This window comes from Artemia sp. Qi Xiang Cuo, chromosome 20, assembly GCF_049724085.1.
Source record: "Artemia sp. Qi Xiang Cuo chromosome 20, ASM4972408v1, whole genome shotgun sequence".
NCBI classification, from domain to species: domain Eukaryota; kingdom Metazoa; phylum Arthropoda; class Branchiopoda; order Anostraca; family Artemiidae; genus Artemia; species Artemia sp. Qi Xiang Cuo.
In genome coordinates, this window is record NC_142813.1 from 37,787,440 (window position 1) to 38,247,028 (window position 459,589).

Genomic DNA, 459,589 nt, shown 5'->3' on the forward strand with positions numbered 1-459,589 from the left:
GGGGGGGAAATAAAGTATTTGAATAGTTTGAAGTCAGAAAACAATTCTTTCTAGGTATATGGCCACTAAAAAATTACAGAAGAATAGCGAGGTATCTGGAAATTTTGTTAACTAATAAAAAAAAATCCCAGTATAAAGTATATGGAATGTATCATTTGAGTGTTTTTTCCAAGTGTTAAATGTTTTTTTTCAATGAACGTTTTTCCAAGCATTAAGTACTATTAATAGGTTAATGTCGTGTTTCATTTACGAGTTTTATGACGATCGCTGATCAAAGTTTATGTTATTTGAGCCTTTCATTTATGTAATTTTACTGTGTTCATGGGCGTATATTTGCCTTTAAAATACACTTATTTCTCTATCTATCTAATATGCAGAATAATCGTGCCAAACATATTTTACTGGGATTTTTTACTAGGAAATTTTTTTTTCTTTTTTTTTCGTTTTAGTTAAAAAAAAATTCCACATACCTCGCTATTCTTTTCTAATTTTTAGTGACCATATACCTAGAACAAATTGTTTTCTGACTTCAAACTGTCCAAATACTTTACTCCCCCGGAAAATACCCACCCACCTCCCTCCCCGTGGAAAAGAAGGCTTTCCAAATTTGAGAATATTATTTGAGTTTTATGTTTTAATGTCCGTAGGGGGAAGGAGTTTTGGTACTTTTGTATTATGGGCAACTCACTCAAGTTTACAAAATCCTCACAAAAATACTCCTAGACCGCAAAGGAAGCATGACAAGACATGTTATACCCGAGTATCAAGCCGGAATCCGTCAGAATAGATCTATTGACCAAATTTGTGTCATTAAACAAATCATGCAACGAAATTTGGATTTCGGTAAAGATTTATACCAACTATTCATCGACTTTAAGAAAACCTTTGACCTAATCAGGCGAGATGGTCTCTGGCATATCTTGGCTCAATACGGCATGCAAATACTAGTCCCCCCTCACCAAAGTCACTATTCGGGGCTATTAAATCGAAATAAATCGACAATTTGTTTTAGCTATGAATGGTGCTGAATTTAAGTCATAATTCTCCAAAGTAAATCACACAACATCGGGCTCTGGCCTCCGCATGCCTCAAGCCACAACACTCTGTTTGGAAAAATAAGTACCTCCCTTAAAACTGACGACATAACTCTTCCGTGCCTTAGTGATTCTAGTTGCAACATATGGAGCAGAGACATGGACTCTAAAAGCCGATGGCAAGCACCGACTGGTAGCTTTTGAAACTAAATTGCTCCGAAAGCTCAGTGGTATCACTTACCTTGACCGAGCATCAAATGAGCAACTACTGTCCTCCTTGGATTACGCTCAAACCATCATGCAGACTATCAAACTTTAACAGCTTCGACGGTTAGGACAAATGCCTCTCGCCCCAGGGGAAGACCTCCAAGCGCTGGTGGGGAAATTTCTCTGACCACCTCACCTAAGAACTGCTGAGGACTGCAACAAACAGGGAGGCATACCAAAAATACTTTTATGATACCATTAGAGGAGAAGCCCCGACTCCGCCAACCCGGCCGGATGGGAGCTAAGTAAGTAAGTAAGTAAATCTGTTTTGTTTCTGCTTCCATTTTTTCCGCTATACTAGGGTACGATACTTGATTTGACTACAGTGAAGTCAGCTATAGTTCACGACTAGTAACTTGGACCTGTTGTATTCCTTTCAAAACGTTTGGATAAAATGGAGACAAAACTTCAACTAAGCATTAGATGCAGTCAACTATATTTCAGTTAAAGATCCTATATAAAAAGTTAAAGTTAAAAATCAGATATATGTAATTCGGTAGATTTAGTTCAAAAACTTAAAAACGTGAATATCTCAGAAAATACAATTATAAGTAGCTTTGATATTGCTTCAATGTATACAAATATTGATGTAGCAGTATCTGAACAGCTATTAGAAAATAAAATCAATGAAAATTATCACTTCATAGAAGCTTAAGCAGCGGGATTATGAAATCTTAATGACCTTGTTTAAACTCTGTAACAAGTACTCTATGCATTTCCCAATTCCGTAATTCTTTTTACCAGCAAATCAATGGTTTAGTGATGGGCGCGCCCCTCTCCTGGTTACTGGCGAATATTTATGTAGAACATATTGAAAATTGAGCATTAGATTCGTATTTCTTGAAACATATCTTTTGGGGACGTTACATGGATGACGTAATTTCACTTTGAAATTGAACCTAAGGGTTTTTTAGATAACCTTAATACTTGCAACAGAAATTTACAGTTTACTTTAGAAATGGAAATCACAAATAAAATCCCATTCCTAGACGTGTTAATTATTCGTAGCTTAGATAAACTCAATTTTACTATTTATAGAAAACCAACACAAAATAATAGATATTTGTATTTTAAATCAAACCACCCCCCAGAAGTTAAAAGAGCAGCCGTAATATCCCTCGTCGATCGTGCCCTAAACATTTTTTTCTGATTCCCACATTACAGCAGAACTAAACTTTATCAAGGACATACTTTTTGGAAATGGGTGTCCTATTTTATTTATTAATAATTAACTAATTAATTAACTGTAATTAATTAACTAGTAATTAACTGTAGACTGAAAAGAAGCTCCCGTAAAATTAATGATAGTTTACCATGTGAGATTTCTTTCAAGCCCTCAAACATAATTTACCTCCCCTACATCCCAAAAATCACTACAAATCTTAAAAAAGTTTGTATACAAAATTATCTGTATGTAGCATTCACAAATAATTTCAAAATTATACCTTTTCTAAATTCTGGTAAAGATAAAACCCCAGTTACTCGCCAAAGAGGGGTCCGTCAAATACCATGTGATTGTGGCAAATACTATGTAGGTAGAACACACCAGAATTTAGAAAAACGCATACAACAGCATTGTGATGATAAAGTCAAAGCTCTAAATTCTAATATTTTACTGTTTCATTTGATTCTGCATTAGGCAGTCATATTTTTGAAAATCCTAGCCACAATATACTTTTTGATGAATCTACCCTTATTAGCAATTAACTAAAAAACAAGTTTTTTAACTGAAAGTAAGAAGCAGCATTAAAACTTAAAACGAGCAGAAATTATTCCGTACATGAAAGGGGCTGTCCCCTCCTCCACGCCTCGCTCTTTATGCTAAAGTTTTTTTTATTGTTTTAAAAAATTTGTGAATAGTTTTGAGACAGAGTCAAACATTAGCGTAAAGAGTGAGGCGTTGAGGAGGGGACAGCCCCTTTCATATACGGAATAATTTCTGTTCGTTTTAAGTTTTAATGTCACTCCTTACTTTCAGTAAGGAGTGACAGTTTCAGAAAAAAAACTTGTTTTTTTTTTAGTTAATCTTACCTGGAATTCAAAACTTTGTAACTAAAAGATGAGTTTCATCTTTGTGATGAGTTTTATCTCTGCAACATCCCATGTTAAATTACTATCTTAAAACTTAATCCGGTCCCAATGAGACCTCTAGGGAAAATCAGAGCAAAATTGATATGAAAGAGGGGTTGGTTGCCCTATAACGGATTTTCATCCTTTCAGATAGTACTATAAATCACAATTTACTATTGGATGAGCGCTTATCAAACTTTCTAAAATAACCAGTTTGTGACGCCTGAGAAAAAATATTGTTTAAGATATATTACTCTTCATTAAGCCAATACTGTTATGTTAATTGCAGAAACATCAGCAAATTCAAAAAATATTCTACTAAAAGAACATCCTGCTGAAAAGGGTTTTCAAAGATGAATTTCGAACTTGTGGCTAATTTTTTAATCATATCTCAGTAAGTTCATGGTCCTGTGCATTTTTGAAAATTTATTTGGTAGCCTGCTTTGCTCTCGATCATTTTTTTTTTTTTTTTTTTTTTTTTTTTTTTTTTTTTTTTTTGTTATCTCTGAATACAGAAGTTCTTTTGCCAGAAAATATGAGTTTATAATTTTTTTTTTCTTAGCACTGTTGCATTGTTTCTACTTTGGATTCCTCATAAAAATTTAATTTGTCACTAATTCACCTATATTGCTTAGCTCTTCCAATTGTTTCATTATTTTAACAGCCCTAGAGACGACAATACCAAAACACGACGCTAAGACAACGCTCTGAATTTATTGCTGAAGTTTATTACTCATAAAATGAGGCTTGGGGGAAGAAGGATAATATATGAGTTTAATTAGGATAATAACCTATATTTACTAGGAAGGAAGGCTGAAGAAATGATTAGATTGAAGCTGGACTGAACAAAAAATAAATTTAGACAAAACTGGAAGGAATGACTAGAACTGGATGATAACTTGAAGATGAACTGGAAGATACGTGAATAAAAGAGTTTGATGGACAATTAAAAAGTAGAAGAAGTTCATTATTTATTTTATCTCCCAGTACGATATAGAGAACAGGCTTGCCAAAGTTTTATTCTATCCTTAGCTAGGAAAACATCAGTTAAAAACCAAAGGGGTTTATACGCTACCTTAACCAATGCAAATTACTAAAAGTAATTTGTTATGATTGACCTTGTCTCGATTCAGAAACAAAAGACGCCAGTTCATCCTGATTCTAATCTGATTAAATAAAAAATTAACTGAAAGTAAGGAGCAACATTAAAACTCAAAATGAACAGAAATTATTCTGTGCATGAAGGGGTTTGTTAGTAGAGAGGGAGGTGCTACTCGTGTCCCTCACCCCTGCTGCCACCTACAACTTTTTTTAACACCATATATTGGCACGAGAACCACGTGGTTTATGGTTTTTTGTCAATGAGAATTTGAAAAACCGGAATTTTGTCACATTTATGGATGTCAACAGCAATTCATGTCTGTTTTATGGTTTTCTCAGTGAGAATAAAAAACAGGAATTTTCTCACATGGAAAAACATGAATTTTGTCACATTTATGGTTGTTTTCATGGATGGTTATGTGTGTTGTTCAATTTATTTGATGTTTTTCTCGGATGTCAACATCAAATTATGGATGTTTTATGGTTTTTGTCAGTGAGAATTTGAAAAACTGGGTGACAGGACCACGTGGTGTATGGTTTTCTCACTGATAATTTGAAAAACAGGAATTTTCTCACTTGTAAAAACAGGAACTTTCTCACTTGGAAAACCATAAACCACGTGGTCCTGTCAAGAGTAGCGCCTGAGAACTTGATTTAGATAATCGCTAGGGGAAATTATTGATTCACGAAGGGGAGAATTAAGAAACATTAAGGCTTCTTTAATCTTAGGTCTGAGGGATAAACGTTCTTTAGGTCAGAGAGAAAAATTAATATTCTATCTTTAAATAGGGCTTCATTGATCTTTAGTGTCAGGAATTATAATTGACATCACTTGTTATCTTGGAATTATGCGGGAGTCTAAAGAGATAGAAATTCTATTTTTAAATACGGCTTCACGGAGCTTTAAGTCGGAGAGATAAATTGATATTCTAACGAAACCCTAATAGTTTAGCTAGGAAAATTTATGAGATGAAGAGATTAACGTAGGAAAGGGTTTCCTAGAAATTTGAAATGCGTTAGCGCAGAGATGCCAAACAAAAGGAACACGCTGAAATTACGTTTAGGGATTATTTGGGCGAAACCGTTTTATCCATTTTATGGGATTATTTCGGCGAAACAGTTAGAGACATTTTGAAAGAAGATTTTAGGAAAGGTTTTAGAAGAGAATTTGAGGGTGAAACTCTGTGGTCGTTATAATACACAAGTTCCATTTGAACAGTGTTGTGAGGTCCTCTACCCCAACCCCAAAGGGTTCCGATCCCCCACCCCAACCCCGAAGGAAGCCCCCGGTACTCAAACGTCCCCCAAGCTCCCATAGAGCCCCAATCCCCCAAACGCCCTCCTCAGACCCTCAAAGGCCCTCCTCTGGTCCTCAAAGGGCCCCCGGACCCCCAAAGGGCACCCCGGACCCCAAAGGCCCTCCCCCGGTCCTCAAAGTCCCCCGGGCTCCCAAAGAGCCACCGGCGCCCCCAAAGGCCCACCCAGACCTCTAAAGGCCATCCCCGGGCCCCCCAAAGGCCCATCGAGCTCCCAAAGGACCAACGGGGTCCCAAAGGCCCTCCACCGGTCCCCAAATGTCCCCCAGGCCCCCAACGGGGCCCCCGGACCCCCAAAGGCCCTACCTGTGCTCCAAAGGCCCTCACTGTGCCCCAAAGGCCCTCCCCTGGCCCCAAAGGTCCCCCGGACCAGAGAAGCGCAGCCGGGATGCGCCGTGGGCCAGGAAAGCGCCGCAGGATGTGCCGCAGGGATGCGCCGCGGGTCAGGAAAGCACCGCAGGATGTGCCGCAGGGATACGCCGCGGGTCAGGAAAGCACCGCAGGAATGCGCCGCAGGGAGGCACCGCAGGAAAGCGCCGCAGGATGTGCCGCAGGTATGCGCTGCAAAAAAAAGTAAACTAAAAAGTAAAAATTTCGATCACAGAAGGGCACCCTCCCCCAAGGGCCCCCCAAACACCCTCCCGGGCCCCCCCCCCCCAAAGAGTCCCCCCTCCATTTTTTTTAATACTTTTTATGGCTTTATTATATCTTTTCAGAACAAGTTCCAGAACCTATTTTCCAGATCCACTTTTCAGAACAACTTCAGAGCCATTCCTAAACCCATTTTCTAACTTGAAGTACTTATCTTTTTCACCCGAAACTATACTTTACACCTTTTTGGATACATCAACACCAAGAAATAATTTTCAAAAGTCATTTCAGAGCAAGTTACTTTCTTAATGTCCCTCCTAAACCCATTTTGCAACTTGAAGTACTTATCTTTTTCGATCACAACAATACTTTACAGCTTTTTGGTTACCTCAACACCAAGAAATACATTTCAAAGACCATTTCAGAGCAAGTTACTTTCTTATTGTCACTCCTAAACCCATTTTCCAACTTGAAGTATTTATCTTTTTCATCACAACTATACCTTACAGCTTTTTGGATACCTCAAAACCAAGAAATACTTTTCAAAGACCATTTCAGATCAAGTTTATTTCTTAATGTCCCTACAAATCACATTTTACATCTATTCTTTATTATAATTGTCACAAAAGCCTGTTGATGGCAGGATTATGTTTGCATAAACTCAAATCAAGACTTGTAATAGAAAAATTCTGAGCAAGATGATATTTTAATGTCAATCCAAATCAAAGTGTACAACATGACGTACTTATATTTTTCATCCACAACTATACTTTACAGCTTTTTGGATACATCAACACCAAGAAATACTTTTCAAAGACCATATCAGAGCAAGTTAATTTCTTAATCTCCCTCATAAACACATATTCCAAAATGAAGTAATTATCTTTTTCACCCGAAACTATACTTTACAGCTTTTTGGTTACCTCAACACCAAGAAATACTTTTCAAAAGACATTTCAGAGCAAGTTACTTTCTTAATGTCCATCCTAAACCCATTTTCCAACTTGAAGTACTTATCTTTTTCACTACAGCTATACATTACAACTTTTTGGATACCTCAACACCAAGAAATACTTTTCAAAGACCAGTTCAGAGCAAGTTACTTTCTTAATGTCACTCCTAAACCCATTTTGCAACTTGAAGTACTTATCTTTTTCACCCTCAACTATACTTTACAGCTTTTTGGATGCCTCAACACCAAGAAATACTTATCAAAGACAATTTCAGAGCAAGTTACTTTCTTAATGTCCAACAAAAACCAAATTTACAACTTGAAGAACTTATTTTTTTCACCCTAAACTATACTTTACAGCTTTTTGGTTACCTCAACACCAAGAAATACTTTTCAAAAGTCATTTCAGAGCAAGTTACTTTCTTAATGTCCATCCTAAACCCATTTTCCAACTTGAAGTACTTATCTTTTTCACCCGAAACTATACATTACAACTTTTTGGATGCCTCAACACCAAGAAATACTTTTCAAAGACCATTTCAGAGCAAGTTACTTTCTTAATGTCACTCCTAAACCCATTTTGCAACTTGAAGTACTTATCTTTTTCACCCTCAACTATACTTTACAGCTTTTTGGATACCTCAACGCCAAGAAATACTTTTCAAAGACCATTTCAGAGCAAGTTACTTTCTTAATCTCACTCCTAAACCACTTTTCTAACTTGAAGTACATATGTTTTTCCCCCACAACTATACTTTACAGCTTTTTGAATACCTCAACACCAAGAAATACTTTTCAAAGACAATTTCAGAGCAAGTCACTTTCTTAATGTCCCTCCGAAACCCATTTTCCAACTTGAAGTACTTATCTTTTTCACCCGAAATTATACTTTACAGCTTTTTGGATACCTCAACAACAAGAAATATTTTTCAAAAGTCATTTCAGAGCAAGTTACTTTCTTAATGTCCCTCATAAACCCATTTTGCAACTTGAAGTACTTATCTTTTTCTATCACAACAAGATTTTACAGCTTTTTGGTTACCTCAAAACCAAGAAATACATTTCAAAGACCATTTCAGAGCAAGTTACTTTCTTAATGTCCCTCCAAAACCCATGTTCCAACTTGAAGTACTTATCTTTTTCACCCTAAACTATACCTTACATGTTTTGTAATACCTCAACATCAAGAAATAATTTTCAAATAACATTTCAGAGGAAGTTAATTTCTTAATGTTCTTCCTAAACCCATTTTCCAACTTGAAGCACTCATCTTTTTCACTCACAACAATACTTTACAGCTTTTTGAATACATCAACATCAAGAAATACTTTTCAAAGACCATTTCAGAGCAAGTAACTTTCTTAATGTCCATCCTAAACCCATTTTCCAACTTGAAGTACTTATCTTTTTCAACCACTTTCTCAATGAAAAAGAAATTAGTTTTTAATCAATTCTATTTTTTCAAAATAATATAAAAATTTTCCACTTCGGTTCAGATTTTTCTCAAGGGGATGAAAAAAAATTTAAAATAATGTTCCAAATTTTCTCAACAAAGTGAAGAAAAGTTTTTGATCTCTTCTGAATTTTACCAAAGAACACGCTCCAATTCTAATTTCTCCAAAGAAAATAAAAATCTTCCAATTCAGTTCTTTATTTCACAAGGACATAAAGAAATTTAAAGTTCAATTCTAATTTTTCGGTGGAAGATAGAAAAAGTAATACCAAACTTATAAATATTTTCATGGAAGATGAAAAGTTCTTGTCCAATTTAAAATTTTCTCAAAGAAGTGAAGAAAAGTTCAAGTTCTCTTCTGAACTTTACCAAAGAACACACTTCAATGCTAATTTCTCCAGAGAAAACAAAAATCTTTCACTTAAGTTCTTAATTTCACAAAGACATTAAGAAATTTAAAGTTCATTTCTAAATTTTTCGGTGGAAGATGGAAAAAGTAATACCATACTTGTGAATATTTTCCCGGAAGATAAAAAGTTCTAGTTCAATTTAAAATTTCCTCAACGAAGTGAAGAAAAGTTCAAGTTCTCTACTGAATTTTACTAAAGAATACAATACAATTCTAATTTAACCAGAGAAAATAAAAATCTTCCACTTAAGTTCTTTATTTCACAATGACATAAAGAAATTTAAAGTTCAATTCTAAATTTTTTGGCGGAAGATAGAAATAGTAATACCACACTTGTGAATATTTTCATGAAAGACAAAAAGTTCTAGTTCAATTTACAATTTCCTCAACGAAGTGAAGAAAAGTTCAAGTTCTCTTCTGAATTTTACTCAAGAACACAATTCAATTTTAATTTCACCAGAGAAAATAAAAATCTTCCACTTAAGTTCTTTATTTCACAATGACATATAGAAATTTAAAGTTCATTTCTAAATTTTTCGGTGGAATATAAAAAAAGTTATACCATACTTGTGAATATTTTCATGGAAGATGAAAAGTTCTAGTTCAATTTAAAATTTTATCAACGAAGTGAAGAAAAGTTTTTGATCTCTTCTGAATTTTACCAAAGAACACGCTCCAATTCTAATGTCTCCAAAGAAAACAAAAATCTTCCAATTCAGTTCTTTATTTCACAAGGACATAAAGAAATTTAAAGTTCAATTCTAATTTTTCGGTGGAAGATAGAAAAAGTAATACCAAACTTATGAATATTTTCATGGAAGATGAAAAGTTCTTGTCCAATTTAAAATTTTCTCAACGAAGTGAAGAAAAGTTCAAGTTCTCTTCTGAAATTTACCAAAGAACACACTTCAATGCTAATTTCTCCAGAGAAAACAAAACTCTTCCACTTAAGTTCTTAATTTCACAAAGACATAAAGAAATTTAAAGTTCAATTCTAAATTTTTTGGTTGTAGATGAAAAAAGTAATACAATACTTGTGAATATTGTCACGGAAGACAAAAAGTTCTAGTTTAATTTACAATTTCCTCAACGAAGCGAAGAAAAGTTCAAGTTCTCTACTGAATTTTACTAAAGAATACAATTCAATTCTAATTTCACCAGAGAAAATAAAAATCTTCCACTTAAGTTTTTTATTTCACAATGACATAAAGAAATTTAAAGTTCAATTCTAAATTTTTCGGCGGAAGATAGAAAAAGTAATACCATACTTGTGAATATTTTCATGGAAGATAAAAATTTATAGTTCAATTTACAATTTCATCAACGAAGTGAAGAAAAGTTCAAGTTCTCTTCTGAATTTTACTAAAGAACACAATTCAATTCTAATTTCACCAAATAAAATAAAAATCTTCCACTTAAGTTCTTTATTTCACAATGACATACAGAAATTTAAAGTTCATTTCTAAATTTTTTGGTGGAAGATAGAAAAAGTAATACCATACTTGTGAATATTTTCATGGAAGATGAAAAGTTCTAGTTCAATTTAAAATTTTCTCTAAGAAGTGAAGAAAAGTTCAAGTTCTCTTCTGAACTTTACCAAAGAACACAATTCAATTCTAATTTCTCCAGAGAAAATAAAAATCTTCCACTTCAGTTCTTTATTTCACAAAGACATAAAGAAATTTAAAGTTCAATTCTAATTTTTGGTGGAAGATGGAAAAAGTAATACCATACTTGTGAATATTTTCCCGGAAGATAAAAAGTTTCAGTTCAATTTACAATTTCCTCAACGAAGTGAAGAAAAGGTCAAGTTCTCTTCTGAATTTTACTAAAGAACACAATTCAATTCTAATTTCTCCAGAGAAAACAAAAATCTTCCACTTAAGTTCTTTATTTCACAATGACATAAAGAAATTTAAAGTTCAATTCTAAATTTTTCGGCGGAAGATAGAAAAAGTAATACTACACTTGTGAATATTTTCATGGAAGATAAAAAGTTCTAGTTCAATTTACAATTTCCTCAACGAAGAGAAGAAAAGTTCAAGTTCTCATCCGAATTTTACTAAAAAACACAATTCAATTCTAATTTCACCAGAGAAAATAAAAATCTTCCACTTCACCTCTTTATTTCACAAGGACATAAAGAAATTTGAAGTTTATTTCTAAATTTATCCGTGGAAGATAGAAAAAGTAATACCATACTTGTGAATATTTTCATGGAAGATGAAAAGTTCTAGTTCAATTAAAACTTTCTCGACATAGTGAAGAAAAGTTCAAGTTCTCTTCTGAACTTTACCAAAGATCACACTTCAATTCTAATTTCTCCATAGAAAATAAAAATATTCCACTTCAGTTTTAAGTTCCCCAAAGAAATAAAGAAATTTAAAGTTTTATTCTAAATTTTTAGATGAAAGAAAGAAAAAGTAATACTGTGATTGTGATTATTTTCCATGAAGATCAAAACTTTCACTTTATTTATAATTTTTCTTAAATTTGGTTCTGATTTTTCTCAAAGAAATAAAAAATTTAAAGTTCTGTTCCAAATTTTTCATAGAAGATAGAAAAAGTTATACATTGATTGTGAATATTCAACATGAAGATATGGAACTCCACTTTAATTCAGAGTTTTCTCGAAGAAGTGCAAAATGTTCAAGTTCTCTTCTGAATTTTCTTAAAGAAGAGAAAAAAGTTAGCTCAATTCTGAATTTTACCCATGAAAATGAAAAAACCTTCCACTTCAGTTCAAAATTTCTCAAAGACATAAAAATTTAAATTTCAGTTCTAAAATTTTCTGGAGAAGATAGGAAAAGTTATACTATGATTGTGATTATTTTCCAGTGAAGATAAAAAGTTTCACTTTAATTCTAATTTTCTTAAATTCTGTTCCGATTTTTTGCAAAGAGATGAAAAATTTAAATTGTTTAAGTTAGTTTAGGTTAACTTATCATGAGCGCTCATGATAAGTTAACCTAACCTTTTCCGGTGAGTATGGTTAGGTTAGGCTAGATTTAGTTAGGTTAGGTTAAGTTAGGTTAGGTTAGCCCACGTACGCTTCTCTTAGGTTAGCTTAGGTTAGGTGAGAGACAGGCAAAAATTTATGTTTATGATTATGTTAGGTTTGGTTAGATTAATTTAGGTTTGGTTAAGTTTGGTTTGGCGAGGTTCGCCTAGGTACGCGCGCGTACGTAGGATAACCTAGCCTAACCTAACTTAACCTAACCTAACTTAATCTTCCACCGAAAAATTTAGAAATGAACTTTAAGTTTCTTTATGTCATTGTGAAATAAAGAACTTAAGTGGAAGCTTTTTATTTTCTTTGGTGAAATTAGAATTGAACTGTGTTCTTTAGTAAAATTCAGAAGAGAACTTGAACTTTTCTTCACTTCGTTGAGGAAATTGTAAATTGAACTAGAACTTTTTATCTTCCATGAAAATATTCACAAGTATGATATTACTTTTTCTATCTTCCGCCGAAAAATTTAGAATTGAACTTTAAATTTCTTTATGTCTTCGTGAAATAAAGAACTTAAGTGGAAGATTTTTATTTTCTCTGGTGAAATTAGAATTGTATTGTATTCTTTAGTAAAATTCAGTAGAGAACTTGAACTTTTCTTCACTTCGTTGAGGAAATTGTAAATTGAACTAGAACTTTTTATCTTCCGGGAAAATATTCAAAAGTATGGTAGTACTTTTTTCATCTTCCACCGAAAAATTTAGAATTGAACTTTAAATTTCTTTATGTCTTTGTGAAATTAAGAACTTAAGTGAAAGATTTTTGTTTTCTCTGGAGAAATTAGCATTGAAGTGTGTTCTTTGGTAAAGTTCAGAAGAGAACTTGAACTTTCTTCACTTCGTTGAGAAAATTTTAAATTGGACAAGAACTTTTCATCTTCCATGAAAATATTTACAAGTTTGGTATTACTTTTTCTATCTTCCATCGAAAAATTAGAATTGAACTTTATATTTCTTTATATCTTTGTGAAATAAGGAACTGAATTGTAAGATATTTGTTTTCTCTGGAGAAATTAGAATTGGAGAGTGTTCTTTGGTAAAATTCAGAAGAGATCAAAAACTTTTCTTCACTTCTTTGAGAAAATTTTAAATTGAACTAGAACTTTTCATCTTCCATGAAAATGTTCACAAGTATGGTATTACTTTTTCTATCTTCCACCGAAAAATTTAGAAATGAACTTTAAATTTCTTTATGTCATTGTGAAATAAAGAACTTAAGTGGAAGATTTTTATTTTCATTGGTGAAATTAGAATTGAATTGTGTTCTTTAGTAAAATTCAGAAGAGAACTTGACCTTTTCTTCACTTCGTTGAGGAAATTGTAAATTGAACTATAACTTTTTATCTTTCATGAAAATATTCACAAGTGTGGCATAACTTTTTCTATCTTCTGCCGAAAAATTTAGAATTGAACTTTAAATTTCTTTATGTCATTGTGAAATAAAGAACTTAAGTGGAAGATTTTTATTTTCTCTGGTGAAATTAGAATTGTATTGTATTCTTTAGTAAAATTCAGTAGAGAACTTGAACTTTTCTTCACTTCGTTGAGGAAATTGTAAATTGAACTAGAACTTTTTATCTTCCGGGAAAATATTCACAAGTATGGTATTACTTTTCTATCTTCCACCGAAAAATTTATAATTGAACTTTAAATTTCTTTATGTCTTTGTGAAATTAAGAACTTAAGTGAAAGATTTTTGTTTTCTCTGGAGAAATTAGCATTGAAGTGTGTTCTTTGGTAAAGTTCAGAAGAGAACTGGAACTTTTCTTCACTTCGTTGAGAAAATTTAAAATTGGACAAGAACTTTTCATCTTCCATGAAAATATTTACAAGTTTGGTATTACTTTTTCTATCTTCCACCGAAAAATTAGAATTGAACTTTAAATTTCTTTATGCCTTTGTGAAATAAAGAACTGAAATGGAAGATTTTTGTTTTCTTTGGAGAAATTAGAATTGAAGCGTGTTCTTTAGTAAAATTCAGAAGAGATCAAAAACTTTTCTTCACTTTGTTGAGAAAATTTGGAACATTATTTTAAATTTTTTTTCATCCCCTTGAGAAAAATCTGAACCGAAGTGGAAAATTTTTATATTATTTGGAAAAAATAGAATTGATTAAAAACTAATTTCTTTTTCATTGAGAAAGTGGGTGAAAAAGATAAGTACTTCAAGTTGGAAAATGGGTTTGGGATGGACATTAAGAAAGTAACTTGCTCTGAAATGGTCTTTGAAAAGTATTTCTTGGTGTTGAGGTATCCAAAAAGCTGTAAAGTATAGTTGTGAGTGAAAAAGATAAGTGCTTCAAGTTGCAAAATGGATTTAGGAGTGACATTAAGAAAGTAACTTGCTCTGAAATAGTCTTTGAAAAGAATTTCTTGATGTTGAGGTATCCAAAAAGCTGTAAAGTTTAGTTGAGGGTGAAAAAGATAAGTACTTCAAGTTGGAAAATGGGTTTTTGAGGGACATTAAGAAAGTAACTTGCTCTGAAATGGTCTTTTAAATGTATTTCTTGGTTTTGAGGTAACCAAAAAGCTGTAAAGTATAGTTGTGATCGAAAAAGATAAGTACTTCAAGTTGCGAAATGGGTTTATGAGGGACATTAAGAATGTAACTTGCTCTGAAATGACTTTTGAAAAATATTTCTTGGTGTTGAGGTATCCAAAAAGCTGTAAAGTATAATTTTTGGTGAACAAGATAAGTAGTTCAAGTTTGAAACTTGGTTTAGAAGGGACATTAAGAAAGAAACTTGCTCTGAAATGATCTTTGAAAAGTATTTCTTGGTATTGAGGTATCCAAAAAGCTGTAAAGTATAGTTGTGGGTGAAAAAGATAAGTACTTCAAGTTGAAAAATGGGTTTAGGGGGGACATTAAGAAAATAACTTGCTCTGAAATGGTCTTTTAAAAGTATTTCTTGGTGTTGAGGTATCCAAAAAGCTGTAAAGTATAGTTGTGGGTGAAAAAGATAAGTACTTCTAGTTGGAAAATTGGTTTAGGAGTGATATTAAGAAAGTAACTTGCTCTGAAATGGTCTTTGAAAAGTATTTCTTGGTGTTGAGGTATCCAAAAAGCTGTAAAGTATAGTTTAGGGTGAAAAAGATAAGTACTTCAAGTTGCAAAATGGTTTTAGGAGTGACATTAAGAAAGTAACTTTCTCTGAAATGGTCTTTGAAAAATATTTCTTGGTGTTGAGGTATCCAAAAAGCTGTAAAGTATAGTTTCGGGTGAAAAAGATAAGTACTTCAAGTTGGAAAATGGGTTTAGGATGGACATTAAGAAAGTAACTTGCACTGAAATGACTTTTGAAAAGTATTTCTTGGTGTTGAGGTAACCAAAAAGCTTTAAAGTATAGTTTAGGGTGAAAAAGATAAGTACTTCAAGTTTGAAAATGGGATGATGAGGGACAGTAAGAAAGTAACTTGCTCTGAATTGGTCTTTGAAAAGTATTTCTTGGTGTTGAGGTATCCAAAAAGCTGTAAAGTATAGTTTTGGGTGAAAAACATAAGTACTTCAAGTTGGAAAATGGGCTTAGGAGGGAGATTATGAAAGTAACATTCTCTGAAATGGTCTTTGAAAATTATTTCTTGGTGTTGAGGTAATCAAAAAGCTGTAAAGTATAGTTGTTGGTGAAAAAGATAAGTACTTCAAGTTGGAAACTTGGTTTAGGAGTGAGATTAAGAAAGTAACTTGCTCTGAAATGGTCTTTGAAAAGTATTTCTTGGTGTTGAGGTATCCAAAAAGCTGTAAGGTATAGTTGTGATGAAAAAGATAAATACTTCAAGTTGCAAAATGGGTTTAGGAGTGACAATAAGAAAGTAACTTGCTCTGAAATGGTCTTTGAAATGTATTTCTTGGTGTTGAGGTAACCAAAAAGCTGTAAAGTATTGTTGTGATCGAAAAAGATAAGTGCTTCAAGTTGCAAAATGGGTTTAGGAGGGACATTAAGAAAGTAACTTGCTCTGAAATGACTTTTTAAAAATATTTCTTGGTGTTGAGGTATCCAAAAAGGTGTAAAGTATAGTTTCGGGTGAAAAAGATAAGTACTTCAAGTTAGAAAATGGGTTTAGGAGGGACATTAAGAAAGTAACTTGCTCTGAAGTTGTTCTGAAAAGTGGATCTGGAAAATAGGTTCTGGAACTTGTTCTGAAAAGATATAATAAAGCCATAAAAAGTATTAAAAAAAATGGAGGGGGACTCTTTTGGGGGGCCCGGGAGGGTGTTTGGGGGGCCCATGGGGGAGGGTGCCCTTCTGTGATCGAAATTTTTACTTTTTAGTTTACTTTTTTTTGCAGCGCATACCTGCGGCGCTTTCCTGCGGTGCCTCCCTGCGGCGCATCCTGCGGTGCTTTCCTGACCCGCGGCGCATCCCTGCAGCTCATCCTGCGGCGCTTTCTTGGCCCACGGCGCATCCCGGCGGCACATCCTGCGGCGCTTTCCTGGCCCACGGCGCATCCCGGCGGCGCTTCTCTGGTCCGGGGACCTTTGGGGCCGGGGGAGGGCCTTTGGGGCACAGTGAGGGCCTTTGGAGCACAGGTAGGGCCTTTGGGGGTCCGGGGAGACAGTTGGAGGCCTAGGGGACATTTGGGGACCGGTGGAGGGCCTTTGGGACCCCGTTGGTCCTTTGGGAGCTCGATGGGCCTTTGGGGGGCCCGGGGATGGCCTTTGGAGGTCTGGGTGGGCCTTTGGGGGCGCCGGTGGCTCTTTGGGAGCCCGGGGGACTTTGAGGACAGGGGGAGGGCCTTTGGGGTCCGGGGTGCCCTTTGGGGGTCCGGGGGGCCCTTTGCAGACCAGAGGAGGGCCTTTGAGGGTCTGAGGAGGGCGTTTGGGGGGTTGGGGCTCTATGGGAGCTTGGGGGACCTTTGAGTACCGGGGGCTTCCTTCGGGGTTGGGGTGGGGGATCGGAACCCTTTGGGGTTGGGGTAGAGGACCTCACAACACTGTTCAAATGGAACTTGTGTATTATAACGACCACAGAGTTTCACCCTCAAATTCTCTTCTAAAACCTTTCCTAAAATCTTCTTTCAAAATGTCTCTAACTGTTTCGCCGAAATAATCCCATAAAATGGATAAAACGGTTTCGCCCAAATAATCCCTAAACGTAATTTCAGCGTGTTCCTTTTGTTTGGCATCTCTGCGCTAACGCATTTCAAATTTCTAGGAAACCCTTTCCTACGTTAATCTCTTCATCTCATAAATTTTCCTAGCTAAACTATTAGGGTTTCGTTAGAATATCAATTTATCTCTCCGACTTAAAGCTCCGTGAAGCCGTATTTAAAAATAGAATTTCTATCTCTTTAGACTCCCGCATAATTCCAAGATAACAAGTGATGTCAATTATAATTCCTGACACTAAAGATCAATGAAGCCCTATTGAAAAATAGAATATTAATTTTTCTCTCTGACCTAAAGAACGTTTATCCCTCAGACCTAAGATTAAAGAAGCCTTAATGTTTCTTAATTCTCCCCTTCGTGAATCAATAATTTCCCCTAGCGATTATGTAAATCAAGTTCTCAGGCGCTACTCGTGACAGGACCACGGGGTGTATGGTTTTGGAAGTGAGAAAGTTAATGTTTTTACAAGTGAGAAAATTCATGTTTTTCAAATTCTAAGTGAGAAAACCATAAACCACGTGGTCCTGTCACCCTGTTTTTCAAATTCTCACTGACAAAAACCATAAAACATCCATAATTTGATGTTGACATCCGAGAAAAACATCAAATAAATTGAACAACACACATAACCATCCATGAAAACAACCATAACTGTGACAAAATTCATGTTTTTCCAAGTGAGAAAATTCCTGTTTTTTCATTCTCACTGAGAAAACCATAAAACAGACATGAATTGCTGTTGTCATCCTTAAATGTGACAAAATTCCTGTTTTTCAAATTCTCATTGACAAAAAACCATAAACCACGTGGTTCTCGTGCCAATATATGATGTTAAAAAAAGTTGTAGGTGGCAGCAGGGGTGAGGGACCGAGTAGCACCTCCCTCTCTACTTTTGTTCCTCCTCAATACCTTGCTCTTTAAGCTAAACTCGTTAGAACTTTTTAAAAAAACTTCCTGTTCTAATTAAACGACCCTTGTGTTTCAGGAGTCGTTCTTACTCTAAATTGTCCCTTACTTTACGTTCAAAAAACCTGTTTTTCTTACAAAATTTCAAGTCGTTCTCCAGATATACCGGTAAATCTGTCTCACCCTCCATGAGAAATTCTCTCCCTCACGCTAAACCCCTCCGTGGAAAGTTCCTCCCACGTAAAATGCACCCCCTCCCATAAAAGTCTCTTTGGAAAATTTAATCCTCACTGAATATCCTACCCCGCCCTCCGTAAATTTCTTGCGGAAAAATCAGCTTGAAAAATTCTCCTTAAAATACTTTTATTTGAAAAACACGTTCCTTTTTAATCGTTTTTTCAATCTCTCCGGGAATCTCCCCTTTCGTGAAATTTTTTTCCCGGAAATTAAAACCCACTGAAAATTTCCCGTGGACTATTCCCCTGAGACATCTCCATATGAAAAATTTAGTTGGTAAATCAATCAGTTCGTGGCAACGAAATGTAAGTAAGGAGCGACCAAGCTCAATAGTAACTGAAACTCTAAAAAACAGAATTTTAATACTGGTGGATACATCAAAAGAATTCGATTTTTATGCTGATTTCAAACATATAAGTTTCATCAAATTTAGTCTAACCCATCAAAAGTTACTAGCCTGAAAACATTTTTGCCATGGGAAACACCCCCTAAAAAAGCTGGAATCTTAATGAAAATCAAACTATCAGATTAAGTGCAACAGAAAACCCTACTGTAGATGTTTCAAGCTCCTATATGCGAAAATGTGAAATTTTGTATTTTTTGCCAGAAGAAAGATCACGGATGAGTGTTTTTTTTCCCAGGGGTGATCGTATCGATCCAGTAGTTCTATAATATCGTGAGAGGACTCATTCAAACGGAAATTAAAAGTTCTGGTGCCCTTTTTAAGTGACCAAAAAAATTGGAGGGCAACTTTGCCCCCTCCCACACTAATTTTTTTCCAAAGTCACCCATTTAAAATTTTGAGATTGCCATTTTGTTCAGCATTGTTCAAAATCTAATAAATAAGTCTTTGAGGATGACTTAGTCCCCCACAGCTTCCAGGGGAAGGGCTGCAAGCTATGAACTTTGCCCATTGATTACATATAGTACTGGTTAATGAGAAGTGTACAGACGTTTTTAGATGGGATTTTTTCTGGTGGGGAAATCAATGGAGGGGGTTACTTGGGACGATCTTTCCATGGAGGATTTGTCCTTGGGGGAAGGAACATTTCTATGAAAGGGGCGCCGGATTCCCCAGCATGATTTAAACAACGATCATAAACTAAATAAAAAAACACAAGTTGTTTCAACTGAAAGTAAGTAGCAACATTAAAACTTAAAACAAATAGAAATTGTTATGTATATGAGGGGGTTCGCCCCCTAGTCAATACTTCGCTCTTAACGCTAAAGGTTTATTTTAGTACTTTCAAAAGAGCTATCTATTCTAATTAAACGGCGTTTGTGACTCAGGGATTTGTGATTCGCACAAAATTCGAGCTTTAGCGTAAAGAACGAGGTATGACTAGCGGTCGAACCCCCTCATATACGTAACTATTTTCTTTTCGTTCTAAGTTTTAATGTTGCTCCTTACTTTCATTGGAAAAAACCTGTTTTTTATTTGATAGAAAATAAGACAAATAAAAACAAATCGTATAGGAACTTTGTCAAATCCTCCCAGCGTTAAACTTTATCTGAAAAATTCACCCCCAAAGTTTCCTTCCCCACGGAAAATTCTCCCCATGGAATCCCATCCCATGCACCCCCCCCCCCTGAAAAATCTCTGTATACTTCCCAATAACATACCCCATACGTAAAAAATGGGCAAATTTTATATCTTAAAGGCCTATCCCCAGGGGCTGTGGGGGGTGTCATGTTTTCTCCAAAGTCTTAGCTTTTGGATTCTTAAACTACGTTGGACAAAATGGCTATCAAAGTTTTAATCGGACCATTTTAGGGAAAAAGGGGTGTGGACAGGGGGCAAACCTCCCTCCAATCTCTTCGGTAAATTAAGGTCAATGCAGCTGTTTCGCTGGGACAACCTCTCAGATGACAACGTCATAGCCCAAAAACTGGAATATTATCACTCATTTTGTCAATTGTAAACATCCGGTAGGCCTAACAATAAAAAAAAAACTACTTCTTCAGATGTAATAATAGCGGGGATTGACACTTGTCAAATAAGCAGACAAAGGACAAGTTTCGAAGAGATGTCAAATCTTGTCTTGGACAAGATATCTTGTCTCGAAATGGCCGAAAGTTTTTGATAATCTGAAAAGGAAACGCAAGAGAAGAGAATAACCAATAAAATGGTTCTAGGCGTTTGCCCCCTCCCCTGGGGAAAATAGTCCCCTTGGGCCCCCCCTCCCCTCCCGCGGAAAATAGCCCCCGTGGATATTAAGGTTTTCCAAATTTGAGATTTTATTTGAGTTTTGTTTTTTAATTTCCGTAGGGGGAAGGAATTTTGGTACTTTTGTATTATGTGCCACTTACTCAAGTTTACGCTGTGTAAAACTCGAGAACAAACCGGTTTCTTCGTTAGTTTCTTTCACCATAGCGCGAGACAAGACAAAGACATGTGACAGAATACATGCGAAATATATAATATGGAGTATAAATTTGCACAAAGGGGGGGGGGGTTAAAGTATTTGGACAGTTTGAAGTCAGGAAACAATTCTTATTTCATAATATGCCGAATATTGTACCTAAACATTTTGCATGCAGACCCGCTATACTTTACCCCTCCCCCTAATTTGCATATCTATAGCCCAAATTTGTTTCTAAAGTAACGAAGAAACTAACGAAAAAACCGGTGTGTTCTCGAGTTTCACACTTAGCGTAAACTTGAGTGAGTGACGCATAATACGCAAGTACCAATTTTCCGCAGGGGGGGGGGTATTTTGTAATAAAGTTATAAATACGTTTTAAAAAATGAGCAAAAACTCTCAAATTTTATATGATCGTCGCAGTTAGCCTGGAATTCCACAGATGGGGGGGTATTGGGTAAACGGAATTAATAAAGCTTTGCTGGTGGCTGACATTTACCCCCTTGGAAAACAGCCCCCCGTAAAAAATCGCCCCCGCGGCTGGTTGATCTCAACTCACTTTTGATTTATAAATAAAGGGACTAAAACTCTCAATTTCTGATCTAATGAGCATCTTCTGAAGTTTCAACGACCATGAGGCGGAGGTGTGGATGAGGAAGGGACAGTCCACCTCATATACAGACTAAATTATGCTAATTTTAGGGTTTAATGTTACTCTTTACATTCATAATAAAAGCTCAGACCAGAAATATTCCCAGAAATCATAAGGGAGTATATATCAATTTCAAATTTTTGATGAGTTTTTTAAAGTTCCTTTTGAACCCTCTCTCCCGAAAAAAATACCTCTTCCCCTAAAAAATTCCTGGTTATGGCCTTAATGATTATACATCAATTTCTATCTCCATCCTCTCCTCATTTTTCCGTTAGAACTAATTCTGCATATATCTGATGGCTCAATGAGAACTGGGATGTTTTGGCATCAAAATGCACCCTTTGAAGTATCTCCGTCCCTCCCTAACTACAAAACAATCAGAAAACCCCATTGCAGAAGTTCAAGGGCCTGTTTAATTTTTTATTATTTGTCCGTTGCTTATAGATAGTATTATTTATTGGGAAACATGCAAACATTTTTCGCAGGGGAATTTTCTGCGGGGGGGGGGGGAATTGTCTGGTGGAATTTTCTGGGGGGAATTTTCTGAGGATAATTTCCTTTAAAAGGGGATGTCTTTTCCATGGGTGGTATCCGGGGGTTATTTTCTGGGAGGGTAAACGTCTAGACTCTAGAACCATCTTTGCCATGGAGCAGCGATAAATTTTGAGAGCTGATAGATAGATAGATAGATCGTGTATTTCAAAAAGCCCAAGAGCCATATACACACAAAAAATATGAAAATAGAAAAATTACAACAGAGCAAATTACAAACACACATTAACATGAATACATAGCGAAAAATACCTTCTGGTAAAATACCAAAAAAAATAACTTTAATTCCATATAATTAATAATAATTAACTGTAAAAACATTTCCTTCTTTTTAATCCCTTCTCTATGTACGCACCAATACGAAATATTGTGGTTGGATTACTACTTTGTAAGATATTTGGAAGCAGCAAAACAATCCCATGTAAGTAATTTTCCCTTAAATCAGAGAGCACCGGGCACTTTCGGAGAAAATGGTCCAAATCGTCGTCCTCATCCCTACAAAGAGGACACACATACCGACCATCAGGATGTACTATCCCCCTGTCGAACACCATTTGTCTACTCTGAATTGGAAGGCAATTCGCCCTAAGCTGAATCCATCGACATAAAATCATAGCCGGTAAATTAAATTTAAAATAAATTTCCTCTTCAAAACTAGGTTTAGCCTGATTATAATGATTCAATGTAGTAGAATTTAAAACTAGCCCTTACCAATACTGAATTTCTTGGCCCTCTAAGATAAATCGTACCTGGCTTACTAAATTTGTTGGTAGATCAGGGGAACCAAGACCGTCATTCCATAAGTAAGCCATTCCCACACTTTCCAGTAATGACCTAATTTGGGATGGACACGACCTTTTCGAATCATAGCTCAACATCTGATAATATGCAGCACTTACTAGTCTGTCTTCATTGCACCTAATGATCTTCAACCAAAATCTAAGCATCAAAATAGACCTACGTAGTTTTAACGAAAACAGGCCCATATCACCTTTCAGAACCTGTGAATGAGTTGTCTGATGTAATCCAAATAGTCTTTTATAAGACTGAAGCTGGAGGGACTCCAACTTCTGTGCCACTTCTTCGCCCAAAATCTCCGGTCCATATTCTATTACTGGTAACACTTTTGTATTAAATATTCTTTTATGCAATTTTAAGTTTTTAATTCCCATTATCGTCGGATTTCAAAAAATTGCAGATTTGACCACTTTATCTCTACTAATTAGTTCATCAATATGACTCTTTAAACTTCCATTTTCCAATAGAACAAATCCTAAATATTTTATTCTTTTACTTACTTTAAGTTCCTCATTATTAAATTTATAATTATCTTCGCCACTTGTTTTCCTTTTTTTAAAAATAACAACTTCACTCTTTTCAACATTCAGCCTTAGTTTTTTCATCTGCAAATATTCTTCTATAAGACTCAAAAGCGTCTGCAGATCTAGCGGTGTGCTAGCCACCAAGGCAATATCATCTGCAAATAATAGTAGTGATAGTTTATGGGTCCCTAGACTAACATTCGGAGCCCATCTATTCTCTAGATAATCAACAACATCATTTATAAAAATGTTAAACAACTTAGGAGAAAGAGTGCTGCCTTGTTTTACACCCAGCTTAATATTAAAAAACCTAGAAAACCTGTTACCAACTAACACGATTCCACTCACACAAATATACATACTCACTATCAACCTCACAAACAAATGAGGGAGGCCAATTCTAACCAGGGCATCCTTCAATACCTCTCTGTCGACACTGTCGAACGCCTTGTGGAGGTCCAGAAATCTCACATAAAGACAAGTTTTTCCCTTTCCATATTTATCAATTAATGCCTTTAAAATAAATATTGTATCTACCGTCCCGTACCCTGTTCTGAAACCTCCTTGTTGTTCATGTATTATATTATTTTTATATAACCATTTAGAAAGCCTCGTATCAAGTATTTTCTCCATTATCTTACTTAAAGCAGGGACAAGCGCTATTAAACGATAATTCATGTGCAACTTAGGGTTTCCTCTCTTAAAAAGCGGCATAAGCAATGATCTTTTCCACTCACTTGGCCATTGTCCTGAATTTAACACCTTATTACAAAGAAAAACAATTATCGACATAAAAATTGAAAGAAAATTCTTAAATAACTTTATTGGTACGCCATCAACACCCACAGCCGAACCTCCTTTTAAATTCTTAAATACAAACTTGACCTCATCATTTCTCACTTCCCCTACTAAATCATAATCATGTTCCTTCATGGGATAAACAACCATCTCTGTGGTATGTGTTACCTCTTGTAATTCTGCGCAATCACCTTCCAAGCTTTCTAGGTAATCAGGCCATGAGTTGGCGTCTGGAGCCACCTGTGTCTTTCCTTTTTCATTTCCAATATCACTGCTTATATAACCCCAAAAATTCTTAAAATCTTTATTTCTAAAATAATTTGCAATATCCAGTTTCTTCTTAATCTCAAACTCTTTTTTTTCCTTTTAATTAACCTTTTGTAATCTCTTCTTTTATCTTTATATTCGGCTAATCTTAAACTTTGCTCTTCAGGTTTATCACATTATTTTAAAAGATTCAATAAATATCTGACCTTTTCTTTCATTAACTTACACTCCAAATCAAAATATCGCTCGTTTTTATTTTCATTTTTATTCAGATTACACGATGCTGAACAACTGCAAATTATTTCATTTAACTCCATAATTATACCATGTATATCTCTTCCATCTTCTTCTAACGCTTTCAACTTATTTGTTATATGCAACTTCATAAGCTCCCTTAAATTTTTCAAAATCATAATCATTTAAATCATATCTAATTCGTTTTCCTAAACCCTCTAATCTAAGCTTCCCATTAAATAAATTTCTAACTCGAGGAACACCATCCTGAAGCTTCCCAGTCTTCAGCTCAAGCTTAATAGCTCTATGATCAGATCCAACTAAATCTAGTACATCAATACCAATCGATTCAGGTACAAATTTCATATTAATCAGCGCATAATCTACAACACTTGGAGTTGGGCCCGAAAGGCAAGTGAACTCGCCCAGACCCTTATCATTTCCAAACCTTCCATTCGCAATGAACAGACCATGTTCCCCGCAAAGCGCCAGGAGCTTTCTTCCCCAAACATTTATTTTTCTTTTTTCATCCTTATTACTTCGCAGTAATCTACAACAAATTGGGACCAAACCCCCTAAATCTGGGATTAATAAATCTGGAACCTCAACCTCAACGCCGGTATAAGCATTGAAATCCCCCATCAAAACGCACTCAAAATCACTATAGCTTTCTTGTATTAGCGACAATTCATCATCTAAAATTTCCCAAGTATTTTCTCGATTATAAGAACTATTTTGTAGAGGGATATACACAACGCCCAAAATTAATCTCTTCCCACAATTAAAACAAATACGCAGCCAAAGTAAATTTTCAGATTTACTCTTAACTCTTTCATAACCATCAATAGCTGATGATTTAATCAAAACCAAAATACCACCATAATGTCTATTATTTTTTGCTGGTTTACGCACAACCTGTTCAACCAAATACCCTGGGAGAGATGATATAGGAGAATGATCGTTCCATGTTTCAATAAACGCAATCACATCAAACGAAAGTAATTCATCATATAAATAAGGTAGCTTATCACGTAGTCCTTGTATGTTCCATGACACTAAACTCAGTATATGGCTCTTTATTTCCTATGCGTCTATGCTTTCTGTCAGTGCATTAATATCACTAGCCATTTCTTGGAGATCCTCGTTCCTGGCCTATGTCGAAGAAAAGGCAAAATGGTAATACTCACGAATGTGACTATTAATATCTGTTAGCACTCGCTGACTATTATCAACAAAATTACGGGAAAAACCACTGCGAGGTCTTCTGTTAAGTCCTTTTCTTGGAGAATGGTTTCCTCTGGGTGCCAGGTTACGAGTGCCTGGTCGATGTAGGTCATTAGGGCTTATAACAACACTAGCAAGTCTTTTAGTTGCCGATACTGCCTGAGAATAGGCTGTTGATGGTATCACTGTCTCGGCATCGCTATTACTGGCATCACTATCTAGCCCCATCGGGATAACAGCAGGGTAATTTGCGAGTCTAGCACTAGGGGGTGGACCAATATTTTTAACTGGCGCCAAGTTACATTTAACCTCAATCACAGCCTTTCCATCGTACCTGAATAGTCGGCCTTGGATAAACAGCTTGTCACCTCCTAGCATTGCATGACGGCCGTCGTTCTGTGCAAGATTCATAATTTCCTTTAAGTGTTTACGGGCTTCTCTTTGTTTAGCTGTGTAATCTGGGGCCACCGATAGACCTCCCTTTCTCAATAAGGAACTATTTCTTAAGATATAGTCTCTGATTTTGACCGAGTTTAGCTTCACTACTACTGGCCCTGATTTCAATCTAAAAATGTCACGTACATCACATTGACTTATTTTGAGAGAAGGCATAGCACAGTTTAATAAATCCATTATTTCTTGCTTCACAGTATACTCGCCATGGTGTTGCGGAATATATATATATATATATATATATATATATATATATATATATATATATATATATATATATATATATATATATATATATATATATATATATATATATATATATATATATATATATATATATATATATATATATATATATATATATATATATATATATATATATATATATATATAAAAAAATATATATATATATATATATATATATATATATATATATATATATATATATATATATATATATATATATATATATATATATATATATATATATATATATATATATATATATATATATATATATATCGAATTAGACAGCTGAAAAGTTTGGAGTTAAGTAAAAAAAAATCTATAATTTAAAGTTTATTTTGACTTTTTCGCTTTTATCCATGCCGTACAAGAGTCCAAAATCTAAAAGCACAAAAAAAATTGTTGAGGAATAAGTTTAAAAAATCTAGAATCTTCAATCCGCCCAATTATTAAATTTTTTTTTTTTGAATTTATAGTTCTTTCAATTGCTTCAAATTTTCCATTTTTTAGGTTCCAGACCTTTTTTTAAAAAAGCTACCAGTTTTCACATTAGATTTTTTCCTATTTCCAGGGAATTAAATCAGAAAAAAACAAACTGACAAAATTTTATATCCTTTTTCAAATATCATTTGTGCAATATTTCATTTTGCTGGTATGTCGGGTCAGAGAGCAAGATATCTTTTCGTAGCATAGGAAATTAACATTGTAATGGATCTAGGACTTTCACCTTAAAGATGGAACTAGAACTTTTATAGAAGTAGGTTTTCCCGATACGCTTAATCTGATGGTGTAATTTCCATTCAGATTCGTGGAATTTTAGGGGTCGTTTCCCACTTTTTTTAAATCAGGCAAAGTTTCTTAGGCTAGTTTCCTTTGATTGGTAACACTTAACTTAATGAATTTTATATATTCAGAATCCACATAATGATCCAATTCTCTTGATATATCTATTGATATAAAACACCGCATTTTAGAATTTCGGTTATTACTGAGCAGCGTCGCTCCTTGCTTATAGTTCGTTCTGATGAGCTGTTTGATACGTTTAGTTTTAAATAGCAACAAAGACCAAATTACCTTTCCATCATAAAAAACAGCAAGTAAAACAATAGAGAATTTATCTAAGACCGTGAAATTTGTTGAAACTTTAAATGAATAATTCGGCTCAATATCTCAGCAAACCACATATACAAATAAAAATAAGACTTACAATAGAATGTGATCTTTAAAATTTAAATTAAAATGACTTAACAAATTTTATTTCAAAATAATAACGATGACCCTGTTACAAAAAGATCTTTTTAGGTTAGCCGCTTAAAAGGCAAGAATCACATTAAAAAAATTTCTTGATTTGTATTGACTTGAATGAACTGCCTCGTTTCATGTTGTTTTATCTTCAGTCCTGGTTGAACTTCACTGAAGTAACGATTCCAGGACTGTTTTATTTTATTTTTTTTAAGATTGCATTTCATTCTAAGTTTTATTTTATTTGTTGTTTTATTTGTTGCTTTACTTGTTGTTGTTTTTATGTTTACTTTTTTTTCAGATATCGAGAAGGACACGTGTTTCGAACGAGTCTTCTCATGGAAATGAGTAGTAAGGAAAGTGTGAGGCCGTTTTCAGGGGAAGGGTTGGGGGGTTTGACCCTTCCCCCCCCCCCCGCTCCCCATAATATTTTTATGACTCGTAAAAACGTAAAAAAAAGATGTATTGAAACACATTTTGATATGTTTTTCGTTTTTTTTGTAATCCCTCCCAAAAAAAAAAAATTCTGAATACGGTACTAGTAAAGCAGTAAACTAAAACCAGATCTTCGAAACCTGGTTCGGGCCTCGTTGAAACTACAGTTTGGGCAGCAACTTGGTTGTTTTATGCTCAAAAATTTTAACGTCGACAACAATTTTATAAAAACAGCCAATTGTTTAAACGTTGACCTTTGTTTTGCTAAACGTATTGCCTTTCACTGAGACATTTGAATTGCATTCTGTCACCAAGAGAATAGAAAGGAACGTGATGAAACTTCTCAAAGAATTCCACAGCTGATCTTTTTTCATTAGCTTGAAAGAAAGCAAATAGAGGGATTTCTTTCTCAGTTTTGAATTTTTATTCGACAGAGCTATCTGAATCAGCACAAAATGGGCGGAATTTCAGAATTACAAAGCCATAAAGCTTTTCAAACGGATAAGAAAGAAAATGAAATGTCACCTCAACTTCCACTTAATAAAAAAAAAAATACTCTTCTCAAGTTCTATCTAGAATATAAATTGACTATGGTAAATAATAAATAAGACATGAACGTAAAAAGAGCCTCCCCCCCCAAAAAAAAATAAATAAATAAAATAACCGAAACACAGACAGGCTGAATTTGATATGTGATGGGATTAGAAGAATATAAAAAAGATGATTTGAAAGTAATTCCTTTTTTAAACACTGCTTTCTATGGAATAACCATCGCTTTGTAATTATATATATATATATATATATATATATATATATATATATATATATATATATATATATATATATATATATATATATATATATATATATATATATATATATATATATACGTACATTTATCAGGAAGAGCTGTATTGATTATGTACGATCAGATCGAGGGCTATGCTACTAAACAAAACGGAAATAAACCAACTTTTATTTATTACCCTTGTTGTTGAAAATACGTATCTTAATAAAGCTACAAAATGAAACAAAGTTGAAAATTTCATATTAACCGCAAAATTGTCCTTTTTTGTTTTCTAGTTATGCTGCTAATCTTGCAAAATACTGACGAATCAGAACGCATCTTTTCCCAGAAAAAAGATAATAAAATACCCATAAGAAAGAGAAGCGCGTTATTATATATATAAACGTGAACCACTGTAGTATATATATATATATATATATATATATATATATATATATATATATATATATATATATATATATATATATATATATATATATATATATATATATATATATTATATTACATGTTCACGTTTGTGGAGCACCCAGTATAATTATCAGCACTGCATGAGCATTAAGTATGTTCAGTTATCTACATTTAGTTTAAAATCTAATTATTTAGGTATTCATTAGGGCTTGGTTGAAGTAAAGATCTTTGACAAGGTGTGGAAGTTTCGGTTTGCATGACCATAATTAACAAACGCATATGAAATACTTCAAAACTATCCAATATTGTACAAATTTTGTTCGCAAGCTTTAAGTGGTTGTTGGCTTCATAAATCCCGACAACTGGCCATCGAACATCAATCTTGTTCCAAATTAAATAAAAAAAAACTAGTTTTTTAAACTGAAAGTAAGGAGCGACATTAAAACTTAAAACGAACAGAAATTATTCTGCATATGAAAGGGACTGTCCCCTCCTCAACGCCTCGCTCTTTACGCTAAAGTTTTTTATTGTTTTAAAAAATGAAGTTATGAGACAGAGTCAAACTTTAACGTAAAGAGCGAGGCGTTGAGGAGGGGACAGTCCCTTTCATATATTGAATAATTTCTGTTCGTTTTAAGTTTTAATGTTGCTCCTTACTTTCAGTTCAAAAAACTTGTTTTTTTTTATTTAATTTTTGAACGTTTTTGAATTAATGCAGGTTTTGATCTTGGCTAACTGTACATGAATTATTAAAACAAAATTTTAATATTAATTTACTTTTATTTTGTTAAATAGATTTCTCGAAACTTGTTTAATTTTATTTACGAACGTTTTTATTAGTAATAAATATACGTAACTTACGAATTAACTTACGTAACGAACTTCTATATTCATATATTTTTAATACGTTTTTAGGGGGTTCGCCCCCTAGTCAATGCCTTGCTCTTTAAGCGAAAGTTCGAATTTTGTTCCAATTCTTTAAAAATGACCGCTTAATCACAAAGGCCGTTAATTAGTATAAATAGCTCTTATGAAAGTACTGAAAAATCTTTGGCTTAAAGAGCGAGGCATTGACTACGGGGTGAACCCAATCATATATGTAATATTTTCTGTTCGTTTAAAGTTTCGATGTTGCTGCTGTTGCAGTTGAAATACTTGTTATTTTTATATTAAATTTCAGATCTTTTTTTCAATAATGCTGGGAAGTCCGGCGTCCCCTTCATAGCAATGTCCCTTCCCCCATGAAAACTTCCTTCATGGAAAGATTCTCCCACAAAACCCCCAACCCACCCACCCCCCCCCACCCCCCACACTACCAGGAAAAATCTCCCCTGAAAACGTCTGTATACTTCCAAATAACCAATACTACATGTTAACATTGGGTAAAGTTCATTATTTTCAGCCCTCCCCCCGGGAAATTCAGGGGATTAAGTCATCCTAAAAGACATACTTATAATATGTTCGAACATTCTGAACAATATGGTTATCTCAAAATTTTGATCAGGTGACTTTGGGGAAAAAATGAGCGTAAGAGGGGGCCTAGTTATCCTCCATTTTTTTGGTCACTTATAAAGGGCACTAGAACTTTTAATTTACATTCCAGTGAGCCCTTCCACGATATTCTAGGACCAATGAGTCGATACGATCACCCCTGGGAAAAAACAAAAACAAAAACAAACAAACAAACAAACAAATAAACAGGCACCCGTGATCTTTCTTCTGGCAAAAAATGCAAAATTCCAAATTTTTGTAGATGGGAGCTTGAAACCTCTACAGTAGTGTTCTCTGATACGCAGAATATGATGGTGTGATTTTCGTTAAGGTTCTACAGCTTTTAGAAGGTCTTTCCCCCTTTTTTCGAAAATCAGCCAAATTTTCTCAGGCGCCTAACTTTTGATGGGTGGGATTAAACTTAATGAAACTTATATATTTGAAATCAGCATTAAAATCTGATTCTTTTTGTGTATCTATTTGTATTAAAATACTGTTTTCTAGAGTTTCGGTTACCATTGAGCCGGGTCGCTCCTTACTTACAGTTCGTTACCACGAACTGTTTGATTACTCTGTATATGAAAGGGGTTATCCCCTCCTCAATGCTCGCTCTTTACGCTAAAGTTTTACTTTCTCACAACTCTATTTTTGTTAAACAATAAAAGACTTTAGTGTAAAGAGCGAGGCGTTGAGGAGGGGATAACCCCTTTCATATACAGAATAATTTCTGTTCGTTTTAAGTTTTAATGTCGCTCCTTACTTTCAGTTTAAAAAGCTTGTTTTTTTCACTTAATTTCTGATCGTTTTTTAGTTAATGCAGCTTTTATTTTGGCTCACCGTCATTGAATAAGTAAACAAAATTTGCATAAAATTTTTTCTTTTCTTTTGCTAAATGGCTGTCTCTAAATTTGGTTCTGACGTAATTACAAATTAACTTATGTAACGAACTTCTATATTCGTATATTTTTCTTCTGGCAAAAAATACAAAGTTGCAGATATTTGCAGATATGAGCTTGAAACCTATGTAATAGGGTGTTCTGATACGCTGAATCTGACGATGTGATTTTCATTAAAATTCTTTCACTTGTAGGGGATGTTTCCTCCCTCTTTAAAAAATCAGGTAAATTTTCTCAGGCTCGTAGCCTTTGATGAGTAATGCTACACTTAATAAAATTTATATATTTAGAATCAGCATTATAAGCCCATTCTTTTGATACATTTATTGACATCAAAATTCCGTTTTTAAAAGTTTCGATTACTATTGAGCCGTATCGCTTGTTTTTTCTTTATTGTTTTTTTTTATTACGTATATATTATTACTTATATGAGGGGGGTTCTCCCCTTAGTCAATACCACACTCTTTGCGTTAACAGTAAAAACAAATTTTAATTTACAAAACCCTGAATCAAAAAGGCCGTTTAATTATAATTGATAGCTCTTTTGAAAGCACTAAAAAAACTGTAGCGTAAAGAGTGAGGTATTGACTTGGGGGAGAACCCCCTCAAATACGTAATAATTTCTGTTCGTTTTAAGTTCTAATGTTGATTCTTACTTTCAGCTGAAAAAACTTGTTTTCTTTTAAATTTAATTTCTGATCGTTTTTTAAATAGTGCTTGGAAATCCGGCGCCCCCTTCATAGAAATGTCCCTTACCCCAAAGAAACATCCTCCACAGAAAGATTCTCCCGAGTAACCCCCTCCTCCAGCCCCCGCCCCCACCAGAAAATAATCCTTCTTGAAAATTTCTGTATACTTCCCAATAACCAATACAATATGTAAGCAATGGGCAAAGCTCATATCTAGCAGCCCTTCCCCTGGGAACTGTTGGGGATTAAGTCATCCTAAAAGACATATTTATTAGATTTTTGACTATGCTGAACAAAATGGCTAACTCAAAATTTTGATCGGGTGACTTTGGGAAAAAAATAAGCGTGGGAGGGGGCCTAGTTGTCCTCCATTTTATTTTGGACACTTAAAAAGGACACTAGAACTTTTGATTTCTGTTTGAATGAGCCCTCCCATGATATTCTAGGACCACTGGGTCGATACGATCACCCCTGGAAAAAAAAAACAAACAAACAAATAAACAGGCATCCGTGATCTTTCTTCTGGCAAAAAATGGAAAATTCCCCGTTTTTGTAGATAGGAGCTTGAAACCTCCGCAGTAGGGTTCTCTGATACGCTGAATATGATGGTGTGTTCATTAGGGTTATATAACCTTCAGGGGGTCTTTTCCCCTTTTTTCGAAAATCAGCCAAATTTTCTCAGGTGCGTAACTTTTGATAGGTAGAACTAAACTTGATGAAACTTATATATTTCAAATCAGCATTAAAATCTGATTCTTTTGATGTATTTATTGGTATCAAAATTCCGTTTTCTACAGTTTCGGTTACCATTGAGCCGGGTTGCTCCTTACTTACAGTTCGTTACCACGAACTGTTTGATAAATTCGAGCCATGAAAATAAAACAAACAAAGAGACTAAAGAAATATTGACAAATCTACAATTACTTAAGTGCTGAAAATTGGCAGAAAAAAGTTATTAAGTTCTTTTCCTGGGAAAAAATGCGTTCTGATTTGTCAGTATTTTGTAAGATTAGCAGCATAGCTAGTATACAAAAAATGGCAATTTTGCGCTTAATATAAATTTTTCATCCTTGTTTCATTTTTTAGCTTCATTATGGTATGTATTTTCAACTACAAGGGTAATAAATAAAATTTACCTTATTCAAATTTTGCTTTATAATATATCCCTCAACCTGATCATACATAATCAATATAGTCCATCCTGATAAATATTATTGACCTGCCTTCAATACAGTATACAACAGTATACAACATTGATAGTTTAGCCCTGTTTAAGAGTTAATAAATTGTTCTGTATACGAGGGGGTTTTCCTTCCTAAATACCTTACTCTTTACGCTGAAGTATCTTAGAACTTTTAACAAAGCTTCTCATTGTAATTAAACGGTGCTAGGGGGAATTGCTCTTAAAAAGTTAGGACAAAAGTCAAACTTTAGCATCAAGAGTGAAGTATTGAAAAGGAGGCAGCCCCCCTCATATGTGGAAAAATTTCTGTTCTTTCAACTTTTATTATTACTTCTTACTTTCAGTTAGAAAACTTGTTTTTTCATTTAAATTCTGATCATTTTCAAATAATGCTTGGAAATCCTCCATGGAAAATTCCTTCGTCCCACAGAAATTTTCTCGAAATAGAGTTCCTCCCATGTAAAGCCCCTCCTTCTGTGAAATTTTCCCCGGACCGTTCTATCCTTACTGAAAATCCCAAAGGAAAATTTTTCGCAGGCAGTTCCTCTAAAAAAATTCTCCTTAGCATATTTTCATTTGAAAAATATGTTAATCTGTGATTGTTTGTCAAAGCATGTTGGAAATTCACCCTTCATAGGAAATTTTTCTGAACATCCCTCACTCCAAATGGTAATTTGCTCCCACAGAAAATTCTCATAGAGAAATTTCTCGCACGTAAAATTTTTTCCCCCTTCCAACCATGGAAAAATCTTCAGGGCAATTCCGAACCCACTCAAAAAAGTAAATATGCTTCTTTGACTTACAGCCCTCTTTGTAACTGACAGGACATTTCCTAGCTTACAGTCCTTTCCGGAGGATCTGTGTGGGGTCATATTATCTCCAAAGGCATGGTTATTGAACTTTTCAACTATGCTGAACAAAAGGGCTTTCTAAAATTTTAGATTGGACGAGTTTGGGCAAAAAGAGGCGTGGGAGGGGGCAGCTTCTCCTCTAATCTCTTCGGTCCCTTATAAGAGGACTTGAACTTTTTATTTCCGATTAAATGAGCCTGTAAAATGAGCCCTCTCATTTTATAAGGATCTTTTAGTACCACTGGTTCGATGCGATCCTCCCTGGGAAAAAAAGAAATAAACACGCTTCCATGATCTTTCTTCTTGGAAACAATTAAAAATTCTCCATTTTTATATATAAGAGCTTGAAACTTCTACAGTAGAGTTCTGTGCTGAATCTGATGGTGTGATTTTTATTAAGATAACTTGATGTTTTGGGAGTGCTCCCCCCCCCCTTTTTCAAAAATTGGGCAAAATATTTCAGGCTCGTAAATTTTGATGGGAAAATTAAACTTAATAAACTTTATATATTTTGAATTAGCACAAATATTCAAATCTCTTGATATTAAATAAAATAAACAATTTCTTTCAACTGAAAAGTAGGAGCGACATTAAAACTTATAACGAACTGAAATTATTCAGAATATGGAAGGAGTCGTCCCCTCCTCAACGCCCCGCTCTTTCCGCTAAAGTTTTTTTATACCTTAAAAACTAGAGTTGTGACAAAGAGGCAATCTTTAGCGTAAAGAGCGGGGCATTGAGGAGGGGACAGCCCCTTTCATATACGGGATAACTTCTTTTCGTTTTAAGTTTTAATGTCGCTCCTTACTTTCAGTTGAAAATCTTTTTTTTGTTTAATTTCTGATCGTTTTTTTAAGTAATTCCAGGAAATATGGCCCTACTTTCACGGAGAAATCCCCTCGCCAAGGAATTTTCCTCTAGACAATTCAATCTCGGTGAAAATTTACCTTGGATAATTACGCTTAACAACTCCACTTATAAAATTGGGACGGAAAAGAGAAAGCAAGACATGCAAGAAGAATTTTGTATAAAAATTCTGGCAAATTCTGGGAAAAACGGGAGATGGAGGGGTCTAGTTGCCCCCTAACCTTTTTGGTCACTCAAAAAGAGCACTAGAACTCTTAATTTCCCATCAAATGAGCCGTATCACGATATTCTAGGACCACTGAGTCGGTACAATTACCCCTGGATATATATATATATATATATATATATATATATATATATATATATATATATATATATATATATATATATATATATATATATATATATATATATATATATATATATATATATATATATATATATATATATATATATATATATATATATATATATATATATATATATATATATATATATATATATATATATATATATATATATATATATATATATATATATAAGTGGGTGTTTTTTCCGAAAAACATGCAAATTTTCTCAGGCTCTTAGCCTTTAATGAGTAAAACTAAACTTGAAGAAACGTATATATTTGAATCAGCACAATAAGCCGATTCTTTTGATATACCTATTGGCATCAAAATTTGTTTTTTTACAGTTTCGGTTACTATTGAGTAACCTTCACCCCTGACTTACAGTTCGTTACCACGAACTGTTTTATAGATTAGTCGGTAATTGAGCCAAAGTAAGCAGAACACGTCTTTCAAACGACTCTTAAATTTGCTGCTATCGTGTCATATACAACTTTTCCTCACTCTATTAGATTAGATCATTGTATATAAATTATATTATCTACATACAGTGGTTTAGATTCTTAAGAGGCATTTACACAAAAATACTAGTCCCAAGACCTAGACTAAGAATTGGACTTGTTAGGAGTTTCAGGAACTCATATTCAGGGGTAGGAAACATGGAATTAGGTTATATGAAATTTATTTACTTAGGCAAAAAGAATGGGGTGCATAGGTATGGAGTAGGACTATTGAGGAAAAAAGAAGCTTATAAGTCTTTTTTAGGTTGGGAAGGCGTTAATAAACGAATACTGATTGCTCTTTTTATGGCTAAAAAATTCAGGGCATCAGTCACAGAAGTCTTTTTTAGGTTGGGAAGGCGTTAATAAACGGATACTGATTGCTCTTTTTATGGCTAAGAAATTCAGGGCATCAGTCACAGAAGTCTTTTTTAGGTTGGGAAGGCGTTAATAAACGGATACTGATTGCTCTTTTTATGGCTAAGAAATTCAGGGCATCAGTCACAGAAGTCTTTTTAGGTTGGGAAGGCGTTAATAAACGAATACTGATTGCTCTTTTTATGGCTAAAAAATTCAGGGCATCAGTCACAGCAGTCTTTTTTAGGTTGGGAAGGCGTTAATAAACTAATAATGATTGCTCTTTTTATGGCTAAAAAGTGCAGGGCATCAGTCACAGAAGTCTTTTTAGGTTGGGAAGGCGTTAATAAACGAATACTGATTGCTCTTTTTATGGCTAAAAAATTCAGGGCATCAGTCACAGCAGTCTTTTTTAGGTTGGGAAGAGCGTTAATAAACGAATACTGATTGCTCTTTTATGGCTAAAAAATTCAGGGCATCAGTCACAGCAGACTTTTTTAGGTTGGGAAGGCGTTAATAATCGGATACTGATTGCTCTTTTTATGGCTAAAAAATTCAGGGCATCAGTCACAGCAGACTTTTTTTGGTTGGGAAGGCGTTAATAAGCGGCTACTGATTGCTCTTTTTATGGCTAAAAAATTCAGGGCATCAGTCACAGAAGTCTTTTTTAGGTTGGGAAGGCGTTAATAAACGAATACTGATTGCTCTTTTTATGGCTAAAAAATTCAGGGCATCAGTCACAGAAGTCTTTTTTAGGTTGGGAAGGCGTTAATAAACGAATACTGATTGCTCTTTTTATGGCTAAAAAGTGCAGGGCATCAGTCACAGAAGTCTTTTTAGGTTGGGAAGGCGTTAATAAACGAATACTGATTGCTCTTTTTATGGCTAAAAAATTCAGGGCATCAGTCACAGCAGTCTTTTTTAGGTTGGGAAGGCGTTAATAAACGAATACTGATTGCTCTTTTTATGGCTAAAAAGTGCAGGGCATCAGTCACAGAAGTATATGACCGGTAAAACCAACTAATGGAGATATTAGTGACTCAGGTGAATTTTACTCACATATACAGGAGCAAAAAGACAGGATCCCAGGTAGAAATGTAGTATTTTGGGTACTATTATAATGAAAGACATACCGCCGAACTTTTGTTTCTTTTAATTGTTCATGTGTTGGGACAATAGCTTCTTTTTCTTCCAACGAATTATCTAGTCAAGCAGGTTTTTGGTTTTCAAAGGTATGGAAGACATTGATAACCTTACTTATTTCAAAATCCAACACCTAATAATCATCGCTAACATTTTCAAGTTGTTTCGTTTGTTTTTTCTAGGCTTGTCTTATACGATTTCTTAGTGCTAAAGGCGTAAAACCGATCGATATTCATCGTGAGATCTGTGAAGTTTACGGACAAAACATTATGAGTGATGGAATGGTAAGGAAATGGGTGAGAATCAAAACAACAATCCATGGAATGGCAACATTCATCATCACCCAAAAAAGTGAAATTTCCCGGGCAGAAATTGTTTGCTTAAATTTCACTTTTTTGGGTGATGATGAATGTCGCCATTCCATGGATTGTTGTTTTGATTCTCACCCATTTCCTTACCATTCCATCACTCATAATGTTTTGTCCGTAAACTTCAAAGATCTCATGATGAATATCGATCGGTTTTACGCCTTTAGCACTAGGAAATCGTATAACCGCCCGTACTTCACAATCGGCGGAACTCACGATTGTCGGAGGCATCTTAAACACTCAGTAAACAACGTATACAATTAAAAATCAGACTGTAATGGCGTCAGTGCGTATACAAGAGATGTAGGTAACCAGCGTGCATGCGCAGAACGGCGACCGTAGCACTGTGGCGGCGAAATCGTAAAACGGTCCTTACTTAAAAAACATGCCTCGAAACACTTATATGATGCCATATATGATGTCACAAGAAATGCTTATATGACGTAATAACAGAGTACATCACGTCATTTGCAAAAACCAAAATTAAGGCTCTTAACGATTTTTCTCAGACTATTCACCTATCTATATCGTGTTTTTATGCGAAAATTTCCCAAGATACCAATTTTTCCGAAAAAATACGGAGCCATTTTCGAGAATATACATACATACATACATACATAAATAGATACATACATACAAAATTATTACTCACATATAAAGTTAGTATATATACGTATTGTTTCTCGAAAATGGCTCCACATTCTTTTGGTAGAAAATTGGCATCATGGTATTTTTCTGGCCTTAAAAAACGATCTATATAGATCAGAAGTTTAAGAAAACTCGTTAAGAACCTTAATTTTGGAAAAATATTCATGTCAGTGATGTCATATTCATGAGTTCATTCAAGAAGCATGCAAACGTCATATTGGCCTCAGTAGTGATTTTATCGTTCTTAGTGTCTATGATGCAGGCAAAATTACTCAGGTAATAAATGATTGACAAGAAAAAAAGTATGATTGATGTCAAATTTACGAATACATTTAAAAAGAATAAATTTCATCATTCTTCCCCCTCTCCAAGAGTAAACATATCGTTTCTATATCTATGACGCATGCGACATTGCAAAAGGAACATAGTTAACATAGCTAAGTATAAAATACAAAGTCTAATTAGTCTACTTACAAAAGGCCTTTGAAGTAGTTTTATTATGCCTAGAGGACAATTGAACAACCTAGACCATCAAAAGTGACAAGACCAATCCGAGTAGCTAAGGTAAAAGGTATTAAAAAATGTCGAAGGTAATGATAAACAAAAATGAAGAACAAGTATATACAGTGAGAATACTTCTGCCAGCAGCACATACAATGAGTCAAAACTAAAAGTGAAGAACAAAGGAAGATACGGTTCGAAGATTAGCGGCAGCAAGAATTAATACTACTCTAAAACAAAAGTGAAGATCAAAGAAATATGCAGCTAAGAGATATGCCACAGCAAGAACAAGGGAATATGCGATAAAAAGATAAGTGGCAATGAGAATTACCGGCAATTGCGAGAAAGCGAGCATCAGAACGTATAAAAAATGGAGTGAAAAACAAAGAATTATGATGTTAGATGACAAAACCTTTCAAAGTTCTAAGGGTTCCCTAGAGATTCCTCCATTTTCCCGAGTACCCGGACAAAACAGACTTATTTTGAGCTTGCTACTTAAAACAAGAATCAATACATACAAGCCTACCACCTGCCAAGTAGGGCCCGGCTTCGAAATTGGCAACATAGTTCTTTTTCCTCAACCGGCATATTGACATTTCTGCCCACTAAAACGATCTAAAAAGGTAAAGGTTTCAAACTTCCTTCTGAAAAAAATTTGGATTGTATTTTATGCTAAAATAAATAACGCAGTTGCGCATTTGTTTGTTTATTTTTTTCCCAAGGGTTATCATATCGAATCAATTTTCCAAGGAGATCGGGAACGGGAATTGAAAGTTCTATTGTTATTTTCAAGTAACAAAAAAGAATGGAGGGCAACCACTCTTCTTTTTCCCAAGATTGTACAACCAAAATTTTGAAATGGTCATTTTGTTTAGCATAGTCAAATGGTCCAGTAACCATGTCTTTGGGGATGACATGACCCCAGACACTCCCACATGGGGAAAATAAACAAAGTTATAAGATTTGCCACATTACCCCCGTGAGGAAAAGACAGTAAGTTATGAAGTTTGCCCACTGTTTACATTTAATATTTGTTATTGGGAAGCATAGAAATATTTTTCAGGTGGAATTTACTAGCGCTTTACTGAAAGCAAAAAAATGGGATTACGGTTGTTCTCTCGCTGCTAGAAAAAACAGCCACTTAATGGGCAGCACCTATTATCAATTATCGTCCATGAGCATGTTTATCCGGTAAATTTGCCAGTGATATACTAAAAGCTTGGAACAAAACAGTGCAGAGGTGAATTTTCTGTTTGTTACTAGGTATTATCTTAAGCTTACATAACACTGTTATTCAATAAGATCATGATATGCATGCAATAAACCGAGTATATAAAGGACAATTTGCCTTTATATAATATTTGCTTTCAGTGAAGCACAGGACAATATTACGACAGCGTACGTGGAAGGGGTTGTTATCAGGGTTGCCACCACAACAAAATAATAATCACCAGTTTTTCAACAAGAAAATCACCAAAAATCACCAATTTTTCACCCAGAAAATCACCAAAAATCACCAGTATTTCACCAAACAGTTTTTCACCAAGAAAATCACCAAAAATCACCAGTATTTCGCCAAAATCACCAAAACGATGGGCAATGATGATAGGCTTCACACCAAAAAGACGCGTTCGGTGCCATGAGTTAAGACGTTATGTTTTTCAAAGGCTACTGCTCAGGAAGGAAGAGAATTCATACCAAAACTGGAATTCTAGTCAAAACTGAAATTGTAACCCTAAAATGCTGTTTCTGGACATAGCCAACCTTTTTATTTATTTAACTAATATTTTACTTTCCTTTGTCTTTACTTTGCAAAATATATTCTTTTTTTTCCAGGTTTCAATTCAAAAGAATAACCACAATAATCCTTTTTCATCCTCAAATCGAATTCTACTGTGAATACAAAGCACAAAATGGTAATGCAATATAACTGGCCAGAAACAAAAGTGAAAAAGAGCTTGAAAGAAACGAATAAAGCATATTTCCACTCTTTTTCTCAAGATTACTTGCCAACACTAATTGTAGGAATGATAAAACAAGACACCTATACTGAATTTACTTCAACCCAAAGTCCAGCAAGCTGCACAGGGAATATGGATGATTTGAATCAAATCCATAGTACGAATATAATAGACCAAAGCAGGAATATCAAAACTAAATTTAATGCATCAACTATGAAACATTTATAGTGAGGCTTGTCCCATGTCAACATTCTGCACATCAGAAAATCAAATAAAAACTTTGCTTTTAAACTTCTCTCTCAAGAGTCCATTTACTTTAATGCTAAAGATTAATTTCTGAGCAAACTCCCATCAGAAACCTAGTTAGACTAAGCCTAATCTCAGTCCTGGTAAGGGTGAACTATGCACGTTTCTGTTTGTGTCATAGACAAGTAGGTTTGACAAAAGCCTAAAGAACCAGAAAAAAATCATGACAATTTCTCTGTTTAGTTTGTTCAAGAATCTAAAAACAAAATATTTGTTGCATTCAAAACCTAGTATCCTTTCTTTCCTTTCCCTGAGACTGGTAAGTCCCTTGAAAAAAAAAACCTATCCTAGGCTGCTGAATCTATGTTCATGTGGGACTTGCTTTCTTTACCTGAGAAATTGTTGGTTTTTTTTCGTTTCTGAGCCTCAATCCATTTATAGCACACATGGCCCACATGGGAAACACATGTATTTATAAATTAAAATTTGTAACTACGGGGAAGCCGATTGCAATGCTAAAAGGATACAGAAAAGCTCAAAATAAATTCATTCTTTAGAAACAGGGAATAAAAACAAGACATAAAATGTGAAAGTCATTGATTATTTCACCTCAGTAAGACAGTGGAAACCAATCATGCATGGAATGTCAACCACTTATGCAGAAAATCATCAACTTAAATAAAAATCACCAAACATATAAGAAAATCACCACGAGGATGAAAAATCACCAGATCTGGTGATAAATCATTAGTGATGGCAACCCAGGTCGTTATTGTTGTTCGTTCACAGAGCTCTATTTTTCTTTTGACCTATACTTATGTGTAGGTTATCTGATAAGCCGATTGTATTACTCCCTCGTTTTACCCATAACAGAGCTATAATAAATTTATAATAGGGTTCGCTATGTTTGGACTAATGATTACGCCGGTTTTGGCAATACGTTACCGAAAACCTGACAACCGTGAATACACCTTTCATCAAAGGGGATGTATATAATGTTCACCTAAATGGGAACTTTAGCAAGCTGTGAGCTGCGAGAAAATTAACTTCCCACAAAACTACACAGCTTCAGGGTTGCCACCCTGACCTGGAAGAATTAACGAAATCAGAGAGAAAAAAATTACTAGATCGTATCTGTTTTTACTAAATGCTCAAAAAAAATTGCACCATCAAGCATCGATTTTTACTATAGGAGGATAATCAATATGCTTTTCACAGTCTGTTTTCCTTTTTTCTTCTTTTTCTTCTCTTTTCCTCTTTTCTTTCGTTTTCATAGTATGAATGAAAATTCTGGAAACCTACAGGTTCATATATATATATATATATATATATATATATATATATATATATATATATATATATATATATATATATATATATATATATATATATATATATATATATATATATATATATATATATATATATATATATATATATACTACTACTACTACTACTACTACTACTAACAACTCATCGCAGCACCAAGCCGCCTGAGGCCAACACAGCTACGCACGCTCCACCTCCACCCCAATCCATTCAAAGCCTCCCTTTTACATCCGCCCACGAAGTTTCCATTTCCTTTAAATCTTTCTTTATGACGTCCTCCCAACCCAGACGGGGACGACCTGCTTTCCGTTTAGCCCTAGATGGTTGGCCGAAAAGAACAATCTTCGGCAATCTGTCATCCTTCATCCGAACAACATGCCCTAACCACCTCAACCTTTCTTTCATTATAGACCTAGAAAGCGGTATTGAACCACATTTTTCGTATAGCCTATTGTTTGAAATACGGTCAGTCAGCCGGGTACCCAGAACAATCCTTAAGCAATTTCTCTGGAAAACATCTAGCAAATCTTCATCCGCTTTTCGGAGCGTCCATGCTTCAGAGCCATATTTGACCACTGTCATCACTGTAGCTTCTAATATTCTAATCTTGGTTTGCAGACTAATCTTCCTATTCTTCCAGACTTTTTTTAACTGTGAAAAAACACCCTGAGACTTGGCTATTCTATTTTTAACATCTTCACTGCTCCCACCATCTTTTACTAATAATACTACCAAGGTAAGTGAAACTGCCCACCGGATCAATCTTTTCATTACCCAACGTCACCTTTTCATCTTCACTTATTCCTAGCCTTAGTGACTTGGTCTTCCTAACATTAATTTTCAAACCAATACTAGCACCCTGAACTCGCAAAACCTCTAAAACTTCATTCATTTTGCTCACACTTTCATCTAGGATGCTTAAATCATCAGCATAATCCAAGTCCAGGAGACTTTTTCCTCCCCATTTGATTCCGTGGTCTCCCATTGCCTTTCCTGTGCTCCTTAAAACAAAGTCCATCAAAATAATCCATATAAAGGGGGATAGAACACAATCCTGCTTAACTCTTGATTTAATACAAAACCAGCTGCTAACCTCATTTCCTACCTTAACCGCAGCAGTGTTATTCTCGTACATAGCACTAATCACTTTAATGTATTTGTCTGGTATACCATACAAGGATAAAACCTTTACTAAAGCTCCTCTATCAACAGAATCGAACGCTTGCTCGTAATCTATCAAACTGAGGACCAAAGGTGTTTGAAAACTTAGGCATTTCTCAATTATTAAACTAAGAGTGAAAATTTGGTCAACACATCCTCTACCTTTTCTAAAACTGCACTGTTCTTCTCTTATAAATTTTTCTACAGCCTATCTCAGTCTAAAAATTATAATATTACTAAGTAATTTGCTACCTATAGAGACCAGACTAATGCCTCAATATTCACCACAGTTACTCTTATCACCTTTTTTAAACAGTCGTTGAATTAGGGTTTTCCTAAAAGCGTTTGGTACTTCCCCTTTTTCAAAAATCATATTCATAATCTCCAATAACTTATTTCTAACCTAAGAGCCACCATATTTAAGAAACTCATTTACTACCCTATCAGCACCTGGAGCCTTATTATTCTTTAATCCTTTTAGTACTGTTTCTAATTCCTCCTCACAAAACAAATCCTCCTTCACATCCAAGGTATCACAAACTTTTTCATTTTCCTCTATATTTTTTCCTGCAACTCTATCTCGGTTAAGCAAATTCTCAAAATGTTCGGCCCATCTCGCTTTAGCTTTTGTCTTATCGCTAATTGCCACCCCATTCCTATCTTTAACTGGGACAAGTCCGGATTGACTACTACCTCTCAATTTGTTAACGTGCCAGTACAATATTTTACTATTATGCCGTCTAGCTGCATCTTCTAAATCCTCGGCAATTTTATCCATGGCCTCCACTTCACACCTCCTTAGTTCATATTTCAATGCTTTCTCCACTTTCTTTACATTTCTTTTGTTTTCATGTGATCTATCACTCAGATAATTCTTGTACAAGTCCTTTCTCCTTTCTATTAAACTTAAAGCTTTTTCACTAATATTCTTAGCTGCAGTTCTCGCTTTCTTCCCTAATACACCTTCAGCAACTTCACAAATTATTTTTCTAAAATTATTCCAACCATCTTCCACATTATCAAATTTTAAACTCTCAATTTTAGTATTCAACTGTTCCTGGAAAGTTTCTCTCAAATTCTCATCCTGGAGTCTACTAGCATCATAACTTCCCGGGAGGTAATTACCCTTCCGATATTTCAGCTTTAAATTAACCCTTGACACTACTAGATGGTCATCTTTACTTTTAACATCAATAACAGCATTCCTATATACCCTAGTATCTTGTATTGATCCTGCCAGTCTTCGATTTACTATAACATATATATATATATTATATATATATATATATATATACATTGGTCTCCGCAAGTGATGCTCAGGGGTGAATCTGTGGTAGCCATGCATTTTGTTTTCTCATTATTTATTTTTAGGCCGACATGGCCGCCTCTCTCCCTCACTTTGTCAAGGAGTTCTTGGAGTCTTTGCTTGCATAATTCTAGGACGGCGATGTTGTCAGCGAAGTCTACATCACTGAGGCGTGTTTCTGGATTTAGCTGGATTCCGTCTGTGCTTGTACTTCGCAGTATGTAATCAATGACAATTACGAAAAGTAGCGGTGACAAGACGCAACCTTGCCTAACTCCTGACATAATGCGGAAGAAACGGGTTTGGCCATCTGGTGTCTATACACAGCACTCGCTATCTTCATAAAACGCAACAATCAGTGAAACTATCTTTTCAGGGATTCCGTAATGCAGTAGGATCTTCCACAGACTTTGGCGGTATACTGAGTCAAATGCCTTCTCAAAATTGATGAATATCATATAGATTTTGGAGCGCCATTCTCTGCTTTCTTTCGTCAGTAGCCGTAGGGTAAATATCAAGTCTGCACATGAACAGTTCGGTCTGAATTCATGTTGCTCGTCGTAAAGGTGTCTGTCGAGCTGCGAGCTGATTCTCTGCAGTGAAATGTGCGTCAGCAACTTGCTATGAATGGAAAGCATGTAGATTCCTCACAAGTTGCCTGGGAGGGACGTATCGCCTTTCTTAAAGATCCTCACAAGCGGTCTGCGTTTCCTATCCGAAGGTACTTTGGCGGTCGTCCAGGTTACTGTGAACAACGCTGTCCAGAACTTGATGCAGGTCATAACAGTCGCTTTGATCATTTCCGCGGATATCCTGTCTTCGCCAGGTGACTTCCTAATTTTAAGCTTCTTTGCTGCTGCTATAATTTAAGTGGATGACGGCGGATCCGTGCTGATATCTAAGGAAAACAGTGTTGTTGCTGGGATCTCTGGGGGATCCTCTGGTGGAGGTCTATTCAACAGCTTCTCGAAGTGACTGGCCCAAACTTCGTTTACGTCAGACTGCTGTGTTATCAGGATGTCCGCGGGGTCTGTTACTGGTCCATGTTGAATAGAGGATTTCTTTCCAATAATCTCATTAGTGATTTTATAGACTGCTCTTGAGTCACCTCTCTTCGCTGCCCCTTCTGCCTGCGCTGCTTTCGCTCCAGCAGGTTTCTCTGGTCTTTTCTAGCACTCTTCTTTACCGCTTTATTCGCGGCTCTGCATTCATCATTTCTGAGGATCTGTCGGTCGGAGGTTTGTCTTTCGATAAGTGATGCTTTTACTTTTTTTCTTGTCTCTATGAGTTCCCATGTTTGGTCAGATAGCCATTGGTCCTTTGGGCTCTTGCGGTACCCAATAGTGGCTTTCGAGGCATTGTGAAAGCACAACTTTATGCTTTCCCAGTATTGATTGCTATCAGCATCATCTGGCAAACACAAGATTTCAAATCTAGTACGCATTTCTAGTTTAACGGATTTGTTTAATTCTCTCACCCTGAGTTTATCCAAGTTAAAGACTGGATTTAATGGGGCGTGTTTTACGTTTGTCTTTCTCTTCAGGTTAAGGTAGGTTTTTGCTGTCATTAGATTATGATCTGAACTAACGTCAGATCTTCTATATCCCCAAATACAGAGCAGACTTAGTCTTCACGTATATTTCCGAAGACACTGGTAAATTCTATTTTTAGTGCAGCCTCTTGGATATGTCTAAGAATCTATGTGTACATCCCAATGAGAAAATAGGGCACCTACAGTTACTTGGTTATTAAGAAGTGCGACATTAATAAGTAGTTCTCTGTTTTTGTTTCGCTGGCCCAGGCTATGCTCGCCGAGAACCTCAGGGGAAAAGGATCGGTCGTTCCCTACTTTCGCGTTAAAGTCTCCTAGAAAACATGCTATGTCATGCCGTGGTATGTCGTTTGCCACGGAGTTGAGAGGGTCCACACAGAGTGTATTATATTAAATGGTTCTAGGCGTTTATCCCCTGTTAAATACCCACATACACGCACACACCCAGATAATATCCCTCGGAAAATCCCCTCCCGTGCAAAATAGCCCCAAGGATAACACCCCCTCCCCCTGAAAAATGCCCCCTGGAACAAATCCCCCGCGAAAAATACCCCCACTTAATACCTCCTTGCAGAAAGCAAGTTTGTCCAAACTTGAGAATTTTATTTGAGTTTTCCTTTTTTTTTTTAGTTGCGTTGAGAAATGCTTAAAAAAGGGGAAAAGAAGAATTTACATAGCATAATTATCTTAAAAACATATAAAATAAAACCCGCAAATCCATTTTTGTTGAAAAGACCTCAAAATGAACTTCTACAATTTTGTGCAGTAGCGGTTGCCAAATTAAAAATAAAAGAAGAAAAAAACTGGGTATGAGATCATCTGTTCTATTATCTGTAAGACATGCGAGGCATCCTCTCAACAAAAGCAAAGATCTGATGCTATTTGATGCTGTATAAATAAGTATTCAGAGGTTTCTCACTCTGGGAGCTATTTTTAAACTTTAGTTTTTACGTATTTAATATATACTCTGTTTTACTTCCACCCCCCTAATGTGCAAATATGTAGCCGAAATATGTTTCTAAATACCGTGTTTTATCAGGAGCTCTTAATGCCCAGGTCACTAGAAATCGGGATATATAGTGTCCTAATCCAGGTAAATTTGGTCTAGGAAAAGAAAATGGTAATCGTTACCAGACTGCTACAATTTTGAAAGTAAATCAATCTAGTTATAACCATAGAGTATTTGGTCATAAAATTACCAAAAAGTTAACATTGTATTGACATGATGGACAGACAGCTGATCGATATTATTGATCGAGCTCATTGGTTATCTTATTGTAAACTGATGAATGGCAGGATCGATGCAAGACGCTAGGGTAAATAGGAGTGCTTTTATTGATGTTACCAGTAAAGTTCACCATCTAGTAGTATTTAGGGTTCATTTAAAGCTGAAATTTAGGGAGGATAACTACCTTTCGGGAATATATGACGTTGGTAGACTCCATAATGATAATTTGAGAGAAACTTTACAAGTACAGTTGAAGACTAAATTGGAGTCTAAAATTTGACATGACAATATAGAAAATGAATGAAATAATTTTAGGAAAATAATATATATGAAGTCGCTAATGTTATCTTCTAGGATCTTTATTGTTATTAATGTTTGTGTTATGTTTTTATTCGAATAAATTGAATTGAATTGAATTGAATTAATGGTGTCTTAGGGAAGGAAGTTAGAAGCACAGTAATAAAATTTAGGGAAGATGATTTATGTCTAATAGAGAGGAGGAACAACCAATTTCTTAGTGATAGATCATATGAAAATAAAAAGAATATACAGAAAGTGGGGAAAGCATTAAAATATGAACTAAAGAGGCATGAAGTGGAAGCCATGGATACAATTGCTGAAGTTCTGGAAGATGCAGCCAGATCGCTGCGTAATAAAGTAGGCCTATTATACTGGCATAAATACATTAAAGTGATTACTGTTATACACGAGAATAGTATTACTGCGGCTAAGGTAGGAAATAAGGTTAGTTGCTGGTTTCGTATTGAATCAGGAGTTAAGTAGGGCTGCGAACTATCACCACTTATACTTATCATTCTGATGGATTGTGCCCTAAGGAGCGCAACAAAGGCAATGGGAGAACACGGAATAAACTGGAGAAGTAGAAACTCTCTTAGAGTTAGGTTATTCAGATGATTGAGCATCCTAAATGAAATATTAGAAAAATGAATGAATTGGAGGTGCAAGATTAGTTTTGAAAATTAATTTTAAGAAGGCTAGAAATGGGAATAATTAAAGGCGAAGAGGTGATAAAGATAGAAGATTGATCAGGTGCCAGCTACACTTACCTAGGTATTATTACTAGGAAAGACGTTAGGTGCAGTGAAGATGTTAAAAGTAGAATAGCCAAAGCCTAGGGTATTTTTTGTTACAGTTGAAAAAAGTTTAGAAGAATAGGAAGATAAGCCTGCGAACCAAGATTAGAATATTGATAGGCACAGTGATGACAGTGATCGAGCATTGTTCTGAAGCGGGGGTGCTCCTACAGACGAAAGAGTATTTGCTAGATGTTTTCCGTATAAATTGCTTAAAAATTGTTCTAGGTACCCAACTGACTGACCATATCTCAAACATTCGAAAGTAAAAAGTGTGTTTCAATCACGCTTTTTATGGCTATATTGAGAGAAAGATTGAGATGGCTAGGACACGTTCTGTGGATGAAGGATGACAGATTACCAAAGATCGTCCCTGTTTGCCAACCCTCTAAGGCCAAATAAAAAGCAGGTCGTACCTGAATAGGGTGGGATTGTGTCGTAGGGAAAGATCTAAGGAAAATAAGAAATTCTTCAGAGGGTGTAAAGAAGGAAGCTTTGAATAGGCTGGGGGAGGAGGGTACGTAGCTGGGTTTGCCTCAAGTGGCTTGGTGGTGCAGTGAGATCTTAGAAGTAGCAGTGGTAATAGTAGTAGTTGTAAGAGCCCTAATCATCCGCTAAAGCGTGCAAGTCACTAGCATTGAAGATGAATTAAGATGAAACACTTCCAATACTGATAACTAGCTTTTATTCAGTGCGGATGAACACAAAAATAGCTCTTTTCTGGATATTAAGACGCTGTTTGGTAAGTATTTTATGAACTTATTTTACCTAGTGAAATTAGACTGACTATGACACTAATTTGTATTTTGATCGCCAGGTGATAAATCCAGTTAGATAAGTTTTTGTTACCATGACGGGATTAATATTAATGCCTCTTCTGAACTTTATGCATCGAGCAATGACAAAGGGTGCGAAGATTGCGTTAATTGTTGGTAAAACAACAAGCTTCTTCAGTAAAGACCGACATAATTAAAGGAAAGAAATGTTGAACGATAAATTCCAGTTTACGAGCAGGTTCGTCAGATATATGACATGCGAAGACAATGTTACAGAAATTTGTAAATGGTTACATGCTCGGGATGAAGAAAAGAAAACAAAGCCAAACTTTGTTATTGAGAATCCGTGCTCTTTTCCCACTTTAAGCGATGCAGTAGTGGCTACTCTGGCTGTGAAAGTAAACGAGCTAGGCCGGAAAACTAATTGTTTAATCGAATCAAACAATAACAAACTTATTTCCTGGCCCTCAAAATTCAATGCATGGGAATCCGAAGCTCTTATGCAGTTGCACTCAGGAACTTACCTGGATCACTCTACACCCCCAGTGCTCGTAAGTCCTTTGTCGATTCGATGTGTTAAAATCCTTCTCAAATCAGTGAACTACATAAGAGTAAAGACGACAGGAAAGTTATACCGAAGTCTACAGATACTGCTGAAGCTATCGTTGACCACATAAAAGGCAAGCAACCACGATAAATGTGTCACTAACGACTCCAAACTTTAGTGCGGTAATGAAGAGAATTCCCATAGAAATTGAAGAACAAGATGTGTTGCAGCTTATTCCCAGAGCCAGCAAAGCAGTCAGGATCGAAAACTTACGTTTTTACAATGTTTACTTCGATACCCGTGCTGACTTAGACTCCTTCCTCAAACACGTAGTCACAACTGATTGCGAAGTTCTTCCTGCTGATGAACACATGTTTTTGCCAAGAAAATGCTTCTCTTGTCACGACGAAGGCCATCTTGCAGCCAATTGTAATAGAATCGCCATCTGTGGTTGGTATGGAGCAGCTGATCACGCGTCCAGCAAATCTAATCCACATACTGGTGCAATGTTTTGTGTAGGCTAGTATGTAGGAAAAGTGGTCACACATGCTACAGTGAAAATTGCCCCGCTTGCTAAACAGAAGTCGACCTCTGCTAGGCCATGACTGATCAATCCTAGATATCACATAGTCTGATATACCGGAGTATTAATGGTGTTTTTGTTAACAAAAGACCTCTTCTTGAGAATATGCTTTAGAATCATAATATTCTGTGTTTACATGACACATTTCCTGACTAACCACATCCTTGGTTTACTGAACATTAGTGCTAACTTTAAAAAAAACTCAGTTCCAGCTAAACGTAGTACTAAAGAAGGCAGAGCTTCTGGTGGTATTGCTTCTTATGTAGCATCGAAACTCAATTCTTGTGTTTTCTTTTCTAGTGATAATTGTTTAGCTGTGTGAGTAGGAAAGTGCGTAGTAATAAATGTGTATTTACCCACAGATTACAAAGATGAAACTTCGGAGAGAGATTTTGCATTGACTGTTAGTAAACTTAGCCCATGCCTTCGTGATGTCCTTAAACAGAAAATCCCGTGTTTGATCGTAGGTGATTTTAGTTGTGATTTAAGGGGTGATCGGTGTCGACGCACAAAAAGCATACAATTCAACTTGGATAATAGGTGGCTTCGAAAATTAACGGGTTTTAAAAGGAATGACGTACATTTATTAAGGCAGTGTTTTCATGTCTCTCTGTTAAGGGTCGTTACTTCGCTGAATAATTTCCGGGTTACCGATTCTGAATTTATTTTTCCAGAAAATTAAAAAGCATACACATTACTTAATCTAGTGGCAAGAATCTGTAACATTTTAGCAAGAATCTAACATTTAGCAAACTCTTACAGATGACTAGTTGTCATCAAGAATGTGTGGTTTGACTAGTAAGAAGGGAGTAAGAATTGGTTGAAGTTTTCAAATGAATAGATTGGAGTAAATGTTTCTATGCAAAAGGCCTTGTACCTTGACGGAGGAAAATAAAATGAATGAGTCAGAGGTGATTTTAAATAAACTGGTAATTTTAAGAAATGAGGTTATTTTGATTGAGGAAAATTTTATACGCGGGGAGAAATTTTCTGAGGGGGAACTGTCTGAGGAGGGAATTAGCTGACACAATAAATACTTGAGTAGCTAAAATAAACTTTCGTTAAAAACCTAATTCGAAACTTGATTTTTCATTGGGTTTGCCCAACTCGTTAAAAACTGAAACATTTTCTCAGAAGCAAGGCCCTATTGAGAGGTGGTTTAACCCCTCTGGAATTTTTGTCAGACTCTTAAAGACTCAACCAAAATATATATAACAAATTTTGATGTTTTTTGTCCCCCCCCCCCAAAAAAAAAAAGAAAACCAAACAGATACTGTCTTGGTTAGAAGTCATGCAATCAATTTTATTTGCCCCTCAATCAGTGGCGTAATCTTGTCAAAATCCTGGGGAGGGGGGTGGAAAATTTGGAGCCAATCTTCCCAAATCAAATGAAAATGACAGTGAAAACTGAGAAATGATCTATATATTACCGTAAAGACAAAAATATACTAAAGAAAACTGCCTGTTTCTCTGGATACTTGTATTTTGCAGGCTTATCTTAGTGACAAGATTTTTTGCAGAAACTAAATTTCAGCTGGGCGGGTAAACTGAAGTCTAAGGGGGAGGGGGAGAATTGGGTGTAGAGGGACCAGTTGCCGCTCCTGTCCCATAGCAAATTATGCCCCTGACTTCGACCGGTTAAGAAATGGCTCGCAGATTTTGGTAATTTGCGGTACTTCTAAGCACCACAATTACTTTTTGAGCCTTGACTAAGTCCTGGTCTGTATTTTCTTCTTTCATGACAGAAGCAATTGTACTCCTTACGAAATCGTGCATCGTTCTGTGCATGAAGGGCTTAGAAAATTCATAAAGATGGGGATCTCCTATTATCTTTTGGCCCAGGCTGACCTTCAAAATAGATGAATTTTTTTTTTTTTTTGAAGAAACTCCAACCACGGTTTTAGCATAATCTAGACAGGATAATTTCAATGACAAGGACAGCTAAGAAGTATAAATTTATTTCCAGTATATAGTAATAACATACATATGTATAAATGCATTCGTTTTCAGCATTTGAGACTTTTTTTAGTGTACGCAGTAGCCTAAATAAACACTAATTCCGAAATACATTATCTTTGAAGCCATGTATGCAGTTTTATTTACCCGTCAACTCGTTTAGAAATGGCTCTCGGATTGCCATATTATGTGGTCTTCTTCCGTCCAGAATATAGGGTAATAAAGCTTCCATATATAATTTTGATCTAGCCCCTATGTTACCATTGCTGAAACATAAAATACAAAACTCGAATAAAGAAGTCCTCAAACCACAAACAAATATTTTTTTTTCATTTGCCTGCCTCTATGGTAGGCCTACCCTATTTCTGTAGCTAAATTCGGTATTTGTGCACTATCTGGTACCCACCGCTGTAACTGTATCAAGGAAACCAGAAACGAAACCCGACAAACGGGTATTTACAATAGAGAAACGGAATGCAAAGCGTGGTTTCCATTGCGTTTACAGTATTTAAACTGTTGTTTTTTTGGGTTTAGGGGGGGGGGGAGGTACCTTGGTTAGGTTACGTGTCTAATATATGCTATGTTCTACCCCCCACCCACCCCCCAACGGGCGAAAATATAGCTCAAATTTGTTTCTCAACTATTCTATATTCATCCTATTTTTTTTTTTATTAGCATTAACCAAACTTGACTTCTTTTGTGGGTACCATATTATGCACAAATGCCCTAAATTCTTAGACTTTGTAAAAATCATTATTTAGATTTTCCCGATATGACACTAAAAAAAATTTTAATCAATGAAAAAGGAGGGGAGGGAGCTTGGTCAAGATACAAAAATCACGCTTCTTGTGGGATCGCAACAAGAAGTGTGCCCTTATCATCAACAATTCTGTTTAAACTTGAGAGCCAATGTATTGCAGATTGGGAGTCAGTTAAAGAGAGAATACTTTCAGACTCTAAACAATAATCTATAAATGATCTAGGGCAAGGTGGATGGTACACAATTCAGCAGACAAAACAGAGGATCCCAATGGAAGGAGAATATAAAGATTAAGGTCCAGGGATGGAATGCATGAAGCTGTTCCACCTCTCTTTCCATGTACAGATTCATCTGTATAAATTTGTCTTTGATTAGAGTATTTTTTTGAAATTTGTTTTGAAAAAATAGTTTTCACCACATGATGATATGGAATCAGGTTTTTATTTATAGGAATAAGATCATATTGAAAGTATTGTCTGCCTATCTCCTCTGGAGGGTGTACCAGCACATAAGGCTGATTAAGAAAAACTTTACTACAGCTTTTTCTGAAGCATCCCATTATAAACCACAACTCATTTCAAAAACCAGTCTTATAGTTCGACCCCGTGAACTTAAACAAGTGACTTAAAATACATGGTTTCTAAAAGAATGAAAACAAATCTGATATGAACTAAGAAAAAGGGCTTATATTTATTAAAAATATAGATAATACCTAGAGCAGAATCTTGAAAAATGGATCTGCAACACAAAAAAATGCGCGTGCAAAAAAAAGAAAAAATGCACAAGAAAGTTGGATTATCGAAACTGAGAGCACAATTTTGCATTCAACCTACAAAAAATTCAATTTTAATAGATTACCTATCCATTAGAAATCGGATGAAAATCTTCTAACACAACTAAAAAAAGTAGCACTATGAAAAAAAAATTATAAAAAAAACTGAGTAAACTATAAATTTTTGCCATAAAACGATTTTACCTAATTATGACATACGATACATTAAACATGCACATCAGATTTACTAATACAAATTACAACAGTTTTTCATGAAACATACCTTTATTAAGCTGTTATTCAACAAACACAAATGATGAAAATAGGCTAATCGTTCAACACTCGTAAACCGAAATAAATCATTTTAAAATGTTGTTCCATAACATCAAAAGTTCTTATGATCGCAAAAAAGTAGCTTGCAAAGGCCGTAAAAGCACAAATAAAAAGAAGTGTACAAACTTGAACAATTTGTCTGTATTACAAAAAAAGACAATGACCCCAAAAAATAAATGCAGAAGAAAGATGCAACTAAGTTAATACTTAGTCTAGCACCCATACAACAAACTTTAGTTTAAATAAATCGATGATCAAATCGGAATCCGCAGAAATATTGAAATTTTCCTTGAAATGTCATGGAAAAAAAGTTAAAAACATCATGAATTAGGTCGAAAATTAACTACAGAGACTTATTTTATAAGCTTCTAATGCTAAGTACAAATTGCAAGGCTTAATTTTCTGAGGAAATTTTATACTGGGGAAATTTGCCAAAATTCCTATGCGAAATTCTTTTTATTGTCTTGCTTTCCCTTTGTCGAGTAAATTTTAAGAATGGAGATGTTAAGGGCAATTGTCCGGGGTAAATTTTTCACCACGATTGAATTGTCTAGAGGATCTATCTGTGGGACGGGGGAATTTTTCTGTGGAGGTGGAGCTGGATTTCTTGGCACTATTTCAAAAACCACCAGAAATTAAACTATAAAAAAATTATTTTTTAACTGAAAGTAAGCAGCAGCAATAAAGCTTAAAAGGAACAGAAATGATTACGTATATGTGGGGGTTTCCCTCTCGTCATCATCTCGCTCTTACGCTAAAGTTAATAACGACTCATGAAACACAAGGGCCATTTAATTAGAAATTTTAATTATAAAGTTAATAGTGACTCATGAAACACAAGGGTCATTTAATTAGAACAATAAAAATATTTTTTTTTAAATTGCTAAAAAACTTTAGGGTGAAGAACGAGGTGTTGATGAGGGGTCGACCCCCCTTCGTGTACGTTGAATTTCTGTCCGTTGTAATAAGTTTTAACGTTGCTCCTTAATTTCTCTTGAACAAACTTCAGTTAAAAACGAAAGATAAATGTTCAAATAGGGATAAATCCTTTTAATAGATGTGAGTGTTTCTGCTGATGACAGTCACTGTAAATTTGACAGAAATATCCAGTATTTTTTGTTAATTATTACTGTCTATTAAAACGATTTATCCCTATTTGAAGTTTTATCTATCGTCAAGGAAAGTCAGTGTAGTATTCGCAATTATCTACTTGGTTTTTTTATTATTTTTTTTTTATTTAATTCGTATAGTTGAAATTATTTGTCTGTCGTGAGTGTTAATACTGTTCAAATTCTTTTTATAAAAACGGTTCTCGTATTTCCATATTTCTCGGTAATCTTGCGTCGACTATTTCTGGCAATATTGCTTCAAGATAAAACTTTTGTAATTTTGGTATCATTTTTTTCTGCCAGAATTCTTTGTCACGATTGATTTTCTCAATAAACGGATCGCCTTTGCCGAAAAAAATAACAAAATAGCCAGAATCTATGTTACAACACTCTAATTGCATTTGTATTTGGTAAGAAATAATTATGTGACCTTTTAAGCTGTAATGTGCTATTATTTTTGTTTTCAAGACAAATATTTTTTTGGGATAGCCTCCATTCTTCTATATTTAAACTTTTGGCACTGAAAGGACATTTCACTTCCAAAACCGCCGTATCACCAGACAATAAAGTGGCTATTCCATCAGGACTGGCTGCAAAATATCCATATTTAATATGAACAAAAAGTCCTGTAGGATGCACTCTGCAGTTCATCTTTTTCTCAATATCCGGTATAGCTGTTTGTTCGAACATTTGCCCATATTTCTTTGCTTTAGTCTAGTGGTTTTTTGAATAAAGCAGCTGGCGCAATAACGGTGCAACAGTATTTGTCCGTCTTTTACAAATTATTCCAGCTACTGACGCAGTTATCCAATTTTTTCTGCATTCAATCCATCTGTTGTCAATACAATTTATCTGAAGTCGTGTTGCTTCTTCTATTTCATGAATTTCTAAGTCAGTACACTGAACACGGTTCAGAAAATCACTTTTTGCATCTTCAAGAGAATCAAGATCTTAATCTGGAACACATGCATTCGGGCCGTAGTTTTTGTCGGGTTTCGGAACTTTCTTCGCAAATGGTTTTCCAAACAGACGTCTTTTAGATTTCCATCTCTGTTTGTTTATGGCCCTTCTGGCCCGCTGCTCAGCAAGTCGCTACAACAAACGACTTGGTGTAGGTGTAGATCCTAACCTTGTGTGAAAAATATTCAAACGGCTAGAATGTCCCTTAGAATATTTTATGCCCGCAGCGGTAACACGCGTTGTGTATCGGACTCTTTTTGTCACCATTATATTTTTTCCCCCGATAAGCTTAGCAACTGTGCTTATAAAATACTCTGCAAAGTTGCTAGTACTGTTTACGGTGAGAAATCGAGCTCTTCTAGTTAAAGTGTCAAAGGCTGAATACACATGACTAAGGAAAATATTGCTTGGGGCACCTTCTTCGCTGAATTCAACAATTTTTCCTGCCATTTTGCAGCATTCTGGGCACTGTCTATGATCACTGCGAAAGAAATGCAATGGTATCGCTTTCAGCTCATTTACAAGGTCTTTGACCCCTTTCCCGTCTTTGGTTGTGCGTGCAATTGCGTTTCTTGCAATGTCGCACATTTTCTTAATTTTTAAACCACTAAAAAGCCTCCTGCATTCGGGGTTTTCTTTTTGCTTCATGTAAAGCCTCTTTTTTAGGCACTTACATGCATGGTTGGCACACTCAATTTTTTTATATATCTACCGTACGGTACTTTGGCTGTAAGCTCTGCATGGGTGCTAGAGTCACCATCAGCGATAAATCTAACATATTTTAAAGAGTGCATAGTTGGAGGGATTCGAAACTTCTTGATTAAAATGGCAGATTCCATACATGTGTTTGGTTCCTGCCAGTTCATAATAAACGTAGGGTCGGGAAGCAAAGTGTTTTCATTCCTCTGATTGAAAATCAGAGCAAATGAGCAAAATGAGCAAATCAGCATTGAGCAAATGCAACAAATGCAACAGTGATGAGCATACAAATGCAACATACAAATGAGCATACAAATGCAACATACAAATGAGCATACAAATGCAACATACAAATGAGCATACAAATGCAACAGTATTAATTTCTAATCCCAACATGTAGAAGCTTTTTTGAATAAAAACCAATGACGACTCCACAACCAGACAACGCAGAAAACCTATTGCCATAGCTTCTAGTGCACCAGCCACCATTAACTATAACACAAGTCTCCACTGAACCATGCATGTCGGTTTTTTCGCCTGCTTTATAGCCATTCTGCACTCAATCTTGCCATTGTTCAGTAAATATTGATGAAGTGTTTTTTTTCCAAGTTCTCACCTGTGTCCATTTTATATTTTGTAAAAACTTTTTGTGACATACAGTTTAAATCAACTGTAGAAAAAAGCTCCTGAATTTGGGCATGACTCATGCCAGTGTTTATTGCACCAACTACTGCTTCTTTGTTAACGTTTATTGTCCCTGTGCTGACCTTTCGTCTTTTGGCTACTCTATCTGTAGTAAAATTGGTTCTTTTTTGCTTTTTTTTCAGTCTGCTTTTCTTCTGGTTGTAAATCTGATTCCAAACTGTGTGATTGGCGAGATGGTTTCGATGTCTTTTTCGGTGCTGGTGGCATTTCAGTGTGTAAAGTAACCTCTTCACTGCACAATTCACATTTGAAAATGAAACGTGAACGTAATCCAGCCCTGAACTCTCTGTCGAACATCATATTTGCGATTAGTTGTATGTCTTGGCACCTGAAACAAGACATTGGCTAAGAATTTGACATTGGGGGGGGGGAAGTCATTGGATGAGATTAGATTTGTCACAGCAGTAGAAATGGAAATTAGTATAGGCGTCCACCCCCCCCCCCCGAAAAATACCCCTCCCCCGTGAGACACCCCCCGAAAATTAATACTCCCATCCTTTGTTGGTTGGTTTGCAATACATTTCGACTTATAAAAAACGACTAGAAATTTCTTTGAAACTCTAAAATGGGGTTCTCTATTTATTTTGTAGTTACGGAGGGAAGGATGATTTTAATGCCAAAACATCTCAAGCCTTAATAAACCTTAGCGTAAAGAGCAGTACTTTAAAAGGTTGGTAGTTCCCAAAATATTCAGGATGATTTTGTTCCATCTGCGATTAGAAAAGGTTCAGACTTGGATTAAAGGGAGCAGGGACTGATAAAAAAAAATAAGCTTCAAGTTATTAGGCAAGTAAAAGGAACAATGGATAAGATTATGGGTAACGACCAGATCAAGAACCTCTTGGGTAGCAAAAAGTCTTGTTCCTAAATTTTAAGGTCGATAGCTTGAGCTCTTGGTTTCAAAATTGGCACTGCACTTTTTCATGTGATTTTTGGGTCCTTGCAATCCTCCCTGGCTTCTAATGGTAGGAACTGCGGTACATAGTCAATTTTGTATTTTATTTACGGGAACCAAGAAGTATTAGATGGATCCTTTGGTTTCGTACGGATAACTATCCCTTTGTCAAGCTGCATCTTGGTCACCCTTAGTTAAAACATGCGAATATCTCAAATGGTAGCCTCTAAAGCATGTCACGTACTGGGATTCCACCTAAAAATCAAGCTAATTTTTTGCAGCAAATCATGGCATCCGTGAGTCCAAGTCTTTATTTATGCATTTTACTCTGACACACATCAAACTTAAATCCTAAAATGAATAAATAAATAAAAGTAAATTGCACACAAGTGCAGGGGCATCAATTTTTGAAAACATCGGAAAGGGTGAGAACTCCTTGTTTAATAAGAAAACAAGATACCCACATACATTTTTTTCAAGATTTAAGAGAATTTTAGGTAGGCTGCTTGTATGGTATAGTCGTGACCACTCAAGTGGTTCATCCATTGAGACATTGTAGAACCGTTTTTTTTCGCTCTTTTCTTTCAGCTTAGAATGAGACAAGACAAAGATAAGTGACATAGTAGATGGGAAATATATAATTTGGGCAATATATTTGCACACAAGGGGGGAGGGGTGTTGGTAAAGTATTTGGACAGTGTTAAGTTAGAAAACAATTCTTAATTCATAATATGGAAATAATTGTACCTAACACATTATGCTTGCAGACCCGTTATGCTTTACTCCTCCCCCCCTAATAAAAAAATATATAGCCCAAATTTGTTTCTAAAGTATTACATTTTTATCATACTTAGGTATATTTCATTTGGATTGAGCGTCAGAGAAACAGGTTCTACTTAGATTAAATAAAAAAAAAACAAGTCTTTTAAACTAAAAGTACAGAGCGACATTAAAACTTAAAACTAACAGAAATTATTCCGTATATGAACGGGGCTTTCCCCTCCTCAACACCTCGCTCTTTACGCTAAAGTTTTTTATTTTTTTAAAAAATAAAGTTGTGAGACAGAGTCAAACTTTAGCGTAAAGAGCGAGGCGTTGAGGAGGGGACAGCCCCTTTCATATACGGGATAATTTCTGTTCGTTTTAATTTTAATGTCGCTCCTTACTTTCAGTTTAAAAAACTTGTTTTTTTTATTTAATTTCTGATGGTTTTTTAGTTAATGCAGCTTTTATTTGCATAAAAATTTTACTTTTCTTTTGCTATATGGATGTCTTTACAAATTAACTTACGTTACTAACTTCTATATTCGTATATTTTTCTTCTGGCAAAAAATACAAATTTGCAGATTTTTGCTGATATGAGCTTGAAATTGGTTCTCTGATACGCTGAATATGACGGTGTGATTTTCATTAAAATTCTTTCACTTGTAGGGGATGTTTCCCCCTCTTTAAAAAATCGAGTAAATTTTCTCAGGCTCGTAGCCTTTGATAAGTAATACTAAACTTAATAGAATTTATATAGTTAGAATAAGCATTATAAACACATTCTTTTGATACATTTATTGACATCAAAATTCCGTTTTTAAAAGTTTCGATTACTATTGAGCCGTATCGCTTGTTTTTTATTGTTTTTTTTTTATTACGTATATGTTATTATGTATATGAAGGGGTTCTCCCCTTAGTCAATACCACGCTCTTTACGTTAAAAGTTAAAAAAAAATTTGATCCACAAACCCCTGAATCACAAAGGCCGTTTAATTAGAATAGAAAGCTCTTTTGAAAGCACTAAAAAAAAATCTGTAGCGTGAAGAGCGAGGTATTGACTTGGGGGAGAACCCCCTCACATACATTATAATTTCTGTTCGTTTTAAGTTCTAATATTCCTTCTTACATTTCAGTTGAAATGTAATTATTCCGTATATGAAAGGGGCTCTCCCCTCCTCAACGCCTCGCGCTGTACGCTAAGTTTTTTTTTTTTTTTTATAAAAATATTTGTTATAAATATTCAAACATTAGAGTAAAGATAGAGGCGGTGTGGAGGGGACAGCCCCTTTCATATACGGAATAATTTCTGTTCGTTTTAAGTTTTAATGTCACTCCTTACTTTCAGTTTAAAAAACTTGTTTTTTATATTTAATTTCTGATCGTTTTTTAGTTAATGCAGCTTTTATTTGCATAAAAATTTTACTTTTCTTTTGCTATATGGATGTCTTTACAAATTAACTTACGTAACTAACTTATATATTCGTATATTTTTCTTCTGGCAAAAAACACAAATTTGCACATTTTTTCAGATATGCGCCTGAAACCTATGTTATAGGGTTTTCTGATACGCTCAATCTGACGGTGCAACTTTCATTAAGATTCTTTCACTTGTAGGGGGTCTTTCACCCCTTTTTAAAGAATCGAGTAAATTTTTTCAGGCTCGTAGCCTGTGATGAGTAATACTAAACTTAATGAAATTTGTATAGTTAGAATAAGCATTATAAACACATTCTTTTGATACATTTATTGACATCAAAATTCCGTTTTTAAAAGTTTCGATTACTATTGAGCCGTATCGCTTGTTTTTTATTGTTTTTTTTATTACGTATATGTTATTACGTATATGAAGGGGCTCTCCTCTTTGTGATTATCACGCTCTTTAAGTTAAAAGTTAAAAAAAAATTTGATTCACAAACCCCAGAATCACAAAGGCCGTTTAATTAGAATAGAAAGCTCTTTTGAAAGCACTAAAAAAAAATCTGTAGCGTAAAGAGCGAGGCATTGACTTGGGGGAGAACCCCCTCACATACATTATAATTTCTGTTCGTTTTAAGTTCTAATATTCCTTCTTACATTTCAGTTGAAATGTAATTATTCCGTATATGAAAGGGGCTGTCCCCTCCTCAGCGCCTCGCTCATTACGCTAAAGTTATTTATTGTTTTAAAAAATAAAGTTGTGAGACAGAGTCAAACCTTAGCGTAAAGAGCGAGGCGTTGAGGAGGGGACAGCCCCTTTCATATACGGAATAATTTCTGTTCGTTTTAAGTTTTAATGTCGCTCCTTACTTTCAGTTTAAAAAACTTGTTTTTTTTATTTAATTTCTGATCGTTTTTTAGTTAATGCAGCTTTTATTTGCATAAAAATTTTACTTTTCTTTTGCTAAATGGATGTCTTTACAAATTAACTTACGTAACTAACTTCTATATTCGTATATTTTTCTTCTGGCAAAAAATACAAAGTTGCAGATTTTTGCAGATATGAGCTTGAAACCTATGTAATAGGGTTTTCTGATACGCTGAATCTGACGGTGTGATTTTCATTAAAATTCTTTCACTTGTAGGGGATGTTTCCCCCTCTTTAAAAAATCGAGTAAATTTTCTCAGGCTCGTAGCCTTTGATGAGTAATACTAAACTTAATAAAATTTATATATTTAGAATCAGCATTATAAACACATTCTTTTGATACATTTATTGACATCAAAATTCCGTTTTTAAAAGTTTCGATTACTATTGAGCCGTATCGCTTGTTTTTTATTGTTTTTTTTTATTACGTATGTGTTATTACGTATATGAGGGGGTTCTCCCCTTAGTCAATACCACGCTCTTTACGTTAAAAGTTAAAAAAAATTTGATTCACAAACCCCTGAATCACAAAGGTCGTTTAATTAGAATAGATAGCTCTTTTGAAAGCACTAAAAAAAACTGTAGCGTAAAGAGCGAGGTATTGACTTGGGGGTTAACCCCCTCACATACCTTATAATTTCTGTTCGTTTAAGTTCTAATATTCCTTCTTACATTTCAGTTGAAAAAACTTGTTTTTTTTTATTTAATTTCTGATCGTTTTTTAAATAATGCTTGGAAATCCGGCGCCCCCTTCATAGAAATGTCCCTTACCCCAAAGAAACATCCTCCACGGAAATATTCTCCAGATTAACCCCTCCTCTAGCCCCCCCTCCAGAAAAAATCCTTCCTGAAAATGGTTGTATACTTCCCAATAACCAATAAATAATGCTGGCAAGTCCGGCGCCCCCTTCATGGCAATTTCCCTTCCCCCATGAAAACTTCTTTCATGAACAGATCCTCCAACATAACCACCGACCCACCCTTCCCTCCCCCTACCAGAAAAAAAACCTCCAGACAACTTCTGTACACTTCCCAATAACCAATACTATATGTTAACATTGGGTAAAGTTCATAACTTTTAGCCCTCCCTCTGGGAACTTCTGGGGATTAAGTCATCCTAAAAGACATATTTAACATATTTTCGACCATGCTGAACAAAATGGCTATCTCAAAATTTTGATCAGGTGACTTTGGGAAAAAATGAGCGTGGGAGGGGGCCTAGTTGCCCTCCATTTTTTTTGTCACTTAAAAAGGTCACTAGAACTTTTAATTTCCGTTCCAATGAGCCCTTCCACGATATTCTAGGTCCACTGGGTCGATACGATCACCCCTGGGGAAAAAAAACAAAAAAAACAAACAAACAAACAAACAAATAAACACGTGATCTTTCTTCTGGCAAAAAATGTAAAATTCCACATTTTTGTAGATAGGAGCTTGAAACCTCTACAGTAGGGTTCTCTGATACGCTGAATATGATGGTGTGATTTTCATTAAGGTTCTATAACTTTTAGGGGGTCTTTCCCCCTTTTTTTGAAAATCAGCCAAATTTTCTCAGGTGCGTAACTTTTGATGGATAGCACTAAACTTGATGAAAGTTATATATTTAAAATCAGCATTGAAATTTAATTCTTTTGATATATCTATTGGTATCAAAAACCCGTTTTCTAGAGTTTCGGTTACCATTGAGCCGGGTCGCTCCTTACTTACAGTTCGTTACCACGAACTGTTTGATGAGGAGCATTAGATCAGGGTTCAGGGGCGGATCCAGGATTTTTTAGGGGGGGGGGGTGCAAAATAGGTTGATCCGAAAAAAATATTTTAGGGGGGGCGCAAAATAGGTTTATCTGATAAATTTGCGTTATGAACAAGTTTAATTAACGCAAAATTGAGTTAATTAAGTAAATTACACTACTTTAGACTACGCTAGGGGGGGGGGCAAACACCCCCTCCCCCTGGATCCGCTACTGTCAGGGTTATATCGTACAAGTACTGAATTTTTTTCTCTTTTTCTCGGTAAAAATACTAGAAAACAGTAGTTTCAAATTTAGTACGGAAAATACCCATAAAATGACACTCCAGCACAAGCGTTAATTTGGTACTTGTTAAGAAAGCGGTAAGTACAAGAGAAGTGAAATTTCGTTAATGCTAATGAAATAAAACAAAATAGGATGAAAATATAATAGTTCAGAAACAAATTTGAGCTATATATTTGCACATTAGGGGGGTGGTAAAGCATAGAATATATTAAATACGTAACCTATGTTTATACAGCATCCAGGCATTACCCGATAAAATGTCTATCTGTTCTCGCAATACAATTCTCTTGTACTTACCGCTTTCTAAATAAGTACCGTTAAATTATTCTGAACCTCTGCAGTTCTTTGTTTTGTTTTTTTTGCAGGGGGGGGGGGGTGGCTAATGTAACCTTCTTTGGGGTCAGGCTGGGAAACCATATTATTTTTCTATAAAATTAAAAGTTCGTATTTACATATGTTTGATTACAAGATCTTCGTAGCTTTTCAGAAAATAAGGCACATTGACTATCCAACGAGCAGTCTTCAAGATTTCAGAAGTTAAATTGCGGCCAGCTGTAATTGTTTTTAGTCTCGGTGGTTCTATAATGGTTTCCTCTTGCATAGATACTTCCTCCAAGTCAAGCAAATACTTTGGAAGTCTTGGTCTTCCAAGTTTCACGTAGATTTGTTTTAATTTTTCCCTGCCCTTTTGCACGTTAATTAAATTAAGTCCTCTTTTATTGCACTTTTTTCCCATAACTCAAAAAATTTTTCAATCTCTTGAATAGAACTTGCTCAATCCTTGATATATTTTGATTGGTTTTGAACAACGACATACAGCGGATACGGCATGTGTATCCAAGTTTAGTGATACCATACACAGGACACGGCGCCTGTTAATTGCAACACTGACCCAAAAATTAAACAACCCTTGTTCAACTTAAGGGTTCCGTAACTCCAAATCGATTGCAGCGAAAAAAAAACAAAGGATAAAAAAGCCTTTAATTGAGTAAAATCAACATAAACTGTCTGAACAAATAGTTTGGGTTAAAACTATTTACAAGCTAGTATGAATTTTATTAAAGTTTTTAATACCGTTTTCTTGAACTAAGCCAAAAGAGTTTTTGTATAAAAAAACATTTAAAAAATAGAGGGAGCATAAGAAAAAAAAGTGAACCTGACCAAATGATAGCCATTAGTCTCCCAAATCAGTTGAACCACAATTTAAGTTCTCTAAAATATCTGTTTCTTTAAACAAATAAAATTTCTTTAACATTGAAGGGATAGCCAAGCGACTTGGACTGCTTTCGCCCCTTAAATTGCAGTTGGTCTTCAGCTTCTATCTGTGCTTCTTTTATATATGAAATATTTGGTGATGATTTTAAAGTTTAACAGAGATCCGCTTGGTTTACTTACATTCTTTCTTCCTCTTGCCCATCTAACCTTGACCACGTTGTGTCGTATAATCTTGATATACTTTGTGTTGAGGTACTTTCTAAGTTTCAAGTTTCAGACCACTTTCTAATTACTTCTAGTTTTAAACGAGAGGCGTCACAGATTCCAGTGTTACATGCTGATATTGTTTACCGGCGTAAGTGATATACTTGTAGCGATTGGAAAAAAATCGATACATCTCAGTACATTGAAACGTCTGATGGCATCTTCAACAAGATCCGGGTTTCATTTCATCTTCTGCAATAGTCTTCCATTAAAGACATTAATGAAGTTAGATTAACTCTTGATATCTACTCTGGAGATATCTGCCATGCACTTTTGTGCACTGAAAAAAGGAGAGTTCCTCTTAAAAAGAATCTGTATTGACACCCAAGCTCCTGGGTGGTCAGGAAATCTAGCGCTCTCTGAAGCTTGTGACCGGGCTAAGTTTTGCTAAGAAACTTGCTCTTCATCGATCTAAAATGCAAAGCAAACACTTCATTCCAAGAAAGTCAAAAATTCACTTGACCTACTGTGGAAGCTCTCACCTCGTTCAATCTCCTCCAATTTGCCAGATCTGAATGAAATTCCTTTGTCCAAATGGGAATCCCATTTTCGAAATGAATCTTCTGAGCCTGATACTGTTTTAGAGTCACAATTTTATGACGAGCGTTGATGAACGTTTATGAGCGTTTATGACGAGCGTTTATGACGAGCATCAACTTCGTTGATGAATCTCTTGACCTTAATTTTGTTGTTACGTGCGACGCTGTCATAAAAGCTATATTTTGACTCAAAAAGAATGCGTCTTGTGGAGTAGACAAGATGAACACTCTACACATCACTAACAGAAGTTGTGTACAGGCGCGTCACCTCAGCCTTTTCATGCAAATGATATTTGTTACATGTATTGTTCCTTCCTCGTTCTGCTTCGGTGATCTGGTTCCGATTCCCGAAAAAGGAAATTCTGAGTCACAATGTTCCTCCTTCCGTCCCATCACCGTCTCTACTACATTCTGTAAATTTTACGATCTCCTTTTAATTGATGAGGTAAGAGTGAAATGTTACGTTCCCCCATATCAATTTGGCTTTCAGGCTAATATTTGCTGTTCTCATACTCTTACATCAGATTTTAATGCCCTCGCCGACGCTGAATCTTCGGGAGAAAGAATGATTCCTTAATTCATTCGTCCATGCTTCTTCACATGGCAAAGGCCTCAACCCATCAGTAGTCTGTATTATCAGAGATTTATTTAGGAATCTTAGAGTGCGTTTAAAACTTTCATCCCGTTTACCCCTGCAGTCGGCTCTTCATCAATCCCAATACAATTGCATTAATTCTTCTGTAAGCCCAAACTCTTCTAATCCCTCGAATCTCTTTATGATTCCTCAGTACCTCATCCCCGTTAAGAAAGGGACTAGACAGGGAGCTATCACTTCCCCAGCCCTGTTCAATAATAGTGTCCTGATGCTCTGGTGAAAGGTCTTCCCTCTTGCATTCTTGGGGGAATCGATGTGCATCTTCTTTGTTATGCTGATGACATCTTGAATCTCAGCCGTACGATCCGGCGTATTGAGCAGAATTTCAAAATACTCAAAGATTCAAAAATCAGACTCTCTTTTAATCCTGAGAAAACCGAAGTTGTCCTTTTCAATTGGTGAAACCCCTCTACTTCTCTCCTAAATTTGGTTCTCTTATCAAACCTGCAGACCTTATTACATACTCGACCCTTCCAATTGGTGCATCTATCGGCCACACACGTCGTTTGCTGATATCTCATGTTTGTTGTAAAATTATTGTTTCTTACGGTGGAATCGTAAAAAGCAAACTACACTTTAACCGTTACCTTCTAGCATCCATTTACAGCGACATAGCCCTTCCACATCTGCTTTACATTGCTCCTTTCTGGAAGTTTTTTTTTACAGTTACAGATAAAAATCCCCTGCGTCAATCTTTTTCGGATTTGCTAGATATCTCTTGCATTCGCCTCTTTGGACAAGAAACCGTAAAATTATTCATTTGTAAAAGCTTGCTGACTCAAATAATAGAATTAATAAATCTCTATCCCGTTTTCAAAGAGATTTTTATCATTCTTGCTCATCAATTTGTTCGCAACAGTTTGTTCGTATTAAAGTAATGTATGTAATGAAGAGTTTGAAGACTAATTTGTGAAGACCTTTTTATCCGATTTGTATTACGAGGCTAAATTTATGACCTAGTCTACAATTTCTTTTGCCATTTTCACAACTAAAAGTCGAAAATTGCTGGTACCGGGTCTGGCTGAACCACTTGTGCATCATCTCAAGTAAGTAAGTACATTTCTGAATAAGTGATTTGCAAATTTTACTCACTTTTCACTTTCTTTCAAAAACGAATTTTCACTCTCTCGTCACTATTAATTCACTCTTTACCGGTTGTAGCTACCACTGAAACTATCAAGAGTTTGACACTATATTGCAAGTAAGATGCCGAAGAGAATTTAGAAATAGTGAAGCTGAGCCTCAGGGTTTATTACAAAGCCTGTTTTTTGAATCTATCGTAGCTTTTGCAAACCTAGCATATGATGATGATTCCTAGTCAAATCAGAAATCTTTTGTTGTATTCCAGCCTCATAATTTCTTATTCCACCATTCCTGATGCTGACTTGGCCTAATCAGAAATGGAACGATTTAGTTTAAGAATTTTTGCAAAATCCATTTTCTGAACTTAACAATCCTTTTAAAATTTTACCTAGCATATTGTAATTTTTATTACCACTATTTTTGTCTAGGAATTGCCCAGGAATTTTGCTTCATCATGAATAGTTGGGTTGAGCCTTTGATTTATGACGTAATCAATCTGAAGACGTTTATGTTTCACCGAAACGTTCAAAAATGATACTAAGCCTCTGTTGATAAATTTCACTTTATAAAAAATTAGTAATAGAATCAAGAAAGTTAATTTAACCATTTTGATGTCAATATCTGAAGAAATTCAGATATATTCTACTATAATGTTGAGGGATATTTCCGTTAGATTAATGAAAAAAAAATCTGAATCCAAACATTGGTTTTGCTTTTAAATAGAGGGGTAATTCGTGGTGCCAGTTTGATTTCCCTAGCTTTCAACAAGGTATGGCTTACAAAAATGAAAAAATTGGATTTGAATTCAGGATATAAGGACAGCTAATGCTGATTCCTTGTGAATGAAAACTCTATTATTCTTCATCTTGAACTCATCAGGGTGTGTGCAATGGACACCCGATGTTGAGGGGCCAACAAGCAAGCGAGAAGAATAAAGGAAAGCTTCACTAGAGCTTGAGACACACTGCACCATGGTTGCCGCAATAGCCACTATATAGTGAAAAACGAACAAGAAAAACGAACCAAGAAATTACAATACACATTCTTAAATACATTTACACACGAAGAGGAATCGCCATTTGAAGCCAATTTAAAAAAGTAGCTGTGTGTACAATAAGTAATAACTGGTATAAACTTCTTTCGTTACAGTAATGACTGCAACTTCTTTCTGTCAAAATTAGTGAGATATCTTACGTATTTGATAAATTCGCAATGAACAGCATTTATAATTGAGAAATTAAGAGACACGAGGAATGGACCCCTCTATAAGGCCAATCAGATGATCTCCATTTCTTCTCACAGGACAATGGAAAATTCACAACTAAAAGTGTCTGGTCCGGAGGTCACATGCCCGTTGGGCGAGGGTCCTATCTAGGGTCATATTTTGAGAGGATTTCAGGCAGGAGGTCGGAAAGTTTTTTTATAGCCCATTCACCAAAAAAAGAAGCACAAGTATCTAATATATATTTATGTATTTTTCTGACGTATTTTTCTCCTTTCCAATATTACGTTTAATTCAAAGGCCAAGATCAAACAACAAGATAAAACACTGAAAGCCACATGCTTAATAAGTGTCCCTATCTTTGAGTGCCAAGTTTTCAAAATATAAGACAGATAAGCGGGGATCCTTTTAGTCCTGCAATCAAAGGCTCCCTGGAGAGAACGATAGAAACTTTTCGTGACTTGGCATTCAACATCAAAGGCGAAAAAGCTTAAAATCTGAGAGAGAAAGAAAAGGAGGAACATTAGAAATAGTCCTTTAATATTTCCAGCTTTAAAAGCGAGAAATGTTTAAATAAGGAATAAAAAGTGAAACTCTGCCAAAATTGATTTTCTGATTTATATGTTGTCAGATAATATTCTGTAGACAATGAATCGTATATATTACGAAGAAACTGTAAGTCCCAAGAATGGTTGAAATGAAATCCGATTGTCTAAACCAGTTATACGAAAACACATAACCGGCTATACATATCGAACAGTTCGTGGTAACAAACTATAAGTAAGGAGCGACCCGGCTCAATGGTAACCAAAACTCTAGAAAACGGGTTTTTGATAGCAATAGATACATCAAAAGAATCAGATTTCAATACTGAATTCAAAAATAGAACTTTCATCAAGTTTAGTCCTAACCATCAAAAGTGACGCGCCTGAGAAAATTTGGCTGACTTTCAAAAAAAGGGGGAAAGACCCCCTAAAAGCTATAGACCCTTAATGAAAATCACACAATCATATTCAGCGTATCAGAGAATCCTACTGTAGAGGTTTCAAGCTCCTATCTACAAAAATGTGGAATTTTGCATTTTTGCCAGAAGAAAGATCACGGATGCGTGTTTATTTGTTGTTTTTTTTTCCAGGGATGATCGTATCGACCCAGTGGTACTAGAATATCGTGGGAGGGCTCATTGTAACGGAAATTAAAAGTTCTAGTGTCATTTTTAAATGACCAACAAAATGGAGGGCAATTAGGCCCCCTCCCATGCTCATTTTTCCCAAAGTCACCCCATCAAAATTTTGAGATAGCCATTTTGTTCAGCATGGTCGAAAATATGATAAAAATGTCTTTTAGGATGACTTAATCTCCCAAAGTCCCCAGGGGGAGGTCTGAAAGTTATGAGCTTTACTCAATGTTAACATATAGTATTGGTTATTGGGAAGTATACAGACGTATTCAGGGGGGATTTTTTCTGGTAGGTGGGGGGAGGGGATGGGTCGGGGGTATTATATGGGAGGATCTTTCCATGAAGGAAGTTTTCATGGGGTAAGAGACATTGCTATGAAGGGGGCGCCAGATTTCCCAGCTTTATTAAAGAAAAGGATCAGAAATTAAATAAAAAAAAAAACAGTTTTTCAACTGATTTCAACTGATCAACTGATTGTAATTAAGGGGTCATTTTTTAAGAATTGGAAAAAAATTCAAACTTTAGCTTAAAGAGCAGGGTATTGACTAGGGGGTGAACCCCTAATATACGTGTTAAAAATTTATGAATATAGAAGTTCGTTACGTAAGTTAATTCGTAAGTTACGTATATTTATTACTACAAAAACGTTCGTAAATGAAATTAAACAATCTTCGAGAAAGCCATTTAACCAATTAAAAATAAAATTAATACCCAAATTTTGTTTTAATTATTCATGTACGGCGAGCCAAAATCAAAACCTGCATTAATTCAAAAGCGTTCAAAAATTAAATAAAAAAACAAGTTTTTTAAACTGAAAGTAAGGAACGACGTTAAAACTTAAAACGAACAGAAATTATTCCGTATATGAAGGGGGCTGTCCCCTCCTCAACGCCTCACTCTTTACGCTAAAGTTTGACTTTCTCACAACTCAATTTTTTTAAACAATAAAAAAACTTTAGCGTAAAGAGCGAGGCGTTGACGAGGGGAAAGTCCCCCTTCATATACGGAATAATTTCTGTTCGTTTTAAGTTTTGACGTCGTTCCTTACATTCAGTTAAAAAAAACTTTTTTTTATTTAATCCGGTTTGAACCGGTTATACATAGCCACACATTTCTTAAAAATTAAAAAAAAATTAGAAAAAAAAGTTTAATAAAAAGACTTTGTATGTAGTTCTGGCAGTAGTGAATAATAAAATAAAATGAAGAAATGTGAGTGAAAAATCAGCAAAAAATAGGCTAAAATAATACGATACCCAACAGCTTTTGAAGGTGTAGATATATCTGCTGTAATCTGGTGGATATGAAGGTGTAGATACCCTACAGATAGTTAATATTTGAACTTTTACTGACGAAAAGCGTTTTAGAATATAACTAATTAACTTTGCTCATTCATTTTTACAGTCAAAAAGGGCAAAACTGATAGAAATGTCATACTTTCCCTTAAAAATAATAATTTTAAAACAATCAAATAAAAGAAATAGAAAATATCGGCTTTCGGGTATAAATTTTTCAAAAATCAGTCCAGATGGAGGGGGGGGGGAAAGTGTTTATATTTCGATGTTTGGATATATAGCATAGGTTTATACAAGTAAAAAAAAGACCAATAAATTGTGTCAGCGGTATAAATCAACCCAATAAGTGGTGCCAGTGGTACATTCCCCCCCCCCAATAAGTGGTGGTAGCTAGAAAAGGAGCTATCAACAGCACTGATAGCAAAATAATTTTGTGTTTTTGAAGAGACGGGTTAATTTGGCCTGGAAAGTAGCCTATTGTTGTAACATATAAAAAGACAAAAATACGCAATCAATTAATAGAATTATGAAGGTCTATAATGGGCTGTTTGCCTTGTTAGACAAATATAAAAAAGAATAACGTGAAATTAATGAGTTGAGTTAACAGTGGGGGAATCTCCGTATTTAAAAGTATTACAGGGTTTAAGGACAGATAAGAAAACGTTGAAAGTTGGGTTATTATTTGAGTGAATTGGCGAACTTAGATATAATGTTCAGTGACAAAGGTTATGAGAGTATTGAGGACAGCAAATTAGGAGAATTTGTCAGTTTGTGCGCACATTCGACAAGGAAGGTGGGAGGAACCTGTCTTATTGAGTAATTATTTGAAAAAAAACTACGTTTTCTAAAGAGTTAAAGAGGCTGAGTCACAAGTTCGAAGCTTAAAACGTACAGGGATTAGGAGGTGCAGTTGGGGGCTGCCGCCCCCCCAAACCCCCGCTTCCGTATATGAAAGGGGCTGTGCCCTCCTCAACACCATGCTCTTTAAGCTAAAGTTTGACTTTATCACAACTCTTTTTTTAAACAATAAAAACTTTAGCGTAAAGAGCGAGGCGTTGAGGAGGGCACAGCCCCTTTCATATACGGAAGCGGGGGTTTGGGGTCGGCAGCCCCCCAACTGCAACTCCTAATCCCTGTACGTTTTAAGGTTCGAACTTGTGACTCAGCCTCTTTAACTCTTTAGAAAACGTAGTTTTTTTCAAATAATTTCTGCACGTTTTTGTACATTTTATAACTTATTATTGCTTGACTAACTGTTAGCTGATCTTTTAAGGACTTAAAGATGGGGGGTTGCCGCCTCCCAAAACCCCCCGCTTTTGAAGATTCTTGTGTTAAGGCTTTTAATTCCTGAATACTCAAATCAAATGCACAGTAAGATTTTTATCAGCCGCCCCAGGCCCCATGTTATCAAAGCAGTGGAGACTTACCTGTAACCTGAAGGCCGACTGTGATATTCTTCTCGAGACGCCTGTTGAGCCGAAGGATTTAATAGATTGGAAATAAAAAAGAAACTGAGTTTCTTTTTTAAACTTTAAATTCAATATATAAAAAAATTTCTCTGACGGAGAATCGAACTCGGATCTTCCGCCTGACAGTCAGGAATAGCGACCACTGTACCACAGAGACATTACATTATTTTTTATTCTGTGGGATGTATTTTTGACGCAAGCAAATCCCCACAAAACTTGATATTTGGTTTTTGGAAAACAGGGAAGGAGTGATCGGATTGAGCTGAAATTTTAAGAATAAGCTCCCAGGCCCCAGGAAAGCTTATCCTCTAGATTTCAGCCCGATCAAACAACGTTAAAGGGGGGATGTGGTGGGAAAAATTAACATGGGCTCTTATAGGAAATCGAGGTTTTTCGTAAATGTAAATTCGGGGGATAATTTTTTCGGTCTGAAAATATCAAAAGACCCTATCAGGTCAAATTCCGCTTCGAATGAGTCTTCATTCACCCGGATCCGTTGCCAACTGTGGCCTGTAGGCGTGGCTGATAAAAAAAAGAGAAATGAACTTTAAGTGGCTATATTTGGTTTTTGGAAAACAGGGAAGGAGTGATCAGATTGAGCTGAAATTTCGAGAATAACCTCCCGGGCCCTAGAAAATCTTAACCTCTAAATTTCAGCCCAATCGAACAACGTTAAAGGGGGGCTGTGGTCGGAGGGTCGAAAATTCTGGCCCACTTTTACCCATGAAGATAAAGTCGGAGGGGGTGAAATATTGCACGTTTCTTAGTTGGAGCTTGGGCTAAAAAATGTGATCGCCGCTGTCTCTCTGCGACCGCTAGGACCGGAAATCGCTTAACATTGTGGTGGGTCGCCTCTTTATAGAGGCACAAGCGTGCCTCCTTGATCTGCCCAGGAGGAGATTATATTTGGAATACGAGTATCCTGGGAGGATACGTGATTTGTTTTCCAGGGTAATTCCCCTGTTTGAGTTTAGTCCAGCTAATTCACTAGTGGAATATTCGCGTGGTTTTTCTGTTTATTTTCTCGTCCAACCCCTGTTAATTCGTTTTTTGGAGATATATTTCACTCGTGTAAAACTGCTTGTTGTGAAAGAAGTCGTTATTCCCTAATAAAGTCTAGACATTACGGTTCTTTGAAAAATTGTTGAACTTGCCAAGATTGACTAATTGAATAAGAGATAATATAATCGAAAAGAAGTATACGCGGTAAAATGAGGTGGTACGAAATAAAGAAGGAAGAAATAATATGTGCAAAAACAAGACGAACTCATCCCTCAGAGGCTGTGCCAAATGAAGGGGAGTTGCGGGATACAGATAGTACAGATATGGAACAAATAAATTCAGAAAATGAATTAAGAAGAAATAATGACAGACGGAATTTTGAAATAATGTCGGACAGAGATAAGATTAACTCAAGACCGAGAAGGGCGAGTGAAGCACATGGAAAAAGTAAGAAAATAGAAAGAAAGGCCAATATGAAGGCCATTGAGAGAGAGCACCGAGAATATAAGAAAAAATGCAGGCTGAAAAAGATGAAATTAGGAAGAATAGAAAAGAGGACGAAAGGGCTAGAGTAGCCTGTAAAGAAAGAGACATGAAAGACAAGAAACGTAAAAGTGGAGCATGAAAGGTCCAGTTGGAGGCTTTTGAGAGAGATCAACCGAAAAATTTCTGGTTTCCGGATGTATGGAGACCAACTAACCCTAAAAAGGCTAGCTCTAGATTAAATAGTCGTTCTAAGATATCTAGCAACCAAGAGTTTCTAAAAAGAACCTTGTCTAAAGACATTAATCATAGCAATACGGATTTTTTGATAAGAGTAGCAGAATTCAACGGAGCTAGCAAGGAAGAAGATATTGCTTTCAAAATTCTTACGGAAGGTGATAAAAAGCACTAACAAATATATGAAGAAATTGTTAAGGAAAATGGAAAAGAACGGTCGGCAATTGTTGAAATGATTCAGAGTCATATTGAAATTTTAAGAGAAGGGATGGAGGACAAAAAGATTGTTCTTAAACGTCAGCAGATTATTGGGGATCTATATAAGGAATTGGATAGGGTTTTTCACGAGGCGTACATTGCTTACGAGGCGTACAAAACAGCACTTAGAGAAAATTTTCAACCCTACGAAGAATTAAATAAGAGGGTTGACAAATTTCAGATGGAAATTATTGGCTGGGTTCTTCTATTAATTAAGAAAAATTCTAGACCGCGAAAAGTATACACCTCCACGTTACATAAAAAAGTAGAAGAGAAAACAGAGGAGGAAAGACAAGAACGTATAGAGGCTGAAAGAAAAGCCAGAGAGCGAAAAGAGGAGGAAGACAGGAAACAGGCCCGTAGGAAGGCCGATACAAAATATTACCAGGATATTGCAAAAACAATTGACTGACTAATAAAAACTCGTTGGGGAAATTCGCAAAGTGGCGTTTTATCACAAGTTACTTATAGGCCGTCGGATAGCCATAATAATTTGTCTAAGGATCAATTGCGAGAAAATGAAAATTACCAAACATTAAACACTTTTACGAGAAAATATACAACTTCGCTGACTACGGGGGGTTGTGGACTGGCCCATAAAACAAATTGGGAGGCTGTGCCACCCTGTCGGAAAATCGAAATACTTGATACGCGTGTTCAAAATGTTGATAATCCACAAAAATGGGATGCGGAAGTAAAAAGATCACAAAATATTGAAATAAGATGCGCGAGAATGATTTTTCAGGAAAATTTCCAGAAAATAGAAAACTTGAAAACACTTTTAATGAATATGAGACGCTAAAAAGTACAGGCCAAAATTAAACACAGGTTGTACCAAATAAAAATGAGACGAAATTAATTGTAGGCACTTTTCCTCGGAAAGTTCGAGAAATTTTAGTAGAATATGAAAAACCAAATGTCGGAATTCAGTTCCCATTTGATAACGAAATATTTGTTTCTGCGGTAAAAATAAAGAGAACTAAAAGAGAAAAAAAAATGCAAAGCGAAACTAAAATAAAGAAATGCAGTCAAAGATGGACACTGAAGTTCAAATCAGATTTCATGACGATTTATTTAATGCTACTACAAAGGAAAAGAAAAATAAGGGAGGGAAAAGAGATATTGAACGGAGCTACAATGAAGTAATGCAGTCAAAGATAATGGACACTGGAGTCCAAATCAGATTTAACGATGATTTATTTTTTTCCGCGAATGACAAAATTGAGAAAAGTAGAGATGAAAAGAGGACCGTAAAAAAGAGACAAAATTTGGAGATTCAGCCTGCAGTGGCGAAAAATAAAAAATATGCTGGATGGGCGGTGCCTTGATAACATAAGTAATAGAGGGGACAAAGAGGTAAAAAATCAACTGAAAAATTACGAAATTACAATAAGACAAAAAAGCTTAGGAGGGACCCATGACATATTAAGAGAAACTACAGATAATCATAACACGGAATTGAATTGTCAACAACGATTTACGGAAAGATTAGGAGATACGGAATTTTGGGTTGGATCGAAGAAATTTGGGAAGGAATCTGATATTGTCTGATCAACTCAAAAGAGGGTTTGTTCCTTTATGAGGGGGAGGAATCCCTTGGGGAAGATCCCCTGCGGGAAGACGTAAAATATGACCCTTTTCCTCAATGCACAACTAGCAGACAAGTTATGATCCCTTTACTGAGGCCTTGTAGTTCAATTCTTAAATATTATCTTCATCCTTCATTGCCGAGCATTATTCATTCAAGTATTTTAGGAGACAAGACCCAGAAAAAAGCGATTCTAGGTTCACTCAGATTTTTACTTGATTTTCCTGAACCCCTATCGTTGTCACTGGCCTTTGTATTCTCAGCCTTAGATTTTTGAAATTATGCCAAGGGGCAATTAGTAGTAGAACCCCCTTATTGAATACTGAATACAATGCGCGCTGCCATCTACATTTAAGTCTAACGTTGACAGTACATAATTTATGCATATTTTTATGGTTTTAGTCACTGAGAATGAAAAAACAGGATTTTTCTCACTTTGATGTATTTTCATGGTTTTTCTCACTTTGATGGATGTTTCTTGGATGGTTATGAGTGTTTGTCAATTTATTTGTTGTTTTTCATGGATGTCAACAGCAATTTATGCATGTTTTTATGGTTTTTGTCACTGAGAATGAAAAAACAGGATTTTTCTCACTTGAAAAAACATGGTTTTTATCACTTTTATGGATGTTTCTTGGATAGCTATGAGTGTTAGTCAATTTATATGTTATTTTTCATGGATATCAACAGCAATCTATGCATTTTCTTATGGTTTTTGTCACTGAGAATGAAAAAACAGGATTTTTCTCACTTGAAAAAACATGGTTTTTCTCACTTTGATGGATGCTTCTTGAATGGTTATGAGTGTTAGTCAATTTATTTGTTATTTTTCATTGATGTCAACAGCAATTTATGCATTTTCTTATGGTTTTTGTCACTGAGAATGAAAAAACAGGATTTTTCTCACTTTGATGGATGTTTCTTGAATGTCAACAACAATTGAAGGATGTTTCTTGAATGTCAACAACAATTTATATATGTTCTTATGGTTTTTGTCACTGAGAATGAAAAAACAGATTTTTCTCACTTTGATGGATGTTTCTTGAATTTCAACAACAATTGAAGGATGTTTCTTGGATGTCAACAACAATTTATGTATATTCTTATGGTTTTTGTCACTGAGAATGAAAAAACAGGATTTTTCCCACTTTGATGTATTTTCATGGTTTTAATTTATGCAAGGTTTATTGATTGGGTCAATGACATCATCAGATAAGGTTAATTATTTTCTTGAATGTCAACATCCGGTTGGAATACTATGATAAGAAGGTGACATCAGCAGATAAGGTTAATTATTTTCTTGAATGTCAACAACCGGTTGAAATACTATGATAAGAAGGTGACATCATCAGATAAGAAAATTCGAATATTGGAATATTCTTTTAGAGAATATTCAGACAGGAAAAGATAACTAATTGACACAATTTCGCCATGAGACAAGATAAATTTGAAAGCAGAAACGAAAATGGTAAACCATCTGAGGGAAAGCTAACTCCTATTAGGAGATACTTATTATTTTTTTATTTGGGCCATTCTAGACTGTGGTCAGTATAATACAAAAGTTCTATTTGAACAATGTTTTGAGGTCCCCTAGCCAGCCCAAAAGGGCCCCTACCCCAACCCCAAAGGGCCCTCCTACCCCAACCCCAAAGGGCCCTCCTACCCCAACCCCAAAGGGCCCCCCATCCCCAATACCCCCCGGGGCCCCCTAGCCCCCAAATGCCCCTGGGCCCCAAAAGGCCCTCTGGGCTCCCAAATGCCCCCCGGCCCCAAAAGCCCCCGGGCCCCAAAGGCCCCCCAACTTTTTTGCCCCCCATTTTTTTAATACTTTTTATTTGCGCGTTTTGAAAAAAAAGGGCCCCATCCCCCCAACTTTTTTGGCTCCCCCTCCCACCATTAGTGTTATATCATGGTTTATCATGTCACAGTTACATTCTCTTGATTTTTCAAAGTTCATTTTGGATTTGATTCGTTGAAATGCAAGAGTTGGAATATTTCAGTAGTGTTTTGTCATGGTTTATCTTGTCACAGTTACATTCTCTTAATTTTTCAAAGTTCATTTTAGATTTCTTTCATTGCTACTGAAATATTCCAACTCTTGCATTTCAATGAAAGAAATTCAAAATGAACTTTGAAAAATCTAGAGAATGTAACTGTGACAAGTTAAAGCACAACAAAACACTACTGAAATATTTCCAGCTCTTGCAATTCAATGAAAAAATCCAAAATTAACTTTGAAAAATCAAGAGAATGTAACTGTGACTAGGTAAAACACAACAAAACACTACTGAAATATTCCAACTCTTGCATTTCAAAAAAAGAAATACAAAATGAACTTTGAAAATTCAAGAGAATGTAACTGGGACTAGGTAAACCACAACAAAACACTACTGAAATATTCCAACTCTTGCATTTCAACGAAAAAAATCCAAAATGATCTTTGAAAAATCAAGAGAATGTAAGTGTGACAAGGTAAAGCACAACAAAACACTACTGAAATATTCCAACTCTTGCATTTCAAAGAAAAAATCCAAAATGAACTTTGAAAAATCAAGCGAATGTAACTGTGACAAGGTAAACCACAGCAAAACACTACTTAAACTTTCCAACTCTTGCATTTCAACGAAATAAATCCAAAATGAACTTTGAAAAATTAAGGGAATGCAGGTGTGACATTGTAAACCACGATAAACCACTACTAAAATGATCCAACTCTTTCATTTCAACGAAAGAAATCCAAAATGAACTTTGAAAAATCAAGAGAATGTAACTGTGACAAAGTAAACCACGACATAACACTACTGAAATATTCCAACTCTTGCATTTCACAAAAGAAATTCAAAATAAACTTTGAAAAATCAAGAGAATGTAACTAAGACAAGGTAAACCACGATAAAACACTAGGGAAGAACGGGGCGTACTTGGACACTTTTTAGTTTTCCAAGCACAACTAGGTACTTGATCGACATAAAACAATTTAGTGTGGGTCTTTAGAAAGGTAAAAGTCTGGCAAATAATGGTGATTTTTCTTTAGATTTTTTAAAGATCACCCTGAAGCGTGAGTACCATGAAAGTAGGACCTTGTCAAGTGTCCAGTTTCACCCCGTACACGGGGTGAAATTGAACAGGCATGGGGCGACCTTGGACAAGACAGTTTTAAGTAATAAACTTTATCCAAATACAGAATATTCGTGTAAAATGATACATAATCACTCAAAATCATATGAAAACTCAAAATCGCATACAAAAATCAGCCAGGAACATTGCACGGGCATCCGGGTTTCAACTAGAATTGTCATTTTAAAGCGTACATCGAAAGATCACAACCAAAGACAAGCCCCTGAACTGCACGACCGGTTCCACTAGATGAAAAGGGGATAGGAAGCTTCGGTTCTATGTCGGTAATGTCTATCTCAGCAATATCGGGAAGCTGAGGAAACATGAATTTCTCCCTTTGTTTCCGAAGAAAGTTAACCCTCGCAAACTGCTTTTCAACAACATCAAGAACTTCGCCAACATAATACACAAGGGCTTTCTTCTCTCCATACTCGAACTTGACAAGAACAAAGTACCCGGCTTGAATGTACTTGTCTACGTCATCCTTATCAGCTTCATGGAGGTGCAGAGAATCCTCAGATGAATTGTCATCAAGTTCAACGTTATCACCACTACTTTCCACAGGAGATTCAATTTGCTTTCTTTTCTTGGCAGTGGGCTGCTTGGGCTGCCTGGGCATAGGCTTTTTACTCTGCTTTTCCTTTCTCGCTCGTGCTTCAGCTTCTAAAGCATCTTTTTCGGGTGCATCGGTAAGATTACGAGTTCGACCTTGCTTTCTCGCATTCCTTCTGGGCTTTGTCATATCTGCTCTTGGATAGGGTCTTACTGCTTCAGGAGTCTGTTTTCCTAGCTCGCTTTGGGGACGAGAAGGTGGAGGAGGAGAGGGAGAGGGTATTGGCTCCATATCAAGTAACGAATCGTCTGGGGCTGGACGATTTGTCACCTCAGCAGGTAGAAAGTCTACCTCAGAAAATACACTTCTGTTGAAGAGCCAAATTCCAGCTTTCGTGAAACCAACCGTTATATTTTCTCGGTTGAACTTGCGAAGGAATGGGTCCTTGTAGAGCTAGGCAGTCTTGTGAATCGGAATTCGTTGACCTGGATGGATCTGCAACCAGGTGTTCAGTGATTCTCTCATCGCAAACTTGAATGGTCCGTAGACAGAGACGTTCAATGGCTGTAAGCGGTGGGAACAATGGGGAGGAAAGGTCAGGAGGGGGACCCAATTATCTTTGCACAGCCGCACTAATTCCACCGAAAAATGGCTATCGTGGTTGTCAAGTAGAAGTAGCACAGGGTCTTCTTTCGATGACTTCACCAGCTTGATGAAGTGCTCAATAGCAGCTACAAAGTTGATGGAAGTCATCCAACCACTAGGGTGAGAAAGCCCGAGACATCCTGGAGGGCCTTCTCGAAAAAACTGGTCGTTCATCTTCACCCGTGGGAATATAAAAACGGGGGGAAGAGCTTGACCAGTGGCTGAAATAAACCCGAGCATTGTAGATTTTCCCCTCTCTCTGCTGTCACTGTCTGGGAAACTTGCTTCGATCCTTTCCTTGCGATTACTGTACTATTGAAGGATTGTTTGGTATTGGTGGTGATAGAAAAATTAGTATTTGAATCAAACATATTCTTACCAGTTAAAAACTAAACCCGGCTTACTCAATAAATCAGATATGAATGGTATAGGTTTATTTCCCTATTGTTATTTCTTACATTTGAACCAGATGCTGTAATTTCTCTAATATACATATTAATCGAATTGTATTTTAATGCTGATTTTGAATATCCTTGAATTATTTCATTTAATTTAATCCATCAAAAGTTATGAGGAATTAAGAATTATTGAACTAGAAATTCTGACGTCTCAGAGCTTTGTTTCCACGGCGCAATTAGATCTGACTTCAAAGACACGAATACCTATAGGCTAACAGGGATTAAAAACTTTTCTTAAATTGTGGCGATGACAACTTTTGGTGTTTGTAGGGATGAAAAAACGTGGCTTCTTTTTCTCGGGCTATCTGGAGATCTGATTCCCTTGGGAGCGCTACCTTGAAGACATGCGAACTAATGGCCTATTATCAGACTAGATCCAGACATATAAAATGAAATAAAAACATATAAAAAAGACAATAGATTTATTGAACTTACATACTTAGTTGTACAGCAACGGGTCACTTCAATGACAATAATGGTGACCGAGATGAAAGAGTCAAAACTTCTATCTCAATGGATCTTCTCAAATCTGACTTACGAATACCTCCTAATCTGACTTACGAATAATATCTAAAAGCACATCTACCCCACTACCAAACGCAGTTTTTTCGTCCTACGCTGTAAGGACTGGCTTGCCATTGGCTCATGTGGCCCAAGGACGCGAATCCTCGTCCAATAATCTCTTTAAGATATTTCAGATGATTCAGGCATTCACACGGTTTTTTTGCCATTAAAACTTCCTTTGAAATATCGTACGTAGCATTTTTTTGCTACTAATTATCTTAGCGAAATTCGAACGACTAGCGTCGTTGTTTGACTGAAGCTAGAATGCAATTTATCTTTTTGCTGATTAAAAATTTAGACTGTTGGAAGCGGTATTTGAACTCAATTAGGGAACGTTTGATTTCTGCCCGAATCATCTTTAGAAGGAGAGAATCCTGTATTTTATATATATCACCTTTTACTCCTGGTACACATCACCCTTCCCAACAGTTAATGACGTCCCGTCATTAGTAACTACTTATTAGGAGTGCTTAAAAATTTTCAATTATCTTTCTTATTTTATTCTACATCCCTATCTAAAATTCATCTACCGGACTAAGATTATTTATGGTTCTAGGTTAGCTACTATACTAAGGATTTTTTTTCTATATCTAGCACTGATTACTTTTACATTTCCAACAAAGTTGGGGCTATTCTACTTTTATATTAGTTTTTTTTTTGATTTTGCTGTCTTTATGACGTGCTACATTCTATCTAAACTACGTTAAATGAAAAACAAGATAATATTACACCTAATTCTACTTTTGGTACATACATGAATGATTTATAACATACAATATTTGGTTCATCATATTCACTGATAACATTAAAACACTTTCACTATTGGGATTTTTGAATTGTCAAAGTTATTAGGAAGTAACACATGTAGCTTCACATCTATTCATCACCTTTCGTGTCCTTAGTGTACTACACCCTTCTGTTGTAAATTACTGTCCTTCACTCTTTTTGTCTTGGCAAAAATTTTGAAGCATTTACGTTATGGTTTCTTCATGGAACAGTTCGAGTCTAGTTGTCTTTACACGGTAAGTTTTCCCTAATAGTCAACTGGGAAATGACCGTTAAATATCGTTCTAATAGTTAACTGGGAAATGATTCATCCCACTACAGGTGTTGGTGTTTTTCTTCTCAGCATATCATTTTTAGGATTTTTGAGGCACAGAGAGGATGTATTCTCGCGTAAAATTGTTCATTTGTGCCTTTTGAAACGGGTTGTCGTCATACTATGGTGACTCTTTTAATATATTATATTTAAGTTCAACTTAAAACACCTTCAAATATCTTTCAACTTCCAATGTTGCTAAATATCATTCATCTTGTATTGATCGATGGGGTTCTAAAAATTAGACTTCAAATTGTCTCTTACTTCAGTTTCAAGTATCTTCATATGTCTTTAAACTTCGTGCAACTTCAAATATCATTAAATATCGTTTATCTAGTTCTGATCGATGGGGTTCTCAAAGTGGAACTTCAAACTGTCTCTAACTTCAGTTTCAAATATCTTCAAATGTCTTTAAGTATCATTTAACTTCAATTATCGTTAAATATCGTTTATCTTGTTCTGATCGATGGGGTTCTCAGCATTTATGTGATTATATAGTTCGTTAAAGCACTTGATACTGAGGTTCAAATATAGTGTTACCTGATACGTAATTTGGTTCATAGTCGAAGAAACAACGATCAAGGGTAACTGTTGTTCTCGTAGACGAAGTTGGGATGAAAGTTGCCTGGAGTTATGGTGAGTACTCTTCGTTGGTTGAGATATGATGGAAATAGATGCTACTGGGTTGTATCTGTACTGGGCAGCTCATTGTAATACTCAATGACCAATGTGTCCATTTACTTTCCTGTAATAAAAATAACACGGCAGAATCACGCGTTCTTTAAAGTAAACACTCATAGTACAAATAAGTCACGTGTTGATTGGGTACATTAATTTCTAAGCTATGAGACAGAATTAAATAAATATACTAATATTAGTACTCACAATGAAAATCTAAAAATTTAAAACAGAGATGTCTTCAAATTTGTTTTGAGAACGGAAATATCGATATTAAATAGACATAATTTACCATACATTATTAAGTTTGAGGTCTAATTTTAAAACTTATTTCATGCCTGCATTGTTCACGCACGTCCGTGCTGTTTAAGAAACGCATGTTGCAGCGTCATAGCCACACGGTTTTACGTGAACGATACTACAATGAGGGAACAAGACATAACAAGGACGAATGGTGACCTCTCTACCCACTCGTTTTCTAATGTCTTCCCTATTTCTTGGCTTAGACGTTCTCATGGGGCTCCGGGTTTAACGGCTGAAATGCAGAGGTTCTTAGTCTCAGGATTTTTCTGTAATTGCAAGTCAACATTGGTGTCTCGTTTTCGCCTTTCGAATAAGGTCATTAGATGCAGGATTCCAAGCTTGTCCACGTATATTCCAGTTGATGCTTGGCAAAGAATATAAGCGTAATGAAGAACTGACATCAATATCTTTTTAGAAGGATATTGTTTGAGCAAATCCTTCAGATATAAATAAATAAATATGATATATTTATATCATATAAAATAAAATAATTATAATATGCACTAAGACAAAACATTTCATATAATTAGACGCTTCTGTACTGATAACTTCTTGTTTTGGATAATATCCATCTTATTTAGGACATGGGTCGATTTTTCATGGTAAATCCGAGGGAGAGCTGAGTCAGTATAGGTAAGATATACGTGACTGACTTGCGAAAATATGTCACAAAAATTAGAGCACAAGATATGTCATAGATAAACCAATGAAATTAAAGGACATTTTTGTCACAGAACTATAGAACAGTGATTTCTCTGTTATTGTATACGTCATAGATATAAACTAATGAAATTAAATTTTTCGCCAAGAAGCTAAAGACATTAATGTCTCTGTTTCGCTTTGGAAATAATGTTTAACACAGAGCTGTATGATAGCATACGTCATATATATAATATAATGAAATTAAAAAGCTTTTTTTTCTTTTTTTTCGCCTCGGAGCTATAAGAAAGTAAACTCTCTGTTTCTCTTTCAAAGCATTCAGATCCAAAAAACGAAAACTTATCTCACTGAAGTTTCTATTCAACCTTTAAGTATTGCTTTGACTGGCCCTGATTGGCATAAAAATACTAATTTCTTACACTTGAAGGACTGAGAAATATCCCTTCCTACGGTCGTTTAAAAAAAATAAAAAAAAAAATAAATGGCCGTGAGTTACACCCCCGGCTTCCCACAAAACGTGGTTCAACACCAGTTGTCGTCCTAAGTAGACCACGAGCTTCCTACCTTTGGTTATTTTCTATTCCCACCTTTTTCTCTGATCACCAACGTTTTGAGATCACTTGTATTATTATTTTTTTTTCATTAATATTGACTTGGTTAACTTTACTTGCACGCTGTTAAATTTATTATGGTGTTAAATTTATTATATTTGAAATTTGTCTTTACATTAGTTAGGGATATTTCCATCTGTCAGGTTTTTTAACCGTTCTACCAGACTGTGTCGTCATTTTTTCCTCTGTTTCTTGCAGTTTTTTCTTTTTGGGTTTCCAAGCGAAATAAGGTCAAGTATTTTGTATTGTTTTTTAAAAAATTCTTGCCCTTTTAATTTCGTTTGTTTCCCGTGTGCGGCTGCTGAGGTCGGTCTAGATTTCCCTATGTCTTTAGCTACTATTTGGTCTGATTCGCCGTCAGGCTCTTCGGAACTGGTTACCGACGAATCCGAATTGGAACTTTTAGAGGTGGTACTTTTTGTGGTATCACCTGCCATTCCTTCGTAAATTTCTACTCCCCTGGAAGTAGAAGGTTTACTCCCTAATTCTTCATTTTGAGTCCTCAACTGGGGAGATTTGAAAGATTCTTGAGAGCTTTTGGAGGAATCAATAGTTTTTGCGGGGTTCCTCCATTGCTTGAATGCCATGTCCTCAGGGGGATGGGGCATTTTTTTGCACTAGGGTTTCCCTCCATGAAGTACATTGTTTAGGTTTGGCCTTGGATACAGTTATATCATGATATTGACCTTGCTGGTCATCCGTTGGAGTTTTATTCCTGGGCAATGTACTTTGACTCGTTTTTATGGGAAATTTTATTAAATCCATAGCTTCTCGCAGTTTTGTTTTAGTTAAATCTTTGGGAGGAGTTTTCTTTACAGTAATACCGAGGGTTTCTACAGCTCTGTTTAATTCTTCCTGTAAAGTCAGGGGCCTTTCTATTGGTGTTGCAGGGGAAACCATATCGTCTGGAAATCTTTTGGGGGGAAATGGGGTCAAAATTCTATCGAGGAAAAACTGGGTTTTTGGAGATATTGTATAATCTAAATCTCCTGCGCTCGGCGATGAATAATTTTTTGGACTTTTTGGCGTTTTTATTTCAGGAAAAAATCCTGGTATTAGGGATTTTTTCTTAGGAACAACTAAATTTTCCATAGCTAAAAATTGTTCAAAATTTTCCTGATCACTGTCATTCTCAAAATAGTCTTGCTTGAAATTAAAGGGTTTTAGCTCTGCCAATCTTGACCTAGGGGGCTCATTTTCCGAATCTGACGAATCGGTAGAAGAGGGATGTGATACCCATCTCTCTGGAAATTTGGCTGTTTTTATTCGGCTAACATGCGCCTTGTAAGTTTTTCCACTATCGGGGTTTTCCATTTTAAAAGTATATTCGTTATCGTACTTTTTGACTATTCTGTACGGTCCAGAATATTTGTTGGAAAGTTTTTTTTCTTCCGTTTTCGCCTCGTTCTTTAGGTAAACGAAGTCTCCTACTTTGAAATTTATATTCCCCTTAACTTTGGGTTGATTTCTAAGCTCTTGGTTTATTTTACATATTTCCAACTCTTGCCTGACTATTTTATAAGTTTTCCTCATCCTATTTATGAATTCTTGTTTATTAGGAATAAGCAGTGTTGATTACGTTAGTTAAATAAGGTAAGAATTTATCCCAGTCGCTCCTATTGTCTTTAGTATAAATACTTAGAACGTTCGAAAATATTTTATGCCTGTTTTCTATTGTTCCATTAGCTTGTGGATGGTACGGCGCTGTCACCATTTTCTCTATATTAAGAAAACCCATTAAATCTTTTGTTACTTTCGAAACGGAATTGCTCCCGTTGTCGCTCAAAATTTTATTAGGAATTCCAAATTGTAAAAATAATTTTGCTAATGCCTTACTTGTGGCATAAGCACCTTGATTTTTAAATGCTTTTGCAAAAGTAAATCCGGAAAAATGATCTATGACCGAAACAAAGCAAGCATTACCTCTGCTAGAAACAGGTAAGCCTCCACTTGTACCGTATAGGTCAAATGAGATAATATCGAAGGGGTACTTTGCTACCGGGACCCTTCCCATTGGAGTATTTGGATAAGCTGGGGGGATTTTTCTCAAGTTACATGCTTCGCGTGTACTTACAAATTCTTTAAGTTTTTTCAGTGCAAATTGTGCGTAAAAGTATTGTTTTAATTTATGGAATGTTTTCATAACTCCTAAATGTCCACCTGTGTCCGACTGATAATATTCGAACGCTAGCCCTGTCAAGTTCTTTGATAATATAGGTATTATGGTGGTTTTGTTTCTGTTTATCTCAGCGGTCACGATTCTAAAGAGTCTTTCTTCATCAAGGTCGTAGTAAAAATTATCTATCTACTTTCTAAGAGTTTTAAATTTATCGGGTAACACCTTTTCATTCACTAAATACTCAATTGGTGCTACACATATTTCGTCTTTGTTTTGCTTTCTTTTTATATTTTCCAAAGACAAGGGACAATAGTTAATCTTATTTTCTTTTACTGCGTCTTTGACTTTGTTTTTCTTATATCCATGATTGCTCTTAGCAAATATGGCGTCAACTTCATTTTCTTCAGCTTCCAATGGAATATTTTCTGGGTATCTACTTAAAAAGTCGCAAGCTGCGTTTTGTTTTCCCTTTAAATGTTCAAATTCATAATCTAGGTCTTGGATTTTCATAATCCATCTAGCTAGAATGCCCGTGGGGTTTTTAAATGTGCGCAGGTACTGCAAGCTTTTATGTTCTGATCGTAGTATAAATTTTATACCAATTAAATAATGTCTAAATTTGTCCAAGTGGTAGATAATAGATAACAATTCTAAGTTTGTGGCGGAATAACTACTTTCGCCTTTTGATAAAGTTTTACTTGAATAGCGTGTAACTTTTTCTATCTGTTTAGGCGTTCCCTGTGGAGGGTTAGGGTTTCCTTCTGGGATTATTTGCGAAAGAATTGCGCCAATGCCTTTTGAACTGGCATCAGTGGTGACCACACATGTCCCATTTTCGAAATCAGGGAGTGACAATATTGGTTCGGAAGTGAGTGTTTTTGAGACGGTCTAGCGAAGTTTGAGCTTCCTGTGACCAGGCAATATTATGGGAGTTTCCTTCGGTGAATTTCGTGAGGGGTTTCGCAATTTGGACGTAATTGAGTACGAATTTTCTAAAGTAGCCAGTAAGACCTAAAATTCCCCTTAATTCTTTCATAGTTCTTGGGGGCTTGAGGTTCTCAACACATTTTATTTTATCAGGGTCTGGGGATATCTCTCCCTGGGTTACTACTACTCCTAAAAATTTTATTTTAGATTGAAATAAATTTACTTTCTCAGGCCGGCATTTTAAATTGCCTTGTCTGAACCTCTCGAACACCTTAGCTAACGTTGCTAAGTGTTGTTCAGTGTTTTCCCCACGCATATAATATCATCAACAAAATGAATTATATTGTTTAATCCTCTTAACAGGTGCAATAGGAGTCTAAATAGCGTGCTTGAACTTGTTTTAAGCCCATATGGTACTCTCAAGTATTCATATCAACCATATTCGGATGCTGAAAATTAAGTCTTTCGGACATCTTTTTCGGCTGTTTTCACCTGGTGGTAGCCCTGAGTAAGGTCCAAAGAGGTAAAAATTTTGTTTTTGCTTGAAATTGAGTCAAGAATTTCGTCTATTCTTGGTAGAGGAAATTTATCGCTATTATACTTGTTTGTTGAGAGCCCTATAATCTACTACGAGTCTAAGATCTCCATTCTTTTTTGGTACTAAGATCACTGGTGCACTATATGGACTTATACTTGGGCGTATAATTTCGTTTTTTTCTAATTCATGGATTTTATTTTTTTAACCACTCTTTGTGATTGTATGGCACATGATATGGCTGTTTTGCAACGGGATTACCAGTCATTAAAATTGAATGTTCATAAAATGGTTTTTGCCATATGTCATCTTCAGATGCAGAAAATACATACTTAAAATTCCATATTAATTCGCATAATGTTTTCTTAAGTTCCATATCCGTAATATGATCCATATTAAATTTGTTTAAAAATTGCGATTTAGTTAAGGGGTATTCGTTGTTTGAAGTTTTGATACCGTTAACTAGGTTTCTTTTAGAATTTTTCCATCTATTTAAATCATTTTCCGTTAAAACCTGGATTTGAACTAGACACGTCCCCTTTTTAATTGTATTTGTATCATTTTAATGGTTATTGGTTACCCAAATAAAACCTTCCCTTTTGTCTTATGATATAATCTCTTCCTTACATAGCAGATTTTCAGGCATTTCATACGGCGTCGAAAACAATATTTTTGATTTTATAATCACTGATTCGATCATCTGTGATATTTGAATTTTTTGCATCGTTTAGGGGGGAACTTTTGTTTTCCTTGTCGCAAATTCATTATATTTTTCTTCATTTTCATTGTTTTTAGATTCATTCAGGCGCTATGCTGCGCCATTGCGGCATCTTGCGGCGTCATGTTGGGTTTTATTATTTTCTTCCATAATTCCGCTATTTTCCTAATTTCATTTGATCTGTAGTGTCGCATATCTCCTATTTTTATTTTCTCAGGTTCAATACTTTTATTAGTTAAATTTAATTCATTTCTGCAATATCTCTCAGAATAATTGAACAAATTTCCAATTATGCCATGTCTTTGCGAGACATGAGGTTCATAATACTTCGACATTATACCACTAGAAATTTTGTTTACTGTTATGTTGTCTTCGTAACCTCTGTTACGATTTCTTAAGGTAGAAATTAAGTAAACGTTTTCTACACAAAAATCATTAAATATAGGTAACTTGTTAATAATATCACTACAAGAAGGCACTAATATTGTCTTGGACCTATTAAATATTCCTGGCACCCTCTGGGTCCAATTTATGTTTCTGAGGGGCCCGAAAGGTTTCCCTGAGGATTTATTTCATTTGTTGGTGCCTTTGATAAATATTCAGACGTATTAGGTTCCTTAGACACATTTGATTGATTTATGTCTGCCTGTCTTCGCCAAGTATTATTATGGTAACGTGGATGTCTCGTGTCGGTGCCGCTTGCTGGCGTTGACTGCCAATGCCTTTGGCTTGCAAAATTTTCATTTCCCCTCGGCAAATTTTCGTGATTTCTATATGGCATTCTTGCATAATATTGGCCTTGACGGGTATTTGGGTTTTCAAATCGGTAATTAATTTGTCTGTTGGGGAAAGGGTTATACAAATTTTGTTGGTACGCATTATAAGGTACTGATTGGCGCAATTCTCCCTGGCTATAGCCTATTGCACGACCGGTGCTAAAATTTGTTTTTCTGAACAAATGGTTGTCGTAATTTTGTGTATTACCGACAGCGATTCTTGGTATAGGATTGGTGATATAAAGGCACTCTCTGGCGATATGGCCGACACGATTACAATTATAGCACCTTATTATTGTAGGGTTTTTTCCATAATTAGCTTGTTTAATAGGCTGAAAGCGTACTGTTTTCTGCCTAGCGTGTTCTGGCGTTTTGTTTCTTTTTGGCACTGGGGAATTATCCCTTGAAAAGAAATTGGGGGATGCCTGATCGCCCTGGAAGAATAGGTTCGCGTTTGAGTCGCCTAGGCTATTTATTTTTGCATTACTATGATTAGCAACCATTTTATCAACTTTGATTAGTCGCTCTACCTCTTGGACTGCAAGATCCAACGTCTGAATATTTTTGGATATTACTACACTATATAGTTTTGGGGGTAGCTCTTTTAAAAAGAAATTTAGTGTGACTTTTTCATACAGTTGCCCAGAACCACTTCCGTATTTTGCTTCTATAGAAATGCGTATGTTATCAAGATATTCCCTTATATTCTGTGAAAAATCAAAGCTCACTACTCCGTGTTTTAATTTATTTATTGAACTGGTTTCCATAAATCTCTCTTTGAATGCTTTTAACAAGTCGTCAACCGTATTTATTGGCAAGTTGGCGTTATTGCCTATGGTATGTTCGACCTGTTTTAGAAAAGTTAAGGCATGGCCTCTTAATCGTAGTAGGAGCATGTCTTTTAACGCTCCAACATCTGTTTTTGTTAATTGTACAAACTGGGTCAATTGGATATTAAATTCGTCAATATCTGACTGACCATTGTACTCTAGTATAGATTTTGCTATCTCTATATTTTTTGCGACTAACTTTTGCACTATTAATAACTCACTGAGTTCTTCCATTTTTTTGCGTTTATATCAACTTAGAATTTTACTTAACCTATTTTGGGGTAGGCTATTATCTCCTATGAGATATAAGGGTTTGCTGTCGTAGCCTAGCGGTTATAGGCCTAATCAATTTACTTATATGTCTGTATTTCTCCAACAATTAAATTTGAATTACAAAGTTTAAATAGCCTAACTAGTTAGCAGTTTTCCTCCAATTTCCGACTCGCGTCATCTGTACCATTTAAGAAATGGTTAATGTAACATTGAAAAAATTATTTGTTATGGGTTGTGATAGAAAAATTAGTATTTGAATCAAACGTATTCTTACCAGTCAAAAACTAAGCCCGGCTTAATCAATAAATCAGATATGAATGGCATAGGTTTATTTCCCTATTGTTATTTCTTACATTTGAACAGGATGCCGTAATTTCTTTAATATACATATTAATCGAATTGTATTTTAATGCTGATTTTGAATATCCTTGAATTATTTCATTTAATTTAATCCATCAAAAGTTATGAGGAATTAAGAAATATTGAACTAGAACTACTGACGTCTCAGAGATTTGTTTCCGCGATGCAATGAGATCTGTCTTTAAAGACATAAATACCTATAGGCTAACAGGGGTTAGAAACGTTCCCTAAATTGTGGTGACGACAAATTTTGGTGTTTGTGGGGATGAAAAACGTGGCTTCATCTTCTCGGGCTATCTGGAGACCAGATTCCTTTGGGAGCGCTACCTTGGAGACATGCAAACTAATGGCCTATTATCAGACTAGATCCAGACATATAAAAGGAAATAAACACAGATAAAAAGACAATAGATTTATTGAACTTACATACTTAGTTGTACAGCAATGGGTCACTTCAATGACAATAATGGTGACCGAGATGAAAGAGTTTAAAACTTCTGTCTCAATGGATCTTCTCAAATCTGACTTATGAATACCTCCTTATCTGACTTACGAATAATATCAAAAAGCACATCTACCCCCACTACCAAACGTAGTTCTTTCGTCCTATGCTGTAAGGACTGGCTTGCCATTGGCTCACGTGGCCCAAGGACGCGAATCCTCGTCCAATAATCTCTTTAAGATATTTCAGATGATTCAGTCGTTCACACGGTTTTTTTTGCCATTTAAACTTCCTTTGAAATATCGTACGTAGCATTTTTTTGCTACTAATTATCTTGGCGAAATTCGAACGACTAGCGTCGTTGTTTGACTGAAGCTAGAATGTAATTTATCTTTTTACTGATTAAAAATTTAGACTCTTTGAAGCGGTATTTGAACTCAATTAGGGGACGTTTAATTTCTGCCCGAAACATCTTTAGAAGGAAAGAATCTTGTATTTTAAATATATCGCCTTTTACACCTGGTACATTACTTTTGGAGCTCGCAATACAGTAGGAACCCCAGTTTCATCACAGTTCCAGATGCGGTTTGGTGGGAACTTGAATTTTTCGTAGAGTTTCTGCAGGTTGTCGAAGAACAGATTCACAACCACTGAATTGAAGACAGCCGCCCTTGCCTGGCTGGTATTTTCAGGCTTACGAATAGATAGCTCTGGGTGTTGTTTCATAAAGCCTGAGAACCAGTCAACCCCAGCTATTTCGTCTCGCACCCAGCTCTCCGGCATTTCGACGCCAATCAATTTGCCCCATTCAAAGGCATGTTTCCTGGCTTCTTTTGGAGTGAGGCCATGATTCATCAGCTGACATTTTAGGAGATACTCTACAAACTCTTTTTCTTGTTTGTTAGAGAAAACAGTTTTTCTCTTCAGGTTGGGCGATGGGCTTGGGCGACCTGGGGGTGTAACTGGATTCGCTCGAGGTTCTTCAGTAACTCCTTGTCGATTTTTCAGAGCATAGGTGACGGTTGATTTCTTCACTCCATAGGTTTTTGCGGCATTTCTAATAGATAGTCTACGCTCTAAGACTGCATTCACTGCCTGCTCCATGGATTCACCATCTGGTAGATCGTGTTTCCTGATGTAGTAGCGAACCATTGTCCAACTAGAAAGAACAAACAGTAAATGCACGGGAAATAACCTGAAAATAGCTTTAAGAGGCAATGATATGAACCGGGTCCCTCCTTACTTACAGTTCGTTACCACGAATTGTTTGATCATGTAATTAAAAAAAATTATATTAAAAATTAAAAAAAAATTTTTTTTAGTTAACGGCTTTTGTGATTAAGGGGTCATTCTTAAAGCATTGGAACAAAATTTGAACTTTAGCGTAGAGTGAGATATTGACTAGGGGGTGAACCCCCTAAAATACGTAATAAAAATAAATTAATATAGTTTGTTACGTGAGTGAATTCATAAGTTACGTCAGAACAAAATTTTGAGAAAGCCATTTAGCCAAAAAATAAATAAAATTGATATACAAATTTTGTTTGCATTATTCATTTACGATGAGCCAAAATTGAAGCTGCATTAATTCAAAAGCTTCCCGAAATTAAATTACAAAAGACAAGTTTTTTTGAACTGAAAGTGAGGAGCGTTTTTAAAACTTAAAACGAAAAGAAATTATTCCGTATATGAAAGGGGTTGTCCCCTCCTCAACGCCTCGCTCTTTACGCTAAAATTTTTTATTGTTTAAGAAAATAGAGCTGTGAGAACGAGTCAAACTTTAGCGTAGTGAAGAGTGAGGCGTTGAGGAGGGGATATACGGAATAATTTCTGTTCGTTTTAAGTTTTAATGTTGCTCCTTTCATTAAGCTAATGAAACAGCCAACTTAACCTCGTTGTGTTGTGCGAAATAAAACACATCTACACACAAGCAACGCCATCTAGCATCATCGATCAAACTCCAAATATTAGTTAAGAAATTCTCTAAATAATTTCTGAGACCACACTGGCTAATCATGATAAACAAAAAATCGCGAAGAAAGGAAACGAGGACAATTAACAGCCAGTGAAAAAATTGAAAAATTATGCAAATATTTCGGTCAAGACCTCCGCTTGACCGTCCTCAGTGCAGAATAAAACTGATAAAAATATAAAAACCAAACCTTAAAATAAAAACACGAAACTAAAATTGGACGACCCTTTCCTAGTAACGGTGAAGGGTCACCGTTACTAGGAAAGGGTCGTCCAATTTTAGTTTCGTGTTTTTATTTTAAGGTTTGGTTTTTATATTTTTATCAGTTTTATTCTGCACGGAGGACGGTCAAGCGGAGGTCTTGACCGAAATATTTGCATAATTTTTCAATTTTTTCACTGGCTGTTAATTGTCCTCGTTTCCTTTCTTCGCGATTTTTTGTTTATTAAGAAATTCTCTACAAATTGCCTCCAAAGAGGAAAAGACATTCTCTAAAATGATAAACAAAAATAGCACGGGGTGAAGTTGGACACACGGGTCGACCTTGGCCAGTGTCCAAATTCACCCCCGAATTGTTGTCCAATCTCGCCCCTATCGAAACAATTTTAGAAAATAGCGTCCTGAAAAAGAAGTACTCGAAATAGACAAGTCAAACTCAGGGCATAGATAGAGGGTGTATCTAGCAACTGTACAACATCAACAACAAAGAAAAACTACCACCTTCTGTTACCGCAAATCGAGCTGATGTTGCGACTCCCAGATTTTTTTTAAGCATAAAAAAACTTTCTTACCTCTTATCCTGGAGTTCCATTAGATTTCAAACTTCCCGCCAATGTAAACATACATAAGCCCCATCTACTCTATTTTTTGTGGATCGATAGAAGTAATAGGCTAGATGTCAGGTTCGATGTCCAAGTTCGCCCCTGTCCAATTTCGCCCTGTTCTCCCCTACTGAAATATTCCAACTCTTGCATTTCAACGAAAGAAATTCAAAATGAACTTTGAAAAATCAAGAGAATGTAACTGTGACTAGGTAAACCACGACAAAACACTACTGAAATAATCCAACTCTTGCATTTCATTGAAAGAAATCCAAAATGAACTTTGAAAAATCAAGAGAGTGTAACTGTGACAAGGTAAACCATGAAAAAAACTACTGAAATATTCCAACTCTTGCATTTCAACGAAAAAAATCCAAAATGAACTTTGAAAAATCAAGAGAATGTAACTGTGACAAGATAAACCACAACAAAACACTATTAAAATATTCCAACTCTTGCATTTTAATGAAAGAAATTCAAAATGAATTTTGAAAAATCAAGAGAATGTAACTGTGATAAGGTAAACCCCAACAAAACACTACTGAAATATTCCAAATCTTGCATTTCAATGAAAGAAATTCAAAATGAACTTTGAAAAATCAAGAGAATGTAACTGTGACAAGGTAAACCACAACAAAACACTTCTGAAATATTCAAACTCTTGCATTTCAGCGAAAGAAATTCAAAATTAACTTTTAAAATCAAGAGAATGTGACTGTGACAAGGTAAACCATGACAAAACACTACTGAAATAATCCAACTCTTGCATTTCAATGAAAGAAATTCAAAATGAACTTTGAAAAATCAAGAGAATGTATCTGCGACAAGGTAGACCATGAAAAAACACTACAGAAATAATCCAACTCTTGCATTTCAATGAAAGAAATTCAAAATAAAATTTAAAAAATCAAGAGAATGTAACTGTGACAAGGTAAACCACAACAAAACACTATTGAAATAATCCAACTCTTGCATTTCAACGAAAGAAATCCAAAATGAACTTTGAAAAATCAAGAGAATGTAACTTTGAAAAGGTAAACCACAACAAAACACTACTGAAATAATCCAACTCTTGCATTTCAATGAAAGAAATTCAAAATGAACTTTAGAAAAATGAAGAGAATGTAACTGTAACAAGGTAAAACACAATAAAACACTACTGAAATATTCCAACTCTTGCATTTCATCGAAAGAAATTCAAAATGAACATTGAAAAATCAAGAGAATGTAACTGTGACAAGGTAAACAACAACAAAACACTACTGAAATAATCCAACTCTTGCATTTCAACGAAAGAAAGTCAAAATGAACTTTGAAAAATTAAGAGAATGTAACTGTGACAAGGTAAACTACGACAAAACACTGCTGAAATATTCCAACTCTTGCATTTCAACGAAAGAAATTCAAAATGAACTTTGAAAAATCAAGAGAATGTAACTGTGACAAGGTAAACCATGACAAAACACTACTAAAATATTCCAACTCTTGGATTTCAACGAAGGAAATTCAAAATTAACTTTGAAAAATCAAGAGAATGTAACTGTGACAAGGTAAACCACAACAAAACACTAGTGAAATATTCTAACTCCTGCATTTCAACGATAGAAGTTCAAACTGAACTTTAAAAAATTAAGAGAATATAACTGTGACAAGGTAAACCACAACAAATCACTACTGAAATATTCCAACTCTTGCATTTCAACAAAAGAAATCCAAAATGAACTTTGAAAAATCAAGAGAATGGAACTGTGACTAGGTAAACCACAACAAAGCACAACTGAAATATCCCTACTCTTGCATTTCAATGAAAGAAATCCAAAATGAACTTTGAAAAATTAAGAGAATTTAACTGTGACAAGATAAACCATGACAAAACATAATTGAAAGATTCCAACTCTCGCATTTAAACGAAAGAAATCCAAAATGAACTTTGAAAAATGAAGAGAATGTAACTGTGATATGGTAAACCACAACAAAACAATAATGGTGGGAGGGGGAACCAAAAAAATTGGGGGGATGGGGCCCTTTTGTCTCAAAATGCGCAAATACAAAAGTATTAAAAAAAACTTGGTGGCAAAAAAGCTGGGGGCCTTTGGGGGCCCGGGGGCATTTGGGGGCCCGGGGGCCTTTTGGGGCCCGGGGGCTTTTGGGAACTCGGGGGCCCATTGGAGGGGCATTGGGGTTGGGAGGGCCCCTTGGAGTTGGGGTGGGAGGACCCTTTGGGGTTGGGGTAGGAGGGCCCTTTGGGGTTGGGGTAGGAGGGCCCTTTGGGGTTGGGGTAGGGGCCCTTTTGGGTTGGCTAGGGGACCTCACAACATTGTTCAAATAGAACTTGTGTATTATACTGACCACAGTCGAGAATGGCCCAAATAAAAAAATAATATGTATATCCTAATAGGAGTTAGCTTTCCCTCAGATGGTTTACCATTTTCGTTTCTGCTTTCAAATTTATCTTGTCTCATGGCGAAATTGTGTCAATCAGTTATCTTTTCCTGTCTGAATATTCTCTAAAAGAATATTCCAATATTCAAATTTTCTTATCTGATGATGTCACCTTCCTATCATAGTATTCCAACCGGATGTTGACACTCAAGAAAATAATCAACCTTATCTGATGATGTCATTGACCCAATCAATTAACCTTGCATATATTAAAACCATGAAAATACATCAAAGTGAGAAAAATCCCGTTTTTCATTCTCAGTGACAAAAACCATAAGAACATACATAAATTGTTGTTGACATCCAAGAAACATCCTTCAATTCTTGTTGACATTCAAGAAACATACATCAAAGTGAGAAAAATCCTGTTTTTTTCATTCTCAGTGACAAAAACCATAAGAACATACATAAACTGTTGTTGACATCCAAGAAACATCTTTCAATTGTTTTTGAAATTCAAGAAACATCCATCAAAGTGAGAAAAATCCTGATTTTTCATTCTCAGTGACAAAAACCATAAGAACATGCATAAATTGCTGTTGACATCCATGAAAAATAACAAATAAATTGACTAACACTCATAACCATCCAAGAAACATCAATCAAAGTGAGAAGAATCATGTTTTTTTAAGTGATAAAAATCCTGTTTTTTCATTCTCAGTGACAAAAACTATATGAATATACATAAATTGTTGTTGACATCCAAGAAACATCCTTCAATTGTTGTTGACATTCAAGAAACATCCATCAAAGTGAGAAAAATCCTGTTTTTTCATTCTCAGTGACAAAAACCAAAAGAACATGCATAAATTGCTGTTGACATCCATGAAAAATAACATATAAATTGACTAAGACTCATAACCATCCAAGAAACATCCATCAAAGTGAGAAAAACCATGTTTTTTTAAGTGAGAAAAATCCTGTTTTTTCATTCTCAGTGACAAAAACCATAAGAACATGCATAAATTGCTGTTGAAATCCATGAAAAATAACATATAAATTGACCAACACTCATAACCATCCAAGAAACATCCATCAAAGTGAGAAAAACCATGGAAATACATCAAAATGAGAAAAATCCTGTTTTTTCATGTTCAGTGACCAAAACCATACAAACACGCATAAATTATGTACTTTCAGCGTTAGACTTAATTGTAGATGGCAGCACGCAGTGTATTCAGTATTCAATAAGGGGGTTCTACTATTAGTAGCGATATAACAATATCTACAGGAGGGGTAATAGGACATTACTGTGTCAATCTATTCAAGCAGACAGGTAGCCAATGTAGCTATAACAGTTCCGAGCAGACAGATAGCCAATGTAGCTATAATATCTACAAGCAGACAGTCCCCCCACCATACAAGCAGACAGTACTCCTTTATAGTGTTAATCTAAGGAAGCAGACAGATAGGACATTACTGTATGAATCAAAGAGAGAAGACAATCAGAATCAGCCTACCATGAAAATTCGTGTTGTTCACGAAACCATAGTTTTGGTGTTGAATATCATGTTTTCTGATAGAGTCATGGCCGTTCAGATATCAAATGTTAAACATGATTCTTCATTTTGGTATGATTATAGGCGTTGACAGAAATGAAAACGGTAAACCATCTGAGGGAATGCTAACTCCTATTCAGAGATGCATATTTTTTTATTTGGGCGATTCTCAACTGTGCTCGGTATAATACACAACTATCTTTTGAACAGTGTTGTAAGGTCCCATACCCTAACCCCAAGGACCCCCTCCCCTTAAATTTTTGTCCCCCCAACTCCTGCCCCTACCCCCCTTCCCAGCCCCCTGCTAACCTCCACTCCCAACCCCCTCCCCTTGACTACCCCCCCCCCTCTCAGCCCCCCACTCTTTTATTAACATGATATATTTTATCAACTTTTTTTTACATCTCTTAGAATGACATGTAACATACTTACTACATAAAAAAATTAGATTTAATATTTTCCGAACTTAAAATGAGAATCATATAGAAATGTTAGTCGTGACTTTTACTAATAAAAAAACAATGTAGTGACCTCTTTTTGTGACAGTTTTTTGACAGTTTTTTTCAACTTTTTTTACATGACTAAAAATCAGCACTCAACATGTTCCATATACAAATTGTTGTCACGAGGAAAAAATAAAAAATCAATGTACAAAATTCACGAAAAAAACAACATGCAATAAGTTTCACGAATAAAAAAAAATTAACATGCAACAAGTCCCATAAACAAATCCAGTTTCATTTGGATAAACATCAATGTATATGTTTCACAAAGATTAAAATCAACATGTAACAAGGTTCATGAAGAAAAACCAGTATGCAACAAGTTATACATACTATAAAATCAGCATGCAACAAGGTCCATGGAGAATTTCAGCTTCAAGAGGAGAGAAATCACTGTGCAAGTTTCTCAATGAGAAAAGTCAACATGCAACAAGTTACACGAACTAAAAAAAATATGCAACAAGTTCCATTAGCAAAATCAGCAAGCAACAAGTTCCTTGAACAAAATCAGTTTCACGTGGAGAAAAATCAGTATACGAGTTATGCTGCAAGCAACAAGTTCCACGAACAAAAAAAATCAACACGCAACAACTTCCATTAATAAAAGCAGTTTCACGAAGAGAAAAATCAATGTACAAGTTTCGAGAAGAGAATAAACAAAATCACACCGCAACACGGTTCACGAACAAAAGATCATCACTCAACAAGTTCCAGGAACATAAATTAGCGTGCAACAAGTTCCATGAACAAAACCAGTTTCTTTAATGAGGAAAATCATTGTAGAAGTTTCATGAAGAGAAAAATCAACATTTAACATGGATCACGAACAAGGAAATATGCATGCAATAAGTTCCATGAACAAAATTAGTTTCACTAGGTAGAAAAAAAATTAATATACATATTTCACAAAGAGAAAAAATAAATATGCAACAAGTTTCAGGAATAAAAAATCAGCACGCAACAAGTTCCACGAACAAAATCAGTTTAACGGGGAGAAAAATCATTGTTTAAGTTTCGCGAAGAGAAAAAAAAAATCAGCATGCAACAAGTTTCACGAAGAAAAATCAGCACTCAACAAGTTCCACAGGCATAAATCAGCACGGTCAAGATCCATGAGCAAAATTGAATTCAAGAGAGGAAAAAAAAATCAATGAGCAATTTTCACGAAGAGAAAAATCAACATGCGACAAGTTTCACGACAGAAAACCATCATGCAACAAGTTTTTTGAACAAAATCAGTTTCACGAGGAGAAAAATCAGTGTACAAATTTCGCGAAGAGAAAAATGCAACATGCAACAAGTTTCACGAACGGAAAAAAAATCAGCACGCGATAAGTTTCTTGAACAAAATCAGTTTCACGAGGAGAAAAATCAGTGTACGAGTTTTTCAAAGAGAAAAAAAAATCAACATGCAACAAGTTTCACGTAAAAAAACAGTCAGCGCACAAAAAAATCCAAGATTAAAAAAGTATGCATGCAGTATGTTCCATGAACAAAATTGGTTTCAGGAGGAGAAAAAAGAAATCAATGTACATGTTTCACGAAGAGAAAAAATCAACCTGCAACAAGTTTCTAGAATAAAAAAACAGAAAGCAACAAGTTCCACGAACCAAAAACAATACGCAAGCAACAACTTCCATTAATAAAATCAGTTTCACGAAGAGGAAATTCAATCTACAAGTTTCGAGAAGAGAATAAACAAATTAACACTGCAACACGTTTCCCGAACAAAAGATCATCACCCCGAACAACATAAATAAGCGTGCAACAAGTTCCATGAACAAAACCATGTTTTCTCAATGAGGAAAGTTATTATGGAAGTTTCACGGTGAGAAAAATCAACATTTAAGATGGATCACGAACAAAGAAATATACATGCAATAAGTTTCATGAACAGAATCAGTTTCACTGGGTAGAAAAAAAATCAATGTACTTGTTTCACGAAGAGACAAAATAAACATGCAACAAGTTTCAGGAATAAAAAATCAGTACGCAACAACTTCCAAGAACAAAATCAGTTTAACAGGGAGAAAATCATTGTTTAAGTTCCACGAAGAGAAAAAAAATCACGAAGAAAAATCAGCACTCAACAAGTTCCACAGGCATAAATCAGCATGGTCACGTTCCATGAAAAAAATTGGCTTCAAAAGAAGAAGAAGAAAATTAATGTGCAAGTTTCACAAAAAGAAAAATCAACATGCAACAAGTTTCATGAACAGAAAACCATCATGCAACTAGTTCCTTGAACAAAATCAGTTTCACGACGAGAAAAATAAGTGTGCAAATTTCGTGAAGAGAAAAAAGCAACATGCAACAAGTTTCACGAACAAAAAAATCAACAAGCAACAAGTTCCAGAATCAGAAAAATATGTATGCAGTATGTTCCATGAACAAAATTAGTTTTAGAAGCAGAAAAAAAATCTATGTACATGTTTCACAAAGAGAAAAAATCAACATGCATCAAGTTTTACGAATAAAAAACAGCATGCAACAAGTTCCACGAACTAAAAAAAATAATCAGCACGCAACAAGTTCCATTAACAAAATCAGTTTCACGAGGTAAAAAATCAATGTACAAGTTTCGCGAAGAGAAAAGAAACAGACCACAACAAGTTTCACAATCCAAAAAAAATCCTCCCTCAACACGTTCCACGAATAAAAATAAGCACGCAACAAGTTCCATGAACAAAACCAGTTTTCTCAATGAGAAAAATCATTGTAGATGTTTCACGAAGAGAAAAATCAACATGTAACATGAAACACGAGCATAGAATATGCATGCAATAAGTTCCATGAACAAATTCAGTTTCACTCTATGGCAAAAAATCAAGTTTCATGAACAAAAACCCATCATGCAACAATTTCTATGAACAACAATCAGCAAGCAACAAGTTCCTTGAACAAAACCAGTTTTACGTGGAGAAAAATCAGTGTACGAGTTTCGCGAACAGAAAAAAATCAACATGCAACAAATTTCACGAACAAAAAAAAACAGTCAGCACACAAAAAAAATCCACGATAAAAAAAGAGAAAATCATTGTTTGAGTTTTGCGAAGAAAAAAATTCAGCATACAACAAGTTCCACGAAGAAAAAATTCAGCATACAACAAGTTCCACTAAGAAAAATCAGCACTCATTAAGTTCCACAAGCATAAATCAGCACAGGCAAGTTCCTCGAACAAAATTGGCTTCAAGAGAAGAAAAAAAATCAATCTGCAAGTTTAACGAAAAAACAATCAACATGCAACAAGTTTCATGAACAAAAAACCCTCATGCAACAAGTTCCATGAACGACAATCAGCACGCAACAAGTTCCTTGAACAAAATCAGTTTCACGAGGAGAAAAATCAGTTTGCAAGTTTCGCGAAGAGAAGAAAAGCAACATGCAACAAGTTTCACGAAGAAATAAAAATCAGCACGCAATTAGTTCAAGAATCAGAAAAATATGCATGCAGTATGTTCCACAGACAAAATTATTTTTAGGAGGAGAAAAAAATCAATGTACATGTTTATCAAAGAGAAAAAGTCAACATGCACCAAGTTTCACGAATAAAAACAGGATGGAACACGTTCCACGAACTAAAATTTAACAATCAGCACGCAACGAGTTCCATTGACAAAATCAGCTTACCGAGGTGAAAAATCAATGTAAAAGTTTCGCGAAGAAAAAAAAAGATGCAACAAGTTTCACAAACAAAAAAAATCATCACTCAACAAATTCCACGAACACAAATCAGCACGGTCAAGTTCCAAGGACAAAATTGGATTCAAGACAAGAAAAAAATCAATGTGCCTGGTTCACGAAGAGAAAAATCAACATGCAACAAATTTCATGAACAAAAAACCATCATGCAACAAGTTCCATGAACAACAATCAGTTTCAAAAGGAGAAAAATCAGTGTACAACTTCCGCGAAGAGAAAAAAGCAACATGCAACAAGTTTCACGAACAAAAAAAAATCCGCACGCAACAAGTTCCAGAATCAGAAAAATATGCTTGCAGCATGTTCCATGGACAAAATTACTTTTAGGAGGAGTATTTCTCTTCGCGAAACTTTTACATTGATTTTTCACCTCGTGAAACTGATTTTGTGAATGAAACTTGTTGCGTGCTGATTGTTTTTTTTTTTTAGTTCGTGGAACATGTTGCGTCCTGTTTTTTATTCGTGAAACTTGGTGCATGTTGATTTTTTCTCTTTGATAAACATGTACATTAATTTTTTTTCTCCTCCTAAAACTAATTTTTTCTGTGGAACTTACTGCATGCATATTTTTCTGATTCTTGAACTAATTACGTGCTAACTCTTTTTGTTCGTGAAACTTGTTGCATGTTGCTTTTTCTTCTCTTCGCAAAACTTGTACACTGATTTTTCTCCTCGTGAAACTGATTTTGTTCAAAGAACTTGTTGCTTGTTGATTTTTGTTCATGGAACTTGTTGCATGATGGTTTTTTCTTCATGAAACTTGTTGCATGTTGATTTTTTCTTCGTTAAACTTGCACATTGATTTTTTTTTCTTCTCTTGAAGCCAATTTCGCTCGAGGAATTTTCCCGTGCTGATTTATGTTTGTGGAACTTGTTGAGTGCTGATTTTTCTTCTTGGAACTTGTTGCATGCTGAATTTTTCTTCGTGGAACTCGTTGGATGCTGAATTTTTTTCTTCGCGAAAATCAAACAATGATTTTCTCCCCGTTAAACTGATTTTGTTCGTGGAACTTGTTGCGTGCTGATTTTTTTATTCCTGAAACTTGCTGCATGTTTATTTTTTCTCTTGGTGAAACAAGTGCATTGATTTCTTTTTCTACCTAGTGAAATTAATTTTGTTCATGGAACTTATTGCATACATATTAATTTGTTCGTGATCCATGTTAAATGTTGATTTTTCTCTTCGTGAAACTTCTACCATGATTTTCCTCATTGAGACAACTGGTTTTGTTCATGGAATTTGTTGCACGCTGATTTATGTTCGTGGAACTATTGAGTGATGATTTTTTGTTCGTGAAACGTGCTGCAGTGTGATTTTGTTTATCCTCTTCTCGAACCTTGTACATTGATTTCTTTTTCTTCGGGAAACTGATTTTGTTAATGGAAGTTGTTGCATGCTGATTGTTTTTTTTGTTTGTGGAACTTGTTACTTGCTGTTTTTTATTCGTGAAACTTGTTGCAGGTTGATTTTTTTTCTTCGTGAAACATGTACATTGATGCTTTTTTCTCCTCCTGAAACTAATTTTGTTCAAGGTACACACTGCATGCATATTTTTCTGATTCTGGAACTTGTTGCGTGCTGATTTTTTTGGTTCATGAAACTTGTTGCATTTTCCTTTTTCTCTTCGAGAAACTTGTACACTGATTTTTCTCCTTGTGAAACTGATTGTTGTTCATGGAACTTGTTGCATGACGGTTTTTTGTTCATGAGATTTGTTGCATGTTGATTTTTCTCTTCGTGAAACCTGCACATTGATTTTTTTCTTGTCTTGAATCCAATTTTGTTCATGGAACTTTCGACCGTGCTGATTTATGTTTGTGGAGCCTGTTGAGTGTGGATTTTTCTTCGTTAAACTTGATGCATGCTGATTCTGGAACTTGTTGCATACTGATTTATGTTCGTGGAATTTGTTGAGTGATGATTTTTTTGTTTGTGAAACTTGTTGCATCCTGTTTTTTTCTCTTCGCGAAACTTTTAAATTGATTTTTTACCTCGTGAAATTGATTTTGTTAATGGAACTTATTGCGTATTGATTGTTTTTTTTAGTTCGTGGAACATGTTGCATCCTGTTTTTTATTCGTCAAACTTGGTACATGTTGATTTTTTCTCTTCCCAAAACTAATTTTTTCTGTGGAACATACTGCATGCATATTTTTCTGATTCTTGAACTAATTGCGTGCTGATTTTTTTTTGTTCGTGAAACTTGTTGCATGTTGCTTTTTCTTCTCTTCGCAAAACTTGTACACTGATTTTTTTCCTCTTGTAACTGATTTTGTTCAAGGAACTTGATGCCTGCTAATTGTTGTTCATGGAACTTGTTGCATGTTGATTTTCTCTTCGTTAAACTTGCACATTGAACTTTTTTCTTCTCTTGAAGCCAATTTTATTCAAGGAACTTGCCCGTGCTCATTTATGTTTGTGGAACTTGTTTAGTGCTGATTTTTCTTCCTGGAACTTGTTGCATGCTGAATTATTCTTCGTGGAACTTAAACAATGATTTTCTCCTCGTTAAACTGATTTTGTTCGTGGAACTTGTTGCGTGCTGATTTTTTATTCCTAAAACTTGTTGTATGTTTATTTTTTCTCATCGTGAAACAAGTACATTGATTTTTTTTGTACCTAGTGAAACTAATTTTGTTCATGGAGCTTATTGCATGCATATTAATTTGTTCGTGATCCATTTTAAATGTTGATTTTTCTCTTCGTGAAACTTCTACTATGATTTTCCTCATTGAGAAAGCTGGTTTTGTACATGGAACTTGTTGCATGCTGATTTATGTTCGTGGAACTTGTTGAGTGATGATCTTTCGTTCGTGAAATGTGTTGCAGTGTGACTTTGTTTATTTTCTTCTCGAAACTTGTACATTGATTTTTCGATTCGTGAAACTGATTTTGTTAATGGAAGTTGTAGCATGCTGATTGTTTTTTTTGTTTGTGGAAATTGTTGCATGATGTTTTTTTTTATTCGTAAAACTTGTTGCAGGATGATGTTTTTTTTCTTCGTGAAACATGTACATTGATTTTTTTCTCCTCCTGAAACTAATTTTGTTTATGATACATACTGCATGCATATTTTTTTTATCGTGGATTTTTTTTGTCTGCTGACTGTTTTGTTTTTTGTTCGTGAAACTTGTTGCATGTTGATTTTTTTTCTCTTCGCGAAACTCGAACACTGATTTTTCTCCTCGTGAAACTGGTTTTTTGCAAGGAACTTGTTGCGTGCTGATTGTTGTTCATAGAACTTGTTGCATGATGGTTTTTTGTTCATGAAACTTGATTTTTTTTTCCACATAGTGAAACTGATTTTGTTCATGGAACTTATTGCATGCATATTCTATGCTCCTGTTTCATGTTACATGTTGATTTTTCTCTTTGTGAAACATCTACAATTATTTTTCTCATTGAGAAAACTGTTTTGTTCATGGAAATTGTTGCGTGCTTATTTTTGTTCGTGGAACTTGTTGCATGTTGATTTTTCTCTTCGTGGAACTTCCTCATTGATTTTTTTCTTCTTCTCTTGAAGCCAATTTTGTTCATTGAACTTTGATTTTTTTTTTCTTCTTCCCTTGAAGCCAATTTTGTTCATGGAACTTGACCGTGCTGATTTATGCCTGTGGAACTTGTTGAGTGCTGATTTTTTTTTCGTGAAACGTGTTGCATGCTGATGTTTTTCTCTTCGCGAAACTTAAACATTGATTTTTCTCCCTGTTAAGCTGATTTTGTTCTTGGAACTTGTTGCGTACTGATTTTTTATTCCTGAAAATTGTTGCATGTTTGTTTCTTCTCTTCGTGAAACAAGTATATTGATTTTTTTTTCTACCTAGTGAAACTAATTTTGTTCATCGAACTTATTTCATGCATATTTCATTGTTCGTGATCCATGTTAAATGTTGATTTTTCTCTTCATGAAACTTCTACAATGATTTTTGGCTTGCTGTTTTTTTATTCGTAAAACTTATTGCAGGTTGATTTTTTCTCTTCGTGAAACATTTACATTGATTTTTTTTTCTTCTCCTGAAACCAATTCTGTTCATGGAACATACTACATGCATATTTTTTTAATCGTGGATTTTTTTTTGTGTGCTGACTACTTTTTTTTGTTCGTGAAACTTGTTGCATGTTGATTTTTTTTTCTCTTTGCGAAACTCGTATACTGATTTCTCTCCTCGTGAAACTGATTTTGTTCAAGGAACTTATCGCGTGCTGATTTTTTTTTCGTTCGTGGAACTTGTTGCATGCTGTTTTTTTCTCTTCGCGAAATTTTGTACACTGATTTTTCTCCTTGTGAAACTGATTTTGTTCAAGGAACTTGTTGCATGATGGATTTCTGTTCGTGAAACTTGTTACATGTTGATTTTTCTCTTCGTGAAACTTGCTCATTGATTTTTCTTCTTCTCTTGAAGCCAATTTTGTCCATGGAACTTGACCGTGCTATGCCTGTGGAACTTGTTGAGTGCTGATTTTTCTTCGTGAAACTTGTTGCATGCTGATTTTATTCTCTTTGCGAAACTTAAACAATGATTTTTCTCCCATTTAAACTGATTTTGTTCGTGGAACTTGTATATTGCTGATTTTTTATTCCTGAAACTTGTTGCATGTTTATTTTTACTCTCTGTAAAACAAGTACATTGATTTTTTTCTACCTAGTGAAACTAATTTTGTTCATGGAACTTATTGTATGCATATTTCATTGTTCGTGATCCATGTTAAATGTTGATTTTTCTCTTCGTGAAACTTCTACAATGATTTTTCTCCTTGAGAAAACTGGTTTTGTTCATGGAACTTGTTGCACGCTGATTTATGTTCGTGGAACTTGTTGAGTGATGATCTTTTACTCGTGAAACATGTTGCAGTGTGATTTTGTTTATTCTCTTCTCGAAACTTGTGCATTGATTTTTCTCTTCGTGAAACTGATTTTATTAATGGAAGTTGTTGCGTGCTGATTGTTTTTTTGTTCGTAGAACTTGTTGCTTGCAGCGAAACTCGTACACTGATTTTTCTCCTCGTGAAACTAATTTTGTTCAAGGAACTTGTTGCGTTCTGATTTTTTTAATGGAACTTGTTTCATATTTTTTTCGGTTCGTGTAACTTGTTGCATGTTGACTTTTCTCATTGAGAAACTTGTACATTGATTTCTCTCCTCTTGAAGCTGATTTTATCCTTGGAAATTGTTGCGCGCTGATTTTTTTGTATGTGTAACTCGTTGCATGCTGCTTTTTCTTCATGAACCTTGTTACATGTTGATTTTAATCTTTTTGAAACCTATACATTGATTTTTATCCAAATGAAACTGGATTTGTTCATGGGACTTGTTGCATGTTAATTTTTTTTATTCGTGAAACTTACTGCATGTTGTTTTTTTTCTTGAATTTTGTACATTGATTTTTTTATTTTTTCCTCGTGAAAACAATTTGTAGATGGAACATGTTGAGTGCTGATTTTTAGTCATGTAAAAAAAAGTTGGAAAAAAACTGTCAAAATAACTGTCAAAAAAATGGTCACTACAAACATTATTTTTCTATTAGTAAAAGTCACGACTAACATTTGTATATGATTCTTATTTTGAGTTCGGAAAACAATAAATGTGATTTTTTTTTATGTAGTAAGTATGTTAAATGTCATTCTAAGAGATGTAAAAAAAAGTTTAAAAAATAAATCATGTTAAAAAAAAGTGGGGGGAAAGCCTGAGGGGGGGGGGGTCGGAAGGAGGGAGTTTGAGGGGGGGGTTAGCAGGGGGTTAGGGAGGGGGTTAGGAGCAGGAGTTGGGGGGCAAAGTTGGGGGGAGGGGTCCTTGTGGTTGGAGTAGGGGACCTTACAACACTGTTCAAATGGTGTTTGTGTATTATACCGAACACAGTTGAGAATCACCTAATTAAAAAACAGTGTGTATCTGAATAGGAGCTAGCATTCCCTCAGATGGTTTACCATTTTCATTTCTGTCAACGCCTATAATCATACCATAATGAAGAATCATGTTTAACATTAGATATGTGAACGGTCATGACTCTATCAGAAAACATGATATTCAACACCAAAACCAGGTTTTCGTGAACAGTACGAATTTTCATGGCAGGCTGATTCTGATTATCTTCTCTCTTTAATTCATACAGTAATGTCCTATCTGTCTGCTACCTTAGATTAACACTTTAAAGGAGTACTGTCTGCTTGTATGGCGGGGGGACTGTCTGCTTGGAGATATTATAGCTACATTGGCTACCTGTCTGCTCGGAACTGTTATAGCTACATTGGCTACCTGTCTGCTCGAATAGATTGACACAGTAATGTCCTATTACCCCTCCTGTAGATATTGTTATATCACTACTGCAATTTACTTTTTTATTGAGATGGGCGGGTTGTTTGTACAGATGGATATTAAGAGGCTAGTGCAGCCAATTTTTTCATGATGGCTTGCATAATTGAACGTGCCAGAAACTGATTCTCTGCTCCTCTCAAATGTAGATTCGTGAGAGCGAGAAAATTTGCATTTTTGACTATGCTGAGCACGATCATTTTCTGCGAATCTTGGGGACTTCAATTTTCAAAACCCAATGCGGATGCTATACAATCTAGACCATTGTGGTTCTACGGTAGAGACGTGGGGATGACGACGAGTCCTGAGCCAAGCGGTGGAAGTACAGACATGGGTGGAAGAAAGAAGAGAAGATACAAGTTTGATGATTTTGAGTTTAATGTTATTTATTTTATGTCTCAGTTTCCAGCCAATCCACCGGAGTAGCGGCCATTTATCTTAGGAGGGAGGTGTTAGAACCTTGGTCCCAGTCTGTTCAGATAAATGTCCTTCCCAGATTATTTTCTTTTGGCTCCTTAATTATTTTCCTTCCCCTAGTAATAATTATTAATTTTCCTTTAATTTTGGTGGCGCCATTTTCTGTCCTCCTAATTGCGTAGTTGGTTACACAGACCACGAGGTTAAGTGTGCAGTTGGGGATGTTTGACCAGTAGTTTAGTAAGCCCTCGGATTATCTAGAAAAATTCATTACCACCCCATCAGCCCGTCGCAGACACGCAGCTGGCTGAGCGGGCTGGAGAAAATTGTTCCTTTTTGTTTTAGTTCCTTTTTGTAGCGTGTCTTGATTACAGTAAGATTTTTTTTTATACTATATAATCTTTGACTTTTTAGCCGAGGTCGAGTCTAAAGAGATAGTTAGAAACATTACCGGTAACCCTTGGCCTTAAAAGTAGCCCCTCGGACCATTCGATCACTCTAGAGTACCCTAAGGCAGGGTATATTGTAAATCCGGCACAGACGCGTACCCAATAGACATGGAACCGTTGGGTTCTCCCCCTCGAGTAAGTGGCATAGCAACCTTTTTGCGCCATTTTTGCACCAATAAGTGGTGACCCCCGTACCTTACACCCCAATAAATGTTATCGAGGTGAAAAAGTTCAGAATGAGAAAATATGTCAAACAGTTCGTGGTAACGAACTGTAAGTAATTAGCGACCCAGCTCAATAGTAACCGAAACTCTAAAAAACGAAATTTTGATACAAATAGATATATCAGAGCAATTGGCTTTTTATGCTGAATTATTTGAAAAAAAACTACTTTTTCTAAAGAGTTAAAGAGGCTGAGTCACAATTTCGAACCTTAAAACGTACAGGGATTAGGAGGTGCAGTTGGGGGGCTTCCCAAACCCCCGCTTCCGTATATGAAAGGGGCTGTGCCCTCCTCAACACCTCGCTCTTTAAGCTAAAGTTTGACTTTCTCACAACTCTTTTTTTTAAACAATAAAAACTTAAGCGTAAAGAGCGAGGCGTTGAGGAGGGCACAGCCCCTTTTATATACGGAAGCGGGGGGTTGGGGGGCGGCAGCCCCCCCAACTGCACCTCCTAATCCCTGTACGATTTAAGGTTCGAACTTGTGACTCACCCTCTTTAACTCTTTAGAAAACGTAGTTTTTTTTCAAATAATTTCTGCACGTTTTTGTACAGTTTATAACTTATTACTGCTTGACCCCTCACAGCTCCTGGTGAAAGGTATTTAGGTTATAAAATTTGATTACGTATCGTATTACATATTACGTGTATCGATTACGTATCGTATTTGTTGTTGGGAAGTATTCATACATTTTTGGGGTGGGGAGGGGAGGGCGAATTTTCTGCGGGGGGATTTTGCAAAAGGAGAATTTCCATAGAGAGGGAAGTTTCCAGGGGTGAACTTTTCAGGGAAAATTTTATAATGCGGGAATCTGCCATAATTCATATACGAAATGTCTTTATATATCTTGTTTTCTCTTTGCCGATTCAATTTTCCGCTTGGAGATGCTAAGGGTAATTGTCTGGGGTAACTTTTTGCCAAGATTGAATTGTACAGAGGATATTTCCGTGGCGAGGGGGATTTTTCCGTGGATATACTGGTGTTATTTAAAAATTATCAAAAATTAAAAAAAAAATCAACACCTCAACCCCTCATTCTTTATGCTTAAGTTTAAATTTTGTCCCAATTCGTTAAAAGTGACTCCTCAAGCACAATGGTCGTTTATTTGGAACAATAAGTAACTTTTTTTTAAAGTGCAGAAAAACTTTAGCGTGAAGAGCGAGGTGTTGAGAAGGGTAACCCCCCTCATATACGTAATAGTTTCTGTTAGTTTCAAGTTTTAATGTTGCTCTTTAATCTCAGTTGAAAAACTTTTTTTTTATTTAATCAAGCAGTTCAAAGTAACGAGCTGTAAGTACGGAGCGACCCGGCTCAATAGTAACCGAAACTCTTTAAAAAGTGAATTTTGATACCAATAGATACATCAAAAGAATCAGATTTTTATGCTAATTTCAAATACATAAGTTTCATCAAGATTAATCTTACCCATCATCGTAAATTTAGTCATGGCTCTTTACGCTAAAGTTTGACTCTGTCTCACATCTTTATTTTTTAAAACAATAAAAATTTTAGCGTAAAGAGCAAGGGGCTGAGGAGGGGTCAGCCCCTTTCATATACGGAATTATTTCTGCTCGTTTTAAGTTTTAATGTCGCTGCTTACTTTCAGTTTAAAAAAATTGTTTTTTTATTTAATTACTATAAGAAACTGTTCAGTCCCTTAGTTAATCCAAATCCTAATGATGAGTTGTTTAAAATTAGGATCCAAATGTTTTATAGTTAAAGCATCTCAAAAAAAGTCTTATTTGGAGATAAATGCTTCGCTAAATGATATCTTCTCTAAAAAATAAAAAGTGCCAATCTTTTTGGTATTTCAAATGTTAGTGAAATAAGGCAGAGATAGCTATGCTTAATCCTTTAAGGTTTGTGTTAAGAGCCGTGTTAACTACCCTTTAGTCTTTGGCAGAAAGGCCTTAAAATGGATATCAGAATTGCTGGTTTCGACTATGAATTCTAGTGCCATACCCTTTGCCGTTTACCCCCTTTAGTCCGTACTACGATGCTGTCAACATGTATTACATTATACCTTCTCATAAAACGAGACCAAACTCAAAATACTTACTGGGAAATTAAATCTTACGCTATAGTTTTACACTCTTATGATTGGTGTAGATACTGTTTTAAGACCCTTAGCTCCGATAAAAATATTCGGAAAAAAAATCAAAGAAAATTATGGAAAAGCTTGAGAAAATTAGATGTGACGCATGGTTTTAAAACCTCTTCTTTCCCTCACTTATTAAAATACATCCTTATAAAAATTTTCAAAGGTAGATATATTCTCCCCAAATTTTATTCTTCCCATTTTTTTCTAGAATAACCTTTTTATTACTATTTTGAAGAACTTTTTTTCCTTCTACAAGGTCCTCCATTGCACCCTAATATACACATTTTTGTATCTTTATCATGGATGTTCCTGGCAGTGCCTAACACTATTCTGAGGGAAACTAATTTCCGATACTTTTTAAGCTTTTTAAGAAACATTTTCCAGTATTACAAACTTGTAAGAAATATTTCAGCAAAGACAGAAGAAGGCGAATTTAAAACCATGGATACAACTATATAAGGTTGTTTTTCAACCGATTTTGTTTAAGTAGCAGGATATCCTATTTCCTCTCTGATGAAAAGATAAGTGACTCAGAAAAAAAAACACTTAGGCCTACAACGTTTCTCATGGAATTTTTTATCTCCGTGTCAGAAGAAAACAAAGAAATCTAGCAACAAAAGAAAGCATTAAGAAAAATTTGTCCAGAATGTAGAAATTCTGACGAAAAGTGGAGCTTAAAGACAATCTTAGGAACGTAACTTCATGTTGGAGAGTATTTTTAATTGCTTTTTGTTCCAAACAATTTAAAAGAAACAAGACATGAAAGTTTAATTTTTCTAAAAAAACCTTTTATTATTAAGAAATAAATAGTTCAAAGTAAAACTCTTGCGTTTGGAATTGTAGAAAGAAGCATGTCAATTTTGGGGAAATTTTACCAAGTTTACTCCAGTTTTAAGGATTATAGCCAAATCGCCACTATTTATCACATCGATCGGTAAAAGAATTAGTAAAATTTACTAGCCAGGCAGTACAAATAGTTAGAAATTGAATATTTGGTAGCTATTCTTTTTCAGCAATAATCAGTATATGCTGAGCAAGATCGTACCTAGCGGGCTGGGGTAGGAGGTTGGAAAAATTCTTGTCCAACTCGTAAAACCGCATAAAAATTGTATTTAAACGAATTTTTGATGCGTTTTTTTCTCCTCTGACCCCCGAAGAAAATACAACCCAGAAAAAAGAAAGTCCATTTTACAGCCTTGATACTGTACCTTGCCTGAGTTTACCTTTTGAAAAATAGTAAACACTTTGGAAAATTTAAAGTATTGACTTGAAGCCTCATTTGAAATGAACATCTTTGTCAAAAAATTGTTAACGCGTCCAGAAGAAGCTAAAGCTTTGACAATATGTTCCAGCATTCTCACTTTTGTTTTAACTTTGTGTAGTTATTTTTTCACTTGTCTAACTTGCCTTTTTTGAGAATCTTAGTAAGGTATTACTTTTAATTCAAGTGAGGCGGTAAATCATTGTATCGTACTTAATACAACTGATAAAACTGATTTTTACGGATAAAACCAGTGCATCTATAAGAAATGCGGTAATTTATGAATCTTGTTGGAAGACCAAAATTATCGTTAAACGATAAATAAAATTTATCGTTTAAAAGAGCGGTAGAATATTGGTCTGCAGGGCCGTATCAAAAAAAAATTTTTAGGGGGTGTTTTACTCAAAGATTTTTTTTTCGGAGAGGGGGGGGGGTTACTCAACTATTTTTTCAGTGGGGGGGGTGCACAAAACAGAACTAAAAAAATACATAAAAAATTTGTTTATATCCATTTTAGTTACGCTTTTACGAGTCAGACAAACATTTCAGGGGGGGGGGGTCAATACCCTTACCCCCTCCCTGGGTACGGTCTTGTTGGTCTGTCTCCTTTAATAAATAAAATACTCTTTTAAGATATAGACAAATTGTGGTCTGGTCATGACATTCTGACAAAGCTATTCTCTTTCTTTTTACTTAAATACCCTTTTTTACCTCTTTTTCTCTGATATATATATATATATATATATATATATATATATATATATATATATATATATATATATATATATATATATATATATATATATATATATATATATATATATATATATATATTACCTCTTTTTCTCTGATATATATATATCAGAGAAACCTCTTTTTTACCTCTTTTTCTCCGATATATATATATATATATATATATATATATATATATATATATATATATATATATATATATATATATATATATATATATATATATATATATATATATATATATATATATATATATATATATATATATATATATATATATTGGTTCTATCACGGTCAAACACCATAAAGTCTCTAAAGCAGTGGTTACCAACCGTTTTCTGGCCATGCCCCAGTTAGGTATTACTAAGCTCCTGATGCCCCCTCCCCTTGTGATACTTAATTTTTTTCAAAATTTTACATATATTCACCTGGCTTAGACGGCTATCAACTCGGTAATTTTTATAGGGACAGGAAGGGACAGCCCCTTTCCTATACGGAATAATTTCTGTTCGTTTTCAGTTTTAATGTTGCTACTTACTTTCAGTAAAAAAAAACTTGTTTTTTTTTATTTAATTTATGAACGTTTTTGAAGTAATGCAGCTTTGATTTTGGCTCACCGTAAAGGAATAATTAAAACGAAATTTGTATATTAATTTTCTTTTTTTTGGCTAAATGGCTTTCACGAAATTTTCATCTGACTTAACTTACGAACTAACTTACGTAACAAACTTCTATATTCGTATGTTTTTCTTACGTATATTAGGGAGTTCACCCCTTAGTCAATACCTGGTTCTTTACGCTAAAGTTCGAATTTTGTTCGAATCACAAAGGCCGTTTAATTAGAATAGATAGATCTTTTGAAAGTATTGAAAAAAACTCTAGCGTAAAGAGAGAGGTATTGACTAGGAGCCAACCCCCTCATATACCTAATACTTTCTGTTCGTTTTCAGTTTTAATGTTGCTCCTTACTTTCAGTTGAAAAAACTTATTTTATTTAATTTCTGATTGTTTTTTAAATAATTATGGGAAATCCGTCACCCCCTTCATAGAAAAATCCCTTCCCCCATGGAAACATCCGCTATGAAAGGATCTTCCCGTTTAATCCCCTCCTCCAACCCCCCCCCCCTAAAAAAAATCCCTGCTGAAAATGTCTGTATACTTCCCAATAGCCAATACTACATGTAAACAATGGGCAAAGTTCATAAATTGCAGCCCTTCCCCCGGGAACTACTGGGCACTAAATTATCTTAAAAGACATATTTATTAAATTTTCGACTATGCTGAACAAAATGGCTATGTCAGAATTTTGCTTGGGTCACTTTGGGAAAAAAATTAGCGTGGGAGGGGGCCAAGTTGCCCTACAATTCTTTTGGTCACTAAGAAAAGGCACTAGAACTTTCAATTTCCGTTCGAATGAGCCCTCTAACGATATTCTAGGACTACTGGATCTTACTTACAGCTCCTTACTTACAGTTCGTTACCATGAACTGTTTGATACCCTAATCGATGCTAATAATTATCCAGAAATTACTGTAAATTCCATTATTAAAGTGAACGTAATGGGAAAAAATGTCGTCGGCCCTTTGGACTAAAGCTTGGAAAAACTGGAAAATTGGAAAACCTAATGGAAAAAACCTTGCTCTTTGCGCTAAGTTTTTTTTTTGTACTTTAATCGGAGCTATTTATTCTAATTAACGGTCTTCGTGATTAAGGGGTCATTATCAAAGAATTGAACAAAATTTGAACTTTTGCGTAAAGAGCGAGGAATTGACTAGGCCCTAATAGGCGAACCCCCTAATATACATAATAAAAATGTACGAATATAAAAGTTCGTTACGTAAGTTACGTCAGAACAAAATTTCGAGGAAGCTATTTAGCCAAAAAAACAAGTAAAATTAACATGCAAATTTTGTTTTAATTATTTATGTACGGAGAGCCAAAATCAAAGCTGCAGTAATTCAAAAACGTTCAGAAATTAAATTAAAAACACAAGTTTTTATTTGAGTGCCTATTATAATTTCCTTGTGATTTGTTTTTTCTTTTCTTTTAATTTTTATGTTGGATTAATCTTTTGTGAATGGTGAGTTATCGTGAATTAATGATAAATTATAATTAAACTAAAAAAAAAATACAGGATACACATATATTTATTGTGAAAGCACCATTTCTCATTCTTCAAAAATAAACCCAAATCATTAAAACAAACAATAACATTGACATTAACTTTACAGTTTGAGCGGATTAGCACTCTTCAGAAAAGTTTCGTAGTATTGGACCAGCAGCTCTACAGTGGAATGCTGCAGTGAATAGGTAAGGCAGTATTTCCTTAGTCACATATCACGCCGTCTTGGGATGTGGGCTCTTAAAGAAGAAAATGAGGAAAACTGTGTAAACTATAAACCCAAAAGTTATGGCTCCAAGAGCATACATAAAAACATTCAGTTCGGGATGCCGAAACCGATTTTTTTGTAACCAGTCCAAAACTTCGGTCTCGTTCAAAAGATCACCTGAAAATATAAAATATATAACTTTGTTGCAAGGCTGATTTGCTATCTTGACAAATAATTATTTATCAACTTTATAAATTGCATTAGAAATATAGACTGTTCCAACCGAAGTTCAAAAAGTAATCACTTAAGTCATGCATTTGGTCAATAAAGTTTCATCGTAGTTTAACTTGATCTTTGAGACAAAGATAATAAAGTAAATAAAATATAAAATAGACTAAAAATAAACCTTCAGGGGGACAGATGTCTAGCTGAGATATAACTGGGGACAACTTGAAATTCTAAATAGTATTAAACCATATGCATATCAAACCGACAAAGAAACAGAAGCAGGCTTTGTCTTTTATTAAATAAAAAAAAACAAGTTTTTTTTAACTGAAATTAAAGAGCAACATTAAAACTTAAAACGAAAAGAAATTATTTCGTATATGAGGGGGTTCGCCCCCTAGTCAATACCTCGCTCCTTACGCTAAAGTTTAAATTTTGTTCCCATTCTTTAAGAATAACCCCTGACTCACAAAGGCCGTTAAAATAGAATAGATAGTACTATTGAAAGTACTAAAAAAATTTTAGCATACAGAGCACGGTATTAACTAGGGGGCGGACCCCTTCATATACATAATAATTTCTGTTCGTCTTGAATTTTAATGTTGCTCCTTACTTTCATTTGGAAAAATTTGTTATTTTATTTAATTTCTGATCGTGTTTTAAATAATGCTGAGAAATCCAGCAGCCCCTTCATAGAAATTAAATAAAAAAAAACAAGTTTTTTTAACTGAAAATAAGGAACGACGTTAAAACTTAAAACGAACAGAAATTATTCCGCATATGAAAAGGGCTGTCCTCAACGCCTCGCTCTTTACGCTAAAGTTTTTTATTGTTTTTAAATAAATAAGAGTTGTGAGAAAGTCAAACTTTAGCGTAAAGAGCGAGGCGTTGAAGAGAGGACAGCCCCTTCCATATACGGAATAATTTCTGTTCGTTTTAAGTTTTAACGTCGTTCCTTACTTTCAGTTAAAAAAACTTGTTTTTTTTTATTTAATTTTTGAAAGTTTTTGAATCAATGCAGGTTTTAATTTTGGCTCACCGTACATGACTAATTAAAACAAAATTTGAATATTGATTTTACCTTTATTTGGTTAAGTGGCTTTTTCGAAAGTTGCTTAATTTTATTTACGAACGTTTTCATTAGTAATAAATATACGTAGCTTACGAATTAACTTACGTAATGATCTTTTATATTCGTATATTTTTATTACGTATACTAGCGGTCTCGCCCCCTGGTCAATATCTCGCTATTTAAGCTAAAGTTCAAATTTTGTTCCAATTCTCTAAAAAGGACCTCTTAATCACAAATTCTGTTATTTAGAATAAATAGCTCTTATGAAAGTACTAAAAAATCTTTGGCTTAAAGAGCGAGGTATTGACTAGGGGGTAAACCCAATCATACCCGTAATATTTTCTGTTCGTTTTAAGTTTTGATGTTACTCCTTATTTTCAGTTGAAAAACTTGTTTTTTATATTTAATTTCTGATCTTTTTTTAAGATAATGCTGGGAAATCCGGCACCCCCTTCATAGCAATGTCCCTTCCCCCATGAATATTTTCTTCATGGAAAGATCTTCCCACATAACCCCCGACCCACCCAACCCTTACTACCAGAAAAAATCCCCCCCTGAAAACGTCTGTATACTTCCTAATAACCAATATTGTTAATAACCGATATGTTAACATTGGGTAAAGTTCATAACTTTCAGCCCTCCCCCCGAGGACTTCGGGGTATTAAGTCATGCTAATGAACATAGTTATTATATTTTCAAACATGCTGAACAAAATGGCTATCTCAAAATTTTGATCAGGTGAATTTGTGAAGAAAATGGACGTGGGAGGGGGCCTAGCTGCCCTCCATTTTTTTGGTCCCTTAAAAAGGGCACTATAACTTTTAATTGCCGTTCCAATGAGTCCTCCCACGATATTCTAGGACCACTGGGTCGATACGATCACCCCTGGGAAAAAAAAACAAAAAAAAACAAAACAAATAAACACGCATCCGTGATCTTTCTTCTGGCAAAAAATGCAAAATTCCACATTTTTGTAGATAGGATCTTGAAACCTCAACAGTAGGGTTCTCTGGTACGCTGAATATGATGGTGTGATTTTTATTAAGGTTCCAGAACTTTTAGGGGGTATTTCCACTTTTTTAGAAATTCAGCCAAATTTTCTCAGGCCCGTAATTTTTGATGGATAGGACTAAACTTGATGAAAAGTTATATATTTGAATTCAGCATTGAAATCTAATTCTTTTGATGTATCTATTGGTATCAAAAACCTGTTTTCTAGAGTTTCGGTTACCTTTGAGCCAGGTCGCTCCTTACTTACAGTTCGTTACCACGTACTGTTTGAAAATGTCCCTTCCACAATGAAAACATACTCCATGGAAAGAGCATAAAAACGAGCTCTATGGAAAGAGCTCCATGGAATCAGCATAAAAATCCAAATCTATTGATGTATCTATTGGGATTAAAATTTCATTTTTCAGAGTTTCGGTTACTATTGAGCTGGGTCGCTTCTTACCTACAGTTCATGGTAACGAACTGTTTTATTTTGTAAATGATGTATTACTATTTGTTTTTAATGAAAATACAATATACTTGATTGTTATCAAATCCAACAACTGGTCGTTAAATATTGGAAAAGGGCTCTTTCAAATGAAATATGCGGGTTCTGGTGCCCTTTTTAAAATTTGACTTGATGTGAGTATAAAAGACCCTTTCCTTTCTTTTCCAACCCAAGTTTGATTGTGGCAAAGCATTTTGTGATACGGAAAGTCAAAATAACTGTTATAATGGGAAGACGTCAAATATACTTAAATTGAAAAAAAATAGAAGTGACAAACGACAGTAAAACTCAAAACAAACAAACCTACTCTTTAGATTATGAGGGCTTCTGTCCTCTTAACTCCTACCCTCCCTTTAGGCTAAAGCTTATCGTTTTTTAAACCAACACTTCGAGAATAAATGCTCCAACGCTAGAGCAATACGATAAAAAATTACCATGACAACAATATACATTTAAAATGCGAGGGGTTGGGATATTTATTCCCATTTGCCTTGAGCCAAAAATGTTTCAGGTCAAGAGCTTTGAAAGATAATCAGCCGAATAAAACATACACCATTATAAAGAGCCTTTTTTCCAACATAAATATTTTCAATGAAGAATTAGCTACATTTTAGCGTAAAGAGTAGCCCCCCTTATATACGGTAATTTCTGTTAAAGATTGATGCTGTTTTCGGCACAAGAAAGTCTCTTTATACAATTTAACAATACTTTAAATTGAATTCAAATATTATGTCAGATTGTTTTTAGGGTTTTTACTTTATGTTTTTTAGGCGAAATTTTGGTGATGCATTGAATTTCTTAAGAGTCCATATGCTCAGGATTTTAAATGATTTAATTCATTTCGGAGTTAAGACAAGAGAAAACTAATTTAATCTAATTTGGGATTTTTATCTCCACCTGAGTTTCTGCTTCGCATCGCAGTTTTTTAAAACCATTTTTTTATGTAACTTAATATTTATGCTTGCAACTTTGTACAATTTATGCAAATTCAAAACTAGATTAAACTTTTGGTAAAGTGTTACACAAACAAGACTTACCTCTATAAATGGATGGAAATTTCTTTCTAAAGTAAACTAATGCAGGTAATTTAGAGACTCCATATTTTTTTGCGTATCTTGGATCTTTGATTTTAACAAAGGTAATGTCCAGATTATCAGCTTCATCATCAATATTTTCTAGCTCTTGTAGCGCTTCTACGCACCTCGGACAATTGTTGTCATCTGAAAAGGGAAGATTAATTTTAAATAAAAAAAAAAAAAAATTCAAAAAGAAAAGAGTTAGCCAATACAGTAAATTGAGAGCTCTAAAAAATATATTATTCAGTTTTCTTTTCTTATCTACGATTCTTCGTTTTCATCAATAAAAAGAGGATTCAGCCAATTGAAATTTGATTTGAATTATTGAATTTGAATCAGTTTGTAACTAAAGTATTCCCCTTTATATTCATTTTTAGGTTAAAATTAGTCAGGAGCCTAAAAAATTTTTTTGGGTAGCTAAGATAAAGAAAATTATATAAATGAAAAAATTAACATACAAAAACATGTTTGAAATTCCTATAGCCTAAGCGAACCTCTTTTAAACGATTTTCTTGAATTTCTGAAGATTAATTCAGATTACTGCAATTTCCAAAATTAATCTTCCCTTCAATTCATTCCAATTCCACCATTTTTGGCCTTAGGAGTATATAATACAATATATCTCTCTCTTCTCATATATCCTCTCTTCTCAGGGCTACTAACTTCTTCACTTTTCAAAACTGATAACTCAAAACTTTAAACTGATAAATTTCAAACTGATTTAACTGATTTTCAAAACTTTAAACTGATAAATTTATTGATGTACCACCTATACTCACAAAAACAAGTTTATGCACAAAAACAAGTTTATGCACATCACATTTTTCTTTCTTTAAACATAGCAGATGGTTATTATTTTGCATAAAATACATGGTTTAAAAATAAAAGAAAATTCTCTGACTAACAAATGATTCATTGAAAGAAATCGATAATTACGCATTCTGTTTTTGCAATATGGAGCTTTATAGCATTTTGATTTGGGATAAAATTTTTGAAGCGTGTTGTAAAAATATCAATCAACAAGTTATCAAAAGCTGTTAAGAGGAACTAAAAAGAGAGGCTATACAGTAGTTATTTTCTGTTCCTGATGCAATATCCAAGGAAAACTATACACTGAACAGCTATGTCGATAAATGGCTTGTAATCCAACCCTAACTCAAAGTCTCTGCAGACCTCAGTTTTTGCCAATAATTCACCCTTATCACCAAGGATAGGACGATAATTCTCTCAAAAATTCCTATGAAATAAAATCTCAGACAGTCATTACTTTGTTACCTATAATGCTTATGAACTAAGATAACTTTGCGACAATCACTGTGTTTTAGACAATTACTTGAAAAGTTTCAGATCGCGATCTATGAAACTCAAGGTAGTGGGACTTGTATCTTTAGATTAAGCTGAACTAAAATTTTAATCAAACTGAAAGAGAAGAATAGTTCATTTTTCAGCAAGAAGTGAAGGGCGATATTAAAACCTAATCACTTATAATGTAATAACAATGAGAATAATAACAATAATAATAATAATAATAATAATAACAATAATAACAATAACAATAACCAGATATATTTCAACCACCAAAAAATAAAACAATTAGGAAACTAGAAATATACAGAAGAACTTAGTTAAAAGTAAGTAGGCAAGTGTGACGACACTAGACCCTTAAAGTCCGAACCAGCAGTGCTAAACTTCGTTTCGTGACGCTTCAGCCAGGAAGTGTAATGGGGTGTCGGGGGCAAGCCATCCTCTGATTTCGCATACCCTTCCTGCCTACCTGCCCCATGTATCTTCAGGTACCCACTTAGAGCTCGGTCGACTCTGGCTGAGCTTAAAGAGTCACGCCACAAACCTCCGTCCCAAACCAAATAATCGGCAACGCCAAAAATCCAACCCCTGTCCCTCGGGCAAATGATTCCCAGCCCAGTGTGTCAACAACATAGCCAGGATGGCTTATGCGGAAGAACTTATCATACACATAAGGGAGCTACCACCTGTTTGACCCCAAATCTTCATGTTAAATTTTATTGCTTTCCTGAAACTATTGTGGACGAGGATAAATTTTGTCCGCTGGTGACTGCAAGTTCTCTTTTTACCAGTTGTCTTTCCGAACTGTTTAACTAAAAACTTACTCGTATTATTCAAAACCCACGAAAATAATTTCTTTCATTCTCCAGCTACTTTAAAAAAAAAAAGAATACATTTTACTTTTAAATACATTTTCTCACGTAAGAGCATTCCTTTTTGAAGCATTGAAAACAACTCACGTATCGAAAACCTAACTTCACGGGGGGAAAAAGCACATTTTGGTGTTGTTCCAATACGAGCTTCCGACCATTGGTATAGCGTTTAGACATTATATGTACCTAACACATTAGGCAGCTAGCACATTAACTAGCTAGTGTAATTAGCTTTCTAGCTGACTGCATTAGCTAAAAAGCAATTGCTTTTAGCTGAATTAGCTAAGGAATATTTCCTCTATTTTTCCAAAATTGCGCAGATTTTCTAACACAAACAACTTTGAATGATTAGCATTAAAATTTATTACTTTCAGATGCCTGAAATTCCGCTTAAAAATGAAATCACAGAAAAATTATCAAAATTCTTATTTTCTAGGGCTCCTTTTATTATCAGCCCAGGCCATTCTCCACCTGCAGTTTATTATCGCAATATATTTCTTAAAGAAATACATTGTGTGAAATTCCCAAAATGCAACGAATTTCAACTTACAAAAGTAAACTGCAACAAAATCATTTTCATCGAGAAGCTTGTCGAGCATTTTTCTATTAACTTCTTCAATTTCGTCCTTAATCTCGAAGACATCTTGTGATGTTAACCAAGTTAGCACACGATTTTCATCAAGAAGATCTCCTAAAAAAAATTTAAATTAAATTAAATCCTTTTAATTCCTAGATTGGCTAAAATTTGTCCAATACGTTATTTGAGTTGGAACTAGAGGGTAATAAGTAGAACGATTAATGAATATTATCTAGTATATGTAATTATTCAAAGCGATGATAATAAGCAGAAATACAACTGCAAGTGTGAAGTAACAAGCAGAAAGATATAAATCTCCTTTATGTATAATGTGATTTTCAAGGTGAAGTGAATTCTCACTGTAAAGAATAAATCAAGAAGAAAAACGTAGAGATTTTTTTCTAAAATCTCAAGGTCTAGAAATTGGTCACCTTAAATAGGAAGAAAAATGAAACCTAATTGTCTGGTTCACTGGAGACCTGCACAATGATATAAATTTCAAAAAATTACGAAAAATCAAGAAATAGTATTTTTATGACAAAGATCCTTATATGTAGAATTATTGTTTTTGGTGGCAGCGAGCACCATATTTAAAAGCAAGAAGAATTCTTAAAAACCCACAAAAGTAAGCTAAAAAAAATAGACCAAACAGTATAAGAACAGTTTAATAATAGTTTTATTAGATTTTCTTTGAATGTGTAGGTATATAGGGGAATCAACAGATGGGTAGTGATCGATTTCTTATGGATATAAATATTGCCAAATTTAACTAATCAGTTTCGTTAATTTGTTTTCACGACTCAACGTGGTCACATTGACGGAAATTCAATACTCTCTTCAAATTCTCGCATTTTAAACCAATAAAAAGAAAGATCTTAGAAAATCACGATTTTCGAGCATGAATAGACCTAGTGTAGGTCTAGGCTTTAAAAATGTGTTTATTTTGATCTTCTAGGCACTTAAAAGAGACCCAATTTGCTATAGAGCTTGATTTATAGCCCATTAGACTAACTCACGTTCTCATCAAAGACCAAATCACAGTAAAAGATATAGGCACCTTCATCTACAGGGCATTGCTGTCATTTTAAAAGGATACAAAATAAAAACGAAATACTTTGTTATGGCTTTAAAATTTCAAATATGAATTTTAAGATTAGCTACCAAAGATAATTATCTAGGCCTTACAAATGGGAAATGAGTGGATATAATAGCATAAAATCACCTTTCTAATGCCTAGTCAAGGTGTGGGTCATTTCTTATAAGTTTTTCATTGATATAGCACATCTACTTTCCAAGATAGCAAACAGGCCAAGATCAATGATTTTATTGTTTCTTAAATTTAATCAAAATTAAAATTTTGAAAATTAAAAATGCTGGAGAAGGCATGGATAATGTTTTGTGCCATTCTTTGCTTTTGGTACTAAGAAACACTAGCCAAGCCTCGTCATATTCAGTTTTTCTGGTCTCATGTCGTTTAAAAAAGAAGGACAATTTGGCTTTGTCAACATTGGGTAAAGAGAGTCGATGATTGGGTTATTTTCTAGGAAATCCATTATTTTTGCCCTGAATTTTAAACTTAAGTGCCTCAACTCTAATCATCCCAAACATATCCTCTATCTCTTTAAATCAAGACTTGTGACACAAAGAGCCACAAGGTATTTATCAGCCCTCAATAAAATTAAAGTTTATGAGGTGCATAAGCCTTTTTGTATCAAATTTTATTGCGAATTTGACCTTTATATAGTTATTATAATTTATTTTATGATGATTTTTAATGTTGATATAAACGTGTTTCCATCCATTCGTTATTTTATATGTTTTTTCTTATGTCCCAAAATTAGTCTTGTCTCATTTTAGAAAATAAATCCCATTTTAAATTATAAGACATATCCACAAAACTTGATTTATTATTATCAGACGCATATCTTATCCTGTCCGAAAAATCTCATGGCTTTCAGAAGTTGAGAAAGATATGCCCAGGCAGATTTCGGTTTTATATACAGTACTTTTTTGTTTTTCTAAAACTCGGCTTTTCTGGAACCCGACCTTTTTTTTATCAAGACATGCAAATAGCTTTCCTTGAAACGCATTACTAAACAGCGGATCATTCATTCTATACTCGAGTCATTCTTGATTTCACGGACAAGGAATTTTTCTACTTCGCGGACTTTTCTATTTGCTAAGAACCAAGGAAAATGTCGTTGAAAAAGACTCAAATGCGAAACTGAGACAACTGCTGGTAAGGTGGACAAGAACCTTACTTAATTCATGTTCTTCCTTTAACAGAGCGGTAATAAGGTATTTTAGTTGCTATAAGTGCAAAATACGAAATACTGAGCCTGCTAACAGTACTTAAACTCCCATCTAGCAGAAGGGGGGAGAGGATGCGATCAGGCGTTACTGTCTTGAATAGATTCCATTTAGACTTTTAAAAGTATCAAACATTGTGGTCTTTGCAGTGAAAAATATCGAATTAAGAAAAAAAATACTGACTATTGGTCACTTTCTCTTGGCCTGAATAAAAAGAACTCATATTATTGGATTATTAGATATATTTATTATTAGATATTTATTAGATTATTTAACATGTTTTTTAGATTTTTCAAGCTGTGAGTTTTTTCTCTTCTTCTTTTCCCCCTCTTTTTATGTTTTATCTCTTTTGTTTTAGTGTCTTTTATATGTTATGTATTACTCTGTAACTGGTTTCCTTTGATTTCTATATTGATTTGCGTTGTATTTTTATGTGTTTTTCTTCGTGTTACTCCACGTATTATACCTTTGTATAGTGAGGATCAAAAATAAATAATAATAATAATAATATGTAAAATTCGGTAAATACTTCTGTAGACTTCAATACTCATATAAACTAGAAGACAATAAAACATACCAAAATTGGAAGATTTTCTATAAATTTAAAACAAGCTGCATGGATACACATACATGCATGAATATTTATTTTGTTTATTTATGTATTTATTTCTTGTACTTTCATACTTTCGTGCGTATGAGGCGTTTGCGGCAACCGTAATAAGGATTATAATTTTTTCGACTGTGCATCAAAGTCTGAAAACCAAAAACCCCTTTTACCTTCATAAATTATTGGAATTTTTTTCCTGAAGTAAGCCAAAGACGGTGTATTCAGAACATTGTACTTCTTAGCAGCTTCTTCGTCATTAAGTTTGACAAAATCAATGCCAAATGCATCAGCTTCATCATCAATATTTTCAAGCTCCTGAATTATAGCTGGACATTCTGCACATTCATCATCATCTAAGAAATTAAACATGTGATAGATACATAGAGGGATACTGAAGGTAACAGTACAGGTGGCAGTATTCTTAACTCTGTTGACCAAAACAATGCATGACACAAGAGATCAAAGTTTTTCAACTATTCTACAAGAGTTGCATTATTTTTTTTGCCTCTGATTTTATTTATTTTTTTGGTTTTGGTCATTTTTTTTCATGCGAGATTTGGATTGTTTTAATTCATGTCGTTTTTATTTTTCTTGAATTTTATTATAAGTAATTTGACTAACTCTTTCTATTTCTCTCCCTCTGTATCTTTCTTCTTCTTCTTTCTCTCTCTTTTTTTTCTCTCTCTCTCTCCTTTAGTCTCTCTCTCTTTCTTTTCCACTATCTTCTCCTCCTCTGTCTCCTTCTTCGTCTTACATAGTTAAATGAGTTTAAGGTTAAACCATGGGTTAAAATATTACCCCTATTTACATAGAATAGTAAGCAGTCGGGATCAGCTAGTCCGTTAAAAGACAGCAGATTTACTGGTTTAATAATTACTGATTTACTTTTAATCCAGAGCATAAAAAAAAACAGGACAAAATACATTTTGATAAAAACCGCTAAACGTCCCGGAGCAATATCTTGAACAATGTCTTGGTTTTTAAATTTGAATATTTTCCACTAAAATTCTTGAAGAAGAACATTTTATTAGAAGATTTATTTCGAAGACTATAATTTGAAGCATATATGCACTTGATTTAAATGTACAGTGTTGGAAATATTGTTTAGTAGAGGGGTTTTTATGCTTCACGCTAAGTGCAGGTCTAGTTATGCACAAGCGTATGCATTTTTAGGGGGGTCAAAATTTTGAAAAAAGGTATGCCCAATTCCTTCCTTACGCCCCGGTATAAAAATGAAAAAAAAATGAGAAAAGCTTTTTAGGAATTTTAAGTCTTTTAAATGTTTTTTTTTTTGTGGACTGAATAGATACTTATCTATCTATGTATCTATTTTGCAGCCAAAGGAGAAATATTTCTTAGCTTTAGGTGAAAGCTGACTTCTTTTAGATTAATAGGTTCTGTCCATTACTGTAAAAATCTCTTTCAAAAAGTATTTCAAAGATAATGGTTAATGATTCAACAAAGGTACATTCATATGTTATCTTGAACACTGTAGACTGTAGTGTCTTCTTTTTCCAAACATGAAACACATTTGATACCGTGTCTAAAGACTCTGAGCCGTGTCGTCACAGCCTAGTTAAGTTGCTACTCGGCAAAAAAAAAGGTTTTCCATAGGCATTTCGTCATGTATACATCAGAATCGCGCAAGTACAAAGGTGGAGTATGAATCTTGTGTGGTTTTAAATCTGCTTCATATTTTTTTAAGGGAGAGAATAGCGTTTGTCGATACTGTATATTCTCTCTACTGTGATCTTGAATTATTTATTTTGGAAAGAATATTTTGTTTATATAGTGCAATTGAATAATAAAGCCTCGGGTAAATAAAAACACCTGATATACCATCAATATATCATCTACTTTAGCTGAATTTTGAGGTTTAATATATATGTTAAGCATTCATTTGAAGAAATCAACAATTAGCGTTGGTATAATACTCCCCAGGGGTGCCATTTCCAACTATATCTACTTGTGACTAAAGCCGTTTCAAAAGGACTTGTGTGAATATTATTTTTTGGCACGTATTTCTGCCTACATGTTTATATTTGTCCTAACAAAAGGTAGGAAGGAGAGCCCTTTAAAGGAGAAGGCGAAAATAATAAAGAGAAAAAACTCTTCAGAAGGGACTGAGAGATTAAATTTGCAGAGGATAATCTTCGATAGCATATGGTCCATCTGTTGAAACGAATCTTGAAAGTTTAGTGCATTCTTGAACTAAAAAAAAAAATTTCCAGTGCCTATTTTCTGCGATATTTCTAGTGTTCCAGTGTTTATTTTCAATTTTTATTTTATGTTTCTTTGATTTGCACTATAATAAAGTTAAAACCCCAGTTCTTGATACTATATATGAATGCCGATAAAATAAAAGTTCAAAATAGGGAAAAAATCCTTTTTAATAGACAGTATATAGAAATTCACAAAAATACCAGATATTTCGGTCACATATACAGTGACCATCATCAGTAGTAAAACTATATATCAATATATATATATATATAATATATATATATAATATATATATGTTATGCATTCATATATATATGAATGCAAAGAAGCTAGTCATAAGGAGCAGCCACAGAGGCTGAAATAAAATTTGCATATCATCCTTATGGGAATATTATCAATCCGAAAAAAATAAAAGTATTTCATGAGAGCAAATAATCAATGAAGAGTGCTTAATTTTGCCCTTCCATTTTGTTTGTCTTTTTGGAATTGATCTCTCAACAAAACTATATAAAATAAACTATTTTACATACAAGATAAATTGTTGGGTAATTAAGGATCTACTTGAAGTAAAAAATACGTCCTCATTTTTCTTAAATTAACTTGCTTTTACTACTCTGCGAAATACTCTTAGTTTTATTGCAAATATACTTAGGTTTAATCTATTGATTATTTTAGGCTAAATAATTAATTATTTTGGTTAGTTCCATTGTAAATTGAAACCAATATGTGTCTTCAGTTTTAATTATTAGTTTAATTAATAATTTAGTTGAAATTAAAATTTATTTCCCGGTAACTGCGCATTTTCCTATCACCTTTGAAGAACCATCGAATTTATCAGAGTATATATGTTAAATAATAATACGTAATTCTGCACAAAATTTACGATCAATTCCAAATTCTTACATGACTTTCAAATATACAGCTAGTTTGTCAGAAAGCCAGTACGCGCAAGAAAAAGATATGAATTTAAAACTTACTTTTCTGTTTCATTGATGATATCATTATTTCAATTATCTTTAAATGATTAGTCTGGTATGATTCATTTATAGCTACTTACGTTTATGGTAGATCTGATCAAATAATTAAAACAAAATTTAAATATAGGAAATAACGAAAAAGACAGAACAAGCGGAAAGCGTCAGGTGACTCACAGAAGAAAACAGCAAGAAAAGGTGAGTCATCAATAAGTCGATCAAGCATACGAGCATTCACTTCTTCAATTTCATCAGCCAACTCACGGTTGTCATCATCTTGCAACCATTCAAACACAGAATCTTCATTCCGTAAATCTCCTGTTAGAGATAAACAAAATGATTTGTTAAACAAAAAGATAAACAAAAAGATAAACAAATATGAAATAAAAAAGAATAGAAATGATTAAATTTGTTTAATTAGCAAATGGATTCCTTCATGCACATCTAGTCAATGAGACCTTGAATTACTTACAAAACGCTCATCAGCTTTCATCTTTAACAATTTTTTCACGTGTTAGGGGATGGTTTATTTAATACACACGAATTAGTGCACTCTAGCACAATAAACACAATTATTGTGCATTTTGGAGAATGTAGTTTGATTTAGTTTTTATAGTCAGTGCAACTTTGTCACTTTAAAATATTAAAACAACTCTGATATGATCAGGCTTATGGGGGTTTTATTTAACTATTAGATTAAAAAAAAAACAAGTTTTTTTTAACTGAAAGTAAGAAGCAATATTAAAAATTAAAACAAACAGAAATTATTACGTGTATGACAGGGGTTGCCCCCTCCTCAACGCCTCGCTCTTTACGCTAAAGCTATTTAGTACTTTTAAAAAAGCTTCCTATTGTTATAATTAAACGACCCTTGCGTTTTAGGAGTCGTTCTCAAAGAATTGGGACAAAATTCAAACTTTAGCGTAATGAGCGAGGGCTTCATGAGGGGATGATCCCTTTCATACACGTAATAATTTTTATTCGTTTTAACATTTAATGTTATTCCTTACTTTCAGTTAAGAAAACATGTTTTTTTTTAAATTTTATTTCTGATTGTTTTTAAGTAATGCTAGGAAATCTGGCCACACATCCACGGAGAAATCTCCATCCCCAAGGAAATATCCTCTAGACAATTCAATCCCGGTGAAAATTTATCCCGGACAATTTACTTTAACAGCTCCGCGTGTAAAATTGAGACAGAAAAAAGGAAGCATGAAATATAAAAAGAATTTTCTATAGGAATTCTGACAAATACCCCCAGTGTATAATTTCCTCTGACTAGTTCACCCCCTAGAAACTTCCCTTCCCATAGAAAATTCTGCCGTGGAAAAATTCCCAGCAAAAAATTTACTCACTCCCCCCCCCCCTACCACCGGAAAATGTATACAAACTTCACAATAACAAATGCTATATGTAAAAAATGGGCGAATTTTATGACTTTAAGGCCTTTCCCCTAGGGCTGTGGGAGGTCATGTTATATCCAAAGATATAGCTAATGGGCTTTTTAACTATGATGAGCAAAATGGCTATCTCAAAATTTTGATCGAACGATTTTGGGAAAAAACGGGGCAGGGGAGGGGACCAGTTTGTCCTCCAATCTTTTTGGTCACTCACAAAGAGCACTAGAAATTTTAATTTCCGTTCGAACGAGCCCCCTCACGATATTTTAGGACCACTGGATCAACACGATCACCCCTGGAAAAAAAAACACCCATCCTCGATCTTTCTTCTGGCAAAAAAATATAAAGTTCCACATTTATATAGGAGCTTCAAACCACTAAAGTAGGGTTTTCTGATACGCTGAATCTTATGGTGCGATTTTCATTAAGATTATAATACTTTTAGAGGATGTTTCCCCCTTTTCTCAAAAACCAGGCAAATTTTCTTAGGCTCGCAGGCTTTAATCGGTAAGACTAAACTTAATAAAACATATATATTTAAAATCAGCATAATAAGCCGATTCTTTTTATATGTCTATTGGTATCAAATTCCGTTTTATAGTTTCAGTTACTATTGAGCCGGGTCGCTCCTTACTCACAGTTCGTTACCACGAACTGTTTGAAAAATGCACTTGCCTTCTTTCGTTTTAATAATTTCACTAAATTCTTAGCATAGAATAATAAATATATATATATATATATATATATATATATATATATATATATATATATATATATATATATATATATATATATATATATATATATATATATATATATATATATATATATATATATATATATATATATATATATATATATATATATATATATATATATATATATATATATATATATATATATATATAAAATATATATATATATATATATATATATATAAAATATATATATATATATATATATATATATATATATATATATATATATATATATATATATATATATATATACATATATTCAATAAGCCAATACAAATTGGACAAAATTTTAGCAATGCAATTTGTATTTGTAGCTTTGCTAAAAAGAACTTAGAATTATAAATGCTAAGGATTTTTACGGTCTGGGAGATGATTATCAAACAGTTCGTGATAACGAACTGTAAGCAAGGAGCGACCTGGCTCAATAGTTATCGAAACTATAAAAAAACAAATTTTGTTACCGATAAAAATATCAAACGATTTGGTTTATTATGCTCACTCCAAATATATAAGATTCATTAAGTTTAGTTTTACCCATCAAATGCTACAAGACTTATTTTCAAAAAAAGGGGGAAAGACCCCATAGGAGTAATATAATTTTAATGAAAATCACACCATCAGATTTAGTGTATCAAAGAACCCTTCTGTAGGGGTCTAGAATTTTTCCAAAAGAAAGACTACGGATGCTTGTTTATTTATTATTTTTTCCCATAGGTGATCATATCAACCCAGTGGTCTTAAAATGTCGGGAGAGGGCTGATTCTAATGGAAATAAAATTTTCTAGTGCCATTTTTAAGTGACAAAAAAAATTGGAGGGCAACTAGGCCCCCTCCCATGTCACTTTTTTCCCAAAATCGTTTGACCAAAATTTTGAGATAGCTATTTTGTTCAGCATAGTTGAAAGACCCAATAAATATGTTTTTAAAGATAACACGACCCCCACAGCCCCTGGGGAAAGGTGTACATTTTTCGAGTGGGGAGGGGAGGACGAATTTTTTTTGCTGGGGATTTTGCAAGGAGAGAATTTTCCATGGAAGGGGAAGTTTCCAGGGGGTGAACTTTTCAATGGAAATTTTACACTGGGGGAATTTGCCAGAATTCCTATACGAAATTTCTTTATATGCCTTGCTTTACCTTTACCGATTCAATTTTACGCATGGAGATGTTAAGAGTATTTGTCCGGAGTAAATTCTTACAAGGATTGAATTGGCCAGAGGATATTTCCGTTGGGAGGGGGATTATTCCGTGAAGGTGAAGCCAGATATCCTGGCGTTATTTAAAAAACGATCAGAAACTTAAAAAAAACAAGGTTTTATTCAGCTGAAAGTAAGAAGCAACATCAAAACTTAAAACGGACAGAAATTATTACGTATATGCGGGGGGTTGCCCCCTCCTCAACACCTCACTCTTTACGCTAAAGTTTAAATTTTGTCATAATTCTTTAAAAACGACTCCTGAAACACAAGGGTCGTTTAATAAGAACAATAAATAACTTTTTTTAAAGTACCGAAAAACATATACGTAATAATTTCTGTTCGTTTTAATTCTTAATGTTACTCCTTACTGAACAAAATGAACAATGGCTGAACAAAATATGAATGAACACTTAGTGGAACGTTTAAATGAAAAGTGGATGAACGTTTAAATAGATAATTCAAGTGCCACCAACTCTAAAACAGTGAAATGTTAGTAGAGAAGGCAAATTCATGCAGGTGCGTCATCTATAACCAAATCTTGACTTCAAAACTTGAGGGCTGTAGAGCTTATGATAAAATGATCAAGGAAACATGGAAGAGACTAAAGGACTGGTCAGACATAGACCAAGGATTGGTCAGACCTTGTACTACTCCGTGCCAATGGGAGAAAATCATAATATGACTTTTCCTCAAAGAAAACCCACTTTTTTCTTACGAATATTTTAAATTATCGTTTAAACTATAGTTTAAACTTTAAACTTCAAAAAACATTAAACTTTAAACGTAAAAAAGGTTAGTTTTTTCCAGTGAAATGCATCATAAAATTTCATTAGCTTTAGATTTTGGTGGAAATTTCTGTATACATAACACTTCATAAAGTTGAATTTTTACTGCGGACTGTTAAATATAGTTTTTAAGCGGCTAAATAATATTTAGGTAGAAAATAGGTAAGAAAAAGACCGTACTAGAAAATTACAACCTTTATTTTTGAAAATTGCCATCGTCTACCCAACGCTTCCATTGACCATAGTTATTTCTAGAGCTATCAAGACAGAGAGTATGAAAAACTGATAAAAAAGAAAAACACTGAGTCTTTAAAATGATTTAAATTCAAAATTACTGGTGGCTCTGGTGCTACCAATAGTCCTCCGTCACCAACATACCTAGAAACATTCAGAACAAACTCTAGTTCGATCTATCAAAATTACATTCTATTTAAGGCATAAGTTTGCTTGAATCCTGCGTGACATTTTTTTGAAAGTAGGCGGATTATTCTATTTTGAAGGCTTTTATATTTATTATCAAGTTGTTGGGCTGTAGGTTATATGTCAGTTTAAGACAAAACTACTACTACAACTAACAACTCACTGCAGCACCAAACCACCTGAGCAGTCAACACGCTCCTCCTTTCTTCTGGAGGAGGCTCGCTCAGGCTCCTCCTTTCTTCTAATCCATTCAAAGCCTCCCTCTTCCCACCCAATCAACAAGTTTCCGTTTCTCTGTAAACTTTCCTTATGACCTCCTCCCATTTCATTTGGTGACGACCTGGTTTTCGCTTGTCTCTAGACAGTTGGCCCACAAAGACAGTCTTCGACAATCTTTCACCCTTCATCCAAAGAACCTGACCTAGCCATCTCAAAATTTCTCTCATTATAGCCCTAGAACGCAGGATTGAACCACATTTTCCGTACAATTTGCTGTTTGAGATGCGGTCAGTCAGTAGGGTGCCCAAAACAATCCATAAGCAATTTTTCTTGAAAATATCTAGTAAATTTTCCTTCTTTTTGCGGAGCGCCAGTTTTTTTCGGAGTACCTTAGTTTGCAGAGATATCTTCCTATTCCTCCAAACTTTTTTCAACTATGAAAAAAAAACCTGGGCCTTGCCCATTCTACTTTTAACATCTTCACTGCATCCACCGTCTTTGTTAATAATACTACCTAGGTAAGTAAAGCTATACAAAAGATAGCAGAGACAATGCACAAAAACATACCAATTTTTACTTTTTGTAAAAGTGGTTTTTATCTTAAGCCCAATTTAAAATTAAATAAAACGAAGAAAACACAAAAAACTTTCTGTTTATGTGATTACAGTCAGCTTTATAATTTCTCTTTTCGGATATTAAGTTTTTTGGTAGTTGATTTTGAGTTTATTCTTTAGTTTTTAAACTCTCTGACCGAGGCTTTACAGACAGTTTTAATTTTTTATGCAGCCAGTTCCCTCAGTTTTGGATTTGAAGATTTGGCTCAAGCAAATATGGGACACCACTCACAAAACATAACAGCTAGTCTATCTGATGTTTCCAAAAGGTGATCCAGCATCGTAGATGTCACTCCTTCAATCTGGTCAATTAATTCACGGGTTTCTTCGCTCATCATCCACGCGATAACACTTTTTGATGAGAACATATCTCCTGTATAAGTGTTTAATTGTATGAAAAAAAGAGAAATAGGATAGGGCTCAAAGTAATTGGAGTACGATACTTTGCAGTGAAGTCAAAATAATAATAAAAAAAATCAAATGCTTGTCTTCAGCATTCAAAAAGAATTCTTGTTTAATAAGTAGTAATAATTTGTATTTTCATTGAGACCTAGTAGAGCAATCGAGGAGGAAGGGTTTTTTGGGAAGGAGGAAGGAAGATTTTTGAGACCTAATCTTCAAAGAGGTCCTAGGATGGATTTGTTTTTATTCCAGATACTTCTCCTAATTTTTAATATGTAAAAAGTTGAAAATATTTTTCAACTTTTTGAAAAACTATTGAAATCCGTTGAATAGAAAATTGAAAATCAAAAGAGTTCTACTGGAAAAGTCTTTTAAAATTTACGTTTCAGTTTACAAAATAAATATAGAATTATAGGAAATGGGTAGTAAAAAATTCTGCACCGTTCTTTGCTTCCAATACTGAGGACCACTGATATGACCTAGTATTCTCAATTTGCTTGTACCCCACTGCTAAAAAGAGAAAGAAAATAGGGTCACATTTCTGGATTTTGACGTTCCTGACACCAGGTGATACATCTGAAATAAATAAATATCTAACTTATTTCAAACTAATGTATTTGAAACCTATCTACTGAGCTCGTATACCTTACCCACGTAAATCAATCTTGTTGACCAATTCTATTTTTTTCCAAATCTCGCTTGCTCTTTTAGGTATATGAGCCACATACTGAGCCACTTTAATTTTCTATTGTATCTCATTTAACACGGTTCCGTGAACGCTATAAAAATATTTATTATTGACATCATTTGTGCGTCGCCTTGAGGCTTAAGTAAAACATTTTTTTGATCAAAAAATAATCAGAACCGAGCAGGGAAGCTGATCTTGTAGTACTTTTTTTCTGTAGTTAGCCGTAATTTTTACTAGTTAGCCTAAAAAAAAACTAGTTAGAAAAAAAAGACTACAAGATTACGGCTAATTAGTAAAAAGACTAACTAGTAATTCTGTAGTGAAGTTTTTTCTGTAAACGCTTCGAATTACTAGTTAGCCATTTTTGCATTATGGCAGGTGAAAAAACAAAAGTAGCATCCAAAACCTGCTACGGTTAAAAATTTTTCGTTTGTTTTTTTTAGACTAGAGACTTGGGGTAAGGGAGTCTTTTTCTCAAATTTAAAATAGTTGACTCTTGATTCTACCTGAGTTGGAGGTAAAACAAACAAAATTATTTTAAAAAAAATTCTTAAATACATCATGCAGTTATAAAAATACAAAAAAAGCCATTCTCAATAATTACCAAACCGAAATTCGCAAAACATTATTAGAGAGGTTAAACAGGGTTTTCAAATACAAAATGTAAAACTTGTATCCGAACTAAGAGGTCCCACTAAACAAGAAAAAATTAGTTACTACCAATATAATAGTTTAGTATAATTTCAGTAAAAATCATATTTTATTTCTCTCCACTGAATTTCTGCTATGAAAGTTAACATATTTTGAATTACTGCAGTCAAATGAATAAAACCATAATGAATAAAGAATGCCCTTTTCAGACCTTGGACAGATTTTTAGAAATGAACCGAACTGAAGGTTAAGTTTTGCCTAAGTGACCAGTCATCAGTTTTACTTCACCAGCTCTAGAATCCTATATCGAATCGTGCAGTGTTGAAAAACACCCGGTAAAGGCATTCTAAAAAAAAACTTATTCCAATAAAAAAAGCATACACTAGCATTAATATAAGTAAAAATGATTCTGTAAACATAATAAGCAAGAAGCTTATTTGTACCCCCAGTTATACCATATCTGAAAGATATTGAATTAAGATACAAATTCTATTCTTATTATCGTATTCATATTACCAATGTTACCGATCCTACTCATGTTACCATAGAGTAAGACATTTCCAAATAGCAATGTTGCCAGACAGGGCAATTTCAATGGTTTGGCCGAAAAAGCTCTGATTCGGAAATCAAACTCAATCTAATAAATTCCCTAACCCAAATTTCTATTGCCTTTAAGCATGGCGGGAATTGAAAAAAAATATAGGTCTCGATATTTCTGTGACAGATCACGATTTTTCGAGCACAAGCAATGGAAATTAGTATGCAATGAAAATATTGTGTTGTGATGAATCTCTACCGGGACATTTTTCAAGCATTACTAATTTTACTTGTTCGTCAAAAAGCGTACTTTGAAATATTTTAAATACAATTTCATTGACTTATAATATGATGCAGATGGCCCATTTAAAAGAGATAAAACTTTCTTTGTTTTAAACACTGATCAAACAAAATAAGCCTTATAGTTTGTATTACTTAAAGGCGCTAACTTCCTTTATTCATTCTGTTTTTTTTTTTTGTCGCAATTGTGATAATTCTTTTGTATAAACATAACAAATTGTCGTCACTATAAATATTGAAAAAACATGCTTCAGTTCCAAAGTTAGTATTTTGAAAGTATTCGACCAAAACTGTTTACTCTTCTGAACTTATAGCATTCTATTTAAATCATGTAAATAATAGTAAAATTTCTCTAATTTTGAACACACGAACTAAGCCTCGCCTTGATTTAAACAATAAACCAAACACATTTATTTTTACGAGAATCATAGGGCCATCAATAATGAAAATATGTCGCTAATCTTGACAAAAATCCTTATTAAAATGGTCAAAACTCTTTCCAAAAGAGTCTAAAGAATGTCTTTTAAGAATTGGCTTTGGCATCTGTTTTAATCATATAATTAAAGTTCCTTAACGTAGCATATTTAGTATAGACTACCAACACTTTTATGTCCCAACTTGCCAGGGGTGGTACTGGCCTCTCTTATACCCGGAGCCAAGCCTTGATCAGCCCCCCTCCTATCCCCCAAAAAATTGCAGGCCAAATTTTAACAAAATTTTCATTTGTTAAAAAAATTTTCATTTATTAACGCAACTTTTCGTTTATTTAAATCTGGCTTTTCTTTCTTTATATGGGAAAAAATATGGAAAAAATAGACATTTCAGATTCAATTTGCATATATTTACTGCCAACTGTACCCTCTACTTTATTTTGATAAAAATAAAATTTCAAAAAGTAGAAAATAACTATAAATGTTAGACTATTTATTTGGAATTTGGTCCCCCTAAAATTTCTGCCCCCCCCCCCAGGACAAGTGCCATCTGATGCTCTATTTACCCTTCTGATAGCTTATTTAATATGGGCTATCAAAGGCTCTTCTGGTAAAAATATTTCGGTCTTATCGTTTTTGCCCAAAAACGATATACCCAAACGACGGACTTTGCTCAAAATGTTTATGCCCAAAACACGTACTTTGCCCAAATTGTTTATACCCAAAAGACGTACTTTGCCCAAAATATTTAAGCCCAAAAGACATGCCTTGATATATAGTTGACTAAAGATAATAAAATTGGCTTATAAAACTGTTCATTGTCCGTTGCCCAAAGTTTTCCACAATCTTTTTTTATTGATCCCCATTTGTAGGGATTTTAAGCAGCCTAAAGGGTATTTTTATTGCTATATCCAGATACTGGACCATATTTTGGAGATTTAGTTTGCATTTTTTTTTTAAATATGTTGTAAATATGGGGAAAACATGCAAAAACAGGAAATTTTCTTATTAAATAAAAGAAACTATTTTTTGGGGGGAGGTTGCTCTAAACTACTTCAGTTTTTTTTTGTAAATTAAAATTAAATGTACTAAGGACAGTGAAAATAAAATATCATTGTTTGAATCGAAAAAAAAGAAACTTACATAACAATGTATAATTAAAAAAATCTAGGAGCAAATCAGAAGTTCAATTTTTCATGACAACGGCCTTCACATTGCAGTTGTGTGGTAGTGGGTAGTAGTGGGTATCACACTTAAAGAAAAAGCGTAGGTGAAAAATGAGCAAATAATTAGCTGAAAAATATGGTACCAAATAGCTAAAAAGCTATAGCTTTCTTTGAAGCTGTAGCTGTCCTTAGGAATCAATACTACCACTATTACTACTAACAACTCACCACAGCACCAAGCTGCCTGAGGCCAACACAGATACGCACGCTCCTCGTCCATCCCAATCTATTCAAAGCCTCCCTTTTTACATCCTCCCAGGAAGTTCCCGTTTAATTTAAATCTTTTTTATGACGTCTTTCCACCCCAGACGAGGACGACTTGCTGTCCATTCAGCCCTAGACGGTTGGCCGAAAAGGACAATCTTCGGCAATTTGTCATCGTTCATCCAAACAACTTGCCTAGCCATCTCAACCTTTCTTTCATTATAGCCCTTGAAAGTGTTATTAAACTTAACGAATTAGATTCAGTTATTAATTTTCGTGTTCAACGTGGCAGCGCTGACGAGATTGCGATGCTGCCCTAAATGCTTCGTAGTTTTGAAATGGTTTCAGGTGTGAATAGATGTGAGATGGATTAAGAAGGTGAAAAGTTTTTTTTTCTAGATGTCACTATTATCTAAGAAAAAAATAACACCATACCCCAGCGTCTGCTATCAGAGGGTAATGTTTACTTACCGTCATATAGAAGTGGGTTTCCGTTTCTGAAATAAACAAGGGCTGGGAAGGTTTTGATGCCATATCGCTTAGCCAACTGTGTATCCATTATCTTTACCATCTGGATTCCATATCTGTCACACTCGTCATCTATATTCTCCAACTCTTGAAGCACTTGCTCACATGATTTACAATTCTGCTTATCTAAAACAAATTTTTAATTTAATGTATAAAAGACTTAGCGTAAAAAATCTTAGCCATGTTATTTTCATCAAAATATACGCTAAAAACTTCACAATCAATTTCTACAATCGATTTTTAGAAATTTAGGTTATTCTCAAAGTACTGATATTTGAGAAGGGTGTTGGTTTTTATGTATTAAAAATAAATCTTAGAAGTTCTTACTATAATAGTTTTTTTTAGTAGTTATCAGAGTTCAGGGACAATGATTGAAGTAAAAGTTCCAAAGATGGAAATGAAATACTATGAATAAATGTTGAGTCTATTATGGCTTAAATTACGAAAAAAATTTTGAAACAAATTTTATTAAATCAAAGCAATTTTTGATAACTGGAGTTCTTTTTTCAACTATGGGCCTGGTTCCAAGGCCTTTTTCAAAATAAGTTGTATGGGTAGTATATTCATTATTCATGTATCAAAATAAAACAAAGACAAAAAAAGAACTGTCAGATTCATATTTCTTCATGCCCATTGAAGTGAAGATAACGTATGTTTTTAGTCTGCTACCCACTAAGTTACTATCAACCTAATTCATTGGAGTCAACACGGTCGTTTTCACAAAGTAAACAATAATGTGATCCCCATGCGTTATTCTTCTTCCTCGCCGCTTCGTATAGAATAATTGGTAGGGAAGTTTTGATGAGGAGAAGAGGCTCATTAAAACTGATAAACGAAATCCTAATTTCTTTTTCAAACTCAAAAGAGACCAGGGGGCATAAAGCTTCCACAAGTGCCTTTTTTACCACTGGGCACCCTTGTTCACCCTAATAATAGCATTTATATCCAAATTTTAGAACGTCAATTTCGCTCAAAATGATTGAAAGACAAACAAAGTGCCCTTTGGGACCAAACCCATGCAGCCCGAAGGAGAATGGTTCAAAATCTTAAAAATTGTCTATTTAACCCTTACACATGTTAAAAAAAAATGGGTACGTTTCACCATTTAAGGAAATTAAATCTATATGAATGGATGTATAGATTATGTCTTTGAGCCCTCCAGTCAGTCCTCCATCCACCCCAAATATTTTGGCAGAAAAGCAGGAATGTGGATTTTAAGTGGACATAATTGGAGGACAAAAATGTAGCCCATTCAAACCTGATAAAAAAAAAACCTGAATCAGTGCAAGAGCGAGATAATTTCAAATTCGATGCAAAATTGAGCTAATCCCTGACTCAGTATACAAATGGGATAAGTCCTGACTAGGTGCGAAAAAACTTGGTTCATCATCCCTCATAGCGTCCTGCAAGGTGTTTTGTATCAGTGAGTCAACAGCAGATGAAGTCAACAAGTAGCTGTGATCGTCTGTTGCTGGTGTTTAAATTTGTGACCCAGAATTTTCCTTAAGTTGAATGTCTGGTCAGAACAGCTCATCCCCGATCTGAAACCTCCCTGGTTAGGTTTTGTTCTACTGTCACGGCATTGCAGAATCTGCTGAACAGTATAATGGCGAAGAATCTTAACTTTATATCAATTAGGGAGATCCTGCTGTAGTTAGACCGGCATGACAATATACCACCTCCTGTCCAATTGTGCGCACTCCATCTAGTCAAACCACTACATATATTGTCACGTGAACAGTCCTTCCAGTTGATATGACGCATACAGGATCCTTTGCACCCATTTTGGGGGAGGGTGTAATCGTGCGTGTAAGTATAGTCATTCATTGAGTTCCTAATACATCCATTGTTAATCAGAAGGCTCACTATATGAACATTTGTCACTTATTCAAATTGAATTAAGGAATAAATAATTTAGATATACTAGTGCTAACAAATTCACCGTAGCAAAAAGCCACCAGAGTAACATAAAACCGCGTCCCCAATCTTTGGCAAATTTTCTGAGTTAGCCAAAAAAGAAAAAAAGTCTAAAGAATTTACTTTTGACACCAACTCAAAATGAAAAGCATCAGAACGGTAATCTTCTCTGAAAAGCAAATAGTTTTATACATGGATGCAGCCAACACAGTAAAACTTTTTTCCGCATTCAAAGCAACTGTTGGGAATTTATGGGTTTCGTAAAATCGTTTGAATCCTTAAGGAACGACAGTTTACACAGTTTTGACAGTTAAGATTCTCGATTGGATCTGTCAGATTGTCAACAAAATTCAAATTCCATTTCCTAAGCTAATGTTTATGTTTTACATAATTTTAACGCCTGTTTTGAATATTTCAATTTTTTTTATGTTATTTAACATAAAGAGGGGTTTAAAGGAAATGGGTATCAACAACCAACAATAAATGCTCTGCTAAACTGGCTTAGTTGCCATGAAAACTGGCGCATGAAAAACAACCTACTAGTGCCTTTGGATACCACAGTACCTAACCACACCGGAGAACCAAATGCGCTTAGGACGGTTTGATCGGCAGCCCTCCTGTTGGAACACTTGTTACTACGAGTAGATCCAGAGATTCAGCCTAAGATATACTGTCTCATATCTCTTCTACTTTGGCCACCAAAGAACAATCCCCCCTGAATATCATTGACGAAAGTAACATTAGTGTTTCCATCTGGGACATCCCAACGCTGAAAAAACCTGGTTATAAGCTTCTTTTAGCTATTGAAAAGAAGCTATTTAGCTATTAAAATGTAGTTACCTTTGATTATTTTTAATTCATCCCTCTTCAGAAACTCTCCGTGACTTCTTTGCCCATTGAAGAGATATGAATGCTAGCGGTTCAAACGAATCCAGCCTGTAGGATTTTGACTGTAGGATTTTGACTTTAAAAAATGTGAGAGGTTTCACACCTCTCACGTTTCTAACCTTGGGAACACCGACCATAAACCAAAGTATCCAAAATTTTTGAAACCCATGAACAGTCTGATGATAGTGAAGGCTCACTGAAAGTCTTAATGTTCTTGCATCTACAGCTAGCACTGCTGAAATCTACAGCTACAATTGCTGTAAAGACTGGATCGGCACCGAATCTCTCACCATTATTGATCACAGACAAGAAACCCATTTTCGCTGGGTTATGGCAGCATAAAGGTAACTAAAACAAAGCGTTCAACACAATTCTACACAGAGACCACAGAAACTTCATTCACAACAAGGGTGCAAGCTTTAAGAGACCAACAAGAAAAAAGAAATAGAAGCCACATACAACATCCTTCGTTAGCTCTCGAGTCAACACACTCAGTGAGCATCACACCTCCAGAACGGCAGGGCAGATAATATTAGTCTCTGGCAGAACACCAGAGACGAATCATAGTGCCTCCGCAAGCGTAAATACTGCTCCGAAAAACTTCTAAACTCAGAGAGCCACCCAACAAAATTGACGACCAATTTACTGCTGAAGCAGCCAATGCTATGACTTATGGGACTGATTCTATTGCAGATGAAACTGAAACTACTTTGCTAAGGCTGAATAACAAAAAGTGTCAGGAATATACGGCTCTACGTCAGAAATCTTTAAGAATTGTGTATTGTGTGACACTCTGTAAAGATTCTATCAGACAACAAGACTGGCTAACTTGTACCAGTCTACAAGAAAAAAGAAGGCAAAACAGTAGGTATCCACTATTGTGACATAGCTCTGCTCTCAGTATCTAGCAAAATCTTTACCATACAGCTCTTCAAGTGAGCATATAGCTACTTCTATTCTCTCCACCACCCCCAGCAAGGTGGGTTTGTGCCAGGTTGCTCCACTACTGAGTCCATACAGCAAGTCCATAAATCCATAAAATTAGACAGATGGTCGATAAAACTGTATAGTATAGAAAAACCGTCGTTTGATTTCCTGTTCGCCATTAACACTGTTAACAGACAGCCAATAAGGATGATCGTTCAATAATCTGATGGGTAGACTAAAATTTTCAATTTAAAAAAAATATGTTCTACAACACCGGAATTGCTTTCATTTTAAATGGCTAGCCCTTCTTAATTATCAAAATTATAAATGATGTATTCCGTAACATTGCGGCACCCAAGTTGTGCAACTGCGTCAAAGACCATGTTCACAACAAAACACTGCTCGTGTAGCTGCTTGGCATGCATTGTGCTGGAAGATGTCTGGCACGAGTCAACTTTCACAGTGATGTTGCATTATTATTTCCTGCCAATTTTAAACTGCATTGGAGATCCTGGTGCTGCCACAGACAAGTTACGTTTAAAAGTAAACAGGTCTAAGACCATATTAATACTTGGAGATTCTCAAATACTTTCAATTGCGACCGCTGTCTGACAAGCTCAAGTCTCGCTCACGACATTGGTATTTACTTCGACTGCCCACTCAAATACTTTTCGACTCATCTTCAATTTTTAACCAATTGCAAACGGCTGGAATCACCACAGAGAAAGACCACACAAAAGATGGTTGAGTATTAAAATTAGTAGACTCACTACCTGAAGCATTGCCCCTAATGGAATTCCAGCTCTCCCAAGGACAGGCCGCTTTGGAGTTGTCTAACAATGCTAACTTCTGGCTATCCTACGATGGCAATATTGTAGAGCAAATGCTTTAGGTAAGTCAAGTTTAAGTCACTCTTTAATTTCATTTCATGAACCTCAATTTTTTTTTCTTTGAACCTTAATTATGAGGTAAGTCCTTCCTATTTTATATTATAATTTTGCTGTTAACATATAATTGAATAGTTGCTTTCTTTCATTAAAGATAATAAAGAAATAGGTAAATTTTAGTTATACAAAAAAAAAAAAAATTCTATACATACAAAAGAATACTGCCAGATACTGTACGTCATTCAAAAGAGATTCGAGTATTCCTCTGGTGACCAGCTCTATTCTGTCTTCCGTCTTCTGTAAAACAAGCCACTGTAGAACTTCTTCTTCTGCCATTAAATCTCCTAGGATAAGATCAAAATTATCATTTAAACTAATATGAAACATCCAACAAAAGAAATTGTGGGAGAAAAATTATTCTACCCCCTCTACCAGACCAGCATAACTGTCTCTAAAAGTCTCAACTTGATCAGCCAGCCGTAAGGCAAAACAGAGTCGACTAATTAAAACTTTGAAATATTCATTTACAAAGAGAAAATCCTCCTGCTATTGAACCTCTAAAAATAAAAAAAAAATTCTTTATCTATCTGCTCATGTAATATAGTTTTAATTTCAATTTTTTGTCCATTTTTAACCAAAAGAAAACATATTCTTAACATTATACTTTTTACCGTCAGAACAAAATTTCTAACGAGCTCGAACCCGCAAATCTGATAAAGGGAGTCTGATGCTATACTTACTGACCTAGCCTTGTTTGTTCGTTCTTTATGTATTTAAATTAACAGGTTTTTGTGAGGGTTACAGAAACTTACCAATTACATAAATATAAACTAAGGTGTTTCAGTTATAGAAAATCGTAATTCCTTGAGCTATATAATATACATTTTTCTTATAACCCACGAATTTGTTTGCTTTGATTGATGATAATGATCAGATCTTATTTCCAAACAGAAGGATTAGTTTGTCCATGACAAAGAAAAAGTTTTTATAAAAAAAATACATTTTCGTGAGTAACTATAGTTATATAAATTATGAATTGTAGTTGTAAAATTATAGCAAAGAAGGGAATTTTCATAACGGATATAGAATTTAAAGTCTCATTAGACCTTTAAGGAGGCTGAAAAGAAAGGTTATGTGGTATTAAAGAGTTTTAGTTGTGGGTTAAGTGAGAATTTACCAAATAAAGGTAAAGAAAAACATAGAAACTTTATCATTTTGGTATTATTTTAATGATTTATTTCACAAATAAGAACAAATATTTTGTTTTAGACAACTAAACCCATTTTAACCCGTAGTTATTATTTTCGGTATTGCCAGTTTCTTCTTTATTTACCAGAATACCAGAATAGAAATTAATCACTCTGCTTGGTGCTACTCATATTATGTGTACTCTATGCCATCATCAACAGGAACTAATTTCTGAAGCACCCTTGAGCATGGGCCTACATCTCCGTCTCATCCGGTTGTTTATGCTGTTTGATATTGGTATAGTTATTTATTTATTTTATTGTGCAGTGAATTTTATTCATTTTCTTTGTTTTTAATCCATATTATATATATATATATATATATATATATATATATATATATATATATATATATATATATATATATATATATATATATATATATATATATATATATATATATATATATATATATATATATATATATATATATATATATATATATATATATAAAATATACATATTTTTTTTCTTAATTTATTTTTTTGTGCAGTGAATTTTATTTATTTTCTTTATTTTTGAATCCAGTATTATGTATATATATGTATATATATAAATTTAAATTGGTGGCTAAGGACAGATGGCTAAATGTAAAATGTATATTTTAAAGAGACTAGGTGACAAAACACCCTACGGCTTTGCTATGCAGCAAAGCCGTAAGATTTGGGTGGGAGTTGCCGTTTCAGTATCTTCAAATTATAAGATTTTTCGTAATAATGATGTTCTTTTCTCTTTATTTATGTGTTTTTTTTTCTTTTCTTTCTATGCTTTATTCCAGTTGTTTTGCTATTAGTGGGTAAAAAACTAAATAATACAAATTATAGTATGAATTTTATTACATCAATTACAACGGAGTTTTGTGAATTTTTTAAAAAAGCAAAAAGGTAAATATACCTTCAAATATAGATGGCACTTGGTTTTCAAAATAGATAAGAGCAGGAAAGTCCATTACGCCATAATTTTTAGCAATAGTTGTGTCCTTTGTTTTGAGCATTTGAATGCCATGTCGATCGGTGTCGTCATCTATATTTTCTAATCCTTCTAAAACTTCGGTACATTTTTCACAGTCCTCTTCGTTGTCTGGAAGAAAAGCAGGGATAATCACTTTGGTGGAGTACTTGAGGTGAAAAACAACGAATTAAAGAAAAGAATAAGGAGACACGAAATAATAATAACTCGCAACAACAAGACAAGATATACTTTCAAATTCTAAGAGCCTCTGAATGGTTATTCCAATGGTAAGAATTGAGAGTTGGTATGAACTTCACCTTACCTTTTTTTTCAATAACTTTGGACTGCCTTCATGTTTGTCATTACCTTCAAAGAGTAGGCATTGTGAGATTTTAATTTTTTTTTTGTCAGCTAAATCTTGTGGCTTCAACAAATTAGAAAAAATTTATAAGAGCACCAGAATGAGAGGGTCCAAGCTTTGTTAGAAGGGGGGGGGGAGTCATCAGATTTAAAAGATTGGCTGATCAATTCTACTCATTGTTAAAACAGACACGGTACAGATTTTCGTAGAATCGTGGAAACATCTTCAGAGTAAGTAAAAGGAAACAAATGAAAAAAGCAAAGTGAAAAGTAAAATGAAAAATGTGGTGTTATGCCACAATTTCACGGGTTTAATTGGCTCCAAAAGTTTTAATAGTTCGCCATTTTCAACTATACCATTCAACTCTCAAATTTTACGTAAACAAGCCCTTGTTATCGAATGACTGTGGTACGAAAGTTAAGTTTTAGCATAAAGAGCAGGGGTTTTGAGGAGTGTAAGTCCTCATAATGTTTGTATTACTATGAATAGGATATTGGAAAAGAACACAAAATAAATAAATAAACTTTTTCAACTGAAAGCAAAGCGTAATATTAAAACTAGGACAAAAAGAGTAATAATTTTTGTAATGAAAGTGCTGCCCCCTTACCCCACCCCACTCTCTACGTTTGAGTTTGTTTTTCTTCTCCGTGCTTCATGGTTCCAAGGTTCCATGGTTGCCTCAAGGTTGCATAATTCAATCGTGGCTGCAGATTCAGATGCAACCTAGTAAAGAATGAACCCTAGTCTATTGTATTCAAAAATTTAAAAACCATTTTGATTAAAAAAAAAAAAAAATCGGTAAAGATAAATTGCTGTTTGAGGCTGATTTAGGAACGGTAATTGTTATTTACGGTGATTTTAACGGTAAAAGTTTATTGTGAAAACAAATTTATGAGCATTCAAAAATAGCCCGAAATATCGTCAAAATCGTCTCGGATCAAAGTGAAAATCTATTCGATCGAAGTCACGGATCAACGTGAAAACCTATTGGATCAAAGTCACGGCTTGAAGTGAAAACACCATTGGAATTCATAGCCTAAAATACTAAATTAGAGAATTAAATTCCCCCATCATGAGCAACAAGGAAAATCAATTTTTGAACGGGAAGCAGTGATGGGCCTCAATGTTTTCTTCGGGGGTGTAGTACGAATAAAACATATAAAGCTGGACTGCCCATCCATGACAAAAAACACAAAGAAATGAATATAAAGATGACAAACGGACCTATGGCCAGTAAATGAAAATGAAGAAAACAAAAAGAATCAAACGAATATTTCGCCCATATCTAACAAGGCGTCTTCAGTGTAGAAAAAAAAACTAAAACTAAAAAATATAACTAAGAAATATATTTAAAACTAAAGTAGACTAAACTAAAATATATAATATACAATTACTTGTCATTTACAATTGGTAGCCACCTTCATCAAACCACAAAAGTAACTGGACTAACATTTTTAAAATAACCAATTAAATAGGAATATATTATTGCGACATAATTTTATGCAAAGCTTTTGATGTTGCTATTCGCTTACGGTTGTTACTTGAAGTAACCCCTGGAACATTTTGCAATATTTTATTTTTGAATATGGGTTCATTTTTTAAAACAATATCATAAATAGTATCAATATTTATATTGCCAGTATCTCTGTTAATTGATTAACGCGCAAAAATGTGTATTTTTTTTTCTAATGGTAGAAGCGAGTATTAAATATTAGATGAGGGTAGTAATTAGAAGATGGCAGTTCTCATCTTATATAGAATCGTCTCAGTCCTAATATCAACCTTTACTTTGACTTGAAAAAAAAGTTATTTAAAATTTAAAATTGACCATATATAATAAGAAAACTCAAACACTTTTTGCTTAACTATGGCATACGGCGTTACTAATATTCCAAGCAAGAATTTTGTTCTTAGTTAATTCATTAATTAATTAAAATTCAAATCAATACGGAACCACAATAAAGGTTTTTAAACGCCATTCTTCTGAAGTACCGAACAGTTAAATTTGAAACAAGATCTGTTAAGAGTAAAAGGAAACAAGGTAAATAACTTGATTGTTTAGGGGATAATATTCCCTCCACATTTTTGATGGCAGTTCAAGCTTTCTGCTATGAACAAGTTTGGGGTGACAATATTGCACAAAAGTATGATATATAAAAATACTGAAAACTTACAGAAAAACACAGAAATGAATTCCTTCTTTCTAATGAAATCAGTTAACTCTTGTCCTTCAATTTCTTCAATTTGATCTAAGGTTGGGTCTTTCTGGATTATCATCCATTCTAATAGTCGTTCCTCACTTTTTAAGTCACCTAAAGGTAAAAAGCAAAAATAAACTTTTCTGTTATAAATCAGTCATATTGAAAATGCCCTTAAGAGCCTGACAGGAAATGATACCTGGAAGTTTTACACCTCCCCCCTTATTGAAAAAAATATTCAAATGGCACTTGTATGATAAACCCTCTACCACTCAAGTTGTTTCTTCATTGACGCTTTATATAACCGTTGTTTTTTTTCATTAGTTTCTTTCAGCTTAGAGTGAGACAAGATAAAAATAAGTAACAGAATAGATGGAAAATATATAATTTGGATTATATATTTTCATATTAGGAGGGGGGGGGGGGTAAAGTATTTGGACAGTGTGAAGTCAGAAAACGATTCGTACTACATAGTTTGCAAAATAATTGTACCTAATACATTAGGCATGTAGACCCGCTATATTTTACCCCCAACCCCCCTAATGTGCAAAAGCATAGCAAAAATTGTTTCAAAAAAATTACATTTTTATCTTACATTGGTATATTTCATTAGGATTGAGTGTCAGAGAAACATATTAGAAGAACATTAGGTAGGGTGAATATCACACAAGTACCCCTGGAAATTTTACACCTCCCCTCTTTTTGAAAAAAAATACAAATTTCTAATTCAGAATCGTCTAACTAATAATCATTTATCTGATTTTTGGCTTAAAAGGGGGAAATTACAAATAACCACCGAAAATTGTTTACCATAAGAAAGAAAAATAAGGATAGAGCTTTAACTGGATTAAATAAAAAACAAGTTTTTTAACTGAGAGTAAGGAGCGGCATTAAAACTTAAAACGAACAGAAATTATTCCATATATGAAAGGGGCTGTCTCCTCCTCAACGTCTCACTCTTTACGCTAAAGTTTTTTATTGTTAAAAAAAATAGAGGTGTGAGAAAGAGTCAAACTTTAGCGTAAATAGTGAGATGTTGAGGAGGGGACAGCCCCTTTCATATACGGAATAATTTCTGCTCGTTTTAAGTTTTAACGTCGTTCCTTACTTTCAGTTAAAAAAACTTGGTTTTTTAATTAGTTTTTAAACATTTTTGAATTAATGCAGGTTTTGATTTTTGCTCATCGTACATTAATAATTAAAACAAAATTTGTATATTGATTTTACTTTTATTTGGTTAAATGGCTTTCTCGAAAGTTGTTTAATTTTACTTAGGAACGTTTTTATTAGTAATAAATATACGTAAATTACGAATTAACACACGTAACGAACTTCTTTATTCATATATTTTTAATACTTATATTAGGGGATTCGAACCCTAGTCAATACCTCGCTCTTTACGCTAAACTTCGAATTTTGTTCCAATTCCTTAGAAATGGACCCTTAATGACAAAGGCCGTTAATTAGAATAAATAGCTCTTATCAAAGTACTAAAAAATATTTGGCTTAAAGAGCGAGGTATTGACTAGGGGGCGAGCCCAATCATATACGTAATAATTTCTGTTCGTTTTAAGTTTTGATGTTGCTCCTTACTTTCAGTTGATTTTTTTTTTATTATTTAAATTCTGATCATTTTTTAAATAGTGCTGGGAAATCCGGCGCCCCCTTCATAGCAATGTCCCTTCCCTCATGAAGACTTCCTCCATGGATAGATCCTCTCCCATAGACCACGACCCCCCCCCCCATTACCAGAAAAAAATCCCCCCTGAAAACGTCTGTATACTTCCCAATAACCAATACTATATGTAAACATTGGGTAAAGTTCATAACTTTTAGCCCTCCCCCCGGCAACTTTGGGGGACTACGTTATCCTAAAAACATAGTTTTTATATTTTGGACCATGCTGAGCAAAATGGCTATCTGAAAATTTTGATCGGGTGACTTTGGGAAAAAAATGAGCGTGGGAGGGGATCTAGTCACCCTCCATTTTTTGTCACGTAAAAGGGCACTAGAAATATTAATTTCCGTCTGAATGAACCCTTCCCATGATATTCTAGGACCACTGGGTCAATACGATCACCCCTGGGAAAAAATAAAAAAAACACGCATCTGTTATCTTTCTTCTGGCAAAAAATACAAAATTCCATATTTTTGCAGATAGGAGATTGAAACCTCTACAGTAGGGTTCTCTCATACGCTGAATCTGATGGTGTGATTTTCATTAAGGTTCTATGGGTTTTAGGGGGTGTATTTCTCTTTTTTCGAAAATCAGGTAAGTTTTCTCAGGCGCGTAACTTTTTATAGGTAGGACTAAACTTGATGAAACTTATATATTTGAAATTAGCATTAAAATCTTATTTTTCTTATGTTTCTGTTTGTATCAAAATTCTGTTTTTTAGAGTTTCGGTCACTATTGAGCCGGGTCGCTCCTTACTTACAGTTCGTTACCACGAACTGTTTGAAAAGAACAGAAATTATGGGATCACATTGGGACTTAAACTTCCACAATTTTCTGGAGCTTTAAAAATAAATAGAACTGTTTTATTCCCTATCTCTCGAATGAACTAGTTTTTATAAAGAATCAATATTTAAACAAGAAATTAGTAATTTAACAAAAAATAATATTTAAGGATCATGTATACATTATGACGGACAACTGCAAGTACAATGAAATCTAATGAATATAATTGCTGTTGCTCTGAATCGTGCTATATAAAAGAGAGTTTTTAGTTTCGGCAAAATCAATTAAGGTCTAAGAGGTTTGCAACCATTACATCTTACTTTCTGCATTCAGTCTTCCAAAACTGTCTTCCCCCTCCCTTCGGTCCTAGTAGAACTAAAATGATTGAAAAGAGTAATATTCTGAAAGACTCGGGAAAAGAATTATACTTTCTGGTGTAACTTCTCAGGTGCTCATATTTGTAAACTTTATTCTGGCCTCCGTTTTTCTATTTCAAATAAATCCTGAGACCTAGCCTCCTCCAAATATTAGTGGGTAGGCTACCCATAAAACAACTTATGAGACAGAGCAACCGTTATTTATACAAACCACTGTGGAAACCACCCTGCTTATATCAAACAGATAAACCACTAATTAATGATGCATTAATTGGATTAATTAATCTTCAGTAATTTTTCTGTAATCTTCAGTAATTAGTCTTTAGTAATCTTCTGTAATCTTAAGTAATTAATCTTCAGTAAGTAATTGATGCATTACTCTTCAGTAATTTTTGTTGCAATAATTTCGTTACAATATTTTTCAGGATGTATCACTAGTTTTTTTTTTTTTTATTCTAAAGAAAAGAAAAGTGTAAATATGTAAACTCACAGAAAATAAGAAATACAAAATATCAATAATTATAGATCAAAAATCTCAAAAATTATAAATATAAGAAACTTCAAATACCAAAGATTTTCAGATCAAATTAAATTGTTTTGAATTGTATCCTTTTAACAAACTAGTTTTAATAGGAAATTAAAAGTTTAAACAAAAATAAATAATTTGCAAAATTAACTATTCAACAAATATGTAAATGTTATGATGAACAACATACTTTTAGTTGTTGGGTTTAAGGGCAAGCTACAGTTTGGCAACCGTTATGAGCAAGTTGATAGAAATATTTGCCAGGATATACAAGATATATAACAGATTCAGATTTTCAGATTCAGACATTTATTATTTCATCTAAAAATATAGAACACAACCACACTATAGAAATAACTCAAAACCGACATAAAAGTAAAGAGTCTTGTGGTTGGCTTAATCTAATAACGACCTTTTAACATAAAAAATATTCAACAAGTAATAGCACAAAAAATTTTTTTCACAAAAATAAACAAAAAAAATAAACAAATATAAAACAGAAAAGAAATACAATAACTATTGGTCAAACAGCCCCTGTCCCAGTCTTATGAGCATAAGGGACTCTAAACACCATAAAAATAGTGTTTTGGGTCAAAAGTTTCAACATTTTTTGGGAATGGACTTAGGATCATTTTCGGAACACTAAATGTAGATGGCAGGATGTAATGGTTGCAAACCTCTTAGAAACTAATTAATTTTGCCGCAACTAAAAATTCTTTTTTATATAGCACGATTCAGAGCACCAGCAATTATATGACAATGTTTTGCTTAGTTTTGTCAAATGTAACTACTTTTCGTTTATAAGACTGTTTAAAATTTTAAAGACTATTTAAGACTTTAAAAGAATTCATTTTAGGCCGCTACTAAGAGTTGATTGTATAAAATAATAAAAAAAAATTGTAAAATATTTTCAAAACAAAAATATTTTGATAAATACTATTCTACAAGAAATGTTTCTTGATGAAGGTAATTAATGCACATGCCATATTGATCGGGACAAAAATCTATGTCAAACTCTGTTTGAGGCAGATATTACACTGGAAATAACAAAAGGAGAGCACACCATATAGCTTTAGAGAACCAAGATTAAGAATTGAATTTTTAAATGAAAGAAAGCAAATAGACAAGTACCTGCATAGATTACTGGATCACTTTGTCCAGGCTTAAAGAAAACAACAGCTGGTAAGGCAAATACTCCTACGTCCCGTGCTAGTTCTTTGTCATCTAGCTTCACAAAATCAATTCCAGCAGCCCTAGCCTCGTCATCAATATTCTCAAGCTCTTCCAGAACCTTATCACATTGCTTGCAATCCACGTCATTGTCTATAAAGAAATTCAAGGTTATTTTGTTTAACAAGCCGAGCTCTATAAAATCTATATCAAATAGTTCGTCGTAATGAACTGTAAGTAAGAAGTGATCTGGCTCAATAGTAGCCAAAACTTTAAAGCGGAATTTTTATATCAATAGGTATATCAAAAGAATTTGATTTTTATGGTGATTTTAGATATATAAGTTTCATTAAGTGTAGTCTTACTCATCAAAGGTTACAAGTCTCACCCAGAGAAAATTTGCCTTACTTTCGAAAAAACGGGGAAACACCCCATAAAAGTCATAGAACCTTAACGAAAATCACATCGTCAGATTCAGCATACCAGAAAATCCTATTGTAGAAGTTTCAAGCTTCTACCTGTAAAAACGTGGAATTTTATATTCTTATGCCAGAAGAAAGATCAGGAATACGTGTTTATTTGTTGTTTTTTTTTCTTCCCAGGGGTAATCGTGTCGACCCAGTGGGTCTAGAATATCACGATAGGGCTCATTCAAACGGAAACTAAAAGTTTTAGTTCCCTTTTTAAGTGACCAAAAAGATTGAAGGGCAAATAGGCCCACCCCACCCACTTTTTCCCAAAATCGTCCGATTAAAATTATGAAAGAGCCATTTTGTTCATCATAGTTGAAATGCCCAATAACTATGCCTTTGGATACAAAATGACCCGTCCCACAGCCCTAGGGGAAAGGCCTTTAAGTTATAAAATTTGCCCATTGTTTACGCATAGTATTTGTTATTGGGAAGCATGCATCCATTTTAGGGTAGGAAGACGAGCCATTTTGTTCATCATAGTTGAAATGCCCAATAACTATGCCTTTAGATATAAAATGACCCCCCCCCCCGCACAGCCCCTGATGAAAAACAACTGTTGTGTTTTTTATTCACGGGGTAACTTTCCATTGGGAAGGAAGTTTCCAGGGAGTGAACCTGTCAGGGGAAATTATATACTGGGGAAATTTGTCAGGATTCCTTTACGAAATTCTTTTTATATTTCTTGCTTTCTCTTTTCCGTTTCAATTTTACTAGTGGAGTCGTTAAGGATAATTTTCCTGAGGAAATTTTCACTGGCATTGAATTGTCTAGAAGATATATCCGTGGGAATGGTATTTCTCTGTTGAGGGGGGGCCAGATCTCCCGGGATTATTAAAAAACGATCAGAAATTTAATAAAAAACAAGTTTTTTAACGAAAGTAAAGAGCAGCATTAAAACTTAGAAAAAACAGAAATTATTGCATATATGAAGGGGGTTGCCTCCTTCTTAACACCTCACTCTTTACGCTAAAGTTTGAACTTAGTCCAAATTCTGTAAGAACGACTCCTGGAACACAAGGGTCATTTAACTTCAATTATAAGAAGCTTTTTCAAAGTACTAAAAAACTTTAGAGTAAAGAGCGAGGTATTGAGGAGGAGACTAACCCCTTCATATACGTAATAATTTCTGTTTTTTAAGTTTTATGTTACTTCTTACTTTTACTTGAAAAAAGTTTTTTTTTTTTTTTAATCGAATATTGACAAGATAAGACCTTTTATTCAATGATCCGAACTTCGTGGAGAATCAAAAGGAATGATCATGACAAACTACATTTTTCTAACTTTGTCATTCACCATCAAGGCTGTATCTAGGGTGAGTTTGGGGGTTTAACCCCCCCCCCCCCAAAAAAAATTGTCCAAATTGTAAAAACATAACAAAAATGCATATAAACAAATTTTTGACGCGTTTTTTTAAATTTATTTGTACTCCCCCCAAAGAAAAAAATAACAACTAAAATTCTGGATAGGGCCCTGTTAATCCTTACGTTTGACTAGGAAAGGGATGGGTAGAAAAAATTTCGATTGTCTGATCTCTTCTATCATCTTTTCTATAGTAAACAGGTATATCACGGAAGCTTTAGTCTCATCATGAATATTTTCAAGCAATTCTAAAACTCTATCAGATTGATTGCAACGCACATCGCTGCCTTAACAAAACTTTAGCTTATTTTTATTTAGAATTCAAATTTGTGTGAAAATCCATCTAAGACAAGAACTTCAATTCCCTGTTTAAAAAAATCAAAGATACTAAATATGACTAAAAAGGGGGTAAGGTAGAAAAATCATTAAAAATGTCTGATCTAATTACTAGCAGATGGGTTTATCCTAGAGGCTCTAGCTTGCACATTTCTTGCAATCAGCATCAATGTCAATAAGGACACTCAAAGTGGTTTTAATTGAATATTCCCAGATGTAAAAGAGACTCATCTAATGGTAAGACAAGAGCTTTCCTTCCATGGGCGCCCATAAGCTGAATTCCAGGGGGGGGCAAACTTCGTCTAATTGCTACTTTTAATGCTATTTAATAGAAATCTCAGAACAAAAATATAAAAATAAGGCAGCATCATTCAGCCAGGGGGGGGCAAGAGCCCCCCCTGACCCCATATGGGCGTCCATGTTTCCTTCCTTGCTCTAAATTTTGAATCAAAGATCTCGAGAGGCTTATGATCATTAGGACATTTACTGTTTTATTAAATTTTGTAATGTGAAGTATCAGTGATAGATATATATATGCAGAGAAACATACATATATAGCTGCAGTACATATACACTTAATTGTCTTTCAATAGGGTGAGGGGGGAGGCTGTAGGAAAACTGTTAGGGCTTTCAGATATTCTCTATTAATTACGTATATAGTAAGTAAGTACTCTCTTGTAAGTACGTATGTACACATAGTGGGTTCCAGATAATCATAGGATATCAGAAATAGGATTCTAGGGCCTTTTTGAATTCACAAAAGAAATCGCCCCATTTCAAGTGCCAGTGTCTGCAATTTCATGTCACAAAAAATAGAATTTTAGAATAATATGACCAAAATACTAATGACAAAAATTTTGAGATAGCTAAAGGGTTTAGAACTACCAAATAAACAAATAATATTTTTCCCCACACTTGACTAATTTATAAAAAAAAATCTGTTTCTTACGTTTTTCTGTTTTGAATAATTCAGACTAGACTTAACAAATTAGCAGATTCTCGTATTTAAATTTTAGATTCAGGGTGGTGAATGTGATCCAAACATTTCATAGTCATTTTAATCAAATAGCCACCTGGTGGTTCTATTCTTGAACACTGAGCTTGCGCACTGTGAAAATTTTAATAAATGTGCCAAACGTTTCAACATTGAAACCATCAGTCCCATGAAAATCTAAACTTTTTAGTAAATAACCACCCTTTTCTCATGAAGTTCTTTACAGTTTTCAATAAGATTTCAGCATTTAGATAGAACGAAAGCTTGTTTTTTTCATAGATATTCTAATTTTGTCTATAAGTTTCGTCATTTCTACATGAAGAAGGCCCAAGAATAGATAGGTATATTTACATGTAATGTAAAAATATTTACTTTTTCTTATTTTTCCCTACAATTAATTTAGAATCTTCAATAGGTGCAAGGTTCCAAATAGAATTAAAGCATGGCTTTTCAAAGATATACAGTTTTCCTATAGGCTCCCCCAACCCTTTCCCCATCATAGATAAAAACAAACTACTAAAATGCCAGAATCCAGGAGAGATTATGAAACATTCGAGGAGAAATGGAGAGTCTAATGAGCCAAATATGGCCCTAGACATTCTGCAAAACTTCCTTTTTTAATTGACTTTATTAGGCATAATGAACCAACCGTTGCCGACAAATCACACAAAAATAATACCAAATACCAAGTTAGCAACGCCTTTCCATTCAAAGATTAAAAATACACAAATAACTTAACATATGGTAAAAGTTTTGTATATTTAAGAAAAGCCAAGGTTTCATTCTGCCATGAACCTGACACCCACTGAAAGATATAAGGCAGCTGAAGACAAAAGTAATAAAAAGTATATTTTTCCACCAAAAAAAAGCAGAACTTTATGAAACCGTTAGTTTCAATGTTGAGATATTTTATACAGCTTCTAAAATCTTTACAGTGCGCAAGCGCACTGGTCGAGAAAAGCGAGACCAGGAGGATGCGGAAATAAGACGCGTGGACCACAATCGTGACCTACAAATTGACTGTGGGTTTGTAAGTAAACCCAGTCAAATGAGAAAAAGAGAGAGAGAAGTCAAAGCTTCTTACAGAATAACGCAACCAAACTATCTGATCGGGACATTATTTTTTCGAACATTTTCCTATTAACTCTTTCAATGCTGTCGGCCAGTTCCAAGGTATCAGGGTCAGTTAGCCAATCGAGTACTTCCTCCTCATCATCAAGATCTCCTAAAAGAAAAAAAAATTCTCATGGGAGAGCCAAGAAAAGTGCCAACTACTTGACAAAATTCCACGCCTTCTAAAGAAAAAAAAACAGAACTATAAAAAAAAAACACCAGCACAAATATTAATTTATTTCTTAAGGAGGCAAACAAAAGAGTATAAAAAAGAGCATAGAAGAATAAAAGGATCTAAATTAAAATAATGTTAAAATACATTCTTTTTTTGTGCATACGGATGGTGCATGAGCATAAGCTGCAAAGAAAAAAGGGGCATATGATAGTTTCACTTGAACAACTTGATTTAAGTTCGATCCGTGCTTGAAGGTCGGTTTGCCTCTTATTACTACGATAGCGTCTTAGTTTTCTATGTTATTAATGTGGTGGTTGCGTGGTAATTGCGGCAGGTAAAGTGTTGAGAAGCTATCTTTTTATCTCTAAAGTGGGCAGTTTCTGGGGGGAGAACCATGCAAGTGATCATCCAAGACCATTTTTCAAAGACATAAATTTTCCATTCGTTGAATATGGCCTAGCTGCCTAGGTTGTTGTTGTCAATTTCATCAAGTATGGTGTATCTGATCTTGTGGCTATCAAATAACTTAATATTGGGATTTCGATCCAGGTACGTAATAGTAGCAATAGGACGAAGTAAATTTTCTTTAAATGTAATCTGGTGACGTTTATCGTCTGCTTTAAGAGTCCATGACTAGCACGCTCGTATGGCAATGGTGATTATCAGTGTGTTTCTCTTGATTCTTTCGATTGAATAGAATCAACAGATTCTAGTCCCTCCAAATCCCTCCCTTGTCATATAAGTCCATCCCTTCTGGCAAGCGCCAGAGTCGGCAATCGCAAGGCATTTCTTAATATCTTTTGAGTAGAGGTTATCGGACGTTGAAAAGCTATCAATGTAGGAAAAATGCAATGAATTCAAAATTGAAATTGGTGTCGTTTCTTGACTTAAATGGTGAATAATGGCTATAAGAATCATTAAGTTTAAGGCAAAACTAATAATTAAAACACAATTATATTTTTTCTTATTCATGTTGGTATTGTTGGTTTCTAAGCAATACCCGATTAGAGGTTAAGCATGGCTACTGGCTTAAATGACGTAAAAGGCGTGGTATTTCCTCACTATGTTGTATCTACTAAAAAGAAGCTTAATAAAGGAGCTAAAAGGTCTGGTTTCTCCGCCTTATACACGAATCAAGAAAAGGTGGAATTCACTTTTCATAATTTTTATATAAGTTTTATAAGGTAAAAAACTCTTAAGACCTTCATTGTACCAATCAGAACCAGTTGTTAGGCATCAAATATTATAGTGAGGTGTCATATACCACTTGTGGTACGTTTATGGTATACTCTGTTCAGATACCTACAGCCAAGAATACACTCAACGCTCAAAAATCCCCATAGAAATATTTTTTCCTCTTAAATCCTTATTACAAGAGCAATGACAATTAATCACCAAAACCATTCGTCCAAACGATGCTGGGCCATATCCCACCTAGGCATTTCTAAAATTTTGATGCCCCTCGTGGTATTTAAATTTCATTATTCAAAATTTTACGTGTTTTCACCAGAAGGAAGCTTTAAAGGCTATTAACTTGGTAATTTTTTACGGGTCGGTTATTTTTTAGTAATTTTTTAGGATACACCTCTAGGTATATTTTACTCTAGTGAATTTTATACAATATATGACGTCATTGCAAAAATATCATGTATCTTTTTTGCTCTGTAAATGTCTATCGTGTGACGTCAGTCAGTCACATAAACAATTTTTTTTTCGAAACCAAGACTCTAAAGTATAGTCAGCTGAAGGGCACAGGTCCTGCCACTGACCCAACAAAATAGTACCAGGCCTCACCGTTAAGGCCTTCGCCCGACGTTGGGAATCACGTGCCTAAAAAAAGGTTTGTAGTTGAAATCAAAACAGTTTTAGTATAAAGGTATTCCTACCAGCTATGCGATGACTCAATTAAACTCTAACTAAAAAAAAGCGAAGCGGCTAACATACCGTCATACTTTTCAGGCCTTCCTTTTTTAAATAAAATTAATCCTGGTGTAGTCCTAAATCCATATTTCTTAGCAATTAAATGATCTTGTATCTTAAAAATTTCTATATCGTACTGCAAAACATCTTGATCTATTAGTTCCAGCCTCCTAAGCACCCTTTGGCTCTCATCTTCTTCTTCAGTATCTGAAAGAAAGAAGAAAATGAATTAAAAGTGAAAAAAACATGACTTAAGAACACATGATTGTGATATAACTAGTTTTTGGTGAAAAACAAAATGCAATTGAATCAAAGATCTATGTAATGTGAAATTAAAAAAACCTGCAAAACTTAAAATAAACAATTACTTGCACTATTTTGCCGGACAAAATTAAGCGGCGTTGTCTGGTTCTTCTTAGAGAAAAATTTGAGTTTCTTCTATTATCAGTTTCGGCTCAGTGCAATAGAAGCAGTTTAAACGGACTGAACAAAATGAATGGTCTGAGCCCCTCCCCCCTGTTTGCTGGGTGGGAATAATTAAAACAACAAGACCAGTATTGGTAATATATACAAAATATACGAGGCTCTTCTGAGATTTTTTTTCAACCTTTGCCAACCCCTACACAGCAGCGGTAGGTAGCAGCCTAGTAAGAGACGATCACTTTCAATGTTAAGAAATATAAAAAACCCATAAGTTTTTAAAAAATAGTCAGATCAAAACAAGAAATACACCATTAGAGCCGCCTTGTTCAAAACACCTCTAAAGGAAACTTTCTGTCCCTTGGCTTTAACAGCAAGGGAAATATATTGGCTTGAAAATCAAGAAAAGTGGCAGCTACTACAGCATTCTGCCTAAACAGTATCTTTTTTTTCTTTTTTTTTCTTCCACAAAATTTTCTTCCACAGATAGCTTGGCACTGGAACATCGTAGAGAGTTATTCAATCAACATTTCTTGGAGGGGTGAGGGTAGGAAAACTAAATAATGTGTAAAAACATGAAACTTATATGAAAATTATTGGAAATTATTAGAGAAATAGCAAAAATTCTGAGGTTTTAAAGAAGGTGGCTGAGACCCATCCCCTCCAAACTTGTCTGTACTGAATCCTTCAAATACGCGAAGAATTTTAATTTTTAATTACGAAAGATTTTCGGTTCGGCAAGGGGGCAGGCATTTTTACACATTTTGTAATTTGTGCAAAAACCAAGTTAGGAGAAGATTTCAAAATATACAGTTTACCGTTTTTGCTCCAAACTTGGACTAAATCTGATTAGGCAAAGCGATTCGTCTGAATTTAATAGATCTCCGTCGGAATTAACACCCAGTGTCACAAAGACCAAGCTGGTAATTCGCAACACATGTAATCCTAAATCAAACAGTTCGTGGTAACGAACTGTAAGTAAGAAGCGACCCGGCTCAATGGTAACCGAAACTCTAGAAAATGGTAAGTTTTTGATACCAATAGATATATCAAAAGAATTAGATTTCAATGCTGATTTCAAATATATAACTTTCATCAAGTTTAGTTCTAGCCATAAAAATTTACGCGCCTGAGAAAATTTGGAGGATTTTCAAAAAAAGGGGGAAAAACCCCCTAAAAGCTATAGAACCTTAATGAAAATCACACAATCATATTCACCGTATCAGAGAACCCTAATTTAGAGGTTTCAAGCTCCTATCTGCAAAAATGTGGAATTTTGCATTTTTTGCCAGAAGAAAGATCACGGATGTGTGTTTATTTTTTTTTTTATATTATTTTTTCCAGGGGTGATCGTATCGACCCAGTAGTCCTAGAATATCGGGAGAGGGCTCATTCGAACGGAAATTAAAAGTTCTAGTGCCCTTTTTAAGTGACCAAAAAAAAATGGAGGGCAACTAGGCCCCCTCCCACGCTTATTTTTTTCCCAAAGTCACCCGATCAAAATTTTGAGAGAGCCATTTTGTTCAGCAGGGTCGAAAATATGATAGATATGTCTTTTAGGGTGACTTAATCCCCCGAAGTTCCCAGAGGGAGGGCTAAAAGTTATGAACTTTACCCAATGTTAAAATATAGTATTGGTTATTGGGAAGTATACAGAAGTTTTCAGGAGGTTTTTTTTCTGGTAGTGGGTGGGATGGGGGGGTCGGTGGTTATGTTGGAGGATCTGTTAATGATGGAAGTTTTCATGGGGGAAGGGAAATTGCCATGAAGGGGGCGCCGGACTTGCCAGCATTATTTATTGGTTATTGGGAAGTATACAACCATTTTCAGGAAGGATTTTTTCTGGGGGGGGGGCTAGAGGAGGGGGTTAATCTGGAGAATATTTCCGTGGAGAATTTTTCTTTGGGGTAAGATACATTTCTATGAAGGGGGCGCCGGATTTCCAAGCATTAGAAATTAAATCGATAATTAGACGATCAGAAATTAAATAAAAAAAACAAGTTTTTTCAACTGAAATTTAAGAAGGAATATTAGAACTTAAAACGAACAGAAATTATAACGTTTGTGAGGGGGTTCTCCCCCAAGTCAATAACTCGCTCTTTACGCTAAAGTTTTTTTTAGTGCTTTCAAAAGAGCTATCTATTCTAATTAAACGGCCTTTGTGATTCAGGGGTTTCTGAATCAAAATTTTTTTAAACTTTTAACGTAAAGAGTGTGGTATTGACTAAGGGGAGAACCCCTTCATATAAGTAATAACATATACGTAATAAAAAAAACAAGCGATACGGCTCAATAGTAATTGAAACTTTTAAAAACGAAATTTTGGTGTCAATAAATGTATCAAAATGTGTTTATAATGCAGATACTAAATATATAAATTTTATTAAGTTTAGTATTACTCATCAAAGGCTACAGGCCTGAGAAAATTTACTCGATTTTTTAAAGAGGGGGAAACATCCCCTACAAGTGAAAGAATTTTAATGAAAATCACACCGTCAGAATTCAGCGTATCAGAAAACCCTATTACATAGGTTTCAAGCTCATATCTGCAAAAATCTGCAACTTTGTATTTTTTGCCAGAAGAAAAATATACGAATATAGAAGTTAGTTACGTAAGTTAATTTGTAAAGACATCCATTTAGCAAAAGAAAAGTAAAATTTTTATGCAAATAAAAGCTGCATTAACTAAAAAACGATCAGAAACTAAAGAAAAAAAACAAATTTTCTAAACTGAAAGTAAGGAGCGACATTAAAAATTAAAACAAACAAAAAATTAGTCCGTACATGAAGGGGGCTTTCCCGTCCTCAACACCTTGCTCTTTACGCTAAAGTTTGACTCTGTCTCACAGCTTAATTTTTTAAAACAATAAAAAACTTTAGCGTAAAGAGCGAGGTTATGAGGCGGGGACAGCCCCTTTCATATACGGAATAATTTCTGTTCATTTTAAGTTTTAATGTCGCTCCTTACTTTCAGTTAAAAAAACTTGTTTTTTTTATTTAATTACAATAAAGAACGAACCCTAACCTACACTAATCGAAAGGTATGTATGGGTGTGTGATCACAAACCTCCGGGCAGCAGCAGTAAATAGCAACCTAGTAAGAGACGATCAAGTTCCACACTAAAATATACAATAGCCCATAAATCCTAGAGATAGAGTAAGATCAAAATCCGGGTTGCAGCGGTAGCTAGCAATCTAATAAGAGACGACCACATCTCTTAGTAAAAATTTATATCAATAGACAATTCAAAACAACTAAAGGTAATGTTTTAAGATTATAATATATTGATATCAAACAGTGATCGTATACCTTCTTTTTTTCGCCAGCGCTAGGGAGCTATCAGAAAATTATTAAAAGACATTTTTCGGCTCAATTTAAAGGAAATTGCTATATCTAGTCGCATTTGTAAGTGAGCAGAAATAATCTTTGAAATAGAATCTCTTTTTTCGCGAAAAACTGCGTTTTTTTCACATGATGATGCGAAAATGATATTGAACAAAAATAGAGAAAATCTAATAGCAGAAGCCACCAAGGGGGAGGGGCGTGGGGATGGAGATAAAAAGATTAGAAACAGTCCGAACCCTGGTAAAAGCAATACTGCTGGTAGCACTCGCCCTTCTTTCCCTAGAAATTTCTGGGCGACTCTCATAAATCAGATGGACTGGCTGAAAGGCCCAACTGAGTTGCCAGTTTTCCCCTAATCTTACTCCGAGGGTTATTTTCTTTTTGGGGAGGGAATTTCTCCTTGATAAAGTATACAACCAAAAGCCAAAAAGAGTAGGAGATATGAACAATTACAGTAAAAATGTATTTCAAAATGAACAAGCAGAGGGATTTGCAATTAAATGTTTGTCGAACAGTGAGCGATAGGATTTAAAACCTTGGTAAATTAAGTTATGGTTTCCTAGATAAGTGGTGCCGCTATCTAGCGGTCAAGAGTTGTGACACTTAGGGTGTCAGGACACCACTTCAATTTTTTGAAGTGTTATCCTGATATTTTTCCATAAATTTGACTTCAACTGAGCTTGTATTTGCTCATTTGATTTAATATTGTATAACGCTTCGAGATTTTCGACAAAATCATTTAATCGTTAACTTTTCCAAGTCATGTTTTCACTAATCATTTTAAACAAATGATCAGAACTACACACAAAAAGCGTATCACAACTGTTTATCACAGCCGTCCTCCAAATGTCAGTACTACTATTTGATATTACGGTGATATACGACGTTCTCTAGAAAACTTACTTTGATAGTCTGTATAGACGAAGTTTTTGGTGACTTCACTCAACGCCACCTTACGATCGTTAGATAACGGCACCGCTTTTCTAGGAAACAATGGCTTTAAAAAAATCATTTTTAACGCCTTTATTGAATAATAACCCGATTCGGTACCCTTAGCTTATACTCCAATCACTGAAAATAGGTTATCGGTGACCTAATCAAAATATTTACTTTTTCTTTTTAATTTTTTTTCCTTGTCGATCCAAAATCTCAATATTTCCCCAAAAAATACAGAAACTGTTTTTCTTTTTACTGTGCTAGTTCAATTACAGGGAAACGAACGACAATTTTGAAAATGGCCTTTTTATAATTCCATGAAAAAATGTGTCCCACTTTTCACAAATTTCGATAAGCATCGGTCTTATTGGTTCTTAGAAATAAAGAGGCACTTGTTAATTCTGTTAATTCATCCCAAGACTTATCCTCAGGGGCTGTGAGGGTCATGTTAAATCTAAAGGTATAATCGTGGAACCTTTCAACTATGTTAAACAAAATGGCCATCTGAAAATTTTGATCGGACAATTTTATGGGAAAAAAGGATGCGAGAGGGGGGCTATTAGCCGTCTAATCTATTCGGTCAAATTAAAAGAACAGCAGAAATTTTAATTTCCGTTCAAATGAGCCCTCTCCCGATGTTCTAGAACTGTTGGTTTGATACGATCCTCCTGGGAAAAAAAAGGAAATAAACATCCATCTATGATTTTTTTTTTCTGGCAAATAATACAAAATTCAATACTTTTGCAAATAGGGGCTTGAAACCTCTACAGTAGGGTTCTCTGATACACCAAATCTAATGGTTTAATTTTAATTAAATTCTTTCATTTTTATTGGGTGTTTCCTCCCTCTTTGAAAAATCCGGCCAATTTTCACAGTTTCTCAGCCATTTATGGCTAAAACTAAGCTTAATGAATCTTATATATTTGGAATCAACTTCATAAGCCGATGATATATTGATTGATTTCAAAATTCCGTTTCTAAGATTTCGGTTACTATTGAGCCTTGTAGCTCTATTCTTACAGTTCGTTACCGCAAACTCTTTGATATATTAGCACATAAATCCAAAAACTAAAAGAATAGGACGTTACCTACGTTTATTAGGTGTTTCAATTGCAAAGAAGATAATTTGGACAGTTATTGGAGTTCTGATTAGATATTAGAAGTAGAAATTAAAATCATTAGACCCTTCCCAGAGTAGATACCCCCCCCCCTTACTCCTAAGTGACTTCAATCGTTAAACTGAAATTGATTTAATCAATTTAGTTATAATACAGATGCTATTATAAAGAGCCCTGATTCCTCTTTTATTTATTAACGATTTCTTTTTTTTATTTAGAAAATTGAATTTAATGTATGAAAAATACCATCTTATTTTTCAATTACTCCATTTCTATTCTATTTGCAGATGTAGAGGGTGTATTGATATCCACCATTCACTCCACTTTCAAAGGTTTCAACAGAAGAAAATCTTAATTTAAAACTGATACATTACGGAGAAAAAAAAAACATAAATATGAAGACAAAAATTCGACCTCATCATATGTTGTAAAATAGTAAATACAGAACATTTTGCAATTTTACGATTAACTATTTCGCCTATTATCTTGATAATGATGCTCTGGAGTCATATCTGATATGGCAGGAAATTGTAAGTTTCAAAGGTGGTATATTTGCATAAATGCTAATCTGGAACATCTTAGGAACCGAAGTGAATCGCTAGTTTTTGTGTTTTTTTTTATTAGTTAGCTTCTTGTATGATTTGTTCAATTGAATCATGAATATACGCGCTGTATTGTGAAAAATCCATAGATTTAGTCAAAACTAAATATTTTTATAAAAAAAAATAAATAAAAATAACGATACATAAAAAATCAATATGAACAATAAAAAAATCTCTATAAAGATTGATAAATCAGTAGGGTGGCAACCCTGGTCTTACTATTTTAAATCAGGCAGGGTAGTAACGTTATCCCATAACCGTAGTTATGCAAATTAATATAGCCTAAATAATGGGTCATGAATAATGACACATTTAAAATGGATTAAATAGACAGGAACCGAAATTAAAAACAGAGTGTGTTACAGACCTAATTCGAAAGATTAGGGAACAAAATTCAAATTTTAAACTTAGAGGGCAGTGTATCTTTTTTTGGAAAGGTAATTCCTTCAATTTTACAGGCTATACCTCTATAAAAACTTATACAAGAAAAAGCACATACTGCAGATACTTTTTCATTGCCCAGGTAATGTTGTTTAACTAAGACCTAGTAATGTGTTAGGAATAATAACGTATTTTAAAGCTTGTATATCCCTTTTGAAGGCAAATTACAGCTCCTTTATCTGACACAGTATATCTTGACAAAACCTTACAACAAAAGGCGCATACTACGAATGTTTTGATTGTTTTTTTTTTTTCTGTTTTTGCAGTTGACCCCCCGAAAAAAATTTTTTGGTTATTCACTTTATGTCCGTATAGATAGCAAAAAATGTATATATAAAAAAAAGGATTTACATAACGGGTTAATATGGTTTTAATTAAGCAGTTTGCACTTTACATAACATTGATATAAAGTTGATCCCAGTTATAAATACATAAAAGCGGGTGAGTTGAATTAAAGGAGTTAAAAAGATCAAGTTATATAAAACCCAGTCCGTTTTGCGCCCCTCTTTTTCAGTTATAGTCATTGAATCGAGAAAAGAAAATTTCTACTTTTTAGTCCATTTTAAAAAAGAGTTTTTTTTTGTTATTTATTTCTCTTCAATTTTTAGTCTTCTCTATATGTTGTGATGGCCACATCCAGGATTTTGTTTTGAGGGAAGGGGGAAGTTAACCAAAGGATATTTTTGGAGGTGGGGGGGGGGCTACACAAAAAAAACTAATTCGTTAGTTTTAAAACTAGCGAATTAGTTTAAAAAAAATCGTTTATATTAATTTTTTTTACGTTTTTACGAGTCAGACAAATATTTAGGGGGGGGGGTCAAACCCCCTAACCCCTAACCCGTGGATATGGCCTTGGCCACATGCAACTGTTCTAACCCCTGCGCTATCAGGTCTTATATAATACTACTACTACTACTACTAACAACTCACCACAGCACCAAGGCGCCTGAGGCCAACACAGCTACGCAAGCTCCTCCATCCCAATATATTCAAAGCCTCCCTCTTTACACCCTCCTAGGAAGTACACATTTCCTTTAAATATTTCTGTATGACATCTTCCCACCCCAGATGAGAACGACCTTCCTTCCGTTTAGCCCTAGACGGTTGACCGTAAAGGAAAATCTCTGGCAATTTGTAATCCGCAGAACGTGCCCTAGCCATCTCAACCTTTCTTTCATTATAGACCTAGAAAGAACCACATTTTGTGTTCAGCCTACTGTTTGAAATATGGTCAGTCAGCCGGGTACCCAAAACAATCCGGTGGCAATTTCTCTAGAAAACATCTAGCAAATCCATATTTGACCACTGTCATCAATGTACCTTCCAATATTCTAATCTTGGTTTGCAGACTTATCTTCCTATTCTTCCAAACTTTTTTTAACTGCGAAAAAAAAAACAACACCCTGAGCCTTGGCTATTTTACTTTTAACATGTTCACTGCTCCCATCGTCTTTAATAGTAACTTAATTGTCCAAGGGAAGCAACTTTTAAAAAATTTGTATTCAATTATCTTGCCAAGGATAAGTGTTTTTCGCATCATCATGTTAAAAAATAATGTAGTTTTTCGTGAAAAATAGATTTACTTCAAAGGTTATTTCTGCTTACTTACAAATGCGACTAGATACAGCAAGTTCCATTAAAATGAGCCATTAAATGTCTTTTAATAATTTTCTGATTGCTCCCTAGCGCTGGTGAAAAAATAAAATCAAAAAGGAGACACCTCAGTGTTACAAATGCCAAATACTAAGTTTCCTTGTTTTTCAAGGTGGGGGATTTTATTTCTCCTTTATAAGGTTTTCGACCATGCTGATTCCATTGGTGCACTTTTCATTTGAATCAGATGGCAATTTCTTGGGATTTTATGGTTTTTCAAAATAACCATAGTTTTCTTTTGGTTATACACTTTTATTTTTAAGGTGAACGGCATTAAGGCTTCCTGCCTCCTCCCTCCTGGAAAGTTATTGAGGGGTTCTCATGTCTCTAAAAATGGTAAATGACGCAGAAAATCAGTTATAAGTCTTACATTTAAGTTTTTTTCTCCAAAAGTGCACTGAGAAAGCCTTAACTGTCCAGAATTAAAACGGATATCCCTATAGAATAAGTTTGATTTTTTTAAATATGATTTTATAAATTGTTTACATTACTCTTAACAACCTGAACTGTTACAGAAAAATAAGGCCAGGTAGGCATTTATAGTAGATAGTTTACATACAGGGAGGCTTAGAGATAATGAGTGAGACGAGAACAGAAAATTAAAAAAAGGAAAAAAACAACTGACAATCAAAACAAGAGACATCACTCAGAATATGACAGTTAGATCTTAGATTTTTGACTCGTAAACAAAAACTATCATTTATTAGATCCTTTTATCCAAAATCCCAAGCCAAGGATAACAGTCTTAGAAACCTTCTTGGGGGTTGTCCTGCTATTTACTGTAAAGAGTTTCATGGTGTTTTGATGTTCAAGAGAATGCTCTTTCAAACAGTTACCAAACTTAGCATTCTTTTAACAATTTTATGAGTCAAATATTTCAAAGATTATGTAAAGTTGAAAAATCACTACAAAATATCCGTGGTCGCAAATTATCGCTCTTCACAGTTCCCAATGTCTTAGTAGGGTAAAGTTTTAACACAACCTTCAGTTGTGGTAATAATTTACTTCTTTAGATGCCAGAGCCATCTATGTTTGCCACAAATACATATTATAAGCAATTCTTCAATGAATTTTTTTCCTTGACCATGCAAGTCTATCAGCTCAAGTAGTCCTCATTCAGCTTGACACCTCGGCTTGGCTCTTTGATTCAGCCCAATACAATTCAACTGCTTAACACAACCTTTTCTAATGCTAGTGAACTACTGCCACTAGTTTAGATTGTTTTTTGATCTTAGAATAACTACAAAAGAGTGGACTCTAGTAGTAAGCGCCCAATTACTTGAAAACTTACATGCAAACTTACGCCTGAGGCATGGATATGTGTGTAAGTTTTCAACGAATTGCGTTCCTTCCGGTTTTTCTGGTAGGTAATTCTAATCTAGAGGTCAATACATCTTTCAGAGAGGAACGAGTACGCAATACCGTTCCTAGTGTGATTGATTTTTTTGACAAGTGCCTTTAGTCAAGACTAGTTTGTTAAGAGTTTGTTGTTGCTAAAGCTAACTCTCATTGGAAAAAAGGGTTCTAAAGATTTTTGTTTTTGATAAGAATTGCACAATGAATGTATCGTTTGACGTGGGCATTTTTTATGAGCCAATCAGAGGTTGTTCAATATACGGTAACTTGATTTGTGGTTGGGATTTGAATAAAAGAAATGGTTATGTTATTTGCTTGCGTGTATAGGAATTCCCTTGTTATTTGCTTGCATGTATAGGAATTCCCATGTTATTTGCTTGCGTGTATAGTAATTCCCATGTTATTTTCTTTATTTTATAGTAATTCACATTTTTTTGTCTTTATTTTATATGAATTAAGATTTTATTTTCTTTCTTGTATAGTAATTCCCATGTTATTTGCTTGCTTGTATAGGAATTCCCATGTTATTTGCTTGCATGTATAGGAATTCCCTTTTTTTGTGCTTTCATGTATAGTAATTCCTATGTTTTTTGCTTGCGTGTATAGTAATTCCCATGTTATTTGCTTGCGTGTATAGGAATTCCCTTGTTATTTGCTTGCATGTATAGGAATTCCAATGTTATTTGCGTGCTTGTATATGAATTAGCATGTTATTTTATAGCATGTATAGGAATTCCCATGTCATTTACTTGCGTGTATAGGAATACCCATGTTATTTGCTTGCATGTATAGGACTCTTTGAGCTGTTTGTGTCTCTTGAGACTGTGTGTGTCTCTTTGGGCTGTGTGTCTCTTTGAGCTGTTTGAGTCTTTTTGGTCTGTTTGTGTGTCTCTTTGGGCTGTTTGAGTCTTTTTGGTCTGTGTTTGTATCTTTGGGCTGTTTATGTCTCTTTGGGCTGTGTGTGTTTCATTGGGCTTTGTGAGTCTCTTTGGGCTGTGTGTCTCGGTGGACTGTTTGAGTCTTTTTGATCTGTTTGTGTCTCGGTGGACTGTTTGAGTCTTTTTGATCTGTTTGGGTCTCTGTGGTCTGTTTGAGTCTTTTTTTGGGCTGGATTTGTCTCTTTGGGATTCTGTCTCTTTGGGCTGTTTGTGTTTCTTTGGGCTATGTGTGTCTCTTTGGGCTGTTTGTGTCATTTTGATCTGTGTGTCTTTCTTTTGGCTGTTTGTGTCTCTTAGGTGTCGTATGTGCCTCTTTGGGCTATGTGTGTCTCTTTGGGGCGTTTGAATCTTTTGGTCTGTATGTGTCTGTATGGGCGTTTTTTGGTATGTGTTTGTTTATTTTTGCTGTTTGTGTCTCTTATATGCCAGGGGTGTATATTTGGGCAAGGTGGGTCTCTTTGGGGGGATTTTTATCTTTTTGGTATGTATGGGTCTGTATGGGCGTTTTTTGTCTCTTTGGGCTGTGTGTGTGTCTCTTTGGGCTTTGCGTGTCTCTTCGAACTGTGTGTATGTCTCTTTAGCCTCTGTGTGTGTGTCTCTTTGGGATGTGTGTGTCTCTTTAGGCTGTATGTCTCTTTGGGCAGTTTGAATCTTTATGGTCTGTGTGTGCCTCTTTTGGCTGTTTGTGTCTCTTCGGGCTTTGTGTCTCTCTGTTGGATGTGTGCGTCTCTTGTCTCTTTGGGCTGTGTATCTCTTTGAGCTGTTTGAGTCTTTTTGGTCTGTTTGTGTGTCTCTTTGAGCTGTTTGAGTCTTTTTGATCTGTGTTTGTCCCTTTGGGCTGTTTGTGTCTCTTTGGGCTGTGTGTGTTTCTTTGGGCTTTGCGTGTCTCTTCGAACTGTGTGTATGTCTCTTTAGCCTGTGAGTGTCTCTTTGGGCTGTGTGTATCTCTTTAGGCTGTATGTCTCTTTGGGCAGTTTGAATCTTTATGGTTTGTGTGAGCCTCTTTTGGCTGTTTGTGTCTTTTCGGGCATTGTGTCTCTCTGTTGGATGTGTGCGTCTCTTGTCTTTTTGGGCTGTGTGTCTCTTTGAGCTGTTTGAGTCTTTTTGGTCTGTTTGTGTGTCTCTTTAAGCTGTTTGAGTCTTTTTGATCTGTTTGTGTCTCTTTGGGCTGTTTGAGTCTTTTTTGGGCTGTGTTTGTCTCTTTGGGCTTCTGTCTCTTTGGGCTGTGTGTGTTTCTTTGGGCTATGTGTATCTCTTTGGGCTGTTTGAGTCATTTTGGTCTGTGTGTCTTTCTTTTGGCTGTTTGTGTCTCTTAGGGGTCGTGTATGCCTCTTTGGGCTATGTGTGTCTCTTTGGGACGTTTGAATCTTTTGGTCTGTATGTGTCTGTATGGGCGTTTTTTTTTTTTTTGTATGTGTGTGTTTATTTGGGCTTTGTTCGTCTCTTTTGGCTGTTTGTCTCGTTTGACTGTTTTTGTATTTTTTATATGTTTGTGTATCTTTTAGCTGTTTTATTCTTTTTTGGGGTGTGTTTGTATCTTTGGGCTTCTGTCTCTTTGGGCTGTTTGTGTTTCTTTGGGGTATGTGTGTCTCTTTGGGCTGTTTGAGTCATTTTGGTCTGTGTGTGTGTCTCTTTAGGCTGTATGTCTCTTTGGGCAGTGTGAATCTTTATGGTCTGTGTGTGTGTCTTTTGGCTGTTTGTGTATATTAGAGGCCATGTGTGTCTCTTTGGGCAATGTGTGTCTCTTTGGAGGGTTTGAATCTTTTTGGTATGTATGTCTCTGTATGGGCGTTTTTTTTTGTCTTTGAGCTGTGTGTGTGTGTCTTTGGGATTTGTGTTTATCTTAGGAATGTGTGTATGTCTCTTTAGCCTTGGGCAGTGTGTGTCTCTTTAGGCTGTATATCTCTTTGGGTAGTTTGAATCTTTATGGTCTGTGTGTGCCTCTTTTGGCTGTTTGTGTCGTTTTGGGCTTTGTGTCTCTCTGTTGGTTGTGTGCGTCTGTCTGGGCCTTGTAAATCTCTTTGAGCTGTTTGTGTCTCTTTGGGCTATGGGTGTCTCTTTGTGATGTGTGTGTCTCTTTAGGCTGTGTGTGTCTCGTTGGACTGTGTGTCTTTTTGGAGTGTCTGAGTCTTTTTGGTCTATGTGTGTCTCTTTGGGCTGTTTGTGTCTCTTTGAGCTGTGTATGTTTCTTTGGGCTTTGTGTGTCTCTTTGAGCTATGTGTCAATACGTTTAAGCACTAAATATCTTTAAGCTTAACCCGTCTTTATTCTTTAGAAAAGTTCTATTGTAAGCAAGTAACAAACTCTTTCCTGAAGTCACCTCTTGGATACACAATGCGGAAACTTCATTTAAGAAACTATGAAAAAATTGTAAGTAAGTAACAAATTCTTTCTTGAGGTCACCTCTTGGATACACAATACAGAAATTTCATTACAGAAATTATGAAAAAATTGTAAGTAAATAGCAAATTCTTTCTTGAATTCACCAGCTGGATAAACAAAAAGACATTTCGTTCAAGAAATTATGACAAAGTTCTAAGTAAGTAACAAACTCTTTCTTGAAGTTACCTCATGGATACACAATGCAGAAATTTCATTTGAGAAATTATGAAAAAATTTTAAGCAAGTAACAAACTCTTTCACCTGCTGGATAAACAAAAAAGACATTTCGTTCAAGAAACTATGACAAAATTCAAAGTAAGTAACAAACTCTTTATTGTTTTCATGACTTAGATACACGATGTAGAAATTAAATTCAAGAAATTATGAAAAAATTCTCAGTCTAAGTAGCAAATTCTTTCTTGAATTCACCTGTTGGATAAATAAAAAGACATTTCGTTCAAGAAATTATGACAAAATTCTAAGTAAGTAACAAACTCTTTATTGTTTTCGCGAGTTAGATAAACGATGTAGAGATTAATTTCAAGAAATTATGAAAAAATTCTCAGTAAGTAACAATTTCTTTCTTGAAGTCAACTCGTAAGTAACAATTTCTTTCTTGAAGTCAACTCTTGTATACACAATACGGGAATTTCATTAAAGAAATTATGAAAAAATTGTAACTAAGTAGCAAATTCTTTCTTGAATTCACTTGTTGAATAAACAAAAAGACATTTCATTCAAGAAATTATGACAAAATTCTAAGTAAGTAACAAACTCTTTTTTGTTTTCACGAGTTAGATATACGATGTAGAAATTAAATTCAAGAAATTTTGAAAAAATTCTCAGTCTAAGTAGCAAATTCTTTCTTGAATTCACCTGTTGGATAAACAAAAAAGACATTTCGTTCAAGAAATTATGACAAAATTCTAAGTAAGTAACAAACTCTTTATTGTTTTCACGAGTTAGATAAACGATGTAGAAATTAATTTCCAGAAATTATGAAAAATTCTCAGTAAGTAACCATTTCTTTCTTGAAGTCAACTCTTGGATACACAGTACGGAAATTTCATTCAAGAAATTATGAAAATATTTGTAAGTAAGTAACAAACTCTTTATTGATTCCACCTCTTGGATATACAGTACAGATTCTTCATTCAAGAAATTATGAAAAAATTGCAAGTAAGTGACTTTTTTTTCTCTTTATCACAAACAATTTTCACTTAGCTACATGATGCAGAAATTTAATTCAAGAAATTATGAAAAAATTCTCAGTAAGTAACAATTTCTTTCTTGAAGTCAACTCTTAGATACACAATACAGGAATTTCATTAAAGAAATTATGAAAAAATTGTAACTAAGTAGCAAATTCTTTCTTGAATTCACTTGTTGAATAAACAAAAAGACATTCCATTCAAGAAATTATGACAAAATTCTAAGTAAGTAACAAACTCTTTATTGTTTTCACGAGTTAGATATACGATGTAGAAATTAAATTCAAGAAATTATGAAAAAATTCTCAGTCTAAGTAGCAAATTCTTTCTTGAATTCACCTGTTGGATAAACAAAAACATATTTCGTTCAAGAAATTATGACAAAATTCTAAGTAAGTAACAAACTCTTTATTGTTTTCACGAGTTAGATTTACGATGTAGAAATTAAATTCAAGAAATTATGAAAAAATTCTCAGTCTAAGTAGCAAATTCTTTCTTGAATTCACCTGTTGGATAAACAAAAAGACATTTCGTTCAAGAAATTATGACAAAATTCTAAGTAAGTAACAAACTCTTTATGGTTTTCACGAGTTGGATAAACGATGTAGAAATTAATTTCAAGAAATTATGAAAAAACTCTCAGTAAGTAACCATTTCTTTCTTGAAGTCAACTCTTGGATACACAGTACGGAAATTTCATTCAATAAATTATGAAAATATTTGTAAGTAAGTAACAAACTCTTTATTGATTTCACCTCTTGGATATACAGTACAGATACTTCATTCAAGAAATTATGAAAAAATCACAAGTAAGTAACTTTTTTTCTCTTTATCACAAACAATTTTCACTTAGCTACATGATGCAGAAATTTAATTCAAGAAATTATGAAAAAATTCTCAGTAAGTAACAATTTCATTCTTAAAGTCAACTCTTAGATACACAATACGGGAATTTCATTCAAGAAATTATGAAAAAATTGTAACTAAGTAGCAAATTCTTTCTTGAATTCACTTGTTGAATAAACAAAAAGACATTCCATTCAAGAAATTAGGACAAAATTCTAAGTAAGTAACAAACTCTTTATTGTTTTCACGAGTTAGATATACGATGTAGAAATTAAATTCAAGAAATTATGAAAAAATTCTCAGTCTAAGTAGCAAATTCTTTCTTGAATTCACCTGTTGGATAAACAAAAAGACATTTCTTTCAAGAAATTATGACAAAATTCTAAGTAAGTAACAAACTCTTTATTGTTCTCACGAGTTAGATAAACGATATAGAAATTAATTTCAAGAAATTATGAAAAAATTCTCAGTAAGTAACCATTTCTTTCTTGAAGTCAACTCTTGGATACACAGTACGGAAATTTCATTCAAGAAATTATGAAAATATTTGTAAGTAACAAACTCTTTATTGATTCCACCTCTTGGATATACAGTACAGATACTTCATTCACGAAATTATGAAAAAATCGCAAGTAAGTAACTTTTTTCTTCTCTTTATCACAAACAATTTTCACTTAGCTACATGATGTAGAAATTTAATTCAAGAAATTATTAAAAAATTCTCAGTAAGTAACAATTTCTTTCTTGAAGTCAACTCTTAGATACACAATACGGAAATTTCATTCAAGAAATTATGAAAGTATTTGTAAGTAAGTAAGTAATAATCTCTTTATTGATTTCACCTCTTGAATATACAGTACAGATACTTCATTCAAGAAACGTGATTAAACACGTTTTGAAACTACATGCTATTTGCATGCTTTTCCTTGGCACCTTTCCAAATGAGCGGAGACTCCCCACTGCTTCCTACACATTGCAAAAAGTGAGCAGTACGAAAACTCCACGTTTTCAACCAGACTGGTTTTTTAGACAACACACCCACAGAGATGACACACACACATAGAAAGAAGACACGCACAGACCCGACACACAAACAGAGTCATAGTGAGAGAGATATTCAAAACGTTGGGTTGATCTAGGTTCACTTAGAGTGGCGCGCCACTCTAAGAGTTGACTTCAAGAAAGAAATTGTTACTTACTGAGAATTTTTTCGTAATTTCTTGAATTAAATTTCTACATCATGTAGCTAAGTGAAAATTGTTTGTGATAAAGAGAAAAAAAAGTTACTTACTTGCGATTTTTTCATAATTTCTTGAATGAAGTATCTGTACTGTATATCCAAGAGGTGGAATCAATAAAGAGTTTCTTACTTACAAATATTTTCATAATTTCTTGAATGAAATGTCCGTACTGTGTATCCAAGAGTTGACTTCAAGAAAGAAATGGTTACTTACTGAGAATTTATTCATAATTTCTTGAAATTAATTTCTACATCGTTTATCTAACTCGCGAAAACAATAAAGAGTTTGTTACTTACTTAGAATTTTGTCATAATTTCTTGAATCAAATGTCTTTTTATTTATCCAACAGGTGAATTCAAGAAAGAATTTGCTACTTAGACTGAGAATTTTTTCATAATTTCTTGAATTTAATTTCTACATCGTGTATCTAAGTCATGAAAACAATAGAGAGTTTGTTACTTACTTTGAATTTTGTCATAGTTTCTTGAACGAAATGTCTTTTTTTGTTTATCAAGCAGGTGAATTCAAAAAAGAATTTGCTACTTACTAACAATTTTTTCATATCCACGAGGTGACTTCATGAAAGAGTTTGTTACTTGCTTAAAATTTTTTCATAATTTCTTAAATGAAATTTCTGCATTGTGTATCCATGAGGTAACTTCAAGAAAGAGTTTGTTACTTACTTAGAACTTTGTCATAATTTCTTGAACGAAATGTCTTTTTGTTTATCCAGCTGGTGAATTCAAGAAAGAATTTTCTATTTATTTACAATTTTTTCATAATTTCTTTAATGAAATTTCTGTATTGTGTATCCAAGAGGTGACCTCAAGAAAGAATTTGTTACTTACTTACAATTTTTTCATAGTTTCTTAAATGAAGTTTCTGCATTGTGTATCCAAGAGGCGACTTCAGGAAAGAGTTTGTTACTTGCTTACAATAGAACTATTCTAAAGAATAAAGACGGGTTAAGCTTAAAGATATTTATTGCTTAAACGTATTGACACATAGCTCAAAGAGACACACAAAGCCCAAAGAAACATACACAGCTCAAAGAGAGACAAACAGCCCAAAGAGACAAACATAGACCAAAAAGACTCAGACAACCCAAAAAGACACACAGTCCAACGAGACACACACAGCCTAAAGAGACACACACATCACAAAGAGACACCCACAGCCCAAAGAGACACATACAGCTCAAAGAGACGTACACGGCCCAAAGAGAAGCACACATCCAACAAACAGACACAAAGCCCAACACTACACAAACAGCCAAAAGAGGCACACACAGACCATAAAGATTCAAACTGCCCAAAGAGATATACAGCCTAAAGAGACACACACTGCCCAAAGAGACACACACAGGATAAATAGACAAACACACAGTCCTAATAGACACAAAACGCCAAAAGACAAACACACACCTAAAAGATACAAAAAACACGCCCATACAGACACATACATACCAAACAGATTCAAACCCTCCAAAGAGACACACATTGCCCAAAGAGACACACATGGCCTCTAAGAGACACAAACAGCCAAAAGAAACACACACAGACAAAAATTACTCAAACAGCCCAAAGAGACATACAGCCTAAAGAGACACACACACAGACCAAAATGACTCAAACAGCCCAAAGAGACACACATACCCCAAAGAAAGACAAACAGCCCAAAGAGACAGAAGCCCAAAGAGACAAACACAGCCAAAAAAATACTCAAACAGATAAAAGAGAAACAAAAAGATCAAAAAGACTCAAACAGTCAAACGAGACGCACCGCCAAACGAGACGCAAAAACCCAAAATAAACACACAAACAACAAAAAAAAAAAAACCGCCCATACAGACACATACAGACCAAAAGATTCAAACGTCCCACAGAGACACACATAGTACAAAGAGGCACACACGACCCCTAAGAGACACAAATAGACAAAAGAAAGACACATAGACCAAAACGACTCAAACAGCCCAAAGAGACACACAGAGCCCAAAGAAACACAAAAAGCCCAAAGAGACAGAAGCCCAAAGAGACAAACACACCCCAAATAAGGCTCAAAACAGCCCAAAGAGACACAAACAGATCAAAAAGACTCAAACAGCTCAAAGAGACACACAAACAGACCAAAAAGACTCAAACAGCTCAAAGAGACACACAGCCCAAAGAGACAAGAGACGCACACATCCAACAGAGAAACACAATGCCCGAAAAGACACAAACAGCCTAAAGAGGCTCACACAGACCATAAAGATTCAAACTGCCCAAAGAGACATACAGCCTATAGAGATACACACAGCCCAAAGAGACACACACAGGCTAAAGAGACATACACACAGTTCGAAGAGACACGCAAAGCCCAAAGAAACACACACAGCCCAAAGAGACACAAACAGCCCAAAGAGACAAAACACAGATCAAAAAGACTCAAACAGCTCAAAGAGACACACAAACAGACCAAAAAGACTCAAACAGCTCAAAGAGATACACAGCCCAAAGAGACAAGAGACGCACACATCCAACAGAGAGACACAAAGCCCGAAGAGACACAAACAGCCAAAGAAGGCACACACAGACCATAAAGATTCAAACTGCCCAAAGAGACATACAGCCTAAAGAGACACACACATCCCAAAGAGACACACACACAGGCTAAAGAGACATACACACAGTTCGAAGAGACACGCAAAGCCCAAAGAGACACAAACAACGCCAAAAGATACAAAAAACGCCCATACAGACACATACATACAAAAAAGATTCAAATCCCTCCAAAGACACACACATTGCCCAAAGATACACACATGGCCTATAAGAGACAAAAATAGCAAAAGGAAACACACACAGACCAAAACACGCCCATACAGACACATACAGACCAAAAGATTCAAACGCCCCAAAGAGACACACATAGCCCAAAGAGGCAGATACGACTCCTAGGAGACACAAACAGACAAAAGAAAGACACACAGAACAAAATGACTCAAACAGCCCAAAGAGACACACATAGCCCAAAGAAACACAAACAGCCCAAAGAGACAGAATCCCAAAGAGACAAACACAGCCCAAAAAAGACTCAAACAGCCCAAAGAGACACACACAGATCAAAAAGACTCAAACAGTCCACCGAGACACAAACAGATCAAAAAGACTCAAACAGTCCACCGAGACACACAGCCCAAAGAGACGCACAAAGCCCAAACAAACACACACAGACCACAGACACACACACAGCCAAAATAGACAAACAGACACCAAAATTACACAAACAGCCCAAATAGACACACAAACATACCAAAAAGACTCAAACAGCCCAAAGAGACACACAGCCCAAAGAGACACACACAGACTCAAGAGACACAAACAGCTCAAAGAGTCCTATACATGCAAGCAAATAACAAGGGAATTCCTATACACGCAAGAAAATAACATGGGAATTCCTATACATGCAAGCAAATAACAAGTGAATTCCTATACTCGCAAGCAAATAACATGGGAATTCCTATACATGCAAGCAAATAACAAGGGAATTCCTATACACTCAAGCAAATAACATGGGAATTCCTATACATGCAAGCAAATAACATCGGAATTCCTATACACGCAAGCAAATAACATGGGAATTCCTATACACGCAAGCAAATAACATGGGAATTCCTATACATGCAAGCAAATAGCTAGGGAATTCCTATAATCGCAAACAACGAACGAGTTAATTCCTAGACCATAAAGAAAATAAACATGGAATTAATATAAATTACATCAAAAAACAAGGGAATTCCTATACACGCTAGCAAATAACATGGGAATACCTATACCTGCAAGCAAATAACAAGGGAATTCCTATACACGCAAGCAAATAACATAACCATTTCTTTTATTCAAATCCCAACCACAAATCAAGTTATCGTATATTGAACAACCTCTGATTGGCTCATAAAAAATGCCCACGTCAAACGATACGTTCATTGTGCAATTCTTATCAAAAACAAAAAGCTTTATACCCCTTTTTTCCAATGAGAGTTAGCTTTAGCAACGACACATTCCTAACAAACTAGTCTTGACTAAAGGCAATTGTCCAAAAAATCAATCACACTAGGAACGGTATTGCGTACTCGTTCCTCTTTGAAAGATGTATTGACCTCTAGATTAGAATTACCTACCAGAAAAACCGGAAGGAACCCAATGCATTGAAAACTTACAAACATATCCATGCCTCAGGCGTAAGTTTGCTTGTAAGTTTTCAAGTAATTGGGCGCTTACTACTGACTCTTCCTATCATCACCATATTTTTTTCCTTAACAAAAAACAACCGGCTGCGCACAAGGCAGTAAATGACACTAATGTATTATAGCTGTTTTAGTCTATAGTTATGCCGTTCGGGGAATTCAAGTAAATCAATCAAATGCGTTGACACTAAAATGTCAAGCAGTACAAACGGTGGACTAATTTAATTTAGCATATGATAATCATTTTAGGACAACAATGAAAATTTTTGCCTTCAATAATCGCTTGTTATTTCAAAAAGGGGACATCTTCACAAAGTCACAAAAAAAGTTGTAACCGTTTCTATTATTTAATGAAATGGAAAAAATCAAACAAGTTTTTTGAACTGAAAGTACGGAGAATATTAAAACTTAAAATAAAAAAAAATAATTCCGTATATGAAGGGGGCTGTCCCTTCCTCAAACCTCGCTCTTCAAAAACCAATAATATTTACTCTTATATTTGTGATGTGATTAGCTAAACTATAAAACAAACAATGGGAACGAAGCACCCATTTTTGTTGGCTGGTTTAACCTGGGATTATGAACTCACAGGGTAATCATGCAAAAATCTCTCTTCAAATTCAAGGTTTTTGCCTAATAAAAGTACAAAAACTTCGTATTCCTCAGCTTCGTGTTTGATATTTTTTGTTCTACGAAACCAAAATCAAATCTTCTAAGACTTTCCTATTTCATAAACAGCACAAATTATTTCGTTTTCTCAGGTTTTCCCGATCCATTAAAGAATTCTTTTTAGGTTCTCTTAAAGGTAAAAATTAGGAAGCTTTTGAACTGATTATATTAATTCTTTTCTTCTATTGCGTTGAATGGCAAAAGAAAAGAAGCGTTTTTTAAAATTTTGCACTCCATTTTATGTAAAAACATTTCTTGGAAGATAAATGTTGAAAACACGAAACGAACCCTCCTACTTTCCTTTTTTAGTCTGAAAAGGAGGAGGGGTATAGTTTAGTAGTGGTTTTACCCTTAGTTAAAAGGAGAAGAAAAAGGTGGTGTTTATTCTTTCATTAGATAGCACAAAAGCATTAGTGCCTGGGGCTTATTGTTATATTTAATTCTAATAATGGTCAGAGTCATATTTGACGAAATTACACAAGTAGCTAAAATTAAAAAAATGAAACGTTAACTTTTTTCACCAATAATAACAATAACATAAGCTTACAGAAAATCACTGCAATGTAGTCTCTTTCTGTTACTAGGTCATTGAGGGTTGCTCTTGAAATGTTTACTATGCTCTGTTCATTACGATTTTCAAATATCCAGTCCAATACTCTTTGCTCTTCGGAAGGGTCACCTGTAAAATAGGACATAATAAGGTACTTGTGTGAAATACCCCCACCAAATATTCTTTATATGTGTTTCTCTGGCGCTCAATCCTAATAAAATTTACCAAAGTAAGATTAAAATGTATTCAGGGGCGTATCCAGGATTTTTTTTAGGAGGGGGGGGCAAAATAGGTTGATCCGATAAACTTGCGTTAGGAGCAAGTTTAATTAAAGCAAACTTGAGTTAATTAAGTAAATTACACTACTTTAGACTACACTAGGGGGGGGGCCCTCCCCCCCTCTGGATCCGCCACTGAGTGTATTACGTTAGAAACAAATTTGGGCTATATATTTGTATATTACGGGGGTTGGGGTAATATATAGCGGGTCTGTTTCTCTGACGGTCAATCCTAATGAAATATAAAACAAATGATGAAAATATAATACTTTATTAACTAAATTATGGAAACTACAGAAGTACTTTACCCCCCCCCCCCAATGTGCATATATATAGCTCAAATTTTTTTTGTAAAAAACATCGACAAATAAATTGGTTATACTTAGGTTCTACTTAGATGAAGAATATTAGGTAGGGGGTATTTCATACAAATACCCACAATAATAATCACTGGGAATAATTTCTGGGACTCACTTGAATCAAACCTCAAACTTTCAAAAACATTAATGTTTTTTAGTAGAATTGTAAGAAATAAACTTTATGTGCCATGAGCTAGTAGTGTGCGTCGTTCTTTGTGTGTGTTTGCGCGTGTATTATAATTCTTTTTCAAAAATTTAGTACATTATAATTTATTTTTTTTTCAAATTGCGCTTAATTCTTCTTGATTCTTATTTAATAGCAGCAGAAAATATTTTTGATATTTTGGCTAGAATTACAGCAAAATCTTACATATCCAATTATCCAAAACCATATATGTCCCAAATTTATTTTTTCCACAATGGAAAGTAATGAAAAAAGCAAGGGCGGATCCAGGATTTTTTTCGTGGGGGGGGGGGGGGTACTAATTTTTGACTCAGTTTAAACTAATTTTACTGATTTTTACCTAGGTTTTACTAATTTTTGACTTATTTTTGACTCGGTCAAAAATTTCGGGGGGGGGGTTCAAACCGGGTACCCCCCCCCCCTAGATACGGCCTTGGAAAAAAGGTAACGAGTTTATTTTTCCAACTGGAAAGATCCAAATCTATTGGTCTACCGATACAGCCACACCAGTGCACAAATCTTGTGTATTAGGCTCTCATCCCCCTCCCCCAAAAAACCTAAATATATTCAAATATATTGATACATCTTATTTAAATTATTAAAAAATTTGTTATTGGCAAACAAATGAATACAAAAAAATCCTGTGTACGTTTCAGGTGAAAATAGTCAGCTTCTTATACAAATTAAATTTAAAAAAAACAAGTTCTTTTAACTGAAAGTAAGGAGCGACATTAAAACTTAACACGAACATAAATTATTCCGTATGTGAAAGAGGCTGTCTTCTCCTCAAAGCCTCGCTCTTTACGCTGAAGTTTTTTATTGTTTAAAAAAAGTTGTGAGACAGAGTCAAACTTTAGCGTAAAGAGCGAGGCGTTAAGGAGGGGACAGCCCCTTTCATATACGGAATAATTTCTGTTCGTTTTAAGTTTTAATGTCACTCCTTATTTTCAGTTAAAAAAAAAAACTTTTTTTTTTAAATTAAATTTCTGAACGTTTTTTGAATTAATGCAGCTTTGGTTTCGGCTCACTGTACATGAATAATTATAAAAAAAAATTGCATATTAATTTTCCTTTTTTTGGCTAAATGGCTTTCTCGAAATTTTGTTCTGACGTAACTTACGAATTAACTTACATAACAAATTTCTATATTCGTATGTTTTTAATACGTATATTAGGGAGTTCGCCCCCTAGTCAATACCTCACTCTTTATGCTAAAGTTTGAATTTTGTTCGAATCACAAACCCCTGAATCACAAAGGCCGGTTAATTAGAATAGATAGCTCTTTTGAAATTACTAAAAAAAAACTTTAGCGTAAAGAGCGAGGTATTGACTAGGGAGAGAACCCCCTCATATACGTAATCATATTTGTTCGTTTTAAGTTTTATTGTTACTCCTTACTTTCAGTTGAAAAAACTTGTTTTTTTATTTAATTTCTGATCGTTTTTTAAAAAATGCTGGGAAATCTGGCACCCCCTTCTTAGAAATGTCCCTTCCCCCAAGGAAAAATTCTCATTGGAAATTTTCTCCCCCGTAACCCCTAAACCGACCCCCCCGCACCATAAAAAATTCCTCCTTAAAACGCCTGTATGCATCCAAATAACTAACGCTATATGTAAACAATGGGCAAAGTTTATAACTTACAGCCCTTCCCCTGGGAACTGTGATGGATTAAGTCATCCTCAAACACATATTAATTAGATTTTCGACTATGCTGAACAAAATGGCTATTTCAAAATTTTGATTGATTGACTTCGTGAAAAAAATGAGCGTGGGAGGGGGCCCAGTTGCCCTCCATTTTTTGGTCACTTAAAAAGGGCACTAGAACTTTTGATTTTCGTTAGAATGGGCCCTCTCACGATATTCTAGGACTACTGGATCGATACGATCACCCTTTAGAGAAAAAAAAAATAAAATAAACACGCCGTGATCTTTCTTCTGACAAAAAATACAAAATTCCACATTTTTGCAGATAGGAGCTTGAAACTTCTATGGTAGGGTTCTACGATACGCTGAATCTGATGGTGTCTTTTTCATTAAAGTTCCATGACTCTTAAGGGTTGTTTCCCCCTTTTTCGAAAATAAGGCGAATTTTCTCAGATGCCTAACTTTTGATGGGTAAGACTAAACGTGATGAAACTTATATTTTTGAAATCAGCATAAAAATCTGATTCCTTTGATGTATCGATTTGTATCACAATTAACCGTTCTTTAGAGTTTCGGTTACTATTGAGCCAGGTCGCTCCTTACTTACAGTTTGTTACCACGAACTGTTTGATGCAAGAAGACACAAAAAGGTGATTTTCTTTTAAAATGACAAAAATTGAAACTAAATGGTCGAAAGCTTCGGACTACGTGCCATTAAGGATATATTCTTATCAAAAAAAACAAAAAAAAAAAACAGAAAAATGTTTATTTTTAAGAAAATTTCTAAAGGTCCGTAAATCGTACTCATATGATAAGGTTCTTATTCATGCAAAATTCCAAACATTGGGTATTTGATTCTCCGTTTATGTCAATTCATGAATTTTGTTTCATTTTTATTTTTGGTATATACCCTGAAGTTTTGAAGCTACCCCCTGAGTAAATTATTAAAAGCAATATTTCAATTTCGCCATCTTTTTATCCTTATTAAGGCCATTTCAACCAAGACCACATAAAAGGCCACTTCCAATGATAAAATTCTGCAGTTTTAAATACTTCCAATGGCATCAGTATTACATAGGGGTCAGGTCCAGTATAATCAGCTATAGAACTTTACCAGTTCCGACAACAGTGGCTATTAACAGCTCTTAAACCGCGTATGCGTCCACGCACGTGCAATAAAAAGGCGATGACAAACTGCACTAAACACGTTTTGTTTCTTCCTACCCAAGAAATTACTTTCGGGAAGTTTGTTATTATCTTTATGCTCCGATTGTCCTCTTAATCCAAGAAAATGTGATTTTAAGTTTAAACTTGTTATAAAATTATGTTTTATCTGTAAAACGGCGTAAAAAGCTCGTGCGGGGGCTGCACCCTCTCGAACATCTCTTATGCAACACCAGGAACTTTCACGTTTAATTTACGTGTTTAAATTAATGATAGGCTCATTCTTCTCAATGAACCGGTTAAAGCCTTCCATTTATTGATTTTTTAATTTATTTTCGAAATTAAAAATTCAATTGATTTTTGATTTTGTCATTTTAAACTCTATTTTTATTTTCAGATTTAACTCCCAAGACTTCTAATTTCTCAGATTTGTTTCTGTTGTGTCTCTATTCAAAAAATCAATGATATTGGCCTTATTTTCTGGACAAAGTCTCTAATAACTGTGCTTTTGTTAGGCAAAAATTAATGTTCTTTCATATTTCTTCAGCTGAAATTATACCCTATACTTCCTGCCTCGGAAATTCCAATATGCCCTTTTTTCTTGTAATGTGATTTTTTCTGTATTTGTCTTTTGAACCAGTTTTATTTAATTATACTTCAATGCTATACTTCAATGCTCCAAAAGCAGGTTTTAGTTCCGGTGCCCAAAGAAGAAAAATAGATGAATTTGGAGGAAATCGACATGCTAGTATGTCCCTGTAAATGATAGTAAGTAGTATATTGGTCGAAATTCGGCTCCAGTTTTCTTCCATCTATATTATTGACAAAGTTTCCTAGCATGGGTGACGGCACGGGGGGGGGCAGGGGGCCATTGCCCTCCCTGAAAATATGGGACTATAAAGTAATTATAAGGAAACAAATGGAAAAAAGCAAAATAGGGAAAAACCATGGAAAAAATGTTAGTTGCCCTATTGTCGGCTGCCTGTCAATAGATTTTGACCCATAATAAGGAAAATGTAAGTTCTAATTTGTGACTGAGTGACCCCTAACAAGTTTTCCACAAAAAAATTTTCCATATGATTTGGTTGGAGCAAAAAAAAAACAAAAAAAAAACAAAAAACAAGTTATTCATAGTAATGAATGGTAAGTAAAAAACGATCCTTGTAAATAACGAAAGTATAAGAGCCTTTTTATAGCCTTTATATTTTTTTTCAATGTAACATATTAGCTGTACAGAGAAACATTTCAATTAATTCCTACTCCCCCTTCCTCTCTCAACATTTATCTAAAGACTCATGAAGGGTAAGCAGTTCGTCCACTAAAAAGTACTTTTGTAGGAATCTACCCTACCCCCACCTAAACAATGACTCACACAACCTCATTATAGCTGATATGCAATTACTGATTACCAAACGTAGCCTAATTTCATTACAAATAAAGCTAATCAACTTGGTTGAATCAAGTACTGCCACCGTGTGGCATTACTTCTTCTGCAACTGGGAAGCCTAAAATATAGTTATTATACTTTTAAATCAATTGGCTTCTTAGAATTTTAAATTGGTTGCAAGTTCGTCGTCTTCGGGGTAAAGTCGTATTTTGGTACCGCAAAACATCTAAACTGTCACCCAACCACCACTGCTGTTTAGGCGTCTGCCACCCCTGTAAAATTTTCTGCCGGCGCCCTTGTTTCCTAGTGTTACGGTTTTAACAAGTAATGATCTCTTGCTACCCTACATACATAGAAGTTTGTTACCCCTACGTGTGTAGACTACATGATACTACCTCAGCCAAAATTATGCAATCTACATAAATTTCAATAATTATTCTGAGCACCAAAATTAGTAAATAATGGTCCTACCAGTGCCTCATAGTCTTTACTGGTAATGCCATCTATATTACTTTACTGATTATCCTGAGAACCCTAACTCACCTGGTCAGTCTCTCAAATTTAGATACTTGTTTTACTGTTATCAGATATCATTTTTAAGCAATGAGATACTTATTTAGTTTCACTTGTAATATAAATAAGATACAAAGAATGTTCAATTGCAAAAGGATGATAAATATGATGTGCAAGGGTTGATTAACACAAATCATTTGTTTTAAGGGTTCTTCAGCAGGTAGTAAGGTTGATAAACACTTTTCTTGAGGTTAGCATGAGCAGAGAAACATTTGAACAGATTTGATAAGCATGCAATGACAAAAGAAATTTACATTTCAATTTTTCGGGAATAAAGGAGTTGTCTTTAAGCCAAAATTTGCAATGGACACAGAGCTAATAAATTGTTAATGAGGTTAAATTAAGCAAAATATTTAAAATCGAGCAGGAGAAACTTGGTGCATATCAGGAATCAGATCATGCCAGAAAAGGGAGGGGTCCACACAAAGCAGAACACCCTTACCCTTTGTAGTGACATCCTTATCAAAATCCGACGAAAACAGAGAAATTAATCCCATAAATCCTTGAGTTTCTCTGAAAATTGTTTTTGATTTGGGATCCTGCCTTTGAGCAGAATCCCCACTTATAAGTTTTTTGATTTCTTTTTTAAGGCTTTGACTGGCACATGTAGGGTCTTAATTGGTCGGAAATGTTTCTTAATTTTTTCTAAGACATTTTTTCCAGCACTTTTAATGTGAGACCCGAGGGTTTGAAAGACGTTTTCTTCTGGTTCAAGTTCTTCCTCGTCTGGTATACCATCATTATCGTCATCGTCATCAAATCGATCAATGACCCCGTCATTATCGTCATCATCATCTAAATAGTCCGGAATACCATCTTTGTCACCGTCATCTTCCAAAATATCGGGAATACCATCGTTATCGTCGTCTTCATCAAGGCTGTTTGGAATTCCGTCACCGTCTGTATCTGCTTCAATGCTGTCTAGTACACCGTCTCCATCGTCATCATTATCAAGATGGTCAGGGACACCGTCATTATCATCGTCGTCATCAAACTCGTCTGGTATACCATCACCGTCTGTATCTGCTTCAATACTATTTGTTGTGTCACTTTGGTTATTGTCGAGAAGTGCAGGTGCTTCTTCATTACCATTATCATTATCGAAATGATCTGGAATACCGTCACCATCTTTGTCCAGCTCTCGAATATCAGGTGAGTCGTCTAAATCATTGTCATCATCAACATTGTTAGTGATATCTACACTATCAACATCATTATCAAGCTTGTTAGGTACTCCATTACCGTCATCATCCTTTTCTTCTGAATCTGAGATTCCATCTCCATCATCATCATTATCAAGATAGTCAGGAATACCATCATCATCATCATCATGTTCTAGATGATCCAGTATTCCATCACCATCAGTATCTGCTTCCAAAGGGTTTGGCAGTTTTTCATTGTCATCACCATCATCATCAATAGCATCAGAAATTCCATCATTATCGTCATCATTATCTTCATTATCTGGTACTCCATCATTGTCAGAATCCTCTAAATTATCCGGGATACCATCACCGTCGTCATCTTCATCTAGATAGTCTGGAATTCCATCATCATCTCTATCTATTTCAAACACATTAGTAATTCCGTTGTTATTAACATCTTTATCTAAATAATCAGGTACACCATCATTGTCAGAGTCGACGTCAAAATCGATGTGAGTAGTTATACGATTCGCAATCTGACCAGCAGTACAACACTTATATTGCACAAGGAGCTTTGGGTCATTTTTAGCTGGTAATCCAATGATTTGGCAGTGGTCTCGCAGCTTTTTAGAAACCTCCGACGGTTTCTTCCCAGTGGAAGCAACTTCATCTAGACAACAAATACAAATAAATTGAAAGTCAATAATTTAAGTAAAGTCTCCACATTAAAGAATAAGCACCAAGTTACTCCAAACTCGAAACAGTTCTAACTAGTATATTAATATAGAGTAAATGGAATTAAAACGAGGCAATAGTCTTATGAGGAGTTTAACAAAAAAAAAACAGAACACAGAAAAAGAGTAAATATAGACAAAAACTTAAGTAATCAAAACAGTTAAAGTTAAACAAAGAAAACAGAAAACAGAAAAGGAGTACATCTAGAGACAAACTTCAGTGATTGAAACAGTTGCAGGTTCGTAATATCTAACAATTTTGTGTCTTGATTTGTTCAAGTCTTATTAATATTATATTACAATCAATGTTTTTTATCCTTCCTGTCATTATTATTATTATTTATCATTAACATTATAATCTTTGTTATGATTATCATTATTGTTGCCTACTTAAACAGAACAAAATATCGACAAAAGTGAAGTAATGAAAAGATGAATGACGTGTTTACTTTTTTAGTAAACATCATTTATCCAGTAGCTAAGACAAATTCATACTTTTCTTTCCAAAAATTTAGTGACAAGAAAAACAAAATCAAACCCTGAAGCAGTACGGAAGCAGTATGGAACAACTAGTTTACCTACAATGAGAACTCTTATTCTCAAATCATTGTATAACTTTGTCAAAGATAGCAAAAAATATCTTTCACCACACCCATAACGGCACAGGAGGGCTGTCTTAGGACATTCAATCTTTTTAGACAAAAAACTTCTTCTGTTGTTTTTTTTTGGGGGGGGGTCTCAAAATTTGATGTTAAGGCAAGTTTATTCTAACCATCATGAATATCTTAAATTTTAAGGATTCAGTATATCGGTAAAGAAATTACAAAGTCAGGCTTATATACCTAGGCTTGCTAATCAACTGAAAGAGACACTTCGTTTTTTTATAAGACTATAATCCAGGTACAGATATAGGGGGATATCCTATGTCGGAACAGTGGTCGGAATTTAATACATGTTAAACAGGAAAATCCCACGAAAATAATAGAGAAACCTTGGAAGTCGTAAAAATTATGAACTTAGGATACCCCTAGGCACCGTTACAAATGTGTCTAGGATAAGCTTTCCTTTTTTAAAAATAAAGATAGTATATAGTAATAATACAAAGGAAAAATATGTTCTGAACCACAGAATAAAAATCATTATGAAGATTAAAATGAGGTAAATATAAGTCATATAATCAAAGAATATTATAGCGTAGGAAAAATTCATTCTTGAAATTTTTACCGTGATTTAATTCATTTCATTAACGTTATTTTATTTTTTATTAGTTTTATTATTATTACTATTATTAGTTTTATTAGTTTTTTTTACTAGTTTATAAGATATTTTATTAGTTGTACCTTTTGTGAATTTATAGTTTCGAGCCTAGCTGTATCATACAGTTTTTAATATTAATATAATATATTTTTTAATAGAATTTTTTAATATTAATTTTTCAGGAATAGTACACAAAAAAGCTCATTTAATGGGTACAATTCAAATAGAATTGCACCCCCTTTAGGCTGTATATAACTGCTTTAAGCAAAGATGAATAAACTCGGCCTTTAAGCTCTATCTAGGCAATCAGATCTTAATTCTTAAAACACTATAGAATTTTCTTTAAACAAAAAAATAAGTAAATTACAATGGATAACAGTGCCACATCAATTACGGAGAATTACTACTTAAGAACTAAGCACCAAATCTTTCAGAAAGCAATAATGTGGTATAAAACATCAAATATTCGAACCAAAATGTACCTTAGTTTGAATTACGTGGCTTGTAGGTAAGTAGTACTAAACATTTTTTCAATACTAGCAGACGGACTGCCGAATATGGTGATTATTAGAATATTCTCAACTCAGTGTTTAATATTCATTCACGTGTACCAGTAACGCAAAGGCTTAATTTTAGTGATTTATATTACGTTTAATTCCAAAACTAAGTATGGAAGATCAGTTTTCTTTTTTAATAAAATGCAAAAAAAATTTTCTACATATAGAAGGGGGAGGGATTGATTTTTTCGTCTTTTCAATGGAAATACAAAAAATCGTATCTATAGCAGTATCTAGAACAGTATTCCTCTTCGCTTCGAAATTCTTTTATTCATTGAGAGGAATTAAATAGCATGAATAGCCTGGTTGGACTTCCATGAAGTATGATGCTAGGACTGTTTTGAAAATTAAAAAAAACTTTTTTCCGTTTTAATGATTGAATTTTAATGTGAGTTTCTTTCATTTTGTTTTTTTCTCGTTTGTTTTGCTGAGGACAGCCCTTGGATATAGGGTCGAAATATTCATTTAAAATTGCGTTCCATTGTCTTGTATAAAAAGTTTCCCTGTTGTTCTACTTATTGTTTTTGATAGGAATTTCTGTTCATTAACTTTGATTTATTATATGTGTTAATTTCTGCTAGTCTTGCGTTTTTTGTGTTTTCTTGTGGTTCTTTACTTCTGTTTTCAAGAACTTCTTTCTTAGAAAATATTTTTATTTAAGTTATTACCAGAATAAGCAGAACAAATTGTCTTACCCGGAAAATTTGAGATTTAGTTCTAAATTTTACAGGTGACGACATCGCTCTGACACAAAACGAAGCTTCAGAAACAGTAGCTTCTCGTATTTTCTTAAAGTTCTGAGCCCTTGGATTCCCATTTCCTACCACACTTTACTAGAAACCCTTTCTTGAGGGCTTATTTCAAAGAGGATTTATTCAAAAACTACATTTCAACGCTTGAGTAACTCTAGGTTCACACAGAAGCAGTTGCTGCGATAGGCAATATTCGTCAATTGCATCGATGAGCAATTTTAGTCGCCGTTATGTTCACACAGGATTTTTACGTCGTCCAACTTTTACCCGCAAAATATTCAAAATTAAAAAAGCGTGGTTGAAATGGATCAGAATGATGTTTTACTTCTTTCCCTTGCTGTGAGAAGGCGAAAGAAGAAGAGAAATACAGTGAGTTGAACACTACTTTTTCTTGCTGATAAAAACCAAGAGTTTGCTGTGCTCATATTAGTTTTGTGTAGGGCATAAACAATAGTAGGCGACAATGCTCAGGTGCACCCTACACTTGGAGGGTGTTCCAGGTAAACATCGCAATCTACTTTGTATTAATTTCAAGGTGAAGATGTAGACTACGACGAGCTACTCTGGACAGCCATAATTAACTGCTCAGTTTGATTGTTTTCATTTGTTTCTCCCATCGTTGCTGTTGTTTTGAAAAAATTGCTCGAAAAATCGCTCAGTTGCCCGATAAAAGTTGGATTTTTTCAACTCTGGGTAGTTGCTTGACGAAGCAACTAAAATTGCCAAAGTTGGCAACTAAATTATGGCGACGGGCGAATTTCGCTCCTGTGTGAACATCTGTGTGAACCTAGGGTAATTGCATCTGTGCTACCTGTTTGTGGATATTTGCCAAGTGAAATACCAATTAAGGTAATCAGAGTACCATTTGTCACGGAATAAACTAAAGATTTCACTTGGCGAATTTTGACGTATTTAAAGATGTCATACTCACTCAGTCGTCATCCCACAAATTTGTTAATTTATTCAGAGAAAAACTGGACAAGATAATTGCGTCTCAGGTGGAGTTTTCCAGCAAGCTAGACTCAATTTCGGCGGAAGTTGCGTCGTTAAAAAGTGATGCAATAACGTGGTGATTCAGGAATAGTTGAACTAGAATCTGCACTAGAGGAGCAGAAGCTTTAATCTGAAGCTCTAAAGAGACTATTGCTTCCTTTTGAAGTAAAAGACCGAAAGCTTAACTTGTTGATTCACGGATTACCGGAAGAAAAATCTAATGAAACGCCTGAAGCTAATGTGAAAAACCTTTTTGTGAATAAGCTAGGAATTCATGAGCCAGTAATGATAACGAAGTGCTATCGCATTACTTCTCGTTCGGCAAATACTCGTATTACTGACTCTCGCCAACGCAAAAGTAAGCAAAAGCAAGCGAAGCCTTTGCTTGCATCGTTAGGGTCCGAAAATGAGATTCAAGCTATAATGTCAAACGTCGGTAAACTTAGGGCCAGTGGTATCGTTATTTGCACAGACTTGCCGCCTGAACTGAATATCCGAAGAAGTGAGCTATTGGCCAAAGCACGTGAGATAAAAACGAAAGGTGAAATAACGTCTTCTCGGGTTCGTCGAAAAGGCATTGACATATGGCTTGAAATTAAAGGATCTGCTTCGTCTTCGTGGTCTAGCGTCCAAATTAGTTAATGGATTAGTTGTGACATCGATTTTGATTTATTATTATATTCCGCGACTGAAAAAAGAGATAGGAATTGATCGCGTCATGGTGTGTTTTTTGTGCCTTGTTATTATGTGTGATTATTTTCATGATTTCCGTCTTTTCTGTCTAGCTCTAGTTGTGCAAAAAAAGTTCTTTTTCTGCTCGTTTTTTCCATCCGCAGCAAACAAGCTTGTTGTTGCGCTGTCAAGATTTGAGACCCAAATGTCTGTATTGCTATAGTTTAATTTGGATCTAGTTAGGCGACCTTCTCACTCCTTGTATGCTGGGAATTATCCGAGGTACCACCTTTTACTCATTAGCCTATCATTTCATATTGATTTTAGTAAGTTTTATGTGTATGATATTATTATGATATTAGTTTTTAATTGAGAGAACATGCGACCGACCCTATAATTTTGAGAAATAGCAACGTTACCTAAATGTAAATTTGAAATCAGTATGATCAACTATAGGTGAGAGTTTTGATCTTTTTCTACAGTCGTTTAATCGTGGAAAATATACAAATAATTACAAAATTAATCCATTTGATCAGTTAGAATCATCCCGTATCGCGTTTTGGAATTGTAGAGGAGTGCTTAGTAGTTTAGGTTTTCTATCCTCATTCCTTTATAGTAATCGTATTGGTATTCTGGGAATATGTGAGACTTTTCTTAGTGGTGGTGATAGTTCTTTGGTTGGTGTATCTGGGTACAGGATAGTAACTAGAAACAGGTCTACCCGTTCGAAAGGTGGACTTGCCGTGTTTATTGACCAGAATTTTCCTATCCGTAAAATTACGGATTTTAATGATTTGTATCAAGAGATGGAGTTTGAATTTTTAATGGTTGAGATCAAGTCTGGTAAGAAGAAGTGCGTCAAGTGCGTCAAATTTTATTCGTAAGTTGAATGATCTAACACAAGGGATGAATTTTAAGAACCATAAAGTGGTTTTTATGGGTGATTTTAATATAGATTTGGGACTGGTGAGTTCGGAGTCCCAAGAATTAAGATCTCTACCTGTAGATTTACTAACTACTTGCTTTTCTGCCGGATTGGTTCCAACAACAAGAATACCAACACGTAATGGTGAACAGTCGGCATCAATTATTGACAATATGTTTACGAATGTCAATCTACATTCGAGTTATGTCGTATTAACTGATGAACCGGATCTTTCTTGTTACTTGGTGAATTTTTGATAAATAGACTGAAATCTAACCCGAATATAAAAGTAAGAAGGACTATTGATGATAAATCCTTACAAAATTTGAGAGCTAAATTGGCTTGTAGCGACTAGACTTCAGTTTATGAAGAAGCCAACCCAGATGCAATGGTTACCCCATTTATTGAGAAATTCTCTTCTGCCCTTGACTCTGCCTGCCCCTTTTCCAAAAAGCGCTCCAGGTATGCGACCCCGAAAAAGCCTTGAATCACCCAAGGCTTACTAACCAGTATTAAACACAAGGATATGCTATTCAGGTAATATATTAATAATCCTGATGTACTTGGTACGGAATTCGAGAATTATAAAAACACTCTGACAACCCTACTCAAGAAGGCTAAACAGGCTTACTACCATAAGCAGTTTCATGAAGCAGAAAGATCGCCAAAGAAGACATGGACACTGATAAATGAATGCCTGAATAAACAAAAAACTAATAGGTTTCCTGAGATCATAACCAAGCCTGATGGAACATCTTCAATATCCCAACAAGAAGTAGCCAACACGTTAAATGAATTTTTTGCATGCATTGGAGAAGCAACCATAGAGGAAGCTTATGGCCTTTCAACTGTCGTCACGGATAATTACAAAAAATACCTACCTTCGCCTTCTTGCTCCTCTATGTTTCTGTCGCCAGTCACTGAGGACGAACTGCTGAAGATTGTTCAAGCCATGAAAAACGGTCACTCCGGAGGTCCAGATGGGTCGTCAAATTACTTCATAAAGAAGACCATCGATTGCTATGTCGGCGTTATCGCACACATCGTCAATTCTTCATTTAAAGATGGCATCTTTCCTACTGTCTTCAAGTCGGCGAAAGTTATACCGCTCCACAAAGGTAGCGACCCCAAGCTGCCTTCAAACTACCTCCCTATCTCTATTCTTTCTGCTTTTTCGAAAATTATGGAGCGTTGCATTTACAACAGACTGGTGAATTATCTGACTAAGTCTAGCTTCTTCAACAAGCATCAGTTTGGATTTAGGCCTGGGCACTCAATCGAACATTCTATATTGGTTTTGCTATAGTTTTCGAATGATGCAATGGACCGTGATGTGATACCAGCTACAATATTTGTGGATGTAAAAAAAGCGTTTGACACGATTTGTCATCTGATTCTTCTGGATAAGCTTGACAACTGCGGAATTAGAGGTAATGCTCTCTTACTCATTCAGTCTTACCTCAGTGGTGGGAATCAATTTGTGGATGGAGGTGCTGTAAGATCAGTAAAAACGCCATGTTCTGAAAAGGTAGGAGTACCACAAGGTTCAATTCTTGGACCACTATTATTTTTAATATACTCCAATGACCTTCTGGACACTATCATCGATGAGGAACTTGCTCTACTATTTGCAGACGACACGGCTAATTCTGTCACAGGTAGAGATGAATCAACCGTCAGAGAAAACCTCTGTTTTGGTCTAAAGAAGCTATTACATTGGGGTGCTGACAACCTCATGGTGTTAAACTCTTCGAAGACCAATTTTATCATCTTCTCTCGAATTTCAGATGCCGTACTGTCTATTTCCCAAATATCTGTCCGTTTTAACGGAGAACTAGTTACCATTGCCAGGAAGGAGTCTTGTAAGTATCTAGGGCTAACAGTTGATGCAAATTTATCTTGGAAACTTCATCTTGATAGGCTAAGGATACAGCTAGGAAGGAATGTGGGGTTACTGCGGTATCTAAAATTCAACCTCCCTTTCCCTGCTCTTAAGTCAGTTTATTATTCTCTAATCCATTCTTATTTTACTTATTGTCCGATTGTTCATCTAAATACTTTCAAATCTCTAATTAAGCCCCTTCAACGTCTTCAAAATAATGCCTTTCGTACGTTAAAAGCACTCCTTCCTGCCCCATCTTCCCTCCCTGATAAATCCCCTATTAAGAGCCTTTATACATTTTTAAGAATATTGCCAGTTGATCTAGTCCTTCCTGTACATTGTGTTCTTTTCAGACTAAAACAAATAAAAGAATTATTACCATTGGCTTTAAATTCTAGTAACTTCTCTTTACTTTCTTTTTTCCAGAATAATTATCGTTTAAGAAGAAGTTCAGCCAAATTACCTTGCCCTAGAATCCGAACTGAAAGATCCAGATTCTCTTCTAAAAAATCAATAATAAAGTTCTGGAATATTTATGAAAGAATATAGATTCGCGTTTTTCTATTCCAGTTTCTAAAGCTAAATTCAAACTATATCTAATAAATAATTATAGATAATTATTTATTTATATGAAGTCATGTAGGCCGGTGCTATTGTTGATAAAACTTTAATTATGTGGTAATATTTTGATTTGACGCGTGGGCTTTGGGTTCAGTGTGGTGTCTCATTTCTCTTCCGAGTATATCTAATGTATTATTATTTCTTTTCATCATTTGTCATTATTATTATTCTCTCTTTTTTTTTTTTTTTTTTTTTTTTTTTTTTTTTAGGGTGCCTGTTTTCGAGTATAACTCACTGTGTAGGCACCCTCTGTAAATATTTTCTTTTCCATTGATTCATATTGTACAAGTGTTATTTCGCTTGTAGTGATTTAATGAGAAATTAAAAGAACTTGAACAATAGAATTTAATGAGGGTACCTAGGAGTTAAGTCAGGTCAAGCATAAGAGAAGTTAACGTGTACACCATGTCTGTTGAAATTAAGTTGACAAAATAGCAAACTAATCAGTTGACAAGAATTATACCCTCTAGACCTAAAATCAATATTGAAATTTTGCTTTAAAATAAAACAATGTTATATTTAACACTACCTTATTCTTAATATTTAACACACTTCCTTAAAATAAATCCAAGTTATTTTTACATATTCGATAAGTATTCAATGTGCACTTCAATTCCAATAAATGAGAAAACAAGCTTTTGTTTGTTAAAAAAAATTATACTCCATCTTATAAATTTTCAAGTTTCAGGAAACACTCTGTCCTTGGTACGTACACCATGCATAATCTAAATTCTTTGTTTTACTCCAGCTTTACAATTCTACACTATAATAAATAAATAGAATTTAGGCTAAACAAGAGGAGACAGCCAGCACTGATTATTTCAAGAACACCTTTGCAAGACACTCACCTCAAATTTGAATATTCTCCCGAAAAAGATTATCCCTGATAATTTGTCTTTTGATTCCTTTAAAAGGAAGTTCAACAGACACCCTTCTAGGGAAATGACCTATTTAAAAGGCTGTTTAGAGAAAAACCAGGCTCTACATTTTACAAGCCTGATACGGTAAAAGATGCCATAAAAAAAAAACATTGAGCAAATTGGCACACCTCCAATGTAAACCTCCGGCATATTTTAAGCTAGAGCAAACACATGCAAGATTGTTCTGTATTTGTTTTCCATATAATCATAGAATACATTTTCCGTTTTATTGAAAGCAATCACTGAATCATTAAAAAAAAAATTCATAAGATCTCATAGGTTAATATGGCTGGTTCTGTTAGATTTTATTCCATGTACCAATAGCCAGTAAAAAAAAAAAAAAAAAAAAAAAAAAAAAAAAAAAAAAAAAAAAAAAAAAAAAAAACACGGATCATAAAGCAATCACTGAATCATTAAAAAAAAAATTCATAAGATCTCATAGGTTAATATGGCTGGTTCTGTTAGATTTTATTCCATGTACCAATAGCCGGTAAAAAAAAAAAAAAAAAAAAAAAAAAAAAAAAAAAAAAAAACACGGATCATATGCATTCGAAGTTTTGTGACTTTGGCACTCTTTATTGAATAAGAAAAAACGAAATTTACCTTCTTTAAGCTACTATGATGAATTATAATAAACTTGTCAATTTAAAACCTGTCCTAGTGCAAAGTACCAACACGGTGAAACTACAATCAAATTAAGTTTTAAACTTAAACACAGCAAATTAAAAGCACATGCAAAAGTTATGCTTACTCTTTAATACGACAAGCCATTTAATAACTTTATCTTCATCCATCAAAGGACCTGTGCATAAAGGAAGAGTTTTAAGAAGTTATTCTAAACTAAGGAAGGGGCTATGCACAATCTTCCTGAAATATAAATAATATTTTGAAGGATCTTCAAGTATTTTTTTCTTATTCCTTCGAAGAGAATGAGTTATCTTCACAAGTTTTATTGTCTTCATTAGCATTTATTGTTGCGAGTTTTGTACGTTTTTTTAACTTTTGTTTCTTTATGACTCGTCTCTTTGTCTTATGAAACGAATTTTCAAACAAATAATCATAACAAATAGTTTATACGACTCATTGTGAACAGGGACATCGTTTGGGGGTGGCAAGGGGGGACAGTTGCCCCCCAATAATGCGGAGAATAAATATTATACATCCCATGCCCTTTGACTATCCAGATATGGACCCCTCTTACCCCTCACCCCCAATAAAATTCTGGAGATTCACCCCTGATTGTGAATATAACCTTGCCTTCTGTTGCTCCAAATATACTGTTATGCATGGCTACGTTTTAGTTCTGTGTCCTTACCTCCATTCAACTTTTGTAAGTATCAAAGAACGCACGATATAATGGATGTGTTAAGAGATCCAACCTTATCATGTTTTTTCAACACTTGAATTGCAAAAATTATAATTTCAACTTCTTGGACTAATCTTTTGGATTGAAACATCTGTATTGTGGCAACGCTCATAAACTAGGTCTATAATGGAAATTCCGAGAATTTGATATTTCGAAATACGGTAGCTTACATTTGTCTAAGAATTGGAAATATTCTCTTAAGCTATGACTTACGCGGATTAGGTTGAGCACTACGACCTTATCACCTTAGATATGTTTCATTTTACAGTCTATTATTTAGGCTATTTTTCTACAATTTGGTTTCATTTATTTTATTTTAGGTTATTTTGCTTTTATTTCTGCTTTTTTTTGTTGCGTTTTTTTTTCTGTTATTCCGATTCTTAAAGTTTGGGGCAAGGCTAGACAACGGGCGAAAGGAAACTTTGTTGAGTATAGAAAATAAATTGTGATTCTCAAAAAAATTCTTTTCCATATTTGTCTTTTCACACTAGTTACACACTCGGAATGCTGAAAAAATGTGTCTTTGTACTTTTATGTGTGGATTTGTCACCCGCAAATTGTGATGCTAACATTGCTAGATTTTTGGATTCTTTCAGGTCCTAGTCAAAAATTTTCATAGGTATGTTGATCTTACCGAACAGCATCTATGTGTATTTCCTGATTTTCCACTCCTAGCTTAAAATTTTCATAGTTATGTTCCTCTTCCCGAACAGCATCTATGAAAATCGCCTGATGCATTTACAAAAGTTTTAAATAAAAATAATTCTCAATTTTTATCTTCTTATATTTCTTTGTAGGGTTTTTGAATATTTTTTTGTGGATGGAAGAATAAAAAAGTGAATTTCTTTTATTTAAAAAAATAAAAAGGAAAGTAAATAGTGACGAAGACCACACTGCCTTTCAATAACAAATAAGCACAACTTAGAAACAATAGGGAAATTTTCTCAAGACAGTAGAATTCAATTCAGTGAATAATTCTACCCTATGTCCAAGGACCGACTTCAGCACAACACCAAATATATATATATATATATATATATATATATATATATATATATATATATATATATATATATATATATATATATATATATATATATATATATATATATATATATATATATATATATATATATATATATATATATATATATATATATATATATATATATATATATATATATATATATATATATATATATATATATATATATATATATATATATATATATATATATATATATATAAAACCTACTTACATTAAAATGCGAACTTTAAACTAAAAATATTTTTAAAAAACTTTTAAAACAGCCCTAGCATACTTACTTCAACGAAGCTCAACCAGGGCCGATAAAGAAAATGATGTGGGATGGTAATTTCATTCAAACCAAATAGAATAAAATAATTAAATACAAGCTTTTAAAGCTAATCTTGTTTTGTTTTTTTTCAGCTAGCCTCAAAGGCCTTTTTGTAACGGGTTCAATACTATTGTCAATTGGCTTAGTAAAATATTTTGTTAGGTTATTTTTAACAAAATTTGACTATAAAGAATTTAGTGATTATTCCCCCAAGTTTCTATTTAAAGAGATGTTATTATTTATTTTGAGTCTAATTCAATTGATTCCCGAACCACCTGTCTTATCTCCAAATCATTACTAATGAGAGAAGATTTTTCAAAAAGTATACTGTGAATGGGATTATTAAATATATGACGAGCTAAAGCAGAATCAAAGGGGTTATTAGAACTATTAGAAATCAATGCTTTGTCTATGTCTTTTTTATGATGGTGCAGCCGTTTTTCTAGATTCTGATGAGTTCTGCCATCATAGTAATTGCCACAGTTGCATGGTATTTGATAAACCCCTCTTTGGCGTGTAACTGGGGTTTTATCTTTACTGGAGTTTAAGAAATTTGTGATTTTAAAATTATTAGCGAAAACTACATACAGATTATTTTTTGTGCAATTTTTTTTAATTTTGTTGTGATTTTTGGGGTGTAAAGAACATAAATTATATTTGAGGGCTTATCAGGAGTCTCACATTGTGGAATATCTTTGCTTTTACAGGAATGTCTTTTTAAACTACGGTTCATTGTATTATAAACAGCTCGTGGTAACAAACTGTAAGTAAGGAGCGACCCGGCTCAATAGTCACCAAAACTCTAAAAAACAGATTTTTGATATCAATAGACATATCAAAAGAATTGCCTTTGTATGCTGATTTCAAATATATATATTCCATTAAGTTTAGTCTTTCCCATCAAAGATTACGAGCCTGAGAAAATTTTTGTGACTATCAAAAAAGAGGGAAACACCCCTAAAAGTCAAATGATCTTAATGAAAATTACACCATCAGATTCAGCATATCAGCAAGCCCCATTTCAGAGGTTTCAAACTTTTATCTACAAAAATATAGAATTTTGTATTTTTTGCCAGAAGAAACATCACGGATGCGTGTCTATTTTTTCCCAAAGTGATCGTATCGACCCATTGGTCCAAGAATATTGGGAGAGGGCTCATTCGAACGGATAATAAAAGTTCTAGTGTCTTTTTAAGAGACCAAAAAATTGGAAGGCAACTGGGCCCCCTTCCCCGCCCTTTTTTCCCAAAATCGTCCGATCAAAATTTGAGATAGCCATTTCGTTCATCGAAGTTGAAAAGGCCAATAACTATGCCTTCGGGTATAACATGACCCCCCCACAGCCCCAAGGGAAAGGTCCTTAAGTTAAAAATTTCCTATTGTTTGCGTATAGTATTTGTTATTCGTATGTATGGATACATTTTCAGGTGCGGGGGGGCAAATTTTTTGCCCCCCCCTGTAGCTTCCAATATTCTCACTGTAGCTTCCAATATTCTAATCTTGGTTTGCAGACTTATCTTTCCATTCTTCCAAACTTTGTTACTTCTGCTCCTGGCTTACGAGCATCAGCGATTAAAACAAAATAGGAAGCTTGTACAATTTCCATAATTTTGTAAGAGAAGCAGAGACACAGATAAGACTTACTAACCCTCACTTAACTCTGTCAATAAATCCTACATTTCAACTTTAATCAGTCTAAATTTCAATATCAAGTCAATTTTGACAAAAATTGTACATATCTCCTGCTTTTGCAATTGGCATTGAAATAAATTTAATAGGATAAGCATGCATTTTTTCTTAGACACATAGGTTATCTTAAAGTTATAGCCCACTCTCCTACCACTGTTTGTAGGCAAGATTTTTCTTGCCTACAAATTGGCTTACAAATTGGCTTACAAATTGGCTTAGTAAAATATTTTGTTAGGTTATTTTTAACAAAATTTGACTATAAAGAATTTAGTGATTATTCCCCCAAGTTTCTATTTAAAGAGATGTTATTATTTATTTTGAGTCTAATTCAATTGATTCCCGAACCACCTGTCTTATCTCCAAATCATTACTAATGAGAGAAGATTTTTCAAAAAGTATACTGTGAATGGGATTATTAAATATATGACGAGCTAAAGCAGAATCAAAGGGGTTATTAGAACTATTAGAAATCAATGCTTTGTCTATGTCTTTTTTATGATGGTGCAGCCGTTTTTCTAGATTCTGATGAGTTCTGCCAACATAGTAATTGCCACAGTAGCATGGTATTTGATAAACCCCTCTTTGGCGTGTAACTGGGGTTTTATCTTTACTGGAGTTTAAGAAATTTGTGATTTTAAAATTATTAGCGAAAACTACATACAGATTATTTTTTGTGCAATTTTTTTTAAATTTTGTTGTGATTTTTGGGTTGTAAAGAACACAAATTATATTGGAGGGCTTATCAGGAGTCTCACATTATGGAATATCTTTGCTTTTACTGGAATGTCTTCTTAGTCTACGGTTAATTGTATTATAAACAGCTCGTGGTAACAAACTGTAAGTAAGGAGCGACCCGGCTCAATAGTCACCAAAACTCTAAAAAACAGATTTTTGATATCAATAGACATATCAAAAGAATTGCCTTTGTATGCTGATTTCAAATATATATATTCCATTAAGTTTAGTCTTTCCCATCAAAGATTACGAGCCTGAGAAAATTTTTGTGACTATCAAAAAAGAGGGAAACACCCCCTAAAAGTCAAATGATCTTAATGAAAATTACACCATCAGATTCAGCATATCAGCAAGCCCCATTTCAGAGGTTTCAAACTTTTATCTACAAAAATATAGAATTTTGTATTTTTTGCCAGAAGAAACATCACGGATGCGTGTCTATTTTTTCCCAAAGTGATCGTATCGACCCATTGGTCCAAGAATATTGGGAGAGGGCTCATTCGAACGGATAATAAAAGTTCTAGTGTCTTTTAAGAGACCAAAAAATTGGAAGGCAACTGGGCCCCCTTCCCCGCCCTTTTTTCCCAAAATCGTCCGATCAAAATTTGAGATAGCCATTTCGTTCATCGAAGTTGAAAAGGCCAATAACTATGCCTTCGGGTATAACATGACCCCCCCACAGCCCCAAGGGAAAGGTCCTTAAGTTAAAAATTTCCTATTGTTTGCGTATAGTATTTGTTATTCGTATGTATGGATACATTTTCAGGGGCGGGGGGGGGGCAAATTTTTTTCCCCCCCCTGTAGCTTCCAATAGTCATCAATGTAGCTTCCAATATTCTAATCTTGGTTTGCAGACTTATCTTTCCATTCTTCCAAACTTTGTTACTTCTGCTCCTGGCTTACGAGCATCAGCGATTAAAACAAAATAGGAAGCTTGTACAATTTCCATAATTTTGTAAGAGAAGCAGAGACACAGATAAGACTTACTAACCCTCACTTAACTCTGTCAATAAATCCTACATTTCAACTTTAATCAGTCTAAATTTCAATATCAAGTCAATTTTGACAAAAATTGTACATATCTCCTGCTTTTGCAATTGGCATTGAAATAAATTTAATAGGATAAGCATGCATTTTTTCTTAGACACATAGGTTATCTTAAAGTTATAGCCCACTCTCCTACCACTGTTTGTAGGCAAGATTTTTCTTTCAAAATTGTAAAAAAAAAGTTAAATAACAAATTTCTTATCCCAAGTCGTTGCCTATTCGATGGTTCAAGCCCAAAATTTGACAAACGCAAGGGTGTTAATACCCAAATTGTTAAATTTGTAAAAATTATCGAAAAAAGTGTAGAACATGCGTCAATGTTATGAGACAACGAAGTACTAGTTCCGCATTCCTCACATAGACATTCTATGCATGCAACTAGTGCTGTGTTTAAAAAGACAGTATATTTTGTTTTAGACTTATATAGGGACTTGCATATAGCCTCAAAAAACTTGTTTTTATAGAGACTTATTACGTAGAGATATATTATTAACTTATCATAGACTTATATAGACTCGTGTTTTACTCTAGACTTATATGCAGTATAGACTTTGTAAGTTGTAAAGAAAAAGAGAGGCTACTGTCCTATGCTTGTGTGCTAAAAGTGTGCTTCAATTCCTTTGTTAAGTGTAAGATTATGTATAACATTACATTACCTTGGCTAACATGGCTAAATTTCTCAACATGGCTAACAAATGCCTAACCTGGCTAAATGAACATGGCTAGCAGGACTAAGTTTGCTAACACAAAACATAATATTGTGTGTTTTCTAGTTTTATCATAGTTAATGATGACAAAAAAGGCTTATGAGTAAAATTAATTGAACTTGGCCAACGTGGCTAGATTTTTTAACATGGCTAGATTTTCCAACATAGCTTATAAATGGCTAACATGGCGGGATGAACATGGCCAACAAGGCTAAACTTTCTAGCACAAAACATAATAATTTGTGCTTTCTAGTCTTTTCAGAGTCAATGAAGACAAAAAAGATAAAAAAAAAAAAAAATCATATTAGGATTACTAATGCAGTCGGTAATCATATGTGTAACATCAATTGAACTTGGCTAACATGGCTAAATTTTATATCATGGCTAAATAAATATGGCTAACATGGCTAAATTTACTATCAAAATACAATATGCTTCGTGTTTTCTAATCTTTTCAGAATCAATGGTGACAAAAAAAGAAACAAAAATATCAGGATTACTTGGGCAGTCTGTAAGTCTATGTGTAACATTAAATGAACTTGGCTGACATGGCATAACTGAACATGGCTAAATTTAAACATGGAAGTAAATATAATTAAAATTTCAAACGACTAAAATGAATCGGATGAAACAAAATTTTATATGGAAAGTGGTTTTTATATGTAAGAAGACCGATTTTAATAGATTATAAAAAACAGATAATTAATAAAAAATCGAGAATAAATAAAATAGATACCCAAAGGCTCAATAAGTGAAATTTGAATGAGGCTGCTTCAAGCATAAAATTTAAATTGTAAAATTGTTAGCGCATAAATTTAGATCATAATTAAAGTATAAAACTTAAATTAGATAATAGACAATTAGACAAATCAAAGTTATATCAATAAAATAACAGATATTTAAAGTCAAATTGAATTTGGTTTGAAATTTTTGAAACAAAAATTTCAAAACAAAAATTAAATTACCGCTTCCCACTCCGCTCAAAGATATAGTGTGAATTGATTGATCTCAGCCACATTGCGATAAAGTTTGAATTTTGACAAAAGGTCACCTTTCATCAATTGAAAAGGATTTAATAATCTTACTTTTTCTTTTATTATAGACTTACCCAACTGTGATTTTCGCAAAGCCTGTTGTTCGATGCTCAGTCACTTTACAAAACCATAACTGCCCTAAGACAGGTTAATTAAAATACTTAGACACTCCTCAATCATTACTAAAAGTGTCATTCTGGTAAACACATCCCTCCCTTTCCTGAGACCATACTATTCTTCTCTTAAGCTTTATCTACGCAATCTTTAAGCCTAAAGATATCATCATTCTAAGTAATTTTCTTCCTAAAGAAATCAAGCTCTCAAATTAACACACTTACTGTCATCACAGTTCTATTATGAGGATTTATTAAAAATTTCCGGAATTATTCGATACTTCCCCTTTTCAAAAATCTTATTTATAATGTTCACTAAATTATCCCTAACTTTACAGCCAAGATAGTTCAGAAGCCTAATAACTGTTTTTACCGCATCCACTGTTTTAATTTTTACCATCTTATGAGGTATCAGTAGCTACCAGCAACTTGTACCTTGTTAATTTCGAATCTTCTTTGAACTGCCTTTAACTCCTCCTAGCAAAAACTTTTCATTGCACTTATTACTTTAATGTGCATATATCCAGTATATCATATAAGAATTAAACCTTCAGTAAAGATTTTTGATCAGCTTAACCAAATGCCTGTTCATAGTTCATAAAACGTAGAGGTAAGTGAGTCTGATAATTCAGATCCTGTTCGATTATTAATAAAAGCATGAAAATATAAAAAATGTAGAAAGATTTTTTTCCACATTTTTCTTGTTCTATGTGCATTTTACATTCTTTCCTTTTTTGTGAAGAAATACAATTTAGAAATTACCGTCATAAATAGTTGGCGTTCCCTGCTCGAAGAAAACAACAGCTGGAAGCTGTTTAACACCATGCTTTTGCGCAATGTTAACAGCAGTTGATTTAACGAAGCCTACACCAACATGTTCTGCATCATCATCAATGTTTTCAAGCTCTTGAAGAATAGCTTCACATTTTTCACCGCAACGAGAGTCATCTAAAACAAAAGGTAAAAATTTTGAAACAGATCGCATAAGTAGGAGACAACACTGACGTACAAAACCAAATGACATTAAGCCCGTTCTTTGACTCATCAAAGGGTTAAGATCTTAAATCTAAGATCTTACTTCGTTTTGCCCAGATTACTGTTTTTGCTTCAAAGTGCAAAATCTTACAGCTTGCTGCTAAATGGAAAATGAACAGCAAAACGTTGATGAAAATCTTATCACAGTCCTTAGACCACTGATCAGAGCAGATGTCTGAAAGATGAAGAAAGATGTCTGCAATAGAACGGCCTAAGAATGACCTAATCTGAGAGTCATCAAATTTTCCTTAAAATTTTTTCTGTTAGAAGATGGAAAGTCAATGATAAAAGAATTTCGAGCGTTGTATTAATAAATATACCAAGAAATTCCTATCCGTATAAGGCCAAATTGCAGTTTATTATGCTTTAAACTACGATAATTATGATACATATCTAAAACCACACATTGGTAAGCCAGTGGTAAGCCAGGTTACATTGTTCCGTATAAGCAACGTTTAATTTTTAGTTTCAAATATTCGAGTGTTGTACGTACATACTGCATATATTTATTGAAATTGACGTACATATTGCAACATATTGAATACTACAACGACTAATAACAGCTCAATGTAGCATCAAGTCACCTAAGATCAACACAGCTTGTGTATTGAACAGGTGTTTTCAAACCTGTTCTTTGAAGGGTCAATGAACGGGTCTATTAATTCTATAGTAGTGCTCTTTAGAAGCACTCACACAACATGTTAAGCATTCACACAACATAACTATTGGTAAAGAAAAAAGGGTACTGGTGCATTATATGGGCACTTCTAAAAAGTCAAGTTTGTCAAACGCTAATGAAATAAAATAAAATAGGATGAATATATAATAGTTTAGAAACAAATTTGGGCTATATATTTACAAATTGGGGGGTGGAGGCGTAAAGCATAGCATATATTAAAAACGTAACCTAACCTAAGTACCTCCCCCCCTAAACCCCCAAAAATAATAGTTTAAGTATCAAAAATGCAATGAAAACCACGCTTTGCAGTGCATTTCTGTATAGCGGTCTCTTGCAATTAACCCGTCTGGCGGGTTTTTCGTAACTGATTTCCTTGTACAATATATAAAAGTGACCATATAACGCACCAGTACCGAAAAAAGGATATAGGAACTGTAAGAACAAAAACACCAAAATTTTACATTCGTGAAACAAATTTTTGACTATTTTAATCTCAAAAATGACTAGTAATTATCGAGACTATTTATTCTTTTTTTTAAGATGTATATCTTGATGTATAGCTTCCTAAATTTCTCCGCAGCGAGAGTCACATAAGCTAGAAAAAGCAATAGATAGCAGCAAAAAAAAGATAACAATGACGTGCAGAATCTAGTAATATTATTTCTATAGTCTTTCAGGAAAAGGGTTTTTAAAGAGATAACGCCAAAATATTATGAGTTTGTGAAACACAACTTTGATTACTTGAGCCTTAAAAATGACTAGGTGTCTAGAGGGTGTTTTCTTTCTAGAAGGTATCCCTAAGGCCATGCTAACCTGGTAACTTTCATTCTCAGAAAATAAAACACAATGAAAAAATTCCAGCCAAACTTCTTCAGTGATGTATAATTTTGTTTTTATTTTGGAAACCTAGGAAGAAACTATAAAAGATTCTTCAGAGTCGTCTTTATATTTTTTTTTTATTATAGCTATCATAAATCAAAATTATTATAATGCCACGCATTATCAGTTATTAATAGAATATCTAACATTTTGTTTCTTCTTATATTTACTCCCTCCCTTCCCTAGGAATTTCAAAAAAGATATTTGTAAAGTGACCCTGTCAGTTTGTTTTCTCATATACTTTACCCCCATCTCCTCAGATTTAAAATTTTGCCATGAGCACGATTCACTGAGTAACCTTTTTGTGATTAAAACCCTGATTTTGAATTATTTTAAAACAGACCGAGCAACAAAATTGATCACAAAATAAAAAAAAAAATTTCGACCCTTTTCAGTCAGTTAGTTTTCTTTACAACTAATTAGAATACTTAGTAAATTGATGACGAAATACAGTAAAATAGGAGACAAAACACAATGACAGATATTTCAGGTTGATTTTTATAATCATTTTCAGCCTTTGAAAAATCCCTAAGAACTTGATATAACACGCAATACAATAAAAAAAAGTTAAGCCCAACAAATAAAAAACAAAAACCAAATTAAACTAAATTGTTCAGTTATTAATAAATACTAATTGAAACTGTTTGCAAGTTATAATCTCTATCCATAAAAATTAACAATTTATATTTCATGTTAACGTTCGCGTACTTACGAAGGTCAATTTCAGGGGATGTTTGAAGAACTCAATTTTCCGTTGGGAATATTTAGAGCAACCCCAAGAAATCCAGACAGGAGAAGCTTGGATTCTAAAGCAAAAACTATGGGAAGCGTTTAATTGCTTTAAAGGTTAAATGTGTCTTCAAAAAAAAAAAATGACACCTCCTAACGTTTTTAAGAAAATTCTTGAAGTTTATTGATAATAACTTAGTAAAAAACATACGCAGATTACCATTTACATTCCGTTCCTCCCGAGCACAAAACTCTATCAGTCATTAATTTTACGTTAGCCAGTGTCATCAGCTACAACACCGTGATACAACACTTTGAAGATACAACACCGTGTATATTTATGATATGGAGCGAGGGAGTTAAGTTTTCTAAATTTGGATTCAATTGCTTATGTTGCTTTTTTTTCTAGTCATATTATAACTTGTCACACTTTCTGAAGAAAAACTAATTCTTGAGAATCAGCTTCTCTATAAGCTCAAATTAAATATTTCAAACTTACAGAAATAGACAGCAAGAAAATCTTCGTCTGCAATCATATTTTCGAGCGTTTTTGAATCAACTGCTTCAATAACATCGTTGCTTGCTTCTTTTGTGGCAACAATCCACTTGAGTACCATTTGTTCGTCCATTAAGTCACCTTCGTATTGGGTAGATTCCTAGAAATAAAAGCGAGACCAAATATAAAATAAATGTAAAAAGCAACCTAGATAAATATAAAAAAATGGGCAAATATAATAAATCGTAAAGTTGTGACCACCTGCAAAACGTTTGTTGACAAATTGACAAATTTGTCAACTGACAAATTGACAAGTGATTTTGTTTAAAGTATGCAAGAAGAGGAGCCTTTTTTTAAAAGTAAGAAGTAAGAAATTTTGTTCTTAGTTGTGAACACCTGGACGCATTTGCAAATCGTTTGTTGACAATTTGACAAGTGAATTTCGTTCAAACTATGCAAGAAGGGGAGCCTTTTTTAAAAGTAAGAAGTAAGAAATTTTGTTCTTAGTTGTGAACGCATGGATGTATTTGCAAAACGTTTGTTGACAAACTAACAATTGACAATTTGTGTATTAACAAGTTGACAAGTGATTTTGTTCAAAGTATGCAAGAAGGGGAGCCTTTTTTAAGTAAGAAGTAAGAACTTTTGTTCTTAGTTGTGAACAACTGGACGCATTTGTAAAAAGTTTGTTGACAAATTTCAAATTTGTCAACTGACAAATTGACAATTTACTAAATGTTAACTGTAAAATGACAAGTGATTTTGTTCAAAGTATGAAAGAAGGCGAGCCTTTTTTAAGTAAGAAGTAAGAACTTGTGTTCTTAGTTGTAAACACCTGGACTCATTTGCAATACGTTTGTTGGCAAATTGACAAATTTGTCAACTGACAAATTGACAGTGATTTCGTTCAAAGTATGCAAGAAGGGGAGCCTTTTTTTAAAGTAAGAAGTAAGAAATTTTGTTCTTAGTTGTGAACGCATGGACGTATTTGCAAAACGTTTGTTGACATTTTAACAATTGACAACTGACAAATTGACAAGTGATTTTGTTCGAAGTACGCAAGAAGGGAAGCTTTTTTAAGTAAGAAGTAAGAGTTTTTGTTCTTAGTTGTGAACACCTGGACGCATTTGCAAAACGTTTGTTGACAAATTGACAAATTTTTCAACTGACAAATTGACAAGTGATTTTGTTCAAAGTATGCAAGAAGGAGAGCCTTTTTTAAGTAAGAAGTAAGAACTTTTGTTCTTAGTTGTGAACAACTGGACGCATTTGTAAAAAGGTTGTTGAAAAATTTCAAATTTGTCAACTGACAAATTGACAATTTACTATTTGTTAACTGTAAAATGACAAGTGATTTTGCTCAAAGTGTGAAAGAAGGGGAGCCTTTTTTAAGTAAGAAGTAAAAACTTGTGTTCTTATTTGTGAACACCTGGACTCATTTGTAATACATTTGTTGACAAATTGGCAAATTTGTCAACTGACAAATTGGCAAGTGATTTCGTTCAAAGTATGCAAGAAAGGGAGCCTTTTTTTAAAGTAAGAAGTAAGAAATTTTGTTCTTTGTTGTGAACGCATGGATGTATTTGCAAAACGTTTGTTGACAAACTAACAATTGACAATTTGTATATTGACAATTTGACAAGTGATCTTGTTCAAAGTATACACAAGGTCTAGCAATTATGGCTCCAGGGATGCAGTGCTCCCTAGATCCCCCAGGACAATCATTATAAATTTTAAGATTTGCCCTTTTTTGATTACTCTTGAACCCCCCTTGTACACGATGACCTACCGCCCCAACACAAATTTGTACGACGTTTATCTTGTCAAAAAAAGGCTCTCCTTCTCACTTCTGGTGTTATTTAGTGTTTATAACGATTTTCTAGGACAATTTCATCTTAATAAGATCACCTCTAAGGATGATTTTTAAGGCTTTGTTGCCATAAACCAAACGGACATTTACCCTATGAGTCAGTTTTGGGATTGCTTCTAGAAAAACCATTTTTTTGTACTTTTATTGGTTAACCCGCTTTCTTTTTTGTCCCTAAATGTCAATTGAAAATGGGATATTTACAGCTCTGTAGCTGCTATACGAAATTAATTCACTTTTCGTTGAACCCCACTGTACTTTCTTGCCACTTCTTGTCAGAGCGACAGTCACATAGTATTTGGGCATTGGCAATATTTACCAATCATGGCAAGAAGGAACAGCTGATTTTTAAAATAAATGGGACTTATTCTCCTCTCGTTAAAGATTCATGTAAGCAGCACAATTATTATACATTCTCCAATGAAGTATTAGATTTTCGTACCCAAAAGGGTATATTTCAAGTTTAAATGATTTTACATTAGAAGTGCCGGAAGGTTTTAAAGCTTTAAATCAGGAAATCATTTTGAAATTTGAATTAAGAAAAATTGAAGTGAATTAAAGCACATGACTAAATAATTGCTTTATTTTGGTATAAAGAGCTATAAATAGCTCTTATAAAACCGGTTTTAGAAGGATGGATTTAGAGCCCTGAGGAGATCAGTTGGGCTTCAGCATAATATGTGTGTCAATTAATATGGAATGCAGCTTGGGTGAAATACAAAGCAGAATACCCTTGAATGGGACGGGAGAAGGTGATATTAAATGATTTAAAGGAGTAGAAAACTTGGAAAAAAACTTAGAATTTTAGATTAGTATCAAAACTTCAAAAAAAAGAAAAAAAATAACAACAACAAAAATGTGAGTAAGACGATATGCAGACATATTCAAAATCAGCGTAGTACTAAATATTAACTTAACAAGTACGTTTAAGATATAAACACGTAATCTAATCACAGAGACTCAGGGAACGGATAGATCTGAGGCTAATGAATCCAGGGATACAAGTATCTTGTCCTTTTGGTGCAAGTTACGGATGCAGATTCGTCAGAAAATCGCTTGTTTAAGAGTCGTTTCCGAACGGGGCGGGGAGAGGTCGTTAGAAAAGATTTAAAGGAAATTGGAAGTTCTTGGGAGGGTGTAAAAAGGGAAGCTTTGAATAGACTGTAATGGAGGAGCAATATGCGCGGTTGTTTACCCTTTTTTTGTACCCTTCATATACGGAATAGATCTGCTAAAATTAATATGCAAATTTAGTTTTAATTTTTTTTATTCCATAGATTTTTATTCCATGGTTAAATAGAAGATAGATAAAAAACAATGCTTTACCAGTCTATGCAATAGTGCATATAAAGGACTTTGATAACAGCGTAGACCACTCTCTAAATTTTTAATTAGTATACATCCACTCCTATTTTATTTATCCAAATTATCTTATTTCATTTTAATTTTGTAAAAATTTAGCTGTATTGGTCAGAAAATCCAATCCCGAGTTTAAAGTTGTAAAGCTGATTTCTGCCAGGAAAAGGTATATCCGTCACTCACTAGCTGATTGCTCTGACCGAATAGTTAACCTTTCCCAACCTCCCTTAGAAAGAATACCTTTCTATGCTCATGTTCCCTGGTCACAGTTTTGGTTGCTTCTCGAAAGGTTAATCCATCTTGTATCATTGTAAATTAGATTTGTCAACAGATTATTCACAGTTAGACTTTGAAAAAGGTGGAAAGGCATGAACCTGAAATTATGCTATTTGGTTTAAATTTGGTTGAGGATTTTCTTCCTTGATGAGACATTACTGACATATTAATTCCTCAAGAGACAAAGAAAAGTTTAACTCAAGAAGAAAACAAACTACAAAAGTCATTGGTTCCATCAGTACTCTTAATTGCTTACGAAATCTGGAATATCTAAGCAAGCAAAATCAAAGTTCTAAGTGTATTCGATTAATCCCCATTAGCATAGTCACAGGAACTTAGTCGCATAGACTCAGCAAACGAACGAAAAATTCAGAATTGCGGAAAAAGTACCATATTGAGCTACACATTGTTAGCGTATTCTACATGCAGGATTTCTCTTCCTGCTTCAAACTATCTCTTGGAACTCCTAAATATATACTGGACACAAATAAGCCACAGCTAAAAGCTGAACGAGGGACTTCTATTCTTAACAGGGTGCTCCTTAATCTGCCATATGGTCCTCAATACTTGAGAAACGGTCGAATTAAGAATTGCGATCAAATTAAGACCTGAGACGACCTGAAAACAGTTTTGTCCACTAAGTTACTAAGAGGGCTCCCTTACCTGGGGAGGGGGGGCAAGGGCCCGAAGAAGATAAGAATGGCTGTCATTACCGTCAAACTGGAACTAATCAGCAGATTCAGATGGTATAAAATGAGATGGGACAAGTCCTGTCTTGCACTAGTGGGGCCACCGTACACCAGCATGACAAAGCTTTTGGACCCCAAAGAGAGCTAATGCTTCTGTCCCCCATCAAGTACAAGTAAGTAAGTACTACTAAAAGAGTACCTTCTTGTGTATCTCACTTCCTCATCGTCTGTTTGCACCGCATCACCCTGTTATGCACTATCGGTGGACATTTGATAATTAGTAGTTATCAAGGCTTCAATTTATTATGAGGGTTCAGCATAAAGAATCTTTACCTGAACTTAATCTGGGTTTTCACAAAGCTTTCACGAAATGCTAGTAAAGCTGACAAAATTCAAGTATTATGAACTATTGCTTAGAAATAAAGGCTAGTTGATGGAGCTATTTTTTTATTCGATAATAACGTTCAAAATTTAAGACATACAATTTTTAGTAGGTCAAAGTTTTAAAATGCTGAAGCTGGAGCGAGAGTCAGAGCAGCAGCTTTCAAATTTATACAAGTTTGTACTTCATGTGCGAATCTAAAATTCTGATGAAAGGATAATTTAAGCGGACTACGGTACTGAAGCAAAGCAGGAAGAAGCGAAGGGGAGAGGGGCTGGAAAAAATACTCAATAGCAATGCACACAAAGAAGCTATTAAAATCATCCTTAAATGTATTTGATTAGTCTAGAGCTTTTGAAATACACAAAAGTTTTGTTCAATGAAAATTTTATGGTGGGAATGCTCGAAATATCATTTAGAGAGTGTTCCCAGATAAATGAAATAGCTCTTTTGTGAAATACCTCTGCATTGTTTAAAGTCCACCACTTCACTACAAAAAGCTTTGGCGATGTGCATATAATTATTATTTTTATCTAAACTCATAATTATTACCAGCCTCCTTGGTAGCTTAAACACGTGCCCTATTTTTCAAACGTATATTCTTAGTACTGATACATCAGCGTTGCATTCCATCATGGGTGCATCATGGAACATTTAAAAATATCCATCAAATTTATTATTTTTCCTGTAATGAACAGGCAAGTTACCTCTTTTTTGAAGTAAACCAGAGCAGGAAGTTCCTTTATATTGAATTCTTTTTCGATTCCATCGTCAGATATCTTTACAAAATCAATTCCAAATGAGTCGCATTCATCATCGATGTCCTCAAGCTCCTTCAAGATAGCCTCATCATCTGCTTCTTTTTCTTCATCTTGAAAAAGATAATCCAGACTTGATAAATGAGAAAGGATACTGTTCGTACATATCAAATACGGGGAAGATAAGGATTAACAAAAGAATGTGTTAAAAACAAAAAGCTTGGTATAGATTAGGAAAATGTAGACTTGCTGTGAAGCTAGGCTGTCATCAACACTGTTGAAGGATTAGGGAAAACGCTTTATGAAAAACAGCAACGCTTTAGAAAAGTTATCAAACAGTTCGTGGTAACGAACTGTAAGTAAGGAGCGACCCGGCTCAATAGTAACTGAAACTCTGAAAAACGAAATTTTGGTACCAATAGATATATCAAAAGAATAAGATTTTTATGTTGATTTCAAATATATAATTTTCATTAAGTTTAGTCTTACCCATCAAAAGGGGCTTTCCCCTCCTCAACGCCTCGCTCTTTACGCTAAAGTTTGACTCTATCTCACAGCTTTATTTAAAAAAATAAAAACCTTAGCGTAAAGAGTGAGGTGTTGGGGAGGGGTTGAGGAGGGGACACCCCTTTCACATAGGGAATAATTTCTGTTCGTTTTCAGCTTTAATGTCACCCCTTACTTTCAGTTGAAAAAACTGTTTTTTTTTTAATTTAATTTTAACTTATAGCATTTAAAGATGTTTATACTGCTTTTTTACACTGAAGATTGGAATGTGAGATATTCACTCACCAAATTAATTAAGTCTTTATTTAGTGGGGACTAGTGACAAATATTATTTCCTTTCAGCTATATCGTAGATTACCAATGAGTCCAAGAAACTTTTTGTCTTACCAATCTCTTTCTACTTTTAAAAAAGGCACTACAATTTTCAATTTCTAATCCAATGAGCCATCTGCCAAGTATCTAAGACCACCCCTTAAATTCGAAGTAGTCAGAAAAAGTTATTATCATAGAAAATTAACTTACAGAAATAGACTACCAAATTTGGAGAAGATTCAATCTTTTTAGCAAGCATTTTTGCGTTGATTTCTTCAATTTGATCTGGTAATTCCAAATTAGAATCAGATAATATCCATTCAAGTAACTGCTCTTCGTCTTGTAAATCACCTGCAAAACAAAATATTCAATATCTAAGTGATACAAATTTAATCCAAATTTAATTCTAGGGTTTTCACTGTTACAGGTAGCAGTACTTTAGCTTTGAAGTGTAAACTCTTCTAATACAACTAAAACCTCGGTCACGATACGTGAAGAGGAAAAATATATGAATAAAACAATAATAGAACAATGTGAAGCCACTAATAATAAAAGAAAGAAAATAATTTTGAATCGATAGTCACAGCCTCTCTTTAGTAAAATAAAAGTAAAGCAAGAACAATAAAAATAATGAAAGCAAAGCAAAAAATCTGAGAAGTATTATCAACAAGATAAAAAAAAAAATTAAAACACGCTCGAATTAAATCTGTCTATGCTGTACTAAATTTTGGATTTTAATCAGAGGAAAAAAAATCAAAGCAAAGCAAGAAAAAATACAATTAAGAAGAATAAATATATGTCTTTCTTTTGTTAAAAGCATAACTTTTATCTTTTTTTCAAGAAACAGTCAAAACAGATGCAAAGAAAATTAATAATACCAGTATTTGTATTTATATTCGTATAAATGGTTTTTCGGTTATTCTGAATAACACACTTTTCGTGTTTTTTTGACCTTGCAGCGTTACAGATAAGATCTAATATAAATCAAAATAAGCCTAAGCTCAATTTACATAATAATATTTTAACCAAAATTTGTATTTTAATCCAAGCATTGAAACATTGAAAAGAAAAAAAAACATCGCAAGGAAAAGTAAGGAAAAGGGAAAAATAAATTGGCTTCTTTTGCTTTTCGGCAAAAGAAAAACAATGGGATTTTTTAATCTGCTTAGATATTTTGTCTTCCATTCAACTTTTGTATAATTTGTTTTTGCTGGGTGATGCTATTTTAAAGTTTATTTTCTTTCTCTTTGAATCGATTTTTAATTGACTTGTATGTACTCCCCCTCATTTGAGGGCCATATTCGTTACATGCTTAATTCATTGTCAATAAATCTTATCTTAGACCTTTTATCTTTTCCCCAAGCATATATAAAAATAGAGGTGACAAAAATAAATACTATCAATATTTGCATTTATTCTTGAATAAATAGTTGTATGATTATTTAGGGTAACACATTTCATTGTTTTTTTTGTCTTAGTCAAACATGAGTTTCATGTCTTACTATTCCTAAAATCTTAGATCCCAGTCTTTTGAGAGCTTACAACATTTTCTAAGGACTTAGAAAAAAATTTATTAAAGACCAAATTCAGTGTACGATTAAAAAAGAAAAGATTGATACAAAAAGAGTTACAAGCATTCTATTTCCCACTTGTATTCTAAAAGGTCAGACATTCATAAAATAAAAAAAAGTGAAGTGTCTTCATTTAAAAACAAAAGGCTTAAGGATAAAAAACAATATAAAAGCTTCTTCAGTTCTAATGACAAAAGGTTTGAAAGGATAAAAGAGGTCAAGCAGAAGACGAAGCTCTCAGTGTGAATTCTCACAAGAGCCCTTATCCTTTAAAATCTCTTGATGGATAAGGGGGAATGAAAGGCTAAAATGAAAAAAATGAGTGTAGTAAGTTCCTTCATGCGTTTAAACTAACATTTTTGTCGATATATCTTGAATTTTGAGCCGCTTAAAAGAAAACCTATTTTGCCTTTTTCTATTCTCAATGAACATTGATTTATAAGAGGATTAAAAGCTCCAAGTTTTAATGTTCTAAAAGTAAAACTATTTTCAAAAACTGTCAAGATAAAGAATCTAAGTAATCAAACAATTCTTTAGTTTATTGGGAAGCTTGCATACATTTTAGGGTGGGAAGACGAGTTTTCTGCTGTTTTTTTTTTTTTTTTCACAGAGGAATTTCCATGGGAAGGGAAGTTTCCAGGGAAGGGAAGTTTCCATGGGAAGGGAAATTTCACTGGGATTGAATTATATAGAGGATATATTCGTAGGGAGGGTATTTCTCCGTGGAGGTGGGGGCAAATTTCCTGGGATTATTAAAAAAATCATCAGAAATTAAATAAAAAAATAAGTTTTTTTCAACTGAAAGTAAGGAGCAGCATTAAAACTTAGAACGAACAGATATTATTGCACTTATGAAGGGTCTCCTCCGCAACATCCCGCTCTTTACGCTAAAGTTCGAATTTTTTCCCAATTCCTTAAGAACGACTCCTGAAACACAAAAGTCGTTTAATTGGAACAATAAGAAGCTTTTCTCAAAAGTACTATAAAAATTTTTGGAGTAAAGAGCAAGGTGTTGAGGAGGAGGCAAACCCCTTCATATACTTAATAATTTCTGTTTGTTTTGAGTTTTAATGTTGCTCCTTACTTTCAGTCGAAAACATTTGTTTTTTTAATTCAATCTACAAAATGAGTGAAAAAAAAACACAGGAGAGAAAATAGTCATAATTCACATAGAATTGTGAAAAATAATTTATTTATCATTCAGTAAAGGAAAAGGAAGATACAAAAAGTTTATACAGCAAAATGGATTATACCAAAATAACCGAAAATCTATCGAGCTACTGTGACTTCCCAGTTAAATGGGTGATTAACACACAATGTAGCATATACTTATTCTTTAAGTTTGAGGCTTGACCTGACAAGATAACCTAAAATGAATAATATTACGATACATGAACTGTCTATTATTGTGTCCTTTGATATGTTTACTTCCCTTGTATACACTGGGCACACTTTTTCCATGCAGATATGAAAGAACAGGTCTTTGCTTCATCGTACATATAGTAGCTAGCTCTCTGAAAACTGCCTTTCAAATTTACTTTATATAAAAATAAAATACATAGTCGTAGATTACGTTCGTGTTTAAACACAGTCGTGTTTTAATTAAGTGAAACAGTACGTAGAATTAAATAAAATAAAAAAAAACCTAAAAATAAAAGTTAATTAAGATAAAATTTTAATAATGAAAAATAAGTACGTATAATAATAAATTCCGTATAATTACGTATAATAAACGTATAATAATTACGTATAAATTACGTATAATAAGTACGTATAATGATAAAAAATAAAATTTTAATTAAGTGAAACAGTACGTAGAATTAAATAAAATAAAATAAAACCTAAAAAATAAAAAAAAATAAAAATAAAATAAAACCTAATCCTGTGAAGACAGAAAACTGTCACTGAGTAAGAATAATTCGAACCAGTACTATAATTACCATGATATTAGGAAGAGTAATTGAAAAATTACGAAACGCAGCACGTAATTTACAAAAAAAATATAGAAAAACAATTCGAATTTTATAATATTTTGAATTATTTAATATCATGTTTCGATTTAGAAAATAAGAAGAATATCTCTATGAACATAATAAAACGAACTGATAGCTTTTTCTCGAAGTATCTAGTCCCATTTCAATCTATTAATTCAATATTATATCCACCGACTGATTTTCCCTCTAGCTGGAGCAGCATGGCTGGGCTCCTTTTAATAAAGATATGCAAATACAGTGAGTTTCCAACGAAGACAAGTGACAGTTCGGATTTCGCAGATAGAATCCAAATATTGACATTTCCTAAATAAGGCTTCGAACAAGACAGATAACAATGAGAATTGTCTTGAAAAGGAAAATTGAATATCTATTACTGTGACGTAAAATATAAAAAAGAGGGAGAGATTCAACAATTTAAACAGGCTCTTTCATAGGAATAGATTATACAGAAAACGAAAACGTTTCTGTATAAAATGGAACACGGGACATGAAAACAGGACAACAGTAAACAGCACAAGAAAACGATCATAGTCATTGTTTTCACCAAAATCTGGCCTTTGATGTGCGGACCGGTGCTCCTATGGATCAAACTCGAGGTATCAACTTGCTGAAATTGGGATCCAACGGCATCTATATTCGAAATAGTAGTTTGTTAATTCTGATACCGTTTGAAAACTAATAAATAAAAAACGAGGAAATATTTTGTCTGTGTGCATAAGTTTGAGAAGGCATCTATGTTTTCTATAAAAAATTAGTGTTGACTTCTGCTTACATAGCGAAGTGGTTATAGCAAATAATGCCCCCACTAGTGCTCCTATGGATCAAACACGAGGTATCAACTTACTGAAATTGGGATCCAACGGCATCTAAATTCGAAATAGTGGTTTGTTAATTCTGATGCCGTATGAAAACTAATATATACAATAAACAGGGAAATATTACGTTCGTATGCATAAGTTAGAGAAGGCATCGATGTTTTCTAGGAAAAATTAGTGTTGACTTCTGGTTACATAGCGAAGTGGTTATAGTAAATAATGCTCCAACTAGTGCTCATTTTGGTCAACTCGAGGAAACAGCTTGCTAATTTCGAGATTCAAAGGCATTTAAATTCTTGATTGAAGTTTCTTAATTCCGATACTATTTGGAAACTAATAAATAAAATAGACGAGGCAATAGTACTTCTGTTTGCGTAAGTTTGCCAAGCCATCGCCATTTTCAAGAAAAAATAATGTGTTGGACGATTGTACCGGATGGTTGTGACGAATTCTTAGTAGTAGTAACTCTGATAAAGCAGCTTACATACCTGTATATTGTAGTGGTTCCCCATTTCTGAAGAAAACTAGAGAAGGGAACTTGTAGATTTTAAACTTCTTGGCCAAGCCTGTATCCTCTGTTGTGACAAATTGAATACCATGGTCGTCCGTTTCGTCATCAATATTTTCTAGATTATCCAATATGGAGTTGCATTTCTGCCCCTCTTTGCAAGGCCCACCTTAAAAAAAAGAAAGGGATAAAGCTATTTGTCCCATTTCTAAATTGTAATAAACAATTAATTGAATGGATGATATCTAACGAAAGTAATGAGAACAATTATCATGGCATTATTCATGCATAATATAACATAAGAACAAAAAAGATGGAACACCAGTGATAAGGAATGTAAAAAGTTGATTAGAAAATCAATATTTCTCGCTTTTCGATGAAATTTCAGAAAGGGGATATGGAGATTTATTTTGCCTAGGCTGTCTGCAAAGTGCTAAATCATTCTTTGCGTATGACAACTGAGATCTCTTCATTTTGTTAGAACCTCTATCATTGCCCCCGTCAAAGGTCTCACGCAGTTTTTCCGTGAGGTAAGTGAGATCAAAGGAGCACATCCACCGAGAGCCTTTATAAGAAATACTGGAAAAACTTTTCTCAGATCCGCTTATGCTTAACTTATCAATTCTGGTCTTTCCTGTCTTTTTTCACAAAATCATATTTCACAGCCTAACAGGATCTCTGATAATGCCGTGCCTGAGAAGGGATTAGCATTTTTTAAAACCTCAAGTAGAATGCGTCCAAATTGAAAGTATGAATAGCCTTTCAGTATTCCAATTCTTATTCATTTGTCGTTTCACGTTGCTTGGAAAACGGCCTCTTTCGCTTTAGTGTCCTTTTTTAAGGTTTGTTGTTTTATGTTGTCCTATGGACTTTTATTTGCATTTCTCTTTTTCATTCATAATTCTGCATTAAGGGTGGTTGAACGGAGGTCTTGATCAAGATATTTGTCTTGTATTTTCTTTAATCACTGGTTTTCCCCATTTTTTCATCCATTACGCTTTCTCATTTTATCGTAGAGTAAATGTAATATTATTTATGAGGGGCTCACAAAAGTGTTATTATTCAGGGCCCAGTATAAGCTCCCGGTGACTACAGATACACCAAACGACCCAGCTTTATATTAAGATCTGGATTAATGCATAAGGAATGAAACACAGAAATACTACAACATTGCTGTCATCTATATTGGAGCTGTGTAACATAAAATCTTAACATGCAAAGTTTTTAATTCACATTTTGTTTCAATATTTTCTTCTTCTTCTTTTATGGCGTAAAAATAGCAAAATCCATCAGCTTAAGTTTAATAATTATACCATAAAGTAGTCACAGTCTCTTAAAGAAGACACAAAGACAGCCCATTAATTTCTTCAAAACAGGGAATGGTTTTTGAGAAGATGATTTTAAACTGTTTTCTATTTCACATTATAGATTGTGAAGCATTACAGTGCTTTGCATCAATTTCCTTAAGGATGTGACCGAGCATTTTCGAAATATATGTCAAAACTCGTTGAAGTTCTTAGGAAGATCGGTTGAAGGTATTATCAAGCGAAAAAAAATGGTGATTTTTAGATGACGTATGTGCTTTTTGAAAGGAAAAAATCATTTTCTACCAGGAAAGTAATCATTTCCGATGCAAAATAACAAATTCCAAAAAGTTCAAAATTCCAAAAAGTCAAAACAATTTCGGGGTCATAGTAAATATTAAAGGATGTATCTGCCTTTTTAAAGGTCAGACTGAATAAACAACTTTTCCTCTAAAGAACAAAAAATAGTCTATATAGGGCCCAAAGACAGAAATTCAATACGATTATGTTAGCAACGAGCCAAAGAAGCTATGTAATTCAGATTGGAATGGTTTTTTGTATGTCAACTTTGATCTTCTAAAACTTTTTTAGATACATGTGATGAGCCTTCTGGTCATAATTGCGGCCATTTGAATCGCGTCAGTAAATATCTGATAATCAATATTCATGAAAAAAGGAATTTTTTAATATTTAAGAAATGATTTCAGAGGAGATAAAATTTACCTTCTGTTTTTATATAAAATAAATAAGTAGAGAAATAAAATAAAAACAGTGCTATAGTTCCATATTTCATTTTTGTGGACCTTTTTTTAAAAATTAATCAAAGTACCTAGGACATCAAAGTGAAAAGATTTTCTGTCCCCTGGACCCATCTTAGCTCTATTCATACCTAAGAACCCCAATTCTCAAAGGTTGTTTTTTTCTATTATTTCAAAATTTAAAAGATTTTAGGACAGTACCACATTTCCGTTAACTTTGCCAAGTTGAATCGTGAAAATAAATCGGCAAAACTAATTAGTTAAATTTGACAACGCTTTACGTCTATAAAAATTCAAAACTACAAAACTTGCGACTCGAAAAAATAACTACACAGGGCCAATCCAGGATTTTTTTTTTGGGGGGGGGGGGGGTACAAAAGAATTTTTTCGGGGGGGGGGGGTACAATTTTTTTAATGTATCAAAATATTAGTTAGATTCATTTTTGTTACTTGTTTTATGACTCGGACAGAGGTTTCGGGGGAGAGGGGTGTTTTCAAAACATCCTGACTACGGCCTTGTAACTACACCTTCAAAGGAAAGCTACGCTTTTTTAAGCTCTTTCGTGTCATGTTGATTTTTCATCTACGTTTTTTTTTCCCCGCTGCCATAAAAAACTATAGTACCTAGACTATAAACTATACTATCAATATGAAGGTCTTTTTCATCAAAATCTTAATTTACGATTTTCCTTCATTTTTTAAGACTTATTTGGTTGTTAAGTGTGCAACTGACCTGTTCAAACAATCATATTTTATTTTCATAGTCTTTGGTACTCTAAGACAAACTATACAGGAAGCTAAAAACTGATGGAAATATAACAATTTTTTTAAGGTCTTGACTGAAAAACTGCTTCAATAAATTGTTAATATGTACTGGGTAGTAATTTTACTTACTAAAATAAACAACAACGTATTCATGTTTTTCAATTATATCGTCCAGGAGCTCGTCGGTAACTTCTTCAATTGTATCGGAGTTGCGTTGATGCAATAACCAATCCAAAACATCTTCTTCGTTGGTTAAATCACCTTCAAGACAAAACAAATTATAATATTTTCATAATTTTTGTTATTATCATAAATTATCATCACAAAACAAATTATAATAACTAAACAAATTATTCACAAAACAACACATAATTATAACATAATTAAACAACACATATACACTAAACACAAAACAAATTATAATTATATGTTATTATTTTATAATTTTATTATTATCATAAATTATGTTATTATAACAAATTACTGGTATTATCTAAGTAGCTACTTAGCCGAAGTAGTTCTGTTTTTTTCAGAGGGGGGGGTGTATCTTATCCATAGTAACGTTCTATGATCAAGGGTATTAAGATGTTTCATCGTGCATAGTTTCTACTAGTGGTTGATAACTATTTAAGTTTTTAATTTAAAAGTTTTTTCGAAGGGAGCGAAAGTACAAAGGATTATAGTTTATCTTTGCCTAGATGCAATGATCAACTGTGGTATCACAGGTCAGGTGTGGCGGCTCAAACGCATTAGGTATCATAGCGTAAATTTCAAAAGAGAGCAAAAACTGAAAAATAATTTTAGTGTTACTTGAATGTTATTACCAGGCAGCTAGTTGTGAAGGAAGTAATTATTTCTATATCTCCAAGATACAGTAAACCAATTTTCATGTTGAAAGCTTCCATTGCCAGCTATTTCTTTAATTTACAAAGAGAGATGTGACACGTTTGGGATAAAAACTTAAACAATCAATCAAGCATGCCAAGCTTAAGAGAGTGGGTAATAAATCACCATAAAAAAGTGGTACAAAGCTTCTTGAATTAATAAATTTGACGTACAAAATGGCTATTTACAGTTAAAACTTTATTAATTTAATTAAACCATAGTTTAATCGTAACAATGTATGGGCACTTCAAACAAGGGTTGCCAGCTTGTGCACTTTTCGTATGAAATTCACTCTTTTTTTTTACCTCAAAGGGGATGCGGAAGAGTGAAAATCATTCTTTTCGAGTGTAAGTTTTCATTCGCACGAAACGTCAGTAGTTGGCAACTTCCTAAAGAACAGGGTTGCCAACTTACACACTTTTCGTTCGAAATGCAAGCTTATTTACCTCAGAGGGGATGCAGAATAGGGAATGCAAAGTTTTTGACCTGCACTCTTTTTGAGCAATAATCACTCTTTTTTTTACCTTGATTTGCACTCTTTTTGGATATCAACAGTTGGCAACCCTGCTTCAGACCCTACATCTACTGCTTCATTTGATTTTAATTCCATTTTTAAACAACAGCCTTCATTAAGGACTCAACCCTAATTTCATAAACGCAATTGAAGATAAAACAAGATTCTGAATATGGAAATGCTGAATATCGACTCAGTTTAAATGGTCTTGAAAGAATCTACTTAAATTTGTGAGTAACGTTAGAAAAACGATAGCAAAATATATTCTAATCTAGCTATTTTTTTCAGATTTAAGAAACAAAAATAAAGCAAGATTTGGTTTTTCTTTTCTTGCATGTTCATTGTCTGTGTATATTTTTTTCTCATTTATAGTATTATGGTCCTAAAGTTCATCTTGAGAAAAATATTAAGCTAAAAAAAGAAAAAATATTTGTTCATAAGAAAAAGGAGGTGTAACTGAGTAAAGCCAGTTATTTTTTCAGGAAACTAAGGAAAAAATCAACAAAAAAAATTCTTAAAAATCAAGTAAAATACTGTTAATCTCAAGTCTCTTCCTCTTAAAATTTGAAGTGTTCAATACTTCAAATTTTAAATTGAAGTGATTCAAATTGAAGTGACCAATCGCACTGATTTTACCGGCAATTTTGGAAATACATCATAACTCTGTGGGCCATAAATAATTACATATCCCCATATTAGGTTTCTATTCGCTATAAACATTATTTTGAAACAAAATAGAAATAAAATTTGTCAATATTATTTTCTTTGCTTCTACTCTTACATTTGAGTAAATATATTATAATAATAATAAGGCTAGAAACGCATTGTATAGAAATACACAACACTAAAAAACAATAAGTAATAATTAATTATTCATAAATTAAATCATTTTAAATGTTTGTTTTGCCATTCGAGGTTTTGATTTACTCCACTCTTTCGTTTAGTTTCTATAAATCAATCCCACTTTTAGTATGTGGTAGAGCCTAGCATCCGCCATGCTTGAGTTTGCTTTGTGTTAGGTCATCAATTCATTTTCAAAGATAGTTATTCGCAGGTGTAAACTAAACCAAAAACACTTAAAAATTTTTTGTGCCAGACTATTCAAGTTGGAAAATTTGTATTTTGTTATAGATTCTGTTTTTGGTTCTTGTGTTTTAATAATATTGTTTAAATCAAAATAATTTCAGCAGTTGTTTTTTGAATATATGGATGAGATTAATATATTTTTTTTTAATACATTGGTTTCACTATTATGACCATTAGATTTTGTGAAAGTGTAACAAATCTCTCAGATCAGACAAATCTTCAAGTTGGGTCAACGGATCTTAGGTTGACTACCCCTGATATAAAATTCTGTTCTTTCAAGCATAATTTCAAAGCATAAGTCTGATATATTTTTTTTCTGAACGGATATGCACTACATAGTTGTATTTTTTTTTCCTTTATCGAACTTGAACAGTCAAGGTACTAAGGTAAACGGTTAAGGCTTCTGGGTTTGGTGCATTTTCGGGTTTTTCGGCTTTTGGTTAAGGCTCTTGAATCTTATGGCAATTCAAGGAAAAATTGACAGGGTATAAACAATGATAAAAAGGAAGATTAATGTCCTATACTTTCGTATTAAGAAATATCCTCCAGCTTACTAGTTAATTTTTGTGACATTTTGCAAGCCACTCACATAATTCCTTAAGCGTATGTCAGAAAGTGTTCAATATGTCACATGTTGAACCATTAAAATGGTGTGAAATCCAGTTGTTTCTTTCGTACGAAATAGAAGGCTAGTAAAAAGACTGAAAAGTTATTGAGTCGCAATATTTTCTACAAGTAAGCTTTCTGTGGTTTAAAGTTAAGATTTTACTGCCTTAGTTTGCCAAGATATTGAAAACTGTTAAAAGTACAAGTGCCACGACTTTCAATCTCTTTGTACGGAAAACTTGTATAGAATATGGAGTAACCATTTACAAAAAAGGAAAGTTGGTGCAATTTATACTAATTAATTTTCTTTTGTAATTACCAGGGGTTTCACTACCCCAGGTTAAACAAACTGACGAAAATGGCCTTAAGTTGTGATGAAAGTTACCTTTAAGGTCTGACGAAATTTGGCTTAAGTTACGTGGCAAATTTTTTTCTGGTTCCATTTTCTTGAAAATCACCTTAGACGATTGTGAAGGTACTAGTCTTATTTACCACTTGGTATACTACCCGTACTTTTTTGTTTCTTTTTTCTTATCAAAAAAGGGTATTACAGAGGTGGAAGGAAACAAGTTTTAAGCAAATACTCCATGGTTGTGAAAAAAATTGTCAAAATGAGGAGCAGGGACACATCAAACGAAAGCTAAGGTAAGGAATTCACGAGGGGTCATTTGTTTTTACCGATATACTCTCGGGTAAAAACTTTCGTACCATTTTCGTGTGCCTTTTTTTCTTCCAAAAGAGCATGTAATACCTCTTGCTCATTGTGTAGATCACCTGTGAAATATTAATTGATATATTAAAGCATTTGATTGTGGCATTTAAGCTTTTCAGAAACCAAAAACACTAGCTCCCCTTTAGAAGTATTTGCAACCGGCACTTACCTTTGTCCGTTTTAAGTTGCTAATATTAAAAATAAGAAAAAGAAGTTTGGCAGAATAATATTATAGGAGCTAATCAGACTAATAGTAAACTAAAATATGGTTCAACATATTTTTATGCAAAAACAAAAAAGATAAACCAAAAAAGAAAATCTTGTTGACCAGGTGAAAGGTACGTTGGTCTCGGGTGGTATTTTGCTGCTGCGAGTTTTAGTGCTATTATCAATCTTACAAAATAAGAAGTTAATGACGAATTTTCTCGACAATGATTAAAATACAACCTAAGCGAAAATTTGGGCTGTGTGACTGATAGACGTCTTCAGAATTACATAAGGGTCATACAACTATTATATAATTGTATAAATTTGTGATTACATAAGGTTTCTAAAAAAAACAAGAAAGAAAAAAAAACAATAAGAATCTAACTCACTCAATAACTCTTCAATAAAACTACAGTGAACAAAAGACCAAAAGGTATAATATAAAAAAGTATGTTCTTTGTTATTTTATAAATTTTACAATAGATACACTAATATACTATACGCAAAAAAGCTCAAAAATATGGATAGCTTAAAAGTTTCGGATCTTAAAAGGGCATTTTTTATGTAAAGTATTGGAAATTTTGTCTGAAAGATCTGCAAATTTTAATGTAACTAGATTTTGGATACTAGGTCCAACCTATAATATACAGTTGTACATAAAAGTATATAAATCTTCCACTGTAACAGTAATTTCTTAAGAGAAATTTTCAGAACACAGATTTGCGTTTAGAACTGCCAAAGCTGTTCAGAACTAATAAAACCAGCAAAGTGCTTAAAACGTGCTGCCCCTACCAAGATTAAATAAAAATCAAGTTTTTTCAACTGAAAGTAAGGAGTAGCTTTAAAACTTAAAATGAACTGGAATTATTACGTATATGAGGTGGTTTGCTCCTCCTCAACACCTCGCTCTTTACGCTAATTATTCTTAGTACTTTAAAAAAAAAATCTTCTTATTGTTTTAATTAGAAGAAAATAGTGTTTCAGGAGTCGTTCTTAAAGAATTGGGACAAAATTCAAACTATAGCGTAAAGAGCGAAGTGTTGAGGAGGAGCAACCCCCCCCCTCATATACGTAACAATTTCTGTTCGTTTTAAGTTTTAATGTTGCTCCTTACTTTTAATGGAAAAAACTTGTTTTTTTTTTGTAATTTCTGATTGTTCTTAAATAATGCTAGGAAATCTGGCTACACCTCCACCAAAAAATCCCTCCTCCTGACCGATTTACTCTCTAGACCAGTGCTTCTCAAATTGCAGTACACGTACCTCTTGGGAGTACGCAAAAATTTTAGGGGGTACACTGCCAGAAAAAAATAAATTAAACAACACTTTAACTCTAGGACTGATAATGGTATTTATATTTTAGCTATAGTTTACTTAGTAGTCCTATCGGTAACTGAGAAGGAGTACCTAAAATGTTCTGTTGGTAAAAAGCGAAACAGTATATAAATAAGTTTGAGAATCACTGCTCTAGACAATTCAATCCCGGTGAAAATTAATCCCGGGCACTTACCCTTAAGATCTCCACGCGTTAAACTGAATCGACAGAGAGAAAACAAGACATGAGAAGAATCTCGTATAGGAATTCTGGCAAATTTCACCAGTGTGAAATTTCCCCTGTTAAATTCGCCCTCTGGAAACTTCCCTCCCAACGACAAATTGTCGCCGTGGAAATCCTACCTGTGGAAAATTTACCCCCCTCACCCGAAAAATGTATACATACTTCCCGAAAGCAAATACTACAGGTAAACAATGGGCAAATTTTGTAACTTAAAGACCTTTCCCCAAGGGTTTTAGGGGGTCATGAAATCTCCAACGGTATATTTATTAAGCCTTTCAACTATGTTGAACAAAATGGCTATCTCTTAATTTTGATCAGAGGATTTTGAGATAAAAAGGGCCGTGGGAAGGGGCCTTGTTGCCCTCCATTTTTATCACTAGAACTTCATTAGAGCTTCTAATTTCCACTCGAACGAGCCCTCTCCAAATACTCTAGGACCACTGGGTCGATAAAATCACCCCTGGAAAAAAAAAGAATAAGCACGCATCCGTGATCTTTCTTATGGCGAAAAATACAAAATCTCACATTTTTGCAGATAGGAGCTTCGAGTCTCTACAGTAATACGCTGAATTTGATGGTGTGATTTTCATTGAGATTCTATAGCTTTTAAGAGGTGCTTCCCCCTTTTTTGAAAATCAGGCAAATTTTCTCAGGCTCGTAACCTTTTATGGGTAAGACTAAACTTAATGAAACTTATAAAATAAGTTGATTCTTTTGATATTTCTATCGATGTCAAAATTCAGTTTTTTAGAGTTTCGGTTGCTATTGAGCCGGGTCGCTCCTTACTTCCAGTTCGTTACCCTGGAATGTTTGATATTTTCTCACAGACATCCCTGGAATTGACTAAGACCTTTGTTTTATACCCAGGGCCAGATTTTAAGCTTTGACACTTCTAGGCCCAAGTGTTTTTGCCGCTCTGTTTTTGCAAGATTTTCGGGGGAATCTCTGTAAATTCGGGGATAGCGGAAGCGCTAAACAGATTGCCACTAATGAGCAAAAAGAAATAAAAGAGAGAGGTGATACTGAAGTCTCAGATGCCATTCTTGAGATGACATCTGATAGTTTATAACTGGCCACGGAATTCCTGCTTCTGTGGTTCAAGCCACTTTTATGTGAATAAGCAGTGCGGCGGTGGAGTGCACCTAGCAGTTTGAAAATAACTAAACATCAGTCCAGTTTTTGTTAAGAAAAAATCACACAGTGATAACTTATTGTACCCTCTGACATTTTGCACCCCTAGGCCCGGGCCTAGTGGGCCTATTGGTAAATCCAGTCCTGCTTATACCTATGATATGGTCAAAGGAAATTTTGCACCTCTTAGTCAACATGGTTAACTTAATTTACTACTTATGTCAATTAAAACTTGGATTGTGTTGCAAAATTTTCGATATTATGAAAGTATTCTCGACCCTTTACGTCAAAATATGCTACTTTTTATGTGGAACTGAAACAGAATATATCTAGCTACACAAAATCGATGTTACAACCAAAGTTCAGTCTTCAAGAGATTTTTGGGTTCAGATAGTTTTGTTCGGGTTGTATTTTCTTGCTTACGTTTTTTGCCATTTCTTTCTTTTATGTTTTGGGAGAAAAAGAAGAACAACATTCGTCATTTAAGGTTTCATACAATTTATGTATGATCAAATTATCAAATTAGCTTCTTGAGAAATGATAATAATTAATATTGTATTTTTTTCCTAATATTAATTTTAATTAGTTAGTATCTATATTATTGATCAAAATTGCGTAATTTAAAACATTAGTTAAATTAATAGTTTGAATTAACGGAGTGAATAACACGTATTTCTTTTTGACAAATTAAAAGGACCTTTTCTCAGTTGATTACAGTTTGTGCATTTTGTATTGTCAAAACGATAGCAATATCTTTTATAGGTTTTCACAACTTTCATCTCTTTCTATTGCATTTTGAACCATAAATATCTTTACTTCTTTTTCAATTCTATGAAAAGCTTTTGCCTTACTAGAATTTCATTTAATCTAGGAAATAAATATGAGTGAGAGCTTTACACTTGTCATCTCCTTCCAAAGCCTAAACATAAACTGAAATTGTCAGTTTGTGAGGGCTGGAAACACAGGAAAGCTGGAAGGAAAAATTCCTGTTTCCTTATTTTTTTTTTCTTTACTAAAAAGGGATACACAGTCCTACATTTAAAGGAAAACATCTTACCTCCTGAGGAGCACTGACTGAAACTTCCTAAATTCGAAAATAGCAAGAAAACATTAATTGTATTTACAGCGAGAAGATTTGAGTTTAAATTGGTTTAACAGTCGGAATAAGCATTTAGCTTATTCCACTATATTAGCTTATTCCACTGTTAAGAAATTTGAGGAGGGAAGTGTTTTCAACAGATTTTGGAGGGGTGGATTGGTTCGAAAAAAATTTTTAAAGTAGAAATTTTGATGATTTTTGAAGGTTGGGTAAATTTGTAAGAGTGGGTATAGCACATAGAGAAACTTTTTTGATGAATTGTGTGCAATTTAATGTGTGTTTTTTTTTTTTTTTTTTTTTTTTTTTTTTTATTGTTATTTTGCCATGGCCCGAAAAGGCTTTTGTTGCAATAAATATCTATCTATCTATCTATCTATATAAATTTAGACAGAACAATCATTCCCTATCTCAACCATTAGACAACGCCGGACCGAGATGCAAGTGCTCTGGAGAACATTTAAACAAGCATAAACATTAGCGACATTAGATTTTTTCACTTGTAGACAAGTCAGATTTCTCTTGAACGCGAAACTTGGTTTCACCTTTGTAACACTAAATTTTAAAGAATCTAGTTTTAAATTAACTTATTCCAATACATATATAAAAATCGGTATTAGTAGTGTAATGTTATTATTAGATGTTTTTAGAAATTTCAAATTGGTTTCAAAGTCTCGAGTTGGTTTCAAAGGCATTTTGAGAAAATTTCTACCAAAATACGTATTCCAGGGTAATATAAACTGGGCCGCTGATGGCAGATTATATGGGAGGAGCTGTTTGTACGTTCCAATAATGCAGTAGCCAAAAATCTTTGAGTTTGATTATACTGTATAAATTTATATACAGTGGCCCATTCTGACACGAGAACTAAATATTCGGCCGCGTGAAAACTTTTACTTAACAGGGCAAGAGATTATCAATGCCAGACTCCTGTCGAGACCAAGTTTGATTAATTGCTTCTAACCATAATATTAAAGTTAAAAAAGGAAATAAATCAGAAAATAATGGGGTTTAATAATCAAAGTCAAAGAATTATGAACGAGTGGGTACAATTTTTAATCAGAATATTTAATAAAATAGTTTTTTAGGAGGGAGGGGATGGGGTTTGGACGAACTCCACCAATTTCAAGAAAAGACTAATTGTCAATTTCAAGTACAAATTTTGTATCTTGGAATTATCCCAGTTCTACCTTCATTTTTTCACTTGATATCGAATCAGTATAAAGTATGAATGTATTTCGGGTGATAATATTTTTGGCAGAGGAAACACAAATTCTAAAAAACCTAAAATTAATGAATATAGGGGATATTGGAACTAAATCACCAAAGATACTGGGGGAACAGGTACGAAGCCCTCTAATTGCATGCCAGTCAACAACTTATACTTTACTCTAGTATCATCCTGCACTATTTCAAACAGTTCGTGGTAACGAACTGTAAGGAGCAACCCAGCTCAATAGTAACAAAAACTCTAAAAAACAAAATGTTGATACCAATATATACATCAAAAGAATCAGATTTTTATGCTGATTTCAAACATATAAGTTTCATCAAGTTTAGTCTTATCCAAATTACGCGCCTGAGAAAATTTGCCTTATTTTCGAAAAAGGGGGAACAACCCCTAAAACTCAGAACTTTAATGAAACTCACAATATCAGATTCAGCTTATCAGAGAACCCTACTATAGAAAGAGAACAGTATATTCCAAGGTACCATTTTGCGACGCCCCCGTACCAAACAGGTTTTTCTGATAGATATTTAGCCAAGTTTAAAAAAAAACAAAAAACCTACTAATCAAATTAAATATGAATGACCATGGATTTAACCTAAAAAAAAAAACTTGTATATCAGGAACTAGAAATCTACATGCATTCCATTTTTGGAACTAGGAGCGAGATTGTGTGACGCTATAAGACTGGTTTCTTTTCATGGGATTCATTAATAAAAGGACTAATGTTTTTTTGAAAAGGATAATTACTTCTTTAGTTTTTGAGATTTGCGAATTTTTTGCGAAAAGATATTTGCGTAAAGGTATTGCGATGGTTAAGAATGCCTCACGGGTAATTAAAGAATGGGATGCTTGCATCAGCAATACAAAGAATAAGCTCAGATACTTAATAGATTTGACGCTTACAAGAGACATTGCTAGAAAGTATTCAATAGCTTAATTGAAAAGTAACTATAGAATGACATTGTGACTTGACCTAGCTTTACCTCGCCGATGTGGTCTGTATAATACATAAGTAACGTTTGAAAAGTATTGTCAATTTAAAAAGAAATGGCTGAAAAGTGTTTTGAGGGAGATGGGTTGCATGGTGGGTTGAGTTGCATGAGAGTTCAGTTAAAGGGGGTACAGTTACACGGGGGTTTCGGTTATACAGGGGTTCAGTTACAAGAGGGTTAAGGTGCACGGGGGGTGAGTTAAATGGGGATTGAGGTCCACGAGAGTAGTGCTTTGTCATGGTTTAGCTTGTCACAGTTTTAAAAGAGCTTTACGGGGATTGAGAGACTCAGTTGCCTAATTCCGTATGATTTTTCTTTACTTGATGGTCATTAAAAACGAAATTTTTGTGTTAAATCAGTAGTTTTTGTATCTTTTAAAAGAGCTTTAAGGGGTTTGAGAGACTCAGTTGCCTGATTCCGTGTGTTTTTTCTTTACTTAGTGGTCATTAAAAAAGAAATTTTGTGTTAAATAAGTAGTTTTTGTATCTTTTAAAAGAGCTTTAAGGGGTTTGAGAGACTCAGTTGCCTGATTCCGTGTGATTTTTCTTCACTTGGTGGTCATTAAAAATGAAATTTTGTGTTAAATAAGTAGTTTTTGTATCTTTTGAAAGAGCTTTACAGGGTTTGAGAGACTCTGTTGCCTAATTCCGTGTGGTTTTTCTGTACTGGGTGGTCATTAAAAACTAAATTTGTGTGTTAATTAAGTAGTTTGTGTATCTTTTAAAAGAGCTTTAAGGGGTTTGAGAGACTCAGTTGCCTGATTCCGTGTGGTTTTTCTTTACTTAGTGCTCATTAAAAACGAAATTTTTGTGTTAAATAAATAGTTTTTGTATCTTTTAAAAGGGCTTTAAGGGGTTTGAGAGACTCAGTTGCCTGATTCCGTGTGGTGGTTATACAGGGGTTCAGTTACAAGGGAGTCCAGTTGCACGGGGGTTGAGTTAAATGGGGATTGAGTTCCACGAGAGTACGAGAAAATGACTGAAAAGTGTTTTGAGGGAGATGGGTTGCATGGAGGGTTGAGTTGCATGAGAGTTCAGCTAAAGGGGGTACAGTTACACGGGGGTTTAAGTTATACAGGGGTTCAGTTACAAGGGGGTGCAGTGGCACGGGGGTGGAGTTAAATGGGGATTGAGTTCCACGAGAGTAGTGCTTTGTACTGGTTTAGCTTGTCACCGTTTTAAAAAGAGCTTTACGCGGATTGAGAGACTCAGTTGCCTAATTACGTGTGATTTTTCTTTACTCGATGGTCATTAAAAACGAAATTTTTGTGTTAAATAAGTAGTTTTTTTATCTTTTAAAAGAGCTTTACAGGGTTTGAGAGACTCAGTTGCTTAATTCCGTCTGGTTTTCCTTTACTTGGTGGTCATTAAAAACAAAATTTTTGTGTTAAATCAGTAGTTTTTGTATCTTTTAAAAGAGCTTTAAGGGGTTTGAGAGACTCAGTTGCCTGATTCCGTGTAGTTTTTCTTTACTTAGTGGTCATTAAAAACGAAATTTTGTGTTAAATAAGTAGTTTTTGTATCTTTTAAAAGAGCTTTAAGGGGTTTGAGAGACTCAGTTGCCTGATTCCGTGTGGTTTTTCTTTACTTGATGGTCATTAAAAATGAAATTTTTGTGTTAAATCAGTAGTTTTTGTATCTTTTAAAAGAGCTTTACAGGGTTTGAGAGACTCAGTTGCCTGATTCCGTGTAGTTTTTTGTTTACTTGGTGGTCATTTGTTGTATCTTTTAAAAGAGCTTTACAGGGTTTGAGAGACTCAGTTGCCTTATTCCGTGTGGTTTTACTTTACTTGGTGGTCATTAAAAACGAAATTTTTGTGTTAAATAAGTAGTTTTTGTATCTTTTAAAAGAGCTTTAAGGGGTTTGAGAGACTCAGTTGCCTTATTCCGTGTTGTTTTTCTTAACTTGGTGGTCATTAAAAATTATATTTTGTGTTAAATAATTAGTTTTTGTATATTTTAAAATAGCTTTACGGGGTTTGAGAGACTCAGTTGCCTTATTCCGTGTAGTTTTTCTTTACTTAGTGGTCATTAAAAACGAAATTTTGTGTTAAATAAGTAGTTTTTGTATCTTTTAAAAGAGCTTTAAGGGGTTTGAGAGACTCAGTTGCCTGATTCCGTGTGGTTTTCCTTTACTTGGTGGTCATTAAAATAAAAATTTTTGTTTTAAATAAGTAGTTTTTGTATCTTTTAAAAGGGCTTTACGGGGATTGAGAGACTCAGTTGCCTAATTCCGTGTGATTTTTCTTTACTTGATGGTCATTAAAAACGAAATTTTTGTGTTAAATCAGTAGTTTTTGTATCTTTTAAAAGAGCTTTAAAGGGTTTGAGAGACTCAGTTGCCTGATTCCGTGTAGTTTTTTCTTTACTTGGTGGTCATTTGTTGTATCCTTTAAAAGAGCTTTACAGGGTTTGAGAGACTCAGTTGCCGGATTCCGTGTGGTTTTCCTTTACTTGGTGGTCATTAAAAACGATATTTTTGTGTTAAATAAGTAGTTTTTGTATCTTTTAAAAGAGCTTTACAGGGTTTGAGAGACTCAGTTGCCTAATTCCGTGTTGTTTTTCTTTACTTGGTGGTCATTAAAAACGAAATTTTTGTGTTAAATAAGTAGTTTTTGTATCTTTTAAAAGAGCTTTACGGGGATTGAGAGACTCAGTTGCCAGATTCCATGTGGTTTTTCTTTACTTGGTGGTCATTAAAAACGAAATTTTTGTGTTAAATAAGTAGTTTTTGTATCTTTTAAAAGAGCTTTAAGGGGTTTGAGAGACTCAGTTGCCTGATTCCGTGTGGTTTTTCTTTACTTGGTGGTCATTAGTTGTATCTTTTAAAAGAGCTTTACAGAGTTTGAGAGACTAAGTTGCCTAATTACGTGTGGTTTTCCTTTACTTGGTGGTCATTAAAAACGAAATTTTTGTGTTAAATCAGTAGTTTTTGTATCTTTTAAAAGAGCTTTAAGGGGTTTTACCTTGTCACAGTTACATTTTCTTGATTTTTCAAAGTTCATTTTGAAGTTCCTTCGTTGAAATGCAAGAGTTGGAATATTTCAGTAGTGTTTGGTTGTGGTTTACCTTGTCACAGTTACATTTTCTTGATTTTTCAAAGTTCATTTTGAATTACTTTCGTTGAAATGCAAGAGTTGGAATATTTCAGTAGTGTTTGATTGTGGTTTACCTTGTCACAGTTACATTTTCTTGATTTTTCAAAGTTCATTTTGAATTTCTTTCGTTGAAATGCAAGAATTGGAATATTTCAGTAGTGTTTAACTGTGACAAGGTAAACCACAACCAAACACTACTGAAATATTCCAACTCTTGCATTTCAACGAAAGAAATTCAAAATGAACTTTGAAAAATCAAGAAAATGTAACTGTGACAAGGTAAACCACAACCAAACACTACTGAAATATTCCAACTCTTGCATTTCAACGAAAGAAATTCAAAATGAACTTTGAAAAATCAAGAAAATGTAACTGTGACAAGGTAAACCACAACCATACACTACTGAAATATTCCAAGTCTTGCATTTGCAACGAAAGAAATTCAAAATGAACTTTGAAAAATCAAGAAAATGTAACTGTGACAAGGTAAACCACAACCAACACTAATGAAATATTACAACTCTTGCATTTCAATTAAAGAAATTCAAAATGAACTTTGAAAAATCAATAAAATTTAACTGTGACATGGTAAACCACAACCAAACACTAACGAAATATTACAAATCTTGAATTTCAACGAAAGAAATTCAAAATGAACTTTGAAAAATCAAGAAAATGTAACTGTGACAAGGTAAACCACAACCAAACACTACTGAAATATTCCAACTCTTGCATTTCAACGAAAGAAATTCAAAATGAACTTTGAAAAATCAAGAAAATGTAACTGTGACAAGGTAAACCACAACCAAACACTACTGAAATATTCCAACTCTTGCATTTCAACGAAAGAAATTCAAAATGAACTTTGAAAAATCAAGAAAATGTAACTGTGACAAGGTAAACCACAACCAAACACTACTGAAATATTCCAACTCTTGCATTTCAACGAAAGAAATTCAAAATGAACTTTGAAAAATCAAGAAAATGTAACTGTGACAAGGTAAACCACAACCAAACACTACTGAAATATTCCAACTCTTGCATTTCAACGAAAGAAATTCAAAATGAACTTTGAAAAATCAAGAAAATGTAACTGTGACAAGGTAAACCACAACCAACCACTACCGAAATATTCCAACTCTTGCATTTCAAGGAAAGAAATTCAAAATGAACTTTGAAAAATTAAGAAAATGTAACCGTGATAAGGTAAACCACCCCCAACCACTACTGAAATATTCCAACTCTTGTATTTCAACGAAAGAAATTCAGAAGGAACTTTCGAAAATCAAGAAAATGTAACTCTGATAAGGTAAACCACAACCAAACACTACTGAAATATTCCAACTCTTGCATTTCAACGAAAGAAATTCAAAATGAACTTTGAAAAATCAAGAAAATGTAACTGTGACAAGGTAAACCACAACCAAACACTACTGAAATATTCCAACTCTTGCATTTCAACGAAAGAAATTCAAAATGAACTTTGAAAAATCAAGAAAATGTAACTGTGACAAGGTAAACCATAACCAAACACTACTGAAATATTCCAACTCTTGCATTTCAACGAAAGAAATTCAAAATGAACTTTGAAAAATCAAGAAAATGTAACTGTGACAAGGTAAACCACAACCAAACACTACTGAAATATTCCAACTCTTGCATTTCAACGAAAGAAATTCAAAATGAAACTTTGAAAAATCAAGAAAATGTAACTGTGAAACTGAAATATTCCAATTCTTGGATTTCAACGAAAGAAATTCAAAATGAACTTTGAAAAATCAATAAAATGTAATTGTGACAAGGTAAACCACAACCAAACACTACTGACATATTCCAACTCTTTCATTTCAACGAAAGAAATTCAAAATGAACTTTGAAAAATCAAGAAAATGTAACTGTGACAAGGTAAACAACAACCAAAAGCTGCTGAAATATTCCAACTCTTGCATTTCAACGAAAGAAATTCAAAATAAACTTTGAAAAATCATGAAAATGTAACTTTGACAAGGTAAACCACAACCAAACACTACTGAAATATTCCAACTCTTGCATTTCAACGAAAGAAATTCAAAATGAACTTTGAAAAATGAAGAAAATGTAACTTTGACAAGTTAAACCACAACCAAACACTAATGAAATATTCCAACTCTAGCATTTCAATGAAATAAATTCAAAATGAACTTTAAAAAATCAAGAAAATTTAAGTTTGACATGGTAAGCCACAACCAAACACTCCTGAACTATTCCAACTCTTGCATTCCAAAGAAATAAATTCAAATGAACTTTGAAAAATCAAGAAAATGTAACTGTGACATGGTAAACCACAATAAAACACTACCGAAATAATCCACCTATTGCGTTTCTACAAAACAAATTCAAAATGATCTTTGAAAAATCAAGAAAATCTAACTGTGACAAGGTAAACCATAACCAAACACTACTGAAATATTCCAACTCTTGCTGTTCAATAAAGTAAATTCAAAATGAACCTTAGAAAATCAAGAAAATGTAACTGTGACAAGGTAAACCACAACCAAACACTACTGAAATATTCCAATTCTTGTATTTCAACGAAAGAAATTCAAAATGAACTTTGAAAAATCAAGAAAAATGTAAATGTGACAAGGTAAACCACAACCAAACACTACTGAAATAATCCAACTCTTGCATTTCAACGAAAGAAATTCAAAATGAACTTTGAAAAATCTAGAAAATGTAACTGTGACAAAGTAAACCACAACCAAACACTATTGAAATATTCCAACTCTTGCATTTCAATGAAAGAAATTCAAAATGAACTTTGAAAAATCAAGAAAATGTAACTGTGACAAGGTAAACCACAACCAAACACTACTGAAATATTCCAACTCTTGCATTTCAACGAAAGAAATTCAAAATGAACTTTGAAAAATCAAGAAAATGTAACTGTGACAAGGTAAACCACAACCAAACACTACTGAAATATTCCAACTCTTGCATTTCAACGAAAGAAATTCAAAATGAACTTTGAAAAATCAAGAAAATGTAACTGTGACAAGGTAAACCACAACCAAACACTACTGAAATATTCCAACTCTTGCATTTCAACGAAAGAAATTCAAAATGAACTTTGAAAAATCAAGAAAATGTAACTGTGACAAGGTAAACCACAACCAAACACTACTGAAATATTCCAACTCTTGCATTTCAACGAAAGAAATTCAAAATGAACTTTGAAAAATCAAGAAAATGTAACTGTGACAAGGTAAACCACAACCAAACACTACTGAAATATTCCAACTCTTGCATTTCAGCGAAAGAAATTCAAAATGAACTTTGAAAAATCAAGAAAATGTAACTGTGACAAGGTAAACCACAACCAAACACTACTGAAATATTCCAACTCTTGCATTTCAACGAAAGAAATTCAAAATGAACTTTGAAAAATCAAGAAAATGTAACTGTGACAAGGTAAACCACAACCAAACACTACTGAAATATTCCAACTCTTGCATTTCAACGAAAGAAATTCAAAATGAACTTTGAAAAATCAAGAAAATGTAACTGTGACAAGGTAAACCACAACCAAACACTACTGAAATATTCCAACTCTTGCATTTCAACGAAAGAAATTCAAAATGAACTTGGAAAAATCAAGAAAATGTAAATCTTACAAGGTAAACCACAACCATACACTACTGAAATATTCCAACTCTTGCATTTCAACTAAAGAAATTCAAAATGAACTTTGAAAAATCAAGAAAATGTAACTGTGAGAAGGTAAAGCCCCTTAAAGCTCTTTTAAAAGATACAAAAACTACTGATTTAACACAAAAATTTCGTTTTTAATGACCACCAAGTAAAGGAAAACCACACGGAATTAGGCAACTGAGTCTCTCAAACTCTTTAAAGCTCTTTTAAAAGATACAACAAATGACCACCAATTAAAGAAAAACCACACGGAATCAGGCAACTGAGTCTCTTAAACCCCTTAAAGCTCTTTTAAAAGATACAAAAACTACTGATTTAACACAAAAATTTCGTTTTTAATGACCACCAAGTAAAGAAAAACCACATGGAATCCGGCAACTGAGTCTCTCAATCTCCGTAAAGCTCTTTTAACAGATACAAAAACTACTTATTTAGCACAAAAATTTCGTTTTCAATGACCACCAAGTAAAGGAAAACCACACGGAATTAGGCAACTGAGTCTCTCAATCCCCGTAAAGCTCTTTTAAAAGATACAAAAACTACTTATTTAACAGAAAAATTTCGTTTTTAATGACCACCAAGTAAAGGAAAACCACATGGAATCCGGCAACTGAGTCTCTCAAACCCGGTAAAGCTCTTTTAAAAGATACAACAAATGACCACCAAGTAAATAAAAAACGACACGGAATCAGGCAACTGAGTCTCTCAAACCCTGTAAAGCTCTTTTAAAAGATACAAAAACTACTGATTTAACACAAAAATTTCATTTTTAATGACCATCAAGTAAAGAAAAATCACGCGGAATTAGGCAACTGAGTCTCTCAATCCCCGTAAAGCCCTTTTAAAAGATACAAAAACTACTTATTTAACACAAAAATTTCGTTTTTAATGACCACCAAGTGAATAAAAACCACACGGAATCAGGCAACTGAGTCTCTCAAACCCCTTAAAGCTCTTTTAAAAGATACAAAAACTACTTATTTAACACAAAATTTCGTTTTTAATGACCACTAAGTAAAGAAAAACCACACGGAATCAGGCAACTGAGTCTCTCAACCCCCTTAAAGCTCTTTTAAAATATACAAAAACTACTTATTTAACACAAAATTTAGTTTGTAATGACCACCAAGTGAAGAAAAACAACACGGAATCAGGCAACTGAGTCTCTCAAACCCCTTAAAGCTCTTTTAAAAGATACAAAAACTACTGATTTAACACAAAAATTTCGTTTTTAATGACCACCAAGTAAAGGAAAACCAGACGGAATTAGGCAACTGAGTCTCTCAAACCCTGTAAAGCTCTTTTAAAAGATACAAAAACTACTGATTTAACACAAAAATTTCGTTTTTAATGACCACCAAGTAAAGTAAAACCACACGGAATCCGGCAACTGAGTCTCTCAAACCATGTAAAGATATTTTAAAATATACAACAAATGACCACCAAGTAAAGAAAAAACCACACGGAATCAGGCAACTGAGTCTCTCAAACCCTGTAAAGCTCTTTTAAAAGATACAAAAACTACTGATTTAACACAAAAATTTCATTTTTAATGACCATCAAGTAAAGAAAAACCACACGGAATCAGGCAACTGAGTCTCTCAAACCCCTTAAAGCTCTTTTAAAAGATACAAAAACTACTTATTTAACACAAAATTTCGTTTTTAATGACCACTAAGTAAAGAAAAACTACACGGAATCAGGCAACCGAGTCTCTCAAACCCCTTAAAGCTCTTTTGAAAGATACAAAAACTACTGATTTAACACAAAAATTTCGTTTTTAATGACCACCAAGTAAAGGAAAACCAGACGGAATTAGGCAACTGAGTCTCTCAAACCCTGTAATACTCTTTTAAAAGATACAAAAACTACTTATTTAACACAAAAATTTTGTTTTTAATGACCACCAAGTAAAGAAAACCACATGGAATCAGGCAACTGAGTCTCTCAAACCCCTTAAAGCTCTTTTAAAAGATACAAAGACTACTTATTTAACACAAAAATTTTGTTTTTAATGACCACCAAGTAAAGAAAAATCACACGGAATTAGGCAACTGAGTCTCTCAATCCCCGTAAAGCTCTTTTTAAAACTGTGACAAGCTAAACCACGACAAAGCACTACTCTCGTGGAACTCAATCCCCATTTAACTCAACCCCCGTGCAACTGAACCCCCTTGTAACTGAACCCCTGTATAACCGAAACCCCCGTGGAACTGGACCCCCGGGAACGGAACTCTCCTGCAACTCAACCCTCCATGCAACCCATCTCCCTCAAAACACTTATCAGTCATTTTCTCGTACTCTCGAGGAACTCAATCCACAATTAACTCAACCCCCGTGCAACTGAACCCCCTTGTAACTGAACCCCTGTATAACCACCACACGGAATCAGGCAACTGAGTCTCTCAAACCCCTTAAAGCTCTTTTAAAAGATACAAAAACTAATTATTTAACACAAAAATTCCGTTTTTAATGACCACTAAGTAAAGAAAAACCACACAGAATCAGGCAACTGAGTCTCTCAAACCCCTTAAAGCTCTTTTAAAAGATACAAAAACTACTGATTTAACACAAAAATTTCGTTTTTAATGACCACCAAGTAAAGGAAAACAACACTGAATTAGGCAACTGAGTCTCTCAAACCCTGTAAAGCTCTTTTAAAAGATACAAAAACTACTTATTTAACACAAAATTTCATTTTTAATGACCACCAAGTGAAGAAAAATCACACGGAATCAGGAAACTGAGTCTCTCAAACCCCTTAAAGCTATTTTAAAAGATACAAAAACTACTTATTTAACAAAAAATTTCGTTTTTAATGACCACTAAGTAAAGAAAAACCACACGGAATCCGGCAACTGAGTCTCTCACTCCCCGTAAAGCTCTTTTAAAAGATACAAAAACTACAGATTAAACACAAAAATTTCGTTTTTAATGACCACCAAGTAAAGAAAAACCATACCGAATTAGGCAACTGAGTCTCTCAATCCCCGTAAAGCTCTTTTAAAACTGTGACAAGCTGAACCATGACAAAGCACTACTCTCGTGGAACTCAATCCCCATTTAACTCAACCCCCGTGCAACTAAACCCCTTGTAACTGAACCCCTGTATAACCGAAACCCCCGTGTAACTGTACCCCCTTTAACTGAACTCTCATGCAACTCAACCCTCCATGCAACCCATCTCCCTCAAAACACTTTTCAGCCATTTCTTTTTAAATTGACAATACTTTTCAAACGTTACTTATGTATTATACAGACCACTTCGGCGAGGTAAAGCTAGGTCAAGTCACAATGTCATTCTATCGTTACTTTTCAATTAAGCTATTGAATACTTTCTAGCAATGTCTCTTGTAAGCGTCAAATCTATTAAGTATCTGAGCTTATTCTTTGTATTGTTGATGCAAGCATCCCATTCTTTAATTACCCGTGAGGCATTCTTAACAATCGCAATACCTTTACGCAAATATCTTTTCGCAAAAAATTCGCAAATCTCGTAAACTAAAGAAGTAATTACCCTTTTCAAAAAAACCTTAGTCCTTCTATTAATGAACCCATGAAACGAAACCAGTCTTATAGCGTCACAAAATCTCGCTCCTAGTTCCAAAAATGAAATGTATGTAGATTTCTAGTTCCTTATATACAAGTTTTTTTTTTAGGTTAAATCCGTGGTCATTCATCTGTAAGTTGATTAGTAGGTTTTTTGTTTTTTTTTTAAACTTGGCTAAATATCTATCAGAAGAACCTGTTTGGTACGGGGGCCTTGTAGAAATGGTACCTTGATATATACTGAGAACCCTATCAGAAAAAAGATCACGGATGCGTGTTTATTTTTTATTTTTTCTGTTTTTTTTCCAGGGTGATCATATGGATCCAGTAATCCTAGAATATCGTGAGAGGGCCCATTCAAACGGAAATTAAAAGTTCTAGTGCCTATTTTAAGTGACCCAAAAAAATTGAAGGGCAACTTGGCCCCCTCCCACGCTCATTTTTTCGCGAAGTCACCCAATCAAAATTTTGAGACAGCCATTTTGTTCAGCGTAGTCGAAAATTTGATAAATATGTCTTTGAGGATGACTTAATCCCCCAGAGTTCCCGGGGGAAGGGCTGCAAGTTATGAATTTTGCCCATTGTTTACATATAGTATGGGTTAATGGGAAGTATACAGACGTTTTCAGGAGGGACTTTTTTCTGGTTGGGATGGGGGGGGGGGTCAGAGGAGGGTTTTACGGGGGAGTATCTATTCATGGAGGCTGTTTCCTTGTGGAAAGGGACATTTCGATGAAGGGGGTGCCGAATTTCCCAGCATTATTTAAAAATCAATCAGAAATTAAATAACAAAAACAAGTTTTTTTGAACTGAAAGTAAGGAGCAACATTAAAAATTAAAACGAACAGAAATTATTACGTATATGGGGGGGTTAACCCCAAGTCAATACCTCGCTCTTTACACTTAAGTTTTTTTTAGTACTTTCAAAGGAGCTATCTATTCTAATTAACCGGCCTCTGTAATTCAGAGGTTTGTGACTCGAACACAATTTGATCTTTAGCGTAAAGGGCGAGGAATTGACTAGGGGGAGAACTTCCTTATATACGTAATAAAAACACATGAATATAGAAGTTTGTTACGTAAATTAATTCGTAAGTTACGTCAGAACAAAATTTAGAGAAAGCCATATAGCCAAAAAAAGTAAAATTAATATGCAAATTTTGTCTTAATTATTCATGTACGGTGAGCCAAAATCAAAACCTGCATTAATTCAAAAAAATTCAGAAATTAAATAAAAAACAAATTTTTTTAAACTGAAAGTAAGGAGCTACATTAAAACTTAAAATGAACTGAAATTATTACATATATGAAAGGGGCTGTCCTCTCCTCAACGCCTAGCTCTTTACGTTAAATTTTGACTCTGCCTCACAACTTTATTTTTTAAAACAATAAAAAAACCTTAGCATAAAGAGCGAGGCGTTGAGGAGGGGACAGCTCCTTTCATATATGGAATAATCAAAGCTGCATTAATTCAAAAACGTGCGGAAATTAAATAAAACACAATTTTTTTTTTTTTTTACTGAAAGTAAGGAGTGACATTAAAACTTAAAACGAACAGAAAAAATTCCATATATGAAAGGGGCTGTCCCCTTTCCAACGCCTCGCTCTTTACGCTAAAGTTTTTATTGTTTTAAAAAATAAAGTTGTGAGACAGAGTCAAGCTTTAGCGTAAAGAGTGAGGCGTTGAGGAGGGAACAGTTCCTTTCATATACGGAATAATTTCTGTTCGTTTTAAGTTTTAATGCCGCCCCTTACTTTCAATTAAAAAAACTTGTTTTTTTATTTAATTTAGCTAATAAATCAATGTATTGTATCATATATTACTTAACCATTTTAATTCATTTTATCTTTGCTAGAAAGTGAAAGACATAAGTCTCATTCTTTAACAGGAATATTTAACTGTTACTGTTTATCTGAAAGTACTAATGTATGTAATCTGGGCTTGAAAACTACTGACACACGAAGCTTAAGCAAAAATCAATATTTTAGTAAAAGTTTTACAAATTGACTCCATTATTTCACGTAGAACATTTATATTTATCCCACAAAGATGAGGATATCTTGTCAAGCAAAGACTAATTTGAGAAGTTTTTTGTCAAGGTAAAATATTGTAATACTGCTATACAATTGAGGTGTCACCACCTATGTGTTTGAGCTTTTCAATCTTTTGGAGGCTCAAAATTTCAAATTATTTTTAAGCTGTTGAAGCGAGATGACACGTCTCTTACCAACATAAATCTTACCAACAATAGTTTACCAGATTAAATGAATTTACAGAAAAGCAAAAAAATATCATAGAAAGAAATGGGAAGCGAAAATATTTTGTGGTTCAAAGTACAGTAGGAAGGTATAGCAGTCGTATGAAACTACAAAAGATAAACGCGTTTTCTGGCAAAAATAACACGTTTTATGGCAAATCGAACTTGACTCTTGAATTTTTGACATTTTTTTTTGAAGCTTGAAATATTTTGTTAAAGAAATAGATTCATATGTGAGCTTGCTAGCGAAGACAGTTTAGCTTCCCATCTGATATTGGTAATTAGTGGAAAGCTACGAGACAAATACGCCACGGTACAACATCGATATAGCAACCATTGTGAATGTGACTTGTATTTTGATTCTTGTAAATCAGCTTGAGTTAATTTAGACTTTGTGTTTTAATCATTGTCTCCAGAAAATTCCTCATTACACTTGTTTATTTTTGTCTGACGGAAAGTCAGTGTGGTCTTCCTCAGTACTTATGTCAAGTAAAAATTGTGTCTTTTATAGTAATCCGGCAAGGCTTTAATACACTGAACATGCACAGGCAGCTTGTGTTCCACCTTGTTTAAAGATTTAGCTCTGACAGCTTCCCATAGGACCAACTTCGAAAGTTCAACCCATCATTTAAAAGTACAGGAAGATGGTTATAGATAAGTTTGTCCCTAACACAGTGGTGGTAAGCTCCATACTTTTCCTAAAATATTTACTTAAAGAAATAGTACAAACAAAAACAGCTCCCAAGAAGGAGATTAGTGGAGATCACTCATAGAAGAAAGTTATTGGCATTACATAAACTATTTCATCCGAAGATATCAGCTGATCCATAGCGGCTTTTGGTCCAGTTCTACCACCTCTTTACCGGGTCCCCTTGAGGGATACTCTTACGGCAGTCCTTTGAGGAACCGCCGTATTGGTAAACAAATATTATGTAGAACTACATACCGGATTAACCTATAAAGGAAGCATTGTCGGGCAGGGCCGTATCCAGGATTTTTGTTCAGGGGGGATTTTACTAATTTTTGACTTTTTTTTGGGGGGGGGTTACTAATTTTTGACTCAGTTTTTGACTAATTTTACTGATTTTTACCTAGGTTTTACTAATTTTCGACTTATTTTCGAGTCGGTCAAAAAATTTTTTTGGGGGGGGGTTCAAACCGGGTAACCCCCCCCCCTGGATACGGCCTTGTTGTCGGGTAACTATTTTAGCGTACTCATGAGACAAAACTATCCTCCACAAAGGTGGAACCGACTGAAGTTGATGGATGATACCATCCACAATATTCAGGCTCTAAAGGCAGAGTTTCTAAAGATTTTCTAGCTAATCAGAATCAACAATAGAAGTACCATGAAAAACAACTCATGCAATAACAAGTTTCAGAACTTAAAAAGTTTTGCTAAGAAGCGAGCAAATTTACATTTCATTTTACTGAATTTTCAATTTCATTACTGAATCTCAAATTTTAATTTTTCTGAACGTGAAAATGTCTTATGGCTATTGAAATTTGATATGGAACCTCAAAAGTTATTTCAAACTTGCATATTGTTTTTATGTAGCCAATCGAATATGTTATTTTATAGCACATTCTGTCTAACCTAAATGTTCCTTTTCTGCCTTTTGAGATAGTAACAACTTTAGAGATACTCCGAATGTCAATTTTATTACATCCGCAGAATGGCTACCATAAAATGAAAGAATAGAAAGAACTCCTGGTTATAAAGACAAGTTTCTGAACCGTAAAATTATATTCATCACCATTAGAATTGTGTTAATTGCTTGCAACGATAGATGGGAAGAAAGAAAGGAAGGAAATATTAACACTAAAAGCTTTAAACCTCTTGGACCAAAAAAGAGCAAATTGATCATTACCATTGATTAAAACTCTCTAGATTACAAAGAGATAGATTTTTATTTTAAAGTCATTTCATTTTGATAGAGTCTAATATCAGACGATATCTTTTGGACCTGCACAATGTTATACAGCAGTTTTGTCTGGATCTGTATTGCTTTTGAATAAACAAGTCATATTAAAAAAAACAAAAAAATTGAAAAATAAGTTAATCAAAATTTAAAAGATAAAATTAAACAAAAATAAGTTAATCAAACGTCATTTTTTTGTGTTCTATTGATTGGATTGGTGCGCTGGATTTAGGATCCTTTGTCCGAGAGGACGAGGGTTCGAATCCTAGTGTACCCAATTATTTGGTTTGGGACGGGGGTCAGTGGCGTGACTCTGTAAGCTCAGCCAGAGTCGACCCAGCTTTAAATGGGTACCTGGAGAAATCTGGGGAAGGTAAACAGGAAGGGTGTGTGAAAGCACAAGGTGGTTGGCCCCCAACCTCCCATTGCACTTCCTTGTTGAAGGGCAAAGAAACGGAGATCAGCACCGCCAGTAGGGACTGTAAAGTCCAATGCCATATCCTTTACCTTTTTTTCTATTATATCTTGTATAGTGTATTTTTTCACATTTTTGTTTTATATCCTATATAGTTTACCTGTTTTCTATGGGTTTTTTTTATGTTTTCCAGGTTGATAAGAGTTTCTGGGAAGCTAAAATAATTGGATTTATTAGTATAACAACAATTTGCTTGCCTAAATTTTCCTCGTTTTAATCTAAAGTTTTGACAGTTGTTACATCTTCAATTCGCTTTAACTTTAAATTATAGAGAGTAAAAGTAAAAAAGCGAGGTAGCATTCTAGATATGGGGCTCCATAGGAGAACACCTTAATAGAATGAAAGCAGTACCATTAGATTCTTTATTTTATGCTCGTTTCCAATATCGTGGTCATGTTTTTTTTATAACGCATTCAACCTCCTGATGGTCCCAGATATATTCCTAAATAATATAGTTTTCATTGTTTATCCTCTCGTGATGCGTCGTGTTTTCTTGGTTAAGTTAGGTTTGTTGCACTTTGACCTGCGAAATCCACTCTGCCCAAGTGACTTCAATGGAAGCGTCAGACAAAATATTAGTTAAAAATGGTTTAGAAAAATGAATAACTAGTTGCGTTTATAGGGCGGGGCAGGGTGGGATTTCCAGAACTTTAGAATACGTTGAACAAAATGGATATGTCGAAATTTTGATTGGATGTGTTTGGGGAAATGGTGGGCGTGAGAGGGGGGTTAGATGCCCTCCAATTACTTTCGACTATTAAAAAGGGCATTTCAATTTCCAATTTAATGAACCATTTTTGAAGTTTCTACGACAATGTTTAAACTACTTTGAACCAAATGGCTATCTCCAAATTTTGATTGGATGTGTTTGGGCAAATGGTGGGCGTGAGAGGGGGGTTAGTTCCCCTTCAATCACTTTTGACTATTAAAAAGGACACTAGCCCTTTCAATTTCCAATCAAATAGGTCTTTTTGAAGTTTCTGCGACAACACTTTCTATAAAAACCGCATATGCCCCCCGGGTATAATTTACGACCCTTTTTCTGAGGGCTGTAGGGGGAATGTCTTCCTCAAAGACATAATTTTCAGATCTTTAAACTACATTGAACAAAATGGCTATCTCATAATTTTGATTGCATGTGTTTGGAGAAATGGTGGGCGTGGAAGGGGTGTTAGTTGCCTTACAATCACTTTCGACTATTAAAAGGAGAACAAGCCTTTCTAATTTCCAATCGAATGAGCCCTTTTCGAAGTTTTCATGAAAACTCCTTCGATACGAAGTGTCCTGTTCAAACAAAAAAATTAATAAATAATACATTGTGCCAACATTGTTCTTTACTTTGCCAGCGATATTACGGTGCCTATGTTTCCAAAATTAACATTATTTTTTCTTTACGAATTCATATACTAACCATAAGCTTCAAATATTATATTCTGTTGTGCATTAGATTATTGATTCTTTCTTTTGAAGTCCTGTACTTACTCTATATTCATTATTTTGATAAAATGTTCTTACAGTCCAAAATTTACAATAAACAGAAAACAAATTAAAGTTTGAATATTTAAACATTTTTTATGCTATATAACATAAGAATACAAATTCTTTATTAAGTTTTACACAAACTGTATTTTGATCTTGCCATTTCAGAATATATTTTTAAGGTATTTCAAACTTCTTTTATAACAATTTTTGAAGGGTTTTACCAAGTGTAAAGTTGAAGAAAAGCCGATACAATCGGATAACCCAAGAGAACATTCATTATTTCTAATTGAGCTTCTTTGAGAGTATCAGTGTCTGGGTTGCTTTCAAGGTCAGTTCCTGAAGTGCTACAACTGCCCAAATTTACGTGCTGCACAGCAGTTTTCGGTTGCTCTTCAAAATTTTGACTGTAACAGTGCTAAAATAGTACTTTTCTGCTGTTTTAGCAAACCTGGGCACGTGCTATAGCGCTACACATAACAAAACAGTGCTAAAATAGCACTTTCACACTACAGGTGGCAACCCTGATTCAATTTTGCGAGACGAAGCATAACTATGCAGAACTCAGCATAATTGGGAAACAAAACCATCTAAGCATAATCTAAGAATTTGAACAAAGACTTAGGCACTACATTTAGAAACAAAATGTACAGTAAAGTTGTTTTTTTACTAAAATAAACTTTTTAGAGTAGTGACAGTGCGACTTTTCGTAGTATGATGCCGTGGTATGTGAATAAAACAAATATGGGACATTTGAATTCAAAGGCATGTGAAAATAATGACCCATTTGAGATTTAAAGATCCTGTTAGTTTGGGTGAACAGTGAAACGATTTTGTTGTGTTTCTTTTTGTTAAGAGTCGAGAATGCTCTTAGCTGGTGGTAATGTGTGGAAAAGCTCATTAAAATGTATCTAGCAACTTCATCCAAGAAAGGTTTTTCAAAGACTACAAATATCAATCCGTCGAACCAACGTAATTTCCAATAATCAAAACATTTCTTTTTAAGAGATGAGTGTTCCCAATATCTTGTGACATCAATACAGGGAATGAACCCCTGAAGTTGTGAGCACATTAAATCCAGTCTCTGAACTTCAAATTATCCAGGAGAGGTGTTCAGGGCTCGGGTAAAAGTCTTGAATATTTGGCTGCTTCTCATAAAGATTAAAAAAAATATTACTACCATCACCCCTTTCCCCAGGTTTTTTGTAACTTCTCTTTCGCCACCGAAAAGACATCCCCAGGTACGAGCCTGCTGTTGCTCGCCATCAAATCTGATAGTCAATCATGTTAGTTATCAAGTTTATCCAAGATTTTGGAAACAAATGCATTAGCTAACAAAATTGATAGGTCATAAACTGATAACCTGATAGGTTCCTAAACTCACTGACCCTCCCCCTTCTTCCAACAGACAATCTGCAATAATGGAAAAGAGCAAATCCATTAGTGACACCCTATATGAGTTCTCTACAAATAGTTATTAAAATTGTAACATGGTTTGATGCATTTAATGCAACGTACTGTGAATAAATTAGACTAGTGGAGTGGCTTGGTTAGCTACTCATATTTTCCATAAATAAACACAAGCGAAACGCACACAAGAAGAATTTGCTTTTGCTACACATTATTCTATGAACTACATAACAATGCAACGATTTACCTTCATAGATTGAGGGAATTGTATTTTCAAAGTAAACAAGGGCTGGGAGCTCATCAAGGCCATATTCTTTTGCTTCATCCAAGTCATCAATTCGAACAAAGGCAATATCTTGATTATCACATTCATCATCAATGTTTTCCAACTCTTCCACAACCTTAATGTGGGATTCTTCATTTGAATTGTCTACAAAGCAAAGGTTATGTCAAATTGGTGGGTAGTTCAAAGCAAAGCTTTAAAAAATAAGATTTTCCTACATGATGAGGGATTTTCAGCATAGACGTATACAGGAAGCTTGAAAGCATATATATATATATATATATATATATATATATATATATATATATATATATATATATATATATATATATATATATATATATATATATATATATATATATATATATATATATATATAAAAAAAAAATATATATATATATATATATATATATATATATATATATATATATATATATATATATATATATATATATATATATATATATATATATATATATATATATATATATATATATATATATATATATATATATATATATATATATATATATTGAAGTTCTCAATGGATACATAAAAAGGACATGGAGAAGAAGTTTAAACAAAGTAATTATTCTTTGGCATTATCTTTTCAAGATATTGTTTCGGCACCAATAGTTGCTAAAAATGCACGTTTCTTTCACATAAAACTAAAGAGCTACGCAACGACCAACGAAAGTACAAAAAATAACTTTAAAAAATTTTTCATCGCTAATCTTACAAAAAGAAAAAAATAATTTTGTTTCCTTTTTTTTACGGAAAATCAATTATTTATGAATTAAAATGAAAGCGTGGGATGGTGATAACATTGAAAGCCGTTCATGATTAATTATACAATATATTATAGCCTTATACCCCACTATTTCACTTTATTTTGAATTTTTTTTCAATTTGTCAGTGTAGTAGGACATATTTTCTTGCATTTTTGCATTTTTAGTCTTTGGTATATCTTTAAGAGCAGAAAGCACATCTTTAATATTTTATCCTAATATTTGTATTGTATACAAATATTTCTACAAATCTCCCTCTATTACAAATCTCCCTAGGAAAACTTTATGCCGAGACCACACCTACCTATACTCGTAGCCGGTACCTAAGACCCATACCATTGCCTGTATATTAAGAATATACCCTTTTAAACGAATTTTGATGTTGTAAATATTCGACCCTCCAAACAGATGAACTTAAATAAAAGCTCCTAAAAATAAAAAGAACTAACACTCTTTTACCTCTCACTCCTTAGTGGGGGGTTGGTTGAGGGGGTCGCAAGCTCTATCAACTTTAGAAAATTTATGTTATTTTAAGGTATAGGAATTTTACTTTATTCGTCTTAGTCTTTAGTATGTCTTTAATATTTTATCCTAAATATTCAAATTTTGCGTTATTTAATCTTCCAGGGAAAACTTTATGCTAAGACCACACCTACCTTTATTTCGATAAATAAAATATTTATTTATAAATAAGTTTATAAATAAACTTATAAACGATAAGTTCCAATAGGGATAAATCCTTTTAATATACAGTGATAAATTTCACAAAAAATATTAGATATTTTGGTGACATATGCAGTGACCGTTATCAGTAGTAATACTCTCGTCATCAGTAGTATTACTACTGATGACGGTCACTGCATATGTGACCGAAATATCTAGTATTTTTGTGAAGTTTATCACTATCTATTAAAAGGATTTATCCCTATTTGAACTTTTTATTTATCGTCACGAAAAGGCAGTGAGGTCTTCAAAATTATCTACTACCTCTACTTGTAGCAGCTACCTAAGAGCCATACCGTTGCCTGTATATTACGAATACCACCCGTTTAACTGAATTTTGATGCTGTAAATATTTGACCCTCCAAACACATGAAATTAAATAAAAGTGTATAAAAATGAAAAGAACTAACACTCTTTAGCCTCTCACTCCTTAGTGAGAGGTTGGTTGAAGGGGCGACAAGCTCTATTATATTTAGAAAATGTATGTTTATTTTAAGGTTTCCCCTCTTGCTTTACTTCCTTATGAAAATATATTGTTAATTTGATTTAGTTCTCTTTTTATTTTAAGAGCGTGTAATAAAAATAATTAAATTGTAGATAGCACAACAATTTTCCTAGGTCCAAAAAATTACATCATTTGGGAGTGAAGACTATTGTGCTTTTATAAGCTCTTTTGCATCTCAGTTTGTGCCAATACCGTTGATCTCTGGTGCCAAATAGCAAGAAAACGGGGGTTTATTGCACCAGCTCCCTTTTGCTATTTAAAACTACCTGTTAAAAATAAAGTAATCTTTTTAATAAGTCTCATCTTTACTTTAGATGATTGTTCAGTGTAATGACCAATGAAAAAAGTAAACCCCTTCTGCTTAAAGTTTTCTTAACATTGCTAAAGTACTTCCATTTAAAAAATCTTATTCCCAATCTTCAGTAATTTATTTGTAACTTCACAACCATCATTTAAAAAAAAACTCATTTACAACACTAAATGCCCATGAGGCCTTATGATTTTTTAATCCTTTTAGTAATATCTCTAACTCATCCTCACAAAATAAATCTTCATTTACTTACAAATTGTCATAAACATTTTCCTTCTTTCTATAATGTGTATTAAATAAAAAAAAACAAGCTTTTTTTTAACTGAAAGTAAGGTTTAAAAAATAGAGTTGTAAGAAAGTCAAACTTTAGCGCAAAGAGCGAGGAGTTGAGGAGGGGACAGTCTCTTTCATATACGGAATAATTTCTGTTTCTTTCAAGTGTTAATGCCGTTCCTTACTTTCTGTTAAAAAAAACTTGCTTTTTTTATTTAATTTTTGAGCGTTTTTGAATTAATGCAGGGTTTGATTTTGGCTCACTGTACATGAACAATTAAAACAAAATTTGCATATTAATTTTACTTTTATTTGGTTTTCTCGAAACTTGTTTAATTTATTTACGAACGTTTTTATTAGTAATAAATATACGTAACTTACGAATTAACTTATGTAACGAACTTCTATATTTATAGATTTTTAATACGTATATTTGGGGGTTCGCCCCCTAGTCAATACGTTGCTCTTTAAGCTAAAGTTCGAATTTTGTTCATTAAAAATGACCCCTTAATCACAAAGGCCATTAATTATAATAAATATCTATTCTGAAAGTACTAAAAAATCTTTGGGTTAAAGAGCTAGGTTTTCACTAGAGGGCGAACCCAATCATATACGTTATATTTTCTGTTCGTTTTAAGTTTTGATGTTCCTCCTTACTTTCAGTTGAAAAACTTATTTTATTTAGTTCCTGATCTTTTTCTTTAATAATGATGGGAAATCCGGCGCCCCCTTCATAGAAATGTCCCTTCCCCATGAAAACTTCCTTCATGGAAAGATCCTCCCATATAACGTCCGACCCACCCCCCCCTCCACCTACCAGAAAAAATCCCCCCTGGAAACGTCTGTATACTTTCCAACCAATACTATATGTTAACATTGGGTAAAGTTCATAACCTTTAGCCCTCCCCCCGGGGACTTCGGCGGATTAAGTCATCCTAAAAGACATAGTTTTCATATTTTCGGCCATGTTGAACAAAATGGCCATCTCAAAATTTTGATCGTGTGACTTTGGGAAAAAAATGAGCGTGGGAGGGGGTCTAGTTGCCCTCCATTTTTTTTTCACTTAAAAAGGGCACTAGAACTTTTGATTTCTGTTCCAGTGAACCCTCCTACGATATTCTAGGACCCCTGGGTCGATACGATCACCCCTAGGGGAAATAAACAAAAAAATAAACACGCATCTGTGATCTTTCTTCTGGCAAAAAATGCAAAATTCCACATTTTCGTAGATAGGTGCTTGAAACCTCTACAGTAGGGTTATCTTATACGCTGAATATTATGGTGTGATTTTCATTAAAAGTTCTATAGCTTTTAGGGGGTCTTTCTTCCTTTTTTCAAAAATCAGCCAAATTTTCTCAGGGCGCATAACTTTATTAGTAAGACTAAACTTGATGAAACTTATATATTTGAAATCAGCATTAAAATCTGATTCTTTTGATGTATCTATTGGTATCAAAATTCCATTTTTTAGAGTTTCGGTTACCATTGAGCCGGGTCGCTCCTTACTTACAGTTCGTTAACCACGAACTGTTTGAAAAGGTATTTATTGGATTAAAAAAAGCAAGAAGGAAAGGACTATTTTCCTACTTTAGTAATTGAGATAAATAATACTTGAACAAGGTCTTGACCTTACTCACCATTCTGATTGACCTAGGACAATGCAGTAGGCTATAACCTAACAATCAACCAGATAGAAGTGTCAAAACTTATACGAAATTATCATTGACAAATGTAATCCGTCGTAAAATTACAGGCAAAAGCACCACAAATTTAAAGAAATATTCCCTCGGTGAAGTGATCACCCCCCATCAGGGCTCCACAGAGGAATACACACCTATGGATTGCCTATATGCGTGTCAGTGGCAGTGCATTAAATTGCTTACCCAGTAAAGTGGCGCGCCTACCATAAGCTCTTTTATGGTATTAAATAAAAAAAAAGTTTATTTAATTGAAAGTAAGGAACGACGTTAAAACTTAAAACGAACAGAAATTATTCCGTATATGAAAGGGGATGTCCCCTCCTCAACGCCTCGCTCTTTACGCTAAAGTTTTTAATTGTTTAAAAAAAATAGAGATGTGAGAAAGTCAAACTTTAGCGAAAAGAGCGAGGCGTTGAGGAGGGGACAGCCCCTTTCATATACGGAATAATTTCTGTTCGTTTTAAGTTTTAACGTCGTTCCTTACTTTCAGTTAAAAAAACTTGTTTTTTTTTATTTAATTTTTGAACGTTTTTGAATTAATGCAGGTTTTGATTTTGGCTCACCGTACATGAATAATTAAACAAAATTTGCATATTAATTTTACTTTTATTTGGTTAAATGGCTTTCTCGAAACCTGTTTAATTTTATTTACGAACGTTTTTATTAGTAATAAATATACGTAACTTACGAATTAACTTACGTAACGAACTTCTATATTCACATATTTTTAATACGTATATTAGTGGGTTCACTCCGTAGTCAATACCTTGCTCTTTAAGCTAAAGTTAGGATTTCTTTCCAATTCTTAAAAAATCACCCCTTAATCACAAATGCCGTTAATTAGAATAAATAGCTCTTATGAAAGTACTAAATAATCTTTGGATTAAAGAGCGAGGTATTGACTAGGGGTTAGAACCTAATCATATACGTAATGTTTTCTGTCGTTTTTTAGTTTTGATGTTGCTCCTTACTTTCAGTTGAAAAACTTGTTGTTTTATATATATAATTTCTGATCTTTTTTTAAATAATGATGGGAAATCCGGTGCCCCCTTCATAGCAATGTCCCTTCCCCCATGAAAACTTCCTTCATGGAAAGATCCTCCGACATAAACCCCAACCCACTCCTCCCACTACCAGAAAAAAACCCCCTGAAAACGTCTGTATACTTCCCAATAACCCATACTATATGTTAATAATGGGTAAAGTTCATAACTTTCAGCCCTCCCCCTGCGGACTTCGGGGGAATAAGTCATCCTAAAAGATATAGTTATTATATTTTCGACCATGTTGAACAAAATGGCTATCTCAAAATTTTGATCGGGTGACTTCAGGAAAAAAATGAGCGTTGGAGGGGCCTAGTTGACCTCCATTTTTTTGGTCACTTAAAAAGGGCACTTGAAATTTTAATTTCCGTTCGAATGAGCCCTTCCACGATATTCTAGGACCACTGGGTTGATACGATCACCCTTGGGGGAAAAAAAAACAAAAACAAATACACGCATCCGTGATCTTTCTTCTGGCAAAAAATGCAAAATTCCACATTTTTGTAGATAAGAACTTGAAACTTCTGCCGTAGGGTTATCTGATACGCTGAATATGATGGTGTGATTTTCATTAAGGTTTTATAACTTTTAGGGGTTTTTGCCCCTTTTTTCAAAAATCAGCCAAATTTTCTCAGGCGCGTAACTTTTAATAGGTAGGACTAAACTTGATGAAATTTATATATTTGAAATCAGCCTTAAAATCTGTTCTTTTGATGTATCTATTGGTATCAAATTTCCGTTCTCTACAGTTTCAGTTACCATTGATTCGGGTCGCTCCTTACTTACAGTTCGTTACCACGAACAGTTTGATTCCTGTGGTAGGTGCTGCATGTTAAATACATACCTATTAATAGAATTATCAAAAAATAGATACAAATTAGGTTAAATCTATCCGTGTTCGAATCCAGCCAGTAAATAAGCCGAAAAACAAATTTAGAACAGTCCCAAATGTAACGAGTTGGAGATGGATTGTAGAGTAAATCGCTTTATTGGTTTCTGGAACCAATTATAAACTAAAAGCCCTTCAAGCTGGAATGGAAACTCTATACATAAAACAACCCCCAGAGAAAAAAACAGAAAAACAATTACATTAAAACATCCTTTAACATTTCTTAATAGTTTCTTGTATATTTGCCTGAAAGTTTATTACATTGAAAACAAAATCTTTTAAATTGCCAAGTTATTTTATCGGCTGAAAAACCCTTTAAGATCAATTTATAGACAAGCATTCGACATCTATTTTTAAAATCCGTATAATTACTGCAAATTTTTCATATCTAAAAAACTGGGAATAAAAAGCTGAGTATGTGATATTAGAATGTAATTAATTTCAAGGATCGGGAAATTAATTACTTCAAAATCAAATCATCTTTCTTATTATATATTTTAAAAACTAATTTATTATTATCCAAAATACTAATATATAAATTTAAAAAGTAACTATATTGACCTGTCCCTTGAATCGGTTCTAGAATTAACTCTTTTGGGTAAAATTTTTTTTAAATCTCAATAAATCCCGCGCAACTTATTACGAAACGATCATTCAAATATATTTTATTATTTGCAAGAGCATATTTTACATTACTAGAGTTACTTTTATTAATCATATGCTCATATTCTAGTTGGCTTAAAATAAGTCCATTATAAATGGACTGGTGCTACCGCCCATGGAAATTCTTATAATTTGCTTGCATAAATTGCTGATAGATAGATAGATACATAGATTTATTTTCCATATATCAATAAAATAATTACATAACAATCTACAAATCCCCACAAAGGCTCCATGGCCTGTAGGAGGGGAATTATGAAAAGATGAAATAAACATTAAAAATTTAAACGCTTAAGATTTAAACAATATAAACATAACATTAATATTTAAACATATAAACATATAAATTTGAACTTTTAACACGTGAAGCATTTGCTTCATAAAACGAAAAAAAAAGAAAAAGAAAAAAACAAGGAGAGTTCACTAAAATAACCTTGATCAAACTACAGTGAAAAAAAACAACAGTTAAATGAAAAAACTATTGGCAGAAGGCAAAAGTAAAGAAAATTAATTACATGAAAACAAATATTTTTTTTACTAGTCTTTTGAAGGTGCCAAACGAGTGGCATTCTCGAGCCGAATCGGGAAGGGTGTTCCATGTCAAATGACACGCAACAACTGTTATATTCATTTCTTGTAGCTTTATCCCGGTTTAGAACATTCTCAAAATATTCTGTCCATCTCTTTTTCAGTATTTTTTTATCACTATGTGAGACCCCGTTCCTACTTTTAACTGGGACCAATCCAGATTGACTAATCCCTCTCAATTGTTTGACATGCCAATACAATATTCCAGATCTTCGGCAATTGCATCCATGGCCTCAACTTCCCGCCTCCTTAATTAATATTTTAATACTTTCTCCATTTTCCTTTTATTTCTCTTATTCTCATATGATCTATCACTCAAATTCTTATTGTACACACCCCTCCTCTTTTCTACAAAACCTAAAGTGTTTTCACTAATATTCCTAGCACTATTTCTAACTTTCCCCCCTAAGAAACCATCTGTTACGTCACATACTATTTTCCTATGATTATTCCATCTATCTTCTACATTGTCAATTTTAGATATCTAGTTTTAGAAACCTCTCTGCCAACAAAACATATATTAAAAAGTTTGATGCGGATTTAAATTTAAAAAAAAAACGAAAATGGAGGAATCCTTTTTAAAAATTTAAGTAGTAGTAGGGCAAATTGAAAACATCTTCCAAACTTAGGGGAGGCACGAAAGGAAACAACCTAACCATATTCCCTCTACATCTTGCTCAACCAGAAAAATTCGAAATAAGTTTTGTTATGTTATATAAAGTAAGCTGGTACCAGAGTCTTTAATAGAGGTAGTATAAAAAACAGTGCTTACAAAAAAGTACCGCAAGAAATTCTTTCACTTGAATGAGTTTATCCAGCATTTTGTCAGTAACATCTTCTATTTCATCAGCGTCAGTTTGATGAATAAGCCATTTTAGCACCTCTGCTTCATCAAGTAAATCTCCTGCAAGAAACAGTTCAAGTAAAATTACAAGAAAACAGCAATCACAATGTGCTACGAAGACGCAGCACTTAAAACAGCTAATTTAAAAAGTTGTGCCTCCCGAAGGAATTTAGGTGCATGTTGCAAAATGTATGAAAGTGCATTTGTGTGACTACAATTAACAGGTTTTATGTACAATTGTGTTCACGTTACCTAATTAGTACAGAAGTAAAAAGTTTGGATCTGCCCTAGAAAGTTGATTTCTTAAACCTAATTAATTAAAAAAAAACTGTTCCTAAAATAGAATTTTTCAAAGAAAAGTAAATAGCCATGCTAAAAGAGAGCGGAAATAAAGTCACATAATAATACAAACTTAAAACGAACAGGATTCATTATCAATGAACAAATTAGGCCCAAAACGAACAGGAATTACTATGAATGATTAGACAAAACTTAAAATAAAATAAACAGGCCCTGTTAGTTTCAAAATGATTAGAGACAAGCAGTTCATCGATTTTTTTTCAAGCCTTTAACACCCTCCACTAGCCAATTCGAGATTATTTTGGCCCAGGGAATGCTTCTTAATATTTTCAGGCTCATGGACAGCCAACACCAAAGATGCCCGCCTTCTTTCTAGTAAAACCTATCTGTTAATACTAAACAATTTTCCAGATTTGGGACCTTTGCCTCCGGGGCTGCGTCGCTCATGTCATTCCCACATGTATATTCATTTTCCACTTGACTATTTGCAGGACGACGGTTATCTAAAAATTTTGATCTGACGCAATTCAGAGTCGTGAAGATCATGAGGGCAATACACAGTAAGGGAAGGGACCAGACTGTCCTTCAATTAATTTATACCCTTATAAAGGGCCCAAGAGCTTGCTATTTTTGATTGAATTACCCCCTTTTCAAGTTTGTCTGACAAACTTTTCATACAAAACGATGGAAAGAAAAGAATAGAAGACACAGCGCTCATTACTAAGTCAACTCTATTGGAAAATACGACTAGTATTTAGGTGAGGATTTGTATGTTCGTATGTGTGTATTTGCGTCTTTGTGTGTGTTTGCCTGTGCTAGCATGCGCTCACCAATATATGTTTGTAAGTGCTTGTTTGTGTCTGTTGTTGTGTCAGTGTGTATGTAAGTGTTGGGCATATGCGTGCATATGTGTGTGTACGCATGTATGCATATGTGTTTGTGTGAGTCTGTCTATTCGCTTGCGTTTTTGTTCACATCTGTGCTTATATGTGCAACTGTTTGCCAGCGTATGAGTGAGTCTGTGTGTGTAGGTGATTGGATTTGAATTTTTGGTTGTGTTCGTGTGTGTATGTGTGTTTGTGTATATGTACGTGCGTATGTTGTGTGTATTCACGCCACTTCCTGTAGAGTTTATTTCCAATCTTGATTTTTCTTAGTATTACTCATTTTCGTCAATATCAAATAATCAAACTGTGGTTCTCATGCATAATAACGTAAGAGGAGTCAAATCACTAAAAAATATATGGCATTCTATTTTTTCTCTTCTTTTAGTTTTATACTGTGCCTTGGCTAATATTTGATGAGTTGAATGCAAAATGCGAAAAAGAATGGATTAATAAATTCTGGGCGATAAATAAAAGTTCAAATAGGGATAAAATCCTTTTAACAGAAAGTGATGATGATAACAGTGATAGATATTCACAAAAATACCAGATAATATCAAATTATCTATATAAATTCTGGGGGTTGCCTTTTATTCATTTTTAAGTTTAAGGTTACCAGAGAGTATAAAATAGACTCAGATTATAAGAAAGGATTTGGTTCCTAGGGTCGGTGAATATTTGAAGAGAAAAGGACAACTGTTAACGAACCAAAAGAGTCAATCATTACGATAATATAAAAACTGAAGAAAAAAATATGATGGATATATATATATATATATATATATATATATATATATATATATATATATATATATATATATATATATATATATATATATATATATATATATATATATATATATATATATATATATATATATATATATATATATATATATATATATATATATATATATATATATATATATATATATATATATATATATATATATATATATATATATATATATATATATATATATATATATATATATATATATATATATATATATATATATATATATATATATACACACACACACACACACACACACACACAATGTGTGTGTGTGTGTATATATATATATATATATATATATATATAGATATATATATATATATATATATATATATATATATATATGTGTGTGTGTGTGTGTGTGTGTGTGTGTGTGTGTGTGTGTGTTGTGTGTGTGTGTGTGTGTGTGTGTGTGTGTGTGTGTGTGTGTGTGTGTGTGTGTGTGTGTGTGTGTGTGTGTGTGTGTGTGTGTGTGTGTGTGTGTGTGTGTGTGTGTGTGTGTGTGTGTGTGTGTGTGTGTGTGTGTGTGTGTGTGTGTGTGTGTGTGTGTGTGTGTGTGTGTGTGTGTGTGTGTGTGTGTGTGTGTGTGTGTGTGTGTGTGTGTGTGTGTGTGTGTTGTGTGTGTGTGTGTGTGTGTGTGTGTGTGTGTGTGTGTGTGTGTGTGCTCGTGCTCGCTCGCTCGCTCGCTCGCTCGCTCGCTCGTGTGTGTGTGTGTGTGTGTGTGTGTGTGTGTGTATATATATATATATATACATATAATTCGATAAATTTCTGTACCAGCTCTTTATTGATAAATTAAATTAAAAAAAAACAAGTTTTTTTTAACTGAAAGTAAGTGAGGTGGCATTAAAACTTAAAACGAACAAAAATTATTCCGTATATGAAAGGGGCTCAATACCTCGCTCTTTACTCTAAATTTCTTTATTGTTTTAAAAAATAAAGTTGTGTGACAGATCCAACTTTAGCGTAAAGAGTGAGGTATTGAGGAGGGGACAACACCTTTCATATACGGAATAATTTTTGTTCGTTTTAAGTTTTAATGTCGCTCCTTACTTTCAGTTGAAAAAACTTTATTTTTTTTATTTAATTTCTGAACGTTTTTGAATTAATGCAGCTTTGATTTTGGCTCACCGTACATGAATAATTAAAACAAAATTTGCATAAAAAATTCTCCTTAGGAAGTTTCTATTTGAAAAGACTTTAATCCCCAATCGGTTTCTCGATGACTCCCGAAATGCCTCCTTCCGTGGAATAAAAAAAGTTTGAAAATAGCACCCAGATATTTCCCCCGGAACATCTCCGCATGTAAAATTGATTTGGCAAAGACAATTAAAAAGAATTTTGTGTAGGAATTCTATCAAATCCTCCCAGGGTAAATTTTCTCTGGAAAATTCTCCCCCTCCGGAAATTTCCCTCCCCAAGGAAAATTATCGCTATGGAAATTCAACTGAAGCACAAAATCTCCCCCCCCCCCAAAAAAAAATGTCTTTATACTTCCCAATAACAAATACTATACGTAAACAATGGGCAAATTTAATAACTTACAGACCTCTCATCACGAACTGTTGGGGGTCATTTTACCCATGAAGACATAGTTATTTGATTTTCAACTAAACTAAACAAAATAGCTATCTCAAAATTTTGATAAAATAACTTTGGAAAAAAATGGGCGGGCGGCCAGTTTTCCTCCAACCCTTTTTGGGACTTAAAACAAGCACTTGAATTTTATTTTCCGTTAGAATGTACCCTCTCTCGGTCTTCTAGGACCCTTATTTCAATACGGTCACCCCTGGGGGAAAAAGCAAAAAAAAAAAAAACCACACACATGATCTGTAATGTGGCAAAAATAGCAAAATTTCACGTTTTAATATATAGGAGCTTGAAACTTCTACAATAGGGTTCTCTGGTAGGCTGAATCTGATGGTGTATTAAATTTAGGGGGTGTTTCCCCCTATTTAAAAAATCAGGCAAATTTTCTCAGGCTCGCAACTTTTGATGGGTAAAATTTAAATTGGTGAATCATATATATTTGGAATCAGCAAAAAAATATGATTCTTTTGATGGATCTATTTTTTAGAGTTCCGGTTACTATTGAGCCGAGTCACTCCTTACTTACAGTTCGTTACCACGAACCGTTTGAAAGATCTTCAGATCTAATATGTGTATCAGATTTCCTAGATCACTCAATTGATTACAATGACTCATTCCCATAATAAAGGGCAGACCCATCCTTTTTGCATTCACATACTTTGACAGATACACCCCTCTCGCTGGGGAAGGCTGACATGGGACTCATGTTCGGGAAGCTAGTAGCATAGGCAGCGCAATCGCGCTGCCTAAGTAAAGAACGATGTTGGCACAATGCATTATTTTTTTCCTTTTTCCTTTATGTTCTGGCCTTGGGAAGACATAGGGGTTTTGAGCCCTACTCATGTTAATTTCTGCTCGTTTTGAGTTTGACTCGGTTATTTATTGTAATTTCTGTTCGTTTTGGGTTTAATTTATTTATCGATGCTGATTTGTGGTAGTTTCACGCTTGGTAAATTATTTGATTTTATTCTTGCTCATTTTTCGTTTAACAGAGATTTTTACTTTTCTTTGAAAAAACTTATTATGTGAAAAAGTTTTTTTTTAATTAATAGTAAGAAAGTATTGATTCGGCTGAAAAGGGTAATTGCTGGCGAACTGTTTAAAGTTTGTCTAAAAGCCTATATTATATGCATACTTTTTTTTATATTGGAAAATTCTCATTTTTATTAGAATATTTTGTTGTATTAATCAAAAAAATATAATAAATTTTAATATACTAAGATAAATAATAATACATAATTTCAATTAAAATGATAAAATGAAATGCTTACAAATTACATATAAATTGAAAGTCTATATTCGTTGCACGCTTTTTTTTATTTCGGAAAATCCTGCTTTTTATCAAAATACTTTGTTATCTAAATAAAAAAATATATAATAAAGGTTAAAATATTAAGATAAATAATGCTAAATAATGTCAAATCAAAGAGTAAAATGAAATATGTATAAATAATAAATAAATAGAAAGCCTATAAACGTTGTATACTTTTTTTTACTTCGGAAAATTCTCAATTTTATCAAAATAATTTGTTTATGGTCTCGTTAAAGATCAAACTCTTTCAGATTATATCGTATGAATAACGTATAACATCTATAATGCTCTCTAAGGGTCTTTAGACAACGGAGTTTTCTTGAGAATTTTCAAATTCTCTGGCGGTAGCACAATAGATGAAGATATTCACTAGTCGTTTGAAGTAGAAACGCAATTTATTTGTATCTTCTCCACGTGTCAGATGTCTAGAGGTTCAAAGAGAGGAAAAGAGAGCTTTTGAAAACGTTTTTGAGACTCGAAATAAATTGTTCCTATTTACTCTTAGAACTTTTTTCAAAATTCCTTCTTAATGATTTCTTAGTTAAGTTTTGTTCACGACTGAATCTCCTATGTTCTTTTTAATGAAAATGCAGACTATTAGCACGTCGCATTTCTTTTTTAAATGGGTAAGACTAACCTAAGATAAAACAAAAACATATTTTCAACTTTGGAATAATACCGTATGATTGGACACTGCGTTTTAGTTCAAGTAGTATTGTATATTTTAAAGCTTGTACTATAAATATGCTATCGTTAATGCAGAAAGAAGACAGTGTTATTTGTAAGTGATTGCAGGAGGGACCAACGGAAACCTCTTAGTCATGGCTCATCAACAACCAAATATTGGCCGTGGGACCCCCCCTCCCACCTTAAAAAAGTTGATCCCCAGATCCTTGTCATATTACTTTACCAGCTGTCAGGCCTTTACTTTCCCCTAAGGTTAGCTGTACAGACTTTAAGTAAGGAGCTTATACTAGGATATAGACTAGGATATAGTAGTATTATACTAGGATATAGACTAGAGAGAATATAGAGAATAGGAGGGAAAATATAAAGGTCACCGATTGGAGTAACACCTCTTTGCAGCTAACTTGGAGTAACACCTCTTTGCAGCTAACTGTAAGAGCGTGTGGTGAAAAAGATACTACTTGGCTTTTTTTTGTTGCTGAATGAAATAAAAAAAATGTCTAAGTCTACAGACTTGGCCTTTTGGAAGTTACTAAATAAAAAAATCAAGATTTTCAAATGAAAGTAAGGTGCAGCATGAAAACTCAAAATGAACGCTAAGATTATTAGCACTATTAAAAAGCTTCCAATTCTGATTAAACGGTCGTTGTGTTTCAGGATTCATTATAAAAAAATATAGGGAGTAATAGTCAAACTTTAGCGTAAAGAGAAAGCTATGAAGGAGGAATTTCTGTTTGTTTTCAGTTTTAAGGTTGCTACTTACTTTCATTTGAAAAAAAATTGTTTACTTTTTATATTTAATTTCTAATCATTTTTCAGGTAATGCCAGGTAGATTAGACTCACCCTCCATGAAAAATTCCCTCTCCTCAGGGGAAATTCCTCTGTGTATATTTCCTCCCACATAAAATGCAAGTTCTGTAAAATCCCCGTGGACAATTCCTTTTTCGCTGAAATTCCCCCCCTCCTCCATAAAATTTCTTGCGGACGAATCCGCCTGAAAAATTTTCGTTTCCATACTTTCACTTGAAAAAGACTTTAATTTCTAATCGTTTTTCCAATTACTCCGGAAATCCCCCTTCTGCAAAATTGTTTCCCGAAAATCCAAACTCTCTGAAAATTGATTCAGGACAATGCCCCCAGAATATCTCCACATGCACAATTTAGCTGGCAAACATAAAAGAGACAAATGAAAAGGATTCCGTATAGAAATTCTGTCAAATCCCCCCGTTTAAAATGTCACCTGGAAATCCCCCCCTCTCAAAAAATTCCTACCAGCAAAAAAATTGTCCCCATGGAAACCCACCCCAAGAACAAACTCCCCCTCTCCCGAAAAATATCTGTATACTTCCCACTAGCAAATACTTCGCACAAACAATGGGTATATTTCATAACTTATAGGCCTTTCCCCACGGGCTTTGGGGGGTCATGTTACCGCTAAAGGCGTATTTAATTGGATCCTTCGGGGATTCTGAACAAAATGACGATCTCAAATTTTGATTGACGGATTCGGGGAAAAAAGGGATGTGACAGGGGGGCTAGTTGTCTTCCAATGTTTTTGGTTATTAAATAAGGACACTAGAGCTTTAAATATCCGTTCGAAAGCACCCTCTCCAACTCTTCTAATTTTTGTATATAAGAGCTTGAAACTTCTACAGTAGGATTCTCTGATACACTAAACCTGATGGCGTGATTTCATTAAGATTCCTTGACTTTTAGGGGGTGTTTCCACCCTTTTTTGAAAATTTAGCCAAGTTTTCTTAGGCTCCTAGCTTTTGATGACACTAGATTTTATGATCTTAAATATTTGGAATCAGCCTAATAAGCCGATTTTTTTGATGTATCTATTGATATCGAAATTCCATTTTTTTTTAGTTTCGGTTACTACTGAGCCGAGTCGCTCCTTATTTAAAATTCGGTATACCACGAACTGTTTGATTAAAATAATTATTTTATACTACCACCTCATATGTAAATATTACACTGTACCAAAAGCCTTAAATCCAAAAGCAACATTATTCCCAAACTCTCTCATTTTCAAAGAGTTCGAGGTAAGGAACTGTGAGTAAAAAGTGACCCAACTATATAGTAACTGAAACTAAAAAAGAACAGAATTTTGGTATCAATAGATATACCGGAATAATTGAATTAGTATGCTCATTCCAAATATATAAGTTTCATTAAGTTTAGTCTTACCCATCAAAAGCTACGAGCCAAAGAAAATGTGTCAAATTTTCAAAAGAGGGGGGAACCCCTAGAAATCATACAATTATGATGAAAATCAAACCATCAGATTAAGCGTATCAAAGAACACTACTGTAGAGGTTTCAAGCTCCTATCTGCAAAAATGTGGATTTTTGTAATTTTCCTCAGAAGAAAGATAATGGTTGCGTGTTTATTTGTTTTTGTTTCCCAGGTATGATCATATCGATCCAATGGGCCTAGAACTTCGGGAAAGGGCTCATTCTAACGAAAATGAAACGTCTTAGTGCCCTTTTTAAGTGACCAAAAAATTTGAAGGGCAACTAGCCCACTCCTAAGCCATTTCCCAAAATCGCCCGATCAAAATTTTGAGACAGCTATTTTGTTCAGCATAGTTGAAAGGACCAACAACTATTTATTTGGAGATAACATGCCCTTCCAAAGCTCCTGGGGAAAGGTCTTTAAGTTTAAAAATTTGCCCGTCGTTTGAGTATAGCATTTGTTATTGGGAAGCATGCGCATATTTTTCTTGTGGGGAGGGGAGGACGAATTTTCTTCTGAGGGAATTTTGCGAGGGGACAATTTTATATGGGGAGGGAAGTTTCCGGGGGTGAACTTTTCAGGAAAAATTTTACACTGGGAGAATTTGCCCGAATTCCTATACGAAAATTCTTTATATGCCTTGCTTTCTCATTATCGAATCAATCTTACGCACGGAGATGTTAAGGGTTATTGTCCGGGGTAAATTTTCGTCAGAATTGAATTGTCTAGAGGATATTTCCATGGGGAGTTTTTTTTTTTACGTGGATGTCCTGGTGTTGTTAAAAAAAACTATCAGAAATTAAATAAAAATCAAGTTTTTCAACTGAAAGTAAGGAGCAGCATAAAAACTTAAAATGAACAGAAATTATCACAGATATGAGGGGGGGGGTGCCTCCTCCCTTTTTGTCTCAATTCTTAAAAAGCGACCCCTGAAACACAAGGGTCGTTCATTAGAACAATAAGTAACTTTTTTAAAGTGCCGAAAAACTTTAGCGTAAAGAGCGATGTTCTGAGGAGGGGGCAATCCCCCTCATTTAAGCATTTATTTCTGCTCATCTTAAGTTTTGATGTTGCTCTATACTTTCAGTTGAAAAACTTGTTTTTTTTTAAATTTAATTCCCTTTAAGACGTGGACTGTCAAAAGTGAGTAGGTTATACTAAACTAACTTTTCCTGTTATTCAGACAGAGGTTTGGTGCCTTAAAATAAGACAAACTGTTCGTTAGTTTGACCGTTAGTTTTTTTTATATTGACCGTTAGTTACCGTTCGTTAGTTGTTTTTTTTCATGTTTGTTTTCTCCTCCAAAAAATAGAAATCTTGAATTTCTAGAAAGTAAATTTTTGTGGAATGAATATCTGTCTTGGAAACTTAGGATGGGTAAAGTTCCCACTTTGTATGATTTGTAAATATATGTAACTGTAGAGAAAACTCATTAACTGTAAATTCGTTAATTTGTATGCTTTAGTAGACGAAAGGTTTAAAACTGACTAACAAGTTCGACTAGCCCATTTGGAAGAGCATCAAAGTCCCGGTCTCAGGGTCAAAGATTCAGGGATGTTATTAAGCTTCCTCATATATCGGTAAAAAATGAAACATTGAAAACGTATTCCATTTGAAAAAAAGAAAATTTATGAGGGGGGTGGGAGAAAGTGAATATTGTACTATTTTTTGTGTGCATATGTATATCGAAGTCGAAAAAAGGGAGAGGGAAATCTTTTTTCTTCGTAAATGGGTATTTCCGAAGTTATAGATTTTTTTAAATCTACCCTCTGCTGTTTCACAACTGAGGGGGCTAGTTTTAATTTCCAGGGAGTACTTTGGTTTACTGGGAGGAAGAAGGGGTCAAGAAGACTTTTATTGGGGGGGGGGAGATAACAAGACACTTCCATCACCTCAGAAAAGTATACCCAACTGTTTTTCTTTGTTTATAGTTATCGCCCAGCAGAATTTGCTACTATTATTTAGATAAGTTGCATAGTACTATGGTAACAACCTGAGGTCTCGAATCATTCAAGGTAACAACTATTTATGAAATGTTGTTGAACGCACCAAACCTTTTACCATGGACTTATGCATTTATAGAAAAATTAATTTATTTTATATAGTCATCCAAGACCTTTAATACTTTCAATATTCACGAGATTTGTACGAAATAAAAAAATAAAAAAATAAAAGAAAAATGTCACCCGTTTTATTGCTCTAACATCCAGATGGATAAGAAGAATAATGAATGTCTTTAATGAATTAAGGCATATCGAGCAATAAAGCACACAGGTAGAGCATGGGGGATAGTGCAGAGGTAGAGCACTTATATAGTTATTAATCATTAATCATTATATAATCAATCATTCTGCTTAACATTCTCAGCTCTTCGACCAGTTGTTAATTAACTCTCAATTAAGATTGATTCCCCTACAAATATGTGCTATATATTTTGAACAAATATGTCCGAATGAAAACCGTATTGGATAGGGCAAGACTATCTTATTTTATGAATGAGGGAATTGGTCCGCTAGAGAAGGACTAATCGCTCATGACCTGGCTTAGGAATATAATGGAAGACCAGAAAATCTGGATTTGGTCCAGCCAGTAAGGAGTTCAGACACGATTAAGTTTTATTCTAAGGTTAAAGAGGTTTTTGGTTTCGAATATTGTTTCAAATTAGGTTTACCACCCAAGATATTAGGGACATGATTTCGTATTCAAGCGAATTCTCTACCATTAAAAAAAGAAAGAAAGTCTTTGAAAGAAAAAGTGGCATCAGATACGAATTGCTCTTGCGCCAGATGCAATACAGGAGTTGAGGATCTAGCAGAAATTCTGGCTGGTTGCCAGCAATTTTCTGATGTAAGAAGTGAATTTTTTGAAGGTAATACCCATGAGTTCCCGGGAAGGATCCTGCACAAGACCTTAAAAAGGACAATCATCCAGGATTGTAAATGTGTTAAGGAGGTGGTAAAGAAAGGAATTTAACACCATTTTATTTGGGGGGGGGGTATATAATTATAATTTATGTTATTTTCTTATTATTATTATAAAAACAGTGTTGTATGAACTATTTAGGTTTATAATAGAGAAGACAAAAACTTGTTTGCATGATATTTATGTTAAAAGGAAAGCAAGTAGTATAATTTCGTGCATTTTTGTTGTTGTTGTTTTTGCCAGGAGAGGAGAGTAGTCTTATGTTACTATATTGTGATTTGATTTTTCGACGGTTGTGTCGTATGGCCTTGTTCAGGTTATAATAAATCTATATATCTATTTATATAAGTACTGTTATGACCTCACTTTAGAATAGCCTAACATGATTTCAATTCCAAGTCTTTTGCATCTGTCTAGCTTCAAACTACACAAGACTGCGTTTCTGAGTTTGATTAAATAAAAAAAAAACTATTTTATTTAACTGAAAGTAAGGAGCGACATTAAAACTTAAAAAGAACAGAAATTATTCTGTATATGAAAGGGGCTGTCCCCTCCTCAACGCCTCGCTCTTTACGCTAAAGTGTTTTATTGTTTTAAAAAATAGAGCTGTGAGAAAAAAGTCAAACTTTAGCGTAAAGAGCGAGATGTTGAGGAGGGGGAAAGTAGTAACCTTCCTATTGATGGAAAAGGGACAAGAAAAGGGACAAGGAAACTTACGCCTGAGGCATGAATATGCAGTACAGTTACACGGGGACATTGCAAAAAGTGACCAATCCTTTACATATAAAGGGGTCAAACACGTTTTGAAACTATAGTCAAGGTTGTATAACACAACGCTTTTTGTTATTGATATCAATTGCACAAGAATATACACTTTAGTTTTACATGCACATTTTAAAAAAGCTGGCATGCCTATAATGTGGTCCAACATGTTTTCAACCATATGGGTTTTCGAAGCACATTCAGCATGGCGTATTTTATTTTTTTATTTTTTTTTTGGCAATTGGAATTTTTTTCTGATAACAAGTACCATTCATTGCGATCGTAGCTCTATGGTGTGGATGACTTGAAAATAAAATTTTTAACGAGAAATGTCTGAAAAGGGCAGGGATACTTCAATCAGAATTGTTTGATTGACATTTGCAAAAAGGGATAAGGGATTCGCGAATTGGACTGTACGAACGACCTTATTTGAATAATAGTGAAAAAAAAACAGAGCTAGATAACATTCGCGAATTGGATCGTAAGAAGTGGAGAAAAAAAGGGATGGTCTTATGACTTGACCTTGCTTTACTTCTTCGATGTGTACTGTATAATACACAAGTGGTGTTTGAACAGTGTTGTCAATTTAAAATAGAGTTTAACGTTATATTATACTAAAAATTTGATACTATGAGAGATGTAGATCACAAGAAAAGAATTTTAATAATCGATAGCTTTACTTCTTCGATGTTTACTGTATAATACAAAAGTGGTGTTTGAACAGTGTTGTCAATTTAAAATAGAGTTTAACGTTATACTATACTAAAAAGTAGATATAAGAGAGATGTAGATGGCAAGAAAAGAATTTTAATAACGGATAGCTTTACTTCTTCGATGTGTTCTGTATAATACACAAGTGGTGGGATGATGGGAACGGGGTGTCTTAGAGTACTTATAGTGCTGTACCGTGGGCCGAGTTGCTAGGGAAAAACCCGTGTGGATGACTTGAAATAATTTTTTTTTTAATAAAGAAATCTCTGAAAAAATATATTTGGGGGAATGGGTTGATGGCAGACAGATCTCATAGAGTAGTTATAGTGTGCTAGTGGGGGGGGGAGTTGCTAGCGAAAAACCTGTGTGGATGACTTGAAATAAATTTTTTTAACAAGAAATCTCTGAAAAAATATTTTTGGGGGGATGGGTTGATGGCAGAAGGATCTCTTAGAGTACTTACAGTGTGATAGTCGGGGGTGAGTTGCTAGCGAAAGGGGGGGGGGCGAATTGCTAGCGAAAAACCCAAATGAATGAGTTGAAATAAAATTTTTAACGAGAAATGACTGAAAAGTGTTTTTGGGGGATGGGTTGATGGCAGAAGGATAGGTGTGTGTTGTCTGAAACCTATGATTTGGGATCTTTAGTTTGCTATTTTGGACTTTTCTGAGCTAGGTTTCGTAGTATTTCGTAGGTCTGTGTTGTCTGAAACTTATGATTTGAGATGTGTGATTTACTATTTTGGACTTTTCTGAGCTATGTTTCTTAGTCTTTCGTTGATGTGTGTTGTCTGAAACCTATGATTTGAGATCTTTAGTTTGCAATATCCTGCTTTTATGAGCTAGGTTTCATAGCCTTTTGTAGGTGTGTGTTGTCTGAAACCTATGAGTTGGGGTGCTATTTGGGCTTTTCAGAGCTAGGTTTCTTAATCTCTCATAGGTGTGTGTTGTCTGAAACCTACAATTCGTAGTGGGTAGTTTGATATTTCGTTCTTTTAAGAGCTAGGTATCCTAGTATTTCGTAGGTGTGTGTTGTCTAAAACGTGTAATTTGGGGTATGTAAATTACTATTTCGGGCTTTTCTGAGCTAGATTTCTTAGTCTTTCGTTGGTGTGTATTGTCTGAAACTTATGATTTGGGATGTCTAGTTTGCTATTTTTGACTTTGCTGAGTTAGATTTCTTAGCCTTTCATAAGTGTGTGTTGTCTAAAACTTATGATTTGGGATGTGTAGTTTGCTATTTTTGACTTTGCTGAGCTAGGTTTCTTAGTATTTCGTAGGTGTGTGTTGCATGAAACTTATGATTTGAGATGTGTAATTTGCTATTTCCGGCTTTTATGAGCTAGGTTTCCTAGCATTTCGTAGGTGTGTGTTGTCTGAAACCTATGATTTGGGGTATATAAATTACTATTTCGGGCTTTTCTGAGCTAGATTTCTTAGTCTTTCGTTGGTGTGTGTTGTCTGAAACCTATGATTTGGGATGGGTGGTTTCCTATTTTTGACTTTTCTGTGTCATATTTCTTAGTCTTTCATAGGTGTGTGTTGTCTGAAACTTATGATTTGGGATGGTTAATTTGCTATTTCCGGCTTTTATGAGCTAGGTTTCATAGTCTTTCGTAGGTATGTGTTGTCTGAAACCTATGATTTGGGATGCAATTTCCTGCTTTTCTGAGCTAGATTTCTGAGTCTTTCGTTGGTGTGTGTTGTTTGAAACTTATGATTTGGGATGATATTTCCGGATTTTATTAGCTAGGTTTCTTAGTCTTTCGTGGGTATGTGTTGTCTGAAACCTATAAAAATAAACTATTTCCGTAAAATCTGAGCTAATAAGGGTTTTTACCGTAAACTCTAGTTTTTTGTAAGAAAATTATGGAAAATACATTTCGTTGACTCATAGGTGAAACTTAAGTCCAGTTATGGATCGAAAAATGAACTATTTTGTAAAATATGAGCTAATAAGGGTTTTTGACCGTAAACTCTAGTTTTTTGTAAGAAAATTATGGAAAATACATTTCGTTGACTCATAGGTGAAACTTAAGTCCAGTTATGGATCGAAAAATAAACTACTTTTGTAAAATCTGAGCTGATAAGGGCTTTTGACCATAAACTCTAGTTTTGTGTAAGAAAATTATGGAAAATACAATTCTCTGGTTCAAATGTGAAACTTAAGTCTATTTTCGGATCGAAAAATAAAACTATTTCTGTCAAATCTGAGCTAATAAGGGTTTTTGACCGTAAACTCCAGTTTTTTTGTAAGAAAATTATGGAAAATACAATTCTCTGGTTCAAATGTGAAACTTAAGTCTATTTTTGGATCGAAAAATAAAACTATTTCCGTAAAATCTGAGCTAATAATGGTTATTGACCGTAAACTCTAGTTTCTTGTAAGAAAATTATGGAAAATACAATTCTATGATTCAAATGTGAAACTTCAGTCTATTTTTGGATCGAAAAATAAAAGTATTTCCGTAAAATCTGAGCTAATAAGGGTTTTTGACCGTAAACTCTAGTTCAAAATATGCTTACGGCTCTAACAATTGTACTCTATGATTGGTCAGAGACACGATGCGGCTTTCCCACTGGTATTCTATGTCCGGTTATTGACACTTCCTAGTCTATTGCATTTATTAAATCAGTATTTTTACGCAATGTAACGATAAACACATAAGTCATATTTTTAAAAAAAAGTGAAGATGGAGTATTTTAATAAAGTGTGTTCACATAACAAAGTTATTTTAGAATTGAATGCCGACAAGGATTAGTATTTAAACTATGAAACAAGTACAAGTGGTAGAACTATTGGAAATGTATGCATGCATTGTCATGACAGTAAGGAATTAAATTTCTTTGGAATAACGAAAAAATTCAACTCTTAAATTGGTGGTTATGCGAGATTGAGATATCCAGAGATGATTGCACTCAAAGAGAATGCTAACATAAAAATAATCGTTGATGATAGAGGACAACTCCTTGCTACTGTTGCAGGTAACACATTACCTACTGATATATCCAATCGTCAGCTTTCGGGTATTAGCATTCAACGTAAGGTCAATAAAAGAAAGGCCTACTCTTCTACTAATATCGTAAACCATATCTTGTCTACGTGCCGAAACTGTTACCTGTGTAAAAATAACGTGATAATAGACAGTGATATTGCCAGAAAAATAAAAAGGGCAATGTCGGAAAATACCACTATGGAATATAAAGATGAATCGATGAAAAACAAATCACCAGCAAACGTTACTGCCATTGATCAAACAGTCAATGACCAAAGACGAAAAGCATATTGCGCCTGTTGATGAGACACCAGTAAAAATTGTGTATGACTGAAAATGGAATAATGATTATTCTACTGATTACAAACTAAGAGAAGACAATAGCTACAATATCAAGAGAGAACATGGTGGACTATTTTATGGAACAGATTCAGAATGTCCAAAGTTAATCATTGATATTAATAATGTATCATAATATATTTTTGTATTAATATTCTACATAGTATTATTTCATTAAAAATATATTATGCATTACATTGTTATGTGTTCATTATTTTTAGAGTAAGCTAGCATATCAAACGTTTAGAATTTTTATTAAAACATCGGAGGTGTAAGAAAAGGAATTTGCATACATCTATTGTCAGACACATGGGATAACATTGACAAATCTAGGTATCAGAATCAATAAATTCTTTATCAACCGCCGTTGTTGGATATGTCATTATGTCATTATGAAAAAATTGTAAGTAAGTAAGTAAGCAAATAACAAATTCTTTCTTGAATTCACTTCTTGGATAGACAATACAGAACTTTAATTCAGGAAATTATGAAAAAAAAAATTGAACAGATTTTTTATTAACATTCATTATCGATTGAAGTTGCTTCCTAAACAGTCACTACAATAATTTCACAAAATCCAAGCATAGGAGTAATTAAATTCTATATCAACATCCATTTCTCGGATACATAGGAAAAAATTGACAAAATCTAAGCGTTAGAGTGAATAAATTTTATTTGTTAAATGCAAATTCATTTTGGTTTTTGTGTTGGATAAAAATTCGTTCATTTTTATAGAAAGTGTAATAGTTTCACGGGAAGCATCTTTCAGCGTGTTTTAAGTTTAAAAAAAAGCATTCATTGAAATTTAAATTTGATTTTGATGTTGGACAAAAGATGTATGCAAATTCCTTTTCTTACATCTCCGATGTTTTAATAGACATTCTAAACGTTTGATATGCTAGCATATTCTAAAAATAATGAACACATAACAATGTAATGCATAATATATTTTTAATGAAATAATGCTATGTAAATCATTAATACAAAAATATATTATGATACATTATTAATATCAATGATTAACTTTGGACATTTTGAATCTGTTCCATAAAATAGTTCACCATGTTCTCTCTTGATATTGTAGCTATTGTCTTCTCTTAGTTCGTAATCAGTAGAATAATCATTATTCAATTTTGACAATGTCCTTTTTTTTCTGGCAATTTCACTGTCTATTATCACATTATTTTTACACAGGTAACAGTTTCGGCACGTAGACAAGATATGGTTTACTATATTAGTAGAAGAGTAGGATTTTCTTTTATTGACCTTCCGTTGAATGCTAATACCCAAAAGCTGACGATTCGATGTATTAGTAGGTAATGTGTTACCAGCAACAGTAGCAAGGAATTGTCCTCTATCATCAACGAGTATTTTTATGTTGGCATTCTCTTTGAGTACAATCATCTCTGGGGATCTCAGTGTCGCATATCCATCAACATAAGAGTTGAATTTTTTCGGTATTCCAAAGAAATTTAATTCCTTACTGTCATGACAATGCATGCACACATTTCCAATAATGCTACCACTTGTACTTTTTTCATTGTTTAAGTACTTCTCCTTGTCGGCATTTAATGCTACAATAACTTTGTTATGTGAACACACTTTATTAAAATGCTCCATCTTCACTTTTTTTTAACGATATGACTTATGTGTTTATCGTTCCACTGCGTAAAAAATACTGATTTAATGCATGCAATAGACTAGGTAGTGTCGATAACCGGACATAGAATACCGCAGTGGAAAAGCCGCATCGTTTCTCTGACCAATCATAGAGTACAATTGTTAGAGTCGTAAGCATATTTTGAACTAGAGTTTACGGTCAAAAACCCTTATTAGCTCAGATTTTACGGAAATAGTTTTATTTTTCGATCCAAAAATAGACTAAAGTTTCACAATTGAACTAGAAACTTATATGGGCTATAAATTGCTAACAAAACGCAACTGTCTACGGTCAAAAACCCTTAAAGGCACCAATTTAATGGGAATATCTTAATGTGTCGAACCAAAAATGGACTTAAATGCAAAATTTGCATAATGGGCTAGTACTATTCATTCACGTCTTGCAAAAAACTAGTTTTTACTACCAAAACACCTTATTAGATTAGATTTTATGGAACTAGTTTATTTTTCGATCCAGAACTGGACTTAAGTTTCACCAATGAGCCAACAAATTGTATTTTCCATAATTATCTTATAAAAAACTAGAGTTTACGGTCAAAAACCCTTATTAGCTCAGATTTTACAGAAATAGTTTTGTTTTTCGATCCAAAATGGACCTAAGTTTCACATTTGAATCAGATAATTGTATTTTCCATAATTTTCTTACAAAAAACTAGACTTTACGGTAAAAAATCATTTTTAGCTTAGATTTTACGGAAATAGTTTTATTTTTCGATTCAAAATGGATTGTGGTTTCGCATTTGAACCTTAGAATTGTATTTTCTCTTATTTTCCTACAAAAAAACTAGATTTTACGGTCAAAAACCCTTTTTAGCTCAGATTTTACGGAAATAGTTTTATTTTTCGATCCAAAAATAGACTTAAGTTTCACATTTGAACCAGAGAATTGTATTTTCCATAAGTTTCATACAAAAAACTAGAGTTTACGGTCAAAAACCCTTATTAGCTCAGATTTTACAAAAATAGTCTATTTTTCGATCCATAACTGGACTTAAGTTTCAACTATGAGCCAACAAATTGTAATGTCACTAATTTGTTTAAAAGGTAATATTTTTTGAGGTAAAAACTCATCTTTAGCTTAGATTTTACGAGAATGGTTTTATTTTTCGTTCCAAAATGGATCTTGTTATCCAGTTTGAACAAGGGACTTACATTTTAGATTATTGTCCAACAAAAAACTAGAGTTTATGGTTAAAAACCCTTATTAGCTCAGATTTTACAGAAATAGCTTATTTTTAGAATAGAATAGAATAGAATATGATTTATTTGCTAAAATAGCACAAAAGCTAGCATAAGCACGTCAGAATTACCATAACAAAACAAATGTTACGTGATAAACATAAAGCAAAAAATTTAATCAATAATAAAACAGATGTCAGGGGAAAAGTTATATCAATTATTAAAATAGGAAACAAAATAGGGGACAAAAGAATTTTTGTATCTCATGGTCAACATTTGGGGATAGAGGTCCAGTTGGGTATTTGGAGCTCTAAGAGCATTGCGCCTTGTATTAAGAAGGGTTGGGGTATTTTCTTTAAAGGGAGGGAGAAAACGTCGATGATAGTCAGAATTAAGGCACTTGAGACCAAAGTTCATGGTAAGGATGCGACGTCGTGATTCCAATGTAATAAGTTCAAGTCTAGCCAAACCTTCATTGTATGTAGTATAGGCCGTCCCCAGAATAATTTTTACTGCTCTTTTTTGAATACTTTCAATTTTAGAACATTGGTCTTTGGTCAACCCAGGGTGCCAGACAGGGCAAGCATATTACAGACAGGGTCTTATATAAGAACAATAAATTATTTTCAGGTTTTGGATTGATATGGAGAAACGTTTGAGAAGAGAGAAAGATTTAAGGAGAAAACAACCTTACTTAAATAAGTGGGAAATGTGGGAGTTCCATTTAAGGTCATTGTCCAACTGCACACCAAGCAGTTTAACAGTATTTAAATTTGGTATGCAAAGGTAATTATTGGTAGGGGGTATATTTTTAAAAAGAGAATAACATGAAACTACTTTTGGGTATGCTTAAGTTGAGTTTAACTTTGTCAAGATCATTCTTTAAATTGTTAATTAGTGAATCAAGACTAACATTCAAAGTATTAGATGTTTGACAAAGGTTCAGTAATGTCAAATCATCCGCAAATTTAAAAGAGTTGTCAAAACTTGGTAAAACATTATTAAAAACTATTAAAAATGCTAAAGGACCTAATTTAGTCCTTTGAGGTGCTCCACAGGAAATCGAGGAAAAACCTGATGAATCCCCGTTAGGGAGGACTACACATTGCTCATGGCCAGACAAAAAACTAGCTAACATATGTAAAACAAAATCTCTTGCACCTAAAGCCCTTGCATTATCTATAACTGTCTGATGATCCAAATTGTCGAAGGCTTTACTAATATCAGCAAAAACAGCCTCAACGTAGCGACTATTCAACTCAACATGCTTGAAAATAGTATCAAGTATATAAATTGAGTAATGCATCTGGCGATTATTCTTAGAGATAACTGATTTGGGTGATGCTGTCATGAATATCATCCATAGGGGAATTGTATATAAAACTTTCCTATATACTCGAGAAAATGTACGTTATTGACATTGGTCTGAAGTCAGAAGGGACTTTTGGGGTGTAGGTTTTCGGTACTTGATATAAAATAGCTTGTCTAAAAAACACAGGATGCATACTATCTATTAAACATTGGTTTGAAACAGCAGTTAGAGGTACACATAAATACTGGGCACATTCCACAATCAATTTGATAGGGATATCACCTGGGTATACTGACTTATTTGTATCAAGAGTTTCGAGTTTAAGTTGAGTCTGATGAATTTCAATCACAGGAATGTCACTCACCGCACTGTTGGCCGGCATATGCTGGAGTGGCGGGTAAATTTTACAAATTGAAGCAAAATGATCTTCTATGACATCCGCACCCACTGGGTCACGATTACTGTCCAGTAAGAAAAACTTTGAAGAAACCTTTCCCATGAGATCTTGGACACTTTTGTGGACTTTCTTAGGGTCCGAATACAATAACTTATTGAGCAGGTGCACACCATGCTCCTTTCTTGCTTTACGGATTTCGCTAACAATGATGTTTCTAAGCTTTCGAGTTTCTTGGAAAAATCCTTCCTTAAAGAGTTTATCTCGTTCATTTATTAGGTACAAAATCCTTTTATTTATCCACGGTTTGCAGTTAGATTTGCGAGTAACATTTTTCACTGGAAAGGTGTCACAATATAACTGGAAATGTTCCGGTGAAAACTTAGAAGCCATTTCATTACCACTGGTAAGACATAGGATATTGGCTCAAGATTTGGATCTAAGTTTTAATTTGAAATGGGCCGCCTTCTCGTGAGTAATGGGTCCATAAGAGTAACTGATAAATTGCTTAGGGGGAAAGGGAGATAAGGGGGTCCAAAAGATGCATAGATGGTCACTTGCTCCTAATGGAGGGGCCACTTTGGGGACACAGTAGTAATCTTCAATGTTGGTAAAAATTAAGTCTAGGGTTTTATCACCGCGAGTAGGTGACTTGACCACTTGATCAAGGCTAAGAGCAGAGCTAAGCCACTTTTGGTCTAGCTCATTAAAATCACCACACAATGTAATTGCAGCATAAGGTTACTTGCAGTGAATTCTGTCAGTATAAAGTTGCAGATATGCCGTCAGCTCCTTCTTAAATCCACTACGAGGAGGGTAATAAATATTACAAAAAATCATGCAAGATACTTCTTTTGGGAGGTCTTTGGGCCAGGTCCATAGCCATAGAACTTCGGTTTTGGAGTTGTTCACTATTTCGGAAAATGAAAGAACCCGATTAGGAAGGGTGGACTGACAAAAAAAGCTACTCCTTCACCATGAGATAGAGGGATACCATCTTTGTCTATCCTGGGCTTAAAATGGGAACCATAATTTGGAATGGAACAAAAGTCTTCAGTTGCAGACCATGTTTCGATAAGGCAAGCAATATCTATCTGGTTTTTATCAAGATTAATTTGAAATTCATTCATTTTATTTACCAGTGACCTTACATTCGCTAGAAGGATTCTGGGAAAGGTGTAGGAGGAGCAGCAATGTATCAAACCAGGGTTTCTTTATTTGTTATTGTAGACTTGTTGTAAGTTATTGGGTTCATTTGATGTAAATAATGGGACTGAGGAGATAGACTGATTTGGCAATTTAAATCGGAGGGAGCTGGAACTTAACATGGAGGTCTTCTGATTGGGTTTTTTCGGTGCTTTTGATAATTCGGATTCCTGTCGGTTTTGAGGGTTGGTGGGAACAGTGGGCTGGTGTGGCGAACTTCGTTTTTTGGCTGCTCAATATTCATAGTGATAATAAACGGGAGAGAGTTCGACAGTTGTTGATAACTCTTTCTGTTATTATTAAAAAGTTTTTTGAGTGCGCCATAGCCATGATTCAAATGAATCTGGTCACAACCAAAACAACGACCACTTTAAAACTTAAAACAAACTTTCTGGTGTAATAGTTGGCAGTCATAGATTTTACTCTCTTCCCCAAAATTAAAACTCTTGCAAACAAGAAGATATATCCATTTTTTGCCTTTTTTGCAAATATCATTCCAGGCGAATTTGCATGCACCCTTATGTGCAGTCAGTTCATGACTGCTTATCTTGATTGACTTGACCTTTAGTTCGCATTCATTGGTATTCAACTTCATGTTTACAAGGTCAGATGAAATCTTAATTATGTTATCCCCAAGGTAACTGAACTTTTGAAAAATACAAGTTTGTTTCATCACTTCTTTGTTACAGGAAACAATTGCATATTTATCAGGGTGGAATTTGTTAATGATAATTTCCTGATTTTGCTCCTCATTAACATCAGACGACTTTGGAGGGATTTCATTTAGACGTGACCTAAGGTCTATGATTGCAGATATTTCCTTGCTTATTAATTCTAATTTATCTCTCATTGCTATAAGGGAAAGAAGTGATAAGTCCGATAGAGGATTAGAACAACAATTGTCACAAATCGTAGTTTCCGTCTGGCAGGAGGCATTAGATTTGTTGGCTTCGAGGTGGTCATTATTACTTGGAAGGTTTGGAGCTAGAGGGGGCGATCAAATTTCCATCACAATGTTTGCCAGGTCATTGCCCGATAGACGATGAGGGGGAGTAATTGGGAGAGGCTGGGGTTGACTGGAATAAGAATCAGCAAAAGTAATTACCTTTTTTGGACTATCCTTGTTTAAACTATCCTTTTTCACAGAACAATCTAGGCATAGCCAACTTTTAGACCATTGGAAACGTTCAATTCCAGCATATTGTTCGTGGAAATATGATCCACAGTCGTTGCATATCAAACAGTTTAAAGTTGCCCTGCAGCGGCATTCGGGGCATACTCTCCTAGTCATTCTTGGGGTTTGGGATAAAATTAAGTTTAGTCTCTAATTGAGTCTGAACATAATCCTTTTAATTCACACCTGTTCAAAAACTGGGATTTAATCCTTTTAAAGAATAAATATGTCTTAACAGGTCAGAGACTGAATAGCGACTGAATAGGTTTCAGACAACACATACCTACGAAAGACTAAGAAACCTATCTAATAAAAGCCGGAAATATCATTCCAAATCATAGGTTTCAGACAACACACACCAACGAAAGACTCAAAAATCTAGCTCAGAAAAGCAGAAGATTGCTTCCCAAATCATAGGTTTCAGACAACACATACCTACGAAAGACTACAGCAAACTACACATCCCAAATCATAAGTTTCAGACAACACACACCTATGAAAGACTAAGAAATCTAACACAGAAAAGTCATAAATAGGACACCACCCATCCCAAATCATAGGTTTCAGACAACACACACCAACGAAAGCCTAAGAAATCTAGCTCAGAAAAGCCCGAAATAGTAATTTACATACCACAAATCATAAGTTTCAGACAACACACACCTATGAAATACTAGGAGACCTAGCTCATAAAAGCCGGAAATAGCAAATTACACATCTCAAATCATAAGTTTCAGACAACACACACCTACGAAATACTAAGAAACCTAGCTCAGCAAAGACAAAAATAGCAAACTACACATCCCAAATCATAAGTTTCAGACAACACACTCCTACGAAATACTAGGAGACCTAGCTCATAAAAGCCAGAAATAGCAAACTACCCAACCCAAATTGTAGGTTTCAGACAACACACACCTATGAGAGACTAAGAAACCTAGCTCTGAAAAGCCAGAAATAGCAAACTACCCACCCCAAATTGTAGGTTTCAGACCACACACACCTATGAGAGACTAAGAAACCTAGCTCTGAACAGCCCAAATAGCATCCCAAATCATAGGTTTCAGACAACACACACCTACAAAAGGCTATGAAACCTAGCTCAGAAAAGCAGGATATTGCAAACTAAAGATCCCAAATCACAGGTTTCAGACAACACACATCAACGAAAGACTAAGAAACATAGCTCAGAAAAGTCCAAAATATAAAATTACACATCTCAAATCATAAGTTTCAGACAACACAGACCTACGAAATACTACGAAACCTAGCTCAGAAAAGTCCAAAATAGCAAACTAAAGATCCCAAATTATAGGTTTCAACAACACACATCAACGAGAGACTAAGAAACATAGCTCAGAAAAGTCCAAAATAGTAAATCACAAATTTCAAATCATGAGTTTCAGACAACACAGACCTACGAAATACTACGAAACCTCGCTCAGAAAAGTCCAAAATAGCAAACAGCCCATCCCAAATCATAGGTTTCAGACAACACACACCTATCTTTCGGCCATCAACCCATCCCCCCAAAAATATTTTTTCAGAGATTTCTTGTTAAAATTTTTTATTTCAAGTCATCCACACGGGTTTTTCGCTAGCACACTCCCCCCACTATCACACTATAACTACTCTATGAGATTCTTCTGCCATCAAACCATCCCCCCAAAAATATTTTTTCAGAGATTGCTTGTTAAAAAAAATTTATTTCAAGTCATCCACACGGGTTTTTCGCTAACAACTCGGCCCACAGTACAGCACTATAGGTACTCTAAGACACCCCGCTCCCATCACCCCACCACTTGTGTATTATACAGAACACATCAAAGAAGTAAAGCTATCCAATATTAAAATTCTTTTCTTGCCATCTACATCTCTCTTATATCAACTTTCTAGTATAGTATAACGTTAAACTCTATTTTAAATCGACAACACTGTTCAAACACCACTTGTGTATTATACGGTACACATCGAAGAAGTAAAGCTATCCATTATTAAAATTCTTTTCTTGTCATCTACATCTCTCTTAGTATCAAATTTTTAGTATACTATAACGTTAAACTCTATTTTAATTTGACAACACTGTTCAAACACCACTTGTGTATTATACAGTACATATCGAAGAAGTAAAGCTAGGTCAAGTCATAAGACCACCCATATTTTTTCTCCACCTTCATACGATCCAATTCGCGAATGTTATCTAGCTTTGTTTTTTCCCTATTATGCAAATAAGATCGTTCGTACAGTCCAATTCGCGAATCCCTTATCCCTTTTTGCAAATGTCAATCAAACAATTCTGATTATAGCATCCTTGAACTTTTCAGACATTTCTCGTTAAAAATTTTATTTTCAAGTCATCCACAGCATAGAGCTACGATCGCAATGAATAGTACTTGTTATCAGAAAAAATGTCAATTTCCAAAAAAAAAAAAATAAATAAAACACGCCATGCTGAATGTGCTTCGAAAACCCATCTGGTTGAAAACATGTTGGACCACATTATAGGCTTGCCAGCTTTTTTAAAATGTGCATGTAAAACCAAAGTGTATATTCTTGTGCAATTGATATCAATAACAAAAAGCGTTGTGTTATACAACCTTGACTATAGTTTCAAAACGTGTTTGACCACTTTATAGGTAAAGGATTGGTCGCTTTTTGCAATGTCCACGTGTAACTGTACTGCATATTCATGCCTCAGGCGTAAGTTTCCTTGTCCCTTTTCTTGTCCCTTTTCCATCAATAGGTAGGTTACTAATGGGGCAGCTCCCTTCATATGTGAAATAATCTCTGTTCGTTTTAAGTTTTAATGTCGCTCCTTACTTCCAGTTAAAAAAAACTTGTTCTGAGCGTTTTTGATTTGATGCAGGTTTTGATTTTGGCTTGCCGTACATGAATAATGAAAACAAAATTTGCATATTAATTTTAGTTAGTTTTTGGTTAAATGGCTATCTCGAAAGTTGTTTAATTTTATTTACGAACGTTTGTATTAGTAATATACGGAACTTACGAATTAACTTACATAACAAACTTATATATTCGTATATCTTTTATTGCGTATATTAGGGGGTTTGCTCCCTAGTCAATACCTTACTCTTTACGATAAAGTTCAAATTTTGTTTCAATTCTTTAAGAATGACCCATTGATCACAAAGGCCATTAATTAGAACAAATAGCTCTTATGTAAGTACTAAAAAAGTTTTAGCATAAGAGCGAGGCATTGACTAGGGGGCGAACCCAATCATATACGTAATAATTTCTGTTTGTTTTAAGTTTTGATGTTGCTGCTCACTTTCAGTTGAAAAACTAGTTTTTTTATTTAATTTCTGATTGTTTTTTAAACAATGCTGTAAAATCCGGCGCCCCCTTCATAGCATTGTCTCTTCACCCATGAAAACTTGCTCCATGAAAAGAACCTCCCATGTGACACCTGACCCACCCTCCCCCCACTACCAGAAAAAATCCCCCCTGAAGACGTCTGTAAAGTTCCTAATAACCAATACTATATGTAAACATTGGGCAAAGTTCATAACTTGCAGCCCTTCCCCCGAGGACGGGCGGGGGGGACTAAGTCATCCTCAGACATAGTTATTATATTTTTCGACCATGCTGTATAAAATGGCTATCTCAAAATTTTGATCGGGGGACTTTGGGAAAAAAATGAGTGGCCCAACTAGGGGGCCTAGTTGCCCTCCATTATTTGTCACTTAAAAAGGGCGCTAGAACTTTTAATCTTCTTTTGAATGAGCCCTCTCTTGATATTCTAGAATCACTGGGTAGATACGATCCCCCAGGTGGAGAAAAAAAAAAATAAACATACACTCGTGATCTTTCTTCTGGCAAAAAATACAAAATTCCACATTTTTGCAGATAGGAGATTAAAACCACTACAGTAGGGTTCTCTGATATACTGAATCTGATGGTGCGATTTTCATTTAGGTTTTATGACTGTTAGGGGCGTATTTCCCCCTTTTCGAAAAAAGGCAAATTTTCTCAGGCGCGTCATTTTTGATAGGTAAAACTAAACTTTATGAAACTTATATATTTAAAATCAACATAAAAATCTTATTCTTTTGATGTATCTAATGATATCAAAATCGGTTTTTTAGAATTTCGGTTACCATTGAGCCGGGTCGCTCCTTACTTACAGTTCCTTACCACGAACTGTTAAAAATTGTGTCCATTCTGACTAATCTAAGGCAAAAGTTAAAAGATGCTAGCAATCAGTAGCCATGCAGAAAATAAAAACGAATTTATTTCCAGCTGTTGAATCCTGTGCAGCATGGAAAATGCATGAATTAAGGTCGTCTTTCCTGAGTTTTCAGTTTCTGCTTAGCTCTAAATAGACCCTTTTTGAAAATTAGCTTGTTTTCTAATTGACAATTAAGGCAAATTCACTTAGGAAAGTTTGGAAGTGACAGGACGGAAGTTGTGACACCTACTTTTGGGATCTATAACCTTCACCAAAACCTTCATCAAAGCTCAGAAAAAAGGATAAAATAGCTCTCCCACGAAACTATAAGACGTTGGACGAATCTAATTCTTGATATTTTTTCCACTTTGATAAATGTCGTTGGTATCCATTTAGAAAAACCGTTTTTGTTTTCCAGACTCAACAGAAACAGAAGTATTTTACCAAGACAGAGTTAATAAGAGACATGTCAAGCCAGATTATGTCCTCAACATTAGAGAGATATGACCTTGCATAAGAAAGGCGGTGACCTACAAAATAAGATTAAGTAGAAACTACATAGAAAGGAAGAAACAAAATAAAATTGGGTTTCAGGATGTTATGCTGACATAGAAGGAAGGCACGAAATAAACAATTAAAGTAGTTAGGGCAATAATCAAATGAAAAGTTATGTACATCCAGTCAAAAAACCAACAAAGAGAAAAATCTCTAAAAAAAAAAAAAAAAAAAAAAAAAAAACAAAAAACAAAAAAACAAACGATACTGTGGCCAGTGGAGAGAAAATAAAAATAACAGAAACAAAAAAACGCGGATATTTCGCCTTTATACAAACAAGGTGTCTTCAGCACGAAAGACACAAAAAAAAAACAAGATAAAACTAAAACTCAAAACAACCCCACCCAAAAAAAAAAAAAAAAATGTACAATCAATAAAAAAAGAAAAACTGTTGGCAAAGATCCTAAAATTGATGTAATTAATTTATGACACCAGAGTAAATGAGGAAAAATAAAAAAAAACTGTGAATTAATTTAATTATTCAGTTGTGAAATAATCCTTTTGATTGCTATTACTGAAGCAAATCGTTTTGGTCTAGCAGGTAAAATAGTCCCCTGGTGATTATTTAAAATCTTTACTCCCTTATTGACAATTGATTCACTCTTTAGAAGGTTATCATAAATTGGGTCAATATTTAAATTACCCGTGTCCCTATTTATGGAAAGGTTAGCAAACATATGTTTTTTAATTTCTATGGCTTCCCTGGCCCATTGGGTGTACCCCTTATCATTAGAAATAGCCAAGGCTTCATCAAATTTTACAAAATGATCTGGTTGAAGCCAAATATGCTCTGCTAAAGCTGAAACGAAAGTTTCTGGAGGCTTGCTTAATTGTAGGGTTTTTCTATTGAATTACGGTGTTCAATAAACCTTTCAACAAATTGTTGGTGAGTCCTACCAATATAGAACTTCCCACAAGAACACGGAATTTTATACACCCCACTTACTAAATTTCCCGAGTTAAATCCTTACCAGAACTAAAAAAACTACTCATTGGCCTCAGCGATTGGAAACATGTATCAATACCAAATTTACGTAAAACCCGTGAGAGTTTCTCCCCCAAACCAGGTACATATGGTAATGAAATGAAACTTTTTGATACAACTAAATCTAAAGACTGAGAAACTTCAATAACCCTACTACTATGTTTGGCCCGTCTATTTTCAATTATTTTATCAATGAACTTAATTGGATAACTATTACAAAATAAGATTAAGTAGAAACTACATAGAAAGGAAGAAACAAAATAAAATTGGGTTTCAGGATGTTATGCTGACATAGAAGTAAGGGACGAAAGAAACAATTAAAGCAGTTAGGGCAATAGTCAAATGATAGGTTATGTACATCCAGCCATACTTGTTCCACAGGGGGAACTTTCCCTCAAGCTTGCAAGTTCGATATAAAGAATACCTTAAGCAGAAAAGTTTTACTAAAAATATACCAAAGCAATAAAATGCAGAGGTTCTGGCCCGAGAAAAGCTAAACAGTCGTTATTTATCAAAAGTTGCCAACCTTGAAAAAAACTGTATGCCAAGCCTACCAATACTGGGATTTTTTCTAAATATCTTGGGGTTTGAGTTCTTAGCTTAAGATCTTGATAAAAACATATTTATGCACATTAAGAGTAGTAATACTATAATAAATCCCGAGCGATCCAGAACGAGATCGTTTTAAGCGAGCAGAACAGGTTATATTCAGACCAAAACGATATACAATACGGAACTTGCAGTCTGAAGGAGTAAATCCTATCAACAAATACTGATTGCACATAATTTATTCATCATTAGTACTCGCATGATAATATAGCTATGAGGCCATAGCCACCAATCCATAGCAACCAGATTCAATATAAGGAGTGATTTTCAATTTAGTTCATATTCGTAAGAGAATAGCGTTCCAGTTTGTTTATACTCTTTTATTTGACAAGATATATATTAGCAAAAATGAGTGCAATGTTTACAATATTAGAAGTTGATAGTGGAGATGGTAGCAGCAATGATACAAAGACGACAGTACCAAACGTAGCAGTAGAAATTATAAGGAGATCTCAATTAAGCCTGGAATGGGATGATATGTAAGCAAGAAATGTGATATCATTGAGCAAATTCAAATTGGAGGAGCAGTTATGCTTTGCAGTAAAACTTAATATAGTGCATATAAACAGACTTTAAGCTGCTTTAAATAAAAAAGTGAAATATATTGAGAAAAACTAGTTGTATCAGTAATTGAGTGATTATTATTATTGAAATTAGATATAATAAAAATGTTTCTAAATCGAAAATGTTAGATATATTATAGTAGGTTGTCGAATATTCTTAAAGTAGAAAGAGTCATAGTTTGTCTGAAGTCAGTTGTGAGAATATTAGGATTGAAAAATGGTTGGATTTGAGAAACAAAAATTATACAGAATCTTGGGATTATGGAAAAATTTTTGATTCTAGATGACGATTTTTGGGAGCTATATATTCAAAGGAAAATATTTTCTCAAAGAATAGTTAACGATATAATGAGAAATAATTCTCCATCTTTGGACTATAGTATGAAAATTTTATGTCGTGGTCCAAACGTATTTACACAATTTATTGACATATTAATCGAAACAAAACAAAATGGTATTGTGGATTTGCTATTGAACACTACCTTTGCAATTTAAGACTCTATCCAAACGATTTTATAATGAGAATAATAAAACAAAATTTAGAAGATCCCAGTCAAACCGGTTTTATGATACCATTCGACTACTCCTCTCTCAATTATCGATCATATGTCAGTCTCATTTTGGCGGTGAGAGTCTCAACAGTGGGAAAATGTTCTATACACGTTCACTATGCATGTGTGCGCTAGACAGCTGGTCATCATGTGAGAATTGTACAGTTATTGACGAGTATGATGAAAAGTGTAAATTATGCAACCCGTTTAAATTGCAAAGAGGATATACAGTACAAATAAAAGGCTCTAATCCATGGCTTGAAGAGATTTGTGACTCTCACCCTAGAGGATAACTATGCTCCAATTTTCACTATGATAAATGTGGTTTGTGGGAGAAAATCTATCCTGGTATGATTGAAAAGAACCCTAAACGAGATTTTAGTTTATTTTTAAGAGACTGGTATCGTCACGGTTTAAAATCGTTTAGGGGGAAAGAATCAAGTCTACGATTCATCTGTTAGAATAACAAAAAAAATTATTTTCTGCGTCGTCGTTGTGAAGACAATGGCTACTATCATTATAAACCTACTGATTTTTATTTGGCTATTACAGAATGTGATTCACCATTAGAGAACTCTGTGTGATATTGCTTCAAATAAGCAAATTGAAACACATAAATCTTACGATATGAATCAAAATAGTGACATTGACTTCACAAAGAGATACAATAAGAGTGAAGTTACATTGTACTGTAGAAAATGTGACCCTGACTTTGCAGCACATCAAGATCAATATACATACAGTGAATTCAGATGTTCTATTAGTATTAATTGTTCTTGACAGCTACCTATACGTAGAAGAAGAAATCTAAAGAGGAGAAAAAGTCATTTCTTATATATATATATATATTGTTTTATTAATAAACAAATTTACTTACATTTTTAGAAAATTTTATTCATAGGGCACTGAAACCAATATTATACGAGTATGACAGTATATTTTCCACTATGAAGTCATTCAGACGAGGATTGTCAACATAGATGTTGAGAAACTGATTGGAATTATAGCCACGACACCTGAAAACGAAATATAGTAGTGCATGAAAGCTTTTAGTCGTTAAATCCTGTATTCTCTTCGGGTTTTGAATAAGAGTTTTCCCACTGCTTTCAATAAAGTTGTGGACGTGTGATGTTTAGAATTTATATGGTAGGCCAAGAGCTTCAACAAATTATACATTCGTCGCTGTTTGAAAGATACATAGCCAATTACCTGTCTTTACGCTCGATGGACTGTTATTAACATTGATAATGATAATGTTAACACTTTGAATATTATCAAGGAAGTCCGATGGTATACAATAGGATTTATATTTGGACATACATGGATCCATATTAAATACGCTTTTTATTTGATTTGTGTTCATGGTGCGACGTCTAGTAGAACACTGCCTTCTGAAGTGATTTCCCAATAATTTTCAAATTGACTCAATGATATTAACGTGATATTTTCAGTCAAAGCGTCGGCGAATATGCACTTTAAGCGTACATTCCCCGTCCGTACAATACTCATATCTTGAGTGCTGGACAAGTCCAAAACAAAAACCCACGATTTTTTGAAAACATTGAATTGGCTATTCTATTTTCAAATAGTTGTGAATCATCATCCAGAGATTGTATAGTCAATCATACAGAGTTCTGTAAGATTTTTTTTATCAAATTATAAAGTATACAAGGGAATTCCATTCACCTTGCACACAAGGCTGGATAAGCCAAAAAAAATTAAAATTGTCAGGGGATGTGGTCCAGGATCCAACAGCACAAGTACTCATCACAAAGGCCAAAACGAGTTTTGAGGAGATTTCTCCATTGATAAATAACGAATCAGTATAACTACGAGAACCAGTGGCAATGTGGCGTTGATTGGTGACTGTATGGAGGACAAGATGTTTGATATTGTTACCATTGGCTCTCAGTTTTCCACTGCCAATACAAGAGAGCTCATAACCTATTGGTTTCGAAAATGGAGGATTGCTGAAGTGGTATTGACATTAGCATCAGGTGCTTCAAAAAGTAATTTTTTTAAATGAAACTGGATGGAGCTAGTTGTAACTTTATCTTAACGTTAGAAGGTAACTATTGAGATATATTAAATATTTAATTATTTAATTTTCCAACTAAATGATACTTTTGGGTCACTGCAGCAGTTTACTTACCATCAGTATCAATATTTGATCTATATTTATGACCCAGTACCCGTCCTCTCAACTCCTTGTATGACTTTGGAGTCATCAACATAAATTGGATATAGCTTGCATAGTTCGATAAATTATTGCTAGTGCTTACCAGTATTCCATTAATGAATACAATAATTTGTTTGAACAAGTGGTGTAGGGTACAGTTTTCATAGGATAGCCCATCGGTAGTGATTGTAGTGATTGTCGGGTTTGATTGTCAGACTTTTTCTTCACCAAGACATTTAATTCAATAAATAAGGATGATAAATCGATAAAATAATCTTCATTGGAAAATATTTGAAAGTGTATATTTTCCAACAGGGGCTGTTGAGGATGAAATTTTTATAGTAGCCATACTTGAACTGACATCAACAATTTCAGCTTTTCAGCATTCAATGACGAGGTGATTGATAGATGCGATTCTTTGTGAGGGAGATAGGACATTTTAAGAGAAGCAATCCTTCTTTGATCTAAAAATCTTTTCTTTCTATTGCTCTTCTTTTTTTCAAAGTCATTGTTGATGTTTTTCGCATCCCGCCTGGGTAGAGACTGATGAGTGAATGACGACCGTGCACCATTTTTAATACCTTCCCATTTTGCTGAGATTTTAATTGTTTGTCAACAGCTCTTTCTGAAGATCTAATATGTTCCTCAAGACTCTCATTGAAATTTTTACCCGAGTCTCGGTCATGTAGTGTTGAGGCAGCAAAATTTGTTGCAGCCGGTACAATATATTTTCTGGCAAGGTGTGGTGCAGAACAAAATAGTCTAGCAAACCAACTACAAAGACCATAGCCAAACATTGTAGTACGCCCCTTGTAATATTCCAATCCATGACCTATTTGACGAGGACTCAGAGCACCTATATAAAAATCAACGTCAGGACAGACAAATTGAATTCTTCTAATTTTCATCTTAAGCAATGGGTCGAAAATGACATGTAATGACGCACAAACTGTTTGCTATAGTTAAAAGATTTCCCAGTTCACTTTTTAGTGTTAACTGACAGAGTTCCAAATACAAAGTGTTTACGGGAACATATGGAGATGCATATGAACATGGATATGTCTTATAATATAGTGATGAACATTGTCTTCAATAACTTTTCTCTCTAGAGCACGTAGAAGGGGATACATTTGATTTACCAATTCTCGATGGTTCCACAAATGAACAGTAAATAAATATGCAACTATCCGAGGAGAAACTGGGTGCATAGTCTGCATAGATAAAATGATACTTGCCACTGAAATTTTCTGCTTAATAATACGATCTTTAAAAACCAAGAACCTCACGTAAATTCTCATTGAGGAAAAGTCTTTCAATCTCAAATAAATTGGTAACATAAATTCTCCTTTGTTCTGTCAAATAATTGAAAGTAAAACCACCTTTTTTTCAACTTCCAAATTTTTGGTTGATATCTCACACAGCTCATGCATATTGTTCTTTTCCTGGTAGGATATGGTGGTAATCATTAGAATCAAAAGTTGTCATTGCACCTTCATCACCAAAGTCAAAGGGTCTTATTTGAATCTCATAAGGGATCTCCTTTCTTAGAACGTCATATGTATTCTTGATAATACAATCACTATGACTATGATAGAGCATTTTTTATATTACAATAATACTTTTTCTGCATTTGGATTAACGAATTCACTACCACGGTCCCTTTGAATATTTCTATAACAATCTTGTTCAAGAATACATTTTATATCCTGAGTAACATCAACACCTATTTTTGTCCGCAAGGGAATGGCATATACTTAGCGACTAAAGACACTGATTACAAGTAGAATATATTTCTAGGGCGTAATGTGACGCATTTGAATCTCATCTAGAGTTAAAAGATCTGCTTGCATAATATGCAGTGGGAAAAAGGCTTTAGTTTTTCGATAGTGATCCCCACGAACCCTATGATTTCGATGTAGAGTGTAGCTTGGTTCATTTTTTAGATACCCTTTCGCACTTTTGGTGCTAATACCAGTGACCTTAGAAAGTGTGGTGGGGGGAATTAAACTTTCCAATTAACCAATATTTTTATAAGCATTTTTCAAAACTTCAACTATTTTGAACGCAAACACACTGTGTAATGTCCGCTACCTTTTTGAATACTAGTGGGTGATGATGATGGTGGTGATTCGTTGATATCAATACGTCTTTGCATTTGTCTAGCCACCACTGGTGTCACCAAATCAATTTTTCTGCTAGGTGTGCTATTTGTTCCAATATTGATATAAATTCTTCCTCTTCTTCTTTTAATGTTGATGGTGATGGTGATGATGGACTGGCACTATGTTCTTTTAATTTCTTTAGAATTTGTTTATTGGTAATAAGACTTTTCGGGAAGTTTAATGTATTTAAAAAGTTGTACAGATGATTTTCAAATGATATAAGCTCTTTACGAATTGCAACCATATTATAAAATGTATTACGGTAATTACTTGGCTTAAAAAAAAAAAAAAAAAAAAAAAAAAAAAAAAAAAAACTGTCTTCCTACTTTAGTAACTCATATAAATGAGCACTTGAACAAGGTCTAGACCCTACTCATCCATCCAGTTCCCTAGGACAAAACAGTATATCCAATCCGATAATCCGAAAATCAAGTCCAAATTAGAGCAAAATCAACATCAATAAGTATATGTCAATGTTCCGAAGCCAAGCTATAGCACCTCAAATCTCCAAAATTTTATATTCCCCAGGTGATCACCACATATCGGGGCTCATCAGATGAAAAACTTTTCTAAGGTTCCTCTACCGGACTAAGATTACCTATGATTACAGCCTAAGCTGTTGTTTTGTAGTAGCTAGGCTGTACAAAACATACTTTTTGTTTTTTTCTACATCTAACACTCTTAGCTCCTACACTTTCAACCTTATTAAACATTATCCTGGGAAAGGAAAACTCATTGCCTAAATGGGTTTCGGCGCTTAAAGTTCATTGCCTAGGCAAAATGAGCATACCGTGCTATAATCTGGCGTACCCCTATGTAGTGACCTATGGAATAATCATAAAAAAAATCAAAAATATCCCAAAAATATAAAAAAATATACCCAAGAAAAAATTATTCCAAACAAACTTAACTAGCCTACAATTAACACTGAGAGCCAACCCTTCAGCCAATTTAAATCCAAATAATTACATAGCACTAGCCATCCCCCAAAACAATTTCACTTTCCCACAAATTCTAAGAATTAAATTCCAAATATCATACTTTAATCTTTACCACATGTGTCGCAACCAACCCTAAACTACCGGGAAGATAAACTAGATTCCTTCAACAGGTTACCGTAAAATATCATTCAAGATATCTTGATAACTTTTATTATACTTATGTAAAAGTTTATTATACTGAAAACAAAGCTTTTCAAATTCCCAAGCAAGTTTATTGGCGGAAAAACCTCTTACGATTAGCTTCTTGCTAAGTAAGATACATCTGTTTCTAAAAATCGATGTAATTAGTACAAATCCTTGCATATCTAAATAGTTGGGAAAAATACGATGAATATGTTATATTCGAATGAATATTACTTTTTGAAAATGGAAAATTAACTATTTCAAAATTAAAATCGTCTGTTTTATTAAATATTTTAAAAATTATTGTATTATTAGGTGCCACATTAATATCTAAAGCTAGAAAATGGTAATAATTGGAATTCCCATTACTGGATTCCAGCTTTAACTCTGGTGGATATATTTTACTCGAAATCTCTAAGAAATTTGAACAATTTATCATCAGAAGGTCATCTAAATATCTTTTATTATTTGAGAGCAAATACTTTATGTTACTTGGATTCTTTTTATCCATCATATAATCATATTCTAAATAATTTAAAAACAGGTCCGCTATAACTGGACTGGCATTACCCCCCATAGGAATTCCAATACTTTGATTATATAGATTACCATTAAATTTTATAAAAGTATTAAATAGAACAAATTCTAGTAGATCAAAATCATATCTAGGCTGTAACATCTTGAACTTTTGGTACTATTAAAATAATTAGTCTATCTCGCCTTCTTATTATACGTACCAATTTTTAAAAACGGCAAATTAGACAAAAGAAAAGCTTTCTTAATAATCTTTTTTTAAATTTATAAATACTAAATTAATTGGTAAATTTATATATAATGTAGTGAAATCAAACGAGTCCACTCTTTTGGCTGAAACTAAAGCAAGAGAGTCTATTACTTGCAGCGAATTATTAACGCTCCAATATAGATTAAACTTAGAAAAAATTGTAATTCCCGATCAATATGCCTTAAATTTATTTTTGATTTCTCCTAAAATACACGACAGGTCAGTAGCCGCAACTCTGGTCGGGCATCTTGCTGCACTCGCAATAAACCGTGGTTTCGGGAGACTTCTATGAAATTTTCCGTCCAATATAAAAACGGAAAATTTTTTTCATAATCATTAACCTTAATATTAAATTTTTTAAAATGTGTAAAAAGTGTTTTAAAAAGTGTATGAGTGTGGCAGTAGATTTAAAATATTTGACACTGTTGAAAGAAATTCCTCCTCCTCCTTTTAATTGTGTTATTGTTCCAGTAGCAGAATCTTGACGAGATGTTTCCATTTTGTGATCAATGACACTTACGTTGAATAGTCCCACATGATAAAGTTTATGTTTGTCCACTCGTCGAAGTGCATATTGATGTAAAAGAGGTTTTTATCATCATCAATATTCTCATTATTTTGTGTATTCACTTTGTTTTCAAACCTTGAAATATTTTCAAGTGAATCTTCGACATTTTCAAATTTTCAGTGGCAACCCTACTGTGGCGACACATTTATGGAATAGTCACATTTTTTTTTTTTTTTTTTTGATTTATGTCTCCTGCCGGGCGCTGCTCGGCGTAGAGAGTGACGTCTGCCTCCTCCATCCACTTCGGTCCATGGCAAGCGTTTGCACATCGCTCAACCTGATATTTGCCATCGCCAGGAACTCGGACAGGCTGTCAGACCATCGTTTCTTCGGTCGGCCGCAAGGTCGCTTCCAACCGGCTTTGACAGGGTCGAAGTCATGGATCGTGAATAGTCACAAGGTAAAAAAATGGTAAAGATCCCGGCACTAGATTTTAGAATACCTATCGATGGTTCTGATCTCCGTTTCAAGGCCTTTCGGTCAGGGATTGCAACGGGCAGTGGCGCCAATTCACGAAAATGTAGGGGGGCAAGGTTTTTTTTCGATTTTTTTTAAAATTAAGATGCAAAAAAAAGAAGCGGCGAGGTCGCTGCTTGGAAAAATCGTCGACTAATCTATCCAAATCCAGTTTCTTTACCTCCTCTTTTTCAACGGCCATTATCATGAGATCACTGAGTCTGTCGCTTCCCATCGTTGATCGCAAATAGTCTTTCACACGCCCTAATGCCGAGAAGAATCGTTTATTACTGGCAGTGGTCACAGGCAAAGCAGCAACTAGCTTCATCAGTTTTAGCACTGCAGAATAGGCAACTGGGAGGTTGGATAAGATTTCAATAGCTCGAAGAAGATCCATTTTTGAAATATCACTTTTTGACAGATGCAGCTTTGCAAGAGAAAGCTGGGATTCTATGGCATGGTCATCAACACAGAGAATCTCTTGATAATTACACATAACTCTGTCCACTTTTGAAAGTTCGAGAACATTGGAACTTGAGGGGTCGAAGGCAGATAAAGCGTCGAGCAGAGGCATATTCTGCATGAAACATTGGTCCACCTCTCTCGTGAAACGATCTATTACCTCAAATTACAGAAGTTTACCGCAGTCTGATTCAACTGGCTGAATGATATTGCGTTTACCGGTTGTTGAGTTTGAAAGAAAGTCTTTGAAACGAATGGAAATGGCTTGACTTCTCTTGCTTCGAGTACTGGTTTTAGATTTTGGAGATTTCGATTCCTGGATATCGTTTAACGCCAAGAATTCAGATAGGTTTTTGCTTAAGTTGTTCCATTCATTATCATTTCTCAGCTTTTTGAGTGTCTCATATGTCCCAGAAATCAGTGCAAGTACCTTATAAATCAACAAACTTCCGGATTGAAGTTGCTCTAATAAATAATTTACAATGACTAATACTTTTTCCATTATGAGCAAAGTTGAGACAAAAGAGGCAGAGTTGATTTTGTCCAGTAGTCCTTTTGCCTCACGCGCTGCCTTGCCGTTGGAACTATCAGAGACTGTGGCAAGCACAGCAACAATACAATCAAATCTGGTCTTCACCTTTGAAATAGAGCGGACTGCGTAAAACCAGCGAGTCTGGACGGTCTTCTCAAGCTCCAAGACTTTTTGCCCGCTAATACGCTGGGATTCCACAAATAGCTCGTGACGAGTATTGCTGTGTGATATAAATGCGTAAAGTTTTTGCACCACAGAGAAAAATTCAGGAAGTTCGCTGATATTTTTAGGCAGTCAGTCAAAACCAAGTTTAATCTGTGGACGTGACAGTGTACATAAACTGCATGAGGCACCTTCTCCCTAAACTTTGCTTGAACTCCGTTAAATTCCCCACTCATAACGGATGCACCATCATAACATTGGGCAATACACAGCATCGAATCTACACCAAGCTTTTCTATAGTCTCACAAATCGAGGTGGATAAGCTCTCGGCGTCTAATTTGTGCATGTGATAGCAGCCAATTGGTCGCTCCACTACTTTTCCATTTGATAGGCACCTGAGTAGGATCGCTAATTGTTCTTTTCTAGAAACGTCTTTTGTCTCGTCAACAAGAATAGCAAAGTAATTAGCTGATTTTACTTCTGAAATAATATCTTGGCGCAAGGCATTTCCTATCAGTGTAACTGCGTCATTTTGGTACTGATGACTGCAATAGTGACCAAATTGGCGCTGTAACTTGGCCTTGAGCTTTTCGTCGCCTCTAGACATTTCCTCCATCAACTCAACCAAATTACCCCGGTTTGCAGATGTTTCTGATTCGTCATGACCCCTGAAAGCAAGACCCTGGCGGCCAAGAAAGCAAATAGTGCGAAAAATGTACTTCACATGATCTCTATTTTCCTGAACCTCTAGAGATCTGGATTGAATTAAGGCATTCGCTATAGATTTCGAAGTATCAGTATTCATTATCTTAAATTCCGTCCATGCTGACATACAATGTCTGTGTCTTTCAGAATCATCATGTTGCTTTAAAAGAGCAGAACTGTCTTTCCACTTGCAAAATCCTGACTCAATGAAAGCCCTTTTTCCAGCAGTTTCTCCAGCCCTTAGAGTCCCCATAGAAAAATGGCAGCAAGCAAAACAAAACACGGAATTCAAGTTTTTTGAGTATTAAATCCATTCATAAGTCTTATAGTAATATGCACTGAATTTCCTTCGGTTAGAAGTGGAAGCCGGATATCTCTCAAGAATAGGTTGAGCTGGTTTGTCGTGACGCGTCCTAGAGATATCTGAGAGAGTTTCTTGACTACTATTGGAACCCGCAAGGGGTTCAGCGATGCAGACCAAACTTTCATGTTGATCTGGGCCATTTATTGTTCCGCTAGTTTCCGAAATTCTGTCACAGGTGGGGGAATTTATCTCAACTAACCCGAGACTTTGGGCGCTGACACTATTGCCAGTTTCTTGCACTAAAGTTTCTTCATTTTTCTTCCGCATTTTCACCGAAAAAAATCCAAAGTTTGTTGTCGCTTTTTACTCATAGTTTGATTGCGATGTAAACCTTGCTTTCTGCTAATAAAGTGTTTACTTTGATAAGCGTAGCCGAATCATTCAGAGCTATGGATTCTCATGGAGGAGGTAGAAAAGTCTCTTTCACTATAAACTATGTGTTTTATTGTACTAAGTTTATGTACAGTAGTTTAAGATAGATGCAGTTAAACGAGTAGTAGAAAAGGACTTCATTCAGACATGGTAAGAGAAGAACTGAAGAAACACGTAGAAACTCTCTTAGAAAATCACTCCCATACTCCATGGTGGAACTACCCTACTTAGATACCCCAAACACCAATCACTTACATTTCCTGTTCACGACAGTCCCATACACTCCACTGGGACTAGTCATCCCATAAACTATTCAACAACGTCAAGAATCTGCTGACCAAAACCCCCTTTAAACCCTAGAACATATTTCCTTTCCCAGCTCCTAAAAAAGACAATATACAAAACTCATAGTTTACAACGAATTCTTCACAAGAACAATAACGAAACGGGTACTGACTAGTGTTCGGCGATATTCGATACGATACGATATATATCGATATATCGACCGAAATATCGTTATCGAATATCGGAAACCAAATACCAATATTTCGATATTTTACTTTTCGCGGTACTGAAAGACAAGTGTCAAATCAAAAGCAATGTGACAGTGCCAATAGGAGGCTGGTAAGTTACACCATTCCCATTTGAACTTTCATTCATTCAGTTGGTCAGTTGGTTGCGAGGAGCAAAGATCAGTAGGTTTTGTTACGAATTTGATTGCCGAGATAGTGTTACGAAAGTACAAAGGTAAGCTGTATGTTTTTGGAGTGACACCTTTGTGCTTATCCTTCTCTTAAGTCTCCTCTAGTTGTGTTTCCTTGTAATGCTGACTATTGCTGCATCTCATTTAGCCTAGAGCTTGCACCTATGAGTTTTTGCCACTGCTAACACTGATGGGTTTAGCTGCAGGTTAGCTACCCTTGATAAAAATTGTATATTTGTAATGTAGGACCATAATGAGATAGCTAGGAAACGAACATACCATTCAATTTAGAATTCAATCCTCTATCCATATATAACAATCTTTTTTGGTGGAAATTAATTCCAGAAATCTAAAAAAGTCTGGAATTTCCAGATTCTCGGATAGAAAAACCCTATTTTCAGTTTTTTTTTTTTTGGCTTACTTGGAGTTCAGGGTCAAGGCCACCTCACCTACAAGCCTGCAGCCCACCCTTGAATCCCTTTTTATACCCAAAAAGCTTGATTTATAGAATCTAGAGGATGAGTTTCCACTGGAAATTATTGATAAATTGCAATACAGCATTATGGTAAACACTGAGTCAAATGGTATGTTTATTTCCTAAATATCTCATTATCCTCCTATATCCAAGATTAAAAAAAAAAACAACTCATTGCTCAATCTATGTTATTCAGTAAATTGTACTGTAAGGATACAGAGATGCAGCCCAGTAGATCCAGTACATGAACAACTCATTTGTTACTGTCTTTTCTGGTATATCCGGCATCCTATACTATAGGTGTGGCTAATCTTCCTAATCTGCACCATTATCAAAACAACTGTATATTATTCAGTCTATCATGCTGGGTAAACATGCAAAACTGCTACCCATCCAGTAAAGGTGAAGAGTTGCTGTGCAATGGACTAATTAATGCATAAGTTGTCTTACATCCTGCTTGTATTGAGCTGCACCACTGCATTTTAACTGTATGGGGAGCACCTTTACCGTCATATCCCAATGCTGTTTCAAAGGCTGGTTATAACCGAGAATGGTCCACCAAGACAAGCATTTTTTTGCTTCCGGCTGGAGGCATGTATCGTGCTTCGCGCACACGCTAAACCTTGTCGTGCGTGCTGCAATAGACGAGGCTCCAGGCTTCAATCCGCTACTTTCGAAATGCCGAGATGTCGTTAACTACTTTCATCGAAGTGTCATAGCAGCGGACAAACTCAGAAGCAACCAGCTGTGTAATGGAAAAGTCGTCTCAAAGAAACTCAAAGCTGATGTTGCCACTAGGTGGAACTCACTTCTTCTGACGGTCAAAAGTTTGCTTGATGTGAAGGATGCAGTTTCTAGTTCGCTTGCCTTGCCTGGAAAGCTTGAGCTTCTTTTTACGGAAGACGAATGGGAAAGTCTCAGGATTATCATAGTCTTGCTTCGCCCTTTCGATGAAGTCACAGTTGAAGTCTCGGCGGAAAAGTACCCAACAATTTTGAAGGTCCTGCCGCTGACAAAGATCTTGATCCGCCATCTAAACTCCATTTCGAATGAAACTTGCGATACTCCCGCAGCCGAACAGCTACGTTTACGTTTGATCTGCCACATGAAAGATCGGTTTCAGGGACTTGAGCAAGTGACGCCTATAGCAGTGGCTACGTATCTAGACCCACGGTTCCGGAAAGCATACGGATATATATCTCAGGATGCCGTTTCTTCTATAGAAGCAAGGATTGCAAGAGAGCTTGATTTCCTATCTACTTCAGTGGACGCAGCCGAAATAACTGAAGCAATGGCTTCATCCAACAACTTAGGCGGCCTATGGGAAGCCCATGATGAGCTTGTCGGTGCTACAGAAGGGAACAGTTCAACGACAGCTGCTGCAGAGGGCATCCTCAATCTAACAAGCTACAATCGTGAGAACCCCTTGGCTCTTACTACTGACCCCTTAGTGAGGTGAAAGACACATTACCAGTCTAGGAAGGTCCTCACAGAAGTTGGTCTGAAGTTCCTTTGTGTTCCAGCAACTAGTGCCCCTTCAGAGAGGGTATTTTCCAAAGCTGGTCAGCTGATTAGCGAGAGGCGAAACCACCTAAAGGGAGATAATATAGACATGCTTTTATTCCTTGAACAATAATGTGTCCCCCCCCCCTTCACGGCTTTTTGGATGCATTCATGACATGTATACGATTGTAGTTTTGTTTGTTTTTTCAATACTGAAGCATAAATTAGTACAAATAAACGTTTTTAGGTCTACTAGTTCTTTCCTACTTGGGCCTTGTCAATATCGTTATCGAATATCGAAATATCGATATATCGAAATTCAAATATCGATGTTTCGATATTCCGATATTTGCCAATATCGCCGAACACTAGTACTGACCACATGAAGCTTAGTTTTGAATGAACCCTACTCAGAAATAGAATAGTGTGGCCGCGCTCGCTCTTAGACATTTCAAAACAAGATTATATAATTAGGGCACCAGTTTGTTGGTAGTATTTATTGGACCATTTGCTGGTTTAATATAGCACATAGCTAAAATAGAAAATAGCTGTGAAATAAAAATAAGAAGGTAATTTTCAAAGTCTAGGGGGGGGGCGGCCCCCCCCCCCCCCCCCCAATTGGCGCCCCTGGTAACGGGGAGGGGGCAGCCATTTATTGCTTTCACACATCATTCCTATTTACCTTTCCTATATTTCTTCAGGTACCCATGTAGAGTGGGGTTGACTTTGGCTGAGCTTACAGATTCGCACTCTGACCCCCATTCCAAACCAAATAACCAGCAACACCAGGAATCAAACCCCTGTTCACACAAACAAAAGGTTTCAAGTCTTGTCTGATAACCACTCGTCTAGGAAGGCTTCAAAAGAGTGAGCATATTACCATTTTAAATTACCATGTTTAATTTTATCTTTATTTTATATTACCATCTTTATTTTTTTTTGTCTGCAGTATAATGTGTTACAATGAGTCGGCAAGTAATATACTCGGCAAGAATTTCACCTTTTGAATTTTTTTATATATATAAAATTATTCTAAAATCCATTAAACTCATTCGTTGCACTTTTATTTTGACCAAAGATTTTGATCTAATTGACCCAGCATAGCATTAATATCACGATAAGTAGCACTCAAGTACTACAAAAGGTTCCCTTAGTTTGCCTACTTTTTGACCAAAGTAGTGCTTTCTGCATACTTTCTAAAAATAGAAACAATTTAGCGATATTTTGTGTGCTATAGGGTATTCCCAAAACTAGTTTTTAGAATGAGGGCATTCTCACTAGCCTTGCAATATAGGCAAAGATTTAACTATAGGGTAAGCCATCAATTAAAAGAAATAGCATACTGAGTGTCTCAACGAAGGGAACTGAGTTAATCAATGTAATATATCCCCGACAATGTTCTCGAAAGAGGCTGATCCATTTTTGCGTCATTTAGAGTTCCTTTAGTGTTACGGGAGGAATTTTTTAATATCAGCCTCATGCTATTTACCTAACTGGTGCATCCCGTCTACTCACAGGTTAAAGCAACAAGTCTGCAGTTAAAGTATTGCTAAACAGACGACATTTTTCTCCAGTGATAAGTTTAGTACTTTTTCTAGCATTCAGTCTTTTCTTTTGCCTTGTTCTTTTGCACCACTATAATCTGTATACATGGTTGGCAGTTAAATGGTTGTTATATTATCAAATTAGAAAAATATTTGTAAAGTCAAGTTTTGACAACAATTATGGTTAGATATTTATTTTATCTGGTCGAAATTTCTGATGCATCCCTCTCCCCAATGAACGGTAACTCTATACACCATTAATTCAGGTAAACTAGCTGTCACTTGCTATTTTTAACACTGTATTCTACTCTGTCCCAAGAATTTTTTTTAGCCAGTTGAATTTGTAAGTGGGAAGAAGAAAAGAAGTTTTAGGTGGAACTAATTCACCGAATAAAAGTGTAAGGTGAATTCCCTTGTTTCAGAGGCTTGGAGTTTTTCAGAGAGGCTTTTCAGAGGCTTGGGAGTTCAGAGCTTTCAGAGAAACTAATTTTTGGAGCCTAAATTTGCAAATATAGCAGTATCTGCTAGTAGCAAATGGCTTAGTTTCTGAATATAACTTAGGGAAAAAAAAATCAAAGTACCTTCATAGACATAGGGCACTCCGTTTTCAAAATATACTAGCTGTGGTAGCTTTTCAATACCGTACTCGATAGCTTCGGCATCGTTGTCGATCTTGACAAAGGAAATTTCGTGCTGATCACATTCATCATCAATATGCTCCAGCTCTGTAAGTACTTTTAAACTTTTCTTCTGGTCTTTATCATCTATAATTAAAAATCGAAAAATAAACAAGGCATGCTTTTCTACTAGCATATTGTCTATTAATAAAATTAAAACAAATACTTTTAAATCTAAGCATAAAGATCAGTAATTAAAATATAAAACGAAAGTAAATAATTATGTAGAACCAATAGAATCTAGGTTATCCTCAACACCATCTATTAGTATTTAAGTAGAAGGTATAAATAAATAAATAGATAAAATAATAGGTTAAGCTTTGTATTTGATTTTCCTAGTAAAATAGTTTTCAGTCTTAAAGTCCAGTGATAAAAAAAAACTTGAATTTTAACAAATTTAAAAATGATAATTTTGGAAAAAATCATTTTGTATGTTATTTGTTTTTCTAATATTCAATTTTTTCTACTTGAAAGTGGAATCATTGTCACTTTATAGAATTAATGCTTTCAAGAACCTCTTTGATAAAAATCCTCCAAAACTGAAGTGAGACACAATTTCATGAATTCAAAGGACGTCGTCAGTCAAAAAGAGTTCTTTGAGAGAATATAATTCTAGCGAATCTAAAACTACAAAATGAGCTATCTTTAAATTGAGCCCCTCTGTTATTGCAACTGATAAAACCACCTGTTGAGGCCACGTTATTACTCTAACAAAGTTCAAATCATTGGTTTGATAGTTGTTTAAAACCATTTGAATCATTTTTACCGATACTAGGAAACGTCTATAAATAAACGGCTCTCATGCATTATGCGGGCCTTTCTAAAAAGTCAAGTTTGGTTAATGCTAATGAAATAAAATAAAATACGATGAATATATAATAGTTTAGAAACAAACTTGGGCTATATATTTGCACATACAGGGGGTTGGGGGGTAAAGCATAGCATATATTAAATACGTAACCTAACCTAGGTACCTTTCCCCCCCCCTAAACCCCAAAAACCACAGTTTAATATCGTATACGCAATGAAAACCACGATATCGTTGCCTAGTCTATAGCGGTAAACATGTCAAAAACGGGTTTTATCATTGGCTACTCTATAGTAGTTAACCCGAGAGGCCCGCATAATGCAAGAGAACTAAATAAACATCAAACTGTCTATCGTAGTCTTGGAATATCTAAAGTCTCTACCATAGCGTTTCAGTAAAGAGAGAAACGCGTCCCATAGTTTAGGAACACTAATTTCAAAACTAAGGGTTGTGGTACAAACGCAAAAAGAAGCAGATTCTATTTGTTTAGGTGACTTTAAGCATATAACTTCAGAAAAGCTGGGAAAACCAAAACAGAGATACCATTTGATCAAATGGTATACAGTCAATGGATATTGACTGACGCCGCATGTATACCAAACAAATATCCAAGTTGGTCCGATATAAAAAATTCCACCAGAACTGAAAAAAGATTTAGTACTAAATCTAGATTTAGTACAAACCTTAAAGTAAATAAAAAAAACAAGTTTTTTTAACTGAAAGTAAGGAACGACGTTAAAACTTAAAACGAACAGAAATTATTCCGTATATGAAAGGGGATGTCCCCTCCTCAACGCCATGCTCTTTACGCTAAAGTTTTTCATTGTTTAAAAAAAATAGAGTTGTGAGAAAGTCAAACTTTAGCGTAAAGAGCGAGGCGTTGAGGAGGGAACAGCCCCTTTCATATACGGAATAATTTCTGTTTTTTTATGTTTTAACGTCGTTCTTTACTTTCAGTTAAAAAAACTTGTTTTTTTAATTTAATTTTTGAACGTTTTCGAATTAATGCAGGTTTTGATTTTGGCTCACCGTACATGAATAATTAAAAAAAATTGAACATTAATTTCACTTTTATTTGGCTAAATGGCTTTCTCGAAACCTGTTTAATTTTATTTACGAACGTTTTTATTAGTAATAAATATACGTAACTTACGAAATAACTTACGTAATGAACCTCTATATTCTTTTATTTTTAATACGTATATTAGAGGGTTCGCCCCCTAGTCAATACCTTGCTCTTTCAGCTAAAGTTCGAATTTTGTTTCAATTCTTTAAAAATGACCCCTTAATCACAAATGCCGTTAATTAGAATAAATAGCTTTTATGAAAGTACTAGATAATATTTGGCTTAAAGAGCGAGGTATTGACTAGGGGATGAACCCAATCACATACGTAATGTTTTCTGTCCTTATTAAGTTTTGATGTTGCTCCCTACTTTCAGTTAAAAAAATTTTTTTTATAAATATAAATTATAATCGTTATTCAAATAATGCTAGGAAATCCGGTACCCCCTTCATAGCATTGTCCCTTCTTCCATGAAAACTTCCTTCATTTTAAGATCCTCCCACATAACCCCGACCCCCGCCCCCCCCCCCCATTACCAGAAAAAATCCCTTCTGAAAACGTCTGTATACTTCCCAATAACCAATATTATATGTTAACATTGGGTAAAGTTCATAACTTTCAGCCCTCCCCCCGAGGACTTCGGGGGATTCTGTCATCCTAAAAGACATAGTTATCATATCTTCGACCATGCTGAACAAAACGTCTATCTCAAAATTTTGATCGGGTGACTTTGGGAAAAAAATAAGCGTGGGAGGAGGCCCAGTTTCCCTCCATTTTTTGGCCACTTAAAAAGGGCACTAGAACTTTTAATTTCCGTTCGAATGAGCCCTCCCAAAATATTCTAGGACCACTGGGTCGATACGATCACCCCTGGGAAAAAAAAAACAAAAAACAAATAAGCACGCATCCGTGATATTTCTTATGGCAAAAAATGCAAAATTCCACATTTTTGTAGATAGGATCTTGAAACCTCCGCAGTAGGGTTCTCTTGTACGCTCAATATGATGGTGTCATTTTCATTAAGGTTCTATAAATTTTAGGGGGTCTTTCCCCCTTTTTCAAAAATCAGCCAAATTTTCTCAGACGCGTAACTTTTGATGGATAAGACCAAACTTAATGAAACTTATATATTTGACATTAGATTAAAATCTGATTCTTTTGATGTATCTATTGGTATCAAAATTCCGATTTTCTACAGTTTCGGTTACCATTGAGCCGGGTCGCTCCTTACTTATAGTTCGTTACCATACGAACTGTTTGATAAATAAATCAGAACAGGCAAAAACAAAAATCATAAAAATAATAACAGTCATGTAGAAAAATGTATATTTTAAAACTGGTAGGAAAACATCATAAAATACTGGAATTTGTTAAAGGAAGTCGGCTAACTAAACTATAACCAGAATTTAAAAAGAATAAATGTACGCTTTTTTTATGAAATTAAATAAAAAAAAACAAGTTTTTTCTAACTGAAAGTAAGGAGCAACAGTAAACTTAAAACGAACAGAAAGTATTCCGTACATGAAAGGGGCTGTCTCCTCCGCAACACCCCGCTCTTTACGTTAAAGTTTGACTCTTTCTCACAACTCTGCTTTATAAAACAATAAAAAACTTTAGCGGTAAAGAGCGGGGAGTTGAGGAGGGGACAGCCCCTTTCATATACGGAATAATTTCTGTTCGTTTTAAGTTTTAATATCGCTCCTTACTTTCAGTTAAAAAAAAAATTATTTTTTTTATTTAATTTTTGAACTTTTTTGAATTAATGCAGGTTTTGAATTTGGCTTATCGTGCATGAATAATTAAAACGAAATTTGCGTATTAATTTTACTTTTTTTTAACTAATAATAACCTAAGTTCGATTTTTGTTCTAGTTATTTAAGAATGACTCCTGAATCACAAAAGCTGTTTAATTAGAATAATAACCTCTTTTAAAAGTTAAAAAAGAAACTTTATCGTCAGAGCGAGCTATTGAAGAGAGGCAATCCATCTCATATACGTAATATTTTCTGTTCCTGTTAAGTTTTAAGGTTGCTTCTCACTTTCAGTTAAAAAGACAATGTTTTTTATTTAATTACTGATCATTTTTAAATAATATAAGGATATCCAGCTTCCCCTCCATTGAAAATTTCCTTTCCCCCACAAGAAATTATCTCCATGGAAAGATTCTCCCACGTAACTTAAATTAGCGATATATGCGGAACTAATTTTATAAGACATAGTAACAAAACGGCCAAAAAGGTCGAAACTATTTTTATGAAAATGAAAGTCACAAGTTGAACAATTCTCAAATCACTGAAATGAAGGAAAGAAAAGATCTGTAAAAGATATATGGAATAATTTATGTTTGTTTTAAGTTTTAATGTTATTAAATAAAAAAAAGTTTTTTTTAACTGAAAGTAAGGAGCGACATTAAAACTTAAAATAACAGAAATTATTCCGTATATGAAAGGGGCTGTCCGCTCCTCAACGCCTCGCTCTTTACGCTAAATTTTTGTTGTTTTAAAAAGTAGAGATGTGAAACAGAGTCAGACTTTAAGAAAGGAGCGACCCGGCTCAATAGTAACCGAAACTCTAAAGAACAGAATTTTGATACCAATAGATACATCGAAAAAATCAAATTTTTATGCTGATTTCAAATATATAAGTTTCATCAAGTTTAGTCCAACCAATCAAAAGTTACGCGCCTGAGAAAATTAGCCTGATTTTTGAAAAAAGAGGGAAACACCCTCTAAGGGTTATAGAGCCTTAATGAAAATCACACCATCAGATTCAGCGTATCCGAGAATCCTACTATAGAGGTTTCAAGCTCCTATCTGCAAAAATGTGGAATTTTGTATTTTTTGCCAGAAGAAAGATCACGGTTGCGTGTTTATTTGTTGTTGTTGTTTTTTGGGTTTTTTTTTCAGGGTGATCGTATCGACCCAGTGGTTCTAGAATATCATGGGAGGGCTCATTCGAACGGAAATTAAAAGTTCTAGTGTCCTTTTCAAGTGACAAAAAAATGGAGGGCAACTAGGCCCCCTCCCACGCTCATTTTTTTCCCAAAGTCACCTGATCAAAATTTTGAGATAGCCATTTTGTTCAATATGATCGAAAATATAATAAATAGGTATTTTAGGATGACTTAAGCCCCCAAGCTCCCGGGGGGGAGGGCTGAAAGTTATGAACTTAACCCAATGTTTTATATAGTATTGGTTATTGAGAAGTATAGAGATGTTTTCAGGGGAAATTTTTTCTGGTAGGGGGGGGGAGGAAGTCGGGAGTTATTTGGGAGGATCTTTCCCTGGAGGAAGTTTTCATGGGGGAAGGGACATTGCTATGAGGGGGCGCTGGATTTCCCAGCATTATTTAAAAAACGATAAGAAATTAAATAAAAAAAACAAGTTTTGCAACTGAAAATAAGCAGGAACATCAATACTTAAAGCGAACAGAACTCGTTGCGCATATGATTGGGTTTGCCCCCTAGTCAATACCTCGCTCTTTAAGCCAACGATTTTTTAGTACTTTCATAAGAGCTATTTATTCTAATTAACGGCCTTTGTGATTAAGGGGTCATTTTTAAAGAATTGGAACAAAATTCAAACTTTAGCGTAAATAGCGAGGTATTGACTAGAGGCGAACCCCCTAATATACGTATTAAAATTATATGAATGTAGAAGTTCGTTACGTAAGTTAGTTCGTAAGTTACGTGTATTTATTACTAATAAAAACGTTCGTAAATAAACTTTAACAACTTTCGAGAAAGTCATTTAACCAAATAAAAGTGAAATTAATATCTAAATTTTGTTTTAATTATTCATGTACGGTGAGCCAAAATCAAAACCTGCATTAATTCAAAAACGTTCAAAAATTAAATAAAAAAAAACAAGTTTTTTCTAATTGAAAATAAAGAGCAACATTAAACTTTAAACGAACTAAAATTATTCCGTATATGAAAGGGGCTGTCGCCTTCTCAACGCCTCGCTCTTTACGCTAAAGTTAGACTCTTTCTCTCAACGCTATTTTTTGAAACAACAAAAACATTAGCGTAAAGAGCGAGGCGTTGAGGAGGGAACAGCCCATTTCATATACGGAATAATTTCTGTTCGTTTTAAGTTTTAATGTTGCTCCTTACTTTCAGTTAAAAAACTTGTTATTTTTTATTTAATAGCGTAAAGAGTAATGCGTTAAGAAGGGGACAGCCCTTTCATACAGAATAATTTCTGTTCGTTAGTGTTTTCGATAGGTTTTAATGGCGCTCCTTACTTTCAGTTAAAAAAAAAATATTTTTTTTTATTTAATTTCTGAACGTTCTTGAATTAAAGCAGCTTTGATTTTGGCTCACCGTACATAAATAATTAAAACGAAATTTGCATATTAATTTTAATTTTTGTTAAATGGCTTTCTCAAAATTTTGTTCTGATGTAAATTACGAATTAAGAACTTCTATATTCACAAATTGTATTACGTATATAAGGGACTTCATCCTCTAGTCACTTGCTCGCCCTGTACCCTGAAAATTGAATTTTGTTCGAATCACAAACCTCTGAATCACAAAGGCCGGTTAATTAGAATAGATTGATCTTTTGAAAGTACTAAAAAAAAACTTTAGCGTAAAGAGTGAGGTATTAACTTGGGGGTGAATCCCCTCATATATGTAATAATTTCTGTTCGTTTTATGTTTTGATGTTGCTCTTTACTTTCAGTTGAAAAACTTGTTTTTTTATTTAATTTCTTATCGTTTTTTAAATAATGCTGGGAAATCCGGCACCCCCTTCATAGAAATGTCCCGTCCCCCAAGGAAACCCATCCTCCATGAAAAGATCCTCCCCCGTAAACCCCTTCTCCGACCCCCCCCCCCAACAAGAAAAAATTCCCTCCTGAAAACGTGTGTATGCTTCCCATCAACCAATACTATAGGTAAACAATGGGCAAAGTTCACTACTTGCAGCCGTTCCCTCGGGAACTGTGGGGGATTAAGTCATCCTCAAGGACATATTTATTAAATTTTCGACTATGCTGAACAAAATGAATTTCTCAAAATTTTGATTTGGTGACGTCGGGAAAAAAAGAGCGAAGGAGGGGGCCAAGCTGCCCTCCAATTTTTTTTATTACTTAAAAAGGGCACTAGAACTTTGAATTTCTGTACGAATGAGCTCTTTCACGATATTGTAGGACTACTGGATCGATATGATCACCCCTGGGGAAAGAAAAAAAAACAAATAAACATGCATCCGTGATCTTTCTTCTGACGAAAAATACAAAATTCTACATTTTTGCAGGGAGGAGCTTGAAACTTCTATAGTAGGGTTCTCTTTCAGTCGGAAAAAACTTTTCCAATTTTTTTTTTAATTTAATAACAACCACAAGCGGAAGACATACAATATCTTTGGTTTATTATCACCTAAACATCATTATTATAAAGCTTCTTAAGGTAAACTTAAATGCGAGTATTGGCCGGAAAATAACACAAATAAATTATTACTTATATAGGCCATTATTTAACAAAATTCGAACTTTAGCGTAAAGAGCGATGTACTGACGAGGGGGCAAGCTTCCTCATATAGGTAATATTAGGGGGCTCGCCCCCTCATCAATACCTCTCCCTTTACGCTGAAGTTCAAATTTTGTTCCAATTCTTTAAGAATGACCACTGAATCACAAAGGCCGTTTAATTAGAATAAACAACTCCTTTTGAATTACTAAGGATACTTTAGCATAAAGAGCGAGGTATTGAGGAGGGTAAGAATCGCTCATATACGTAATGATTTCTGTTCGTTTTAAGTTTTAGTGTTAATCCTTACTTACCGGTGAAAAACTTTGTTTTTTTTATTTAATCTCTGATTCTTTTTTAAATAATGCCGGGGAGGCTCTTCCTCCATAAAAAAAATTCCTCCATAGAAAGATCCTCCCATGTAACCCAATCTCCACGACCCCTCCCCCCCACAAGAAAAAATCCTCTCCTGAAAACGTCTGTATACTTACCAATTACCAATGCTACGTATATATAAACAAGTTCATAACTTGCAGCCCTTCCCCTAGGGACTGTGGGGGGATTAAGTCGTCCTCAAAGACATAGTTATTAGATGTTTCGACTATGCTGATTAAAATGGCTATCTCAAGATAGCCTATCTCATCTCAAGATAGTGACTTTGGCTATCTCAAGATAGTGACTTTGGCAAAAAATAAGCGTGGGAGGGGGCCTAGTTGCCCTCAAATTCTTTTGGTCACTTAAAAAGGGAACCAGAACTTTTAATTTCCGTTTGAATGAACCCTCTCTTGAAATTCTAGGACCAATGGATCGACACAATGACCTCTAAGAAAAAAACAAATAAACACGGATCCGTGATCTTTCTTCTGGCAAAAACTACAAAATTCCAGATTTGTGCATTTTCATTAAGATTTTATTACTTTTAGGGGGTTTTTCCGGGAAACAGTTTCTCCCTTTTTCGAGAATAGGGCAAATTCTCTCAGGCTCGTAACTTTTTATGGGTAGGACTAAACTTAATAAAACGTATATATTTAATATCAGCATAGAAGTCCAATTCTTTTGATGTACCTATTTGTTTCACGATTCCGTTTTTTACAGTTTCGATTACTATTGAGCCGAGTCGCTCCTTGCTTACATTTCGTTACCACGAAGTGTTTGATTACAAAATACTACTGAATTTGCATTGAGAATTTATATTAAAATATATAGAAGTAACTCATCTCCCCCTGCTTAGAGTTTATCCCCGGATCGATGAAAGGCTAGAAAATGACATCAAAATAATGATTTCAATACTAGGAAATCCTTCATAAGGGTAGTCCTTCTTCCATTAAAACATATATTTAGTATTATTATTTAATTTCTTGAGACTTGTATTCAAACCCTGGGAATGTCTGCATGTGAATCTTAGAATATTGTTTTTACTAAGAAAAAAAATAGACGAATTGGAACATATTATTCCCACAAACCACACCATAGGTTTTCTACGATTTGGAAATTGAGTATTGGCAGTTCTGAGCTTGTTGCCAACATTTTCCTCAAAGGAAAAGAAGTTTTTGAATCTTGCTGCATAGACTTTTTTTTTGTTTCCATTCTACTATGCTGTCGGTGTTCTTATTAATCGAAGCTTCTTAGCTTATGTAAGTTTGAAGCTTGGGAGGCCCACAATCAGGGTTGCCACCCCTAGTGATTTATCACTAATTCTAGTAATTTTTTATGTTGCCTAGTGATACTTTTTCTCGCTAGTGATAATAGTAATTTTTGTTCTAAAACTAGTGATTTTTCTCAAATCTAGTGATTTTTCATCTTAGAGCGCGTAGATTCATGATTCAATCAAATGAATCATACAAGAAGTAATTAATAAAAAACAAAAACAAAATAATTATTCATTACAGTTCCTAATATATTCCAGATTAGTATTATGCAAATACATCGCCTTTGAAACTTCCTATTTCCCACCATACATCCATATCAAATTTAGACAGGTAGACCCCAGAGCGCTATCAGGAAGATGATACGCGAACTTATTTAATCCGAAAATTGTCAAACTGTTTTTTAATTTCTATTTCACAACACTTGCTCAGGTCGAATTTTGTCTTCAAATTTATGATTTTTTATTCTCTATAATCTATCAGTTCCAACTTAGATTTTCATTTGTTAAAACCTTTGAAAGTGGAGTGGATTGTGGATATGAACACACCCTCTACATCTACAGATAGAACAGAAATAGATTCATGGAAAAATAATAAGGTGGGTATACATTAAATATAATTTTTTGAATGAAAAAAGAAATTATTGAAAAAGAAAATAGGACTCAGTGCTTTTTATAATAAGATTTGTAACATAATTAGATAGGTTAAATCAATTGCAGTTTGATGATTGAACTCAGTTGGGAGTAAAAGGGGGGTACATCTAATCCGAGAGTTGTTTAGTGGTTTTATTTTTTACTTCTAATATCTAATTGAAACTCCAGTAGTTCTTCAAATTCTCTTATTTGTAACTTTAACACCTAATAAGCGCAGATAACGTCCTATTCTTTAAGTTTAGGGATTCATGTGCTAACATGTCAAATATTTTGTGGCAATGACCTATAATAAAGTAGTGACACGCCTCAATAGTAACCGAAACTCTAAAAAACGGAATTTTGATATCAATCGATATATCATCGGATTATTATGCTGATTCCAAATATAAAAGATTCATTAAGCTTAGTGCTACCCATAAAAAACTACGAACTTGCAAAAATTTTCCTGATATTCTTAAGAGGGAGGAAACACCCCTGAAAATAATAATTTTAAATAAAATCACATCATGAGAAACAGCGTAACAAAGAACTTTATTGTACAGGTTTCAAGCTCCTGTCTGCAAAAACTTTTATTTTGTTTGTTTTTTTTGCCAGAAGAAAAATCACGGATGCGTGTCATTTTTCCCCAGGGGTGATCGTATAGAACCAACAGTCCCAGAACATCGGAAGAGGGCTCATTTAGCGGAAACAAAAATTTCTAGTGCCCCATTTATTTGACCAAAAAGATCAGAGGGCTACTAGCCTCCCTCTCACATCCATCTTTTCCATAAAATTGCTCGACCAAAAGTTTAAATAGCCATTCGGCTTAGTATAGTTGAAAGGTTCTAAAACTATACCTTAGGTTTAGCATGGCCCCCCTCAGCCCCTGGGGATAGGTCTGGGTATAAAAGTATGCTAAGGATAATTTTTCAGGTTGAATTGTTGGCCTAGAAATTTTACAGGGGGGGGGGAGGATTGAACTGTCGTCGAAGAATTTTTAAGGGGGTTATGTTCGTGAAGAAACTGTCCATGGAGGAGTTTGCCATGAGGGGAGGGAATTTTTAATACGGGGTGAGCCAGATATACAGGTACTATTTGAAAAACGATCCGAAATTAAACATAAAAAAAACTATTATCAAATAAAAGAAAGGAGAAACATTAAAGTTCAAAACGAACATAAATTATTCCGTATATGAAGGAATTTCCCCCCTCTTCAATACCTTGCTCTTTACGCTAAATTTTGACTGTTTGTCTAGGTTTTTAAGAACGACTCCTGAAACACAAGGGCTGCTTAATTAGCATAGGAAGTTTTTTTAAACGTGCTAAAACTTTAGCGTCAAGACCAAGGTATTGAGGAGGTGGGGGGGGGGGGCTCCTTCATATACGGAATAAATTTTGTTCGTTTCGAGTTTTAATGCTGCCCTTTACTTTCAGTTGAAAAGCCTTGTTTTTTTTTAATAAATGTAGAATTGCCTCTATTAATAAATACCATGCTGAATTCTCTGGTTATTTTCGCTTTTCTATACATTTTTTAAAACCAGCCCTAAAAAAAGATTTGTCATAAATATACTAAAGATTATTACAGAAATTAATGGTATTTCACCCAACACTAGCGCTACTTGTGGAACATTAACCACTGTATTGGTATGTTGCTGGCTGCACGAACTATCTGCTACAATTAGGATAAAGTAGATTCGAACAATATATGTATATGTTCCTCACATTTAGAAATTTTGTGTGCACATATAAGCAGTATCAACCTATACTCTTTTTCATATATATATATATATATATATATATATATATATATATATATATATATATATATATATATATATATATATATATATATATATATATATATATATATATATATATATATATATATATATATATATATATATAAATTTAGCCTACAAGAGTAGCCTATTGTGGTTACATATATAAAAATAAAAAAAAAATCACAAAGAAAATTCTTTTTTATCTGGGCTGTGCCTAGGTGAATAGATAGGTAATAGGCTAAAATTTAAGAATCAATATATCGCGCAACTAGTGTGCAAAAATATAAGAATAATTGACACGCAGCAATTTTTCGCGAGAGACTGGAAGTTGCATTGATAAAAGGATTTTCATTTGGACTGAAGACGTTAAGTAAACCTTGAAATAATGGCGGACAAGCGGAGAATCAAACAGTTCGTGGTAACGAACTGTAAGTAAGGAGCGACCCGGCTCAATGGTAACCGAAACTCTAGAAAACGGGTTTTTGATACCAATAGATATATCAAAACAATAAGATTTCAATGCTGATTTCAAATATATAACTTTCATCAAGTTTAGTGCTACCCATCAAAAGTTACGCGCCTGAGAAAATTTGGCTGATTTTCAAAAAATTTGGCTGATTTTTGGCTGAATTGGCTGATTTCAAATATATAACTTTCATCAAGTTTAGTGCTACCCATCAAAAGTTACGCGCCTGAGAAAATTTGGCTGATTTTCAAAAAATTTGGCTGATTTTCAAAATCATCATATTCAGCGTATCAGTGAACCCTACTGTAGAGGTTTCAAGCTCCTATCTACAAAAATGTGGAATTTTACATTTTTTGCCAGAAGAAAGATCACGGATGCGTGTTTATTTGTTTGTTTGTTTGTTTGTTTGTTTTTTGTTTTTTTTTCCCCAGGGGTGATCGTATCGACCCAGTGGTCCTAGAATATCTTGGGAGGGCTCATTGGAACGGAAATTAAAAGTTCTAGTTCCCGTTTTAATTGACCAAAAAAAATGAAGGGCAACTAGGCTCCCTCACACGCTTATTTTTTTCCCAAAGTCACTCGATCCAAATTTTGAGATAACCATTTTGTTCAACATGGTCGAAAATATAATAAATATGTCTTTTAGGATGACTTAATCTCCAGAAGTTCCCAGAGGGAGGGCCAAAAGTTATGAACTTTACCCAATGTTAACATATAGTATTGGTTATTGGGAAGTATACAGAAGTTTTCAGGAGGTTTTTCTTCTGGTAGTGGAAGGGAAGGGTGGGTCGGTGGTTATGTTGGAGGATCTGTTCATGAAGGAATTTTTCATGGGGGAAGGGAAATTGCCATGAAGGGGGCGCCGGACTTGCTAGCATTATTTATTGGTTATTGGGAAGTATACAACCATTTTCAGGAAGGAGTTTTTCTGGAGGGGGGCTAGAGGAGGGGTTACTCTGGAGAATATTTCCGTGGAGGATGTTTCTTTGGGGTAAGGGACATTTCTATGAAGGGGGCGCCGGATTTCCAAGCATTATTTAAAAAACGATCAGAAATTAAATAAAAAAAAACAAGTTTTTTCAACTGAAATGTAAGAAGGAATATTAGAACTTAAAACGAACAGAAATTATAACGTATGCGAGGGGGTTCTCCCCCAAGTCAATACCTCGCTCTTTACGCTACAGTTTTTTTTAGTGCTTTCAAAAGACCTATCTATTCTAATTAAACGGCCTTTGTGATTCAGGGGTTTGTGAATAAAAATTTTTTTTAATTTTTAACGCAAATAGCGTCTTATTGACTACGGGTAGAACCCCCTCATATAAGTACTAACATATACTTAATAAAAAAAAACAATGAAGAAACAAGCGATACGGCTCAATAGTAATCGAAAATTTTAAAAACTGATTTTTGCTGTCAATAAATGTATCAAAAGAATGTGTTTATAATGCTGATTCTAAATGTATAAATTTTATTAAGTTTAGTATTACTCATCAAAGGCTACGAGCCTGAGAAAATTTACTCGATTTTTTAAAGAGGGGGAAACATCCCCTACAAGTGAAAGAATTTTAATGAAAATCACACCGTCAGATTCAGCGTATCAGAAAACCCTATTACATAGGTTTCAAGCTCATATCTGCAAAAATCTGCAACTTTGTATTTTTTGCCAGAAGAAAAATATACGAATATAGAAGTTAGTTACGTAAGTTAATTTGTAAAGACATCCATTTAGCAAAAGAAAAGTAAAATTTTTATGCAAATAAAAGCTGCATTAACTAAAAAACGATCAGAAATTAAATAAAAAAAACATGTTTTTAAAACTGAAAGTAAGGAGCGACATTAAAACTTAAAACGAACAGAAATTATTCCGTATATGAAAGGGGCTGTCCCCTCCTCAATGCCTTGCTCCTTAGGCTAAAGTTTTTATTGTTTTAAAAAATAAATTTGTGAGACAGAGTCAAACTTTAGCGTAAAGAGCGAGGCGTTGAGGAGGGGACAGCCCCTTTCATATACGGAATAATTTCTGTTCGTTTTAAGTTTTTTTTATTTAATTCAGACAAGATCTACCACGGTAAAACAAAATTCGGATTCAGAGACACAATTGTATGCGACTCCTGCTGAAAATACCCTAGGAAACACACCATCAGATAGAACCATATATCTCTCAAAATGTGAAATACGCATTTCTGGGACGTGTGAAGAGGAAATCTTCAAAACAAATTCAGTAATAGAGCCTTCTCCGGTACGAACCAGGGAAGAAGAAAAAAGTCTAAGGCAAATTCAGAAAGAATTATTCTGAGATAGAGAACCCCGAAAAAAAGAAACAGTGGCGATAATACATGACGAAAAATCAATACATGAAAGAACAAGTAAAACAAAACAAACTCACCCTTCAGAGGAGGTACAAAAAGTAAGGGAGTTGTGGGGAAAAGAAAATATTATACAAAGAGCCGACTCAGAACGAATTAAGAGAATATAAAGACAGTGAGAATCATAGAAAGCCAATTAGCAGGAGTAGTAGAAGCTTAATTTCCAGCAGGAGCTCACGAAAAAATACCTAAATAGATATGACACAACAACTATTAAATTTCATGGAGAAAGAAAGAGAGAAAGATAGACAAGAAAGAGAGAAAGATAGAATAGATAGAGAACGAAAGGAGGAGGAAGACAGAGAGGAAAGGAAATACATAATGGAAATGATTGCAGGGAGAAATTCCCAAGAGCCTCAGAAATCGTCTACAGTAGAGGAAATTCAGGCAGTAAACCTTCAACCAATGAAAGAAAATGAAGATGTACATTTATACATATACAATTTTGAAAAAACGGCGGAATTAAGCGGATTGCCGAGAGAAAATTGAATGACAAGAATACAGCCCCTCCTTAACTATAAAGCACAAATTGCATATAAAGCATTACCAATGCACTACTCAAGAGATTTTGAAATGCTGAAGGCAGTCTTTCATTAAAAATTTTAAATATCCCCCGAAAATATCCTAAGGATATTTAGAAATGGAAGAAAACAAGACAATGAAACTTACGATAATTACTGATACAAATTATAGAATTTGTGTTTTAAGCGGTTGGAGTTAGAAAACTGCGGAATGGTAGAAAGCCCGGAAGAAATAAAAGAAAAGTGACGGAAGTGATAAATAAAATAGTAATAGAACAATTCTTAGAAAATACCCATCCAAGTATGAGAATGTACCTAAAAGAGAAAAACCCACAAACAATTGAAAAAAATGTCCGAAGTAGCAGACAGGCAAACTGAAATTAGGAGGGAGGCATTCCCACAAAGAACAAGGTTAGGAGGAAATGGTAGGAAAGTATACCCTTACTCAGAGAATAAAAATAATGCTAGCCAGATATGGCAAAGACAAACAGAAGCAACGTGCTACCATTGTAACTCCGGCAGCCACTATAGCACCAATTGCCCAAATAAAGACGGTAGAAAATACGTCCAAAGACAGGAACAGTGTGATGTTACCTGTTATAACTGTAATAAACGAGGAGATTATACCTCAGATTGCCACAGCGCGAAAAGAAATTGCGACAATAATTACAGAACAAGGGACGATGGGGCAAACGGAAGACAGGACAATCCGAGAAACAATCGATCCCGAGAGAATGGCAAAAATCTCACGTATAAGAGAACCGCATGGGTTAAAAGCCAGGAGAATATGAAAACTTGCGCATTTGCAGAATCACACAAAGTATGTGGCGAACTATATGGTAAATTGGTAGAAATAGCTATCGATTCCTGCTGCGACCAAACCTATGTACGGGAAGACTTGGTAAAGAAAACCGACGTAAATTACAAAAATAAAGTGGCAGCGCTATCCTACTATGGAGCAGAACATAAATGTCCGACGGCTCAAGTCATAACAGAAATACCCAATAAAGAGAGAAATACGGTTAAAAAGGATTAAAAGTAGGGGTTGTACCTACTCTTGCAGTAGACGTTTTATTAGGGGGAGATTTCCACAATATCAAAATTTTGTTACACTAAAAGCAACCTCCATGATTAAAAACATAAATGCGGTGACACGAAGTCAAGAAAAAAATAAAAGGGAGGCTGTGCTGCCCACTAATGAAAATGATGGTCAAAATATACAAAACACATTTCAGTTTAGCGACGAGATGTTCATAAGAAATACAAAACTGAAAAAAACTAAAAGCCAAAAAAGGGCTGACAAAAAGGAATATAACAAGAAACAAGAGGAATTATTGACCGTAGAAAAAGAGCCAGAAAAACACAAAGAGGAACTAACCGGAACACTCGGGGTAACCTCTGGAAAATTCGCAGAATTGCAAGAAATGATAGAGATTGCAGAAAAATAAAACTAGCACTAACGAATAAAAAAAACCGCAATCTAAACAGTTTTCCAGTAATGGAAATCTACTTTACAAAATAATGGAGACTGGGGAAAGCCCTAGAAAATAACAACTTTTGGTACCACATGATTTAAGGAAAGCAGTAATAAATTTGGTTCACTCAAGCCCAACGGGGGGACACATGGGATCCCAAAGAACAAGAGATAGAGTCTTGCAGCGTTTTTGGTGGAAAGGGTTAAGAAAGAATATTATCAACTTTTGTAAAAGATGCAAAGATTGTCAATTAGTCACATACAAAAAACCAAATGAAAAAGTTCCAATGAAAAAAATGCCCATTTTCGGCAAATCATTTGAGAGAATTTCAATGGACATTATCGGTCCACTTCCAAAATCCAGCGCGGGAAACAGAATCATTTTAGTTATTAATGATCTGGCTACGAGATACCCAGAAGCTATCCCAATGCGAACAGTAAAATCACCAAAAATCGGAGAAGAATTAGCGAAATATGTCTCACGTCACGGAATCCCGAAGGAAATTTTAACAGATAATGGAACCAATTTTATATCGACATACATCCAAAAATTGTAAAAAATTCTCGGTATTAAACACGTATTAACTACCCCATTCCATTCTAAGACAAATGGAGTGACATAAAAATTCAACAGAACCCTAATTAATATGTTGAGACGTTTTGTAAGAGACGATGTAAACCAATGGGACAAAATGTTTCCTTGTGTCCTTTTTGCATACAGAGAAACTTCACACCAAGCTACAGGGTTATCGCCATTTGAATTACTGTATGGGACAAACCCGAGGGGGATGTTAGACATTTTAAAGGAATCATAAGATAATGAGTAGAAAAATAAAGAAACAGTGATAATCCACTTGCTATCACTACGAGAAAAACTGCCTAAATACCATGAAATTGCCAAGCAAGCACAGGGGAAATATGCAGAAAAAATGAAAAAACGAAATATATATATATATATATATATATATATATATATATATATATATATATATATATATATATATATATATATATATATATATATATATATATATATATATATATATATATATATATATATATATATATATATATATATATATATATATATATATATATATAAAGTACCGGAAAACCGGGGGCTTCAGTAGAGGTGACCCTATAACTCCTGTCCCTCATCCCTGCTGCCACCTATAACTTTTTTTTACACAATTCATGTCTGTTTGTTGTCAGTGAGAATGAAAAAACAGGAATTTCGTCACATTTATGGATGGTTTTATGGATTGTTATGTGTGTTGGTCGATTTATTTGATGTTTTATGGTATTTGTTAGTGAGAATTTGAAAAAACAGGAACTTTTTCACATTTTTGTATGTTTTTATGGATTTTGTCAGTGAGAATTTGAAAAACAGGAACTTTGTCACATTTTTGGATGTTTTTATGGTCTTTGTCAGTGAGAATGAAAAACAGGAACTTTGTCACATTTATGTCTGTTTTCATGGATGGTTATGTGTGTTGGTCGATTTATTTGATGTTTTCCATGGATTTTGTCAGTGAGAATGGAAAAACAGGAACTTTGTCACTCCCTTCTTGTTGTTGTTCGATGCAGATGTTATGAGTTTCCGGGACACAGTATTTGTTATTGTTGTTCAAGCCAAATGTTATGAGTTTCCAAGGTAACAGCTAGATTCCCCTTCTCAGCCAATCAGAGGGCTTGCTTACATCTCCTTCTAAATCAATCAGGGGGGGGCGGAAATATTAGAAAAAGAGGATTGCAGGTTGGGTTAGTTTAGATTTTTAGTTTATTATTTTATTACCTATTTAGTTTAAATTTTTAGTTTATTTTAAGTTTATTTATTACCTTTATTTTAGTTTAGTTTCAGTTTGGTTTAGTTTAGATTTTTAGTTTAGTTTTAGTTTAGTTAGCTATGAGTTTAGAGTTTTAGCTTAGAGTCATAGCTTAGAGTTTTTGTTAGAGTTCTAGTTAAGTTTAGTTTTATTTTAACGTTTAGTTTTATTTTAGAGCTTTAGCTAGATTTTCAGTTTAATTTAGTTTTGTTTTAGGTTAGTGTTCAGTTTTAGTTTAAAGTTTTTAGCTAGAGTTTAATTTTAGTTTAGTAGTTAAGTTTAGTTTTAGTTTAACGTTTAGTTTTATTTTAGAGCTTTAGCTAGATTTTCAGTTTAATTTAGTTTTGTTTTAGGTTAGTGTTCAATTTTAGTTTAGAATTTTAGTTAGTTTAAAAGTTTAGATTTTAGTTAGTTTAGTAGTTTAGTTTTTAAGTTTAGTTTTAGTTTAACGTTTAGTTTTATTTTAGATTTTTAGCTAGATTTTCAGTTTAATTTATTTTAGTTTTAGATTAGTGTTTAGTTTTAGTTTAATGTTTAGTTTTATTTTAATGTTCTAGTTTAGATTTTCAGTTTAATTTATTAGTTTGAGTTTAGAATTTTAGTTAGTTTAAAAGTTTAGATCTTAGTTAGTTTAGTAGTTTAGATTTTTAGTTAGTTTAGTAGTTTGGAGTTTAGAGTTTAATTTTAGTTAGTTAGACAGTTTAGATTTTAGTTAGTTTAGTAGTTTAGTTTAGTTTTAGTTTAGTTAGAGTTTTAGTTTAGTAGTTAAGTTTAGTTTTAGTTTAACGTTTAGTTTTATTTTAGAGCTTTAGCTAGATCTTCAGTTTAATTTATTTCAGTTTTAGATTAGTGTTTAGTTTTAGTTTAGAATTTTAGTTAGTTTAAAAGTTTAGATTTTAGTTAGTTTAGTAGTTTAGATTTTTAGTTTAGTTTTAGTTTAATGTTTAGTTTTCTTTTAGATTTTTAGTTAGATTTTCAGTTTAATTTATTTTAGTTTTATATTAGTGTTTAGTTTTAGTTTAGAATTTTGCTAGTTTAAAGTTTATCTGCTGGCTTAGATTTTTAGGTTAGATTTTCAGTTTAATTTATTTTAGTTTTAGATTAGTGTTTAGTTTTAGTTTAGAATTTTAGTTAGTTTAAAAGTTTAGATCTTAGTTAGTTTAGATTTTTGGTTTATTAGTTGAGATTTTAGTTAGTTTAGTAGTTTAGTTTTTTAGTTTAGTATTAGTTAGTTTAGTTTTAGTTTAGAGTTTTTGTTTAGATAGAGTTTTTGATAGAGTTTTAGTTTTGATTTCTAGTTCTTTTATTTTAGTTTTAGTATAGTTTAGATGTTTATTTAGTTTACTAGTTTAGAGTTTAGAGTTTAGTTTTGGTTGGTTATATATTTTAAATGTTTATTTATTTTAGCAGTTTAGTTTAGTTTATATTTTTAGTTTAGTTATAGTTTAGTTTTAGTTTAGTGTTGTAATTTATATTTTTAGTTAGAGTTTTAATTTTGCAGTTTAGTTAGATTTTCAGTTTAATTTATTTAGTTTTAGATTAGTGTTTAGTTTTAGTCTAACGTTTAGTTTTATTTTAGAGTTTTAACTAGATTTTCAGTTAGTTTAGTAGTTTAGATTTTAGTTAGTTTTAGTGTAGAATTTTTAGTTAGTTTAGTAGTTTAGATTTTAGTTAGTTTATTAGTTTAGATTTAGTTATTTTAGTAGTTTAGTTTTTTAGTTTAGTATTAGTTAGTTTAGTTTTAGTTTAGAATTTTAGTTTAGCTAGAGTTTTAGTTAGAGTTATAGTTTAGATTTTTAGTTCGTTTAGTTTAGTTCTAGTTTAGTTTTAGTTTAGTGTTCAGTTTTAGTTTAGAATTTTAGTTAGTTTAAAAGTTTAGAGTTTAGTTTTAGTTTAGTAGTTAAGTTTAGTTTTAGTTTACGTTTAGTTTTATTTTAGAATTTTAGTTAGATTCTCAGTTTAATTTAGTTTAGTTTTAGATTAGTGTTTATTTTTAGTGTAGAATTTTTTGTTAGTTTAGTAGTTTAGATCTTAGTTAGTTTAGTAGTTATATTTTAGTTAGTTTAGTTTTAGTTAGTTTAGTTTTAGATTAGAGTTTTAGTTAGAGTTATAGTTTAGATTTTAGTTAGTTTAGTAGTTTAGAGTTTAGTTTTAGTTAGAGTTATAGTTTAGATTTTTAGTTAGTTTAGTAGTTTGGAGTTTAGAGTTTAGTTTTAGTTAGTTAGACAGTTTAGATTTTAGTTTAGTTCTAGTTTAGTTTTAGTTTAGTGTTATAATTTATATTTCGTTTAGTTTTAGTTCAGTTTTAGCTTAAATTTTTTAGCCACAGTTTAATTTTAGTTTAGTAGTTAAGTTTAGTTTTAGTTTACGTTTAGTTTTACTTTACAGCTTTAGCTAAATTTTCAGTTTTATTTAGTTTTGTTTTAGGTTAGTGTACAGTTTTAGTTTAGAATTTTAGTTAGTTTAAAAGTTTAGATCTTAGTTAGTTTAGATTTTTAGTTTAGTTTTAGTTTAATGTTTAGTTTTCTTTTAGATTTTTAGTTAGATTTTCAGTTTAATTTATTTTAGTTTTAGATTAGTGTTTAGTTTTAGTTTAGAATTTTAGTTAGTTTAAAAGTTTAGATCATAGTTAGTTTAGATTGTTAGTTTAGTAGTTTAGATTTTAGTTAATTTAGTAGTTTAGTTTTTAGATTAGTATTAGTTAGTTTAGTTTTAGTTTAGAATTTTAGTTTAGCTAGAGTTTTTGTTAGAGTTTTAGTTTAGATTTTTAGTTCGTTTAGTTTAGTTTTAGTTTAGTTTAGATTTTTAGTTAGTTTAGTAGTTTAGAGTTTAGAGTTTAGTTTTAGTTAGTTAGACAGTTTAAATTTTTAGTTTGTTTAGTAGTTTAGTTTAGTTTTAGTTTAGTTTAGATTTTTAGTTTAGTTCTAGTTTAGTTTTAGTTTAGTGTTATAATTTATATTTTTAGTTAGAGTTTTAATTTAGCAGTTTAGTTTAGTTTTAGTTTAGTTTTAGTTTAGTAGTTAAGTTTTGTTTTAGTTTAACGTTTAGTTTTATTTTAGAGTTTTAGCTAGATTTTCAGTTAGTTTAGTAGTTTAGATTTTAGTTAGTTTTAGTGTAGAATTTTTAGTTAGTTTAGTAGTTTAGAGTTTTAGTTAGTTTAGTAGTTTAGTTTTTGTTTAGAGTTTTACGTAGTTTAGTAGTTAAGAGTTTTAGTTAGATTTATAGTTTAGATTTTTAGTTAGTTTTGGTTTAGTTTAGTCTAGATTTTTAGTTTATTATTTTAGTTTAGTTTTAGTTTAGTTTTAGTTTTCTTTTAGATTTTTAGTTAGATTTTTAGTTTAGTTTTAGTTTAGTTTTAGATTAGAGTTTTAGTTTAGCTACAGTTTGCTAAAGAGTTTTAGTTAGAGTTTTAATTTAGTAGCTTAGTTTAGTTTTAGTTTAGTTTTAGATTAGTGTTTAGTTTTAGTTTAGAGTTATAGTTAGTTTAGTTTAGTTTTAGGTTAGTGTTTAGTTTCAGTTAGAGTTATAGTTTCGTAGTTTAGAGATTAGAATTTATTTTTATTTTAGTTTTAGTTAGTTTAGTTTTAGTTTAGTAGTTTAGATTTTTATTTTGAGTTTTAGTTTACTTTTTTTTTTTTTTAGTTAAGAGTTTTCGTTTTACATATGAGTTTTAGTTAGAGTTTTAATTTATCAGCTTAGTTCAGTTTTATTTTAATTTTAGTTTAGTTTTAAATTAGTGTTAAGTTTTAGTTTAGAGTTTTAGTTAGTTCAGTTTAGTTTTAGATTAGTGTTTAGTTTTAGTTAGAGTTATAGTTTAGTAGTTTAGAGTTTAGAATTTATTTTTAGTTTAGTTTTATTTAGTTTATTTTTAGATTAGAGTTTTAGTTTAGATATAGTTTTACCTATGAGTTTTAGTTTGAGTTTCAGTTTACTTTTAGTTTTTTTAGTTAAGAGTTTTCGTTTTACTTTAGAATTATAGCTAGAGTTTAGTTTGGAGTTTTAGTTTAGTTTTATTTTAATGTTCTAGTTTAGATTTTAGTATTGTTTATTTTAGTTTATTTTTAGTTATGGTTTTGAAGTGCTTAAAACGGAAAATAAAGGCCGTTGTTCGTGTAGATTCTTCAGTGTCATAACGTCAACTAATAGTCTTTTCTACTGTTCACTGGAAGATATACTGTAATTTCATTGTCGAAAATGTCGGTGACTACACGAAGATCCTCGGGCGTGCTCTGATTAAGATCCAATAAAATGTAACCGTTAGGCTTGCTAGTCGATTGTGTGTACGCTGACAACATAATTTTTGGAGTGCGGGGGTATATGTGTTTGTTGAGTTTTATTAGCGAGATATAATCACGAAAGACTCGATAGATAATATAGATAGTGTAATTCAAACCAAGGGTTCGCATACATTTTCTCTGGTGAAACAGATTGTGTAGAACTACGGTTATGGAAATGTTTTCTTGATTAGATCGAACAGTGAACAATTGCAGCATTTCCTGTGAGAGCTGTTCAATGGATTCGGCCAAATCATCAATAATCAGTCACGAGTTCGGTTCAATACTATTGAAAACATCAAGTCCTCTTATGTGGTTTAATTGCATTGTTGTGTCACGAGGTTATGTTGGATCAAATGAATCCAGACAGACACTATATCAATAATAGATTTTTTTTCGGCTTTACGAAAAACACTTTATAAAGCTATTGAATTAATTTTTCTATCAGTGTCGTTTTCCCCGAACTTGAGGGACCACACAGAAACGATATGAGGTGTGTTTTAAATTGATATATGTTGTTGACAACGGTCGGACTATGACTAACTGTAAATCATACGTTACCAATGAATAAGTAGTAATTTTCCCATAGATCTATCTATTCAACAACAACAAAAACAATATTTCATGGCAACATTTATTACGACAAATATTTGTTCAACATGACACTTGGTTAACATGAAAACTCTATTTGTTAAACATGAACTGCAATGATAACATTTTATAATAAACACTTATTGTCTTTAAACACTTTTCTGTACTGCACTTTTTTCCATTAACATTTTTCTGTACAGCACTTTTTTGTACAACATTTTTGTACAACACTTTTCTGTACAACATTTTTCTATACAACACTTTTTGTACAATAAAATACACTTGGAACTAGCACAGTTGAACATTACGGTGAATTTAAAGGTGGAGCTCCCCACCCCCCGGGAGTCGGTCGTGGGAAGGGACCCCCAGGAACTACGATGGAAAAACAAGAGTTGTCGTCACTGCTACGGGTTAGTGGAAGGGTTAGTGGTGGTGGTTAGTGCGTGGGTTAGATTAGCTGGATTGGTTAATTTGCGAATGATTGAGTGGTGGTGGTTAGGGCCTGGGTTAAATTAGTTTATCCAGACCAAGTTGATTACGATAGTCTAAGCATTTAACTCGGTCTGAAAAACGATAGTGGCCATGAGGTAGGACACTCACACCATTCTCGAGCACATAGACCTTGTCAGATATACATGACATTGAATTTTTTTCTACTCTCACAGTATAAGTTCTATACTGTAGAGAGCGAATTGCAAGCACTTGTGCTCTTGGCACTAGGCTACTTTCTACACAGTCTCTGTACACGCTCATGTTAAAATTGCTCTTTACAAAATGTGTAGGCACCCCTTTACACGTCTTCTTTTCATCCCCACTATGTGTTTCCACGCAATAAACTTTGGGGCCCGGGAACACGCCCCTGGATATCAACTCACTCCCCGTCTCTGATTTTAATTTTAAAAGTTGGTTGGGGGCGTGACGTTTCAGCAACTCGGGGTAGAGGGATGGATTCCAGTTGGTGAAATCCATCCGCGAGCTGATGTGCACCCCATTTTCCAAATCACCCAATAAATCTTCACTCCCATTTACCTTTAACAGCAGAGAATCTGTATCCCCATAGTAAACTTGAACCTCCCCCTCCCGTGGCCATTGCACCTTGCACATATTGTAAAAGAACGACAACATGAGCTTCTTTTAAATTTCTAGTACTGAACTACCTCCTGCAATATTCTTGTTCAGTAGTATATTTCGATATTTCCTATGTAGAAGAACCATGCCGGCCTCTCTGCTTGTGAACGGTGTAAAATTGGGGTCGGCAATAATTCGTGCACACTCTAGAGGATCAGTCACGTCGTCGCAGCGAGAACTGTTCCGTACGCTTTCACACATTTTGCCAAACGCTGAATTTAGAATGAGCTTGTACAATTCCTTCTCTACCTTTGAATTTGCCCTAGAACGCTTATCGACAAAAGTATCGATAAACGTTTTCAAATAAGGTTTCTGATTGAACTGCAGGACCCTATGTATTTTGGTGATTTTGAAGCCATTGTTCACCATCCAGTGCAAAAGCACATGGTGAACAACGATATTCTCCTTAGGGTCCAAATCAGCAATCAGTTTCTGTTTAGAGGGGGTCCAATGCATCCCCATATCCTCAACCAATGATCGATTTTAGGGGCTCAGCGAGTCCCTGGTCACTGGTCGATTGATACAGGGAAAAACAAAATCTTTGACTGAGTCGTGAAGCGCCAGCGGAATGTGACCGTCAATTTCAAAGAACCATCCTTGTGGCCCGTTTTCCTCGACGGTGTTAATGTCAGGGAACTCACAAGGATTCTCAAGCCATTGATGGTTCTCATATGTCAACGAGTAGGTGGACAGTGTTAATTGGTGATACGAGTTCGCGACAAAGAACACTGCACTTGAATTTGCAGTGGTACTTTGTCTACTCTAATCATTTAATAAGATGTGATCCCCAAGAAAAACATGCCCTCATCGCATTTAAAACTCTGCAAAAAGGTGTTGATCTACATCGGTGATTAGGCCTATTTCCTCCCTACTAATTTTTAAAATTAAATCCATTACTAAATGGGGTTTAGAAAAATAATATCCTATATATAACCCGAACTCTGAATAGATCTGGTCTGTATTCTTACAGACTATATCCAACAGAGTTAGAACGTCACTGGCCAAGTACAGTCTACAATAATCCCACCCATTTTTACAATCCCCCTTAGCCCACACCTTCTTGGCAAACTCATAATCCTCGGCTTTGCATTCACCGTTGGTCAGTGAATTGTGAAAAGCTTCAATTGGAGGTAGTTTCTCCTCGCTTAAGCGAGTGCCAGAGCAGTAATAATCATATGCATATACACCTTTGCTGGTTAATAAATCATACATTTCACTGTCTGGAAAGTGCTGTTTTAGCAAGGGAAAGCTATCAAAATTGTCGCTTTTCTGCACTTGAATTAGTTGACTTAAAGATTTGGGAAAAACACTAAAAGAATCTAAAAACCTAATTTTGTTCCAGCACGTACGCTCATTATCCACGGCTTGCCATTTCAGTTTGAGAAGCAACAACTTCTCGACTAATTTGGGAATAATGTTGTAAATAAATGAACTATTCACCCATGGGGTATTTACTCCCCCGTCCTGCCGATGCCTACGTGCCCGTGCCGGTAAAATACATTTTAAGTCATAATTGGAATTATGGATAAAAACAGGAATAAAAAACTGTTGCCTAACATTTAAATTACATGATTGATGTTCGAACGTCCTACACTGACGCCACAACTAGTAGCGTTCCTTCCACACATGGTCGGAGTCTCGGCCGGTCCCCCTCCCCCCTCTTTTCCCTTTAGGCGCCGTATCCTCCGGGACCCACTCCCCCTTACCCACACAAAATATTTTTTGATTGTTAATCGCGAGACGACCTTCTGCAGACAACACCATTGGATAATGGGTATTTCTCAAACGAGAAATAGCGCCATTAGCCGTGCCAATCAGTTTAGTCAATGCCTTGACCAGGCACTCGTTCTCATCCAATGTCTCAACTATTTCTAACAACCGCATGGTGTTAGAATTGTCTCTTTGCGCGTGGGCATAGGACACTGCAATGGCCTGGTGTTCTTTGATACGGTTTGGATATTGTGGGTCATTCACCTCCACCAGCTTAGCCTCGCAGTCTAAAGATATTTTTTTGCATTGGAGAAGGGTATTTTGAAAATTTTCCCTGACATTAACAGCGTTGAGGACAATGGGCCGCAAGGATGGTTATTTAAAGTTGATGGTCACTGCCCGCGGGTGCTTCACGATTCAGTAAAAGATTTGGTTTTTTCCTGTATCAATCGACCCGTGACCAGGGACTCACTTAGCCACTACAGTCGATCAGTGATGGAGGTTATGAGGCTGCCCAGGACCCCTCTAAGCAGAAACTGATTGCTGATTTGGACCCTCAAGAGAATATCGTTGTTCACCATGTGCTTTTGCACTGGGTGGTGAACAATGGTTTCAAAATCACTAAAATACATAGGGTCCTGCAGTTCAATCGGAAACCTTATTTAAAAACGTTTATCGATACTTTTGTCGATAAGCGTTCTAGGGCAAATTCAAAGGTAGAGAAGGAATTGTACAAGCTCATTCTAAATTCAGCGTTTGGCAAAATGTGTGAAAGCGTACGCAACAGATCTCGCTGCGACGTCGTGACTGACCCTCTAGAGTGTGCAAGAATTATTGCCGACCCCAATTTTACATCATTCACGAGCATAGAGGCCGGCATGGTTCTTCTACACAGGAAAAAGCGAAATGTAGTACTGAACAAGAATATCGCAGGAGGTAGTTCAGTACTAGATATTTCAAAAAAACTCATGTTGTCGTTTTTTTACAATATTTGCAAAGTGCAATTGCCACGGGAGGGGGAGGTTCAAGTTTACTATTGTGACACAGACTCGCTGCTGTTATAGGTAAATGGGACGGAAGATTTATTGGGTGATTTGCAAAATGGGGTGCATATCAGCTCGCAGATGGATTTCACCAACTGGAATCCATCGCTCTACCCCAAGTTGCTGAAACGTCAAGACCCCAACAAACTTTCAAAATTAAAATCGGAGACGGGGAGGGATTTGATATCAAGGGGGGTGTTCCCGGGCCCCAAAATTTATTGCATTGAACACACATAGTGGGGATGAACAGAAGGCATGTAAAGGGGTGCCTACACATTTTTTAAAGAGCAATTTCAACATGAGCATATACAGAGACTGTGCAAAAAGTAGCTTAGTGCCTAGAGCACAGGTGCTTGCAATTCGCTCTCTACAGTATAGAAATTATACTGTGAGAGTAGAAAAAAATGCAATGTCATGTATATCTGACAAGGTCTATGTGCTCGAGAATGGTGTGAGTGTCGTGCCTCATGGTCACTATCGTATTTCAGACCGAGTTGAATGCGTAGACTATCGTAATCAACTTGGTCTGGATAAACTAATCTAACCCAAGCACTAACCACCACCACTCAATCTTTCACAAATTAACCAATCCAACTACGCTAACCCACGCACTAACCACCACCACGAGCCCTGCTACTAACTCGTACCAGTGACGATAACTCCTTTTTGTCCTCCGTAGCGCCCGGGGGGTGGGGGACCCGGCCCGTGACCGGGTCCCGGGGGTGGGGGAGCCCTACCTTTAAATTCACCATAATGTTCAACTGTGCTAGTTCTAAGTGTATTTTATTGTACAAAAAGTGTTGTATAGAAAAGTGTTGTACAAAAGTGCTGTACAAAAAGTGTTTTTTTTTTGTACAGAAAAGTGTTGATGTACAAAAGTGTTGTACAGAAAAGTGTTTAAAGACAATAAGTGTTTATTATAAAGTGTTATCATTGTTCATGTTGAACAAATAGAGTTTTCATGTTGACCAAGTGTCACGTTGAAAAAATATTTGTCATAATAAATCTTGCCATGAAATATTGTTGTTCTTGAATAGATAGATCTATGGGAAAATTACTACTTATTCATTGGACACATATGATTTACAGTTAGTCATAGTCCGACTGTTGTCAAAAGCAACATATATCAATTTAAAACTTCTTACAGATCATTTCTGTGTGGTCCCTTAATGTTGGGAAAAACGATGCTTTTAGCTAAAATAATTGAAAGTTGCGATAAAGGGTTTTTCGAAAAACCGAAAAAAATCTACTATTACTATAGTATCTGGCTGGAGTCCTATGATAAAATAAAAGCTATTGCCACATCCATACCAATACAATTCATAAGAGGACTTGATGTTTTCAATAGTATTGAACCGAAATCGTGGCTGATTATTGATGATTTGGCTGAATCCATTGAACAGTTCTCACAGGAAATGCTGCAATTGTTCACCGTCCGCTCTCACCATGAACACATTTCCGTAACCCTAGTTGTACACAATCTGTTTCATCAGAGCAAAAGTATGCAAACCCTTGCTTTGAATTGCACTATCTATATTATCTATCGAGTCGTGCGTGTTTATAGCTCGCGAAAAAAACTAAAAACAAAGATATAACCCGGCACACCAAAAAATCTTTTTTCAGCGTAAACTAAAGCGACTAGCAAGCCTTACGGTTATAATTTATTGGATCTTAATCAGAGCACGCCCGAGGATCTTCGTGTAGTCACCGACATTTTCGACAATGAAATTACAGTATATCTTCCAGTGAACAGTAGAAAAGACTATTAGTTGACGTTATGACACTGAAGAATCTACACGAACAACGGCCTTTATTTTCCGTTTTAAGCACTTCAAAACCATAGCTAAAAATAAACTAAACTAAACAATACTAAAATCTAAACTAGAACATTAAAATAAAACTAAACTAAAACTCCAAACTAAACTCTATCTATAATTCTAAAGTAAAACGAAAACTCTTGACTAAAAAAAGTAAAAGTAAACTGAAACTGAAACTAAAACTCATGGTTAAAACTATAGCTAAACTAAAGCTCTAATCTAAAACTAAACTAGCTAAAACTAAACTAAAAATAAATTCTAAACTCTAAACTACTAAACTATAACTCTAACTAAAACTAAACACTAATCTAAAACTAAATTAAACTAACTAAAACTATAAACTAAAACTTAACACTAATTTAAAACTAAACTAAAATTAAACTAAAACTGAACTAAGCCGCTAAATTAAAACTCTAACTAAAACTCATATGTAAAACGAAAACTCTTAACTAAAAAAAACAAAAAGTAAACTAAAACTCAAAATAAAAATATAAACTACTAAACTAAAACTAAACTAACTAAAAATAAAATAAAAATAAATTCTAATCTCTAAACTACTAAACGATAACTTTAACTGAAACTAAACACTAATCTAAAACTAAACTAAACTAAATAAAACTCTAAACTAAAACTAAACACTAATCTAAAACTAAACTAAAACCAAACTAAGCTACTAAATTAAAACTCTAACTAAAACTCTTTAGCAAACTGTAGCTAAACTAAAACTCTAATATAAAACTAAACTAAAACTAAACTAAAATCTAGCTAAAAATCTAAAAGAAAACTAAAACTAATCTAAAACTAAACTAAAATAATAAACTAAAAATCTAGACTAAACTAAACCAAAACTAACTATAAATCTAAACTATAAATCTAACTTAAACTCTTAGCTACTAAACTAAGTAAAACTCTAAACAAAAACTAAACTACTAAACTAACTAAAACTCTAAACTACTAAACTAATTAAAAATTCTACACTAAAACTAACTAAAATCTAAACTACTAAACTAACTGAAAATCTATCTAAAACTCTAAAATAAAACTAAACGTTAAACTAAAACTAAACTTCACTACTAAACTAAAACTAAACTAAAACTAAACTAAACTGCTAAACTAAAACTCTAACTAAAAATATAAATTATAACAATAAACTAAAACTAAACTAGAACTAAACTAAAAATCTAAACTAAACTAAAAAACTAAACTACTAAAATAACTAAAAATTTAAACTGTCTAACTAACTAAAACTAAACTCTAAGCTCTAAACTACTAAACTAACTAAAATCTAAACTAAACTAAAACTAAACTAAACGAACTAAAAATCTAAACTAAAACTCTAACAAAAACTCTAGCTAAACAAAAATTATAATCTAAAACTAAACTAACTAATACTAATCTAAAAACTAAACTACTAAATTAACTAAAATCTAAACTACTAAACTAACAATCTAAACTAACTATGATATAAACTTTTAAACTAACTAAAATTATAAAATAAAACTAAACACTATTCTAAAACTAAAATAAATTAAACTGAAAATCTACCTAAAAATCTATAAGAAAACTAAACATTAAACTAAAACTAAACTAAAAATCTAAACTACTAAACTAACTAAGATCTAAACTTTTAAACTAACTAAAATTCTAAACTAAAACTGAACACTAACCTAAAACAAAACTAAATTAAACTAAAAATCTAGGTAAAGCTCTAAAATAAAACTAAACTACTAAACTAACTAAAACTAAACTTAACTACTAAAATAAAATTAAACTCTAGCTAAAAACTTTAAACTAAAACTGAACTAAAACTAAACGAAATATAAATTATAACACTAAACTAAAACTAAACTAGAACTAAACTAAAAATCTAAACTAAACTAAAACTAAACTAAACTACTAAACTAACTAAAATCTAAACTGCCTAACTAACTAAAACTAAACTCTAAACTCCAAACTACTAAACTAACTAAAAATCTAAACTATAACTCTAACTAAAACTAAACTGTAAACTCTAAACTACTAAACTAACTAAAATCTAAACTATAACTCTAACTAAAACTCTAATCTAAAACTAAACTAAATAAAACTAAACTAACTAAAATCTAACTAATAAACTAACTAAAATCTAAACTATTAAACTAACAAAAAATTCTACACTGAAAATTAACACTAATCTAAAACTAAACTAAATTAAACTGAGAATCTAAATAAAATTCTAAAATAAAACTAAACGTAAACTAAAACTAAACTTAACTACTAAACTAAAACAAAACTCTAAACTTTTAAACTAACTAAAATTCTAATATAAAACTGAACACTAAACTCAAACTAAACTATAACTAAACTAAACTAACTAAAAATCTAAACTATAACTCTAACTAAACCTCTAGCTAAAATAAAATTCTAAACTGAAACTAAACTAACTAATACTAAACTAAAAAAATAAACTACTAAACTAACTAAATCTAAACTAATAAACTAACTAAAATCTAAACTACTAAACTAACTAAAAATTCTACACTAAAACTAACTAAAATCTAAACTACTAAACTAACTGAAAATCTAGCTAAAACTCTAAAATAAAACTAAACGTTAAACTAAAACTAAACACTAATCTAAAACTAAAATAAATTAAACTGAAAATCTAACTAAACTGCTAAATTAAAACTCTAACTAAAAATATAAGTTACAACACTAAACTAAAAATAAACTAGAAATAAACTAAAAATATAAACTAAACTAAAACTAAAATGCTAAACTAAATAAACATTTAAACTGTATAAACAAATAAAACTAAACTCTAAATTCCAAACTAGTAAACTAACTAAACATCTAAAATATACTAAAACTAAACTAAACGAACTAAAAATCTAAAATAAAACTCTAACAAAAACTCTAGCTAAACTAAAACTCTAAAATAAAACTAAACTAACTAATACAAAACTAAAAAACTAAAGTACTAAACTAACTAAAATCTAAACTAATAAAATAAAAATCTAAACTAACTATGATCTAAACTTTTAAACTAAATAAAATTATAAACTAAAACTAAACACTAATCTAAAACTAAAATAAATTAAACTGAAAATCTAACTAAAAATCTAAAAGAAAACTAAAAATTAAACTAAAACTAAACTAAAATCTAAACTACTAAACTAAAAATCTAAACTAACTAAGATATAAACTTTTAAAGTAACTAAAATTCTAAACTAAAAATAAACACTAATATAAAAATAAAATAAATTAAACTGAAAATCTAAATAAAAATATAAAATAAAAATAAAAATTAAACTAAAAATAAACTAAAAATCTAAACTAATAAACTAACTAAAATCTAAACTTTTAAACTAACTAAAATTCTAAACTAAAACTGAACACTAACCTAAAACAAAAGTAAATTAAACTGAAAATCTAGCTAAAGCTCTAACATAAAACTAAACGTTAAACTAAAACTAAACTTAACTACTAAACTAAAACTCTAACTAAACTAAAACTAAACTAAACTACTAAACTAACTAAAAATCTAAACTACTAAACTAACTAAGATCTAAACTTTTAAACTAACTAAAATTATAAACTAAAACTAAACACTAATCTAAAAATAAAATAAATTAAACTTAAAATCTAAACTAGAACATTAAAATAAAACTAAACATTAAACTAAAACTAAACACTAATCTAAAACTAAAATAAATTAAACTGAAAATCTAACTAAAAATATAAAAGAAAACTAGACATTAAACTAAAACTAAACTAAAAAACTAAACTACTAAACTAGCTAAGATCTAAACTTTTAAACTAACTAAAATTCTAAATTAAAACTGAACACTAACCTAAAACAAAACTAAATAAAACTGAAAATCTAGCTAAAACTCTAAAATAAAACTAAACGTTAAACTAAAACTAAACTTAACTACTACACTAAAATTAAACTGTATCTAAAAACTTTAAACTAAAACTGAACACTAACCTAAAACAAAACTAAATTAAACTGAAAATCTAGCTAAAGCTCTAAAATAAAACTAAACGTTAAACTAAAACTAAACTTAACTAGAACTCTAACAAAAACTCTGAGCTATGACTCTAAGCTAAAACTCTAAACTCATAGATAACTAAACTAAAACTAAACTAAAAATCTAAACTAAACCAAACTGAAACTAAACTAAAATAAAGGTAATAAATAAACTTAAAATAAACTAAAAATCTAAACTAAATAGGTAATAAAATAATAAACTAAAAATCTAAACTAACCCAACCTGCAATCCTCTTTATCTAATATTTCCGCCCCCCCCCCTGATTGACTTAGAAGGAGATGTAAGCAAGCCCTCTGATTGGCTGAGAAGGGGGATCTAGCTGTTACCTTGGAAACTCATAACATTTGGCTTGAACAACAATAACAAATACTGTGTCCCGGAAACTCATAACACCTGCATCGAACAACAACAAGAAGGGAGTGACAAAGTTCCTGTTTTTCCATTCTCACTGACAAAATCCATGAAAAACATCAAATAAATTGACCAACACACGTAACCATCCATGAAAACAGACATAAATGTGACAAAGTTCCTGTTTTTTCATTCTCACTGACAAAGACCATAAAAACATACAAAAATGTGAGAAAGTTCCTGTTTTTCCATTCTCACTGACAAAATCCATAAAAACATACAAAAATGTGACAAAGTTCCTGTTTTTTCATTCTCACTGACAAAAACCATAAAACATCAAATAAATCGACCAACACACATAACCATCCATAAAACCATCCATAAATGTGACGAAATTCCTGTTTTTTCATTCTCACTGACAACAAACAGACATGAATTATGTAAAAAAAAGTTATAGATGGCAGCAGGGGTGAGGGACAGGCGTTATAGGGTCACCTCTACTGGCTTCGCCGCCGGGCCCAGCACTCGGTACGCAGCAGGCTTCTATATATAGATTTTCACTGTCGCTTGTCTTCTAAACGCAGACAATTTTAGACTTTTCTTGATGTCATGACGTCCAATTGGGCCTTAAATTAGAAGTGTTGCCTTTGTAAAATTACATTTTATATTTTATTGGACCCTTAAGTTTTGCCTCGGCTTGTCTTTTGTCATTATGAAAGACATATCGCCGAAGCTTTGTTTCTTTCAAGTTTTCAAGTGTTGGGACAAAAACTTCTTGTTCTTCCAGCAATTTATCTAGTCCAGGTTTTTGATTTTCAAAGGTATGGAAGGTATTGCCGAAATCCTTTTTTTCGTTTAATTGTTCAGGTGGTGGGACATAAAACTTCTTTTTCTTCCAACAATTTATCCAGTCAATATTTTTAATTTTCAAAAGTATGGTAGGCATTGATGACTTTATCCATGTCAAAATCCAAAACCCAATCGTCATCGCTATCAGTTTTTTTTCTTCGTTACACCTCGGCTTATCTTTCGTCATTATTAAATCCCCGTCGCCGAACCTTTATTTTTTTAACAAAGGTATGGGGCACGCGCAGATAATTTGATGTTTTTTTTTATGTCATGACGTCCAAATGGAACCTTAAATTAGAAGTGGTGCCCTTGTAAAATTAAAAATTTTTTTATTGGACCTTTGACTTTTACCTCGGCTTGTCTTTTGTCATTATGAAAGAGATATCACCAAACCTTTGTTTCTTTTATTTGTCCAGGTAGTGGGACAAAAACTTCTTTTTCTACCAACGATTTATCTAGTCCAGGCTTTTGATTTTACAAGGTATGGGAGGCATTGACGACCACGTTTGTTTCTTTTAATTGTTCAGGTGGTGGGACAAAAACTTCTTCTTTTGTCTTGGCTTGTCTTTCGTCTTTATAAAAGACATATCGCCGAACTTTTGTTTCTTTTAATAGTTCAGGTGGTGGTACAAAAACGTCTTCTTCTTCCAACGATTTATCCAGTCCATATTATCGGTCGATGGTCCCTCCCTAGAGTGTAGCTTTAGATCTTAGCCTTCTCCCCAGAAAAAAATTCTGGTTACATCCATCCTATCTCAAATATTGGAAATATTTGAATTCCAAACGTTATCCAGAGACTTTTTGAGTGCAAGAATCTAATCACACATCTTTTCATAGCCCCATTTCTGGTGGTTGTCACTTGAAAAAGGATTTGGTTAGATATTCCCTAAGGATATTTTCTTAGGAAACCATTGCTTTTCCTGTCAGCTTATACTGACAACTTGAAAAGGCTGTCTTCGATTATACTTTTCTCCCTCGAAAATAAGGTTAGGGAAAGGCTAAGACCGTGAGGACTGAGATTTATTGCCAAATTAAAAAAAAAGCTTTTAATCTGAGTGTATAAGAGACCAAAATAGATGTCGAACGACTAAATGCAATAGTGTTTAAAAAAAACGATTTCAATTTAAAAGCAATGGATTTATTTTCAACTATAAATAATAATTCAAATAACAATGGTCTGAAAAAAAAACTTTTTACGTCTGCAGACGCTCAATCAGAAGAGTAATAAACATTACCATAATTTGTTTTTTCAGGAATAAGTTTTTGATACTTTTTGTGAGATTTTAGTGCTGTTGAATCGCAAGAAACTTGAGTTTAATTCCTTACAAAACTACTATAATACGATTTATTTTTTACTGAATTAAAAGACCTAGACGTGTTTTATTTAGCATCTCAAAATAAAATTAAGAAAAAATTCGGGTGTTAAAAAAAAGAAGAAAAAATAACAGTAACCACTATTATTAATTCAAGGTGGATAGTAGCATCATAATAGTTTCATAAGCAACTTAACTTTTTCAGCGTCCAAAACACCCAAATTCCACCAAAGACGAAAAAAAGAAATGATAGGATCTTTCTTTCTCATCAAATTGCAAACGTTTAAAGATGAAATGTGTTTTTCAATACATAGTGTTTATTAGAAATTAATTAAAATTAAATAACTTTTGAAAATCAAAAACAAAGACTATTGGCAAGAAATCCAAATGAGCAAGTTTCTAAATACACAATTTTTCAAAGAAAAATTCAGAGGGATATTAAAACTTCATAAGAGGTGAAACTTAACTTGATTGAAGCTTGAAACGAACGAGTTTAGCACAAATAAAGTAGGGCTTTTCTTTCTCCAACAAAGGGTCTTTTGCACTTTACTAACAATTAAACTGATTCGAAAATTACCGTGGGATTTTTTAGAAACTTAAAAATTGTATTTCGTTGTCAATTTTCTATATATTTTATTGGAATGAATTTAAGAAACGAAAATACTGGTAAAGACCCTAAAAACAAAAAATCAAGAAACACTTAGTTCCTGGAGAAACAACGTTTAGTTGCTGGAAAAAGGATAGTTCCACTTTATTTATGTTAAACTCGTTTGTTTTAGGCTTCAATTAAGTTAGGTGTCTGCTATTATTAGTTCTTAGTCCGTTCTATAACTAAAGCTTAAATAAACTTAAACTTTTCAAAAGTTTTCAAAAAAAAATATTTCAAACTTCAATTTAAGCTTTCAAACGGAAAATTTATGCTATCAAATGGAAATTTTAGCTGTAAACAAGGCAAAAGTGCACGAAAAGGACAAGTAGATAACAGTATCAATTTAAAAATATTATAAAGTATTTGAACGGGAATTAAACGTTCTATTTCTCTTTTTAAGTGACCAAAAAGATTGGAGGGCAAATAGGCACCCTCTCACGCCCCTTTTTTCTCAAATTCATCCTGTCAAGATTTTGAGACAGCCATTTTATTTAGCATAGTTGAAAAGCCCAATAGCTATGCCTTTGGAGATAACATGAGCCCCACCCACGGAGCCCCAGAGGATAGGTCTTTAAGTTATAAAATTTACCAATTGTTTACGTATAGTATTTGTTATCGGGGAGTTTGCATACATTTGTATACTCTGCATATTTGCATTTTTTTTTCTGGGAAGGGAAGTTTTCAGGGGGTGAACTTTTGAGGAAAAATTTTACACTGGGGGAATTTGCTTGAATTCTTAAAAAAATATTTATCTTGCTTTCTCTTTGCCGATTCAATTTTACGAGTGGAGATCTTAAGGGTAACTCTCCTGGGTAAATTTTTGCCAGGATTGAATTGTCTAGAGAATATGTCCATGGGGAAGTGAAGCCAGATTTTTTGGCATTATTTAGAAATGCCAAATTCAGAAACTTCAAAGAAATAAAAAGTTTTTTTCAACTGAAAGTAAGGATCTACATTAAAACTTAAAACAAACAGAAATTGTTATGTATATGTGGGAGTCGCCCCCTCATCAACACCTTGCTCTTTACGCTAAAGTTTGAATTTTGTCCAAATTTCTTAATAACGTTTACTGAAACACAATGGTCATTTAATTAGAACAATAAGAAGCTTTTTGAAAAGTGCTAAGAACTTTAAGGTGAAGAGCGAAGTGTTGAGGAGGGGGCAAACCCCCTCATATACGTAATATTTTATTTTCCATTCTAAATTTTAATGTTGCTCCCTACTTTCAATCGAAAAACTGGTTTTTTTTTATTTAGTCCTAAAAAAATGTATACTTTGAAATACTTTTTAAAAAGAAAAAATCATGGCGATAATTTAAGAAAGAAAATACTAATCAAGTTTCCAGGTAAACTAGTCAAGATAAGGCTTGACTCATATTTTCCAAATGTTTTTGTTCTTATATTTTTTGAGATGTGTTTTTGTAATTAATTAAATAAGTGTATATAAAGTTTTTATGCATTTAAACTAATTCTCCTTTTCTCTAACAACATTGTTCGAACAGCGATTAAGGTAAACCATGATTTTTTATTTTTTTCTGGGCCTTGTCTCATAGAAAAGAAAAAGCAAGTAACGTGTTTGATTCTTGAATTTCCAACTACGTAAAGCAATACAAAATAAATAACACAGCTTTCCCATCAGCAAGTGAGCTTAAAAGAAGAAGACAAGATAGGATGGATGATCACGGAAAGTCGGAAAGTCAGCAAATCTTCAATTTAAGTACCCTTTTAATGATGAAAAACATAAAGGGGCCCCCACAGCCTCATTTGCTCTTTTCAGGTGTCCCAAGACTCCAAATAGTATCGCCAAAACTATTACAAAATATTTATTATAATGAGAATTACACATAAGCTTTAGAAGTCTACCCCAAGTGACATATCTCAAAGTTTCTCCCAAAGCGGTTTACATGTTACGTGCCAACCGGGGGAGGAGGGGGCCAATTCATTTAAATCACCTATATAATTATTCCTCTAGAGCAATCGAACTTTTACGCTCAAATCACATTTGCCTTGTCACCATAGTGAGAATTCTAGTTAATGCAGAAAGTTCAATGAAGTCAACATATGGAAGTTTTCAGCGAAGCAAGTTCACTTTGCAACTTAAACCATATACAAACATTTTCAAAATTCCTGCCAAAAATTCTGTCACTTGGCTCTTCAGGGACAAAATTTATCAAACTAAAGGTGAAAGGATGATGATTCAGTATTCTGTTCTTAATTTTAGTTGCCTTGTTACCACAGAAACGCGTTGATTTACTTTGCTCCTATAGAAATTATGTATTTCAATACAGTGGCGATCCAGGGGACCGGGGGGACCTGGAGCCCCCAAAATTTTTTCCGGTGCCCTCATTCCTTTTTTTTCTGCTTATTAATCGTTTTTTTTACAAAAAAATTGTCAATTTGGGTAATTATTGGCACCCTCGTCACATTGACCCCCCTCAAGATTTTATTCTTGATCCGGTTCTGTTTCAATAAGATTAGCAAGGTTTAGAAAATCTTTTTTTATGATAAGGTGAATGTTAGTAACATGTAACTTTAGCAGTATAATCTTGCTTCAATAAATTTGAAATTTAATAGGAACGGAAAATCTGCGTAATTATTTCAAAATCTGCTCAATGGCACTGTTCCGAACGGTCTGACACCAAAATAAAACTATAAGAATTGATATGTAAAATCTACGCGTAGAAAATACACACTACCACTCATACACACTTCACTAGATTTTGACTAGCTGAATAAAGTGCATGTTCATAATCTACAAAACTGAGGACTTATGGGGTCTGATAATTTTGACAGTTCCTAATTATTAATATACGAGCAAAAGTAAAAAATCTGGTCAACCCATCCCCCTTGTCCCTAAAACCATACTATTCTTCTCTTAACACTTTAACTACAACATATATTAATGTAGCTAGTAGTAACATGCTAAGTAATTTGCCTTCTACACAATTCAAGCTAATGCTTCTGTAATTATAACGCTCGATCTTATCACCTTTCAAACAATTCGTGGTAACGAACTGTAAGTAAGGAGCGATCCGGCTCAATGGTAACCAAAACTCTAGAAAACGGAACTTTGATACAAATAGATACATCAAAAGAATCAAATTTTTATGTTCATTTCAGATATATAAGTTTCTTTAAGTTTAATCCTACCCATCAAAAGTTAAGCGCCTGATAAAACTTGGCTTATTTCCAAAAAAAGGGATAAACACCCCCTAAAAATTATAGAACCTTAATGAAAATCACACCATCATATTCCGCGTATCAGAGAACCCTACTGTATAGGTTTCAAGCTCCCATCTACAGAAATGTGGAATTTTGCATTTTTTGCCAGAAGAAAGATCACGGGTGCGTGTTTATTTGTTTTTTTGTTTTTTCCCCAGGGGTGATCGTATCGAACCAGTTGTCCTAGAATATCGTGGAAGGGCTCATTGGAATGGAAATTGAAAGTTCTAGTGCCCTTTTTAAGTGACCAAAAAAATGGAGGGCAACTAGGCCCCCTCCCACGCTCATTTTTTTCCCAAAGTCACCTGATCAAAATTTTGAGATAGCCATTTTGTTCAGCATGTTCGAAAATATTATAAGTATGTCTTTTAGGATGACTTAATCCCCCGAAGTTCCCGGGGGGACGGCTGAAAGTTATGAACTTTACCCAATGTTAACATAGTTTGACTCTGTCTCACAACTTTATTTTTTAAAACAATAAAAAACTTTAGCGTAAAGAGCGAGGCGTTGAGGAGGGGACAGTCTCTTTCATATACAGAATAATTTCTGTTCGTTTTAAGTTTTAATGTCGCTCCTTACTTTCAGTTTAAAAAACTTGTTTTTTTTATTTAATCTTATAAAGAGGCTGAATTAAAGTTTTCGAAAATTATTAGCGACTTCCCTTTATTCAACAATTATAGTCGTAGTCTTCAGTACTTTATCTCTCACTTTGCAACCCCCATATTTCAAAACCTCATTTTTCACGCTATCAATAGCCGAGGCCATATTATTGCTCATTTGTTTTAATACTGTCTCCGACTCCTTCTCGGAATCCGTTCTTTTTTTCAATCGTCTCCGGCAACCATATCACAGTGAGGCCCTGTTCCAATCTTCAACTGGGAAAAGTCCAAGCTTTCACTTTTTGTCTCAATTTCTTAACATGCCAACATAAACCTTACTATTATGCCGTCTTACTGCATCTTTTAGATCCTTGGCAATTATATCAAAGGCATTCATTTCACATCTCCTTAATTAAAACATCTATGCCCTCTTTACTTTCCTTACTTTCCTCTTATTCTTGCAAAATATATCACCCAGAAACTGCCTGCATAAAGCCCTTCTCTCTTATAGCAAACTTGAAGTGTTTTCGGAAATAATAATGACTGCATTTCTAACGTCTCTCCTCAAGATATCTTCTGCTATTTCTGCAAAATATTTTCCAAAATTCTTCAGTCGATCTTATACATTGTCAAATTATGGTATGACAACGCCAGAGCAGTAAAAAAAGTGATAAAGCATATTCAAAGCACGTTAACACAATTCCAGGGAATTACCATTTAACCAAATATATTAGATAGTGTTAATATACATTTCCCTTAAATTCCTAATCCACATTTATGTTCTGCACGATTATTTTTATCAATCTTTGCTAAATTTTTTAATTTACAAAAAATGAAACTTCCCAAAACTGAAACAGAGATTAATCTACTTGAAGAGTAAACTGAATAAAAAAAAAAATCGCTTCTTGGCGCAATTCCTAAAATTTTTCGGAAGACCGTATGAAATGCATACTTTTGAAGTCTGTCAGACTTAGTTGTACGTGTTCCTAAATGGGTCTCTAACTTCCCTCCCCGAGACGTTTTATGCTGTTTCGCAAAATATGCTCCTAAAATGATTCCATCCATATTATATCATCATATTATCACCATATTATCATCCTATTTCACCATATTATGTGATATCAAATTATGATATCACAACTCTAGAACAGTAAAAAAAAATTGATAGAGCATATTCAAAGCTTATGAATGAAATTCCAGGGAAATGCCATTTTAGCACACATTTTAGATAGTATTAAAGTATACTTGTAGTTCACAATTATGTTGTTTACGATGGTTGTTGTCAATCTTTCTCTCAATTTTTTTTAATTTCAGCGGAAATGAAGTTGCAACAAATATGTGAACCCTTGTATCCCAAATTAGAACCCCAGAATAAAGATGGGACTTACAAAACAAAACAGCAAGATGAGGAGATTGAGCAATGAGCTTATCCAGCATTTCGTCAGTCACATCCTCAATCTCATCAGAAGCCACCTGATGCAGAAGCCAATCGAGTACACGTTCTTCATTCATAAGGTCTCCTGTAAAAACTTCAAATGTATGTTTCTGATAATTTTCTGATTTATAAGAGAGCATAATTGATGTTGCACTTTTCATTTGTCTATTGTTATCAGGAGCATCAACTAAAGGGTACAAAGGGGGAAGGTGCATCCACCTATATTCTCTTTTGTCCCCCTTAGGTTTTGAAAAACAACTGTTTTGGTATTTTCTTTTGGAAAAAACGAAAAAAGCCAAACTACCCCCTTTCCTAAGTTTTGAAAAATAATTCTTTTGTATATTAATTTTAAAAAAAGGAAGAAAATTTCTGGTCCACCCCTCTCCTACATTTTAGTAATTTGCCATCCTCTTCGTTTCCGATTATTATAGCATTAAAGCAAGTTCTGTTACAGTAATTAATAAAGTGACACTGAGTGGTAGTTTGGAGGTAAAATGAGAAAACACTCGCACTAGCAATCTTTATCTTTCCGCTAATATCAATTTTTCCAATTACGATTAATTTCACAGTAAGTGTACCAGATGGACAAATTATTTTTTAACTTCTGATTTATTGTAAGTTTAATAATTTATTTCAGATTACAGTGAACAGTCTTATCAATAACTGTACAACTTTATCCTTTAAAGCTGTACTTTTATGTTAAGTATATTAGCTAAAACCACAGAGAAACAGAGGAAAGACTAGTAAAAATCATTGTGGCTCGTAATTATTGCTGACTTAAAATTTTACAAGGAACAAATGAGAACCCATCATATTTTAAAAAATATGGTTTTTTGGCACCTTTCCTGACACAAGGTTAAGGACTTTAAGGATGGATTTGATTGGTTTATGAGAATGCCTCACAGACGTAAATCGATAAAGCTACAGAACCCTTTTTGCTAAGGGATAGTTGTGAAGTAGTCTCTCTTTTTTTTTTTTTACTAAGGCTAAAATAAATTTTCCTTTTCGGGATGTCTCCCTCGCTAATGTATTGCAGCCTGATGTTACGTAAGATACTTGCACTGAATCTACACATGAAACAGGTCTCAATTTGAATGTGTCCCTAATAAAGTTGTCAAGTCAGCAAACAGGACGGTACAGGGGTGGATGCAGAATTAATGTTTTGGAGGTGCCACCAATAAAACTTGACACCCCCATCGAAATTTTTGACCCCTTTGACCCACTGTAATTAGTGAAGTTTTCAACCTTCTGAGGGGGCGCATGTGCCCTTAAAACTACCCCTTAGATCCATCTCTAGGAGGCCAAAAAATAAAAGCCCAGGAGAAACACTCAGAACAGACTAAACATTAACAAAAAATACTAATAAGCTTACAATAATAAAATATAATAAAACAACTTCAAAGTAAAAATTTAAAGCAATGTAATGTTGACGTGCCCTAAACGAAAGGGAATATCTCATATTTTCAAAATATTGAGTGATCACAAATAAGCTTAAAATATATTTAGATTTTAAAATAGCATTCGATACAATATCTCATTGTATTCTTTTTTGTAAATTGGATAATTGTGGTGTGCGCGGAGCAACATTAAAACTTAAAACGAAAAGAAATTATTCCGTATATGAAAGGGGCTGTCCCCTCCTCAACGCCTCGCTCTTTACGTTAAAGTTTTTTATTGTTTTAAAAACTAGTGTTGTGAGAAAGAGTCTAACTTTAGCGTAAAGAGCGAGGCGTTGAGGAGAGGACAACCCCTTTCAAATACGGAATAGGTTCTGTTCGTTTTAAGTTTTAATGTTGCTCCTTACTTTCAGTTAAAAAAAATTTTTTTTTTTATTTAATTTTTTAACGTTTTTGAATTAATGGAGTTTTTTATTTTGGCTCACCGTACATGAATAATTAAAAAAAATGTACATATTAATTTTTCTCTCATTTGGTCAAATGCTATCTTGAAAGTTGTTTTATTTAATCTACGAACGTTTTATTAGTAATAAATACACGTCAATTACGAATTAAATTACGCAATGATCTTCTATATCCATATATTTTTAATACGTATATTAGGGGGTTCGCCCCCTAGTCAATACCTCGATCTTTACGCTAAAGTTCAAATTTTGTTCCAATTCTTTAAACATGACCCCTTAATCACAAAGGCCGTTAATTAGAGTAAATAGGTCTTATGAAAGTACTAAAAATCTTTGGCTTAAAGAGCGAGGTATTGACTAGGGGGCGAACCCAATCATATACTTAATAATTTCTGTTCGTCTTAAGTTTTGATGTTGCTCCTCACTTTCAGTTGAAAAACTTGTTTATTTTTATATTTAATTTCTGATCGCTTTTTTAAATAATGCAGGGAAATCCAGCGCCCCCTTCATAGCAATGTCCCTTCCCCCATGAAAACTTCCTCCATGGAAAAATCCTCCCACATAAGCCCCGACCCCCCCCCCCTCCCCACTACCAGAAAAAAATCCCCCTTGAAAACGTCTGTATACTTCCCAATAACCAATACTATATGTAGACATTGGGTAAAGTTCATAAATTTCAGCCCACCTACCCGGGGACTTTGGGGGATTAAGTCATCCTAAAAGACATATTTATTATATTTTCGACATTTGTTGAACAAAATGGATATCTCAAAATTTTGATCGGGGGACTATGGGAAAAAAAATAGTGTGGGTGGGGGCCTAGTTGCCCTCCATTTTTTTGGTCACTTAAAAAGGGCACTAAAATTTTTAATTTCTGTTTGAATGAGTCCTCCCACGATATTCTAGGACCACTGGTTCGATACGATCACCCCTGGGAGAAAAAAAACAAAAAAACACGCATCCGTGATCTTTCTTCTTAAAAAAAATACAAAATTCCACATTTTTGCAGATTGGAGCTTGAAACCTCTACAGTAGGGTTCTCTGATACACTGAATATGATGGTGAGATTTTCATTAAGGTTCTACATTTTTTAGGTTGTCCCCTTTTTTCGAAAATCAGCCAAATTTTTTCAGGCGCGTAACTTTTGGTGGGTATGATTAAACTTGACGAAACCTATATATTTGAAATCAGTATTAAAATCTGATTCTTTTGATGTATCATCAAAATCCTGTTTTTTAGAGTTTTGGTTACTATTGGGCCGGGTCACTCCTTACTTACAGTTCGTAACCATGAAATGTTTGATCAAAGTTTGTTCTCCCAATCACAAGATTTACATCATTATAACACTCGACAAAAAAGTAGTATCTATATTGACAAATAAAGTACTGAGAGATCTAAATTCGCTCCGTTTGTGTCAGTAGCCCGTTGCTGGGATGCTTACAAGTATCTTATTGATAAATTTTCTTCTATACGTTTAATGAAAAGGAATCATAAATTTCATTTAGTTCAGGATTAATTTTAATTAAGCGTCTTTTTAACAAGGCAAAGTTTGTATGGTTTATTGCTCTGGGTGAATGTGGGCCTTTTGGCTATCTTCTAGTATTACTTTGTATTTAGTAATATTGAAATTTTTTATATTTATTTATGGATCCTGGATTAGCTGCTACTTTCATATTATTTTTGTGTTATAGTATGTTTGCCGCCGTGTTTATCTTTGTATTGTAATGTAATTTGTAGTTGTATCTTTGTCTTGGCCTAGTTTTTCGAGCTTGTCTCCCCATGGGAATATGTCAAATATAGCCTATATATGTATATGTGAATGATAAAGTGATTGACCTTCAACTTGAAGGTTTCAGAGGAAAGCTTTTTCACATTAGTCAGGGTTTGGTTTGAACTGCAGACTATGAAGTAGGTTTGTCTCCGTGAATGCAACCAATAGAAAAAGATTCACTAGAAAAATCTTTCTCCGGTTTCTAATTCATTTTCAAATAGATCTAGACGCACCATTTTGTTTAGTATATGAATATACAATCTTATTCATTTGGTATAAAGTCCTGCCAGAGCTATTAACGACTATAAGAGAGAATCAGAGGAAAAGTTTAGGAAAACAGAAAAAGAAAATAAGAGAGAAAGAGATAAAAACACAAGAAATAAAGAGAGAGAGAGGATCCGTTAGCGAATGAGGTGTGAGAGAAAAGATGCCAGGATCAGGGGAGGGGATCGGACTTTCAGGCTTGCGTAAAACTAAAATCTTGAGACTTGCACGATTATCTGCTTCAATTTTCTATATTTTTACATGACTTAAGAATTATTTTGGATTTTTTTTCAACATGATTGCATTGTCATGCTACCTAAAGCTATTATATGTCTTTCTCCCTCTGAAAAGCAAGAAACAAAGGAATATAGAAAACCATTAAAACTTCAAAGTTTAAAGAAAATAAAAGAACGTGACAAGTAAAAAAATTATAAAGTATAAACAGGCATAGTAAAAGTTGGAATTACTGTGTAATTGAAAGCTCAATGAAAACTATAAGAAAATTTTATTTGAAATTATTTACCTACCGTTAGCCCTGAGAATTAGTCTGCAGTAATTATTTATCCTCCTGTTTTAAGTATTAAAAAAATTTTAAAAATACATATTGTGCCCCGGGCTTTGAAAATATCAGACGCCACTCCGATTTCTGCCTTTGTCAACTTTGTGGCTTTGCCTTAAACGACACTCTTCCTGTTATACGGTGAAGCTTTTTGTATCTTCGTTATTTTCAACAAAAATACTTTTCTTTCTGCTTCACCTTTTTTTTTAATAATCATAATTATATTCTCACTGAAGAAAAAACTTAAACTGGTTATGATAATAATAATTATTATCTTTAATAAATGTTTAATTTTTAATTGTTACTGTCAATGCTATTATTGTATTTTATATTTTTCTTATAATTATTATTAGATTATCATAAAACTATTAAAATTATAGCAATAATATCTAGTAAAGAAAAAACTACCTTGATATAAGCTTGGAATACTATTCTCAAAATAAACTAAAGTAGGTACATTGTCAATGCCATATTCTTTAGCTTCTTCTGCATTATCGATTTTTACAAACACAACACCATTCTTATCACATTCGTCATCGATGTTCTCCAGTTCTTTTAGTGCAGCCATTGAATCACTGTCATCATCATCATCTAAAAAAAAAAAAAAATCTATCTTTCTGTCCGAGTTTCTGATGTGAGGAAAAGCTATTAATCTTTGATCAATTTCTATTCTCACTTTTTTTTTAACCATAGATCGCTCTTCAGTGTTAGGAATAAATATTACCTTTTCTTAGAAATCAGTTATCGATGTTGAGAGATCTCAGCAAACAGTGTGGGGCTCCAATATTCTATATTATCCATTAATGGAACAAACTTTTTTTCTTTTTCTAACAATCCAGTCTGTTGGAAGCAAAAAAAAAAGAATGAGGTTGATTGTTCTGAAAACTTGGCGAATGAAAATTATTGTTAATGATGATCATGGGGCTATGAGCTATAATTATTTCAATATGGGAAAATGGTTGTCAGTAGTAATAACGGTGAAAATACTAACAATATAATAGTTTAATCAGACAAAAAGACTAAATAAAAAACTTCAACCATTTTAAAAGCAGTTGTAGACCTTTTTCATAGTTGGGATTAACTGTCTTAAAATTTGAGCGTGAACAGCAGAAAAGACAAACAAATTCACTTTTCCCTGGGTATACCCTGCTCCTCCCCCATTTAGACCTCATCATCATCGTTCTGTTTTAACAAAAAGACCAGAACTCTGTCGCAATAAATACTTACCCAGTGACATAAAGGGAAATTTTTCCCCCATAAATAATTGAAAAGTGAATTTCTCCCTCTAACATCATCGTCCTTCACTGTTCTTCTCTAAATTACTTATTTTGTTATTTTATTTGTGTAGTGTATATTTTAAGATTCACTCCAAGTTTTATATTGGTTATTTACTCATCTCGTTTTTAGTTTCTTTTAAGGTTTGTTGGGTTTTCTTTGTTTCTGTTTTTCTTTGCGTCCATAGCTTTTTCTTTACTTGATACGAAGAGGGAATTTGGCTCTGCTTGAGCATGTGATATACTTTTTATACAAATATGATCATATCTAAGTAGGTCTTTAACGCAGAAAAACAAAGGGGGCTAAATGGAGTCCATGAAATGTAGGCGAATACGAATTCTAAAACGCTTCAGTAGAAAGAGTATAGTATGGTAACTTATGTAAATAGCACAATGAATCAATGTACGCTTGTTTACGATGGCATAGACCAAACTAGTATATGTTTAAACAATAATAATTAAAATATTCGTATAATAAGAGAAAAAAGTGCTTGACTCTATTAGGATAAGAACTGAAACTATGGCAGCAGATTACGTCTGAAATAGTTTTGCCTAGGAACACTTTAACCTAGGAAAAAATTCCTCATAGGGAACATCTTTTGAGTTAAAATTGTTCTTCATTATAATGAGCGAGTGGATCCATATTTTTGACTAAATCCATACCTGTTGTGCGATCAAAGACGTATTCTATTTTACTAGCCTTGGTAAATTCCGTTAACAATTAATATTCTTTTAAATATTTCTCATTAAAAGGTGTTTAACGATAGACCTGAGGAGCCAACCTATGCTGGAAGGGGATGCTGAAAGGACGTTTGAAACAGTTATCCTGAACTATCACAACGATCATTTTGGAATTAAGCTAACAGGAAGGTTATCAAATTCTTGTTGAGCACAGACATGATTGCAACATCAAAAGCTAAATTGACGGAGTAATTAAATATGACACAACCGAAGACTGGATAAAAGTAAATATTTGGATTCAGGAATTGAGTCACTTTTAGATTTTCAGTTACGTATTTCTGATATATTTGAATTCAAAGGAATGTCAGGTTTGCCAGCTTGCACGCTTTTCTGTGAAATTCACTCCTTTTTACCTCAGAGTGGATGCCGAAATGTGAAATCACTCTTTTTGGGTGTCAATTTTAATTCGGTTTAAACGTCTTTAGTTGGCAACAACGTCAAATGTGCATTTAACCCAAGGAGCAGGGTTGCAAAACTTGCACTCTTTTCGTGTGAAATGCACGTGTGAAGGGATGTGAAAGAGCGGATGCGCGCGCATCAGCAACCACGTGTGAGCAAATTTTTTGACTTGCACTCTTTGTGAGCAAAAATCACTCTCTTTAGACCTTGATATGCACTCTTTTTAAACGTTGGCAGTTCGCAACCCTGGTCCAGAGGCTGATTGATGGATTAGCAAAGTAGGGATTTACATTTATAGCTTCTCTTTCCCTCTCTTCTTTCAAAAATTCGCCTCAGTAATCGACAGTCTCCAAATATCCCACTATAAAACCATAAAATATCCAACCATGTATCCATTTTTTGCCCATTACGAAAAAAAAACGGAGTAGCAATCTAAGAAAGATTCACTTCACAAAAAACAAAACTAGATCAAACGGGTGCTCGGGCAAATCCTTTTGAGTGAACTGAGGTGGTTCGCCAGCAAGTTTCGTAGGTTTCAAAGCAATGTCTGTGTGGTTGTCAGCAGATGAGAAGTTTACGTTTCTATAACAAGGGGGAGATTAGAGTGAAAAAAAAATAAAAAATAACGAACTGAACCAATATCTTTTTTGTGGAGAACGATGTGAAGTCATAACCAAAAAGAAGCATAACCAAGCGATTTTCTTACTGTTGAGACTGAACAGTTTAAGCTCTTTGCCAGTAAATAATGAAGATACTGAACCTGCTAAAATTTACTGAAGGGATCGTAGACTATAAGACAGGGTAGCTTGTCAGTTTATTCAGATAGACATGGATTTTAGGGAGTGGATTTCAAAGGGCGTTTATTTAAGTTTTTGAGTTATTATTTGGTATATTAATGTGACATAATGCTGGAATTTTTCTTTAGTTTTATCCATATCACTTTGTTTTGTTTAGGGATATTTAGCGTGTTTTTTCACGGTTCTTTGGGGTTCTGTGTAAAATAATCCTACCTAATCCGTCTTCCTATATTAGTTGTTAAGTAACATAAGTTCCAGCTAAAAGAAAACAATAAAAATATTCCTGAAATTTAATGATAAAACTGCGCTTAATATTTACATTTAAAGTTAAAAATGAACAGAAATTATTCTAACACAATGCTTTGCAAAGAAAATAAAGAGCGATGTTAATTCTAGGAGAGTAATTATTAATTCTAGGAGAGTAAATTTATGTAATAAGTGAGCCTTAAGGTTAACAGAAAATACTCTGAATGAATAAATGAAACTGAACAGGGATAGAAGCTGAAAAAAATAGTTCGTGGCAACAAACTATAAGTAAAGTGCAACACGTGTCAATAGTAAACAAAACAATGAAAGAATTGATGTGATGTATGAAACTAATCTATTTTTTAAGGCCGTTCCAAATATATAGAAACTGCAGTTTTTTGAAAAAATGGATTCTATTATAAAAATTATCTTTTTAATTACGAAAAGTTTTCAAATACATCGTTTTCCTGTCTCTATGATTTTCCACTGCCCCGCTATCTGCGGAGAATAAAAACGGAAAAAAAATAAGATGCCGTTGATGCAGAATACCGTGCTTACAGCCACTTTACTTGTTTTTCAAGCCAATGGATTTTCCTCGTTATTCAAGCCAAGTAGCTGTAAGTTCCCATTTGAGGGTTTCGGACAAGGCGATTCTAATACTGTACTTTGTGTTTCGATCTGACTCTATTTTTAGGAGTTATGGGTTATTTTATTTTTTACTATGGGATGTGATCGTCTCTTACTAGGTTGCTAGCTACCGCTGCAACCTGGATTACATGAAATATTACGTTAGTAGCAAACAGAAATTAAATAAAAACAAGTTTCTCAAACGAAAATAAAGAGTGTCATTAAGACTCGGATTGGACAAAAATGATCCTGTATATGAGTAGTCATGCTATCCGCTACCCTCCCCCACCCATTACTTTTACGAAATTCCATTTTTTTGCAGCCAATACTTCAAGATCATATGCTCTATCAGAAGAGTACTGTGACTAAACGCTGATTTTTTCCACAGTGCCTCGAAACTGGAAGCGTTTATTTCTTTGCTTTAAACAATTAAATTTATAGTTTTAGCATTTTGAAAAGCAATCGGTCAAAAATACACCTGAAATACACTGACTATGTTTCGTGTTATTATCAAAACTACTTTTAGCTCAAAATTACAGATCAAGCGGTGAGGTCAAGAGGGTAATAGCCCTCCTTGTTTACATGAGGATTTCTGTTTACTTTGTTTTTTAATGTTGCTGTTTGCGTTCTTTTGAAAAAACGTGCTGATTTTTTCAAATTTCTAATAGAGCCAAAACTAAGCGAACAGAAATAACAACAAATAAAAGACGGCCAGCCACTGTCTTATGCCTCCAACCGGTAGGACTACCATTTGCACTTTACTGAAAATAGACTATAGTTCGAACAGTCTTTTTTTGTCATAATAATATGTCAAAACTTAAATATAATCCAGTCTGCGGAAAAAAACATAATAAAATAAATATATTTGTGACAATCAATGTTCTTACTTTTAGTTAATTTTTCTATTAATTCAATTTAATTTGCGCATCCAGTTGTGACCTCTCCTGATACCCGGATGCAGGCATGTACTCAGGAATTTTAAACGGGGATTTCCGATAAGAAATATATAGTGTCCCGGCACTCGACACGCGCAAGCTTCCATTAATGAATTCTCATTATCACTTGTCTTCAAGCCACAGAAAATTTGAGCCTTTTAGCTTACAGGTATTTATTCTGTCGTATCCCTCTTTTTATGCTATAAAGCCACCAGACCCCGACACTCGGTGAGCGGCAGGCTTCTTTATATATATATATATATATATATATATATATATATATATATATATATATATATATATATATATATATATATATATATATATATATATATATATATATATATATATATATATATATATATATATATATATATATATGCGTGTGTGTGTGTATATATATATATATATTATCCTTATATTTGAGCAATAATTGTGTATGTATGTATATATGTCTGTTCTCGAAAACGGCACCATATTTTTTCGGGAAAACTAGTATCTTGGGATATTCTCGCATAAAAAACGATCTAGATAGGTTAGAAGTCTGAGAAAAATCGTTAAGACCCTTAATTTTGGTTTTTGAAAATGACGTCATGTACATGTTAAGACATCGTATAAGTATTTCTTATGACATCACATATGGCATCATATAAGTATTTTCTTATTTGATGTCATGCATAGCATAAATAAAATTGTTGAGTTTCCAACGCAACATTTATTTACATAATATAATGTCTTTTGGAAGGCCCAAAAACCGAAAATTTGCAGTTGCAGTTACTATAAATGATGATTCTCTGGAACCAACACCTGAAATATCAACCGTGATAAAATGTGGAATTCGACAACCTGGACCATCAATTGTGACAGAACCATTACGGACAGCTAAAGCAAAGGCGATTGCTAAATTGTCTGAATTAATCAAAATCCAAAAACGTGACAAAAATGACAATAAAAAGCGAAGACACGGGCAGTTCGAAGATATGCAAAAACAAAAATTAGAGCGTGTTAAAAATTAAAATGAAGAACAAAGTCACATGCGGTTCGAAGATATACGACACGGAACGAGTGAGGGAGTCAATAATGAAAATGAAGAGCAGCGACTCAATGAAAATAAACCTGGATAGCGAGAATCAAAACGTGTCAAAATTGAAAATAATAGCGATGATGATGGGGTTAGGGATTTTGACATAGATAAGGTCATCAATGCCTAGCATACGTTTGTTAAAAAAACAAAGGTTCGACGATATGTTTTTCATAATGGCGAAAGATAAGCCAAGGTGTAACAAAGCAAAAAAATTGAAAATGATGGCGAAGATGATTGGGTTATGGATTTTGACAATGATTAGGGCATCATTACCTACCATACTTTTGAAAATCAAAAATGTGGACTGGATAAAACGTTGGAAGAAAAACAAGTTTTTGTCCCACAACATAAACAATTAAAAGAAACAAAGGTTCGGCGATACGTCTTTCATAATGACAAAAGACAAGCCAAGGCAAAAGAAGAAGTTTTGTTCCACCACCTGAACAATTAAAAGAAACAAAGGTTGGGTGATATGTCTTTCATCATGACAAAAGGCAAGCCGATGCAAAAGTTAATTGTCCAATAAAAAAAATGTAATTTTACAAAGGCACCACTTCTAATTGAAGGTCCATTTTGACGTCATGACATCAAGAAAAGGCTCAAATTGTCTGCGTTTAGAAGACACGCGATAGTGAGAACTAATATATAGAAGCCTGCAACGTGCCCCATACCTTTGTTAAAAAAAAAAAATGGTTTGGCGATATGTATTCCATAATGACGAAAGACCAGCCGAGGTGTAACGAATTAATCAAATTGAAAACGATAGCGATGGTGATTGGGTTTTGGATTTCTGCATGTATAAGGTCATCAATGCCAACCATAGTTTTGAAAATCAAAATATGGACTGGATAAATCGTTGGGAGAAAAAGAAGTTTTGTCCCACCACCTGAACAATGAAAAGAAACAAAGGTGGTTGTCAATGCCTTCCAAACCCTTTTAAAATCAAAAACCTGGACTAGGTAAATCGTTCGAAGAATAAGAAGTTTTTGTCCTACCACCCGAACAATTGAAAGAAACAAGAGTTCGGTGATATGTCTTTCATAATGACAAAAGTCAAGCCGAGGCAAAAGTTAAAGATCCAATAAAAAAAAATCTAATTTTACAAAGGCACCACTTCTAATTTATGATCAATTTTGACGTCTAATTTTGACGTCATGACATCAAGAAAAGGCTCAAATTGTTTACGTTTAGAAGACAATTGACAGTGGGAATCAATTATATATACATATATATATATATATATATATATATATATATATATATATATATATATATATATATATATATATATATATATATATATATATATATATATATATATATATATATATATATATATATATATATATATATATATATATATATATATATATATATATATATATATATATATATATATATATATATATATATATATATATATATATATATATATATACATATTTATTTATTTATTTATTTAAATTTGACAATTTGACGCTTTGAATAAGGATTACCAAGAAATTTTGAATACCTTAGGATTAAATTTGAGGATTAAGCATTATCAGAAATTTGTCACAGAAATAATCTTTTAAAACTTCATTTAGTGATTTTTGAATCTGCCTGTTATTTTCTTGTTAACCACGATTGATACTGTACCTAGATTTTGAGGGTGAGAGGGATAGAAAAGAATTATTGTCCCAACTCTTTTCTTTAGCAGTTCGTTTAATTTTTAGTTTATTATTCAACAGAATCTTGTTGGGTTTAAATTAGAGTTTTTCATCCATAGCAATTTTTGTTCGTTTTGAACTTTGTCTTACTATATAATTAATTATATTCTTTTTAGGTTTAATATCGCTCTTTTAAACAAGATGCACTTAACAACATTTTTTACTTTTAATTTAATTTCCTTACAGAACATTAATTTACACAGTGTTTGCAGTTGAGTAAATGTTTAGCTAGTATAAAGAAACAAACATTGTACCAACTCAGTAGGGCCCTCTTGAACAACTGTTTCATTTAGGTTCAAACTTTCGCCAATATTCAATTAAAATGATTATTTATGTTACAGTCAGTAAAGTCAAGCTCAAATCACATTAAGCGGATATCCCATGGGTATTAGCAGCTTAAGCTTTAAATAAGGAAACTAAATGACAGAGATCTAATCCACTTTGCCCCAATTTATATTTCCAGAACCGCTTTTCCATTTTGGGACGGTTCTAATTCATTCTGGAAGGACGAGACGCCAAAGGAAATATTTAACTTAATTTTCAGGAGTAAAATTGAATAATAGACGCTTTCTATTTCACTAAAGCTGAAAATTAACATTTTTTCTTTTTGTGAATTTTTATTACCTGTGAAATGGAATTTGATGTGGTGGTATTTTTTTTTAAATGAACGAATAGTTTTTTTCAATTAATCTTACTTGTCAGAGTCAGTAATGTTTGCTTAGGAAAGATCAAACGGCCTTGTATTCATTATTTGTCATTTAGGCGTTAGTCCCCCACCCCTCCGCCACTACGTACGGAAGGAGTGGTCATCAAAAGTGGGAAGAGGCTAATACGATAGGAAATTTAGATTTCTAGAACCTTCTATGGGTCAAAAGTGATTGTAGGGCAACCAACAAGTTCCCGTGCCACTTTTTGCACCCCTGTAGCCCCCCTTCACGAAATCCGATTGAAATTTACAGGTAGCTAATTTTCTCAGAAAAATTGGTAGGTAAAACCATGATCGGATATTCCAATATGATGTTTCCACGCCCCAGGAGAAACAGCCCTTTTTTTTTTAATTGTATGCTGTTTACCTATAAGTTTTATTGCGGAAAAGTGGATTATGTTTGGTCTTGGCCTTGCAATTGGCTTGAAATTTTCCATGGCCCCAAATTTTTTCTCTATCGGCCCAAAACATACTTACTTAAGTCCTTTGGCCAATGACACCTCAATGAACAGTTAAAAACAAAACAAAATAATGCTTCTCCTTAAAAAAGGGTTTGAACAAGTGTAAAAGAACATTTTTCAGAACGACTTGAAACTTAAAACTGTTATCCTCTAATGTTTTTCAAATGTTTTTCAAATGTTTTGAAAAATACATCGAATAGTCCTTTTGCCAAGAAAAGCCCAGATAAAAAACAATTTATTGCGTTTGGGGTATGGTTCTTCTGAAAATGCGACCTGAAATGGGCCAAAGTTGATTTTCCAATCAACATGAAACTTTCAGAGATCTTTCTCTGGGCCAAGGGGACCTCAAATTTTTGCAAGGGAGGAGGAAGGCTTTACAAGGCTTGAAACTAGGTTAAGCACCTATTTGTTCCTATGGGTTTGAGATTTTCATCTGCTAGTCCGTGAGACATGAGAACCCTAAAGTACATAGATAGTTTTAGGATTGCTTTTTATTTGGGTTTTAGTGTAAATTAGTTAATCATTTTAATTTCTGTTCGTTTTATGTTTAGTCCATTGTACTATCACTTGTTTTAAAAATTTAATTTCATTATTCATTTTAGCTTCTGTTCGTTTTTGTTTCATTTGTTGATTCATCGTTACGTCTGTTTATTGCAAGTTGTAATTATTATATGACTTTATTTTTGCTCGTTTTAGGCATTATTATAGCTCTTGACTTTTCTTTGAAAACCTTTTTTATAGGAAACTAGTTTTTCAAATTAATTTTATAAATAGACCGTGGTTTGGCTTTTGCAATAGAAAAAAAAAGAAAAGCATAATTAACTCGCTAGAGTAAAGCACTTTTTTGAGAACATTAACAAATGAGCTCAGAAATTTAACATTTATATTTGGTTCCATTGGCCTTGGGAGCTTGATTTAAATACTCTGCCATACAAACCAACTATAGCTCTTCATTAAGAAAATAAGAGGTTATGAAAGATTCAGAACTCCTGGTAGGTAGATTTTAAAAAGTTTTCTAGAAAGATTCATTGAGATCGGGTTTACACCGTCTCCCGGCTACTTTCGAAAGAAAAGCCTATCAATTCTTATTGAGGCCACATTTTGAGAAGAAGGCAAAAAGGCTGGAACACAAAATGAAATATTATATTTTATATTATTTAATATTATATTATACATTATACATTATTTAATATTATACATTATATTTTAATGCATCATCAGTTTTTGAGTACAATCTGTATTTTTTTAACTTTTCTAGTTTTTTGCGTAGTTCAATCCAGAAGCAGGTTAAAAGCAGTCTTTCTAATGTGAAAGTCTTTGGAGTAGATCCATCCTACTAAGCTCTTTGTCTATGTACATACATCCAAATATCAATGACAATTGGTGCATATATAGCCAACTCATGCATCTTCTTCATTTCCACCCCCTTAACCTTATTTCATACATCTGTCTTTTTCTAAGACCTTAATTTAGGTTCCGTGCTATCTTAATTGGAAACTGGGCGAGAAATAATCTCTAGCTCTTGATTGCTTTTGTGAAAGATTGGCTGTAAAATATCTGCTCTTTAGTTCTTATTAAGTTAGGAAATAGAGAGCAACTCTGCCTTGAATGCTTAGCATGTCAAGCCTAGTTTTGTATCTCGATTTATTAGTAGTGTTAGTATCTAATCCTAAGTGTAGCTAGGAAAATTAAACACACTTATTCAACTTGTAATACATCGCGTATAAGAGAGATGAAATGTTATTCAAACTAAAATAACTTTGTGTTTCGTAATTGCAGAGGCATAACTAAAGTTTCTAAGGTTCCCGGGGACAATTTAGGCTTTTATGCCCCCCCTCCATCCCTACGTTAATATAAGTAGATTATAGTATTGACAAATAAAACCTAAGTTAGACGCCCCTTCAGAGGCTGAGCCCGGGAACAGCTGTGCCCTTAGCTACGCCACTGCACGCTTCACTCTCGGTAATTCTTGAGTATATTTTATGTGCCCAGTGCTCATAAGAGTCTCAGCAATACTTACTCTACCACACGTTAATTGGAACATCAAAGGGTTAAAGAGAGAGTGTAATGCGTTGGAAAAGGAATATACCATGGTGAGATTAAAAACTCGTAAATGAATAATCTATGCTAAAATTAGTTTTAAGATCATTTATGGGTATATCAGATAGCTAAGGCTCTGGGTGTTTTCTTGCAGTTGAAATAAGTTTGGAAGAACAAGAAGATAAGTTGCAAACTAAAATTAGAATATTGGAAGCTACTTTAAAGACTGTGGTCAAATATGGTTCAGAAACATAGACGCTCTGAAAGGCTGAAAACAATTTGCTAGTTTTTTTTTTTCTGAGGCTTTTCATTTTCTAGGGCTATAACGAAAAACTTTTAAGATAGCTAAGCCACATTTTACGGATGAAGGATGACACATTGCCAAAGACTGTGCTTCCTGCCCATTCACTTGAAGCCACAAGAAATTAGGGCGTTGCAGAACGGGATGAAAACACCCCATTCAGAAAAGACCCCCAAGGAAGGGTTGAAAGGAAATTGTAACTTCACAGTAGGTAATAAAGAAGGATAGTTTGAACGGATTAGAGTGGAGGAGGAATATCCGTAGCTGCTGTGTTGGAATAAGTTTGATGCTACAGTTAGTTGTTAGTAGTAGTAACAGAAGTGGAATCATGTTCAAATAATCTGCTTTTTCCATTTTCTTTCCTTTTTACTATCATAAGGTACTCACTCCAGTATATGTAGGTTACTTAAAGTATAATATATCAATAAACGAATTACTCTGAATGACTTTCCAAAATAGGAGTTGCTCAGATAACTCAATATTGTGTAACTATCATTATTACAAGGGTTTTCTTATTTACCAAGAACTTCTGAGTTTAACATCAGGTTTCAGGAACAGTCAACACTTACTCAAAGTTAACTGTTTTAGACAGGCTTAGACTTAAAATACCAAGGACAGTGTAAATAAAATCTGATTTTTTTTAACAGGTTAAATATAAACTTCTCAACTATTGTATATCTTGAAAATTAGGAAAAACTCAGATATTCAATTTATAAGGGAAAAGACCTTTTATGCAGTTGTACAGCTTCCGATAGCACCGGGTGTCAAATTTTTAACACAAAAACATGGGCTAAAAATCAACAAAACACAAGTTAAAAACACATGACAGCAAAATGCTTAATAACATACAACTTTTCTTTTGAAGGTTTGGTTGTCTTTGGAAGTCCATATATTGTTGTTGCTTGGATCTTTATGGGCAAAAATATTGTGAAATTTAGCTAGTTAGTTTACTTACATATTTCCATGGTTGAACAAAGCAACGCTTACAGAAATGTGGTATCTCGCTAAGAACTTTATAGTTTTCAAATAACAAGAAGAAAAGACTTAGAAAATTGTAGTTTTAGGCATGAATAGAAAAAAGATGGACCCAGGGGACAAAAAAAATGTTTTTATTATGCTGTCCTTAGTATTTTAAAGTAAACCATTTATCCCTATCCATTTAAGAAAAAAAAGAGTTAGAATCAGATTTCTTATTAAAAAAAAAAAAAAAAAAAAAAAAATCAGTTTCCAAGTTTAAATTTTTGAAACTATTGCACAAAGACTGAAATACTAACACCCCAGTTCAACGTAACAACCCTGGCACAATTTGAACCTTCTTTTGCTTGTTGAATTTCAGTAGGTGGTAACTGGTGCATTACCTTAGCCATAGCATCAAGCGGTACATCACAAAGTAATAGATGGCGCATCAAAAATTTCACCAGATCAATAGCTTATATTTTACTAATATATTTGAAAGTAGCTTTGAAAACTTCTGCTGCTACTAAAAACTGATTGCAGCGTCAAGCCATCTAGGACTAACACAGCTTCAATCCCAACCTATTGAAAGCTTCACCTTTTACCCCCTTCAACGAAGTTCCTAGTTCCTTTCAACCCTTCTTAGTAATCTCTTTCTGTCCCATTTGGGCGGGCACCCGTTTCCCATTGGGTACTAGATGAATGGTGTAAAAGCATAATCTTTGGCTCTCTGACATCCATCTGCGAAGACCTAGCCTAACCTTCATTTAACCGTTTTTTCATTATAGACCTAGAAAATGGGAGACCCTGAAGAGATTTGACAAATCTTCCCAAGTCTTTCAAAACGACGAAGTTTCGGAATCATAATTGACCACTGTCATAGTGTCTTACCAATATTTCAATCTTAATCTACAAACTCATCTTCTACTTTAAAACTTTTCAACTTTAATAAAAAACATTAATTCAAAAATTTCCAGTGAAGAGCTAAGAAAACTTATTGTATACATGCTCTCTATTCACTCATTGAAATATAGGATTCCATCTGAAGTGTTTCAAAGTATAGAACAATCAAATAGCCTCCACTATTAGTTATTCTATGCGTTTGATATGTCAAAAACATCCTTGCTATATTCCTTCAAAAGCTTAGCATCATTTATCAGATATACAGTCATTACGAATGATAAGCCCTTCTTAAGTCAAGTGCTACTGTGGCTCCAAGCTGGTGCAAATTTTTGAGTTTGGTCCAGAAACTTCTGCAATAAGCTTGAGTAATTGATAAGAGCTACACATGATTGTGTTAAAACGATTTATCGGCCGAATTTGTTGAGACGCCAAATCATTCAGTTCACTTTATGTTATGTAACATTAGCGTCAAAGTGTTTGCCTGGCTCTTAAGTTTTTATATCAATAAGTATATTCTTTAAACATAATTTTGAGCTCCAAAAAATTACAAGACAAATTTGGAAACAAAAACTAAAGTTTTTTAAAGGCCATTAATGATAGATAATTTTGGATTTTGTTTCACTGTAATAATTTTAGTTAGTTTGTTTTGAATTAATTTTTATTATTATCGTTTGCTTTTAAGAGGGCCACCGTAGGGCCACTATCCAGAAAAGTTTTGAGGTGTGAAATAGCTACCGCATGAAGTGCTTCCTGTTGGGCGAGGACGCCCTTTTCCAGGGGAGATTTTTTACTGAAAAGGTTTTTAGTAGGATATGGTGACTTGAAGTGTGTCCAGTTCAGCTGTTAATTAGTATTAGAAAAAAGAGTAGATGACGTCTAAAAATAAAATTAGATGCATTTTGAAAGTAAAATTTGTGATCACTGAGAGGAACTTTTTAATATTAAAAAAAAGATCCTTAAAAAAATATTCTTCATCCTTTTCTGACAGAGTCAGATACCCCTGGAGCTTTTTCTCAACGAGGGTCAACACCAGCTATGTTTCTGGTTTTTGATTATCTCCTTTTTTTATTTTTGGACTTAAGAGATTGGACTTTTGAATAATTTTATATAACATCAAAGATTTTTTAACGCTAAAAATTTGTTTGTCTAGACGAAAAAAATCCATAATACTGCTTTTTCGTAGCTGGTACGCAGGCAGGAATTAATTTTTGAGGGGCAACATCATATAGAGATGGAGTCTAAATTCGAACTAAAATATTCAATATTAGCGAAAAGCTGCTACTTGACCTGCAGTCAATAAAGTGATGTCCTTAAAAAGAAAGTAGTTTCGGTGAACTTTCCAAAAAAGCTACAAGACACAAAATTAATATTTTAAAAGAAAGCTACCACCCAGCATAGCAGCTAAAAAGGAGCAGAGCTATCCCCTCTAATAATCGGAACGTTATCATTTTTGTAATACTTTTTTATATTTATCCTATCATTATCCTAATTTTTTAGAACACTTGCAAGTAGTATATTCTTAAGAACTTCTAAAATCAAAATTAATATTTCAGAATGCTGGATCAACTAACTGGTTATCAGCTGATCTAAATGAAAAGTTATTTTCATTATACACTCCTATTCACAAATAAAATGCACACAGCAGGACTTGAACCCATAACGTTAGGACTAGTCTGACACCATAACCAGTTGCTCTTGAGGGCATTGCTTCCACCATCCCTAATTTTTGGGGGGTTACCCCAAATTTCCTTGAAATAAAAGGGGATTCTTTGAAATCTTGCTAAAAATTAGCGTTCGTAAATACATGAACGTTAACAACATGAAATAAAAATAGTTACTTTTTGATAACGTTAACTTTGGGGAAGATTTTGGAGAATCCAATTTTTTCAGGGAAATTTGGGGTAACCCCGAGGAAATTTAGAGATAGTGGAAATACCACCGTCATAGTCCATCTGTTAAGGATTTCCTTCGGATAAATCTGGGCAAGTCCTTCTAATAAATAGGGATAATGGAAGCACTTCATAATGGCATAACACAACACTATAACATTTGATAGAGTTGTAAGTCATATTTCTCAATGACAAACATTCTCAAAAATAAATTATCAGAACTGTCGATAAGATGGAAATTGGAAATCAAAAGAAAACTTACAGAAAAGGACAGCAAGGTATTTAGTTTCAAGGATGAGTTTGTCGAGTATTTCATCGTTGATTTCTTCTATTTCATCAGCAGTCTGCTGGTGAATAAGCCAAGCTAACACTTCCTCTTCTTTCATCAAATCCCCTGAAAAAAGATCTACGCTGCAATTTCGAATAAGAAAGGCCATAAAAACAAGGAAATTAAAAACAGATTAAATTTCCTCCTAATAAACTGGTATGCAACGAACAATTTGCTTTGTGCTGAATTACAATCAGAAAAAAATAATATGAATTGAAATTATTACTTACAAGTTAGAAATGAATTTGTAAAATCAAATGCTTGAAAATTGAAAGCAGAATAAATAAAATTTGTTAAACCACATATTCAGGTTTAAGGAACAGGAAATATATACTTGAGGGCTGCTAACTGTATGAATTCGTGAACATTGAATTGAAAAAAATGATCAACAAGGATAGTTTATTTTAAAACAAGCTCCCCCCCTGCCAACCCCTCATGGCTAAACGAATGGTTCCGCAAAATAATAAGGATTTTAATGGCTCTTAACAAATAAACATACATGATTCATACAGATTTGAAGATACAAATTGTGAAGCCCTTATTGCCCCACAAAAGACAAAAATATGTTTTAAAAATAAAATGCGACTGCTTTTTCAAAAAAAGAAGATAACAGTTATTTAAAAATAAGCTTTCGAAATTTAGATTTCCATCGAAGGTATTATAAGCATATATGCATATAGAAGGGGTAATTAATGAGTAGATCCCTCAGTTTTGCTCCAAAGAAAAATTCCACTAAAAAATAGTCTTAAAATGCAGAATATGCCAGTCTCGGGCAATCATTCCAAACATCCTTTATTTTTCCTCTAGAATTTTGACGATGTACCCCTTTGGTTTTATTCTCAGGAAGTCAAAGAATATTAGCCCCAGAGCAATCCTTGCACAGCCAATGGAAAAACTGAATTCCCGTACAGCCAAGGAGAAAACTGAATACGGATGGAATTCCTTTTACCTAATACTTTCACTACTATTAGAGGTAGAGGGTAAGTGCACGCAGGTACATTCTTTTTATGGAGAGACAATGAAGACTTATTCCGGGAGATTGTGCGGGATGTTAAGAGACAGGAAAATATAAATTTGGATTAATTTGGGTCCATAAATTTGGATTTCCCAGCATTTTTACGACTTAAAAATAACAATGTGTGGTGGTCTTAGTACAATCCTTAAAATACAATTCTAAATTCCAAGCAGTGGCGTACTTTTGTCAAAATCCGGGCATGGGTGTAGGCAGCATATTGTCTAGGGGGGGGGCAGATATTGTCTGGGGGGCAGTCGATAGTGTGATGGAGTTTTATCAACTGCTTTTTCCAAACCATCTGCTTTTTCAGCCATATCTAATGTAAATTTGAAGGTCTCGGGGGGGCAGATGCCCCCCTTCCCTACGCCCATGAATCCGGGGGGAGGGGAGGGTAAAGTTGGAGTCAATTTTCTAAAATCAAGTCAAAATGACAGTGAAAACTGAAAAATGAGTTATATAGCAATAAAAAAGGTAAAGATATACTAAAGATTACTGGCCCGCGTCTATGGATGCTTGAATTATGCAGGCTTATCTTAGTTTTGACAAGATTTTTTAAGAAACAAAATTTTAGCTGGGGGACAAACAGGGACCAGGGGGCAAACTGAGGTCTGAGAAGGGCAGTTGTCCCCCTGCCCCATATCAAATTACTCCCCTGATTCCAAGGGAGCTTAGGAACCGATTTCCTTAATTAGATTAGTAGAATTCTTGACTCCCTGGCCTATATGACGAAACTTCAACATGTTTCTCATATTTATGTACACAAAAAAAAAAAAAAAAAAAATTCTTTAGATTTTTTTTTAATCTACCTAATTGGTTCATTTAAATCCAAACCAGAATCGAACGCTCTTTCTGAAACTTTCCTTATATACTTGCTTAAAATGACTATTTAAAGACTCAGTTGATACTAAACCTAAATTTTAGCAGAGAAACCCAAGGAGAGATGCATACAATTCATTAAATGTGATTATAGTTATTTTTAAGCATTGTTTGTTCATTTTCATTTTTATAGTACTCTTTTTAAAGTTAATTTGTTATTTTCTATTCAAGTCTTGGGAATATGTTTCAAACTAAATGAATGTTGATTTAGGGGATAAGCAATATAGCAAAATGTTTGGAAGTTAAAATATATATACAAAAATTAATTCATATTAGTTCCAAGAATTGGAAGTCTTTAAATAGAAATAGTTTTACTCTCGATTGTGAAGTCTGTTGTGGGATTTTTAATACCTGTAAGGTTTAATTTTTTTCTAAGGAGTAGAAGAAGTTTGACAAAAAAAAATATGAATTGGAATGTCCTTTCAATTCCTTCTAAGCATAAAAAAATTACGTAGGTCTTACCGCAGAGTTATAGTGCACAACCTCCTGACATAATCTCCACTTGATGTTTGTGTCCCCTGTAAAAATACAATTTGCGACAAGCCTAAAGAAGCAACTTGCACTAAAAGAAGCACAAACTAATATCATTGAATCTATTAGATTCAGAATGTTCACTCATGGAATCAGGACTCTGATATTATTTAAACTTTTCTAGTAGAGCAATTTGATCTTGCTGAAGAATTGGGAGTTTGTTCCTATTTTATCCCTTTTTGCCTAGACATAAAGTATTCTCAATCTAAAAAAAGAAAACAATTTTCAAACGTATTTCAGTAGGACAACAACAGAATAATCGTCAAACATCGAAACATTAAAACCCAGGGACTAAGTTAAAGTAGTATACTAAAAACTGGCGCAAGGATCATATACCTTAAGAAAAAATCCCTTCGCAAAAATCTAAACACACTTTTGTGGAATCTCCTCAAAGCACGCAGAAACTAATATCTTTTTAAATTGCAAATGTAAAGCAAAATAAATACTTAAAACGATTTGCCCAAATATAACGAATAACGCAGAGATTATTTATAGAAGTTTATAGGCGGAAGTATCATATACCTTAGGGAAAAAATCTGCTCGTAGAAATCCAAGCACGGGTTTACGAAATCTCCTCCAAGTACGCAGAAACTAATATCTTTTTAAATTACAAATGTAAAGTAAAATAAATACTTAAAACGATTTGCCCAAATATAACGAATAACGCAGAGATTATTTATAGAAGTTTATAGGCGGAAGTATCATATACCTTGGGGAAAAAATCTGCTCGTAGAAATCCAAGCACGGTTTTACGAAATCTTCTCCAAGTACGCAGAAACTAATATCTTTTTAAATTACAAATGTAAAGTAACATAAATATTTAAAACGATTTGCCTAAATATACTGAATAACGCAGAGATTATTTATAGGAGTTTATAACATCGTAAAACTGTTAGCGGCCACCTACACCTGATGTCTTACACCATCAAAATAAAGGAACTTGTACTTATTTATGTTGACAGAGACCTGAATTCCAGTTCCATGTTCCATATTGCCAGGTCTTGTTTCGAAAGTTTACAGCTCCAACTAATTATTTGTAAATGACTATGACATTACGTAGTATTTACTGAAAAAGCATGGGGCCGACACTAAATACAAAATGATAACCATTATTAATAATTAAATGGTCGTTTGATTAGTATGATTAAAGTTACATTAAACATTACCTTTAATAGCCTACAATAATCAATATACTCCTTATGCCCTGAGGACTCTTATTGCTCACCTAATAAAACTGTTATTCATTCTTAGTCACATTCACCAGTTAATATCTTCATACAATCAGGGATCTTATCTCACAAATCCGGTAGTGCTTAACACTCTCAAAATGCATAAAAAAACTCAATCGTTCGCACATCGACATATTTTTTTTAAATGCGAGCCCTCTCTTTCTGGCAATCTCAATTTGTATATTTATTTTCCTGAGATGGCAGCGATAAGAAATTAATTGAACAGTCAATATTAAATCTGCTTCTTCAAACTCGCCTTAAGAATCCACGGACTCTCTTCAGTTCCTTTTGACTCTGGAAAATATTTTCACTACTTCCATGCCGGCCATTTCATAATTTCTCCGTCTTTCAAAGAGTGTTTACATTTTTAAGGACCATTTCCCGTATACAAGGCACACCTTGTAAAAGCCCCCTGAAAATTCTACAAAATACGGTTCAAAACTTTCTGTCTCAAGGAACTCAAGAAGTGGTGACCCCGAGTTAAAAACAGCCAAGAAGCTGACAACTCTTTGTTTTAAGATGGCTTCCTGCTGTGACGATTTTTTTCTTGATTTAATATATAAATTCACTTAAATCGGCCCCCAACTCTTTAAAAGTTGCCTTATTAAGCGAGCCCAAGAACCTTCAGTCAAATCTCTAATTGACTCTTTACATGCTGATTTTACTATCCCTCTCCATAGAAACTATATATTTACTATATACCTCACATTGCCGAAAGCCTTACCATATGAGTAGGCAATTACTTCTCTAGGAAAATAGGCATAAATATTTCTTGGCCCAATAATCCTTTACTTCTTTAGTCCTAAATACTCCTTTGGCTCATCATTTTTAATCTGTTCAGTACTTCCACTATTCCCGAATTTTCAAGAATTTCCATAAAAATTTCGCAGAAACGGAGTGGCGAAAACGTTTGGGCCTAGGAGCGCCAAAGCTGTAAATCCAGTCTTAATCATCGTTACACCTAAAGATCATTAATATCATTTTCACGCTTCCAAGCAAATTGCTAAAAATCCTTTTTGCTCATCTGTCTCAAAGGGAAGATCAGCCGGGTCATGTATGCTGAACAAGCTTTTGATTGACTTGCTGACCCATTATTTGATAGCAGCTTTGCAAATAATTATTGCCAATCACATCCGATGTGAAAATGTCAGATACGCCCTTTAAGCATTGTAGTGATGATATTTTGCATATCCTCTTTATAGCTTTTTATTATAAAGCAGACTTTTATCCTCCTTTCGTTAATTGTGGCTTCTAAACAGTTTAACTTTTGCATCAAATGTACAAAATTGGGTTTTCTACCTCTCTTTGACCAATAGCTATTGTCCTCTAAATATAAATCCGTCTATTATTGTTAGCCCTACTCATAAGCGTCGTTACCAAAGCCTTTTCTGTATTGGTTTTTAATTCCTTCAGTTTCGTTAAGGTCTACTCCTGGGATAAATTTAGGACACGTTCCATGGTATTTCGAATGAAGCCAATGAGAAAACAATGAGATGAAGAGAATGAGAAAAAAGGTGCATCAGGTTCATTAAACAGTTGAATCTGCAAACACTTACATAAACAGACCCGATAAGTCAAAGAATGTAATTTAAAGAAAAAAAATTCCTGGGAAGAAAACAGCTAATTTCAAATCTAAAATTGGAGCAAAGGTTACTTCTACATGATGCCAAAACAAAAGGAAGTATAAATTATTATTCATGAAGAAACAAAATATAAATTGAATGAAGATCACAATGGAAACTTAAGCAAACCTTAAGACGAATAAATCTCAAACGTTTCGTGAGAGTAAATTGTAAGTAAAGAGTAACCCATGCCAATAGTGACCAAATTCTGAAAAAGACAAGTTGTACAAACAAAAGCAGAAAGGTAGAACGTGAAGACGATCAGGAGATTACCTTAATTTTCACATATTCTCCTTTTTATAGAATATCAGCAAAATTATGTTCTGATACTTAAAAATTTACTTTTCTAGGATTCTAGCTTTATAAATATGTGCCAGACGATGTCGCATCATAGAATACATCATAAAGAATAAATTTACGGTGTATCCATAGCCACACAAAACATTGTGTGGCTATGGACAAAGAATGTTGTACAGACAGGCCTGTTAGTAGGAATCCATTGTATTGAACACATATGTGTTCAAGCACATGAATGTTCATTTGAGAACATTCATGTATACCTACTAACTGTAAAACATAGCATAAAGTGAGGTCACGTGTTGGTGGCTTATTTTTTTTCGCAGCTCCTTAAAAATTCAGAAATTAATAAACCTGGATGAGTGTCTCTTGTATTGGTTCATCTACCTAAAGGAGAGAAAGAGCCGCAACCATACATCTATTTAGCTGCATCGTGTCGGAAGCACATCAAACACACTCAGAAAAATCTTAAAACGACAACATATTCAAGAAAATAAAGGGCATCAGAGACAATAATCAAATGAAAAATATCACAACATTCGATGAGATTTCCTTGTGAAAAGGTCCTAATGTGAAAATTGTAAAGGAATATCTCCATTTCTTTTTTAATATGTTTCCCTGAAAGGAAAAGAAACGAAAGAACTAAATCAGAATTTTCCTAATACCTGAATATTTTGCGTAATTATTTTGAACCCTAATTTGGCTCAAATACCAAAAGTTTCTCTAAATTTTATCATAAACTTTTGCAAAATTCTAGTGGAAGAAAAAATTAACTAAGTTTTATATTTATTATTTTTATTTAAATTTAAGTTTTTATCTTTAACTTTTTAAATTAAATAAATCTTCAAGTGTTCGAGGCTATATTAATAAACTTCCCAAAACTATAAAACTTAATAGTGAAAAATAGTAAATAGTTCCTCATGGGCTGGTTTGTCGCCCAAAGGGTATCTGCTGATGTTTTGTAGGAATTTATTTAACAGAAGGATCATCTACCCATTGACCCAGTGGTAGCTGGGATCGAACCTCATACCTAGTATTGCCAATTAAAGATTAATCCACTGCACTACCAGAAGTCCAGACTTAATGAAAAAGGTATAGTTATCATGTAAATGTCCAAGAAAGCCATTTAGTCTCTATATTTTATCCTCACATCTTTTTTCTATAAATCTTTTAATTTCCATTCACCAAGAAAAATATAAGTCAGCTTATTCTCAAAATCGATTGAAAGAGGGTATCTTTAATTTCTTATTACTATTTTCTTGGCAGGAAGAACTAGCGTTGACACCCATGGAACTTCTCAAAATCCTTTGTCGACTACTTTTATGTCTTATCGCAAGAATTGGCTAAGTTCCAGAAGTCGCATAAATAGTCTCTAGCGCCAGCTGTCAAAATAAGAGAAAGCTTTGAAATATAAATACTTTTTAGATCTTGTTATTTCAAAGATGTTTTATCTTATTTTGTTATTCTAGATATACCAGTATCCCCTCGTTTAAGGATTGCCACATAAATTTTAAGAAAAAAATTAATTAGGCAAAACTCCTTTGGAATGACCTAACATATGGCTATGACCACCTTCGTTTTGTTTATTCAGAGGCCTAAGGTTGTGAAATATAAATGTTATGATGAAGAGAAAAAACTGGATAAATATTTTCCTATTTTTTAAGCCAGTTCCTTGCATATGGACAACGTTTTCAAACTTTCCTTATTTTGTCTTAGACACAAGGCAAGAACAATTTTTGATCCATTTTCCTGACTATTTTTATATTCAAGAAAACATCAAATCAGGCAATTTGGATAACTTTGATGACTTTAATTATCCCTAAAAAGAAATAAGATTTGTGATAAGCAGATTTGACATGTCACTTCAGGATGCTATATTTTGTAAAAGAAGGGTGTATATCTGTCTATAAAACGTGACTTAGTACTTTTTGAATTAGCAGCTTGCATTTTTCAAAATGATTTTCAATTTCAATCACACTTAGTATCCAAAAATTTCTACTGTTGATGAAAAAAGCTGAACTTGCAACGAAGAATGAAAAATCAGAAAGTGGTAAGTGCGTATTTCACAAATGGAGCTTGATATTGGCCAACCTTCCGCTTTACTGAAAACACAATAAACTTGGAACGGTTCTTCCTTTATACTTTTTACTTTACACTTTTTTGGTAACATTAGATAGGCAGCAGTCAACTTATTAATACGCAACTGATTTTCAGCTACATTTATTTCCTCTTGGAATCTAATCCTTTCAAATTTAGGGAAGTAAACTGGCAAAAAAATATACAGTTTAAGTAGCCCACATATTTTTCAGTAAGGTTTTGTCGGCACATCAGCCTCTCTTGAGGCTAGTGGGCTCCATCAACTAAAAACGAGCATGAAATACCACTCACTCAAATTAATAAAACACCTCAGTATTGTCAATCCTTCCAGTGTTCGGGGCCAAAAGCACTATTTCACGAAAAATGCAAGTAAGGGGGGCAAGGTTCTTAATTTTTGTAATGAAGATACAATAAAAGTATTTTTCGAAAGCTAAGGGGGATGTATTTTAGTTTGATATTTTCAATTAAAAAATCAAAAAAGGTGTTTTTCAAAATCTATGGGGGCAATTGCCCCTTACATGCTCCTCCCCAAATTTGCACCCTTTTCAGACCTGGTGAGGCTTTTCGGGTCGAGTCAAATTATGCCTAAAACTTCCCTCCGGGTGCTGCCCATCCGTCAATTCCTTAAGTTCAGATTTACAACCGTACTTATTTTACAAGAAATGTTTTTGTCTGTTAAAGCAACAGACTCGTTTACATTGATTACAGATTGTATTTTAACTACAAGTTTACTTAACCAATAGCTCGTCTCCAACTGTCTAGCACCGAATTCTATGAAAACTGAATTTATGGTTTTTAATCATTCAAACAAAAAAAAAATGTGAGGATAAGATCCGTATAGTCTACTCATGTTGCTACTTTTTTTTTTTTACCCATTTATATCATTTCGTATTCATGTCAACCATGTACAGCTAAAATTTGCACCAAATAATGGATTTACGCAGTTTGTAAGATCATATTTATGTATCTTTTGACTTTAAAAGTAATGTTTTGCTCTTTGCCTATATCTTGTTTAAATTAATTTATGATCATATGCCTGAATATTTTTCGACACATATAAAACGACTGCAGCTACTTTCGAATAAAGCGGTAAGAATGCTTGTAAATTATGACGCTGAGAATTAAACTTATAATGCATTAGAGACAAAATCAATATTTTGATGTTTCTTAAATATTATACGCTTCAAATGTATAAGAGAAAGAATCAATATTTTGTCGTGAATAATATAGACTTCAAATGTATAAGGGCTTAGAATAAGGCAATGTGGTATTTTGAAATCCAAAACCCAAATTCATTATTTCTACGATTCAATCTTGTTTTTTGATTCTTAAGCGTTCAAGAACGGATTGACTTCTAACTACTAATTCCAGGAAGACAAGATTCTCAAATAGATATCAAATACCGTTCATCTCAAATAAATATAGATTGAGAGACAAATTCCAACCTTGTCATTTATCCAGTTTAATTCAAAAAAGAAAATATAATCTAGACCTTTGATGATGGAGCATAAGAGAATTCTACTTTATCTTTTATTATTTTTTGCTTGTATTTCTATGTTGGTGTCACCTTCCGTGCATTGCTTGTCCCGAATTTTCTTCTTGCCGAGTCTTTCGTTTTTCTAATTTTGTGATTTTTTTTTACTAATCTATTTACTTTTTTGGTGTGTTTTTTTTATTAATTAATTTACTTTTTTGGTGTGCTGAAGAATTAGTTCTTATATTTCTTAATCCCAACAATTACAATTTCAGCTTTCCGTTTGGTGTATTTTATTTTGTGGTGATGTTGTATTGTATTGAAAAAAGTAAAACAATTCAGTCATTTAGGAAGATAGTGATTTCTGATTGTTTTAAGGCTGGCTTCATTGTTTATTGTACTTATCACTTTTTTTCCTTGATTCGTAGTTATTCTTGTTTATTTTAAGTTTAAAATCTTACATAAGCCGATTCCAGTTCATTCTAAGGTACCTACGTATGGATTATACTGATAACACTCAAGAAGTAAAGTTAGGTTAATAATAAAGAAAAATACTAAAACATGATGAAAACATAATATTTAAGAAACAAATTTGGGCTATATATTTTCACATTAGGTGAGGGGGAGGGTAACCTAGCCTCTCCTTAATATGCAAATATACAGCCCAAATTATATGATTCCAATGTATTCTGTTACCCGCAACTTGTTTTCCACTTTGCGTAAGCTAATTATTTCTTAATACAGATACAGGTAGATAAACTTTTAAATACAAGATATTCTAAATATTTATTTACAACCCATTTATTTACAAACCTAAAGATACAACCCATTCTAAATTTTAAATTCATTCATTACTTTTCGCCAAAAAATCGTGTTTCTTAAGATCATTAAATAAAAAAAATAAGTTTTTTCAACTGAAAGGGAGGAGCAAAATTAAAACTTAAAACGAACAGAAATTATCAGAGGCAACTATATAGCCTTGCCTATAGTAAAGGCCATACGGCTCCAATGTTCTATTATTTTTTTCCCAGGGGCACTTTATATGGAAGGGGCCGCCATATAAACTTCAAAGGGGGCTCATTCGATTGGAAATCGAGAGTTCTAGTGCCCTTTTCAAGGGTCAAAAGTGATTGGAAGGCAACTAACACCCCTTTCACTCCCCCCATTTCCCCAAATACATCCAATCAAAATTTTGAGATAGCTATTTTGTTCTACGTAGTTGATTTCCAGATAGAAATTATGTTTTTGAGGAAGACAATCCCCCCACAGCCCTCTGGGCAAGGGTTGAAAGTTATGCCCTGGGGGCATATAAGTTTTTTTTATAGAAAGCGTCGTCGTAGAAATTTCAAAAAGGGCTCATTTGATTGGAAATTTAAATGGTTAGTGTACTTTTTAATAGTCGAAAATGATTGGAAAGCAACCAACACCCTTTCTACGTCCACCATTTCCCCAAACACATCCAATCCGAATTTTGAGATTGTCATTTTGATCAAGGTAGTTGAAAGTTCAGGAAATTATATCTTTGATCAGGACACTCCCCCCACAGTCTTCAGGGCAAGAGTTATAAGTTACGCCCTGGGAGTATATATGGTTCTTATGGAAGGAATGCTCGTATAAACTTCAGAGAGGACTCATTTGATTGGAAACTGAAAGTTCTAGTTCACTTTTTAAGCGTCAAAAGATATGGGAGGGTAACCAGCACCCCCCCCCCCCCCCGCGCGCCCTTTTTTCAAATGCATCCAGTAAAAATTTTGATATATCTATTTTGTTATAAATAGTTCAAAGATCATATAACAAAACTCTGGTGTCAACACAACGCCCCAGGGCCCGGGGGCAGGTGTTGTAAGTTATGCCCTGGGAGCATATATGGTTCTTATGAAAAGGATACTCGTATAAGCTTCAAAGAGGGCTTATTGTATCGGAAATTGTAAGTTCTAGTTCACTTTTTAAGAGTCAAAAGAGATTGAAAGGCACCTGACCCATCCACCCCCCTCCACGCCCTTTTTTTCTCAAACCCATCTGATAAGAACTTCGAGATAGCCATTTTTTTTAAAAATAGTTCAAAGATCATATAACAAAAATTCCGGGGTCGACACATCCCACACGGGCCCGAGGGCAGGCGTTGTAAGTTATGCCCTGGGGAATATATAGGTCTTATGGATGGGATACTCGTAAAAACTTCAGAGAGGGCTCATTTGATTGGAAATTGAAAGTTCTAGTTCAGATTTTGAGAGTCAAAAGAGATTGGAGGGCAACAACACCCCCCCCTTCCCCATACCCTTTTTTTCCCGAATGCATCCGATTAAATTTTGAGATAGCCCTTAAGTTTAAAATTGTTTAAAAGTCAGATAACAAAAACTCAGGTGTCGACACAAATCCCCAGGGCCCGGTGCAGGCGATGTAAGTTATGCCCTGGGGCATATATGGTTCTTATGTAAGAGATGCTCGTATAAGCTTCTGAGGGGGCTCATTTGATTGGAAATTAAAAGTTCGAGTTGACTTTTTAATAGTCCAAAGAGATCCGAGGACAAGTAGCCTCCCCCTCCCCCCCACCCCACGCGTTCTTTTTCCAACCTCATCGGATGAAAATGTTGAGATAGATATTTAGTTTAAAAAAAAAACAAGTTCAAAGGTCGGATAAAAAAAACTCCGGTGTCAATACAAGTCCCCAGGACCCAGGGAAAGGGGTTCTAAGTTATGCCCTAAAGGCATGTATGACTCTTAACAAAGGGATGCTCGTAGAAACTTCATAGATGGCTCATTTAACTGGAAATTGAAAATTCTGGCCCATCCGATAACCCATCCGCCCATCCTCTACAATTCTTGAGATACCCAGTTTTTTAAAAATTGTTCAAAAATTAGATAACAAAAACTCCTGTGTCAACACAACCCCCCAGGGCCCGGGGGGTAGGCATTGTAAGTCTTGTCCTGGGGGCGTATATGGTCTTTATGATTAATGATGCTCGTATAAACTTCAGAGAGGGTTCATTTGATTGGATATTGAAAGTTCTAGTTCACTTTTCAAGAGTCTAAAGATATCCAAGGGCAACTAGCCCCCCCCCCTCACCCTTTTTACCCCAAGCTTATCTGATAAAGTTTTTAAAATAGCAATTTCGTTAAAAATAGTTCAAAGGTCAAATAAGAAAAACTCCTGTGTCGTTGAAGCAACCCCCCAGGGCCCGGAGGCAGGCTTTGTAAGTAATGCTCTGGGGGCATATATGGTTTTTATGGAAGGGATGCTCGTAGAAACTTCGGAGAGGGTTCATTTAATGAAAATTGAAAGTTCTCGTTCACTTTTTAAGAGTCAAAAGAGATCGGAGGACAACTTTTCCCCTTCCCCTTGACTCCCTAAATGCATGAGATAATAATTTTAGATAGACATTTTGTTAAAAATAGTTCAAAGTTCAGATAACAGAAACTCCGGTGTCGACACAGCCCTCCAGGGCCCCAGGATTGGCGTTGTAATTTATGCCCTGGGGGTATATATGGTTGTTATGGGAGGGAAGCTCGTATAAACTTCATAGAGGGCTCATTTGATTGGAAATTGAAAGTTGTAATTCCCTCTTTAAGAGTCAAAAGTGATCGGAGGGTAGCTAGCCTCCGTCCACTCTCCATTTTTTTTCCCAGAGGCACTTCATATAGAAGGGTTCGTCGTTTAAACTTCAAAGGGGGCTCATTCGATTGGAAATCGAGAGTTCTAGTGCCGTTTTTAAGAGTCAAAAGAGTCAAAAGGGATTAGAGGGCAACTAGCCCCCCAAGCCCTTTTCCCCCAAATACATCTGAAAAAAAATGCCATTTTGCTAAAAACAGTTCAAAAATAATATAACAAAACTCCATTACGTATGGCCATTTCTTACAAAAATAATTCAAAGGTCAGATAAGAAAAACTCCTGTGTCGACGCTACCCCCCAGGGCCTGGGGTAGGCGTTGTAAGTATTGCTCTGGGGGCATATATGGTTCTTATGGAAAGTATGCTCGTATAAACTTCGGAGAGGGCTCATTTGATTGGAAATTGAAAGTTCTAGTTCACATTTAAAGAGTCAAAAGATATCAGAGGGCACCCCCCCGCCATGCCCTTTTTCTTCAAACCCATCTGGTAAGAACTTTGAGATAGCCATTTTGTACAAAATAGTTCAAAGATCATATAATAAGAACTCAGGGGTCGACACAACCTCCCAGGGCCCGGAGGCAGGATTGTAAGTAATACTCTGGGGCATATATAGTTCTTATGGATGGGATGCTTGTATAAAGTTTGGAGATGGCTCATTTGATTGGAAATTGAAAGTTCTAGTTCAGTTTTTAAAAGTAAAAAGAGATCAGAGGGCAACTATCCCCCACGCCCTTTTTCCCCCAAGTGCATCTGAAAAAAATTTTGAGATTGACATTTTGTTAAAAATTGTTTAAAGGTCATATAAAAAAAACTCCGGTATCGACACAACCACCCAGGCCTGGGGGCAGGCGGTGCAAGTTATGCTCTGGGGGCATATATGGTTCTTATGGGAGGGATGCTCGTATAAACTTCAGAGAGGACTGATTTGAATGGCAATTGAAAGTTCTAGTTCAATATTTAAGAGTAAAAAGAAATCAGAGGGCCCCTAGGCCCTCCCACATCCTTTTACCCCAAACCCATCCGATGCAAATTTTGAGATAGCAATTTTCAAAATAGTTCAAAGGTCAGAGAACAAAAATTCCGGTGTTGACACAACCCCCAAGGGCCCGAGGGGAAGGTATTGTAAGCTATGTCCTGGGGCCGAATATGGTTCTTATCAAAGATATGCTGGTATAAACTTCAGAAAGGGCTCTTTTGAATGGAAATTAAAAGTTGTAGTCCATTTTATCAGAGCCAAAAAAAGATCAGGGGGCAACTAGCCCCCCAGCTCTCCACGCCTTTGGGTCTATCGGATGGATAAACCCATCCGATAAAAATTTGAGGTGACCATTTTGTTAAAAATAGTTCAAAAATCAGATATTGAACCTCCGGGGTCGACATAACTCCCCAGAGCCCTGAGACAGGCGTTGTAAGTTATACTCTGGGGATATATATGGTTTTTATAGAAGGGATGCTTGTATGTCTTTCAGAGAGGGTTCATTTGATTGAAAACGGAAATTTCTAGTTCACTTTTAAAGGTTCAAAAGAGACCGAAGGGCCATTAGCCCCCCCCCCCCACCCTTTAGCCACCCCACGCCTTTTTTCTCCAATTCCATCCGATAAAATATAGTTAAAATCTAAAACCTACTGCGTCATTGGCGCTTTACTGAAAACTATATGCGTCTTGAACAGTCTAAGAAAGTATAAACAACATGAAATTGAATATTTGATGTATAATGATATTAATTTCTGAAAGATCCATCAGTTCAAGAATCTATTTCACTGTAATTTTATTTTTATTTTTATTTTCAATGCTGTAAGAACTGGAAGAGAAAATGTTTGTAATATAATTCGTTTTCAGTTAAGCGCCAATGACGCAGTAGGCTTTTGGTTTTTATTTACTTTTAAGGAAGGAGGCAGTATCCAAACTCTTGTTTGTAGTGAAACTATACTCGTCTTGAACAACTCTAGAAGGAGCTAATAAATTAAACTGAATATTTGATATATAATGATACTGATTGCTGAAAGCTCATCAGTTCAAAATTCTAATGTTTATTTTCCATAATAAGTACAAAAGAAGACATTTGTCATAAAATTGGTTTTCAGTAAAGCGCCAATGACGCAGTAGCTTTTAGATTTTTACAGTGAGAGAAGGAGGTGATACCCAGACTCTTGTTTATAGTAATTTTTGTTCATTTCAAGCTTGATTTGCATATTCAATTTAAGTTTCACTCGTTTTAAGATTTATTTATTCATTTACATTAATATCTATTGTATGTTTGTTTGCATTGATAGTTTATTTAACTTCTGTTCGTTTTAAGTTCCATTTATACTTCAATAGCAAAATATTTGTTTTCGTTTTAAGCTTGATTTTCATATTCAATCTAAGCATTACTCTCTTTAAGATCTATTTATTCATCTATATTATTACTTGTTGTATGTTTTTTGCTATGTCTGTTCGTTTTGGGTTTCATTTTGTCTTTCATAGTAATTTCTGGTCGTTTTCAGTTTGAATTTTAACAGGTAGTTGTATCTGCTGAGCTTAAGTTTAAAATGGCCTTTACTTATCTTTGAAAAACTTATTTTCTGAAAGTCTTTTTAAATTAATTACGTATATAAAGGGGGTTGCCCACTCCTTAACAAGATCTCTTTACGCTGAAGTTTTTTAGTAATTTGAAAAAAGCGTCTTAAGGGTCTAACTAACCGGCCCTTGCGTTTCAGGAGTCATTATTGAAGAATTAGGACAAAATTCAAACTTTAGCTTAAAGAGTGAGGCGTTAAGGGGGGCAATCCCCTTTATATACTAATAATTTCTCTTCGTTTTAAGTTTTAATGTTGCTCCTTACTTTCAGTTAAATAAACTTGTTTTCTATTTAATCTTTGATCGTTTTTAAATAATGCCAGGAAATCTGACCCCACCTCCACGGAGAAACTCCCTCCCCACGGAAATATCCTCTAGACAATCCAATCCCGGTGAAAATTTACCACGGACAATTACTCTTAACCACTCTGCGCGTAAAATTGAGACGGTAAAGAGAAAGCAAGACATAAGAAAGAATTTTGTATAAAAATCCTGGCAAATTCCCCCAGTATATAATTTCCCTTGACAAGTTCACTCCCTTGAAACTTCCCTCCCCATGAAAATTTCCCCCGTTGAAAACCCCCCAACACAAAATTGCCCCCCTCCCCATCCGAAAATGTATGCCTACACCCCAACAACAAATACTATGCGCAAACAATGGGCAAATTTTATAACTTAAAAACCTTTTTCCTGGGGCAATGGGGGGTCAAGCTATACCCAATGGCATAGTTATTGGGCATTTCCACTGTGATTTACAAAATGGCTATCTCAGAATTTTTATTGGACGATTTTGGGAAAAAAGAGGCAGAGGAGGGGGCCTAGTTGCCCTCTAATTTTTTGTTCACTTAAAAAGGGAACTAGAACTATTAATTTCAATTCGAATAAGCCCTACCCCGATATTCTAGGACCACTGAGTCGATACTATCAACCCTGGGAAAAAAAGCAAAAAAAAAACAAATAAACAAGCATTCGTGGTCTTACTTCTGGCAAAAAATACAAAATTCCACATTTTTGCAGATGGGAGCTTGAAACCAATCTAGTAGGGTTCTTCGATACGCTGAATCTGATGGCGTGAGGTCCATTAAGATCACTTGAATTTTAGGGGTTGTTTCCCCCTTTCTCGAAAATCAGGAAAATTTTCTCAGACTCGTAACCTTTGATGGGTAAGAATAAACTTATTGAAATGCATTTATTTGAAATGGTGTGCGTCAAACTGAACCACCGTGTAACTGAACCACAAGCAACTGAGCCCCTGTAACTGAACCACCGTGTAACTGAACAACCTTGCAACTGAACCCCTGTATAACCGAACCCCTGTGTAACTGAACCCTCGTGTAACTGAACCAGCAGGCAACTGATGAATCTCATTTAACTATAACCTCGTGCAACTAAACCCCCATGCAACTCAACCCCATTTAGATGAACCCCCATATAACTAAACCCCCGTGTAAGTGAACCCCCGTGCAACTGAACCACCATGCAACTGAACCACCGTGCAACTGAAACATTATGGAATTGAACCACCGTGCAACTGAACCACCGTGCAACTGAACCCTCGTGTAAGTGAACCATCCTGCAACTGAACCACTGAACTCACGTTTTCAGTAGTCTAAAAATATGAGGCAATATAATAGGGTAAAACACAAATTAGAATTTTTACATGTTTAACCTTGTTGGAATTGTTTGTTTCTTGTTGAAGTTGTTTGTTGTATATTTTTTCAAAAATAAAGAAGATCCGATGTCACAAACCATTAAAGCTGATTTTATGTCTCTTTTTTTCAGATGAATCAGACCTTTCTGGGCGCTAAGTAATAAACATATGTGTTTAAAATATTTGACCTTTGTCAATCTAGATAACAAATTTTGATCAAATATCTTTGAGGAGATTGTATCTAAAAAGGATACAGGGGGGACTGGCTGCACTCCGACCTTTTTTTTTCAAAATTCCTTCAACATGCCCAGAAAGTTTAAATTTCATACCCTAAGCTATTTTCGACACATTGCAGATACGTCGTCTATTAAAACAGGATGCACAAAGTATCTCTTGATTTAGTTGAAGATGCTCCCAAACATTTTTCGAACAATGGGATGGCTGATACCATCAGCCATTGTAGATATTGCAGGTTTTTCCTTTTCACAACCAATAAAGGGAAAAATATCTCTTGATTGTGTCTGGCATTCTTCTTGACATTCCCCTAAGGTTGAACCTTAATGCTCCATGCTTTTGTTGTAATTATAGAGTCAAACATGCCCTCTCTTCTTGATTAAAAAAAAAGAAAAGAAAAACATTTTGCATGTTAGCAATAGGAAACTTCCATAACTTACAGCCCTTGTACCAGGGGCTAGGGGTTGTGAACCCTGGAGGCATAGTTATTTAACCTTTGATCTGTTTTAAATAATATGGTCATCTCAAAAAAATCAACTGGATATATTTGGTGAAAAAAGATGGTGGGGTGGAAGCCCCTCAATCACTTTCAACTCTTAAAGAATGCACTGGAACTTTTGATTTGCAATCGAATGAGCACCACCCCACCCCCACCCCCAAGTTCATACAAAAGTATTTTCCATAAAAACCTTAATTGTTAACATTGAGTAACTAGCTTAATTACAGCCCTTGCTCCGGGAGCTGCTGGTGGGGTTGTTAACCCCAGGGGCATGGTTATTTGACCTTGTCCTCTGATTACCTTTGATTTTTCAAAATGAAACTTGCAATTTCAATTTCCAATCGAATGAGCCTTTTCTAAAGTTTGTACGACCATCCCTTCTATAAAATCCTTAAATTTTAACAATGGGCAACTTGCAACAGCCTACATCCCTTGTAGGACCTACATCACCCGAGGACTCTGGGGGTTTTGTTAATCATGTTTATTAATCACGTTTTATTGTTTGATTGAAAATTGAAAGTTTTAGTGCCCTCTTTAAAAGTAAAAGGGATTCGAGAACAACCAGCCCCCCCCCCCGGTAAAAACACCCCCTTTGTAAAATACCTCTGGGAAATACCACCTCACGTAAAATAAGCCCCCCCCTGGAAAATACCTCCCAGTGAAAAATCTCCCCTCGAAAAATACCCCTTGCGGTTGGTTGGTATCCAGTCATTTCGACTTATAAAAAAGACTAGAACTGCCTGGGGATTATAAGTAATTTCTACCTCCATACTCCTCTCGTCTCTTCCTTAGAGCTAATTCTCTATTTATCCGGCTCAATGACAGTTGAGATGTTTTGGCACTAAAATGCAACCTTTGAGTTATCTCTCTCTCTCTCCCTAGCTACAAAACAATCAGAGAGCCCCATTGCAGAAGTACCATTTCAAGTTTTGTAATTTGTCCATTCCTTACAGATAGGTTTGTTATTGGGAAACGTACAGATATTTTTCGGGGGGAGGGGGGAGAGTGAGAGTTTTTGGAGGATTTTCCATTAAAAATATTTTTGAACAAAAGGTGGGGGGGGGCAAGAATTACAAATAAATTCTTCTTTTTCAATTTCCTTAGCACTTCTCAGCTTAACTAAAAAATAACAGAACCCAACTAAAATATTCCAATTTGGAATATTTTCCGCGAGGGGGTATTTTTCAGGGGAGGGTTTTCCTTGGAAGAAGAGGGGGGTAAACGCCTAGACCCGTAGACAGTGACAGGGCGAAGGGAAACCCCATTAACAGACTTAAAAACAGGAGATATAAGTATGGCTTTAAGAGTTTGTGACGTCCGATTTTCTTTGTTTTGTGACAACAAAACATAGCTTTTTTATTAATCATCTTGGCAGTCATTTACATTATGACTTTAAAAAGTAAACAATTCCCAGAAGGTTGAACATGTAGAGATTCTAATTTGTATTTTACACAATCTAAGTACGGTGATTGAGTTGCACGAGAGTTCAGTTATACGAGGGTTCAGTTGCACGGTGGTTCAGATGCACGGTGGTTCAGATGCACGGTGGTTCAGTTGCATGGTGATTCGGTTGCACGGTGATTCAGTTGCAAGGTGCTTCAGTTGCACGGGGGTTCAGTTGCACGGGGGTTCAGTTACACAGGGGTTTAGTTAAATCGGGTTGAGTTGCACGGCGTTGAGTTGCACGACGGCTCAGTTAAATGGGGTTAAGTTGCACGAAGGTTCAGTTACACGGGGGTTTAGTTGCACGGGGGTTCAGTTGCACGGTGGTTCAGTTGCATGATGGTTCAGCTGCACGGTGGTTCCGTTGCACGGGGGTTCAGTTGCACGGTGGTTCAGTTACAGTGGTTCAGTTGCTTCGGGTTCAGTTACACGGTGGTTTAATTGCAATGGCAGCATAAAAATCCGATTTTTTTTATATATCTATTGGTATCAAAATTCCGAATTTTAGAGTCTCAGTACTATTGAGCTTATCAAGTTTTTTTTTCAAATGATTGTAGAAAGTAATTATGTTCAGTGAATCCAGCTTAAAACAGTGATTCCTAAACTTAGAGTGACATTTTGTAATTTGGGGTAAAATGTTAAAACAATATATTTTGCATATGATGCAATCTTCGCTTACGCAACGATTTTTTTATTTGTTTTTATGCTGAAGAGGAAATTATGAATTGGGAACTTGAAATTATGAATTCAAGTTCCAAGACTGAGAAAGAGAAAGTTCCATTCCTTTTAGATATCCTAGAAAATGAGATGTACCGCATTTTATATGTTAATATTGTAGAAGGAACCACTAGCCTAGAGATTAGGAATATAAGGGTTTGTTAATAATGCTATTCCAAGCGGCTTTAGTTAACCTGGACTTAAAACAGCAATATACGAATATTTGCTCCGTTCCTCTAATATTGGTAAAATCTTTCTCACGAAATTTTGGATAAACTGCATTTATTAAATGTCATTTGCCTGCATTCAAGAAAGGAGCATTGCTGAAAATATGTCTTTCCGGAAAAATAAAGGAAATCTAGGTAGTTTACAGAATAAATTACATTTCATGATATTTTAGAAGAAAATGAAGTCAACTTCGAACAAACGTAGTAGACAAGTATGTGGACAAGCAATGACATCATGGACATTATGGGGACATCGCTGAATCCAACTGTTCTAGCGTCATAGGCATAGAAGAAAGAAGAAGGTAATTAAAATTCACTTCACAACCAGGCCAGGATTTACGCATATGCCCAGTAGGCCCGGACCTAGGGGCGCACAATGCCGAGGGGTGAATAGACACTGAGCGGCCTTTTTCCTTACCAAAAACTGGACTGATGTGATTTATCGTCAATGTGCCAGGTGTAATTTAGTCCTGCGCCGTCTATTCGCAGAAAAGTGAATTTAAAACAACATAGGAATTCCGTAGCCGTTTATAAACTGTCAGATGTCTCCTCAGAATGGCAGCTGAGAGCTCGGTGTCACCTCTCTCTTGCATTACTTTTGGCTCATCACACATCAGTTGCCATCTATTCAGGGCTTCCACTATCCCCGAATTTTCAGATATGTCTCCCCCAAAAAATTGCTTTGGCCTAGAGGTGTCAAAGATTTAAATCCGGCCTTTTGCACAACATTCTAAAGAGTGGCTTAGAACTCAGAATTCTTGCAAATCATGCTTTTACTTGGGATCTGTTTACTTGCCCCCGCAACTGTATGAAAATTTATCTGAGTCACTACTTTCGGTTCTAAAAGGGAAAATACCCCCCTGACTAATACTTTGCAGTTTTTGTCACATAGTGAACAACTAGAATTCCATTATTAATATTTTCCCAACCTAGGAAATACTTACACGCTTCCTTATTGACCATGAACCCTGGTCCCTGAGTCTGAATATCATCCTTCCTACCATTTCACACAATATCATGTTTCCTAGCCCTAGGAGATGAGTTTCTGAAACTCCTATGTAAGTCTAATTTTAAATGTCTGAATTAGTCAGTCAAAATGTCAATACGGCATTTTCTTTCTTGACGTCGTAGAATTTAATGCCGCAATTTTCATTTCAAAAGTATTTGAAAAAATTAAAATTGATAAGGCCTAAAGAAAAGAAAATCATTATGGAAAAAAAATGTGAAGGCTAATAAACTAGAAGTGGAAAAAAAGCTGAAAAAAAAACACTTGAGGTTGCTTAAATATAATGAATAGGAAGCCAAAAAAACTAAAAATGTCTAAAATTAAAAATTTTCTTCCATAAAACTTTCCTTGATAGTTTAAAACGGGGACTTCAAATCTGTCCTCTAGGAATCCCAGGCATTCTTAATTCGGTAGTGTAATTTTATAAGGTTTTATTCCTCTTTGGGAATATGTCACCTTTCTTATAAAATTAGAAAATATTTCATACACCAAAAACTCTTGAAAGGCAAATTAAAAGCCAATGAATCTGTCGTATTTGGAATCGGCAAAAACAGATTAATTCGTTTTAAATATGTATGTTGTTATAAAAATTTGTCTTTTAGAAGTCCTGAATAAAATTGACGACAGTCTCTACTTATTTATTGTATGTTATAACGACCGTTTGCAATTATCTTTTTCATTACAGGTTTATAATTTCCGATTCTAATAGAAACGGGAAATAGGATTCAAGAATCAGCAGCCAAAGTATTCATTTTCTTCTTGTTAGTTTATTAAAAGATGAGTTTTTTTCAGCAACGGACGAGAGCTGCTCTTAACTACAACACTTATTTACAGTAAATATAAAGACAAAATTCTGAAAAAATTTAACAGAAACAAAACTGAAACAGAAACAGAACTATGTAATTATTTCCCTTACATTTTAGATTCTAAGAAAGTAATTTTTGCCAGGTAGGCTACTTGCTATACCTACGCGGACAATCACACGGTAAAAGCCGAGAACCGTAATCGACCTCGTTCCCAGTCAAAATTTCCTTTTCACATATCGAAAAGGGCAGCTTATTTTCAAATTTCTCCGTCTAATTAATGATCAAATGTTAGGAACAGTTAACAATCAATCAACCTATCTCCAGGAAAAATATTAAGTAAATAAACCAACAAAACCTATTGACTCATTTTTTCTAGGAAAACGATTCTCAACTGTTTCAAATTGCTCCCGTTGTTCAAGTTTTGGCGCAAAAAAAAATAAACAAACAGTGTAAGTGAGTTGACGTTGTTGGCTAGACTATAAAGAAACATAAGTGCAATTAAAGTAAAAAATGAAGCCTTGTATACACACGCAAAGAAAAAAAAATATATATATATATCAGCAATCTTTACAAGATTAAATAAAAAAAACAAGTTTTTTCGACTGAAAGTAAGGAGCAACATTAAAGCTTAAAGCGAACAGAAATTTTCACGTATATGAGGGGGCTCACCCCCTAGTCAATACCTCACTCTTTACGCAATTTCCAATTTTGTTCGAATCACAAATCCCTGTATCACAAAGGCCGTTTAGTTAGAATAGATAGCTCTTTTGAAAGTAATAAACAAAGATTAGCGTAAAGAGCGAGATATTGACTAGGGGCGAACCCAATCATATATGTAATAATCTCTGTTCGTTATAAGTTTCGATGTTGCACCTTACGTTCAGTTGAAAAAATTCTTTTTTTTATATTTAATTTCTGATCATTTTTTAAATAACGCTGGGAAATCCGACGCCCCCTTCATAGCAATGTCCCTTCCTCCATGAAAATTACCACCATGGAAAGATCCTTCCACGTAATCCCCGACCCCCCCCCCAACTATCAGAAGAAATCCTCCTGAAATCTTCTGTATACTTCCCAATAACCAATACTAAATGTAAACATTGGACAAAGTTCATAACTTGCAGACCTTCGCCCGAGGACAGTGTGGGATTAAGTCATCCTCGAAGACATAGCTATTGTTTTTTTCGACCAAGCTTAACAAAATGGCTATCTCAAAATTTTGATCGGGTGACTTTGGGAAAAAATGAGCGTGGGAGGGGGCCTAGTTGCCCTCTATTTTTTTGTCACTTAGAAAGGTACTAAGACTTTTAATTTCTGTTCGAATGAGCCCTCCCGTGATATTCTAAGACCGCTGGGTCAATACGATCACACCTCGGGAAAAAAAAACAACAACAAAAACAAATAAACACGCATCCGTGATCTTTCTTCTGGCAAAAATACAAAATTCCACATTTTCAAACAGTAACGAACTGGCAGAAATACAAAATTCCACGTTTTCAAACAGGTAACGAACTATAAGCAAGGTGTGACCCGAATCAATAGCAAACGACACTCTAAAAAACGAATCGGATTTTTATGCTGATTCCGATTTCCCATCAAAAGTTACGCGCCTGAGGAAATTTGTTTTATTTTCGAAAAAGGTGGAAACAACCCCTAAAGGTCATAGAACGTTAATGGAAATCACACCATCAGATTCAGCGTATCAGAGAACCCTACTATAGAAGTTTCAAGTTCCTACCTGCAAAAATGCGGAATTTTGTATCTTTTGCCAGAAGAAAGATCATGGATGCGTGTTTATTTGTTTTTTTTTCAGTTTATTTGTTTTTATTGTATCGATACAGTAGTCCTAGAATATATTTGAGAGGGCTCATTCAAACGAAAATTAGAAGTTCTAGTTCCCTTTTTAAGTGACCAAAAAAATTGGAGGGCAACTTGGCCCCCTGCCAGGCTAATTTTTCTCCCGAAGTCACCTAATCTAAATTTTGAGATAGCCATTTTGCTCAGTATAGTCTAAAATTTAATAAATATTTCTTTGAGGATAACTTAATGCCCCCCAGTTCTCGGGGGAAGGGCTGCAAGTTATGAACTTTGCCCATTGTTCGCATAGAGTATTGGTTAATGAGAAGTATACAGACGATTTCAGAAGATATTTTTTTGTGGTTGGGGGGGTCGAAGGAGTGTGTTACGGGGGAGAATTTTTCCATGGAGGATTTTTCCTTGGGGGAAGGGACATTTCTATGAAGGCAGCGCCAGATATCCCAGCATTACTTAAAAAAATGATCAGAAATTAAATAAAAAAAACAAGTTTTTTCAACTGAAAGTAAGGAGCAACATTAAAACTTAAAACAAACAGAAATCATTCCGTATATGAAAGGGGCGGTCCCCTTCTCAGCAACTCGCTCTTAGCGCTAAACTTTGACTCTGTCTCGCAACTTTAGTTTTTTTCAAACAATAAAAACTTTCGCGAAAAGCGCGAGGCGTGGAGGAGGGGACCGCCCCTTTCATATACGGAATAATTTCCGTTTGTTTTAAGTTTTAATGTTACTCCTTACTTTCAGTTGAAAACACTTGTTTTTTTTATTTAATTTCTGATCATTTTTTAAAAAATGCTGAAAAATCTGGCATAGAAATGTTTGTTTGTGATAGTATGAATGAATGGTTTTTATTTCCCATCATAAATAACACAAGGTTACACAACGGAGTAATGAAAAAAAGAAAAAAAAAGAGAAAAAGAAAACGCAATAAGAGAAACAACAAGACTTCAATAACAATCTATATAAGCATACTAAACTCGTAATCAAACTAGCCTACGATAGCTCGGTACATATCATGATCAGGATTGAGCGAACGCCGAAATCGGACGATTCACTCAGTAGCTGCAGTAGTCGGGTCCGCAACGCTGTAATTTTTTGAAACTCTTGAATTTCTCTCCCATGGCGTAACACTTAACAGATATTTTGCATACTTATAGTAAACCCGACGGACTGAGCGCTTATCTGATTCGGTGAAAAGAGACCAAAACGGCGAGAGTGACAGAACATGCGGGATAACAAACACGGAATAAAGCCTTCCGAGTATATGGCGGTTATACATACGTTTGCAGGGCAAGAGTAGTCCGTATGCTTTGCGTGCCTTTTCTGAAAAATGCTCAACCAGTGCTTCACGAGTAGACCGCAGATCTGAAGCGATCGGCAGTCCAAGGTAAGTGAGAGATGGCTTTGAGCTCACCGCAGTGTCACCTAGGAGCACGCTAATCGGGGTCGAATCTTTCGCGTTGCGACAAAAAACAACTACTTCACTTTTGGCAGCGTTAAAAGCTAGCCTAATCTTAGCATATTCATCACTCAATATATTGTAGTTATCCTCAACCCTTGAAACAGACCTACTTGCATTAAGTATATCATCAGCGTAATTGATGAGAGACACGTCTATACCTAGATATATGCAGCACGTTTTGGCAGATTCTTGAAGGACGATAATACTGTTGTTGTATAGGGGAGGGAAGTAATGGAGCCTTGCCGGATACCTTTACGGACAGGTATAACTACGGTGGATACCACCATACCACGATGAGTGGGGACTTTAATCTTCCCTCTCAGTCTCCTATACATGCTCCTCCATACAACGACAACCGAACGGTCAACTCCGCGTTTACAAGCAGAACTAAGTATATGTGCATGGATACCGGAGTCAAATGCTCTACGTACATTGTGGCTTGCTAGAACAAGTGTATCCTTATTATCGTGAGCACTGAGCAAAAGATTAGCTATCAACAAATGAACATGCTCGCGACTAGTACCACTCTTAAACCCGAATCGCGAATCGGGAGTATAACAAGCTTCACTTAGGTCACCAAAAACAAGCATTTCCATGAGTTTGCAGAATACTGGCGAAACAGTTATGGGGCGGTATGATGAACAGTTCCTGGGATCATTCCCTTTTTTGGAAACTGGTGTAACGACGCCAACACAGAAAACATCGGGGACCAGACCGCAGGTAAAGATCATCTGGTACATAAGAGCAAGGTGATTTAACACACTGTCACCCCCAATAGCCAGATGCATTCCAAAAATATTATCATCACCTTGAGAATACTTCTTTTTCAGTTTAGATAGCATATGACGGATACTAGAGACAGTAACAACGAACCCAACACTTCGTTCATTTGACGCTAGGAGGGAGTCGAGCTCTTTTTCGAACTCTTCCTCGAGAGCCTTGTTTGGCGGTGAGAATTCGTCGGTGAAATATTTATTCCAATCACTTTCACTTGGCAAAATTTCTTCTTTGCAAGATTTCGGACTCCTTTTCTTTTTAATATACTTCCAGACTGCATTTGGATCACCTTCAAGCATTTTGCAATTCTGGTCCATTAAGTCGGTTCGGCTTTTAGCAAGGGTCTTGGCAAACTTTTGCTTAGTATATAGCCTGATATCATTCAAGACACCTTGACGAGGGCGCCCGCACTCGTTCCATAGTGTATACCAGAATTTAGATCGACTACAAGACTCGGACAACTGTACATTCTAAGACCACTGTGGATTTTCACTTCCGATTCGAACTTTTCATGTCGGAACTGCAGCCTTTTCGGCACAGCGTAGGGCATGTGTAATTTCTGCACAGTGATTGTTCAGGAGTATCTGCTTCTCATTATCAGGAACAGGCGAACGTTGTTGAAGCAGTTGAAATGGGACCTTTATCTTTTCAAGTATATTATCATACACGGACTTGAAAAGCGCAGAGTCGGCTTTTCCCCACTCAGATTTTACCACCCATTTACGGTGACGGACATCGGGCGAGTAGGCTTATTAGTAACAATAACCACATTCAAGGTGGGTATGTGGTTGGAAGCAAAGATGCTTACTTTGACTCTATATTTTCCGTTTATCTCTACATCTGCAGAACACTTTATTCAGTCAAGGGATGCTAAAGAGCCTGAGTTGTGTACATACGTGTAGTCCAGGTCATTTTCAAGTACACGGAGACTTTCAAAGGCAGCAACCAGAACCTGAGTTCTTGGCCTGTTGTCGCACAGGTTACAGTTCATGTCTCCGGTTACAATGCATGACAGTTTTTGCGTAACACATCCGTCAACTGCTCCACAAATCTGTCCAAAAGCAACATTGAATCTTGCATCAGATTCATCGTCACGATAATCCGTGGGCATATATACACAGAATAGGGCTGTATCAGCAATTCGGACACCGACGAAGAATTCAGACTGCTTGTAAACGAAAGGTAAAAGATTTCTACGCACCATTTTCGAAATGCCACAAGAGGGTATGCCTATGCCAGAACGCTTTGCAGGAATACTGAATACGCTGGAGCAGTCATTGACCTCAAAAAGTTGAATTCATTCTGCTGTAAGGAAGGGCTCCTGTAAACATACTACGTCATATTCTTGTACTAATTGCTCAACCAGAGGTAGTTTAGCCAGAACTCCACCATTCATGTTCCATGATACAACTTTAAGTTCAAGATTATTCATTGTTTTAACGCTTTCTGTGCTTCAGGGCATTACAAACTGTAACAGGGATGGTTTGCCGAACCACATAGAGCACATTTGAGGGGGTTCTGGCAGGGATTGTCCTTTGAGCTGGAGTGTTTACCAGCGCAACGGGAGCACTTTGGCGGATTTGGAAATGCCTTTGCTACCTCGCCGAAGCATTGACACTTGTAGCACTGGATTAGCATAAATTTGTATTCGTGAATCGGCAGCCGCTCATACCCAATCACGGGGGGAGACTTGATTGCACTTTGTAGGTCTTCACGCGAATCAAACTTCAATTTGAATGACCTGGTTTTTGCCTATTCCAGAAGCTTCGACACATTTCGACACTAAACTTCGTAAGTCCTCTTCTGAAATACTAGCAGGGACGTGGCGAATTATCCCGAAGAAAGAGGGGCTTTTTACTCTCGCGACAACGGAATTATCGGTACTGGTAATAGCCTCTGCAATGGAATCGGCGGTCGCTTTGTCTTTCACGAGAACGCTCCAAGCACTCTTACGAGGCCTCAGTTCGACGATGTCACTGCTTGTCTGTCCGCAAAGTCAATTTAAAGAGTCTTTCCGTGATTCGGGATCAGTCAGTCCTTGGGGCAGATTCTTGAGAACCACGGCGTAAGTCTGTTTATGCTTTCCGTTGTTCTCGCGTGAGTGATAGTGATTGCGCAGCTGGTACTCAGACTCGACAAAACTGTCGAACTTTCGGCATAGCTTTCCCACTTTTCTCGTCAAAGTTGCACTTATTTTACCTGGAATAATCGGTACGTCATCAGGTTGGTATAATACGAACCGCGGGAGCGAAATGTTTTTTTCGTCACACAGCTTAAAAACTTACATTATGTCAATGACATTATCCGAACTGTTGTCTCTTGCAGTCACTCTCGTCGCATATTCGGCTTCATCCCAAATCACCTTTTTCACTTCCAATATATCCGCATCGGAGAAATGTGAAACCGCACTTTTGACAATACTGTCTATCGGGTTTCCAGCCTTCATCGCCCGCTCAACAAAGTTCAGTACAGCATTTAACACAAGCTTCACGCTCGCAATTTTGCTACGGAATGATTATTACGAAATCCGAGAGCAATTAAGGCTTTAAAGATTTAGCGGTAGATAAGACCCGTGGGAAGTGCAACACACGAATCACCTTATCTCAGCAGTTTAAGGATAAAAAATCCCGCTAGTACTGTACGGCCTCTTAAATATTCGTTGTTGCTCACTTCTGCACAGGCTATCTCCGAAAAATGTAGCCCGAATTATATCGCCGAAAAGGGCAAAATATGCTGTCTAAATTTGGCAGCTATTTAATATTTGTCAACTATGTAACTTCACTTTTTCAGAAGAAACAGTGATGGCAAAAAAAGATGGCGCTATATGAAAATAGCAGAATAAATGGCGAGCTAGTCTATATAAGAAAAAAAAGAAGATGGTGCTGGTGAGAATACCCAGAGAGAAATACCTATACTAGGAATTATAGAAGGTCCCTCAAATACTACTCAACTCAAAATCTAGAATTAGATTGTAGAAATCTATATGGAAATAACCTCAAGGTAATGCAGAATCTTTATCCCATTAAGGGCAAAGATGCAAACTCAGCTACAATAACTCTGTATATAACATAGATGGCATCGATGGCATTTTTTTTTTTTTTTTTTTTTTTTTTTTTTTTTTTTTGATAGTATCAACCCAGTGGTCCTAGAATATGTCGAGAGGGCTCATTTGAACGGAGATAAAAAGTTCTATTACTCTTTTTAAGTGACCAAACTAATTGGAGGGCAACTAGGGCCCCTCCCCCACCCCTTTTTTCTCAAAATGGTTCGATCAAAATTTTGAGATAGCCATTTGTTCATCATAGTTGAAAAGCCCAATAGCTATGCCTTTTGGTATATCATGACCCCCCCCCCCCGGGGAAAGGTCTTTAAGTTATAAAATTTGGCTTTTGTTTGCGCATTGTATTTGTTATTAGGATGTAGTAATACATTTTTGGGTGGGGGGGGGGGGCAATTTTCTGCTTGAGGTTTTTCCATAGGAGGGACTTGCCATGGGGATGGGAGTTTCCAGAGAGTGAACTTGTCAGAGCAAATTATGCTTTGGGGGAATTTGTCAGAATTCTCATACAAAATTCTTTTTATATGTCTTTCTTTCTCTTTTCCGTCTAAATTTTACATGAGGAGTGGCTGAGAGTAATTATCCAAGGTAAATTTTCACCAGGATTGAATTGTCTAGAGAAAATTTCCGTGGGAATGGGGTTTTTCCGTGGAAGTGGGGTCAGATTTCACGGCATTATTTAAAAAAAAATCAAAAATTAAACTAAAAAAAAGAAGCTTTTTCAACTTAAAGTAAGAAGCAACATTAAAACTTAAAACGAACAGAAATTATTGCGTACGTAAAGAGGGTTGACCCCACCTCAACACCTCGCTCTTTACGCTAAAGTTTGAATTTTGCCCCAATTATTTAATATGACTCCTGAAACACAAGAGCCGTTTAATTAGAACAATAAGACGCTTTTTTAAAAGTGCTAAAAAACTTTAGCGTAAAGAGCGAGGTGTTGAGGAAGGGACAACCCTTTTTATATACATAATAATTTTGTTCACTTTAGGTTTTAGTGTTGCTCCTTACTTTCAGTTGAAAAAACTTGTTTGTTTTTAAATTTAATTATATATAGAATTTTGAAACCTCTTCAGTAGCGTTCTCTAATATGCTGAATCTGATGTTGTGATTTGCATTAAGATCACTTGACGTTTTGGGGGTGTTTCTCAACTTTTTCAAAAACTGGGCAAACTTTCTCAGGCTCGTAATTTTTGATAGGAATCATTAAGCTTAATGAATTTTATATACTTTGAATCAGCAGGAGAAATAATTCTTTTAATCTATATATTGTTACCAAGACTCTGTTTCTTAGAGTTTCGGCTATTATTGAGCAGCGTCGCTCCTTATTTACCGTTCATTACCACAAACTGTTTGAAAAACGAATGACAAACTAACTCTACTATTTATCAACTAAAACTACATAATCCCTTTCCTCCCTTGGAGATAGTGTCTGAATGAATTCATGATTATCAAACAGTTCGTGGTAACGAACTGTAAGTAAGGAGCGACCCAGCTCAATGGTAACCGAAACTCTAGAAAACGGGTTTTTGATACCAATAGATACATCAAAAGAATCAGATTTCAATGCTGATTTCAAATATATAACTTTCATCAAGTTCAGTGCTACCCATCAAAAGTTACGTGCCTGAGAAAATTTGACTGATTTTCAAAAATAGGGGGAAAGACCCCCTAAAAGTTATAGAACTTTAATGAAAATCGCACCATCATATTCAGCGTATCAGAGAACCCTACTATAGAGGTTTCAAGCTCCTATCTAAAAAAATTTGTAATTTTGTATTTTTTGCCATAAGAAAGAACACGTATGGGTTGTCATTTGTTTTTTTTTTTTTTTTTTTTCCCAGGGGTGATCGTATCAACCCTTTAGTCCTAGAATATCATGGAAGGGCCCATTCGAACGAAATTTAAAATTTCTAGTGCATCTTTTAAGTGACCAAAAAAATGGAGGGCAACTAGGCCCCCTCCCACGGTCATTTTTTCCCAAAGTCATCCGATCAAAATTTTGATATATCCATTTTGTTCAGCATGGTCGAAAATATGATAAATATGTCTTTTAGGATGACTTAATCCACCGAAGTCCCCGGGGGAGGGCTGAAAGTTATGAACTTTACCCAATGTTAACATATAGCCTAGTATTGGTTATTGGGAAGTATACAGACGTTTTCAGGGGATATTTTTCCTGGTAGTGAGGGGGGGTCGGGGGTTATGTTGGAGGATCTGTCCATGAAGGAAGTTTTCATGGGGGAAGGGAAATTGCCATGAAGGGGGCGCCAGACTTGCCAGCATTATTTATTGGTTATTGGGAAGTATACAGACATTTTCAGGAAGGATTTTTTTCTGGAGGAGGGAGTTACTCAGGAAAATCTTTCCGTGGAGGTAGTTTCTTTGGCGTAGGGGACATTTCTATGAAGGGAGCGCCGGATTTCCAAGCATTATTTAAAAAACCATCAGAAATTAAATTAAAAAAAAGCAAGTTTTTTCAACTGAAAATAATAAGCAACATTAGAACTTAAAACGAACAGAAATTATAACATATATGAGGGGGGTCTCCCCCAATTCAATACCTCGCTCTTTACGCTACAGTTTTTTTAGTGCTTTCAAAAGAGCTATCTATTCTAACTAAATGGCCTTTGTGATTCAGGGGCTTGTGAATTAAATTTGTTTTTAACTTTTAACGTAAAGAGCGAGGTATTGACTATGGGGAGAACCCCCTCATATACGTAATAACATATACGTAATAAAAAAAAAACAATAAAAAAACAAGCGATACGGCTCAATAGTGATCGAAACTTTTAAAAACGGAATTTTGATGTCAATAAATGTATCAAAAGAATGGGTTTATAATGCTGATTCTAAATATATAAATTTTATTAAGTTTAGTATTACTCATCAAAGGCCACGAGCCTGAGAAAATTTACCCGATTTTTTAAAGAGAGGGGAAACATCCCCTACAGGTGAAAGAATTTTAATGAAAATCACACCGTCAGATTCAGCGTATCAGAAAACCCTATTACATAGGTTTCAAGCTCATATCTGCAAAAATCTTCAACTTTGTATTTTTTGCTAGAAGAAAAATATACGAATATAGAAGTTAGTTACATAAGTTAATTTGTAAATTACGTCATAACCAAATTTAGAGACATCCATTTAGCAAAAGAAAAGTAAAATTTTTAGGCAAATTTTGTTTACTTATTCAATGACGGTGAGTCAAAATAAAAGTTGCATTAACTAAAAAACGATCAGAAATTAAATAAAAAAAACAATTTTTTTAAACTGAAAGTAAGGAGCGACATTAAAACTTAAATCGAACAGAAATTATTCTGTATATGAAAGGGGCTGTCCCCTCATCAACGCCTTATTCTATACGCTAAAATTTGACTCTGTCTCATAACTTGATTTTTTCAAAAAATAAAAAACTTCATTATAAAGAACATGGTAGTGTGAATAGGACAGTCCCGTTCATATACAGCCTGCTGCCTGTGCGTTGTAAGATTTAATGTTGTTCCTTACTTTCAGTTAAAAAAACTTGTTTTTTTTATTTAATCTTCAATAAAAGTTTGAAGCTTTACAGTAAGCTTAACAGGTGTAACCATTCAATAAGGTTAGCAATATCTAAATCAAAGTTTCTGAAGATTTAATTCATAGCTGTATTTGCAAAAGCTTGAGTTTTGTCTAGATGATTATTTAAAATATATTTTCTGCCTCGACGCTTAGACTCGTACTTGCTTGGATCGCTTAGTTTTGTTTTATGTTAGAAATATTTAATACATACATGTCCATGTCCGAAACATAAATAGCAACCTGCCGTAATCAAAGGTTAAAGAAGAAAAAAGAGATAAATGTTTTCTTTAGTCCAGTTAGATTATTTGTCTTACTGGCAGATTTGTTCGCTTTAAAAGACACAGTTCAAGATTAGATATATTATATCCACCTAAGGGCTAAATGAAAAGCAGGTCATTCTCAGTTGGGGTGAGAGGAAGTCGTAAGGAAAGATTGAAGGAAAATGGGAACTTCCTGGGAGGTTGTAAGGCGGGAAGCTTTGAATAGATGGGATGGGGCTGGAGTTGACCTCAATCGATTTGGTGCTGCAGTGGGTTGTTGGTAATAGTCGTTGCATATTATATTTGTAATAACACAAGTGTCTTCTTTGAAGATTATACATATTCTATACATCCACTTAGTTGACTAGCTGCAAAATCTTATAGGTGATCTTTAAATCTAAAGACACTATAAAAAACCATGAAAGAGTTTCTAAATTCAGTTCTAACTATGCTTATTGGAGAAAACATCATAATGTGGAATAAAATAAAAGATTACCCTCATAAATGCTAGGAATTCGTTTTTCGAAGTACAATAGAGCAGGAGTGTCGTCTATTCCGTACTCTTTTGCCATTTCATCGTCATCGATCTTGACAAAATGCATTCCATTGGCGTCTAAGTCATCATCAATGTTTTCTAGTTCTTCCAAAACAGCCTTAGAATCTTTCTCTTCTGCATTATCTGAAGAAGACAGTTAATTCAAATTAGCCTCCAAACTTGAATATTCATGATATTTAAAAGTTTGTACTTTTCATTTCATTTAATTTTTGTAAAATTCTGTTTTCACTATAATTGAGTCTTGTTAAAATTACCGCCAGCGTATCAAATTAAAAATGGCGTCAATCTATTGAACCATGCCATTGAAACAGTTCATCTGTTGGTATTGATAATATTGAGGCAAGATGTTTTATCTTAATGGAAAGGTAATGAATCATCAGTTGTTGGCACTTGTCACTCAACTAAGTTTACTTGGCAGCAACAGAGGGCAAGATGAAATTATTAGCAATGCTACCAATAAAGTAACTTAGTGATTTGATAAATAAAATTGCAGACAAGGGTACAACTGAACATTAACTTGAATTTTAGAACTAATCAAAATGGATCAAAGAATTGAAGAAAAAGCTCTTTTTCCAAGATCTTGGGTTCTATAAAAAAAAACTCAAAAGTTCTTGGTTGTTCTTTTATTACGAAACAAGGAACTATGATTCATTCCCAGAGCCCGAATTTTGAAAATTCTAAAAGTTGCGATCAGTGCTTTGTTGCCTTACCTTTAGAAGAAGACTATTCAAAGGATGCAACATACTAAAAAGTATAAAAAGATACACTAATAAACTAAAAGAATATGATAATTTAAAAGACTGTTATAAAAATTGGAAAAAATAAAATAAAATTTTTGATCTTCATACATGTTTCACTTCAACTTTTATTCTGTTCTCTACTGTTTTCTTCTTTGCCTTTCACCACTTGCACTTATAAAAAATTGACCACGGGCAAGGGAATACCTGAAACAATTTTTAACGGAGGAAAGGGAGGAGGAGGCTTAATTTTTGAAAAAATTGTTAATTCTTTTTCTGATTATAGCAAAACCGCAATTTTACATATTTTAGCTTCCTAGTGGGATCAATTTCCGCAAAATGTTCTTATTGCAAGCACCCGTGTGTTTTTTTTTCAGTATTAACTACTTACCTAATTTAAGGAAAAAAGAGAAGACCTATCTATAATATCTCATAACTCCAGCATACTTACAGAAAAGAACAGCCAGATGTTCAACTGACGTTATCATTGCCTCTAACGCTTTCGCTGTTACATCTTCAATTCTGTCCTCTTCTTCTCCAGTTGATTTGTTAGACACCAACCATTCAAGCACCTCTTCCTCGTTGGTTAAATCGCCTAAAGTAAATTTTCTTAACTAATTTTCTACCTTTTTGACAAGCTTTCTCTACATTCCAAGCAGGGTTGCCACCCCCTCCTGATTTATTATAATATGTTTTCGCCCCACTGATTTCTTTCAACTAGTACCATCTAGTAATTTTTGAAAAATGAATTAGCTTGACACTTCCTAGTCAGAGTTTTCTGAAGTTTTTGGCTTTTATGTGCAATTTTTATTCTTAGTTTGTCTACAATAAGACAGGAGCTGTCAACCCGCAGAACCTACAACGTGGACGTGGTCCAAAAAGGACTCTTTGGGGGGAACGGGGATTACGTGGTAAATCCCCCACCCCTCTATTTCTATAAATAAGTACAGTCTCACTGAAAGATAGAAGAATTTGGCCTGAAAATGCACTATTGAAGCTTCATGAAGTCGATTGACTATCTTAGAAGTTTCACTCGATAGCATTTTGACCATCTTGCAGCAATGATTTTTGTTTAGTGTTGTGTCATGAAATAGCAGAAAATTGATAGTATCACTTTGTTGTGGTGCTATCCCTTTTGCTGCTTAAAAAGGTAAACTATAACTTTCAATTCATGGTTGAATGAGCCCTCTACTGATATTATAGAACTGCTAGATAGCCCCTGAGAGAAGAATATATAAATAACAAAACATTCATTAGCAACTTTCTTGGAAATATATAAAATATCGTGTCCTTACATATAAAAACTTGACGCTTTCTCTATAGGGCTCTTGTATATGCTGTGAGCAATGGTTCAGTTTTCCCTAAAATTGCATTCTACTGAGGATATACGTCTCCCCCTAATTTCTAAAATTAGGGAAACAATCTCAGACTCACAACTTTTTATGATTAACCTCAAGGTTAAATGCTTTTTAAATATTTGAAATGACACTAAAATGCTAATTCTTTCAGTTTATATATTTTTATCTAAATTTCTTTCTTTTTAAAGCTTCGGTTATTATTTGTACGAGTCGCTCTCTACATACAGTTCTTTAAAACGAAAGGTTTGATTTAAATGAAGATGCTTCTGCATTAGAGTGCATTGCTGAATACAATTGATTTATTTCGAGACACATTGTACAGAACTATGTTTGATGGCTGGGGCACGTTCTGCGGATGAAGAATGACAGATTTCCGAAGATTGTCCTATTCGGCCAACTGTCTAGGGCTAAACGGAAAGCAGGTCGCTCGCGGCTGGGGTGGGAGAATGTCATAAAGAAAGATTTAAAGGAAAGGGGAACTTCTTAGGAGGCTGTAAAGAGGAAGGCCAGGAATATTTTGGGATGGAAGAGGACCGTGCGTAGCTGTGTTGGCCTAAGGTGGCTTGGTACTGCTGCTGCGGAGAGTTGTTAGTATTATTACTAGTAGTACTATTTGCACTACAGGTACTTATAAACTGTAAATCAGAATAATGGTTTGGCTTCCTCTGCTCCTATAGAGTAATACTGATTCTACAATTAGGACCCATTTATAAAATTCACCATAGTAATCTTCCCTTCCACCTAAACCATTTTTTGAATAAGAAATATGAGATATTGTCATTTGTTTTGGGCAAGATGATATATAGTATGTACAACTCCGTGGTTTTATTGTCTATATACAGCTTAAAAAGTCCATAATGTTACATAAGCATAGTTTTTATTCTTAGATGTTGACATAGAATTGCTATCAATTTTTGTTTCTCTTTAGTGTCACCCAAATGGTCAGCAAAAGAACTTTGTTTATGAATTGATGTGTATTCCTGTCTTCTCATTCACATTAACAAGAGTGATCGCTTTCTTTAAATACCTTGGAATAAAAGGCATTGTCTATGTGTCGGAAACAAAAGGAAAATATAAACGTTGGAAGACTTTTAGAAAAAAATTAAATGTTTCGACAGTTGACCGTAACAGAATAGTCTTTGTGTAACGTAACTGTTGCAGACATAGATATTTTTTAGTAAGATTTGGAGTCCCAAATATTCCAATGCTAAGGGGAACTGGTGCCATAAGGAATCAGCCTATCTCGTCCATTATAAACTTTTTTAGTTTGTGTGGCCGAATTATTTAGAGTTATTGCAACAATTTTTTACAAGTTATTTCCATAACTTGTAAAGCTTGGATAAGCAATCTAAATAAACGGCAGAAACCAACACCGACATGTTCTTTCCCGGATCTCTTAGAAAAATCTTGTATTTTGATTTTGTGTTGTGATTGATGTATTTTGTTTTCGAGAAACTTATAGCATTAGAAAGTGTAACTTATGTTTTTTCGATCAAACGGAGCATAAGTTGCTTTTAAACTTCAGGAAAGGGGTTGTCCCTAAGACCGGTCTAGTATACTTGCTAGGAAAATGCCTAAAATCATCTCAAAAGCAATGTCATCGGATCAGTTTGACAGGTCTCCGGATTTTCTATGGTGCAATCCACTTTGATTCAAAACTTTGCTGACACTATTCCATTTTCTTTTCAATCAAATATCATAGTCAAATCACAAATTCTCAGTAGGTTTCAATGATAAGTAATCCCCTGAGAGAATTCGCTAATGGACCCTTTGTCTTTGAGACAGTCAGCCGACGTTGAGGCTCACAAAATGATGTTTAAGGTATCGAATCCCCTTAAAAACAAAATGAAAAATGACCTAAAGATCCAGTGGCACTTTTCGGGATTATTTTGCTAATACGGCCATATAAAGATATTTTGCAATTTCGAGCATTTTTTCAGTATCATTACAAGGTCTCCAAATGGATAAGATAAGTTTTATTAGGAAATGAAGAATCCTAAAAATGGATTTATTTTTCTGAAAACATTTTTACTTTGTCCTTAGGCGTACCAAAATTTGATGTTTGCGTCTACTAATAGTGACGTCACACTTGTGCTTGTATTGCAATATATAATTACAAATACTTGTTAAAGCTTGTTGAAAAAAGGAGGAGGGAACTCAATCATTTTTACTTTGCGTTTTTCATTTTCTCTACCAATATATCCCACAAATGGAAATCCAAGAAATCAAGTAATGGTATTGTCATAACAGCGTCCCTCTCTCTCTCTCTCTCTCTCTCTCTCTCTCTCTCTCTCTCTCTCTCTCTCTCTCTCTCTCTCTCTCTCTCTCTCTCTCTCTCTCTCTCTCTCTCTCTCTCTCTCTCTCTCTCTCTCTCTCTCTCTCTCTCTCTCTCTCTCTCTCTCTCTCTCTCTCTCCCCCTCTGTAGGCTAGTGTTAAGGAAGCTTGGGGGGGATTTTATTTTAAAGCAAGCGTTAATAAGGAGGAACCAAAGTGGATACGAACAGTTCGTGGTAACGAACTGTAAGTAAGGAGTGACCCGGCTCAATGGTAACCGAAACTCTAAAAAACGGAATTTTGTTACCGATAGATACATTAAAAGAATCAGACTTTAATGCTGATTTTAAATATATTAAATAAAAAAAAACAAGTTTTTTAAACTGAAAGTAAGGAGCGACATTAAAACTTAAAACGAACTGAAATTACGTCATATATGAAAGGGGCTGTCCCCTCCTCAACGCCTGTCTATTCACGCTAAATGTTATTACTGTTTAAAAAAATAAAGTTGTGTGACAGAGTCAAAGTGTAGCGTAAAGAGTGAGGCGTGGAGGAGGGGATATCCCCATTCATATACGGAATAATTTCTGATCGTTTTTTAGTTAATGCAGCTTTTATTTGCATAAAAATTTTACTTTTCTTTTGCTAAATGGATGTCTTTACAAATTAACTTACGTAACTAACTTCTATATTCGTATATTTTTCTTCTGGCAAAAAATACAAAGTTGCAGATTTTTGCAGATATGAGCTTGAAACCTATGTAATAGGGTTTTCTGATACGCTGAATCTGACGGTGTGATTTTCATTAAAATTCTTTCACTTGTAGGGGATGTTTCCCCCTCTTTAAAAAATCGAGTAAATTTTCTCAGGCTCGTAGCCTTTGATGAGTAATACTAAACTTAATAAAATTTATATATTTAGAATCAGCATTATAAACACATTCTTTTGATACATTTATTGACATTAAAATTCCGTTTTTAAAAGTTTCGATTACTAGTGAGCCGTATCGCTTGTTTTTTTATTGTTTTTTTTTTTATTACGTATATGTTATTACGTATATTAAGGGGTTCTCCCCGAAGTCAATACCACGCTCCTCAAGTAAAAATTTAAAAAAAAAATTGATTAATTAATCCCTGAATCAAAAAGGCCGTTTAATTAGAATAGATAGCTCTTTTGAAAGCACTAAAAAAAACTGTAGCGTAAAGAGCGAGGTATTGACTTGGGGGAGAACCCCCTCACATACGTTATAATTTCTGTTCGTTTTAAGTTCTAATATTCCTTCTTATATTTCAGTTGAAAAAACTTGTTTTTTTTTTATTTAATTTCTGATCGTTTTTTAAATTATTCTTGGAAATCCGGCGCCCCCTTCATAGAAATGTCCCTTACCCCAAGGAAACATCCTCCACGGACATATTCTCCCGAGTAACTCCTTCCTCTAGCCCCCCCCCTCCAGAAAAAATCCTTCCTGAAAATGGTTGTATACTTCCCAATAACCAATAAATAATGCTGGCAAGTCCGGAGCCCCCTTCATGGCAATTTCCCTTCCCCCATGAAAACTTCCTTCATTAACAGATCCTCCAACATAACCACCTACCCACCCTTCCCTCCCATTACGAGAAAAAAAAACCTCCTGAAAACTTCTGTATACTTCCCAATAACCAATACTATTTGTTAAAATTGGGTAAAGTTCATAACTTTTAGCCCTCCCTCTGGGAACTTCGGGGGATTAAGTCATCCTAAAAGACATATTTATCATATTTTCGACCATGCTGAACAAAATGGCTATCTCAAAATTTTGATCGGGTGACTTTGGGAAAAAAATAAGCGTGGGAGGGGGCCAAGTTGCCGTCCAATTTTTTGTCACTTAAAAAGAGCACTAGAAATTTTAATTTCCGTTCGAATGAGCCCTCTCACGATATTCTAGGACTACTGGATCGATACGATCACCCCTGGGGAAAAAAACAAAACAAACAAACAAATAAACACGCATCCGTGATCTTTCTTCTGGCAAAAAATGTAAAATTCCACATTTTTGCAGATAGGATCTTGAACCCTCTACAGTAGGGTTCTCTGATACGCTGAATGTGATTGTTTGATTTTCATTAAGGTTCTATTACTTTTATAGGGTATTTGCCCCTTTTTTCTAAAATCAGCCAATTTTTCTCAGGCGCGTAAGTATTGATGAGTAGCACTAAACTTGATGAATATTATATAGTTTAAATCAGAATTTAAATATGATTCTTTTGATATATCTATTGGTATCAAAAACCCGTTTTCTAGAGTTTCGGTTACCATTGAGCCGGGTCGCTCCTTACTTACAGTTCGTTACCACGAACTGTTTGATAAGTATCATCAAGTTTAGTCTTATCCATCAAAAGTTACGCGCCTGAGAAAATTTGGCTGATTTTCAAAAAAAGGGGGAAAGACCCCCTAAAAGTTATAGAACCTTAATGAAAATCACACCATCATATTCAGCGTATCAGAGAACCCTGCTATAGAGGTTTCAAGCACCTATCTACAAAAATGTGGAACTTTGCATTTTTTGCCAGAAGAAAGATCACGGATGCGAGTTTATTTGTTTTCTTTTTTTCCCCCGGGGTGATCGTATCAACCCAGTGGTCCTAGAATATCGTGGGAGGGCTCATTGGAACGGAAATTAAAAGTTCTAGTCCCTTTTTAAGTGACCAAAAAATGACGGGCAACAAGGACCCCTCCCACGCTCTATTTTTTCCAAAGTCACCCGATCAAAATTTTCAGATAGCCATTTTGTTCAGCATGGTCGAAAATATGATAATTATGTCTTTTTCGATGACCTAATCCCCGAAGTCCCGGGGGAGGGCTGAAAGTTATTAACTTTACCCAATGTTAACATATAGTATTGGCCATTGGGAAGTATACAGACGTTTTCAGGGGGGATTTTTTCTGGTAGGTGGGGGGGGGGGAGGGTCAGGGGTTATATGGCAGGGTCTTTCCATGAAGGAAGTTTTTATGGGGGAAGCGATATTACTATGAAGGGGGCGCCGGATTACCCTGCATTATTAAAGAAAAAGATCAGAAATTAAATAATAAAAAAACAAGTTTTTCAACTGAAAGTAAGGAGCAACATCAAAACTTAAACGAACAGAAAATATTATATATATGATTGGGTTCACCCCCTAGTCAATACCTTGCTCTTTAAGTCAAAGATTTTTTAGTACTTTCATAAGAGCTATTTATTCTAATTAACGGCCTTTGTGATTAAGGGGTCATTTTTAAAGAATTAAAGTTAAAGTTCGAATTTTGTTCGAATTCTTTAAAAATGATCCCTTAATCACAAAGGCCGTTAATTAGAATAAATAGCTCTTATGAAAGTACTAAAAAATCTTTGACTTAAAGAGCAAGGTATTGACTAGGGGGTGAACCCAATCATATATATAATATTTTCTGTTCGTTTAAGTTTTGATGTTGCTCCTTACTTTCAGTTGAAAAACTTGTTTTTTTATTATTTAATTTCTTATCTTTTTCTTTAATAATGCAGGGTAATCCGGCGCCCCCTTCATAGTAATGTCGATTCCCCCATGAAAACTTCCTTCATGGAAAGATCCTGCCATATAACCCCTGACCCTCCCCCCCACCTACCAGAAAAAATCCCCCCTGAAAACGTCTGTATACTTCCCAATAGCCAATATTATATGTTAACATTGGGTAAAGTTACTCACTTTCAGCCCTCCCCCCGGGGACTTCGGGGGAGTAGGTCATCGAAAAAGACATAATTATTATACTTTCGACCATGCTGAACAAAATAGCTCTTTGAAAATTTTGATCGGGTGACTTTGGAAAAAATAGAGCGTGGGAGGGGTCCTTGTTGCCCGTCATTTTTTGGTCACTTAAAAAGGGACTAGAACTTTTTATTTCCGTTCCAATGAGCCCTCCCACGATATTCTAGGACCACTGGGTCGATACGGTCACCCCGGGGAAAAAAAAGAAAACAAATAAACTCGCATCCGTGATCTTTCTTCTGGCAAAAAATGTAAAATTCCACATTTTTGTAGATAGGAGCTTGAAACCTCTATAGCAGGGTTCTCTGATACGCTGAATATGATGGTGTGATTTTCATTAAGGTTCTATAACTTTTACTTGATGAAACTTATATATTTGAAATCAGCATTAAAATTCGATTCTTTTGATGTATCTTTTTGTATCAAAATACCGTTTTCTAGAGTTTCGGTTACCATTGAGCCGGGTCCCAATAACCTATACTATATGTTAACATTGGGTAAAGTTCATAACTTTCAGCCTTCCCCCTGGGGGCTTTGAGGCATTAAGTTATCCTAAAAGACATAGTTATAATATTTTGGACCATGCTGAACAAAATGGTCATCTCAAAATTTTGATCGGGTGACTTTGAGAAAAAATTGAGCGTGGAAGGGGGCCTAGTTGCCCTCCATTTTTTTGGTCACTTAAAAAGGGCACTAGAACTTTTAATGTCCGTTCGAATGAGCCCTCCCACGATATTCTAGGACCACTGGGTCGATACGATCACCCCTGGGGGAAAAAAAACAAACAAACAAATAAACACGCATCCGTGATCTTTCTTCTGGCAAAAAATGGAAAATTCCACATTTTCGTAGATAAGAGCTTGAAACCTCTACCGTAAGGTTTCCTGATGTGCAGAATACGATGATATGATTCTTATTAAAGTTCTATAGCTTTTAGGGGGTCTTTTCCCCTTTTTTCAAAAATAAGCCACAATTTTTCAAGTGTGTAACTTTTGATAAGTAGGATTAAACTTGACGAAACTTATATATTTGAAATCAGAATTAAATCTGATTCTTTTGATGTATCTATTGGTATCAAAATTCCGTTTTTTAGAGTTTCGGTTACCATTGAGCCGGGTCGCTCCTTACTAACAGTTCGTTACCACAAACTGTTTGAAAGTTTGAAAACAAGTGTCGAAAAAGCCATTTAGCCAAATAAAAGTAAAATTAATATACAAATTTTGTTTTAATTATTCATGTACGGTGAGCCAAAATCAAAACATGTGTTAATTCAAAAACGTTCAAGAATTAAATAAAAAAAAACAAGTTTTTTTAAATGAAAGTAAGTTTATTCCGTATATGAAAGGGGCTATCCCCTACTCAACGCCTCGCTCTTTACGCTAATTAAATAAAAAAAACAAGTTTTTTTTAACTGAAAGTAAGGAGCGACATTAAAACTTAAAACGAACAGAAATTATTCCATATATGAAAGGGGCTGTCCCTGACGCAACGCCTCGCTCTTTACGCTAAAGTTTTTTATTGTTTTAAAAAATAAAGTTGTGAGACAGAGTCAAAATTTAGCGTAAAGAGCCAGGCGTTGAGGAGGTAATTTCTGTTCTTTTTAAGTTTTAATGTCGCTCCTTACTTTCAGTTAAAAAAACTTGTTTTTTTTATTTAATTTTTGAACGTTTTTGAATAAATGCAGGTTTTGATCTTGGCTCACAGTATATGAATAATTAAAACAAAATTTTCATATTAATTTACTTTTATTTGGTTAAATGGCTTTCTCGAAACTTGTTTCATTTTATTTACTAATGTTTATATTAGTAATAAATATACGTAACTTACGAATTAATTTACGTAACGAACTTCTATGTGCATATATTTTTAATACGTATATTAGGAGGTTCGCCCCCTAGTCAATACCTTGCTCTTTAAGCGAAAGTTCGAATTTTGTTCCAATTCTTCAAAACTGACCGCTTAATCAACAAAGGCCGTTAATTAGAATAAATAGCTCTTATGAAAGTACTAAAAAATCTCTGGCTTAAAGAGTGAGGTGTTGACTAGGGGGTGAACCCAATCTTATATGTATTAAAGTTTTGATGTTGCTGCTGTTGCAGTTGAAAAACTTGTTTTTTTATATTTAATTTCTGATCTTTTTTTAAATAATGCTGGGAAGTCGGGCGTCCCCTTCATAGCAATGCCCCTTCCCCCATGAAAACTTCCTTCATGGAAATATCCTTACACATAACCCCCGACCCCCCCTCCACTACCAGGAAAAATCTCCCCTGAAAACGTCTGTACTGTATACTTCCCAATAACCAATACTAGGCCTATATGTTAACATTGGAAAAAGTTCATAACTTTCAGCCCTCCTCCCGGAAACTTCGGGGGATTAAGTCATCCTAAAAGACATACTTATAATATTTTCGACCATGCTGAATAAAATGGCTATCTCAAAATTTTGATCAGGTGACTTTGGGAAAAAATGAGTGTGGGAGGGGGCCTAGTAGCCCTCCATTATTTTTGTCACTTAAAAAGGCCACTAAAGCTTTTAATATTCATTCCAATGAGCCCTCTCCTGATATTCTAGGACAACTGGGTCGAGACGATCACCCCTGGGGAAAAAAAAAACAAATAAACACGCATCCCTGATCTTTCTTCTGGCAAAAAATGTAAAATTCCACATTATTGTAGATACGAGCTTGAAACCTTTACAGTAGGATGTTCTGATACGCTGAATGTGATGGTGTGATTTTCATTAAGGTTTTATAACTTTTAGGGGGTCTTTCCCCCTTTTTTCGAACATCAGCCAAATTTTCTCAGGCGCGTAACTTTTGATTGGTAAGATTAAACTTGATGAAACTTATATATTTGAAATCAGCATTAAAATTCGATTCTTTTGATGTTTCTATTTGTACCAAAATACCGTTTTCTAGAGTTTCGTTTACCATTGAGCCGGGTCCCAATAACCAATACTATATGTTAACATTGGGTAAAGTTCATAACTTTCAGCCTTCCCCCTGGGGGCTTTCTGGGATTAAGTTATCCTAAAAGACATAGTTATAATATTTTTGACCATGCTGAACAAAATGGTAATCTCAAAATTTTGATCGGGTGACTTTGGGAAAAAAATTAGCGTGGGAGGGGGCCTAGTTGCCCTCCATTTTTTTTGGTCACTTAAAAAGGGCACTAGAACTTTTAATTTGCGTTCCAATGATTCCTCCCACGATATTCTAGGACCGCTGGGTCGATACGATCACCCCTGGGGAAAAAAAAACAAAAAAAAAACAAATAAACACGCATCCGTGATCTTTCTTCTGGCAAAAAATGCAAAATTCCACATTTTTGTAGATAGGAGCTTGAAACCTCTACAGTAGGGTTCTCTGATATGCTGAATATGATGGTGTGGTTTTCATTAAGGTTCTATAGTTTTTAGGGGTCTTTCCCCCTTTTTTCGAAAATCAGCCAAATTTTCTCAGGCGCGTAACTTTTGATAGGTAAGATTAAACTTGATGAAACTTATATATTTGAAATCAGAATTAAATCTGATTCTTTTGATGTATCTATTGGTACCAAAATACCGTTTTTTAGAGTTTCGGTTACCATTGAGCCGGGTCGCTCCTTACTAACAGTTCGTTACCACAAACTGTTTGAAAGTTTGAAAACAAGTGTCGAAAAAGCCATTTAGCCAAATAAAAGTAAAATTAATATACAAATTTTGTTTTAATTATTCATGTACGGTGAGCCAAAATCAAAACATGTGTTAATTCAAAAATGTTCAAGAATTAAATAAAAAAACACAAGTTTTTTTTAAATGAAAGTAAGTTTATTCCGTATATGTAAGGGGCTGTCCCCTACTCAACGCCTCGCTCTTTACGCTAAAGTTTGACTTACACACAACTCTAATTTATTTAAGCAATAAAAAACTTTAGCTTAAAGAACGAAGCGTTGAGGTGGGGACAGCCCCTTTTATATACGGAATAATTTCTGTTCGTTTTAAGTTTTAACGTCGTTCCTTACTTTCAGTTAAAAAAAACTTTTATTTTTATTTAATATCTGGTAAGGGTGAAGTCGAATATAGTTCCTTACTTTCACCCAATGTGTGGAGATGGTGAAGATGACTTAATTCATTTTTTGGGCTTTTGCAAGAAATTCAATGGTCTGACGAAAAAAAATTATCCAGGGTGATATTACAAGGGAGTAATAGGTTGATATTATATTAAGCGATATATGCTTTATGGGAATTATGAAGTTGGGAAAGTTTGTGGGTATTGGTATGATACATAGGGACTATTTCCTATAGTTAATTTGTGTTCTAAGTTGGTTTTAAGGGTATGTATTTGTTCATATTCTGTATGTTGGTGCTGTTTCTTATTAACAATGGGCAATAAAGGCTTCTTGTGCTAATATATATTATATCATATACTTAGTTTGTTAATGTGGAAGTTTAATCAAACAGTTCGTGGTAACCAACTGTAAGTAAGGAGCGACCCGGCTCAATAGTAACTGAAACTAAAAAAAACGAATTCTGATACCAATAGATACATCAAGAGAACTAGATTTTAATGCTGATTTCAAGTATATACGTTTCATCAAGTTTAGTCCTACCCGTCAAAAGTTACGTGCCTGAGAAAATTTGCCTGATTTTCGAAAAAAGGGGAAAAAACCCCTAAAAGCTATAGAACCTTAATGAAAATCACACATCAGATTCAGCGTATCAGAGAACGCTACTATAGAGGTTTCAAGCTCCTATCTGCAAAAATGCGAAATTTTGCATTTTTTACCAGAAGAAAGATCACGGATGCGTGTTTATTTCTTTTGTTGTTTTTTTCCCCAGGGGTGATTGTAACAAACCAGTGGTCCTAGAATATCGTGGGAGGGCTCATTCAAACGAAAATTAAAATTACTAGTGCCCTTTTTAAGTCACCAAAAAAATGGAGGGCAACTAGGCCCCCTCCCACGCTTATTTTTTCCCAGAGTAACGCGATCAAAATTTTGGGATAGCCATTTCGTTCAACATGGTCGAAAATATAATAACTATGTCTTTTAGGATAACTTAATCCCCCAAAGTCCTCGGGGGGAGGGCTGAAAGTTATAAACTTTGGCCAATGTTTACGTCTAGTATTGGGTATTGGGAAGTATACAGACGTTTTCAGGTGGGATTTTTTCTGGTAGGGGGTGGGGGTGGGGTGGGTCGGGGTTTATGTGGGAGGACCTTTCCATGGAGGAAGTTTCCATGGGGTAAGGAACATTGCTATGAAGGGGGCACCGGATTTCCCAGCATTAGTTAGAAAACGATCAGAAATTAAATAAAAAAAAAATTCAACTGAAAGTAAGGAGCAACATCAAAACTGAAACTAAAACATCAAACTTCAACCATAAACTGAAACATCAAAATTTTTCCACGAGATTACTCGGAAAATTTACATTTTATCCATTATTCAAAAGCGTAACATTACTGTAACATAAATTTAAGAACGTACCAAAAATAGTATGAACGTAAACTTGGTGGCAACCATACCCAGGTCTAGAGTCTGGAACAATCGACCGTCTTGTAGCCAACTCATAAATGTCACTTGGCATTTCATTTATTGGTACAAAATTGGCAAACGACTTAAAAGACAATTTACAAACCCCTTTATGAAGAATAGTATATTATCCTGAAACATATTTAGCTTAATCAACATAAACGAGTGTGTGTTTTTTCAATAGATATGAGTAATTTTATAGATATTTTATAAAAATACCATATCTATGGTATTTTTACTAATATCTTTTATAGTTTTTTGGTATGGTTTTTAGTAATATAGTAATTTGCCGTAATGTATTGGTATGCTCTAGTAGCATAATTTAATGGACAGAAAGATTGAACGAAATCTGATTTAAATGAAACTTAAAAAATACAAGGAATGCAGTGGATAGACTGTTATATCTTGTCTCTAAACCAAATCCTTGTTTGAGTGTGTTAAACATATGAAAGTATTATTTTTGCCAAGTCCGAATTAAATATTATACTCAAGACTTTACAATGTTGGCCGATGAATGTCTTAAAGTTAACAAACGAAATGCCGCATATGTGTGCTAATTAGCCTAAAAGAAAGTATGCTTGGGCATTTGTATAATTGAGAGTGTACGTATTTTCATCGAGGTCCGTGTGAGGCATGTACCAGGCGTGCGTATTTATTTTTTGAGCATATTTGTATATGTTTTTTCTATTTTTTTGTATTCTAAATGGGCATATAAAGTAAACAATAACGCAAATCATATCCTTCCTGAAGCAATAGACTGTAGAAGACCCCGTTTTGTAATTGAAACTAAACCTCGCCTTATGTAACATCAAGTTTAACAATGACTAAATAAAAAAAAAAAAACAAGTTTTAATAACTGAAAGTAAGGAGCGACATTAAAACTGAAAACGAACAGATATTACTCCGTATATGAAAGGGGCTCTCCCCTCCTCAACGCCTCGCTCTTTTCGCTAAATTTTTTTATTGTTTTAAAATATAAAGCTGTGAGACAGAGTCAAACTTTAGCGTAAGGAGCGAGGCGTTGACGAGGGGACAGCCCCTTTCATATACGGAATAATTTCTGCTCGTTTTAAGTTTTAATGTCGCTCTTTACTTTCAGTTAAAAAACTTGTTTTTTTTATTTAATTTCTGAACGTTTTTGAATTAATACAGCTTTGATTTTGGCTCACCGAACAGGAATAATTACAATGAAATTTGCATATTAATTTTATTGTTTTGGCTAAATGGCTTTCTCGAAATTTTGTTATGACGTAACTTACGGATTAACTTACGTAACGAACTTATATATTTTTATGTTTTTATTACGTATATTAGGGAGTTTACCCCTAGTCAATATCTCGCTCTTTACGCTAAAGTTCGAATTTTGTTCGAATCACAAACCCCTGAATCACAAAAGCCGATTGATTAGAATAGATAGCTTTTTTGAAAGTACTAAGAAAACTTTAGCGTAAAGGGCGAGGTATTCACTGGGGGGCAAACCCCTTCATATACGTAATAATTTCTGTTTGTTTTAAGTTTTATTGTTGCTCCTTACTTTCAGTTGAAAAAAATTGTCTTTTTTTATTTAATTTCTGATCGTTTTTTAAATAATGCTGGGAAATCCGGCACCCCCTTCATATGAAATGTCCCTTCCCCCCGCGGAAACATCCTCCATGAAACAAATAAACACACATCCGTGATCTATCTTCTGCCAAAAAATAAAAAAATTCCCATTTTTGCAGATAAAAGCTTGAAACTTCTATAGTAGGGTTCTCTAATACGCTGAATCTGATAGTATAATTTTCGTTAATGTTCTATGACTTTTAGGGGTTTTTCCTCCTTTTTTGAAAATAAGGCAAATTTTCTCAGGGACTAAACATTTGAAGGGTAACACTAAACTTAATGAAACTTATATATTTGAAATCAGAATAAAAATCCAATTCTATTGAAGTATCTATTGGTATCAAAATTACGGTTTTTAGAGTTTTGGTTACTATTGAGCCGGGTTGCTCCTTACTTACAGTTCCTTACCGCGAACTGTTTGATTCTAAATCTTCCTTAATAATAAAAAAAAATATAAGAAGCAAAAGAGAAGAAAAAATAACCTCTGTTCTCCATTTTCCTTTCCTACATCCTGAACCCCAAAACGAGCCCCAATCTACCAACTAATAAAAGACTAAAAACCTGGGGAACCCACCCCTATAACCAGACAACTATTCCGTCCTCCTTTCAAAGCAAAGTATAATCACCTACGGAACAAGTACTGACAAAACCTATCCTCTCCACACAAAAAAAGTGAACCTTTGTATACCTATGCGAACCTGGCAACTAAAAATCGTAGTTACACAATTCATCCCGGTCACTCGTCGCCTGAATCACGCTCTATCATAATTATTGGCCGGAGCAAAGTACTTTGGCTCGGAGCGATTAAGTAGTACAACATTTTGCGTCTAGAGGCACTGAGGTACGCGGGGTCACTTTTGGGGAGTTTTGTCAGTACTTGTTCCGTAGGTGATTATACTTTGTTTCAAAGCAAAAGAGATCATAGCTTCACTCTCAGTTGCACCCAAGCACGCAGTAGAAACACCCATCCCCCACTTCTCTCGCCCTTTCAGTATTTTTCGGTCAATCCGTGTGTGTGTGCCTGTATGTGTCTTGTTGGTAAATAAATGCTTTACCTTCATAAATAATAGGGATTTTATGCCGATAGTAAACGAGGGTAGGTACACCAGGGAGGTTATACTCTTCAGCAAGGGCCTCATCAAATATCTTGACAAATCCTATCCCAAGCTGATCGGCCTCATCATCTATGTTTTCAAGCTCTTGGAGTGCCTTGGCACTTTGCTTGCATTGCCTGCGATCTAAAAACAAAGAGAAATAAAACAGGTATAGGCAACTTTGTTATTACAGGATCATCAAAACAGGACTAATTAATCATAAATTGTTACATATTTTGGCTATAAAGTCTTTACGAGACATACATGATATGTCTTTTTGTATTCATGTATGTTTAACATTTGCCATAGGAAACTACGGTAGAGACAGAGCCGTTCAAAGGGGTGGGGTAGCTGCCCCAGGTCCGCAGCTGTGCAGGGGGACGAGAAAAAGTCGGTTTTCCCTACATTGGTCAAGTTTTCACTTTGTTTCAGCTTTTTTGCTTGTATTTGATTCGGGAGGAGGTGCCAAATTAATTTTGCCCCGGGCACCACCAATTCTAGGAACGGCTCTGGAAAGAGACACAGTTTCTTGATGTGGAAGACAGCAAATAATACCGTTTTGACGAAAGGAGGGTGGAAAATTTGAAATGCTATTGCTTAGAAACCATTCCAGTCGTTCAAATAACCACTAGACACATATCTTAAAGCATTATACTACATTAAAACTATATGGGAGTGGGCTAATTTAATACATTTTTCTAGTATCCACGATTGCAAAAACTACCTTTCAAAATCTTCAGTCCAAATCCTTAAAGCTCCATCCCTAAGATAAGCATATTTCTAATCATTAAAACATTATATTCTTTTTTTTTCTAAGGCATAAAAACACAAAATTTAAAACCCATTTAAATTATTCGATTGTCGTTATCCCATTTGCACCAGATATCCCGATTCAGGTCCAGCTTAAAAATTTTTGAAATCAATTTTAAATAATTGTTTTCTAGCTTGTTATTTTGATGCTTGGGATCCACAAGTTGATGTTTGGGATCGATTTCGATGCTTGGGATCCACAAGTGACCCTTAATTAAGTAAAATATTGAGGCGAAGTATATATATCAAAAGTAAGTATATTTTATTTTTTTTGTTCACAAAATGAATCTAGAATATATGAAGAAACAGTTTTTTAAGCTCGATAGAGCTTTAGTTTAAACCTATAACCTGCAAAATATTCAGCATACACATATCATATGTCTTTATCGATGTGCTCAATATAAGCATATGAGTAAAAGATCTTCTGATGCTTCTTCAAGGGAGATGTTCAAAATTTGACTGTCAGGGACTCAGCAAGATATGCGTTGCAGAATAAGACGCCAGATTTCATTGAGCTTTGTAGGTTGCAATTCGATATTACAAATATTCTATTGTTTTGCTATGATAATTTAAACGCGAGATGACTTGGTTGTCTTTTTCGTAGCTAAGACCATAATAGAAACGGCTCCATCAAGATAAATCAATATATACACTTTAAAAAAATCGCAGTTTCAGTAGCTTCAAAGATATGGCCCAGCTGAGAAAAAAAACTCCCAACATAAGCTTTGAGTTAAAACAGTCCAAAACTTCTCATACTAGACCACTGAAGATGACTATAGGTGACTGAAGGTTATCTCTGTACAGAAATTAGGGTTGTAAAACGTTTATAAAGGGCAAATCCTTCGTTTTGAACTCAAAGCTGGGGTATTAATATGCCCTCAAGGCCATCCTTTCAGAGCGGGTCTTCACTAGGGAAAGAGAAGGGAGCAGCACTTAATCTTTGTGCCAAGCGGTGACAGCGTAGTTACAAGGTAGCTATCAATTGTTTAAGTCTATCAAAGAATTACTTTTCTCTTGAAAACTTCAACTCATGCGCTATGAGTTGCAGGTTATCTTCCAAGGGACATGAAGAGTCAATGAAAATCGAAGGATGGTGTTTTTTGGAGGACACTGACGCATGTTTTTTTTATGTTACTGGTACGTGTAGCAGCTTTCAAACTAAATGGCATTAAAGCTGTTTGTGTTCAAAATGACTTCGATACTATTAGCTTGTCGTTTATTTTAAGTAGTTCTCAAAGAATGGTCGTAAGCTTATGCTCATCCTGCATTTAGGCATTGTCAAGAGTTTTAACCAAGACATGGGCGCTACACCTATCTTGCTACAATCGCATATTCAGGATGATATGATACCAAATGATCTTCTGCTTCCTCAGGAGTTGTCACATGGAAGTCAAACAGCCACTACCAAAGAAACGACGAAGAAGTGAAACGTTCTAAACTAACAATTCTGAAAAAAGTAGCACAGGTCTCCTTAGTTACTAGACTGTCTACCTGGTCAATGGAGATGAAATTCTTAGGGTAGGCTACTGTTCATGTTCTGGAGCCTACCCGTCCGACGTACTGTTTGCACATTTTCAATGTCGATATTGTGGTGCGAGACTCCACTTTTAAGCTTTTTCTAGTCATTCAATTTATAAAGCTTGAGCTGTCGCTCTTTTTTGTAACTTTAGTGCTGAGTTTTTTTCTTTTTTCAATACTTCAAATTAGTTAATAAAGGCTCTGGGAATATCTGTCAATGTTTCCCCAAACGGGACGCATCGTAATCCCAATAATGAAGGTGCTAATTTGTGAACTTCTTGTTCACCAAAACAATACAACAGAGAGCCCAAATCTTTTTGGAAAAAAGCCTCAGACATAACTAATTCTTGAAAATATTTTAAAGAACGTTTTTGATTAAATCTCAGGTTAATTCTAGAACTTTTTTGCTAACACTAAACTTCATTTTATTTTCGTATATGAAAAGTCAAGAGTTCTATAAACATATCATAAAAATCCCTATCAGTTTCCTCTAACAAAATGGAGACGGATAAGAGCTTCATGTTTGATGTAAGTTATGACCCTTAGCAATGTTGTTTTACAGATCAAGCATTTTAATAAATAATATGCAAATTTTTTCCTTTTCGGTTAAGGAGTAAGGCCTATAGGTAATATATAAAAAAAAACTGAAAACAAGGCATGTCTTCTTAAAATTAAGCTCTTCGTAGATTTATTGATATATACATTTTTTAAGAAGCTCTATTTTTTTCAATATCTAGGTTTTATCTGTATGTTTGGAATGTAACTTTCAAATAACAACAGTTTGTAATTCTTTTGTTAGTTTCTATATTCCTACTTGAAGTTTTGAAAAGACATATATATCAACAAATTAAAACAGAATCATTAGACAGCAGAACAAGCAAATTTTTCATTACGGATTATGACGTTGTAAATGTGTCGTTACGGATTTTTTTGTCCTCAAGATTTTCTTTCAAGTAAGAAAAAAAAAATTCGGCGTATTGTGCAACATGCAGATATCAGTATTAGAAACAGTATTATTACTAAATAGTATTCAGAGGAAAACTTTTGGAGCAACACTGAAAAATTCTGTTATTAGCCTTCTATAAAAATTTATTTTGAAAATTTATTTCTAGAAAAATAATTTATGAATTTATATTATATTGGCGCAAAAATGTTTTCCTGTTTGCCATCAATAAATTAAAAAGCACATGACCTTCATTTTTGACGGCCTACTGTCATTATAGACCAAAAATTGAATTTACCCTGTGACTACACAGTTTATTCTCCACTTAACAAAGTGTAGCCGTTATATAACTTACATAAAAAACAACTATGCAACGAAACCAAAAAGAAAAATTTGAATAAAGAAGCATAAAAAGTGCAAAGATTGCAAAAGATAAAGTCAGCTTACATGGGTGGTTTTTGGGAGAATGAATCAGTCACTTATGCAGAGTAGGGCCCTCAGGATGGAGGCTCCCTCCCTCTACAATTATAATTGAACTGAAGAATTCTTATATTTTTTGTGTAATTTGATGATTTTTTTAATTTATTCTTCAACCCCCCCCCCCTAATATTGTAACATAATCCTTCCAAACGTTACGCCCTCTGGATAGATCTTTTGTAATAATTTCCTAAATTAACTTAAATTACAAATTTGAAGAAAAGACCCATCATTCCCCCAAATACATCCAATCAAACCAAAATACTTTTTAGCAGTGTCTGCTAATGAAAGGTTTCACTTTACGTCATTTCTTTTACTTTAAAAGTTTAAGAAGCTTTGAAAAAAAAAAAAAAAAAAAAACTATCCGTTCAACTCCTAAGTCTTATGCAAATATATGAAAATTGTTCCGGGTTTATCGAACATAAAAAATTAATACTAAAGCAAGAAAGAATCTGAAACGAGCGATTAAATTCACATTATGGTAAGGAGTATTTCCCCTACCTTTTCTTTCAATGATAAGCCTAAAGTTTATATTCCTGATTAATTTTTAATATGATATTTTTTGCTCTCCTTCGGTTTTCATATATAAAAAAAGACAAATATTTATATCATTCCATAACTGAAATTCAGCTCTATCTATCTGCCGATTTACATTTTTGAAATTTAGTGTACATTTTTTTTTAGATTGAAAATGCGTTGAAATTTGTTGAAAAATTTTGAAGAAGGAAATTGTCCCTATTTTTTAACCAAGTTTAGAATCTTTTCAAACAAAAAGCCTAATTAATATCATAATCCTGGCTCGGCAAGTGGATAGGTATGAGACAAATGAATCCAATGATACAAGTGTTCTGTCATTTTGCAAAATTCGGAGCTAGAGGATTGTCGTAAAATCGCTTGCTCCAAAGAGAACATATACCTTAATAAAATTTAATTATTAAAATAAGGCATTAGTTAAAAAAAGAGCCTGTTCTTGCAGTTGCTTAGAACTGACCGCTTTTCTGCCAAAATGTCATGCCAAAAAGCGTTTTGTCAAAGTTTCAATAGAATGTCTAGTCCAAAACTTCTTATTAGAATGTAGAGTTCACTTTTATCATAAGGTGTTATGCTTAACTCAGGTAACGTGGAACAGTTAGATCAAGTGAACAAAAAAAATGTATCTAAAACTGGATATTAGATAATTTTATTATCTTTTTTGTAAATTTACTGTTAATGTATTTTGATTTATATTACTTATAAAAAAAAATATTTTCCTTCATTCAACCATGTCTTTGAATGATTTGACGCATTGTTTTATCTTAAATTTGGCAAATCAGACAAAAAGTAACGATATAGACTGGCCAAACAAGGTAACAAGACTTATCTTGAAAACAGAAAAACAGAAAAGTGACATAATATAAAAAGAAAGAAAGCGGCTATTTAAAAAAGTGTCTTATTAAATAGAAAAAGCGACGAAAAAATAAAATAAAAATCAAACAAAACGCTTCAAGAGTGGGTGCTAGTGCAGTGAAAAGTGAATTGTAATTAAATACATACTTGGTAAAAAAGGTGAATGAGTATAAAGGGTGAAGTCTATTAAAAAATGAGTTAAAATTAGCAGCAGACTGTGAAAGCAAAAATAAATGGTTCAACTTAAAAGTGTAATAGCTCCAATTCTACAAACAAAATAGCTTTCATATTCTGCAAGAACTTACGTTTCTCATCTTGTTTGCACTTACGATAGTCCACGCCTAAAAAACGACTTATCAATAAGAAATTTGTCGACGGTCTTAAGAACTATTACTTCTCATCTCCCTCTCTCTTTAATTGGCTTTACTAACATAGCTCCGCTCAATCACAGACTCTTACTCCTTGATCTTTCTCTGTCTCTCTCTCTCCCTCTCCCCCTTTCTTTTTTCTTCACTCTTTATACTTCTAATATTAGGAGGAAAAAAAGAAACAAACAGCAAAACGCTTTTCCTTTTGCCCTTTGCTGGAACATTAATTTGCTGGAACAATGGGAGAATACAGGAAAAATGGCGATACACTTAAAAACTTTTTAAAACAATTGATTTCCTATCTTCGACCCGAAACTTGCGAAAAATTTATGGATTACAGAATCCTTTCATTAACATTTCTAAGAAACTTACAGCCCAATAAACAGTGTAGTAATGTAATGATAGAATATGTAAAAATAATAAAAGAGTGAAAGATAAATTTGGGGCTTGGTGTGACCATATTAGAAATTCCTATGTCAGGGTCTGGAAAAAATTTTAAAGATGGCAAAACGAGACAAAAGAAAGACAAAAGCTAATAGCAAAATAGACTGATATATGTCTGATTAAAAAAAAACAGTTTTTATTCCACACAAAGTGTTGAAAAGGGTAGATATGAGACTCTAATTAAATCGCTAATAAATGATTCTATCTGGAGGTGTATTTAAAGAAAATAAAGTCTGTACAGAAAATTTTAAAAGGAGGTTAATCCTGAAAACAATGGTTATTGTGAAGTATTTTCTGTTGATCATTCATAGCGAAGTGAGGAAGAAATTTTTTATCATCATTTTTAGGTAATTCGCATTCCACAGACGCTGAAAAACCAGTTAATAAAAACAGTTAAAAGCTGCCAGACTAGAATTTCTGAATTGATTGCTACCTGAACTGGTAAGAAGAGGTGCGGCTCAATAGTAGCCAAAACTCCAAAAACGTTTTGATACCTATAGATATACCAAAAGAATCCACTTATCCTGGTTCCAAATATATAAGATTAAGTTTAGTGCTACCTATCAAAGACTACGAGCCTGAAAACAATTTGGATAATTTTTGAAAATGGGGAAAAACCTCTAAAAGTCAAAGAATGCTAATGAAAATTACATCATCAGATTTAGCGTATCAGAAAACCTTACTGCAGAGGTTTCTAGTTCCTACCTTCATAAATGTGGAATTTTGTATTTTTTTTTTTTTTTGCAATAAGAAAGATCACGGAATGCGTGTTTATTCGTTGTTTTTTGTTTTGTTTTTTTTTTCGTTTTTCCTTTTTCCCTGGGGGGATGGTAATCGGCCAAATAGTCCAAAAACATCGGGAAAGGGATCATTCCAACCGATATGAAAAGTTTTGGTGTCCTTCTTAAGTGACCAAAAAGATTTGAGGGCATATATGCCCCCTCCCATCGCCTTTTCTCCGAAAAATAATTCAATCAAAGTTTTAAGATAACCATTTTGTGCAGCATAGCTGAAAGGTCCAAAATATATGCCTTTTGAGATGACTTGACCCCCACAGCTTCTGAGGAAAGGTCTTTAAGTCACAAAATTTGTCACTTGTTCATCTATGGCATTTGTTATTGGGAAGTGGCGAATGGTCATGGGGGGGGGGGTCAATGTTCTTCTGGAGAGATTTTATACGGGGAGAATTTTCCATTGGGAGGGAAGTCTCCAGGGAGTGAACTTTAAAGGGAAAATTTTACACTGGGGAATTTGCCAGAATTCCTATATGCAATTCCTTTTATTTTTCTTACTTACTCTTTGCCAACTCAATTTTAAGCGTGAATATGCTAACGGTAATAGTCCGAGTTAAATTTTCACCAGAATTGAATTGTTAGAGGATCTTTCCGCAGGGAGGGGTGATTTTTCCATGAAGGCAGAGCCGGATTTCCCGGCATTATTTAAGAGATAATCAGAACCCAAATTAAAAAACAAGTTTTTTCAACTGAAAGTAAGGAGCAACTCAAAACCTAAAAAGATAGAAATCGTTACGTATGTGAGGGGGGTTGCTCCTTCCTTAGTACCTCGCTCTTTACGCTAAAGGTTGAATTTTGACCCAATTCTTTAAGAACGACTCCTGAAACCCAGAGGTTGTTTAATTAGAACAATAAGAAGCTTTTTTAAAAGTCCTCCCATGCCTTCTCAAGATCCGATCATAATTTGCACTTTACTGAAAAAAAAGAACGTGGATTGTCACTTTAATACACATATGCTGATATTTAGTGGTTAAGGTCTTAAGAGTTTTTGATTCATTAAAGTTAACAAATTAAAACATTTAAAATGAGTTTTGTTTCCAGTAAGCACAAATTATGTAAGGAAGGTATGGGGTTGTCACTTGTCAGTCTACTTATGTTAATTTTTGCCCGATTTTAGTTTGACTCAGATATTTATTGTAATTTCTGTGGCTTTTGGGTTCCATTTATTTATCAAAGGTGATTTGTGGTAGTTTCACGCTTGGAAGATTATTTGACATAATTTCTGCTCATTTTTGGTTTAATGGAGCTCTTTACTTTTCTTGAAAAACTTGTTTTGTGAAAAAAACGTTTTTAAAATTAATTTCTGTTTGTTTTTAATTGACATAGTTTTTTTCATAGAAAAATAAATTAATATTTTATATGTTTTTCGTTTGTATCGTAAAAAATTGATAGTTTGGCTTGCTATTTGTATGTTGCAGAAATTTTTTCTACAATTTTTAACAACACACACCTTTCGGAAATATTGACGAAAATAGCACTGTTTAATTTAGTTTTATAACTTTTCGAGATAACCTGAAAAGTAAAACTTAATATCATTCCCAAAAAATTATATCTATGCTCTTTGACAACATGAATAGACTTACACTCTTTTGATTTAGTTAAATTGTAAGATCAGAAGTAGTAATAGTTGTATCCAAAAGTTTAAACTTATTACCCCCAGTGGTTCTCGATATATTGCTGAGGTGTATTATTGGCAACCATAAACACAATGCTTTTTGATTTGTTATTAAAATCACATTTAATTTTAAAGCATAATGGGCCAGTTGCACAAATGTGGGGGGTTGACTTGCCTAATATCCCTGAACACACAGTTGCTGGACCGTTCAATTATGCTAAAAAAAATGAAAGTCCCAAATTTTGACAGGCTGTGTTTGGAAATGAATGGGCTTGGGAGGAGGGCTGCTTGCCCTTTAATCACTTTTGATTCTTAAATATGGCAGCAGAACTTTTAATTTCCAACCGAATTACCTCTTTTAAAAGTTTTAATGATATTGCTAGCTATGATAGAGCACCACTGCCTATGATATTGCTTTTATACCCTTTTGAAAACGTACATGCGGGTAGTTTTTCGTTTAGTTGAAACTCTCCTTAAACGTTCCCTAAAAGTTTCACCTTAACACCCTTAGCGTCATTAGTTACAGTTCTCGTAGTAGTCTTATTAACGGTGGTAGTTGTATGATATACCCCTGACCTAATATTCTCCTAATATGTTTCTCTGACGCTCAATCCCTATGAAATATACCTAGGTATTATAAAAATATAATATTTTAGAAACAAATTTGGGATAAATATTTCAAAATTAGGGAAGAGGAGGGTAAAGTATAGTAGGTCTGCATGCCTAATGGTTCTGCATATTATGTAGTAAGAATTGTTTTCTAACTTCAGACTGTCCAAATACTTTAGCCACCCACCCCGCCCCCTAATGTGCAAATATATAGGGCAAATTGTATATTTTCCGTCTATTCTGTCATTTCTCTTTGTCTTGTCTCACGCTAAGCTGAAAGAAACTAACGAAAAAAATGGTTCTGCTATGCATCAATGAATGAACAACTTGAATGGCCATGGGTTTATCATACCAGCGCCTTAATAGTATAAATATAGTGACTTCTGTCGAGTTCAAAATCCGTCACAACTTACCCTGAAAGGTCTAACTTAATAATGTAAGTCTTTCTTGAGATATTGCTTTGTCACCCTTTTGGCAATCTACATACTCGTACTTTGTTTTGAGTCAGTTCAACATCCGCCTATAAATTCCTTAAAAGCATCACCTTAAAACCCTTAGTTTGCGTAGTAGCAGTAATTGTAATAGTATTAGTAGCATTAGTAGTAGTAGGCGTATAGCAGCTCTGGTTTTCTTCAACATCCTCTTCAGCACAGGCTGAAACTTTCAACTTAATATCATCAGCCGTTCCTGAAGTATTGCTGATACGTCCTCTTGACAAGTTTTGTGGGCTTAGTGCGTTTCAATTTAGTTCAATACAGTTTCAATATTAAATACTAATACCCTTAGCTTTAGTAGCAATAGTATTAGTACCAGTAGTAATCATAGTAGCAGTGTTAGTAGCAGTAGTATGAGCAGAAGCAGTAGCATTAGGATGCAAATATTATATTTTGGTCATTTCATTATCTCCCACAACAGCCCTGTAAGTTTCAACTTCACACACATAATTGTTCGTAAGATTTCGCTGATACGCCATTTTGACAACCTACATACAGACGGCGTGTTGTGATTTGGTTCAACTTCCCTCCTCAAAATTCCCTGAAAATTTCACCTTCATACCCTTAGACATATCTGTAATAGTAGTCACAGTAGTAGCATTAGCAGTGCTAGTTGTAGTGTTAATAGTAATAGTACTAGTAGCAGGAGTAGTATTAAAATATTGCCTTTTGGTCAGTTGAACATCCTTCGCATTTAGTCCTGAAAGTTTCAACTTAGTATAATTAGCCGTTGCTATGACATTGCCGATGTGTCCTTTTAATAACCTGCATATTCAAATACTTTTTCAAGTTTTCATCTTAATGCTCTTGGACTTATAAGTAGGTGCAATAGAAGAAGTAGTTGGTATTTGCAATGATAAGCAGTAGTAGTGGTCAATTGATCTTTCCCTTTAAGCATTCTCTGAAAGTTCGAATTTAATACCCAAATCCATTCTTGAGATACTCCTTTGACAATCCACATACACATAGTGTATTTTGATATAGTTAAAATATCCCCTCAATATTCTCTGAAATTTTCACCTTCATAGGGTTAGCCTTAATAGTGCTTCCGTCATTGTAGTAGTAGTGGTAGTAGGAGAAGTAGTAGCACTAGTAATGTTGTATTAGTAGTAGTAGTAACAGTAGTAGCAACAGTAGTAAGTAGCAACAGAAACAGTGTTTTATTAGTAATAGTAGTAACAGTAGTAGCAACAGTATTAATAAGAGAAATAGCATGTACATGTTGCATTTTTGTCATTTGAACACCCCCTTCATGATAACCCGGAAGCTTCACCTTGATACTCTAAGCCGTTCCAAAATATAGCTGAAGAGTCTTTTGACACCCTTTTGACGCCCTTTCCATCTGAATACTTTTAGCCTTGCAATTAGTTGCAATTGAAGTACTACTTGGAGTAGTTTAGTAGCAGTAGCGGTATATGTAGCCGCGGTGGTTGTGTTAGTAGTAGCATGCACATATTACCTTTTGGTCAATCGATCTTCCGCTTTTAGCATTCTCTGAAAGCTCAAACTTAGTACCCAAATCTATTCTTGAGATATGCCCTTTTGACAATCACATGCACATAGTGTGTTTTGATTTAGTTCAAATTCCCCCTTAATATTCTGTCAAATTTTCACCTTCATACACATTGCCTTAATACTAGTAGTGTCACAGTGTCAGTGGTAGTAGTAGAAGCGGTAGTAGTAATAATACCGTTGTATTAGTAGTAGTAGAAACAGTAGTAGCAACAGTATTAATAGCAGTAGTAGCAGGAACATTTTGTTTTTTTGGTCAGTTAAGCATCTCACTCATGATGCCTCAGAAATTTAATGTTGATACGCTAAGCAGTTCCAAAAATATTGCTGATACACCTGTACAAGCAATCTGAATGCAAACAGTATGTTTTAATTTAATTCAACTTTCCCCTTAACGTTTCCTCAGATGTTGATTTCAATCAAGCCTTGGTAGTGCTCGTTACAGAAGCATTAGCTTTAGTTTTAGTAGTGATAGTAGTAGTGGTACTACTTTTGGTAGAAGTAGTAGTAGTTATTGTTGTAGTAGTAGTAGTAGTAGCGTGTAAATATTGCCGTTTTGGTCAATTTTCATCACCCTCATCATTTCCTGGAAGTTACAAATTAAAATATTCAGTCATCCCTGAGTTATGCCCTTTTGACAGCCCTTATGCAGATAATGTGTTTTAATTTAGTTCCTCACTCCTCTCAACATTCTCTGAAAGGCTCGCCTGAATGTCCTTCGTCTTTTTGGAAAGTAAACATCAAGAATACCTACCTGTCTCAATAGCATATACTATACTTAACAATGAACAAACTGCCTAATTTATAGCCCTTGCACTGAGGGCTGTGGGGTTGGGGGGTTGATATCCCCAAAGGAATAATTACAGGACTTTTCAACAATGCTTAACAAAATAGCTGTCTGGCGTGGGGGGGGGGGAGGAGGCTGGTTGCCGTCCTATCACTTTTTACTCTTAAAATGTAGGCTACTATAATTTGTAGTTTCCAATCAAATGAGCTCCATCTTAGGTTTTTTACGACCACTCATTCAGTAAAAACCTTATATGTCCCCAGGTCATAACTTACAATCCTCTGGGGGAGGGGGTCAACCCTTAAGGGTATTGTTACATGTTTTTTTTTAACTATTTTGAACAAAATGGCTGTCTCACAATTTCGATTAGAAGCGTTTGGGGAAAGGAGGGTGTCGTGAGGGGGGAGGGTCTATTTGTCCTCGATCATTTTTGACTCTTAAAAGAGAACTAGAACTTTCGATTTCCAGTCAAATGAGCCTTCTCGAAAGTTTACACGACCACCCCTTCCATAAAAACATTATATGCCCCAGGGGCATAACCTAAAACCTTTTCCCATAGGATATTGGGGGTTGTTTCAACCCACAGGGTCTTGTTATTTGACCTTTAGACTTTTTTGAACTAAATAGCTTTTTCAACATTTTTATCGGATGCATTTGGGGAAAAGGGACGTGGGACTGGGGCTATTTACCCTCCGATCCGTTTTGACTATTGAAAAGGGCACTATAACTTCTGATTTCCAATCCAATGAGTCCCCTCCGAAATTTATATGCCCACCTTCTCCGTTAAAACCTTATAAGCCCCTGGGGCACAACTTAAAAACCTTGCCATGAGGGCTCTGGAGGGGTGGGGTTGTGATCCTCGAAGATATAGTTACTGAACCTTCCAATAACGTCGAACAAAATGACTATCTCAAGGTTCTGATTGGATGTGCTTAAGGAAATGATGAGCGTTGGGAGGGGAGAGGCTGGTTGCCCTCCAATCACTTCCGACTGTTAAAAAGGGCACTAGAACTTTCAATTTCCAATCGAAAGAGCCCTTTTTGAAGTTTCTACGACAACGCGGTGGAAGGAAAGGGGTATTGTTGCTCATATGGATGGAAATTTTGGGTGATTTTTTAGCTTCTAAGCAGCAGAAGGCTTTACGACCCCCCTAAATAAGAGTTTTCTGATGTTTAATTGCATATTTATGTGTATATACATTGAAACATTGTATATAAATTGGAAAAGAGGAAATTTACCGTTTCAAATATTTGAAGACTGGGCTCTCCCCTTTGGGGGGGGGCTATTACCCCCTCCTTCACCAGCAAGAACGTGTTTTGAGGAATCAATAGGGATTAGATATCAATCACCCTTCCCTGGAACTCATTCTATATCTATCTAAAGGTACAATGAGGGTTGGGATATTCGGGCATTAAATGGATTTTTTGAGGTGTCTGCCCCCCTACAATATGACTTACTGTCCCTCCTTAATAACAGCTAGTGCGCACTCGCAATCGCTGTGTATATATTTATTTATGAAACATGAAGCAAATCAGGCTAGTTAAATGAAGCTTTAAAATAGATGTCAGAAACATTTTTTTTTGGATCAGGAAGGAAGGTATCACCCAGCAGCACCTTTATTCAGGTTTAGTCTAAATAAAGAGGGATGAGAGAATAATTCCTACCCCTTCCCCATACTCCTTTCCATAATTAGTCTGAGGGCTCAGGAAGAGTTGGACAATTTAGGCAATGCGCTGTGTTAGGTATCTGTCCCCCCTCTCCATCCACAGCCTACACAATGATCCGCAGACTTTCCTTCATAATAGTTGACGCGCAATTATACATTACTAAGCATCATTTCATGGAAAATCAATTTGATAAATTAAACATTAAGATAATGTCCATATTAACCATTTATCTTGAGTAGACAACACAACTTTTCAAGAGCGAGTTGACCACCTTGCTGCAGTACTTCCTCTGCAACTTTTACGTTACAAGCTTTCTGAAGCTTTTGAATACATTTAAATTGATTGGCTATCTCAGAATTTTCAATAAGTAGCAATTTGGTCCTCTTTGGGGCAAAATCGTTGCTTTGTGTCAGAGAATGGCAGTAAATACAACTTTCCCGTGGCATAATATTTTTGGTCACCCAAAAGGGCACTAAATGTTTTAGTTTTCGATGAGCCCTCTTCCGATCTTCTAGGATCGTTTATTCTATACGATCACTTGTGAAAAAATAACAGCAACAACAAATAAACCCACATTAGCTTGAAACCTCTACAGTAGGATTTTCTGATATGCTGATTCTGATGGCGTGATTTCTTTAAGATTGCTGGAATTTTGGGAGTATTTTCTAGTTTTTAGGAAATCATGCACATCTCCTCAGGCTCATAGCCTTAGATGGGAACTCTAAATTTAATGAACTCTAAACATATTTAGAATCAGCATAAAAATACGATCCTTTTGGTGCATTAACTGTTATTAAATTTCCTTTTTTAGAGCTTCGGTTACTATTGGGCCGAGTCACTCCTTGCTTATAGTTATTTACCTTGAAATTCTAATGAGAAACTATACGTAGTTTTTAATTTGTAAACCATGTAAAAACTATACATAAAATAGCAAACGAAAATGTTTTATCTTTCCTTTTTTTAGACATAAAAAAACAACACGGCTTTCATGTGCTTACAAATTGACAACAAGTAGTTTCAAAGGGACCATTTTTCTTTGGTCCCTATAGAGAAGATATTCAAAGGAACTTTTTATCTTAATTCTGGAAAAATAATCTGGATATACTTTTCTAAATTACCGTACAAGTTATAGAGGATATAGAGTGAAATATTAACATGTTCCTGAGTGCATCTAAAAATTTGGCCCAGAGGAGACGGGGAGGGCTAAACCTGAGAACACGGTCCAGGGTCCTATTTAATCCTCTTTTAATCCTATTTAGCCCTATTTTAGTTCTATTTAGTTTGCCGCAGATACATCTATATTTGTTTTTTAATTTACTTTGCTCGGGTAGCGAAAACTACACCATTCAGCTGAATCAGCTTAAAAATGCCACTGGTTTGGTGTCGTCAAAGGCTTATGCCAGAAATACATCAAAGTCAGACCTGCCGTTTAAAAAGCAAACATTTATTAATGGCAAGTATTTTCTTTATTTTAACGCCACATATACGCAAAATTTAAAAATTGAAATCATAAGAAACTTGTTTAAAAAACTTTGCATTGAAAGTAGCATGTTCCCAACTTTTCTATATAACTATGGCTTTTCATCTTTTGTCCAATCCACCTTAGAGATAGGAAAGCTACCATCTCAAGTTTCTATCTTTTATTATATCAAAAAAGTTATGCCTTGAATATCAATTCACATTGGTCAATAATAAACATACACTTGAAACTTGAGCAATATTCAATTAAAAAAAAAAACAAACAATAAAAGAAAGAACACACCACTGGCAATGTTATTTCACGTAATATTGTTTTTTCGACAAAGTGACCATGTTATGATTTTGGGATTGTAAGAATTCACTTCTGTGGAGCCAGTGCAGTTCCTTCGGATCAGTCAAAATAAATTCTTATAAATCGCTGAAGTTTTCCACACAATCTCTCTTTTTCTCTCTCTCTCTCTCTCTCTGTCTCTCTCTCTCTCTGTATCTCTCTCTCACTTCCTCTGTCTATTTTCTTATGAATTTTCAAGGAGCTTTTGCTGTTTTTAGGCAATCTCGCGAAACGGGAAAGCAAATTTTCTACTTTGAAAAGAAACAGAAGCGAGCTGAACATTTAACCATGTGAATGCTTCTATTTTCATCGTAAGACATCTTAGTTCGATCATTTCCGAGTAGTATATCTCTGACGGGTATTTTGTCCCTGCCTTTCCAGCCACAGAGCCTTTGCGGGGCAGGATTATTTCATGTAATTTTTTAAATAATAATAACTGTTATCTTATAAGGTTTTTAAAGCGAATATGGCTTCTGATTGAGATATAGCTTTTCTGTTTAAGAATAAGGTCATTTAACTCCTTGACACTTCAAAGAAAAATGCTTATTATGCTCTTAGAAAATACAAATAGGGAATGTTTAACTTTCAATTTACCAATAAGGAACATATTTCTAGTAGAGCTATTCGCATATAATCTTCTAATTGGCAAAACCTACTTACAAAAAAGTACCGCCAGAAAATCATTTTCCTCTACAATTTTGCTAAGAATTTTTGCATTAACTTCTTCAATTCGATCCGGCAAAGCCATTGCGTCTAAGCTCGTAAGAAATTCCAGAATGGTCTCTTCATCCATAAGGTCTCCTGGAAAAATAAGTTAATTCATGTAGGAGTTACTACACGAGTAGTATGCTAACTTATACTTTGCATAGATTATGTACCTTCCCATGCTAATTGCCTAGATTACGTTCCTTGGTGCCTTTCAGAGCAAAGTGATCAAACACGTTTTGGATACTATGGGTGAGATAGTATAATACAACCAGACGGGCTTCGTTTCACAGGTTCATTAATAGAACAACTAATGTTTTTGAAAAGGGCAATAAGTTCTAAGTTTAATAACCAAATTAAAATTCCGATTGTTAAGAATGTTTAACGGGTAATTAAAGATTGAGGACTAGAATGCTATAGCTAGGATGGTTTTAAGTTGGAAATTGTGCCATTTGCTTGAAAATAACTCTATTTGCAATTTTTTTGCGAAAAGGTATTTGCGAAAAGGTATTCCGTTCGTTAAGAAAGCTTCACAGGTAATTAAGGAATGAGGAATGGGGTGCTTGCATCAACAATACAAAGAAAATGATCAGATACGTAATAGATTTGACGCCTACAAGAAATATTAGTACAAGGTATTCAATATCTTAATTGGTGTTAAATCATTTTGCGTAAAAGCTAACTCTAATTGCAAAAAAGGGTATAGCATTTGCGAATTGAACTGTATGAACGATATTAATTTTTGATTGAATAATAGGGATGTGAATGATCCTAATTAGTGATCGGATTGTATGAAGGTGGTAAAAAAAGAGCTAAGCTGATTATCAGTTAAGGTAACCCCTCGGGGTTGTTAACTCATTGCTTATTTATTATAAATTTGAAATACCATCAATCTATGAAAATGGTTAACAATGATAAAATGGTCTTGTGACTTGACCTAGCTTTACTTCTTCGACATGTTCTGTATAATACACAAGTGGCGTTTGAACAGTGTTGTCAATTTAAAATAGAGTCTAACGTTATAGTATACTAAAAAGTTGATACTAAGAGAGATGTAGATGGCAAGAAAAGAATTTTAATAATGAAATTCAGAACAACTCTTAGAAATCCTTACAAATCAAGTAGTGTGGTGTTTATGAGTACGAACCGTCAAGGATCATAAGCACCAATGACCCTAACCACCAGGGACTTCAACCCCCAAAGGTCTCCTATCCCCAAACTCAAAGGGGGCCCCCTCCCCTCCATCTTTTTGGCCCCCTCCCCCCCATTTTTTGAATTTTTTTTAACTTTTTTTTACATGATATATTTTTTCAACTTTTTTTTACATCTCTTAGAATGAAATGTAACATACTTAAAACATAATACTTAAAACATAAGAAAATCACATTTAATATTTTCCAAATTCAAAATGAGAATGATATAAAAATGTTAGTCGTGACTTTTACTATTAGAAAAATAATGTTTGTAGTGACCATTTTTTTTTATATTTTTTTTCAACATTTTTTTACATCTCTAAATCATATCAGAAAAATAGAATGAAACTTTTGATTTAAATTTTAAAACATATTCTTGTGCATACCCATACTCCTATTGATGAGGACTGATGGTTCTCATTCAATATTTTTTCATGAAAAACAAACTACTTTTTTTAACTAAATTTTTTTTTGGACTTCGAAATTATTCAACTTTTTTTTTAAATGGTATTTTTTCAACTTTTTTTTACATCTCTAAATCATATCAGAAAAATAGAATGACACTTTTGATTTAAATTTTAAAACATATTCTTGTGCATACCCAAACTCCTATTGATAAGGACTGATGGTTCTCATTCAAAATTTTTTCATGAAAAACAAAATATTTTTTTTTAACTAAATTTTTTTGGGACTTAAAAATTATTAAACTTTTTTTTTACATCGCTAAATAATATCAGAAAAATAGAATGACACTTTTGATTTAAATTTTAAAACGTATTCTTGTGCATACCCATACTCCTATTGATGAGGACTGATGGTTCTCATTCAATATTTTTTCATGAAAAAGAAACTATTTTTTTAACTAATTTTTTTTGGATTTCAAAATTATTCAACTTTTTTTTTAATTTTTTTATTTCTTAACATGGTATATTTTCAGCTTTTTTTTACATCTCTTAGAATGACATGAAACATACTTAAAACATAAAAAAATCACATTTAATTGGAATAAGCCAACACCCACCCAGACACACAGGCAAAAAGAGTGAGATAGACAAAAACACATACAAATAGAGAAAATCTAAGCATCAGAGTGAATAAATTCTTTGTCAATGTCCTTTTGACAGATATGTTTGATAACACTGACCATATCTAAGTATCATAGTGAATAAATTCTCTATCAACTTCTTTGTCTGGTACATCAGATAAATTCACAAAATCTAAGTATCAGAGCAAATAAATTCTTTATCAACATGCTTTGTCAGATATGCTTGATAAAATTGAGAAAATCTAAGTATCAGAGCGAATAAATTCTTTATCAATGTCTTTTGACAGATACGTTTGATAACACTGTCATACGTTTGATAACATACGTCAGATAACATTGACAAAATCTATTTATTAGAATGGATAAATTCTTTATCATCATCCGTTGTTGGATATATCATTATGAAAAAATTGTAAGTAAGTAAGTAACAACTCTTTCTTGAATTCACTTCTCGGATACACAATACAGAAATTTAATTCAGGAAATTATGAAAAAAATTGAACAAATTCCTTATTAACATTCTTTACCGAATGAATTCGCCTTCTGAACAGACAATACAGCAATTTCACAAAATCTAAGTATCAGATTCATTAAATTCTGTATCAACATCCATTTCTCGGATACATGGGATAAAATTGACAAAATCTAAGTGTCAAAGTGAATAATTTTTTTATCAACATCTTTTGTCAGATAAAATGAATATAATTTACAAAATCTAAGTATCAGAGTGAATACATTTTTTTATCATCATCATTTGTCAGATACGTCGGATAAATTGACAAAATATAAGGACTAGAGTGAATAAATGCTTTATCAACATCCTTTGTCGGATAAAATTGACAAAATATAAGTATCAGAGTGAATAAATGCTTTATCAACATCCTTTGTCGGATATCTCAGATAAAATCTAAGTATCAGAGTGAATAAATTTTATAACAACATCCCTAAGTCGGATACATGGGATAAAATTGACAAAATCTAAGTATCAGAGTGAATAATTTTTTTATCAACATCTTTTATCAGTTACAACGAAAATAATTGACAAAATCTAGATATCAGAGTGAATAAATGCTTTAACAACATCCTTTATCGGATATGTTGGATAAAATTGACTAGATCTAAGTATCAGAGTGATTAAATTCTATATCAACATCCTTTTCTCGAATACATAGGATAAAATTGACAAAATCTAAGTGCTAGAGTGAATAATTTTTTTTATCTACATCCTTTGCCAGATATATTGGATAAAATTGACAAAACCTAAGTGTCAGAGTGAATAATTTTTTTTATTATCAACATTCTTTGTCAGATACATCGAATAAAATTGACAAAATGTAAATCTCAGAGTGAATAAATACTTTATCAACATCCTTTATTAGATATGTCGGATAAAATTGACAAAATCTAAGTGTCAGAGTGAATAAATTATTTTTATCAACATCTTTTGTCAAATACAACGAATATAATTTACAAGATCTAAATATCAGAGTGAGTAAAAGGCTTTATCAGCATCCTTTGTCAGATGTCTTGAATAAAATTGACAAAATCTAAGTGTCCGAGTGAATAATTTTTTTTATCAACATCTTTTGTTAGATACAACAAATATAATTGACAAAATCTAAGTATCAGAGTGAATAAATGCTTTATCAGCATCCTTTGTCGGATATCTCGGATAAAATCTAAGTATCAGAGTGAATATTTTTTTTATTAGCAACTTTTATCACTTACAACGAATATAATTGACAAAATCAAAATGTAAGTATTATGAAAAATTGTAAGTAAGTAAGTAACAAACTCTTTCTTGAATTCACTTCTTGGAAAAATAATACAGAAATTTGATTCAGGAAATTATGAAAAAAATTGAACAAATTCCTTATTAACATTCTTTATCGATTCAATTCGCTTCCATCAACATCCTTTGTCAGATAAATCGAATAGAATTGAAAAAAACGTAAATATCTGAATGAATAAATACTTCATCAACATCCTTTATCGGATATGTCGGATAAAATTGACAAAATGTAATTATCAGAGTGATTAAAATCTAAGTATCAGAGTGACTAAATTCCATATCAACATCCCTTTCTCGGATATATCGAATATAATTGACAAAGTACAACTATCAGAGTTAAAGAATGCATTTTCAGAACCCATTGTCAGGTTTATCGGAAACCATTAAGTAAATCTGTGCTCATCAATGGCTACATCCCTTATCGACACCCCTCTCACAAATGCTTGGGATAAAGATGACCAAAAATAAGCAATAGAGCAATTAATTTTTTCTTATAATCATCCTATCTTAAGAAAAACAAATATAATTGACAAAATCTAAATATCAGAATGAATAAGTGCTTTATCAGCATCCTTTATCTGATATGTTGGATAAAATTGACATAATCTAAGTGTCAGAGTGAATTAATTTTTTTATCAACATCTTCTGTCAGATACATCAAATATAATTTACAAAATCTAAGTATCAGAGTGAATAAATGCTTTATCAGCATCCTTTGTCAGATATTTCGGATAAAATCTAAGTATCAGAGTGAGTAATTTCTATATCAACATCCCTTTCTCGGATACATGGGATAAAATTGACAAAATCTAAGTATCAGAGTGAATAATTTTTTTATCAACATCCTTTGTCACATACAACGCATATAATTGACAAAATCTAAATATCAGAGTGAATAAATGCTTTATCAGCATCCTTTGTCGGATATTTTGGATAAAACTGACAATATCTAAGTGTCAGAATGAATAATTTTTTTTTATCAATATCTTTTGTCAGATGAAACGAATATAATTGACAAAATCTAAAAATCGGAGTGAATAAATGCTTTATCAGCATCCTTTGTCGGATATTTCGGATAAAATCTAAGTATCAGAGTGATTAAATTCTATATCAACATCCCTTTCTTGGATACATGGGATAAAATTGACAAAATCTAAGTATCAGAGTGAATAATTTTTTTATTAACAACTTTTATCACTTACAACGAATAACTAATATAATTGATAAAATTTAAATATCAGAGTGAATAAATGCTTTATCAGCATCCTTTGTCGGATATGTTGGATAAAATCGACAAAATCTAAGTGTCAGAGTAAATAAATGCTTTATCAGTATCCTTTGTCAGATCTTTCGGATAAAATTGACAAAATCTAAGTGTTAGAGTAAATAATTTTTTTTATCAACATCCTCTGTCAGATACATCGGATAAAATTAACAAAATCTAAGTACCATATTGAATAAATGCTTTATTAACATCATTTGTCGAATATATCGGATAAAATTGACAAAATCTAAGTACCAGAGTGAATAAATTCATTATCAACATACTATTTCGGATATGTCGGATAAAATTGACAAAATCTAAGTATCAGATTGAATAAATGCTTTATCAACATCCCTTTCTTGGATACATGGGATAAAATTGACAAAATCTAAATACCAGAGTGAATAACTTCATTATCAACATCGTTTGTAGGATACGTATGATAAAATTGATAAAATATAAGCATCAGAGTGATTAAATTCTATATCAACATCCCTTTCTTGAATACATGGGATAAAATTGACAAAATCTAAGTATCAGAGTGAATAATTTTTTTTATTAACAACTTTTATCACTTACAACGAATAAAATTGACAAAATCTAACTATCAGAGCGAATGAATGCTTTATCACCATCCTTTGTCGGATATGTTGGATAAAATTGACAAAATCTAAGTGTCAGAGTGAATAAATGCTTTATCAGCATCCTTTGTTGGATATGTCGGATAAAAGTGACAAAATCTAAGTGTTAGAGTGAATAAATTTTTTTTTATCATCTTCCTCTGTCAGATACATCGGATAAAATTGACAAAATCTAAGTATCGGATTGAATAAATGTTTTATCAACATCATTTGTCGGATATGTCGAATAAAGTTGAGAAAATCTAAGTACCAGAGTGAATAAATTCATTATCAACATCCTTTGTTGGATATGTCAAATAAAATTGATAAAATATAAGTATCAGATTGAATAAATGCTTCATCAGCATCCCTTTCTCGGATACATGGGATAAAATTGACAAAATCTCAATACCAGAGTGAATAAATTCATTATCAACATCCTTTGTCGGATATGTCAGATAAAATTGACAAAATTTAAGTATCAGAGTGATTAAATTCCATATCAACATCCCTTTCTCAGATACTTGGGATAAAATTGACAAAATCTAACTATCAGAGTGAATAAAGGCTTTATCAACATCATTTAAATGCATTATCAACATCATTTGTTGGGTATATCGGATAAAATTGAAAAAATCAAAGTTTCAGATTGATTAAATTCTTAATATATATCCCTTTCTCGAATACATTGGATACAACTAACAAAGAATAAGTCTTAGACTAAATACATTTTTTTTTATAAACCCGCTCAGTCAGATACATCGGACAAAATTGACAAAGTCCAAGTATTAGAATAAATAAATGGTTTATCAACACCCTTTTTCGGATATGTCGGATAAAATTGACAAAATCTAAGTACCAAAGAGAATAAATTCATTATCAACATCCTTTTTCGGATATGTCGGATAAAATTGACAAAATCTAAGTATCAGAGTTATTAAATTTTATATCAACATCCCTTTCTCGGATACATAGGATAAAATTGACAAAATCTAAGTATCAGAGTGAATAAATGCGTTATCAACATCCTCTAAATGCATTATCAACATCATATGTCAGATACATCGAATACAATTGACAAAATCTAAGTATCAGAATGAATAAATTCGTTTTCAAAGTTTTTATCGGATACATCAGATAACAGTCATAAAATCCAAGTTCTATTCATTTTGACTTCATGCGTCGTTACGTTGAATTTACGTAAGACCAGTTATAGATGGTAGCACACCCGTTCAGACACACAGTCATAGTGAGAGAGATATGCAAAAAGTTAGGTTAATTAAGGTTCACTTAGAATGGCGCCACTCTTTAGATTTTTTTAGATTTAGATTTTAGATTTAGTTAGATTTTGTCAATTTTATCCCATGTATCTGAGAAAGGGATGTTGATATGGAATTTAATCACTCTGATACTTAGATTTTGTCAATTTTATCCTTTGTATTCGAGAAATGGATGTTGATATAGAATTTAATCACTCTGATACTTAGATTTTGCGGTCTGTCCAGGAAGCGAATTCAATCGGTAAAGTGTTAATAAGGAATTTGTTCAATTTTTTTCATAATTTCCTGAATTAAATTTCTGAATTGTGTATCCAAGAAGTGAATTTAAGAAAGAGTTTGTTACTTACTTACTTGCAATTTTTTCATAATGATATATCCAACAACGGATGATGATAAAGAATTTCCTCATTCTAATAAATAGATTTTGTCAATGTTATCCGACGTATCTGACAAATGATATCGATAAAGAATTTTAATAAAGAATTTGTTCAATTCAATACTTGAATTGCGACAGTGTTATCAAAAAACATATCTGTCAAAGGACATTGATAAAGAATTTATTCACTCTGATACTTAGATTTTCTCTATTTTATCAAGCATATCTGACAAAGCACGTTGATAAAGAATTTATTCACTATGATACTTAGATATGGTCAGTGTTATCAAACGTGTCTGTCAAAAAGTAATTGACAAAGAATTTATTCACTCTGATACTTAGATTTCCTCTATTTGTATGGGTTTTTCTCTCTCTCACTCTTTTTGCCTGTGTGTCTGGGTAGGTGTTTGCTTATTCCAATTAAATGCGATTTTTTTTATCTTTTAAGTATTTTTCATGTCATTCTAAGAGATTTAAAAAAAAGTTGAAAAAATACCATGTTAAAAAATAAAAAAATTTTAAAAAAAAGTTGAATAATTTCGAAGTCCAAAAAAATTTTTTTTTTAAAAATAGTTTGTTTTTCAAGAAAAAATATTGAATGAGAACCATCAGTCCTCATCAATAGGAGTATGGGTATGCACAAGAATATGTTTTAAAATTTAAATCAAAAGTGTCATTCTATTTTTCTGATATGATTTAGAGATGTAAAAAAAAGTTGAAAAAATACCATGTTAGAAAATAAAAAAATAAAAAAAGTTGAATAATTTCGAAGTCCAAAAAAAAAATTTTGTTAAAAAAAATAGTTTGTTTTTCACGAAAAACTATTGAATGAGAACCATCGGTCCTCATCAATAGGAGTATGGTTATGCATAAGAATATGTTTTAAAATTTAAATCAAAAGTGTCATTCTATATTTCTTATATGATTTTGAGATGTAAAAAAAAGTTGAAAGAAACTTTAAAAAAATGGTCTCTACAAACATTATTTTTCTAATAGTAAAAGTCACGACTAACATTTTTATATCATTCTCATTTTGAATTTGGAAAATATTAAATGTGATTTTCTTATGTTTTAAGTATTATGTTTTAAGTATGTTACATGTCATTCTAAGAGATTTAAAAAAAAGTTGAAAAAATATATCATGTTAAAGAAAAGTTAAAAAAATCCAAAAAAAATGGGGGGGTGGTGGCCAAAAAGTTGGAGGGGAGGGGGCCCCTTGGAGTTTGGGGATAGGGGACCTTTGGGGGTTGAGGTCCCTGGTGGTTAGGGTCATTGGTGCTTATGATCCTTAACGGTTCGTACTCATAAACACCTCACTACTTGATTTGTAAGGATTTCTAAGGGTTTTTCTGAATTTCATTATTAAAATTCTTTTCTTGCCGTCTACATCTCTCTTAGTATCAACGTTTTAGTATACTATAACGTTAGACTCTATTTTAAATTGACGACACTGTTCAAACGCCACTTTTGTATTATACACAAGACATCGAAGAAGTAAAGCTAGGTCGAGCCACAAGACCATTTTATCATCGTTAACCATTTCCATAGATTGATGGTATTCCAAATTTATAATAAATAAGCTATGAGTTAACACCCCCGAGGGATTACCTAAACTGGTAATTAGTTTAACCCTTTTTTTACCACCTTCATACAATCCGATCACTAATCAGGATCATTCACATCCCTATAATTCAATCAAAAATTAATATCGTTCATAGAGTCCAATTCGCAAATGCTATAACATTTTTTGCAATTAGAGTTAGCTTTTACGCAAAATGATTTAACACCAATTAAGCTATTGAATACCTTGTACCAATGTCTCTTGTAGGCGTCAAATCTATTACGTATCTGAGCATATTCTTTGTATTGTTGATGCAAACATCCCATTCCTCATTCTTTAATTACCCGTGAGGCATTCTTAACCAACGGAATACCTTTTCGCAAAAAATTCACAAATAGAGTTATTTTTACGCAAATGGCACAATTTTCAACTTAAAACCATTCTAACTATAGCATCCCATTCCTCATTCTTTAATTACCCGTGACGCATTCTTAACCAACGGAAGTTTAATTTGGTTATTGAACTTAGATGTAATTACCCTTTTCAAAAACATTAGTTGTTCTATTAATGAACCCGTGAAACGAAACCAGTCTGATTGCATTACACAATCTCGCTCCTAGTTCCAAAACGTGTTTGATCACTTTGCTCTGAAAGGCACCAAGGAACGTAATCTAGGCAATTAGCATGGGAAGGAAAGTAGAAAAGGGGGTGCTAGTCCGATCAGTACATAATTCGGTTATCAAAAGAACGTATCTCCGATCAGTACACCAAATATGGGCATGGAATCCCCAGGGAGAATGATTGCGTAATTGCTAGGACAAATGGATTTCTGCCTAACCACCACTGCTGTCATCTACAATTTAGTCTAACGTTGACAGTACATAATTTATGCATGTTTTTATGGTTTTTGTCACTGAGAATGAAAAAACAGGATTTTTATCACTTTGATGTATTTTCATGGTCGATTTATTTGTTTTTGTTCGTCCAGGTGTAATGACACTGGGGGATGATTTACATAATTGCTAGGGGCAATGTATTGATCTAGGACTCGAGGGGGAAGGGAATTTCCGAGAACTTGATTTACATAATCGGTGGGGAGAATGTATTGATTTACGAAAGGGGAATTAAGAAACAAATATGGCTTCTTTGATCTTAGGTCTGAGGGATAAACGGTCTTATTTGTTGTTGTTGTTGTTTGGCCAAGTGCACGCTCGGGGCGAATGTTATGATCCAGGAATAGGAAACAGGATCACGTGTTTCCTTCTAAGCCAATCAGAGACTCGGATAATTTATTCAAGGATTATCGATCTGTTGTTGTTTGGCCACGTGTAATGACATGAGGGGTGATTTACATAATCGCTCGGGGAAGTATTGATCTAGGGGATTTTATTTGTGGTTGTTGTTCGTCCAGGTGTAATGACACTGGGGGTGATTTACATAATCTCTAGGGGGAATGTATTGATCTAGGGGAGTGAATTTCCGAGAACTTGATTTAGATAATCGAGGGGAATGTATTGATTTACGAAAGGGGAATTTGTGGATTTGTTTCTCAGAACTTGATTTACATAATCGCTAGGGCCAAGTGCACGCTAGGGGAATGTATTGATTCACGACAGGGGAATTAATTTGTTGTTTCTAAGTGCAATTATTGATTCAATAAAGGGGAATTAATTTGTTGTTTCTAAGGGGAATTATTGATTCAAGAAAGGGGAATTAATTTGTTGTTTCTAAGGGCAATTATTGATTCAAGAAAGGGGAATTAATTTGTTGTTTCTAAGGGGAATTATTGATTCACGAAAGGGGAATTAATTTGTTGTTTCTAAGGGGAATTATTGATTCACGGAAGGAGAATTATTTTTTTGTTTCTAAGGGAAATTATTCATTCACGAAATGGTAATTAATTTGTTGTTTCTAAGGGCAATTAGTGATTCAAGAAAGGGGAATTAATTTGTTGTTTCTAAGGGGAATTATTGATTCATAAAAGGGGAATTAATTTGTTGTTTCCAAGGGGAATTATTGATTCACGAAAGGGAATTATAAATGACATCACTTGTTCCCTAGGAATTATACGGGAGTCTAAAGAGATAAATTAATATTCAATTTTTTGAATACGGCTTCTTTGATCTTTAAGTCAGAGATAAATTGATATTCTAACGAAACCATAATAGTGTAGCTAGGAACATTTATGAGATGAAGAGATTAACGCGGGAAATACTTTCCTAGAAATTTCAAATTTGAAAGCGCAGGGATGCCAAAACAAATGGAACTCGCAGAAATTACGTTTAGGGATTATTTGGGTGAAACCATTTTGAGACATTTTAAGAGATGATTTAAGCGAAACAGTTAAAGACATTTTAAAAGATGATTTTAGAAGATGTTTTGGAAGAGGATTTGAGGATGAAACTCTGTGGTCGTTATAATAAACAAGTTCTATTTGAACAGTGTTGTGAGGTCCTCTACCCCAATCCCCAAAGAGCCCCGACCCCCCTGCCCCAACCCCAAAGGAACCCCCGGCCCCAAAAAGCCGCTGGACCCCCAAAGGCCCCCGGACCCCCAAAGCCCCCCTCTGATCCCCCAATGGCCCCCGGTCCCCCAAGCCCCCAAATGCCCCCCGGTCCCCCAAAGGACCTCCCCAAGCCCCCAAACCCTCACCGAGCCCCTCCCTTCCTCCCTCCCTTATTGAATTTTTTAAGTTTTTCGGACTGAATTTTTTAGACATAGAAATTATCCAACATTTTTCCTGTTTTTTTCTTTAACCCATTGCCATAGAGTTTTAGCCTAGAGCCTTAGCTTAGAGTTTTTGTTAGAGTTCTAGTTCACTTTAGTAATAGTTAAAGAGTTTAGTTTTTAGCTTAGAGTCATAGCTTAGAGTTTTAGTTAGAGTTGAAGTTTACTTTAGTTTTAGTTAAGAGTTTAGAGTTTTAGCTTAGAGTCTTGGCTTAGAGTTTTGTTAGAGTTCTAGTTTAGTTTATTAATAGTTAAGAGTTTAGTTTTTAGCTTAGAGTCTTAGCTTAGAGTTTTTGTTAGAGTTCTAGTTTACTTTAGTAATAGTTAAGAGTTTAGTTTTTAGCTTAGAGTCTTAGCTTAGAGTTTTAGTTAGAGTTGAAGTTTACTTTAGTTTTAGTTAATTGTTTAGAGTTTTAGCTTAGAGTCTTAGCTTAGAGTTTTGTTAGAGTTCTAGTTTAGTTTAGTAATAGTTAAGAGTTTAGTTTTTTGCTTAGAGTCTTAGCTTAGAGTTTTTGTTAGAATTCTAGTTTAGTTTAGTTTTAGTTAAGAGTTTAGAGTTTTAGCTTAGATTTTTAGTTAGAGTTGAAGTTTAGTTTAGTAATAGTTAAGAATTTAGAGTTTTAGCTTAGAGTCATAACTTAGAGTTTTTGTTAGAGTTCTAGTTTAGTTTAGTTTTAGTTAAGAGTTTAAAGTTTTACCTTAGAGTCTTAGCTTAGAGTTTTAGTTAGAGTTGAAGTTTAGTTTAGCTATAGTTAAGAGTTTGAAGTCTTAGCTTTGAGTCTTAGCTTAGAGTTTTAGTTAGAGTTGAAGTTTAGTTTAGTTATAATTAAGAATTTAGAGTTATAGCTTAGAATCATAGCTTAGAGTTTTAGTTAAAGTTATAGTTTAATTAAGTTTTAGTAAGGAGATTAGAGTTTTAACCTAAAGTCTTAGCCTAGAGTCTTAGCTTAGAGTTTTAGTTAGAGCTGAAGTTTAGTTTAGCTATAGTTAAGAGTTTGAAGTTTTAGCTTTGAATCTTAGCTTAGAGTTTTAGTTAGAGTTGAATTTTAGTTTAGTTATAGTTAAGAATGTACAGTTTTATCTTAGAATCATAGCTTAGAATTTTAGTTAAAGTTATATTTTAGTTAAGTTTTTGTTAAGAGTTTAGAGTTTTTTAGCTTAGAGTCTTAGCTTAGAGTTTTTGTTGTAGTTCTAGTTTAGTTTAGTTTTAGTTACGAGTTTAGAGTTTTAGCCTAGATTCTTAGCTTAGAGTTTTTGTTAGAATTCTAGTTTAGTTTATTTTTATTTAAGAGTTTATACGTTTACCTTAGAGTCTTAGCTTAAAGTTTTAGCTAGAGCTGAAGTTTACTTTAGTTTTAGTTAAGAGTTTAGAGTTTTAGCTTGGAGTCTTAGCTTAGAGTTTTTGTTAGAGTTCTAGTTTAGTTTAGTTATAGTTAAGAGTTTAGTTTTTAGCCTTGAGACTTAGCTTAGAATTTTAGTTAGAGTTGAAGTTTAGTTTAGTAATAGTTAAGAATTTTGAGTTTTAGCTTAGAGTATTAACTTAGAGTTTTAGTTAAAGTTGTAGTTTTAGATAAGAGTTTAGAGTTTTAGCCTAGAGTCATAGCTTAGAGTCTTAGCTTAGAGTTTTTGTTGAATTTGTAGTTTAGTTTAGTTTTAGTTAAGAGTTTAGAGTTTTACCTTAGAGTCTTAGCTTAGAGTTTTTGTTAGAGTTCTAGTTTACTTTAGTTTTAGTTAAGAGTTTAGACTTTTACCTTAGAGTCTTAACTTAGAGTTTTAGTTAGAGTTGAAGTTTACTTAGAGTTTTTGTTGAAGTTCTAGTTTAGTTTAGTTTTAGTTAAGAGTTTATAGTTTTACCTTAGTGTTTTAGTTAGAGTTGAATTTTAGTTTAGTAATAGCTAAGAGTTTAGAGTTTTAGCTTAGAGTCTCAGCTTAGAGTTTTAGTTAGAGTGTAGTTTAGTTTTAGTTAAGAGTTCAGAGTTTTAACTAATAGTCTTAGCTTAGAGTTTTTTTTATATTTGAAGTTTAGTTTAGTTATAGTTAAGAGTTTAGAGTTTTACCTTAGAGTCTTAGATTAGAGTTTTTGTTAGAGTTGAAGTTTAGAGTTTTAGTTAGAGCTCTAGTTTAGTTTAGTTTTAGTTAAAAGTTTAGAGTTTTACCTTAGAGTCTTAGATTAGAGTTTTAGTTAGAGTTGAAGTTTAGTTTAGTTATAGTTAAGAGTTTAGAGTTTTTAGCCTAGAGTCTTAGCTTAGACTTTTAGTTAGAGTTGAAGTTTAGTTTAGTTATAGTTAAGAGTTTGGAGTCTTAGCTTAGAGTCTCAGCTTAGAGTTTTTGTTGAAGTTTAGTTTAGTTTTAGTTAAGAGTTTTACCTTAGAGTTATAGCTTAGAGTTTTAGGCAGAGTTGAAGTTTACTTTAGTTTTAGTTTAGAGTTTTAACTTAAAGTATTAGATTAAACTCTTAATTTGATTTAAAGTTTAGTTTTATTCAGGAGTTTAAAGCTTTACCTTAGAGTCCTAGGTTATAGTTCTAGTTAGTTTTCTAGTTTAGTTTTAGTTATAAGTTTTGAGTTTTAAATTAGAGACTTAGATTAGAGTTTTAGTTAGAGTTGAAGTATAGTTTAGTTATGGTTAAGAGTTTAGAGTTTTTAGCCTAGAGTGTTATCTTAGACTTTTAGTTAGAGTTGAATTTTAGTTTAGCTAGAGTTATGAGCTTAGAGTCTTAGCTAAGAGTCTCGGATTAGAGTATTTGTTGAAGTTTAGTTTAGTTTTAGTTAAGAGTTTAGAGTTTTAACTTAGGGTCTTAGCTTGGAGTTTTATTCAGAGTTAAAGTTAACTTTAGTTTTAGTTAAGAGTTTAGAGTTTTAGCTTAGAGTCTTAGCTTAGACTTTTAGTTAGAGTTGAAGTTTAGTTTTAGTTAGGAGTTTAGAGTTTTACCTTAGAGTCTTAGCTTAGAGTTTTAGTTAGAGTTTTAGTTTAGTTTTAATTATGAGTTTAGAGTTTTACCTTAGGGCCTTATATTAAAGTTTTAGTTATAGTTGAATTCTATTATTGTTATAGTTTAGATTTTCGAGTTTTTAGCCTAGAGTCTTATCTTCGAGTTTTAGTTATATTTGTTTTTTAGCTTAGTTATATTTTATAGTTTTAGCCTATAGTCTTAGCTTAGACTTTTATTATTGTGTCTTAGGTTAGAGTTATAGTTAGAGTTTTAGTTTAGTTTAGTTTTAGTTAAGAGTTTAGAATTTTACCTTAGAGTCTTAGATTAGAGTTTTTGTTAGAGTTTAGTTTATCTATAGTTAAGAGTTTAGAGTTTTACCTTAAAGTCTCAGATTAGAGTTTTAGTTAGAGTTGAAGTTTAGTTTAGTTATAGTTAAGAGTTTAGAGTCGCAGCTTAGAGTCTCAGCTTAGAGTTTTTGTTGAAGTTATAGTTTAGTTTAGTTTTAGTTAAGAGTTTCGAGTTTTACCTTATATTCTTAGCTTAGAGTTTTAGTCAGAGTTGAAGTTTACTGTAGTTTTAGTTAAGAGTTTAGAGTTTTAGCTTAGAGTCTTAACTTAGAGTTTCTTTTGAAGTTTAGTTTAGTTTTAGTTAAGAGTTTTACCTTAGAGTCTTAGCCTAGAGTTTTAGTCAGAGCTGAAGTTTGCTTTTAGTTTTAGTTAAGAGCTTAGAGTCTTAGCTTAGATTTATAATTAGAGTTGAAGTTTAGTTTAGTTTTAGTTATGAGTTTAGAGTTTTAGCTTGGAGTCTTAGCTTAGAGTTTTAGTTAGAGTTCTAGTTTAGTTTAGTTTTAGTTAAGAGTTTTTAGTTTTAATTTAGAGTCTTATATTAGAGTTTTAGTTAAACTTGAAGTTTAGTTTAGTTAAAATTAAGATTTAAGAGCTTTTAGATTAGAGTCTTAGCTTAGAGTTTTTGTTATATTTATAGTTTAGTTTAGTTATAGTTAAGAGTTTTGAGTTTTACCTTAGACTCTTAGCTTAGAGTTTTAGTTAGAGCTGAAGTTTAGTTTAGTAATAGTTAAGAGTTTAGAGTTTTAAATTAGAGTCTTAACTTAGAATTTTTGATAGAGTTCTAGTTTAGTTTAGTTTTAGTTAAGAGTTTAGAGTTTTACCTTAGAGTCTTAGCTTAGAGTCTTAACATAGAGTTTTAGCTAGAGTTGAAGTTTAGTTTAGCAATAGTTAAGAGCTTAGAGTTTTAGATTAGAGTCTTAACTTAGAGTTTATGTTAGAGTTCTAGTTTAGTTTAGTTTTAGTTAAGAATTTAGAGTTTTACTTTAGAGTCTTAGCTTAGAGTTTTAGTTAGAGTTGAAGTTTAGTTTAGTTATAGTTAAGAATTTAGAGTTTTAGCTTAGAGTCATAGCTTAGAGTTTTAGTTAAAGTTGTAGTTTAGTTGAGTTTTAGTTAAAGAGTTTAGAGTTTTAACCTAAAGTCTTAGCTTAGAGGCTTAGTTAGCTTAGATTCTTAGCTTAGAGTTTTAGTTAGAGTTGAAGTTTAGTTTAGTTAAGAGTTTAGAGTTTTAACCTAGAGTTTCGTTAGAGTTCTAGTTTAGTTTAATTGTAGTTAATAGTTTAGAGTTTTAGCTTCGAGTCTTAGCTTAGACTTTTTGTTAGAGTTGGAGTTTAGTTTAGTTTAGTTTTAATTTATAGTTTTAGCTTAGAGTCTTAGCTTAGAGTTTTAGTTAGAGTTGAAGTTTAATTTAGTTTTGGTTAAGAGTTTTAGCCTAGAGTCTTAGCTTAGAGTTGAAGTTTAGTTTAGTTATAGTTAAGAGTTTAGAGTTTTTTGCTTAGAGTCATAGCTTAGAGATTGAAGTTTAGTTTAGTTTTAGTTAAGAGTTTAGAGTTTTACCTTAGAGTTTTAGCCTAAAATTTTAGTTAGAGTTGAAGTGTAGCTTAGTTATAGTTAAGAGTTTAGAGTTTTAGCTTAGAGTCTCAGCTTAGAGTTTTAGTTAGATTTCTAGTTTAGTTTAGTTTTAGTTAAGAGTTTAGACTTTTATCGTAGAGTCTTATACGACAGCTTCAGTTAGATTTATAATTTAGTTTAGTTTTAGTTAAGAGTTTAAAGTTTTATCTTGCAGTTTAAGTTTTGAGTTTTAGTTAGATTTCTAGTTTAGTTTTAGTTAAGAGTTTAGAGTTTTACCTTAGAGTCTTAGCTCAGAGTTTTAGTTAGAGTTGAAGTTCAGTTTAGTTATAGTTAGGAGTTTAGAGTCTTTGCTTAGAATCTCAGCTTAGAGTTTTTGTTGAAGTTTAGTTTAGTTTTAGTTAAGAGTTTTACCTTAGAGTCTTAGCTTAAAGTTTTAGTCAGAGTTGAAGTTTAAGCTAAGACTCTAATATAAAACTAAAAAATCTTAAATAAAATAAACTTTAACCTTAATAAGAACTCTAAGCTAAGACTCTAAGCTAAAACTATAAACTATTAACTATTACAAAACTAAACTTCAACCTTAACAAGAATTCTAAGCTAAGACTCTAAGCTAAAACTATAAACTCTTAACTATTACTAAACTAAACGAGAACTTCAACAAAAACTCTATGCTAAGACTCTAAGTTAAAAACTCTAAACTTTTAACTAAAAATAAACTATACTATAACTTCAACAAAAACTCTAAGCTAAGACTCTAAGCTAAAAACTCTAAACTCTTAACTAAAACTAAACTAAACTAGAACTCTAACAAAAACTCTAAGCTAATACTCTAAGCTAAATCTCTAAACTCTTAACTATAACTAAACTAAACTAGAACTCTAACAAAAACTCCAAGCTAAGACTCCAAGCTAAAAAACTCTAAACTCTTAACTAAAACTAAACTAAGCTTGAACTCTAACAAAAACTCTAAGCTAAGACTCTAAGGTAAAACTCTAAACTCTTAACTAAAACTAAACTAAACTAGAACTCTAAACTCTAAGTTCAGACTCTAATCTAAAACTCTAAGCTCTTAACTATTGCTAAACTAAACTTCAACTCTAGCTAAAACTCTAAGCTAAGACTCTAAGCTAAGACTCTAAGGTAAAACTCTAAACTCTTAACTAAAACTAAACTAGAACTCTAACAAAAACTCTAAGTCAAGACTCTAATTTAAAACTCTAAGCTCTTAACTACTACTAAACTAAACTTCAGCTCAAACTAAAACTTTAAGCTAAGACTCTAATGCAAATCTCAGGACTCTTAAATATAACTAAACTAAACAAGAACTCTAACAAAAATTCTAAGATAAGAATCTAAGCTAAAAACTCTTAAATCTTAAATTTAACTAAACTAAACTCCAACTCTAACTAAAACTCTAAGGTAAAACTCTAAACTCTTAATTAAAACTCGTAAACTATAACTCTAACTAAAACTCTAAGCTAAGACTCCAAGGTAAAACTCTAAACTACTAACTAAAACTTAACTAAAATTCAACTCTAACTAAAAATATATGCTAAAAATCTAAGCTCTAAACTCAAGCTAAAAGCAAACTTCAACTCTGACTAAAACTCTAGGCTAAGACTCTAAGGTAAAACTCTTAACTAAAACTAAAATAAACTAGTCAACTTTAACTAAAACTCTAAGCCTACGACTCTAAGCTAAAACTCTAAACTCTTAACTAAAACTAAACTAAACTAGAACTCTAACTAAAACTCTAAGCTAAGACTCTAGGTAAAACTCTAAACTCTTAACTATTTCCGTAAAATAGAACTCTAACAAAAACTCTAAGTTAAGATTCTAAGCTAAAACTCTAAACTCTTAACTATTACTAAACTAAACTTCAACTCTAACAAAAACTCTAGGCTTAGATTCTAAGCTAAAACTCTAAAATCTTAACTAAACTAAACTAAACTAGAACTTCAACAACGACTCTAACTAAAAACTATATATTCTTAAATGAAAATAAGCTAACATATAAGTCTAGCTTAAACTAAGTTAGAACTCTACAGACTTTGCTAAAACTAAAGTAAACTACAATTCTGACTAAAAATTGAAGATAAGACGGTAATTAAAAACTCCAAACTCCTAAGTAAAGATAAAGTTAGAACTCTAACAAAAACTCTTAGCTACGACTCTAAGGTAAAACTTTTAACTCTTGACTATAACTAAACTAAACTAGAACTTCAACATAAACTCTAAGCTAAGACTATAAGCTAAGACTCTAGGCTAAAACTCTTAACTCTTAACAAAAAATTAACTGAACTACAACTTTAACTAAAACTCTAAGCTATGACTCTAAGCTAAAACTCGTAATTATTAACTATAACTAAACTTCAACTCTAACTAAAACTCTAAGCTAAGGCTCAAAGCTAAAACTCCAAACTCTTAACTATAGCTAATCTAAACTTCAACTCTAACTAAACTCTAAGCTAAGACTCTAGGCTAAAACTCTCAACTCTTAACTATAAATAAGCTAAACTGCAACTCTACCTAAAACTCTAAGCTAATGCTCTATGCTAAAACTCTAAGCTCTTAACTATAACTAAACTTCAACTCCAAATAGGACTATAAGCTAAAAATATATACTCAACTGAAACTAAACTAAACTAGAATTATAATATAAAAATATAAAGGAAAACTAAACTAAAATAAACTTCCACTTTAACTAAAAATCTAAGCTAAGATTCTAAGCTAAAACTCTAAGCTCTTAACTTACACTAAACTAGAACTCTAACAAAAACTCTTAGCTAAGACTCTAAGCTAAAAACTCTAAGCTCTTAGCTATAACTAAACTAAACTTCTACTCTAACTAAAGCTCTAAGCTAAGATTCTAGGATAAAACTCTAAACTCTTAACTAAAACTTAACTAAACTACAACTTTAACTAAAACTCTAAGCTATGACTCTAAGCTAAAAGTCTAAATTCTTAACTATAACTAAACTAAACTTCAGCTCTAACTAAAACTCTTATCTAAGACTCTAAGCTAAAATTCTAAACTCTTAACTAAAACTAAACTAAACTAGAAATCTAACAAAAACTTTAAGTTAATACTCTAAGGTAAAACTCTAAACTCTTAACTATAACTAAACTAAACTTCAACTTTAACTAAAACTCTAAGCTAAGACTCTAAATTCTTAGCTATAACTAAACTAAACTTCAACTCCAACTAAAACTCTAAGCTAAGACTCAAAGCTTAAACTCCAAACCCTTAACTATAGCTAAACTAAACTTCAACTCTAACTAAACTGTAAGCTAAGACTCTAGACTAAAAATCTCAACTCTTAACTATAACTAGACTAAATTTCAACTCTAACTAAATCTCTAAGCTAAGACTCTAATATAAAACTCTAAACTCTTAACTATAACTAAACTTCAACTCTAACTTAAACTTTAAGCTAAGATTCTAAGGTAAAACTCTAAACTCAACTAAAACTAAACTAAACTAGAACTCTAAGCTAAAACTATAAAGTAAAACTAAACTAAACTTCAAAACTAACTAAACCTCTAAGCTAAGACTCTAAGCTAAAACTCTAAATTCTTAACTATAACTAAACTAAACTTCAACTCTAACTAAAACTCAAAGCTAAGACTCAAAGTTAAACTCCAAACTCTTAACTATAGATAAACTAAACTTCAACTCTAACTAAACTCTAAGCTAAGACTCTAAGCTAAACCTCTCAACACTTAACTATAACTAAACTAAACTTCAACTCTAACTAAAACTCTAAGCTAAAACTCAAAGCTAAAACTCTAAGCTCTTAACTATAGCTAAACTTCAAATCTAACTACACCTCTAATCTAAAACTCTAAACTGAACTAAAGCTAAACTAAACTAAACTAGAGCTCTAATCTAAAACTATAATGTAAAACTAAACTAAACTACAACTCTAACTAAAACTCTAAGCTAAGACTCTAAGGTAAAACTCTAAACTCTTAACTAAAACTAAACTAAGCTAGAATTCTAACAAAAACTCTAAGCTAAGACTCTAAGCTAAAAACTCTAAGCTCTTAACTATAACTAAACTAAACTTCAACTCTAGCTAAAGCTCTAAGCTAAGACTCTAGGCTAAAACTCTAAACTCTTAACTAAAACTTAACTAAACTACAACTTTAACTAAAACTCTGAGCTATGACTCTAAGCTAAAACTCTAAATTCTTAACTATAACTAAAATTAAATAAAGCCCGAGCAAAAATTCTCGAATAGGAGACTATTCTATAACTCTTGTTTATTAAAAAGATCTAAACGACATTAGAAATATAAAAAAAACTTCAAGCTAAAAATCTAGGCTAAAACTCAAAACTCTTAGATAATTCTAAGACAAACTTCAACTCCAACAAAAACTCTGAACTAAGACTCTAGGCTACAACTCTTAATTCTTAACTATAACTAAACTAAACTTCAACTCTAACTAAAACTCTAAGCTAAGACTCAAAGCTAAAACTCCAAACTCTTAACTATAGCTAAACTAAACTTCAACTCTAAATAAACTCTAAGCTAAGAATCTATGGTAAAACTCTAAAACCTTAACTAAAACTAAACTAAACTTCGAATCTAAATAGAACTCTGCGATAAGACTAGAGTATAAAAATCCAAACTCTTAACTATAACTAGACATAAACTCCATATACAATATGAAGCTGAAACTATGTAGAAGACAAAAACTAAACTAAAGTATACATAGAATATAAAACTATATAGTGAAACTAATCTAAACTAAAATTCAACTCTAACTAAAACTCTGAGCTAAGATTCTAAGCTAAAACTCTAAGCTCTTAACTAAAACTAAACTAAACTAGAACTTTAACAAAAACTCTAAGCTAAGACTCTAAGCTAAAAACTTTAAGCTCTTAACTATAACTAAACTAAACTTCAACTCTAACTAAAGGTCTAAGCTAAGACTCTAGTCTAAAACTCTAAACTCTTAACTAAAACTTAACTAAACTACAACTTTAACTAAAACTCAAAGCTATGACTCTAAGCTAAAACTCTAAATTATGAACTGTAACTAAACTAAACTTTAACTCTAACAAAAACTCTAAGCTAAGACTGTATGCTAAAACTCTAGACTCTTAACAAAAATTAAACTAAACTAGAACTCTAACAAAAACTCTAAGAAAAAACTCTGAGCTAAAACTTTAAACTCTTAACTATAACTAAACTAAACTTCAACTAAAAAAAAAACAATAAGTATAATCTAAAACAATAAGCTCTTAACTAAAACTAAACTAAAATGGAATTTTAACATCAGATCTAAGCAAATAATCTACGGTAAAAATTCTTAACTCTTAAATAAAACTAAAATAAAAAAGAACTCTAATAAAACATCTAAGCTTTGACTTTCATCTAAAACTCTAAACTCTTAACTAAAAATTAACTAAAACTTCAACTTTAAATAAAACTATTAACTAAGACTCTAAGCTAAAACTCTTAATTCTTAACTATAACTGAACCAAACTTCAACTGTAACTAAACTCTAAGCTAAGACTCTATGCTAAAACTCTCAACTCTTAACAATAACTAAACTAAACTTCAATTCTAACTAAAACTCTAAGCTATGACTCTAAGCTAAAACTCTAAATTCTTAACTATTACTAAACTAAACTTCAACTCTAACTAAAAATCTAAGCTAAGACTCTATGGTAAAATTCTAAACTCTTAACTAAAACTAAACTAAACTAGAACTCTAACAAAAACTCTAAGCTAAGTCTCTAAGCTAAAACTCTAAACTCTTAACTAAAACTAAACTAAACTAGAATTCTAACAAAAACTCTAAGCTAAGACTCTAAGGTAAAACTCTAAACTAAAACTAAACTAAACTAGAACTCTAGCAAAAACTCTAAGCTATGACTCTAAGCTAAGACTAAGCTAAAACTAGGAGCTAAGACTCCAAGATAAAACTCTAAACTCTTAACAAAGAACTCTAACTAAAACTCTAAGCTAAGGCTCTAAGGTAAAACTCTAAACTAAAACTAAACTAAACTAGAACTCTAGCAAAAACTCTAAGCTATGACTTTAAGCTAAAACTCAAAACTCTTAACTATAACTAAACTAAACTTCAACTCTAACTAAAACTCTAAGCTAAGACTCAAAACTAAAACTCTGTACTATAGCTAAACTAAACTTCAACTCTAACTAAACTCTAAGCTAAGACTCTAGGCTAAAACCGAACAGGGAGGGAGGAAGGGAGGGGCTCGGGGGCCTTTGGGGGCTAGGGGGCCTGGGGGTAGGGGGGCCCTTTGGTGACCCTTGGGGCCTTTGGGGCCTGGGGGCCCTTTGGGGTTGGGGTAGGGGACCTCATAACATTGATCAAATGGAACTTGTGTATTATAAAGACCACAGAGTTTCGCCCCAATTATCTTCAAAATCATCATCTAAAATCATATTCTAAAATGTCTCAAACGGTTTCGCCCAAATAATCCCCTAAAATGTCTCAAACGGTCTTAGAAATCTAACTAAAACTCTAAGCTATGACTCCAAGCTAAAACTCTAAACTCTTAACTATAACTAAACTTCAACTCTAACTAAAACTCTAAGCTAAGACTCTAAGGTAAAACTCTAAACTCTTAACTAAAACAAAACTAGAATTCTAAATAAAATGCTCAGCTAAGATTCTATACTAAAACTATAAGCTATACACTAAAAATAAGCTAAAGTAGAACTCTAAATAGAATTCTAAGGTAAGACTTTAAAGTAAAATTCTAAACTTTTAGCTTTAACTTAAATAAACTAGAACTCTGATCATAAATCTAAGCTAAGACTACAAGATAAAAATCTAAAATAATAACTAAAACTAAACTAAACTAGAACTCTAACTAAAATTATAATTTTAGACTCTAAAGTAAAGCACTAAATTAAAACTAAACTAAACTAAAAGTCTAGCAAAAACTCTAAGCTATGACTCAAAGCTAAAACTCTAAACTCTTAACTATTACTAAACTAAACTTCAACTCTAACTAAAACTCTAAGCTAAGACTCAAAACTAAAACTCTGTACTATAGCTAAACTAAACTTCAACTCTAACTAAACTCTAAGCTAAGACTCTAGGCTAAAACCAAACAGGGAGGGAGGAAGGGAGGGGCTCGGGGGCCTTTGGGGGCTAGGGAGGCCTGGGGGGAGGGGGCCCTTTGGTGACCCGTGGGGCCTTTGGGGCCTGGGGGGCCCTTTGGGGTTGGGGTAGGGGACCTCATAACATTGATCAAATGGAACTTGTGTATTATAAAGACCACAGAGTTTCGCCCCAATTATCTTCAAAATCATCTTCTAAAATCCTCTTCTAAAATGTCTCAAACGGTTTCGCCCAAATAATCCCCTAAAATGTCTCAAACGGTTTCGCCCAAATATACCCTAAACGTAATTTCTGCATGTTCCTTTTGTTTTGACATCCCTGCACTGTCACATTTTAAATTCCTAGGAAACCATTTCCCGGGTTAATCTCTTCATCTCTAAGATGTTCCTAGCTACACTATTATGGTTTCGATAGAATATCAATTTATCACTCTGACCTAAATATCGGAGAAGCCATATTTAAAAATAAAATTTCTATCTCTTTAGAATCCCGTATAATTCCTAGGAAACAAGTGATGTCATTTCTAATTCCCCTTTCGTAGATCTATAATTCCCCTCGATTATGCAAATTAATTTCTCAGAAATTCTGTCCCCTTCTTTTATGTAATCAATTTCTCGGAAATCCTCTCCCCTTCATTTATGCAAATCAAGTTCTCTGAAATCCACTTCCCCCTCTTGTTCTAGATCAATACATCTCTCCCCCGTTAATGCGCATGTGCAAACTTTGCCCTGGAGTCATTACACCTGGACGAACAGCAACAACTAAAACTAAACTAAACTAGAACTCTAACTAAAACTAAAACTCTAAGATAAGACTCTAAGGTAAAACTCTAAACTAAAACTAAACTAAACTTGAAAGAGGTGTCATTGACCCGTTAGAATCAATAAACCATGAAAATACATCAAAGTGAGAAAAATCCAGTTTTTTCATTCTCAGTGACAAAAACCATAAAAACATGCATTAACTATGTGCAATCCTTATTCATTATGCCCTTCCTACTAACACTTAGATTGAAAACTAGTTCTTTTTCTTATCTCTTGTTTTACTCTATTTTTAAAAATCAGTTTGCTAGTCCAACGCCTCATCAAGATAAGGGCTATGGAAAACACAAAAAGAAAATTCAAGGGAAAAATAAAGTTTAGCTTGAAATTAACTTTTTTTTCATAACATTTATTTATATGAATTTGTATTGAATTTGACTAACAGTCCAAAGACAGCGCGAAATTAAAAAATATATATCACGTGAAATCAAACCACATAACCGTTTTCTATGCAAGAAAAATTATCGACAAGTGCAACATATTTCTGCCGAAGTGCCGTACCCTGGGCATGGACAAATAATTTCAAACTGTCAGCAAAGCAGCGAAAGTGAAATAAAAAATTTTACAATTAAGAATTGAATATCTTCTGAATAAGAAATGCATAGTAAGAAAACAAAAACTAGCCACTTCTGCTCTCTATGTAATCTTATGTTCTCATTCTTTAATGATACCGCATGATTTTGTCGTTGTAAGTTCTTAAATTGACATCAATAATTTTGTGTTTATGGCAGAGGCGGACTGGTAGTGAAAAGGTAAAGGGGCATTTGGGTTAGGCGGCCCTACCTGTGGGCCGTGTTTAATCAGAAACGGTCTTGAACAATAATTGGAAATTACCCTTTTCGTCATTCATGCCAAAATTTGCATCGCCAGGCAAATTAGTACTACCCGCTAAGTAAGAAGTAGGCTTACAGTAGTAAAAGGACAGATACCGCTAATCATTTTTTTGACAACCATCTCCCTGATGCTTGGTTAGACTTGATGTTGCTTAGGTTTTCACATAAAGGGAGAGCAGCATCGTATTTTCATCTGTATAAAATTTTCAGCTTTCCTCCTGCATCTTGGAAATCTGAGCCAAAGAACAATTCAAGGTATTTGTCCTCTTCAGAAGGATGTTTAAGACTACTGAAAGATTTTCGACTTTCCATCAAAACACAAAATATATATTTTGATCAGATACAAAACAAAATAGCTGGACTAAAGGAGGAAAAAGGTACTGCACTGACAAAAGTGATGTTAAAGTTTTCGAGTCTCTTTTCACGTCTTTTAAAACCTCTTCAAATTGCACTGAATCAAGCAGCTCCCCATCACCTGACATCAACATGAATGCTTCCAAGAGATTATCTGATATTGTAGTTCTTAAACTTGTCTTAATGAGCTTCACTTTTCCGACGGATCTTCCACATCTGACTGGAGAAAACAAATGAGTCAGTAGAAATTCTTAGGCCAGAAAAACTAAACTGTAAGCTGATGAGCACAAATTGAGCCTTAATAGTAGCCGATACATGCAAATTATGTAGTTGTTGCACAAAATGCAGGAATTTGAATCTCGCACATCAGCCCCTCCACATTCAGCTCCAAATAGAAGTTCATTTCAAATTCTGAATTAGGCCCATTCTGGCTATGTTTACCACCTATGCTAATAATTTCATCGTACACTGGCACAAAGTTTTTCAGCTCTGACCTCAGCTCATCATGAAAATCCTTCGCTATCACTGCAAGTGGTAGCGATGGACCCCGAGATTATAGCAGAAAGGCAGCTTGGAAAAAAAAATTAGATGAAATTTCTCCTCTTCTTGACTGATTTGTGAAAATTTAAGTAAAAACTGCGTTAGAATAAACCATGGGCACTGGCAGGGGGGCCATGAACCCCCTGTAAATTTATGATAATAAAGTAATTATAAGGAAACCAAACGAAATAAAGCAGAATAAGAAAAATCCATGGAAAAAATGTGTGTTGCCCCATTGTTGGCTGCCTGCCAATAGCTTTTGACCCTCAATAAGGAAAATATAAGTTCTAATTTGTGACTGAGTGACCCCTAAACAGTTTTTCACAAATGTTTTCTATATGATTTGGTTGGAGCAAAAAAAAAATCCAATTCTTCATAGTAATGAGTGGTAAGTAAATAGCGATCCTTGTCAATAACGAAAGTATAATAGCCTAACTATTGATAACGTTTAGTCAAAAAATCAGCTTTTAATGGTGATTCTAAATATGTGTTTGTTTATTAGTAATTAGTTCAGTTATTAGAACACAGGAAATCGTATAATTATAGAAAACACAAGGAAAACAATGGGCAATTTCGGTAAGAATATGCCGTTAACTTTTGCATGCATTTCAAGAGTACCCATGAGCTGATATTTGAAGCCACCATAATCAGATATGTTCCCCTGAACGGAATGCTGGGAATTTCTGTATTTTCCTGCTGAACGGATAAGTTTTTTATGTTTTATTATCATTTTTTTCCCGAAGTGATTGTATTTATCTAGTTGTCATTTTGAAAGAGATTTAATTTTTTACAGTTATGAAGTATAAAGGTTTCAAATATATTCGTTCTTGGAATACAAAATTAAATTTAAAACATTGAATGAAAATTTTTTATTTGATTTCCGTCATCTTAGTTTTAATATTTTACTTTGAACAAACTACTTTGATAATGCGTTAATTTTATAAATACTGAGTAGTCTAAAGGCATTAAATATTTTCGTG

At 34.1% G+C, this 459,589-nt stretch overlaps 1 protein-coding gene across 8 annotated transcripts; it reads right to left on the bottom strand.

Annotated features, from left to right (window-relative positions):
- Positions 1-117,157: 117,157 nt before the first annotated feature.
- hlk (hulk) lies at positions 117,158-432,350 on the bottom strand. 8 transcript variants are annotated; one of them, XM_089106228.1, is made up of 32 exons: positions 432,204-432,350; positions 421,749-421,784; positions 416,271-416,453; positions 401,165-401,308; positions 399,917-400,099; positions 366,529-366,660; positions 351,609-351,791; positions 346,699-346,830; positions 305,578-305,760; positions 260,889-261,020; positions 252,599-252,781; positions 228,254-228,319; positions 224,584-224,715; positions 221,608-221,796; positions 216,950-217,090; positions 215,870-216,033; positions 210,593-210,749; positions 207,534-207,719; positions 199,474-199,524; positions 182,673-182,804; positions 160,760-160,942; positions 158,612-158,752; positions 154,327-154,518; positions 149,808-149,945; positions 147,216-147,401; positions 145,287-145,418; positions 140,399-140,581; positions 130,273-130,413; positions 127,069-127,251; positions 123,955-124,095; positions 121,189-121,371; positions 117,158-117,533 (listed from the first exon to the last, which is right to left on the bottom strand). In XM_089106228.1, exons 1-32 carry the CDS (start codon positions 432,334-432,336, stop codon positions 117,364-117,366), a joined length of 4,815 nt encoding a protein of 1,604 aa, XP_088962354.1. In that variant the 5' UTR covers positions 432,337-432,350; the 3' UTR covers positions 117,158-117,363. The 8 variants fall into 8 exon arrangements, 6 of the variants coding, with proteins under 6 accessions (XP_088962354.1, XP_088962356.1, XP_088962357.1 ...); XM_089106230.1 differs by lacking the exon at positions 130,273-130,413 and adding an exon at positions 135,721-135,861; XM_089106231.1 differs by lacking the exon at positions 421,749-421,784.
- Positions 432,351-459,589: the final 27,239 nt, after the last annotated feature.

Coding starts and splice junctions, on each gene's coding strand:
- hlk (XM_089106228.1), bottom strand. CDS start 432,336: ATGGATGAAGAGACCATTCTGGAATTTCTTACGAGCTTAGACGCAATG. Junction 228,320..252,598: donor AATTCCCTCAATCTATGAAG/GTAAATCGTTGC, acceptor AATATTTCACAG/GTGATCTACACAATGAGCAA. Junction 158,753..160,759: donor AAGGCCTGAAAAGTATGACG/GTATGTTAGCCG, acceptor TTTTTCTTTTAG/GAGATCTTGATGATGAGGAG.